At 41.0% G+C, this 535,851-nt stretch overlaps 6 protein-coding genes and 1 long non-coding RNA gene across 22 annotated transcripts; 5 read left to right on the plus strand and 2 right to left on the minus strand.

Annotated features, from left to right (window-relative positions):
• The first annotated feature begins 1,278 nt into the window (after window positions 1-1,278).
• On the plus strand, window positions 1,279-47,286 carry arhgef12a (Rho guanine nucleotide exchange factor (GEF) 12a). Of its 4 annotated transcripts, XM_037774940.1 has the most exons (42): window positions 1,279-2,158; window positions 2,452-2,581; window positions 17,962-17,982; window positions 18,768-18,859; window positions 20,896-20,961; window positions 26,223-26,321; window positions 27,453-27,502; window positions 28,660-28,717; window positions 28,811-28,983; window positions 30,498-30,575; window positions 30,903-31,022; window positions 31,399-31,506; window positions 33,179-33,310; window positions 33,497-33,598; window positions 33,813-33,923; window positions 34,028-34,126; window positions 34,494-34,536; window positions 34,847-34,952; window positions 35,078-35,215; window positions 36,016-36,048; window positions 36,672-36,786; window positions 36,876-36,981; window positions 37,074-37,277; window positions 37,353-37,491; window positions 38,094-38,126; window positions 38,229-38,380; window positions 38,645-38,791; window positions 39,087-39,172; window positions 39,921-40,046; window positions 40,309-40,423; window positions 42,059-42,159; window positions 42,386-42,463; window positions 42,636-42,711; window positions 42,808-42,975; window positions 44,138-44,225; window positions 44,316-44,393; window positions 44,480-44,574; window positions 44,665-44,871; window positions 44,963-45,199; window positions 45,471-45,700; window positions 45,798-45,873; window positions 45,977-47,286. In XM_037774940.1, the coding sequence occupies exons 2-42, from the start codon at window positions 2,550-2,552 to the stop codon at window positions 45,985-45,987; spliced, it is 4,329 nt and encodes a 1,442-aa protein (XP_037630868.1). In that variant the 5' UTR covers window positions 1,279-2,158; window positions 2,452-2,549; the 3' UTR covers window positions 45,988-47,286. The 4 variants fall into 4 exon arrangements, with proteins under 4 accessions (XP_037630868.1, XP_037630865.1, XP_037630869.1 ...); XM_037774937.1 differs by having other exon boundaries at window positions 1,279-2,581; XM_037774941.1 differs by having other exon boundaries at window positions 1,279-2,581; window positions 45,474-45,700.
• Window positions 47,287-65,857: 18,571 nt separating this feature from the next.
• Window positions 65,858-400,455, plus strand: grik4 (glutamate receptor, ionotropic, kainate 4). Of its 5 annotated transcripts, none has more exons than XM_037775509.1 (21): window positions 65,858-66,896; window positions 150,643-150,846; window positions 222,758-222,891; window positions 262,212-262,376; window positions 268,061-268,158; window positions 292,533-292,698; window positions 303,373-303,551; window positions 308,102-308,155; window positions 335,503-335,664; window positions 341,274-341,426; window positions 343,742-343,846; window positions 364,533-364,640; window positions 376,767-376,970; window positions 380,654-380,767; window positions 390,975-391,084; window positions 392,945-393,118; window positions 393,589-393,754; window positions 394,459-394,684; window positions 395,578-395,706; window positions 396,980-397,098; window positions 398,608-400,455. In XM_037775509.1, exons 3-21 carry the CDS (start codon window positions 222,810-222,812, stop codon window positions 398,992-398,994), a joined length of 2,901 nt encoding a protein of 966 aa, XP_037631437.1. In that variant the 5' UTR covers window positions 65,858-66,896; window positions 150,643-150,846; window positions 222,758-222,809; the 3' UTR covers window positions 398,995-400,455. The 5 variants fall into 5 exon arrangements, with proteins under 5 accessions (XP_037631437.1, XP_037631434.1, XP_037631438.1 ...); XM_037775506.1 differs by having other exon boundaries at window positions 65,859-66,896; window positions 398,605-400,455; XM_037775507.1 differs by lacking the exon at window positions 65,858-66,896 and adding an exon at window positions 69,352-69,458 and having other exon boundaries at window positions 398,605-400,455.
• On the plus strand, window positions 312,524-314,821 carry LOC119491444. The gene is made up of 2 exons (XR_005207610.1): window positions 312,524-312,658; window positions 314,600-314,821. It is a non-coding gene; the product is annotated as an uncharacterized LOC119491444 (long non-coding RNA).
• Window positions 400,456-408,125: 7,670 nt separating the features above from the next.
• Window positions 408,126-413,705, minus strand: ccdc153 (coiled-coil domain containing 153). The gene is made up of 7 exons (XM_037775924.1): window positions 413,419-413,705; window positions 413,257-413,325; window positions 412,140-412,259; window positions 411,813-411,905; window positions 411,567-411,697; window positions 408,526-408,684; window positions 408,126-408,368 (listed from the first exon to the last, which is right to left on the minus strand). The coding sequence occupies exons 1-6, from the start codon at window positions 413,516-413,518 to the stop codon at window positions 408,556-408,558; spliced, it is 642 nt and encodes a 213-aa protein (XP_037631852.1). The 5' UTR covers window positions 413,519-413,705; the 3' UTR covers window positions 408,126-408,368; window positions 408,526-408,555.
• Window positions 413,706-415,898: 2,193 nt separating this feature from the next.
• cbl (Cbl proto-oncogene, E3 ubiquitin protein ligase) lies at window positions 415,899-457,558 on the plus strand. The gene is made up of 16 exons (XM_037775216.1): window positions 415,899-416,045; window positions 422,092-422,339; window positions 438,519-438,665; window positions 439,582-439,738; window positions 441,917-442,038; window positions 445,011-445,148; window positions 445,972-446,059; window positions 446,934-447,065; window positions 447,258-447,476; window positions 448,732-448,863; window positions 450,024-450,446; window positions 451,155-451,243; window positions 451,451-451,657; window positions 451,772-451,860; window positions 452,457-452,699; window positions 454,246-457,558. The coding sequence occupies exons 1-16, from the start codon at window positions 415,899-415,901 to the stop codon at window positions 454,539-454,541; spliced, it is 2,877 nt and encodes a 958-aa protein (XP_037631144.1). The 3' UTR covers window positions 454,542-457,558.
• A 2,658-nt stretch (window positions 457,559-460,216) lies between these two features.
• On the minus strand, window positions 460,217-505,040 carry mcamb (melanoma cell adhesion molecule b). 9 transcript variants are annotated; one of them, XM_037775308.1, is made up of 18 exons: window positions 504,832-505,040; window positions 473,502-473,626; window positions 473,177-473,408; window positions 471,611-471,681; window positions 471,426-471,513; window positions 471,100-471,279; window positions 470,381-470,511; window positions 470,086-470,221; window positions 469,871-469,986; window positions 469,175-469,316; window positions 468,800-468,927; window positions 467,297-467,438; window positions 465,044-465,103; window positions 464,978-464,995; window positions 463,860-463,901; window positions 463,299-463,422; window positions 462,112-462,223; window positions 460,217-461,943 (listed from the first exon to the last, which is right to left on the minus strand). In XM_037775308.1, the coding sequence occupies exons 1-18, from the start codon at window positions 504,893-504,895 to the stop codon at window positions 461,914-461,916; spliced, it is 1,941 nt and encodes a 646-aa protein (XP_037631236.1). In that variant the 5' UTR covers window positions 504,896-505,040; the 3' UTR covers window positions 460,217-461,913. The 9 variants fall into 9 exon arrangements, with proteins under 9 accessions (XP_037631236.1, XP_037631233.1, XP_037631231.1 ...); XM_037775305.1 differs by having other exon boundaries at window positions 465,032-465,103; XM_037775303.1 differs by having other exon boundaries at window positions 464,978-465,103.
• Window positions 505,041-522,292: 17,252 nt separating this feature from the next.
• Window positions 522,293-524,593, plus strand: rnf26 (ring finger protein 26). The gene has a single exon (XM_037776181.1). The coding sequence runs from the start codon at window positions 522,760-522,762 to the stop codon at window positions 524,113-524,115; it is 1,356 nt and encodes a 451-aa protein (XP_037632109.1). The 5' UTR covers window positions 522,293-522,759; the 3' UTR covers window positions 524,116-524,593.
• The last annotated feature ends 11,258 nt before the right edge of the window (window positions 524,594-535,851 follow it).

Consider the following 535,851-nt stretch of genomic DNA (forward strand, 5'->3'; position numbering starts at 1 on the left):
CTACCTAACATTATACTGAAACAGAGTGAGTTTTATTGTTATTATGTTATTTTGTAGCAGTGTGCTTTAACATTACACTGAAACAGAATGAGTTTAATTGTTATTATTTAGTAGCAGTGTGTTTTAACATTACACTGAAACAGAGTGAGTTTTATTGTTATTATTATGTTATTTTGTAGCAGTGTGCTTTAACATTACACTGAAACAGAGTGAGTTTTATTGTTATTATTTAGTAGCAGTGTGTTTTAACATTACACTGAAACAGAGTGAGTTTTATTGTTATTATCATGTTATTTTGTAGCAGTGTGTTTTAACATTACACTGAAACAGAGTGAGTTTTATTGTTGTTATTATGTTATTTTGTAGCAGTGTTCTTTAACATTACACTGAAACAGAGTGAGTTTTATTGTTGTTATTATGTTATTTTGTAGCAGTGTGTTTTAACATTACACTGAAACAGAGTGAGTTTTATTGTTGTTATTATGTTATTTTGTAGCAGTGTGTTTTAACATTACACTGAAACAGAGTGAGTTTTATTGTTATTATTTAGTAGCAGTGTGTTTTAACATTACACTGAAACAGAGTGAGTTTTATTGTTATTATTTAGTAGCAGTGTGCTTTAACATTACACTGAAACAGAATGAGTTTTATTGTTATTATTATGTTATTTTGTAGCAGTGTGCTTTAACATTACACTGAAACAGAGTGAGTTTTATTGTTATTATTTAGTAGCAGTGTGTTTTAACATTACACTGAAACAGAGTGAGTTTTATTGTTGTTATTATGTTATTTTGTAGCAGTGTGCTTTAACATTACACTGAAACAGAGTGAGTTTTATTGTTATTATTTAGTAGCAGTGTGTTTTAACATTACACTGAAACAGAGTGAGTTTTATTGTTGTTATTATGTTATTTTGTAGCAGTGTGTTTTAACATTACACTGAAACAGAGTGAGTTTTATTGTTATTATATTGTAGCAGTGTTCTTTAACATTACACTGAAACAGAGTGAGTTTTATTGTTATTATGTTATTTAGTAGCAGTGTGTTTTAACATTACACTGAAACAGAGTGAGTGTTATTGTTATTAGTTAGTAGCAGTGTGTTTTAACATCACACTGAAACAGAGTGAGTGTTATTGTTATTATGTTAGTTAGTAGCAGTGTGTTTTAACATCACACTGAAACAGAGTGAGTGTTATTGTTATTATGTTAGTTAGTAGCAGTGTGTTTTAACATCACACTGAAACAGAGTGAGTTTTTCCCCATCTCCCGGCGGAAGTGGTTAGTTGCAGCGCTGTACTGGACTCCAACAGCTAGCTGGCTAGGGCGTTGCTAGCGGCAGAAAGTGGGATTTTTGGTACCTTTCCGCAAGTTATATTCTCGTAAAAAATAACGCCTTGCGTTGGGGAAAAAACACAGCAATTGATGTTCGCTAAAAGCCTTCACCTTCTCGGTGTGTTTTCTTCGTTTCATCCAGCAGAGGACTGGTGTTAACTTTCTGTCCCGTTAGCTTGGCCACACATAGCTAGAGAGCTAGCCTCTGCTATCCATCCAACGGGAATAAACGGCTCAAGCCTGGAAACATGGAGTCAAGGAGCGCTGCGCTGTGCTAACTAACACGACTTCAACTGGATCTTTCTTTCACTCAAGGAGACTTTTTTCTGAAGGACATAACACGGAGACATAGTCAACATTCATGCCGTGTTGTTGTATATATATTTTCCCTCATTGTTGTGAAGCAGTTTGCTTAGTTTGCACTCGAAACAAGAGTTTTTGTGCTGAAAGATCTGTTTTGTTAGCTAGTAGCTGGAGAGATTCAACAGCACAGTTTTCCGTGAGAAAGGGGTTTTTCTAATCTAATTTAATCAACCATCTGATCCAGTTTAGTTGTGAATCTGTTCGTCTTAACACCGGGTATAACATTAGCTGCAGTTGTGTTGCTAATTTCTCTCTTCTGGTCACGGGAGAGTCGTCCACACACACACAGCCACAGACAACAGACAGACAACAGGCATTTCTGGGAGCAGGGAGGAATACCAACAAATGGGACTGGAGGAATTTCCAGCATCTTCACGGATCATTTAGAGGAAAACCGAGGGAACCATTCAGCCCAAACCAGGGTGGAGGTGGAGGCAGACGGACTACATTGCAGGGCCAAGGTGTCTGGATTATTTTTGCACGGAAAACTGGGATGTGAATGCAAAAAGGAGTTCATATACATGCACGACAAGTTGTGCCAGCTGACGCAGTATATTTATTCTTGTTGCCAAAATATTGGGTGGGATATCATTTGACTGCACAGCTAATACGACAGAGGCCCTGATTCTTTTTTTTTTTACTGTAGATTCCTTGCTATTATTTTGGCATAACATATAGGGCAGTATTTTCCTCTAGTGTTTGTGGACTTGCCCTGCAGCAATCTATTTTCAACGCCATCCTTTGCCTACTTCAGACTTATGCCAGAGAAGGAAGCTCCAGAAAATCGCCTCATCACACTCTGGAAAATGTTAATCGGATATAATTTGCTGCAAATCTAGAACCGGAAGCCCAATGAGTGACACACAGTCCAGCTTCACTGACAGGTACAGTATGCAACCACTTTATATATGTTCTTTATTAATGCATTGTGTTGCACACATTCTTCACAGCAATCAAAACATAGGCCTAACATTTTTGAAGATTTTGGTTATTATGATGAATCTGAAACCCACATGTCTGATGAAAATATGTTTTACCAAGTACTTCTTTGTGGTGCTGCTGTGGTAATCAGTAATAACTATGTTATACAGTCTAATTACTTATATGCTCTATATGAATGCACTGTCTTGCACACACTCTTCACAGCAATCAAACATAGGCCTAACATTTTTGAAGATTTTGGTTATTATGATGAATCTGAAACCCACATGTGATGATGAAAATATGTTTTACCAAGCACTTCTTTGTGGTGCTGCTGTGGTAATCAGTAATAACTATGTTATACAATGTAATTACTAAGGAAGGACATCAGATCTTGATGGAAACTCTGCTGATCTCAGCATGGGTAATGGAGTTCTCTGCAGACAGTAAAGTGGTACTTGTTGTCCTTTAGGATTGAGAAGGCCTGCCACTGTTTTGTGTGCCAGGGAACAGTCGTATGTGATCCCTGTACACCTTTCAACATCCCTATTACCTCTAAGCCTTTAAAGCTAACCTTCTCCTACACCTATTAAAACAATCTCTGGATTTAGACGAGAGCTTCGTCAACTAATCACCTTATCTGAGGCATCTGTCAACTTAAACTCAAAGATAGGAAAGGACACTGTTGCTAAGGCCAGCAGGCTAAATAATGTGTCACGGCCTGGAAAACACACTAAATGGTAGAGAAGGATCAGTCTGTAATCCATTGTGATATAAATTGCCAATATTCTGTTATTGCATCCATACAATTCCTCTATGTTTTTGTATCCGTGGAGAGAAAAAGAGGTTTCTATTCTCAATTTGATGGCAGTGAAACGGAGAAGTGAAGCTGTTGCATTACGTCAAGCCTTCCCACCTGAATCCCACATACCTGCGAGGAGAGCAGGCCAACACAGTGGAATGTGGTCGGCAGATTCAGAGCAGAGGGAAGCTTTATTGCACAGGTTGGGATCTGAAATATCCTCCTGGCTAGGGCACAAGCTAGAGGCTAAAGCCCAACCCCATTTTACATGACCCCCCTCCCCCACTGCAATGATGGCAACACTGGCTGGCACCAACTGCTATTGTGGTGGTGCTGTTTGTGTGTTTTTTCTTGAAATAGTATTACCACAACACCGTCTATGGCGCTATGAACTAAACTGGTGTAGATGCCATCATGTCTCTGGTTGCTTGCATCAGTAAAATGAGTATCATACAGTATATTTGGTCATCTCAGATCTGCTGATGCATGTGAAGCCTTGAGACATGTATGCGACACACATTTGTTGTCTATTCATCTTCCCTTTAGTCTGAGTCTATGTGGGTTGATATCTTTAGTGTGAGTCCGTTTATTTTGGTTTCACAAGCTCTAAGTCCTAAAAGTAGATCAACAGTAGATCATGATGCCGGCCATTATGTTAATACAAAAAAAAAAACAGTGTGACAGCAGTCTGTGGACTGTGCAATAGGGCTGTGTATTGGCAAGAATCTTGCGACACAATACGTGTCATGATGCTGGGGTAACGATTCAATATATTGCGATACTGTAAGCAAGGCGATATATTGCATTTTTTCTTTTTTTTATTTAATTTTAGGAAAATGGTCATAGTATAAAGAACACACCAGAAATACATCATCTTAGAATAGGTAAAAAAAACAAAACAAATGTGTACTGCATGCAAAAAGTACATATTTTTTGCCCCAAACTGTGTGTGATTATCATAAAGTGGGCATGTCTTTAAAGGGGAGGCTCTTGGGTACCCATAGAACCCATTTTCATTCACATATTTCTATAACTTTGGAGCGTTATTTAGCCTCCTTCGCGACATGCAAGTACCACAGGGTTAGTACCAATGGGCTCCTTAGGTTTTCTAGTTTCATATGATGCCAGTATCTTCACTCAAGCTTTAAAACTGAACCCGCTACAACCTCCGAAAGACAGAATAGCGGCCAGGCCTGATGGTGGGCCGTCGGATTTTTAAGAGGTTAATTAAAAATCGATACAGCGCTTTGGAGAATCAATACAGTATCGCAAAACATATCGCAATACTCGTGTGTGTCAATATTTTCTTACACTCCTACTACTCATCTTCCCTTTAGTTAGAGTATGTGGGTTGATATCTTTAGAGTGAGTCTGTTTGTTTTGGTTTCACAATTGTTACTCTACCAGTAAATCATGATGCAGGCCATTATATTAATGCCACAAAAAAAAAAGCAAAACAGTGTGACTGTAGACTGTGCAAGCAACTAGATCTGTATCTTTGTTGCACAAAAAAATATCGTTTAGCCTGCAGGGGGTTTTCCACAGTAGTTGATAATGACTTTATTGATTAATGGTGTTGTCTATCTCTCTCCCTCTCTCCTTAAGTCTGTCTGTATTTCCCCGTCCTTGCTTTCTCTCTGTCTATGTGTGGTGTTGTGCATTTTGTTTTCGCTCCGTCGGCTATGGTGGGAGCGTGCATCCAACATCTATTGGGGTTGGGCCGCCAGCCGATGGGTCAGTTTAGTGTGCTGTTAGCTCTTTGTCATAGAGTTCTGCTGATCTCCACGTTTTTTCCCACCCCCCCTGAGGCCCTCCCGGGAAGTGGTGGTGCTGGTGACATCACTAATAGTAAACAATAGCTTTTAGTGGGAGCAAACTGGCTGTCCACTGTATGCTCCTCTCCAGGTCCACCAGCGTAGGTCAGGTAAATTCAGGGAGGCTGGTTGGAGTATGTCTTCACTGTTACTCTGTTTGAGGAAAAATGTCTGCGGCTAGTTAATGATAATAGGGTTGCAACAGTTGTTATTAATTGATTCATTATCATTGATTCTAACGCAACTGTTGATTATGTGAATGATTGGGCGATCACTCATTTAGTCTTCTTTATACCTGCCATTATAAAGCCAAAATGCCCATCACAACTTAACAGAGCCCATGGTGATATGTTCAGATTGTTTATGTGGTCAGGTGAACAGGCCAAAAACCCTAGGAGCATTCAATATACAATCAAATAAAACACATTTGAGCTACTGCAACAAGCAAATGTTTGGGTTTTCCAACTGGATAAATAAATCAATACTTATCAATTGATATTCTGTCAATTGACTCATAAAGTAATTATGTCAACACCAAGTGATGATAACGTAGTACTGGAGATGATAATTGCCTTACTGCAGTGGAATATGTTTCCTCATGAGAAATGTTTTCATGAGTAGTTCTGACAGCTCGAGCTGCTTGTATGCGTCTCCTGTATTTGGCATCCCTCCCTCATAATGCAGTATGCTCCATCTAGTCAGCACTGATACTAGGGAAGCTGTGTCAGCTGCTCTGAACTGTGCATTAAAATGAGTGTCCAGAAGTCATTTAAAGCTCTGATCAGATCAGTGCAAAGCCTCCAGCACATCATGCAGTAGATAATGGTGGTATTTATACACTTTACATGTTTGCTGCAACTGAAAGGATGCAAAGGAAGATGCAACTTTTGCAGGTTGGATAAAAATACTCTAGTTCAAGTCAAAACCAACTTCTGAAAATAATTGATCAACACATATTTAAGATAACAGCCTACAGGATTAGCAGCTGTGATATACACTGTCTGTCAAATCCAAGTAGGACAGTTGAACGTATCTTATGGCAAGTTGCTGAGTAAGCGATAAATCCCTTCATTTAATGGCTCCAGCTTCTCCAGTATAAAGACTTGTCACTGTTCACAGTCTTATATTATAGTAATTTGAATGTCGTTTGTTTTTTGACTGTTGGTCGAACCAAAAAAAGCATTTTGAAGAAAACATCACTCTTGGCTCAGGGAAATTATGATGTTCATTCTTGACTATTGTATGGGTATTTTACATACCAAACAACTAATCCATTCATTGAAAAAATAATTGGGAGATTAATCAATAATGAAAATACTCTTTAGTTGCAGACCTGGTTCTTTACTTGGAGATTCTTAATACTTTGTAGTAACCTTTCCTATCTCGCTGCAATGGAAAGAGTGGGATTTTCAAGATTGTGAATTCACTTTCTCCCTTTAAAGTCAAGAGCAGAGACAAAATCCTCTGAATAATACGATATATAACTATACCTTAACTCTACTTGTTGTAGCCTGTAGGCCTTTCTTTTCCATTCAAATCTTTGTCACAACATTTTTAGATCACGGCAAGCTCTCGCCAGCCACCAGGTCGTTGCCCGCTGATGCATTTTGAGTATTTCTTGGCTCAAAGTGTGATAGTGGTATCTCAACCGCCTACATGCTTTTGTTTTTAAATGCAACATACATTTACACATGCTCCAGGTTGTGAGCAGGTGTGCAAGCCCACATATTCCTTCCCTGCCTTCAGGGAGCCCTACTTATGGATTAGAATAAAACTTTATACTTGGATTTATTACTGTATTGATGTTTTAATTTATATTAAAATCAAGGGCATCTGTTTACAAGGTAGTCAAACAATACATTTTTAGAAAATACCAACGCAACAGGAACACCTGTGTAGTCTTACGGCCTAGACACAAAGAGCTTTTTTTGCGCCCCTAAGGCATGCTCAAAAGTGAAAGCGCCGCGCAAGCGTTCTCAAGTGCCTATTTTTCAGGGCGCTGAGATAAACATAGTTCAACTTTTGGAACGCATGTCATGTGATGAGTAACAACCAATCACAGCCAGCAGATATCTTTCCTTTCTTCCGTAAATATCAGTCTATGGTGAATATGGAGGAGAAGTTTATTATTTTAGTGCAGGGCTGCCCAGAGCTTTACGACCTGTCCTACAGACAATATCTTAATTATATAATAGTATTATATTATTTAATTATGGTTGCTTAGTAACATCAGGCACAACCTTCCCCCCGCACCCTTGAAAGTTGGCAATGCACCCGACTGACGTGCCTCCCATTTTCCAGGTGGTAAAAAATGCGGCATGTGTCCTAGGCCTCATGCAATCAAACACAACAGCTCTGCAATAAATCCTACCGTTTTATAAAGAGTATTGTATTAAGAATTGGTTCAGATTGTGTCAGAGAGATGTTGATTCAATTCCACGGTAAAGTGGGAGGTTGTGGTTTGTGGTGCTGCATTATACTGAAAGGTGTTTCTAATACTTTGTCCTCCATGGGTAAAATATTAGAAAATAAAGTATGAAAGCTCATTGAAGTCCAGATTGATCTGTTGGAAGTGCGTAGTTGTTAGTATCACAAGTTAATCTTACTGTGTTATAGTATTAATACATATTGAGTGGCTGCAGGACTTCCTTACACAGTGGAAAAGGAGAAGCAGTTTGATGGCAATGACGTGTCTAAGACTTAGATGAGTATATTTTAGAAAGAGGACAATAATAAGGCATTTTCAAGTACAGCTACTCTACATCTGCCATCACTACAACCAGCCAGAGACACATTCAGGCATAAATCACCAGTTAAAATGGAAACTAATTGATCCATAATAGTGGTACTCTGACTCCTTTCCATTATCAGTCCCTTCCTCCCGCAACAGTCACCCTGTATTCTGCCTCATGTCAGACCTTTACCCCATCTACTTAGTAATGTGAATTATGGTTTTAAAGGCCAGTTCTAATTAAGTGGCACATCATCTTCCTATGTTGTCATTTCACCTTGTGCCACCCTGGAGTTATTCTACCTTTGCAATTGCAGTTGTCAGTGATGCATTTAACACAGTGCTCTGGAAATAGATGTTATTGACGACATTGTCACATTTTGGTTAAGGCGGACGGCTTTATACTCTCTATGCAGCAAAACCACTGCAATATCTTCTGAGTTTTCTTTGTGGATGTGAGAAAAGCTCAATATTTTCATTATTACTTGAATTTTTTTGTATTGCAACTAATTGAGTAACGAAAGTCGGAACAGAATGACTGAACCAAATTCTTAGTTTTGTTTATTTATAGAATGTAAATGAGGACCTGGGGAAGACCCTGCTCACACCTTGATGCCACTTTGGCAGGCACACACCAACTCTCACCATACTCTGTTCATTCTTGCCAGGTCCCATTTCACTCTTTTTCACACACGCTCTCAATCGCATCCATCACTTATTCCATACTTTGCCTCAATCAGTCTCATTCTGTAGGGCTGGGCGATATGGAGAAAATCAAATAACAATATTTTTGACCAAGTACCTCAATATTGATATTGGGACGATATTGTAGGGTTGACTATTGGTGCTTTCACAAAATATTTAAAAAATGAGATTCAATAATCATCAATGATGTGGATTTAATGACTAAGTGAGTAAAGGTAAATAATAGAACAGCTAGAACAGTCTAGTAGGTTCACAAAATTACATCACTTTACTGTAATGCAGCCTTTGAAATCAGGAAAAGGCAAATATGCAATATTATGATATCCAAAATCTAAGACGATATCTAGTGTCATATCACAATATCGATATGATATCAATATATTGCCCATCCCTACCTTTCTCCCATCACCACCACATTTCCATTATGCCTTGAGGTAGGGTGTATCTACTGTTGCATCAAAATTGCCTTCACCAATTAGGCAAGTACAAATGAGAAGTGGAAATGGGTAGCCCATTCTGTGGTTTAGCCCGGGCCTTTTTGTGTGTTTTTTGAGGGTATTACTATTTGTCTTTAGTTATCTCAGTCAAGACAAGCTCGGCTAAAAGGAAAGAAATGGACACTGAGATAGCAAAAGAGAGGGCTATTGCAGAGAGGAGAAGAAACAGGCGATGCCCCAGGGGTGGTGATGTTGGAGTGTGGGTAAAGTCTCGGCATTAGCTGGGTCTCTGAGTGCTGGGGGAGTTGGGGGTCTATCACCCAGCCCTGTGATGCTGATGCTTGTGGACACTCTCTACAATCCGGCCCTGTTAGCCAGTAGAGCTCCAGGGCCCAAACATTACTTTCACTTCACAAAAGACAGGATCACTACAATAGAGAAAAAGGGGACAAGGGTAGAGAGCTGTCTTGCCCAAGTGTCACGTCCTCACATGTCCATTTACGGGTTTTTTCTAGTCATGAACTAGGCTAGTGCCTTCAAGCTAACTGTGACACTTGTGAAGCCACAATATTCTGCAGACTGCACAGTGGCCCAAGAGATGTGATGCTGGGGATTTATCTTCCTCATTTCACACTACATTGATTCTGTAAATATACATACAATACCGATTTGTTCTTTTTGTAAGTGCACTCATGTGTCTGGGCAATCTTTATAGGAGGAAATGGTCTGTATGGTTGATGTTAAAAAGCAGCAGCAGTAGTTCATTGGGTGTCATGTCTGTGGCCTGTTTATGTCCCCTTCCCTGGCTCTCAGAGTGTGTTAGGAGAGGCGGTATTGTAGAGAGAGACCTGCAGCCTGCTGCAGCACTGTGATTAATCTTACACTGCCTGTTTCTGCTGATTCAGGGGTGACTAGACAGACTATCACATCCCTACTCTTTCTCTACAAGAACCAGCGCAGGTTCTGTCACCAACCTGCAGTCAGGTTGAGTGCAAGACAGCAGAAAGCTAGGACAGGAAAAAGGAAGATGAGGAAGCGAAAATGTAGGGGTGTGCTCTACTATAAATCATTTCTTGTTGTCCCATGAATGTCCTGATGTTTCCCCTTAGTGATAAATCACTTAGTATATTAAGTTTCATCTTGCATTCACAAAGCCAGATTTCTGTAGTGAGTGTAATGTAATAGATGGAGCAGTTTATAGCTGTGGAGAGAATTACTACAGGCTGCACCAGCTTAAATGTCATCATAGGTCTGCTTCTTAGAGCCATTTATACATCTTTGAGATCATTGTAGGATACCAGATCATACACACAAAGTCTTTTAATCCAGGTGTCCATGTGTCCCTTGCAGACACTTCGACATAGAGAAGCAAACCCTTCCGGTGGACTATCATGGGACCTTATTTTGGAAAAAATATGAACGGTAGTCAACAAATATTTGTTTGATCCCGTTTCAATTGCGCCATGAATCACCCACATGATGTTTGTCAATTTGAAAGATAATTTTGTAAGTAAAGAAAGTCGCTAGGGCACACTAGGGCTGTCCCAAATACCATTTTTGGGGCTTCGAAGCTTCGAAGAGAAATATTCAAAGTTATTCGAAGCTTCACAGCGTGGTGCGGTGCGAAGCAGTAGGCTGATATGTTCTTCTGCCTGCCTGCCTGTCTGTCTGTCTGTCTGTCTGTCTGTCTGTCTGTCTGTCTCCATCTCCCCTGTTTTAGTGCCCGAGACAGTGCCACTGTCGTACTACTGTACACACATGCACCTCTACACACAACAAACAGCGATATCTCTCTGAGAATAACTAATAATAATTCATTTTTAATACGAATAATGTTGTGGGATTATTCTTTATTTCATGGACTATTTTGGGATTTATACTTTAATATTACATACAAACAAAAAATGAAGCATTTGAATCCGGATGTGAGAAAAGCTCAATATTTTCATTATTACTTGAATTGTTTTTATTGCAACCAATTGAGTAACGAAAATTGAAGCTAAATACTGAGTTCAAAGAAGTTACCCGTGGATCAGAAAAGTTCTCAGGTTTTTGTGACGGGGCTCATGACCAGCAGCAGTGTGGACGGTGTAGCTAACATTTTGAACCACCTCTTTTCCTTTCCCAGTGCTAGAGGACAGCAGACAGCATAGCGTGAAGAAATGTCTATCCCCCGGCCCTCATGTCAGGAATCCTGATGAGGTTTATTGGGGCAGAAAGGGCACTGTTTTCCCCCTGAGGCTGTAGCTTGAGCTCCAGAGCTATTGCTCTTGTCTCTCCAACACACACCACACCTCTCTCGCTCTCTCCCTCTCCCTCTGTCTGTCTCATACACCCACTTCATGCTGTCTTTTGTAAAATCCAATATACACAATGCTAAGGCCACATATTGAGAGTGGCATCAGTGTGTTTGATATCAAACTAGTCTGTGATACAGAAGGTGTTTTAAAGGAGGAGTATCTCTGCGTGGGTGTAGACTACTTCTTTCTCAGTGGCAGGGAGTGGAAAGCAGTGACGTAATGCTGGCTGTGTATTTGTGTGTGCACCCACATATTGTGACTCAGGTATATAGATTAGATAACAAGCAGTGTGTGTGAGTTTGTGTGTTGAATCAGGCGGTTCAAGAGACTGTGTCATTACACTATGAGATAGAATCACAGACCAGTGTTTTTAAAGAGGTGGCATGAATGGCTGGCTGGCTGAGAAGGAGATATTGCCAGCTCCATAGGATTACGTGGCAGGCCAGTGGCATGACTCAGCACAAAACCCAGCTGAGGACATTGTGCCGTCACCACAGAGCTACACACCAGCTCTGCCAAGTTTCCCAGTGTAATCTGACATCTGAGGGGATGTTTTGCAGGGTGCAAGGTTATGTTGTATTTCACCTCCTGGAATGAAACACGCCTCGGTCTGATCTCCGCAGCCTGCAGGCAACTCCCAAAACTGTCCAATCCCCTCCTAGTTTCAGACAGGCCCCACCTCTCCCAGCCCCAACAACACCTGTGCTGTGTGAGCTGTGTTGCTCTGCTTCTGGTAGGAGACTCCAGATTATTGTAGCACAAGTTACAACAGCATCACTTTCTGACTGGAAAAAAGTGAGGGTAAAGCTTACTTTATTAGTGTCCACCACTTTCTTTAATAACTTGGATACATCGGATGATCAGTTTGTAGTTTCTTTTTTTGTGTTGGCTCTTGCTAAACGTTTCTATAAATACCTATATATCTGCTTGGACTTATTCTAAGAGGAACTGAGAATAACCTGAAGTGCTTCCCCTGAATCTTGCATGAGTTTGTCTGGTTCCTCATTGTTCGCTGTTTTCCTTCCTCTTCAGTTTGGGAGACCCGTTCACAGCAATGGCAGTGTGTCAGAGAGTGCTGCTCCCTCAGGGGCTGCTCGTCCCTCCCTCCTTCACTACTTTTTCTCTCTCTCATGGTCTGGTCTGGTCCCGGCCTCTCTTGCTGCTGCCACTGTTGCTGCAGTTGGCCCAGCTCTGCCACAGTTTTCCATCAAAACACCAAACCTCAATGGAGCATTCAAGCCCAGGCCCGCTCCAGTGCTGCCCCTCCCTCCCATCCCACCCTGTTCTGACTCTGCCTTCTTTCTCCCTCTCTCACTCCCTGCACATTTAATAGGCCCGTCCAGGAAGAGGTCCTAGCTCAGACTTGAAGACTTTTATAGCTGGATCTGTAGAATTGAATGAGCTGAGGGAAATCTGTTTGTAGGTTTTCAGGGGGAAAATACTTTTGTTTCAGCATGTTGTTGTCAGAGTTTCTCTTATATCTACATATCATATCTAGTAAGAAAAAGTCTAAACTTAAATCCACACAAGTAGCACAGTGTTATTCAATCTTGCAGAAAGATATGCAACGTCCACTTTTTCAAGTGCTGCAGCAGAGCAAAGCGTCTGTAAGCTGTTTATTCATCTAACTTAACACACAATTATTTAGGCCTATAAATACTATGTGATATGATTGATATTCATGATTAAATCCCATGCTTGCAGAGGATACATTATAATATCACTGCTGTTCATATTGTATCTCACAATATAAGTGCGTATCTATTTCTAGGGCTGCAACTAATGCTTATTTTTTTATATAGATTACTCTGTTGCTGCTGTCTGTTTCTCTCGATTAATCATTTAGTCTATTAAGTGTCAGAGAATAGTGAAGATACTACTCTTATTATGACACACTCCTGAATGAATACTAGTGAAATATAGCTCAAAATGAATTTTCCCAGCTAATTTCATGATCTCTTTTTATTTTGAAAGGCCTAAATATCTACATATACTGTATACAACTCATTTCAAGAAATCTTAGTGAATTATCATTTGTTGCATTGGCAGATTTTTTTTTACTTATTACAAGCAAAAACACCTTATATTCATTGTTTGTTTATTTATTTTTTTAACTTATTTTAGAAGTTTACTATCATTGAAGAGTAAGAACATTTGTACGTGTTGATTCATTTTCTGTCAGTCGACTAATTGTTTCAGCTCTGGTATGTTCTCAGTTATTGTATACAATGTTTATTGTTCTTAACAGAGTAGTTTAAAGTATCATTAGGACTTAGAACAATAAACTACTGTTGTCTACTGGACAGAGAATTCACTGCTAATGTGGAGCCATTGGGACAGTTTACTAGAGATGTACTGTGAAGTTATGTGAGCTGTGACTGTGTGTCAGTGAAAACTCAAGAGAGACCCCTTTTTAATATGACCACCAGTCAGCTTCGCAGTGACTGGAGTCTGTATCCATCGAGATACAGGGCTACTGTCTCCTCTCTCATTTGCATAGTCATAATTACACTTCATTTCATTCCCCAGTCGCAACTACGTTATGGAGGCACATACAACTTATTGCAAACGAACCTCAACTTCTGTCGTTAGCATGAATTTATATTAAAAGCACCCATAAAAGTGCATCCCCCCCCTCTCACTCATATCCATTGCATTGTTTACGTTCTAAGTAGGTTAGCATAGCAAGTATCATGCTAATCTTGCATTTACTGTGTATATAATTTACCAATGAATATCTCTTAGCTTTGCAATATATCTCTTTCCGATACCATAGCAATGTAAACAGGGAAATGCAATGATGTGAGGATTGTGTTATATTCTTTTCGAATTACCAGCAGGAGTTAGCATGTCTAGTGTGTATTTAATGGCCCGTTTTTCACATATAACAAGAGGTAAAAGCAAAATCGAATAGGAATTTGTGAGGCTTGTAAGCTTTTCCATTTTATGTGTAATGTCACCACACTGCCTTTTTATTTTGCTTTGCAATTTCAAGATAACTGTTATCATTTCTGTCTCAGACAACTCTCACGGAAGCTCTGAGGAGGTATTCGATCTGAGCGGTTATAGAAAGCACAGCAGAGAGAGAAGAGTTTATCAGTGGAGAGACTTAAATAACTTGAGCGTGTTATGTGGACACTATCTAGACTCTAGTCCTTATCATTGCCTTATTTGACATGCAATTTGTGTACAACGTAAAATGGTGCTTTTAAAAACGTGCACAGCTGCTTGCCAGACAGCTTTTACATTCAACAATTGTATATTCTGAGGTACAGTTTCTATTGTAGGTTTGTAGTAGCACTCTCTGCTTCTGATGTTTTCTTTGCCTCCCAAGTTGTGATGGATGTTTTTGCATCTTTTTCAGAAAGGTTCAACTGTGTCACTATCAGTAGTACTGCTGTGTTGTGTAGTTACGCTGTGATGCTGGCAGGTCGTCGTTTTATTATTTTCTCTCCCACACTCCATTTTGCTGTTTTAGAGTGAAAATCAATGTGACAACTGCACTCTCGTCCACCCAGGCAGAAAGTTGTACTTAAAAAGTTTTTTTTTATTATTTTATTTTATTTTAGCTTACGTTTATTTATATATTAACATTGGAAAAGTGGTAGTCAGCCTTAAAAATGGTTTACAGTGATCCAGATCTGGTTGCGAGGGGCAACAAGGGAGCTTTTACTGTCAAGCCCTGAAGTGGTTTGTGTTTCTCACCAATGTCAGGGTTCAGTGCAGCATTTCTTTTTTTGGCTAAACTGGCATAAATGTCCAGGCTTTTCACTTGTAAACAGCCTTCAGTATCAGTAATGATGTTTCTAGACATGCTTTTTCTCCTTTACTCTTTTTTTCCAGTTTATCTTGTTCCTTGGGTTTCAGTCTCTCGCTGCCTCTTCAACACTTCATACGCCACTACTAAGGTCTTCTCCTTCCCTCTGTCCTCTTGTTTCTGTCCATTGCTGCGATCTTACTTCATGACTTCCCTTGTCCAGAACTAGCGACGATGAAGACTGACTTTTGTGTCAAAGACTATAGCCAACGGCCACTTAGTATGTACGTCCTGCACCTGCATGACAGGAAATAAGATAGTCTGTATTAGTCATTCAAAAAGGGGAAACCAGAAGGCCGAGGACTGCAGACACAAGCCGTTGTTATGATACGTACATGAAACCAAGCAGCGTTTGCCGACCATTTTCACACCAGTCTCACTCACCACTTTGCTTCAATCTAGATGGCCATGTCTTTGTGAAAATATCCATGTATTGGAATGATCAGATGAGATGAAGATGTAAAATAAGAAGAGCCTTCTTTACTCGTTTGTTTGCTTTCCTCACGTCCGTTTCTCTTCTCGTGCACTGATTCGTTTAAGCTGAACAGCCAATCAGAGGGATTTCTCTCACCGACGAGCTCCGCCGCCGATTCAACATGCTAAATCTTCAGAAAAACCTCCAACACGGGCAGACTAGAGCCGACGGTGCGGGACTCACCGCAAAAACTAGGCTGACAGACGCTCACCAATGGCCCCAAACTGTCCGACAGCCAACTGTCAGCTTGAGTGTTAGGACCTTTAAATGGGTCTTAGACAGGTCATTTCATGGTCATTTGAGATATACTGTAGATACTACACGATATAATTCAAAACAAAATTCCTTTTCAGTTCTCTTTTAACTTTTTGACATGTACAAAACACTATTAAAACTAGTAGTTACAAGTATCTTGTGTTAGTGATACATTATTTCTGAAAGCATGATTCATAAGTCTAGTTGAGCATAGACATTATAGACAGCCAGCTGCATCATTCGGCCCTTTAGAACTGGGTTTGTCGGTCACGTTTTCATTTGTTCCTGTATGATCAACCAAGAACAACATCTGCCTGCTCAGTTTTGCCGTCCCTGAGGTTGTGCGTACGCATGTCCCAGCTCAGTGTGTGTGTGTTTATGTGCTGACTTTTCCATCTCTCCAAGTCAGAGGTTTCTTAGGGAGTGGGCTACTTAAAGCTAGTTTTTTTTTTTTTTCTGCTGGAGGCTCTGGAACTTATTACAGTCTGAGGCATTTTCATAAACGGGCCATTCAGCTGCCCCTGCATGGCTCTGAATGGGACACACTGTCGCCAGGAGAAAGAGAGTTAATGTGGGCTAGTTAGTCGTGAGTCCTCCCTATTACGGAAGACTGCTGTAGTTATTCCTACTACTGTTTTGTATTATAATGCTGTGTGCATTTAGATTGAAAGAATACCAGTGCAATTCAGCGTTACATCCAGTTACATCACATCATCTTAGTCTATTTTACTTTTCCTTAAGCGTTTTACACAGTGTCAAACCTCGTCCCGCCTAGCAAATGAATAAAGAGATGTGGGCTTGACAATAAAGTATAAAAATGTATTTGTTTTTGTGGGATTATTTACTGGCTGAGACATGAATCTTTTCCATGCTTCCCCCTTAATCACAATAATAAAAATAAAACCGAATCTAAATTTAGGCTTTATGGTAACTATGTATGTAACGATATAAGTTTGAACCCATTTGAAGTGGTTTTTCACACTACATTAAAAAGAACAGCAAAACATGTCTTCCTCTGAGCTATGCCGACTGTGCAGATCCCAACAGGAATAATGTAGAGCTGAGGGGCCACACAGATAATTGGCACAAACTTTATGAATGTTGGGGAGATTTTCCCTTTCATATATGATTAATATTGCCCTTTAAATAGCTTTGGGATAGATTGTCTCAATGATTTAAAGGGACCTCAGAACATAAAGGGTACTTTTCCCCATTTAAAGAGTGGCTTATGTCTATATGTATCCTTCATGGAGGACTGGAGTTAAAATTGGTTCTTTTGTATGAATTACCAGGTCCACTTGGGTCAGCTTTTGATAGACGCTTACTGCTAATATGCTCTCTTTTCAGTCTAATGCTGTGTCAATTGAGGAGGGAGACCTCAATCTTCAATGTATAATTCATTATTTCACTCTGAACTACCTGTCAGTCCATAAGGCTTTATCCTAAAGATGAGATCAAACGTCTACTGCGAGATTTAACAGGGCATTATCTCCTTAAATCTAAATTATCATTTCAGTTTGCATCTGCCAAACATGAAGTCAATAAATAAATCTTTAACCTCCTGGAAAACATGACCTTTTCCAATATGGTGCTAACAGTATCCCATCATCATATCACTCTCTGTGGCATTAATAAGTCTCAGGGCAGGCTGCCTCGAAGGAAACAGGCCGTGGATGTGATTAGGATATGATTATTACACTCAAGTCATGATGTCTGTGTAGAACTAAATCACCCCCCCACACACACACACATATGTACACACAGCTGAGATCTGAGAGACGGAGGACATTTGACCTGGAAAAGGCTTTAATCTGCAGCTGAAGAACTCTGATGTTTGATCAGGATTATCATGTTTACCACTATATGGGTCTCAGGGGAAGCTGTCAGCTTTGCATCTTGTTTTTCACCCTCCATATAGGCATAAAGAGCTCAGCTTTTGTTTAATTTATTACATTAATCAGTTCATTCCTGTGAGATACTGATGCTCCTTCTGTTTTTATCTTGCAGGTTTCCCAAGAAAGCAAACAGGTAAGATTTTTTTTTTTTTTTTATTATTTTATTGCAAAGATATATGCATGTTTATGGGTAGGTAATCCTGCGGCACACACACACATACACACCACCAGTGGTTTACATACACAGAGCTCCAGATGAGGGAAATGAGGCAGGTTTTTACTAGAAACTGGTGTGCTGCAACACAGAAGTCTTCAGAGCTTGGACCAAACATACCCTCTCTCTCTCCCCCCTCTCACTCACTCACGTACACACACACACACACACACACACACACACACACACAGCATGAGGGACAAAGGGGTCCCTCTTCTGAGGGCGGTCCATCACTGCCTTTCACTGTGAACAGAACAGTGGCCTTTCACAGTTGGGGCCGGTATAGGCAGAGGCAGCCATACATAGCCTCCCGAGGTTCAAGCCGGAGTCTGGCCTTGTAGCACCTCCTCTGAGCAGCGTCCTTTCTCTGGCCTTGCTCCCTGGGCACTCAGCAGAGCGGCTCCACATCCTCTCTGGCTGTCACATTATACAGTAGACACACTCAGCATGATTCATACACTAGGAGGTCCTCTGGCCACATTATTCTCAATGCTGCGGCGAACAATTGCCGGTTGTGTGTGTTGGTTGTGTGGTAATTCCTCCTGAACCTCCGCTCGCCTGCATCTTGTGCATATGCAGGGTAGTAGTACAGCAATGACACTGCTTGTAAAAAAGGCTTCTCATAAAAGACTGCAGTGTTGTATATGACAGCACATACTGGATAAATGCCAATGTTTACCCACCTGGTTTTTCTCTTTCTCCAGAACCAGCAGCATTCTCAGTAAAGACCACCCCCCGGACAAGAAACCCAAAAGTGACAAAACCTCACTTCCCTCCAATGAGTTTGACCCTACAGGTAACTTCCCCACTGTCATTTTCAGCCTCATACTCCTCTTCTGTTTTCTTATTCACTCTGTTACTCTCACATACTCTGGCTTTTTTCCCATCCTGTCCCTCTATCTTTATCGTCATACCTCTATCTCATACGTCTCTCTCTCTCTCTCACAAACAAGGTCTCATAAAACAGTTTTGTTGATGATGGTTTGCTCGATGCGTAACGCATGCTGGGATGGTGAAAGGTGGTGTGTGTGTGTGTGTGTGTGTGTGTGCGTATCTTGCTCTATGCTTTGTGCTCTCTTTGAAAACTCTACATTCACTTTACTTGTGTGGTCTGATCTGAGATAATTGTTTGAGTACCACTGGAGCCTAACAACTTATTTCGAACAGGAGTTGTCTTTCTTTTTGTGTCAACTAATGGACAGTGTAATATGTCTTCATTGGCTAAGTCTGCATTACACCAGCTGTTTGGGAGAAGCTTTCGTTGCGTTACATGTTGCAGGTTTTAAGCCGATAAGCAAAGAAAGGTTTGATTATAAGACCTTAAAATCTGCAGCTGCATGTTTTAATGTCCACATGGTTCTTGTAGTTTTACATAAATCAGTGCACTGTAGGTTCAAAGTGGTTGGGTGGTCTCGATGCATACTCGAAGGGCACAAAAAGCCACTAAGCCTGTTATGCACTCCAGTTTATTGCAGGGTGAGACCGTTCTGGTTCAGAAACAGTTTGATATGGTGACACTCCCTGTGGTATTTGTCAGCAATCAGCGCCGTATGATTTGAGATATGACTGAGGCTTCTGTATTCAAAACAAAATAGAAAATCCTCTGCACCACATGGTGGCTTATCTCTGTATGATGCAACAAAACATAGATGAGATGTGCTCTCTCAGCGGTTACACAAGACAGCACTTTGCTGCCTGTCTGTGTGTGTGTGTGTGTGTGTGTGTGTGTGTAGCACCACACTAAAACCTCTTTCGGTGCATTTCTCTAATGGTTTGGTCCATTTGTGGAACGATGCAGTGATTAAACCAAGTGCAAAGTAACCACAGAGAAGCAATTGATTCTTTATGTAATTGAAACCTACATTTTTAGGTCCTCCTTGCAAAATTATTTCTTGACATGATTCATATTTGAATTTATGTCGCAACCTTTTTGCATGCCTGCATGGTCTGTATTTCTGTTAATCCCTTTTTAGTTATCTGCAAGTTGCATGAACTCTTTAATAATCTTCTCCCAGATTTTCTCCTGGTTGCATCTTTTCTGTCATAATTTCAAAGTTGTTTATGTTTATTAGGGATGGGCAGGAGTAGTCAGATACTCTGGAAATGGCTCCTGAGATTCACATGTGTCCAAATGAATCATGTGCAGTAATTAAGTTATTAATTATTATAATTATATTTAATTTAGAAAGGGCTTGGACCAAGACTGGTTCCTCCTGTGTTATTGGCCGCAACTATGTTTTGTCTATTTTTATCATCAGCTTTTTTTGCTTGTAAAACCACCCTCTGGTGTTGACCTGAACATTTATTAGAGTAAGAGTATGACTGCAGTTTCTCCAGCCGTGTCTTCATCATGCTAAAACATTTGAGCATACTGGAGCCCTAGTTTGAAGGCTCAGTTCCAGTTAGGTAAGGCCATTGAAGTATTAACAGAATATTTTTGGATCACAAATCCCCAAAATTCAGTTTATTTTATTATTTTAAAATCTAATCTGCACTTAAACCACTTAAGCTTGTGATTTTAATGCAGGATACAAAGTTTGAAGTCACAATGAATTGGTAGAGTGACACCTACAGGAGTGGAGGTATCAACAAAAACCAAGCTAGTTCCTTTTTAGTGACTGCACTCCTGCCCGTCCAAACCATTATGTTTTATTAAACTACCTATTTGTTCATTTAATTTTTCTTCTCCCATGATTATTTCTCCCTCATGATTTTCTCTTTCCTGTTTTGTGTTTCTTTTCCTTGTGTTGGTTCTTGTTTTGTGTGTGTGTGTGTGTTTGTTTGCTGCTGTGCTGTCTGCGCTGTGGTCTGCGTGGTGGGGGCTGTGAGCAGAAGCTCTGGTGGTGCAGAAGAGTGGCAGCAGCAGTGTGCTAGCAGAGGGGAAGCCTGAGTCCTGTGGTAAGATGCTCCTGCTGGGATGGCTGGTGTGACAGCTGCATCCATACATGCTTCAGATCTGGGGTGTGAAATTTGCCACTAGATGTTTGTTTTAAGCAGAGCGATAGTAAAAGAGTTTTATACTCATTATAATATTTGACTGCATGGTCAAAGGTCTGAGTTGCATGACCTTTTGAGTTGGTTGCAGAATCAGTGCCTAGGGATCGTCTCAACTGGGATATATTAACATGATTTATCTGCTTTGTTACAACATGCTGAAGTAAAAAAAAAATCAATACAAAGTTTAAATTAGAATAATTTACCAGACGTTTTCTGCATGTTTGCTCTTCTCCGACAGCTAAAACCTGATGGGATGTGGTTGACATAGCGCTGCAACTGACTATTATTTTCATTATGGATTCATCTACCAATTATTTGGTCTATAAAATATCAGAAAATGGTTAATAATCACATTTTAGTAAAGCCCAGGGTGGCGTCGTCAATTTTATTTTGTTATTTAGTCACTCCATAAACTGAGAAATATATAGTTCAATATCATATCAGCAAATCCTAACAATTGATAAGCTGTAACTAGGGAATATTTGTCATATTTGCTTGAAAAATGTGGATTAATTAATAATTTTTTCTCTTCTTTGAAATGTCAGCAATAAATGGGATTATGGATCAAATCATTTTTAATTTTTAGCGCAGCAGCAAAGTATAAAATCTGAGCACTGCTTAGTTAGTGCTCAATGTAGAACAGTCTCTAGATTGGATGACAACGGCCTGAATCCAGCATAAAACTTAACCATTATGTGTAGTTGGCCTCAGGCGTGTCCGATGAGAGCGATAATTGGGCCCAAAAAATCAGGCCGATCCTACATGAACCACAGCAGCAGTTTTGGGTCCGAGCTTGATTTAAAAACTTGAATTTCCACTGTATGTCAGACAGACAGTGATACGTGGGTTGCAGTTCTATCCGTGGGCGGGTCAGGTCCTAAAAATTTACATTTTGAATAGCGGATGGGTTACAGGTCGGTGAAATAATAAATATTAATTACATTCTCTAAAATGTGAACATAGCAGAGAACAGAGCTGCTGCTCAATAGCAGACAGCAAAATTTTTCCTCAGGCAAGTGCGTCCCTATTAGAGAGAAGCTGTGCGCATTCACACACAAGGAACAGCAGCGCAACTTCACTGATTATTTCAGAAGCTAAAAGTTTGGTTCTGTTTCCTCTGTCAAGCTTATAACTACAGTATTTAGTTTGCTGCTTAAATGTCACACCTTATTTGCTGCAGTGTCATTACTGCGCGCATGGAAACGTTTGCAATTACTGAAAGCGACCTCTCTAATCATTAAAGTAAATCGTTAAACAAAAACGTTCACACATCAATACAACATAGCCTACAGGGACCTGTAGAGGGGGAGTGAAATATCCATGCTGGTGTGAACCCAACCCGATTCAAGCCTGGGGGAATTTTGTGAAATTGCAGCCCGGCCAAGAACCCGGCGGATCGCATCAGGTCCAATCAGGTTCGGGGCTGAGAGTCAAAGCTCTTTTTCCAATCACTAAATGTTCTATCTATGTACTTGTTGATCAGTACAACTGGTACAGGTTGTGAGATATTTGGATTTCAAATCATAGAAACTGTTCAAATCACTTATTTTCTGCTGTCCATCTGTTTGCTTGATACGTTCTTGTCATATATTTTGCCAAAATACAGCTAAAGACGTTGCTTCAATCTCAATCCATGGATGTTATCGTAACTTTTTGCCACCATGAAAAATGGTCACCATTGGAATCCATTGTAGGAGACCTCAGCAGCTGTGCTCGGTACTACTTAAAAGATAGATTTTGGATTACCAGGTTGCAGTTACATAGTTTACTTTAAACCGTAATCCCACACTTGAGTCAGGTCCTAATATTGATATGAAATTTCAGTTAAGTGGTCATCTAAATGGGATTAGAAATTAAGCTTACACGGAAAATAATACTTGCATGCTTACAGGGACTTACTCTCTCTTAAAGTAAAGCCAAGCGCCCGCTGAACAAAGTGACATGTTTTCAGATCCACAATAGCAGGGTCAATATGGAGCCTCATCGCCGCTGTGATGTGAGAGTGTCGTCTTTTTCACATACTGTAGATGTCTTTAGATAGAGACAGAAACTGTCCAATAATTTAAGCTTTCCAACAAAATTGCTTCTAACGGGTGCCTGACCTCAGATGCAGTGAATTGGTTTAGTTTATTACTCTTTATTTGACAGGAACAGTGCATATTGATAACATTTCTGAAAATATACCAGAGTTTTTCATCTGAATTTTCATCTGTAGTCCATGGGCAGGCAGTAGTTAAAACACAGACATTAAATATAAAAGGATTGAAAATACAATCAGCGATAAAAGCAATGAAAAATACAATATGCAGATACAAACATAGCCTGCACCACATAGAGACAAGAGAGACAGTTCTTATAATATACAGAAGCAACAATATCATGTCAACAATCAACAGACAGCGTGACAGTGCAAACAACAAATAGCATGACAACAATGTTAGGACTGGTGAAGTGTGAATATTATGTACACTGTACAGCGACACACTAAGCAGGAGGAGCTCTTACACTCAATATAAAATATAAAGCAGCTGTCAGAATTACCAGTTTCTGCTGATGTCTAGTCTCTGTCTAGGACAAAGTTTATCAAGATAATCCTCTACTATCATGTTCAACAAAGCGTAGGTATGCTCTATCTGTGTTTGAATCCGTTATCTCCGGTGTGTCTGGTCTGGCACCAACTCAGAATTGAAGAAATTCAAAGATGAAAAGCACTGAACTGCACTTGCAGCTCTGATTTTCTTTTTGATCAGACGTTTAAATCTCAGGAAAGTAGTCTGACCTTTGTATGCGGTATTGTAATGATTTATTGTAGTGCTTTCTTCTTTTTGTGATTGTCGGGCTTAAGGTACTCTGTCAGTATTGAAGGTCAGTTTATTCTCAAGAGAACATTTCCTTGTGTTTCAGCAAAGGGTGCCGATTACGGATGAGTCAAACCTCTGAATAATACATTAGCTTAGATGGATTAACCTGATCAGCGATCATGTCAGCACTCCCACTCCTCTTGGTTTATAGACACCAACCAAAAGATCTCTAAAGTACTGTTAGAAAAGATCAACATCTAGAGGCAAATTCACACCAACTCTTTAACCCATATGGCTTCATCTGTTTCTTTGACACCCCTGCCCTCTCCCCCTTTCCCTTCCCCCTGCTCCCTCAGCCTTACCTAACCCTCTCAGCATACCCCTCCTCCCCCCAGCCTGGGGCTTTTACCTCCCCTAACCTCTCTCCATGTATTCGCTCCTGTTCCTTCCACTCTCTCCAACCCCCACCCCGCCACTGCCCTCATCGATCCACTCACCTCTCTGGTTGATTCTGCACAAAAAGCCAGCTCAAGGGTCACCTTACTCCGTTTGGGTTACTTATAAAACCTCCTTTATAGAGATGTTTTCATCTTTCATTTAGCTTGCTATTATTGGAAATTCTACTCCCTTCTTGTTTATGATAACATGAGGCAACATATTTTTTCTATTTAAACATTTTGCATTCTTTGCATTGTGTGGTCTTTTGTCTCTAACCCGTCCTGTAAGTCTAGTCAGTGTCGGCTAGACATTAGATAAGCTCTAATCTGTTTTTGCTACGCTGCAACTCATAAAAAAAACTGAAAAGTAACGTTCCTCCTTCTGGCCTGCGAGACTACAACCATAAATGTTTCAAACATCACCCCACGCAGAAGGACTATCATCATTAGTGTTTATTTTTTAAAAGGATTTATTATTATTTTTTCGTGTTTTAGAGTTAGTCAACAATGTGAAACTTAAATATGTCCAAACTACAGAAAATTTCCCTCAAAAATGTGCTATTTAAATGTTTATTGGCCAACTTCAGAACAAGCTTTCTTTACTATACATGCTCAGATTATGGGATGTGTTGTCATGTTACCCTGACAACAGAGTCCTAGACTACAGTAAATGGGTTATATGCTGATATGTTAAAGGATATGATCACATTTTTTCATGTGCGTCTTAAAACAATACTTATACGCCCATATGCACTGTACATGGAAAGCATTATTGGTTGCTATAACCGTTCCTCATGTCCATAGTGGCTGCAAAGACTTCCCTTCTTAAAGCAATTTCAGCCTAAGTGATGGGGTACAACATCTCTTCATGGTCAGTACGGACAGGAGGAACAAATACAGAGATCAATAATTAGTTTAAGGTACATATGGGCATGCGAGTATCATTTTATGATAGATTTTAGGAAATGTGAAACTATCCTTTTAGTGAGAAATTTATTCCCTTATCTTTAAGTGAAACCCACTTGGCAGCGTATACCAGGACTCACTCAAAAAATCAAGTCTAAGGGCGCTTTCACAAGCCAACATTTAGTCCGTTCACATCGACCTCTGGTACAGTTCGTTTGGGCAGTTGTGAACGCAGTAATCGTGCTCTGGTGCGGACCAAAACAACCGTTCCGAGACCGCTTGTGACCGTTTCCAAGTGAACCATAACGCAGGTTGTGTGTGCAGGCATTTGTTGAGACGGACACAGGCAAATGACAGGTTAACATGAGTGGGAGAGGACGGACCTGGACTTATGCAGAAGTCCGATGTTTGTTTGACATCTGGGCCGAAGAAGACACACAGAATATGATAAATAAAGTCCACAGAAGTAGTGACGTTTATAAATTTGAGATAAATTGAAGGAGGGATTTGTGCGCACACTCAATCAGTGCCGAGTCAAAGTGAAAAAACTTTGACAGCAATATTTCAAAGTCCGCTATACCCTGCATAGAAATTGCAGCTCTCGAGACGAAAAAGATGAATCACTCCTTCGTACATGCCGCTTTTGCAAATTATTTGTTTCTATTTGTTCCACTTTAATTTGTGCACTGTGAAACCGAACCACACTAAATAGAAAACGAACCCAAAGTATCAATTTCACTCTGATTTGGACTAGCCAAACGGACTATGGCTTGTGAAAACGCCCCAAAAAGTAGTGTTCACAGACTGCATGAACTGCAAAGTGGGATTATTGTCACAGAGTCGAATTCCTCCACAATACATGTCTCATCTTATTCAAAATATCTGCTTAGGGTTCAGTACAAGGGCAAGGTTTAGTTCTATTTCATGCACTGGCTCCAGTGAGTTAAGTGGGTTTACTTTAGTGACTTCCTGGTCCTTTTGAAGACACTGTTGTTATGTTATTCTGTCTCACTTGCAGGTCTGGTCCAGCGATGTGTGATCATCCAGAAAGATGAAAATGGCTTTGGGCTCACTGTTAGCGGTGACAACCCAGTGTTTGTGCAGCTTGTCAAAGAAGGTAAGGTGAAGATGTTGTTACGAAGACTACTTCTACTCTAAGCAATTGCAATAGAGATACGGGGTTCCTTTTTCGTGCACTGACATCAAACTGTCATGGTAGTTTGAGCTGAATTCACAGATGTGAGGAGTAATTGGGACTCAGCAACCACCGCCACCACTCTGACACTTACTTAGAGAAGTGAAGCCAATGACTGTATATTTCCTCCTCAGTAGTTTCACTGCAGCTGCAGCTTCTGCTTTATCATGTTGTCTTTTAAAGAGGGGACTTTTGACAGGATACTTATGTGTTCCCTGGCCGTCTTCTGCTGTCTGTAGAGGATGATGTGGGCTGTTATCAGGTCACAGAAAAACATTACACGCTCTATACAGTAGTTGAGAGAGACAGAAGAGGAAGGAACTGATCGAGGACTTTCGTTGCACTGTCATCAGTGCTTGGCAGTGTTTAACTATCCCTGTATGGATCCCATTTGTGCTTTTGCCACTGACTCAACACAAAGAGCAGTTTCATCTAAATAATTCATACCACTTCTGTTTTATTTCTTTGTGAACTCGACAAAATGTATCTTTAGTATTTGGCTGCAGCTTTTCCCCTTCATATTTTTGTTTTAAAATGAGCACGATGAAGTCTAACTAATCTTTTGCTTGTCACCGCGGTAAAACTGCACTGAAACAGGTTCAATTCAAATATCTAATCACATACTGATCAGACAAGATTATGTCCTTAGTTCAGTGACACCAGTTAAAATTTCCATACTAATGCAAAACTGCAGTGTATTAGTAAAACTGTATTTGGTGTACAGAATACTTGAGCTGTATGCTGCTGACTATAGAGTCAGACGTGGATCTCATAATAACCTGTCTCATGCCTAAATCCCTTTGTTTTGGGTGGAGCTGTGAAACAGGTCCTTCTCATAATTTAACCACTGTTATGGTCTTTCAAAATAGCACCCAAATAGTCACTTTGCAACATCTGGTCTGTCGAGGCTATATGGTGTATTCATTGTGTGGAGATGTCAACAATCGCACCATGAAGCCGTATGTCTTATGTGCTTCCTCTCCATCCATTTGTTCTATTTCTTTCCACACCTCCTCTGTTGCTTTATCGCTCTCTTTCCTCCGTGTTTTCCAGATGGGGCTGCTATGCGAGCAGGTGTTCAGACAGGAGACAGGATCATCAAGGTATTGTGTTCATCTGCCTCCATGTCTTTAAACTGCTAATGTCACTGTTTTCTTGCCCAAGGCTAATACAGAGGCTGTAGGCTGCCACCTTCTGGTCAGTCAGCGTCTCTACTCTTGTTGTGCTGCATCAGGGAATCAAATGAGGGCCCAAATCCAATCCGGTCCCCACACCCTCCCACTCCGTGGTGGAGTGCACTCCGTTTGTAGTCACACTCACAGCTGAATAAAGCCCCCTTCTTTAAGGTGTAGGGTATAAATGCAGCAGCCACTTCGGGACGAACTTCCCTCTCTAGGAAATCGCTAGGAAATAAATATCAGAATCAGAAATACTTTATTGGTCCCCGGGGGGAAATTGAGTTACGTTTTGCTCCCGTTCTAGAATATAAATATAAAAAAATATAGAAATCATAAGAAAATATAAATAAGAAAAATATATAATAACAGTGCAAATAATAATGCTGAAAAATAGGATCTATGCAAATAATATAAATGCATGCATTTCTGAAAATGTAAGAATAGTGTAAAATAAGAATCTTTGTTTAAATGTTCTATATAAATAAATGCAGTGTTAATGCCGGAGTAAATCAGATTATTGCACAGTTGAATTATTGCACTGTTAAGTCAGTATTGCACAGTTGAAGATATATATGCATCAATTTACAATCTAATAAATATGTGTACCGTTTTCTAGACTGGACAAGGAAATATTTGATCCTAAATACAATCTATTTACTCTATGTTGTTGACGTCTGAATGACAATAAAGTAGAATAAATTTAATGTCTATCAGTTTGAGCAGATTACAAGTAAATGTTTGTACCGGTAGTAGCATGGAATTTACATTAGAGCGTGTTCCATGACGAACACGAAACAGCGTTGCGCGTCATCAGTAAGGGCAGTTGGTTAAGTTGACAACGATGCAGGCTCGCTATTGGAGTATTTCATAACCCACTTCCATTTCCTGTGAATTGGTTTGGAATGGCACTTAACATGACGGACCCTCTATGCGAATGCGCAAACGAAGTGGAGGTGCGTAGGGAGAGAGTGTAGAGGGTGGTTTCGAATTGGGCCGAGATGTCACATTGTAAAGCTGAACCTACAATGGGAGATTTTGGACTCAGTATCTGTTGTTTAACTCTCATCATTGCTGTCTTGCAGGTTAACGGGACCCTTGTTACACATTCTAATCACATTGAGGTGGTGAAGCTTATCAAATGTAAGTTCTTCTGTCTGTGTTCTAGCAAAAGCCACATTTAAAAAATAAACCTTTAAGTAAAATTGACACTTTGCTTTGATTTTTTCATTCCAGCGGGCTCCTATGTGGCCCTCACAGTATTGGGGCGTCCCCCAGGGCTCGCCCAGATCCCTTTGTCTGAAGCAGAGTCTGAAATGTTGGGCGTTAGCATTTCCTCTCCAAACTCCCCAGCAGCAGAACGCCCCTACAGTCCTCTGGACCGCCTCTCCTCCACTCAAACACCATGGGTACTAAATGTTTCTTGCCTTCCTTCTTCATCCTCCCTCCTTATCATCTTGAGGGTTTTCACCTGGGTTATCACAAGCCCCTTTCACACAGCCCGTTCAAGATGGGAATGTTGCACCGTTATTCTGCCTCGTGGGTTCTGTTAAAAAAAGTACAAACACGTAATGGGGGGACAGAGTTGTTGCGCCATTAAGCCGGCAGCGGTTGTAGTGACAGAGCCAAATCAACGTCTGTGTGAAATGGACAGCCGGCTAGAGCTGCAACTATTAATCGTTTAGGTGTCAACTATTAAATTAATTGCTAACTATTTTGATAATCGATTCATCGGTTTGAGTAATTTAGAAAAAAAGTAAAAGTTCTCTGATTCCAGCTTAAATGTGAATATTTTCTGGTTTCTTTACTCCTCTATGACAGTAAACTGAATACATTTGAGTTGTTGACAAAACAAGACATTTGAGAACGTCATCTTGGGCTTTGGGAAAAACTGATTATGACATTTTTTCACCATTTTCTGACATTTTAGGCCAAACAACTAATCTATAAATCAAGATAATAATCGACAGATTAATCGACAATGAAAATAATCGTTAGTTGCAGCCCGACAGACAGCCCATTGCGCAACAACTTGCTCACACAAACACTAGACAATGACACTGTTGTGTTACACGTCCCATTAATTAATCAAAACTTTATTTATACTCGAGAAATCATTGAGGGGCAACCCTCATTTACAATGACATCGAGTCAATTACAAAACAAGGAAAGGGAAAACAAAACAACAAGAATGAGATATACAAACAGACAAGATGCGATATCGTTATAAAAATAGTGAAAGCCGTTCAAACTTTCCGATTAGGAAGAATAAATTTGATGGATACATTCAGATATTTAGGATGTAAAATAAAGTAAAGTATAGAAGCCCTAGAACCTTGTAATTATGTAGATAATTTGACAGATTAAAAGTTTAAGTAGAACACATTTATCAAAAGCAATTTCAAGTAGAAGTTGGGTGATTTAAGATCAAATTTCTAAAATGTCCAAAGGGTATAAATGAATTGATTTTAATGTGTTGCTGTATTTTGTTCCAAGGGGCAGGTGCACTAATATTAAAGCAATTTTTCCAAGTTCAGAACTAGCTCGTCACACCGGCACACGATCCAAAATCACACAGTGGGGCAGCATTACGCCGATCTTGTTTGGTTCATTGTAAAAAAGCAAAGCGTGCATAATAGCGCATCTTCTCCACGGCAGTATATACATACAGGCAGATACATGAAACTTGACCTCTGCTTTTAACCCATCCTTAGGAGCAGTGGGCTGCTGTAAAGCGCCAGGGGAATTGTTATAGTGGCCTTTCCATATCTCATCCTTTCTCACCCATTTTCTGTATGCTTATTTAGTTAAATGCATCTGGATTACATGTATCTAATATTTGCTTGAATGCTTCTCATCTGTAGTCCAATGCACAGTTCCTCCATATGCTTTTCAACTTTCCTTTTCGTTTTTTTTCCCACAGGATGAGAATAGCAGTTTCTGCAACCAGAGGATTGACATGTTGCAAAGGATGCTCTCAAAAGAGCAGCAGGAGCTGCAGGTTAGCATACCAATCACTGCCACTTACTGTCTTCTCTCTATTGTAACACTGTTTTCCTCTTAAGGACAGTTATGTTATTATCTCTGTTGAAAATAAAAAGATCAGCTCCCATCCATCTTTATATACAACATCGCTTTGGGTAGTAGACAGGTTGTATGTGTACACTTATAACTGCTGGTTCTTCATGCAGTGATGCGACAGTATTTTCCTAAACATCCCGGAACAGAGTCAACATATGACATGCTTTACTTGCCTGATTGTACACAGATAGCGGGTTACTACTGGTCCTGATTGCTTGTTTTGATTCCATCCCTTTTTGCTGTAAAGGCCATGAAGGAGGAGTACAGCAGGAACCCCTCCCCCAAACTACTGAAAGACATCCAGGAAGCTAAGAAACACATTCCTCAGCTGCAGGGTCAGCTCCTCAAGGCCACTGGGGCAACACAGGTGAAGCAAACCCTTGCATACAGAATAGTATCACTAATGATCTACCAGCAACATCCAAACATTATAATTTGTGTAGTGCATTTAGGGATCGCTCCAGACAAATCCTAATCTTATCAGAGGATTAGGGTTTTTCTCTGTGGGAAGCCACTCTTTTGTGTCTGTGTCACAGCTTATTTTCACTCACTGAACCTTGTGTTATGTATGTCAACATTTTAGTATGCTCTCAATTTGAAAGGTTATATTTTATGAGATAGATGTAGCCTGTTAGCCTTGTCTGTCCGAGAACATGTCTCATTCTGGACTTTGTGAATCTTATTGATGTGTAATAATGTTGCTCATAATTAATAACCAATCTTGTGTTTACATGAATCCATAGGAGGCTGTTCCAGGTGGTGATGCAAATGATGGTAGCATGTTTGAGACGGATCACACTCCCGCCTCTAAGGGAGACAACAGTACAGATCTGTCCTGGAGCAGCACTCCTGTAAGTTATCAGCACTAATAACCAACATCATTCAAATTTCCCTCTGAACTTCATATTAAACCTTCATTCCAAGACTAGAGAAGCTTTAGCACAATAGATTCACAGCCTCATGCTAAATTAGATGAGTTAAATCAGTCTTAATTAGCCCTGCTTAGCTTTGGCTACAACAATACCTGTTTCACACCAATGACCAGGGTCTGACCTGGGTTATCTGACCCATGCTGAACCCTTCTTTTGTAAATTCAAACCAAGCCAGTCAACCCGGTTTAATCCCTGGTCATGACAATTCAGATACGACCTGGGTCACAACCCGGGAGCAATGCATACTAATTAGTTCAGGTACTGAAAATGGGCGGTGGTTTACACCTCTGGAGGACTACAGAGAGAGGGGATGATGGTCATTAATGTATGCAAAAACGTAAAATGTTACAGAATGATGCATGTTTTTTGGGATAATATGGTGTAAATATAGTACATACAGCATTTTTACCTTTTGTAAAATGCTTAACTATATCATACTGTGTTGCATGGAGCTGGACTGTATACAAAAACATAAAGACAACATACAGATTTACAGTATCTAACACTCATGAACCTTTTTTTCCTCCGTCTATAATCTACAGTACCCATTTATCGTATTAGATACATTGTGCTATCTAATATGATAATATAGGCTACATTTACAAAAGGATTACAGAACTTCTGAAGACTGAAATGTATATTTCACTCACTCTACCATCCCAGCAAAGATTTGCTTCATATAGTAGACTTACTAAAGTTTTTCAGCTGGGCATGTGGCAACTGTTAGATAATGTAAGCGCGTGTTTAAATTTCATGAAGTTTGCTAATTGCTCTATAATGTGATGAACAACGACTGGGTTTAGCACTTTATAACAGATGGAACAGGTGATACATATATTTTTGCAGGTTTATTTGGAAACTTAAAAAAGGTAATGTTGGCAATAAAAAATGTGCAAACATGCTTTAAAAACAGATGCTCTCACAGCTGGCGGTACCGTGAGGTGGTTGGCTTGCATGGTATATTTCTGTGTCTGTGTAAGACGGATGCCTCTCTCATTCAGCAGCCTTGTTAAGTTTGTATACATGTTGTCCGTCTACAGCTTATTTCTTCCTCACCGTGGACAGGCAGGAGCTCCCGCACCTCAAAATCTTGCCACACATCCATGTTGTTCAAATCAGCCGTCGTACACCTCCAATGTATCTGAAAACATTCCTGCTGCCGTCGCACTGTTTGTTTCTTTGAGCTACGGAGACCTGTGACAATTGCGTCACGACTGTGTGCCCCCATTTGCAACCAAGTAGGTTTGTCCCGCCCCGTTTGTTAGCGACCCTGGTGCGTGCCGTTCACATTGAAATCGACCCTGGTCCGGCCCTGGTCTGACCCACCTCCAGACCTGGGTTGTGAAGCCAAGTCGGTCAACGGGGGTTAGCCCTTTCAGACACAAAATCAATGCTGGTTCAACCCTGGTTGAGCCCTCGGTGTGAAAGGGGTATACGTGTATGTATTGATTCTGCATTCAAATGACTGTTTATCATGTATGACAACTAATGGAATAAATGATTTGGCAATAGTTGTTGAGTTTTTGGGAAATTTCTTTTGTTAAATTGAGATTGATTCAGAATCTAATACTTTGTTCCATCCGACCTCCAGATATCTCGCTTTGGGCCTGGATCTCCAGAGAGCCTTTACCCAAGAGAGTCATCCTGCCCCAGCCCAAAGAACACACCCAGGAACAGCTTCAACTCCTGCCACTCTCCAGAGGCAGAGGATGCCACTGACCTGGTAACTATAAGAAATGTTCTTATTCACTCCCTTTCTTGATATAAACTTGGGAAAGAGAATTTTGCATGTTGATGAATAATCTGTCAATGCAAGTATACCCCAGATCATTTGGGTTATAAATGTCCAGATGGAGAAAGTATTTATAAAAAACACTAATTCCACACCGTACCACTGTCTTTTCCCCAGGACTCTCTGTCCCCTACCACAGTCAGCAGTCCCTCTTCCTCCCGCCTCGTCTCGCAAATCATCGGAGCTGAGGACGACTATTTTGATTCAGACCAGGAGCAGGTACAGTATTTTACCACGGGGCAATCTTAACATCTATGTCAATCAAAATACTGAACCCAACTTTCATATTCAAAATATTTTATAAAAGGCGTGATGCTGTAATTATAAACTTTTCTTTGCAAGCAAGGTGTAGATAATATAATTCAAACTCGTGTCACATTTGAAGTTGGCAAAGTCGACAAGAGTGCAAACTGCTGTACTGATTTTGTTTCAGACGAACGGCCAGTGTAACAACTTTAACAGTATTGAGCAGCTCAAGTCTCGTCCCGCCCACCTCGCAGCCTTCCTTCACCACGTCATCTCTCAGTTCGACCCTGCTCCTGTGGTAAGACCCTCTCTCCTCACACCTTGTTAAAATCTTTTATCTATTCATTTCCTGTTTTCATGCCACCACTACAGCTCACTGTTTTTTTTTTCTTGTGTCCTCAGCTGTGCTACCTCCATGCTGACTTCTACAAGCAGACCAACTCCAAAGAGACCAGACGGGTGTTCATGGACCTCCACACCTTCTTCATTGACCGTGGAGCAGTAAGTACAGTTTTTGTTCCCCACAGTGAAACAGGCCAGACTCATCCAATGTTCATCTGTCTGTCTGTCACACAAGATGCACACAGTACGTCACTGTTTGACAAAAACAAGTAAGATGTGGCATGTCTCCATGTCAAAACATGGAACATGATCAAAAACCTCCTAGCCCTAAGTCATATTTACAAGTTAGAATAAGGTGATATAGTTGTTACTAATTGGCTATTACATCATTCATAGGTCATGACATGATTTATGAGCGCCTTAATTTATGATCTTCACTCAAATTGACATTTAATATAATTTGAAAGGGTTTTGCTGAACTTCAGTGTGTTCACTCATTTCTTTTTTGTGTCTCTTTTTTTTGCAGAATTTGAAAGTTGCTGTTCCTGAATCCATCTCTACTGATCTCGGTACGTATTTCATGCTGTGCTTTTGCTTCATTTGGTTGTCTTCCCAGTGTCCTTTTGAGTAGGCAATTTCTTTTGTCACGGTCACCTTTTGGACTACTGTTGGCTCACTTCATCCTCTTGGCCATCCTCATTACACAGTCCCTGTAAGCCAGGCACACTCCCGACCAAGGTGTTAAGAAATCAAATGCTCTGATGGTTTGGAAAGTAGTGCTTAACCTTAGCAGTGCCTATTTAGTGTGCACTTGACATAATCCTGTTAGAGTCTTGGCGTACAGTATATGTGAGTGTGTGTGTGTGCATGTGTTTGCAGACCGCCGGCGGACAGAACTGATCCCAGAGGAAATAAACAGACAACACGTTCAAACACTGCAGGACTCTCTGCTCCCCGACATCCAGAAGAACCTTGAAGATTTCAGGTAAACTTGTCAGCTCTGAATTTTTATTCTCCTTCGTTTGGTAAGTTCCAGATTAATTGCGGAACTTGAGAATTTGAAAAAAAAGGCATTATCGATCTAACCACAGTATATGTTGGCACATGTAGGCAGAAGCGCAGTATGGGCCTAACAGTGGCTGAAGTAGAGCTGTCCAGACTGGACCAAGAGAGAGTCAGGGACCGGGTCACTCTGGAGCGAGAGCGCTCGTATGCTGAAAACATCATCACCAAAGTAGAGGACATCCTGTAAGTAGCACATGCACACACAGTTACATGACACTAAGGCTGCAACTAACGTTTATTTTCATTGTCGGTTTTTTTCTCGATTAATCAATTAGTTGTTTGGTTTATAAAATGCCAGAAAATAGTGAAAAATGTCGATCAGTGTTTCTCAAAGCCCAAGATGGCATTCTCAAATGTCTTGTTTTGTCCTCAACTCAAATGTATTCAGTTTACCCTCATAGAGGAGTAAAGAAACCAGAAAATATGTAAGGGATAATGTGCAACGAGCCAGTCATTGTTGTGAAATAAACTCAGACAGGGTGATGCGGCACCCCTTGCATCGCCCTGAAGGCGTTTATTTCACAACAATAGCCCGCTAGCTGTACATATTCCCGCTTATTACACAGCTACTTGCTTAAGAAATCAATAATTTGACACAAAAACGGTCCACCAGAGTCCGACATCACAACTGCACCCATAGCAACGGTCTATTATACATAGCAGCGGTCTGCTATAAAGAAATAACAGACAGTAGAACGCTGTGATTGACCAATCAGAATCGAGTACTCAGCAAAGCTGTGTAATAATCACATTTAAGAAGGTGGAATCAGAGAATTTTGACTTTTTGTTTTGAAAAAAAATACTCAAACCGATTTTAATCAATTATCAAAATAGTTAGCGATTCATTTAATAATTGACAACTAATCAATTTATCGTTGCAGCTCTACATGACACACCTGTCGTGCATACAGACATACTGTATCTTAATGTTTCTAACCTTTATCAGCCAATCATAGAGTTTGTCTTCTTTGTGTTGTTTATAGGTTAACTACTCAGACCACAGAGGAAGAGAAATGGTAAGAAAACTTGTACTGTGGAGCATTTGGTTGATTTGATATGAAGAGTATTTCTCAAAGCATATGACGGGGATCATTTAGCTCTCATGGCCCCTCAAACCATCTGTGTCATCATTGCATTTACAGTCTGTAATGTGTCCCACAATCATCTAAAATAACTTAATTATTACTTTATTCGACTTTTTGACTCCTTTAACTGAATTATTTAAAAACAATTCTTGTGCTCAATGAATAATATGTCAGTGGTGTCGTTTTTTTTCAACCTTTAGAATATAGTCTTTGATGTTTCGGCCAAGAAGGCATAACATATTGGTGTCATCCAAGCCCTATTCTACATCCCCCACAGTTTACATATTAAACACGCGGGCAGTCTCTTAAAGAGAACATGTAATTTATGCAGTGTGTTTATATTAAATAATTCAAAAGTGTGACTGATTGAAACAGTCTTGTTTGAAATGCCATATGGTCGCAGCACACCCCAGATGGTTTGTGTAGAAATAGTACGAGAAGGACTGGTATGACATATGGTGCAAGTGACAATAAGGACACTTCAAGTTTTAGCATCCTGTTGTTTTGTCGGTTATGATTAAAAATGTTGTGTTGTCGCTTTTGTTTTGATTTAGCACTACAATGCAGTATGTCATCTATACATACATGAAGCACCTTGGTGTGAGGGTCAAGGAACCTCGTAGTCTGGAGTCCAAACGGGTCAGGATCAACTTTCTTCCCAAGATCAAGGTACTTAAACGTTACTTCTTGCGACTTTGCCCTTCTCTCTCTCCTTTTATCATCTACCTGACAGTTTCCGTGTTTTTAATAAAATACAGAAAAGCATCAAGACAGAAAAGGAAGGAGAAGAGAAGGTGAAGAAACCCAGATTTCCCAGCATCCTTGGACCTCAGCGTCGGCCCAGCCGTATTGAAGCAGCATCGGGTGAGTTAGGGCTTTTGAGTGAAGACAAAATTATGACACCACTTCTAAAGCTTTCTTTTTCAAATTTTGACCCCACTTTTCTCTTTGTTCAGTGGGTAAAGCCTTGGATGGTCGCCCCCGGCCACAGAAACAGTTGTCTCAGCCTACACTGGGGGCAAGTGATCACATGGATTCTGGCCGTTTAAGAAGCAGCCAGTCGAGCGAGGGCTCTGAACTCACACACTCCATGTCCCTCAACGCCTCGTCTCCAAACAGTGCCACCTATTGCTCAGACAATAGCCGAGACGCTGATATGGGTGAGCTACTAAACACATCAGTAAAAGAGAAACACAGAGGAGGCGCTGGTTTCTAACTTGTTAATTATCTCTCAGGTGGGACTCCGACCTTCGGCCCCTCCAGGCTGAGTGACGGCCTTCAGTCCGACCCTCTTGATGGGTTGTCGTACCCTACTTCGCACTTTGACCTTTGCAGCCTGGACCAACTGCAAGAGGATGACAGAGAAAGCGACAGGTGCGTTTACAGTCACTTTTGCTTCCTTACGGTGCAGCCCCACTATACGCTGCCAGACTGGTGGCAAAATTCGCTCCCATTCATTGTGTATTAGAAGTGACTGATTAACTGCACAAGGCATGCTGGGATGACCTGCGATGCGGACCAAGCTGGCGGTGCGATGAGGGGGCCTGACAATTAAAAAAATTCAAACATCGAGCTGCAGCAATGACTCTGAGCAGCTGTGTGTATAATCAGGAAATGCTAAAGCGAGACTAATGATCGTAGTTGATGATAATTTATCCATGTAAAAACATGTATTCTTAGTTCCAATAATATTGTTCAGCTGAGTTCAGAGCAGGAGTCATGTTAACTGCATTTTATCCAGACTTTTTTGAACAGCATTCATGTTTTTAACAGCTTTTTCCCCTCATTAATTTATGCCATAATTATCCATCTGACAGAAAACGGTTTGTACTGTTGCTTTTTCGTAAATAAAATACCCTTGTGTGGAGCTGGTAGAGAAGGGGACGGGGATTGTAGGATGGACAAGCGACCGGCGCTGCAGTGCATAGAGAATATTTATTTTTAACTTTGATTTTACTTTTAATATTTTTTTGTAGAGCCCATGACGGAACACCAAAGGCCATAAGAAGGTGAGGATACCAAATAATTTTCAAACTTAAATACATCTAAAAATACGTAGTGATGAAACCTTAGTAGCCAGATGAAAAGCTAACTCTCTGTCTTTGCCCCAGGCTTGACGGACTGGGTGCGTCTGACGTTCAGAGTGAGGACGACCAGGGAACAGACTCTGAGCATGACCCTCCGAACTGGCAGCAGCTGGTGGGGCGAGAGATCCTAGCGGGTCTCAGGCCTCAGGAAATCAAGAGACAGGAAGTCATCAACGGTGAGTACAGGGCTTACCACCACTTCACATTATATAATTCATTAAAAGCCAGATCTATTTTCAAAGAATACAAGAGGTTCCCCCTCAATGTGCTTTAAAGATACTATTGTGTTATATAATATAGTGAGTAGAAGGGAGAAGAGAGAGATGTGCAGCAGCAGAGCATCTGCTGGGATCCAACCCAAGCTGCTGTCGAATGTACATCACGTTGAGCTGTGCAAATGATCTGCCATCTTGAATTAACATCTCGTATTGTGTCTGCAGAGCTGTTTTATACAGAGCGTGCACATGTCAGGATGCTGAGAGTTTTGGACCATGTTTTCTACCAGAAGCTCTCCAAAGAGGCCATCCTGCCTCCTGCCGACATCAAGAACATCTTCACCAACCTGGACGAGATTCTACTGCTGCATGGTACACACACACACACACACACACACACACCAACACACACATCCTGACATCCATCAAAAATCCTTCTCATCTTTGCATGACTGCTCTTAAACCATTAACAATTTAAAAGTAAGGTAGTGAGAATCAAAATAAAGTTTCAAGTAAAACAGCACCCTCACATTTTCATGTTGTATTCTTCTTCTTTGTTATCTTGCACACACACACACACACACACACACACACACACACACACACACACAACCACACACGCACACACACACTGACCGTCCATTGGTGCTTCTCCTTTGAATTTCAGTTTCAATACTGGAGCAAATGGCAGCCGTTCGGAAGAGAAATGAGTCTTCGGTAATTGATCAGATAGGAGACGACTTGCTCTCCTGGGTGAGTACAATTCTCAGGCTGAAATTGTATTTCCTCTTTCAAACATTTTTCTTATATTGAATGAATTTCAAGATGACTGATGTGGTCGGAAAAAAAAAACAACGTATTGTGCACAAAGAAATTGAACTGTTGCCTGCAATTGCTTTATAGCGAGAATTTTTTTTTGGTGTTGGCATGCGATTGCTGTCTTCAGCCTCAATTCAGTTAATTTTGAAATGTCATATCTGCATTTAAATGGTTATGTACAGTTTAAATATGATAGAGAAGGGGTTAATGTTAAATTCCACACTAAAATCCTGAAACGCAAAACCTTAGACAAGGAACAACTCTGCCAGGAAATGTAATCACAGTGGAAGCAAGCGAGTGAAAAGGAAGCCTGTTTCCCAGTAAATGGTTATGTCAGTCAATGCCCTAGATTTGGCTGACATCTCGATATCATGTGTGATGCATTAGATGTGAGGTGGCTGCATATCAGCTGGCAGCCTTGTCTAAAATGTCTCTATAGGGATAAGTAGGGTAAACGGTCCCCCGAGGGGTCGAGCATTGATCTAGTCTACATTTAAACTTAAGCTGTCTCTGCTCCGAGGTCTTAAGCCTGGCCCCCTTCTGGGAGTTGCTGCTCATTGTAGTGGTTAAATACTAGACATTTCCATGGCAACTGCCCCTGACCCAGATCGACCGAGTGACTGATCACCGTCTCTGTCCGTCCCTGTCTTGTCCTGTCCTGTCTTGGGTCGGGTGGTTACAGTTCGGCGGCGGAGAGGAGGAGAAGATCAAGAAGGCGGTGGGGACGTTCTGCAGCAACCAGCCGTTTGCTCTGGAGATCATCAAGACAAAGCAGAAGAAAGACTCGCGGTTTACTTCGTTGGTCCAGGTAATGACATTATGCTTTGCAAATTGATTTTATCTTTGAAAGTTAGCTACTGTACTGAACGAATGCTCAGAATGTGTCAAAAAGAGGATTTAAACAAGCTGTTTAATTCAAGATATTCAGCTGAAATGCATTTCTCTGAGTAAAAACCTAAGCTACATTTAATGTCGCTCAGTCACCATTTATACTTCTTAAAAGATGCATTTTGGTTGTTTGGCGACAGCTTAAGTTCACCCATCCTGAATTTTTTTGTATTGCTTTGCAGGAGGCAGAGAGTAACAGACTGTGTCGCCGACTGCAGCTTAAGGACATCATTCCTGTGGAGATGCAGCGGCTCACCAAGTACCCCCTGCTACTAGACAACATCGCCAAGTACACAGGTGCTGTAATGTTCCTTCAAAGTTCCTCCTTCACAGCAGTTTGTAGTGAACCACGTTGAAATCAGCTTATGTGCTATTATTTCAGTGCATAAATGACTCCACATACTAACTTTGTGCATGATCTAGGATATAATAATGATTCAAAACAAGATGTTTGCTTAAACCAAACAATGTGGCAAGTAGATATTAGTCATATCGAATGATAAAAGAAGAGCTGCAATAAACGATTATTTTCTTTTTAGATTAGATTACTAGATATTAAATTATTTTCTTGATTAAACAATTAATCGTTTGTTTTTATAAAATGTCAGAAAATACTGAATATTTTTGGCATTTCTGCTTTTAAACAAAATGACTTAATCGATCAATCAAAATTATTAGATTCACTTTCTGACGTGGTACTAATTGCTGCAGCTTTATAATATAGTACAGTACTATATATAGCGGTCACTTGATGGGATTAAAGGCACGGTCACACATGCGCGAAATTAACATTCGCCTCCCGCTCACTTCCATTCTGTGCGAGCGAAGGGGTGAAAAAACATTTGCTTCTGGTGGTGAAGGAAATTCGCATCTTCGCATTATCGTGGAGTTCAACTTCGGTGAAGACTTAGCACGAATATCGCCTCGGCAGACGATGGTCACTCAGCTGCATTCGCGCCTTAAAGCAGACAATGAAGAACCTGCCAGCCACTTATTCTGACTGTGGACACGCATGAAGCTTTAATGATGTCAACATGCCTGCAGGAGGAGCCACAGAACAGATCTGTGCACACATACAAAACCACTTCCAGTTCACGCAGGTACAAAAACTGCTCCGTCTCCTGCATTCTTATTCAGACACTTCAAAGTCTGTTCCACTCAGTCACGAATACTTAGTCAATCACCGACTCCGTCACAGGGAGAGAAAATTGTGATCTACTTTTAAAAAATGACAGTTTCAAACCGCTATTATACTAATTCTCTCCGCTACCGCATAACCGTTTTAGACTCTCCTGACATAACTAGAAATGAATTATAAGTTTTTGTGCAACACCCCTGCATGTTCAACTAGTTCAACTATCCAGCTCTCTCTCTCCTGTGATCCTCAAATCAATTAGATCCTATGAGGCAATTAATTCAATATGGAAACTAATTTACTCCTGTTGCCCGTAGCCATGGAAATGGTTTATACGGGAATAATACCTAGTTTGCATTTTTATATTCTGAATGTAATATAATACAATAGATAAAAATGGAAGTCTTGAGATAGAAGAAAGTGGATAAAAAAAGAACCAAATAGTAGTCTTAAGCAAGGCTCTGCGTGGCAACACGCCAGCGATGAGTGAATTACAGAGACAAATGGAGAGATTAGCATTTTAATGGTCCTGGAGCGGCTCTGCACATTTTGGGAAATGTCTCACCCATTATTTGGTCCATCATTTAGTCTTGGCTGGAGTTTGGCGTCTCACACAGAGAGAACGCACTAACGATAAAGTATAACCAGCTATTACGGGAACATAATGCCCCCCTGCTTTATCATAATTTTTGAGAACGATGATGTGCTAATGGACAGAGGAAATATCAATTTGCCGGACAACCCCCTGCAGAACTAAGGAGCCCTTATGTCTTATTTGATGTCATATTATCTTTCAGACAACGTAGCGGAGAAGGACAAAGTGAAGCAGGCAACAGAGTGCTGTAGAAAGATCCTCAATCACGTCAACCAGGCTGTGAAGGAATCCGAGGACAAGCAGGTAGGATTTTTTTTTTAAATCTTCTTTCCATTTCATACCATCCCCTAGACTTTTCTCTTCCTCCCCTTCAGTCTCATCCTAAGTCCTTCCATTTTTTTCCTGCTCTACCACAATTTATTTTTTTCGCTACCTTCTTTGTTCCCCAGGCAGAGGCTTCCTTTTTAAAGAGCGCTTACTTACCACCCCCCCTTCCTCTGTCTCCTTATTTTCTCCGTCCTTCCTCTAGAGGTTGGAGGACTATCAGAGAAGATTGGACCTCTCCTCTCTAAAGCAGACAGACAACCCCATGATCCTGGAGCTAAAGGTGAGTTATCTACACAACCCTTTTAGCTGCAGTTAAAGCACACTCACTTGTTGTACACCCACGTACGCTGTATGAAATATCCGCTCAATATAAAGGTAGCGCTATGTGGAAATGGCTCCACGGACCAGCAGATAGTACTTAAAAGCATTTCATTTATTTCTACCTCCTTCAGAATTTGGATTTAACCAAGAGAACGATGGTGCATGAGGGACCACTGTCATGGAAAGTGAACAAGGACAAGACTATCGGTTTGTAATCAGCACATTATACGAGTTTGATCGTTATTAAACTTTGATATTGTTGCAAAAAAACAAAATATAATCCACCTCTTTGTCTCCTTTCAGAGTTGTACACACTCCTCCTGCAGGACATCCTGGTTCTGCTACAGAAACAAGATGAGCGTCTCATCCTGAAGTGTCACAGTAAAAACCTGACAGGCCCCGCAGATACCAAAAGTATCTTCAGCCCCATCATTAAACTCAACACTGTGCTGGTGCGCTCTGTGGCCACAGGTCAGTTAACAATGTCTTTTCTGTTTTGCATTTTACAAAAATGGTGGAACAATAAGTTGATTAAATCAGGATCATATCAAAGAACGAAAGAACCCCTCACTATACCACCTCCAGGCATTAGGACTGTACAATTGATCGAATAATAATCAAGATTTTGGTTTCCCACAATGAAATGAACATGATCGCATGCGATATTGATGTTTAAATGCGTGCTCCGCTCACAGAAAACTCTGCTGCATATCAAATCAAGCGCCTCCTAGACTTGGCTAGCCAGCCACCAACCGGCCGATCGAGATGTTTTGGCTTCAGTTTTGGGGAGCCGTCATGCTGCTGTGCGCGCACCCTACAACTTTTCTGAATGTTGCAGCTGCAGTCCAGAGTAGAAGAGTAATATACTGTATACTCGTTTTGCCCGTCTGCACGGGGGATTCAACTGGGCGCGTAAGAGACAGCCGCTCGGTGTGGGTGGATCCTCTCCCCGGTGCTGGCTGGCATTTCCTCCACTTGCACTGCGACCGGCTCTATGTCCCTGAGCTTTACAGCGGCCCTCGCTCGCTGTCTGCTCTGCGGGGAGGGACGGGACTCATGGCGTGATGTTCAACCGGGCTGACTGTCCTCAGTGCGTGTCTGCAGCGATGTCGGCAACTCACACCCAGCCTTTTTTGAAACACGGAGCCCGTCTCGTTAACCATTCATATCTATACAACCAAAGCGTTCATGATTAAATTGTTTACAAGAGCACGAAATAGTTAATCTAGTCTCTTAATTTAGCTCATTTTCTTCTCAAAGTGCACCAGATTTATGCATTTAATATAGCCTACAAAGGGTATTGCAATGTCAGTTTTTTCCAACATCGTGCAGCCCCTAATTTGTATAATAGCAGGGATGTAGCACCACATGGAAGTAAAAGCAGTGCTCTGTTTGTTTTAATGTGAAAGTGCAATATAAACATGTTGTCTCTAAAAGCAATGAATAATTGACAAATAATCGTGATCTCAATATTGATCACAATAATCGTGATTATCATTTTGGCCATAATCATGCAGCCCTGCCAGACATACAACCCAGAATAAAGTATCAGGAAGTCTATGGCTTCATGCATGTAGGGCAAACGTGTGATTAATCTCACCCTGAACCTTATTTACCCACTCTCTCCTGCCAGACAACAAGTCCTTCTTCGTCCTATCCATGTCAGACAACGGAGCCCAGATCTATGAGCTGATGGCGCCCACGGTCTCAGATCAGAAAACGTAAGTCTGCATACCTTTTGACTGATTCATTGAATTTGTATTGCTCCAGTGGTTAAATGAGCTAATAATTTTTTTGTTCCCTTGCACAAGGTGGCAGCGTCTAATCACCCAGAGAGCTGATGCCATGAAAGTCAAACCTCACAGCGTCATACCATTACCTCAGACTGAGTATGTCATCTTTCTAATTTGATCCGATCAGATGGTTCTCAGGTTTTTGAGCTTGTTGCTAACGTGAGATGTTGCTTGTGTGCCAGTGGGGAGAGAGACGGTGTGGAGATCATTACAACGGGTGTTTCCAGGCTGAGTCGAGACCCAGACCGCACGTCCACCGGCAGCACCCAGTCTACAGGTAGCTTGGAAAAACATCCTCCGTGTTACTTTAAATATTCTACCCTAGTCAGCTATGTCAATAATCCTTCTCTAATTTACACCCACTCAGATAAAGAGAGCAGTCCAGCCCCTAGAGGTGTGATGCAGAGCTCTCTACCAGGTAGTAATCCATTTGAGGGAGTAAAGGCAGAGGAAGAGGAGGAGGAGGAGGAAGGTTTTGTGGACCCAGAGCTTCCTTACCAAGTGGCTGAAGATGGCAAAGAGGGAGACTCGTTTAACATGTTTCCCTCCAGAGCAGACGAAGCACTGAAAACATGTAAGCACACAGTAAACAGATGACTCAAAAATCAAGTGCTACACATGCAGTGAATTATTAATCAGCCCTTTTTCCTCAACCTGTCCCTCAGTGGCAGCATTAAAGCAGGTGTTGGTGACCCAGCTGATGTCCCAGGAGGCTGTAGAGCAAACCAAACGCTCCACGGGGGCACGTCTCCTCAGGACCACGTCTCTGCGGACCCCCGTGGACAGCCGCGCACGGGTGATGGTCCACAATGGCTCGGAGAAGAACAGCTCCCAGACAGAGGACCCGACTCAGGACCTGGGCTCCGGGGACACGGGCTTCTTTGATTCTCCTGAAGATTATGGTGAGCCTGGACAGGAGTCAAGCTATTATTTGAGCGCTTTGCATCAATTCCCGTGTCCAGCGCTGCCTCCCGTTTACACCGGCACGCGCATGCCCAGTGTACGTGAATGGTCATGTGACATTCAAGCGTGGTAGTACGGACAGAGATCAACTCTGAAATGGCCCTAAAACAGCATTTTAAAACGATATAATGTATCAGTGTGGATGTAGCCTTTGTCTCTCCCTGCTCCCTGCAAACAGTAGTGCTAAATGGCTTCTTTTGATTCTCTCAGCAGGGTATTTAGTCCTGGAGGGTTACGGCGGCCCCGGGGAGAGCAGCACAGACGACGACATCTTGGCATCGACCACAGGGAAGCAGCTGAGAACCTCGCAAGGCTGCGCCGCCGACTCCGGTATCAACTTGAGGTTTTCTTCAACGTCACAGGCCGGCAGCCTCTCCTCTTTTAGCAGACAGGTGTTGTCTCACCTTAGAAACCTTCAGGCCAACCTCAACTATCTGAAGGTATCTAACAAGTCACTGAGCTCACCAACATGCGTTTACACATTGGGGGTTATTTTTATATCGCTGATCTGACTGTGTTTGTTTTTTTCTCTTGCAGGAGGTTGAGGCCAAGTACAATAATCTAATACGCCAAAGGCCAGAGAGGTCATCAGCAGACGCAGATGGAAACAAAGGTATTTCAAGTCATGCTCAACATATGAGTCACTAGATTTTAATAAATGAATCACTTCCTGTATCTGTCCTTTTTCTGATCTGACTCATTTTTTTACCCCCCAGATAAGAGATAGTGGAAGTCTGTACTGCAGCTTTTGGCTCTGGTCCCAAAGAGGAAGTACCGACTTTGTAGTCTGTTCCTACGTCTTGTGTCCTGGACTTTCTGGACATCCTATAAGCTTGTCCTCTCACTGCTGAGCCCCCTTTTTTTTCCATCAACCGTCGCCCAACGGATGCCACAGAGAACGAGAGACTTGAGTGTGAGCAGGAAACGTTTGAAGGGTGGAGTCATCATCGTTGTGATGCCGCGCCCCCCCCCCACCAAGCCCCCTACCTCCCACCCCCCTCCTCCGTCAGCACAAGGCAATCAGGGAAGTGGGATTGCCCCCAAAAAAACCTCACCCCCCTCTACCGTATAACACCCATTTCCCCCGGACCTCCCTGCAAGAAAGAGAACTTATACCAAAATGTACAAAGATGTGTGTTTAGAATATATATATATGAAACACAAAACAAGAAAAGGAAAATTTTAAGATAATGTATTAAGATTTTTTTTATCCCAAGATGTATTTATTTTCTTTCTTTTCTTTTCGTTTTTTTTTTTTTCGTTTTTTTTTTTTTTTTAAAGTGTTTCCCACATTGCTTGCATGCTTTTGGCCATGGTGTTACCTTTTTTGGCTGCTTTTCCTGCTTCAGTCATACAGGGTTAGTGTGAGTGTTGGGTGCACGCTAGCATTACAAAGCACGCTAGCCTAGCGAACCCTGATGCAGGAATATATTCAGACTGATAGAGGCCAGAGTTGCGCTGGTGATGGATAGATCCCATTGTGTTAAAAGAAACTCTTGAATCGTGTTACTAGAATTTCAGATAAATTCTAGGTGTGGTGTTAACTAGAATGAAGAGTCTCAAGGCTCTGATCTGGTCCTGTTGCATTATCGTGCTGCCTCCTTCTTCCTCACTGTGAGTGGTATTTTTGCCTCTCGTCTGCTCCTCTTCTTCCTTTGCGTGTGACTCTCCCCCCCCCCCGTCTTTTCCCTGTGAACACTTATGGGTGTCATCCTTCTCCTCTTCCTCACATCCCCAGTGTCTTTCATGCTTATTTATCCCCCTCCCACATTCTATATGTCATGCTTCCTCATCTGCATCTGGGTATCTTGCCCCGTTTCCCCCCTTCCTCTTCTACAAGGATGCTCTTTTCTGTATCAGCTCCTGACAGAAAACGCTGCTTCTTTCCGCTACTGTTGGCGATTGCTGATCCGACTGCCTGATATTCTAATGTCATGAAGTTCAACATATGTACAATGATCAAGTTGGAAGGTTATGCATAAGTTTAATAAATAAATGGTGCCATGACACATTCAAAAAGGAAAAACCTTGCTCGCTTTTGTCTTTTATGTGCACCCGATTTCATATGTATCCCGTGAAAAGCTGGTCGGTAAAACATTTTACTTGTACAGCTCTTATTGAATCAGTAATGGAGAAATGATTGAAGACCATTTTTGCATTTAACACGAGAAAGATCAAGGACACCCGAGCATTAGTCATGATGGATTAGCAAGTGTCTTTTAAGAAAAGCCTATCTGTCAATTTGTCATTGAAATATGTCAGTATATTTAATCCTAACTATGTGCCCTGGTCATAATATATCTGTATTACATTTGTTGACCTCTTGTCATTACTTGTGTTAGATGGTATACATTTATCAGATGTCAGTATCTCATCATGTGCTTGTTCTATTCCCTGCTGATGAGATGTCACCTCCATTCACTCTCATATAAGATTTAATGTTAACAATCTCTCCTAACATAATCACTTTTTACAGCGTGTCAGAGATCCTATCACCCATCGGTTACGCTGAATAAGGCATTTCTAGTTGACCAAAATGTTACAATTAACTTTCATAAACTGAAAACACACTGTGAAATGATTCAATTTGTAAGACGAAAACGCGGATAACTCTGAGACCAGACAACGCCGTGGTAGCGACCTGTCAATCACAAGGTAGCCACGTCCTAAAGCATATCCTGCTTTATGGTCTATTTGACTCTAAATGGGACCATAATATACTAAATGAACATCATGCTGTATTGAAGAATACTTGAAAATAGTGATTGAGACCATAAACTCATGTTTACAATGTTTACTGAGGTAATAAATCAAGTGAGAAGTAGGGTCATTTTCTCATAGACTATGTAGTATAGTACTACATAGTCTATAGACAGATGCCTATTGTGGCCAAAAACACTGCCATGGTTAAAAATATTGATTATTTAACATGTTTACAAGATGCCTTAAGTCTTTAATATGACTGTCAAATCCTCTGGTGTGTACAATGCTACAGCTGAAGTGTCTTGTTTTGTTCTTATTTTTAGTTAATTGTTTTTCTTAACTAAAGGTAAAATCATAAAATTAGAATTGGCTGAAATTGCAATTTGAGCATATAGCACGGAAGATGTGTTAAATGTTTTTGTTGACTATACTGTGCAAGTGAATGAGCAGATATTCAATAATGTGCAGGAGCATTTAGACCAGGGATGTCAAACTCATTTTAGTTCATGGGTCAGGTACAGTCCAATTTGATGTCAAGTGGGCCCGACCAGCAAAACCATTGAATAGTAACCTATAAATAATAACACCTCCAAATTTGCCCTTCCTGTTAGTGTAAAGAAGTACAAATACATTCTGAAAACTCTCAGAAAAAAATGAGAAATCCATTTACAAAAGAGATGATGAACAACCTGAGATGTCTCGCTGATCTCTCGGCTACCTTCAAACCTTCCATCGTCACATTCAGTTTTCCCTCTAAATTCTTGTATTTTCCACCATGATGAATCTGATAGTGGTGCTGAATAATTATATTCCTTGAGCACTGAAAGGTGCTGGGACACACCAAGAACACTGGCTTCCCAGTTACCTCTGTGAAGAAATAGGAACTGGTTATCTTGGGAAACCTGACACTCTGTTTCCACTTTTCTCCATTTTCCACGGAGGCTCCTGCATGAACAGTAGCTTGACAGTGTTCTGTCAAGTAGCCTGTACGTCAGCGGGTGGGATCTATAATAGCATATCCAGCGTAGGGCGTGCTACTCTTATTAGGACAGCATGACCAGGGTTGGAAATTAACTTTTTTTGTCCACATGCCAATGTGGTTGGTGGCTTCCAAAATCTAGCAGCCACTCAATAGACTACTATTGTTGTTTTGGCTGGTGAGTGAAGCAAATCTAGCAGCCGCTGTTTCCAGCATTTGGCCGGTGCTAGTTTCCAACCTTGAGCATGATCCCCAAATGGGAATAATAATGTTGTTGTTTTTTAAAGTTGGAATTAATGTCGCAATTTTTACACTTTGAAAAGTCATCCAGTGGGCCGGATTGGACCCTTTGGCGGGCCGGTTCTGGCCCCCGGGCCGTATGTTTGACACCCCTGATTTAGACAGATGGTAACGTGTTTCTAAATGTTGCACTGCAGCTGGCAGTGATTCAGCATATTGTTAATGGATATCATACAGGGCTTAAGCTTCTGAAAGACGATCTCTTGTATGTGAGTAACCAAAATTGAATGACACACAAGATGTTCAAGCATGTTTTCACCTGAAGCCATTTCAAAATTGGAAAAACTGGGTTGGAAATTTGAACAACGTGTACATTTTGGAAGCATTTTAATTAGATCTCTCTTGGTCCGATGTCAAGAATTTTCCTTTTGACCTTTTTACGTGGACATTTGGCAGCACTAAATGTCAGGAGGGTAGGAGTATTTTTAAAGGAATCATCAGTGAGGTTTGATCAAGGACACCGGTAGAAGGTGGTGATCATTACCAGCAGGTGGCAAACTTCCACCATTAAACACCCAGTGAAGAAGACCCACCCTGAAACCTGCAGTGACATCAGTATTTTAAATAACCCAGGGTACCTATTGAGTTTCCAGAGACATTTGACTCCAGTGTCTGACAAATAAATGGAGGAATGCATCCAGTTTGTCTCGGTGATGCGACAAAGCTGTGGTCAAGAGAGGACTGTGCAGCATTTATTGAGACTTTGTCAGGGGCTCACTGCTACCTAGTGGAGTCACATCAGTGTTATGCCCGGCAGTGATTTTGCTTGTTGTGTCTGAGTGGAAAGCAGGAGGACGCCTCAGAGTCTGAGTGACATGTTCCCTTCTTTTTCTCCCCCCATCACCCCGACTGTAGGCATGCTGCAGTGAAACAGAAAGAGAGGAGAGAGAGAGAGAGAGAGAAAGCTTTGAGGAGACAATGAGAAGCCAGACAAGGTATGAATGGGAAAATGGGGTGGGAGGAAGAAAAGACGATAAATTAAGAGTAATAGAAAGGAAGAGGAGAGGGACAGAGTGTGATAAAGACACAGGGAGGATGATGAGAGGACAGAGGGAAAGAAGAGGGGCTGGTAATTGATTGTCTCGTTTCCCAACATGCACCTGTCACCGAGCTAATTGGAGTGGCAGAGAGGAGAGAGGTGTCACTCACATCAGAGCCCTTCAGGAGGGCAGTTTGTGTCAAGCTCCGATGAGACGAGCCTCTCTCCTCCTCCTCCTCCTCCTCCTCCTCCTCCTCCTTCCTCTCTGCTGTGCAGGAAAATGAAGCTTTTTATCCTTTAAAGCAAAGACCTGCATTTGTTGCTTCCCCAAAAATGTTGTGCCATCCTTTAAATATAGTATAAAAACAGAAGAGAAAACATGCACCCACATGTTTTTTTTTCAGATACTAATTTGCATACATTTTGGATACGGCTGAAAATCAAGTTTGATGTGTTTACCTGATGCTGTGTACCACAAAGAACTGTTACGGGTGATTATGGTGGAGCGCATCATTATGGTTGTTGCTATGGGGCTTAATTCCAAGATAAGGATGCTTGACTAAATAACTCACCTGTGACAGGAAACAAACAAGAAGGAGTATTTTCTGGAGAATGTGGGGCTTTTTTTTTTCATCCACATCTCCCCCAAACAGCTTCAACAAATTCTGAACATTCACGTGTGTGCATGTTCCTGTCCCAAAAGAGTTTCTCATCAATATGCTAATGAATTTTACAAGTGCTGCTATTTCCATTCTGATGGTATATATTTACACACCAACTCGTCCGTCTGTTCATCCTGCACCACTGTATAGGACTATTGTTGCTGCATGACTGGTTGCCACAGCATGGCGTTGGCACATTAGAGAGGTATTCAGTATTAAAACTCCATGTTGTCACTCAGTAAATCATGCACAGAACAGGCCTCATTCTCTATTCTGCACACCTCATTTTACGGATTTGGTGGAGTGCGCTGTTCATCAATATTCATCCGTGTTCTCAGCAGCACGAGCAGCATCCTGAGCTGCTGTTCTTACCAATACACGGTCAATCACCAGCGGGATCAGCAAAGATTGCTGATGTCAAACTTAAGATCAGTCAACAAAATAATTAGTTATATCCCCCCCCATTACTTCTGCGAAGCTTTTCTAGCAGAGTCACAGTAGGGTTGTTGCAATAATGCAATAAATCACCGTCTAGTTCAGCTCATCAAAGGCTATTATATTTCAAACGGTGGAGGGAAATAAATAAGGATGGTAATAAAGTGGACAGCTCCTTAAAAAGTTAAAGGTGGATTCAAATAAACTATTCAGATGGTGATTTATGGCGGTGGGTATATTCTTTTTTTTTATTATTGGGAAGGAGGGGGTGTTGTAAGTACTTGTCGAGCTAGAAAAAATAAGTTTGTTTTTCACTCCCTGCTTTCAAATATTATATTTTTAATGTAAATATTTAATGTTATTATACACGTCATGTGTTGAAATCAATGTTTTTTTTGTAAATCAATTTGTTGAACGCCTGTTTATGATCCGGTTGAACTGTCAAATGCATGTCATACTCAATCAAGGACATTTGATGATTGTATGTAACACGGTCACCTCAATTATAACCTGTTTCCCAAACCGGAGCCCCTGACCTTATGGGATTGATTTTCATGCTGCACTTCTCCCCCTCCATCGAGCAGAGGCCAATATCTGATGGATTGGACTGAAGATCAATGCGCTCTCCACAGTCTGATTAATCCACGGCCTCTCTGGAGTAATCACTGTCCCAAGCACAACAATGAGATGTGGAGAGGATGTGTTAAGCCGGCGCTGAGAGATGAATGAACTGACTCCTTCCAAATGGGAGGAATATGCTAAAATATGTTGCTGCTGAAAGAGCACAGAGTCATGTATGCCACAGAACCACAGAAAAGGATACCCGGGGCCTGTTCAGTGGCTGTTGCTGTGGGGACACTTGATAATCAACCTAATAAATAGGCACCTGTGGCGTGGCTTGGCGTTAACCTTGTCTAATTACCACACCGCTCTTTGATGGAGTATCTAGGTAGAAAGCTTTGGGGCAGGCCAGCTGGCATTGAGGCTCACTGGTTCAGTCTGCTGTGAAAGAGAAACCAAAGAGAGGCGTTGGGCTGTGACCTGGGACCGAGCTTAACGTAGCTCGGAGCCGCAGCAGAAATCGATGGCATTCTTTGGCAGGCGTGCTTCTGCTGATTTTGGTCACCGGGCGCTGGCGAGGTACGCAGCTGCTGCTTCTGACCTGCCAGGTTGGTTGGGCAGCGTGTCTGGTTTTGTGTTTAGTGCCATGAAAACAGAGGAAAACAAGGGGAAAAACAAAGTCAGAGATGAAAACAAAGCGAGATGTTTAAAGTGTGGGTGTGTTGATAGACATATGTCTGGAGTCAGCTGCTCTGTGTTGTCCTCTGGGCATGTCACGGGTCCTCACTTACAGTATGTGACAGCGACGAATGGAGACTGTCTCGCTCCTTCTGATGCTGGATTAGGGTCGAGAGGAGAATTGATTAGTTATTTGTCATCCTTAATATGTGTCTGCCGTGTTCTACACACACACACATAAGAAGAAGAAGAGTAATTCAGAAAAGAACACAACACAGTAGAATCAGCCTTCTTTTAACCATTAAAGGAACAGTTCAACATTTATTCGCTTTTCTGCCGAGACTTAGATGAGAAGATCAATGCCACGCTCGTGTCTGTTTGGTAAATTGCACAAATAGGCATGCGAATGACATGATCATGTGCAAGGCGAAATCCTGTTATAAGAACGCCCGTCTTGCCTTAGGCGTGTCATTTGTACGCCATGTAGTTCGTACTGACTGCAATGTAAATGCTCTGCGTGCATATGCTGCACTCAGAGCTAATGACGTCGAATAAAAAAGGGAGAAATACTGCTTAATGAGGTGGATGGGTCCAACAAACACAGGACTTTCAACCAAGAGACTGGTGATTTGTTTTGTAAGTTACATTAGTGGCGTTTGTGACATGTTTTGTAGTGACAGTTTGTCACATGTATTACATTAGTTTACGGACTAATTTTAAGCCCAACCATGATGTTTTTCCTAAGCCAACCTGTTTTTTTTTGCCTAAACCTAAGTGAGTCGTTTTGTTGACCCTGCTGGTAATGCACCTTCATACATCTGTGTAATATTCCCGCCTCAGCGAGGTAGGACGTGAACCTGACACGCTGTCCTCTGCTGGACATGTGGTTCTATTTCATGCTCTGGTGTGATATTGGGTTGAAATATTTAGCTGGAGCGAGTAGATGCTTAGCTTAGCTTAGTTTTGCATAAAGACTGGGAGCAGGGGGAGACAGCAAGCCCGGCTCTGTCCAAAGGTAACCTCAATTAACACGTTGTATTTTGTTAGTTTGTGTTTCCAGTAGGGCTGTCAATCGATCAAAATATTTAATCGCGATTAATCACGTGAATGTCCATAGTTAATCGCGATAAATTGATAAAAAAAAATTGTATCTGTTCAAAATGTACCTTAAAGGGAGATTTTCAAGTATTTAATACTTTTATCTTATCTAAATGTATGTATAGATTTATTATTGGAAATCAATTACCAACACAAAACATTGACAAATATTGTCCAGAAACCCTCATATGCTCACGGTTAAATAGAAATAGTAGAAATATTAATAATTAATTAAAAAGCTGAGCGGCTCAGAGGAGCGGCTCGTCACTTTAAGGAGAAAAGCTGGTCCACCTTAACAGCCCACCTTAAGAGGCAAAGCCGGAGTTGCAGGATACAGGAAGTCGGCTCCCGTCTCGAGCGGAGGAGTTGTAGTTTTGTAGCATTTATTCACCGACAAATAAACTGTACACACACTGCTACGTTCAAAGCTATAACGCCACCAACAACCTCACACTCACCGCCAACACACACACGCGCGGTCTGTCGGACACTCACTAAAGTTACGCAGACTGTATGTGTGTGGCGGCGGTGAGCACAATGCCTACATTTTTCAAAATTAGCATCCCTACTCAAATCATAACATGGCAAACTGCAGCCCAACAGGCAACAACAGCTGTCAGTGTGTCAGTGTGCTGACTTGACTATGACTTGCCCCAAACTGCATGTGATTATCATAAAGTGGGCATGTCTGTAAAGGGGAGACTCGTGGGTACCCATACAACCCATATTCATTCACATATCTTGAGGTCAGAGGTCAAGGGACCCCTTCAAAAAAGGCCATGACAGTTTTTCTACGCCAAAATATAGCGTAACTTTGGAGCATTATTAAGCCTCCTTTGCGACAAGCTAGTATGACATGGTTGGTACCAATGGATTCCTTAAGTTTTTTATGATGCCAGTATCTTCACTCTAGCTAACTGAGCCCGCTTCAACCTAAAAATTGCAAATTGCATTAATGCGTTAAAGAAAATGAAATGGATAAATGTCAAACTATTCCCTTTACAATGTGAATCTGAAAATATTTACATGAATGGATCCGTTTTAGCTACTGGAGAGATAAATAAAGAGAGCAACATTTACTATGAAGAGCTACATTTGGTTCATTCACTTAGTTGCCATTGGCACCTTGTACAACCACCAAGAATAGAGGCATTCACACATCTCAATACAGTTTTAAGCAGCTGCTGGTGTATAACAGCTCACACTGGATTTAAAACGAAGATCCATGGCTGAAAGATTACATAATTGTTGCATAAATCTGTCAGTATTGAAAACCTCCCTCTCTAATTCTTCCTAGTACAACCACAATCCTGAGTCACTAAGTGTGAGTCATCCAGGAATCATGAGTCGTCCTTTCCTGCACAGAGCGTACATAGCTTTCTTAATTGTGTGATCATTCTTGGTGAGCGTCTACAGTATAAACAGGCAGTATTCTTTAAAGCCCACATCCATAATTACAACATGCTGTCCTTTTATGAGTCACTGATGCCCCACCGCTGGCTCGCTTTATGTTTTAAGCATGAGCATGAATTTTACATGAGCTTTGAAGCTGAACAGGTTTGTTTTACATTGACAGTATTTGTACACAGTGAATTTAAAAGTAGGGAAGAAGCTTCAATCTTGAGATGTAAGGGAGCAAAAACACGTTTTCTCCAGGTGTAGGTGAAGCTCTTCAAAGAACCAGAATCCAATTTCTAAGAGTCCGCAGAGCTTCAGAGCTCTTACTCCGATTGCATTTCAGCTTTCAAAATAAATAAAAATAGCCACTGTGAACACTGCTCACTCTCAGTTTTTCAAAATAAAACTAGTGTTGCAAAAACTGAAGAAGTTATACGAGATTTATTTCATTGCAAGACAAGATTTGGTGCATTTGAGCTGTTGCAGCGGTGTGTCTGGTGTCCAGTGAGGTGTCAGCTTTCACAGCTCCAGCTGCATTGCAATATTACATAAGGAGTGGTAATGCGCGCCTGTCTGAAAGTCCTGAATGGATGCTGAGAGACCAAGCTGGGGTCAGCTGATTTAATCTACCGGACATGCTCCTGCGGAGTGCTGATCAATAATGCTCCAATGCTAATGTCAACATCAGGAAGGAATGAACCCACTTGAAGAAAGAAAAAAGCGAAGAGTGAGCAAAAAGACAGAAAGAGGATAACAACAAAACCTGACTGGAATTGAAAACGTCTCCTTTGTTTGGTCGTCTGTTGCTTTTCTCTCCACAGGATGGAGGACTTGAAACTGGTCGTTTGGAACATCCAAGAGCGTCTCCTGCCGTCCGCTTTAACTCATCTGACAGCATCCTGCTGGCTTTTGAAAAGGGCACGAATTCGGTGGACGCTATTAATCCCTGGTAAGGCCTGAAGGTGAGCTGTCTCTCAAGACCTACTGGAGCAGAAGTTCACCCAAGGGTTCTGCAGAGAATGATTCCAGTCAAGGGCCCTGCTAATCCCGCTAAACTGGTTCACAAGGGCACTATTTTGCGTGGTGGCGGTGCACCTATTAAGTGGTGGCCCACAGAGAGGCTTCTACACTCCTGTATTAACATATTCACCTTGAAACCTGGATAAAGGGAGCTTCCGCCTCTCAAAACAGCTTTTACAGCATATGGGCTTTTGTCAAGTGTTAAGGTATTTTGACCTATCGAAGTAATACCCTTCACTTCATTTTCTCTTTCCGAGCAGGAGCACCTGTTCTCGAGAGACGGCTTATTTAGATAATAGCTGATCTGGAATGGTCTTTCATTTCCCGCTGTTTATAGAGGTCATGCACTGACAGTCCCAGCGTGCCAGTGGCTATGATGTAGTCGCCTGATTACAAAAAAAATCCACTCTGCCAATACTCAACTCTAGAGGGAGGGCACAGTACGACGTGTGCTATTTAACCCCTAATAAAGTCAGGACTGGTGATTGACACCTGGACCAGATGACTCCTGAGCGGAGGGAAATGAAGATAAGAGAGGATGTTGTGCGTGTGTGTGTTAGCCTGCAGGTGAATCTCCGCAAATTCAAACTGACTCTCTTCATCTTGGGTCAAAGCTGCACGTTCTTGAGTCATACTCTGACAGATGATTTATTCCTGAAAGGGCGGCTAAGGCGATGCACGCTGCGTCTTAGTGATAGAAGGTGGACAGGAATGTGCATGCTTCAGTAGCTGCACTATTTTCCCCAGAAATCAGTATTTGATCTTGCTTATTCACAAGAAAAAGAGCTCTGAGAGTTTTCTTGTTTATGTACCAATTAAAGTATAGCCTCCTATACTTGCCAGCCAGATGCCTCGCTAGCAGTGATTTGAGTCCTTCCTCAAACTATTACTGTCACTTAAACGCTCCCGCCTGTCCTCATTGCTCATTTCTGCTGTCTTGGAATTGGTCCATTCTCCTTAGCTGAGTGCAATATAGCTCTTCTGTGTGCCTGGGTAATGGTTTGAGCGTAACCCTTGGTTTCCCCATCAGGCAGTCATCATGCTCAACAGCAGCTTTTCTACAAACATCCACTGTTGCACATGCAATCCGCATTCAGGCAGCGTCTAATTTGTACGGTTGTTTTCAAAACTGTCGCATACAGTAATTGTTGTTGGATTGACTTAGCCGTGACACAAACACGGAAAAGGAGTTCTCGCTGCTCCAGATTCATGTCACTCTGGTCTTCTTCACTCTGGCTTTATTCCTCTCTCTCTTTTTCTCTCATCCATCATGTTATGTCTTCCCATCGCTTTCTGGCCACTGGAAGAAAGCCAGAGCCATTAGCCTGCTGTCGGTCTGAGGGAAGACGGGGATCCATCCTGTTAGCTGATGCAAAATGAACAGCACCACTTGGTCACACAATGCACAATACTGGAGGACCTTTGGGGGTAGAAGGTGACATGGTAGGAGTGTGTTTGTGTGCACACGCGGACATCTTGCCACAAAACCTGACACATCGACACAGCCAGCGCTGCACCAGTGCAGCAGTGGTCTGATTCATAGCTAATGAATATTTACCAGCCGGCCTTGCAGTGTCTGAAACTGCAGCAGCTCACAGGGGAAACAGAGGTGTTGAACCACTCGTGGCTGAAAGTTGTACGTCAATCTCTAACACAAGCTGCTGTCAAAGTGAAGAGTTCACTCTCCATGCGCGCTTGGACATGCATCAGTGCGCAGTGAGGGGTTATATGTACACATAATTATGTGTGTGTCCATCTATATATGCCATCGGATACATGTTCTGTATGTTATTTCCCTGACAAGGTGTGATTGAAAGCTGATCTGCCATCGGTGCTGTACACTGCTGCTTGTCTTATTCTACTTTCTTTGATCGTACACCAAGAATATAATATAATAAATATGACAAATAGGCGTCACTAATGCACCGTTTCACATACCGACCCCCTCAACTCTCCCGCAGCTGCAATTTAATCCCCCTAGAAGTGGATGCTTGGATGTGTGAATTTATATTGCACTTCAGAATTTGCATTTATTTGCACCAAAAAGGGTGGCAACTTTATAAAATATCAAAAGAAACAATTTCATTGCATTTCGGCAAACAGTATGGCAGCAGAAGACTTTTATGGTGCATAAAAAGCCTCTGAAAACATGGTTTCAAATCTGACGTATTTCTCTATGATATTAAATATTTATTGGTAAATGTGCAACTGTCAAAGTTAAAGTTTGGAAAATAAAAATATTGTTAGTTATTATTTATTACCAGCAGCGACAGAGACACTTCAAACAAAAAATCTTTCATGTGTAACTGAAACAGTTATTGTGTGTTAATGTATGATCCCATCACATAGTTAAAAGTAGGGCTGTCAAAGTTAACGCGATAATAACGTGTTAATGCAAATTTGTTTTAACGCCAGTAATTTCTTTAATGCATTAACGGAACTTGCAATTTTTAGGTTGTAACGGGCTCAGTTTTAAAGCTAGAGTGAAATAACGCACGGAACTTGCTCTAAATTTTGGCCATTTTCAAAGGGGTCCCTTGACCTCTGACCTCAAGATATGTGAATGAAAATGGGTTCTCTGGGTACCAACAAGTCTCCCCTTTACAGACATGGCCACTTTATGATAATCACATGCAGTTTTGGGCAAGTCATAGTCAAGTCAGCACACTGACACACTGACAGCTGTTGTTGCCTGTTGGGCTGCAGTTTGACATGTTATGATTTGAGCATATTTTCTATGCTAAATGCAGTACCTGTGAGGGTTTCTGGACAATATTTGTCATTGTTTTGTGTGGTTAATTGATTTTCAATATAAATATTTACATACATTTGCATAAAGCAGCATATTTGCCCACTCCCCTGTTGATAAGAGTATTAAATACTTGAAAAACCTCCCTTTAAGGTACATTTTGAACAGATAAAAATTGTGTGATAAATCGCAATTAAATATTTAACTCGATTGACAGCCCTAGTTAAAAGCTAATTAGAGAAAAAAAAGACATTGAGGGCCTTTTAACTCTTACAATCAGACTGACAGAATAATTGGAGAACACATTTACTCACGGTGATGAGTGATCTTTGATTCTGGTTTGCAAAGTTCAGTGCATAGTTCACACCAGTCTGCTCATAGAAAAGGAACCTCTTAGGTTGACAAGTGAATAAGGGAGTCGATGCCAAAACAGCTGTCAATAGAATAATACTTTGAATGCTAATGAGGGAAATTGCTGACTATCCACATTCTGATTTGTCAGTGAATTTTATTCCCAGCCGGTGCACCTTGCCAGCTTCCTTCAATCAATAAGCCAGTAGGGATGGCATGCACCCACTCTCTGACTTCAGCATAAATGTGTCATCCATTGTGAGTTGCACCACGCACCCTTGTTCGCATCATAGTGAGGTGACTGTACCCTTGTCCTGCCATTTCAGCAAAAGCTGCCTTGTTCACATCCATCCCACCCACGCATTGCTGCAGCTCATTGGGGATTTAGGACTTTGTCAATAATGCCTATTGCAGTGTCAGTGTACTGCCTAATTACCAAATGGCTCTCGCTCAAATGTGGTCTGTTTCGAGTGAGACGTGGTCACGCAAACATAAATCAATTCATACGGAGTTCATCCCCACCAATGGCAGATGGCTGAGAGACAGCGGCAGACTCTTAGATGACATGGCTTGAATGCAACATATTTATGAACACGTCTATTTTCATATGGCTGATTTTCCATCTGGCTTCAGTGACTTGTTCCACAGTTCAACTACAACCCATGGCACTCAGTAAAGCATATACTGGGGCTGTACTGCGCCTCAGCAAATGCTATGCAGCTGTCAATGTGCCAGTTCCACAAGTCAGATTTTTAGTCGCAGTTAAGAGTGTTTTCTATGCTCCATTAACAAGCTATCTCACATCAGGAGATGCACACTTCTATGACTGTGCCTGAAATGGGACATCAGCTATGCTCATTCATAGTCTAGGAACTCTTAAAGAAGTATTTCAACAACACTGCAAAGCAAATATGTCCTGTTCAGTGGCTATTTGGACAGCAGTTGCCCTTCTACTGCTGCACATTGACATTTATGTTTCCACTGCTTAAGTGTGTCAATAATGTCGTAATTGTTTCTTCTCATATCTGAGGAAACAGACCCACTGACACACAGAAAAGTAGCTATGCTCCACTGACTGAACTGGAGCTATATTTATACTTTTGGCTTGCTTATTTAATTTAAAGTGTTTGTATTTTTTACTGCATCAACAATTAAAACTCTTTTTTAAATGTATTCTGACTTCAATGTTGTCCAGCACTGGATTTGAAACCAGCATACTGTTATTTTCAAAGCCTTTTTTCAAAAATAGTTTTTAGTAATTAATAGAGAGCATGAAAGGCAAGACACAATAAAAACACAATATAAGTAAAAGGCAATAATAAAAGATTAAAAGGCATTCCTGTTCGCTTTTTTGTTTTCAGTGTAGCCCGAGGAAATTCATCCTAAAGATGACAGGCTGCCTCTTATGAGGGTCAAAGGTCTCAAATGTATCGGGACCAACCCAAGCCATACATTATAAATAATCAATAAAATAATAAAATCAGTTCCATGCAGATGATCTCGTTTTCTCAAGAGGGTGTAGGCTGGTTTGTATTAAAACCAGCCAGTGGTCAGTAATGTATTACAGTAATAATTGACAAAATACAATATCCAACCATATCAGTAAAACATTTTTTTATATTTTATATATAATTTATGATATTTTTGATATGACTATACAAAATCATTGTATTAATTAAATCTTTTAATTAGATTTATGTCTTATTCTTTCATTTGTTCTGGAAAACATACTCTAACTCAGTACTTTTGAGCTTGACTTGTTAAATTTACTTCTACTTAGGGACTGTATGCAAAGTATCAGCGGTGTGGGGGGCAGAAAAGGGCTTATGTTTTTGTTTGTTCCATTATGCACTATAAATTATATATTATGTATTTTCTTTTATTGTTGGGGAGTGCTGCTTTTTTAGTAAGTGGTTTAGCCCCCCTCTCCAATCCAGTGATTGACAGTCCTTAAAGAAATAGAAACCCGTTACATTGGTCTTTTTCAAAAAGCACTAATTACAACAGAAACAGAAACCAATGATCTGAAGTCATTAGGAACAAATTGATTGACAAAGTCATGAAAAATTACAATGATAGAATAAAGCGCTATCCAGTCGCTCGCTCGACCCAATGGGCTGCTCGCTCTATCCAGTCGGTCGCTATACTCGACCCAGTTGGTTGCTCGCTAGATCCAGTTGCTCGATTCAGTGGGTAACTATATTCGACCCAGTCGGTCGCTTGCTCTATCCAGTCGCTATTTAGTCACTATACTGGATCCAGTTAGTCGCTATAGTCAACCCAGTCGGTCGGTAGCTCTATCCAGTCAGTCGCTCGCTACTTAACCTAGTCAGTCACTATTCTCGACCCAGTCGGTCACTTCACTCAGTGGGTCGCAATACTGGACCCAGTGGGCCGCTGTACTCGACCCAGTCGATCGCTCGCTCTATCCAGTCGGTCGCTATACTCCACCCAGTCGGTCGGTCGCTCTATCCAGTCGGTCGCTGTACTCGACCCAGTCGGTCGCTATACTCCACCCAGTCGGTCGGTCGCTCTATCCAGTCGGTCGCTGTACTCGACCCAGTCGGTCGCTATACTCCACCCAGTCGGTCGGTCGCTCTATCCAGTCGGTCGCTGTACTCGACCCAGTCGGTCGCTATACTCCACCCAGTCGGTCGGTCGCTCTATCCAGTCGGTCGCTGTACTCGACCCAGTCGGTCGCTATACTCGACCCAGTCGCTCGCTATACTCGACCCAGTCGCTCGCTATACTCGACCCAGTTGGTCACTATACTGTAGAAGGACTACCGACTGGGGTCCCTGGAGACCCAAGAATAAACTACTGTAAAAAACAACCATCAAAGTAAAATGTTAATTTATTTCTTCTCAAAACATTATCAGTTTGTGTAATTGATGTCAGCTACAGAAAAATAAACAGATTATTATTATTTTAGGAAAGCTACAGTTAATTTACATATTGTGTAAAAGGAAAATAGACAGAGCACATGAGTGCGTCTGTCTCCTTGAAACTGACTGACTGAGTGATACTTTAAATTAGGACCCATGGCAAACATGTTATCTATCTATTATATTTGATCTATTGAAACTGGCCATCTCTGCTTGAGGCCAGTGGGTCAGGGCTACATTAGCCACTGCCAGCGTAACACACCCAAATCTCCAACCAAACTGTCTGTGGTCGAGTTGCATTCTGGGTAATTTGTGCGCCAGTTTTTGACAAGGAAGGAAAAAAAAAATGCATGGAATAAATAAAGATATCTCTGCTTCTGCTGCATCTTGACATCCCCTGAAGCAGCTAGTGACTCTTCCTGCTTGTTATTGAGTGACAGCATGTCTTCTTTTTTCAGATCAACCTGCTATGTTTGCATTTTGTGTCAGCAGGGACACGCTCCTGATATGCAAGATAATAACAGTGATTTAGCCAATACGTTTGGAGAATAGCAAATAGCCAAATACATATTCGCATAACTTTGTGTTCGTCCCAGGCGTCTTATGAAAAATTAATATAACTCTCGGCCTGCATTACTAGACACAAACACCCCAATATGTTTCCATTCTGGCCACACATAATGGGATGTTGATTATGGGCGCCACTTCATTGAGTCCCACTTGAAGCATGCTGATTTCATTTTTAATCAATAATAGATCATAAATTACCTCGACACATAGCTGACTGTATGGTATGCAAATTTTCATCAGTGATAATGCACTACAGGATATGGAAAATCTGCTACTGTGTTTGTGCCTATAACGGTGTAATTCATTCATTCACTGTTATTCCTGAGGCTATATCTAAACACGCCCGTGAAAACCTTGCTGCTGCAAGTGATTTCTAAGGAATAAAGAACCCTTGTGTGGTTGGGATCCAAGAGCAATGCAACAAATACATCACCAGTCTGCTATCATGGGAAAAGCATCCCTCAACTTATTTTCCTCCCATCCTGCTTACGTGACACGATTCCCCGGTTCTCGGAGCAATTCTCTTTTGAGCAATAAGGTTACATGTGGATAGGCTGCTCTTCAGTATCTCTCTGGAGCTGTGCGGCATGATTGGTGGGTCCACTGAGAGTGGGGTGGCGTGAAAGTGTCAAGACATTATTCTCAGATGCCAAGTTACATCAATCTTATATTTTTACTACATGTGATTCATCTACTTCTTACAAAATGGACATCCCTTTCAATTGTATAGCTTTTCTTCCCACTGCACAATGAGAGGTGATGAGGGCTGGAAATGTGTGAGAAAAAAAGCTTAACCAACAACCAGCCAAAGGGCAAGACGGAGCAACAGCATGACCTTATTGTTGACCCATTGAATCCCCACAGATCTTAACAGATGTAAAAGTGCAAGCCAAGGCTGTAGGCTGTTTGTTGATTGGTGATAAGGTCAGTAGGAAGTGTTCTGTAGGGGGTGTATTGTACTTTTCACTTGTTCAGTAGAGAGAACACCTTGTTGCTGCTCTGTCTGTGCCCTACAAATATTGCTGCTGCATTCCCAGTGGACTGGGTTTAAGATACATAAAAAATGTGTTTACATTGTCACCTGCCCTGGGGTGCAGTAAACAGATAGGAATACATTTATTTATGGCAAGTTGCATCAAAGTGATGTGCTGTGCAAAGACATAATTCCTCTCTGCACATTTATTTTTTGTGACTTTATTGCCTCATGATCTCATTATTATTTGTAACCACTGCTGACCCCTCCAGTTTATACAGCCATTATGTTAACCCTCTGAGATCCGCCATCCCGACCGACTTTACTGTCTTTCAGAAGCCGTAGCAGGTTCACTTTTAGAGCTAGAGTGAAGGTATGGATTTCATATGAAACTACACCTAAGCCTTAAAACCTAAGGAATCCATTGGTACCAACCATTTCATAATAGCTTGTCAGGAAGGACGCTATAACGTGCAGTTTTGGGCTAAAACCATGCAGTTGTTTTGTATGCAGTATAAATGTGTTATTTCCACCTATTCTAAAATGATGTGCTTGAATATTTCTGCATACTGGGGTCCCTAAACAGTTTTGGAATTACATAAATTGGGTATCACTGTAAAGCTGAGACTCTTGTGGATCCAATGAGCCCAATTGTATTCACGTGTGATGATGTTAGTCCCGATAGTAGCCATTTCATTGTAGTGAGAACATTTTTTTTTTAAATTTGACGTCACTGTATAAAATGACCTGTGGTGACCTCTAGGATAATCACAGCCTCATGAAACTTTACAGCCACAAACTACAGACCTAGACTATTCAGAGGACGGATTGCTTTCCTAGGTAGATTGACAGCATGGGGCTTTCTGAGCAGTTTCCAGAGCAGAAGTGCTCGTCATTTAATCAACGAAAAATGCGGTTCTTGATGAAATCTCAAAATATAAAAACGTTTTTGAAACCAAATCACAGCATGGCTTTTTTCTTTGGTGTTCCTCAAGGTCTTGGTGTCTTAATGTGGTATTTTGGAGGGATTTTTGATCATTTTTTATTAATTCTCGATTGGTAAAAAATGGTTAAATTTAGCACCAAATCTGTGTAACAAATGGTATCAACCCCAAAAATTGCTGCAACGACTTATGAGACATAATAGAGCATGGGAATGGACATCATATACCTCTATCATAATGTTCTAAACCCTGAATGAAATAATTCATTCATTCATGTCTATTTCTGATTTATGACTGGAACAACTTGACAAACAGTGCTGATCTGCATCTCATATTAATCTTCAGGTTTCCAGCTTTAAGATTATGAACACCACTTCTATGCTCCTTTCAAGCAGCTCACAACAAGCGTATGCTCAGACTGGCCAACAGCATCTCTTCTGATTCCTTACATGTTTTTAAATGGGGAATATCAACTTCTGCCCTCCAAGAGGCGATTCAGTGTCCCTACTGCACATTTAACCTGCATCAGGCTAAAGAACGCTTTTGTCCATCAGTCCATCTTGTTGCTAAATAATAATTAATGTGCTGCTAAAGACATGTAAATCCAGAGGATGGATGGTAATTTTGTAATGGGTTATGTATGAATAATTGTGATGTGTTTTTGTTTTTTTTGTCTGATGGGTCTTACTTGTCTGTCTGTCTATGGCAACAGTATGTCTATTGTATGTGTACTCCTTCTCAAACTGAGCTGCCTATGGATGCAAAATGACTTTCAGTGCAAACTGACAATAAAGTTGTGTAGTATCGTATCGTATTGTATCGTATTGTATTGCAACAATTTATGAGACATAATAGAGCATGGGAATGGCCATCATATACTTCCATCATAATGTTCTAAACCCTGAATAAAATAATTTATTCATTCATTCATTCATTCATGTCTATTTCTGATTTATGACGAGAACAACTTGACACACAGTGCTGATCTGCATCTCAAATGAATCTCCAGGTTCCCAGCTTTCAGATGATGTACACCACTTCTATATGACATCTACTGTTGACCTGCTTATCTCCCCTTAAAGAACCATTGTACCCCCCCTAATAAAAAGACAAAAATTGGCATCATATACTTCCAACATAATGTTCTAACCCTGAATAAAATCATCCATTCATTCATGTCTAATTCTTATATATGACTAGAACAACTTGACACACAGGGCTGATCTGCATCTCATATTAATCTTCAGGTTCCCAGCTTATAGATGATGTACACCACTTCTATGTGACATAGATAAAAAGACAAAAAAAATGCTCTATTGTGGGTATCAGAGGGTTATAAAAGACGCACTAATTCTCGTTAATATGTGCATTTTCTTTCATTGTCAGATGAGCTTTTCCGTTCACATGTTGAAGAAAAACGCATCTCTGACAAGCTCGGGAGTTTTTTGACGCTCCCATAAATGCACCAAGAGTCCGGAGCGTCTTCCTCTCCTCTCCACGTCTGGTCAGCTGTCGGTGTTATAGGAAGGAGGCACCAAAAAAAAAAAAAAAAAAAATCCCCTCTGACTGTGAGAGTGTGTGTGCACGCAAGAAAAAAGGAGGACGAGACTTCGCCTGCACCTCAGTCTGCTCTGCATCTCTCTTTCCACCGGACCGCAGTGGATACAGCCGGCTGTATACGGGACTATACATCTATACTATAAAACACAAGATGTAAAAAAAGGAGGTGTTTTTTTTGGACAGAGAGCGTGTTTGAAGGAGGACTAACAGCAACAAAGCGAAATCACTGCCTGGCTTTTTCTCTCTTTGCGCTCTTATTCCCATCACTGCTTGGTTGGTAAGTGAGGATGCAGGATACGCAGCAGCATCACCGGCATCGTTAGAATAAAGCCTATAATACTATATTTAGACCTCCCAGTTCAGTATAGGGCCTATCAGATCTCTGAAGATTAAACAGGAGAAATAAAACACCCCACCAAAAGGACTGCTTTTCTTTTCTTCAGGGGGGATAAAGTGAGGAGGAGGTTGCATATATATTTTTTTTTCCAACTATTTGGGGATGTGGATGCTTTTTTATTCACGGGGGCGCGCTAATGCCCCACAAAACAGGAGATTATTTATCATCTAAAGATCAAATTGAACTGGACTGCTGCTGCTGCTGATGTTATCTGCTCATCTATCTGCCCACAACATCCAGAGAACTATATACAGGAGGGGATTTGAGTTGCAATTACGCTTTTCTTGCAAAAAAACGACGTCTTTCTGCAGGCAACTCCACACCGAAACCCGAGACAAACTATAATAGAGAATATATTTCAGGAACTGGACAAAAAGGAGCACACGTATAGCAGGTAAGACAAGTTTTTAAAGTAAAAAATGCTGCAATGCATTAAAGATCATCACATTTGTCAGCTTCATTAGTACTGCTAACATATGTATTCTACTTTTTCCCTTTTGCTGTTTCCATATGGTTTATGTTTTGGCATTTCTCCATATTACTCCAAATATTAATAGTAGTACTGTGCATATTGTGGTTATTATTAGTGGTAGTGTTATTGGATTTATTTAAAACGCATACAAACCTACATCCACAATACAACCAAAATATATATATTTTTTTATTTTTTTATTTTATTTATCTATTAAAGCATGAATATATCTTCCATTGTTTCTATTCCTTTTTGTAGTCGCCCCTTCACTAACTGATTTTCAGTATTTTTTTTTAGTATTTTTTTTTTTAAAGATCACCATATGGATAACTGTGTGCGTAATGCCAGTTTGGATGAAGATATACGCTGCGTCAACCTCCTTTTGCAGGCTAATGCTTCACTGTGCAGCAGAAGTTGAGACATTCATTCTCCATCATATGTTTAGTGAAGGTTTTAAACCTGTCTGATTCTGACTCCAAACACCTTTTTCTCATCTTTTATGTGCCAGTTGCGTTGGTAAACTCCTGCTGGAGCCAAATTGTTGCATGTTGGGCTCAATGGGGATATAAAAAAAAAAGGGTCTCCTCCTTGTGCAGCAGAGATTGGTTGGAGACCAGAGCTCAGATAACAGCTCACAAATCATTAATTGGTCGGAGGCAGAGGCCGAGGACGTCTCAGTCGTGACGGATGAGAGGGCGACTTGTGATAAAGTGCTCAATTGAAGTGGAGTGATACAGATCAAGCGTAAATTCATTAAGGAGGATGATCGATTGTGGTTTGGTTCAAGTGTTGATTTAACACTCCTTTACAGACTTTGAGTTTGGACTTTTTACTCATTTGATTTTTTTTTAATTATAAGGAAACAAAGAAGGAATAACTGAACATAATGAGATTTACTGAGAGAGGATTGTTGTGGATCTCTTTTTTGGCACCACCTTGTGGTTCAATTTAGTGCCTGTTTTTTTGGCTCCACTTAGTGGCATCCACAGGTTTTTGCTGCTGATGCCAAAACAAACAAAAAAGCCTTTTTGTTTATGTGTGTCAAAGAATTTAATGTAGTGTGAATTGACGCAGTGATGAATTAAAATGTGGGTAGCTTTTGACCCCCCCCCTGGCAGTAAAATGGTGATAACCAAAAATAAAAACAGCAGATGTAAGCTGTTTTCACCAAATGCTTGTGTCTATTAAAGACTTGCATCTGCAGAATTAACGGTTTGACTATCCTTGTTAATATGACACACTATAAATTAACAATGAATACGACTCAGATGTTGTTTCTGCTTTCCAAATGTGTGATGTTTTTTATGTGGGTTTGGCTTCCTCTATACACCCCTGAAGCGGTAAAAGCTTGATCCTACTATTTCTTAATAATTTGTCTTTTCTTGTGTACTTGTACTTTGCTTATTCTCCAGTTTTCAGCAAAATATTTGCTGAGAACTTTGTTGGCAGCTGCATTGTAACCACCTGTTAGTGCGACACTGGTGCCAGCTGAGGCTCGCATTTCTGCAAGCTCAAGTACTTTGTGTTGATCCCAAAATGAATAAATGCTGCATCCATAAACACAAACTGCTTTGCTGGCCGTCGTGTTATAAGTCAGATATCCGCACTACAGAATCAATTTCACGTTCATAAGTTTACCCACAGCTTGACAATTCAGGTCCACGCAGTATTTGATGCCAAATGCTACAGCTGATGGCCCCAAAGGAACACTTAAAGTTTGACAGCTCATTAATTGGGGAATGGTGATCATCTTGGATTGGCTACATGCAATTATGGATTGGGTGCATATCAACAATTTATTGTCCTGCAAATCTAGTTCTAGCAGTTTTTGTTCCAAAACAGAGAGTGAGTTTTGAAAGCCAGCAGTAGGTTACCAGCATGTGGGGGATTAGTCATTAGGATGACCAAATTTAGGCTATACTCAAATTGCAGGTGCTGCCAGATGGTTACATTTTAAAACAAAAGCTATTAAAACTACTTTTATGAGATGACAACTGAAATTGCAACTGCATGACAATGGACCAAACTCAATCCACGGAGGAAGAAATGTCCAGAGAAAGATAGTTGACCTTTAGTTAAGCTATATGAATGTTTGGACTCTACGTGTGTGAGAGTCTAATTTATCTATTTATGTATTAACATGGAGCATATAAAGTCATCGTAAACCATTCTGAAAGCAATATTATTGAATAACTGAGGCTGATAATGAACATTAAATGTATAGCCTAATCACTGAGGCTTGTGATGTATACAGTAAGTGAATTGATGCAGGTCAGGTCCATAATGAGGACATGAGTCAGACTTGAGGGGTAGGTACTGTTTTGTTCATGGTCCAGGTCCAACCCCATATCTCCGTTTTTTTCCAAGGTTCATGAACACACCATGAAAGTGTGTTCAGGTGTTCAAGTTTAGGAAAAAAAAACAACGACAGTTTTGCCAACTAAAGTCACTGAAAAGACCAAAAGGTGCGCAAGGTTAATGAAGGTATGTTAGTTTAAATTTAGTTTCCTGCTTGTGTTGAAGAATATTCCAGCAAATAGCTCATTTCCGCTTCAGTTTGGGATATATTTCGTGGACACCTGTGGCCATGAAATCAATGAAAGTCAGCGTCGGGCTCGTGCTTGTGCTCGCTCTACATAGACATGAGCGAGCATCGCTCAAAACAGTGAGGCGACACATATCAGCTAAAACCACAATATCACTCTATATTTCAGCTGCTTGGCAGTAATGTTAGCAGACCAGACGAAGGTCTCTCCATGAATCACTGCTGATGCTGTGTTTGCTTCTACTGCCTCAGCGCAGGCTGAGGCAGTAGGGGCTCCGCAGCGAGAAAACCGTCTCCCTCCTCCCGCAGCCGGAGAGAGCAGGGAGACACCGGCACCCGGTCGGTAACGAGACAACAACGTTTCTCTCTGCAGAGCCCCGTCCCTTCACAAGACACGGAAAACCTCTGTTGGTCTGGAGGAGCTGCAGCATTTATTTCTGCACAAACGTCCCCTGTACATTCACTAGATATTCTCAGAGCTAAACTAACTCTTCTGCAGTGTGGAGTGAGCGGCGTTCACGTCTAGAGGTGGAGCGAGTACGCGCGCGCTGTCTGAGTGAAGGCAAGCAGGCAGAGGAGACGAGGCTCCTGCCAAACACGAGTGCGCATATGCGAACGCGCATGTGTCCCGACCCGGTACATTTATACGCTTAAAAAGTTACAAACAGTCCCTTTAACAGGAGGGAATCACTATTCGACGGGGGAGCAGATTTGCGAGAACGAGCGCGGAGTGTGAGTGAAGGCAAGCAGGCAGAGGAGCAGAGACTCCGGCCCTGGAGACCAAAGCTACGGTCTCCCCCGCGTCCTCCGACCGCGGCCAACACTGTTTTGCAAGACGGGCTTCACTAGATATAACTTTGCGGTTTTGGTGCTTCCGTGTAGTTTGTGTTGGAGTCTGAGTCTGAACAGCGTAGCCACATGCGAGCGCGCATGGGACACCGACCCGGATTGATTTATACGTGTAAGAAGTTACAAACAGTCCCTTTAACCAACAGGATAAAGACATTGTAAGACTTTTATATCCAGTTGCAACAAGAAGTACTGCTTGGGCAGAATTTAAAAGCCAATTCTAGCAAGCTTTTTTTATTTACCAGCATTCACTGTTGAATAAAACAGTGTTGACCTGAACCACTAACTACATTGACTTGGTTGGATGAATTAGATTGAACACAGTTATTTGTAATGACTTATAATGAATACATGTATATATTACTATTATTATTAGTAGTATTACTATTCATTAAAAGTCACCCCTGGCTGCATTTCCTGAAGTCAAAGCAGGAGAGAGAGACAGGACAACTTTTCTGAAGGATATTAATTATATTCTCGATCAAACTGATGTTTAATGCAATGAAATATGTTTCACTGTTTATTTAATTTCAAAATAGATTAAAACAAAATCTTCCATGACAAATTTTGTCCATTTTCAACTACAATTTGCTTTGCATCATTAATTTGAACACGACATGATCACATTATTTGATTGTACTGTGCGAACATTGTGTTGAGCTATTTCTCAGCCCTAAATAGACGGAAACAAATAACACAATACACAGCATTCATTGCCTTCTATTGGAAGCCCTTTGAGGCAGATTTGGGATTTTGAGTTGTGTAAATGAAATTGACTTGACTTGCTGCAGACATGTAGTGCCTTCAGTCATCTTTAAATGCATTCTGTTGTTGTTACTTTTAACAAATCATCCACCCACAACAGATGTTAGAAAATATTTAATTTGCTTTTAATAGAGTACTGTAGAGGAGTGGAAGGAACAGCAGCTCAGCGTAGCTTGACACAACCCACTTCAGCATCACGACAGCGCAGACAGGGCTAGTCCAAGTGTCCCAGACCAGCAGCAGGCCTGTTATCAAGCAAGAAGGGGGCTCAGTAAACAGACGTGGCCTACAGGTAAAGTCTCTGTCACAGATGTTAAGGCTATTCCTCTTCTGGTTTTTCACACCAAGATACCAGATTTCTATTTTTAGTGGCACTAGTAAGGCTTTATGGCTCTGTTTTCGTGCTGCGCTTGGTGGAGGTGCAAATTTTGGTAGATTATACCCATTGCCATTTGGTGCAAATTTAATTTTTGTGTCCTCCTGTGCCTTTTTGTGAATTTCATGGCTCCGTTTCATGGCTCAATTTCTGAGACGGGTGGAGTGGTTCTGCTCATTTTGCTCACTGGCTGCTGTTTATTTGTTTGTGCGCTCCTGAGTTCGCTCGTTTGCAATGCTGTGCGTTACGAAACAGTTCCACTGCTAACCGAGCACAATGGAGCATTGTTGACAGCTGGCATACCTGGAGCAGTGGTTGGCAATTAGGTTCATTCAAGGGCCAGTTTTTCAGCACATGGGGGGCCATTGCTGGTTTATTGTTGCAGCAGAGACGCAGATCTTTATGTTTTTAATTCCTTTGTTTGTTTGAATATTGATAGTTTTAATCCACTTGGAAATAGCCCATACATTATCCAGCGTGGATGTGTAGTCCTTGTAACATGCATAGATTTATAGCTTGATCAGGGACCAGATTTGGCCCATAGGCGGCTATTTGCTGGCGTCTAGACTGCAATAAACAAATGAATGGAAGTGGATCAGGCTTTATATCCTATATGCTTTATTACTTGAGATTGTACTAAATATATAGAGCAATCATAAAAAGCCTTGATTAGCCCCAGTACTGATGTTGCAGATTGGCTCTGGAAATCCCTAATATAAGATACATAGAATATTTATGATTATGGTAATTCAGTTGCCTTCTACTATTTGATATATGTTACATTATTACCAGCAAAACAAATAATGATAATTAAGGAATTGGCACTTAGAAAGCAAGGGTGAACACCTTTCATTTGAAGAATCATCCATCATCATCATTCACACATCTGAATCACCGTTCTGTGAGACATTACTGTGATTGGATGAAAGGTCAGAAAGATGAAGCAAATATGACCTCGGATGACAGATTTGTAACTCTTATAATAATTTAATTTGCGGTATATGTTGTCTCATGTTATTACACGGCTGTGTTGAATACTCGATTCTGACTGGTTAACCACTGCATTCTGCGGTCTGTAATTTCTGTATTACAGACCGTTGCTATGTATAACAGACCGTTGCTATGGGCGCAGCTCTGATGTCAAACTCTGGCGGACCATTTTTGCGTCAAAATATTGATTTCTTCAGTAAGTAGCCGTTTAATAAGTGGGAGAATGTACAGCTAGCGGGTCATTGTTGTGAAAGAATCCTCTTCAGGGTGATAAGAGACTCCTCTGCGAATGACCGGCTCGCTGTACATTATCCATTACGTATTCTCCAGCATCACACTCTGGTCAGTCAGAGTCAGCGATGTATGGTACGGTGCAGTGTGTGAATCCAGTAGATTACTGTCATTAGCTGGCACCTTAATTTGTCTACATTAGTGGGAAATGCAGCCTGTCTTTTTTCTTCCTTTTGAAGAAACATCCATTAAATACATCTCAATTGTAAAGAAATAATGAAGTCATTTCAATCAAGTGCACTGAACTAATTATGTTTGACACTTGACGAGTAGAAGCTTTTAAGCATGAGCACATTTAACCCTTGTGTTAAATAACTCTGTGTTCCCGGTCCAAAATGACTGCCCCATTATAGCTGATTATAAATTAGGAGCGAGGGGTGCTGTAAAGCTCACGGTAGGAGCCGACCAACTATAGCCAGGCTGGGCCTACTTTGACTTTAGGTAATTAATGGGAAACACTGGTTTAGTCATAGAAAAATGAGAACCATGGGAGTTTTCCTTTTGTATCAAGCAGCAAAAAAGTTGTAGCATGACGTGCTTGAGTTAATTTGCCGACATTGTACATCCTGCGATGTGACTATGTTGATCCTGAAACGATATATAGTCCAGCCCTAATTGGCGGTCAGTATACGAATTGAAACTTAAAAGAACATTCATTGCGTCTTGGAGAAAAACATATGACTCGCTTGAGAATGATGACTGGGGTTAGAGCATAGCTCAGTGCGTATAGTGTTTCTGTGTACTGTGTGAGTAGTGAGTGTGTGGTTGAGCAAGAGAGAGAGAGAGAGAGAGAGAGACGGTTGCTGCACTTCGGCATTGACCTTGAATAGTTAAGGTTAGGATAGGTTGAAGAACTGCTAGTCTCACGAGAGTTTTCGCAACTTGTGGGTTACCTTCTAGACATGACCAGCAAACAGGTATTGGCGATCGGAGTAGAGAACAAAACTTGCAACTCTTATTGACTCTTATTTCCATGGTGGCATGACACAACAAAAAACTAAATGGATCGCTTTGTGCGGCGTCATCCAGTCCAGAAAGAGCGCCAGTGTGTAGTTGTTCAGGAACCGGTAAGCAGAATTTTAATTTTAATTTCTTAATGATTCCTTTAGAATCTGAATTTTGGGACCGGTTCTTGATACCCAACCATGGGCAACAGTATGTATATTGTGCACTCAGACAACCCAAAATAAGAAGACATGATTAGTACCATCTTGTGCCTTTCATGTAGTAAGAATACAGATTTCCTTTCTCCTGTGGCCACTCCTGGGTTCTGTACAGAAAATATCCTCTCAGTATATATTCAAAGGTTTTTCCTTTACTATAACACCATTGGTTTAATTTTAGCTTTGCGCCGCATGAATACCAGAGAAATATTGGCATTCCATTTCCTTTAATTTACAGGTGTGTTACATGTGTGAATACACGACGCGGCTCTCAGGGTTTGTGTGACATTGCCTTCCGGGGTCTTGGCTGATTGTGTTGAAGGTTAATTACCATCAGCTGCTCTCCGCCTCAGTGAGGGCTAGAGTGACAATCACTAGTCCTTAACAAAGTCTCTTCCCGTCGTGCTCTGCATCTGTTCCACTTCATTTAGCGAGCCGCCACTGCAGCATGCTCACACTCATGACTGAATGCTCACACATACTGTAGTGCACATTAAATAAGGTATATTTAAAAAACTGAAGCTCACTTTTCCTTCCTGCTGAGTAGGCGTCCTGTTTTCTTCCTTGCCCCAATAGGTCACATTTAACATATTCATTGGGATAATATAGCTGCTGGAGTCATTTGCTCAAGGTTACATTAATAATGGCCTTCACATGATAAACACAGCATGCTAATGGAACTCAGGTATACCTCTCCACCTTCCTCATTTCCACTCATACTATACATTACTGGACAGTCTTCAAGGTTGAGGTGGGGTGCTACTGAGCGATACGCAAAACTCGGAGAAGCGGCTTGTCACTAAAATGAGAATAGCTGGTCCATCTTAAAAGCCACCTCACCTTAAAGCTGGGGAGACGTCAAGCCAGCATCACAGAACTAGCGACGACAAAGGCAACCAGTTGACTTTACTCATTTGCTTGCTTTGCTCACGTCCGTTTCTCTTTTCATGCACTGATTTGTTTAAGCTGAACAGCCAATCAGAGTGATTTCTTTCACCGACGCCGCTGTTTCAACATGCTGAATCGGCCGAAAAAAACCTCCAACGCGGGCAGACTAGAGCCGATGGTGCGGGACTCAGCGCAAAAATTAGGCCGACGGACGCTGACCGACGGCCCCAAACTGTCCGACAGCCGACAGTCGACTTTGTGTGTCAGGGCCTTAAGAGCCTGAGCCAAATTTGTGTCTAACTTTGGGGCTATCCCCCTTCTCTTTAATCAGCAGGTGGCAAGCAAGACACAGGAGTTGTAGCATTTATTCACCGACAAATAGCCTTAACTGTACACACACTGCATTTCTAACGCTAATGATAATGTCAGACTTGCTCGCTCCCTTTTCTCTCTGTCTTGCGACCACACTCACTAATGGCATATGCGGGTACGACGCATCAGTGGGCTGAACGGAGATGATGTGCAGGTGGTGGCGGCAGACTGGCAGTTGAATAAACTCATGTAGCTATTAAACTACTTTTGTAGTTTGAAGAAGACTGAACCCAAAACACTGAGTCGCCTTCTTTCTGAGCTCAGCTGCCTGCTACACCCTAGAGACCGACCTCTGCTGGCGCGTGCAATACATCACATTAATACAGCATCATAGAAAGCGCAACGTCTGTATTTATGACGGTATTGAAAATCATGCTGTCAGGATTTCTAAATACCCTGGTATACCCTAATACCGCCCAAGCCTAGTCGAGGCTACCATTCCTTTGCAATAGTTATCCGTTGTTTGCCCACCTATGGAATAAGATCATTGCCACAAGCAGTGGCATTGACATTGTGTCTGCACAACAAGCTTTCCAACAATGTTGCTTTTTTTAAACTAAGCTCCAGACCTTCAGATTCACTTTCCACTGTGAAGCATATTGTCGGAGATGTTATTTCTCACTGCCTCTGGCATTTTGTGTGTGCAACATTTTGACTGAGATGAATGAGGAGATATTAATTTGTCATGCATAGGTCAGCATTGATTTAGTTACAGTAAAACAAAAAAGTCAAAATTGATTCATTTAGTCAGATTCATGTTCAGTCAAACCTAAATCAATCTGGGTTGTGCAAAAAGTAAAGCAGAAAGATCTTGCTGCCAAGACGCTGCAGGAAAGCCCAATTTGTAGGTACCTTTGCAGGGATCAAAATCAGTTCATACTAGGTTACATTCTACAAGCATATACTGTAGTATTCCTCTGTATTCAATGGACTTTCAAACTGAAGAAGCAGTAAAGAGGGATGAATTTTTGAATTGTGTCTCACATCATGCGGTGAAAAGTGACCACTTTATTAGGTACACCTGTAAAATGTAATGCAATCCAATACAAAACCTCAGCCATAAATCCTACCTTTACAAAGATAATAATGTTCACTTTTGATTGACACTAAATGAACTATATGTTTATTATTGAGGATGTACTTTGCAGTGTTGTTGAACTGGACTGTACTTGGAGAGATGTTTCTAATGTTTGACCCACCCCATTTATAAACATGAAGGGGAAGAATATTATAAACTATCTACAGTCCAGTACAACTGTCCACTTTTAACTACAAATAGCCACTATAAGCTTTGTAAAGGTGGATTATATGGCAGAGCTGTTGTATTGGATTGCATTAGATTGTATAGGTGTACCTAATATAGTGGCCACGGAGTGTATTTTCTGAAATGCATGCAAACATTGCTAGTAAATAGTCATCAATAGTGAGCCAGTCTCTCTATTGGTCTGTTTGTCCACATCCATCCAGTGGAAAATTGTTACTACATTAGACCTAAGAGTAAAACAAACAGTAAAAGTCCACTCAAAAGAGAAAAAAATATATAGAAGTGGAAAGCCAAGTACAGTTTTCTACCTCTATTTTAAATAAGTGCCTGGCTGAGCAAACATGATATTACGTCTGCGAGGATCATTTGCAATGTGCTGACAAGAAAAGTGAAGTAAGATTCATGGTCTCATTGCGTTCCTGATCAATTGATGGATTGGACATGGGAGCCCAACTCCCCAAAGTTGTGAAGGTTAACCAGCTACCGCATATCCATCCTTGAGCCTCCGAAGCATGCACACGGCAACCCAATGCCAGGTAAAGATGTGTCATTTGCCCATATGCTGGTGTACTTCAGGGGGCATTTGCACAAGACATTTGACAACCTAACAGTACACACTAGACAAATCATCTTTCAGATACACTTCAGCAGTTTTCAAAATGTAACAGAAGGAGAGAGAGTTACTACAGGGGGCCTTTCTAAAAACATAGATCAGTGGAGATAAAAGTTGAAGAGGCTGCACAGAGATGTCTGCTTTTGTCACATAACATCTTTGAGGCCCAGTTGCAAGGACAGCTCAGACCAGTACCAGGTCATGGCCTGGTCGTTCAGAATCACTGACCTACAGTATGTATGCGATTCCTCATGAGCTTATTTATTTTCTTATTTTTCTTATGACAGTTTGCCTGCCTGTGTGTGCACAGTGTGCCTTTGGGAGAGGTTCATCTGACTGTCTAAAATGATCCATATTCACTGCACTACTTGTCAACTGTTTAGACAGTGATAAACGAGAGGTACAATATGTGCAAGGCAGGCTGCCATAGATAAAGAAAAAGCAGGGATTCTGACCTACCTGCGTTCAAGAGAAAGGAGAGGACCTAGATGGACACACGGTATGTGTTTTTTTTCCATTCACGGCCAACGAAGTAGTGCCACAGACTCACGGTCTCTGTTGGTATAAAGATACTTATAGGCACTAGGGCTGTGTATTGGCAAGAATCTGGCGATACGATTAGTTACGATTCAATATATTGCGATACTGTAAGTAAGGCAATATATTGCGATTTTTTTAAATCTAATTTTAGTAAAACTGTCAGTGTAAAGAACAACCCGCCGTATGCATAAAATCTGAGTAAAATAAGTTTACTTTTGAATGAAAATGTATTATTAGAAAACAGTATTATGTTGAATATTTAATTTGTTACAGTCAGAAAGTGAGGAACATTTGATAAAAATAAAACGTTTTCAAAGTCATTGTTAGAACTGTAATGGTAATATTAAGCACTCATGTCGGTACTCGGTATCGCAAGTACCCAAATGTAAGTACTTGTACTCCCACTTGGTCTCTATTATTGATATGCATGAAACATATACAGTAAGGACTTTTAATTTTTAATGAACGACATGAACTTCAGTTTAGTTCAAAAGTAAAGTTTGTTTTTATGCACTCTCTCCCTAATCTCCTCCTCATGTACAAATGAGAGGGCATATTGATTGTTTTCTTCGAAGGTAAACTAAAGCCGGTGCCTTGAGTCAGGCAGTTGGCAGCCATTCATTCGCGCAGTCTCACAAAGCCTTTAGGTCACTGTACATCACAGTGGATTTCAAAGACGGCCTGCGTAATGGACTCTGAAATGGCCCGAGTCTCCGGCTCAAACGTAAGGAAGGGAGAGATGTGTAATTTCCCTTCGCACTATGTTGACACAGATAAATGGTCTCCTTGTTGTAGCTTCGCCTTCATTATTATGCCACAAGGGAGGTTAGATTTTCACCACTGCAAATCAATAACACATTAAAGTTGTAAACTAATAAAGGATATGCAAGTGAACTGGACAAATGTTAGTCACTTTTTTTCTGATGTAATCATCCATGATTAACCTCTAATTTCACAGATGGCTTGAACTGCAAGGGATTTTGTTTCTGAGATAAATACAGTGCGGTATCATTTGCATGATGGAGCTCTGTATCACACTGTCTCCCAAGAAGCTGCATTTTGACCAGACTTAATGTCTAAAGGAAATTTAGTAGGGATGCTAATTTTGAATTATTTTTGCCGACCTCGCTGCAGTGTATGCACAAAACAATGCAACTGAGTCCCCAGTTCACCCGTCCGGGAAAGTTACTGTAGCAATCACGATGTTGCGTGCATTGCCATGGACACATGCAGCCACTTAAGTCTCCATTGCATCAATTAGTTTAGCTGCGAGGTTGTCAACTGTGTGTCTGCCTGGCATAACGTCAGGGTTTCCGCCAATGTATCGCAAGCCCGGAGTAACGTTAGCAAGTGTCTGGTCGAGAGAGAGGGAGAAAGAGAGAGAGCGAGCATGTGTGTGACAGTGAGTATGGCGTTAGCAGTAATGTTATAGCTGTGAATGTAGCAGTGCACAGTGTGTGTACAGTTTATTTGTCGATGAATAAATGCTACAACTCCTCAAGACCCAAGCCAAGTTCCTGTGTCTTGTTTGCCACCTGCCAATTGAGGTGAAGGAATTAGCCTTGAAGTTAGCAACAACTCTGGCTCACTTAAGGTGGGCTGACCTTTAAGATGGACCAGTTATTCTCATTTAAGTGACAAGCCGCTCCTCTGAGTACTTCTCAGCTTTTTAAAAAAAAAATGTTAATATTTCTTTTAACTGTTTAACTGCATCATTTGGTCAAAATTCGTATTGATTAACGGTTAAATGGTTAGTTATTAACATCCCTATAATTTAGTGTGCTCAAGGAAACCCCTACATAGTTTTATGCAGCACTATCCTGGCTGCACGGTACTTGTTGCCATAGCAGCGAGTCTTACCACTGTCATTGTGCTTATGAGACATAAAATGTAGCTAAGTTAATGTACCAGTCCGTCATTACAGGAAAAACAGTGCAATTAGGCCTTGTCATGCAGACTGTGGCTATTGTTTAGTTAAATCAGGAAATAGTGCAAAAGGGCAGAAATATACTGACATGATGTCCCAAAAACAACTTCTACTACATGATTCCTTTCTTTCTCCACTGGAAAGAGTTATTTAAATTAGTTCATAGTCCTTTGTGAAACATTATCTTCCTTCCAGCAGCATTGTGCCAGGGCAGGATTTTCTTTAACATGTAGAGCCATGAACTTATTCTGTTGGAGATAGACAGCAGACCTTTTTTATTATGAGACTCCAATGGCTTCAAGATAAAAAATAAACCAACTCTGGAGCAGCAGCAGCAGTAGTACAGGCTGTGTATGGTCAGCCACTGTGGAATCAGACAATTTTTAAAGAACCTGCAGCAAGTCACAGCATACAGATATTTCCATTCCCTGATTTAACTGCCACAGACAACAACTAGTGGAAAAGCCCTGAAAATCAGACTCAAAACAAACTGCCAGCACAGCAAAGTTTTGGAGCATGTTTGGAACTGGACCGGACTGTTGTGCACAATTTCATGATTTCTATTAATCAAAAGGCAGTGAAGAAAGTGATTTAAGGAATGAGGGAGTAGGTAGAGTAAGGAGTAATTACAATCTTTAAAGCCAGGTCACAGAAAAGATCGGTGACAAATTAAAGGAAAAACCTGAATAGATTAGTAGAGAAACGTAACAAAGGCAGATGCTTTCATACCGGGCACGAAGGGTCACCGAGTAGTTTAATGCTAATGATGCGTGCCGTGGCCCTTACAGTCACCAGATCTCACCCCAATTGATCATCTGTGGAAGATTTTCTACCAGTATGTAAGACAGTACTCTCCACTACCATCATTAAAACATAAAATGAGGGCATATCTTTTTGAAAAAATGATGTAAATCCCTTCAGTAGAGTCCCAGAATCTACGCCAAGGTGCATTGAAGCTGTTCTACGACACTTTATGTTGTTTTTTCTTTTAATTTATCACTCATTTGTATGTCAGTGTGTATATATCTATAGCTGACTAAGAAAATACATGCATTTTCTTTTTTATGATTTGCATTTTGATTTTGCAATTTAACATCAGAACATCAGAAACAAGTGCAAATTTGCAATTGCTGTGCCCACGTAGCGCTTGCATCCAAGCGTGCAGCCACATCATTGAAACTGGAAATCTCTGCTGATACCAATGATGCCTCCCACAAAGGTCTATGTAAAACAGTTCATGATTCAGGATTTATGAGTTTGGCCATTGTTTTTATGAATCCGTTTAGAAGTTATGCGACTTTTTGTTATAGGCCACTCTCACTGCCACACCCTCTTTTAGCCAATTGACATGAACACAAGGACACTCCTTCACACCCACACGCTTGAACTCCATGCTAAATTTCAGTCTCCTTGGGTGGAAACTGTGTCCGCTAAAGGGCAGATTTGGCCCTCTGAATTTTTAACTGGGGTGGCCCAGGTGTGCAGGCAAGTCTAGAGGTGACGTCAATGTGCGCACATAGCTTGCGGAATTTTTTTATATGCATTGATATCTTACTAATAGTTTAAATATAAATTAATCAAAGGTCAGTCTCCTATTTTGCAGAACCTTTATGGTCAAGTAGGCTAACATTAACAATGACAAATAAATAGGACCTTTTTCTGAGCTCATTTACAAAAGTTAAGGCTATTAAGTTGTCAAATACTGCAGCTGTTTTATTCCTCCCATATTCCAACTATATTCTGTAATATTTAGATGCTTAACGTCCTTCACAAAGGACCTCAAGATAAAAATTTTGAGGTTGGTGAAGGGCATTAATATAAAACGGATAAACGTAAAATTTCTCCCACAGACACAGATAAAGTGAAGGTCATCAGTTTACATGAATATCAATTTTTTTTAATTAACGTGTCAAAGTTTACTTTGACAATAGTGTCATATCGCCAGATTCAAGGGGGGGGGGGCAAGCACACCAAGATTATTACCTTGCCCAGGCCAACGAGACTCGCCAGCTTCAAAGAATGTGGTTGGACAAAATTTAATAAATGTTAAATTCTGTATTACGTGAATATTTATTCAGCTAAAACGTAGGCATCCCGCTCCAGCTCTCAGCCCTAAAGACTACCATATTAATCTATCTCTTACTGACTACTTCTCCCATCGGCGTGTGTGTGCAGAAAATGAACATTGTTAGAATTGATCCTGGTACATCACTCCTAAAGCTCCCCATCTTGTGAACCGGTGCTCCGTGCCTTCCCAAGTCCCACTCGCTGGCCCGTGTGCCAGCCAGTTCAGCTAGCAGCCTTGCACTTCACTTTGATTTGTGAATGTGCATTTTATCAAATATCAATATTCTCTTTTGAATCAAATCCAAATGGGCATTTTCTAGTGCTGCAGGCAAGACACGAGCTCTCTGCTCAATATTGTGCCTTAGAATTGCCGGACCAATTCTTATTCCCTCTCCGGTTCTTTAAGATGAAAATTAAAACTCTGCTCGCCTTCACTTGGCCACAACAAGACAATCTGAGTAGGAGAGTTTACATTTCTATGGATTGTGGTTCTTTAGTGCAACCTTGATGCCCAAGACAAGAACCTTCTCTCATTTTTGGAAGCAGGTTCACAATAGAGTATGATGCTTCATGCTGACTGAGGGAGACTTGTGTAGCACAATAAATTCTTCAGCCCCCAGAGTGTAATCCATAGAAGAAAAATTGCACTCATTTCTCATGTAGGTTTTAACAACTGCTGTGATTTGTCTTACGGTGACAAAAGACACCAGTTGCTCAGGTCCCAATGCGCTGGAGCTAAACATGGTGGTCTTAAGTGCATCCTCTGCCTTTACTTCCTATTTCTTTTGCAATACCTTTTTCTCCAGCCATTCTTGCTCGTTTTATTTTAGTAATTTTCTTAAAGCTCACATTTTCTTTTTCCCTTTTTCTTTTTTGCTCCTCTGGATGCTCATTCCTCTCCACGCACCCCTCTGTCTATTTTTTGCTTCTTCATTCTGATTAGCCTTGGGAACCAACCAGTATCATTTTCACTCCGGGTCTGTAGTTCCACTTATCTCTCAGGAGAAACACTCGGTGACTACGCTTTCCAGTTCCCAAGCCCTAGATTTATCTGCTGAGTCCACTGCACCTAGCTTTTTCTTTCCGTAGCCTGCTTCCAGGTCCTCCGAGCCTGCTTCTTCCACTTATTGCATGTCTTCTTCTTGCTTTCTTCTTTCCTCTCTCCTCTGCCTAATCTTTTTTTTCTTTATGGGAGATTTGGGTTTCAGTGGTGGTTTGCTCCAGACTGCTGGAGATCAGTTGCCACTGACTCTTGCTGTTAGTCACCACTGAGTCTTGTAGAGCGGCAGAGCTGTCTCTCTCCCCATAGTCCCCATCAACATACACTTGCAGCTCTACAAGACCCCACTATATCTGCTGAGATCCCTTAATGTACAGCATATGCTTTGTGGCTTTCCAGTCATTCTAATTGGTTAGTGGGGGTCACGACTCAGTGCACATCTGCACCTCTCAGCTTGATTGACATGCGACAGCAGGCACCAGTCATATCCCAGGTGCACAGGCAGTATGTCCTGGCCACTTTTTAATCATGTTCTTCCAGCTAGGGCTGATAAGAGATGTAAGGGTGATTATGGTTCAAGGAGGACGTCCTTGCGCAGGGGTCTTGGGATTATGGCTCTTCACAGTGTTCTGACTGGGAGAATGACTACATCAGTATTCAGATGGTAGCCTCCTGAGGGGTAACAGAGTTACTGGAGAGATTTGGAACGGAGAAGAGAGGCTCACTCTGTCAGGGAACTCAAATCGAACGCCCTAGGATTGTGTGTAATCTGTGAACTCATTCCATTCTGATGAGCGCATCAGATGACAATATGTGTGTTAATAGCATTTTAGATATGATGAGCTCGGTTGACCTCAAAAATCTCTTTCAATATATGAATAGCACGGATATAAACCGGGGCAATGCTCCCGTGTAAAAAGTGTGAAGAGAAGTCACTGCATGCCCCCTCTCTGATAGTTTCAAGGCTATCAGATTTCCAGAAAAATCATATTAAATGGAGTGAGATAACAAAAGGCCCCAAAATAGCACAGCCATTTTTGCATGTCAAGCCATGCATAAATGTACTGGCTGGAAAGGCAGAACCAGCAGTCGGTTGTCTTATTGTATAATGAAGACCGATTATAGAAGACCTTGCACTCATAAATATTTGAAAAACATGCATTTTGCTCTGGTCATGCCACAGCTTGAAAACACGTGTTGGTCATTTGTAGAGAAATGGTAATGTTGCAGTTAAACTGCTTAGCCTCCACGTGTTTATTTTTAGAGCTATTTTTGCACTGCAATGATACATATTAAGTATTACCTGTTTTGTCAATTCCCATAGACATTTGTAATTTCTTAACACATTATGTAAATAAATGTTAACAGGCATAAAGGTTCAGAGAAATATTTTTTGAATCAGATGAGGCCATCTCTGCCAAAGATGTTGGATCAGAATGTCGTTGGAAGTAGGGGGTCCTGTCCCGCATTGCAAACAACAGTAGATGAAGAAAACAATGTGTAAAATGCCACGCCATGCCAAGCTTTGATACGCGCAGTACTACTGTGTGAAAATAGCCAAGGCTGGGTTTAAGTGCAATCCACATGTTCACACAATACATAAGAGTAGCATAATGTGTGCGTAGCGAGTTGAGTGACACAGAGAGAGATGCGCTCAGAGCAGATCAGCTGTTTGGCGATCATCGGAGCAGAGAAGAAATTAGTGGTGAAGTTGTCTCGTGTGATTAAACTTCCCCCCTCCCCATTTCTGAAACGAGTCTGGCGCCTCTGAATTGGATTAGGCATCTTACCGTGGACCGGGGAGACGGGTGATGGAGCGGTTACCTCCTAAGGTGATGTCGTGTCTGGGCTGGGCCTTTCAGTGCCCGGGACAGGTGTAACGGGCACCACAGCATTTTTCTTGTTGAAAAACAACGAATAGTTCTCTTCATTTTGAATTACGAGACAAACAAAGCAAACTAGCCGACCATTGTCATGCAACTGTGAATCTGCTTAAACAGTCCGGTCATATGTCTGAGAACAAACTGGCTCTGGTACTGCAAAGTTTTGCTTCGGCTGTGCTTTGCAGTGGCGTTGTCAGCTTGTGTGTGTTTTGCTTGTGGATGAATAACGGAAGAGGCAGGGGGGGAATTAAGAGCACTAAATGGTTGAAATTACTGATTCACTGGGTTGATGAGACAGTAAATCGAGCAATGGTCAGCCACACTCGGTTTAATGGTGCCCAATGGCTGGCTGACCCAATTATTTATGAATGTAAGCTCCTTTTCATCTATTTTTCCATAAATATGCTACAAGGGAGGTTATATTGCTACTGTAGATTGCACTAGATTTGATGAGTTTGCATGCATTTCCTAGTAGAAGTATATTTTATATAGTGTATGGTGACATAAAACTGTAAAGTGTAAATGTATTTGTGTTTTATGTAGTAGCAGCTAAGTGTGGCATTGTATATCTCAGTGATGAATGGATTGCAGAATTGGACGTTGCATGCTCCTGAAATGGCTTGTGTTTTATAAACTCAATGACAGGGAGAGGCAGTATCTCGTGCTGCTGAGACTGTCATTTGTGCTCTGCGGTCTGTCAGTTCATAACAAGAGAAAACAAAAGGGATTGGAGGCGGGTAAGGGGTACACATGACATGATAATCTCCACAGATCCTGAACCGTAGATTTCTGCTAGACCTTTGACCCTTTCGTACTGCACAGGGGGGATGCGCTTTCATTAAGATCTGCAAGCTATGACTTAATTTATTAAACACATTCAGAGAGATTTGCAAAAGAACTCGCACCTACGTACATTTATCTACCGATGCACATTCACTCCAAAGATTTTTTTTTAAATTGCCCTTTCTGTCCTACCTGACTGGATTAGTACAGCTCTATATTTCATGAATGTCTCTCATAAACAGAGATGCGAGGAGAGATGAAAAGGTGCAGAACTGATTGCTTATAATTAACGGTATGCTCAAGCTGATCACAGTATGTGACCTGCGAGGGGAGGAGACTGGAAAATTGGAGTCTTGCTGCCTGAAGCTTCTCATTTAGCCCACAGTATGCATGCCCAGTCCACACCTCCAACCCACACCCCTACACACACACACACACACACACACACTTTTCTCTGCTGCCCGAAATCTTTCATCATTATAGAACCATCTTTTCTGACCTTTTCAAGCATGATATTCATGAATGCATGGATAATTTTTCTCTTTTCTCGCCTACATTAAGTCGTCACTGTTACATTAAGAATAGCGTAGTGTTGCAAAAATGGATTCTGCACTGTGTACTTTCAGCTCAATAGCTAATTTGGCTCTCATTCATTTCAAAATCATTTTCAAAATGACTTCTAGACAATATTAATGTGTGAACACGGTGGCTAACATTCTGTATCTCTGTTATGTGATTTACACAGTTAATGACTTAATTATTATAGTTTATTAAACTTTACAATGGCACCTTGATTGGACATAATTTAAATGTAGGCACAAATGCAGTTATTAAACCAAATTATTTTTGCGTTTGTATGTCAGTAGACTGTAATGTCTCATCTACAGCCAACACAAACGGCTAAAGAAAGTAATATGTACTTAAGTCATGTAGTGATGTAAGCTGTATGATCTCTTGTGATGGTTCCTGTTATCTGGAAACACCAGTTGTTCATTTTGTGATAATGCATGTTGGAGCTTTGAATAAACTGCAATATGTATCCCTTCAGTACGTCATTAAAGGACTTTGATTATGTAACACTGATCGAAAATGTGGTGTAGATGTAGATATTTATTGTATGGCTGTAGCTATTGGCTGTTGGATTTGGTGGAGGGGCTGACTCAGGTGAATGAGAGCTGAAAAGAAAGAGAGTGGTGAACAGGTGGAGGTGATTGCTCACATGAAAGAAGCAGCTACAGAGGACCGAAGCTGACAATTCTTCCTGTCTTTTACAAGTTTTGTTTTAAGTTTTGTGCATTTCTTCTAGGACTGCACGATTAAACAAAATCCGATCACGATCTTGATCCTGGCCTCTATGCGATCTCAATTTTGTGACAATGACACGGCCGGGTTTGCAATAGCGGGGAGATCCGTTGCATCAAAACAAAGAGACAAAATTTCTGCAGTGAAAGAAAAAGCTTTTGAGAAACAACAAAAATGTATCAGAGTTGCGGATACCCAGCAATGGTGAGGAAGAACAAATGTATTCATCCATCCCCAAAAACGCTGCGCTTACACTGCAAAAAACGTTGTGTGTCACCGGATTCAAAGAGAACATACATTACTTTGCAAGCGAAAGTAACACCTCCTATTAGCAAAACCACCTGAAACATCACAAAAAGGCCAGAAAAAAAACACCCTGTCTGTCGATTTAGCTAATGATCATATTGATTGTACTGTCTGCATGAAGACACTATGGACTGCAATAAACAATTCTTTAAAAAATTGGTGTCCCTAAGAATTGTGGGAGAATATCCTGATCTCAATTTGAGTGGAAAAAAAGTATGATTCTCATTTTGACCAGAATCGTGCAGCCCGACACACATCGTCACAGTTCGATCAGTTAAAATCACAGTACCTTTATAGAAGTAGCCCATTAGACGGTGTGTGTAATATTTTAAAGCAATTAAATCTTAAGTGTAGGGATCCAGATGGCCCTTAAAATCAGGTCTCAGCTCTCAAAGACCATATTTAAACTGAACTCATTAATATTAAGGGTTCAGTTTGTAATAATTTACAAATGACTTGCTTTAATAATATCACCTCATCATGTTTCCCTGTTGTGATAAATTAGTAAAAAAAAACATCTCACATTTTTCTGTGCCAAATGCCTATTGAAATTTCAAAGCTACTGACTGATGAGTGATTTTTTAGGTTAGTCTAAGCTATGTGCAGGACTTGAAAGGAAGTGTAGAGGAGAGAATAAAAAATTCAGGCAAATTATCATACCAAGACACAACATCCTTATCTGAGTACACAGTTGGCAGGAGTTGTAGGAGCAGTGACTGAGTAAAGGTGTTTTTTCTTAATTCCTAAATTGAACAAAATAGAAGACGGGTTGATGGAAAGAGTTGAGAGATACAGTTCCAGGTCTAATCTCTTCCCAAAGCACTCATTGCATCAAATAACACTCACAACACTACTCACTGGGCTTTACACCTTGTTGACCTCCTTGTACCCCCTTTCCATTGTCAGTCAAATGTTCAACACATAATCATTCCAGTGACAGGACTTCCAGCCTCGTCCATAGACTGCTTTAAGTACCGGCCAATTTAATATGTGAGGCACTTTTATGTAGATGCCTAAAAAATCAACTCAACACATCGATACAGAATTTAATACCATTTCAGTTCATTTGTTTGGGTCCAGTCCTGAGTTTCTGGTCTGCTTTTTGATATGTATGCATAATGCGTTTCTCAGCAAAGTGTGTATCACCATTGCCAGGAAACAATATCGGTGACCATTTTGATGTATGCAGGAAAAATAGAAAGCAATATACAGCTTGGCCGAGCCAAATGAGAATGGCTTGCGGGAGTTCAACTACTCACAAAGGTCAACTAGTTAAATTATGCTTTGCTAATACATCCATGAGGCATTTTATCTCTTCAGTTTGTCTTGCCAGCAATGCAAAGATGCCAGTAATTATGTTACCACACCAAGGGCCTGATAGAGAAATAGGTTGACCAGTATTATAAGGATATCCCTATCAGTTGTTTTTGGTCAGATCCTGATCAGAGTTTATCTGATAGTGATATTTACATAGATAACAGAAGGGATTTACTTAAAAATAGTGTGTTATGGCACCAAATTTGCTCTAAACTGCCAGTCTGAAAGCTCCTTCAGTCTTGTTCTAGAAATAAAATTAGATCTAAAATTAGATAGACCATTTTATTTTCCACCCCCTCACTACCTTCCCTCTCTCTCTTAATTTTCCCTCCTCAGTGAGTCATTTTTTAAAAAGTGGACAGATCAGATGCAGGTTGGCAAAAGCCAACATCTTGTTTTAGCTTGATTGTATGGGTGGTGAGAGAGATGCAAGTCTTTAATCTTGTTGTACGTAAGTTGTACTTTGAACAATACTCAGGTAATACACTATGCTTGCCACAGTAGTCGGTGTTACCGTTGTTACACGGTGGTCGGGCAAACACCGATTACATTACCTGCTCACTGCCCCCACCGTCGTTTTGCTTTTTATTCATAGAAATAAAACCCATTTAGTTCATTTTGGCGTATCAGCGGCGTGTTATCAATACATAGTCGGACGACGGACGCTACAATCTGAAAGTGAAGGTGTCTGCTCCGTACGGATTCTCAGCACAGAGTAGCAGGAGTCAGATGACAGACAAGATGATGTTGGAGGATTTGGTGTCAAAGCGAAAAGCAAAGGCGCCTATTTGGCAATACTTCGGATTTAAACTCAATGCTATAAGGGAACCAAAACGTTAATGAGGCAATCACCGTGCAGTGGCTCCAGGTGGAAACCTGCAGCTTCGCAGCGAAAGCTGGATCGGAGACGCCAGGCACACCGCCATCAGACGGTAAAGATCAAAGTAAGCGCTCTACATATAATGAGCGGCGTCTTTTCTCGTAAAATGTCTGGTGTAATCTGTAACACTGGTGTTGTCGCAAGTTTATTAACCGGTGGAAAAATGTCCTCACTGTCACATCCCTATTTTACACCTGTCTTGTGTACAAGTTACAGAGCTACATCTGTTACTGTGATATCTTTATCACCCACAGAGAACACCTGCTTCTCCTCCTCCTTCAGAAATGCAAGTTGCTGCTACATTTTATTATTTCATCCTTTCAAGAGAGAAAGCCTAGCTCCTCCAGTGAGCACCAGCATAAGGTTTACCACCTGAAACACCTATGGTCTTTCAGCAAAGCCTGGAGGAGGCCTGAGTCACAGAGGAGGCACCTAGGTAGCTGAGAGGAAAAGACACATGCAGGAGAGAGTGGCAGATTGGAGGCTGAAGGCTGTCTGTGTGATAGAGAAACAAATGATCTAAACAAATGGTGTCCAGTGGAATTGTTATCTGGTCTTTTGTGGGCTCAGAGTGGCTGCTAGGTTTAGTTACACTAGATTTAGCAGGCCTCTTTAGATCTGCTCTTCTCCCTATTACCAACTTAATTAACCTAATGAGTTGAGCTGGGAGAAAAAAGTGCCGAAAGCCGACGAGTTTGTTGCAGCCAATTACTGTACTGTCCTTCCTGTACCGGCCTTATCTGCTGAAGGGCGGAGATTGGGATCAGTGGACTAGCAGCCTCTTCGAACCTGGTATGTGCTGTGGAGTCTGGTATTGATTAGAGGAGCAGAGAAAGAAGAGGAGGAGGAGGCTGCAGACAGAGATTAGTGAACCCTGATGTTCTTTGCTTGTGGGAATGCTTGCAGCCACTGCTGCTGTGATTGTTGCTATACCAGGTGATTGCTTCTATACAGGCAATGGACTGGATATATTAAAGGCCACATCACTGTTAGCCTGTCTGACAGTGAAAAAAAAAACATTCATTCTCCTTTTCTATCACCTGTTTGGCCTCTGCTGTCTTTTCTTTGTCAATGCATTCTTTCATGTGGCCTTGGTCTGGTAGTAGTCATGCTGTTTTATTGTTGCAAATTACCATTAAGGTTGGTTACATTAAGGGTAAAAGCTATACCACATTAATGTCAGCGCATGTAAATCACTAAAGCGTCAGCTTGTTGTTCTGGTATTTTTGTATCTTAATTTATGTGTGCCAGTTGATTTAATGCCAGTCCTTGGCACATGCAATGCACTTACATTTACTCTGTTTCTTTCTCACATCTACCACGTACCTCTAGGCTCCAACCCAATCCACACACCCACAACATGTTGGCAATTTTTCTAATACAAATATTATTTATAGTTAGACAACCCCATTCACTGCAACAGCTCCGCTTCAATGTCAGAGATGAGAGATAAAGTAAACAAACAATGGAGGCCTTCAGAGAACTTGAGTTATGTTTGTTTGATGTAAATTTGTCAAGCATGTGTCTGAACCTCATGACGACCACTGAATGTACACAGATGGGTAGATATCAAGGCTCCAGGAAGAGCGCCGCGCTTGGATGCAAATTTCCTTAGTTGACAAACGGTGGAATTACAACTTCTGTGTCCGTCACGTGATGACATTCGGAAGACTTACATTCGGAAAGAGACGTCTGTATTGTGGCAGATAATTTTGGTGGTGTAGTGGTCAGCACTGTTGCCTCACAGTAAGAGGGTCGCAGGTTCAAAACCCGTGTGGTGGGTTTTCTCCGGGTTCTCCGGTTTCCTCCCACAGACATGCAGGTTAGGTTAATTGTTAACTCTAAATTGTAGGTGTGAACGTGAGCGTGAAAGGTGTCTGGCGACCCATCTAGGGTGTGCCCCGCCTTCGCCCAATGTCGGCTGGGATCGGCTCCAGACCCTGGATATGATAAGCGGTTACGGATAAGTATGATGATAAATCATCCTAAAAGTTGTCCTCCGTTCATGAGGCAGGTTAAAGGAAACGCTAGTGTGCTTGCTCTATGGGCCCAATGGATGCGAAAAGTCGTCGGAGGATCCGGGTACTTTATCACTCGACAGTTGAGCCATTTTTAGCAACTTTCATAGGAATGAACGGGGAGCCCGCCTCCAACGCTGTATCCAGTTCTCTTTCTACATCCGTGGTAGATACTAATCAAAGCTAAAGTTGCCTACCTCAAAGTAAATCCACTGCAGCTGTCACAGTACAGCTAATGAGACTGATGACACTAATAACACTTTCACACTCACCAGTGACAAGTGCTGTTGCTTGTTGAAAAATGTAACTTTGTATGCCACTTGCCTGATGTTGGAAAATAACATTTAATTGAACTTGAGTTTTGACTTGTTTACCACTAAAATGAGATTGCACTTGGTGCTCTTCCCAATTAACTATCCATGCAAGACACAGAGACTTGTTCAGTGGTTCAGGCAATTGTGAATTGTTGTGTGGTGAACTTAGTGTGCTGATGTGAAGTTCCAATATCTGAAGCTTGGAAATTTAATGCTAACCAGCATCGAATTCAGGACTCACCTTGTGCTGTAAGAAAGTTAAACTTGGATAATAATAGACTAATAGACTAATAGACTAATATGGATGTTGTGAAAAGGAGAATGTGAATTAAGTAGTCTGTTGCTCTTGTCGCATGTTGCCTGTTGATAAAATGTTTTATGACTTTTATAATACTTTTTTCCAGAAATTTCCATTTTAAATTTTAAGTCAAGTACTTAAGAAAAAATACTGATTCTCCAGTTCAGGGAAAGGGTTGCTATGACATACAGTGATTAAATTAATGTATGTGTCACAGCAATCCTTTCGAATTTGAGGTCCAGTATTTTTCCGATCAGACATCTGACAAATAGGGTCAATGATCTTGTTACATTATTATTATTATTATTTTTTTTTAAAGAAGATGATTGAACAAAATATTCAAATATTAATTAGACAAGTTTTTGGATATTTATTTTGAATAAATTAATTGTTATATAAATTTTTAATTTAGAAAATAATCTTTAGAATAATTGATAAATTAGTGGTTCGATTTATCGACTAAACAAAAAACAACTGTTAGATTAATCAGCACAAAAACAATCATTGGGTGCAGCCCTACAGGTGAAACAAATTTAGTTAACAATGGCTCAGTTCTATCTAGTGACCCAGTAAGCCATGCCAGTGAGCCAGCATGCACAATACCAGGACCCTGGAGCTGGTTCACCTAAATGGAATGCAGTCATTATTGCTGGCCGTGACAGCGACATTGGTTTTGTTTTCACCTTGTGAGTCTGTGTGTGTGTCATTATGGCAAAATGTGTTCCTGGAAACACCTCCTGTAGCGGGAACTACCACAGAGGTGGATTTGAGTGCTTTGCCCGGTGTTTATATTTCTGTCTGTCTGTGGACAGGTTTTGTCACCGCGATAACATCGCAACCGTGCAAGATGGAGTCACAAAACTTTACAGGAGTGTTGAGATCAAAATGAAGGCAGAGTTTGAAGATGGCCATAATCCGAGCAAGGGGGGCAGCAATGGCCCGATTTGGCATCACAACATTTTACGGACGTGTAGTTGACATCAAAATGAAGGTTGAGTTCTAAGATGGGTGTGGTCCAAGCAAGGGCGTCGGAAGTGGGGGGGTTGGAGTTGTAGTTTTTAATGTTATCAGTTACACTTGTGCTTTTCCTGCTATGACAAGTCAAAATGTCTGGCTGTGAAAAAGGTCTATTCATGTGCCTGTTGTGCAAGAAGCAATCCTACTTTGACTAAATTGTTATTCAGTCAATGTTGACAGTGCTAATAATATTGAAGTTATCACTATTGACCACTGTGTTTATCAAACAACAGTGAATGTACTTTATTAGACAACGCTTGTCTAATTATTGACAAGTCAATAAACGTATCCGCCCCAAAGACAGCCAGGAGAAGAAGGAGGAAGACAGCGAAGCAGTTGATCAGAGAAAGTCATGTTTTATGAGACTAAGCAGATATATTGAAGAGCATATGGCATGGTAAAACATTGAATCAAAAGACTTGGCAAAAGAAACAAATGGCCGGATTAATTGTCTGGTCTTATAAATAGAAAGGCAATACAATCAGAATAAGGTTAAAGCAATTAATACACATGCATAATAAAATAAACATATTAGTCATAATCACATGTCACATTTTAAGGTTAAAAAATGGTTGCTACTGTGTGGCAATTAAATATAACCTAGAGAGCAGGTCAGACGTGAAGGTTTATTATAGTCTTCAGTCAAAGTTTATTGTTTTAAAGACAATAATGTATTCAGTGTGTTGTTATTGATTTACATAAAACACAATAGAAACAGTTTTCAAAGCTTTTTAAATTACCTACAAAAATGTCAAGGTCATCTTTTATCAGTGCACTTTGAGCATACATTTTGTCGCTACTTTTATTAACAGCCATATCCCAGTGTTTTCATGTCTCCTGGTAACAGGAAAACATTCCAACATGTTTTTAGTATTGAAGGATATCGGTAGCAACAAGCTTATTGGTTTCCTTAGCGAAGTTGATTGATGTGAATCGATCAACAGGAGCATTTTACTATGCCAATTTGACCAATTATTATTATATCTATTTCTATCTGGCTCTTCCTGTGTCCTATGAGGAACATTTGTTTTTTTATTCTGAGATTGATGTTTGCATAGCTGTCCCTGAACAGGCGATCCAATGAAATTAGCATTTGAATATAATCTGTCAAATGTTATTGTATCAGTAGACATCAGATATATAGTGTTGTTATCTGTTGCCTGCAGACTCTGAACACTTTGATGCTAATGCCTCTGAAGGGTTAAGGCCTCTATTTTTCATCCCTGACTTTTCATCACAGTACAGAGGTTTATTAGTGATGCCACAATGAATCACTTTTGAGTATGATTGCCTGTGGGCCTTCTGGGAAAGGTAGTTTGTTGTTAAGAGGGTGTCCGGCCAAGTTGTGCTAAAATAGAAATCACACTTAATGAAGCCCGAGTGCATTATGGGTCAGGTGCATTGGACAATTGCCCTCCGGAGACACAGACCCTTCACCCATAGACATTTAGGATTGCCCTTTGAGTCTCACATGCACGCACAAACATAAAATTCACGCAAACGTGCACATCCTCACACACTTCCACAAACACACAGTTAGACACTTAACCTTTCCTGCCCACCTTTACAGCATTAAAGGTTCAACACATATGATAAATATGTTGAACATCTTGACAACATAATTAAAAGGGATGATGATGATGGGGTTGTCTGTATGAATTATGGCCTTTTATTAGTGTAGCACTTCATTTGGTACAGGTATTGAGCGGTGTACGTCCAGCATCTCTACCTGCCTTCTTTTGTTGACATCTCATTAGAGGCATGTCAAGTCCCTTCACACAATGTTGCGGTGATTATACTGCAGGGATGGTATGGTTTACCGTGATTGAAGGAAAAGGTGGAGAAGCTCCCAGCTGCCTTCTGCTCTCATCATGAGCAGTGATATGACCATGGGGTTAATTGTGGTGCCAGTGCAAGAAGGATCAAAAGCTTTATAAAGCCTGGAAAGCAGCAGTTGTCAAATGTAGTTCTCTATCAGTAAAAACTTTTCAGCTTTAACAAAGAGTTCCAATTTTGGTAAAATGAGAGAGGAATTCTTGTGCAAGGAGAAGACACATTAATACACTCTTCAAAATAAAGTTTTGCATATTTAATAGGGGTGTCACGATTCTCCAAATCCACGATTAGCCTCGATTTTCAATTCAAACATGCTATTGTTGGATTATGGAGTCTTGATTCGTAAAGATCAACAGATCCTTGGTTTTACGCCACTGTCATTTACACTTTCAAATTCTTCTTTAAAAAGGAACTGAACTCCCTTTTCATTTAGAAAGTGTTTCAAAAATTAGACTACAACAGTCTACAATATAAAAAGCTGCAATATTAGTATCTGTGTGACCCACCCTAGTACATGATCATTACAAAAACAAAACATAAATCCTTCTGCAATGCATTACAAGTGTGCTGAAATCTACAAAAATATGGTTTTGTTGACATTTACTATGATGAGTAAGGGAACTAACTTACTAAAGTCTGCTAGCCGCTGGGCTAATTCATGCAGTGTAAAATGCCATAGGCATATTCAGAAATTGCCCCGAGTATCGTCAGGCACAGCCCACATTTCCCATCATGCCTGCCTAGTCCCGAGTGCTGGACTGAGTAGTTTAAGTTTGCTGTTTTATGTTCCAAAATGCAAATATTACTTTTGTTAGTGTTTGTAATGTAAAGTGTCTGTTCAGAACATGGTGACTTATGTTGGTAATTGTGATTTTTGTGCTGGTTTATAGTTCAAACTATGAGTGAGTTGGCTGTTTGAGTGTTTTCTTTCGAACAAGATCACATTTGAAAAAAAATTTATCCTGCTTTTGATTTTGGTGGTTGAAATCGGAAGCTAATTTTGATCGATCGCCTATTTAGAATCGTAATCGTGACACCCCTAATATTTAAAATATGTGATAGGTCCTTTACAATCATGTGCTATGAGCTTCCTCGACTGCCAGATGCTTTGTATTTTTGCCACCATGTAGGAGCATGCCCCCCCTTGTGTTAGCTGAATGTTGACATACCTCCATGGGTTCAGTGCTACTTTCAAAGACCCCCAATGGTTCTAGCCAATAACAAACCGGTGAAAACCACAACCCTCTCACAGCCAAACTTCTATTCCAGATATCCTTGAAATACCCAGCAGCAAGATAAAAAAAAGTCCTTAGCATCTCTTGGCCAGTGGATGATACTGACCAGTGGAGAGCCAGCTTTAATCTATCAACCCCCTGCAGCATCTACTGCCAGCACCTAAAACAATTCAATTCATCCTTTTTATTGTGAGCGGTTCAGCCAACCATTGCCTGATAAGCATCAGTTTATCATTTGGTGCTACAACCCCTATAATGGCAAGTCAAGTGCCCAGGTCAGCTGGCACCAGTATACCAGGATGTGATCCCTCACCAGCCTCCCATGCAAGGACATGACCAATTTTCTTTGTTTGGAATTCATTACCACGGTTGTACTTTATGTCAAACGATCAAACTCCAGACTCTCAAAGTGCATATTAGCATATTATTATATTGGTGTACACAGACAAACAACGTACCTCTAATAAATTATAATCATGATTCAAGCCTAATCCTTCAGATATCGCTAATGATGTCTATGTGAAATAATATATCCTAACCAAGCATAACATTACCTGCTTACAATTTAGAACGACATTGTCTAATCCTCTTGCTCGCTCTTGCTCTTTCCTCTTACTAATTTAAAGTGATGTTGAGTTTATATATGCTAATCAGTGCATTACAACCAAGTGGCTTTATAGCTAGGGATGCACCGATACGACTTTTTCAGTCCCAATACCAATAGCAATACCTGGGCTTTGGGTATCGGCTGATACCGTGTACCGATCCGATACCAGTGTTTGATTAATAGGCTCTATGCCTCACTGTGTGGAAGTGACTGGGATGATTCTTTTATGTATATATCAATCTATATTTTAACACAACATCAGGCTTGACTTAAACATTGCTTTCCTAACTTTGTAAAGCAAAATGTGACCATTAAATACTTAAATATATATTCATTTAATTGTTATTAAAATGATAAATCGTACACCAGCGACTTGGTGGACAGGATTAACAGGAATTACAATTCAATTGTAAACCTTTTTAACCCAGCAACAAATTGGTCAAAACTTAAACAGGAATTCAAATTGCAGTGAATAATGTATATAGTATATAAACATAAAATTGAGTTGAATGGATCGGCCCCATTGTCACCGATATCCAATCCAGCTATTTGAATCCGTATCGGCCCGATATCTGATCCAGTATCGATATCGGCGCATCTCTATTTATAGCCATGATGTCGTTCACTAACAAAATGTTTTAAGAACAAAAACAGTGCTAGCATGCTCTCTAAATCTACCTTGTTATTACAGTATCGTATAAATCAACAAACCTGACACCTGACAGGCTTGCAATCCTGACACTTTAAATACGCTGTTGTTTCTCTTGAAGATCTACCATATTTATATTTTAAACTACAGTATAGTAACAATCATTATATGATATATTATGTTCTGTAGCCCAACTGATACTGGATTTTTGAGGCCTATGTTACTATACTGATGTTTGAGAATTAGATAAGGATATATCTGCTGGTATTAATGTTTTTGCACATATACATTTTACAGTTATAAAAGTAAGGACATGCATACATATACATCAATGCAATACATCTGCAATAAGCTAATATTGGCCAATATCTTGGCGAGGCTGATTTATCAGTCGTACTCTACGCTGTATACTGTATATGGTTAAGTTTTGACAAGGATTTTATGATGCAGCCTCTTTCGTGCTGCTATACTGTAATACCCCAGACGGCACTTCAGATGTAGCTGGCTTAGCTACATTTATCTGCTGATGAATGTGCTGGTACTAAAAGCTCAGGCTTTAAGTCTTAGTGTTTATGTTTCATAGCTTTCTTCCCAGTGGTGTTTTCTTAAAGTTGCTCTTTACTCTTTTACACTTCTGGAGGCTCCCAGCCAAACACACCAGAATGCATTTAATTAGCTAGAGTCTCTGCATACAAAGATAATTGTGAATAATGCAGTCGCAGTACCCATGGGTGAATGAACATTGCATTTGGCTCATGCCTCGGTTTCTCCATAGGGCATTTTTTTTTTAATCGAAGGTTAAGTGTTAAAAGGATGCTGCGCAGAGGTGAGAGAAGGCCGCCCGATCATATTGAGCCAATGATTAATCTTCCCTTGGCCTGATGTTTTGTGAATTGGGTTTAGGTGTGCTGCGGCTTTGTTGTAAGTGGGTGGACAAGGTGACCCATGCTGTAGATCAAACTGCTGAACAACTGCTTGGGGACAGGGTCCTGCCCGCCTGACTGGACATCATTTTTCTCCATTTAGCCCCATCTCACACCTGTTATAGGGTGGTCGTCCACATGAATGCTCACGGCTCCGCTGGGATAGAGCCATGTTTTCGCTCGCATTGCTCTGTCATTAACAAGAAGAGTCAACAGATGTACACCACTCTGCTGGCTTGAAAGGACATTAACTCTCAGTTCCATGTTTAGATTTTCTTCAAGGAATTGTTGTTTCTTTTGGGGGGATTTTTTGAGCAGAGAAATGTAGCATTATGTTTAAACGCTTTTAGCTAAAAGAGAGTTAAAAGCATAATTTAGAAAAATGAAAATAGCCTGCACATGGTGTGGACTATTGTGACTAGAGGTCAACCGATTGAGGTTGACTAGGCTGCTGCAGAAGTAAAGATATCGGCCGATTAAGCTCCTATCGGCTTTTTCCTGCTCCAATATCGTCATTGTATCAGTCTTTAAAGATCCACGATCGGTCGACTCCTAACTGTGTCTGCCATTTTAAAGATATGGTCCCTTGGTATTTCTGTCTCTCAGACACATTGACATTTCCTTTGCTGCATCGATGCCTGGCACGCTTCCTCTGAAGGCCAGTACCCACACAAACACTGACAAAATAATGGACACACCTTCAGGAAAGTGTGTTGATAGGGTTGAGTTATGTTCACAGGGACATGAGACATTCATGAGTCTATTGTCTTTTTTTATACCGTACAACAAAGGGGATAAAAAGAGTGAGAAGCAATGTGATGCACAATGAATATACATGTGACAATTGGGTACTCTGCTGTTCTCTTTAATGCTTCCTTCTCCTTCTTCTGACTGATTCCTATGTTCAAATTTGAAACTTAGGGGAAAGCGCAGGAGCAAGAGCGCTACAGGAATTGCAGCATGGTTCAAAGGTCAGTTTATGCGAGCACCACTAAAATACTTGCCGCTCTATCTGTTTTATTGAAAAATTACTCTGTATGTCCTTGTAAAGGTTAAGTTGGAGATGTAATTTTGCTTTATATAACCTTTTCAGGGAAGTATTGATGGATTTGATATTTTGCCAGTATCCGGTGCTTACACTATAAATAAATCCAGTTCCTACACATTGCATGCAGCATCACTTCTGTGTTGCAGTATCATTGGTCCCGACTGGTTTCAGTTTTACTGAATTAGCTGAGCCTGACAGGATCTCATTTGCAGCAGCCCACAATAACATGTCCAGCCAGCCAGAAATCGAGACTGACACACACACACACACACACACAGTTAATGACTACTATGAGGAGTGTAGCATATCAGTTAATGTGTGGGTGAGCAACGTTAGGTTGTCGAAGTTCAAGAGCTGCAGGGCTAACACAATTGTCTAAGGAATCCCTAATTAAAAAGGTAAAAGTGAGGTCCTGACCATGTACGCCTTAATGACACGTCGCTGTGGACCATGTAACCTGTGTTGACTCACATTCAATTTGTATTGTGTATGTTATCCTTTTTTCTTCTAATTGTTACTGGGATCAGCACCATTAACCCATTCAAACGTTTTCAGTTATAAGGCTCTAGAAATGTTACTGAATGATGTGTCAATGCATTTCCAGCAAATATTGAAATAATAAAGGATGAATGAATGAAGTATGTGCAGTGTCACATGTTTAGTGTAAATTGTCACATGCCCAGAGCTGTTTACTGCCTGGCTGCACCATGATATGAGGATGGCTGCATCAAAGCTCCCCAAACAAAAAGTTAATAAAGTATGTTAACATAAAGATAAGAAAGAAAGATTTTTGATACACATCACCTTTAAGGTGTCTAGTATTGATATATACATTTGCAATTACTCAACTTTGTTCAGTGTGGTCATAGAATGAGTAAACATGATGGCAAGTGTGACTGGCGGGATAACAGTGCATAGGTATACACATACTAATACACATACTAATACACATACTAATACACATACATAGTTCTTGTTCTACCTCACTTTCTGGATATGCTGGATCTAGGTGACTGCCCAGACAAGGCATGCGACATTACAGTAATCCCTCAAAATGAGAACAATGCAGTCCTCAGTGATTGTGATAGCGAAGGTCAGATATGGACTATGAGGGAGAGACAGGCTATTTGCCAGCCAGGCTGTCGAATGCATATGCTGAACTTATGCAAACAGATCATGACAGGAACAACGTTATCAGTGATGATCATAGACTGTATATAAGAAGTGGACGTAGGCACCGTGACGCCACCCATTGGTTTGTGGACTGCCGTTTTAAAGCCTCGAGTTCGTCGCCGTGTTGGTTATTTGCAACCAGAAGTGACACGAGAGAGTGGAGCTAAGTACAACCGAACGCTGAATAAGGCACTTTCAGCCCACAAACAATATTATAATTAACTTTCATGAACTGAAAACACACTGTGAAAGGGTTATAGTTTACGATGAAAATGCGGACAACTCCCAGACCGGACAACGCCGTAGTAGCGACCTGTCAATCACATGGTAGCCACGCCCTGAAGCATACCCTGCTCTATGGTCTATTTTACTCTAAATGGGACCATAATTTACTAAATGAACATCATGTTGTATTGAAGAAGACTTGAAACTAGTGATTGAGACAATAAACTCGTGTTTACAATGTTTACTGAGGTAATAAATCAAGTGAGAAGTAGGCTCATTTTCTCATAGACTTCTATACAATCTGACTTCTTTTTGCATCCAGAGGAGTCGCCCCCTGCTGGCTATTAGAAATAATGCAAGTTTAAGGCTCTTCTACATTGGCTTCACTTCTCAGACCCGGAGGTTGCCCACTTGTGATGGTAACCTTCCCCTCACCACTCACCACTCCACCCCCCTCCACCGTTGATAATGAAGAGCCTAGGGCCTCTACCCGCCAGAGGGGCCAGCCAGAAGAGCCAAGGGCAAAACTTCAAGTTATCAAATATAAAGATAGTGTTCAAACAATTGAAGAGGCGTGCCACCGCTGTGAATCCAAAACACATAGTATTCAGCCCAAACGCCGCAGAATGTGTAAAACAAAGCTGCCTCAAACCAATGGATGTTTTCTTACTAATGTATCTGCCCACCATAACAGAGATCACCATTGAAATATCCAACCTCTACTCCACCCAGACCCAGGACAAGCAACTGTATCAGAGTATGGATGAGCTTGTTACAGTCTATCTATCCTTATCCTGTGTACAGCTCTGTTCCAAGAAGACATGTACTGGTCTTGACAGTGATGTGCACAATCAAAGCATTTCAGATGCAATGAGGAGAAATTGTTTTGATGAAATAATGGCCTGTGTTTGACAACACAAAGCTCACCCCGCCTTCGCCCAATGTCAGCTGGGATGAATGAATCATATATGCATTCTCATGCATATACATTTACTACACTCCTGTTTGCATTCATGCATATACATTTACTACACTCCTGTTTGCATTCATGCATATACATTTACTACACTCCTGTTTGCATTCATGCATATACATTTACTACACTCCTGTTTACATTCATGCATATACATTTACTACACTGCTGAATGAACTGAATGTATTGCATTGTAATGTACTCAGTTCATTCATTAATCCCAGCTGACATTGGGTGAAGGTGGGGTACACCATGGACAGGTTGCCAGACACATAGAGACACAGACATCCATTCACGCTCACATTCACACCTAAGGGCAACTTACGAGTCATCAATTAACTGTGGTAGGAAGCCGGAGAACACGGGGAGACACACAGAAGGGACTTTTAGTTGTTGTTCCAGAGATTGCTAGCTACTATATTGGTCTAATTTAAGTAATCACATTTATGTTGAAGTAACTGTTGAAATTACAGATAGAGTTTCCTACCAATAGAGACAAATGGCAGCTGTGTGAATAACCTCAGTTGGCCTTCATTGATGGTACATCACAAAAGGACGTCCTTGTTGTGAGAGCTTATTCAATAGCATCTTTGACTGAAGGTCAGAGACGTGTGCGGACCAGATCTGATGTCAAGAGACACTTAATGTGTGTGGAGATAAACTATACAGCAAACAATACTGTAGGTCTGACAGATGCAGATGTTTCTGTGCACTCTTTCACCCAACTTAATGACCAAAATAAGATGATGTTTTTGCTTTTGTTTTTGCTTTGTGACCCTGATGTGAAAACCAATATTTCCCCACACAATAATTAGAGCAAAAGTGAACCAGCACTATTCTGGGTCTTTCTGTGTGTGTGTGTGTGTATCAGACACACACAGAGCCCTCTTGTTAGTTGGACAGTCCAGGGCAGGTGCCTGGCCATGTGGGAGTATTGATTGCATTGACAAAGTAGCCAGAGCTCCACTGACAACATATTAGAGGAATGGCTTATGTGTGCTGTGTCTTGTGTGTGTGTGGGTGGGTGGAGGTGGAGGTGGAGGTGAAGTGGGGCGGTTGCATGTTTGTGTGCACACTCATTTTGTACACTATCTGCGACTTAAAAGGACATAGATGACAACCGAGACAGCCTAAGTGCAGTGAAAAAAAACACGCCACAGTGCCACTGTCCTCCACTTGAGTGACGTCTGTGAGTGATTGCGATACGTGCTCTATCGAAGGATCAAAGAGAGATGGAGTTGTTCAAACAGAGTGACTTTCGTACACACTTGGTGGGATGTGTTAGCTGATGATGATAATTGAAATTGCCTGTTTGTTTTTTTTGTTAGTCCCCTCCCTCCGTCACTCCCTCCGTCACTCCTCCTCCCTCGCCCCGCCCTTCTCCTCGCCCCCCCCTATACCCTTTCTCCCCGACTGAGTTGATCTTCATTCACCACTTCCTTCCTTTTCCCCTATCTTTCCCCCCCCCCTCCCGTTTTTTTGGCTTCTGTCTCGGAGCAGAATGTCAATGGTGCTTGGAAACTGTGTTTAGGATTCACACAGCGTGCCTGGCATAAGCTCATAAGAGTAATTAGATGTTCTCTCACTGTTGTTCTTCCCTTGAAATGGAGCCTATCGTTTTTGTCTCCTCTCCTCCCCTATCATTTGACATTCTGACGTCTGCATGGGCAGAAAGAGAAACAAAATGAGAGAGATAGAGAGAGAGAGAGAGGGGATTACAGATAATGAGAGAAACCAAGAGAGGGCAAGAGACCTCTGAAGGAGCAGAACACTGAACTTGGCGAGAGGAAGAGAAAATGGAAGCCTGATAGTGACTGATATACACAAACACGTAATGATTTATTTAAGGTCTTAGACAATTAACAGGCCCACTGGTGAATACATGGACAGCTGAAGAAATAGATACTTAGGAGCAGAGCGTCTCCATGTTTGTGTCTGTGTCCACATATAAACTGCCTCTTCCTCTTTTCCACCAATATCTGAGACTTTTTCTCACACACACACACACACACACACACACATAGAGTACATACATATGCATGTACATACAAAAATGGCAAATCCTTTATTCAGTGATCAAATATAGTCTGATGTGTGTGTCATGTCCTTGTCAACGTCTTTTCTCGTCAACAAGACTTTACGCCAACTTCAAGCTTTTCTACACTAGAAGAATTCTAATCCTGAAGTGTTGCTGGATCACGTTTGGCAAACAGACAACCAAAGCGCAGCTTATGGCTCAAGGGGCTCAGAGTAAATTTGAAATCTGTCTTCCTTTTTTTCGGCTTTGATAATATAAGCTTTGATAGAACAACTGCATTTAACTAAGCAAGCATACGTGATCAAAAATAGCATGTTTTTCACTGCACCGAGAATGCTCAATTAACAGTTAATTAATAATCTTTAATGTTTAAAGGCTACACATTATGCTTTAATCATATCTTTACCGCGGCACAGAAAAGGATAGCAATCACTGCGCAGAGTTCTCATTTTCAGACCAGTCAGTTTTAAATACGTTTCAGTGCAAAAATTCCCAAATGTAGATAGACACAAACCTCTAACCTCGACCTCAGCCCCCAGCGGCTATCACTCAGCACTTCCTGTGAAAAAATCTCCTCAACAGCCATAATTAATTGTCTTTCCTGGGAGGCAACAGGAAGTGTTGAGATGGCATCAACGACATACTTACATTGAAAAATGATTGTCTTTTGTCTTCTCTGTGGCACTCTTCAAGAGCACTTTGCCCCTGTAATGTGTCCTATTTTTTAATTAACCCCCTTTTAGCCAACAAACTGCGCTAATGTAAAACTCATTCGCATTAATTATCATCAAATCTTCGTTTTTTACTTCAAATATGACAGATGTGCTATGTGTTTGTCTACTACTGTCAAAATCCGTGCCCTGCAAAGTTTATTTTTCTTTTACAACCAGATTACTACAGGGACAGGTAAAGTTCACCACAGTGGGTTTGGTGAAGTTAAACAGCACCAAATTCATAAAATGCATCTGTGGGTTTCAAAGCCGCAGATGCATTTTATGAATTTGGTGCTGTGTTGTTGACTGTGTGGCCTCTGAAGGGATTCACCTGCACACACGTCAGTCATTTATTCCTGTTTAGAGGTGTGCTGGCCTGGAACTGTCAGACATATGTTTTATGTGTCTGTCTCTTTGGCTGGTTCTATACTAAAGACAGACTTGTTGATTGAATCTTGGGCCATACTTCAATTGTTGGGAATGAATCTCAATTATAGCTAGAATCTCTATTTTGTAGAGATTGCAAACAGAAAGAGATGCCAGGTGGGATTAAAGTAAAGTACTTGTATTTTATATCCTGGAGTCTGACAGTTCTAGGTGGATTATACAATATACTGGACCTGTATATTAGCATAACCTTGCTGCCACAGCCAGCAATGTCAAGAATGTGAACAGAAGCGCTCACGTTATCCAAAAACACAAGCCTCCAACTAGATCTTTCAACAAAAAAAAGAAAACCTTTTCTGTTGCTTTATGTAGATCGACTGTTTGAATTCTTTGGGCCAAACCGTCACAATCTGAAGTCTTAAGTCCAAAGCACACCACCGCCACAGCACAGCTGGCATCATTTGACATCCCTAGTACACATTGGAGCACAACCGCACAGCATATAAAGCAATATATTTAGCATATTTAGTAAATTTGGAGCACTGCCCTGGATTCAGGAGTTGTTTGTGTGTTATTTTATGTGATTTCTTACCAGAAGAGACAATCTTTCCCGCTACCGTTCACTGGTAAATGTCTTTTTTAATATCAGCTTTAGAATACCCAGGACTGCGGGTCATAGAGGCCTGGATATTTTTATATCTCAAAAATAGGTTTCTCCTGTTCCATTGTAATAGCTACAAGACCACAGACGATGACTTGCTGTCTCTTGACAAGTGAAGAAATCAAAGTACACGTGTTTGGATGCGCCAGGCGAGGGAGAAAGTATGAAAACAACACTGCTTTTCTGAACTGGGTACTGGGCTTGGGTACTGTTCACATTTGAACCTACTTGGTACTTGGAATTCGGTACCGGTACCCAACGGTACCTTTTTAATGTACTTTACTGTCTCTGTAGCCTACAATTTAATTTCAGTTGTAAAAAAAACACAAGTCCAAACTTCTCAATTTCAACATTATTTATTTAGAACCTTTTGTTTTTACACACAAAATAAAACTCCTCCCTCTCCCCTCCCAGATTCAGATTTATTTACTCACAGCAGTACAAAGGAAAACAGCCAGAATAAGACATTTAAAGAGAGGCAAAACATCAATCAAAAAATAACCTAGTTTACATACGATCCTTGGTTTATATGTTTGCAATAATAATATAAGTTTAAACATAGACTGATGGTGTATTTTGGCAGGTACTTCTTTCTCAACAATGCTTGGGTGTAGCACAAGAATGCTGTTGTGTGTCTCGGAGGAAGCACATGTGAGATGTGTTGCCCTTGCCAGCATTGCATTTCACATAACAAATAATGCAGCAAGCCTTATCTGTGTCGATTTTTTGAAAAGTGTAACCACACTTGCGACCGCTTTCGACTCGCCATTTCCTTGACTCACTGTGACTTGAACAAGCTCCAGAGATGACGTAGTCTCAACTACTCTCTCACCCAGATGTTCTCTCAGGTACGGAAATTTAGCACTGATTGATTTAACGTGAATCGGTACTCTGTAGTATCAGCGTAATTCGGTCGGTACCCTTAAAAGTACCACGTTAGCTGCCCAACCCTCCTGGTTACCCAAGTCACCACTGGGAAATAGGACAGTGGTGTACTTTATCGTGTTCATCTGTGCTGCTGCACCTCTGCACAGCTGGTATGATGTGGATTTACATAGCAATAACAGGAGTGGCTGCGTTTACGCCCGTTCTGTGTTGCAGGTCTGGTTTGTACTTCTTCACTCTGTGCCAGTCCAATCAATCAATCAATTCACTGATTTACCTGATTTAAAATTCACGCTGTGTAGTCAGCCTGTTGGTTGAGTAAAATTAGCCACTCATAGTAATAGCCAGTACCTCTGCTAATAGGATTTTATGTGAAAGCCTACAGTAATGTCTCCAACATGATGTGTACAGATTTGAACCATCTATCACTTCACACATTTTTGATAATACTAATTGTTTTGTGTAATGGCGTTTTGTGACTGACTCATTTTTAATGCTTTTTAAGATGACTAAGATGACATCTCGATGACTGCTGTGCTGCACTAAAAGAATTATTATGAAGTATGTTCTGGAAATGACACATTTCCATACAAGTTTGTCATGTCGTTACTTCACCAAGAATTACTCATTTGTGAGGGGATAAGAAGGTTGACGAAGCAATTTCTTGGTGGGACGCTGTGTTCTTGAGATTGTAAAAGGATGAATGATGACATTTCTGGCAGACTGAAAAGATACTAGACCACTCGAGCCCTGCAGTCCTGTAACCTCTGGATAGAAACCTGCTGGCTCATGTCATGCTGGCCTTACTCCTCTCCTCAGAGACACTAATATGGATCTGTGATATTAATGGGTGTCCAGTAGCATCCCTCCACACAATGCAGCAGATTCTCTCAGTTAATGTGAATGTGTTTTCAATGGCGTGTTGGGAATTGGATGCTCTTATATGACTTAATCTCAAATTGCTACTTAAACACAGAATAATAGAATTGGCAGTGCTGCAATCCCTCGCCAGGAATCAAGCGTCGTGGAAAGCTGGTTTTGATAAGTGCTAGAGACTAAGAATCGACCGATATGTTTTTTTTTCAGGACTAATATGATTATTAGTAGTCAAGGAGAGTGATAACCTATACATTTGCAGAAAAATTAAACTCTTGCTCTGAAGCCAGGGCTCCAGATTGCGACCTGTCAAGTGCAACTTAACATTTTCATTGGTCGCACCGACCGGTGTGCCAGACATTTAGCAGGTCTGTCTCTGTGTGTGTATGTGTGAAACCGCGCCCTGTACTCCTCCTTGAGCGACATCACAACCTTAAAACATAACGATAACTCAAAATGAAGAGAACTAGGCTATTGATTCTTTTTTCATCAAGAAAAATGCCGTGGTGCCCGTTAGACCTGTCCTCGGCCCTGAACGGCCCAGCCCAGACCCGACATCACCAGCGTAGGTAACCGCTCCACCACCTGTCTTCCCGGTCCACGGTAATATGTCTTCTTCAAATCCTGAGGCACCGGATCCATTTCAGAAGTGGGGGGCAAAAAGTACACTGTACATTTAATAACACAAGACAAATTTGCAGCTAATTTCTTTTCTGCTTCGATCGCCAACAGCTGTCTGCTCTGAGCGCATCTGACCACGCACTCGCTACGCACACATTACACAACTCACAACGTAATATGTAATTGCACTTAAACCCTCAACCTTGGCTATTTTCACACGATAGTACTGCGAGGATCAAAGTTTGCGCATGGCAAGGGCCTTTTCCACGTTGTTTTCTTCATCTGCTTTCGTTTGCAATGCGGGACAGGGGTGTAAAGTGGACTTGTGGCACCCTTCAGATCAAACAGATGAGCCTTATCTAACTCCAAAAACATTTATCTGCACCTTTATTCCTGTTTACATTCAGATATGCCTTGTTCGTTGTTTTTCACAGACCGTCCATTGTCAATGTGTTTGTGAGAGAGAAGGAGGGGCTGAGCAAATCACTGCGCCGCGCGCAGCTCTACGATGGAATATGATTTAAGCGGCTGGTGACTCAAAGAATTGGGGAGGACAAGAGGTAAAGCACACACACAGGGGGTGATATTATTTTACACTAGCTGACTACTTATCTCTACTTTCTCATGTTCAACAAAAAGTAAGCAGTAAAATAGTGGATTTCTTAGAAACAATCTCTGCGGGGTGAGCAGAGTGCAGCAGCACATCTGGCCGCCACACGCCACCGTAGTCCCGCCGTCCTGTCGCCACTATCCACTAGTTAATTGATTGCGGATGGCGTTGTTCTCTCTGAAGGATAAAAAATCTAAATAAAAAATGCTAAAACCCAGGACAGCCCTAAACAATCCATTAGCTGTTTCAGTGGCCTGAGTGCTCTGTGAGCGATTAGTTGGGCTTGTTTCTCTCCACTTCGATCCAGCACAGCACTTATTCTTTCCCAGCTTTCTATAACCTGTCTTTACTCCTTCCACCTCTCCTCTCTCTGTCATTGTATCAATCCCTCCTTACCCCACCAACCCCCCCTCTACTCACTGACTTAATTATACAGAGCTCTTAAAAACAACAATTAACATGTTTCCCTCAAAGTTAGATCATTCACATATCCCAGATTTTCATTATAGATAAAACCCCACATATGTAAATACTGTAAACATACGGTTCTGCTACGCTCGTTCCTTAATAAAGCCTGAATTAATCTGAGAGCGGCACAACGATCAAAAAGTGAAAGAGTCTAATAAAGAGAGAAAGAGAGAGAGCTGAAATGAGCATTATGTGGAGGTTCCAGGCTGCCACTTCTAATCCCCCACAGTCAGCGCTGCCAATCGGTGTAGCCCAGCTAGTTGCTGCTGATGGGGCTTGATGTGAATGTGGTGGGAGTGACGGTACACTCCCACGGAGAGAGGCAGAAGCAGCAGCAGCAGTAGCCACTGATTAATCCTCATGCTGGAGCCACTAATGATTTATTTATTTGGAAATTACAGAGCCCTGGGAGAGCTGGGCACGATTGATAAGGAAACTCAAGAGCGAGGGAGGGGGGCTCGGAGATTTAACACTTCCTCCCACCTCCGTGCTCGTCTATGCATACTTATACATGTATGTGTGTGAGCCGGATGATCTATACCCGGGGGGTGCATCAGAAGGCTAATTCTCATATTGACATCAGTGAAAATGTTCCAGTGGAATATTTTTCTGATGCGAAAATGTTGCACGGGTCTTTTTTTCTGCCGCAGGCGGGAGTTTAGCAGCAGCACAACACTCCTGCTGTGAAGATATTGATGTTTGATCATAGGGTGTCTTGCTCTATACATGGGGATGGATTGTGCAAGAAAAGCAATTAGCTCATTTTTTTTCATGTCTTGGCTCACACTGAAATTTAAGTCTTCCTGCTTTTAAGTTGGGCAACAGTGTATTTAAACATTTGCCAGCTGTCTTTTGTCTGAAGCAGACTGTGGCTCTGTAGCCCGCGGTGGTAGATTCTGTTGAGACTCATTATTACACAGACTCTTTACATCCATGAAAGCACAGACAAAACATACAGCTCAAATCCACACCAAATGAAATTAGTTCTGATCAACATACCGTGACATGATGCTCTCTGAGGTGATGGTTTGTTCTGTGGTGAGCTGTTGTAGCGCAGTATGTGTCAACATGGACAGGGTGCTAGGTTGATGATGAGCTTTCTCGCGCGGTCTAAGTTAATGACTCCAGTCAGTGAATCACCACCAGTGAGCCCTGCTTACATGATTCATTTTTGCTCGTTAACATTAATTGAAGTAGCTGTGTTCTTCACTGTCAGGATCATGGGAGCTGTGGGAAAGTGCATAAAGGTCTCACTGTAGTCTTGAGATGATGGTGGGCTTTTCTAACTGGGTGTTATTAAGATGTTTCTTGCTGGGAAGTGTATGCAGTCTGCCAATGTAGATGTTTAATATAGGAGCATATAGTAATGAATCTTGGCGTTACTGCCTGTGCTCCTGTTTTAATTGTTTTCCATTTTCTGTGTTATGGCCTGTCTGCAGAAAATCATCAAATCTAATGATGACAAGTTTTATTGTTACTAGTTATTAAATGTTTTATTTGTCCTTTGGGTCCTTATCCTGCACCAGCACATCCTGCAAACTATGATCTTTGACTGATTTTACTGATTACTTGATTGTTTTGTTTTGAAAATGCCCTGGTAGTTCACTAACTTTATGACCGTGTGTTCAAGGAGCTTACTTCCAGAGGCACTTCAGCATCTCATCCCATCCTTATTTGTCTGTAGGTAGCGGCTCCTTTTTTTGGAGTTTAATTTTGTTGTTTTCAAAGTGTCACTATATACTTTGCTAAAGAGCTTCAATTGAGGTTTAACAGTCCGGGGAACATTTTCTCCAAATGTAGCTTTGTCTAAGTGTGTCTTCAAAGATCAGTCAGACTTTCTTGTGTTTCTCTCTCTTCAGTGATCTTTTCTTTGTTCAAACCCTTCTGGTTTCAGTGTGCATTGCATGGTTGGGATGGGATGTCAACACGAGCGACCGCAAGCTCTCAATAAATTTGTCTTTTATTTAGCAGCTATAATTTCATTATTAGAATAATAAATAATGATATAAATTCCCCATAATTGGCTGATTATTTAGTTTACAGCTCAAAAACACGTACAAGTGTGCAGTTCTGCTTTAAACAAGACGATAAACTTAAAATTGTTAAGGTAATTTTCACCTGTGTTTGATGCATACCATGGAAAGTCCTCATTACTAGCAACCGACATCCCTACCTGTGTACACTCATGTAAGTTACATTACTACCTTGTATGCTTGTTAGGTTGTTGTCAAAGTTAACGCGATAATAACGCAATAACGCAAATTCGTTTTAATGCAACTCATTTCTTCAATGCATTAAAGCAACTTGCGACTTTTAGGTGGTTGCGGACTCAGTTTTGAAGTTGAAGATGGGGACATCATTTTAAACTAGAAAACCAAAGGAATACATTAATGTCATACTAGCTCGTCACGAAGGAGGTTAAATAACGCTCTAAACTTGCGCTAAACTTGCGTGAGGAAAAACTGGCATGACCATTTTCAAAGGGGTCCCTTGACCTCTGACCTCAAGATATGTGAATGAAAATGGGTTCTATAAGTACCCACGAGTCTCCCCTTTACAGACATGCCCACTTTATTATAATCATATGCAGTTTGGGGCAAGTCATAGTCAAGTCAGCACACTGACACACTGACAGATGTTGTTGCCTGTTGGGCTGCAGTTTGTCATGTTATGATTTGAGCATATTTGTTATGCTAAATGCAGTACCTGTGAGGGATTTGTCATTGTTTTGTGTTGTTAATTGATTTCCAATAATACATATATACATACATTTGCATAAAGCAAGCATATTTGCCCACTCCCATGTTGATAAGAGTATTAAATACTTGCCAAATCTCCCTTTAAGTTACATTTGAGAACATAAAAATGTGTGATTAATTTGTAATTAATGTGACGGGTGGACCTCGGACCCTCTGGGGGAGGGGATCCTTTAGCCTGCTGGCGAGTGCAACAGTCTGTTCAGGGCTAAACGGAACAGATGCCCGCTGTGGCACCATGACTCAGCCTGATTAATCCAGGGGCTTTGCTCATATTCAAAAAACACAGTGCAGAACATCTCTCTCGTCTTCCTCTGCCATCTCTCTTCACCTCTGCACCTCCACTTCCCTCTATTTTCATACTCTCACTCCATCTCTTCCTTTCCTTTTTGAGAATCTGCAGTCTCCTCATCCTGCCTTACTTTCTTACATCCTCTTCCCACTCATATCTCTCTCGGTTTCTCTATCTTCCCGTAACTCTTTCTCCCGACCTCGCTCCTTCTCTCCTTTGCTCTTCCCAGAAACTCTGCACAGGAGATAAGTGTATGTGTCGCCGGATTAAGGTGAATCTTCTCACATGTACTGTTTCTTGGTCCTTGGGAGGCCGACAGGAGGGTAGCAATCTGCTCAATGAGACGTGACAGCTCCTTTAATTAGGAGCAGCATGCCGAGCTGTAGGAGTACATAGGTGTTTGGTTAGGACTCTCTGCCTGAGCCCCAGTCAGTGTCTTGGTCCCCACCTGCTAATTTGACTCCGTGCATCACTCGTTTCTTGTTTAGCGAGTTTCCACGGCAGACAGCAATTCCGAAAGCAACTTCAATCAAGCCTTAGCTGGTTGTATTGCCTTTGATCAGCCCTGTATCTTCCCCCACAGATTCCTTTCTAAACGGGTTATTATTACATGTAAATTGCTCCGTAGCAGTTTACGATACCAAGAGAGCAATAATTCGCCATGCCTTCCTTGTCTCTGAATCTCACACAGAAAATCATCCTGATAGTTCTTGTGCTTGTTCAACCATTGTATTAAATGCGATTTGAATTGAATAATTTTCTTCAATTGCTTGCCCAGTAATTGTGAATAGCTGGAAACATTGCAGGCAGAGCCCATTAGCACTTAAGATTAAAACTAAACCTGAAAAATTTAAAATATATATATATAGATTTTGTATCACACTGTGTTGCACAAAGGGAGTTTAGGTGTTGTAGATGTTAAATGGTAAAGGATCAGAGTTACGGGTCAGTGATCGAAGTAAAGCAAGATCATTAGTCACAACTCTGACCTTTTTATTATCTTCTCTCTGATAAATACTCGGCCATGATAATTACTGTAGTGGGTGTGTTGTTATCAGACACACTTATTTAAAAAAGCACAGAGGTTGATTGGGTTCAAGTCTCTGTCAGTGTCACATTTAATTGAGTGCTGCAGGGAATGAATAACTGAGAAAATAAACTCTCGTCGTTAATAGACACACACACACACACACACACACACACACACACACTTGTGCACCCTTGCTCAACTATAAGGTGCTCTATTAGCCATGACTTACACAATACAAAAAACAGTTCTTTAACAACCTTGGATCTTAACATACAATTAGTAGCCTGTAAGAAAACCTTGAAAAACTACAAAAGTGTATAATACGTTTTTGTGTGCCTTGAGCTCGGCTAATATAAATGCTGTTGACAGCTGTACCGAGTGTGATTGCGGGGGAGGCTGCTGGACAAACCCGGTAAACCCAAATGTGTAGTCAAGGTGAATTGGGAATGTCTGGCTGAGGCTCCTATCAAAAGCCCCCAAGGTCTTCAACTTCCAACTCAAGAAGAATTTTCCGCGCTTTCCTGTGGACATGGAATCTGAGTGGGCCATGTTCAAAACCTCCATTGTGGAGACGGCAGCTAGGAATTGTGGTCAGAAGGTCATCGGTGCCTGTCGTGGCAGACAACGAAAGGACTAAGGCTGTCCCGAATACCATTTTTTGGGCTTCAAAGCTTCGGTGAGTAACATTCGAAGGTATTCGAAGCTTCGCAGCGAGACGCAGCAGGCTGACATGTTCCATCTCCATCTCCCCAGTTTCAGTGCCCGGGACAGTGCCGCTGCCGCACTACTGTACACACACGCACCTCTACACACAACAAACAGTGACATCCGTCTCAGAATAACCAATAATAATGAATGTTGAATATGAATAATGAGTAATGTTATGGGATTATTCTTTATTTCACTGGCTATTTGGGTCAAAGCTTCGTAGCTTTGAAGCATCCGGGTCAGCCCGACTAAGAACCGCAAGATTGTGACCTCCAAGTTGGGAGTGAGTCACTAGCCAAAGCGAGGAAGTTCGAGGTATCTCGGGGTCTTGTTGACAAGTGAGGGTAAAATGGAGCGGAAGATGGACAGACGGTTCAGTGTCAGCAGTGATGTGGGCATTGTTGCGGTGAAGAGGGAGCTGAGCCGGAAAGCAAAGCTCTCGATTTACCATTCCACCTATGTTCCGACCCTCACCTATGATCATGAGCTTTGGGTAGTGTCCGAAAGTATGAGATCACAAATACAAGCTGTTACAAATGTTGTCAAAAAATCAGTTTGGATCTCATCTTTCTGTCTGCCACTGTTTCATCCTAACAACTGAGCTATCCATTTCTCAAGTTATTTGAGTCTGCCAGCATCTCTGTATCGGTGTTGCTGACCCAGAACACATAAGCAAGTCACACAGTCACTCTAGTCTCATGAATGACGTGACCCTTATTGAGATGAATGCTTTCAAGGGTGTGCGTCATGTGGAGTGCGTATTTTTCACACATGCCAGACGATCAAATCTATCACTTGTCTGGCCTGTTTCCAGACTGCCATGACCAGACACGCCTCTTCGAATCAGACATGCCCACTGACTACTTGCTTGCTTTTGAGTCCAGAATACAACTAGAGGTTCGGGACTGAAAGGGTCATTGGTTCCCAAAGATGTGATCCTTATCTAATCATGCATTGATATGTGTAATGATCCTTAAAGATGAATTGAGCTTGGTTTGAAACAGTGTGCACCAGTAAGCAGGTAACACGATTGGCCTGTTTTCTGCAGGCCACTGGCTACCATGCCCTCTGTCTTGACTGACAAGATAATATGAGAAATAGCCAATTTTGCTTCTCCTTTAGCTTTTGTGAGAGCATGCAATCCTTTTGTGTTGTGTCCTTTTATGTCTTGTTTTATTCCTTTACACCCCGTGTATCCCCACCCGTCTGACTCATCCTGTGTGATGTTCTCTGCTGTCTCAGTCTTTGACGTGACCCTCCAACTCTCTCCACGGCTGTGGTCTCACCTTAATTACTTAAGTCCCTCATTACTCACTCACTCCGGTGTCGTTTCAACCTAACTACCCCCTTGGCTTGTCTTACCGTAGTACCTTCTGAAAGACACCCCACTGCACCTGTGTCGCCACCATGCAGAGAGACTGATCTTTCCAGCCCAACTGTCATCCTCACCCTATTTGATGCCCTCACCCCATCTTCTCACTCTAACCTCATTATCAAAAGTCGCCTGGGTGTCGCAGCGGGGTTTCGAGATCAGCGCAGGGTGCAGGCAATGGAGCAAACTCATTAGGGCAGTTTAATTGTCGCATTGCAAAAAAACAGAAGAGGAGAAGACGGCCCTTAATTTGATTACACCATTGTTATTAATCACAAAAGTCTGGAGAGGTGTCTTTTATTCCGTAATGACGCCGCTTATGTGTTGGCGAGACAGAGAGAATAACAGAGCGAGAAGGAAGGAAAGAGAAGCCACACAAAGATTTGTTCCATTTGACAAGGAAGGCTGTGAATAAAGATGACTGCCTCATCTATCAGCCTACAAATAAAGAGAGCTGTTTTAGTGTTTAATGGCCACTCCACTGGGCTTCTATCACCCAAATGAGTCCAGCTGACATTTCCTCCTAAATCCCATTCAACACAGAGTCTGGCCTTATCTTCCAGGGGGGATTCAAGCCTGTAATTCTTGTTTGCATGTTACGTAGAGGGAGGTGTCACTAGTGGGCTGATCTGAATGAAACACCTAGGAGTTACATGTGGAAACCATGGATGTTTAAAGAGAACTGGATACAGCGTTGTATGCGGGCTCTTATCCATTCCTATGAGAGTTGCTCAGCAGCGTAGGAAGCCAAAATGGCTCGACTTCCGAGTGCTAAAGTACTCGTATCTTCCGATGATCTTTAAGTCCGCCTCCCAGCCCGCGGTCCAGCTGCGGCCTGGGGCTCATCCACATGAACAAAGGACGGGAAATAACTCCGGATTCATCTATTTGTGCATTGTACTGCCTTTAGGGCATACAGATTTAAATGAGAGCTATTCAAGTGTTTGTGCAGGGAAATTGATTTACCTCAAAAAAATCATCGGCTGAGTTACAGACGTCTCTTTCCCAATGTAAGTCTATGAGAAAAGGTATTTTTGAGCCCAATGGCATCACGTGATGGAAATTTGCTTCAAAGCCCATTGCAGTTCCTGGGGGCTTGATGGCAACGCAATAATATTCACCATCCTTTTACAGACTGTTCATATTAGTTCTTGGTGACTCCACTCATTCTTTTTATGCCATTGCTAATATATGTACATGTTATGCCCCGTGGCGTGTGTTTTCAAAAGCGCTGTTTTTAAGAATTACTTTGTGGAATCCTACGTTTACAGTTTTCAGCCTGTTTATCCAGAATAGGGCTCCTAAGCACTGCGATACCTTTTCAAAGTCCAATTAATGAATGTCGTGTTATGTAAATTGTGCCGCTCTGTCTAAGAGTAAAAGTCCTCTCATGGTCATCAGTTTTAATTATTTAGCCTTGACTTGTTTTGGCTTTACTGCATACTACAAATACTTGTCGGAGGCAATAGTATAGCTCGTAGTTTGCAGATAACCTGTTAAGGCTTCTTAGAATTAATTTTGCATGACTCTAGTTTTATAGTTTCTCTTCTCTGGATCTCAGCCCAGGAGAAGCAGATCTTTTTATGATGCTTAAACCAACTGAGCAACACAGGAATGGCTGTACGTTTTAATGATTATGTCCTCTTGGCTTTTGTCCGACAGCGGTCTCCATGACCCAAATGTAAATATGGCATAAATCTTATTCTTTTGATGGAGAACATATTGCAATCATCTCCTCTGGCAGACATTTTTGTCTAACAACAAAGGCTTTTATAAAATATTACCTTATCACACAGCACTGATTTTTTTTTTTAACGTTACTAATTTTATCCCGTGCTCACCTCTAATTAAAGACATATTGTTTTGTTTTTCTTTCATCTTTATAAATCAAATTAGCAAGAGGAACATTGAACAAATGGAATGTGTGTTATCTAACAATGATTGTATTCAGTAGATATTTGTGATGCTTTGGATACAATAGATGTTTTAGACATCTGAATGTAAGATTATTGTTCTAACCTCATTATTTGACATTTGCCGTTAGGCATACTTTGTTTGCAATGGTCTCATACATACATCATTAAGAATATATTAACTAACAATGTCCAATGTTAATGAAACACTGTTTTCACGGGATGTCTGCTGTGCTCCATGAACACAACGAGTAGTTTTGGCATGATGAACAGACATATGACTACGAATATGACCATGTGGTTATGCTCATATTCTCAAGCCTGTTGTCAAGAGATCAGGACAACCCATTTTATGGTTCCACTTGATATAGACAATTACAGGCTTTTCTTTGTTACAATAGGATGAGCTTGTTTTAACTGCTCTCCAATAAAACCCTTACAGTAAGTTGAGCAGAATTATTGAGTTAAACGTTTTGATCTTCGTTTGGCTATTTGTAGAGTAATGACGGGTGAAACAGGAGCAAGAGCAGAAATGTGATTTGAGTGATAATATAACTTGTTTTACTTATTTTTTTTGTGAGATAATTTACATGGTTATTTGATTATTGACCCAATTGAATTGGGTTGTTGCTGTGAAAATAGATCATGTCAACTGAATTTTGTATTGTATGAGCTTTTAATGATTAATTGATTAATACTCATTTAATAGGCCAAGGCCAGCGGAAGAAAATTGCTGGAAAAATTAGCACTACTAATCAGATGTAATGTAGCCTGAATCATTTTATTTGTTAAAGCAAAACACAGCTGAGATAAATGAAGTGTCTAAATTCCCAAACATCTGGACATTATTATTTTAAATTACAATGATGGAGACTCATTTGTGGTTTAAAGCACGCAAAGCTCATAGCAGTCTAATCATTTGTCATTTAGGTAGCCTTCCTGTGGAGATGAAGGGGAGAGGTGAATATTCACCGTCATCTAAAAGTTACACACAAACACATTCGTATAACTTTATCTTATTATCATCTGCCAAAATGGCATTATGCCGGCTGCTTATTATTAATCAGTGTTGTAGTAGTGTTCAACAGGAGAAATCCTGGTGGGAACGAACATACTTTTCATGTGTAGATGAGTGAAATCTGGGCCAGTGTGTCTACAGTAAGTGGAAGTTTCAGGTGAGTGTTGACTCAAGAAAATAATCAGTTGCGATCAAATGCGATGAAATGCGTTCAGGCTGAAAGGTCAAGCAGATTTGCCCTGGATAAACAATGGAGGGTGTTACATATTTTTTGTGGCATGTAAATTGAGATGTTTGACCTTTTTAAAAACTCAAGAATAGTACACTAATAAGTGCTGTCTATGTGGAAAACGCAGATTACAGAAACAGCCCCCTCATTCCTCATAATGATCCTTTTAAATATGCCGTTTGTTTTGCTCCAGCACACACGTTTCACACAGTTTATTCATTCATTGCGTCATTTGTCTTTAACACGGTAACACACACACACACACACACACACACACACACACACACAATTAGAGGTTTGTGCTAATTGTTGCTATGGAGCATGTTGACATTCACACAGTGACGTTAATCCAATTGAGATGCGACTATTCAACCAGGCGGATGTAGCAAGAAGCTGAAGGAGCTTCTGGATATGAGATGTAGATATGTAAAATCACAGAGCAGGGAAGGTCGTGTGTATGTGTGTGTGTGTTACCATCTGTTAAATGGGCATCAGTACATTATCTCTCCCCTTGTGTTGGCCTGCATTAATGAGCTAATTGCCATTAACATGCAACTGCAGTGTTAAATACAGCCTTACAGCACTGGCACTACAAATCTATTGATTAAATGTAATTCATGTCCCCTGACTTTATTAATAGCTGCAGCAACGTATCACTTCATGCATCGCGTCCCATGAAAACAAGAATAACTACAATGGTTGGGGGGTGGTGGATTACGGGTTGTGGTATTGGTTGCTCACCCCTCGCAACCCTGTCTTCTGTCTTTAGGGTCTGATTAGATAGAACACTTTTCTCACACTCAAACCACAGCGGTAAGACTTGTGCTTTCACCTGCTGTATTGGCAGTATTATTTAGTAGACTTTTTCTCTTGTGTTCAAGCTGAAAGGTCAAACATTTGCCCTAGATAAACAACAGCTGAGGATGTTACATAACTTTTATGGCATGTTAATTGAGATGGTTGACCTTTTTAAAGTTCCAGAATAATATGCTAATATGTGCTGTCTGTAAGCGCTGTATATAAGAACTATTTATGCGGGGAAAACAGATTGTACCACTTTATAGACCCAGTGAAAATACATTTTACAATTTCTAATCCTGCGTCCCTTTCGCGATTGTTTTATTATCTCTGCGTGTATGCCAAATATATGTCCGAAAATCATTTCAAAATCCCTCTTAATCATTCAAAGTGACCTTTAGCATGAATCGAAAATCAAAAGTTGTTTATTTTTGTCCATAAATAAAAAAATATATCCGAAACATTTTTTTTTCAAAGTAATTTTTACTGTTGGTTAACAATGCAGCTAAGATAAATTAAAATATTTTTTATTTGTAAAATGTAGCATTTGGTCAAAAAACACGATTTTGCATAGGGCCCCCCAGAAGCTAGAACCTGCCCTGCAAGCTGGTGCATCTTAAAGTTGGAGGAGCGGCTGGACGAGATGCTCCTGTCATGAGGAGAGGAGCAGCATGTTGCTGGGGAAAAGAAGCGTTGGAGAGATCTTATTGCAGCCTTATTACCCATAGGGGACACGGAGGAGGAAGTAAGTAAATAAGTGGTCAACATTAGTAACATGGTTTGAGCAAAGTATCGTTATGTTATTGTCAGCTCACTCACTGTAAATGAAAACGTCGGCTGCTGACTCATTAGCGAGCGTTAACAACCAAACAGTCTAACGTTAACATTAATAGCTACTAGCAAGCTTAATGTTACCTCATTAACTTGGGTTGAATCATTTCCCTGAGGTCAGAGGCCGGCGGTATGTTCTGTGCGTGTGTACGAGAAAGACGGATCGTACACTGACAGTGTGTGTGCGTGTGTGTGTTTATGCTGTCAAGGAGGTGCGCTTCATTTTTATCTCCGTTCATTCTAATATAACGGGTAGTTTCTTTCAACTCTCGTCCCTAATTCGTACCAAAATTCATTTTCATCCTCCCCAATCGTATTTTTTTCAGCCCAGGGATGACGGGACGTCCTTAAGCTCGAGCCCTGTCTAAGGCGTGAACACACAAACTAGCCCCTTGCCATCATAAAAAAAACGCTCTTGACCCCTAGCTTGTGGATCGCTAGCGTACAAATGTGGGTTTGGAAGTTGTTTCCAAAAAGTAGTTTATTCTCTCAGGCAGAACATCTGTCATTATGTGCTTCTCTATGCGTTGTGCATTAACCGCTATAAAGTACAGATGGGTGACATCACAGAACATTAGCTCAGTTGCATTCATCCATTTGTTTACCATATTGTGTTTAATCTCCGTTAATCACCTTCCCAATATTGCAGAAATTCAGATCACACAGATCACACTGTGTGCAATGACTTGCATTACTTTCAATCCTGCATCGAAAAATATATCAAGAATATTATCTGTGGGAATCTTCTGAGTTATTGTGCTAGCAGATTGTGGGTATTTGTGCGTGAAGGGTTGAGTAATGGCTCAGAGTGTCAGATGAAGTGTGATGGTTAAATCTTGAGATTTGTTCTGACTTTTCACAGTGGATTTTATTAAGTGCTCGCTGACACCGACAACACATGCATTCTGTGAGATAATTGTCTTTCTGTCACGGGGCAGGCATCCAGATGAACGATATATTTGATCAAGATTACCTAGCGTTGTTGTCCAATGCATCACGGCAGAGACACGACGTGACCCAAAAAGAAATTGTGCACACAATATTTGTAAACAGCAGCATCCCTCCCACCGCCCGCTTACAAGATGGTAGCAGCAGGTCTGTACATGTCCCAGCGGTCCCCATCTCCAACACTACTGTAGCTCATCCATAACTCTTGAGCTGTGATGACACTGTGATTAATGTGCCCAGACATCAGCAAGCTGCCTATGCAAGGCAGCAGCAACGCACGGAGTCTATTTAACAAACAGCTAGAACTGTCATATCACTGTCCATGTCACCCTGTATCCGCTCTCATCTACATAGACCACTGGCTCCATTTCACCTAGGCTGGGTTTTCCCCCGCAGCATTGTTATTTCTAAGAAAACTACCATGTTTGGAGTCGTAATGGATAGTTAGTTTGTACTCAAATCTTATCAAGAGGACTTTCTCACACTACTAAGCCTCCTGCAGGCTTTTATTCTTACACAGATTTAATGAGAACACACATCGTCTGCCCTTGATCTCTGAGTCTTTTCTGACTGCTAATCATCACCCAAAAACTCTCATTAAGCCACATTGAAAATTGAGTTTTTAAGGACCAATAAAATGCGCTCCCTTTTTGGAATCTCTGAACACCATAATGTAGAACTAATGAGAATCTTGAGTCCCTAATGGTATAATTGAATTCAGCTCAAAGGTTTGAATAGGCGCATTTTCATGCTTTGAATGACTTTTGGATGATCACTTTACATTGTAGCTCAGTGGAGTGATCACCACTTGTTTTCCTTCTTTTTTTTTTTTGCAACACATTGCAGAGCCTCATTGAGCAACTGGCGCACATGCACACTGCTCTCTTTACTGCCATTAACCACATACCTGGGGTGCTTGACCACAGTAATGATGCTTGACTCCAGCACCCACAGACTACCTTCCAGTGTCAACCATCAATCTAGCCAACGAGAGTGCGGCTACAGCCCGGCTTGCAGACACCCTGTTGAGTCCTCTCCTCATCACCCTGGATCTGCTCGGCTCTTTTGTTAAATTACACCTTATGTGATGCTTTTTTTGTGTGTGTGTTACATTCTCTGCGTGTGTGAAATGATTGTTGATTCGAGAGAGGAGTTGGCTTACTCACCTCGCTGTTGGTAAACAGAGAGAGAGAGTGGGTGAGATTTATCACTGAAATGAGTTCGGTAACAAATGCTGATGATGGAAGCCCTTGGCAGTAAATAAGAGGAAAATGAAGAGACCAGCGGGGCTCACAAAGATCATTTATTCATCCCCTCGAAATTCTACTCAAATTTTGCTTAGTCATGTCCTTACCTCGTTTCCTCGGAGTTGATTGGATCGCAGAAAAATTGTGGGTGGCTGTCAGCAGCTAACATGATTGAGAAGGAAAGCGATGCTGCCGTTCAGAGCCAATGAAGTAAATTGTGTTTAATAACTCCATTCCTTTGACTGTCAAACATCATGCGTTCACTCCATCATTCTACTTTCATGGCTCTGTCGGTACCATTACATCGCTCTATTTCTTTGACAGCGTCGATCAATTTTATGTTCTATTTAAAAAAGAAAGGAGTTCTGTCAGGTAAGAGAACCATTTTTACATCCATCAAATTACTCCTCCCTGCCGTCACAGCTCTGTTTTATATTTCTATTCGGTAGGTGTGATCAATTCTCACATCTGTTGTAAAGTGTTATAAAAACTGTGAGATACACTAATAAAGTCAGAGACAGGTAATACATAAAACTCATAGTGAAGGGTTGAAGAAGATCACCTATATTCATGGTGTTTACGTGTGAAATTTCACGGGCCCTGACACTGTCTATCCCTGTCAAGATGTATTCATCTCCCCGGTAATATAATTCCACAATGAATTCCTTTCAGAGCGAAGGAAGCAAATGATGTGAATGCTGAGAGCGATGCTTTACCGTGAGATATTACATGTGGCAGGGCAATTTCTGTCCCCGAGCAGGAGCAGCCCGACTATTCCAGCCTTTAATTTTCACGTGTGATTGCAAAAGATTTTTTCTGAGAGCCGGCCCGCTGTTCAGACTCCGTCGGATTAGCTTCAGTAGAATTGGCACCTTTCCCATAAATAATCAGATAAATATGGAACAGTCACCACAATCATACTTTAGCTACATTTTATGCCTCCCCACATAACTTGAAACCATTTGCACACCCATCACGTCTGACATGTCCTATGTGGATGGAAGACATGAGGCGTATGACTTCTCAAGACCTTGTTGTTGAGTGCTTTAATCACTCATGTCATCAGCGCGTGCTTTTTGCGAGTGATGAGCGGTGTGTTCTCAGAGCAGGTGAATGTTGGCGAACAAATATCCCGACCATATGCACGGCGACACCAGCAGCAGCCGCCGTGCTGCAGTACGGCTCTATTGCGTCCTTTCTCTCCCACCTCCTCCCCCTCCTCCTTCTCCTTGCTCTGACGGAGACGGGAAACAAGTCTCCGGGAAGCGAAGCTGCACAAAACCCACGACAGCATCTCATTATCCACTAAATAGCACCAGATTAATTACAATGACAATGACAGATGGCTTGTTACTGGATCATTGAGATGGGACCCAGGGGAGGGACAGAAACATGCAGGTACAGAACATTGATTTTACAGCGGCCACACATGTAATATATGCTGATCACCCATCTGAGGGACACTTCATTTTTTTTACTGCAATATGACATATACATATATAGTGTCTACCCCTATGAATAAAGATCCAATATACAGGGAGAGATGCAACATTATTATGGATGCTCTCTATAGTTTTATCTGCACAGCATGCGCTAGAAAACAATATCAGTCATTCAGAATTCTGGATTATGCTGCATTCCGTAGACGGAAAACTGGATATCATGTTAGTGGACGAGAGTATGATATCATTGCCATCCAATGTCAAAATACTTTAACTTTTTGGGGCGCCCTGGTAGCTCACCTGGTAGAGCAGGTGCCTCGTGTACCTAGGCTGAGTCCGACCCATGGCCCTTTGCTGCATGTCATGCTCTCTCTCTCCCCCTTTCATAACTATCACTATCTAACAAAGGCAAAAGCCCCTAAAAATAATCTTAAAATAAATATTTTAACTTTTTTGCCGTCCTCCGCAACGGACTTTGCCATCGGATGTTACGTAGCTCCTTCACACCAGAGACAGTTGCTTAAGTTTGCAATAGAATATTAAGAGAAAGCTGCATTTTACAGCTACATGCATTACTAGAATAATTACATAAAATAGTAGACACAAAATTATTTTATTTCATATATTTTATTCCATCACCATAGCAACATGTCATCATGCGTGTTTCATTTTCAGTTTTTTCGTTTTTTCTTGTGCCGTCCCGAAGGTGTTGCCTGTCTGCCTGATGCGGCATTACTTATAAGAAAATATATAGAGTATAGTTAGAGCTCATTATTTTTCATTCAGTTCTGTACTTTCTCTTCTTTTTAATTACGTGGAGGGACTGATCTGCAGCATTACCAGCAGCACTTTTGTGTTTCCTCACCATTTTAATCTGCTTTTATTATTGGAAGCATATCGTGGGCTGTCCTTGTCCCAAGAGGATCCTGTAAACCAGAGGTGTCCTCTTTGAAGTGGGGAAACAGAACATCTTTTATATTCAGGGAACATAAAATCTCATCAAGATTTTCAATATTTCAGTGTTTGGTGGACCTGTAATCTCTGTAATCGTTTGCACTACCTAAAATAATGTCTGTTTGACTTCTCATACTATTCATCTCATAACTCCTAGACCCTGATCCTCCTCGGCATGCTATTCTGTCCTGCTGAGCAGCTTACTCTGGCAGCACTAAATTGCATGCTCATGTTAGTGTGATCTACAAAGTGCCCTACATGTATTCACCTGCTGCAGAGCACTTGACACAAAGAGGAGGGTGGCGGACAATCGAGAGAGGGAAGAGATTACTTGTTTTACTTCTAAAAGTAACTGCAGAATGCTTTGCGTAGAAGTATCAAATTCAACAAAACATAAAAGATTTTAACAGTAACGCCTCATTCCAGAGATTTACTGTCCATAGTCAGATATGTTGTAATTGAGTTGTTCCAATGCTGAATGAAAAAAGTTTAATTAAAAACAATAGATATTGGCCTTCAGTTGAATCACCAACAACTGACTGACTTGTGATTCGATTTTAATCATTGCTGAGCCAAGCATTCACACCCTAACAGAGAGGACGCTGTGCAGGATTGAACATATAATGGGAATTACTAAGCAGTATTGTTGAAGAATCTGTGACCATAGAGGTGCAGCTACTACATCCCAAGAGGTGGTTGCACATAAGTGCTTACAGGCAGTAATAGCTCCATCGGTGACGACCCTACAGAGGCTTTGACCTGAATGTTAGGTAATTTCTAATCCCCTTCAACATGGCCAACTGTGACCATTGGTAACCCCTTTCAAAATGAAGTGCCTACATTGTATGCAGCAATAAAGCAGGTAAAGCGCCAGAAATGCACAAAATGACTGTCCCCCAGTGACTTGTTTACAATATCCTGTAATAACACACCAGTTTATTACTTTTGATTGTGGATTTCCAGTTCACGAACACATAGTTATTGCTCGGCACATAGCAACTCTTTCCCCTTTCAACATCGAAGAAAAATACATCCCGCAACAACATTATTTGTTGAAATTGTTTGCCACGTCTATTGCCTCGGCGTGAAGCAACTGCTACACCAATTTATAGGAGGTAAAAGTAATGGATTTTTTTATATGACTTGTTTTTCAGTGTAGGTGTAGAAAAAAAAAAATACATAAAGACGGTGCGGCGAGAGAAAGGAAAGCATTGTAAGAAGAACCCTCCATCATGTTTGCAGACAGTAAATGACCAAGCATTGTGTGAAGGACAAAAGGTATTCGCAAAACAGACCAACAGCACAGAGCAGCTGGCAGGAGTGTGTACAGGCTTAGCGATGATCTTTGAGCTGCATCGCTGCTCACTTGTTCCACTCCTGGTTATATTTGTATGACAACATTAATGTGTGGCTGATATTCAACTAGAAGAGAGAGAGAGACCACACATGAATAGGACGTGATTTATTGTGGTAGGTTCTGACGCTGACTCAGACCGTGGGCCGAGGCTGGAGTAGTTCCTGGCATAGCGCTCTGCAAGTGGGCGTGTGAGCTGACCCCGGCAATGAGTCCTGGGCCCTTTGGTGAAAGGTGGATTTTTGGTTTGTAGTGGGTGCCGTGATGAGCCACACAATGAATGGGCCTGTTAATGAGTGAGAAGAGGCACGACAGAAAACAGAAAGTTGGAAGGTAGAGGAGGAGAAAGGAGACGCTGGACCAGAGTGAATGGAGCAAATAAACTTGTCTCAGTAAACAATCGTCTTGCCACCTGAGGGTGTGAGGAAAATTCAGTCCGTTCAAAGTGTTGTGCAGCTGAAAAATACATCCAAGAAGGTTCATTTCACTATAATGTGGAACGAGCCAGAGGTCAGTCTCATCTTGTGCGTCTAGTTAATTGATGTCAAACACTTCTTGCAAACGATCAATACATTAAGTACTTGAGTATTGTGCTTTTGTTTGGTTGTGGCATCCAAGCAAATAGCAGAACATTGGAAAAGTACATTAAAGTATCATTAATCTCTCAAAAGTTTTGTTTTAGTTGAGAAATACAGAGAGCTACAGCAGCCTTAACATCACATAATGTGTTTTAAACAAAGTGATGTTGCAAAGGAAATATGTAGAACACCGTCTGCATATTAATACTGCACTCGTAGGTTGGCCTTATTGCATTTTCTTCCAATCTTGCACACATAACTGCACCACACTGCTTTACTCATTATCAGCCATTGTTCCCTCGGCAGCCACTGCTCCGAGATCTGTAAATGCAAAGATACTCTTAAGATCATCATAACACTTATTTTGCCGTGAACAGTTATTGTACTTTGGTTTGTCATAAAGTTTCATCGGAGTATAAAAACACATAAAAGAAGTCACGGTTGAGATTACCTCGCAAAATCTCTCTATCATTGGGGATTGTTTTTCGAGTGCGAGGATGACTGCTTTGATGCATTTTCACCGGAGCGTTTACTTTGCACGAACTCCATATTCTGTTGTAAAACTATAATGCTATACAAACACGGATAAGAGATGGGACAGTGGGACCATTCTCGATTCAGTCCTTCACACTTCATTGGCGCTTGTGTTCTGTAAATGAAAAATAAACACAACATGATAAACACACAGCGATTAAGAAGATACCACTTGTTAGATCACACAGGGGGGTTTCATCCCTGGACCCCCCCAGTTTGCTCTCTCTGTTTCCCTTTGTCTTTCTCTCTGGGTTACATGCTGCTTTAAGGCGAAACACCGAGTTTAGTAGATGAAAGTGTTTATTGACTTTGACCAGTTCTAGCAGGAGTGTAAACCTGTCCATTTAAATACTTCCTTTCTCAGGGGAGCGTGAGTATTTTACACAACATAAACATTGTGAATATCCGAATACTGTAAATCTGGGGCTCACACTAAATCCAGTAGGATATAGATTCATATTAAGAGACCCAGTTAGCTGTGACATCAAGTCCTCAACTGTCCCACAATCATTTAGTCAAGCAGGTAATAGTCATATTTTAGAGGGAGCGTGTGACTGACGGTGAGAATGAAGTTAGCAATAACATTATAGCTGTGAACGTAGTAATGCAGTACTTTTCTCTTTTTTCTACACAAATACCGTCATATACCGTATAGCCAGTGAAAGGTATGAAAAATAGATATCACCCAGGCCTAGTATTCAGGCTTGAATTGATGAACTGTCAATATGTTTTGATTATTTTGCTCTGGCCTCTTCTCTAAGTTTGTATTCAACGTAATTTATTCAATGAAATGTACTGAAACAAATGTATATGTGACACAAAAAGGCAAGATCAAACATGTGCTTAGCCGGTGGATTTATTTTATCTACCAGTCCCCTTGGCCAGTGAGTCAAAAAGTTAATTTCGGACACTGGATACAGTGATACTGAGCTCCACCTGTCAATTTCAGTGTGTTAGAATACAAACTTGGATTGAAATGCATTACTTCCAGTGTGCTCACTCTGTCTTGAAGATTTATTTGGCAATGTCAACCTGGAGCAGGTGCAAATCGATAAGAGCATCAACTTTTAGGAGAGCATCGCCGGCAATGGTAACAGTGCTGGTTTTGTGGTGTCCAGCACTCCGCCACACAGATGGATTTATTAAAGGAACGGTGTGTAACATGGCAGAAATGGTATATAATATTAATAAGTATGTTTTCTTTAGTGTATAATCACCTGAAAATAAGAAAGGTTGTGTTTTCACTACTTTAGAATGAGCCGTTTATATCTACATACGGAGCGGGTCCTCTTCACGGAGCTGGGCGCCATGTTTTTACAGTAGCCCAGAACACTGGGCTCTATCTGGCTTTAAATAGAGCCATTCACGTTTTCGCGTCAGCCACCGTAGTTCTCCTACATGCTTGGCGCACGGGAGAATTTTAAGTCGGCTGCAATCTGCAACCTCACTGCTAGATGCTGCCAGATCCTACACACTGCACCTTTAAAGATATGTCAATTAAAATCACTATAAATAAGACATTTTAATGCTGAAGCGTGAAGACTAACTCGATGTGAAATTCACATACACTGTAATGGGGTTTGTGTCTTTTCTGCTGTTTTTTTACAATTAAGACTTTTGCATGAATTATTATATTCAAAACACAGATATAAGCTGTTGTCATCATAGATAAACGAGCCAACAACTTGACAGGTTAATGGATACTGTAGCACTTTCCATGTTTATGTAGACATCCTCAAAGACTCTCTTACTCCTCCATCTGTGACAACATGCATCGTAACATAGTTATTTATAGCTGCATTGAGCAAAACAACCATCACCTTACATATAATAACTATAAGTCACTATTGCTCAATGGCAAACACAAACATAAGCACGAGTTAAGTAGAAATACAGTGCATCCATAACAAGTATTTTTCACACTGAAAACATGTTTTTATATACTTTTGTAATTGCTTTAAACATTGATTCTGAAGAAAAAATGACATGTTATGTGAAGGAATACGCTTGTGGACCTATAATTTGGCTTCTTGCAGCTAGAGAGGCAACGTTGTACAGTATATCGGTCCTAAATGCATGATTCAGAATGAATCACTACCATTCCGACAGGAGCTCACACATACATTTCTATTCAGCTCAGCACAAAGCATCTGCGTTAGAACACTCAATTTGGCTCCAAGGTCAGCTTCTATATTTTGTGATAGTGACTTTTGTCATTTCTACTGTACCGCCATCCTTCAGACATCATCTTCTTTTCTGTCATAGTCCTCCTTTCAAATAGTCATAGACAAATATGCTGGATTGGCAATGACATATGCAGCTTGAATGGAGGGCTCTCGAGTGGAGAGGTTTCAAGGCATAGCATGACATGAGAGGAGGCAATGGTTCCATGTATATTAGAAGATCATTCTGCTCTCAATGAGCGGGATCACAAATGTTTTTTTATTATGCTGTTATTCACAGTCACAGTCATTTCCATCATATTCTAAACATTGTAAAGGTTTGTCAAGGCATTCACTCATTCCTAATGAAAGGCTTATTGTCTTTCTTATTCAAATCTGTGTCCCTTTTTCAGTATTTTTCTAGTTAATTTTTTAGAAATAAGCAGCTTTTTCACTGCATAAGGGAATTATTGGTGTTGCACTTTCACCTGAATTATAAGCCATTTTATAATCATAGTTTTATTCTAAGACGGGCTGTTGTTCCCCTCTGTTGTTTTCTCCACAGTGACGTCAGGTAGCGACTCTGCAAAGTGCAAGCGGCTCTCTGGGTAAACAAAACAGGATCTGAAATATGTCAAGACAAAATCCTGGAGGCATATGTTTGCTTTAGCTGCAGTCTGCTGTTGGATGCTCTTTTGTTGTTGTATTTAGTCAAGTGTGCTTTGTGTTGAGGCCGTTGCTGTGATGAAATATTTGGTTCGGAGGCACATGCATTTGTCTGTGTAGACTCATGCATGTGGGTACTTTCATGTATGCCTTTGCAATATGTTTTCTACTGTGGTGTTGCATCCGCGACTGTCTGCCTCTCGGTCAGCGTTACCTTCCTGCAGAATGTTCATTACAGCCGTCACACAACCTGGAGGCGATTTAATTTACTTTCCCTTTATCAACTTGTCACTCCGGTTTCTCATTAACCTCCATTTGTTGAGAAACAGACACAGATCTCGTATGTTATCGGCGCTGGTCATCTCCTCATTGACGCTGTATAGAGTGTTTAATGTTTGTTAGGAGATGGATAGACACGGTGAAACTACCACTGCATCTATGGCAAGATAAAGGAAGGCTAGTAAAACAACATCTGTACCCAAAGAAATCTAATGCATTATTTATTGTGACTAATTAAAAGAAGTCAGAAGGGGGCCACAATTGATCCTTTGCTAAGTCCCGCCCCTTGAATGTAGACTGGCCATTCATAGCGTAGCATCGGCCAGCTCTGACCAGGGTCTGACAACTATACGGCTCTGCTCCACAGACTCTCATTCAAATTGTTTCAGATTTTCTTCATTTTCAGGCTGGTTTTGTGGATTTCAATGTAGTCATGGTTAAATATTGTGCCTGGGGCACGTGTAATAGCGATACTCGTTACCCAGAGAGGTTGGAAGGAGATATAGGTTTCTAAAACGTTACGTTTCTACATGAAAAACCTGTAGGGCAAACATTAGCAGAGTATATTAATTACCATTAACTAGCGTTAGCACTATGCTTCACTAGCTACTGAAGGTATACTGAATGTATATGCTGCTTCTGCTTTTTAATCATTGCAAGTAAACAGTGAATAAAGAACTACCCGGCTTTACAGGAACAGTGTTATTCCTTAATTTCATCATCTTCTGTCTCGATCGCCAGGTGATGGTGGTTTATCTTTATCTTTTGAACGTGTTTTCGCTGCTGAATCAGTTTTGACATCTTTGATCTATCCTTCAAACGCATAGTGTAGACCAATTCCTTACATTTCATATACATGAAATACAGTGTGGTTCATTTTCAAACACAACTTTATGCCACCCAAACAATTTGGGGTATGACTTAGTATAAGATTGTCATCAAGGAATCATTAGTTGAATTGAATAACACTGTGATCATAGCCAAAATATTGCACAGGCCTTGTTTATGATGCCATAACTCTTGGACAATATTACTACGCACTCTTGCTGTGCAGTGCTGCTGCAGTCTGCAGTTAAATCCTGTTCCAGTGGCAGCAGATTGGAAAGCGTCCAATATGATAGATATTAATGGGCACTTTACGCACAGAGAGAGCGTATGAATGACATGATGAAAGTGAGAAGTGTGTGTGTGTGTGTGTGTGTGTGTGTGTGTGTGTGTCTGTGTGTGTGTGTGTGTGTGTGTGTGTGCGTGTGTGTGCGTGTGACAGAAGGTTGCGATGACCTTCGAATGCAATATCTGACCTGCCTCTGAACATTAAGATGCTTAATGTAATGTAAATAAGAAAGGGGAAGTTGTATAATGGCCATCATATGTGATTATGGAAGAACTTACTGTCTCCCTACTTTGAGTTCTAATTGTTAAGCTTCACTAATCGATGTGAACATTTAAACTGGAAGTGCAAATTTAATTGGTGTTAACTAAGGCAGGTTTGTGCTGATGAAGTACAAGGACAAACAAGGGTTAATTTGCTCTGCTCGCTGTTCTCTATACACTTAAACAAGCTCACCCACCCACACCATGAGATGAATAAGTACACTATGTCCGCAGTCTTTCTCATGTCAGATTTTCTCTCGATCCCATATTATCAAGTATTGAACTGATGAGACGGTATTAATGCAACCATCAAGCACGAATAATGTAAAACATGTTCCATAATGTTTTTCTCAGACAATTCAAACCGTCAACGATTGTAAATAAAACAGCTTATCCTATTTAAGACTGATTTGGCACAGTGGCTCATGTCTTTAATATAAATTGTGGTCCAAAGCAGACAAAGCTATTATGCAAATACATTATCCTGCCCTTGTGGGCTGGCAAAGAACAACAGTGGGTGGGTGGATGGGGTGCATCGAGCTTATGGGAGTTGTGGCTGATCACAGCGAACTCTGTGAATATATATGTTGAAGAAAGATAAAAGTTACAGTGCAATCTCACCCTCTATTGTGATAGCGAACAGCCGTGATGGACCTATTTCAATAATGGCATTCATCTACTTGAGCTCATGCAAATGCGGGAAAATGAAACATAGGACATTTCTGGAGAAAGAATTATTTGTTCTGGAGAGCGGGACCATTTATCACATATAACGTGATGGAGTGGCTGCAAAAGACTTGGAGAGGTGGAGATTCCAATGAATTTCATTTGTGGGGCAGTCAGCAGAACGCCTCCACATCCGAGGTTGAAAAATTTCCGAGATTCTACAGACTGTTTTTTAAATTTCAAACAGAATGGAGAAGGCGGAGCGCCATTATCTCCTTCAATGCAATTACTCTGGTGGATTTGCTCAGGGAAGATTTTCTTTTATCATGTTTATTCAAATGTTTATGTTAATTTTCTGGTCTAAGCGTGCAGGTTGTTCTCGTCTTCGGCGTGTGTGTGTGTGTTGGAAGTTTTTCTGTGTGGGTGGATGGTTGAAGTCTGCAGACAAGTTGAAAAGAAAAATGCTTTCTACTGAATGTGCATTGGACGTTGTAGGTTCCCATGCTTTTAATCTTCAAAAAACATGTATATATAGTGGAAACTGCTTATAGTGATCACGGTTACAGTGATCAAAACGCTTGGGACAGAATCATTGATATACAAATGCTGTTTAAATCATTTGCTTATAGTAATCAAGTAGTCTGCTTACATTGTTCATTTTGGGTATTTTCATACATGAAAACATGTGGAAAAACATTTTAAACAGACTCCATTAGACTAACGTTAATTGAATTTTTGTTTTGTTCTTTACTTTACTCCCGTGATACTCTGCCTCGCGGACCATCTGCTCTCCGGCTGGATACCTGAGGCTGACGCTGCGTGCACACTGATACCATGACGGGAAAAAACAGTCATTTTCTCTGAATAAAAAACAAATGTGCACAAGGAAAGCCCCTGTGGTTGAAGCTGCCCTCGACAAGTGAATTGATAATGCCTTGTCACGTACAGTAATGCCCCCAAACTGAAACTCGGCACCGCAGCGCCGGGAGCTCATGCAGTGCGGCGCCCGTCTCCCCTCCATGTTACTACCGGGTGAGAGAACGAGGAGCACCGGCAAAGGGGCGCCGTTCTGCATGCACACGCTCACTGCAGAGCCGGCGAAAAATGGCAATGCCTCACCCTCGGTGAGGGAAAAGGCAAAAGAATTGGCAACGAGCCAGTAAATAGCTTAGTTTCATTACTTTGTATTCATGTAATAAATATACAAATGTCAATTAGATGATAATCTGCTTGAGAAATGATGCACAACAAAAACAATTTGATTATAATAATCATCCGCTTGTAGGGATCAATTTGACCCGGGCAGACGTGATCGCTATAAAGCGGTTTCCATTGTTATCACTGACAGAGTGAAGTGAAATGTGCTATACTGTATGAAAATATGTGGTATACAAGAAATGTGGCCTTTGTTGAAGAGGTTGAAGAAGAGTAGATATTAGATAGAAGGACTCTGGTGTTGCAAACGCAATGAATATGATGGAGACTGTTGCATTGATTTACTTGTGTATGCTGGCCAGTATGTTGTGTTTCAGCTCAACAGATAATAGTCTGTTAAATGGGAGAGATGATAACGGTTCCAGTCTCTTGGTTTGATTTCTTCCTTCTTCAGCACTTCAAATTTAAGATGAACTGGCCTTGGCCTCACCCCACTTGGCAGTTTCTCTCTCTCTCTCTCTCTTTCTCTCTCTCTCTACACACACACACACACACACACACACACACACACACACCCTGGGTGAGGTTGACCATTACAACAATGTTAGCGCTGTCTGTCTTGCCTCGCTTTCATAATTAGAAAGCGGACCATGCTCCTCGTTCACAAATTCCCCACTCAACCGCTGTTGCTCGGGGCCACCTCTCTGTTTGGATGAAGGCTGATTAAATTCAAGTCACTGACTAGTCGCAACGCCTTTAACAGAGGAAAGGAAAGGAGAGCAGAGCAGAGGAGACGAGGGAGGGGGGCTGTTGCTGAGAGAACAGGCTGGGAGTGTGACGACTGTCTCTCTCTTCTCTCTCTGGGTGTCATCCCCTTTAATCACTAAAGTAGGACTGAAGAAGCGAACGCTGCTGTTTCAGTCAGCAGAGGCAGGACTTGATTCATGTTTTGTGGATTTGATTTTATACTGTTTACAAAGCGTACGGGGAAATCATGCCTGTTTGAAGACGCGAGAAGTGATGCCCTCAGGCGCTGTGCTGGGCATGTGTCCCCATGCCATGTGTTAGAGTACTAGCAGGTGTTTTCAGTTGTCCTGCTGTATTGCGGGCGCACAGTAGACGCCACAGCCTGTCACATCTGCAATTGAGGCAAGCAGGAAAATCACAGCTGGCATAGAGACGTGTTGACTGCTTGGATAGCTTCTTGTGAAATCGTGTTAACAAAGAAAAACTCTCACCCTCTACCTAACCCTGAGTTAAATTTAAATTTCACGGTGGCCCTGCTGACAAACCTCATCATGATTTATGGATGTCAGCAATTAGAGGGATGGTGGTTGACAGATTTACAGCAGAGGTTGTTTTGATTGAACCTGATATTTTGGAACCCATAGAGCTTACAAGGTCAAAGTGGTGGACTGACCAACAGATCAACATTGGCATGCCTGGAGCCATGCTGCTGGCATAGCAAAGCGACTCAGGAACCCATGATGATGAAATCACTGTGTGGCCCAGTGTGTGGCTGATGTGTTTGAGGCCTCAGATCAGCTCTACCCTGGAGTCAGAGATGACTGGCTATCTTAGAGAAGGGAGAAGGTGATCAATGGAGACAACCACACTCTAATTTGGGAAGTAAATAAAAAGGCATATTCCTCTCATGTCACAGAAATAGCAGTGTTTACCAGACACCAGCATGCCATCTGAAAGCACCTTTTGCATGGCTTTTTATATTGTTTATTAGAGCTGGAGCTGGGACGATACACCTATTTGATACTATCACATATCTATTCGATATGTATTGCAATTCTACAAGTATTGTGATTCGATATTACGATTTATTGCAACTTTTGTTAACTTTTTTAACACTAGACCATGGGAAAAAGTTGAATCATACACTTCTAGGGATTTTTACTTTGGAAAATATCTAAATTGATACAGCAAATATGTTTGATTTTCAGCAAGTATGTAGTCAGAGATGTCCTTAAGTCAAATATATCAGTCATTGTCATGCATTATTTATTATTTTTTTCAAGCAACCCAAAAATCAAAGAATAAAGACATTTCCCTCACAAATTAGTGGTATTTCCTTTTTAATTGACAAGGGACATATTATGTTTTATACTTCTGGTGAATATAATTCAATCAATCTTATTTCCATATATGTATGTTGTATATACAGTTCCCTTTATTAACACCTTATTTTAAAACACGGATGTAGTCACACGTGTATACATTCGCTAACTTTGCCAAGTCTGTCGCTAGCTCTGCCATTACCTCCGTTCTCTTTATACATCCATGGTCAGCTCCATCAGGGCCGTTTGAATGCATTTAACATAAATGTCAGTATATGGGTGCTCTACAGTTGTAGCGTCGGCTGATTTGACCACAGAGATGAGAGTGACGGCTGGTTGACCGCACGTTACAATACAATAACGTCTCCTGTCCATGACAGAGTTAGCATGCAGCTTAAGCCATGATGTCTAGCTCTGCTTTTTCTGGCAACGTATGAAACACAAAGTTTTTCCATACTTTATGTGTAGTGTTTACCACTTTGGATTTAAAATACGAGGGTGCAGGTCGTATCCATGCCGACCCTCCGTCTTCTACTTTCTCGTTTCGGCACACTGCGGCCGGCTGTGGTTTGTTTTGGTTGACGGATACGAAACGGATATGACGTCACGTTACTCAGACTACAACAATAAAAGCGGTAACTTACTTCTCCGCATAGACTCAAATTAACCAAATAAATCGATTCTGCCATTAAAGATTGATATCAAAATCGTAAAAGAAAATAGCAATACATAGATGAATCATTTTTTCCCCACCCCTATTGCTTATATGCTTGTTTTTCTCTCTAGGATCCTGAAGAAGCTGAAAAAATAATTTAAAAGCACAAGCTGCTATGTGGACAATCTGTAGGCTACTAACCAAATATATATCAGCAAAACAATGTAGGTCTGTATTTGTTAGTCTGTTTAGTTTGAGTCTATTTGCCTTTGTAAAAGGTACAAGGTATACAAGATCAAATCTAGGGAAAACACAAAGAATGACATGCCTCCCAAACCTGTAGTTTCAACCTCCAAGGTAACTGGCTAGGTGTGACTGACAACGTAATGCCCAAATAATTAATAATGAATTATCACTACTTCTAAAGAAAATAATCAGTGTTTCTACTTTCTGTATTTTCTTCTAACCGTATCATTTAAAACATGCTCTTGTTTATATCAACAGCTTTAAAATTCAGTACACATCTGTTATCGCTTGTTGATCAAATTCATCATTCATGCCTGCTGCCATGTTATTGATCTTTGTCTGTCCGGCTTTGCCAGTAGTCTGTTTGACTGTGGATATTAAACACGGCTGCTACATTCTCGATTGAATCGGGTGATGCACCTTTAAGAGATGTGAAGAAGTGTTTGTAGTGTAAAATGAAACATTCATTAGAGAAGGTGTACTTTATTAATCCCGTAAGAGGAAATTCAATTTTCAAATTAACTTTGTGTTGTGTTTTATCTGTTACTCCAACACTAATTTCCTGGTCCATAGTTTGCCCATACAAATTTCCTGGCCCACAGCCCTCATTTGTATTTCGGGTGCATCAATAAAAGGGATGCTAGTTACAAGTTGACAGAATAGGAAATGAGCTCAGAAAACCTACTGTGTCTTTACTCATTAATTTCTGTTTGTTTGTGTCGTAGACACCAACATGCATTTTGCACGACTTTGAGCTGCAGATCACAGCCTTCTCTTGTGACTTCATTTTGGAGGAGGTAAATCAATTACTGCCAGACAATACGCAATTGAGATGATCAAATTAGTGGGGAGGCTGAGGGAGGATGGGAGTCATGAAGGGGTGGGTGGGATAGAAAGAGATACATGAGAAGATGAAACAGGAAGACTAGGCAGAGAAGCGTGGGATGTTTAAAAGTAGGAAATGTACCAGGTAGGCAGAAGGAAAAAGAAAGCATGAGGAAGCTCCATTTGAGTCCCAGTTTCCTGACGATCAGCCTAAGCTGCCATTTTGCTCCCCTTTATTCATTCAGCATGGTATTTTGTTTGTGTTAGCTGACTTCTTGTTGGGTCACACGCTAATGATTATAGTTTTGCCCCAACTAATCATCAGCGAGCGAATAGAGCAAATATAAACTATACATTTCTCCCTTATGATGTAAATTTGAATGTATTACTGTATGTAGCAGACAAACGCAATTTAATTTCAGTTACCTGCTGCGGCGGGATCATTGGTTCACCTCATTTTACACCAACAACCAGTCAGTTGGATCCTTCTCTTTGAAAAAAATATGTTTGTTTATGTGGAAAGAAAGCCTTGATCATTAGAAACATAGTATATGTTGACCTGCTGTGTGTACCTTTTATTTGCAGTATCTTACAGAGAGCTGAGTTTTATTATACAATAAAGAACGCCACTTGCACACCCTGGATCAATAAGTTTGTACGTGTGTGTATTTAAGAACGTCATGCAGAAAAGAAAGCCCTTTTTCACTACTTTACATAAAACCAAAAGATCAAGAAATCACAAGGAGGTAAAAAGCGTTAACAGCCTGAAGTATATCTCAAACAGATTCTCTGTCTCTTGTGAAGTCATGATCATAATGGATCAAAGGCATGGATATAGGATCATCAGTGGAACAAAACAACAGATGCATAATTGCACTTAAAAACACATTCTCATTAACACACTTCATCAACGCCATTGGTTTTAGCTAAGATTATGCCATAAAATGTAAGCCTGCAGGTTCAAATCATAATTAAGATGATGGTTCGTGGTGGTAAAAAGACAATTTTACCAAAACGATAAGGTTCATTAGGGTTTTATGAAATGAAATGAATAGATGAAATATCACGCCCTAAAGCCTCTGTAATATTGTCTTTCCTCACAGCGATCATTGATTCCTCTGCAATGATGGAAATATTTGATTTAACCTCTTAAATGCCTGCCTGTTTTTAGCTTTTGTTGAAGACTCATGTTTTCTTTCACTATGTATTGCTCTATTTTATAGGTGTGAAAGCAAACCAAATATTTTACTGTTGCATTTGCTCGCACATGTGCAATCAGTCGCTCTAAATTACACATTAGGTGTGAAGATTTAATGTTAATTACCAGTATGAAATTATTACTGCTTCTGACCTTGTCCTTGACCTGCCGTATGCCATGCAAGTGCAGGTGCATTCACGATCTTGTTGAATTGATTCGCAACCTTGTGCCCAAGCAAATGCTAGGGGCCCTTTTGACACGTATTCATAAATTAAACTCACACTCTGATGTGCGCCTCTCAAGGCCCCTCCACAATGTCAGCTCGTCTTCACATTCGAGCACGTCATCAGAGAGCCATTAGTGTGTGTGTGTGTTGCGATCTTTGTGTGTCAGATTGTGACTGGCTTCGGTAGGCGAACTGGTTGGGAAGGAGACACACTGCAGAACAAAACTGGAAGCACCTGGAGACTTTAATACAAGACAGACTTGGATCAATAGAGGGGATGGATACTTTATGAAGCACTGAGCAAGCGCGCAGCTCATAATAATCACAGGAGTGTGTAGATGAGCTTATGGCACGCAAAAGACTAATGAATCACTGCTTATATGAGGAGAGATGAAGCTGGGAGGAAGAGAGGAGGAAGATAATGAAACATATTCACCAGGGCAATTGAAATTAACTCCAGTCACAATTGAAATCTTGCATATTTGACTAGATATAAATATTCTCTCAATATTATTAACACAATATAATTAATATAATGTTTAGTACGTACACAAGGTTGGAGACATTTTGGATGTAAAGAGTAAAAACTCCAGCTCACACTTACTGTAACCTCAAGCTGATATGAAATATTGATAGGAGACAGATTACTGAGGACAGGACCTTTATGCGTCTGAACAGTATATAGGTCATTTTCTGGTTTGTGAAAATGAGATTGGTTTTGTGTGGCGGTCATAACTCAGCTGTCTATGTCCTTGTGATGGATATATGGAAGGCATTTGAATCTTGTTGAAATATTAAAAGTGTGCATTCTCAGATTGTCACCAGCAGGATTTCCTTACAAACCACATTCCTCCGGAGGTAGCGCTGTGTGACGTCATGGCATCCGTGGTAAATTATTCACATACCTGTGTTCCCTCCGGGAGGAATATTGTACTCCAGATCATGCATTATAAATGAACATGAACAACTGTAGGAGACACGAACACCTGGCGTCCTCAGGTGAGGTTAAAACCCAACAGGATTCAAAGTCATGTTGCGTTCGTAATTCTGGCCTCCCAGGGGAGAGAGGCAAGGACACACCAGCAGTGTTGATGCCTTTCCTTCGCTATTGCTCAAAATCGCTCGCATGCTGCCTGGATCTCTCTGAAATCCTTCCCTTCTGGCAGGACAGTACACCCCAGGCCTACCCCATCAGTTTCTTGAACTCTATAGCGTTGCATCAGCTTTGTGAGAAAACTCCCAACTAGTCTTCAGCACTGTCATATCTGGATGTCTTTCTAGGGGCTCCCCATTGAGCTGGTACCTCTCTGCGCTGTTCCATTACCCAATCTGTTTACGTCTCTTGAATGTTGTCAAGTTCAAGGTCAATATTGTCTTCTTAAGTCTCACCCTGGAGTCACAGTGAGCAAATGGGGCATCTCTGTTGGCCGTGAGAGAGGGAGAAACAGTGGGAGAGAGTGTGTGTGCAGCTGTTCGTTGGTGTGTCTAGTGCAGAACTGATTTAAGGCCCCAGGCCACAGGAAGAAGGCTACTCTACACTCCAGGCACGTCCCTGAAACCAGCAGCAGAGGAAGCACTATTGCCATTCAGCAGCGTCGACTGCAGACGCCTAAATGAGTCTGTTCTGTCCTGCAATGCCCAACGTGGCAGTCCGCCACTTACTCAACTTCTCTAGCTCCTAATATGCCCTCTCCCCTCCCGCTGCTACTTCTCTATTCTCTCGTCCAGTTCATCCTTTTTCTTTCTCTGCCTCTTTAGGCCGATCAGTCTCACGTGTCCACCTTCAATCTTACCGCGTTTCTCTCCCCCCACACCCATTTATTCCACGTCTGCCCATGCGTTTTATCTTTCTGTCACCTTTTCCTTACATTTACAGTTCATCATGACCGGCTGCTACGTTCTGATTGGGGACTGTCCTTTTATTGCAAGGTCCCGCCATATCGATCAGAAACTGCTACAAGGCTGGCAGATGTGTAGCTCGGCAGCAAAATGTTTAACTTTCACAATGCTGCGCAGTTGTGACGCCAAGTGTGTAACATGTTAGAAAAGAAGCTCTTCAGGTTGCTGTTTGCTTTGCTCCTCAAGGCGTCTTTGTTCTTTTAAATCCTGGTCAAAAAGCCAGTTTGTATGGTGATCCAAATGTTTGATTCTCTTACAATCAAGACTGGATTGTTTCTGAAAGGGTTTTAATGTATTTATTGGAAAATATCTAGTTGATTCCTGTTTCAGCCCATTCAAAATCTTTACACTGTCACATGACTGTGACTTGACTTTATAGTAAGGTCACTCTGGTCACTCGTAATATCTGCCACTGACTGGTCAAATTAGAGATGGACATAACCCATAAAATGAATCAGTTCAAGTGCATCTTGCTGAAATGAAAATGTAGCTGTCATAGTGCAGCATAGTTGATCATGAAATCCCACACAAACTAGCTTCTAGTCTAACCCAGTTTCCTCTAAACCATCTGAAAATGCTTCCATTTTTAGTTTTACTCACTGTCTGTCACAAACTTTCCATTTGTTGCTGTCTGCCTTTTTATAGCTTTCATTTCTTTCCTTACCTTTCCTTTGTTTTACTCTCTGTGCACTTTTTCTGTCCCCTACAAATGTGGTTGTGATCATTTTTAGCTCAAGGAGTTTTTTTCAGTGTTGGTTTTTAACAAAAAATATTCAAGTTTTGAAGTTTGTAAAAATACTGCTATGATTAATATTTCGCTTTACGCCCCTGTTCCACATTGCAAACTAGAGTAGATGAAGAAAACAATGTGTGAAATGCCACGAAAAGTGCAAGCTTTGATGCCTGCAGTGCTACAATGTGAAAATGGTCAAGGCTGGGTTTAAGAGCAATCCACAATTAGGCATTTTCAAGCCGTTTCACACCAGGCATGGATGTTTGTCCGAAGAATTCGCACGGGAATTTATAAATAAAATGATTTTGTGGGTTCTTATGAATGCTTACACACCCCTGCGGGACATTTTTGCAGGGGAACATTTTTTCGGATGGACCTCAACTTCAGTGGATTTCCTTTTGCAGAAATATATGTTTGACCAATGAAATCCTTTGTTCCAACTGATCGCCATCGTTCTGCATAATAATTAGCCATGTGTTTCTGTTTGTTGCACAGAGAGTGTATATTTCCAGGGCCTTGGAACAATGGGCGTTCATTTTTCGGGGTAACAGACTGTCGGACAAATGGGCTTTTTTTCGGTCCAATGGGCCGTTTTTGGGACTATTGGTTTTTCGGAATGACAATGGGCCGTCCCTTTCTCAACACCCAATTATGTACGACAAACACTACTACCTCAACAACCAAATAAAGGACGGTATATGGCTTGAGATCAACCAGCAGCTGGGATACGATTAAGATGGTAATGGCTGATATGCACTTGCTAATGTTATACGTTGGTCACAGAACAGGGCTAGCCACAACAGCTAACGTTAACTTCACATTTGGGGTCTGATTAGTTTATGTATTATGTAGTTACATTCTCTGGACACAGCTTTATTTAGGAGGAAACTCATTGCGAAAATGGAACACGGCCACGCGGATAATTCGCACCGGACCCAGTGTGCATAGTTGTCAATGCGAAAAAAATTTGCATCTGGATTTGCATCGCACTGTTGAGAAACGTCTTTTTCCGGGGACCAGGGAGACAGGTGGGGGAGCGGTTACCTCCGCTGATGATGTGTTGGGTCTGGGCTGGACCTCTCAGGGCCAGGGACAAGTGTCATGATCACCGCAGCGTTTTTCTTGACGAAAAAACAATCAATAACTCTCTTCATTTTGAATTACCGGTATGTTTTATGGTTGTGATGTCGCTCAGGGAAGAGTACAGGGCGCGGTTTCACACATACACACACACACACACACATACACAGACCTGCTAAATGTCAGGCGCACCGGTGCGACCAATGAAAATGTTAAATCGCACTTGACAGATTTGTGGTTGCATGTGCCCCGGAGCCCTGATATGTGTCCAAGTTTCCGTATTAGACAGCGATCGGCTTTCAAATTTGTGACATACCAAATGTAGCTTGCCTGGGGTATACGCTTGAATCTCAGATTTTAGGGAAGCTCCCCGTTCAGTAGAGGAATGTGAAAACACCTCTCTAGTGACAAACTTTGCACAGATACACAGACACAGACTTTTTTGATTAAATCTGTTTGCCTGGATGAAAATCAAATTTAATCTACCAAATTCTGTGTGGGTTGGTAGAGAAAATGGTGAGGAATTGTTTCCTCATGCGTGCATGTTTGTGGTGTCACTGAACACAGCTTCTCACCTAATGTCCCTCTTGCCACATGGGGGTTGATGGGGGAGGAGCGAGGTGGGTTGGTATCAGGGACGGTGTGATGACAGCTTGTGAATTCTAAAAGCTTTATCGGTCCCCTGCAGCCTGCCTGGGCAGCCCGCTGCTGCCTCTCATCTCTCCTGTGTGTTGCATTGAATATGGCTCTCCAATTGGGGTCACGGCACAGACTGATAGGAAGCCATATTCCTTCATAACTGGAGGCAGAGAGTTCAGCATTAAGAACAGTGGCAGAGAGATGGCAGGTCTTAACACAAGCTGACTGACAGACCAAGACACCCGCACATATAAACATTAGACAACAAGATATGCAATGGTAAAATGCATTATTCTCTAAAATTTAGAGTCGATTGAATTTAAAGAAGATCATTTAGAGTCTAAATGATCTTCTTTAAATTCAATCGACGATGTGTCAGTGTCTTTGAAAGTTATTAAAAAGATTAGCAATCCACTTTTCAGTTTTGGCAGTTAGGGGCTTCAGTTTCAGCTCAACTCAGCATTTTTAACTCAACTTTTTCTTTACAGTCTCACCTCAAGATCAGTCTTGTAGCTGTTGTAGAGCTTTTGATCATATTACATGATCTTTATCAGCAGAAAATATACATATGACACACACACACACACCCCGTTATATATATATCCACGACTTTCTCGGTTGCCTATACCAGCCTGTGGACTGATTTCTATGTAAAGGACTCAGGTCGGTTTTGCTTCGTAACGTTAGCTGATGAAGTAATTTTCAAATGGCAAGCTATTTGGTATCATGGAGATTGGACATTACAGATAGTAACGGTGAAATATGATTGTAATGTAATGTCACGTCACTGTTTTTGGCCGATGCCCAGGATGGTCGCGCGTGCCTACGGAGTGCAAGCAACAGGATCCTTACTGCAGTTCACTTAACAGCCACCGGTGTCATTTATAACAAGAATTTTCTGAAAGTTACATACTGTATGTAACTTTACCTTAAAGCCAGGGTTGATGTCCTTGTTTTGTTTTTGTTTTTGTTTTGTACGACCCAAAGATTATGACTTTACTGTCATATAAGACAGAGAAAAGCAGCATATTCCCACAACTGAGCTGAAACTAGGAAATTATAGAATAATTTTCCATCAACAATTTAATTAACCGACTTATCATTTCAGCATTAAAACCAATATACTGTAGTGGCTCTGGGGGTAAGAGGGAAAGCCCAAAAAAAAGAATAATTACAAAGAGAACATGTTCCCCCGTTGTTTTTCCTCTGAGATATCTATTCATAAACACTGGACTAATCAGTAGCGTGAAATGATAGGTTTTTTTCAATTAGTGATCTGATCTGCTTCAAATCAAAAACATGAAGTTGAGTGTGGTGTAGTCAACACTAGACTAGTATATATATATTTTTATTAGCGTTTCAAACTTTCATAATAAATCAGCATTTACTTTAAATACAACATTGGATAGTTCTGGGGCTGACATGGTAGACACGTGATGACAGGGTGGTGATGAGCTGTAGCTTCAAGGCTCAAACTGTGAACATCATAACTCTGAGTTTAGAATCGGTGGTAATGTGTGCCTGTCAAATGCAATATATTTACATCCCCTTACAGGAAGCTTCTACTGGATGTGCAAGTCCTAAAATCTTCACTTGTAGTCGCAGCAATGGCAAATATATTTCCTCCTGAAAATGTCTGGAAGTGGTGGGTTGCTATACTGCGCTATAAAGGGCAAATAAATCAAAACCTTCCTAACCCGTCATCTCAGCTGCAGCAGCTCTTAGCAGCTGTCTTGCTCGTTCGCCCCTGTTTGTCCCTTTTCCCAGATTACCTATAGGGATTGATGGCCATGCCAAAGCAAAAACAGAAAATCTATACCACTCTCCTGCCCTTTCCATATTCCATTGATTTCATGGTGAAATATCAATCTGCATATGTCATGTACTTTTGCGGCGCACACAATAGAACAACGCATGTTTAGAAGTAAATCAACATAAATCTGCTTCAGCACAGCATTTTATCAAGTTGCTTTAGGAGACCTTTTTTTTTTTTTTTTTTTACTTGCGCTCTCTTTTACAGAGGCAATTGAAGAGGAGAGTCAAATGAAAAATCCATCCAATCCAAGGGCTGATGGATATTCATGTAGTAAAAGCAAAATTTATGAGTGCACTTTTAAATTGCATGCCCATGTGTACAAGCACAAACACACATACAGTGCAAGCACACATTATACACACACAAGCTCATTAACTTAGTCCCTGGCAGTTATGCAAACCAGCACACGTGAGAATACGTTCTCACTTCACGATTTGTACTGATAATTAGGAGATGTTTTCAGTGGAGGCATATGACTAATGTACTGTATATGGCATTTTGTTTCCTCATCAGTTTCCTGGATAGATGGAAAGCAGCCTGAGGTGGTATCAGTATCCTGGAGGACATTATGTCAGATCAGCTTTAGCGCTTGTCTTGCAGTTATACAACAACGCATACTGGCCACATTTGGGTTCTGCTTTTTCTTCCAGCAAGACATTTCAAACTGAGAGCAAAGCTCTGAGAGGATGCACATCTCTGCGAAGGCAGCACAGTCCTCCAATGAGTTATATTTAGGGCTGCCAATCGATTCAAATATTTAATCGTGATTAATTGCATGATTGTCCATGATTAATTGGTGTGTTGACTTGACTATGTCTTGCCTAAAACTGCATGTGATTATCATAGAGTGGGGAATGTCTGTAAAGGGGAGACCCGTAGAACGCATTTTCAGGTCAAGGGACCCCTGTGAAAATGGTCATGACAGTTTTTCCTTGCCTAAATTTAGCGCAAATCTGGAGCGTTATTCAACCTTCTTTGTAATGAGCTGGTATGACGGTTGATATCAATGGATTCATTAGGTTTTTGTAGTTTGATATGATGCAAGTATCTTCATTCTAGCTTTAAAACTGAGCCCGCTAGAACCTCTGGAAGATCAATTGCGTTAATGCGTTAAAGAAATTAGTGGCGTGAAAACAAATTTGCGTTTGACTTTGACAGCCCTACTTATATATATATTTTTTCTTTCTAAAATTGTAATATGCATGACGATCCGGTGCTACATCGAACTACTAGATAATCATGGGATACGTGTTCCAGATCCTTTAAAAATGGATCCTGGTCCATTGCCTAACTTCTCACCAAATCACACTGAACTCGCCTAAATCATTTTGAACCCGCTAACACACAAACAAACAAACAAAGAACTACAACCAATGGCTTTACTTAGCAGATTAAATAGCTCAATAATGAGTGAATTCAAATGTATTGAAAGCGTTTTCCCTTCACTTCAATACATGCAGTGGTTTTTGGAATCAGCTAGTGGTCATTAGTTTAACTGCATCTTTTAGATACACTCATATACAGATTTTGTTATACTGTAGCTGCCCAGAATTTCCTCATCTTTGCATCCCAGTGCTATTTTGATGTTTTGAAACTGGACTATGAACTGAGTCCAGTTCAAAATATCAGCAATGGCATTTTCAGATCAATGTCACAATAATAATAATTAAAAAATGTACATCACATGCATATTTTTCAGTGCCTTAGCAAAGATAAAAAGGACTATTTTAAACAAATAGAGTCTTTGTATTAAAATCACAATACCATGCACTCAATTACTGTCTTTAAATGATGGACCTGTTTTTTATCTATGTTATAAATAAGCTCTGTGGAGGAAAGCATCTACAGTCTGCCAGTCACACAACTCAAGTGCCATTCATAAACAGCAGCGATATGGGTGACATTAATTATGTTTCATGTTCCCGTCTCAGATTAGCTTTGCAGCTTTACAACTAGCTCTGCAACAGCAGAAGTATTGTGACAGAGACTTGTCAAAGTAAGAAAAGCGCAGGTGTTACTAACAACATTCACAATGACCCTGAAAACGAAGCAGCTAAATGGAATTCTGCCAGCATTGATTTAAAGCTGTGTTTTTCCCGCTGACATGTAACAATATTGAACTAGTTTGATTGTTTGACTTAGCTATGTCTTGAATGAAGAGTTTGCACTTTGTAAAGGAAACAGTGACATTTTTCAGTCTAAATTGATCACCCACGCGTCACAACGTTGTTGAAGTTTGCCAGTAAGTTGTTTGTACAACTTGCTAAGTTAACATCATTTGTCATAAAATTTGTGTTTACGGTGCTTTGTGAATGGTACACTTGGTTTCTGAAACATACATGAATATTATCTGGGCATAAAGCTCTGTCTGCTCTTTGTTTTTACCATTACTACAAACCAAATTCCTGTTGAGAATGTGAGTTTGCAGAAAAATTGAAGCCTCAGGCTAATCATCTCAGTGCAGATGGTCCAAAAATAGATGAGAATCATTTCATATGGTCTGTTAATGTAGCTTTTGCAGCTCGGTGGTTGTGTATATTTTAAAATATGCCTTGAAGCTAGTCAAGACTTTTTACTACATAAGCAAGCATACCAATAGCAGATATTTTTCAACCTAAACATAATTGCTTATTTCTCTTTCCATACATAATTATATGCACATGTGGTGAAGCTATATGCAAACATGTTCAACACAGAGGATTTAGTAAGTGGATTAAAGCTGAAGTAGGCGAGATCGGAGCAAATATGATTAAAAAGAGTTATTTTTATAAAACGGTCGCTATATCCTGACAGTAGTACATGAAACAGGTAACCTGAAGAAAATCATGTGCCTCTGTGTCCTCCGGTGCTCCTAACGGCATCTGCAAGATTTCACATACCGGAGGAAAACAACCAGTAAGAGCTGATCTGAGGTCTGCTGTCCAGCTGCCGTCTATGAGAGCTGGCTGTCAATCACTCGCGAACTCCGACCAAACGGTCAAACTAGGCAGCGCTGATCAAATATGAATCAATATTATGTTACGTTAACGCCTATTTTTCCTCTCAAATGTTTTCAGAATCATCTGGTAGTGCACGGTTTAGCTGTAAAATGAGAACGTTTGTGACCGCTATTGTGAAATCTGGTGAATGAACGCCAAGAACAGCCAATAGGAACGCTCTCTCAATGAAATGACCTGTGATTGGTCAAAGTCTCCCGTCACGGGCTAGATTTTCTAAATCCTGAAAACAGAGCCATGAGGAGGAGCAGAAGTCTAGTTTTCTCTCAGAACACTTGAATTACAATATGCTGAAAGGTTATTATGGAATTTTTGCCCAATGATGCCAAAAATATACTGCCTCCTGCCACTTTAATAGCCAATGGGAATTTGCAAACCATCATTTAAATACAGTGAATTCAACATACTTTTTTTTTGTCTTAAAACAAATCAAATGTATACAGTACTCAGAATATGATTGACTTTATTGCATTTCTACATCTTAAAGTCCCAATCAGAGTCTACATGATGGGAAATATCTCCACATGATGACATTTAAGAGCAACAGCACAATTTATTTGATGTGTTGAGGCTCTACTTCAGGCTTACCATGCAATGTCACTGCTTAAAAGGTGTAGAAGTAACAGTGTTTTTTTTAATGGTAAGGGCAGGCAGTACATTAGGGATTTTAGTCCTTTGGGCAGTGTTTGACAGGAAGTAGAGTCTGTACCTTTGGCTTGTAAACAGCAGCCTGAAGCTATAAGGCAGAGAGAAGAATGGGAAAAAAAAGGGGGAGGAAGGAGGAGGATGGAGGAGAAATGAGTTAGAGAGGAGAGCAGGCTTCAGCAACAATATCCTTTCTGGTGAAACTTTACATATGTCAGCACTTCAAGAGTTTCCCCATTATTATTTATCCCACGTCCCCTCCAAAAGCTTCAAATATTCATTTGATCTAACCTTTTATTCTGTGCCTACTGTAAGTCGTCTGTAAGCTGGATACATACATTCTTTAAAGCTCATTGCAAGTAATTACAGACAAGTGGATTTCCCGACTGAATAAAACAGTGCTTTGAATGCAACAATTGATTCATCTCTGTAAATGTACTTGAGCCATTGGAGGACTCTCAAGACAAATTCAAGTTGGTAAAGTAGCAGTGCTAGCAGTATCTCTGTTTTCCTGTTACCAGTATAAAGTAGCACTATTAATCTGTTTTACAGTCTGTCAACAGAGGACACAGCCAAATATAATGGCATCACTACTGCATAGACAAACTGCCAGAACGAAACCATTGTTTATCGACAATATAATAGCATGTGGTTTACCTAGATGGCCAAATAAGAGACCCCAAATAGCAATGAAACTGCAATTATTCTGCTGCAATGATGTTTTGCTTAAGAATTATTCAATTGTTTTGCATTCCTAAAGTACTTTATGCAATCGGTTTCTTAAAGGGTTTAAAGCCACTATGTGATTTATGTGATTATAACATCTTTCAAATGATTCTGATCGCACATGTTGTTAGCAAAGAAACCAGAAAATATTCACATTTAAGACACTTAAAATTACTCACACCAATTAATTGATTATCAAAATAGTTAGCAAATAACTTAAAAGACAACTAATTGTTGCAGCTCTACAGTAAAGTACTGAAAAAAGGTACCATTGGGTACCGGTATCGGTTCAAATGTGAACGGTACCTAACCCTATTACACTGCACTGCTAAACCAGAGAATTACATCAAATATTAACAATTAGTCATCAGTTTCACGTCTTCACCTTTACTTGCCCACACATGCTTTCTAATACTTCCTCTCCCCTTTTCTCCCTCCTTCTCTCTTTATTTTTTCTTCCTTTCTCGCATTCTTTTTGGGGGAGTCTTTTAAATTATGTTTTAACATCAGTATCATTTGATTTCCTTCCCCCGATAGAAATGCCAGTTCACCAAAATTGGGCAGCCTACAACCTACGTATAACCTTTGTCGAGAGGAGAGTCAGCTGAAGTGCGTTTACTGACCACAGACGTCACAATGTCGGTCAGAATGGGATAGGAAGGTGGAGGTTTGCTTGAAAAGAGCTTGCGTTTACGACGTGTTGTCCGACCACGTTGGAAGGTGAAAGTGTTGACAGCTGTTCCGAAGGCGGGGTGAAGGGCAAACCTTCGTGGAGAGGTGCAAGACGTGATTATTGTTTAAATGTGGGGAAAACGACGTAGACTTTCCTGCCAGTCTTTTCTGTGAGACACACGAGAAGAGTCAGAAATAGAGCGTGCATGTTGGATTGCCCCCTTCAGAAAGTGATCCCCATGTGGGATCAGTGAAACAAGGGGTGTGGTGGCATGCCGTGCTGTTGACCAAATCATCGTTTTTGATACTGGATGATGCTAAAGCCAGAAAGTTTCAAACTGTACACATACAGTAGCAGCTTTAATATTCATAAAAGTCAAACTTTTGATAAATCTTTGGCCATCAAGTTGAGAATCAGTCATTTAGATGGCGTGACAGTAGTTAGGAGAACCTGTTTATGACTGAAGGTCACTGATGCATGTGTTATGTGTGTGTATGTGCATGCTTCTGTGTAGTTTGTATGTGCTAACAGTTGGTGGCATGGCAGGTTGTGCATCTGCTGTGACGATTTAACCGTGGTGTTAAGTGTTTAGGTTGATCTCTGGGGAGAAGTTTAATTCTCCTCTGAGCCATTAAAATGCAATGACGTGAGATTAATGCACATCTTGTAAGTGACATTTACTGTCTCATTCACCGTGGGAATTGTCTCACAATATTGTGAGCTAGACCTTGTTTTGAATGCTAATGATACGTTTCAGAGCCCGTTCAAAGTAGTGACAGTATGAAAAATGTTGAATGCGCTATGTAAAGAGGAAGGGTATTTGGCTGAGTAAGGGACAAACAGTAAAACAAAACCATCAGCAAAACGGGACTGTGAACTTCGAAACTGCGGTTTACAGTGCAGATTCCAAACTCAATAGCTGTCCTCAGCAATAGGACTGCAGAAGCTGATTCCTGACCAGAGATATGATTTATATATTGCAATATTGTTCTGAAGTTGCTTTTTGAAAAATGCATAGTTTATTCTGAGCAGGACAAAGTATGCCTTTATGAGTCTTTAGATTTTCATACGCTCCCATAAGGGGATCTACAACAATAGAATGTCTTTGTCTCAGTGTTACTAAAAGCCTGTACAGTGTGAAATTGATCGTGCTCCTTGATAATATGTCTATGCCTCATAAAATCACATTCATCCTCTCGTGTTTTCTGACTCATGAGTCTTATCTCTTTTTCTCTTACAGTGTGTGTACGCAGCAGCACAGCTTTCGGAGCCCAAACTGTGTGTGTGTGTGTGTGTATATATACACACTTGTGCGAGAGCCGGGGGCACATACTGTGTGTGTATGTGAGATGAGGAGAAGCTAAGTGGCTACCGCAACCACCCAGATCAGACAGCCTCCTGTGCTGCAAGATGGATTAGAGCCCCACACCTCAGGAGATCAAAGGTAGGAGAAGATGTTTGGTAATCAGCCGCCACTCACCTGCCCTATTCAATGACCGCATGGAGAGAGTGGAGGAGAGAGAGGCCGTAATGAATCACAATGAGTTTAGGCTAAGGTTTCTCGGCCTGTCATGTCCATAAACCTAAAGGGAATATTGCAGAGATTTATCTGACTTTTTATGTGTTATATTGGAAATTATGAGCGCATGAAAGTGATAGAAGTAAGGCTGTCAATCGATTGACAAATTTAACCGCTATTAATCCGATCATTTTCCATAGTCAATCGCAATTACACACATTTTTTATCTGTTCAAAATGTACCTTAAAGGAAGATTTGTCAAGTATTTAATACTCTTATCAACATGGGAGTGGGCAAATATGCGTGCTTTATGCAAATGTATGTATATATATATATATATATATATTATATTGGAAATCAATTCACAACACAAAACAATGACACATTGTCCAGTAACCCTCACAGGTACTGCATTTAGCATAAAAAAATATGCTCAAAACAAGCTTAAATCAAAATTACTTAAACGCGTTATCGCGTTAACTTTGACAGCCCCAGATAGAAGTATAAAAAACAGCTATTGGTGATATACTCTGCATTAATTTGTGTTTTTTGGCACATCAGTAGCCAAATTTAGAAAACCTAATATCATGCCAAATCATTTTTTAGCACAGCTAGACTGTCTTTTAAACTATTCTACCCCTGGATCCAGCATTACAAACACATTTAATTGGCTTTTGTTAAAAGTGTTAGATTTCTATTTTAGCGAAGCTCCAAAAGTTTCCCAACGATACCAAATATGCCATGCTGAAATAAAAAAAAAACAATATGTATAAATAATGCACAGGTATCTATATTTGATATGATGCAGCATCAGATTTGAATAGATCACTCAAATAAAGGTCCCACACAGTTCAGTAGCATCACTGAAACGAAGCAGTGGTACAAGCAGACAGAGGGTCTATTTTTGACAGTGTTGAAAAAGTGTGTTATAATATTGACGAAACCGAAGAGGAACATCTGGGTTCAAGAGGTTAATTATCAGCAATCTAATCATCAGGATGGACCTCTGAATAGCTGCTCACGTCTCCAATTTTGTCAGCGATTCCAAAAAGGTCTGGTGTTGATGAAAGAAACAACCGAGCCAAGGAAAAGGCACACTTTTGCTCTTACCATTGTGATTAGTATTCTGCATTGCTCGCTCCATCTATAATATAAATAAAAGCATTGGTGAATGCGACAAACCCAGGGCAAGTTCTCTGGGAGTTGCTGAAAGTAATTCTGGAAAATGCAGGAAAACGCTAACTGAATTAGAAGCAGATGAGGCAGGGTAAAGAAAAATAAGGAGAAGGTGATTTTGACACCACAAAATAACCCCCCGGACACACTGCACATCACAGGCTGATGACTTAACTGTAACATCATAAAAGCTTTCAGGGTCAAGCCTCCCTTTAAACTGCTTGAGAAGTACTTCCAGCTTCAGAAGTGATTGCTGTAACTGTAATTAAATGTAAAAGAAATTATTTTATTCAAGGCCAAATTGGGTCCAGGCCAAATTGCTCACAGCAACCTAACAGTGACACACTCTCCCTTCTATTCTGTGAGCGCCACAATGCGTTAAAAAAAAGAAAAAGCAGACTTTTTTTTCCACCATCACAAAATGTTTTTACAGCTCTTACTTGTGACAACGAAAGCTCCTTATTGGACTATAATTTAGCATTGTTTGCGTGAAAGGGGATTACTTTATTGAGATTTCTTCAGCCGAGAGGTTTTTGTCCGTCCATGTAGAATGGATCCATAAAAAAAAAAAAGTGCATTTTCTGTATTATATATTTTTTTTACTGGTTTCCCCTCCTTAGTGATCTCAACAAGCCTGGTGGATGAACTTGTACCTTCTGTTACCTGCTCTCATTTTCTCTCAACAGTTTAAAGGTAACTGATTTTTAGGAGAATTTTCCCATGATAAGTATCTTTTTAAAGATATCCTGGATTTTTTTGTTTTGTTTTGTGACAGTCGTTGTGAGTGTCAATCATTCCACATTCTTCATAGCTTCTGTGCTCCTGTGCAAAATACTTCTCTTTGGCTCATCTGTAGCACTATAGTTTAAAGGGAGAGCTTACATAATACTAAAGGTTCTTCTCAACAATGGGGACAGACTTATTTGTAGTCATAAATATAACTTTTTTTCGTCAAGCAAATGCTTAAATTATGAGCAAACTGGAAATTACTGCAACTATTTTTTATCATTATATACCATAACAAATTAAACATAATCATAAAATGAAAATCAGAATTTAGTTCCAAAGAAAGGCGACTAATAAAACAACGCACATTGAATGCTGTTACTGCATGGATTGTTTATAACTGATGATACAGTACTTCTAACTTTAGTATAAAGATGACATTTATATACATGTATATATACACTGATCAGTCATAACATTAGGACAGCATGGGCACCCTGAACGGTCTGCGGCTACAAAGCCCCATACGCAACAAACTGCAATGCACTGTGTGTTCTGACACCTTTCTATCGGAACCAGCATTAACTTTTTCAGCAGTTTGAGCTACAGTAGCTCTTCTATTTGATCGGAAACACGGGCCAGCCTTTGCTCCCCATGTGCAGCAATGAGCCTTGGGTCTGACCCTGTCGCCGGTTCACCGGTTTCCCTTCCTTAGACCTCTTTTGGTGGTTTTGGAGGTCCTGACTACTGCAGACCGGGAACATCCCACAAGAGCTACAGTTTTGGAGATGCTCTGATCCAGTCGTCTAGCCATCACAATTTGGCCCTTTGCTCACATCCTTACGCTTGCCCATTTTTTCTGCTTCCAACACAAAATTCAAAGTTCAAAATGTTCACTTGCTGTCTAATATATCCCACCCCCTGCCAGGTGCCATTGTAATGAGATGTCAATGTTATTCACTTCCCCTGTCAGTGGTCTTAATGTTAAGGCTGATCGGTATATACTGTATATCAGTAGAGCTTGTGTGTCTGCATATCAAAATAACCTACATGCAGTTTTAAAATTCTGAGGTATTTCATGTTTTAATCGATAGTGTGAGTTTGCAGCAGCTTTTGAGCAAAACCTCAGCACCTGGCTTCTCTCAGGCTAATCTCCTAGTTCAAACAATCAATAGAGATTTTAAAACGGCTATTGCAGTTTTTTTTTCCTCAGGATGTGATGACTGTGTGTGTATATGTGTGTTATAGGCTTGTGGTTGTGTGTAGTTCAAACAATCTGACCCAGACTACAGTCAGCAAGAAAACAAAGTACAGATGACAATGTTCTGTTAACATGAATTCAGCCTTGATGCTGACAGCAGAAAATAGGGCAGAAAATGTCAGCATTTGATGGTTGTCTTTACTTTCTCTTTTGAACTGTATTTGTTCGGTTTCTGACAAAACCAGTACATTGAAGCTGCAGAAATGATGTGTTTTTAGATGACGGTGCCTGACTGGACCCTATTGCAAATATCTGTGTCAGAGTTTTTTTGGTAGTGATGTTTATCAGAGGTCGACCGATAGTGGACTTTTAAAGGCCGATATAATAATGATAGTTTGGAGCAGGAAAAAGCCGATAGCCAATTAATTGTCCAATGACTGGCCAGGATTACTTCCGTTGCGCGTCCCGTTCATAGACTGTATATAAAGATGGACGACGCGTCTCCACTTCCTCCCACTGTACAAAAGTGAAGCCTAAATATCCCGGATATGGGAGCTGCCATCTTGAGATTTTGACTTCATTTGGAGCCAGAGTCTGCGCAGTAGCGATCGGGCGGTGGAGCCGCGGTATCAGGGTCACCCGCCTGAACCAATCGTGAACTGATCACGGCTGCAGCTTGTCAGCGAGAGAGACTCACAGCAGCCAATAATGACATCTCGCCCCCTTTTTATAGCATCAAATAACTAATTAAAACCAAACTATCAGAAAAATTAACACTGAACATAGATCTTTGGGAAAAATATATTTGACGTGTACTTACATTTTTTAGTTTAGCTCATATCCCATCCGCTAACATGGAGCTGTCATGTCGTCTATCTTCATAAACAGTCTATGGTCCCGTTACGTAGACTGTATATAAAAATGGGGCGGCAGTTGCTCAGAGGTAGAGCAGGTCGTCCATCGTCCTGATGGGCAGGTTGGCACCTTGCATGACAGCCTCTGCCATCAGTGTATGAATGTGTGTGTGAAAGGGTGACATGTAGTGTAAAGCACTTTGAGTGGTTAGAAGACTAGAAAAACGCTATATAAATGCAAGTCCATTTTCCATTTACATTGTTAAATGCTTCTCTTACAAACCATTAATGTTCGTGCATATTCCCGGAGTAAGGAGGATGCTAAAATGTGCGATTTAATTTCACGAATGGATAGTTACATGGTGGGATTATTTGGAAGAGAGAACGCCAAATTGGTAAATTAAAGTAACAGGTGAATGATTTATTTTCCTCCCGGTCTGCCTGTGTTGTATCATGGACGAAGAGCTGATAGTGTTGCGTTATTCGAGAGATAACTTTTGTGGGGAGAATTAAACTGTAAAAAGGTCAGATATGACGTAAATACCACGTGTCTGCTTGCTTTAAAATCAGCTCTTCCCCAGGACCCCAAAGTTTTAACCCCCCTTTTTTTCTTACCCTATCGCCAGAATAATGAATTGCTTTCTGAAAAAAACATCTCTGAGGTAGTCTACATTGATGAAACAATGTAAAGTCTGTCATGGAATTATTGCTTGAGCGCACCGATCGCAAACGCTTGTCCCCCTCTCCCTCCCTCAAAGTACGAGTGCCATTTCATCGGGTCTTAAACGGTTGTTTATATTATCATCAGGGGTTAATCACATGCACACAGATATTTTCAGCAAAAGTGGCCCTCATTATTTGTATGGAGCCTCCATGCAAAACGGTGATGTACGTCCCTGCGTGACCGGTGGATGCTGCACAGCCATCTGCCACTATCTGAGCCATCTTCCGCTAATAACAATAGACGTCCTAATGGCGCCGTCTACTATTTGCTCAGAGGACAGGATAGGTTATTGTCTGGAAGTTTCCCTTCAGCATCAACAATCAACTCAGCATGTTTTTATAGAATCAAACGGGGTGTTAGAAGCACATATCCTAGTTTCTACGAGTTCAGATTTACACTGTGACTTCTTCTCTTTTCCACGTCGGTGCAAAACTCTTCTTTAAATCCACATCAAATCGATTTTGAAAGCTAACAGATTGCACGTGGCAGTGCTTTAGTTAGATATGTTGAGTGTGTTTAAAGAATGATGGAAAACATGTCGCCACCAGAAACTTTTCAATTACTGTGCGCACGCTCCCCAGAAAGTAATGCCACTTATTTAGCCTATGTCATATTACAAACTCTTGTGCCAGAGACTGAAAAAACCCAATTCATATTCATATGCAGGATAACACGCTTTTCATATTTTTGAAGCCACCACATCCCCCCACAGGCAGCTCCAGTATGCTGTGAATACCAATGCCAGAACACACAGGATGCTGTAAAGACATTGAATTTCTCCGAGGCACCGGCGCCCTGTGAAATCTGCTACTGACAGAATTTGACTTTTGGCTCAAGGAAAGTGGTTTGAGGAGATGGTTTCAATTTCATTGCCCACATGTGCAATCTTGCATGAGATGCAAGTATTGAATATCACTTTGGAACAGATGGTGTATTGTAGCCCCTCAGTGTGTGTCAGCCGCAGCATCCAATATTGCCACTGGGTAAATCCTTCTGCTCAGCCTTACTGGAAATGTTGAACTGGTGCTGGTGTGTCATGCTCATAAAATAATCTTTGCAGCGCTTTGTTTACTGCATCATTGATGCTCTCGCCGCTGCCCGTAGCTAATTCCTGCTTTACCTGCTTAACAGAAACACAGTGCATGTCTGAAGAACTCGGTGCCCTCTTTCCAAAATAACTTTTAGGTGCTTTGTGTGTGTGTGTGTAGTTTGAGATATGTGCATATGCATGTGTTTATTGGGCTGTTTGTGTTTGTGTGTTGACTGGATTCATGAGTCTGCCTTAGTGTGCTCCCGTCTGTGTTGCTGCTGGGCCACCTGCCTTTCTCCTGCCTCCTTTCCTGGCCGCTCCTGAGAAGTAGAGATAAGGCCCACTGATGTTTGTCTGCTCCCTGGCAGATTACTGAGGCAGACAGGTACAAGGACTCTGGCAGAATGCTACTGTAAACCGGAGGCCAGAGAAGAACTTGTTTTGGGATGCCTAAGCTGACCACAGCACCAATCCAGCTTGAACGCCATCTGGCCTCTTTTAATGTGCTGTTGCTGCTCAGCTAATTACTGTTCAAAGAGAAACACATGTGAGTCAATGGGGGAGATATCTGGGAAATTTCTTTGAACTAGGAACTTTAAATGAAAGCAAATAATCAAACATAATGTTGCTGATTTTCCTTTGATCAATAATGATTGAAATCTAATCAGTAAATCATAATTGCATTAATGACGAATGTAATTTAAGTCTGGAGAGAGTGGAAACACAATACATACACAAACAAAACTCTCCATTTTAACATGTTATTTTGTCAATTATTACATTTCTTTAGAATTGTATTTTCAGCAGATACAGATGTTCAATACATATGAACTCGTTTTAAAAATCAAGTGTTGATTTTTCTCGATTTAATTAATTCTGTCTTGTTTCCAAGAGACATTTCAGAATAACCAGTTGAATTTTTCAAGTAAATACATTCTTTCAGGTTAATATAATAAACCTATATAATAATAGACAAAAGGAATAAATAAGCAGAAAACTTACAGATCAATCAAATAAAAACAAATAAATACATGAACTAGAATGGCACTCGGAGAGCGCAGACCTACGCCCCCCTCTCCGTTAAGCTTGCGCCATCATCCTTGTGTATTTTTGTTTATGTTGAGATCAGCTGTACGTATCAAACTGGACACAAACAACATAAAACTCACCTAAACTGTCGTCGTTACTCTTTCCAACAATCACAAAGTGCGCTTTGGTCAAACTCAACTGTAGATTTACCAAGTTTAATGTGAAAAAACGCCAATTCTACAGCTGTAAAACAATACAGGGAAAAAGAAGAATATATATATATGTGTATATATATATATTATTTTTCCCTGTATTGTTTTCAAATATTTTTATTGTTATTCTTTTCAATTTACAATTTTTTTACGATACCAACCCTTTGATAACGTGTAATTTGGCGTTCCATATCCATACACCATGGTATCCGATGGAGTGCTGGCGATGTTTTGTAAAAAGTGAGGTCAGATGATCAACTTGTCTAGTAGAATTTGGGAATTAAATTTCAAGAAGTTGATGATGATGGTGAAGAAAAAGTCTCAAGAGGTGCAGCGGGTCAACCACTAATCGGAAGAGCGGCAGTTTGAGCCCCGGCTCCTCCGGTCCACATATGGAAGTGTCTTTGGGTAGAGATACTGAACCCCAAATTGCCCCCGAAGGCTGTGCCATCAGTGTGTGAATGAGTATTTAGATTAGATCCTGATGGGCAAGTTGCATGGCAGCCTCTGCCATCAGTGTGTGTGTGTGAATGGGTGAATGTTGACATGTAGTGTAAAGCGCTTTGAGTGGTCGGAAGACTAGATAGGCACTATATAAATGCAAGTCCATTTACCATTTATATGAACACACATATCTGATGAATATTTATGTCATATACTGAAAGAATACTCAGTTTTCTGAACAGTGGAACTGAGGCCACAATGGAGTTTGAAAAAGTTGCCAACCATACAGATCGTTTTTGCAGCAAATAAAGTTTATGAAGACTGGAGGGGTATGTATTTGCCCAAACAATATTACCATAAATCAAATAGGAATAAATCCTGGAATAATATAAAGTTCATAAACAAAAGACATTTATAAAGCGTTGTATTTAGCTGATGATCCCCTGTGACTTCACAGTTCTGTTACAAATAAAATTGTTTCCCAATGTAATTTCTCATCTACTGAAATGCCTAAGAAAAGAGAATGAGAAACTTGGGAAATTTCTTTTCCATCTACTGACACTTATCATAAACCCTAACATACCTCCTTCCCGCAAATATTATGAAATTTAACTTTTTCATATTTAATGAGAGCTTATTGAGTTGATCTTGCAACTCTCACCATTTCCTCATTTGAATTATTTATTAGTGTGATTTCTTTCCGTAGATATCACTTTCCTAAAATGGTGTGTTTTATTATTGCTGTGAAATCAGTATAAATATTGGTTACAGTTGTCATGTGTCAGTGTTGTGAAAGACACTGTATAAGCTATAATTTTGTTGCCAAAAACCCGACTGGATGCTCATTATTCTTGGAAAGTTGCTAATGGAATGCTGATGGGCTTTCTCACTATGATGTCTTTCATTGACGGCTATGAGAAGGCATTTAAAAATATAAAAAAGGAGGTATTTAATTCAGATGTGGGTGGATGATCAATTAGCAAAAGTTTCCATAAGTGAGGACTTGAGGACAAATCTGCAAAAACCAAGTGATCTGTATGTGATTGTGTGTGTGTGTGTGAGCATGCATGTGTGTGTGTGCCTTTTATATGTTTACCCTCAGCGCAGCAGGCTGTGAACATTTGGTGTGTGATTAAAGCACATGGTCAGCATGGAGCTGCCTAATTAGGCCTTTTCTGCTTTTGTGAAGAACATTTCACAGGCTTTATCCACAGAGCTCAAGGCAGGGAAGAAGACAAAGCAGCTAAAATGATGTTACTGGGGAGGTTTGGTCTGGGTGCTGGAGAGATCAGGGATATCATCTGCATCATATCTTTGTGCCTATAGAGTCGTTTTTCCTGCCTGAGGTGTTCAGAAAAGATTGGTTGAGAGAGTTTTAAAAAGTGTAGAAAGGTCGATGTGCAGCAGCAAATGTTATGTTCTGGTTTAGACCACAGCGTGGACTCAAATGCAGCACACCACAAGAGTTTTAAAGTATGAACAAAAGAATATTTATTCCAAAAACCAGGTTCCAGGTTGAACATAGAGCAGAGTGCAGGAGTAGGCAGGCAGGCAGGAAGCAGCCACAGCCGGCAGACGAAACAGACCTGAGTACAGAGCAAAAAAACGAGGTCAGTCCAAACAATCCAAAAATGAGAGCAACAGCAAAACAAGAGCAAAGATCCTAGGGAGCCTGATTAGGTCAAATACCACTGAGGGCAACGGAACGATCTGGCGATGAGTAGCAGGAAAACCGGGGTATATATACTGCAGGTGTGATGATTGGTAGCAGCCGCTCCAGCCGAGCCCACCCAGAGGAGGAGGAGGAGGAGGAAGGCCACACCTCCCGACACACTGACAAACTAGACAAACCAGGGGAAAACACACAAGAGACAAAAGGACAGGGAAACATAGGAAACAAAAGGAACTCCTAGACTAAAGGTAGTGAACATGACAGCAAAGGGGTCATAAAGAGGGGAAACAATGTAGAAGATGAATTATGTAAAAGGGAAAATAAAGGGAAGGGGGTCAGAGTGTAAAAAAGGGATTATAGAAGGATCACAGGGTTTTGAGCACTTCTGTTTCCTTCATAAGTATTATATTATATGTATATATTACAGACAAGGATGCTTAGTCCCTTTTTATCAGACATTATGAGCTTATGTCATAAGCGTGAGCGTCCAACTCCAGTTCCCTGTTTGTGTTATTTAAAACTCTAGTGTTGGTAGATCACCGCCTCGCTGTCTGCACCTCTGTCTCTCTCTCTCTCTCATCTCACTCAGACACATTTTCCCTCTTTGTGTTCATCATTTTTTTTTTTTCTGTTTGATTGACTCCTGTTTGATCAGAGCTGTTTAAATAGTTGTCTCAATATTTATGTGGCCAATTGTGAAGATGTCGTGCGATTGTGGCCCAACTGGCGGAATATAAATTGTTCATTGCGCCCCGCACCATGTGGTAGACAGGTCCTTCCATATGCCTGACAGCCCTACTGGAAAATGAAATTAGAGGAAAAGGGGAGACGTACGAGCAGGAGCAGAGGACAAGGGATAATACATGATTCACACGCAGTAAGCCTTGGCTGTATAGCACATCGAATATACATGGGGGAGAAAGCGTAGAGGGGATCTGAGGGTTTAGAAAGAGTTAAGAAGTAGACTTTTACAAGGTGAAGTACAGCTTATGAAGGGAGCTCAGAATGAATTAGACAGTGTAACTGCTATTGAGAGCCACTGACTGACAGATTAGCAGAACGACAAATGATTTATTTAAGAAAACCCTCTGAAGTAGCAGCACAGCCCTCTGTATTTGCATTTTAAAAGTTGTAGAACATACTGTACATAAGAAGCAACCACTTAACTCAGACAGAAACATATTGTCGAAATATACTCTGGGTTAGGGATGTTAATAATTATCTGTTTAATTGTTAACAAACATTACGTTTTTTTACCGATTAATGCTAGCGGTTAAACGGTTAACAGTAATATTGAAGCTGAGCAAAACTCAGTGGCTTGTCACTTAAAGGAGAATAGCTGGTCCACTTTAACAGCCCACCTTAAGTGAGTCTGAGCCGGTGTTGCAAGATACAGGAACTTGGGTCTGAGAAGTCGTAGCATTTATTCACTGACAAATAAACTGTACACACACAGCGCTGCTACGTTCACAGCTATAACGCCACCGACAACCCCACACTCACGGTGTGTCGGACACTCGCTAACGTTACGCCGGGCTGACACACTGCTGACCACCTCGCAGCTAAACTAAATGATACGGTGGAGACTTTAACTGGGAAAGTGGCTGCATGTGTCCACAACAATATACGCAGCATCGTGGCTTCTAACTCTCCCAGTCTGGTGACCTGTTGGGACTCAGTTGTCTATTTTGTGCATACACTGCAGCTGGTAATAAATGATGGATTTAACCTGTTAACCGTTGCAGCTGGGCGGCTTGTTAGACACTAAAACCACAGCACCGCTGCTTGCAACGCATTAATGTTGTCAGTTAACGGTTAATGAGGGTCTGTTATCCGTTAGAAATAAAATTCAAAATAAGCACCCCCACTCTTGGTAAAAAAAATACCTGGTTTACCGTGTGATAAATTGACTGTAATTAGTAGTGAGCCATCTTAAATTGAATCGAATAACATATGGGTGAAGGCTGGGGATGGCTTGTGGCGCTTTTCAGCTTTCAATCAGTGGCAGCATCTGGCGAGTGAATAGCAGTCAGAAGTAACAATAGCAGTTAGATGTATAGAGCCGTGAGTGTTTCAATAGACAGCCGAGATATACAATATTTCAGTGTATATTCAGAAGAATAATGATTAGAAACATGTTTTTTCATTTTGTGCCAAAATATGTGAGTTGGGTTTGTTTTTAGTTTGGAGTTTCGTTGAATTATTTCTATGTTACAGCAGGAGAGTGGGCGGAAAAAAACACCAAACGCAGCAGGTTACTCTTGTTAGACCCCATGATGCTTTGCATGGCTTTCATTCAGACATACATACCTTTTTTGCTTAAAAAGACCAAGCAGCATTTTCTTCCAACACTTCACCTTTGGCTGTTACACTGTATATCCTGTTGTGCAGCCTGTGAACATGGAGCAATGATTTTTGTCAGCATTATTAACTGCTGTGGGGCTTTATCGGGGCACAGCGGTGCATAATTGGAAAATCCAAATCCGTGAAACATAACCATAAGGTCTTTTCCGCCACTTGCGCCACTGTTATTTATGAATGTGCACCTATCTGGTCTCGGAAGTATATAAAAGATTCATGGTTAAACTCTGTGGCATAAAATCGTCTGTCATAATTCACCGGTTTTGTTGGTTTTCTTCTGGTCGTATTTCTGTAAGTTGAGTCAATTGCCATGTCTTACTTTACTGTGAACTACCAATGCTGCCTGTTGAATGGCAGTACATATCCTCTACAGGTACTCTGTCTGGGATCAGAGACAAGGAGGAGGACAGGGGAGAGATTGGGGAGTTTCATAGAGGTAAAATTAAAGATAGAGAAGAAGGGAAGAACCAAGTGAGAGGAAAATTAAAGACCGTAGGTGTGAGGCACAGCAGAGGAGAATAAGAGATAATAAGGAGTAGAGAAAGGCGTTCAGGAAAGTGAGGAGACTGTCAGATGATTTAGCAAGTGGAACTGAGGCAGGGAGAGAGGCGTGATACCTCAGATAATGGAAACACTATGAGAGCAAGAAAAGGAGTTTGATGAGTGAGCGCAGCGGGCAAAGTCACCGCAGCATCTCCAGATACGGTCAGCACGGGAATGAAGGGCAGCGGCGGGTAGAGAGGCTAGACGCGACAGCTGGCTCCAGCGGTGTGTGGTGAGGGGTGGTATTGTTTCAGGCTTTGTAGACGTGCTCCAATCCCATTTACAAATTGGAAGGACCACCAGTCACAGTCGCACAGAAACTGGCTGCTGTCACTGGGTAAGCTGGCTGATGGATGGGACCATTTTACTTGGCGGATCTAATGATAATGTGGCAGAAGAAGAGGTCAGAGTTGGATTATAACTGCCTGGTGGCATGAAGACTGTGGTGCCGACAGTACTCCGTCTAGTTGATAAAACCACCGCGTTTCATTTGATTTTGCTGATAATTGACTGGTTATGGCTGGTTAGAGGTGTTAATGGGTCAAAAAATTGGACACACGTCTTAAGTCCAGATCTGTTCTGAAATGTCCAAAGGGTACACTGAGTACGCTTTGTATGTGAGAAGTAATAATGCCTATTTAACACTGGGTTAAATTTATTCAATCTCCAGCCTGAAAATTGCTGCCTTAAGTAGAAAATACCATTTGTACTTGTCAGCAGCATAGCACATCACAAGAGAGGTGCTGGATGAGGGAATCACAGCAAGATAGTTAAATAATAATTTGCCTATTAACACATTGTTAAGAAGTGCTATTTGAAACAGTCTTGTTTTATACATGAAGAATGGATTTCAGTCATCTGTGCTCTTTGCCATGAGGGATTTGGAGCACACACACACACCGCCAGGCACAGCTTAGTAATTATTATTCTTATTATTCTTATGTGCAATACTGACTTAACTTAAATGTACAATCATTCAACTGTGCAGTACTCTGGCATTCATACTGCAATTATACTGTACATTTCAAGAAATATTCGTATTTAATTCTTCTTTTTTTATTTACTAATTCACACTGTGGCTATAAATTGTAAGTGTTTGATGCACATATTTGTACATATTTCTTATATTTCTTATTTATTTATATTACTCTACATATATATTGTAGCATTATGTACATAATTAGTATTTTACATACTCCTTTATTTGTATTTTTCTTATATTTCTTTATGCTTTATACTGTATATAAGAGCAACGGTAACGTCCCGATTTTCCCCCAATCAATAGAGTGTTTCTGATTCTGATTCTTAGTGCACACAGAGCAGCAAGAGGATTTGTCTTGCGACTTTGGTTCTGTCACAGTCTGAGTGACGCCTTAGATGCATACTGTTTTAAAACTAGAGCGGATCTAGAGCTATAGAGATGGTACCTCTGGTATTTTAGGGAACATATCCTTTCAAAGACCCTTACCCTGGTGTATTATGACATAGGAATGATCTGAAATCTGCTATTGTATGATGAGCCTGATGTGATTGAAGGTGTCTGATGTAATTGTCTCTTGTTATCTTTTTCTCCACTAGGGGTGTAACGGTGCATGAAATTCACTTTTGGTACGAATTGTACCTCAGTTTTGGGATCACAGTTTAGTATGTTATCGGTACAGCATGGAAAACAAAAGAAAAAATATTTTTGGCATTTATTTAGCAAATGTATAATCAACCTAAATCATCAGTCAGCAGTGCAGTTTAAGGTTTTGACATTCAATTCAACAGTTTTGATCTTATTCAACAGGCACTGAACTGAAGAAAGTCGTGTGCAAATCATCATGCACCCACAGAAAGTTTTATATCTGCACTTTTATTCTTGCTTTTGCTTCCAGCTGGCTCTCACAGAGCTCAAGGCTCATGTCATTTCAAGACTAAATGAAACCCAATGTTTGCCTTTGGAACTTTAAGCTAATACTGTTACACATTAATTTAGCCTCCAGAAACCTCTCGACTCGGAATAATTAAGGAGTGCATTTGTATTCAACCCTGTCAGAGTCCACGCTGTAGTGAACAGAGAGTTAGGATGAATGAGCAGAGCTCACGCGCCATATTTCCATTCTCGTTGGTCTTTTAGCTTTCACTGAGCCGTGAACAGCTCTTCCCACGACAGCACAGGTAGAGAGCATCTGCAAATGACAAAGACACAAATTGCTGTTGAACAGGCCCCGGTGTTTGCATGTGAGTGACAGGTCCTTATCAGAGCTTCCGCCGGCTGATCAAAGTTGAAAGGGGGTCAGGATGAATTAAAGACTAGCTAATTAAAATGTCCAGGGAACATGCCAGCCCTCATTTCATTTATCTCCTCCGGCTCGGTTGGGGAGAGAAAGAGAGAGGTGAGACGTGGGAGAGGCGAGGAAAAGGAATACAGATGTGTTATCCCAGAAGTTGAACGTCATCTGATACTAGAGGGAAGATTGTTAACTGTGTGAGAGAGATGAGTTCTTCCATGATATCCTGGTTTAAAGGTCCCGGCTGTGCATGAGTTGATAGGTAGATGTGGCTTTAAGCAGATGTTTTTGGTTAAAGTTTGTTCACCTGAAAGCCGATTTCTGTAGATGGATGGATTGTGGCCCCAGGCAAAGAAGCAAAGCATGTAATGGGACATCCATAAAAGGCCTATTTTGTTTTCAGCGTGCTCTCACTTTGTCTCTGTGGCATGGCCTTTTTCAAATCTCCCATTTCCACAGCCTGAGACTCTAGGGTTGGTGGTGTGTGTTTGTTTGTGTGTGTGTATCTGTCTGTATAGGGCATTGGGGCTGTTTCTTGGGTGGTATAAAGATCACTTTAAGATCTACGCTGTGTGGCTGGGGTTTTCTCTCAGGAGAGTTTTTGTGGGCTTTTTTAAAACGTAACAATGCATTCACACACAATTCCGAAATAATGCTAAAGGGTATTGCTGACTGTGTTAGAACGAGATAAAAAAAATGTCTGGGTGTTCTGTGGCATATATCCTATTTTTTGTGTAACAAAATATTACAATTTGAAAGGAATATCTTTTTGAGAGACGTTTACTATTGCATTTGTTAGGGCTGACCTGAATGCTTCGAAGTTTCATCCATTGGCATGCTATTCGACCTCCAAATCACTATTCAGATGCTTCACTTTTTAAATGTTTTTTTTTTTTTTTTATATATAAGTATGTAATAATAATGTATACATCACAAATTAGCCCTAGTATTTGTCTTATAAAGAGCTGAAATGATTAGTTGATTAATTAACTAGTTGGTAGAAAAGTTACTGTTTATGTATTACAATTTTCTATTAATTGTTTAGTTAGAAAATAATCAGCAGATTAACTAACAGGTGAAATAGTAGTTAATTGCAACCCTAGTTTCTCTAAAATAAATCCCAAACTTTGAAATCCAGCATACGGATAAAAAGGATTATATTCAGCATTTCAAACTACCAATAAATGCTGCTCAAAAATAGAAAATAACACTTGAGCAGTAATGCCGATGTAGGTGTGAGATCCTGTGCCATCAGGTTGTCTAATAATCTAAGTGTGTGTGTGTTCTTTCACGCCAGAGTTTTTTTTTGTTGTGAAGGTGTCTGAGGCTGACTGACACTGAGAGCGAATCAGCCTAATGAGATGCCATGTTGCTCTGTGGAAATGATTACCTCAGGAGGAGAGGCATTAGATTGATGAGGGAAGTCTTTGCCTCTGTCCCTGAGATGCACCAGCGCCTCCACCTCCACCTCCACCTCCACCACCACCACCATCGTTTAGACAGAGACAAGTCACTCCCTCTCAGCCAAAATTACCCATATCACTTCCTTGGAGAGTGAAAAAAGAGGGAAATCTGTACCCTACCACCTCGGCTTTAAATGACAAAATCAATTTAAGTATTGTGCTGCTCACCCAGAAGCTCAATTTCTTAATGTCATCAATCACAGCTTGCCTCCGCACATGCTGATCACCATGGTAACCTGATATTACCCCAGACTTCTGGGGTAATATCTGTACAGATCTTCACTCTCTGAGCCCAGTTGTCTAAAATGGATTAAAAAAGGCTCTTATTATGAAAATGCAAGCAGGAACTTTTATGTGTGAAATAAAGACGTGTCGCACCACCAATTAGGGCGTTTCTCCTCTAAAAATTTAATTCTGATTAATCGATACCTGAGGTTATTGATGCAATAAAGGATGATTGCTGAATGTCCCATTTGTTACTGTTTGGCCCAACCTTCTGAGTGTGATTGCCTCCAAGGAGGATTAGAGAGCCATTAATCAGGGCTTGGTTGATCGCTTCTCGGGTCAGCAGTGATCTGAGGGGGAAGCTCCTGGAGGTGAATGCTGCAGCCGTTTAATAGCTCACAGTGGACAAGCCGTGAAGCCGGCAGATTGCAACAGTAGTATTAGTAGTAGTTGTGTGCTGCTCTGGAGTACTTGTCTGAATTCAGCAAGTGCACACAGACCTCTGATGAGATTTTTGATCTATTTTTCATATTTCAGGCCATCTATACATTTTTTACACCACTAAATCTGTTTTACAATCAGGAGAGACAAGTTAATAGATATTAAAAAATGTTAATAAAAGAATGTACAGAGCTTTTTGGTGCAGACATCAATTAGATTGATTATGGGGACAGGTCTAGTAATTGTCAGTAACATTATCCCCAAGACTAATCACCACTCTGATTTTAGATGGAGTCTGACAACGGTGGAGTGGGTGGTGGTGGTGGTTGGATGCCGGCATCACCTTCAGGAGCTGTGAGCAGAGCACAACAGAGAACTAATTGGATTTATGATGGGGGATTGTGATTAGTGATTGAGAGAAGTGGTAGCTGTAGGATACAGCTAGGCCAAGCGTGGCGAGCAAAGTTGGAGCCACTGCCTCTCTCACTGTCATTTTGTATTTCAAGTTGTGAATCCCTCGCGTGGAGCTAGGCCGGATCACAGGCGACGTGGAGGGTAAATTTCTCTGCCTCTTATACCTCTAATGTGAGCTGTCACACGGTGTTCTCTATTTGACATTCAGAGCATTAATATAGCAGCAAACAACTATTTGTAATGTAAAAATATAGAGTAATGTCTACCTGAGCAGAGAATGAAGTCACTCTCCCTCTGTGTGTGTTGTAATCTGAGCTTCTCTGCTTTGTCGACATAGCCGGGCTGGCCGCACGTGCCTTTTAGTGAGTGTGAGCGTCCCGATCAATGGCGTTGGTTAGCACCCACCCTCAGGTAAACACTGTTTGCTCTGTCAGCACTGTTGTCATTGTTTTCCCTGTTAGCACTGTTAGCTGCTAGCTGCTGTTCCAGCCGTCGTCATGTTGAGAGGCAATAGATATGCTCTCAATTTCGTGTTTAGCACCTTTAATGTAAATAATAGGGCTGACCCGAATGCTTGAAAGCTTGGACTGTTGCCATGGTATTCAACATCCAAAACACTATTCAAATACTTGGTTTTTGCATTTTTTTTTTTTTTAAATGTATATATAAATATATAATAATAGTGTATATATCCCAAAATAGTTTGTTGTGTGTAAAGGTGCGTGTGTGTACACTAGTGCGGCAGCGGCACTGTTTCGCACACTGCAACAAACAGTAAACTGTTGATCTGCCCACAGGTGGAGCAGATTGTAGGAGGTGCCAGCCTGGCAGAGATCAATCTGGCTAAACTTTTAGGCTCACTCAATGGTGTTAAGTGAAGCCGTAAGGAGTTGCCTTTCAGATTTTAAAGTGATAGGATAATAGAGGGAAGTATATGAATGTATAAGAGCCAAGAGGTGTGGCTGAGAGAAAGTAATGAATGAAGGTGCAGAGGAAAGTAAAGGAAGACGTGATTGAACTTTTGCTAAGGTCCATTTAACAACTGCTATACCACCTACTACTTGAGCATCAACAAGCCACACACATTTGATACTCATGAGCAAAATGACCCCGTCACTCACTCTAGAGTTGAATTGCAATGTTTTTCATACACAGAACATTTTATACAATGCAGGGTTGCAAGTTGAAGGACAAAAAAATAGGATCGGGGAGAATGAAAATTAATTTTGGGCCGAATTTGTGACAGAAAATACCTGTCAGAATGAATGGCGATGAAAGTGACTGCACGTTTTGTGTAGCGCACTAAACCTCTTTGACAACATAAACACACACACACACGCATACACACTGACAGTGCCCCCCCGATCCGTCCCGCACTGACACACACACACAGCACATACCGCCGGCCTCTGGCCTCACGACAGCCGCAGCGGCAACGGGGAATTCAACCCAAGTCAATAACGCAAGCTTGCTAGTATTAATGTTAACGTTACCAGTTAGCGTTGGACTGTTTGATGTGAACAGTGACGCTAAAGTTAACGCTCTCTAACGAGTCAGCAGCCAACTTCTGCATTTAAGTGCCTCTTGTCCAGCAGCTCCTCTGACTTTAAGATGCACAAGCTAGCAGGGCCGGTTCTAGCTTTTTGTGGGCCATATGCAAAATTGTGTTTTTTGACTAAATGCTACTTTTTACACATAAAAAAATATTTTATGTGTTGAAAAAATGTATTAAATAAATTAATTTAGCTTAGCTGCATTGTTAACATCAAAATCAAAACAAACTTGCAAATTATAAATAAATCAATAAAATTACTTTTTAATACAAAAACAAAAAAAGATTGTAAATTCGGGACGGCTCACATTCATTTCGGGGAGGGCTTAAGTTGTATTTCGGGACAGATCCTGGAGGATGGTGAAAAAAATTAGTCGAGAGCCCTGCAATGTAAGCATCAATGCGTACATGAACAACATGGAAATCACATACATGAACTCAATCCCAGCCAAGACTTAGAGCATGTAACTGTGTGAATTAAACAGATGTTTTCTTTAAATAACCTACATTATTTGTTTGAATTAAAACTGTTTGTATCCATAAGTGTAATAATCATTTAAACAGAATCACTAAAGCAGATTTTTCGTCTATGACTCAAACTCCTTGATTATGTATGTTGACTATACAGTACCTCAGGTTGATGTGGTCAGGCAAAGTTGACCTAAAATTGATTGTCTATTGCCTGACCCATTAGTGCGTCAAACACCGTCGTTGGCTATTCACAGTGGAGCGGACGCTTAAGCCGCCTGTGTTCTAGTGGTTTCTATTCTGACCGTACAGGATCTCACTTAGCATGCTGATCCAGCTCTGGAGTAGATCCTCAGGGAGACGGGAGGCAGTGCTCTGAGGCCAAGGCTTAACTCTGGGATTTGATACTTCACCTTCTCCTGAGTGTGCTCTCTCTCTTATTGATACTCCATACAGTACATGTTTTGAAACATTCAGCTTGAGGCGCTTATTAGCGTCAACATCGTTATTTAGAATTGTGCTAATGTATCAGCCACAATCTACTTTATTCATATCCAAATTAGATCAGTGGTGTAGGAATCCTTGATAAAGTGCTTCTTTCCAACTTCCTACTACAGTATATCTCATATTTGATCACAGCTTTAAAGCTGAAGTAGGCGCGATTGGAGCAAATATGATTTAAAAAAAATATTTTTATAAAACGGTCGCTATATCCTGACAGTAGTACATGAAACAGGTAACCTGAAAAAAATCATGTTCCTCTGTGTCCTCCAGTGCTCCTAACGGCATCTGCAAGATTTAACATACCGGAGGAAAACTGTAAAATGAGAAAGTTTGTGACGCCACCGCCATTGTGAAATCTGGTGAAGGAACACCAAGTTCTGGTCACATGACCGGAGCACAGCCAAAAGGAACGCTCTCTCAATGAAATGACCTTTGGTTGATTTTCTAAAGCCTGAAAACAGAGCCATGATGAGGTACAGGAGTCTAGTTTTCTCTCAGAACACTTGAATTACAATATGCTGAAAGGTTATTGTGGAATTTTTGCCCAATGATTCGAAAAATATTCTGCCTACTGATGCTGTGACTTTTTTAAAAGTATTTCAATGACCAAGGCAGCAGCATATTTTCTATGGCAAAATCAAGTCATAGCTGAGCTTTACTTAAAATACACACTACTTAATATGTGCTTGTTTCTGGCAAGGACATTGTGTTTGTGTTGTTTGGCAGGAAACATGCTGGTACAGTATATGGATGTAGCAATAGATAACCACGATTGGTTTCAGTACTAACCCACTTTACTTTAACAGCTTTTCATCCATGCTCCCAAGTACTGCTTCTTCTCACTTTAGGCTTAATCAGTGTGCAGATGTTGTTGTTCGAGTCAATAAACGGCAGTCAGACGGTGGGTCTGTCTGTTGGCTGGTCGAATGGTTCGTCCATTGTAATTTTGAGCATGTTACCATGCTGGCATTAACATTTATCTCAAATAGAGCTGAAACGATTAATCGATTAATCACTTATTTGTCAGCTATTTCATGAATTGCTGAATTTCTTTTGATAATTAATTATCAAATTAATCGGTTTGAGTAATTTTTCAAGGAAAAAAAAGTCAAAATTCTCTGATTCCAGCTATTTTAATGTGAATATTTTCTGGTGTCTTTACTCCTCTATGACAGTAAACTGAATATCTTGGAGTTGTGGACAAAACAAGACATTTGAGGACGGCATTTTGGGAAACACTGATCGATATTTTTTACCATTTTCTGACATTTTAAAGACCAAACAACTAATCAATTAATCAAGAAAATAATCTACAGATCAATTGACATTTAAAATAATCGTTGATGGCAGCCCTAATCTCAAAGCACCGTCTTGCCTAAGTATAGCCTCATAGAGGCATTAGCATGGCTGTAGACACTTGTTTTTACTTGAACTATAATATGCCACTCTTTCCTGTGTGTTGCACAGAAAATATAACCAAAGGACTTACGCAATGGCTGAACATGGCCGGTGGCATTATTAGATATATTATTGTCTCAGTCATTTTTATATATTCTGGTAGGAGTGTTGCCTCTTAGATTTTAAACTGATGGTATAATAGAATATAAATTAATGGATAGCAGCCAAGAGCTGCTGCTTACAGGGAGCAATAAAGTAGTCATAGTAGCAGTAGTATTTTGTTAAAAGTTGCTGTGCAGAGAGAAACAACTAATAAATATCCATCATTTTCCAAATTTATATTTTTCCCATCAGCTGCACATTTTGGGCTTTTCATTCCAATCCTAACATTGAATGAGTCAATCTGCGATGCTGTATGGTGGCAGTCAGATTTCAGTGTTTTCACAAGCGAGACAAGTCATCTCTTGAAAGCACCGTCATTCCTGTCTTTATGGTTCCTGCCAAACAACACAGACATGATGTCCTTGAGCTCCAAAGTTTCTAAGGTGAACAAAGGCAAGAGATCTCTCTCTGATACATTAGCCTTTGTATCTCCTCTTCACTCTCTTCCTGACTCTTGCTGCCTCTCTCCATCTCTCTCTGACACTTTAGGTCTCTCTACGCCTACGCGAACGCATACACTCAGTGCTCCGTTTCCAAATTCCAGTGCTATTTATAGAGAATATGTGTTCCCAAAAAGTTTCTCCATCCAGTATGTTAAGCAAGGTTTAAAGGTTTCACTGTGGCTCAGAGCATAACACAGATCTAGCTAATAATCAACAGCACATTGAGCTCAGTTATTGAGTTTTAGCTGAGCACTAGCTCCCAAGGTCATCTACAGTATATCTATTAATCAGTGAAATAATTGTATAATTTTAATCTACTTTAGATGACAACATTTTATGTAGTGCTTTTAGCACTATCTGCAGTGTGCTGTGTGTAATGTGTTAAGCTGCCAGAATGGATTAAGACCATTACATTTGTCACACCACTTCTTTAGTGTTGAGCATCTAAACATTAGGGAACTGGCACTCTGACCATCACAGAGTAAATTGGCACAAAGACCTGCCATTAATTCAGAGCACTGAGAGGATTTCTAATCCTTTATTGAGTGTCTCCATTTGTTTAGTATCACACTTAATTCATTTTTTTAGCATCACACGTCCACGACATGTGAAAAGCCTGAACCACGTTTTGTTTTCGTAATGAAATAAATTCACATTTGTCGAAATAATATTTGTCTCCATAACAACCGGCACTGCTTTGTTCAGGTCATGTTTTTCCAGTTTTTAGAGATATCTAAAATATTAGAGTGGACTTCCTTTCTGCACAAAAATAGTGACTTTATATCAAAAGAAAAGAGGGCTGTGACCTTCATCTATGATGCGCCTCTACCCTTAGACATCAAGAGCAAAATGTGTTTGTACACCGTTGGTCTGATTTCTTTAGCTTTGGACATCATTTCTATTGGTTATGATAACATGTCAGCCTTCAAATATTATTGCAGAGATCTGAGGACGTGGTGACACCGCTAGACACAGCTTTAATTTTGCATTCCCCCCAGGAGAGCAACACAAGCTGTCAGACAACCAGACAGGTCTTAAACAAGTTCCCTGTTCAATCCAATTATCACAATCTTATTATTTGTTAATAAAAATAAGTGAACGTAACGGAAGTTGACAATTGCATTACAAAACTAAACTACATGCACACATTGTTACAGGAAGGACATAAACATTGAGATAGGAGGTAGATATGATGTAATGGACAGTTTGGATAATAACTTAAAGTTTACCGTTTGTTTAGTCTTTCAAAAAGTTTTCAAAAAGGACTTGTTTAAACCTGCTTCCTCTAATGCTGAGTGTAGTGGAATTGGCATATTGCTGTATCTTTACAAATAATTCTGTCCGCAAAATATAATCATATCAAATGACTTATGGCCGAAGCTATGAATATAAGAACCTACGTATTCAAAATATGGGAGTTTATTGAATAGACCCTCACATCGCCAAGAAGCTCATTCTACAGTAAAAGCTTAAGATGCCATTCCACACAATAAATGCATCTTTCTGCCTTCTTATTTGTTGTCATGCCTGATTTTAGACATGGAATGGCACTGACGCTACTTAAACACTGTTCCCTATATGTCCTTCACTAGGTTTTTTTTTATCTAAATGCACTTAGGCTCTTTTTGCATTCTTACATCCCTACTGCGTATTCAGTTTAGAAATCCTGCATGATGAATGTTGCAATGTGCGATAAATCACAGAGTTAACATGTTTCCTCAACGCTGCCCACGGCCATTAGCTCCAGATTCGATGAAATCGGCATGTTCAATCTAGACTCAATTAAAAAATGGATTGGCTTTTTCTTCCTCCGTATGCGAATCAGCGTTTGTCATCTGTTTTAGCCAGGTTATCGCTCCTCTGAGAGCATGTCAGGCTGCCACTGACCTTCAGATATGAAGAACTGCATGAAAGATTGGACAGAAGGGGTTGCCGTTAATAGGAGGAAAGAGGTGTCCCGAAAGAAATTGGGCCATAACAATGGAGTACAGGAGCATGTAGGGTGTCACAATCGAAGGGACACGTGGAGAGACAATGGGACAAAAAAGGGAGTGTGTGGCAAATAGATCCCATTCTCACTCTCCCTGAGCAACAGTGTCCTTGCTGTTGCAAACAAACTGCCGTCCCTTTGTCCCTCCGTCTCTATGTAATTGCCCCCCTGCCTCTGTTTCACACTGACAAGATTTATCCTGGCCGTAAGTCTCACCAATGCAGCACTATCCACAAGTCTTTCCCTCTCCCCTGACATGGCTCGTACCCCATCAGCATGACAGTGGCAGTCTACTGTGGGGGGAGCTGTCTCAGGTAGACACAGATAGAAATAAATGACCACACACATACACACAGACAAGGACTTCTATTGCTACCCTTAAGTGGCAGCTTGATTAATCACAATAGTTGCTTGATGGCTATTTTTTTTTTTATATGTGTGCATGTAGGATTATGTGTTTGGCTAATAGTCCCATAAGAGAGAGAGAGAGAGAGAGAGAGAGAGAGAGAGAGATACAGTAAATGAGAGATCTGGGGGATTTTAAGGATGATGCTGGGTAGCAGGAAATAGAGGCAATGATCTAATCCTGGGGGACGTTCAGGACCGGATATTGCTATGAGTGGCTGTTCTGTGGGAGGTTTTATAGCTGTAGATTGGACTGATTGACTAAGAATGTGGCTCGGTTGCAAAGAGGTTTCCTGGGACTTGCGGAGGGTTGAATCAATGGCCGAGGTTGCAATTGAGCATCCTGGGTATGAGGAGTGTGCTGGTCCTTGCAGTGTGTCTGTTTACTATGCTGTTCTGTTAGACAGCACTGCAGTAGACCCGGTGGCAGACGGTGCACACTAGTTTTAAATGATCTTATTTGAACATTATGCTCAGGCTTTGTTTACACTGATCTAGTGTTTAGTTTTTTTTAGCAACGCTAGCAGCATGGCTCTATGGAGGGTAATGTCGGACTGTTGGTCAGTCCACAACTTTGATCCAGACTGAAATATCTTATCAACTGTTGGATGGATTGCTTTTAAATTTTGTACAGAGATCCACGGTGCCCAGAGGATGAATCCCACCGACTTTGGTAATCCCCCTGACTCGTCATCTAGTGCCACCAGTAGGTCAAACTTTTCACTTATCCTGTGATATATCTTAACATCTACTCAGTGGTTTGGCACATAATTTTGTTTCCAGATGATGAATCCTAATGTCTTTGGTGATCCCAATCATAGACTGTATACAAGAAGTGGACATAGTCACCGCGACGTCATCCATTGGTTTGTGGACTGCCATATTGAAGCCTTGAGTTTGGCATTTTGGCCATTTCGCCATCTTGGCTATTTGCAACCAGAAGTGACACAAGATGGTGGAGCTAAGTACAACCGAAAGCTAAATAAGACATTTTAAAAATATTTTTATCAATAAAACATAAAACATTTATTTCCTAATCATTTGAATTGTGTGATTTTATATAAATAATCTCTATAGATGACAATAACTAAGTAAAAGGATAACATTTATAATTTTTGATGGTTGGAATTTAGCACATGGAAGTGAAAGCAAAAAGTGTGAATTTGCGCTAAAAATATTTTGTCTCTAAAATCTATGAATAATTGTGATAAATAATCGTGATCTCAATATTGATCAAAATAATTGTAATTAGCATTTTGGCCATAATCATGCACCCTCAAATGAGATGATAAACTCATGTTTACAATGTTTACCGAGGTAATACATCAAGTGAGAAGTAGGGTCATTTTCTCATAAACTTCTATACAATCAGACTTCTTTTTGCAACCAGAGGAGTCGCCCCCTGCTGGCTATTAGAAAGAATGCAAGTTTAAGGCCCTTCTGCATTGGCTTCACTTCTCAGACCCAGAGTTATCCACTGATCCCAACTTCCTGTTGCGCCCCCACAAGGTTCACATTTGTGTTTTTTATTGAAATATCTCAACAACTACAGGAGAGATTACCACTTGCATGTCCCACTCTGGTTGAATTCTAATGACTTTGGTAATTGGCACCAACATCAGGCCTCCTAGTCTTGTTTTAATGAAAGTTTAAATCTTGGGCTTAATTCATAATATAAATCCATACTTTACTTCTACAGGATAATACAGTAGCCTGTCTATTTGCCTCAGTTATTTGAAAGACCAACTCATGAAATATAATCAGTCTGAATGTCTCTTGGGGTGAAACCAACCAGCATTACTGTAGTCCATTCCCACATTTCTTTACCTGTTGGTTCTATACTTTATCTTGCTTTTTGACAGAACTACTTTACAGCTTCAATGCACCTAATTTATATAGTCAGTGGCATGGCATTCATACATTTTCCATCCGAGTCTGTACCAATATTCCAAACTGATTTCCATGCTGTCTGGCAGAAACCTGTGCTACAGTACAGAGAAAGCACCAGCAGCTAGACCAAGGTGTTTCGAGAAAATGAGTGTTCCATTATTTATGCTCCCCTCACTAACTTTATGATGCCGTTAGGTGGTCATGCTGTTGTCCTCTGTCTCCTTTTATTAGCTGTGGTTCAGCGCTGCATTTTAATGGATACGTCAAAGAACGAAGTTTCCTTGTGGCAATGTAGCAAAGAGCCCGTTTCTCAGGCTCTGTGAAACAAAGGGATAGATGGTGCACATCCGAGTATGAGAGCAAAGTCTTAATGAGTTTGGTTTGTCTGCCTGCCAGAGTCCAACACTGAACGTGTACTATTTTACCAGCTAAGCACTTTTTTTACCGGTATTGGTCTGAAAGCAGTAGTGGCCAGAATTTTAGTGGCATTGACTGTGTATGTGTAATGATTTTACCATAGCTTCCTTCTTTTTATTTAATTTCAATATCCAGTCTCCTCAAAAACTTGTTTTTATTTCTATTTTTATTGGTTCTCTGTTTACTTTGTGAAGTATTGATGTTAGTTTCCTTTACCTTTATACTTCTGCAACTTTTAAACAAGTGCAGCAGTTTATACCATAGTCTTAGTGCATACTGTTTATTAACTGGCCAGAGGGTGTAATGCACAGATAGCTTTGGTTCATAGCTTGTGATAGCCCTTCTGCTTAGCTTACCCTGTTTGCTGTTCTGCAGGGGCTGGATCTGAAGGCAGCACAATCAGCAATGTATGGCTACTTGCGCCGAGTGTGCCACAGACAGTATATGAGGCCAGAGTAGTAGCTTGTCCAGTGAGACCTGTGACCTTAACAACCTGTGTAATCATAGGAATATACTGACACTTGAACAAGCCCAGTATATAAAGATAGACAGGGTCAACTTGTAACTTCATATGTTTCATTCTGATGCAAAAGCTTTAATGTAACTAAGACATCCACAGCATGTATTAAAATCCTTCGTTTCAGACCCCACTGGATTTCTTTTCCACATTTGTTTTCTATGTTAGTGTCATGTACTTTATGTGTTTATGTCTAGCACACTAATGTACAGTAGTTAATATAGACTGGAAAAACATGACAAAATTAGATATTGCATTGCATCTCTGTGGCCTTTAACAATTTTTCATCATTGATGGAACCATTGAAGATCGTAATGAAATGATGTGAATTACGCCCACCCTTTTAAGGTCGTCACATAATTTTTTCTGTTTAACTGGATGTGGAGATAGCATGTATGCTGTGCACGTACTACATTGTCGTATAAAGTCGTCACACAGTGACATAGTTACTGCAGGTATAAAATCATAGAACAATCAGGGGTGAATATAGAGTGACACTCTAATGAATTCATCCATCAACGGCGGCTGTTTCCTCTGCTCTTACATATTTTGCAGTGACTGGAGAACCCATTGACAGAAATTCAGTTTCATTTCCTGTACATCTGCTCCATGTCACAGGGCATATGTGCGTACGCAACACCTCGAGTGGAAAGACAGCAGCACCCTGCCCTTATATGCAGTTTACAAGCCAGCGCTTGATATTTCAGTGGGATTATAGTGATATCATGCCCTGAACCCTTCAGCTTATTGGGCTAATTTGTTTCAGTCAAAGTGCAAAAGAGCACCAACCTTTGCAGCAGCAGTCACTACTTGTCTCGGCTCCAATTCAAACATCAATATTGAATGTGTTTTAATCCTTACTGTATCAAGGGTGCCCATGGGTGAATCCTATATTAATGTCTACTGTCTACAGGTACTGAGTATTATTCGTTAGAAATAGATCAACTTCCCAAATGTTGAAAAGGAAATACTACTGTATGGCCAGTGTAGTTTTATCTCGTGCGAGGTTATAATGGTGCTGATGATGAGAATGCCAGAATGGGTGAGGATGCTCTCCGGATATCTAAATGCCACGCTTGGGCAGTGTTGACTCGGGCAAAATGCCATGGCTATCTATTGACACTGTCAATGGAGTCATTCTCTACTTTTTCACAATCCTGTTACTATTGTAACACCACAAAGGCCAAGGAGGGAGTAGAATATAAAAGGGTGATATTAAATGTCATAGAATAGGCTATTGTCTCTGGACTGTGTTCCTATTCACATGTATATTTACATTTGCTTGCATATTACGCAAATAAAGGAATAGCTACGATATTCCCCTGCTGGTTTATATCCCAAGTGACGGCTCTAGTTTAGGTGGATACAAACCGGGCCCCACGGCCGTTACAAAAGAGCATTTGAGTTGCTGCTACGTGATTAGCTGATTAAGGTCTGTGGTTAACACAAGCTTAAGACTTTTTGACGTTTTGTTCTACGACATAAAATACATCAACAAATACCCTACTCGTGAATTTTGAAGCCTTTATGTGTCTTTAAAAAGGCGGTTGCTAACAAGTGGCTAAATGAGACTACTAAACGTCATCACGCCGACTCGTTCGCCTTCACAGCCTTGTTGTGTCTACTCGCGCTCATGCGACCGTGGTGTAGTTTGTTTATAGCCTGACCTTAGCTTTTTACTTCTGGCGATTGCATTCGCGCTTCAAAAATCATAGAAGTGGTGTTCATTTCTGAAAATTATCGTGCTGAACAAAACCTGTAAGTGTCATAAATGTTTGTTCGCCACAGGTCTTATTTTCTGCAATAATCCAAAACCCCAATGGAAAAATCCCATTGGCTTTTTGTCGAGGGAACCCAGTGCGATGCTAACTTCCTGGTTGGACTACAAAAATGTCTCATCTGTGGAGCACTCTATAAAGGACACGTTTGCTGCCACAATTTGCAAATATGACTGTGTTGTTTTTGCCCTTGCTCTATTTTGTGTTAGGGTCAGCCCTAACAGTTATGCCAGCAATATATCCAGCATATCATGTCTATGTGCTGTGGTTGTATTTACTTCAGACACCATTTCTATTTCTTTAACATCCAGAACCTCTCTAGTGAAATCAGAATACCTATCTAGCTGACTAGCCACCTCTTTGCTACTCTGGTTATTACAGTGGGTTGAGAGGCACTGTATATTCAAGGACAACACTTAAAATTGTTTACCTAATGCCTAAGCAAGTAAATATTGTGCAGAATGCTGACTTCCTACACTGTAGTGGGTACAACCTACTGACACAGTCAATGTTATTCAGACAGATCTCAGGATAATTCTGTTTTTATATCTTTTTTATTCAAATTTGAGGTGAATATGAGTGTATGAGGGTTTTTCTGTTCTATTGTAAAGCAGCCTGTACAACTTTCTCGAGGCAACACCATCCCTATCATTTTCTAAACAGAGGCTTAAGGATGATTGCAGGCTCTTCTTCATGGATAATGTCAGGTCAAGGATTGTTTACCACTTCGAGCTACCTTTCTTTCCCTCTACCAAATCCCAACTTTGAAATCAGATCATTGCTTTGCTCGGACTCCTGTATTTCTTCAGATGAGACGGGCTAGAAAATGTAGCAAACAAATAAATAGCTCTACATGCAGAGGAGTATGTGCAAACACTCCCACATAATGTGGTAACATGGTGTTTGAAGTAGGACTTCAACTGGACACCCCTGAACAGCATGCAACTCAGTATCCCACACAACACATCCCCGCTCCCTCAGATCAGCATTCAACCGTTCTCCCATGTGGCCAAAGCTTGGAAGGAATGCACAACATTGATGTATCATTGCAGAAAGGGGCAAAGCTGTTTGGTTGTCGCTACAGGATGTTTCAGAGAGTAAAATGTTCTTAATCTCTTGGTATTTTTAAATTTCTCGATTCTCTGATTATATGTTAAAACAAGACTTTATAATTTATCCAAACGGTTGTGTTCTGACACTCCATTCCTTCTTGTTAATCAACTTGAACGTCCATATACTTTACATATTATAAGTCAAGTTGCTCTAAAGTGAGTCATGAATTTTGTCCGACAATCAAAGTGTCTTTATAAGTTGCAGTCTGAAAGAAAAAAGCCAATTTAAATGCAAATTGTATGTAGCAGTGAAAGAATATAATCCCTTATGAATTGTTTCTTGTTGGAAGAAGCTGATTGCAATTAAATCATACGTACAATATTTACAGCCACATACATAGATATTATGGTATATAATGAGAGTGTGCCTACGGGTGAATTATGTTGTTTTGATAGGACTGTACAGGTTGGACAGTCTTAGACTATTTAGATTTAGATTTAATTAAAGTATATGCAGTGAACGGTACAGTTTATTCACTAGCTTTATATATATATATATATATTATCTCTCTCTCTGTATATATATATATATATATACTGTATATATATAATATAGGCAAAATGAAACAAAAACAACTCACAATGACAGAGACAGTTGCTATTTTTCTGAACTGTAACTAATAATTCAAGGTGAAAGGATGGGAACCAGGAAACGAATGAATGTTGACAACATCTCACTGAAATTGGCTTCAGTTTGATAAGCTGAGAGGATTTATAGGTCTTCACGGGCCCTTTCCCCTGCTCTATGGAGGGAAGTGATTGCCTGTTTGTTCAGTTAACGTCAAACATATTTTGAATGGAAAGTGTTTTGGAGGAATGACAAGACAGAAGTAAAAGTGATGAGGGAGAAGAGACAGTTGTACATGATGAGATATTGGGGTAGTTTTTAGAGGTAGACCTACAGGTACTTCCACAAATGCTTTGCAGGCAACAATTATGTACATGAAAAAATGAAAAATACCTGCATTTTCTTCAACGTTTTGACCACATACCATCACATAATCAAAGCTAGCCTGGTAACCAAGCTCCAGTATTGTTGTACCCTTCTAGTTTGTCTCTGGCTTACATTGATGAGAAAAACACGCTAACTACATGTTACATTCAGTTCACTTCTTTGAGTTGCTTTTCTTGTAAAATTATAGGGGGAGGGCACAGGGGGAGGAGTGACAAACGTGAGGTAAAGAATTAAGTTGCATGATCTGTATGGTGTATGGTTATATAATGTTATGTTTAGTTTAGCTGTTTTTGAGTTCTGTGTGAAGCTACATGTACTGCATATAAAAAGAGCTTTTTCTACTATTTTACTTTGCTTTTCTCCTCATCTGCAGATCGGCTAATCGATCAGATTGATTCCCATTTCATTATTTATCGCTGAATTCAGAACTGCTGTGGCAGTGATGTGTGATTCATAAGCTTAATGGTAGCCCAGTGCATATTGGTTTTACCAGCTGTATATTATGTGATTTTGTAAGAATATAATGAGCAATATATACAGATTTTTCTTAAACAGTGGAAGTGTCTGTGTTTGTGTAGTCAGTATAGGGTCTTCCTCATAAGGAAAGAAGTACATCAAGGTGTGTGAGCATATGTACGCATGTGTGTGTGTGTGTGGGTGTGGGTGTGGGTGACAGAGAGACTGAGACCGAGACAACGATGCAGGGATTGATGCAGGTCATTGAAATGTAGACAAGCATTCAGCCAGATGCGAGAGAAATCAATCCCAGCGTAACAGATGGCAAGATCAGTAGGAGCATGATTCAGTCACCTCTTTGTGCTGCGCTACCCCATGGGATATTCAAGATGCCCGTCTTGGAGAGCGCCGACTAAATTACACACACACATGATTTTTTGCAGATGCTTTCACACCTAGAAATGAGATGTTTGTTTTGATATCTGGAGGTTTTGGGGGAGTACTCCAGCATTCAGTAAGAAGTTTGGCCTAAAGGGAGTAAACTACCATAAAAGAAGAATGAAATCAAGGTGAAAAATCAAACAGCAGCGTGGTGCGCCACAGCGCCTTCATCCTTCCTTCAGAAGGATTTTACATTTTCTTGAAAATATGCATTTTAGGGAATGAATTGCATTGAGCTTAATGTCAGCCAACATGGTCTTCAATGCTTAGTATTGAAATCAAGGTATTTTGTGAAAAGCACATGTTTTATATTTGTGCCTATTTATAAAGTCAATATCACTGTTATTAAATAGTGTTGAAGGTTCTGCCGTCACTAGTCTCATCCTTGGTTGAAGCACGTTATGAATGTGCCGAAACCTTATGAAAAGAAGGTCTGATATATTCAGAAAATGCAGCAGCTGCATTTTTTCATCAGTTGGATGAAAAAAATATTCACAGGGTTGCTTTTTCCCAGCAGCTCGCTGATTTTCATATTGACTCAATCTGTAACTGAGCCAAGATTGGGTCTGCTTTCCCCCCTCTGTGCAAACCTTTGCTTAAATTGATCATTTCCCATTCTAACACAGACAATTGCACAGATGTATTTCCAGAAACACACACAGCTGTTTTTCTCTGTCGCTCTCTATCTCTCACACACACACACACACACTCATGCGAACCTTTAATAGTTGTTTTAGGAGCTGTTTGGAGCAGCCAGTTGGCCTCGACGTTGAGATCTCATTACCGGAGCTCTCTGTCCCTTTCTTGGCACAGCTTTTGATTTTGTCAAAATAACTGATAAATGTAATACACACTGTGGAGCACTCTGCCAAGGATTTTGTTATGAATGAGCTCGCCCACTCATAATGATGAATTGTAATTTAATTGCCAAAAGTTGGTATTGTTAATGACAATTCAATATATCACACAGGGTCCCAGCCCACACACTTAGATACCAATTTGTATTTCTGTGGATGCCACAGCAACAAGACGGTATTCTATGTGAACTCATATTCTCCTCCCGTACGCGGCCTTTTCTATGTGACATAATATTCAAAGTCCCAGAGAGAGTATAATATCATCTTCCACCAATACTGTAACACAAAAAATGGCTTTGTTCTTCAGACAAAAGAAAGTGTCTTGTAGGGAACTGTTATGTCAAGTTGCTCCTCATCTTTTTTTTCTGCTGAGTGATTATAATGGGGCTGCAGCTGCTGTGAATTCCCCTGTCGCCTCTCACAATGCTACTGTACAGCACCTCTGGGGGAAAAGAAGCTGGTAGACAAAGCAAGTTCATCCCTGGAGAGTTTGGGAATAGGAGAGAAAACAGACAGATACGTGTGCATGCGGACACACTGATATTCAGGCTGACGCACACAGAGGCACAAATCCCACCTTAGTAAACACTATCTACATAGAAACAGAGTTATGGCAATGGTAAAGATAGTGCATTTTTACACATGGCCACCTCTCATTGCAGACAGGGGACAGAGAGATTAAATCAGCAGCTTAACTTGTTCTCAATTAAAATGTAGAGCACAGCAAGCTTCAACCTTCCGTCTCCTTTTCCTTCACAGTCGTGCTAGTACAGTCTGCCTCTGCCTTTCACCCTACCTTGTCTTGTTATAAACAAGTTTCTTAGACATACAGAAGGCTAACACTGCACAAGTGGTTAATCAAGAGCACTAATGGGCAAACGTTATGAGTTTTATTGCAGCAGCAAAAAGTTTCTACTTAAAGTATAACCAATAAATGGTTCATTATCTGATTTGACCTGAGACGTATCGAGACGTGACCTGTATGAACGCGCAGTACCAGCAGGGGGCAACAAAGCCACAGACTTAGGTTTAGGCAAGAAAAACACTTCGTTAGGATAAAGGAAAACGTCATGGTTGGGCTTAAAACAAGTACGGAAACTAAGTACAGAAACAACGTAACGTCAGTGCGGAAAACGGTTGTCATGTGACAACCATCACTATAAAACATGTGACAAATGTCATTAACGGGACTTAAAAACAGAACATCGGTCACCCGGTTGAAAGTCTTGAGTTTGTTGGACCTATCCACATCCCCATTCGCCCACCATAAATTGACTTTTTATACTAAGTCATAGGGCTGACCTGAATGCTTCAGAGCTTCGACCTTGGCCATGGTTTTTGACCTCCAAATCAGTATTCAAATGCTTTTTTTTTATTTATATATACAGTGTATATACACTGTATATATGAAATAATAATGTAGAAATCCCAAAGTAGCCCATGAAATAAGGAATAATACCACAACATCATTCATTATTTATTTTCAGCATGAATTATTATTAGAGGTAGAGGTGCGTGTATGTACAGTAGTGTGGCAGCGGTGCTGTCCCGGCACTGAAATGGGGAGGTGGAGACAGACGGACAAGTCATCCTGCTGCGCTGCGCAGTGAAGCTTCGAATACCTTTGAATATTTCTCACCGAAGCCCAAAAGACTGTATTCGGGACAGCCCTACTACGTCACTAGTTCCGATCTTTGTATGGAGTACGAAAAACACTTGACAAATGTCACATGACAACCGTCACTTCATAACACTGCACCGTCATGCAGCCGTGTAATATTCACGCCTCGGCAAAGCGGGTCTATTACACGCTTTGCCGTGAGACTGGGCTGGCCGCACCCCTGCTGCTACAATCTCCCTGTACCAGCAATAGCCAGCAATCTGAAGTCTGTGCCAATTACTGTCTCATTTCAACAAATGATTTCTAAGTCTCTTGACCGACAAGCTTCATAAAAGATTCCCATTACTGTACAGTAACACTGACTTTCAGTCTGCTGAAGTCATCAGATATGATTTATCACGTGACGCAGAATACTGAATGCGGTGAGCTGCGGAATGAAATCCGAAGGTTAACCAGCCCACACCGCGATCGCTCATTCCAAAGTGACCGCTCGTGCCTGCCCGCAGCCTCGGAAAAAGAACCCACGCCAGCATCTGCCTTTGGTCTCGTGGGACCTGAATGCCGACCTGCCTTTGGGAGACTTTTACTTCATCAGCAAGGTCACACCAGAAAAAAATATCCACAGACTAGCGGTCATTTTAGCCAACCACTGAGTCCACAAGCATTCAGCTAAAGATAACCCTGAATCAGTTCAGGCGTTGGTTTAAATGGCTACTAAAGTTGGATATTTCAGATCAGTGGGTCTTTTCGATTCAGGATCAACTTAAGAGAGTCAACATGGAATGTATCTCCTTACCAAAACATGGACCTAACATTTAAGCAAGGCAGAAATAGTGACATATTCTGAGATGAGGGTGAGCACTGAGTGTTGGATGCTGTGAGGAGGTGTGGAAGCGAGGCTGAAAGAAGAAGAGACAGAAAGCTGCAGTGTGTAGGTGGCACCCACACAGCTCAGCTTGGCTTAGCTGGGCCCTGCATTAGCTAGGAGGCTTGGGCCTGTTTGTCTGAAATCTCTTTGGAAGGGACATATCAAAGGCAGGGCAAGGGGCCACAGTACAGCTTACACACTTTCTGAGGCAGCAGCACACATGTACATTAATTTGCGCGAGCACAAAGAAACACAGAACACACTTGTTCCCTTGGCTCCTATTGATTGCTTTCTATATCTCTCCCCTTCTCCTCCGGTTTCAGAGTCCCCCCCCAATAAAGGCTTGTCTTCACTGGCAAAGCATTTAGCAGTTGGAAAGGTCAGCTGCCGCCTGCAGCCAAATGCTGTGCACAATACGCAACAAGACACATAAAGGCTTTTATAACAACGAGATGTTTGAATGGCGAATATACTGTAGGTTCTTTTCTGCAAATTGCTGTTCTTATGGTTGGTTTGTATTCTTGAAAAAAATGGCCACTGTTCAGACCATTATTGTATTCATGGAAGAAACCTGCCTTTGGTTTCCTCTGGAAGGTGCATGACACAGAAGAACAAAATACAGTTTTTAGCCATGCTAGTGTTTTGGCTCAAAGGGATGATAATGTAGGTCAGTTTTGGTTGATCCACCACTGTGGTTCAGAAGGAAATATCTCAACAATTGACCTTCCTGAGTCGTGCCCCTTTTCACTCTGTGCTCCAGTAACAGTTGAGCAAGCCTGGACCCCGGCAGAACCTCGGTCAACTTTCCCCTTTCATGTTATACTTTGATATACTACATCTGTTCAAAGGTAACATTACTATGTAAGTCACATTACATAAGTGTCACAATCTTCACGGACACATTACATTGTATATAGTCAGTTACCACGACAAACTTTGATTTTGTGTTGATTTTGGCAGACCATGTGGACAAAGCGATAGTGTTTCCAAGCACCAGAGTCCCTTTAGAAAACCTCTCATTTTACCACAGCTTTGTCTGACAGTCTTCCCCGCTGTGTCCTGGATCTAATACATACAACCGGCATTGCCATGTTTCTTTTTGTCAAGCTTTTCCGACCTAGCAACAGTAACTAAGGGGGTTGGGATTTAGGATCGGACAATTATTGGATGGATTGTCATGGAATTTTGTTCAAACATTCATAGTCCCAACTGATAAAGCCAAGTAACTATGGTGATTCCCTGACTTTTCATCCAGTCCCATCATCAGGTAAAATCTTCAATATGTTGAATACTTTGGTTTATCTATCAACATTTTTTTGTCTCACAATTAGCATTACAGCCTCTTACAGCCGGTAGCGTAGCTGTAGACTCGTAGTGTTGTTAATCAAACCCACAATTAAGGCTCCTAGGGATCACATATTATCATGTCGCAACCTGCCTCGTCTCACACCTTTTAACATGACACTCATTCCTCTGATTAGCTTTTGATCTCGACACAGATTAAACAAAACAGATGACAACCAACAAGACGTGATTGGTATCAAACTCGTTGAACTTCACTGGTTCTTATTGCGTCATTTGCATGAACTGTGGGCTCATCCTTTGCTTCTGTGTGTCAAAAAATGTTGACTGCTTCATTTGTCTGTGGTATTTTGAAGAACGTGCATACACAGTTCTTTGTTCGCTATGGCTCTTTGTCAGTGTTTTTATAATTGCTGCATTGCTAAATGTCATACTTTGACGGCTGGGTTTCAGGGTCAAGGACTGTGGGGTATGGGTTGTGGAAAGGGACTCATTGTGCAATTTGTATAGGATTTTGTCTCAGGAGGATTTAGTCATACCACATGTATGTGTGCAGTAAGTTATCATTGTTCTGTGTGTGTTCGTGTGTGTGCATGAGGCTGGAATGTAACATGTATTAATCTCTTATCTCATAGATATGGAAGTCAATGTGGTATTTTAGATTATGTGTGTGTGTGTGTGTGTGTGTGCCCACCTACGTTTGTCACATGTAATGAGGCAGCATGCCTTCTCCATGACCCTCCCTGCCTTGTCATCTCCTCCAAACCCTGACAAACATTAGGCTGACAGGTGGTGGCAAAACATGTCAAATCCAATGATTCATATTTTTCCTCCCCATCTTTCCATCTCTGTCCATCCAGCCTCTAATCAGTCTCTGTCTTGTGTCATACCGGTGTGTGTGTGTGTGTGTGTCTGTATTCACATGCGGTGCGTGCACAGGTTTGAGTCCTGTCACTTAACTACTCTACAGGGGTCTTCAAAATGTACGCGAGTCAAATATGATTGGTGGGTCACAGGACGAAAAGCAAATTGACCCGGAGATGAAATGTCTGTTTGCCTTTTAAAAAAAAAAAGGGAACATGGCCCATCATTCAAACCTGATTCTCCTTCAGCGTCACATTCAGCACAGGGTATATTGACATTTAAATGTATTGAATGAAAAACGACCACTCGTTACAGTCGATACTGTATTAAAATTCTGTCCCTGAGCCAAAGGTGAAACAGCAAGGCTAGCATTGCTGCTGGTGGTGCTAATTGAACAAAAGTGGATTTAATATGAATAACCGATTCTGTTGCACTAGCATTAGAAGATTTTTTACAAGTTGCCATAGCAAGGCTGAGCTGACTGTAGTGTTTTCTAACTATAAGCTGTTTCATTTTCATTCCTAAATACTTCAGATCACATCTTTGCCATTTTTACTTGGAATAATAGTATAGTAGCATTTCCTTTTGGAGATTCTGATCAGCTTGCATACATAGTGTTATAAAATACTACTATAGTGGTATTATGCACACAGGTTTGAAAGAAACTATTTCTATTCGTCTTTGTTTCCAGTATTTCCTTATGCAAATTTTTTACCTTCATATTGTTTTCACCCAATATAAGCCATTAAGTTGGCATGAGCAGTTGCCTAGCAACTTCTTTTGCTTTCCAGAAAATAGTGTAACCTTCAATTACTTTAATGCTTTAATACTTTTAGCACTATAACAGCATCTCTATGCTATATATGAGGGCTTTTTCGATGGTAGAGGATTAGGCTAAGATACCTGTACCCTTTCATTGTTCTGAAACAGACAAATGTATATCAGGGAGCTTTAAAATGCCATGGCTTTATAGGCACTAGTATACAACGGATAAACACAAGAGAAAGCAATTACTTGTGATGCAATGCCACTAAAACCATCCATGTTTCTCAGGCGTTCTTGTATCCTCTCTCCATTTGGGATGACAGCCTCAAATTTGAAAGGCATGATAAAGAGCAATGTAAAAATGATAGTGTCTTGGTGTATATGCATCATGTGCTTTGATTCTCTGATGCCAGTCACTTTCAAAGGGCATCAAAGGCTCAGGCCAGCAGTATGGTGCCCTCTAGGCTAAGAATTGTAGGGAAATGGGGAGCTCTGTTTGTTTTCTCTCGAACATACATAAACTGTAACATCAAATACGCACACATATTTTTAAAATACAGTGAAAACCGCTTATAATGATCACGGTTACAGAGATCAACCGCTTCTATAGATCAAAAAGCTGGGGACAGAATCATTCCTATACAAATGTTGTTTAAATAATCCACTTAAAGTGAACAAGTTGTGCGCTTACAGTGTTCATTTTGGGTCTTTTCATACATGGCAACATATGGAAAAACACTTTAAAACTACGTTAGACTAACGTTAATTTAAATTATTATTATTTTTTTCTTTACTCCCTTGATACTTTGCCTCACAGACCGGCTGATGCTGCGTGCACATTGAAATCATGACGGGATATTCTCTGAATAAAAACAAATGCGCATGGGTGAAGCACCTGTGGCTGAAGCCGCCCTCGTCACGTGGAATGATAGTGCCTCGTCAAGTAATGCCCCCATAGTGAAACTCTGCCGACCACCTCCTTTGCACCGCAGCGCCAGTAGCGCATGCAGACCGTCGCCCTTCTCCCTCCATGCCGCTACCGGGTGAGAGAAAGCGAGGAGCCCCGGCAAAGGGATTCTGCATGCACGCTGCTGGCGTTGCAGAGTCAGCCAAAAAACGCAATGCCTCATATCTTGGTGAGGGAAAAGGCAGAAGAATTGGCAGCGAGCCAGTAAATAGCGAAGCTGTCCGTTTCATGACTTTGTATTCATGTAATAAATATACAAATGTCAATTAGATGGTAATCTGCATGAGAAATGATGCAATAATCAATATCTGCTTATAGTGATCAATTTGACCTGGACAGACGTGATCACTATAAGCGGTTTACACTGTATAAAGTTTGATAGACCGCAAGCCGGTGGATCAATGGCGGTGAATATACCATCCCCCCTTGCACAAGGCACTTAACCCTAATCTGAAGCACTGGCAAATGTCTCAGTTAAAATTGAGTGAAACTACTAATAAAGTTAGTTATTGCAGCAAAAAAGTCCAGTAAACTGTAGCATTCCTTGGAAAGAAAGAAACTAAACAAGAGTGAGGAAACAGCATGAGAGCACTATCTTAAGGCTTAGGCAAAAAATAATATTGAACCATCAATCCGTCTTTTCGGCAGCTCAGTATGGGATCATAGTTGTTGTTTTTTCTGTTGTGTGTGTGTGTTTTGAGCTTGTGAATGTCCGGCTGCCTTGTGTTTACAAGCTGTGGTCGAGATCAGCTTCCAGACTAGCACATGGCCATTGACCAGTGTTATCCTAACAGCTTTAAAACTTCCGTCTCATTGTGGGCTGTTGAGCTACAGTATGAGTAACTCCATACTGTTTGTAGGTGGGCAGCAGTGCTCAGACCGGTCACTGAATGTTCCTTGTATTTTCGGCCCTCACAACAAAGGTGTTGATGACAGATATTTTTAAAGACAAATGTATGATAGATTTATTTATTTATTTTTTTTTTTTTTCAGCACTCAACAGGAAAAACTGATTGAAAGGCCACCTCTGGCTCATAGAGTGTTTGTGAGTCACAGGTGAAACCATTCAGTTCTTTCAAACCTGGTTAATTACTATAATGTAGAGTTTTCATCCAGAATTAGATATCTACCTACAGAAAATGAAACAGACTCAACTGTATTTACCACTGGCAACCATTTATATGCGTGTAGAACTTTGAGATAGAACTGAAACGAGAGCTGCAACTAATAATTATTTTCATTATCGTGTCACAGCACAGGTAGTACTGGTAAAATGATTTGTTGTCAGGTCTAGGGGATTTAAATACCACTGAGCTTTATGGCTGTACCAGCTACTGTATACCACAAGCAGATCACAACATATACTGTCGTGAGTGTCTTTGACTGCCAACAACAAGAAAGGATACAGGCCTCACCTGAAACCCCGGTGAGCTGAACTCTCTTTCCGTAATAGCAAGCCACGTACTGAGATTGGCTAGGTTAAAATATAGATGCAGACAAAAACTAAGCCAAAAATAATTTAGGAATGAGGTTGATCATTTATTTTCAGTCATGGTTCTCAAAAAAAAGAGTTTTATCTACATCACGCCAACTTTCTTGCGTTCATATGTCCTTCCTCCTCCTGTTTCTCTCTTTTTGGCATCTCAAAGCTTGGCAATCAATCAAAACACAACTGACAACCGGTGACCATGATCTTTAGATAATTTTTTTATTTATCGATTAATCATTTAGTCCAAAAAATCTAAAAAAAAGAAAACAAAAAATGCCAATCGCAATTTCCCATTTTTCCAACGGTCCAAAACCTAAATATATTTAATTTGCAATGATCGAACAAAGGGAAAAACTGCAAATCTGCACATTTTAGAAGCAGAAATCAGAGCATTTTAGTGCTCGATAACTGACAGTCAGTTGATTAATACATTAGTTGATGGACAGAAAAACAATCAACTCTTTTGACAAGCGATTTTTATTTGTTTTTACAAAGCGGCCTAAAATTCTTTGTGTCCAGATTCTAAATTGTGAGTTTTTTCTTCTTTTATTCGTCTCATGAAATTTGACAGCCAAAACAAGCAATTTGATGACGTCACCTTGGGTGTCGTGATGGCCATGTTTCACTATATTCTGACACTTATAGACCAAACAACTAATCGATTAATTGAGAAAATAATTTTCGGATTAATCCATAATCAAAATCATTGTTAGTTGCAATTTGTTCCCCCGGAGAAATTATGTAATATACTGCACATGTGCTGCTAAAGAAAGAAAGAAAGAAGTATTCTGAGCAATAGAGTAAAAATCATAGATGTTGTTGTTTTTTGGAAACACACTAAGTCATCCTTTTTTTAGATTGTTTTATATATCTCTTGCAAAAAAAGTGCTGTATAGCCCATAGGAGGCTGCTGGCCAGTAATGTTCTGTCATTGTAGTAGAGTGTCGGGGATGTTGTAGCTTCCTCTCTGGGCTGTTGTCATTCTGCTGGGCCAGGCAGTGTGTCTTACATGACACAGCTGTGTGAGGGATGTGAACAAGAGGAGGGGAAGAGATTTAGGGGAATAAAAGGACTATGAGGAGGCAGAGATGAGGTGAGGTCCAGGGTGAGGACAGAGGTGCATGAAGGGGACGGCGTGAAGTAAGAGATGATAGAGGGAGTGAAAGAAAAGAGGATAGGTGGCATGCTTTGATATTTTCCCGGCGCCTGGTGGAACCAAGCATGTATCAGCGCTCCAGCTCTCCTGTCTGTTATTGGGTGATGAAACCCCAGTTGCAGTAAATGAAATTTAATCAGAAAAAAATTTCCACACAGGCGAGCTGTGAAATTTCATAATAAGTATTGGGGTGTGTGTGCACATGTATGAGCATGGCTGTTTTTGTGTGTGTGTGTGTGTGTGTGTGTGTGTGTGTGTGTGAGCATTTGCATCTGCATGCTCATGAATGCACGTACGGAAAAATGATATCATCTTGGGCTCAAGTCAATAATAATATGCAAAGTAGCTGTGGCTTTGCAGCTGCGGGGTTAAGACATCAGCATTGAAACCACTTACAATCCCATATTTCCTCTGTGTTTATCCATTTTTCATAACCTTTTTGAATTTCACTTTATAGCTGTACCTTTGACATGCTTTAATTTCACACTGAGGTAATTTTCACCTGCAGGAAAGGTTTTTTTTTTTTTTTTTGCTTGAACAATTTTGGACACTTGACACATGAGCCTTACCTGTTGATAAAACGTTCCCAGTGGTTAAATTGGGATTTGTTATGTTCAGAGAGGGGGTTGATTTATTCAGCCCGCTGCTTAGTTCACAGTCTCGACAGAGTATGAGTTGTGTTGAACAGCATGTCTTCATGTTAAGTGGTCAGCAGACCGTGTAGGTGTGCATTTTCATATACAGTACAGTATTTCCCCAGGTTCCAAAATTCAAGAGCAGGACCAACTGTGTTATAAATGCAAGAAAACAGGTATTACCAATTATTTGTAGAGATGCACCGATTTATCGGCTGAACATAGGTATCGGCCGATATTCGCCTGGTGACTGCCATTGGCCTATCGGCAATTTTGCGCCTGCTAAATGTTGTGTTGGTTATTTACAGTCGGTCTCGGGCAACAGTAACCAGCTGCTGATTCAGAGAAGAAGCCTCTGGCTGGACACGACTCTGGCATGACAGCGGGTGCTGTACGCTCAACGAACGTATGGTTTGTGTACAACTAAAAGTGAAAGTAAAAGTAAAAAGCTGGAGTATTACACTGTCTCAGAGAAAGATCAGCGACAAAGACGTTATGTTCAAGGAAAAATTAAGCAGTAAAACAGCACCCAGTGACGCAGCACCCAGTGCGTTACAGTAGGAGCATCCTCCATGCCATGCAGCCTGTACAGCAGTCCATCCAGTCCCAGTGGGTCCACCCAGCTAGGACAGCTGAGGCAGCAAAGCCCGAGGCTGCAACAGCAGAGCGGAGCTCTTCATCCTCCCCCGGTTCACAAGTTAATCTAGCGCGGAAGGCGTCGTTCTCTCGGACAAATACAAAAATAAAAATGATAAAATAGGTCAAATATACTTGCTTAATATACTGTATGAGCAAGTAAGTAAGAGCAAGCAGAGCAATTAAAGTCTATGTGTGAGAAACACTGCTTATGTTTCTAATCACTTTTACATATACATTTAATTTACGTTTCACAAAACAAATATTTTTGTTGGGCTATGTAAGTAGCCTACTGAAACATTCCTCTCTTTGAGAAGGTAGTTGTGAAGCAGCTGAAAAGGATTTTGAAAAAAAAATGTATTTCTCATGTGAAAGTGTGATTGAATTTGTGCTCATTCAAAGACTGTAATGACATGATGAATGAGCTCAGTTATTTTTTATAATGAAGAGGTTTTTGTATCCCTGTCACAAAAGGGGAATAAATAACAGCAAAAACAAAATAAACAAAAACATTGTTATCGGTATCGGCCAAATTGTTATTTTAAACATAGGTATGAATGAATTTCATAATTGTTGCATCCCTAATTATTTGTCATTTAGGCAATGGTATGACATTATTCATTTCTCTAATATTGTGTTCAAGTTCTGAAGTACTAACAGCAATAGTTTCCTCTAAGGGTTTGAAATAATGAATGGCCTTTCTCGCTCCTCACTTTTTTTTTTAGTTTATAATTTTAATGTTGATGGTAGTTATGTCTGGGTTTGATCGATGTTTGGAAACTCACATGTCTCTGCTTAATTAAAAGTAATCACTTTACATATACTTACAGAAACTCATTAGCATCACTAATTGCATCAGAAACACCACTACTTTTTCAAATACATATTCAACAGTCTCTAGGGAATGATATGCTCCTTACATGGACACTTGTACACCTACACTTTACTGGAAGTCATGTCATTATTTTAGAATTCTTAACTCCCTTTAAACAGGTAAAGCACTGATAAGTCTGGGTAGGATTAAAGTCCTTCATCCTGCCTTTCAGGATTAAATTCCCTAATCCTGCCTCGCGTTATCAATGCCCCTTAATCAAGATGTAGGTTTCTGCGTGTTTGATGAGTGCAAGTTTCAACTAATCCATGTTTTCTTTATTGGCCAGCTACCCTGTCCCATTTAGTGCAAGACATACACACAAGTATCTACTGCGATTTACAAATCTAACAATAACAATGTTGTTTAATAATTAAATGCACATTCAGCCATAAAATGTAGCTTAAGGAACAAACCCAGAAATATTTAACTATTTTATGATTTTATCAATTTGTACCCAAAGAGAGCAATTCACCCTTTTTTTAGCATTTTGTTGTTTGATTGTTTTATTCTGTCCATGAAAATCATAAACACAATTGGCGACAAGGGACAGCCCCGGTGGAGTCCAACACTCACTGAGAACAGTCAGTAATGTGGGCGTACTGGACTGCCGTGGTGAAGAGGGAGCTAAGCATGTGTGCATTGGCTCTCAATCTATCAGCCAATCTTCATTTCAACCCACACCCATGCTAATGAGCGTTTAGGTGGTGACTGAATGAATAATAAGTGTTATGTAAATTGTGTTTACATGAAGCTTTTTATGTAATTTCATGCAAACATGTTGATCAGAATAATCTGGCCCATGTCAAGATCATCATGGTTTAAAAGGTGCTAATTTCAGGACAGAATTGTGTTCAACAGCTTGTTGAACACAAGGACACACATATCAGCGTGGCTTTCTTGGTTTTGATGTTCATGTTAAAGCAACTGCTGTACAAGGAACTTTCATTTTGTGTGGATTTTGGCGCCCTCTGTGGACAAAAGCGGTAGTGTTTTACCGGAATAAAGACTGCATTTCCCATGTGAATGCCCCTATCTCGAGCCAGTTGTTGTAAGAGTAGCGTAGGTCATTTGGAGAATAGCAGAGACACGGCGTGTGTGTCTGTGGGAAGTGAGTGGTGAAGCAAAAGAGAGAGAGCGGCAGCGAATGTGTGGAGTGGAGCAGAAGACGAGAGTTAATTCAGCTCTGAGAATATCCAGTGAATGTACAGTGGAAGTTGCAGTTTGCGCAGAAATAAATGCTGCAGCTTCTCAAGACCAGCAAAGGTTTCCCGTGTCTTGCTTTCCGGCAGTTTGGTGTAGTGACGGGGGTTAACTCTGGAGCGAGTAACGTTATTGACTCCGGCCCAAGCAGGAAAAGTTAACACAGTGGTTTGTCTGTTCTGGGCTACTGTAGAAACATGGCGAAACGTCTCATTCTAACGTAACGAAAACACAGCGGTTCTTATTTTCAGGTGATTAGAGAAAGCATACTTGTTAATATTATATTCCATATCTGCCAATAGATCCTCCTAAATGTTACACACTGAAAATCCAATGAAGCCATATTGCAGGGAGGAATTGAATAAGCTTCCTCCCAGAGCGTTGTGAGTCTGGACTGCATGGCCTTGATTTACCGCTGCTCTCAAGTGTTGAAGAGAATATGACCTAACATATTAATGAAAAGCATAGCATGGTTTGCATGAATATATTGTTATTCTGGGAAAGATGAATGCGGAGGGGGAGAACTGCTGTAGCTAAATGCTTCATCATCATTCTTTGACAAAGGGCCAAGATTAGGTTTTTAGAGAGTGATTGAACAATCCATGTTAATGATCCTGTTCGCCGCAAGTGCATGAGTACTGTAAGAGGGTGGTGCACGCAGATGTTCCTCTTGCATCCATAAACAATTGCTTCAGGCAAAGCGTTACACATTTTTTTTGCATCTTTCTATCTTTCCTCTTCAACACTCTGGATGCAGGACGGATGTGCTGTTTTGGTTGTTTTTTTTATGATTCTTTTCACGACTCACATTAGAATATCACGCAAGAGTTTAGCAAAACGTGATGTTTTGCAAGCACACCCTGTGAACGCACGCATGTAGTCATAAAAACATCAAGCCAAAGTAACTGTCGCCATCATGCCTATTGCGCATATTGATATTTATCTTCCACTTTATATTCAAATAGATAAACGTCAAGCCTGCATTTAGGTGAATTGTTGAGCTCACTCCACACTCAACTGAGCCCGGCTGTGCTACATTTGCTCCCAAGTGGTCTCAGTGTGTCGAACAGCAAGCCACACAGCCGTCACAGCTACCAGCACAATAACACACGGAGATTACATCAGCGTCTTGCGTTTAATAGATAACTAGAAAGCAGGTTTATCTAGATAACATAACACGCGCCGTTAATTGACTCATGCCAGATAATCCAACTTAAAAACTGATGTTGCTTCACGCCCATTATTGCTCATGAAGAGGTCTTAAAATTCAGGGCACTCAGATGCCAGAAAATAAATGGCTCCTCCATTGCTCCCCCATGTGTGGCACCTGTGGTTGCCATGGCCACACTGAGGGGTTGATTTACTCAGGATTTGTCGGCTAGGATTAGATGCTAATGAGTCAGATTTACTATGGGCCACATTAAACAAAGTGGCATAGAATACAATTGAATTACCTATATGGTATGGAATTTCTATGTATGATCACTAGGGCTGTCAATATAAAATATTTAATTGCGATTAATCGCATGATTGTCCATAGTTAATCACAATTACTTGCAAATTAATCACACATTTTTTAGCTGTTCAAACATTTGTCAAGTGTTTAATCCTCTTATCAACATGGGAATGGGCAAATATGCTTGCTTTATGCAAATGTATGTATATATTTATTACTACCTTCACAGGTAGGCTACTGCATTTAGCATTAAAATATGCTCAAATCATAACATGGCAAACTGCAGCCCAACAGGCAACAACAGCTGTCAGTGTGTCAGTGTGCTGACTTGACTATGACTTGCCCCAAACTGCATGTGATTATCATAAAGTGGGCATGTCTGTAAAGGGGAGACTCGTGGGTACCCATAGAACCCATTTTCATTCACATATCTTGAGGTCAGAGGTCAAGGAACCCTTTTGAAAATGGCCATGCCATTTTTTCCTCGCCAAAATTTAGTGCAAGTTTGGAGCGTTATTTAGCCTCCTTCACGACAAGCTAGTATGACATGGTTGGTACCAATGGATTCCTGAGGTTTTTGTTGTTTCATATGATGCCCGCATCTTCACTTTCAAGGTTGAAAACTGAGGCCACTACCAACTAAAAATAACAAGTTATAGAATGCGTTAAAGAAATTTGTGGCGTTAGAACGAATTTGCTTTAACGCGTTATTATCACGTTAACTTTGACAGCCCTAATGATTACTCAACTGTTGTATCAGGAAAGTATAGAGAGATGCAAAACATAAGGAACACTCAGACACATGAAACATATATTTTTGCTATTTTATATGCTCCTAATAACTCCAGAACATGTCTGAGAATTATCACGATTTTAAGTTTTCTTCAGCATGAAAGTCATCTCATGATAGTTGTCTGTATATCCATGGGTACTCTACCTTGTAGTGACAGTGTAACTCAATGAAACCCCCACTCTAATCTGAGCAGTCAGGCAACTCTCTCACTCACTGATAACATCCACCACAAATTCAACATGTTCAATCAGCTGAGTGACTGTTGATAAGGGCTGACTAGTGCCAACAGTGCCAGACACGCGGCAGAAGATACATGCTTGGACAACCCAACGGAGCATGACGGCCGACTCTATGCTGGTTGTGTCAAAGCCCGCAAATCTGGTAGAATCAGGTCTTAATCAGGGCCGTGGGATCAAATTGACTAAACTTCAAATGTGCTCATTTATATCATCAGTGTTAAGTCTTTACTAAATCGAGCACATCGTGTTGATGCAAAATTCTGGCCCTGAAGGCGAAATGCTGACTGTTCACTCAGGCGGCGGCAGCAAATAGCCATACATGAGACAGGAGCTGCTGTCGCTCCTGTCGCTGCTCACTTTTTGAAAGCACCTTCAGAGATTCAATTATAATGGGTCACCCGTCTGAGCCAGACTGCATAGTCAAGCTCACTTAGATGTGGATGGTGATGAAGGCACGGCAGAGGAACAGCTGGAAGAGAGCCTAGAAGGTTCCTATCACAGCTTTTGTCTCTTGATAGGATCTGCACAGGCCTTTTTGTGTCTGTGTGAGTGTGTAGCTGTGAGAGAGTGTGTGTGTAAAATAGCAAAATCTGCCTGTGATCACCAAGGCTAGGCAGTCTTCACCTCATATCTCCAGGCTGTGTGAGACTCAAGAGAAATCCCTTCCACTCTGCCCTTCATCCTCTCCTTCTCCTCCGCTCCACCCTCCACCATTTCCCTCAACACCTCCCTCGCCTCTATCTTCACCTCTCCTCGCCTCCTGTCTTTCCTTGATCCGTGCCTCCCTACCTCCTACCTTCCTTCCTGTTTTGTCTTACCACCCGCACACACAGCCCTTGGACTCCCCCTGATCCAGCTGATCTCTTCACAAGTCTAATTCACCCACAGCCATCAGCTCAACCCTCAACCACCTCTTTGCCTATTACCCTCCCTTTTCCCTCCCCCCTTTCCCCTTATCAACTCTTCAACTCCCCTCATCCCGTGCTCAGCCCCACGGTATTTCCCCACGGTTACACCCTAACGCCCTCAGTGCTGATTCATCAAGATGCCTCCGCCCTGCAGTTACCTACCCTCCAGCAACTACACTGAATGAAACAGCCATGACCTTTCTTGCTTCTTGGATCAACAGGCTTGTAGACATAAAGATGAATTATGTCAGAGATAGAGGTAAAAGACACGCTGGTGTCAGAGCTGTGCAGGCAACACTGCTTACTGATGAATGGGAAGATTTACGCTTATTTGAAATCGCTGGATTCAGGTTGTATTTGCACTATCTGTTTATATCATGTTTAGTTTTGTTTATAGCTTATTTTTTATTTTGTATATTGGTAGAATTTCAATTTTTTTATTCTTATTTTATTCTAACGTTTTTATCTATTCTTTTGTTATTATACTGTTTACTTGCACCGACAAAACCAAAGCAAATTCCTAGTGTATACCTCCTACACATGGCAATAAACACCATTCTGATTCTGATTCTGATTAAAAGAAATATACACAACTATGCAAGCCAACGCACGTGTCCACAGGTTTTTATAGCTTTGTGTGTGTGTGTGTGTATTCATGGGTTGGGTTGTTAAGTTGTGTGTATTTGTTTTAACCTGAATCCAGCCAAATTGATTGTAAATTTTCACCCTCACTTGGATTTGTTCATTAACCAATGGAGCTTTTAATTCATGGCACAGGCAGTGGTTTCTAAGTCAGCAAGGAGGCAGCTTGAGTACACAGCCATGAAGGACTCTGATTTACTGCAGTTTGCATGTCATTGGACTTGATAGTGTTTAGCCTGTGTTTGCATATAAAGCAACCCTTTTTTTCTGTGATTGGCCACGGTTAAGGGTTGAAATATTAATGGTGGAGAGGTTGACAAAGACGTCCATCTCCGTTCCATTAAATGGAAAAAAAAAAGCCAATTGCGGTGCTGGATCAAGGTTACATTTTTGTACCTTCATAATGTATATATTATAAAACATATTACATATACCTATTCCACTTTTTTTTTCCAGAGATAGTGGTATTCTCATAACTGCAGTTACATTCCAAGGTCAGAGCATATCACATTGAATAGTCATAAAAGATGAAATGACAGTGGGTGCTGATTATTGTTATCTGTAGTCCTTCAATATGCCCTCCTTTGTGGCAACAGACATCCAATATGTTTTTGTCCCGCAAATAGACCATTTCAACGCAATCGCATTGCTAGGCAACATCTTTTGTCCATGTTTATGCTTATGTCGTTCACATACACTGCAACAGGAAATAAGCTGGGTCACATTTCGGATGTTTACATTTACAACTGTGAAATGGTCTATAGGACAATATATCTCTTAAAATGCGTGAAACAGAGGTGACCTCGACATTCACTTCTCTCCTTTGGAGCTACACTAACACTACCATTGTCCAGCATCATCGACTGCAGCATACACACAGCTGTAATTAAGCAGAGTAATCCTATTTCAGTGACAATAAACTAATGTAAATGTAAATCAACTTTTATTGTCACACGTGCACAGAACAGCACAAAGTGAAATGTAGTCTTTGCATTTAACCCATTCTAGTATTAGGAGCAGTGGACACCTACTATACAGTGCCCGGGGAGCAGTTTGGGGGATCCGGTGCCTTGCTTAACGGCACTGCGGCAGTGCCCAGGAGGTGAACTGGCACTCGGTACTTGATCCGTGCAGGGACTTGAACCGACGACCCTCCGGTTCCCAAGCCAAGTCCCCACGGGCTGGGCTACTGCTGCCCCTATAGCGACCATAGATCACATATCCTTATGAAATTAATCACTGGGAAAATGATTGTAACATTACCAGAGGAGCAGTACACTGAAGCTACACAAAGATTATGTACATAGCCGGCACAATCTACTGCAGCTGCACCCCTTACTGAGGCATACTTCATTAATCAAAAGAATTAATCTTCCTTGCAGCTAAATTGGGTGATAAAGGGAGTAAAACTGAAGCTAGGTATATCTTTGTGTGTGTGTATATGAATACGTAGGTGTTGATTTGCATATTTCTATGTGTTTCTCAATGTTTGAATGCACAGACTGATGAGTTCAGTTTTCAGAGTAATAATCATGCAGGCTTGGCAGGAGGCAGTGGACTCTGTTCATCAGAAAACTCATTAGTTATCTTTCATCTACCAGTGAGGTAGAGAAAGAGGGCACTGTTTCTCCGTTAAACTAATGCCAATGGAAGCTTTATATTCTTAGGTTGTCTTCACGATATTGCCAGCATTTTAAGTGACGCTTAATGGCAAAATACCACCAACATACACTAACATAGGTGTTTCCACTTATGTTGTTGCCTGATAAGGCCTCTTCTCAGTTAATCCTGACAGTGCCTTTAAATGTTGCTTAATTATTTATGTTAGTATATCTTTCAAAAAAGACATCTGCCTTAATAGCACAATATACAGTATATGATATAGGTTTCCCACAAAAAAAATTCAATAACTTGGTTCGAAATTCTTAAAAACAAATATACTCCTTCTCTCTTAATAAACAATCCAGAAACTGAATACGCAAATATTTTACATTTCAAAAGTTGAACTACCAGATTGCTTCTACTGAAAACATTCTCATTTTGGAGAAGAGAGGGACTTTATTCAGTTATATATCTCATTTAAATAGTATTACAGAAAAGTCCCAACTATTGTGTATCCTCATGTGTCCTTATATAAGAGTGAGAACTAACAGACAAACAGAGGAAGAAAGGTAACTTGGAAGTGAAAGCCCTCCTAAAAACCCAACAGCACTGTTTTCCTGCGTTGGCACAATCGCTAACCTCCCTGGCTGTGTTTCTTTAATAAGCACTGAATGCGATTCTGCACACCGTCTGTTTCACCGTAGGTTTGGGAATCATATCTAGGTTACACTGGAGATCACGGAAAACAAGAAACCCTTGCTTGTATGCTTTATCTCTGTGCTCTTCTCCCTGCCTAACGTACCGCTTAATTAGAATACTTAGTAGGCAGCAAGGAAACAAGAAGAAAAATATCTTTCAAACTACAATTAATTTCACAATTAAAATTTCCATTTTCATTTTCTCTCATCATCACATTGTTGCTCTCTTTTCAGATTTTGCCCCACTGACACCCAGCTCCCCTCCTTCTGTAGCATATTTGGCTGAGAGTTAACACTTTAACTTGTAATTTGTTAAGGAGGTAGGGATACTAATTTTGATTTTTTTTTCCAAGTGATTGAGGGCCTTGTTAACATCAATGGTTAACCGACAAGATTAGTGCCTTGCATGCAGGGGTGCTCTGGTTGAAGTGCCTAACAAGCCGCCCAGCTGCAACAATAACCTGATGTAAAAACAGGTTAAATCCATCATTTACCGCCAGCTGCAGTGTATGCGCAAAACAACAACTGAGTCCCCAGTTCACACGGCCGGGAGAGTTAGCAGCCACGATGTAAGTCTCCACCACATGAATTAGTTATACGTTGTAGCTGTGAACATAGCAGTGCGGTGTGTTTACAGTTTAGGCTGTCGGTGAGTATATGCTATAACTCCTCAAGACCAAAGCCAAGTTCCTGTGTCTTCTCTGCCACCTGCTGATTGAAGTGAAGGAGGTTAGCCCCGAAGCTAGCAACAACTTCGGCTCAGACTTGCTAAAGGTGGGCTGACATTTAAGGTGGACCAGCTATTCTCATTTAAGTGTTTAACTGAGAGCATTAATCAGTCCAAACTAGATAGTCTTTTTTATATATTATTACACTATGTGACTATGAAGTTTATAATGTAATCATTTTCTCATGATGTAATAATGTATTACATAATGCACTCGTGATTTTCTTACATTATATGCTGATTATTACATTATGAGCTTTTATTACATTTATATTATAACATTATGCCCAGTTATTACATTATGAGTTGCTACACTCCCTAACCTTAGCCAAATATTTTCAGATGTCTTAACACAACGATACCTTAACCACGGAGGTGGCAGATCAGAAAATACTATGATTTGTTGGGTATGATTTATTTTTGGATGGTTATATGGGTCATATTGAAAGATAAACAGTCTACTTTGTTGTTTTAGTTTGAGAACTTGCAGTTATAGCAATCTAAACAGTGATCACACCCTTGGTTTCTGTGTTTGCTTTACTTGCCGGCAAATTGGAAGGCAACCAAGCTAACCAAGAGGACGGACCTGCAGTCATTAAAAGTGCTTCTCCCTGGCATTTTGATTAAAGAGAAACAACAACCCTGGAAGTTTGAACATTTTTAAGGGTATTAATTTGTCAAGGTGCTAACATGATTATTTTCTTGCTTTGGCATATTGTTCAGCCTTTTGCACCTTACTATGGGCTTTTGATTAATGAGTTTTGTACCTTCAGGCCACGTTTGTTAATAACTGTTATTGTAAAGAAACTATATTTTAGCTGAGCAGCTATTTCCATCAAACACAAGTTGTTTTTGTTATTCAGTCATGCCTGAACAACATCTCAACCGACTTTGGAAGGCAGATAGAATAAGAGGATTGTCAGAATAATTTAAAGTACAAACATTCACATCCACATTTTCTTGTTGACGTTAGCGATTATACAAACTTCTTTCTCATAATCTCATGGTAACTTGAGCTTTGTTCGGAAAATGCATTCTTCAGTGGAATTTGACTGCTACTAATGAGTATCGCAAGATGCTTATTTCATTATTGGAATAATTATTGCTCTTTTCCAGAAGTCTTTTTATTTCATGGTGACCTTTTTTTCATCACTTTATTTACAACTTTATTTTCCTACTTGGAAAAAAACGATTTTCACTCTGTTACCAGTGGGTGAGCCATTCTTGTTATGTGATTGGCACAGCTGTTTAAGAGGCATGGACCTGATATTGTGCCAGACTGAGAAAATGATTAATAACCATGCCAACCAGTTATCGTCCACTTCACACCAACATTTTGGCATAGTATCTTGTGCATATATAATAATATAGGAACTCATTGTCCTTGACCTGCTCATGACCTTGTGCTTTGTGCCTGTTGGTTCCACTGTAAAAAATAAAACAGTGATTTCTATCTGAATCTAAAGCAGCCCTCACCACCACTTGAGCTGCTGTACTGTAGCATCTGAAAAAGAAGTCGGCTTTCACATAGCTTTTATTGATCTGTACAGGCTTCTTGAATAATTTCAGCGTTGGTTGGGTTTAGGACAGCTACTGAGCTGCTGCCGAAGCACTGTTTGCTGTCTCTGACGCTCACCTCCATTATCCACCACCCTGCAGGTACAAGCCATTTCTCTCTCCGACTGTGCATTGCCACAGAGGCAGGTTAAATCTGTGATTGTTTCCAGCCAGGCTTCCATGATGGATGACTAGCGTGGCTGCTTAATATGATGCCTACACACCATAGATACCTCCAAGAACTGTGTGCGTCTACACTGTTCTTACTGCTTGGGCTGGTTTCCCTCTTCCATTAAACTCAGTGATGGGTGTTGTACTGAGTGAATTCAATTTAATGCTGAGCATTAAGTTGACTGATATCGCTAGAGACACGTAACCTATGATATATAGTCACAAATAATGTCTACATCTGGATTGTGTCATATAATGGCTGCAGCAGCCGCTGTGGATGTCTCATATTGCTTGCGGGTGTTCTACTCTGCCGACACACATACTAGTTAGGGTGCACTTCATTGGCTCAACTCCAAATTAATTAATTGAGTTAATAAGGGCACCGTCTAAGGCCTTTTAAGAAGATGAGTGTGACATTTTTGCTTACAATCTAAAAGCAAAACTTTCACCTTTACCCCTCCCCCTCATACATGTTACCTCTGCAAACATGAATTCTCTTTGCGTGGTATCTTAAAAGAAGAACCAGACTTTCTGCCACTGACTCGCCGTCACAGTTTCCGCTGCGTCTACAGTACACAGTAATTAGTTGTGTGTCCAAGTGCCAAGATAAACAGCCTTTAGTTAATTACATAAGATACCTGACCCACATCGGCATCATGCTTTAAACCTATTGAATTAAATAATGGACAACAAAATCGACGTCCAAACCATTCTTGATCCCATAAAGCGAGCCGACTGCCGCAACGACCGCCATCCTTCATTTCTTTCATGCAAGACTTAGCAAATGGATTTCATGCATCTCTGTTCATCGCTTTCATGATTGGTAGCCCTATTACAAACATTAAATACCAATATTGAACTAGAGGAAATGTTGCTGAGGATTATGGGGGTGTGATAGTAATAGTTATCGTATTTTATGGTGCTCTACACCGCATAAAATGGACAGTGGCCACAAGTTTGATGGGAGCTACATTATTTTGTTCACAATGTTACGATATATAAGACTATTATAGATGTTTAAGTCATTTTCAACGACAAACAGAAGCCCCGCATGCTGAATACGTACTAAAAATGAAACAGTGGCTTAGCTAGCCGGTGGCTGAGTGTAAGCAAGGCAGGCTGTCAGCCGTCTGATATTAATGGGTGCAATTTTGATGTGTATGTCATGGGGAAGTGCCGGGGTAAGAGCAGTGTGTCCTTTATGGCTGTGGCTTTACTCAGCAAAGAAAACAACCCAAGAGCCCATACTAGATATGCCTATAATTGTGGCATTAGAAGGATTTCTGGCTCGTACCTCATTAGGGGAAGAGCACACGGGGCCTCGGGGCCTTTCAGCACAGACAGGAGAGAGACAGACTGTCAGAGAGGGAGAGAGATTGACATGAGGATGAAAGCACACTGCAGCTATTTAACTACACGTGCAGTTTACACCAAAGAGCACACATGCAATAGAAAACATACAGGTCTGTCCTGTATGTGCACGCTATGATTGAATTGATCGTATTGATAGTCAGTTTTGCATTTTCCTCCAGATGCAACTCAGTTAATGGACCTTGTGTGGAATTCTGTGTATTATTGTGTGTTCGCAGTGGAAATGTAATAAAATTAATCAAAAAATGTCAATAAGCAGTGTTGATGAACGCTATTGTCCCACAATGCAGTGTGCGTAGGAAACAGAGAAGCTACTCACAGAAGGAGAACAGTACAAAACGGACAAGTTTATGACTTTTCTTAGGATTTGTTGCAGTAGACTGCACTGTACGTCTATCAAGCACAATTGTGACACTTTCTATTGGGAAAGAAGAGTACTATTCAGTCCCCTCCAGGAAGTTACGATGTTGCAATCGCAAATATTCAACCAATCCCCATGAATTTTGCGCGACCTTGCAATTTAGTCGAATCACCGCAACTTTTCCACAAATTTAACCAATCATAGCAGTCCCCCGCACCCACATCACCAAACTCACTTCTTCCTCCTTTCTGGTTGTGAAGATCAGTCATGCATTCCCATTCTTTAGAAAAGCTGCGGTTGAAATCAGGCATTTTAGGCTATAACAATCCCAAAAAAAGCCCCTGACATCCTGGAGGGACTGACTATTAATAGAGCTTCTTTTTTAATCTTTGCTTCTCTAAGGGCTTTTAATGAGCACCACTTGTCCCTCCCTCATTTGCACCAAAGGATGTGCCATTGAGCAAGGCGTTTAACTTCCTCAACTGCTTAAATGGAGCTGCTCAGGGGCTAAAAGGAAAACGTGTGATGGTACCGGGCAGCTATGCGGTGTACAGCAGAGGATCCATTCTCAGCGAAAGACCATGTAAATGAAGGTTCAAAAACAACTCCCACGATCGCATGTGGTGTTCAGCTAAATTCATTTTCTTTATGATGCCTGTGGGTATGCAATGTAATTTCCTTGAAAAGCTAAGGGCTAAGGTCACTCGTGTTGCCATTGGAACATGACTCGTTGAATGGTAGCTGAGAATGGGCCAGCTGAGACACATCTGGAAGTTTGGCAGGTCCGCTTTCTACGAAGGACAATGTTTTCATCAGCAGCCTTGTGTGTGGTTAAAATCCTTGAGCATTACTTTCATACCATTTGTAGCTCCTAACCATCAACTAAATGCTAGCGCATGATTACAAGGAGAAATACCCTGTATAAGCTGCTCATTATTTCACTTACACTGCCTCTCTACATGCTCCCTCTTAAGCAACAATGAATTCATAAATAATAGTCATCAGAATGACGGCCCATTAGTTTTTTGGGCGCTACATTTGTGTACTAACACTGAGCATAGACATAAAACACCTATGTGACAAACGTACCTTACAGTTTGACCGTTACAGCTGTTTAACCAAGCTGTTACGATTTGGAGGGACATTGATTTGAAATCCAGTTTGTTTTCCTCCAAATGCGTTTTGCCAACTGGGAGCCTTAGCTACCCGAGTCTGCCAAGCAACAGATTTTCAGTCTCCACTGCTTGTCTGTTTATGACTTGTGTTTCTGCTTCTCTCTCTGCCTCCCTTTTCTGTTGCCCTTGCTGTTGCAGTGTTGTACAGTATGATTGAGAGTGTACACCCCCCTAGAGCATTCTGTGGGTCTTAGTCATTTAGTACAGAGTGTGAAGGGCATCACAATCACAATACACACACAGGTCAGGGTCAAACACACACCAAATTCGACCTGTGTTTGTTCACACATACACACACACTCATATGAGTAACAGACAGAGAATTTGCGGTGTAGCAGTGGGGCACATTTGGAGGCGTAGACACTTGAGAGGAGATAGATAAGATGAGCATTTGTTCTACATCCATTCATCTTTGATTCAGCCCTGCCCTTTTCCACCCCATTCTCTTTTCCTTTCATTTCTCCTCTCACGCTTCATGAAATAACACTGATTTCTACCTCTCCATAGGCCACTTGTGAGGTTACCCTGCCTGTGTAATTTCACGGAGCACCTCCAGGAAATTCAAAACACCGCACCAATCAGACACAATTGTAGGCGTGATCGCAAGAATTCATTATAGTTGATTGTGGATTGTGCTCTCTTGGTTTATTGAAGGCTTAAATGCACACACATTATGCAGCAAATTTGACTTGAAGTAAGTAAGTGCTTACTGTATAGATATATGTTTTTCACATTAGGTGTGTGTTACTTGGGCAAAGTGTGCTTTGTGTGTTTGAGGTGTTTTGTTTGTTTTACATAAAGTAAAACACAAAGCTACCCAAGTTCATTGTCGGCAGCTTTGAATAAAACACCTCAGCATTTCATGAGATTCTGAAATGGGTTTTTGACCTCCTTCACTTTGGAATTATTGGCTCTATGTGAGGAAAATTAAAGGCACAGAAGCTGGACAACTATATAACAGAACACATGTACTTTGCATGCTGTATTTTAAGGAACAGAGTCGGTGTTAAAAACTTATTTGGCCATTACAAACCCAAAAGACTCCTAGCTTTACACAATAGATAAATAATAATTATATATGCTGTTAAAACAGTCATCAACAATTGCATAAAATGAATGAAGCTGGTGACAAATTTGATGAAGATGAAGCTATTTCTTGTCAGGGTGATAACACAATCCATTACAGGCTACAAATGCAAAAGTCTGTCACTGAGTGACTGAGTGATGAAGTTACACGATTGGTCGGCCGAGTGTTGAAGTTTCCTCATTCATTCCTCATTTTCAAAATGAAAAGGCGAGAACAGTCCTTTGTTTACGTTTTCAGGGGTGTGTGTCAGCGGTTCCACTCACTGGCGCGAATGCTCCTCTATCGGCACATTTCCACTAGATCTGGTGACAGAGGGCGTCTCAACGCTTTCCATTCATTTCCTATGGAAAGCAGGAGAAGCAGTCTCCCAGTGCATGATGGGAGTTTTGCCGCGAGTTGGAGAAGTTCTGTATTTGCATAAAGTTAAAAATCTCAACTTTATGCAAAAGAGCCCATCCAGCGCGATGCGTCTGGCTCACGAAACTTGGACTAAGCTGTGAAACTAGGCGATGTAGTTCTTAAATGAAACGAGATTCAGCAGTGACGTAGCCTATTTCTCTCTTAAAATGCTTTCAGAAGTAGATATTGGTGGATTGTTTGGATGGGATAACAGAACATTTACGAGCAGGCCGCCGTGTTGATTCCTGTTTGAAACAGCAAGCAGAAAACCAGAGACCAATCACGTGCATTCAACGATGGGATAGGTCAACGCTTGAACGGCCAGTTGAGTGGAGCAGCGCATCCTCTAGTGACCTGGTGGACATGTACCGCTGGATTTAACATTATAGACATGTCCACTGACTTTTTGTGTAACAATTTAGCCACAAATTCACAGACTGACCATACACGGTCCAGCCATATACTCGGTTCAGTATTGTTAAATGCAACATTTCTTGCATGCTTTGCAAGGAAATGCAACTGGGAAGTCTGTTAGAATTAATGAACATTAAAATGTGCTGATTTGTATCAACACCGTCTAATTTAAAAAAAATATTCAATACTTTCTTGTTCTCATTTTTTACCTTAAGGCAGGCACATAAAAAAAAATGTAATAGTTTGAATCTAAGTGAATCCAAAGAGCCTGTTGATACATAGACTTTTTGACATCATGCCAATTGTAAAAGAAGCATCTGATTTAGAGAATATTCTGAATTTATGTGACAGAAGTGTGAGTGGGAAAGTATGTGGATGCTGGGCAGAGCAAGGTTACATCTGTACATTTCCCCTCATTGAGATAGTAATCGGTTAGCAATTTGCTACCTGCCCAAGTCACTCCCATCTGCTTGTGGTCTGACTGGCAATAAGTGAGCAAAGGGAAATGGGAGGATGCTCTTGATAGCCTGCTCCTGATGTCCTTGCCATCTCTAGTCTCGTCTCGTTTTGTCGTTTTGTTTCCTCTCATCGCACTCCTCATCATGCGCTGTAACTGCCTTGGGTTGACTCTTTTTGCAGACTGTACAAAGAATATAAAAACTCACTGTTGGACAGAGCTGGAATCAATCTGATCATATGTTGCACATACTGAGATGTTCTGATACCATTTTATCCTTCCCAATACCGATTCCGATAACTGAACTTGCGGTATCGGCCGTTACAGAGTACCTATTCGATACCAGCGTGATAAAAAAAAATATATAGTAATGTTTTATTACTATTTAACAGCTGTTTACTACGGACCATGTATGGATGTGACATGATAACTATCTCCATTGTATGGCCTGGCTGAGGTTAAACCCTTTGTAAAACATGAACAGATTTTCCACTGTGAAATGGCTGTTATTTTCCTCGCTCTGACTACCGTTACCTTTACACTCTCCACTAGCACCACACTGTTGTTGTTTGCTATCGTCAGGTGACAACCTACTTCCAATCAGTTCTTCTTCGCTGCTCTAAAACAGTAGTTGCCAGTGGCAGCCAGGAGCTGTAGCGCCGAAGAAGAATTTATTTCCGGTTAAACAAGTTAATTATTTTCTGGGTTAATTAATTATTGTATCGGATCGGTGCATAGACTGGCGTACTTGCTGATACCCGATCCCGAATTATGGGCACTATCGACTGCATTTTCGAAGCTGGTATCGGTCTTGGAACCACTATCCATATTGCCATGACAACATATGCTAATGACTGATGACCTGGACCTGTATGATAATGATGAGTTTGAAGACAGCGTTGGCCAGAGGTTGCAGTAATTTGCCTACTAAGAGCAACACTGGCAGTGTTTAAGTAACCTTAGGGCAGTGCTCACTTTGACACGTTATTTATGCGAGGAGATTATTGAAGCTATAACTTTTCAACTTGCAATTAACACAAATGTCTGAGATCATCATTTCATTAGAACTTCAAATTACGATCCTTTAGGGATGACTCCACTTTACTCTCCTGTCATCAGAATGGAAAGCCACTTATTTCTAAACTCCCTCCTAACTTTCAAACAGCTTGGTGATATTTTTTAATACCGGCTATCAAATTTTTATTTTATTATTATTAAATATTGATGGGCCGGGCTCACCTGAGATCGTCTTTGACTCAGCCTTTTTGTTCCCCAATGTCTTTGAAGGCAATTGCATCAGTTTTGGTCATAATTGAATATTTTCCATTTTTCATTGCTACCTTGCTCCCCATCTTACAGTATCACTGTCTTCATACTGCCTGAAGTCTTTTCATTTCCAGGCTGATGTGACCGATGCACAATTATTTTTTTCCCTTTACTTTCTGAAATGTGTCACATGCTGAGTTCCACACCTGTCGTTTGTGTATTTAATATCAGCTTTTGTTCAACACACAGTAATCATCATGTCTAAGTGACAGTTTAGTGCAATACAACACCGCCAATGGGAGTTTTGGACGTGTTAATTATTGTGCATCTGAATGCGTGTATGCCAACAACACATTAAATCTTGACTTCTGTAGAACAAAAAGATCTGGGATAGTGCTGCACAATTAATCAACATTTTATCAAAGTCGCACTATGATCTACTGCAATTTTCAAATTGCAGGATGAGGAGGAAATCACAATATTTGTTAAAGGTGAAATGTGTGTCCAAATACCATTTTAAATTAAATATTGTGGTGCTGCAGAGACGCATCATATTCTACAAGAAAACATCTTTGTTTGCTACAGATCCCTACAAAAATCACACCATAATCACTTTGATATGTTTTTCAGTGAAAATGAGAATGATGATGTAAGAATTTCATTCCACCTAATATTGCAAATCATATCGCAATTGGATATTTTTTTTCAAAATCATGCAGCCCTATAGTCTGGGGCTCTGCCTGTTTGCCTCCCACAGATAAAAACATGCAAATTAGGTGAATATGAGTGTGTTTGTGTTTGAAGGCCTAGACTAACACCCAGTTGGGTTTCGCTGCTTTCTGCCTGATGCATGCTGAGTACGACTCCAGTTCTTTCATGATCTTCTGGAAAATGAATGAATAATGTTTTCGGATTGGTCAATCAATTGCTTCGCTACAGCAAGTTTCTCTCCTCTCTCTCTTTACTGTAAATTGGCAGTGTTAATGTGACTGCAGGAGGTTTGCAAGCCAGAGCTGCAGGATGGCAGGGCTGATTCAGCTGCTGTAACAAAGATAGCAAGTACAGTGACAGGGAGAACAATAGGTGCCTGTGCTTCAGATGAAGACACTTGGGACACACATTGCTATACAAAATGTATAAACCCAGTAAAGAAAGGGAAGGGCGAACCATATCTGAGTTCTTGACTGCTTGCTTCTCCTTCTCTACACCCCCAAATTCTACTGTCTTTATACAGTAAGTACTCTACTCAGGAAATAAACTAGTGTCTGGTTACTCTCACCCTATAGCCTTTAATGTTGGACAAAAAGTTTGTACTTCTGGGAGAGTGGGGCATCCAAAGGTGAAAAATGGAAAACCCCACAAAGCATATTTCAAGTCCTATGTGTACAAACTGGTATCTCCTCTAAAATATCGCTAACTGAACCACTGCAAAGTCTGCCAAAGCCCTGGGCTCCCCAGCAGTCAGCAAATTTGATGAAGCCTCTTAGATTAGTGTACAGTAAGCCAGGTTTTCTTAGACTCACCACTCCTAGATATCCTGATTCCATTTCAAGAGCTGCTTCAGAGCAGTTTCCATCAGCCTCGTATTGCCCTTGACAGAGAGGCCGCTGAGATTTGGTGTTAATAAAATGTGTGTTTACTGCTGGGAGATGCTGGTGAGCGTCGTACTGCCCGTGACAGTCCGGTTCATTCCAGAGCAGAAACTCTCGGGTCATTTCAGAGAACTGAACAACAGAGAGCTGTGATGCATATTTACCACATACAAATACCTTCTCACTCTTTCTTTTGTTGAGTTCATCGTTTGTCTCATGTCTAGACATTTCAAACAGACGTTGTCTTTGAACTCACCGCAAACATCCACCCGAGGAATATACATACCACATGCATATTAATTTTCTGACAGTCTCTCAAAACCTCCTTGAACATTGGTCACACATCACTTATTTCCATCTACAAGTTGCTTTTGTGCCAGTTCTGAGACTCCCAATGCAACAGGACATGAATATATGCAAATATGTGAGTCTCATTATGCATCTGACTTGCCTTTGGTTCAATCTGTCAGTTTTAATGGGCCATTTGCAATTGAATTACACAACGTTTGATGTGTGATTGACAGTTTTGATATTTGGATTGTGGTAACTGTTGCTCTGACAGGCGAGTCAAACAGCTGTCAGGCCATCCTGGTCTGTCAGTTGTTGATCCTGCCCGTCTTGCCCTGTTGACATAGCGTAGACAACCTCACAGTCTTGATTGTCAAACTCAGCCGAGACCTGTTATTGTAGTGGTCTGACAGGAGTTCTTCCTGGATGTGAGGTGTTTGACTTTAGTCTTCGTTGATTGGACTAAATAAGAGACTAGTGTCGTGGGATGCAGAGCGAATTGGTGCTGTTGCCAGGCAGTCAACATGATTAATATATAAGGTCAGGCTGAGTGCCAGCTAGTCAGTCAGTGAGCCATCAGTGTATGTGGTGTGAGGGTCACAGTAAAAACTGCTGTATTTATAGCCTTCAACACCCCTCTGAAGCCAGAGCGGCTCTCCCTTTATGTAAGTTTACTACCTTACTGATCTGTATGCCCACCTGTAATAAAACAAAGCCACTGTATGGGGATGTGCTCTGGCATGCAGTTTGTAATAACGTGCCTGTAAGGTTTTAATCTCGAGGTGTGTCAGATCCCCACAATATAAACCTTTCTCCCGGGTAATTCTCATCTAATATAGAGATGCAAATATATACTGTGCACATTTCACTTGGTTGCACACACACACACACATCCTCACACAACACAGGGAGGTTGAGATTTGAGAATGAGATTGAGGAAAAATGGTTGTATTGCTTCAGAGTATCTGTTTTCCTCCACACGCTGTATAAATACAAAGGCCTATTTGTCAAACTATGACACTGATACTTAACAGCAGTCTGTGCTGCAAGACTGCCGGTGTCACCCTGTGGCTTTTATGAAAGTGTGATTTAACCAAAAATAGATTGTGTGTGTGTAGGTGCGAGCGAATTGCTGTGTTTTTATTGAAGCATGGACCAGCCGGTGGAGAGAGGCATATTAATAATTTGTCACAAGGAAGAATTGCGATGCCATTCTTGAATATAGTGTAAATATGCTGCTTTATTCCAAACCAAAAAAAAACTCCTTTATCAGCCGTTCCAATATTTTCCAATTCTCCAGCTGAAAGAATGAATGCAAATTCAACCAATACCCACATTGTTCCCTCATAATTATTACCATCTCCAACCTGTTTATCTGAGTCTTTTGCATATTGTTCCAGTTCTTTATTTATGACACGAACTGCACTAAGACATTCATTTTAAAGATGTATTTTGTTTCTTGCTGAAGCTAATTACATGTTTTGAGTATTGTGTGTTATTTAAAGCTGTATTAATTGAGTTTTGGCTATAAAAACAAGCTGTGGCTGGCTAAACAGTTGCCTACCAATGAACATGGAGCTACATTATTATCACATTTTCCAGTAAATTATATCTTGGTTCCACAGCTGATATGAACGACACAGCTTCAGATTTATTGTGTCTTCATTCCCCCAGTTCTTAGCCTTCTCCACCATATGTTCTCAAAGTCAAATATCATCTTTACCGGCAGTGACTTGCTCTCCTTCCTTAGAATAAAGAAACTACAGTATACAGTCTGTGTTGAAGCCTTCTCACTGTTTTTAAAACCATGTTCAGAACAGCTATGATTACACTGCAGTACTCTGATTTCATCTCACTGAGATCTGAGCCTGCGCTGGCTTTTCTGTGAGCAAAGAAACAAAAGAAGAGTTACAATAGCCGGCATTTTATTTCACGATCCTCAGCCTATTCAGTATTCAGGGGAGGCTTATACTGCAAACGCAATGGGTACAACTCTATACAGTATGATTGCCTGTCTGTCTATTCATGCCAACTCACAGTAAAAGTAATCTGTGCCATTGTCCTCTTCATTCCTCCACAACCCAGTCTCTGCACGGAGACTTTTAAAGTTGTTGTCGATTCTGGCGCTCAGGAAGAATCGTATTGTCAGGAGGTTTCTGTCCAATGTGTTTGTCTAAAAATATCGATAAACACTGCAGCAGTGGCCGGTCCAGATCTAGCTTTTAATATATTTATTTTTAAAAATGTGATGCCAAACAGGCAATGTATGAAGAACCAAATCTGCCTTCAAGGAAATAGATAAAATTGTCAGTTGGTGGCGGGGATGTTTTGGCTTCAGGCATAAAGAGAGGGAGTTTAAAGAGGCTGCTAAGGATAGTGGAGGAGATCTGGAGACTCAGATTTAGAAGTTTTGTGTCCACATATCCACACAAGAGAAAGTTCAGTCAAAACAAAGGTCTTAAAAGTTAAAGAAAAAATAAATCAAACACACTCCTTGAGTTGACGCTCTCTTGGTTTGCCACACACATAGTTGGTGCATGTAAACTATACTAGCACAGATTTGAAATTTATAGAAGTGATATTTACGCCGGAGGATACCAAGGTACTTCACAGTTTATGTCCTTTTCCTCAATGCCCTCACCTCTCACTGACCCCCATTACACCTGGCATTAAAATGTGTTTTGGGTGATCAGATTGCAATCAGATAGTGCTTGACCACATGAAAGTACAGGTGTAAATGTACCCAAAACTCATTGAGGCTTGGGGCTCAACCTGCAGCGCGCTCTCAGCACTTCTCCGGTCACTGAACCGCCATGACCAGAGAGATCAACGCCACCGCTCTGTCTGTTTCCAGCATTTCCTCTCCTCATCCTTCTGTGTGTACCACTGTAGATCACGTTTGCGGGCCCTCTCCCCCTAAACGGTGGCGTTTTGAGGCTGATGTGTCCACGCATTATGCGCATACCTCCAGCAGTGCCTGGCTGCAAGCCCAGGCTTAGTGCAGCCTCTGGAGGCTTCCTCTCAGCCCTGAAAGACAGAGCGATCGGATCTCAATCGGATATCAGTGTGGACACTGGGAACACATATTACTACCAGGTGTAAATGTAATCAGGTTCAATCATATCTAGATACAATCTGGATACGAGATGCATTTTAATGCCATGTGTAAAGGGGGCACTGTTTGCACGACTTGACTCATGTTTTTTTCCATCTTGGAATCACAGATTTTACTCATTTGTCTCCTAAACATAATCTACTGTGTGTTTTAAAGGTGCAGTGTGCATTTTAGGCAGCTCTGCTACAGTAGAGTATAGGGGTGTAATGATTCATCTACTACATAGATGTATCGATTTACATTCCTACGATCCAACTACATCGATAGGTACTCAGCAAGTTGTCCTTCACGGGGGATGTATATCGATCTAAAATCCATTTGCAAGTAAATAATCTATTGTATCGTTGCTAAGAATTTCCACGTTGTATTTAAGCACTATAAACTTTTGCAAAAAGGGAGATGTCCTTGATAAATTGCTTGCTGTTTGCAGAATATGCAAAGGCCAGATGAAATATAACGTCAACACAACAAACCTTCCTGTTACTGTATCTATTTCAAGTCATTGAATGGTGTCGTATCATATCGTATCGTTGTAAAGACATATCATTACACCCCTAGTAGAGTAGCAATACAGTAGTAGAGATATAGATCAATCTGTGTTTGTGTGTCTGAAGCATCATGTCATGTATCAGAAGCTGAAGTCAAATTGATACAATAGGTTCAAGAGTCTTGAAAAACAAAAGGCAATCATTCAACAAAATCTGTATTTGTACCCCTGTATTGAGTGTATTGGAATTTGTGTTGAACTCTAACATGAATGAGCCGAAGAGCCATTAGTGTTACAGACTGCATTGACTACCAATCTAAAGCCTGCCAAGGCTTTTGTCTCTACTCAATGGTGATTTAGCCTGTGGAGACTGCTGCAACACACTGTGCTGTATCTGAGCTACCATTGGTATTGATTTGCCATAGTTATGCTCAAGGGTATCGAAACAGCTTTGTGTATGTTTTTTTTCTTTTTCACCTCCAATTGAAGTAAAATTAATTGTGTGTTTGTAGAGGTGGTAAAGCTTTCAACTATCATCTCAGAGATGTACCAGCTGAGTCATTCCAACGTGATGCAGTTGTGTGTGTGTTGGGAATCAAGCTTGTCTCAAGAAATCTCCATTCTAGTTGAATCTTCCCTGTGCTGCTGTACTAAAACATGCACTCTGGGCTATCAGTTGTTAGTTCTATGAGAGCATTTTACATTGTTTAAAACATGCTGCTCTAGAGTCAGTCTAATTGAACAATAAAGCGCAGTAATCCCCCTGTGTGCATAACGATACAAGCTGCAAGGAATTTCCAGTTCTCAATTAATTTCGGAACAGGCCTCTCATTTGATGCTGTTTTTCTCCTTTTCTGAGAACCTCGGGGGAAGACTTTTGACAGCTGTTATTTGCATAGTTTTCTTAGGAAAGGTCTGTGAAATGATCTTGATGTGTTGACAGTCGGATCCAACCATTCCCCAGGGCTCTCCTGAGCAATAACTCAGTAAGGTAGTCTAAAAACCCACAGGATCCGTCTTATTGCCAATCACAGGCAGTGAGCCGCCAAACGCTACCAAACAAAATAAACTGTAGGCAGATGAGACTGAAATAAACCTGATGTAAACTCTGATGTCACATTGCCAGGGTTGGGGATTTGTTTTCCTCTTGCCGGTGGGGGCCATTAATCCTAAAATAATTTCCACTGCCAGAAAGAAAATTGCCAAAAATGTATCCGTAATACTGCTCTGTTATCAAAATCACATCATTATTAAAGGAATCTGCTTTATTCTGTTTGTTTTAGTTAAATAAGTTAAGTAAAAACACATGCAGTTGCAGCCTGAGTGAATTTTTCCTGGGTGTAAGAAGGGTTACAGACATAAACACACACTTAGACACCCACAGAGTTACATAGAATGATAATTACTGGCTCACATGGGTTCATACTTACAGACACTTTCCTGGGAGTTCCTGCACTTCTTCACTCCCCCATCTAGAAGTTCAGATTTAAATTGAACCAAAAGGCTTGATGATGTTATATCAACAAAATATACCATCTGAAGGAACTATTCGTCATACACTGCTACAGTACAGACATTATCTATCACTATGGGATGCTACTGTGGTTCATGTTTTACATGGTTTCTACCTTCAATGAGCTTGACTGACATCGAACATGTTTTGCCCTGACAAGTGATTCATGAGACACAGAGAAACGCATGGCCATGTTATCCATAGCGTAGTAACTTACAAATAAAAACAGAATCGGTTTTCTGCAGAGCATATGACGTCATCTGTGTTACCAATCTGCTGCTGAGATTCAACTCATGTAGGAAGAGAGAGTGAAAGATACACGTCAGCAGAAGTCAACACTACAACCTGAGGCCATATAAAAAATGAAATGAAACAAAATAAAAAAAACTCTTCCACTGCCCATAGGCGGCTGAACTCCTCTGTTCTGTCTGCTGTGTTGTCATAAACATCCTCAGCACTGTGGCGAGCTGCCACCAGTTCTTGCAATACCACCCCTGGGTCTTTAAACCCCACTCTTTGATTTTTATCCTTTGGTGAAGTCCATGTGGCCATTAAACACTTCCCCAAATCCAGAAACAGACTGCTACTTCAAGAGACATATGTGCTACCATTTCTGATATAAACAAACAGGTACAAGCACAGAACAGTGGAGTGGTGATGAAAATGACATTGTGGCTACATTTGCACCTCTGCTGGCTTTGTGCCTGAACGAAAATAGAAGCCCCAGTCTATTGAGTCCGGCTGCGCTAATCTTGCTGCCTGCCATCTTCACAGGTGTACTCTCTGACATCTGGATGCTTTGTCCTCCACACATCTAACAAATTAAACCGCCTCACTATATTTGGAAAGATGAGTATAAAGAGACTCTTTGTTTGTCCTGTCCAAGGTAAAGTCCTTTATACAGTTCGTTCCCAGAACAATACTGTCACTCTGGTTGCACTGACTTATACTGACCTCTACTTTAAAATATCTGTCTATTCTCTGCAACATAAACACAAAGACATGGACTCTGCCCTCTGTCTCTGCTTACCAGAACCACACACTCCTTCACTACCTTTTAATGAGGATTAAATAGCAAAGCTAAACCTTGATAAAATGAGAGTCAAAATAGGACTAAAAATACCATGAATTAATTTTTTACTGTTTAACACTCAGAATCGTGTTGTGAAATTAATGAAGGCGTCCTGTGGTTTTTCTCAGTATCTCTGGTGTACACATTCAAAAGTCTGCCAGACTGAACTACACATAATTTGATGCAATGAAAATGAAAAAAAAATAACAAAAATGCACTTAAAGTGTTACATTTATGACATTGGACTGAATTGTTAGCAAACTGTTGCTTATTTACACATCCTGTACACACAAAGCAACATTCATTCATCCATTTGGAGTCGTGTTTTTGGTCATCAAGTCCAATATTTACTCTCTTTTTGCTCTGTTTTTGGTCTCTACCAACTGTTGAGGGAAATATCTGGCTGCAAAATGCTCCACTATGTTCACCAGTAGTTATTCGGCAAAGGCGTTTCCATATCCCATTTAGTGCATCAACTCTTTTTCGACAAAGGCAAAACCACTTCAAGCTAGTGTAAAAAGCTTATTTGTGCAATTGAGGAAGTTTTATCGAATTTTGACGTTTCGATACAGCTTTTCTCCACGGCTAATGACATTGCTTTTGGTCTGCTCGAGTATAATGGGGCACATTTTTATGTGATGTTATCCTTAAAGCTGGCCACAATATCAAGGATAATGTATTCATACCAATATGTGTTGAATATGTATTTTTATCTTTTGTTTAATTCTTAATCTACATTATTTTAGTGGTGGGAAATCTATTGAATATTCATGGTATATGAGCTTTGAGGTGCAATAAATGAAGTCACAGCTGCTACCAAATCAGCGCTGTTTAACTCAATTTCCATGTTTTCAATTAAGCAAGAAATGAAAGACCTCTGCGGCGTGGGTCCGGGTTTATAGATGGAGCAATTATCCCGAACATGGACAAAATCTGTCAAAATACGTTTCAATCCAATAATTTTGTTTGAAGAAGCTTGTTCTTCTAAATTAAATGTCCGTCATATTTCCACACCTGGAATATAAATATGTGTGTGTGTGTTTGTCCTTTCATTATCCACCTGCTGGGAACTCCTAACAGCTCAGCAGGTCTTCTAAATCCTGGAGGAGAGTAATTTGTTAGGTTTGGAGAGTTGAATGCTTTCATGTATTATGTATCATGTAATGTATTTATCATGGGTTGAATTGTGGTTCATTTAGGACTAATTAGGCAGTCTGAAATCTTTGATAAATACAGGCCGGGCATCTTCTGCACTTAAACTATTCCCATGAGTAAGGACATAATGTACCCCCCTCCAAAGGCCCCAATATACCTAATTATCCTCACTGCTGTGGGTCTCTTGAAGGAGACTGCAACCAACTTTCTGATTTATCATATCTGCAACCACTGTTTTTTCTGTTTTCCCCTCCCACCATTAATGTTTAAACACCCTGTTCTGAAACTCGGCACAGTATGACTGAATTGAAACTACAGAAGAAGAATCGCAGGGAACAGAATGTAATGAATTGACACACAGGACACAATATCATGTTAATATCTTTCACATATTGTGCTTTTTTGTCTTTTTTTTTTTGCACATTTTAAGTCTTGGATGCAGAAGAGACATGAAGAGAAAAGCAGCACATGATGTGATGTTAGTGTTAAATTTGGGAAACAGAGCTCAACCCTAACAGTTGCCTTGCTGCCTTAGTCAACTAGATTTGGACCGCTATCAAGCATTTGTACAGTCTGTTCCCCCCCTAATGGTCAAACACTTTTAATATGAAAAAAAGAAAAATATAAACTTTCTGCAATCTTCCGCCTGTGTCAATGAGAGGCTGCGGTCACATTGATTTACTTAGATGGAAACAATGAAGCAAGAGAAATAGAGTGGAATAAAAAAAGCGAAAACAAAAATGGTGCATCAACATCACTGAATAACTTATAACAGAAGAGCAGATACTGAGACAGAATAACTCAAAAAGAAGGGAAGTATAATGAAAAACAGAGGGCACAGAGGATGCCATGCTTCAGAGTCTGAACGCTGCAAACAGGGCCTTATTCATACATGAGTGACACATGCAGTGTGACAGGTTGTCATAGCCAGCCTGCGACCTAGCAATAAGAAAGACATTACAGCTTAAAAGCTTGTGCGAAGTGCATGTGCTGCATGCATGGGCGGATTTTATTTTTCTACCTCGATATAGGACAATGGAGGCTTGAAGGTTGACTGGAAAGTTACCAGTTTGATCCCTGTACTGCTTGCCAATCCCAAATTACCACCACTGGGGTGCCCTTAAAGGCTGTGTAAAGGAAATTCAGAGTTTTGTTTCTAAACACATTATAAATGTTGGAAAATAATAACTGAAAACATGTGCAAAGACTGTGAACATTGTAGTACAGGATTGTGGAGTTAGACCGTTAAACTGTTTTTCGCCAGTTTTGTGTTCAGGATTTTTTAGGCGGGGCTGAAATCATGGCTCGATGACGCACTGGAGCCATCCTTATCATAACCCCACCCGTCTTCACAAACCTGGTTTGTGAATGCCAAAACAGAAACCCAGACTTTCATCAAAGATTAACTAGCTCAGTCGGTAGAGCATGTGACTCATATTGTCAGGATTGTGGATTTGAGCCCCACGATTGCCTTTTTGATCACTGTTTTTGTTTTGTATTTATTTTTATGATTGTAATCCGTCCCATGTCCTATGTGTATTTATTCTCTTTCTGTAAACTGCACTTTCCACACTTGTGGGTGTGGTTTCAGCCATGGATGTATTAAAAGAGGTTTCAGGTTTCAGCGCCTTCAGCGACACGCCCCCAGCGTCTCAGATCAGAGAATACTGCTTATTTTTCCATGATTAAGAAAGCTAATTTGATGTGCTTGGCGATTTTTTTAATCATTCAAGTTTGGCTGGGTGGTTAGTAACACATTTTTCTGTGGCGTGACAAACACAGAATGCATATTTATTTTTGCTTTACACAGACTTTAAGCAAGATGAGTGACCAATAGATGAAGAGACGAAGGCTCTGGACACTTAAATTCAATGCAAGGATTAAGAATGAAGTCAAGCTTTTAATATCTAAACCATCATCAGGACAAATGTTTGGATCCAAACAGAGCATTATGGAAATTGCCTGGGTGCTCTGACACAATTATCAAAAACACAAGAAGCAAACTTGCTCTTAAACCGGGCTCAGACTACAGGAGTTTTGGGACGATATATCCCCGGGAAATCCAGTCTAAGACCTTGGTCTGGACCAATGTACGGCCCAGATTATCTGGTAATTTGAGGGGTTTACAGATCCAGTCGTAAACCTCCAGAACTGTTCGCGGACTCATCGTTGCCGCCCCGATGATTTCAAACACGTTTGATATTTAGGAGTTAAAATCTGGATGATTACGTCCATACTTTCCATACTTAATCCGTCAATTTACTATAGCAAATTGTAGCACAACCTCAGTCTCTCATTTTATTTACCTCTGCTTCCCCATGAGATCACGTGAGGTAGTGCGTTGCTCCCCCTGGCACGATAATCTTTATAATATCCTGTAGTGCGTGATATGCCATTATTTTCAAATCTTGTAGTGTGTACATGTTTGAGATTAGAGAGAAGAACATACAGTATGTGAAGATTCTCCTTATGTACCCAATTACAAAATAAATTAGGATTTTGAAGCTCCTGTAGTCTGAGCCCAGCTTTACCCAATAACACAGAAAAAACAGCAATGAGGGGATAAAAGTCATCAAACCTTCCGTGGGTATCAGATTCACTTAGCAGCAGTTTCACAATCTCACTAACAGATTCCCAGCATGCAGCGAGACAGATAGACAGAGAGAGAAATTCCTCTTTGTCTGCTGGTTGAACAGTCTGCTGCACAGCTCTGGCTTTTGTGTGTCCCTCTTCATGTTGGTTGATGTATAAATGGTGTGCTCTTCTTTGTATATTTTGCAGGTGGCTGTGACAGGGGCACCCCCGGGGCAGGACCCATGAGGAGTCATAGAAGATGCTCACAGCCTGGGCGCTTCTGCTCTTCTTAGCCATGTGGGTGAAAAGCACCTCTGGTGGCCCGCTCTCCTTCAGAATAGGTAAATTTGTAAGACTAAATTGCAATATTGTACAATCTGGTAGCAGTGGAAAAAAACTGCTGCCGGCACATGTTGATCTTCTTTTTTATTGGTTCAGAGACATTACAACTCGCTTTTGCAGGGTATTCATATAGTACGTGCATAAAAAGGATTTTATTTTCCATATTAATTGAAAAATCTTTGAATGAATGAATTTCAAATTTTAATTATCGAGCTGGAGTTTAAAGCTGTTGAAATGTCAGCTCAAATTGATAGCACAGTCTAACTTCACAGTCCCTAATGGGAGAATTGGCTGAAGAAATTCAATCAAAAGTGTTGCGAAAAACTTCGCATTTCCCCAGTCACACATGACTTGATGTATCAACCGGCGAAAAACTTCATGTGTGGATATAATGCAGTCCTAATTGGCTCTGAGATACACTAGGCCCAGCCTAGACAAAGACAAATCAGCATACATGTCTTTTTGTTCTATGCCGTGTTGCAGAGAGAAATTCATGAAATATTGATGTCGAGAAGAGTTTAATCATTTCAGGTTATACCACAATACACCATAGACATCAAAGCACAAATATAATAACACTTTTTATTAGATAGATATTAGGATGTTTTTACTATTAGTTCAATCCAAGTGCAACTACTCTGTTTGCTACGGAATATGTAACCATGCCAACCCCATTGCTAACCTGCATTTAAACCCTAATCTTAACATTTGCTTTAATCCAGATGTTAAAAATGTACTATAGGCTGCTTTCCCCACATTTCGCTGACACATTATAGCATATATCGCGATTGCAAGTTGAGCATCACCACTGGATCATTTTTATATAGTATGATTAGTATAATTTCTGGCTAAATCAGTGGCGTTTTTGCACCTGCAACTTCAAGAGTTTAATACAATAAAGTCTAGTAGACTGTACCACTGTGACATTCTGCCTCTTGAAATTGTTGGCAGGTCGGTGGACCACGGTTGAAACTGACTAGGCGTTGCATCAGAGAGGGCATGGTTCAAAAGTCTCATAACCTGCCAGACTCTGTCGGTAACCAATGGGAGTTGTTCCTTCTTGTTATTATTCTCCTACAGTCAGCAGGTCCCTGACACCCTGTCACTAGCTCCCCGTCTACCAAAAGTTTGACTGACTGTCTCTTTATTTATTTATGTAAAGACCCCTTAGTCTTAGGTGAGAAACTTAGTGTGTGTGTGTGTGTGTGTGTACTGTATATAGAAACAAATGGGGAGGTAAAGATGGGGATTGAGAATGAGATTGATTCTCTTTAGCTCACAGACTGTGCTCCTATCGTGGCTCGCTTTAAATTTATAGCACGGTTGTCAACTTTCAGGAACAGGCAGCTGAGAGCGAGATGTGTTTTCAGGGGAGAAGGGTGGAAGTTAATAACACAAAATCAGTATACGAATCCCCATGCGGTTATTTGGAGGCTATTAAAACATCAAGTAAACTCAAAAGTATTGAAAGCAAATAGTTTTCCTTGGTGCAAACTAGTCTCTTCTGGTGTCGTGGATTCAGTTCACGGCATGATAAAACTGCAGTGCAGTGCACTCATTTCCGGAGAAATGAGTTTCAGTAATGATGAAATCATTATTTAGTTTAACTCCCAGTCTTACAGGCTCATAAATGCATATTGGAACAGCCTCATTCTGATCTTTTCCTCCACACTTTACATTCCCTATTGTGTGAGAGAAGTAAGTCTTTTTATCCTTCCAGTATTTTGAGCCTTGACAACATGGAGTCAGTTCAACTGTCATCTTTCAACGGTATCTTGTTCAATCATTTCTCATTGTTGAACAAGACATGTTTTGTATGACTCTCCTGTCTGCTCCGCGTCTCACAGCTCTGCCACAGCACAGCGAAGGTTTTTTCAGAATCTTTTTGGTGTTTTTTTGCATATGACGATGTCCCAAATCATCTTCTGTATTGTGAAAACAACACAGCTTCAAAGTTTACTGTATCACTATCAACAAGACCAAGAACAAATCATTCCATGTCTGTGAGTATTGTGGGATAAAGCAGCCCCATGTCTCTGCTTTCTCTCTCTCTACATTCTCTCCCACCCTCCACCTGATTGTACAAAAGCACCTCCGCAGCTATGGTGGTTTATGTTTATCTCAGTCATGGTGCATTGTTGATGGATAATTAGGCAGTTGGCCTGTTTTTCCTTTTCTTCTAATGTCATCTGCGCACAGCACCAGTGTCGTTTGCCAGTGCACTGTCAGTATGTGTTTGCGTGTGTCCTGCCTATGTGTGGGTATTTATGCACAAGGCAGTACAAGTACATAGATATGCACAAGCGCAGACACACACACATTTCAAAGCACACCAAGGCACACAAACAAACCCATACCCCCCCCAAACACCACAACAAACTCCCTGCCATTTGCGCTCCAGGAGATGGTATTTAACGTGGCTGTCCCTCGAGTTCTGCCTGGCTGGCGTAATGTCACTGTCTGGCCTTCTCTGAATGTATCACGGCCAAAAACAACCTCCCGCCCCTGCCACGCTCCCCGCCAGGACCATTCAGCAGCCAGCAGCGAGCTCGGTGTAGGTGAACTGAGGAAGTTATCTTTGTCCCTGCTGTGGTGTTGGCACCTCTGGGGATAAAATGGACTTTCATTTGCAAATGAGTTGGCATGTATGGTCCACATGCCCTCTGATAGCCCCCCTGATTGGTATGATAGGTACATATAAAAGGTTACTTTCATTTAATTTTTTACCGCTGTGTTGCAACAGCGGAACAATGTAGAGCTCGCAGTGTTGTTGGCAGTTGTTGCAGAGCAATGAAAGATTAATTACAGCGGTTTTGACCTGACAGAGTATAAATAATTGAATTTGCTTCAGTATTGCTTCTAATAAGAAATACAACACAGACAAGTGAAACTTTAATCACGAATAGCATAATTTAATAGCTCCAAGAGATAAACACATAAAATGTTCAATATAGTATATTAGGTGAAATCAATTCACAAAATGAGAGAACATTCTGTTGAGAAAGACCTCTTATTGATTCAAACATGGGACTACATGACAAGATGTCGCATATTACATGAAAACCCTTGTTCGCTACCATATGGCGCGGCTTGTTGTTGTGGGTGGTATTCCCCCATTAGTTAAGTGAAAGAGCATCTGCTGTCTTAATTTCATCCAGCCGAATAAGCCACTGCTTATGCTAACTTGGAGAAATCATCTTCCACACACAGATAAGTCTCTTTGTTAATACAGGCCTGTGAACGTCTAGGAAAATAGTCCGGAGAACCACATGGTGCTTCGTTAGAGCTGCATTCATCCACACTGCAGAGCCCTCACATACACACCGCCTCTGTCCAGTTCAATACCAGAATATAGAAACCAATTATCTGCTGTTCGTAAATCAAAGGAAGGAGGTTTCTTAGGAGATAGATTGTTTTTCCATCTTATAGCACCTATTGAAATGAATTTAATAAGAAAAGTAGTAGGAGCAGAGAAAAATAGTGTGATCACTAAGGTTTTAAAAACGTTTTTTTTCATTTCCTTAGCATGATCAACTACTTAATATTAAAGCAGCAGTGGGTAGAAATGGAGCAAATATGACTTTAAAGAGTTATTTTTATAAAACGGTCACTATATCCTGACAGTAGTGCATGAGACAGGGAATCTGAAAAAAAATCATGTGCCTCTGTGTCCTCCGGTGCTCCTAATCGCATCTGCAAGATTTCACAGACAACCAATCAGAGCCGAGCTGGAGCCTGCCGTCTCTGAGCAGCTGTCAATCACTCGCAAGCTCCGACCAAACGGTCAAACTAGGCAGCGCTGATCAAATATGAATCAATATTCTGTTACTGTAATGCCTATTTCTTGCCTCAAATGTTTTCAGAAACATATTGTACAGTAGTGTACTGTTTAGCTGTAAAAATGAGAAAGTTTGTGACCCGGCCGCCATGTTGAGATCAGTTGAGGGAATACCAAGCACCGCCCACCAGCTGGAGCAAACTTTCTCATTTTACAGCTAAAAAGTACACTACAAGATGTTTCTGAAAACATTTGATGCGAGAAATAGGCATTATAAGTAACAGAATATTGATTCATATTTGATCAGCGCTGCCTAGTTTGACCGTTTGATCATAATTTGCGAGTGATTTACAGCTGCCTCTGTTGAGTGAACAGCCAATAGGAACGCTCTCTCTCTCTGAAATGACCTGTGATTGGCCAAAGTCTCCCGTCACGGGCTAGATTTTTTAAAGCCTGAGAACAGAGCCATGAGGAGGTGCAGAAGTCTAGTTTTCTCTCAGAACACTTGAATTACAATATGCTGAAAGGTTATTATGACATTTTTGCCCAATGATGCCAAAAACATTCTGCCTACTGCAGGTTTAAGAGAAATACAGTAAGTGAGTCCTAAAGCACTGTATTAATCCGTGTTGCTTTTGGTAGACAGCTAGAGGATGTATTATGTAGTTATGAATAAATCCAGACAGGCAGTCACATCAGCTTCTGTTATCTCTCTGAAGCCCACAGAATGTTTCCTAGCATTGGGCTTCACCACAGGGAAGGCCCCCTCCTATGAGACCAACACTAAATTTAGCTGTTGGCACCCACTGGGTGTCGGCTCACTCTAGTGCCGTGAAATTCCCTCAGCAGATATCCGTTCGCTAACCTTAAATGTGCTGTTTGTGGTGCTGCAAGAGAACAGGCTTTGGCTTTATTTTTTAGAGCATGTGTAGTCTCTTTTTAACCAGAGAGTGGAGGATTAATATTGATTGTTATGGAAATCTGTTGTAAGCTGCACACAATATCTCCAACACTGGCATTTTCTATTGTTCATAATGGATTTGTGGAGCCAAAATCTTCCATGGTGTTGTTTTGTATTCCATTACAATGCCCTCAAATAGACAAATGAAATATGCTACATGTTTTTCAAGTTGCTTCAAAATGTATCAGATAGGACACTCTGACACATGCCACGTGAACATTAAAGATAGATATTCCTTAATCTTTAAAGCATTTGCTAAATATTCATACATGGATCGATCAGTGACGTGTTTTAACTGTGTGCATGTTATTCCAGTTTTAAATATATCAATATGTAATTTGTTTCACTGATTATCATTGAATCTAATTTCAAGACATGTATGCATTGTCAATATACAACCATTTACTTGGAATGAGTTATGCAAAGGGCGGCAGGGGAATGTATTAAAAAACAGATATTTCACTGCCACTGACATTTCATGAAAAATCACATTTCTTATTATTAGGTCCTCCGGGACGCCTGGAGAGCTAGGCTGTGTGTTTGCTAGTTTTCTTTGCCCATTCATTAAGTTTTTTAGCCTCTCAGATGGCCAGGGGCACTCTGAAAGGATAATAGACGCCTGAAAGTCATAAACTTGCTCCTCTTAATGTGAAGATGCAATAGTTTCATACTGCGATCATCCCAAATTGCTTGCCACATATAGTGAATTATGTGTCATATTATTTTGGCCTTTTGTATCCATAATGTCTTTATTGCAGTCACTCCCCAAACTTGTGACCACAGATACAGTGGAGTGGATGCTGCTTCACAACAGATGGTCCCATCTCTCAGGTGTACGCTCCATCAACTTTTAGCACACTTTAGTAAAAAACACTGACACATTCAGTTTCAAGCGTTGACTGTTTAGGTTGTTAAGTTTCCTCGGACACAATGATGCCATAGTGTTACTTATTCTGCTATATGCCATTGTTAAACCGGCAGCCATAACTGAGCATATACTAACATTTTTATTAGGGATGCAATGATCCAACTTTTTCAGTCCTGATACCGATACCTGGGCTTTGGGTATCGGCCGATACCGAGTACCAATCCGATACTGGTGTTTAATTAATAAGCTGTATTTCTCACTATGTGGAAGTGACAGGGATCATTCTTTGTTGTGTAAAGAACCATCAGGCTTGATTTATACATTGCTTTTCCTAACTTTGTAAAACAAAATGTAATGCTGAATTGTTATTTACTATTAAAATAATAAGTCATACACCAGCAACTTGGTAAAAAAAAAATTAACAGGAATTACAATCCAAGTGTAAACCTTTTTAATACAGCAACAAATTGGTCAAAATTTTCACAGGAGTTAACATTCCAGTATATAATGTATGGAGTATATAAACATAGAATTGAATTGAATAGATCGGCCCCATCGTCGCCGATTTCCGATCCAGCTATTTGAGTTGAATCCCGATCCAATATCGGTGCATCCCTAATTTTTATTAATTCATTTATTTTATGTGTTAGGATCCATGTACAATACTAAACATTAATGTTAGCATTTGATGTATTATACTAGAGTTAACTTGAATCTCATTTTCATCTGCAGACCCTTAATACAAAAGTATTTTATTTTTTTAGCAAATTAAATTAAAAGCACCAATATGTGTATACAAAGCAAAACCAATAAGATGCAGAGTCAGAGGTTGCAGATTTGAGTAGCTTTTAGCAGACTCTCTGGAAATGTTGTTCCAATAATCATGTGGCTTTGTGGTTTTGTCTGCATGTAGTAATAATGCCCCGTGCGATCCTGACATTTAGATTTTCATCAAATTTCCAAGACCTTTAAGTAAACATGAACATGTCAGCAGGCATACCGAAATTACTTTGAGTTAGATGTTTGTAGTCATTAATATCTGTCAATATAATACACTACATACGCAAATATATAGTAAAAATGTTTTAGTGTCACCATTTCATTGGTATTCATTGATACATGTTGTGTATAATTTCAGTGTCAATACAAAAGGGTAAAGCACATTGATTTCTTTCATACCATGTCAAATTAGGACACTTTCAACATTAGAACATAGTGTATGATTTATATTATAGTATATTGTTTGTACATGGCTCAGCTCTATTTAGTCATATCCAGATAACAGGAAATAGTTCAATGATTTCCTTTTTTTAATTTAGCGGATAAGTCAACATATGACTGTTTCTTAAGTTGTTGAATTCTAACATTACCAGTATTATAACAACTCTTGAGAAAAGAATAGTCAACATTGTTTCAGATGTTGCAACATCTGACACATAACACTGTTAATCAATTATGCACTTAATGAAGTTTGCCTTAATTCGGGAACGACACATAAATCATGTCATCAGCTGACAATTAACTGATTTAATTTCACTTAATTGGAGATTTAAATAATCTCCAATTAAGTTTGATACCTAATCAAGACATCTCATAATGACATTCTAACTCGAGATAAAACTTTAAACGTGTATTATAACTAAATATCGTGGCATACTCGCTGTGTGAAACCTGCTGCTGTACTCACAAACACACACACACACACACCACAAGAAATCCAGCCTGAGGCGTGTTAAGCACAAATTTCCTTACATTACTCTAAAACAACGCTTGCAGAGCACCCCTGAGTACTGAGGGCGCAGCAACCAGACTGGCTCCACAGGAAAAAAGTCAGACAAATCTTTTTTTGCCTTTTGCTCCCTTTTCCACACTCAGTGGGAGAACACGATAGAGGATCCTCGGTGGGCTCAATTCAATTGGTTCCACTTTCTCAGCAGCGGAGGCTGAGCCTGCACCATCTTTACCCAGCCTCCCAGGACTGGCGTCACTGGAGCTGTTAGTCAAAGTGGGATGCAGTTTGTCTTGAGATAGATGTTAGGAAGGCAATGTGCATTGAGTATGATGTAGTGATTCTCACTGGAGAGACCCCTTGTTTAGGTAAATACAGTACAACTGCATACACTAGCTGTCTGTCTTTCAACTGTAGCCACAGGGGAAGTCTTCATAAATATGCACCTGTGTTTGCTACTCAGAAACACAAATACCTGTAGCCATATATCTCACACACACACACACACAAATATCAAATATCAAATTCGCGGTTCTGTGATTTATGATTTTGTTTTATTTCACTCAGACTTGACTCTCAATTTAGCAAAATTCCAGATCACATAACAACAGACATTTTTAATATTTAATGCAGTTTTTCAAAATGATTTATGCCAGCACTATTGGTGCGTGGCAGCTGCAGTATGGTCAAGGTGTAGTAAATCTTAAGCAAATAAAACACTAGTGACGGTAGTGGTTATGGTTTTAAAAAGCACTCATTGTTTCACATTTGCACTCTGACATGAAAGTCAGACATGCCACATGCTCATCTACTACACTTGTATCACTCATTCTTTTAACTCTGCTACAGTACATAAAGGATTAGGACAATACACCTAGCTCCTGATTCCATACTATCACGATACTTGGGCGCCGATTCGATATGCATTGCGATTTTTAAGTAATGCAATTCGATATACAATTTATTGAGATTTTTGTAAACCTTTTTAACAGTAGACTTTGGGAAAAAGTTTAACTTCTTCTGACCACTTATAGGGACTTTTACTATGGAAAATATCTAAATTAATACAGAAAAGATGTTTGATTTTCAGCATGTATGTAGTCAGACAGGTCCTGAAGTCACATGTGTATACTTCCGCTAAAGTCCATCGCTCCCTCTTACCGTTAGCTCCGTTCTCTTTATACATCCATGCTCAGCTCCATCGGGGCCGTTTGAATGCATTTATCATAAATGTCAGTATATGGGTGCTCTACCGTTGTAGCGTCGGCTGATTTGACCACAGAGATGAGAGTGACGGCTGGCTTGACTGCACGTTACGATACAATAACGTTTCCTGTCCATGTCAGAGTTAGCATGCAGCTTCAGCCTTTTTCTGGCAATGTATGAAACCCAAAGTGTTTCCATATTTTACTGTATGTGTAGTGTTTACCACTTTGGATTTAAAATGTGAGGGTGCAGGTTCTATTTGCTGTTTCGGCTCACAACGGCCGGCTTGGCAATACAACATGTGCTGCAGAATCATCCGGTATGAACGCTGTTCCTAGGGTCCTGGGCTGGTGTGTGTGTGCACATGTAAGTGTTCATGTATGTGTGTACACAGGTACCGTATGTGTGTGCAGTCACTTAGGGCATGTAGGGTGGATCGGTGAGATTTCAGCCCACAGGTAGAGTTTAATAGCGCAATTAACCCTGCTGAGCTAATACCCACAAGTCAGCAGCACCACACTGTCAATTCCCTCAGTTCAACCCCATGAACACTCACAGTGACTTATTAAGGCTGGCTGCTAGACCCACCATGGCTGAGTCATTGTGCCCTTGCCTCCAGTCAGGTTTGGTTTGCCCTCGTACACTGTTGACTTCAGTTGGCATCTATGAACTCATTTAACTCACTGTCACTTGAAGAACAGGGAATACGGCGTGTTGGGAGGGAAGGAGAGTGAATAACTGTGAGGGAGGCGTCCTGCGTTGCTTTGAATCGTGACCTTCGCTCTTCAGAAGTGAAACTTTTACATGTTTCTTATGAACAGAGGTTAAAGCAGAGGCTGATGTCCAGCTGAGGACTCATTTAAGGAGACTTCATGATTAATCTCCCTGCTTTTAATTACCCAGCCATGTGCTGTGCGAGCCGTTAGGTTAATGACACTCGGACATGTGTACTCACAGACCTCAGGGCACACCTGAGCTAAAGCCCTTTTTAGGTGACCACCTGTTACACGAGCCAACTGCCCAGCTCTCTCTGTTTCACTCAGATGCCAGCAAATGTAATGAGGACAAATCAGAAAGAAAAGGGAGCTTAATTACATAACAGTGTGTGTGCCTGGAGGCAACAATGTTCTTTGTTAGAGGATATGTTTCCTCAGAAGTCAGTCACCCAATTTCAAAATGGTTGCTCGGGATTTTTTGGGAGGAAATATTGTGTTTTGAGTCGAATGGATTCCATGTAGATGCAGAGACAAATCTCAACCTGAGGCGTCGTCTGAAGGTGGTTGGAGGGGGGTGGTTGTGATTAATCTCTAAGGTTTTAATTACCAGGGCAGGTGCTGGGACCAATCGTTTAGTTAATGGCAGGAATGGCAGATAGGAGTGATGTTATGCAATTATGCACACTACTTTGCTCCTGAGCTTACCACATAAATTATTCAGTTAATCTGATGAAGTCACTGTGCACAGGCATGTAGTGTGTGTATACTTAGTTCCCATACATCCAAACATACCCTCCTGAATGAATGTATCCTCACTGGGATTGATGAAGACGAATTCAAACAAATCTTTGCTCATTTGCCTTTGCACATGTGCACAAACTCCTCAGCTCCACACACAAACATGAAAACATTGGTACTTAAATTATTAACAAACTAATTACAAACTGCAGGCTGATGTTTGTGGATGTGTAACATGCTGAGATGGGAAGGCATGAGCTTAGTTCATATAAAATTTGTATAACTGTATGCTTTACAGTCCCGTGGTGGTGAAGAATGAAGGTTGTTGTACTGTACAGCAGAATCCTGGCTGAGGTTTAAACAGAATGAGGTAAACGCTGGTATAGAAATATCATAATATTATATCAGTCTATAGCCTGGATTTCCCATTAAATATTATCTTTGCTGCTGTTAAAGCTGCAATACCAGTGTGGTATTGGATCAGTGATACATGCACAGTAGATATGATAGGATTTATGCACGATTAAATGCAATCATGTACAATAGCACTCCAACACAATACTTCCTTTGTGAAATTTGGGTTATGGTGTGTCATTAGTGTGCTGAATGTGTTGTGTGCCCCTATTTATGTAGTGTAATATCTAAACAAAGATTTAACTTTGTTCAACCTGAACCAAATCTCACATGGCACTCCCCTCCACCTGTAACCATACATTTTACCATAACCTTTGTACCTAAAGGAACAAAACTGTTAAATGTAACATAACATGTCGTTATTAATCTACAGTCCTCGTTCCCTCCAAAATTACATTCCAATATGTATCTAAGGATAATATGAGGCTTTAGCAGTCTGAGTTCATCAAATTAAGAGAGTATCTTTTAAAGGTTTTTTTATAACAGAATTCCCTCTTTGTGTTTCCCCAGACTATGATTTCATGCTCAGCTGCAGTGGAGGGATAGTAAAACAAAGAATGTCTTACTGAAATGAATAACTTTGGAAGATAACTCACTTGATTTGTTAAAGTCACACGGCTGAGATCTCAAATTTCTAGTTCAGATAAAACAAACGTATTGGGCACAGAAGGACGGTGGATTTTGTCCCCGTCACTTAAGTTGGTAAGGAATAATGACAGTAAGTAAAACCTGTTATGACCTTCACCTGACTATTGTTTTAAGACAGGCTTGAAAAGTCTATTCTTAAAAATGTCAAAAACAAAATATGCAATTTATAATGTATCAAGAATTTGATTTCAAAGAAATTCTTGCAACTCAACATTGATAAAATTGAACTTATTGTTTTTGCCCCAGTCAGTCATCATCTTATCCCTAAGATAAGGCAACCATTACCTCAAGAACTTAGGTGGTACATTTGACCAGCAGGTCAGAGCGTTAAATTCATTCCTGTTTTTCCTGATAAAGAACACATGATCGATGACTCATGCATTTATTCCATACCTCTTAGATTTTTATAAGTCACGTTTAACTTAAGTGGTCCAGAATGCCGCTGAAAGGCCATGTCCTTTTTATTCTGGCTTCCTGTAAATTTCTGAATCCAATTGGAGGTCTATATGATTATTTGTAGAGGCCTGCATGATTAGACACCTACCTAAAGTACATCAGTGAGCTATAGTTCTGTTTCTGCTACACGCTGGGTGTGTAATCTACAATAACTAGCACTTAATCCTTTGCCCTGCATGGAAGTAGCTGGGAAGGTTTTCCACTGTTTATTTTTATTCATCCCACATTTGCGCCTCGCGACGCTGCATCACCCAGACAAGGACATCAATTTCCTCTCAGCAATAGCTGTTTTTCTGCAGCGGATCTTGACTCTCCTCGTCCATTACACTCGGCGCATTGTGGAGAGAGAACTGCTTTTAGAGGAAATTAGAGGAGATGATTTGATTAGTCATGATGATTAATGCCAACCAAACACTAATTTATTCCCTCTGTAAAACCATTTCACGTGTGCACGCCTGCTGTGCTGACACCTTTGGTCTCAGAATAACTAAATATGTGTTGCCATGGTCAACCATGTAAGCTCCATGAACTTGTGCCAGTGCTTGCTCTTATGCCTTGATTTATGAAAATGTAGCTATAAATGCTGAAAAGGCTCTGTTTTTCCTCCTGTGGAGAGCTATTATCTACTGGCAGCTAGCGGGGAAAAACAGCTTTTGTTGACTGGGTTGTGATTAGGACAGAACAACACAACATCAATGCCAACAACGTACATATGTACAGTATATACTGGCTCATGCATATACAGTACTTAAGCATCAAAAGGCACAATCATTATCTCTCCCTCTCTTTCTCTGTCTGTGTCTATCTGGATATTTTTTAAGTATGCTGCCGGCAAACTTCAACTTTTCTGACATTTGCTCATTTAGCTGCTTGTTACTCTGATGCAGTGATAAGATCTTTATGTTCAGATGGCTACAGCAGTGGTGGCTGTTACATCTCTTGACCACAACATTGCTTATTTAACCCCATCTTATTATTATTTATAGGTTTCAAGAACGCTACAATGGTACAAATTAATTTTCACCAAATGTCGAGTGTGTTCTTATATTCCATTTAGAAACAAACAAACAAAATAAAAGAAATATATGTCCAACCAGTGACAACTAGAGAGTACCTTTTACTTGTATTAAGTGTACTTGAATGGTGGAAAGAGCCAGGTGCCTTTTTAAAATGTTTTCACCACATTAAATGACTCATAGTTTTGTCCGGGTCACAGTCAGTTTAAAGCAAAGGTGTTCTTTTTTACTACTTATACCTTTGCATCTATGTAATGGCAGCTATAAAATTGGAAGTAATGATAGTACTTCATTTTGCAGTTTGATAGTACTTTTGTTCAGGGATGATTGTGACAAGATGGCGGGAGGATGATGATTTTGGACAGATAAAAGTGTCAGAATTGGTTAGGGTTGAGTACCGTTCACATTTGATCCAGTACCGGTACCCAACAGTAGCTTTTTTCTGGTACTTCACTCTCTCTCTAATAACAAAAAATGTCAATTTCTAAATTTTAGCATTGTTATTTATTTAGAACATTTTGTGATTTCTTTAGAACATTTTACACACCACACAAAATAAAACTCCAACCTACCTCTCCCTCTCCTCCCAAACCCGTCTCTACAACCTCCAGCCTGTCATTCTGTCACCGGGGCATAGTGGGAGAACGCTGTCGTGTCTTGAAGTACATGTCAGATGTGTTGCCCTGGCCAGCTTTCCTTTTTCGCATTACAAATATTCCAGCAAGCGTTGTCTGTGTCGAGTTCTGAAAAGTGTACACCTATGACCGCTTTCAGCTCAGGTGCGGCTCATCTAGAGATTTTGCGTATTGCTTATTTTTTTCGTGTGACACACAGCAAAAATAGACAGTGAAAATGATCCGTCAATAGTCATATTGACATTATACCAGCAAAATTACACCTTTTACTACAGTTTAGTAGAATATGTCACAGACATGAAAAATATATAAATATTTGCGCTCTCAGTTACCGAAATTTGGCACTGATTTAATTGGTTATACCGACATAATTCGGTCAGTACCCTTAAAAGCACAGAATTCGGTACCCAGCTATAGAATTGGTCAAAATGGTCATTCCTCAATTTAGAACAAAAGCTGTCATGACTGCCCATAATGCTTTGCTGGTGGCACGTTTTGATGGTTCAGTGGCTGACAGGTTCATACATAAATGCAGGCACATACATAAACACCCTCTCTCTCTCACACACACACACACACACACACACACACACAGTCCAGACCATATATTTCTCTTTGTCCTTCTTCCATCACTGTTGGTAGGAAGTAAAGAAGATCACAAATGTCTGACATTACAAGGAAATGTCCTTGTCCAGTTCGTTCCAGAAAAGAAGTTTCACTTGCACGCACGCACACACACACACACACACAAACACTTGCATCTTATGTACCCATTGTCCTTGCAGTGTAAGAGAGAAGCACGTCTTCCTTACAGGCAGAGAAGCATGTATGGCTATATAGCTCAATTTGATGGCAGCCATGCTGAAGCTAATGGGCGTGGGCTTGGAACATCACAGACGGTTTGTATGGGATTTGCTCCATTACTGCAGAAAAACATCAGTAATGGTTGAGATTAGAGCACTGATGAGATATAGCCCGGTGCTATGGCCAGGGAGTTTCATTGACCTATCATAGATGTTGTTTTTTCTCTCGTGTTTTCTCAGCCTCACTTCAGTCGCTGAGGGCTGCGAGATGGTGCAGCAGGGAATTTGTATTCTTCCTCTGTGAAGTGTAAATCCTTTTTTTATACAGTGTTTTTTTCCCTTTTTTTTCTCCAAATTCGGATTTGCCAGTTCCTATTGTGCTGCGGGGCTTGTCACTGTTGACCTGCAGAGGGTAAAGACAGTTAAGTGTCTCCTACAGTTCATGTGGAGTCACCAGCTGTAGCCATTCACCCGACAACAAGGAGCTTCACAGAGGTTCACTCTATCCCCCTGGGTCCGAGCCGCCTCTATACCGGCACCCTGACCAACTAGTAGGATTCGCTAGTGCAACAACAGGGACATAATCCCTCACCGGACATTGTGAGAGTGGGCGAGTGTTTTAATCCCTGCTGGGCCAGCTGGGTGTCTTTAGTAGTGTAAAACATTGTAGGCCATTATCCAACAGTTGCTGGCTGAAATTTCGAACTTAAAAAAAACATACTTTGAAAAGTATTAATCTTTGACCACATTTTCAATTCGGATGGTGGGACAAGACCACAGGCAGAACAAATGTAAAAAAATGTATGTTTTCAAAAGATAAACATAACAATATAAAGATACCTTCTTGCAGTTGAGCAAAAACCTAAAATACAACTGTTTTCAAAACAGCTATCTGAGTCAACAGACTTAATAAGCTGATGCTTCATATTTAAGATATACAGGGTGCATTCAATTATTGAAATGCCAAGGCCATTTTTAAAATGTAATACAGTGGCCTGAGGCTGGCTCAGGGCTTTAGATATGGGTGTTGGCCCAACAACATGATACAAAATAGCAAAACAGTCTACTGGGGCGTCATGTTTAATGCATCAGTGATGTTGAAAAGGAAGCATAACTAACCTCTGAAGTCAGCCTGCTACTCTGTTTGGCAGTTTACTAAATTTGATTCAGTTTGGTGTGTTAGTACCTTTGGTTTGTAGCGTGCACATGTGCTACGCATTCAATCAATGGTGCGGTAGTTGAGTATTGGGACTATTTATAAATCTTTTTTTTGTTTTAAAGAAAATCAATATTTTTTAAACACTACTCCTGGCTTCAACATTTAAAAAACATGTTTCAGTAAAAAATATACACCTTGCAGTGTATCTGTCCAAGTAGTCTGTTAATGTAGTGACCTCCTGTATAACCAGTTGGTGAATTTGCACACTGATTTGGTATCGTGCCCTGGTGTCAAATGCCTTTCTTATCTCATCCATCCATTTTATACGTGCATGAGCAAATTATACACACACACACACATGTGCGCATATGGCGACCCATCTCCCATGACAGATATATACACACTCCTCCCATGACGCCCCATCCTGCCGTTCCGACTCCATTATGCCACGTCTTTGATCATGGCTCACAGAGAAGGGTTTGGCGAGTCCTCAGAGCCTCCCTCCCCAGCTGTTGCCAGGCCCTCTGCCATTACAATCGTTTGGCACAGCCATCGGCAGCTGCCACCGTTGCCTCAGCACCACCTCTGGCTACACAGGTGCCCGGTGTGTGTATGTGCATCTACCTGTGTGCTAACGCGGTATGTGCGCATTCACATGCCTTCATCCATCTTTGTATCGGTGTGTGTATTTGTGCCATCGCCTGCTGTTTTATTTGAAATTCATTGCCATGTGTTAATGGATAATTTACCAGGCCCTTCTCCAGGAGGCAAGGGATGGCTGCTTGCTTAATGGCTAACTAACCCTGGGAGGGAGTTTTAGTTGGCCTGTTCCCATCCAGGTAGGCTTTTTACCAGACTTGTTCCTGTTTGTGAGGACACAGCAGAGCCCACCAGTTCACAGAAAACACATCATATTTCATGTGGTATATTTCTGTGATTGATCAATGAGATGGAGGGACAGAATTCAGCCATGAGGGATGATGGTAGCGAGATTTCAGATACAAAAAGTGGCTGCTGTAAGGCAACATAATATTGTTGTTTTTCTCAAACAAACCATCTTTTACTACCATTTAATGGTATTAATGTCCCCAGTTAATTATCAGTTAATCATTTCAATCAGACTAACAAAGGAAAATGACTGAATAATGATGAAAGAAATCGCATTTAAAATTCATTAAAATTGAAATAAGAGTTGAAGGTTAGAGGAAAGGAAAGATGGAGGAATGGATAATAGAAAAGAGTGGGGGTTGGTTTGACGTAAGCCAGCCTCAGCATTATAATATAGCATATAATATAGAACAATGAAAACATGATTGAGGGCATAGATGGTTTGTTATTATAGTCAGAAAAAAACAATGTTTCCCTTAAGCAGAACTGGAAAGTGAGGATACATGATGCACAATATAATCTGTTGATAATATTTTTCTTATTGCCTGAGAGACAAGTACAATGGATGAAAAAACAAAGGAAAGAAAAAATAGTTGGACTAAAAAAAGACAGGATAGATTACAATGAAATCGGTCTGATGTTGACCACAGAGTGCAGCACTCAAGTTGTGTGATTTTGTTTTCCGTTTCAATACTTAAATTCCGGATATTTCCAGCTGACACGCAGAAGTGCTTTCATGGGCTTATTCTTTTCTTCAAAACACTGAAAAGAAGTTCAGCGAGACGATTTACAAAATCGCTTTCACATCTGATTATTTGGACTCCAAGCAGTAGCTTTAAGCTTTATGTGATACCAAAGCACACATTGCAGCCACAGAACTCAAAGAAAGACAACTATTTTGATGCAGAATAACATTAATTCAAATATTTTTTGCTCTTTGCACTTCATTTTTTAGTCTTTTAGGTCATGTATTTTACAATAAAACAATGTGGATACTGAAAATGGGGCAGAGGCATTAAACTTGCAGTAAGCAGAATGTTTTTGGCATCATTGGGCAAAAATTTCATAATAACCTTTCAGCATATTGTAATTCAAGCGTTCTGAGAGAAAACTAGACTTCTGCACCTCCTCATGGCCCGATCTCAATCTAGCCCATGATGGGAGACTTTGGCCAAATCACAGGTCATTTCAGAGAGAAAGCATTCTTATTGGCTGTTCATTCAATGGAGGCAGCTGTCAATCACTCGTGAACTCCGATCAAACAGTCGAACTAGGCAGCGCTGATCAAATATGAATCAATATTCTGTTACTGTAATGCCTATTTCTCTCCTCACATGTTTTCGGAAACATCTTGTAGTGTACTGTTTAGCTGTAAAATTAGAAAGTTTGCTCCGTCTGGTGGGCGACGCTTGGTATTTCTCCAACTGATGTCAACATGGCTGCCGGGTCACAAACTTTCTCAATTTACAGCTAAACAGTACACTACAAGATGTTTCTGAAAACATTCAAGGCGAGAAATAGGCATTACAGTAACAGAATATTGATTCATATTTGATCAGCGCTGCCTAGTTTGACCGTTTCATTGGAGTTTGCAAGTGATTGACAGCTGCTCAGAGACGGCAAGGCTCCAGCTCGGCTTCGATTGGTTGTTTTCTTCCGGTCTGTGAAATCTTGCAGATGCCATTAGGAGCATCGCAGGACACCTAGAGGACACAGAGGACACAGAGGCACATGATTTTTTTTTTTTCAGATTCCCTGTCTCATGCACTACTGTCAGGATATAGTGACCGTTTTATAAAAATAACTTTTTTTATTCATATTTGCTCCATTTCTACCCACTGCTGCGTTAAGCATTACATTTAGTTTTTGCTAAATCTGCATATTTTAAATGGGCCATTGCATAGTACTTTGAGTCATAACAATTGCGTCATCATACACCCAGTGAGGTAAAAAAAGGTACAGAAGTAGAAGTAAGGAGCTTGGACAGCAGAGGATCAGATGGATTAAGGTACAGGTGGTGGAGAAATGAAAAATTGGCATGGCAGGACATCATGGACACTGTTGATAAGATGAGCACGGGCACAATTAAACCCACACACACACAGGACTGGGACTCTAGGGCAGTGTGGCAGTCTATTAACTGTGTACAGGCAGGTAGGCTGTTTTCACTATGCAGCCAACTGTGTTATTAACTCGCTCTGCACTGAATCAATTGACAGGTCTCCAGGTCTCCAGGTGTCAGTGCGTGTAAGCGTGCGTGTTTGCGTAGCTTTTCTCCTTACCTCTTTTGCCTCGCCGGTCTCCATCACCGGCGCCCCGACTGTTCAGGGTCAGCGGATGATTGTCCCTCTTGTATTCCTCCTATCTCCTTACCTCAGATTACACAGAGTGCAGTCCTGTAGGGAAGCGCCGTGGATTACCGTCCACTCCCGCTCACCTGTGTCCTGTCCCGTCCTCTGATTCCTCACCTTATCAGCTGCATACACACTCCCGTAGGGATCCCCATGTGGATACTCCATCCATTGGTCCTATTACAACCCCTGCCGACAAAAGCATATTGCCCTTTCTGTTGCTTGTGTGTACCTGGTACACGTAGATACACACACACACTTCCAAACAGAGGGTTTTTTTCAGCATCAGGCTTAAGCACACAGTGTTTACCCTCGCAGATCCCTCGAGGCCTACCCGTTACATTGTTAACCCTCCTGGAAACCTTTATAGCGTATGCCTGCATGATAACATCGCACATCTACTCAACATTCAGGTCTCATTTATGGAGCTGCATGTCTGTATATGTGTGCGCAATCGAGAGGTGCCAAGGTGGCATTCGGCCCCAACTAACCATCTGGGTTCCATGTACTGTTTCGGTGCAGGTATAATGAGGCACAAGTGGCCCTCAGTTGAAGCACCAGAAAGTAGAGACAGCCAGTGAGAGAGAGAAACATTGCAGATGGGGTACTGTGGCTGTAGAAGCAGAGGGCGTGAGATCCCAGGGGGTACAGCAGCGGTTGTGTGAGGATGACGACGACATACACACATACCGAGTCCATGGTTGTTCTCCCTGGAGCTTTATTAGGCTACGTTATGGGAACTTTGGATGCCCTCAGATACATCCTGCTCCTGCTCAGCACCCCAACGCTCACAAATGACTTGTCTTGCTATTCCTCCCTCTGGATATCTCTCCATGCCTTTTCTCTATACATCTCAGTGTTCCCTTCCTGTTTCTTATCTTGGTAGTCTTTTCAAAAAGTGCTTTATGTCTGCTGAGGAGAGCCCAGTTTCCCTGAAGCCCAGTTTGAATGTCTCACACCATCGATGTAGAGATAAACGCAGCCACACCAGTATCTGTTACTCAGACCATGCTTAAAGAGGACATGAAACATGCATGTTTTGGCACGTGTAGTGCCCAAATATATTAGAAAAACCACCTTGCTAAAATGTGATTTAAAAGAAGTTGTTTAAACCACAGATATTACAAATTAGTTTTCATAATTTCTATCTAGCTAGCGAGCCACCATGTTGGAGTGACGTCATTGCATACGAGGTTGATTTTACCTTATGTTGGTTCATGATGGTTATGATATATTGTTTTAATGTGCCACTAGACATGTGTGACGCCTTTTCGGCAGTTAATATTGAAAAAACTGCGGCAACAGTAAACAGTGTAATCCCACCGTTATAATAGCATGATACAAGACACAATGAGAAATGTTCAAAAAAAGAATTCCTAAAAACAGGAGGACCACAGGAAAAGTTTAAAGACACTACAGAAATGGTGCTGAGGATATACGGCGGGCAGTCGCACTGTTTTGGTGGATGGTAAAGTGGAGTATGTTGGGTCCACAGCAGTGCGACTACCGGGGCTCCCCTGCCCTCACCACCCGATGCTGCCACAGACAGCAGCCCACCGAGTCCGTGGTGTTCGCAGTTGTCCGTGTGCGTGTCAGATTGGGATTATAACGGAGGATTCAACAGGGAGAGACAGAGAGAGAGAGATGAAAAGAACGGTAATATTTGGTCAATCATGTCTCTAGTGAGTGTGATTGTTTTGGTGACATCGGTCACTAGAAAATGTTTTTACTTTGTGACAGAGGTTTTCTCCATTTCAGCGGCAGTTTATGAAAATGGACTGTTTTTGTCCTTTGCTTTAACATTGTAAAACTCATCTTTATATCTAGGAACAACAATACAACAGTGTTTTTTTGTTTTCTTCTGTCTTGTGTCTCGTCAGTCTCCGCCTTTAACTATTTCTATCGTTGTATCTGTTGGCCTAGCCAGCCAACCTCGTGACGTAACAGGCTACTGCAGCATGACGGCGCTCTTGTCACAAAATATATAACAGAGCCTCTTTTGTCTTTTAAATGCTTGTCATGTTTGTTATATAATTGTTGATCAAAGTGAAAATCCATTTAGCAAATCAGCTTAACTTGGTTGACTGCTTCATTTCCACTTTAATCTAATCCAATTGATACTTCTTAAAGGGGCTAAATTCAATATCCAGAGCATTGATGAAGCAGCAAACAACTATTTGCTTTAAAGATATAGAGGAGTAATGTCTACCTGAGCAGAGAATGAAGTCACTCTCCCTCTGTGTGTGTTCATCTGTGTGCAAGCTTCTCCTTGCTTTGTTGGCATAGCTCGGCCATCCACGTATGCTTTTAGTGCATGTTCGTGCATGTGAGCGTGCCCCACTGGCTAGCTCATGGCCGCTGCTCTGCACTGCTCTTATACGTCGGTTACAGCTGATAGCATCGCGGAAGCGTAGCACCCACCCTCCAGTTCCTCCTCAGGTAAACGGTGTTATCTCTGTCATCACTTTCACCGTTGTTTGCACTGTTTAGCGCTGTTAGCTGCGAGCCACGGCTTGCCATCGCCATGTTGAGAGCCATTGAGAGGCAATAGAAATGCTCCCAATCCCGTATTTAGCACCTTAAATGCTGAAAAGATTCATAGTGAAACCTTACATTATGCTACAGTACTTCTACTTGTTGTATTTCTCATTTGATTCTTGTTTTCCTTTGAACTGGATTACAGCTGATTAAATCACTGCTCGTTGATCTCGGTTAATTTCTCTCATTTCATTCAAGCTATGCAAAATCCTAATGCCAAGGTGACCCAGGCCTCTTCCAAATCGATCATTAGAAGGTCTTAAAACATGAACAATATCTGTCCTGTTTTCATCCAAGGACTTTCACTTAATCACATAATGCATGTTGGTTGGGTCAGATTAGGAATGACGAATGGCTACGAAGCATACGGTTTTTGGTCACCTTGAAAGTGCAAAAGGCAAAGGAGAGCAGGAGAGAGGGAGAGGGGAAGAGAAATATGACTGTGAGCTAGTATCAGGGGATTTCCAGTATATATGAGTCCTGATACTGTTGAAGGTCCTAAGGAGCTTTGGTTTTGTCTCTGAGGGTGATGGATACTTTGAGAGTCCACGACTTTAGCACTGTCCCTGCTTGCCCCTGTTGCAATGGTGATACAAAATCGATGCTTCAGGGGCAGTGGTCATCACTCAGAGTGTGAGTATACTACATGCCAGTGTGTAAGAGAGAAAGAGGAAGAGAATGAAGCAGACCAAGAGGGAGAGAGATGAGTGATTGAGAGCAAGGTCCTTTTCATGTGGTGGATTATACTGTAGCATTGCCCTAAAGCGACAGGATGAGCCTTGACCCCCTCGGGTGCTCTCAGCCCATTGGAGTGGCTGAATGTCTGTCCATTTCCCCAGACTGACACATCAAAGGCTGTCACAGACACAGGAAACTGCTATATGGTACTAACGGATAACAGGAGAGCGGTCCAGTATCTCCTTTCCCTTTGAAACTTTTGATTCACAAGAGGTTGTGCGAGGCTGCATGCTTCAAATCTGTCTACTATATAGAGAAAAATTCTGTCCTGCAACTCAAATATAGGGCCCTATTGTGGTGCCCTCATATAACTATAGTGCCATGTGTATAGCAACTTTTCAGTCAGCAGTGTATAAGTTGAGGCATTTCAGAATGAATCAGACTAAATAGTGAATGTGTTTTATTTCAAAAAAGTTAAAACAGTATCTGAGATATTACATTTGAGTACAAGTTTACTTTTATTATTAGTTTATTCAGGCCCATCAGTGGTACAGGAGGATGCATCCATTAGGGGTGTCACGATTCTCCAAATCCACGATTCGATTTGATTTTCGATTTACGTGCTATTGTTAGACTATGGAGTCTTGGTTCGTAAAGATCAACAGATATAACATATACATAACAGATTGTATGCCCTGACAACTGTGTCTGTTCAGAAGATGGTGGCTTATGTAGGTAATTGTGATTTTTGTGCTGGTTCATAGTTTTAACCATGAGTGAGATGGCTGTTACATTTCTTAAGCCCAGCGGTATATTTCTTTATATGCAATTAAGCAGTGCTGGGGGAAAAAAAATAAAAAATAATGAGGATCTCGCTTTTGATTTTGATGGACAGAGGGTTGATTTGCAGAGCATAGACTGTAACGTACAGTAATATATCACAGATGATTGTCTTTAATCACTTGCTTTCTTTAAACTGTGAAAAGTCTTCAATGTGAACAGCTGTTTGCCTTCATGAATAGGGTGAACAGCTGTTTTACTAAGCAAATGTAATCTTTTTGGCATCTGTTTCATGATCAGCCATTTAGTGTCCTCAAGCTCACTAAAAAACGCATCGTCATTGCACAGAAGGACGGGCGTCTGCGTTGACCTTTGCATGAATGAGGTTTGTCTGAGATCTGTCCGTCAGACTGTTATGAAACAAGTGCTTCTGTCGTCCACTGTAAACCGTCTTCTTGAATAATAAAGGTCAGTTTACTGCAGGTTAATCCACCGAGTCAAAATGCCAGAGGCTCTTCTCAGCCTGCACGTGGCTGTTTTTGGTCAACCGTCTGTTTGTGTCTCCGAGGTTATTAAATGCAATAGCAGTACTACACTATAGGATACCATGTTACCTCAGACTATCACTGTTTATACAGTCTCTAACAGTGGTTTCCCAGGAGGCGACAAGCACTTACTTCCTTTCCTTCTCACAAGCCGCCGTCTTTATAAAAAAAAAAAGTCTTTCTTTCTGTCATCAGCATTGCTCTGTTCTTTCTTTTTCTCCCTCTTAACCTTTCTCCCATTTCCTCTCATCATACCGTCCGCTGGTCTCCCTTGACCTTCCAGACAATTACATGCCAGTGGGTCTATCTGTAGGCCAGGCCTGTTGAGGGAGATATGCTGACTGACAGGTAATGACACCCACTGAGAGCTGGAATTCCCCCAGGACTCACTGTCTGCTTGCCCGCCCGCCCGCCCGCCGCCTGCCTGCCTGTCTCCCATCCCTCGGGTACAGAAGTCGATCTACAACCGCCACACGGTCGCTGTTTTCACCATAATAACCATCCTCCTCCTCATCATCATCATCATCGTTGTCGTCGAGATTATCCTTGTGCATCACACTCCCAACAGTGTGTCAGCTGTATCACTCACTTTCTATGTCAGTCTTTTTGTTGCTGCAACAGGTCGCCCAGGCTATTCCCTCTATCACCATCTCTTCCTGTCACTTTCTCTTTCTTTTTCTATTTCTTTCAGACTGTAACTATCCCTTTAAATCTCTTTCCTACTCCATCGTCTGTCACTCTGTCTCTCTCAGTCCAAACTGTCATTCTTTTTCACTAATTTAGACTGAAGGACTGAGTGAAAATGAACTTTTGGCATTCATTTCCAGGTTTCCTCCACCCATCCCTTTCACTTTAGCCGGATGGGCCTATTACTTTGACTTTAATTCCTCCTGTGGCTCCGAGACTGGGGAGGTGGGGGCGGTTTAAAGGAACAGAAAGTAAATGTCAGTGTGGATGTACTGTGTGAGCATGTGTGCATGAGAGATGGGGGAAGGAGGCTCTGTCATAATTCATTGAAGATGCCCTGAGAATTCAGGGGAAGTTGAACCACAGGCTGTGCACCAGGTGCTGCCATTTTCTCTCAAGTGGTAGAGTTAAAGTTTTTCTCTGCCCCCATCGGAGAACCACACAGACACATAGCTATTCTGCTGTATAATACGAGCTGGAGCGGTTTACAGATGCACTGAAGAAAAACAAACTATTCAGAAGCTCATTAACACCCACACGCACAAATACATATCCTTTTACACCTTTTCTTCTTAACGTTTATTAAACGTAGCCGGCGCTGTCAGAGTTCAGTGTTAACAGTTTTGTTCTTGTGGCCCTAGTTAATCCATGACTCATAAAACTACTCCCCCCTAGACATTTTCTTTAATGGTTCCATCAAAGTTTTAATTGCATATAATGAAAAGAAAACAAAAAAAATACATATATATATTCATTTTCATTATTGGTACATTTATTACTTTAATTTACGTATCCAAACAGTACAAGAATTCATAAAGTGGTGGAGCTGGGATTCGTCTGTGCTGTCCGTCGGCGTTACCGGCTCTCGTTATGGGCCTCTGGAGACTTTACAGCCTTTAAAGAATGATCTCATCCGTCGTGTCCAGCTTTGACAGGAGCTGGCAACACACCATGCAATCCATATTTCAATTTCTGTCGTCATGTTTGACCCAGGGGGATTCATCCTTCCATGAAGGAATGAATGTTCTTTTTCCTGTTTCCTCATAGCTTTCTTTCACTGCTACCTATTCCATTTTCCTTAAATCCTGATTCCTGAATACAATTGGAGCGTCACGCCCATGGCAGTGACAGTGACAGAGCTGTCAACCAGCTCTATCGAGGTGAGTCAGGTGTCGTTGGCAGGCTGAAGGCAGCAAAGGCTAACTACTATGTGTTTGTTTTTTATCGGTGGTAGTATTCAGGACTGACCCAATCAAGACGGCGAGCTCTTAAATTAACTGTCACAATGTGACTTTCTGCTGACTCTCGGCCATCAGGAAGCTGTTACTGTTAATGTTCCCAATCCACTCGCCTCATCCCCAGTGAGTGATTGGCCATCATCGTGTCAATTAAAGCTCTGCTGTGAATGTCACACCTACAGTTAGGACAGACACTAATTGTCATGAGGCACAGGGATGACTTGGCATTTTCAGACCAAACAGTTCTGGGGTCTCCCTGAGAGGACCTGCCCACTGGGTAAACTGACCTCAAGAGCTTTTTTTCTGTTTGCATTCACACCGTCAATAGGAACACTGAAGCAACGTAAGCCGGCGCCGCTGACTAACGTCTCCAGCTAGGAGAGCAGCGAGTGGCAAGTGGCGAGTTGTAACTTTGTTACATGCCACAGTCATATCAAAACAAGCAAAATAGCCGTCACAAAAGCACCGTTTACGATTTCAGTTCAAGTCGGCTATTGTTCTTCGGCTCAATGGGTGTGCTTTGAGCTACTGGGTTAGTATTTGTGCTAATGTTATTGGGATAGCCTTTGAGCTACTGGGTTAGCCTTTGTGCTTTGAGCAGCGGCTCTCACTCTTCGTTCTTTGGCTCAGTGGCTGTGTGCTCACGAACGAGTTAACTTCTGGTTCTTCACTGTCGGCCCATTTGTCCATGTTTTCTTCCATCTTTTTTCATTACGAGCTGTTGTTTTGTGTTGTCTGTTGTTTACATGGCTTACAGGTTTTTAAAATTGGTGTATGCGAGTGCTGCATTGGCTCATATGTTCGACCATTCACTGTACACTTCCGTCACTCACAGTTCCTCTTGTGCTGGGAGAGTATCTACTCTGAAATAGGAGCTAAAAAAGTTCCTCAAAATGACGTTTTAAGAACTATGACCGTTCCTAATTCTTGATGTGCGGACACAATAAAAAGAGTGGTTCTTACAACTATGAAAAAGTTCCTCCAGTCTGAAAAGTATTATATTTTCAGTGATTTCAGTGCACTTTTAAGGTAACCAATAGTGCATACTGAACTGTAATGCCATGTTCAGACTGACATCAAAACTCAGCCCCCTCATTCATTTCAATGAGTCTACTGTGTTGGCATAGCGGGGGTGCATGCAGAGGACTCCGGTAAAAATATTCATGGCCGTCCAGCAAAAGAAAGGCTGGCTTTTGTCGTAACACACTGCTATGTCATCCGACAAAGAGCGACGTTGGCCAGTCAAATATGTTGAAACACACATTCCTGCCAGATTAGCTAGCTTTGTAACAGGAACGCTGTGATTCTTCTATTTACCTGGAAATTGTTGCAACAGAGGATAAAACGATAGCCTTCCAGAGTTTTCAGTATTATAATGAAGTGCAGTGTTTTGGCCTCTGATAAGCCGTCAAACTTTATTACTCAAATCAGCCTTGTATTTCGTTATCTCACCAGTACTTACATCACATCGCCCCCCACCAACGGAACCTCTTTGCGTGGTAAGCCACTAGCATGAATTTTAAAAAGTGCACTGTCCCATGGTATTCAGAAAACATGTTAAGTGCTGTGTGGGCCCAGAGCAAAGTCTCAGTCTGTCTACTTAAATGAAGCTTAAATGTAATTTGTGCTGAATGACATGAAAGATGTAGAGTGCTGGCCTTCGTTTTCAATCAACACAGCAGTTCCTCTGCTATGCCAATCTTAAAACACTTCTGCATATGCCAACAGTATGGCAGCGAGGCAGCGGGTACCCCTCACTGCAAGGCAAGCTCCATCTCGAGAACTTTGGATTCTCGGTTCGAGGAATGGACGCCCAGCGTGCCTGTGCTTTTGGAGAAAAGCCCACGCCAGTGTGGCCTGGGCACAATGAATCACACTCCCTGCTGTCTTTCCATGACAACCATTGCTCATTCTCTATCACCACGCTGTCAGAAATAACCCATTCTTCCTAAAGTTAAAATGTTTGCCAACAGCTACAGAGAATGGATGGCCATTAGTCGGCATGAAGACATCAGGCTTTGGCGCGTTGGCTCAGCTGATTCAAGAGAGAGAGAAGTGGGCGGGCTACTTTGTACTGATGAATTGCTTTCAGAGTTTTCCAACCCAGTGGGAGTGGAATTGAACAAATAGCAGCATCAGTCTGTCAGTGGATGAAATAAAAGATGAGGCTGCACTACTATATATCGGTACAGGAGGGTGAACTTGTGGCCCAGCATGTTAATGCCATTCACACTGCTGCTTTTTATGTTTATCCACCATCATTTTTCTCATTTGGCATCCGCCACTCCCTAACCCACCTAGCCATGTCCGGATTCATCAATCTGAGTGCTCCTGTGACAGCTTCTCCACTGACTCCTTTTATGCTTTGTGGATGTCCTGTAATCATGCTGACACTGGCGAGGTCCCATAAGTGCAAGCCTTCTGTAAACAACTTCTGTGCTTTCAATTTATCTGATGTCATTGTGCAGCTACTGGCAACACTCTGCTCGTGCTAATGTATTAACAATAGCAGGCAAGAAATCTTGTGGTGTGCATCCATTGGATCTTTAGTATTTCCTGTCAACATCTGCAGCGTTTCGACCATCTGCAGTCTCTATGTGTTTGTGCCAAATACAGTGTTTGCCAGATATTTCATTTTTTTCTCTTTCATCTGTTAGTATGCAAGCTCGAGCCTGTCACACATTGCATCTTTGCTTCTTTTTTGCCCGTTAAGTGAATATCACTGCTCTTCAAAGTACTTTTGTTTTCATTGCAATCAAGAAAACTAAGAGATGAGGGGACCTAGTTTATTTATTATATGACTTGGCTTATTATGTTGCGTGATCTTGGGTTTAATTGGATTTTGAGTTGAATAATGTGTCAGTGAAAGAGGCTGTTAAAAGTTACAGCCGAGTGTTTCTGCATAAAAACTCAGCAGATTCTGAAGCTTCTAAAGCCTCTGTGGTACTGCATCAGCTAGTTGTGTATTTGCACTTGGCTAGCTGTTGTTTTAAAGCTACGTGGCTCCGCAGTGGTGCCAGGTAATAAGCTGAAGTGGAGCCGAAATTAAATAGAGAGTGTCATTATACAAACAACTATTCCCAAGACACAAAATGCATGCAATGCACACACACACACGCGTCTCGCAGACATGCTGGATAAGGCCCTCTGCTCATTATTCCCCTGAGTGAAATGAGCCTCCAGTCATAACTCTGTTCATAAATATAACCTGCATAAAGATGCACTTGATATGCAAACACACAATGTGTAGACATGCAAGACGACATGCAAAATGCACACCAGAGAATACATGATATGGCAATGCTTGCATATTGCACATATGAAGCAGCGATTATAATCTGAGACAGCTGTCATCACCCTGTCTCTCTCATTTACAATCACAGAGCAGTGCATTCTGGGATACAGGCTTACTGTATATTAGGAGTGGGGAAAAAATCGTTTCACCTATGTATTATTTTTTATTATTTTTTTAATGCCAGAATCAATATATTTGTTTCATTTGAGTCTATGCAGAGGTAAAAGGAAGTTACCGCTTTTATTGTTGTAGTCTGGTTCAACATATGACGTAACGTCATATCCGTTCCGTATCCTTTGACCAAAACAAACCGCAGCTGGCCGCAGCGAGCCGAAACCAAAGCGTAGAAAACAACGGAGTGTCCGCGTGGATACGACCTGCACCCTCACATTTTAAATCCAGAGTGGTAAACACCACACATACAGTAAAGTATGGAAACACTTTGGGTTTCACACATTGCCATGAAAAGCAGAGCTCGACATCATGACTAAAGCTGCATGCTAACTCTGTCATGGACAGGAAACGTTATCGCAACGTGCGGTCAAGCCAGCCGTCACTCACATCTCCGTGGTCAAATCGGCCGACGCTGCTGCTGTTGCGCGCCCATATACTGACATTTATGGTAAATGCATTCAAACGGCCCCGACAGAGTTGACCATGGATATATGAAGAGAAGGAAGCTGACGGCAGAGCTAGTGATGCACTTGGCAAAGTTAGCGGAAGTAAGAACTACGTCCGGTTCTAAGGTGTTAACAAAGGAAGGAAATATACATAAATGGAAATAAGATTGTTTGGATTATATTAACAGAAGTATAAAACATTACATGTCCCTTATAAATTAAATAGAAAATACCACTAATTTGTGAGGGAAATGTCTTTATTCTTTGATTTCTGGGTTTGCTGGAAAAAATTTAACAAATAAAGTCTGACAATGACATCTCTGACTACATACAGTACATGCTGAAAATCAAACATTTTACTGTATTAATTTAGATATTTTCCAAAGTAAAAGTCCCTAGAAGTGTATGATTCAACTGTTTCCCATGGTCTAGTGTTAAAAAAGTTAACAAAAATCGCAATAAATCGTGATATCAAGTCGCAAAACTTGTAGAATCGCAATACTTAAAAATCGCAATACATATCGAATCTGCACTCAAGTATCGTGATAGTATTGAAACGGGAGAAAGGAGAATCCTCCCAGCCCTACTGCTCTTTCTTTCCCTCCCTCTTTCATTTTCTTTAAACACATTTTTAGTTTTTTGAGAAATTGTAAATACAGTAGACACACCACTGATTCTGTTGAGGTTATAGTGATGATTTTGAACCTTGCTTTTTCATTTTACAGCCACAACGATCCATTACGTAGGGTGACATTGGTGCACTGGTATTTAAAAATCCATCTACCGAAATGTTTTATTAACTGTCATTACCACGTTGCTCATATTGGTGTAATGGTGTGATTATGTGATAATTACATGACCTGGCTACAGTTAGAGCAACATCAGAAGCATTATCCTCTGATGTCCCTCTTGTCTCAGTCAATATGGCAAAGGACGTTCTGCGGAGAAATGCTGTCAAGAACTGTAAGATTACAGCTTTCTAATTATCATCTCTTTATCGCAATGTTGCCTTTCACTCTTTGTCATCAGCCCTCGCAGCTTCTTTGTACAAGGGAGTTGGAAAACAAAGGCAGCACTCCCTTGTGTGCCTCTCTGTCAATGGCTTTTACATTCACTGGCCCAGAGGGACTCTATTAAAGGCTTCCTTTTATTCACAAAAATGGTGATTTCAACACCAATTATCATAATTATTGACTGCGTCCTATTGAATTCTACGTTTATGGTTTTAACTATTTTCCCTTCTACCACCAGTGACAACAGAATAAACTGCAGACTAAATATGCATTAACTGAAATGACAGAAGTTTTTACGGGCCAGTAGAGTCGGCGTTTGCGTTCAGCCTTAGATTAATGAGACCTAACACATCAGGCCACTAACACACACTATGATAGGTGTGTGTGGGCTATAATTACATTACGTGACACCAGGAAATCAGTTTCTTGTCGCCAGGTCTTCCGCGAGCGAGGTTTTCTAATTATGTAAGAAAGCACCTCCGCTTCCTTCGGCAGTGCACACCACAGGGCTTGCGGATGAGATTGATTAAAGTGTGGAACTTGCAATTCCATTTGCCATGCAGTCAGACAAGCAGACAGATTGGCTGTGGTATAGTTCGCAGTCACGCTGCTCCAAGTGAATAAAACAGCTATTAGACAAGCATGACACACGGCATTTTCATCCGCTGACATACACAAGTGCATGGGCGTTTAGGCACACATAGGTACATGCACACACATTTCACACGCTCACTAACAAACAAGCAAATATCTGGCACTGAAAAGGCTGCGATAGCTGTCTAGTGTCTCTGCTAATTAATGTCAAAGCAACCATCAAATAAATGAGAAATGTTGTTTGTAGAACGCTGAAAATAACAAATTAGTTGAGTTTTTGATGTACAATCGTTATTTACATGGATAAAAACAGAAAATCACAATAGCAATTAAGCCCTCTAATGATGTCTTTGAAATGAAAGGGACACACTGTTTGCATCAGGATGAGTTTCAGAATCTGTGATGTTCAACAACATAGCATGTGTGTTGTGTGTATGTGTGCGCCAACATATCCACAAACAACGGTTCATATGATATCTTACGAAAATGTTATTCCATCTGTATAACCCTCCTTGATAAAAGTAAAGACTGACCTTTTATTTAAAAAATAAGATGCAACATGTGAGGTAATATAAACTTACCTTACCATACCTACAAAAAAAAAAACTTTCATTTTAATCAGTGGCTTTGGCATCCCTCAGTGAAAAGAGGGAAAAATGTACAAACCCATTAAACTAAAAGGCAGATGAATGGAAGTGGTGAGAGAGGACAGCCCTTTGCATTCACCAGTTGTGAGGACCATGACCTTCACATTTACTGTTCTCATATAAATTGAGGCTTTTATTTGAATGGCACACTTTGGTTGGGCGTATAGTTTCAGTTTAAATCAGACAGTAGTACCTGTAAGATTTATGTTTGACACATCAAATCTGACATATTAAAGCAAAAAGACAGAAAGGGTGTCGTTGACAATGATAAAGCCAAAGTTATAAGTCAATGCACCACATGAGAGTTTCATTAGCTAATGAGCTGTTGTGTTATTTTGTATTTTTTACAGGCATCCAAGTGCATGGCCTGGCCCACAGTGGCTTCTTCGTCGATGCGTTCATTAAGCCCTATACAAACCTGCGTTAGCACACAGCTCGGTTTCTGTGTGTTGGCATGTTTTCAGGAAAAACAAATCTGATCCCTCCTGAACACATGATAGGGTGGACTAATCAGCCAGCTACAACAAAACAAGCAGACCTCTAATGAAGCTGCTAAAGTAGAAGTCGATGCCAGGATATGGGGAAAGGAGTGTTTGCAATGAATAATCCAAAGGCCCGGTATGCAGCTGGCTAACAAAAAGAGCACTTGAGGTGATCAGTCTTCACATCACTGTGTCCGGATTTAAATTAATTTGTTTGCCCCTTGTCCAGTGCTCCCTGCATCCCAGTCAGATTACAGACTTAAAATGACACCACATTAATTATTCAGTGTCACTCAAAATTAAATTAGTAAACATTGTAACTATTTAAGTCCTTCATGGGACTCTGGAAAGATGCTTTTAAACAGGCTGTCTAGTGTCCTTTGTGCATAATTTCACATCAGGTGGATTTATTTTGAAGGGATGATCAACAAGGAAGATACTGACAGGGTGTGATGTGAGAATGGCACCAAGAGACAGCTGGCCATCTGGCAGACGTGCCTTTTGGGGATACAACTGTCTTTTTTTGTGTTTTTTGTTTTCCTCTGACCGGCACATAAGACAGGTAGATCGTTTTTTTTTCTAAATTGACACTGGGCTGGCGATGATGATGGAGAAAAATGTCTATCTGTCTGTATCAGCCCCTCCCCCACTTGATCTATATGAATGTGTGTGAGCGCTCAGCTGAGAGGTTGTCTCTGCAGAGTAGAGAGCGGAGAGTCGTCTTCAGTGTTTGACAGATATTAGAAAAATAATTGATAACAAAATACATTAAGAACTGCATTGATTGCGCAGACAGGGGACATCCTCATTAGACGAGCTACTTCGGAAAACACCAGTGGTAGCAACTTGACGATTACGTAGTAAGCGTTAAAAAATCCACTGACAGCTCTGCATTTTCCATATACGCCACGCAGGGCTTAATGAATAAATTATCTTTATTTACATGAGCCATCATTGTGGCATGTCTTGATAAACCTTACTGCGAAGGTGTCAGTAAATAAACGAAAAATAATAAATAAGGTCTAATGATTCTTAATTACAAAAGTTCTAATCAGTCAGGGATGGTTTTAAATATGTGTCATATTTAATTCAAACTTTATTTCAGACCCACAGGAGGGTCCATAGCAATAAAAGAAAAGAAAACACACAAGATAAAACCACAGCAATTCATCAGTCAATTAAAAAAACATTCATATGTAGGCTATCTCACCAGTGTTTCCTGAGCTTGGATGAGTATTGACTGCAGCTCTTCCAAGGCCTGATTAAAGCCTCTCATTGCATGATTGTAAGCCCCTATGAGCCTACGCATACTACTTTTCTTGTAGCTACACCAAAGATGAGCTGTGTACAAAGGCATGCAGAAAGCTCTAAATAATTAACATTTTACATTTTAAAGAACACAACTTACAAATCAAGATATTTGCCTGAGCATATAGTTGACATCTGTCATCATTACAATCATCAGTGAGAAAATGGCCAAGGTATTTTATTTCCTTGCATGTCATCAGAGGAATATCGCACACAGTCTTTGCCGCACTGTGAGCACACCTTCAGTAAATGCTGTAGCCTATACTATGTATATATGGACTGAGAATTACCAGGTCATCAGCATACTGTATATAAGATGATTGATAACAGAGTTTCCAACAAGACAAGCTGTGTTACACCCATTCAATTGTTTCGATAAGTCATCCATATACACTTTAAACAAAATTGAGGCAGAATTTACCTTTACAATCTGTGTGGGCTAAACCGCACAAGAAGCCTAATTCCTCTTTACTACATGTTTACAATCAGGCAGGCAAACTCATTAAAATATGCAATAATTACGATCATTGTATATGATCTACTACTTTTTCATACTGGTTGGCTTCTCCATACTCTTGTGGAAAGCCCTGTTCATCACAGTGGAGTAAACACTTTTTGCAAGACCCTTTTTTGAAGGTAATTATCATGTTAACTCTCCCTTAATCTCCCTTGATTCCCTCTTTCTCATTACAAGGCTTTAGTGTTTTTAGGCAGTGGCACGGTCGGTATAATCGGGTAGTGCGAAGATGGGTAGTGCGTGATCGACAGTACTGGCCAAAAGGCCAGGGGCTATTTTTTGTCCCAGTCCAGCCCTGCCAAGAGATCTTAATTATATTAAATAAGACACTTGGAGCATCCCGAGCTTACATGTATGTTGGGCTTTGGTAACAGAGCTGTACCATCTTTGAACAATGATTTAGAGTGTCCCATATTTCCCTGAGGGTAGGGTAGTTGATGTAATTTGAGGAAGTAGTTGATTTCTCATATGATTACAAAGTTAAATAGGTCAAATTTAAGAATATGATATAAGACAGAAGTTTAAATAGGCTAATATCTTATGACAAAAAGCCACAGTGTATACTTTAAGTAGATAGATTATTAGTTATTTTATCTGAGGCGAGAGGAGCAGTCCCTCAAGATAATAATAATAACCACTGAGAACACATATTGACTTCCAATTCAAATGAACGCCATGTTAAATCACTTTACAGTATCCATATTCTTCAAAAGCGTTTATTTGATCAAAGGCCAAGTCCCTCTGAACTATTTCCCCCACTCTCCCTATCAGATAATGGCTTTTCCCCCAATCAAAGCCCGCGAGTTGGAGAGCACATTACCATTAATTGCCTTGTACAGTAGGTGAAGCGCTAGTTCATTTGATCTGCATTTAGCACTTGGTCTGATGAAAAGAGAGATGCAGCCATCGAATTAATAGAGAAGCCAGCAGATCCTTCAAAAGGATAATGAGTTTTGGCTGCCACTTTCCAGAGACACTTCAAGCTTTCTGTGTCACAAAAAGCATCGCTCGCACAGTAAGGCAATGCAAAGCAGTGTTTGGACCTTCCTCTTGTGTACTACAACAGTTCTCCACTACTAATTTTCACAGAGCAAGACCCCTGACACAGGTTGAGGTCCAAATGCCTTGTTTCTGACTTACATTTAACAGCAATTCTGCAGTTTTCTGCCAAAAACACACACCTCACAGACCTCCGTGCCTCTTGTGGTTTGTCTACGTGGAAGGAATGAGCAGAGAGAGGGATAGGAAACCGCACTACGTTAAGTTTTAAAGTTGTTAACGTGGTGCCACTTTGGTTTAAATCACATGTTCAGGATGGATAATTTCCAGCTCTAAATGCAGGACTCAAAGTGACAGAAACTTTAATGGCAGTGTGTGTATGAGTGTGTATGTGCATTTACAAGAAGAGGTGCGTAGTTGTGTTTCTAACAAAGGTGAAAAAAATGCCCGCTCCAGTTACTCCATGCAATAAGGGCTCTTATTGGACAATACTGTTGTTGTGAATGACAAGTTTAGCAGCGTTTATACCGTTTTTGCGTAACAGTTTGATGCTGTTTGTCTTTAATGATAAAGGGTTTTATGATTACACTCAGCCAGATGTTGACGTGTTTTGCATGAGGATCACATCTGCGAGAGATGCTACTAAAATGCCTCATGGGATCATCTTCCTGTGCTATGCGCTGTTACCTCGGAGGGATTCTCATTTCATACCTACTTTTCACTGAGCCTGTCTTCCACAGTCCACAGCCCGCTACGCTTCAGCGTACCCCTGGGCTACTCATTGATTGGTTTCGATGGATCAAGGGCCAGCTCATGTTTTCCGTGTGTGAAAACAGCCCTGCTTGTTTGCCAGCTGTCATGTATTGACCATTCCCAAATGTCGACTCCTGTGAGACCAAGACATGTCAGAATTATAAGTTTCATTCAGTAGGCGTACTGTACACCCACTTGTGTGGATACATTTTCAATGTGTACGGAGGCGTTTTAGCTATAATAATTCACCACATTTTATTGGTATTTCTATTTCTGATGCAGCCTTGGAAAAGGAGATGATATTACGCTTACGATTCTTGTCAAGGAAAATTGTCTAAAATGAGAGAAACGGAAGATAAAACATGACACGTGAACATAAAAAGTTATGAAGGACATTGAAATGACGTTGAAATGTCTCTTTTATTAGAATATTTCTCCTCTGGCAAATTGATTGATTTGTTTATTTCAGTGTGCTGGGCTTACAAGACACTGGACAGCAACAACAACCAGGATGTGTCCAATCATATCATACAGTTCCACAAATTCAAAAAGAGAGCATTTCTAAACATTCAATTTCCATCACAAAAAAAGTCTGATTATGTTAGATACAGTGTTCTCTGTCAAACTATAAAGTGAGGAACCTCTGTCTGTCTGTCTGTCTGTTATTGGCATATTTCGAGAACCGATCATCCGATCTACTTCACGCTTAACAAGGGAGCGCTTTTTCAAATTAGGTGCTATTTGGACACGCAGAATTCAATATTAATAAACTTTGAATAAATAAACGAAAAGTGCTCTATGCAGCTGCGGGGGCAGGGCTTTAGGGCTCTGCGGACTGAGACGAGCAAGTCGTCTGCAGCGGGCAGACCGCTCACTTTTGCTGCTGGATCCCGGATATAGTCAGCTGACGCTACATGGATGCCGGATAACGTTACAACCGATCTTCTCTTCACTTCCCTGGAGTGAACAAGCACGAGCAGATAGCCTATATATAGCACCACTCTGCCATTGCAACTCACATTGTGTATGTTTTATAACATTACCGCCAGGAAAATACCTCCGCGAATGAAATCCATTCTCTACTTTATAACCTCCGTGGTCATGTCAAAGCAAGCAACTAATATGCCTATTAGGAAATTACCTCCGCTAAGTGTATTTCACCGATGTTTCTGACCGTGAGATGCCGCGACTTGGGTGTGACGCAACTATGTCATGGCAGGTGTATTGCTCAAGACCCAGTGAAGCGCAGTGTCGAGTATGAAGCTGTTTGTATTAGCGGTTCTCAAGAAAGCTGCAAGCAGCAACACCAGAGACAAAGCACTCAACCCGTTCTTAACAGGCATGTTTTGAACGGGCACACTGCACTAGTTTTCTATTAATCTTGTTAAGACAAGAATCTTGTCATTAATTAATCCACATTACCTTCAGACGACCAAAACAAATTAAGGTTCTTCAACTGAAGTTTTTTCAAACAAATGATTCCTCAGGTCACTGCATGTGGGGAAATGGAACACAACATGAAATTCATCCTCAACAACACGCGGATTGCAAAAAACACATAAACGGCTAATGTGGCTAATACTAGAGAATATTAGTCATGTGTGACAACTTGGCCAATTGAAAATAATTCCTGAAGACATCTGTCTATCTCCATCTTGCTGTAAGGCCATCGTCATTTAATGTAAACAGTTTTACATTTTGTGTAGCTTTTTTTTTTTATTTTCGTCCAACCAAATGTTGGTTGTTAAAATCTGCTGGACAATATAGCTATACATCATAACTATTGAGCCTTGCATACACATGTGGACATCAAAGTGAAATCATTTTTAATCATTTTGAAAGCTTTGCTTTTGTTTAACGGCCACTTGGGGCAGTAGAAACAAGCTGAAAACACAACATTGATCACCTTTTTGTTGACATGGCGAACGTGTTGTTTACTGCTGTTTGGTGCTGATACAGTGGTAGTGTATAGTGGTGTCATTAAAACTTTTTGCGAAACAATAAAGCTGGCTGCGTCTGAAAACATAGCTGATAAGAGCTGTGAGAGTGAACCAAAACAGTAAAGCTGCGGGCCATAAAACTCCCCATAGAGCTGAGGGGGATTGCAGTGTCGATCAATAAATTCCTGTGGGTTTGTCACTACGGGCGACCGACCCCTTTCATATGCAGTACATGTAGTCATTTGATCCACTAGTAATATAAAGATATTGATTATAGCAGCTTCAGTCCAAGGATGTAACACTGCTATGTTGTAAGACATGGCAATGAACAAATCACACATCAGAGAGAGATGTTTAGTTATCTTGACAAGGAATCATGGTGAAACCATACATTTAAACTTGCTGCTGTGTAGACATTAATCTCCATCACAGGGTTTTCCTCGGGATTTGAAGTGTTGATCCTCGGACAGAGAAGTCCACAGAGCTGAACGATGAATATTTATGAATCTGGGTTTTATATTTGAGTTTTTAAAAAAAAATCTAAAACTTATAAAGCCTTACGTGCCTGTACATGATCAAGATGGAGTCTGTTAAGTGCATAAAGAAATTCATGTCCTTTGTGTGCGACCTCGGATGAACTGTCACTGCTACTCTCTGTTTCGTAGCAAAGCATATCAATTATTTGTGGATATTGGCTTAATGTGACTACCGGTGATGATATCAGATGAGTGGATGTGTCTCATCTTTACAATCTAGTTGTTGTTTATTCGACTGTGTGATCAGCTTGGAAAAGGTCACTTCAAACATGTTGCGGCTCTGTATGCAGCTCTGCGTGTCTACGTCTGATATGATTAGGCTTGAAGTTACAACACTCAACCTGCAGTTTTTCGCTCTAATGGATAATCTACAGTTAATTTACCTTTCAGCAAAGTTGCACTTAATTGTATTTTTTTGCGCCCTATTAATGTCACATGTTTACGGGTAGGTTACTTTTATCTCCTGACTCTGCTTTAGCTGTAAATGTAATCTATTTAACTTGAGAACCTTAGTGCTAACCCAGTATAATTACATTAATTACGAAGCCTGCTTTCAGACATCTGCTGCTCATTTTATTGTGTGTTCTTTTCTACCCTTGAGCTGAAACCTACTGAGGTATGTTAGAGATCGTATAAATGGTGGTTGTTCATGCAGTTGGGCTGAAACATAATTGAGTGGTTGATGGGAAATGTTTACTTTTCAGTAATTGCCAGGCTCTTCAGTGATCCTGGAAAAAAAAAAGTACTGACTTCTTGGAGCCAAGATGAGTATTGATGGGATATTGAACTGTTGGGGTCACATCTTCGTGGAAAAAGTGTATTCATGGTTAGACCTATGATTGAAAATACAAGATATGCCATTTATTCAGTACATATCAAAGCATATATGTCATTCCATTTCTTCTGTGTTTAATATCACATTGAACAGATCATGCTGCTTAATTGCCCATGATGACAATTTGACATCTGTGCTTTTAAACGTCACAGAATACGATTAGGATAAAAAAAACTTCTCTCCTCCTTTGTCTGAATGTCTTTAATTATTGCTACAGTCTATTCAGATAGTGCGTACAAATATATCACTCCATACTTATCATGTAGCATGGAATTATTTAAATCCTTTTAAATAACTTATCAGTGGACTCACACAGTGTAGCATCTCCGTAAAGCTGCTGCAGTGACTGGAGTTTCAAGTCTCCAGACTGCCGTTGTGAAAGCTAAACAACCGATGGATGTTTTGAATGCTTTTGCTGCAGTAAACAGTATGTTATGAATGTATATTTTTTGCTGTGGTCTTGAAAATATCACTATGTTATGAATTTATATTGTTGCAGTGTTCATAAGATTTTAAAGCTTTTAAGCTTTCAAGCTTTTATCATACAGATCAGATATTTACATTAAAATAGCACTCAGCCTTTTGGAACAAAATCAGATTCCACGCACTAAAAGCTGCTCCCAAAGTGTATGGATTTATTCACAACAATACCTGCCATGGTGGGCACTCTAGATTAATGGAGAGCAGTGTGCACAAAATGTCACCTAGTAGTATTAGTGCTAATAAATCCATACACCTTGGGAGCAGCTTTCAGTGGATTGAACTTTTATTGTAGAACTAAAAGAGAAAAAAAAGCCTTTAAATACATGACCTGTCCTCACAGTTTCTCAGAGTGAATGATCGTTGGCCACATAGGCCACCCTTGTTCTCTAATGTGGAAAAACAGCAGTTACCAGTGTGGATGATTTCTTTTTTCATTACCACTCCTTTCTCTTCCCTTCTTGTCAGCTGCCATCCTTGATGACCCTATGGAGTGCAGCAGAGGAGAGCGTTTGGCCATCACGCTGGCCAAAGACAGCATCAACAGGAACACTAACCGCTCCATCACTGGCAAGCTGGAGGTGGACATCTTTGAACTGCTGAGAGACAGTGAATATGAGATGGGGGAAACAAGTAAGTAACACGGGGGAAGAAATGCCAATTCACCATGTTCACACGGCGGCCATCTTGCTCAGGGCGGGAAGGATCACCGGAAACTAGTCGGACATCTATAGAGCTATGGTGAAATGGCCCAAACAGCCAAGTGCTGAAACAATCAAATATGGGCAGATAAGTCTGTAAAGGATCCAAACAAAGGGATACAGCAACTGGATTGAAGGTTACATCTACAATGTAGAAAGAGAGACCACTGGCACCCGACGTGTTGCTGTTTGACATTTGCTCAGTTAAGTTGGCAAGTAGCTTGCTGGCTAAAGTTGTCATAAGGAATCAATGTCGATAACTATTTTGTCAGTCGAGACATCACCAGCCTGTACGCCTTTTAGTTTGATATATTAGTAATAGGGAATGGAAATTGCGGAGCATTCTAGGCCGCGCTGGCATTTTTGGAGATCAGCGTACAGAGCTACGGTAGACTGTTATTGTATTGTTGTTGTTCTTATCTGTCACTGGTCTTTTCATCCGTCATCTGTCAATCGTTCATCACCAGAAATGTATAAAGTACGTGTGAAAGACAAATACCCATATAAAGAGAAACTGAGAAGGCAAAAAGGCCATATATTACAAAATTGAAGTCAGTTAATGACATCAACCCTTACCGAACTTGACAGTTTGCCACCCATTATGGTCAACGACCAACTACACAATCATCCAAACAAAGATAAGCTAGGTAATGTTATGCAAACTGAAAGCTCCAAAACGTAGGCTAATACTGCATATTTAATCTACCGTTATCTTGCAAAATGAAACCCATAACGTTTGCCTACCTTTGTGTCTGACTGTATGCTATACAGTATACTACAATTAGTCTTTTGAATCTTATTCACTGTGCAGTGTTTTGTGTTACCTTAAGACACTTGCCGTAAACAGCCAGCAGATGTGTTTGTCAGCTGAATTAGCTAGTCTGGTATACTGTATAACATCTTTGTTTTGGGTTCAGTCAAAGTTGAGCGTAGCAGCACTATCGCAGTCAAGGCAGAATCACCAATTCACCTGGCAAACAGACTTATCCGTCCACATTTGCTGGGGTACACAGTCAAATGTTTGAACTACTTCACCATCTTGCTATATCAGTTTGACTAGTTTCCAGGAGATTCCTTCCCACCCTGAGCGTGATGTACGACCAAAATAGCTGCCATGTGATTATGGTGAATGAATTTGTAGGGAAAAGAAAGTGTTGATGTGTGTGTGTGGGTCTGTTGGTCAATAGATGTGTTTGTGTTGAGTCAGAGGAAAAAAAGTCGGAGAAAGGGTCTCATTTTGAAATCAGCAAGCCTGTCATTTCAATTCACCCTACTGGCTTTTTTCACTCTGTCTCTCACACTCTTCTCCAAAGTGCACAGAGATAAGTCTGTCTGGTTTAACAATATTTCAGTCAAACAGAAGCAAAGAAATTATTGAAAATAGATCACAGACTGCCATGGTGCAGGAAGGCAAAATGGGCTGTCATATTTTGATAGCTGCAGAAGTGAAATGGTATGTTTATATTTGTTTGCTGATGGATTGTATTTTGCTCTCTCTATGTTAGGCTGTATATTGGTAGCCTTCACTCTGGTGTGGCTGAGTGTAATGTAAAAATGACTCACAGTAATCTATGTCAAAGCAGACGACCTTCAACATAAAGGTTTATGGACCTTTTTAAATGAGCCATTAAGAGATTTCAAGTAATTAATCACACAAATGTGACAAATGCTTCACTGAGGGGGAGACTCCATTAACACAATCTGAAGTACCTATTTGTTATCAATTGTATCAATGCTTCCACTTCACAGCTATGCAGAACACCAGTATACTGGGTGGTGACTTGTTGCCTCACACCTCAGTGTTTATTTATTACATTTTTTTTTTTTAATATTTAATGAAAACTATCCAAAATCAATATAGCACAGCATGTGTCTGCAGCAGAAAACAACCAATATAAACATCTGTGACAAGAAGTGTGGAGATTGATTTTCAATAGAACACTTTCACAAACCCAAGAGCTTCAGTGGTGCCGCTTAATCCATGGAAACACCGCTTCACTTACCACAACAACAAGAAACTGTATTATTTTCTCTGCCTGGTGTACTAAGAAACCCTTCCTAAATGTGGTTCCTCCTGTGTGTCTTTATGTGTGTGTGTGTTTCTTTCTCTGCATGTGTGTGTAAAGTAGCATGCGTAGGTGTGTGTTGGCTGGATTTTGTGTATATTGTGCAAATGTTTTTGTGTGTGAAAGTCTGTGTGTGTAATTAGAGGCAGGAATTGGATTAGGGATGGATCAGTGGCTGCAGTTAGATGGAAATATCACAGAAGGACAACTACCTGCCCAGAAAAGTCCCACCCCCACCTTTCAAGCACCCACTCCTGCCTGTGTAGTATACAACTCCTAAACGGATGACTCCCTGGGCTGCCTGCTGCTTTTACTGGCAGTTAACTCAACGTGACAAGCAGGAACGTGCACAGACATGCTGAGGGGCTGATGCTCTAATCTGTAAAAGGGTGATGAAGCTCCAATGGTGCAAAGTCACCTGGAGGGAGGTCCCGGGCTTCCCCTGCAGAATTATTTTAAAGTTATGCAGATTGGTGCATTCTGTGGATGTTTTTTACTTACAGGAGATGACGGTCAGCATGACCCCAGCATCAAGAAACAAGACAGGAGCACCGGTACCGGTGAAAAGCAATACAGTGCTTTGGATGGGGATGGCAAAAAAACACATTTTAGCCACCTAAAAGAAAGGCTCACCTAAAAAAAATTGATCTCTGTTTAAGTGTACGCTATATTTAGAATATTTTTCAACAGCGAACTGAACTGAAAGTGAAACGTATCTATGCTGTTTTTGCCATCTGCGCCTGCTGGCTTTGGAGAGTGCATAGATAAGTTTCACTCTCAGTTCAGTTCCTCGTCGAGAAAGGAGAGGGAAAGGGCTGTCTGACGGCAAGGTAAAGTGACAGTGAAAATATTCTAAATATAGCATACACTTAAACGTATATTGTTTTTTTTAAGTTGAGCCTTTCTTTTAGGTGTCTAAAATACGTTTTTCTGCCGTCGCCGTCCACAGCACTGCATTGCTTTGCTCCGGTGTCGGTAACTCCTGTCTGTTTCTTGATGCTGGGGCACACCGACCGTCATCTACTGTTAGCAATACACCTGCTTTGGATAAGTACCTCACACAACCCCACTTCAAAACACCCGAACCATCCCTTTAAAGGCAACCAGAATTTATATCGTACAGTAAAAGAAAAAAGTTGATATCCTGCATATTGGATGTGTTTCCCTTCACATACCCTACTACGGCTGAGCAACGCCGACACACCGTCTTCATCTTATACACAACTCTCCCTCAGTTGCTGTTGTAGGTGACCAAGAACCCACAGCTCTTTCAGCTCCAGCGGGGGGGCAGCTCAGCCAAAGAGGGCAAATGGGTTATTGCTAAGACAGCTTTAGCCTGACCTTGTGCACATCTTTGGTGACAAGGTTTCTTTCACTGTGATATACTGTATTGCATATACAGCCACATAACACACGCAGATGTTTGCTTTATTGCTGCCTGTGTGCACCTGGGGACACTGATGGCCAACTGAGAGCGTTTTAATCCCAACAAATCTGAAACCATTAAGATCTGAAAGGAAACTTGCAAGCGCCATGACCTGCAGCTGGATGAGTTTAGATGTGGTAGCTGCATTTTGTGGGTGTTTGAGACTCTATCACACACAATATGCAGGCATTTGTGCCACACAACATGCATGTGTACACTCAGTCTTTTGGTATTTCTGGTTTTGCTGTATCTCATGTTTTATTTATGCCTCCACGCCAGCGATAGCCATGGCCCTAGGCATTATGCTTTCGGGTTGCATCCGTCCGTACCATTCTCATGAACACAATATTTCAGGAATGCCTAGAGGGAATTTCTCCAAACTTGGCACAAACGCCCACTTGGACTCAAGTATAGTATAATAGGATAGGGTAAAGTGGTAAAGTGATGACATTTTGGACAGATATGGATGTACATTGCAACTTGCCTGGCTGGCGGAGGCATACAACCGTGAGACGATAATTCTAGTTTTATTGTTTTGTCCGTCGATCCATCCGTCCTCTTGTAACCAGCAAACTTGTCAAGCATTTCACAAGTCAAACTCATTACAGCCCTCTAATCATTCCAAGGTTCCAATAGCTTGTATTGATCAGTGAAAATCAATGTCAAGCGGAGAAAATGGATTTCAGGCGACCTACTGACCTTCTGACCAGAATTTGACCGCGTTTAGAGGCACAGTACCGTTCTGACAATTCACAGCGTTATTGGACACCTTGACACTGATATCAATGCACAGGGAGTGACGAATAAACTTTGGCGAGCAGGTCGAGTTTTGACACAGACTTTTCTGTCACACTCTCTGTCTCTCACACACACACACACACACACACACACACACACACAATGCTCGCTGTGCAGACAGAGACGGAGCGGATCAAAGTGTCACAGGGGCCAGGAGCATGTTGGCTGGCAGTCAAATCATTCAGCTTTATAATTTGGTGAAGCCATGCAGACAGGTGCAAATGTGTGTGTGTGCATGTACTGTAAATGTGGGCACACGTGTGTATGCGGGTGTTTGTGTAAGGTGTCAGTGTGTTCATGTCTTACAGGCCCCATGGGTGACTAAGGGATTACTTATTAATCATTCGACTCACTGCCTCTGGATTCACAGCACAGACTCAAACGGTGCCCCCCTGCCTTTTTTCCACACACGTAGCTGGTTAATGCTCTGCATTTGCCCCAATAACCGGCACCAAATTATCATCGCACACACTCACTTTGTGCACAAATGCTCACACATGAAGAGTACATCGTGTCTGTACTTGTGTCTACCTCACATCATTGACTGCAGCGGTTTAATTAGAAGCCAGGGATTATAAACTCACAAGAAAATGGCATTCTGTTTCTCCCGTATGGGGAGATTAATGCATATGGCCCCTTGTACATCAGAGAGTAAAATTCACATTCTCTGAAATGTTTCTGTCTAAAGATATATTTCCGTCCCCAAAGGTAAAGCCTTTAAATCAGTCCTTGTAAATGTAGAATGTGGAAAACAAGATGAGATGTGTGTGTCACTTTTGGGGATATTATGGCATTCATGTGTAAATGTTCAAATACCAGATTTTATGTTTTAAGCCTCCAGATATTGCTGTCTGTCACTATTTCTGTCTCTGTGCCGTTCTGTCTCTCCTTTTATCTGTCTGTGTCTCCTCCCATTTGTATATCTTCCTGTCTCCATATGTGACGGTCTGTTATACGAATATCAATTCCTCCCACAAGCTATTTAACTCTCATCGGCAGGATCTATAGGAGTTTTCTGTGTGTGCATCACGTTAGGCATATTAAAGATGGACAAATGCATTTGGCCTCGTGCAGGTTTCATTAACGCATGTAGGTTCAGGTTCCCTTGAGACAGTGGAAGCGCTAGCTCAGGCTGCTATCAGTTTAGAGGTTGAGACAGTCAGCATGTGAATCCATTAACATCTGGCTGAAGAGGGCCTTTTTTAAATGACTCTGTACCTTTCCTGGATAGCACTGGCTGACTGACTTTCTTTCTCTCTCTCGCTGTCTCCGTTCTCTTCCCGATCCTTATTTTCCCCTCCGCCCCCCCTCTCTGTTTTCTCTCAGTGTGCCAGATCATGTCGAAAGGCGTGGTGGCAGTCCTCGGTCCCTCTGCCAGCCCGGCCTCCAACTCCATCATCAGCAATATCTGCGGAGAGAAGGAGGTGAGTCTATGCACCCAACTGGCCTGCAGCCGCGGGCTCATATTAGGCAGCGTGCTTACAGCGCGGCCTGAAATACAGAGCTTGGAACGATGATGCTCATTAGCGGTGGTGTGGTTTTTGTAGGAGATTGAGGGGGAATGAAATCCAACTTGTTAGTGAAAATGGTTGTGAAAAGGTTCTCCCTTTTCACCAGGCCCTGTTCCAGAACATAAATAGTGTTTTGTGTCTGTTATTATTTTCAGTCCAATATTTCAGTTTATTTGATACATTATCAATTAAGGTGTGCAAATGACACATGCTTGTTAGGTTTGTTTGTTTTATGGGTTCATAGGATTTTCTGTTGTTGTTCTGACTGAGATGTTTTGGCTCAGCAGCTCAATCAAGGAAAGTGCAAACAGGTTTGCCTAATGATGTCCTCTTAGCAGAGAGGGGCTGGGCCTGTTAAGATGTAGAGAGATAGGTAAATCCATCCGTCCATTATCTGTAACAGCTTATCCTATTCAGGGTCGTGGGGGGCTGGAGTCAATCCCCGCTGACACTGGGCGAAGGCGGGGTTCACCCTGGACAGGTCGCCAGACTATCACAGAACTGACACATAGACATAAAACCAAGACATTCACACCTACGGGCAATTTAGAGTAGTAGTAGTCTTTGGACCGTGGGAGGAAGCCGGAGAAGGTATTGCAAATGATTTAGTGATATTTAGTGTGCTCATTTGGTATGTAATGATTGCCCATAGATGAACTGTGAGGTCAGCAGTAACTTAGAAACCTTGTATTAATGGTTATTTCATTTTGTATGATTTGGATGCTTGCTCTGTTTCGCTCACCCTGTGCATACCTGGGCAGATGTAGGTGGTAGGTTTCTGGTAAGGTGAGGCTGAGAAGGTGAAATGCAATGGAGTGTGGGGGGGAGGGGGGAGAAAGGAGTTGGCAGCTCGCTGTGAGGCTGCAGCTTTCTTTTGTTTGGTATTCTTGTGCTTCAGTTTAATTCAGTTTTATTGAAATTACCGGGTTTCCTTTTTGCCCTCAGTAAACTTTTTGCTAATACAGTATATGCCACTTCTTTTGCACTACTCCTGCTTAACGACCTGATTCTTCAACATCCCTTTTTTAAAGTTTTCTGGTGCCAAACCACCTCATCTGCCCTATAAAAGAGTGTGGCAGCACTACAAAGATGAAATACCTCAACAGTGCCATAACTCTCCATTCAAGTCCCACTCCAATGAAAGCACCGCAGGACACTTTATGTCCCCCCATCCCCTTCATTAGCTCGGATCCGGCCGAGGCTTGCTTGCCACTGTTTTGAGAGTTTAATAGAAACAAGTACAAATAAACAAAAGTACGAGTTTTGATCAGATCACGTGGGTTGACAGCAACCAACTTCTGCTGTCCCTCCTGTACATCTGCTGTTTGAAATTAGGATCTTTACCTTGTAGATTATTTAAAGGAGCAATATGTAGGAATGACAGTTAGCGTTTACAATGGGTACTGCAATAGCCATGTTCATTGTTTACGTTCATTATGATAATTTTGGGGGAGTGGCTTTGGAGGGAGGCATGAAGAGACGAGCTGCCAGTGTTTCTGACTTGGTGACTTTCTCTCTAGATTTAGCGACTTTTGACATCTAGTGCTGCTAGCTACTTTCATTGGAAAAAAAGTTGGCAACACTGGGCTGTTTTTTTTTTTCCATCATATTTCAGACCTATTTTCTTTTCTGTGAAGTGAAGATTTGGAAGAAAGATTCTGCTTCAGAGCCTGGCTGCACGCAAACAGATCCCAGTTGGATGATAATTGGCTTGTCTGAACTCTGACATGGTGTTATTTGCTGTCTGATGTCAAGAGACAGAGCGCCTTTGAATTATACAAAACCATAAACGAGATCAAAATCAATTATTAATCACAAAAGATTTATCTGTTATGGTTTTACTGCCATGCTTTGGGGCGTTCACTAAATTTGATACACTTTGTTTTACACTATTTGTAGAAAAAAGACTATTCGGACTGTGAAAGTGAATGCACCAATATACAGTATTATCGACTGAACTGCTGCAGATTTTAAAATCTACGTGTCAGCTTTCATTCAGTTCATCAATCATTCAGTTTTCACCAGTGTGTTCTGGTATGCTCCCCGCCATAATTGGATTTGGTCCACAGAGAAGCTGCCTTTTTAACTGCATGAATTTGATCAGCATGACTATTAGAAGAAATCCCATTACCATCCCAGTCTCTATAATGTCCTCTGGTAGAGTACAGCCCGTCTTTCTAATGAGAGATCAGTCTGTTGTAGTGGTAGACAGACCAGGACTCCCTGCTGTTAAAAGTCTCTGGTGGCACTGACTCGTGGGGCTGACTGCTTTGAAACACTGACTGAGATAATACCATCGTATGAATATTAAAGACCCCATAAAGTGAAAAATTGCATTTTTGAGTTGTGAATGTAAGTGATACATAGTCATAAAATACTTCAAGGAGTTGATACTGGCCTCTTAAGATTCACAGTTTCCTCACACTGGCTCAAAATTCATCTTTACTTATCTCTTCTTATTGCTCAAGTGAATGTGTAGGGAAATAATTTGGATGACCATAACACTTAAAAGCTCAGCCTATCCACCATATTTGTCACCGATAGGAGGACTATAAGAGCCGCTGTTGTCATGTTGAATTGTCCTTTCACACATATAACACTTCTTGAAGCAATAACTTCCATCCGGCCTTGGCCAGTACAGTACTGTCACCATATCTGTAGTCTGAATTGTATTTAGTGTTTTAACTCCTACTAATTCAGAACTGCTGCAACGCCTAGAGAAGAAATATGCAATGTGTTACAACACATAACTTGGCAGCTTCATAGAAACATTTGCACTGAGTGTTTGATATTCCAGCTGGGTGTCCATCTTCATCTGCTCCGTAAATGAAATACTACATCCATATATCACTCTTGGCAACGGTCCTTTCCCATCTGCTCTAGATGGACTTGTTTTTAGTTGAAGATATCTTTTCAGGGGTTTGACACTCTCAAGTGCAGCTACAGTATGCAACTCTTTCACTTCTATTCTAATCCGTGTTTTGTTAAAAACAGACTGTTTCAATGGTATTAAAGTATTATTTAGATGTTAACAATAACACTGTTGTGATAGTAGCGTTTACCACAGCTGTGTACACCCTTCCCATTTATAATTCCCTTTTATCAGAGCCGCGTTGAGTTTCCAGAATTTAGTTTAGGATTGATGGCAACACATTAAACAAAAATTATGATCAAAATTCTGCCAAGTGCAGTAGACTCAAAAGTAAGTAGTATTATGGCCCCTGTGAGTGATATACTAATATATTATATTATTGGATTACTCATGTATAATAGAATAGAAGATACTTTGTTGATTCATCCCCTTGGGGAAATTCAGAATAATATGTAAGTAACATTTTATTGTTGTACAGTAGTTGGTGAAGGTGAAACTAGTTTTATTTATTTTAAATACTGTCGGTTAGTGTAGCAGGGTAGAAGTATAAAGTAGTAGTACATGGAAATACTAAGGTAAAGTACCTCAAATTTGTACTTGTACTAAGGGGTTCTTAGTTACATGCCATCACTGTCTTTTATTTATGCAGTAGTCAGTCTTAAATGAGCAATATGTAGGACTGACAGCTAGCACTTAAAATGGGTAACAGCAGTCCAATTTCAAAACATTGGAGTCCTGGCCCGTTCGCTTCTCCGGTGTGACTGCAATTTGAGGGTTACCTTCTAGACACGACCGCGCTAGCCTCTGGCCAGCAGCCATAGTCGGAGTCACTTCACCGACTGTGTGTCTCAAATACTCGCTGCCTTGATAACCCAGCTGCACACGGACCCCAGAGAGATGTGCCGAGGCTTTTCAGGTCGGGTAGAATCTAATGTAATGTTATCTCATGTTGATCCAGTTTGTGTGCTTGCTTCCATGGCTGCAGAAGGCTGTTTGTATGCCAATTTGTATCATATTTGGTAACGGGGTGTTGAACTGGGCAGTGGACGGGATCACACCGGCCAAAACAAAAACAGATGTTCAGGACCGGAATGGAAATTTCAATGGAGAACATATTGGCTGTAGCATTGTTGTCAGAGAAGCCAGTATTACAGTTTAGCAAGTTTTCTGAATCTCTGATGATAAGATTTATTACAGTAAATATATTACATATTGGTCCTTTAATATACAACTCTACAAAAAATTGTTTGGAAAACCATTCCTGCAGTGACCCGCAAGTCTGTTGCACTTGTGGCCATCCTCAGTAGTTTTGACATATTGTTGCTCTATCGTACATTGTAGAAGTGTAGAACTGCAGCTGCTAGACGGTACTGAGCGTGTAATTCAGCCCATATGTAGGTCATCTTTGCAGGTTCTGTGAAAAGTGTTAGAGATTGTGAAATGGTTTGAGGTGTTTCTTCTCTGACATGATTTAGTTGGAAATGCACAGTTTGATGTGCTGTGACATGTCTCTCACCTTACAGTAACATCAAGGAGAACTTGATTTTAGAGTTGAAAAAGTGGCCACAGAGGACCACTTGCTTCTTCTTTCACCACCACATGAAAGAAGAGGAGAACACAGTGAGTGTTTGAGCCTTTGGAAGTGGAGAGAACATATTGTATAGTGATGTTGGCATTGCTGTTTAAATTCTGTCAACTGAATCCACTCCCAACATACGTCAATGCTTCTAATGATAGTTTACTAGATCTGAAGCTTTGATACAAACATACAGACTGTAGAGTTGGTGGTGTTGCCCTCAACATTTATAATAACTACATGTTATTAGATGTAATTGTGTGTCCACCCACTGTGCAGAATGAGTCATGAAGAATATTCAGTGAGTTAACAGGAAGAGATGAGGGATTTTAATATGAAAATACACACAAATGCATTTTTGGACACATTATAGTCATGACAATAGACAACAGATTAATACAGGCAGGGGGGAGAACCTGTGTCCTTGGGAATACTGCACATTGATCCTCGTATCTCATTCTGTGTTGTTTAAAATCCATCAATAACTATTTTTAGGTTGGCAGGCAATTCATGAACTAATCAAGCCCAATGGTTCTCAGTTGTGGCCATCAGGGCCCTGCTGGTTTCCATTCTAGTCATCAAATCAAAGACTATTGAATACCTGGAAGGCATAGCAGGAAAACCAGCGGTAGTGTTTCCTGAGGATCAGGATTACAAAGCAACGGTCTTAACTCAGTGGTCCTCACCCGGATGCTATTTAGAGCCGAGCGTGTGCAGATTTTTATTCCAACCAGACACCACACTACTTTTTCACTGATGAGGTCCCCCATCTCAGGCTCGAGGTGTCCAAATCAGTGAAGTCAGCTGCTGTTCTGTGTGTGCGTGTGCGTGTGCGTGTGCATGCATGCGTGTGTGCGTGCGTGTGTGTGTGTGTGTTTGTGTGTGTGTGTGTGTGTGTGTGTGTGTGTGTGTGTGTGTGTGTGTGTGTGTGTGTGTGTGTGTGTGTGTGTGTGTGCGCGCATATGTGTGTGTTCTTTGTCTAGCAGACAAGGTCACATTGCTGTTGTCATGATCACTCTGAAGGGGATGACTGGGTAATGGCCCTTGTCAGCGTGGCCTTATATTAGTGCTGGGGGTGTTATAACTAACAATACAGCACTATCACGACACATTACCCACAATAACTGTGGCATTAAGATACTAGAGATCCTGTGATACTGGATGTAAACACAGTTAAAATGAAACACAATTATCTGTGAATGCCGTTGCCCAGGCAATGCAGTTTTTTCAAAAAGCAGATAATCATAATATACTCTATTCATTTATTGCATTATGACGTGTTTTTAGTTAAAAAATCCTTGATCTTTGGCAAAATATGACGGGTTTATTTGCACTGGAGTTCTTACTTTACCGATTATAAAATGACATGTAAATGTCTTGAATTCAAACTCTTACTTAAAGGAACATTGTGTAGCATTTAGGGGGATCTATTGGCAGAAATGGAATGCAATATTAATAAGTAAGTTTTCTTTTGTGTATAATCACTTAAAAATAAGAATCATTGTGTTTTCGTTACCTTAGAATGAGCCGTTTGTATCATACGAAGCGGATCCTCTCTTAACACATCCGGATGCCATATTTCTACAGTAGCCCAGAACGGACAAACCAATCGCTGGCTCTAGATAGGGACATTAGCGTTTTTGCGTTTTCGCATCGGCCACCATAGTTCCTCTACACGCTTGGCACACAGGAGAAGTTTATGTTGGTTGCTGTCTGCAAACTCACCACTAGATGGCGCCAGATCCTACACACTGCACCTTTAAGACAAAAGTGTTAGCATCAAAATATACTTAGTGAAAGTACTCATTATGCAGAATTGCCCATTTCAGAATCATATATATCATATTACTGGATGTTTATTAATTATGCATTCATGTTTACATCAATTTAATGTCGCTGCTGGTAAAGGTGGGTAACCGTACATCATAATTTATTATTAGTTGATTATATTTTGTATTAATAATCAAAATCTGAAAAGTAAATACTAACTAAAGACATTAAATAAATGTAGTGGGGTAAAATGTACAATAGTTGCCTCCAAAATACAGTGGAGTAGAAGTAGAGAGTAGCATAAACTAAAATATTGCAAACCCCTACTTTGTTCTCCGCAGCTGAATAGTGTGCAGCACCCCTCTGAGCACTGCTCAGCAGGAGATGAGTAGATTGGCTGGTGTAGGCAAGCAGGTGCTCATGCCTAATGTTACCTTTCGACTCCGGCATCCCACCACCTGCCACGCAAACAGCCAAAGCAGAAGTATAAACCCAAAGGGAGTCCCAGTGTCGTCTGACATGATTAGGAGCTTTATAAGCAAAACAGACGTATTTTTGCACCAAATCCACTTTATAAAGCAACCGTAGGTGTTTTGTTTTTTTCATCCTATTCGACAAAAGTGGGTCTTTATTAGACAACTTGAAGTGTAAGTGTGTGTGTTGGTCTGCGACATTATATCTATCTAATAAAGGTGGAAACAGGTCACCCTGAATTGTAGGAGCTGGAGAAGGATGTGTGTGTGTGCGCACACAATACTCTGACCACCTAATCCCTCACTGTGAGCGTAAGGCCACAGATGCTGGCACTCCGGCGGCTGGTTGCCGGGGACACTGGCAGCAATATTGCAGCTGACAGACCCCACTAGGTGATCAGCACATCATCTACCCGTCCCGATCAATCACTCCCCGGGTGCCGCTGCTGCTGCAGAGGCCACTTCCACCGGAGCGACAGAGGAGTGGGACTGAGCCCATCTGGGTTTCACACTAATAGTGACTTATATAGAAAACAGCCACTGCAGAAGGGGTCGACTGTGTGCAGCATGTTGGCGGAGTGTTTCCATCTCGTGCAAGCGAGCAAACCATTGGGGTCAAGATTTGGAGGAACGGTAGATTAATATCGACTAATGAGAAACATTAACTGGAGCTTTGGATGAGAGGCTCCTGCTGCTTTACAGGTTGCTGGCTGCTGGAGTGTGCAGCGCAGTTTTGTTGTTGTTGCTTTGTTTCCTGTGAATCTCAAGGAGAATACATTCAATTCTTATTTATAAGTGGTGACTTAGATATGACGGAATAGACCAAGGACATTTCATCCTCCATTCAGGCTCCATTTACAATCCTCATGTTGTTATTTTTATACAAAGGCCTTGGAATGAGGTCATTTTGCCATCAGCCATAGAAACCTTTCAAACTAAATAGTGTAAATGTCAGTGATTAAATTTCCATGTGCCAAATATTTAATCTGAATTCAGTGTTTTATTCCACTCTTAGCCACTTTCAGCTCAGTTTAAATGCTCTTGCTCCGTGCTTTTACCCGTACCTTCCTCTCCTCTCCTCATAAAGGGTGAAACGTTCACCATCTCTGTGTCTGCTAAAGACGGGAAACACATTCTTCAATGATTCAAACGTGTCAGAAGTGCTCATGAATATTGATGTCCAGTCTGATGTCCCGGGGTTGCTTTGGGCTTGTAAAGCCATCTGGTTGCAGGAGTACAGAAAGATTACACTAGTGCATTTTGGTAGGGTGGTGTTCAGGTTGGATTTAGAGGTGAACCTGAGGTCCGCTGGGCAAACAAAGAGCACATTGGATTGAGGTTGGGGGTCAGTAGTACAGCTCAAGCCCTGGAGACAGGCAATAATGAGAGATTTGTGCTTTCACACACACACACAGATGCATACACACAGAAACCCACGAATACAATTCTGACTCACTTTTATACGACCACCCAGGAAATGCTTTTGAATAATCAGAAAATTGCTTGCAACTTGAGTGTCATTTATGTGCAGCTCTTCAAGTACTACATTATTTTTGCTTTTAAGGTTCTCCGTGTTTTGCTCGCTCCCTGAGTCTGTAGCAGACACTCTCCCTCATCTCATTTTCCGCCTCTTTCTCTCCTGTCTACTCTGATACGGTGTTTCGCTGCATGGTGAGCACTGGTGTTTAAGGTAACGCTGAAAAACTCATTCAGTCCCCGTAAAAATGAATCTGTTCCTTTTCCTTTCTAAGTCTGAGTTTAATTCCGAGATAGTTCGGAGTCAAACGTATTTCTCAAGATTGCTTTATTAGTAGGCAAATGAACTCTGTAGGATCCGTTCACATGGCCAGACAGAAGCAACTGTTGAATAGGGCCATCAGACCAAGCTGAGGCACACTTGATTGCCCGTGAATGGATACTGAACCAATTTGAAAACCTTTTTCATGCTCTCGGAGAGAAGGATTTAGCAGGTCCAGTGTTTCATTGTCATTATTGTGACGCATTCATTGAGCATTCGCCATATTAACTTGTCCATTCACGTGTCCAGATTCTCCCCCCGCTGTGTTTGCATTCAGTGTGTGTGTAGAGCTGTCCAAACTGATTTAAATGGGTTAGTTGTCCAGCAGCTCAATGCTACACACGGTGTGGAATTGCTTTTTGTGACTTGAAAAGCCAGCTAGCCAAACCAGCAAATCCTCTCTGGCCAGAGACCATTTACACGGTCGCTACGCTCACTTTAGACCGTCTCCCTCGCTCCGACGCTGCACCACGGTTGGTCACATGCAGCCAAGCCAGCACACCACATCTCCTGTTCGTTTATAGCCAACTGCTCAGCTTTGCTCTCAGACATGTGGACACCGGTAACATCCAAATAATGCACCTGCTCTGTAATACCCAGTAAAAGGAGAGAACACAGAGGGTTTTTTTTTACCTTGATAGCCATGCTTTGTTCTTATTGTGATAACCATTTACATTGAAAAAAAAAAAAATCCCTGTCTGGTTAGATCGAGTGAACTAATTTGTGTGTCAAGATAAAAAATAAAATAGATGTTCTGGTTGCATTAATGTGTAGTTTTCTACGTAATATAAACTGCTGCTGTAAAACAAAAACACTGCATCTATATATTGTGATGAAAATAATTAAATAATAAATAAATCCTTTGATAATGTCATTAGCTACAAATGTCATGCACTGTTACACATCATTGCATGATATAGTTTTCATTTTCTTTTAATCCTTCAGTAGCAATGATTGTGTTTCAAGTTTTCAGCTTCAAAGTAGCTTCATTTCGCTTGAGGCTCTGCAATCTCCAACAATTATAGATAAAGTAACTGTGTTTAAAGTAACCAGAATTATCCTTTAACACCGCCTGGCACTGTGTTTACATGTATGAATCAAACAGATCGCTACATGAATTAACAGTACGGCATCTTTTCTAAAGTGCTTAAGCAAAGTCTACTAGCTTTTTCTACAGCTTTTAACCACATCTCATCTTTTCATCAGCAGATTTAGTTTGCTCGGTTGTCATGGAGATAGTTTGTAATAACAGGTGGTGGTGTATGGATTAAATAGATAGTAAATTGACCTTGAATTAAAATGTTTATGCCTCCGCACCGGTGACAGCTGTGGTCGGAGCATAGATGTATATAAGTGGACGTAGTCAACGTTACGTCACCCATCGGCGCCCTAAAGCATCCCCTGCTTTATGGTCTATTTGACTCTAAATGGGACCATAATTTACTAAATGAACATCATGCTGTATTGAAGAAGACTTGAAACCAGCGAATGAGACCATAAACTCATGTTTACAATGTTTACTGAGGTAATAAATCAAGTGAGAAGTAGGCTCATTTTCTCATAGACTTCTATACAATCAGACTTCTTTTTGCAACCAGAGGAGTCACCCCCTGCTGGCTATTAGAAAGAATGCAAGTTTAAAACACTTCCTCATTGGCTTCATTTTTCAGAACCGGAGTTGCCCACGGGGCTGGAGGCATTATGTTTTTGGGTTGTCTGACGTACCGTCCATCCCATTCTTGTGAACATGATATCTCTTCTTTCTTCAAATTTGGCACAAACGTCCACTTGGACTCAAGGATGAACAGATTAGATTTTTGTGGTCAAAGGTCAAATGTCACTTTGACCTCACAAAACACGTTTTTAGCTATAACGCAATAATACATATGCTAATTGTCTATTGGGATAAAATTATGTAGTGATGACATTTTGGACAGACATGGATGTAAACTGCAACTTGACTGGTTGGTGGAGGCGTACAACTGCAAGGCAGTAATTATATTTTTGTTGTTGTTGTCAAACTGTGTAGTGCTGATACTGCAAATGCCAGCATTATTTCTGATAAACAATGAAGACTAAGCACCATTTTCTTTGTCTTTCTTTATCTTTAACAAATATTCTACAGGTTTTTAATTAGACATGATGTAAAGATTTTTTTTACATTGCCACAATGAGTAGCTGCAGTACAGTGCACCACTTCTCTAGCTGGCTTGTAGCATCAGATCCTGCACCTTAACTTTTCTTGCAAATCAATTTTTCAACTGATTACATTGCCAGAAAGTTGCATTGGTTAGATTTGATTGGTCTTGATGGGGGATTTGAGAAAGACCGGCTAAGCACCAGCAGCACGATGGGTCTGTTGCCTTTTTCCCTGCTGAAAATGCTACCTAGCCCATTTTTATTACAGAAAACCAACTGAGGACATGTCTTGATACAGAGTCGATGAACAACCTTCATTCTTCTGTCGATATTACCAACACCTCTGTCCTTTACTGCTTTGATTTACACTATTCTCCTCTCTCTCATTTACTGGTCTTCTTCCCTTTCACCCTACTGCAGTTTTAACCAATTTTCACCACTCTACCTTTGTCCCTCCTCTAATATCTGCCATTACTGCCCTTACACAAGCCTCAGCTCTCATCACTCTCTTTGTCCTTATTCTAACCTCTTTCTTTTTTCTCTCCTGTCTCCTCTTGTTCCTTATTTTTCTCGTTTCACCTCCTCCACCTGTCTCTTTCCTGTCATTTCCCTTCTCCAACTACTTCCAACAGACACCAGCTCTAGACGACTACCAGGTCAAGATCTGCCATTGTTAAGAAAACTAATAGAAAACAGTATTCAGAAGCTGCTTGATGTCTCTCTCTCTCTCTGTCTCTCCCTAATCACCCTCCATCAGTCTCGCGCTGAATCTCTATGTCTGAGTGCGTAGTGGTATTAGTTCTGCTGTGTCGGGCTTGTTCTGCTCGGGGGGTCAGCTTATGGTTCAGCTCTCCACTGTAATTGGGCTTTAAAGCCACTATACGTAAACTCAAACGCTCTCCAGCCAAAAGGCAACGTTGTTTTGTCAGCAAGTGACACGTCATTGATTAAGTTGAGATGATCTGCATTTTTCTCAGTGCAGTATAACCAGCTGGAGGAGGAGCCACGTCACTGTGATGTATGTAGTAGGTATTGGAAAATGTAAGCTGCAGTTTGCTTATTCATAGCAGTGCAGGAGCAGTAAGGTGCCTGTTAAATCTCAATAGGATTCCTGCATGTCTTAGACACTCACAGCTTAGTATTCTTTCAGATTCCTCATTCAAAAAAGACACGTAAAGACATGAAATGCAAATGAGCTTTTCATTGCTACTTTCAATACATATTGCATTGTAGCCTGAAGCTGAATCCAGTTCACGTCCCAGCACTCAAGTTTTCATCCCTATATTTTACTTTTTTTTAGGCTCTCCACTCGACATTCGTTATCATCATTAGAATTCATTAGGATCCAAAGAAAGAGGCTATCAAATTTGTCCTCCAGTGTTTTTTAAAAGGTACAAAGACTCTCTCCGTTTAGATTCATTTGCTATCTTAGCTTTTTTTTATTTGTATCCGTCTGGCTATGTCTATGTGTTGGAAAGTCTTAGGAATTAAATCTTGGACTCAGGAGTGAAAGTAAAAAACAGGTTTAATGGCAGGTACTCAGCTGAAGAAGTCTCAGAAGTGGAGCTGCATCATCCCTCACACTTTTATTTCCCTTTTTGGACTTCAGAAGAGCTTTACTGTACTGCCTCAAACTAGAGTTTATAAACTTCGAGTGCTACTAAATGACAGGTCATTAGATAGTCTATGGCCGTTCCCTTTAGTGTCATTTTGAAAAGTCTCAGTGTAATACAGTAGATGATTTTATTTACCTATAAGAGGATGACATGGAGAGGGGTGGATATGGCTACTGTAGGTAATTGCATTAATGTTAAAAGAGGTGTCTTAGATTTGTATTTAGAAAATAACCGTTGATTTTTGCATTTTTTTCTCATTGGCTAATGGTAAACTAAATTAAATTAACAGATGTTCAGCGTTAATTCAAAACTAGCCAAGAGGATCAAGTTATCCTCACAATTATTCTGCATGTTTGAGATGGTTTATGTATTGGTCATAATTTGCCGAACTATTAAATTTTTGCTATGACGTATAACATTATTTTTGTGTAAATCTTGTTTTCAGTTAATAGTATTTAGATAAAGTTTATATTCTTTTTTTAGCACGATTAAAGGCACACAAGTGGTGTTTTTTCATGCGATTAATTCATACGTCAATGACTTTCTGAGCTTTCGCACTGCGAATAAAGGCATTAACCAATCACGTTGTGCGGAGTGGGTTGAGTTACGCGTATATTTAGGAAACAACAACACGGAGGCTCTGTAGTCCGAACCAGGATGGCAAACTTTATTACTCCTTTCAGACTTGACAATCAGGGCAGACCAGATCCACTCCTTTCATTCTTACCTTTCACAATAAAAGCCCTAGATATACAATATTCACAGGTGAATATTTCACATTTTCGTATCGTTTCTATACAATCTTTATTTATATAGCACCTTTAAAAAAAAAAAACACAGTTACAAAGTGCTTTACAATATACTATATATACAGCATATATACAGCATATATATTTAAATTTATATATGTCTTGCCCCAGTGTGTAAAGGCCTTAATACTGGATTTGGATTGGACTCCTAAATCAATATTTTATCCTACAAAATATCAACTGTTATGTGTTTTTTCACTGAAACAGATAACAATCATTTTTGATAACGATAACTCAATATACTGAGCGAGACATTCTTACATTTAAAAGATTAACTTGTCGCTGTTCTCTATTCAAACTACTTAATGGATTCGGTTTCTACATATCTTTGACATTTCTGTACCACAATTACTTCCCAATCGTCAGACATACAGTATGCACATACAGTATAACAATATGTCTGTGATAAGCCAATTGGCAGATTAAACAGTCCGGCCATAATTATTGTTGTTAAGGTTTTAAGAACACACATGAAGAAAGTTAACTTTGAATCTCTGAAGCATCTCATAGGGACTGTCAAACAGTAAATGGCAACATTTATTTAAAGATATACGTGATCTTTTAGTAGATAATATAAACGTATGCACAGCATATTGTACATTTATCAAATGTAGAAGCAATTTTTTTTTCCTACAGGTGTTTTGTCTTCTTGCCGTCAGGCATAAAATGACACAATGACAATGATTATTAATAATGGGTTTAATTGAATTCAGATGATGACACCATAATTAATTTCTCTAAGGTTTGTGTCTGCGCATACAGAAGCCTGAATCTGCAAGTACAGTTGATTAAAAGAATGTGGGTGTTAAGCTGAGTGTCACTCAGTACAGGATTCCTCTGTTCGTCTGCTTGCAAACAAAACGCAGGTGCGTCTTCTGTCTCTGCCTGACCATAATTAGAGGAGCGCAGCTGTCGCCTGCACCTCTGCTGACCCTTTTCTCACAACACTATTGATCTGTCTTGTCAAGGCCGCACCAGCAGAACCGCCATGTGCATATCCAAATCCACTATCTTGTGATCAGGAAGCAGTCTCTTGATTTGATCACTGAGATGAAAGCGAGGGAAAAACACTGAGTGACTCCCAGGTGAGCAGCAAGCAAAATGGATTTCAATTCAGCTGATTGTTGTCATCTAGGGTATGAAAAGGGACTCGGCTCCATGTTACAACGGTGCTTTTGTTTTGTCTTCGTCGGCTGTGTCAGGCAGCAGAGGTTTGTCTTTTGTGGAAGGAGACAATACTCAAACCGGCTGATATTGCTGATGTTTTTTTCTGCCAGCTGCTCACCGAATTAATGCTCTGCCGTTTTCGCGCTCTGAAGTGAAACTCAAGAACGTTCGAGTCTTTTGTCTCTCCATCAACATGTTTGTGTTCTACTCGAAGGCCAAGATTTGTTGGCCAACTGTTTGCCAACCTTGTTGTGTAAAGTTGAGCTGTGCTTTGTTTGGGTGGTGTAAGTCAAACATTTGGCCAGATTCCCAGAACTGGACTAAGCCCACAAAAAAAAACACTTTTCCAATCAAAGCTCCCTATTGAACATTTTGGATGCAACAATACAGACATGTTTTTCCATGCTTGATAAACACAGATAGAAATGCAGAGGGGCATTAAAGAGCATATTTACTGGAAAATGCTACTTCATTTAATCAGGTAGGAGGCTTGAGTCAGCTCCCCAAATCAAATTAGTGGTTTCTTTCTTTATCCTCAGTGCTTACAATAATACCAGCACAGCTGGGAGCCAAACAGGGGAGTTAAAAAAAAAAAACCAATTCTTTCTTTTTTCACAGAGACATTTTGCTCTGAAATAGGGTAGTGGAGCGGGGAACAAGCCTCTCTGGAGGAAAGAAACTTTTTTTTCTCTCTGAACTGGCTGATCAATGAGATAGAGATCTTGTGGTCAATGTTCCACTCTCCTAAAAGGCACCATGGGATCCGCAGCCCACTTCATCTTTATCACTGGTCTGCGTCTGCTCTGACCGCAGGGACCTGATGCAGGATCATTACTACCACAAATAGAGATCTGGCTTCAGGGGCTGAGACTGGGATGAGCCGGCGGTCTGGGATGGAGATTGTTGGTTGGGCGGCGTTGACACTCTCATATCTCCGGTGTCTCATCTCTCCCACAAGATTTTTCCTCTGCCTTTTCTGAATGCCAGCAGCTGGCCTCCCAAATCCCCCATAAACCTTTTGGTTCGAAAGGGGATCAGGTAGACATAATAGACTACCACCTGCCCTCCTCCATCCCCTACCACCTTTGCCAACTCCACTCTGGCATCCCAGCCTTGGCATCACACTTGCTGACTGATGGACAATGTCTCCAACAGCATCTGTTCTCTAATGCTCAGTAGCCAACATAATTATTTGGCTTGCAGTAGTTCTACATCCAGCCAGGCTTCATACTCTGTGTTCTGATTGATTTCTACGTCTGATGATCTCCAAACTGATTAGCTATGTCCACTTTTTGACGTGTAAACAAAGTGTTCTCCGTCTGGCCTCTGCGAAAGCTTGTATTCAGCTCACTGAGGCTGAATGGCCGCTGTCCACCTGGCTGCAGTGCCAGTGTTTTCAAGGACAGTTCAGTCTTTCTGCCAAGCATGTGTTATATGCTAATTGATAGCCAGGTCAACGTGCGCTAATGTAAATGAGTCACTTCAAACATGACTGATGAACAGCACTATAATGCTAGCTTTCCCACAGCCATGCCTGACACGTTCCAAAACCCATAAAAGTGTGGCGAGTCCAAGCCAACAGATGTAGTTGGTCATTATGTCTGCGCTCTCCATATGGCAGTACTCCGCATCCACCTCCCTTTCACCTCCCCTCACTCTGAGTTGGACCCCCTCTCGGCAGGCTCTTGTTAGGTTCACAGTGGACAGGTAGCAAAATGACTCGGGCCCTTGTCAGCTCACCAACCGAGGCAATTCAGAGCTTGTTGTACTGGACGGAAGGGAAATTAGCTTTCACCTTCACTCCACTTCAGAGCACCGGTCTACTCGCTAATGCCTGGTCAGATTTGAAACTACCTTCTCGAATGTAACCTTGTAATTTCCATTGAAGTGGGGTTATCAGAGGTTATCGGTAAGCGTATTCAAAGCAACGAAAAACCCATGGCTGTTTCCAACAAGCAGCCAACAGCGCATCACTGGCTTGACAGTTTGAAAATGTGCCGGTTCGTTTTGCTCCTTGTTTTAATAGCTAATCTGAGCAGATCAGAGTGCAATCTCGGTGTAATTAAGGCGAGTATATTGTAAGCACATTATAATTGGGTTGAGGTATTCTTGCTGCCAAACAATGGTGCCTCCTTTCCTTTTCCCCCACTGCTCACTGTGTGTGTGTATGTGTGTGTGTCTCACTTGTGCAAAGCCTGTGTCCTGTGAGAGCTTCCTCATTAAACGCCTGTCAAACCTCTGTCTGCAGACCTGCCAGCCTTTTCTGTCACACTGCAGGAAGCACACACACACATACACATACAGTAGTATATGGACATGAGCACACAGACTGAGCAGACTCTTTCTGTGTCATACACACACTCTGAAAACACAAGGGACAGAGTTGTACCTTTTGTGGTTTGGATGTACGAAAAGGTACAACGCTGTACCTTCATTTTTCGTCGTTACTAGGGCTGGGTATTGTTTGAAATGTTTCAAGACTGGTGTCAATATACTCCCTGGACTTCAGTACCAAAACAAGACATTTTACCAAAGAGGAATTTATGCAAGATCCTTTTTTCTAATAATCAAATTAACTTTGTCTTACAGCCTTGTCTCCTAAAAATTACATTCCCTTACAACTAAACTGCATTCTCAATTACATTTGGAAACGTAGTTTGTCTTTGAGGTATCACAAATACGTTTGTAAAGCAGGTGATGTAGTATATTGAGCGCCTGTAAATGGAAGTCACGTAGTATAATAACAAGTGAGACGGGCGGGAGGGGTGGTTGATGAGTCAAACAAACACAGGACTTTGCCCCAGGAGGCCGCTGTTCGTGTCCTGTGTGAAACTAAAAGTCAACGTTCACTTACGTAGTCATTTTAAGCCAAACCATGATGTTTTTTTACTTAACCTAACCAAGTAGTTTTGTTGCCTAAACCTAACAAAGTAGTATTGTTGCGTTTTTTGCTTTGTTTTGTTTTTGTTTCAATTTACAACGTTAACCAAATGTTTTAAAACTGTTTAAAAGACTGCGACGCTAACGTTATTGAGAATGCAGTTTAGTTGTATTTAACACAAAGCAATTGTACATGTGCCTAAAACAATTTAAATCCAAAATGTAACAAGAATATATTCAAATTAAGAAATCATGATGATAACGCATCTGATCATAGAATAAGTAAACAAGACTTTGAATGGGACACTGCGGTGACTTTTGCCAGAACACAATGCCATGTCATCCGGCAAGGTGCTGCTTTGACCAGTCAAATATATGCAAGCATATGTTCCTAATAGATTATTTTGCAACGTACTATAAATGTTTCCTTATGATCGTAATAACGAAACATCAAATGATCGCTGCCTTGATAACTTTCCAGCCCTGCAGGATTTTGGTGTCTGATATGCTTTCAAACCCAAGGATCTATTTCTCTAACTGGACCTTGTATTTCATCGTCTAACTGGTACATGAAACAGTCCTCACCAATGCAGCCATGTGCATTTTCTTTTTTATTATTATTGAGGGCTGTTTTCAACCTGAAAACACAGTTTTTGATACCTGGTGCTAGAGATGTAGGCTGCCATCCATAAAGTCCAATACTCCATAAAGTCCAATACTCAGTTCCAGTCATTACATAATGATTACAGCATAAACAACTTTTATGACTTCCTGTTCTAATAGCAAATAAGCACCGCATCTTCTAAATAATAAATGAGAGCCACAATGCTCTGCTTTAACTTGAAATGTATTTGTAGCCCGCAGAGACCAAACAATAACAAAGCTAAATGCTGATGTTGTTACTGAATCCCCTGAAACTGTATGTCTTGAGAAATGAACCAATAAAGTGGAGAACATGAGACAGATTGCCTTTGACAACAGAATCAAATTTTAAACCGCTCAATTCAATGAGGCCATTTAATGAGTGCTGATTGCAACCCCTTATTCATTCCTCACTCTCCGTTTATGTCCATTATGTGTGTTTACCTTTTCCTCTTTTCCTGTCCTGCACACGCTTTCCTCCGTCTCAGCCTCTTTGTCGCTCACTTCATTGCTCTCTTCTTCTGTCTGTCAGACTGTCAGTTTCCCTCCATCCCTCTCTTCATTCCCTCCCTATTTCTGTCTTTCACTTGCACTCAGTCTCCCTGTCCTCACCCACCATTCATTCCCCTGGCACACGCCTGTCTTTCTCACCAGCAGTCACTGTGCTATTTAGTTCAATTTACAGTGAAGCTACCAGATTATTAAAAGCGAAGCGGTTACCTTGGGCTTTATTGTTTCCCTGAGATTTTTCCTCCCCTCACAATTTTCAGATGTAATTAGTTTCACTCCCACACCAATAGTAACACTGCCGTGCGCAGATGCTTTTTAAAGACACTTCCATCTAATTTTGAATTACAGCTTGTTTACTAGTATCTACAAGTTGTTTACACTGCCTCTAATAATTATTTGCTTTAGCCAAATTGATTAACACTAGTAAACCTTACCTGAATTTAACTGCTGTCTCTACTAATAATGTTGCAATTTGTGACAAGAATATCAGGAAGCCACAGAATGGTGGGAATATTTATATTCTGAAAATGTTTAACTCAGTCACATGCATGTAGAATAACACCAACAACAAAAGATTTTTGGACAAAGTGGTTATGTAAAGAGGTTTACTGAGTTAGATTGCCTTTCGATTATGTTGAAGAATGGTTTCAACATGGTTTAATCGCTCACTGTAGATCAGGGGTCGGCAACCTTTTTGAAATGAAGTGCCATTTAAAATTGTCTTGTTAGTCAGTGTGTAAAATCAATATTTCAGTTAACATTAAGGCAACATGTATAGCAACATTTAAAAAAAAAATTAGGATATTATAATTATACATGAGAGCACTTTACAAGAATGCTGCCATCCTTACCGTATTAAAACATCCACATCAGAGTTGAAATCATAACCCTACCAACCTTCCACCAATCTTGTTCATCAGCAATAACAAACAATAACAAATTCCACGAAGAAGGCAACAAGTTCTAACCAATAAGAGGCAGAGTAGGGCGGGTCCTCCAAGAATGCAGGTGGGGAAAAAAAAAAAAAATCAAACTACTGTACATAACAGGCGGTGCGACTGCCAATGGCTGTGAAAGAAGTAATCTGGCATGTGGAGGAGAGAGCACTTAAACATTTCCAAAAAACTGTCTTGCATACTTGTTACTAGTGTGCCATTGGTTAAGCATTGTTAGAGGAACCTTAGGCACATTTGCCACCATTGGCACACGTGCTGAAGGTTGCCTACCCATACTTGTCAACCCTCCCGATTTTCCCGGGAGACTCCCATTTTTCATTACCCTCTCTCGGTTTCCTCCCGGGGTCACAATTCTTCCATATTTTTCCCGTATTTATGACAAATTTTCACACTTTTTTTCCTTTTCATTTCCTCAACCTGCTTCTGGCACTGTACAGCATCTATAAGCCCTACTGTTTCCATCCAGACTACAATACAGCTACACCAAATGTTGTTTCCTGGCGGGAGAGAGCTGCTCGCCACGGCTCGTGACACAACAGTTTGAGCCGCGCTCGCTGCTGGGTTCACAGCACGCAGCGCTCGAAGTTGGGCTTTGCTGGACAGTGAAAAGCCATGAAAAGGTTGCGTTATGTATGAAAGGGCCTTCAGTGAGTGAGAGATGGAGAGAGAAATGGAGAGTACTAAGAGAAAGAAATGCTCAAGCAGGGCAACAAATGAATGAATGAAAACTGATGAATAGTTTCTGCCACAGATTCAAGCAAGTTCATTCCAGAGGGGGGAATTATTTTGTTTTCTTTCCTGAAACTTAAAAGCAAAATTAAAGTAAGCTAATTAACATAAAAATGCTACAGTGCAACTATTATTTTGCAATTTATTTTCTTAATAAGAGTCACCAGAATGCAGGAAAAAAGTCTCTGAAACTCTCATTTTTCTCCCTATTTTTAAGGTCTCAAGGTTGGCATTATGTGCCTACCCCTGCTGTAGATGGTAGGAAAATGAAGCCAGTAAAGCCCTATGAGCATGCAAAACTTATAGACAGATAGAACCTTTAAGCAGCATTAATTGGGCATCTGAAACAAGCAGTGAACACAACATTGACATATTATCACCATAAGAAGTTGATGAACGTGTTAGCCTAACAGCCTATTTTGACATCTGGCTTGACGAATGTTGATCCAATGTTCATTCTCCTTTTAACTCTTTTAACTGTTGCGAAATCCTGAGAAAAGATTTTGGTTCATTATCTATTATTTTCGCTGTTATGTTCTCCAGCTAGTCGCTAACATTGTCTGCCATTGTGTGCTGGGCAGGTAGCACACGATTTTATCAGAGCTTTTTCACTTAAAACAGATGCCTGCTGTGGTTGGAAATGACTGATGAGAGCAGTGAGACTGAAGCAAACGGTTAAGTCGTGGCTGTAAAACTGCAAAACGAGCTGAAAGACACTGAAGGGAACTGCAGAGCTGGGTGATAACTCTCTGTGGGTTTGTGACTACGAGCGACCATTTCACGTTACACATAATCGTTTGATCCATTGTTATTAAAAAGATACCAATTAGCGCAGCTTTAACAATTACCACACACCCAAACAAAGAGTGTCATTGTCCGTAACAGTAAATCAAAAAGTCATAATTTGTGATCAGATGTGCCAGTTTGCTGTTAAATTGACTCACTGTAGATTAGTTGCTGGCATGGCAAACTTGTGAGCTTCCTTCAGAGTGATGATCAGAACGTGTTCGGTTCAGCGTCTTTGAAGCTTTGCTCTGCAAACACACATGGAGGAAATATGTTTCTGTTTTTATTTTTGGGAGTAATTGACCAGCGGAGTGACTGATACTAGCTGTTGGTTGCAGATAAGAAGTCTGGTAAGCGACTTTGATGTGGCAGACAACTTGCTGTTAGTAATGTGGAGATTGATTTTCTTAGCTTAGAGTACCCCTGTTTTAACTCGAGTCTTGATTCAAAACACTTTGTCACTCCACCACGTGAGGAGGATAGCAACTGACAGAGTTTAACAACCAATTAATCATATTGCTCCAGCCCGGGGGGCAATGTGTAAAGGCATGATGTATAGATTTGGTCTCTCTTTCCAGGCCTCGCTGTAAGCTACAGCTCCCTTGTGAGTGCTAAATGCTAAAAAATGATGTTCAATCATTGCAGATTAAGTGAATTTTCACTAAGAAAAAAATGCATGTTAATGAAATGTTTCCAGTAAATATGTTTTTGGGAAAAAAATACCAGGATGTCTAGTTAAATATTTGTGTGAGTCGAGGCTGCATGCTGTGGAATTCGATGATGAATCAAGACTCGTAGCCGAGTGATTCCCCCAGAGATGCCAGCGTTTGTAGCAATAGGGTCCAATGGGCCAGTGGGATGGAAAAAGGACAAAGTGTGTGTATCTGTGTGTTTGTGTGTGTGTGAGTGTGAATATCCGTGAATTTGTGTAAGCTGCTTTCTAAGCCCCCTGCTGCCTCAGATACAGCCTATCGAAGCGTGTCAGGTTTCTAAGTGAAAGGGGTCGGGTGGCACCAGTCTGCAGGGCTGAAAAGGAAGGAAAGAACGCATAGGGAAAAAGGGGGCGAGTGAAAAAAAAAAAAAGAGTAAACAATCTGGGATACGGAGAGAAAGCGACAGAAATGAGAAAAAGGGTAGTGAGAATTTGTACAAATGCAACAGGGAAGATGAAGGACACACCTGGAGAGGGGCACATTTCCCCAGCGTGGTGTACGGCTATTACCCAGGTTTTAGGACTCCTTGAGAGGTACTGAATGGCGTTCCAGCAGCGGCTGTCAGTAGTGGCCGCGCCTCCATCCATCCAGGCACCCGGGGACTCCATTACACCCCGATGGGCAGGGATGGAAAACCAATCGAGGGGATATGGGGACGAGGGGGGAAGCAATGTATGGGCGCTGGGAACCACACGGACAGGCAATCTGCCATGATGAAGAGGCTGCCTTGCCTGTCCCTCCTCTCGGACCCAGCATGTCCTCCCGCATCCCCTTCAAGCCCCACTGCGCTCTACTGCAATGCCTTGGCAGCTGACCGACCCGACACCTGCCACACTCATTCGCACTCTCCCCGCTTTTTTTTTTTTTCCTCCCAAGGCCTCACTGTACTGGCAGCATGTATCCGTTCACATCATCACACGGAGGACTGAAGCAGAGATGATTTCATCGGAGGGAAATAGATGGCAGACGTGTTTGAATTGGGGTGGAATGTAATTTATGATTTTCCTGAAGTTCAGCAGATTTGTAGGTGGCTCTGGTCCCGATGTGTTGCTGTGGTCACAACGTTGAAGGCTGCGAGGTTAGCTGCGGCGTACTTAACCTCCCCCTCTGACAGCGGAGACGAGCCCCGTGCTAGACATACCTGTTAGTGGAGTGGAGGCGGTATGATAAATTCATTAGGGGCGGCTAAGAAATACAGATATTTATATAACTACAGCAAATCTACGCTGTGAAAACACGGCGATCAATCTCCCTGAAGATTGTATTCCTCACAATGGGGCTCGGAGAGAAGAACTGTGCATGTATTGATTCTTACTGAAGGCTTGGTTGGCTTTCTTTAACTTACCGCTTGTGGCTGATCTTTGCTCTGAAAACTGGCAAAACGCATGCACCTTATTACATAAATGCTTCTGCTCTTTAATGTGTTACTTCCCCCCATATATTCAGTGTCATGTCAAGTGTACGGTTTATTATTGAGCGTGTGAGGATGTTTTCAGATATAGACAGGGCATTCTGTTCTTACGGTTTTGGACTGTGATACATAATTGTTTTGACTAGTCCAGCAGCACATTCGATTTTAACACTGACTACGAGGTTAAGTTGCAGGCTTACAGCTTCAAGGGTGTTATAGGCTTTGCACACAGTTCCCACATTTTAAGGGAGTGCAGCAGGACGATGATCCTCCACATGCATACATGATACATGCTGGATCAGACTTCAAGACTACCTTTCCCATTCGTAAGGCTTTGTATTTAGTCTTATCACTTATATACGTTTGTTGGGTGTTATGATAATGTTGCACATTGCTGTTTTTACTATATGTACAGCCCTTTGAGGCATGCTTTGTGATATTTGGCTATAATAAACTTTGACTTGACTTGACTTGACTTGACATGTTTACTGTATGGCCAAATAGTGGAATAACCTGACTGGTCCGGTTAGTCACATGACCTCAGTCCAGCATGTTTCAATTGCTGATGTCTGTTGGTTGAAGAGTTCAGTCTGGCAATGATCAGAAATGATATAACAGAAATGATTAAATATGATACTTTTATGTATTTATTTAAATAAATGTTTGATAGTCCAATTCTGTTCATCTGATATGGATGTACAGTAACTACCCCTCAAATTAAAGCTGAGAGTTGGCACTTTAACTTCACAGTAACCATTTTATTTTATGTGCTGGAGTACGAAGCCAATTCTCTCAATTATGATACATGGAACAGTGCTTAAAAGGTAACCGCTTACAGTTTGATGCGTTTGACTTTTCTAGCTTGTGTAATAATATAACAGTACCAATATTCATCCTGAAAATATAACTGCTATTGTAGTCAAAAATGTGATATCTTGTCTGTGTTTGCGCATTTGTTCTAAAAGTTCCACCTGAAACCCATTGTTGAGCAGCTCTACAGCGAGCCAGGTAAACAAATGTTTGGGGTGTTGTACTGAAGACTTCTCTAACAAGGGCTTGTTCGTGAGGGTGGAATAAAAATATGTTTTAAGATCCACACTTGTACTTTACATGAGCTTCAGCGCCTCAGTCACTGAAAATATGTGTGTTCTGAATATGCACATTGCCACAGACCCTTGGGTTATCCTCGCTTGCAATTTATTACAACAGATTAAACCGACTTTTTTACAGAGCTACTGTATTTTTTCCTCTGGCGGTCTGCTTGCGTTGTACTTTTTTTATACTGCAGTTTACACTCACATTTTCTCCTGTTGTGATCTGTTTTACGATCGTTTTGTCTGCAGACGTCTGCTGCATTTTTAAACATGAATGTGAATGCAAAACGTCAATCAATTGCAAATTAAAATTAGATGGTAGTCTGACACCAGCGTCTCTGTGCAGGTGCCCTATGTCAAGGTGGCTCCAGAGGACATCCTGAAGGTTCAGTTCCCCCGGTTCACCACTCTGGACCTGAGGCCAACCAACACCGACATCAGCCTGGCCGTGGCCGGCCTTCTCACCTTCTTTAACAGCACCGCCTCCTGCCTCATCTGTGCACAGGCTGACTGTGAGTACAGGATTCACACCCTCATGACAAAATACACAATCATACACACCTGGGGAGAATCTGACAACACAGTGCAAACATTTTTGTTTAATGTCTGCTATCCTTTAACACGTGTTGGCACGCATAAACTTCTCACACGCACGCCGACTGTGTTCTGACAACAGATGCGTTGCTTATCAACAACTCACCCTGTGACATGCTCCCTTCTGAAGCAGCTGCTGCACTCCACAGCTAAAAACTCCCTCACAGCAACACGCTCGATGTCTGCATCCCAAAATAAATCACATTTACTGCGGGATCCTTTCACTTTTTCAATGTCATCATCATCCTAAAATTAAAATAATGATATGGCATGCTACGATGTGTCATGTATAATTTGTCTTCAACCTTCAATATCAGTGTGATGTCTGTAAGAGTCTGTGTATACTCTTAAAACACTGTCTGCTGATGATTCAAACACATCTTTAAGACAGACAAAAAAGAATGAGGATGGAGTTTTCAGCTTTATCCACCAGTGATCTGACCGTCTCCTTGTCAAAGGCACTCTTTAGATTCTAAAGATACTAAACTGGATGACCTTAAAAAAGCTTGAAAATCTCCTAGAGGGAAGTTATTTTCGTAAATAGAGAGGAAGATTAAATCATGGCCTGTTCCCACCCTCTTGCAGTCCAGCAAGCACTAATTACAACTCCCTAGACAAAGGCACAGTGACCCTGAGTGGCCCCCGCTAACCTTTTTCCTAATCAGCACAAGGCTTTGAAGAAAGGGAATAGGCTTGAGGCATCAACCATGTGTCAGACGGCCCAGAGATGGCAATGAGCCACTGTGAACCGCCCACCCCTGCCTATCTCAGTTCTCAGTTCTTCTGCCTTTCAACTTCCTCTTTGACTGTCTCTTGGTCTTTACTTTGGAGTCTTGTTTCATTCATAACCTTTAAAGGTAGGGTTGGTAGTGCTGTTCAAATACATATTTGTTGGAGTTCTCATTGAGTGAGTCTGAGCCGGAGTTGTTGCTTGCTTCGGGGCTTCACTTTAATCAGCAGGTGGCTGGCAAGACACGTGAACTTGGCTTGGGTCTTGAGGAGTTATAGCATTTATTCATTGACAAACTGTACACACACTGCACTGCTATGTTCACAGCTATAACATTACTGCTAACTTCATATTCACCATCGTCACACACCCACACTCTGTCTCTCGACCGGATGCTCACTAACGTTACGCCGGGCTTGTAAGTCACTGGCGGACACCGTGACAGAGTACGCCAGGCAGTCACACAGCTGACCACCTCGCAGCTTTACTAAATGTTAAATAAAAAATAAATGTGCCCACAACAACATGCAGCATCGGGCTGCAACAGTAAATCTCCCGGTTAGGTGAACTGGGAACTCAGTTGTCTGTTTTGCTCATACACTGCAGCTGGTGATAAATGATGGATTTAACTTGTTTGTGCTTCGGGTTATCGTTGCAGCTGGGCGGCTTGTTAGGCACTTCAACCAAAGCACCTCTGAATGCAACACACTATCTTGTTGGTTAACGGTTAATGAGGGCCGGCTAACGGCCAGAAAAAAAATATGTTTATGTTCATAATGATCATTTTTGGGGGGTGGCTTTGGAGGGAGGCCTGAACGCACAATTCTCTCCTCTTTTATACAGCTAGTGCAGAACCCGTTCGAGGCGTGGCAGTTCCGAGCCTGTCGGTTGGCGCCCGGAAGTGCTGCTTGCAGCATTGTTGAAAACCGCTCATCGCTCGTTGACTCTAGGGAAGTGCAGAAGAGTTTGGTTTTGACGTTAGTATATCCAGCATCGAGCAGCAAAAGTGAACTGCAGTCAATGAGCCGCGGCCTGTAAAGGCCCGCTGCAGACGACACGCTTGACTCAGTCTGCAGAGCCCTGAAGCCCCACCCCCCGCTGCTGCACAGACCGCTGTTCGCTTATTTATTCAAAGTTTAATAATATTGAACATTGTCACGTGTCCAAATTGCACCAGCTCCGACACTGCATGTCCTTGGATCCCCAGCAGATCGGATGAATGGTCCCCGAGATATGTGAAGGACATACATACACACAGAGGCACAGACAGACATATCTCTTGCTTTATAGTTAGATTTGTCATTCACTTATCCAGAAATTGAATGCTATTAATTAAGCCTACCAAAAAAAAATACTATATATCTAATGGTAGTTTAACCGAACCCCACTACATAACCCATTATAACTGCAAGGGTAAAAAATATATCATTAGGTGTTTTTCCTTCTAGGTGTTCCTGTACCTGTCAGTCATTCTTCATATTCTAGGCTCAGATCCTGTTTTTCTGTGACATTTATTCCACCGAGAGTTGATTAATAAAGCTCTGGCGAGAATAGTGATAACAAGTGAACCTTTTAGACACCCTCTGACTTTAATATTGGCGAGTTTGGAGAGGAGAAACTCATTTTAACATTACTTTTCTTCTTCCTTCTGGATGTGTGTGGGTGTGTAGGCTGGTGGGGAGGTTCTCAGTCTGTGTGAGTGGGCTAAGAGAGGACTGGAAAGGAAATTAAATGAAATGAAAAGAAAAGAAATGAAATGAGGGGAGATGAGAGGTAGATAGAAGAGACCAAGGGGAGTCCAAAAATGAGAGAGGATAGGAGAGGAGAGGATGCTATCCGGCAGAGGTGAAATGTAGTGATTGGGGTGAGGGAAGGGGGAGGAGGTAACTATGCTGGAATTATACATTGGCAACAAGAGGGAGACAGTCCAGGAAATGACGCGGCTGTATTGATTGCTCCCTCTCATGTGACCCTCATTCATTCAATAGAAAATGCAGCAATTGGCAGCATGCCTGGGTTTATGTGTGTGTGTGTTTCTCTCCGTGTATTTGTATGTGTAAAGGTCTGCGTTCAGCAATAGCATCAGCTGAAACCCATTCGACTTTGGCTCCGGCTCGCCCGGCTCCGCCACTCCCCGTCAGCTCACCCAGTCAGTTGGTCGGTTGGCAGCCTGCTGTCGGTGGCTCGTCCACATGTGCCGGCCTCATTAATCACCCAGGCCAGTGACAGCCTAATAGAGCGTGGCCAATTCATGAATATTTTCCAGCCATGGCTGAGGAGGCAGGACTGGAGGTGGAGCTGTGCCCAAAGGCACGGTGCACACCAGGTCGGACATTAATCTAGCTAACCTCCCCTATCGACGGCGGCGTGTGGAGTAGCAGCACTGTAACGCTGGCCCACGTCCAAGTGGTTGACATTTTTTAGACCTGCTGGGTGGCCCCACGTGTTGTGTGGCTGTGGTGTTTGGTAAATGAAAAGAGACGCACCTAAAAAATGCACGCACAGGACTCGCCTGAACGCACAGTGCAAGCCACATATATTTACATGCATGCTGTTCCTGCGATCACACACACTGTGCTACAGGAGTGCACTTTCATTAGTGAGGTAATTGGTGCAGCTGTCAGTAAGCTGAAAGAGAACAGGCCGTAAACTCCGAAATTTGACTGACGCTGCAGTGCAGGATTTCTAAAGAAAACAGTAGGCTTCAAATGCTTGCGGAGCATTATTCCACCTTTGATAGGCACAGTTGGAGACCGAGGTTTGCCATTTTAGCTCGCTGCATCGTTCCACTGCAGCTACAGTAGGAAAGAGCACTTTCATTAGTGGTCGTATCAGGTTTCCACTATAATCTGTTTGTTTTTATTTAATGTATGCATGTGTGCCTTATGCTAATTGCTGTCTTTTCCTGGTGATGATTGCATGTCCATGTCATCTGCAAGGGCTGACCTACTGTCATCACTAACCTGTATTCAGCATTACTCAAGTGGAAGAGACATCTCAGTGACTTGTGAGCAGGACTGTATACAAAGGTGTAAGAATGACAGGAACATAGTAATTGCAGGGGGATGGTCTTAATACTACATAATTACTACATGATAATTGTAATTATGCTGTGGCTACTAATGATCCTGATGTGGAAGGTATCAATGTGAGTAGTCAAAGTGGTGGTGGTGCGAGAAGCAGCAGCACTTTTAAAAGCTTCTCATTGAATAGATGGAAGGCAGTTGGCTCTCTTGCTGCTTTTTAAAGAAATGAGTTGACTCAGTAAAATGACATTTTGGATTTGTCAAGGGTGGGTGGAGATGGAGGTGCAAACGTGCAGTATTTCTCTTTACTAGAGTAAAATGCAAAGCCTATACTTATTTTTTCTATCTAATTAGAAAAATGATGAAAGGGATTTCGGCTGATACCTCACCTGGGTCAATAAAAAGATATGAGACATCTCTTGTTAATCATGTATAGTAGTCTAGAGGGGGTTGTCACATGACAATAACCAGGTTTTACAGAAAATCTTCAAAAGAAAATGGTAATTAATGTGTGTTTTCATTCACTACTGTTATGCGAATATTAGGATTTGGGTGCATTGAGACAAACAGCTGGTGGAGCTAATTCTCCAGTCAGGTGCCATTAAACCATTGGAGAAGGATGAGGCACAACAAGATAACATAATTAACAAAGCGCCACTCAAACCTCAAAACGGTGAAAAACAATGGAGAAAACTTGTTGGACATGTTCCATTTATGTCTGTGTATGTATTAACCGTCTCCTCATCAGTCCACACAGATCTGATGTTTTTGTCTACTGCTATTTTTAGTCTGCTCAGTGGACGTTTAGGGCACGTGCTTCATGTACAATACATAGTGATTTATTCGCTAAGTCAACACATTCTTACTCCCTACTCGTCAAATTGGCCACTTGGTCAGTGCCACTCGGCATCGTTGACCGACACACGGGGTATCCCTCTTGCGTTACTTTTGGATGGACCAGGGACGACGTGTCTTTTCAAAATAAACTTCCGTTTTCACAGGAAGTTAGGTTTAGGCAACACAACCACTTAGTTAGGGTTAGGAAACGGCCGTGGTTGACGTTAACTTCACTGACTAGTGACTCACAGGACTCACGGGACTCACGGGACTGGCGATGCTGACGAGTCATGTGACTAACGACTGACATAACAAAATAAGTCAACGTTACTTTTAGTTTCACACAGGACAGAAACACCGGTCTCCTGGTTGAAAGTTTAATGTTTGTTTAACTCATCCACCACCCATTCTGTCCGCCCTTAGCAGACTCTCATGCTATTAACAGTACCGCACTTGCTACGACCATTGAATAACGCCACGGATGGGTTTACATTGGCGTTAGTTGAAAGTCCGGTTTGACGCATACTGTTGCTATGGGTACCTCCGTGCGTTTCCAATGCCGAGGGGCGCTGCCCAATCAGCGGTATTTGTCGAGTTGAGAGTTAGACCAGGTTGGCTAAGTCTGCTTTCATTGGACTTAGCATTTTGCTTTTAGCGATACACCCAATTTTGTATTTTTTTCCCGGATTTTTGCCATCTACACTCAAAATGCACATAAAAACAGGTGATAGTGTGAAATCCAGCAGCGAACTTTCATCCATTCCTATCTCCCTCCATCATTTATTTCACTAGAGAGCAGTTAGCTGTCCTTTTAAGACAAAATAAAGAGTCAGAGACCTTTAAAATATAAGTATCCCTCGTGGCACTCTCTATAGGGGGGCATTTTCCCAACAGAACAGGTTCACTTGAACTCTGCTATCTTTGCCTTTTTGCCATTTTCTCAAGGTTGTTTTTCCAATTGAGCAATTCCACTCCCACTCAAGCTGTGAAACCTACAAATTAAGCTTTCTGCAGGATAAGTCATTTGTGGTTTCCTGTGTGCCGCATGAAGAATGAACATGAATGCTGTTTGCAGAGACAACAAGAAAGATCAGCAGGAGCCCATTAGATCAGCACCACCACATCGTGTGACAGGTGGATTATAGTCAGTATTGATGGTTGTACTTTTATGGTTATTTGGGTTAATGCAAAAGGGTAATATGCTCAGACATACTTTGAATGTTTTGACACATAATCTTGCCTACAACATTTTAAAGTGATGGTCCCAATGGTGGCAAAGTCATAAAACTCGATCTTACTCTCTGCTCAAGGCTAAATGATGAGTCATCGTAAAAAGTGTTAAAAGCTTTGACTGTGACCGAAGGTTTCATAATACATTATTCACCTACACCTGTCAAGGAATTTATATTCAGCTGCTGTATTATATTCACAGGTTAATATTATTAAACTGCTGGTGGCTCTGTGTGGTGGCAGTATTTGCTTTGGGGTACTTTGTGTGTGTGTGTGTGCGTGTGTGCGTGTGTGTGTGTGTGTGTGTGTGTGTGTGTGTGCGCGTGTGTGTGCGTGTGTGTGTGTGTGTGTACGTGTGATCTTGCAGGCACCCTGTGGTGACAGTATGTGAAAGGTAAATGAGTGGTTACCTGACTTGAATGTCAGCCATCACCTTTATCTGTGTGCCAGAGAGAGTCGGAGCCACGTGTCATCCATACCAATGAGGTAGTGTGGTAACTAACACACAGGTTTACTTCAATACTTGTGAGGATCCTCTTTGACATAATGCATTCCTTAGATTCAAACCTTAACTTAAATCTTCACAACTACTTACTCGACCCCAACTCTCACATCCTTAATGAGTAACTTAACACCTGGCCTGATGGATGTGGTCAGAGGTGTATGTGGTGTGACGGCGTCATAGAGTCCACCTGTACATTACTGCAGTAAGGTGAGGAATTGAACCACTCATTTTTTTTTAATCTCCAGTACCGCTACAGAGCTGTTTTTTTTACGAGTCGATCCCTGTTTTGTTTGTCCCAACGGTTTCACACTATTACTCTAATCTTGAGGTAGCGGCAATGTCCCAGAAATGCAGCAATGTGCCAGCAAAGACAGGACAGACTGCAAGATAGTAACTAGAGACCATCTTGCGATGGGATCACACCAGCCATGACGCCAAATCCAGGCCAGGGGCGTAAAGTGGGGAGGCCAATGGCCAATCTCCCACTTCCTACCTCCCTACTTCCAGCGTCCTTGCTCGGACCACACCCATCTTCAAACTCTGCCTTCATTTTGATCTCAATTACACATCTGTAAAGTTTCGTGACTGCATCTTGCACGGTTGCGGCATTATCACGGTCACAAAATCTGTCCACAGACATATAAACACCCGGCAAAGTACTGAAAACCGCCTCTGTGGTAGTTCCTGCTACAGTAGGTGTCTCCATGACCACATTTTGTCATGATGACTCACACAGACTCACAAGGTGATGTGTAACACAGATGTAAACTTTTATGCAACTTTTGTTTGTTAACGAGAAATTTACACCGAGCGCCTTTCAAGATATTCCTTAAGAGTTCAGTCCAGGTTTCTGGTGGTGACAGCTGCATTTTCTGTGGCTGCTTCACAGTAAAAGCCATCCTGTAGTTCACCAGTTGAGCGATTTTAATATGAAGCAGCAACAGTAAAAAATGTTTGGTTTGCATTTATAGTTACTTATCAGAGTGCTGATTCAGCTATAGAGGAGCCATCAGTTCACTGTGACTTAGATATAATTACAAACAGTAATGTCAGACTACTTGCATGGTTTGTTTCCTGTCAGTGTGTGTGTGTGTGTGTGTGTGTGTGTGTGTGTGTGTGTGGGCATTTGTCGTATACCAACCAATCTGTATCACCAGCCTCCTCTCTGTGAAGCTTGGGTAGCCTACAGCCGTCATATCGAGTCCTTGGACCGTTTTCACATAAGCTGCCTCCAGCGTATCCTGGGAATTACCTGGCGGGATCGTGTGCCTCACACTGATATACTTGACTAGACCAACTGCAGAAGTATAGAGGCCATGATCACCCAGCGCCATCTGCAGTGGCTGGGACACGTGATAAGGATGCCCCCCATGTTGTCTACCCTGCTGAGTACTCTACAGCCAGCTACATCACGGTCGACGCTCAGCTGGAAGGCCGAGGGAAAAGCTATAAAGATCAGCTTAAAAACGCTTTGAGGAAGTGCAAGATCAGACCCGAAGTCCTGGAGGATGATGCTGCTGACTGTTCCACTTGGCGACAGCTGTGTAGGGATGGTGTTGTGTATGTTGTAGATGGGAAAGGCAACCACAAGACAGTAGAAGAGAGCCAGGAGAAATGCTGCGACAGTTCCCACCACCACCACCACCACATATACATAGCCCACCTGCAGTAGAACTTGTGGGTCCAGGATAAGACTATTCAGCCATCAAAGAACTCACCTTTAAAGGACTGGACATCATCAACAATTTCGATGGAAAACCGAAGAAGAGAAGTGTGCGTAGTACATTTTAATCCTGCACAGTAATGGCGTACTCCATTTGCTACTATGAAAAGTACTATATAAAGGGGTACATGCTAAATGTAAATAGATTGAATGGGTATTGTTGAAAAATGGCAACCATAAATTATATCAAAAACTGGGTTTGATTTAGTGAAAATCTTAAGAATTAGGCCTATGACTTTAACTGAAACCTAATTCTAATCTTAGTTGTAAAACCAAGTCTTCACCTTCGAACAGTCCTATCTCTTAAAGGGACTGTTTGTAAGAATCAGAAATGCTTGTTAACAGCGACACCTGTGGCCGTTAAGTCAACGCCGGGCTCGCGCTTGCTCGCTCTACATAGACATGAACGAGCATCGCTCAAAACAGTGAGGCGACACACGTCAGCTAAAACCACAATACAGTATCTCTATAATAACTCTATATTTCAGCTGCTTGGCAGTAACGTTAGCTGACCAGACGGAGGTCTCTCCATGAATCAATGCTGATCCTAGTGTTGGATTTTCCTGCTTCAGCATCCCTTTTGCAGTGTGTAGTGTGCGCGCATGCACGTGAGGTGGAGCGAGCTGAGTGAAGGCAAGCAGGCAGAGGAGCAGAGTACAGCAGAGACTCCGGTCCTGGAGACCAAAACTAACGGTCTCGCCTGCATACTACGACCGCTGCAACACTGTTTTGCAACACGGGCTACACTAGATATAACTTTGCGGTTTTGGTGTTTCAGTGTAGTTTGTGTTGTGTCTGAGTCTGAACAGCTTAGCCACACACGAGCGCGCATATGCGAACGCACATGGGACACCGACCTGGGTGATTTATACGTGTAAAAAGTTACAAACAGTCCCTTTAAACATGGTCCTAATAAAGCACACACACACAATCACACACAGAGTCCGTCTCAAAGTCTGTGGAAAAGAATAGACGCGTACTTTACAGGACAACATACACACACCCACACAATCCCACAGAACTTGTTTTCTCTCTGCACAGGGACCTATACAAGTCTAACTAAAGGAAAGACATTCTTTCATTCAGCAGCATGTTTTTCATTTGATTGAAACTGGTTCACCAGAGCAAACAGTGAGGGAGCAACATGGCTGCTGTAAAGCACCTTGGTGGAAACTGATTCTGACTCCCCTTTGAATCCTGTGCAGCCAGAACACTAAAGAGAATATGAGCTTTTCTTCTGTGTGTCACTCTATATGCGTGTGTGTGCTGTTTCACCAGCTGCATCTAGTACAGTGTCTAATGTCATGAACAAGAAGAGTGGATGCAGGAGGCAGGCAAAGAGGGCGGTTTAACAGAAGCTATTTCAAGCTCATCAAAGTTATTCCGCGTTGTACTGCAGAGGAAGTCGATCTGACAGGTCGGGAGACAAAGCCAGGCGAGCGAGCAGCAGCCGGGAGTGATGTCTCATGAGTGCACAGACACAGGTAGCCAGGTACAGGAAGACAAACACACACGGTGATATACCGCCGTACAGACGGGCTGAAAGACGGGCAGACACTGAGACATAATTATAGAAGCTATTAGACATGATGCTGGTGACTGGAGCAGCACTGTAGCACGTGTTAATGTGCTGTGGAGAAGCTAAAGGAGTCAGCTTGATAACTTAAAATTGCTTGCACCAAAATTGGTCTCCATGTGACAGATGAACTACTCTGCTGTCGCCATGGCAAAACGCACATAAAAAAAGCTGTTGACGCCAAAGTCTGGAGGGCCATTTCGTTATTACTTTATAATGGAAATAGCAGGTGGAGGCTCAGATAAATGCAAGTCCTTTTTGTATGACTCTCCTTGCCAATATCAAGAAATGTTATACGAGATCTGCCAAATTGCCAAGGTGAGGCCAGTGTAACTATCACACCAAAACGCCGTGGTGTACTGCTCAGAGTCTTATTCAGGTTGTATTTTATCTCTGCGACACCCCTCACAAATTAGTCTAAACTCCTATATGGAAAATTAGTCCAATAACCTCTCAGGGTGTGCTAATATATGGATGCCGAGTGACTGGTAAAATGCAGCTGGGAGCGTTTTGATTAAGTCAGCCAGCCATGCTTTAATTAGGGCAAATCCCACTTACCTCACTAGAGTCAAACGGTCTATTACCATGGGATAGAGTACAAGAGAAGTTGCTTGAACGTCCCTTTGTGTTTGATGGCTTTACAGTAATTGTAATTAAAGGTAATCAGTCCACTTGCTCTGCATGGAGACGTTTTTACGGATTCATTGTCTTCAAATGTGGCAGAAAAACAAACATTTTGTTTGTACTTGAGGACAGTGTATGCTTATTACATTCATACTGCATTAACAGCCATCATTCTCTGAATTGTACTTGACTTTCCGTAACTTTTTTGGCTATGTATTTTATTAACTTTTGAAAAAAAAAAGACTATTATCTCCTTGGGAGAGTCTTCCCTTCATTACAAGTAACCCTCTTATGTGTTTTTTTCTTTTTTTTCTTCTTGTGTGCGTGTGTTTTACCGGCAGGCTTATTGAACCTGGAGCAGCTCCTCAGGCAGTTCCTCATCTCCAAGGAGACTTTGTCAGTGCGCATGCTTGACGACAGCAACGACCCGACCCCGCTCCTGAAAGAGATACGAGATGACAAGACCGCCACTATCATTGTCGATGCCAACGCCACCATGTCTCATGTCATTTTGGAACGGGTTAGTATGGTTCACTTGATAGCTGTGTTATTTATGCACTGTTTTCATTCGTCATAGCTTTACAGGAAATTCCCAGGCTCCACATCGATTTAACTCTCGTGCATCTCAAATACGAAAAGTAAATGGAAAACGCCAGTGGCAAGAAGTGTTCAAGGCTGAAAATAATTGTGCATGCGGAGAAGGGTATTTCTTTAAGTGTAAGGAAAAGTTGGTTAGTCTTCCGTTTTGACCTGTAAATGTACAGGTTGTATCGCCCACACAAACAGTGTGCGGAACATATAAAAAGGGAAATCTCCTTTTCACCCGCTTAATCAATTTGCTGTCTTGAACCAGAAGACAGATTATGTGAATTTACGCACTTTTGGCAGTGGGCACAGCATTTAAAAGACGGGGTTACAGAGTCTGGAGTCTACTCTGAAATAAAAGGAATTGAGGCAATCTTGTCAAACAAACCTGTTACACCGAATTATATGGATGAGAGCATTAAATCAAGTTGTATTCCAATGATTCATCTTCCATTCTGCACAGTTAAGTGGATTAGTGTGAGTAAGGACAGACTCGTAAAATGAAGGAGCCCTTTTGTCTACTTTCTAATACAGTGCATGTTGTGGATTAAGACAGGCTGTTCTGTAAATCAGTGAAGCAAATCAAGTGGACGGATTCTTTCATGTCCTTCTTATCTATCATCCATCATAGAAATATACCTATAAATGTAATATGTAGGGTTGTCAATCGATTAAAATATTTCATCGTGATTAATTGCACATTTTTTTATCTTTTCAAAATATACCTTAAAGGGAGATTTGTCAAGTATTTAACACTCTTATCAACATGGGAGTGGGCAAATATGCTGCTTTATGCAAATGTATGTATATATGTATTATTGGAAATCAATTAACAACACAAAACAATGACAAATATTGTCCAGAAACCCTCACAGGTACTGCATTTAGCATAAAAAATATGCTCAAATCATAACATGGCAAACTGCAGCCCAATAGGCAACAACAGCTGTCAGTGTATCAGCGTGCTGACTTGACTATGACTTGCCCCAAACTGCATGTGATTATCATAAAGTGGGCATGTCTGTAAAGGGGAGACTCGTGGGTACCCATAGAACCCACCAAAATGCAACACAAGTTTAGAGCGTTATTTAGCCTCCTTCACGACAAGCTCGTATGACATGGTTGGTACCAATGGATTCCTTAGGTTTTTCTAGTTTTATAATGCCAGTATCTTCATTCTAGCTTTAAAACAGAGCCCGCTACAACGTAAAAATTGCAAGTTGCGTTAATGCATTAAAGAAATTAGTGGCGTAAAAACAAATTTGCATTAAAGCGTTATCATCGCGTTAACTTTGACAGTCTTAGTAATATGCAAAACCATAAAGTCCATCATGTATCATGTGAAAAAAAAATTACCTGGATGTGTTTTCTCTGCTAATGGCATATACCAATCATTAAAACATCATTAAAACCTTGACTACCACATAATGCTACTCCTGATTGGAGACTTATGTTTGTAAAGAGCCTTGATAGCATCAATAAAGGTGATAGTGGGAACAGAGGAAGCGAGGGTTTTTGGCAGCAGCATATGGCCGCCTGGTAATTAATGCACACCTCATTATTTCTAGAAGACGATGGATGGAAGGCTAGAGTGGAGGTGGCAATAACAGGAGACAGGAGGGAGTTGGGAGACGGAGAGATGTTTCTCTTGCTTCTCCCTCATCGTCTCAGTTATAGTCTCACTCTCTATCTCACAGTAGTCTTCAGTCTCAATCTCTCACCTCAATCAAGTGTTCAGGCTGCCATCAGTGGTCATCCAGTCACCATGGCAACCCCGGGCCACAGAGCAGCGGGAGCCCACAGTGGGATGTCTTTCTTTCTCTCTTTCTCTGCTCCCCTTCTCCCTCCGTCTGTCTCTTCAGTCTCAATATGGAGTTGCCCTCTTTCTCGCTCTCTTTTCTCTGATTTCACTTTGTTTCCTCACACCTCCCTCCTCGTGTGGTCTTGTACACCCTTCCATCTCTCGCTCTTTTGTCCCCTTTATGTGTCACGTTGTCTGTCTGTCTCTCTCTGTCTGTCAAGAGACAATCCTGCAGCAGGGTGGTGGAAAGTTGGCAGCCCCGCCTCTCATGTGGAGCGCCTGTTTGCCAAACATATCAAAGCTGCGCGCCGGCATATACGCCACTCTCAAATGATGATAAGAGTGCCAGGCTCGTCTAACGGGACAGAATCGTCCGTTGTCATGCAAGACATTTGTCTGTTTACATCTTGCATCAAACCCTCGTCAGACAAAGGTCTCACTCTCTGAGGTTTTAGCATTCAGAGGGGTTTAGGTCAGCAGTGTTAGCATTCTGAATGTAATCTCATGCAGTCAGCCCTCCACTGTTGTGCACAGCTATACAGAAGCAGAGTGGGATAGATAGTGAGCCCAGTATATGGGGGGAATGCAAACCGTGTGCACTCTGACCAAAAGCTGCAGTAGAACAACAAGGAGATCAAAAAGTGAGAAAAAAAAGACAGGGAAGCTCATTTCAATTGCAGTGAAAGGAAACCAAAAGGAAATATTTCATCAGCTGCTTGTTTGGTTTTATATTGTGTATTCTGAACGGGATGTGGGGAGCAACCAAAGGCGATTTAGGTTATAATGTCAGTTTCTGTTTGGCAAGGTATTAAAGGCACATGTCAGTCCAGTGGAAAGATGCAGTGTTTTGAAATATTACTTGCCGCATGAAGGTACTGTTAAAGCAGCAGAGGGTAGAATTGGAGCAAATATATTTTATAATATGAATATGATTTTTATAGAATGGTCACTATATCCTAACAGTAATGCATGAGACAGGTAATCTGAAAAAAAATCATGTGCCTCTGTGTCCACTGTCGCTCCTAATGGCATCTGCAAGGTTACACAGACCGGAGGAAAACAACCAATCAGAGCCGATCTGGAGCCTTGCCGTCTTTGAGCAGCTGTTAATCATTCGCGAACTCAGATAAAACGGTCAAACTAGGCAGCGCTGATCAAATATGAATCAATATTCTGTTACTGTAATGCCTATTTCTTGTCTCAAATTATTTCAGAAACATCTTATAGTGTACTGTTTAGCTGTAAAATGAGAAAGTTTGTGACCCGGCAGCCATGTTGATATCAGTTGAGGAAATACCAAGCACCGCCCACCAGCCGGAACACAGCCAATAGGAACGCTCGTTCTCTGAAATGACCTGTGATTGGCCAAAGTTTCCTCACGGGCTAGAGTTTCTAAAGCATGAAAACAGAGTCACGAGGAAGTGTAGAAGTCTAGTTATCGGTCAGAACACTTGAATTACAATATACGGAAAGGTTATTATGGAATGTTTGCCCAATGATACCAACAACATTCTGCCTACTGCAGCTTTGAAGGGGAACAATCTCAACCCCTTTGTGCCACATTAGCTAGCTTTACTTACTGTGTGTAACCCCAGGGGATGCTAATAAAAAACAACTTTCCTGAAGCATAATAAATACCTTACATAGTCATCCTGTTGTTTCAGAGTAATTGTGCGCTAAATATACTCAAAGAAGGAAGCTTTATAAAGACACCATGTGAGGCCATTCAGAGTTTAATAGTGGAAATTGTAGTTGAATGTTTTTGCTATAGAAGTGGTGCCTTTCTACTTCTTCCTGTTTTATTATTTATGCTCCTGCAGAATATTCAACAACTGAGTGGCATAATGGCACACAAACACCCACGCAGAGGTTAAAACATTTTGCAGATATGACAGCTAATTATGTGTTATTAAACTCTTTACCGAGCTATGCAACCTTAGAATAATATTAGGGTGAAAAGTATTTATTATAGATATATGAACATTCCAGTGCAACCAGGTGTGGAAAAGATCTCTGAGTAGCTTCTCAAAGGGGACATGAGGGTTAATGCATGCTCAGGAAGAATTTCACTCATGGTTGAATGACGATCTGTGTAAAAGCATTTTTGTACAAACTTGAAATTCTTTGAAACTTTGTTTGATATATAATGTATATTTACTTGACATTTATTGATTTCATTCATAATGCGCATCGCAACGTGATTAAACAGAAGCCTACAGCTCGATGATTCTCTCTTTTGCTAATGACTTTAATGAAATGAAACTATGAAAAGTTCAGCCTGTCCTTCACAACTGCTCATCGCTGTGACTTTGATTTAATCAAATTGTAAGACAGAGCGCCGCGCAGCATACTGATGCACCTCGGAAATTAATTGCTCCATTGAGAGCCATCGTCAGATAAGAGTGCGTCTTATCAAGATGTGGATTTGATCTGTCTGCTGCAGAGTGGAGCTTGAGTTACACTGAATCACTGACCTCTCAACTTCTCTCCCCGCCCCTTTAGTCTCGACTCTCTCTCTAAGCTTTCCATTTTGTTCACCCCCTCGCTCCACCGCTTCTCTGACCTTAACATCGTTTTGTTCAAACTACAATCCTTGAATATCTGTTTTGTGCCTTTTGTACCTTCTTACTTTTACATTTTTCTTTATCTCTCCCCTCCTGCCCCTCTTGTCTTTTGTTCTGCAGGCATCAGAGCTGGGGATGCTGTCAGTCTACTACACGTACATCTTCACCTCTCTGGTAAGGAAATGGGAGACGGTGTGTGTATTTAGAGGCAATATAGATTTCACACCTGCAGGAGCACATCAAGTAGTCTAATGCTGTGCTCATGTAGTGTATTAAAGTAGTGCACTTTTAATTGGGGCTCTTCACTTGAATGAATGATTGAATGGATAGAGTTAAGCAGACAGCCGCTAAGACAGAGGAATTATAGCATAGCTTCATTATAGCATGGCAGATTTTCTCCCTCACTGCATGTGACTGCAAATTAGAGACGTATTAAGTGTGGTGTCTATAGTGGCTCGAGTCGCTGCTTGCTTGCCCTCATTGGTTGAAGTGCACTTCTGGACCAAACCAATACATAATAATGATTATTGTAATTGCTGCAAGTACTACTGCTGTACTGTTGTTGTAGTTATTGCTGCAGTTTTCTTATAATTATGATTGTGGAGAGCCTGCCAAGCTCCCATTGAATGAGCGATGAAGTCATCGTCCTCAGAGTCAACATTCATTTCTGTCAATGAATGAGTTGAGGGGGAGCTACACACATCCTTCCTCTCGCCCCTTTCTGTATTTCTTTCTGTTTGAATGAACTCGACACACATTTTGTATTATTATTATTTTGCAGGTGATTTAATAAGCAGTTATGGTTGGCTTGCATGCTCGCCTGCAACCTTATACTGTATAATGTTTCATTCTTAATTGGTTCTCATTGCTCAGTTAATTAGCATAATTGTTAGCCTTGAACCCTGGTAATGTGGATTAACATTTAGGGAAATTTCCATCAGTTCTATAATGCTCATAAACTGTTTCATACCGATTTAATCACATTGCATTACATACCGTTGAGTGCACAGTTGCTCACAGCTACTTGTTAACTGTGGTTAGTGATGCTTCATACTGGATGTTGCATATTGTTTATGGTGACAATGTCCTCAAAAGAGGTGACAGAGGCAGACAGAGAGAGAGCCGAGAGAGGAAGCTAATGGAAATGTTTCTTTGCCAAGTTCAAAGCTGAATCGTTAAGAGTGAAATATCTAACAGCTACTTCTTAAATGTTTTATGTCCAGCTGTGCACAATAGTTACCTCTGCAGCTTTTGTAAAAGTTGCAAGGTTTTTTTGGGCTGCAAAGCTGTCATTGTGTTGAATAAATGCTACGTTAATAGTATATTTTGTAGGGCTGTCAAAGTTAACGCGTTAAAGCAAATACGTTTTAACGCCTCTTATTTCTTTAACGCATTATCACAACTTGAGATTTTTAGGTTGTAGCAGGCTGAGTTTTAAAGCAAGAGTATAGATACTGGCATCATATGAAAATAAAAAAACTTAAGAAACCCATTGGTACCAACCATGTCATACTAGCTTGTCGCAAAGGATGCTAAATAAAGCCACAAACTTGCGCTAAATTTTGGTGAGGAAAAACTGGCATGGCCATTTTCAAAGGGGTCCCTTGACATCTGACCTCAAGATATGTGAATGAAAATGGGTTCTATGGGTACCCACGATTCTCCCCTTTACGGACATGCCCACTTTATGATAATCACATGCAGTTTGGGGCAAGTCATAGTCAAGTCAGCACACTGACACACTGACAGCTGTTGTTGCCTGTTGGGCTGCAGTTTGCCATGTTATGATTTGAGCATATTTTTTTTATACTAAATGCAGTACCTGTGAGGGTTTCTGGACAATATTTGTCATTGTTTTGTGTTTTTAATTGATTTTCAATAATAAATATATACATACATTTGTATAAAGCAAGCATATTTGCCAACTCCCATGTTGATAAGAATATTAAATACTTGACAAATCTCCCTTTAAGGTACATTTTGAACAGATAAAAAATGTGGGATTTATTCGCAATTAATCACAATTAAATATTTCAATCGATTGACAGCCCTAATGTTTTGTAAATTAAGAGTGTTTTACATGTTATTTTGTACTGTGCCAACATTAGGAAGCAGATTGGGGACAGAAAAGTTTGAAATGAGTCATGGCTCAAAATGTCCATGCTAGAAATTAAAGGGACTGACCCCAAATTTGATAGTAATAGTGTTTAAGCACATAGAGGCTAAGGGATCAGTGAGAGCTAAGATCATAAAGATAGCGGCTTGGGGAAAATTTGATGCAATAGTAAACTTACCAGATAGCTGCTCCCTAATGGAAATTAATGAGGTTCGAAACACTTTGCTCTAATAGCGCTGTAGAGATGATTCATATCAAGCTGATTTATGACTCATTAAGAGTGGGCTGCTGCCATCTTCGTGTTTTCCTCCACAGCCCTTGACATAGTCATTTCTTCTATTGCATCTCCCTTTTCTCCTTAACCTGCTTGTCTTTGCTTTCCCTTCGTGTGTACAACTAAATAAGCTTCCTCATCACTCTGCCCTGGTGTCTGCTGGAGGGCACAGCATAACACACAGATTCGTTGTAGATACTAGATGATGACCCCACACCCCCCTCTCCCGCTCTCATCACCACCATTTTCTTATAATCCTGCCATTGCTCAGTGACGGCATCGTTAATAGCTTCATCTAACATCATTAAAACGGTCAGCAGTGTGCCCCCGGCAGCCTGAGACAGAAGCTGTGAGTGGAAAAATAGAAGCGCTGTTGTCTCCTCAGTTGTTGTAATAAGTGATTCATCCTATTTATTGTGTTTTTAAATGGCTCTGTGCATCATGCTCACCACACACACACACACACATATTCATAAATACACACAGACACAAAAGAGGGTAGGAGCAAGTTTCATTATTTCCTCTCAGAGTTCAGTTCATTGTACGCCCATTTACCAGACTCGCTGTGATAGTACGTCTTTGAAAATGGCAATAATACAATGAATGCTTGGGTCACTTTTTCAATCTCTCATTAAAGTACACTTTGCCATTTCATGAGACCGTCCTGTAAAGAAAAATAATAGCATCGGCCATTTGTTCAAAGACCTTAAATCAACTTAGAACATTCAGTGCCAAAGCAGGGACGTAATGTGCTGTTCCCATAGCGCTGCGTAAAGTAAAGGTATGTGGGTCAGGTTGCTGAATGGGCTTATTAAGAGTATGATTTTGACACACTGGGGTTTACAAGAGACTGGGGTTCACATCCCAGTCAAAGTGGATTCCTATTAACTACAACAATGATCTTTCCATAACCTTCACCCATGGTTGATTAATCTCTACCATACCTCAACCACAAGTGATTATTTGTTAAGCTTGCTCCCTTGGTTACTGTTGCTACGCCTGTCAAGCTTTCTTTACATTTTCATACAGCACATATGGAGTATGGTGATAACAAGGACAGATTTACCACATGCTATTTTTAAACAATGGGTTCCTGATTTCAGGCAGAGAAAGACAAAGGTAGGCTTCTCATTTGTAGCTAGCAAGATAAATAAGCTTTATATCTTTATATATTAACACATTGCACATTGCAGCTGCATGTCCCAGGCAAAAACCCTTCAGCTGTTCCATGTTAAAGACATGGAAATACAGAAACACCAGTGATGTTGCTAGGTACACGTCTGTGACGCATTCAAAATCCAAAAGGAGCAAGCAGCAAACTCACTGTCCAGGGGACGCACCCAATGCTACATTGTCAACAACAAATCCATTTTGAAATCATAGAAATATACAAAAGAAACCTCGCTGTCAAAAAGTAATAACCGACCGATCATCATTTGCTTACCGTCTGAGCATCTATCTTTCACAGACGAGATCCTGTGTTCATAGTCTCAATCAGCGCAGAAGAGACTAAATGCCCTGTAATAGTTGAATAAGAATAGAAGAAATCACCAGTCATTATTGGTCAAATAAATTGGAAGCTTTGTATCAAAATGTATGCAGATTTAAATAGGAACAGGTTCCTGTTTCAATGTCAATTGCACAATAATGCCTATAAGATGCAGGAACTAACAGACGTGGAGAAAGATTGCAGTTCATTAATCGCACTAAAGATGAAGCAGAACAATACATAATGGCATCGTCTGCATAAAAATGTGAATGTTGTTATAATAACATTGCAACACAAATTATTGATATGAATTGCAGATAAAATAGGACCCAGTATGGACCCTTGTTGGACACCATTTTGTATATCTAAAAAGCTAGAAAATAAACCATCAACTTGGACACTTGGAACTGCGTTGTACCGTTCAAGTAGTTTTTGAACCATTGAACTTTTTTTTTAAATAGCCCTATGTTAACCAGCCTCCGTAACAAATCAGAACGGTCAACCGTGTCAACAGCCTTACATGAGTCTAGGAATATTGCAGCATAATATTCTTTCAAGTCAATTGCCTTTATGATGTCTTTTAAGACCTTCATTTGTAGCCGTGACAGAGGGATGACCTTTCTTGAACCAACCACAGACATACAGGAAGCAAGATAGATTGCAAAGATGATTGTAAGGTCACTAATCTTTCTATGTGTGTGTGCGCTCGTGTGTGTGCTCTTAATGGTAGCGGGTGTTCCAGTCCAGATATTTCCATTATCTCAGGGAGCAAATAACATTTCTGAAGTCTATTCAAAGGTAATGCTTATCACTTACTCCCTCACCTTTTACCCTGAAAAAGCTTTTACATAAGGTGACCTGTGACCTGATGCATTCACTTCTTCCTAACACTCCTTTTGATGAGCATAATGACTTAAACTATATCAGACAAATACCGTGGGGCACAAATAATTCTGCAGTCCTTTTAAAAAAAGATGGATTTACAGACGTAGGCAAAGTTGTTGGTAACGTTCCGTTAAAGAGAGAAAAACCCACAATGGTCACTGAAATAACTTGAAACTGACAAAAGTAATAATAAATAAAAATTTACTGAAAATTAACTAATGAAAATCAGATATTGTTTTTGAATTGTGGTTCAACAGAATCATTTTAAAAAACAAACTAATGAAACTGGCCAGGACAAAAATGATGGTACCCCTAGAAAAGATGTAAAATAATGTGACCATAGGGACATATTAAACTAAGGTGTGTCCTGTAATTAGCATCACAGGTATCTTCAAACTTGTAATCAGTCAGTCTGCCTATTTAAAGGGTGAAAAGTAGTCACTGTGCTGTTTGGCATCATGGTGTGTACCACACTGAACATGGACCACAGAAAGCTAAGGAGAGAGTTGTCTCAGGAGATCAGAAAGAACATTATAGACCTTCATGTTAAAGGTAAAGGCTATAAGACCATCTCCAAGCAGCTTGATGTTCCTGTGACTACAGCTGCACATATTATTCAGAAGTTTAAGGTCCACGGGACTGTAGCCAACCTCCCTGGACGTGGCCGCAAGGGGAAAATTGATGACATATTGAAGAGACGGATAATACGAATGGTAACCAAAGAGCCCAGAACAACTTCCAAAGAGATTAGAGGTGAACTCCAAGGTCAAGGTACATCAGTGTCAGATCGCACCATCCGTCACTGTTTGAGCCAAAGTGGACTTAATGGAAGACGACCCAGGAGGACACCAAATCATAAAAAAGCGAGACTGGAATTTTCCAAAATGCATATTGACAAGCCACAAAGCTTCTGGGAGAATGTCCTTTGGACAGATGAGACAAAACTGGAGCTTTTTGGCAAGTCACATCAGCTCTATGTTCACAGACGCAAAAATGAAGCATCCAAAGAAAAGAACACTGTACCTAATGTGAAACATGGAGGAGGCTCGGTTATGTTATGGGGCTGCTTTGTTGCATCTGGCACAGGGTGTCTTGAATCTGTGCAGGGTGCAATGAAATCTCAAGACTATCAAGGCATTCTGGAGCGAAATGTGCTGCCCAGTGTCAGAAAGCTTGGCCTCAGTTGCAGGTCATGGGTCCTCAAACAGGATAATGACCCAAAACACAGCTAAAAACACCCAAGAATGGCTAAGAACAAAACATTGGACTATTCTGAAGTGGCCTTCTATGAGCCCTGATCTAAATCCTATTGAACATCTGTGGAAGGAGCTGAAACATGCAGTCTGGAGAAGGCACCCTTCAAACCTGAGACAGCTGGAGCAGTTTGCTCACGAGGAGTGGGCCAACATACCTGTCGACAGGTGCAGAAGTCTCATTGAGAGTTACAGAAATCACTTGATTGCAGTGATTGCCTCAAAAGGTTGTGCAACAAAATATTAAGTTAATGTTACCATCATTTATGTCTAGGCCAGTTTCATTAGTTTGTTTTTTTAAATGATTCTGCTGAACCATAATTCAAAAACAATATCTGATTTTCATTAGTTAATTTTCAGTGAATTTTTATTTATTATTACTTTTGTCAGTTTCAAGTTATTTCAGTGACCATTGTGGGTTTTTCTCTCTTTAACGGAACGTTACCAACAACTTTGCCTACGTCTGTAAGTATTTCTGTGATGTTCAGAAGAATGCAGATTGAGCAACTAACTGCACATGTTTATCTCACTCTTACAATGTGACAAGCAAATAAAGAAAGGCAGCAGTAATTTGATGTATTTATCTGATGTGTTTTCTCAGTGCGGTGCCTTTAGGAGCCAGTGCTGAGTGTTTCCTGCAAGATGATTGCCTTAAAGGAATACTGCTGCCACAAAATGAGCATTTGTATATCAATTGCTCACTGCGGGTGACTTTCTATTATTGAAGAAAACTTTTGTTTTTCTCACATGCTTCCTCTGTGAATCAGAAAACAGATTAAGTCCTTGATGAATTGAAGTAAATGGAGGACATTTTTAAAAACAGCCAAAATGTACTACTACTCGTCTGGACTTGCAGTACGCCTGCACAAGCATGAGCCGGCAGTGGCGGAAGTGTTTCCCAAACTTTTTTTCTGGGAACCCACTTTTTAAAAAGGTCAAACAATGGCGACCCAATTCACAATAGTCTATAAATCAAATTTGTGCGTAAATGAAGATTCCTGATCATTTTTACCGGTTGAATCAATCTGGTAATGTGTGATGTTATTCCAATATTTACAGCTTGATGGTCCAAACTGAATTGGGTGAGCTGTTGGCATATAGTTTACATACAGTACAGCAAACCATTTATTCAATCCAGTTATTTTCAGCTAGTGGGAGCAGACTGTATGCAGTGACTAACCTCAGTAACATATGTTTTGTTTCTTCTGGTAAAAGATCTGACATCTTTAATCTATTTATAAGAATCCAGGCCCTCTCCAAAATACTCACGAACAAGGCTGTGAGGTCAGATTTGAAACCATATCATGCATGCGAGTAGAAGCTGATCCAAAATCAGCATTGACCACAGTATCTACTTTTCCCTAAATTAACAAAAACCTGCAAGCCTTTTGGTTAACTCGCACTTGTTCCATCATGTTATTATAACCACAGCCAAACTGAAAACTCTTGACACCAATTTAGATGGATTCAATACTCCTTTGATCAGAATACACAGTGAATGTTCCCACCCAAGACACGTAGATTTTTAATGGTCTAACCTGAATCTCAAACTGTAGCTTTTATTACCTGTATGAGCTTAATTAGGTGCCATCAGAAGGTCGAACCGCCTGCCCACACAGACATACTTAAAATGGTACAAGTAACAGGTTTAATGATAATAGACGTAAGGGAATCTGGGAGTGAACTCTCTTCCTGTCGGTATCAATTCTCTACCTATTCCAGTTAATTAGAGACTGTGGTAAGCAAACTTCCCCAAACACTGGTTTGAATTATAGACGGCAGAATTCAGATTGATGTAAGCTAACAAGAAAACATCATGAGCCATGAACTTTTCTGGCACTAGCAAACAAATCTCTGAAAAATGACAGTGACAGCAGAGTGAAGAGAAAAGACTCGCACCTCTGAGCTTTACGGTATGTGCTCTGCCTTGCTCTCTATTTACACAATGTCTGTATATAGTATGATAACGTATACATTATGAATACTGCCTACTGGCCTTTAAATATGAATCTAGTTAAACACTAAAGTGCTATATAAAAAGAATAAATAACTTGGGGAAGGAAACCTAGGAAACCTAGCAATTACTATCCTGAAAAGCTGGTTGCTACCTGAAAAACAATTTAATTCTCCATGGTAATAAGAATCTGTCTCCATGTAAAACCTCTGTGAAGCTTAAAGGATCACTGTGTAATATTTCGGGGATCTATTAGCAGAAATGGAATATAATATTCATAACTATGTTTTCATTACTGTATATAATCACCTGAAACTAAGAATAGTTGTGTTTTCGTTAGCTTAGAATGAGCCCTTCATATCTACAGAGGGAGCGGGTCCTCTTCACGGAGTCCGCCATGCTGCTCCGCCATGTTTCTCCAGTTGCCCAGAACATACAAACCAAACACTGGCTCTAGAGAGAGCCTTTTGCGTTTTAACGTTACCTAAAGGCCACCGTAGTTCTCCGTTACGCTTGTGAAACTGCAGTAACGTGAGCCGCGGAGGGCAAAATCGTCGTACCTCCAGCCGCCGTCTGACTTCCGTTGCTCCTAAAGTAGTGTCATTATGGTAAAGATGGCCTCTGAGTGAGGCGAACGGCATTACCACGGTTTTGCACTCAGCGGCTCACGTTGGAAAGGGAGGAGTGAACGGAGGAATACTCAGTTGGTTGCAATCTGCAACCACACCACTAGTTGTTGCCAAATCCTACACACTGTACCTTTAAGGACTGTCACACAAGTGTTTTTGAGCAAAATTACAACTCATATTTTCACTCTACTTCTAGCTCTGATTTTGGTGTACACTAACTCCTGAGGGAAATAACTGTCTCTTTAGCTGCTAAATGTTCCGCCAGCTAGTTGCTAACTTTGCCATTATGCTGTTTGTGGTTCTATCAGAGGATTTGCTGCTGCTGGAAACAAGGCTGATGACAGCGTCGGGACTGAATCAAACAGTAAAGTCGGGGGCCATAAAACCCCAAAACAATGAGCTGAAAGATGCTATAAAGCTTTCTAGATTTGAGGGCAACTGCAGAGTTGGATGATAATTCTTTGAGGGTTTGCCACTAAGAATGACCCATTTCAAATTACACAGTTATTATGTAGTCATCTGATCCGTTGTTAATGTAAAATGTTGATAAGTGCAGCTTTAAAGAAACATAGTCATGTGGCATTTCCTTGGGTTGCTGTATCCTCAAATGGTAACGACGTTATCATGTGGCCCAGATAAAGACAGAGCTGTCAGTGGTGATAATCATAATTGACAATTTGAAAAAGAAAGAAAAATCATCTCCACTCCTTATCTAGCGCAGCAGCCCTGTGAAAGAACAGACAGACTCCGGTAGCCTATGATTGAGTAACATTTCTGTAAATTGCATATTGATTTTCCTAATGATATAAAGCACTAATTAATGACGCCCCTCCTGTTATACTGGGGGAAGGGTATACCAGGGTAAAAACCTTTAGGCCTCAGTCTGTGATGAAATCCATTTCTAGTGGCGCACTGATTATTCTCTAATATCTGGAATGCTCATGCAGTGTTTTTGGCCATAAGTCATTTCATGCTTGTATCAATTGCCACGTAAATTCAGGCTGAGCTCTAAAGCCTCCTGCAGCCTCTTAATTACGATGCTCTCAGTGAGCGTGGGTTGGGAGGAGAGGAGGAGGAGAGAGGGAGCATTACCAAATGTCATGCCTACAGACTTGTTATGAACCTGGGATGTAATAGCAAAATTAGATAAATCATTTGCTGAATTTTCAACACAATAGTCTGCTGCAGCTGGACATGGAAACGGTAATTGCAGCTCTTCCACTAGTTGCTACTTCACTGTTCTGTCCACGCAATGGATTGGATCCAAGTGATCCCTCTTGCGTAGGTCACTAACCTGTCACTTACATCATTCTCAATGGCCAGCTAGTTTCATTCACACCGAGATGACCATGAAATTAACATGCCGTTAATCTTAGCGCAGCTCGCTTGGGTTGATGCATTAGCTTTGTTTAAAAGCATTTAATAGCTGCATACATCAAAACAATCTGGCAGCATTCCTGCAGAGCGTTGGAAACAAATGACCAATTTTGTTCCATTATTCATAGAATTACGTCTGACCTGCGACAGTAACAGCCTATTTGTGAGGCACAGACCTTATGCCCAGAATAATCCTGAGGCTGGTGGAGGCCAAAAACACCATGAATACTGCATACACTAGCATATGTTTGGAATCTGAAACAGTCTATCTCTTCCAGTAAGCTATTCATTCAAGTCCCGGCTGAATTTTTACGAAGGAACATAACAGCTGAAAGCACAAGAAAAAAGAAAAAGAAGCCTTCAAAGTCAAAAAGATGTGTTACTTTTGAATGCTTCTTTTAATTGAAAAGCTTTGCAGATTATTTTGTTGGGGAAACAGAAAACGGTTCGTGGACCTCTAAGGCTGCAGAGTCGGCGGTGGTGAGCAGGAGTGGGTGGCTGAAATACAAAAAATACGGAGGGAGAAGCAGCAGATAATGGAGGCGAGACTCCATCTAAACTCTGCTCGTCTTAGTGACGGCCTGAGTGTTACACATCGATCACCTGAGCATTTCTCATCAAGACCCCTCAGCTTTGAGACTAAATGTTCACTCTGTGTTTGAAGGGCCTCGGCAGGAAAATAATACACTAGGAAGTGTCTGGCTAGCTTGATAATCATGTGTGGCTTCTAACGGTCATGTTGAGATTTGTTTCATTACTTTTATTTTTGAGGTAATACAAGAGAGATACAAAAAGAAGGCAGGATTTCAAGTTCCCTGATCAAAACAAACCACATTTAATCTAAACTGACTGGCTAAGGTGATTGAGCCTTGCTGGCTCAGCTCTGTAGTTGGTGAATTGATGGTGTCACGGCCTCACTGTGGTCTTTTCTACCAGAAAGATGGAGATACTGCTGCCTCATTCAGATTTTGTTTTGAATAAACCTTTTGTTTCTGTTTTCTGCTTCGTCATATTTAATGGAGGATGTTTTAGTAATCCTGCGGAGCTGCTTTCAATCCTCAGTGGCCAGCGATGTGAATGCCTTAAAGTGCTGTTTGAGAATGTTTTGGATTATTGTGTCAGTGAGCCTCCCTCTTCATCTTCATTTGCCCCATTTTGTTTTGGAAGGAATGTAAGTGTGTGCGTTGTCCTATAAATTCTTTGTGCTGCTCCCAGCCCAGTCAAAAATGCAGCCAATTCTGCAACCAGTTTAATTGGATCAGCAGGGTGTTGTGCATTGTCATGGGATTGAAAGCTGTTAAGCATACAGTACACACAGGCACACACAAAAACTGAAATTAAAGCCATCTGGTTTAGGAAATCACACTCATATTGTGATGGCACTGCAGATAAAGTAAGTTTGATCCCCAAATCATCCGTAGCACGGAACCTTGAGAAGAACATTAGGAACATTAGAAGTGTCACCTATCTTCATTAACTTAATGCAAAATTAATTGAGGTCATGGTGTCCAAATATTCTTAATGATCTCATTAAACTGTTACGACTTAATAGCAGACCTCACCTGCCTGTGTGACAGAATATCAAAGAGAAACTGCACAAACAACTTATTTCCCTCGCTAATCCTGATTGGACATGATCAGCTCAGCTATCAGCTCGACTATCAGCTCAGCTTGATCGTGTATTGAACTTCCTGTCTGGATTTCTTTGTCTGGCCGTGCGATAATCAAAATACAATAACAGCCATGCGCTGTATCAAAATTAAACCTGATTAAAACCTCAAAAAGATAGACATGATATTTCCTCCAAATATCACTAATGACTTTCTGGTAGGTGCTGAATTAGAATATAAAAGCACATGTGGATTTAAAAACATACACACTTGAATTAAGCACACTTTGATGGTTAGTTAAAGAGGCGTGACATCGGGGTAAGTGGGGTCACCGACCGATAACCACTCGGGCTTTCTGGTGGTGATTTGCAGATGAAAACTAATTAACAGTGAAGAAAAAAATGCTCACAGTTTTTAAAAAAAATTACTTTATATTACTTAATTAGAAAAATTAACAAGCTCATTAGTGGACACTGGGGCATATAGGTCCTTGCAAGCCACATAGATGGCTGGTATTTTAGTCTCTCTTAACAAAGCATGCATGTAAGTTTTTGGATAAATTTTACATTAAGTGGTGTGAAAAGCAAAATGATTCTTGGCTTGCGGTGACTTTGTCTTGGCAAGTTTCCAGTTCATTATACAGTACATGGTAGGCTCAAGATAGACGAATAAGGAAAAGGAAGAAAAAAAGCAGCGATAGAAAAAGGAGGAAAAAGGACGTGGATAAGAAGTAGGAAATGCCGGGTACACACTACATGAGAATAGCCAATTGAAAACCAAGCTGAATGAAGCGGAGGGACAACCACCGTTGTCATGGCGGCTGCGGCTAACGCATGATCTAATGCAAAACACGAAGCATAAAGTAGTACTAAGATGGACCTCAGAAATGGTGCATCAACTTGTTTATTTGTGGCAACAATGCAAGTGTTTATTTAACATGACTTCGTCCATCCATCCTTTGTGAATTTTCAGTATAAAGTAGTGCAAAAACTAACATCGCTAGCTCTTCCTGCCCATCGTCCACCAAGTTTGTTTACACTAAAGGTACGTTTGATCGCGAGAGATTTTGGGAGATTTCCGTTTTTTAGTCGGGACTCTAGTTATTCATGAATGAATCTGTTAGTGTATGGTGTGCTGTTTTGGCCAAACCGCTCGCTACACACTATAGGAACAGAGCTGTTAGATTTAACATAACATGTTGTGTGTGGGGTCTCTCACATTTTCAAAATCTGTTAAGATTTGAAAAATCTTTTAGTGTGAGCCATAAGCAGTAAAGAGATGAGGAAAGGAAAAGTGCGATAGTAAAGGAATGACAGAGGTAGCCATGGGAGTGTGAGCCGATGTCGGGACGAAAGTTGTAGAGCACAGAAAGGAAGTCAGGTATGAAGCCAGCGAGCAATTTTAACTTTCCAAAGAAGACCCTACATAAGCTGCTACTCAAGCCCTGGGATTTGGAAGATAATAGGCTGTAATACAATTGTCAACACTGAGTCATCCAGACATGTGGCTCAGAGGCAGAGCTGGTGGTAATAGGGCTGACACAGAGTAATCAATACGCCAGAACTCCTCACACATACAAAGATCTGAGTCTGAGAGGTGAAACACTACACTAAATTGTTTACCTTCATTTACACAAACATCCAGCCGCTGTCTGGCTAATCTGTAAAGATAAAAAGAGACCGGGGAACTTCAAGTCTTATAATTTTATGGTAAACAAGTCTTCTCAGAGTATGTTTTAATATCGCTGGATAGTTATGTTTGGGGTGATAAGGCAAGGGGGCCTGACTCACATATTAAACATGCCAGGTCTCTCACACAAACTCCGCCATCTCCACTACCATAAGGCAGCCAGAAACTGCTTTACATTAAAATGCATTTTCCTTATTTGTAGGCTGGCTTTGGCTTCGATTAATGTCCGTGCTCATTTCAAGTTCTCTTTATGAATCCCGATCAATTTATAATTTTTTGAACACGGAGAGACCTCACGTCCCAACCTGTTAACCCTCAAAATGAGACATAAATGATTTATGAATGCCCTTCATGAACACTGATATGCATGCCAATGCATTTGTCATTCTTCTCCTTTTTGTGTGAGAAAATGGCAAAGTCGGGGCTTAAAAGAGACATTTCCCTTTTTGTGAGGTAGGTGACCTCAGTATTCATGTGCCGTTTACCACTTATTAAACATTTACATTAATTTCCTTTGAGTGGAAACATATGCAGGGAACTTAGAATAGACCTGTTGAGACTTTTCTATTTTTTTTCTGACCTGGAATATCAGACAAAATGTTCAATCAGTGATGAAAAGGTGACTGAAGCGGATGTCTACGGGGCTGGGCCCCCTATACAAAACCAGCAATAATGCATCATCATAACTGCAAAACCCTACAGAAGCTTTTTATGTTCAATAGTTGTGAGTCCACACTAGAGAGATGATTCTTTAATAATGCAGATTGTTTTCAATATAAGGCAATAAATAAATGATTAAGACATGAATGAGACTCAGATTATTAATCGTCTGTGCAATCTGATATGGAGCATAATGAACTGATTGGAAGTGTCAATGGAGCGTCTGACTCAGCCTTCATATCACAGAAGTATTCTCCCATCACAATTGTTTTCAAGCTCTTTTCACACAAGGAAACTGCAACAATACTGAATAATCACATGAAAGAACAGATAAAACTCCTGGTACCGCATGATGCCAATATGAAAAATCACATAAACATTGTAATTTAAACTGCATATGTTGTATTTAAGTGAAATTCTTAGTCATGCATGGCTATCAAAGGGATAGTTTGGGTGTTTTGAAGTGGTGTTGTATAAGGGTACTTATCCATAGTAGGTGTATTACTTACAGTAGATGACGGTCGGCACGCCCCCAGCATCAAGAAACAGACAGGAGTACCGTCACCGGAGCAAAGCAATACAGTGCTGTAGACAGGGACTGCAGAAAAACGTATTTTAGCCACCTAACAGAAAGGCTCACCTAAAAAAAAATATATTTATAATATTTTCATCGCTTTATCAGACAGCCCTTTCCTTCTCCTTTCCGACGGGGAACTGAACTGAAAGTGAAACTTATCTATGCTCTCTCCAAAGCCAGCAGGCTCAGATGACAAAAACAATATAGATACATTTCACTTTCAGTTAAGTTCGCCGTCAGAAAATACTCTAAATCTAGCGTACACATAAACGGATATAGATTTTTTTTAGGTGAGCCTTTCTTTTAGGTGACTAAAATACGTTTTTCTGCCGTCCCCGTCCACAGCACTGTATTGCTCTGCTCTAGTGACAGTGCACCTGTCTGCTTCTCCAAACTGGGGGTACGCCGACCATCATCTACTGGAAGTAATACACCTACTATGGATAAGTACCTCATATAACCCCACTTCAAAACACCTGAACTATCCCTTTAAGTTCCTAGGGAGGTCTAATACTGCGAACGGCTGTTTTAACATGTTGGTTCACCATTGAGTGATGACTTCAAGGAACTGGACCTTGTAGATGAGCTTTTTTTACATTCAAATCCAGGAATACACTGTCCATCTATTGTACATGGATTAACAAACTTTGCAGGTGAAGCACAGGGTCAACAGCAGAACAATGCCCCCAGAACGAAAAACTAGTGCTTCATCCGCAGACTGTACTGGTGTCAACCTCTTATGTTAAGTGTAAATCCTAATTTGCGATAATAACAGTGCTAAAGTTTCCTTCAACCTGTTGTTGCTCAACTTGGTCTTGAAAATACTTTGAAATCAGAAACTATTATTTTGTGTATAGTAGGAATGCATCAATTCACAGCCTCAAAAGAAGTTGTCCTTCTACCTGGGGACTAGCTGTGTCTGTGGCAACAAGTATTCATACCGCTCTCTACAGCACCATCACAATAAACGTAACTCTTAGCGAAGTAAGTTGGCATATTTGCATTACAAATGAGTAGCAGGCAGACATTATTTGGCGAAACACACTTGCTGTGACATAATAACGACATAGTTTATATTCTGACTGGATGCAGCTCTCTGTTGTCACCGTCCACGTAGCCTATTACCTTTTCTATTACTCAGTTGATTGATTCTCAAACTCTGTGTCTAAACAGGGAAATATGAACTTTACATAAGCCGTGGAGGGGAATTAATTAAATCCCAATCATTTTCACAGTCACAGTGGCTGCCCTCTAAAGCAGTTTGACTGACAAGACTTTTTTTTTTTCTAATTTATAAATCTTCTGTAGCACAGTGCACACCGGAGATGGAGGGCGAGGTTGATTTGAAGTGTTTTTTTTTAAAGGGATGTTCCCTCCATTCATTCACATTCACAGATATGGGACACGAAACTTTACCAGAACAATAAACTTGTGAAATTGAATTTTGTATCACCTAGACAATATTGTTATCAAGGCCAGACACACCCAGAGAGAAATACGGAGTGAGAGAAAGAGAGAGACAGAGAGAGGTGTTGGCAGTAAGGAAAGAGGTAGCAGTAAATAAGAGGAGAAATTACAAGGACAAGGGCAAGACAGCAACTACTATCTATTCTTAGCTAGAACAGAGTGACAAAGGGCAAAGCAACCTCCTCAAATTAGTGAAAGAATAAGATATTTGGAATAAGAGAAGAAGAGAGAGAAAATTTGAACATTTTGTGCAGGTCAGGGAGGCAGGCGTACATTTCATCTGCTCTTCAGTGGCACATTCAATTATAAAGCATTTTATCATTTGACAGTGTTGGGAGGAATAATTAGAAGCATGGAGCATGTCGAGCCTGGAACCCCAACTGGCCAACAACAAATAGCGGGGAGCACGGCAGTGTCTGAGAGAGAATAGGGATTAACTAGTGAATAACAGCATCAGCCATGCTTCAGAAGTAAAACCTAACTCCCCTCATCGCCCTTTTATACAAACCCGCCAATCAGCTCTAACCATTATGAATCGAGAAAGAGAAAGATGAGTTTAAATGATGTTGTTTTGTATGTATGAATATTAGGGCTGGGACGATACACCTAACTCCCTATTTGATATTATCATGATACTTGGATGCTGATTCAATATGTATTGCGATTTTTGTTAACTTTTTTAACACTAGACCATGGGAAAAAGTTGAATCACACACTTCTAGGGACTTTTAATTTGAAATTTTAATTTTCCTCTTTATACATCCATGATCAGCTCCGTTTGACTGTATTTAACATAAATGTCAGTATATGGGTGCTCTACAGTTGTATCGTCGGCCGATTTGACCATGGAGATGCGAGCGGCGGCTGGCTTGACCGCACATTACCGCAATATAATAACTTTTCCTGTCCACGACAGAGTTAGCAAGCAGCTTTAGTCATGATGTCTAGCTCTGATTTTCCTGGTAATGTGTGAAACCCAAAGTGTTTCCATACTTTACTGTATATGAGTTACCACTCTGGATTTAATATGTGAGGGTTCAAGTCGTATCTACGCGGACCCTTTGCTGTTTTGTACTTCCTTGTTGCGATCGGCTGTGGTTTGTTTTGGTTGACGGATACGAAACGGATATGACGTCACGTCACTCAGACTACAACAATAAAAGCAGTACCTTCCTTCTACCTCCGCATAGACTAAAATGAAGCAAATATATTGATTTTGGCATTAAAAAAAATGTGCGATACATAGGTGAATACATTGTTTTCCCACCCCTAATGAATACAGTGTGCAGCCTGTTTCTGTGTCAACGTCTCTGGTTTATGATACACAGCTTATATCCGGGTAGCAGATAGACAGGCAGGTAGATAAGCAGGCCATGAGGCTGCAACCATATGTATGTGTGAGTGGGAGGGACGATGGAGATGCTGTGTAGGTGAGCATGTACATGAATTTATTCATTTAACTTGTATCATTCATATATGTGTATGTATGTGTGACAGTCAGGAAGTTCTGGCAGCTCTTCAGGCACAGATGCATGACAATGACTGCAGTGACAAGAGGGATCACGGGTGTGTGGAGGGGAAATGGAACATGAAGAACAAAACAAACAGACGGTGGGGTGTGAGTGTGTGTGTGGGGGTTGAACTGATGGCCCCCGCTTTGCAGAGAGGGATAATATGTCAGCCGGCGCCGTGTGTCAAAGCGTGATTTTGACTGTTTTTGTGTGTATGTGTGTGCGAAAGTGAGAAAGAGAGCCGGCACCCTTTCATCAAGCCTCAAAATGACATCACAAAGCGAGAGTGTGCCATGCGAGGCGCTGCTGGGCCCGATCCTGTGCTCACCTAACCTTCAAATGACATTAGGCATCCCGTCAACATGTGATGAGTCACTGCCAACCTGATGTGATTTATTCAATCGTGCCGAGTAGCTTGGATCGTGGGATTTCAAATCACTTAGATAGAAGCCATGGAGCAGGGACTGAGCGCTAACGTGTGTGCGCGCTCTGTTTGTTTTGATCGTTTGTGTGTAAGCATCCATCAGACGAGTATTCGCGTGTGAGTGTAACATTAAGTTAAAGCTGAAGGAAGCTGCATGATGTCGGCTACTTTACAGAGAGAAGCTGTAAAAAGCCCTGCGGAGCTGTTCAGTATCCGTGCTCTTCCGTGAAGCATGTTTTTGTTTTAATCTCTCTGTTCACTGCGACCCAAGGGCCAAGATTGCTATTAGATCTTGCAATTAAAGCCCAGGATATTAACGGCTGGTATTAAGTGGACTTAATGGGGAGAGAGGAAAATAAACCGGGCGCTGAGAGCTTTATCACACGGAATAAAAGAAACAATGTTTGATACAATCTGAGTGATGCCTGTGCGCTCCTGTTCCCTCCTCATCACCCGTGTGTCTAATTCTGATCAGCACCATCAACTAAAGGGACTCCTTGTTTCTAGATTAAGCATTACATTATCCAAGACCAGTGCCTCGGATATCACAGAGCAGAATTAATGTAGCGAGGAGCACATAGCAGGTTTCAGAGACCGCTACGAGGCGCAACTATCTGAATTCTATAGGGACAGCCAAGCAAACTAAAAAAAATCATCTCTCTTCGCCCCAGGCAACGTCCACTGGAAGATCATTAGCTCTAATGATGGTCAATGAATGGCCATTCTTTCACATTCATCTTCTCCATAGAGACCTTAGTAATAAATGACTGTTGCCATATATAAATAACAAACACAAAAATTAGGGGGAGCATAAAAGAGAGCATGCAAACAGCTTTATGCTATACTTGAATCGTATATTACACATTTTGAAACATGAGACCGCAATCTCTAGTGCAATAATTCAGCTTGGTTATGGAGAAAAGGAGCAGCTGTACCTCTTCTTCTTCCTCACCTAACTTCTCACTCCAGATTAACAACATCAACATGTAACGGAATAAACAAACACGAGCGAAATGAAGACTGAAAGCAGTCAAATCCATAAGTGGGCATGACAAAAAACCCTGATACGAGACGGGTAGCTGCATGAGGACGTTGATGAGCGTCTTGAGATGATTCAGAGGGAAACAGATTAGGCAGGGGAGCAGTCTGGCAGATCATTAGTCAGGGATGTCAGGACCAGAGATAAATGAAGTGTCAGCAGAGGAGGGAGACAGAAGAAAGGAATGGTTGGAGAAAATAGAGGGAGACAAGGGCAAGAAGAAGGGAGGAGAGGGCAGATGCAGAAAGGATGGAATATATAAGACAATTTAATGCTTATGAGCCATAAAAAGCTGTAAGGTAATTGTGGAATTTCATAGCAATAAACTGAGATTGCAAGGGAGTTGCATAACACTTTCAATAACATTAGCTGAAAGTCTCTATTTTCATAAGTATGTTATCTAATGCTAATACATGCATAATTAATCTTACATGCCCCGTTTAATACCCCTTTAATTTATGTAAAAATGATGCCCATGAGTCATTGCAACTTTAATTCATTGTTCTGACTCATTTGACATTAATGCAGTGCTCCTTTACACCCCCATTGACTGGTACTTCTCAACTTCAGCAAACTTCATTAACTTTAATGCCACTGTATCAAAGTTCTTCAAACAGACAAACTGTTGAGATGACTCAAACTCACTGAAATACTGAGAGTTTTCATATTCACAATGTGACAAAAAAAAAAGTGACAGTTTGAAGCAACATTCCCTGCACAGCATGCATGCATACTTCAAAACGCCATATACCCTTGCAACTTGCATTTCAAAGCAGTGCTCGACATGAACTTTTTGAGGCACTTGTCCTTCAGCAGCCAGGTCTCCTAAAAATTACGTTCCCTTACAACAAAACTGCATTGCCAATTAAATTTAGAGGGAAATTCATCTTCTCTTCCAGATTACGTTTTTTTTTTTATGTATGACAAATACATTTCTAATCAAAGTGTGTTCAAGTCTGTGTAGGGAGGAGGTCGGGGTGGATGGACGGGTCAAACAAACACAGGACTTTCACCCAGGAGACCGCTGTTTGTGTCCTGTGTGAAACGAAAGTCAATGTTGACTTATTTTAATGTTGCGTTAATCTTTTAATGTATGCAGAATTCAGACAAACAGTTGAAAGCATCCAAACAGTGTCAACATATTAATGATTCAATTTATGATTTTTTTGTTTATTAGATAGATAGATTAATAGATAGATTGACTGATTTTACAATCATTAAAATACACAAAATACTGCTTCACGTGAAGACGGTTATCACATTTGCAAAACTGTCGAGTATTAGATTACACAATAAAACCACAGGTTTATTTCCATGTGATGCGATCCGTGTGTGTGATCCTGTGATGGTGGGGCAAGATGCCAAGTCTGGTCTAGACCGACAGGTGCAAATATAATATCCATTCAATCACATAAAAGAAACAACATAAAAGGACATCAATGCAAGGTTTGTGCAAGGTCCCTATTTTAAGAGACTATCTAATAGCTATTTCTTCATAGCCTCATTTAAAATTTCTCTCTGCTTCAATGAATTTAAGAGATACTGGAAGTTTATTCCATGTATGAAAAGGTGTTTTTGCTCATAGAATTCTTGGATCTAAAAAGGATAAAGTCTTTTGAGCCTCCTTTTGTTGCATTGTTGTGATTGTCTCTGAAGCGATTAAAGTATTTGGACAGATATTTGGGACCTCAATATGAACAATTTCAAGTCCCATCTTGATTTGTATAACTCTTTTTTTCAACTGGAAGCCAATGAAGTTGTTGAAAATATGCTAAATGAAGATGGTACGGTGAGGTAACTTTAACACAACCCATTTTGGGCAGTCTGGCGTTTTGTTTGTGATGCCCAGCAATACAATACGTCGTGTCTACAAGATAACCCAAAATTGCAAAAACTTGAGGAAACTCTTGTGAGACCCGCTGCCCGACGACCTATCCTAACCTTAACTATTCAAGGTCAATGCCTTACTTTAACCATCATGCAAGAGTTTTGCAACTTGTAACGTGGGTTACCTTCTAGGCACGACTGTGTCATACTCTGAAAACCTCGCGCCCAGAGGGGAAAACAATCGGTGCGACAATATGCAGCTGAAACGCTCAACAAATGCCTGTAGCTAGTTAAAAACATCAGATTTCAGTATGTCAAAGGATTATTTTAGCACCCTACAGTCTACCAGGGTTGCAGTTGATAACTAATATAATGATGGATGGTGATGAAGTTGATGAAGTTAGCTGTAAGCAAACTAATGTTAGCTATGTGTTAGCAAGCTAACTGTACTGTAGTTAGCATAGACTGTTTATAAAGATGGACTACAAGACATCTCCCCAAAAGTGAAGCCAAACGTTGGCATACTGAGCGTCAGGATCCCACAGTTCTTCCTGATGATGCTTCGCTTTTATCTTCTTAAAGGCTCAGTTTTTCGGTTTGGCCGCTTATAAAAACTTAGTTTGGGGTTCTTTATCCTGTTGGTAGTGCATCCCACGACACAGTAGCTTTTAGGGATCTGCTCGTTGTTTGCTTGCAGATGGAATTGACAAGGAGGCACCTTCACACAATACTAAGTCAATGGAGAGCAATGAATTGTTTTCCCCTCCGGTGTGGGCGGGACTTAATTGTGCTTTGTCTTTATAGTCAAAGTGACATTCAACTAATGTTCTGGCTAACATCTTTAATGTTGATTTATCCAACAAACCTGATTGTCATGCCAAGAATTTTGTCTTTTGGCAGATTTTAGTGAGGACGTTCAGAGCTATGGTCTCCCCTGAAAGGTGTTTGTCTAATGTACTTCCTCAATACTTCACTGTGTCCTTAGCTAAAGTTACAGTCTCTCCTACCTTTACCTTCATCTCTGAGGTATTTCGCTGGCTGCGAGTCGAGGAGGCGTCTCTCAACAGCCGAGTGTGCCATTGCGGTGCCACTCATTGCGATGACTCACTGTCAGTAATCGCACTACCTGTCTCTCAGCTCTTTGGAGTGTTATTTAGTGTTCCCTACAAGCTAACATGACATGGTTGGTACCAATCGATTTCTTAGGTTTTCTAGTTTCATATGATACCAGGAACTTCACTCTAGCTTTAAGACTGAGCCCGCTACAACCTCTGAAAGACAGAATAGCGGCCAAGCCCGCCGGCAGGCTGTGAGATTGTTAAAAGGTTAATAGTTTATATAATAAAAGATCGATACATGACGTCTGTGATACAATATTGCCACGCAAAATATCGCGATACTATGCTACTATTTTTTTCCCCCACCCCTAATGTCCAGTGGGGCAAGTCAAGTCAAGTCTCTTCCACTTGGCGTACAAAAAATCCACGTATCCTGGACAAGCGGACAGGCTTTAATGTCAAGCCCTGGAAAGGCTCATCTGTAAACAGAACATCTCTGGTTGAGATATCAGTGTTTCAGTTACAGGATGTTATGTATACCATGCATGCAGCAGAAACGCAGCCCGATTCAGTGGATGTCCTTGGAGCCTGGAGAATCGCTATAATCTCAGCATTTCTATCCTATTTAGGGAGATGAGATCAGTGCACAAAGAGAAGAGCTGAAAGAGGATGGGTGATATAAAGAGGGTTTTGCTTCATTTTAGATATCCTGTTTAGGATGGTGGATTTATAGTGGCTTACACCACTGAAAAGAAATATGTCTGTGCATGTGTGTGTCTGGAGTAAGGGATGGTGGGGTACGGTTCATGATAGTCACCATCAGCACCATCAGTCCCCATGGGATCTCATTATTCACTGCTCAAGCCGACTACAACATAACAAGCACCAAGTGGTCACACATTCGGGCATTTCTGTCGGTCAGTGTTCATGTGTACATGCAGTGAATGGTCCATTATGTGAAAAGTAAGAGAAATCACTGGATGGACATAAAAATCCATAAAATGATAAAAGAGACATTGAGAGAATAACAAAGGAGACAGAAATAAAGAATACATGAGACGGAGGTTTTCGGAGAGAGAAGGGCAAAAATTGAGGAGGTGAAGCAACAGTTTTTGGTCGGTTGGCTCGGGTCCCGGCTGCTGATTGATCTCCAGGTGACAGCCGGTGTCGGGGGCCTTCGGCCAGGCTGTCACTCCCTCCGCTCTCCCACCCTCCCACCCCCTATCATCTTCGCTCTGTCACTCTCTCTTTCTCCCCTACTGCTTTTTAAGCTCTCAGTTGTGCCAAATAATCTCTCACCTTCCCTCTCCATTGATACAACTTCTCTCTCTCTTTCTCTCTGTCTCTCCTTCTCCCTCTCCTCCTCATCATCATTCTGCTCCTCCACCCTTTTCATCCCAGTTGGTTGGACAGTTGGTTTCTCCACTGCTCTCTTCTACCCTCCAACTCTGCCTTTTCGTTCCCCCACTGCTGGGGAACCAACTGTCCTCTGCTAAGAACTGTCCATTTCACACCACCTATTTAGTATGCAAGAGAGCATAATTGCTCATGTGGAGGGATTTAGTCTGTGTTTGTGTCCGACCATGTGTGTGTGTGTGTTTGAATTTGAATGTGCGTCAGTGTCTGTGCCCCGAAAGCCTACGAATGCAGCACATTAGTTTTCTTCAGACATAGCCTAAGGATATTTTGGTGACCTTGGTCTTTAGTGAGTGTGCGTGTGTTGCTCAATTATAGGGATTTCATTTTCCTGTGTGTGGGCGTGCACATCCACTTTGCCAGTTTGTGCTTGCGCGTGTGCTCGTGTGCGTGTGCACATGCATACATACGGGCACCCTTGAGGGGCATGCTTAATGATGGGCTCGTTTGCACAGCTCTGCCTCTAATGATCTATTAAAGTACACTTAGCCAGTAATTATACGGCCAGTCCCAAAAGGCTTATGAGGACCCCACAAGGGATAGCTAAAGATACAAGAAGACGAGATGAAAAGTCAATTTGTTCTATATAATGCACAGGAATCAATAATGTTATGACTTTAACCTTTGAGTTTATGAACAAAAATAAATAAATAAAGGATACTGTCAAATTATAATTTTCTCCTGATGTGATCACAGGGATTAGGTGTTCCTCAGGCTTTGTTTTTCAAAATCGCATACTAAAATACTGCATATACTCAGTATGTCCTGCCTTCTGCCTACTAAATCATCGATTTAGTTTGCCATTACCAACAGACTGTTCACACTGAAGTAAACTCAAGCAATACGTCTTCTCTGCATCACATGACTGTATCAATCACGCCGTTACCAGTCCGAGCTACCGCTGAATAAAAAATGTTTATCTCAAATGTAAATCAACATTACATCTTCCACTGAATTTGATATAAGTAAAATTAAAATTAGTGTTAAATATGTTTTCTGTAGTACATTACATATGTGAGCTTTTTCCTCTTAACTGTACCTTAACGTCACTCGCCATCACTCCTAATTATTTTATCCAACGGTTAATTATTTAAACCATCTGCCTCACAGTCCGCCATTGGACAGTCTAAAGAGACGCAATGTATTTTGGGGCGGTTGCGTATGTCCAGTAAGCTCACGTCTCATATTCACAAATCCTTGCTAATCTGGTATACATCTGGGCATTTCTCACATACACAAAATCCACACACACACACACAACTTTTTTGCATTTGTAGCCTTCTTATTCTTCTTTGAAGAAGTTATGAATGCAATGACCAAATTTAATGTATATTGTTTGTACTTATACTTTAAGTATCTCACTGTATTTTGTAACTGACTGTCCTGTTTTAACTGGATGTTTTATGTCCTGTATTATATGTGTTATGTCTTCTCCTACTGTGGACGCAAGGAAGATTAGCAGTCGCCAAGGCGTCAGCCAATTGGGATCCAGTTAATAAACAATAAACATACTATGCAGCTGGAACGCACTACATACTCACTTTAACATCATACTTAGTATGTTAATATGCGATTTCGAACACAGCCCATCAGACCATTATTCTAGTCATTAACAGAATTGTCTCATGAAGTTCAAGAGCAGCAAGTAGCCCCTCAGATTCCAGTGCCTCATCTTCTAATTAGGCAATACAAATGCTGTTCGGATGTGTTTTACAGTTCTTTTTGGATGGATCAAAACTATTCGCTTTGTACTGTTTTTGCATTCTCAAACATTTTTGTCAACTGTCTTTTTGTTTCCATTTGTTTTGTGTTCTTTTTTTTGTGAAAGTGGGTGCACAACCCAGCTGCAGTCTCAGGCACAAACAGTCCTGAAAGCAGTATCGGAGTAGGATGAATAACAGTCCAGTCAGACTGGATTTCGACAGGTGAATTCATTAGCATAGTGAGGGGGAAAGCAGGCGGAACAGGAGTTAGCGTGGGTAGGATTGTAAGCATAAACTGCAGGACCTAGCATTGCAAGCCTGCTAATAACAGCAGTGTAAATTCTTGGCCCAATCCTAATGTCCCCCGTAAGCCTTGAACCCTCAGGGACTTAACTGATGTCACCTGGTAAATGGTTGGGTATGAGAGGCTGCAAAAGGCTTGAAATGGTAAATAAATATGAATGGGACAGCACTTTGCGGCGACATATCACGTAACCTTGACAACGCCAATTATGGGTTTTTATTCTACAATCTTTACAGCCTGATTTTTAGGATTTTACCGCTTGATTTTAGAAGGAAACCATTATCAGCAAGTAGAGTTGGGGCGGTAATAGTGACTAAATAGATATTCACCACCTCTCATCCTCTTTACAGGCAGTAGATAGTTTCCAAAATGGGCTAGGAGGAGAATCAAAGAGAGTTTCTTAAAGGAGAAGACGGTTTTTGCCTTTAAGATGCAGAATCCCTAAGCATTAATATACATTTTTGTGTTGCTGTATAACTGTACACCACTAACAGATACTGTAGACCCCACACATTATTCCTGTTGAAGAGGTCCAGCTGAGTACAGGTATCATTTACATATCTCATACATATCTTTCCAACTCCGTATCTCTCCCTCTCACCTCTCCCGTGATGTCCTTGTGGCTCATCTTGACCATCTCCGGACTTACCTGGAATATATTTGTTAGCAGAATTTACCAGAGTTGTTTATTTTTAACACTATCAAAGTGAAACATTTGGGATTTCCAGCTTCCTGAGAGGTTGGCAGTGGGGATAATAGGCCTCCCACTCAAAGTCAATATCCACAGCTTCCTGCTGCCCTGCACTCCGAGTCTGTATCAGTGCAGCCATCCACTGGTGTCTTCACAGTGGAGTGACTCATGCTCCTCTCGGTCTGAGAGCTTTTTCCACCTGCCTGCTTATCAGTAATTTAATTCACTGACCTATTCCCCCTTTTTGTCTGAACGTCCATTATCTGATTTGCCTAATCCCCTCTCTTACAGATGAAAAAAGCCATTTTTCTCTTTTTCATTTTTCTGCTGCGGCGTAGCCGTGCCTTAGACTTTGTAAGCTTTGATATCTCTGGGAGACAGTCAACATTTCCCTCTGGCTGACTAAAATGTGTGTTTTTGGTTGGGTTTTTTTAAAAATGAGATTTTGGCCCAATCCTTAAAGCTGGTACCACACACCAAATGTGGGTTTCTAAAGGAAGTAGTTTGCACCTTTGATCATTGTTTTCCCAGCAATGTTGCTTCCTTTCATGTATACACCCCTCTAACCTCTCCTCTACTTGTCTTTCCAACCTGTTGACCATTGTAACCTATATAATATACACACATACCGTATGCATGGCTCCCATTTGTTCTCCCCATGCTCTCCGCTCTGCCTACAACTCCCCAGTGTCACCTGCCACCTCTTTACTCCCACACCACACGTTATTATTTTCTGCCTCACCATCCCCTCAGTCTCCTCTTATCTTCAGAGTCCCCGGCCTTGGTGACAGACGGGTAGACTGGTCTTGGTCTGGCTGTCATAAGCTAGATGGCACAACCAGCTGCCAGGCGAAGGCTGCCACCTGAGGGGGTACTAGCTTCTGACACCTCTATTAACCTTCAGGAAACGTCCATCTCTACTCACACCACCCCCTCCGCTCCTTCCTACTCTTCCTCACCTCTATCTCCGCCTGACCCCCCTGTCTGCTGCTCCCCAGGCGAAGACAAACCAGCTTGTCCCTGAAGCAAAAGAGCCAAATAACAAATACCTGTATTTTTTTCTCCTGCTATCCTGGAGCATTTCAATATGCCACGGATTTCTATCTCACTTTCTCAATTATCGTTCTCAGTGTCCTTTTTTTTTCTCCCCAGTTTCCTGTCTCCAGTCTGTCTCGGGCTCTTTCTGTCCGCCTCTCTCTAATTCTAGCCCCTTAGCATTGCAATCCAGTATTCATACAATGACCTGTGTGTCAGGAATAGCATATGGCCAGTGCAAAATGCATGGTTTTGTGCAGTGACGCATAGCTAAATGGTGGGAATGAACAAGTAGCTACAGCTTTCCCATGTCAATCAGCCGGAATAATGGGAGTTGATGAAAACTAAGTGAGGCGGATTAAATCGGATGTAAACATATTTGATTAACACATGCCCTTTTTACCTTGACAATGATTCGATGTATCATTTGGTGTTATTTAAAATAGATTATGGCAGAAGATGACAGCTCCCATATAAATCAGCTGCGTTCACCCAATAATCTCTGTCTGTCTCTCTCTCATTGTGCCCCGCAGGAATTCTCTTTACTCCGACTGGACGACGTGGTGGACCAACGGGTCAACATAATCGGTTTCTCAGTGTTCAACAAAACCCATCCCTTCTTCCAGGATTTTGTGCTAAGCCTCAACCGCTCCTGGCAAGAGAACTGTGACCATGCACCCTTCGCTGGCACCCCGGTTAGTACACACACACATGATATCACACACACACACACACACACAGAGGAGACCAAGGTTACCCATGTAAGAATAATGGATGATCCCTTTTTATTTATTTCCTTACCGAGTCCAAACAGGGTCTTCCGAGGCATTACTCTTCCAGTATACTGCCGTATCTCAGACTCACCCACTGAAACACTGAAGTCACTTAGACACAAAAAAGACTCTGAAATACACAGGGATGACATTTATCCAGTTAACTGTTGTAATTGCAGGTGTTGCTGTAGGCAGTTGTTGTTTCCCAGACAGCCCATTAGCAGCGTATGCCACCTTCCTTATTACATTTATAATGGCATCCTCCTTGTTAAATTTGCTTCAGAGGAAATGCAACGCAAAAGAGCTGCTTACCTTCACTGCATCCCCCCTTGAAATCATCCACTGCTCTCATCTAAACATTGTCTGTAGCTCAACATTTAACATACCGTCACATGCTCTGCATATTTAAATGAGCGACTTCAAAAGAGCTTCAAATCACCAGGCCACTGTTTACATACGAATGACTGAAGACTGTTGCAGGTTTGTATTTTAAGGAACTTGAATATAGAGATAGAAGTAAAGCCTGCCCTCCATCCAGGATTTATACTCCTCCAGAGTCAGGAAAAGGGCAGGAAGCATCACTGCATACCCTTCAACACCCTGGAAACTATGTGTTGAACGTCTCCCCTCTGGTAGGCGCTACAGAGCACTGTACGCCAAAACAACCAGACACAAGAACAGTTTCTTCCTGCAGGCTGTCACTCTGATGAACAGATAAATCAGTCATACACCCTCGAACACCATAACATCCACTGCTGCCGTTATTGATTATAATTTCACCACATTTTTTAATATGCAAGCTGCATATCATCCGTTACGGTCAATACAAATCCTACATGCTGTAGTATATAGACATGCATACATGCACATACTGTAAATAATCATCCAGTCCATGTATATCCATTTAGCATTTATTTATTTGCACTATTTGTATAGTTTACAACATACAGAACACTTGACTTGTATATAGACGTTGATTTTTAATTTATTTTTATTGTTGGTCATTGCTGCTTTTTATGTATATATTCATATAATATGTATATATACAGCTATTTTTTCACATACATACATTACACATTTCATTTATTTGTCCAGCTTTGTGGTCCTTGTTCCTTGCTGTAATGTTTATTTCCAACTCTGCATCACGCCAAAGCGTGTAATAGACCCGCCTGTCTACCAGAGGATCTCCGAGGCATGAATATTACACGTGTGTATTAAGGTGCACTACCAGCAAAGGACAACAAAACCGCTGAGTTTGGGTTAGGAAACAACATAATGGTTGGCTTTAAAATAAGCATGTAATCTACATAAAATACTGTATGTATGGAAACAGCGTAACATAAGTACAGAAAACACGTCACAAATAAAACAAAACACATCTCCTGGTTGAAAGTCCTTTGTTTGGACCCGTCCACCTCCCCTCCCGGCCGCCATAAGCAGTCTTTTTCACTTTTTATTCTACGTCACTAGCTCTGAGCGTAGTATATTCACACGGATGCGTTTACATTACAGTCAGAACAGACTACATTTGTGTATACATGAGCAAAAATCAAGAAGGCCGTTCTTATTGCAGGCTTTTTCCTTGGGCATTATCATGTCATTCACACGCCTTTTCATGCACCAGAGTAAGAGTGTTGGCCTTTAAATGTGATTCTGATTCTGATCATTTGTCTTATGCTGGCTCAACAGTTTTTTATATTTGAGCCAACCATACTAGACAGAAGAATTGGCCCTCATGCTTGAACATTTTGTATTCTCGGCATAACACTCTCACACTTTTTTTTATGAGATAGGCTTATCGGACTTTTCAACGTCCGATTCAGCAAATAAGATGTCGTAAATGACCTGCATAAACATGATGAGTGCCACCTATTCGTAAATGAGCTCTTGTTCACGAGACCGAAATTTATGAGTATTATCTCACTCCCCAGTAATCCCTCTCAAGGCTAAGCTCTGGCACCCATTTGTCCAGAAGTGTCACTCATAAAAAGAGAGTAACAAGAAGAGCTTCACCAGCTACTAAATTGAATTCCTGCTCTCGGAGTCCAGTAAAGAAACTCTTACTGTATTATTTCTTACATGTCAATAGTGGAATTAACTTTCTCTTAACACATACCATTATATGTATATGAATCAATATTAAACCATCAATACCATCAATATTTAAGTGTTGTCTTCCATCATTTATTGGTTTTGAAAATAGCCAGGCTTACAGTATAATTGTACACATTGTCTTATACTAAATAAATAATATATTAATCGCAATAGAGGAAACTAATGATTAGTGAGAGAAACAGTCAGCCGGTAGAATTTCCCATGATATTACACATAAATATTAAGTTAAATTTATATATTTGAGCTCAATTTCTTCAAAGTAATGAAAATTTATTTTTACAAAACATGATGTGAATAATTAGAAATAACTGCTAACAAATCCAACTAGAACAACCCATCTGGGTGCACAAAAAAACGTGTTTGCAAATTTTCTTAAGGGCTTCATTAGGATCCAGAAATTCAGTAAAGGTAATTAATGAATGAATCCTTCTCTCTCTGTTTGAAGTTAAAAGAAAATAAAAATACAAACAAACGCGCACCCATCGCCCCCTTCTGCTTCATTCAAGATGGGTGGTGAAACAGGTTAAGAATAGTTTGAACATAGCGTGAAAAAACTGTTGTGTTTTGCACACAGCAGGTCACTCGCATACTTCTGAGCCTGCGGCAATTAGGAATTTTTTACTAATTAGCTAATAACTAGAGAGAATAAAGGCTGATGAAAGCAGAGCAAGAACGTCATTAATTCATTTAGATATGCACATAGATAATATGCTGTCTTTTCATTAACAGTAATTAGGTCTGGAGGACATGGGGCTCATACGTACAAGAAATGCATACAAGTGACCTCTTTACATGTGTCGAGCTGAGACATGTAATTCATGCGAAGATAAAGACGTGCACCATGCCAACTGATCATAAAAGTTCATCTGAGAAAAATGCAGGCAGCGGCATTTAATTAGAAGAGGAGGTTAGAAAAGGTTTTACAAGAGACAAATTATTGTAGGACAAATTGTGCTGCCTGTAAATATCTTGCAATCGTGTGAAGATATTTATATTCTCAAATTAGCATCAAAGAAAGTAACCACACAGACGCACAGATAGTCCTTATCTTTTTGAGACTAAAATATCAGTAGGTACACAAGATGTGACTGTATTTGTGTTAGAGAACATCAAACAAAACCAAAAGGTTGAAAGATACTATATTTTAATTTAAATATTAAAACCTGAAATAGTGAAAGCAGCTCATGTTGTCACACAAAAGGAGTACACTTGTGACAGAGGAGCTGCTATGCCGAGTGAAGACTACTACAGATCACTGACAATTTGTTAATGAAAAACTGCAAAAAAATAAAACCATCTGTGAGGTAGACTTAAGGGGACTATTTGTAAGATTCAGAAATGCTGCTTAACAGCGACACCTGTGGCCTTGAAATCAATGAAAGTCAGCGTCGAGCTCGCGCTTGCTCGCTCTACATAGACATGAACGAGCATCGCTCAAAACAGTGAGGCGACACACATCAGCTAAAACCACAATATCACTCTATATTTCAGCTGCTTGGCAGTAATGTTAGCTGACCAGATGAAGGTGTCTCCATGAATCAATGCTGATCCTAGTGTTGGCTTTCCTGCTCAGCGCAGGCTTCAGCAGCGGGGCTCCTCAACGAGTTACGTTATCACCTCCCGACCGCAGCCGGCAGCCGAAGACGCCGGCACCCGGTCGATAACGAGATGATAACATAACTCGTTGAGGAGCCCCGTCACTTCACAAGACACGGAAAACCTCTGTTGGTCTGGAGGAGCTGCAGCATTTATTTCTGCACAAACGTCCACTATACATTCACTAGATATTCTCAGAGCTAAACTAACACTTCTGCAGTGTGGAGTGAGCGCGCGTTCACGTCTAGAGGTGGAGCGAGACAGCGAGGACGCGCGCGCTGTCTGAGTGAAGGAGAGCAGGCAGCGGAGACGAGGCTCCGGCCACACGCGAGCGCGCATATGCGAACGCGCATTTGTGCCGACCCGCTACATTTATACGCTTAAAAAGTTACAAACAGTCCCTTTAAAGAGGAACTATTGTGCTTATTTTCAGGTGCATTTGTATTTTGGGTTTTTAATAGAACATGTTTACATGCTTTCATGTTTAATTTGTAAAATGCATGTTAGCTGATGTACAATGGCTTCTGATGCATGCAAACCTTTGTGATGTGTTTTTGCTATCAGGCTCCAGTCATTCTGATTCTACATATCATCAGCTGACACAATGGGTCTCATGCAAAAATAACACTGATTTAAACAACTTGGCCCATACAAGCAAATCTTCTCCTATTAAATCCTGAATTTATTCTAAGACACAAACAAAAGTTACGTAAGATCCAGACCTATTGTACGAGTTGTGTAGTATTAACTTTCTGATCCACCGACTCTATATGCTACAGAGTGATAGTGAGCGACGAAAGACAGACTTCCAGAGTGAAACGAAGATTAGTAGAGTAAATGCCACGGCATTATTAGCTTTGCGGCGCAGATACTATTAGCTATTAAGTGGACTATAATTAGAAACACTGTAACACTTTGCCATTCACTTCTTTATGTACATAATACACAGGAATATACAGGGAGAGACAGGAACATAGAAGAAATGAGACAGATAAAATCAAGCATAAATAAAAACAGAACGCAAAACAGAACAAAACAAACAAATAGCTAAATAAGTACCGCCAAGACATTATTCCCATATGTCAAACCTAAAACGCCTCGCCTCGTGGTTGTAATGTCTTCACAGGCTGTTTGTTTACACCATATTGCTCTTAATGTGCAATCCACCAATTATGTTCGCCAATTCAAGGTTGTAATGCATCACAGGTTTACAGTTTAATGGCCTATTGTAGTTCTCTTTGGTCTCCGAAAATTGACTGTGCATCACAATCCCCTCCCTGTATCCAAACATAAGGGCAATTTCATCTCCATTTCCATTACACAGATGTACCACACTGAATCTCCCCTAGCTTCTAATGCAGGGCGCCATGTATTTTAATCAAATGTACATAGCAGGATGCAGTGGTAGGGACGAGGAGGCTGTTTGTACAGGGGTGATGAGAGGAAAAGCTGCCTCTCCCACTGTCTTCTGGCCCTCGCTGAGAGGAGCAGGCGGTAATTGGAATGGTCAGGGTGTGCCAGCTTCATTGGGGAAAAGAGTGGGAAGGACAGCATCTCTCCGAGAGACGGAGGGAGAGAGAGAGGGAGAGATGGTTTTCAACGCTGTCAGCAGATCAGAGTCTTTCTAATGATCTAATGGAATAATCTCACTGCCACTCCAGGGATGGGTTAACCCCTCACTGACCGTTAACCACTGGCACGTTACACTTGCAGTCTGTGTGCTTTTGAGTTTTTTGCAGCTTTGTGTGTGTGTGTGTGTGTGTGTGTGTGTGTCAGTGTGTGAATGCATAATGCATTCACCTTCTTCTCCCCCTCTGCAGCTCTCCTCAGCTCTGCTCTTTGATGCGGTATACGCGGTGGTGGCGGCGGTCCAGGAGTTGAACCGTAGCCAGAATGTTGGCGCCACTCAGCTCTCCTGCAAGTCCTCCAAGATCTGGGAGCACGGCACCAGCCTCATGAATTACCTGAGGATGGTAAGATTCTCTGCTGGACATCACGAAAACAGACGGCAGCTCTGACCCTTCTCACCTTAATGGAATAGTTTGACCTTTTGGGGAAATATGGTTATTTACTTTCTTGAGTTAGATGAGAACATCGATTCCGCTCTCTTGTTTGTATGGTAAATATGAAGCTGCTTTGCTTATCTTAGCATAGCATAAAGACTGGAAAAAGATAGCCTGGCTCAGTCTAAAGGGAACAAAATCCACCTCCCAGCGCCTTTAATGCGCACTGATTATTATGTTATACTGTATGTTATATCGCACATCATTATCTGCTGTCAGTGAAAATATCTAGGCTCTAAAATATCCATTGAACACATGAAAAGTAAACAGAATAAGTCAGAAACTGAATAAACAAAAACATCAAATATATCTGTACGCTAAATATGAAGCTACTGCCAGCAGCCACTTTGCTTAGTTTAGCATAACGACTGGAAACACTGGGATGAAGCAAGCCAAGTACTTCTAAACCTCACACATTAACATGTCATCTCTCATTTGCTTAATCTGTAAGATTTCTTGGCGGTTCACAATGACCTCCATGTTCTTGTTACCGTGAGGTTGCTAGGCAACCAGAAGACACTCCGGGTAGTCACTGCGCCCCGTCAAAAAATAGTCTGGCACATAATCCCCCCAGTGAAACGACAAACTGTCATTTCTACATTTTTTGTTACGGATTAAACAAAGGTGATATAACGTGTGAATTAGTGACTTTTAGAGGTGCTGGTAGGTGCAGTTTGTTACGTTTGGACAGAGCCAGGCAGGGTTGGATAGTAACAGATTAAATGTAATTGGGATTACGTAATCAGATTACAAAAATTAATTTACTATGATCAACCCAGATTACATTTGAAAGAAATGTGCAATCAGATTATAGTTTTGTCAAGGATTACTTACATTTTTGGTTACCTCTTTAAAATATAATAATAATGTATGCCAGCTTGTGTTTGTAAGGATAATTTGATTCGACCAATTATGATTTATAGGATAATGGAGTTTTTATTCCTTTTTATTTACATTGAAAATGGAAAATGAGCATTTTGAGTTAGTGGTCCTCTTGCGTTACAAAAAACAGAGTTACAAAGTTATCCGTGTGGCCTTTGATTAAAAAACAGCAGCAACAAAAAATGTACACAAAAGAAACAGCAACCTGCATGTTGTAAAATAAATACAGTACACCTGTAGTTTGTGCCAGTACTGTTTTTATAAAAGTAATTTGATTTGAACTGTAAATGCTAAATAAGGAAAATGTATTTTATTTCTTGTTTAAAAAGAAAAAAATTATATTTGTGGAACTCAATTTTTTGTGGTTGCGTTAATTTTTTTTTGTATAAATTGCAATATTTTCAATGTTTGATCCAATCCAAAAGTACTCAGATAAGATTACATTTTTGTAATCCAATGGATTATGTTACTAATTACAAAAACATTTATATAATTTGAATTCAGTAACTGACTACATTTCAAAGTAATCTCACCAAACCCTGGAGCCAGGCTTACTGTTTCCCCCGTTTCCTGTCTTTATGCTAAAATAATCTAACTAGTTGCTTCACACATACCGCATATAAATGAAACAATCTTCACATCAAACTCTCAGCAAGAAAGCGCATTTCACAAAATGTCAAAATATTTTCCGAAGTTTAAGATTTTTCATGTTTATGTATGTGTTTTTTTTATTCTGTTTTCTGACTCTCACTTGCAACAACAAGAAGGCCAGGAAATAGTATTAATTAGATGTCAGATAGCCAAGCTTGTTGAGATTTTCATTAATGTTTCACTTGTGTTTAATATTAATTGGTTATTTGATATTTTCACTGACAGCAGATAATAATTTATAATCTGTGCTCCCATGTTCTTTAAACATATGCTCCCGATCCACTAGGTCAGTTCATCTCGTCTCTACATTACACTGAGAGACAATGGAGAAGAAGAGATGAAGATGAGCTGTCAGTGAATAAAATGTGTTAACCTATAATGGAGAAATGTCTGTAAGTGATTGGGCTATCAACATACTTAAATGTGACAGGTATCCGATATCAGACTGTTTGTCTTTCTCTCTCAGAGAAAGAAGACGTGACTAATGGCTCGTCCATTTTGCCGTAAATTGCAGATATTACAGCCTCGTCTTCATGACATTATCCTAAACTTGACATATTTCAAAAGGCTCATACTGAGCCGGTAGTGCTTATGTAGCCTCCAGTCATGTCCATAATAGGTGCTGCTGAATGGGAAGCAGGCAGAATTTATAGTGAGGTCTTTTAACGTGTTGCTGTTTCTGTGTTGGATAGGTAGAATTGGAAGGTCTAACGGGCCACATTGAATTCAACAGCAAAGGTCAGCGGTCCAACTACGCCTTGAGAATAATGCAGAACAGCAAGGATGGCCTAAGGCAGGTAATGTAACTCCCAGTCTTATAAATCTCATGTTTCTATTATCTGTCTTCAAAGTAACCACATGCTACGGATTCAGCATGCGCACAACCTCTCTTTAGCATAAAGTGCATGCGATAGGTTCAAAAGAATTTACATATAAATAGTGTGGCATTTCAAGAATGGCTCACACCGATTCCTCCATTTTCTCTTTGGATAGACACTGGCCGTAATATTCCTGCTACTGCTCAACACAAAGCTCTACAGCTACAAGCCTGATCTCAGTAGGGCAGTACTTCTGGCAAATGTTCCAGTTGTCTTTATGTCAGCCAGGTAACTTGAGCCAGATCATGCAGCAGGGAGCTGTAGTAACACTTGCTCAACTGACATCCTTTTGTGCAAACAATCCCCATTATCCCGCTAGCAAAAGTGTCAAGGTGCCAAAATTAGATATTACAGTAGGGATTCCTCTTTGAAGGTGCAAAGAAGCGTGTTTTTATGGAAAAATAATTTAGGTTAAATCAGAAGCTGCTGCTGCTGCTGCTGATGATATTACTAACTTTACAGACGTGTCTATGTAACTTTATATATTAGATACATATCTGAGGTTGTGATTCTTTATGGAATAAAAGAACATTTAGTAATATTTTAATCTTGTCTCAGGAAAATGACTATAATATATCAGCAGGGATTTGTGGGTGGTTTTGATCAATACCAGTCACTTCAGTATGGCCTCAGTGGATGCTTCTTACGCAAGCAGTCTTGCTGTGCTCTTTCATTGAGTGAAAATACTCTCCACGCACCAGGGCATTTCAGTCTATGCCCTGAACCCCCCTGCACTCTGAAACTGGTCTCCCCTGACTTCCCTTTGCCGCAGTTTCACTCCAGGGAACACTGTTTCAAACACTTTCTCCTAAATTGAACACATTTGCCAGGATTATAAGGACTGAAAGTAGTCAGTAATGAAATGTAAGTGGCAAGAGGCTTTGAGCAGCTTGGAGTACTGTTTGTTAATGAATGAATGGATGGCAGAACTGCTGGTGCTCTTGTGTTACGGACGGTATCAATAGCTCAGGGGTCGGTGACATTATAGCAGGTGTTTCCGATGTTTCATGTCAAAAATACCTCAGATCTCTGAAATCTGTCTGAAGACACCTTGTCTGAAAATATTTTTGTTTGGTCATGATAGATGTAAAACCAATCATCACAAAAACCATCTCAGACATTGGGCCTCGTGCAGGAAATGATATAAGAACAAATTTCCTCTTATTGTTGTTCCATGATTTCTTATTTTGTTAATACCCATTGATTTCTGGGATTCACCAATGTTTTATTTTTGCTCTTCTGAACATTTTAAAAATGGTCAAGAGCACTCTTACAAAGATAAGAAAAAAAACATCTTGTTTTCACTCTCCACAAATTGTTCGTCCAACGCAAGGAAACATATATTTTAAATTTGGGGAGCATAAATAAACACATGAATGTCGTATTATCAAATTTAGATTATTTTATGTTTTAGAGTAGTTATAATGATTGGATTATTAGATCTGTGGGCTAAAGAAATAGGCTACCATTTGGTCCATTGATCCCATTTAAGACTATAAAAACCCTTGGATGATATTGCGTGTGTTCAGCTTCTGAATGGCTTACAAACTGCTCTTTGATACTTTTTGAATTTCCTGTAACGCCAGTAAAGACACTCATGTTTACTTTGTTTACGTTTATTTAACGTTTTTAGTGGGTGTTGTCTACCCTTATATAGTGTTTGAGGGCGTTACCTATGCTAACATCTGCCCTTATTAGGGATGTGACGGTGAGAAAATTTTCCCACCGGTTAATAAACTTGTGACAACACAGGTGTTACCGATTACACCGGACATTTCACAAGAAAATATGACGGTCAATATGTGTAGCGCGCTTACTTTGATCTTTACCGACGGGTAGGGGTGTGTCTGGCCTCTCCGGTCCAGCTTTTACTGCGACATGCACACCGACTGTGACCGCTCCATCCTCCTCACGCCGATTGCCTCATTAACGTTATGGTTCCCTTGTAGAATTGGGTTTAAATCCGAAGTATTGCCAAATAGGCGCGTTTGTTTTTCGCTTCGACACCAAATCCTTCGCCATCTCACGGTCTGTCAACTCTCTCTCGTCCAGTGTTTGTGAAATCTGACTCCTGCTCCTCTGAGCTGAGACTCCGTATGGAGCAGATGCATTCACTTTTAGTTTGTAGCGTCCGTCATCCGACTATCTATTGATAACATGCCGCTGATACGCCAAAATTAACTAAATGGGGTTTATTTCTGTAAAAAAAGCAAAACGACGGTGAGGGCGGTGGGTACGTAATGTAATCGTTGTGTGTCCGACCACCGTGTAACACCGGTAACATCGACTACCATGACAAGCTTAGCTCTTATGTAGTGATTGGGGGGAGTTGCCAATGCTAATACCTGTTGTTATATAATGTTTAGGGCGTTAACTATGCTAATAATAAAAAATCAACCACATGCCTCAGATTTATTATCAAGTGGGATTCATCATTCAGCACACCTGGGTAAGAGCAGATATGGTGGTTAAGAACGTTTGGTTCATCTGGAGTTGACTTCTCATTTTCTTTTCTCTTAACAAAAAAAATGTAGGGATATTTAAGAGAATTTTACTGCATGAGGCCCATCTGTCATTGTAACAATGTTGAAATATTGAAATAGAAAACTGAGAGCCTTCTGATGGAGAACTGACATTTCCTGGACCCCACTTTGGGAACCAGTGTCCAGGAGTTTAGCGAGGCAGTTTCAGACAAGAACATTGCTTCAAATTGAAGACTGCCTGGGGAAAATGTGTGTGGCCAAAGTAATTGTCCACTACTTTCCCATCCATCAACAGCATCTCCAAATGCTCCAGTGGGGCTGTGCCGTAGCCTGCAGTAAAAATATGTGGTTGAACTCCAAGGTAAAAAATAGAAAAACATAGGTTGTATGGGAAGAAAAACAAGGGGTCAAAGGTTAACAACAGCACAAAAGTAGCAGAAGCCTTGAATAGCTGAGTGATAGAGGTGTGGATCAAGATGAAGAATCTGGCTGTGGCTTTGTTTGCTTTCATGGTAATAGCCCGCTAACCCTAGGTTTCAGAATATCTATAAACATAACATCTTTCATGTGAGTCACAAAACAGCTTATTGAATGTGTTCTGACAGATATTTGATAACTGTACTGTGGAGTTGGGGGATAAATAAGACTATATTGGTGAACCAAGTGATGGGAAAATGCACACAATAATGTAAAGAAGGAGAGAATGTGTATGGATGAGTAATATAAGTAAAAATGTATTTTCAATTTCTTTTGTCAGCCCCGTTTAGAGAAGTAGCAAGTTGTTTCCATGCCAACAAAGTATCCAGTCTCACTGCGCCTTAGTACTTGATATTATCTGTGACATTACTAAAATCTGCTGAGAGTGTTGAGAGTCTTGAGCGACCAAGCGTGAATTAGCTTCAGTGTGGCCTTGGGCTTTAGACGAGAACCATCCAGCGTGAAGTGTTTTGGACACGAGTACTGTATGCGCCAGTGCAGACATAAGCTTTAATTTCAAAACCAGACCATAAATATACAGTATGTGTGCTATGACTTATTTCATACATGCTTCATCTTGTAATGGTGAACCTGTAAAGTTCATCCAGGTTTACGCAGTTTAATGACAAAACACCATTTTCATTTTGCAAAAGGCAAGTGATGACCAGTAACCTGATCATCCTTTAGTAACTGTAATGTTGTATCAGTGCACATTTACTGGCTACATGTAAAGACACTGGTGGGTTCTGTGGTTGGGCGGTGCAATCAATCAAATTTCAACCCAGCTGGCCCCCACTGGGCGTATTTCCTATGTGGCCATGCACCGCGACCAGCTCTAGGTCGGCTTGGAAAGGTCTGGGGTGAAGATGGCGCTTTACAGCACTTCTCGCCTGGACCTCGCCGCTTAGTGCTCACTCTACCCTCTCTCCCTGCAGTAAGGGACAGAGCTCCATGCTGTCCTCCGTGCAGCAATGTCAGCAACCCACCTTGAAACCTTGAAACACGACCCCCGTCTCATTTACCATACTTTGTGGGTGTAACTTTTTTGTCGTGTCATCACCATTCACATCTATACAATCAATGTGTGTTTATGATTAAATTGTTTACTAGAGCACATAATTCTTCATAGATCTAGCCTCTTAATTTTGCCCTTTAACTTTAAAATGTAGGCTACAAAATCTTCTTTTTAAATGCATGATATTTCCAAAGTCAATGAGTAATCGTGTTAGATATTCCTGATCTCAATATTGACCAAACTAATCGTTATTATGATTTTCGCTCTAATCGAGCAGCCCTACTCTGTGGTGTATTATTCTCATACATGTCATGATATCTGCATGCAATGTGGCTGCGTTTGGCAGAGCAGTTATGGCTGCCAAAGTGAACGGAGATGCATTAAGCGAGCTCTCTGCATCTGTGGTTGTGTGGTCGGTAGATGCTCGTCTATAATCACACAGACACACTATCATAGAGCAACATCTGCTGCTTTGCTTTCGTCCAATCAAACTGAATACGGTAGCTCTTCCTCGTTTATTTAATCTCTCTCATCGTCTCTGCCTCTTCCTCACACCCCATTCAGTTCTTACAATGAACAGATTACACCTGACTATCTGCTTGCATCTTTACTTGTTATGTGTGTCATATTATGAGTTAATAGCACAGACTATACTGAATGCCATCATTTCTATATACAGTAGCTGATACTGTGTGCTAGCGTTGCACAGTTTGCTCTTAACACCCTGTTTTCTTTAAATGCCAGGACTTTAGTATTTCACATTTCATCTTAAGGCTTGATGTAAAACGATAACTGTAATCCCTCAAGTTTATGCTTTTTCACAGTGCTGTACCAAACCTAGAAATACCCGTCTCTCACCCTGACAGCTGTGTTTTCCCTTCTGCCCCGACTGTTGTGCTTTTTCTGTCAGTGCTGCATTATGTATGACGTGCATTAACTTATCCATAATCCAAAAAAACAGTCACCACTCTGCTGCAGCAGATAGCTGTACGTGTGCTCTCTTATCAACGGCATTTTAAGTAGTTGTTGTACTATTAGGAGTCACTGACAAGACACAGGCAGTTTGACAGCACAGAGAGGAATAACTTGAGTTGTGTTTAAAACATTTGACCCCTTCCGTTGGGTCGCGATGATCTCCATGAAAGAGGTGATTGAGTTCCTGCCTTGAGTGTGAGAAATGTCTAACCTAAGTAAACCCCTTAAAGGAGTCAGACAGCAGCCCATCTGCCTTTATTAACCTTGTCTGTGTCTCCCCATGTCCCCGCTTTATACTGGCACCAGGCCAGTCGAGCAGAAGGATAATGCTATCAGGCCTAATGTGATGATTTCAACCAGAAGTATTATAAAGCAGCCCTGCCAGTTATGTTAATGGGGAGAGGCAAGGTGTAAGACAGGGGACAGGATGGGGGGTGTTGTTTGTTTTGTTAACTAGCACCTCCCACGTGCTGTTGGGTTGGGGCTGCTTCAGCCAGGCAGACGCTAGAGGAGCCAGGGCCTTGGCAGAGATTAGGAAGGTGGCTCACTGCCCACACACATACACACTCTCGCAAAACAGAGTTTAAGCATAGTATTTTCAAATCAACACATGACAAGTTGATATCTCACGTCTTTTGTTTAGTTAAATAGAGTAATAGCATCTTAACACCCACACCGTGTCTAGCCAGTGAATGCACATTAAAACAAGAGAAAAGAACACCTTCCATCAACTTCCACTTTCTGGAGATAGAGAGACGCCGACCTGCATATCTTTACCCTACTTCCACTCTCTTTTCCTCAGTCGCTAACACCCACCGTTCGCTCATCCCGATCCCTGTTGCTGTGCTATAGATCGCCTCACATGTGTGACTATCAGCTCCTCGGGGGGTTCGACACTTTACCGCTAATCACTGTCACAAATTGAATTTCTCAAGCAGGCATTTTCACACATTAGAACGGTTTCCTGCTGCTCGGTCTGCTCTGCCTTTCCCTGTTTTATCTATCCAGCATACCTTTCTCTATCTATCTATCTGTCTATTTGTCTGCCTGTCCGTCTATTTAGCCGCCGTCATGGCTTGTTTTCTGCATTGCTTTATAATAATGAATAATGAGCACCAGTCATTGGATGTGCTTTGTCTTTGCATCTTTAATGCAGCTATCAGCTCTGACCAGAGTAGGAATCATTGGTTGTCCTTGAACGCTTAAAAAAGTACTTCATGATGTTACAACAAACCTCCACAACAGTGAGTCTGTACTGGTTCTGTTCCAGTTCAGGACTCTGCAGCAAGGATTTTATAAAAAAAAAAAAAAAAAAAAACACCCATATCACACAGGTTATAGACAACTTTCATATTGATGCAGTGTCACATTTTACCTTTTGACATAATAAGTGTAATATTTCCATTGTGGGTGCTCAAATGTATTATTTATACTCCGCTTTCAAAACCTTTAAATCAGAAAATTAGATACTGTTCTTTTTATTTCTTTTGTTTGAATTATTCATTATTGAATTGGGCATTTTGACCAAGTGTGGTCTGATGCAAAATGCATCACAGTGAGATATATGCTTTAATATCATCTGAAAATGATCCCTCTAGAGCGCTATAACTACACAATCATAGCATAAAAGTAAAATTCCAGTAATCGCTTTAAGCTTGAAAACAATCATTTCAGATGACAGTTCAGTTAGCCTGTGTTATTTCCAGAATATGAAGTGGCTGCATTACGCAATAATCTTTATTTGTTCAGTTTGTTGGCAGGCAAAGTAAATGTCCCAGCTGCTCCGGAGCTGGCAGCCAGGTAGGCCAATGATGATGGTGTAAGAAGTTGGCATGGCGTTGTCCGTGCTCTGGCCGAAGCGCCACTGGCACCTGTAACCGACAACAATCCACAGAGGAGGCAAGAGAGGCAGGTGGAGGGGGAGGAGAGAGGGAAAAGAGAAATGAGGAAAGAGGATGACAGGCGGAGAGTAAATGAGACAGAAAGGGCGTGCGAGAGAAAAATGGGACAGAAAGAAAAGAATCAAAGACGGAGCTCTAAAACGATATTTCTGCATTTCAAATAACAGCTGGGGCATTTTTTTTCCTTACAGTATATGCACACTGCTTTAGGTGTCACCACATTTAATACTTAATACAACAACATTGACCTTCACTCCTCTTTCTTGTTGGAATGACTAATCACATTAAAGGAATAGGCTGTAATCCTCTATATCCTTTTGCTACGGCTATTCACCAGCCAGTGTAATGAGCTAGATAAAGGAGGCTAATACGAAGAACTATCTTGGCTCGTGCGTGCGAATGTGGACGTGTTTCTGAGTGTATATTTTCCAGATGGTGTGACCACCAGGGGTACGCTGTAAAACGGTATCATTCCGGATATATACAGATGGATAATATAACCCAACCTGTTCCTGTGAAGGCACAGACTGCGTTCTACTTTTCAGGAACATCAAAAGACAGAGCTGTTTCCTAACTCACGCTCTTGTTGCTAAAATGGATTACAGCATTTTCTGTTTGGGGGGGGGGGGGATCAGAAGTATGATTATTGTGATTCTGGGCTGTCGGACGGCTGACTGATCTATCTGACATCAGTTCACAGGGCGTATGTGCCGTCCTGTGCCTGTGTGTGTTCGTTTGCATGCATGCGTTTTATGTTTACGCTTGTGTGTGTGTGTCGGCGCTTATGTGTGAGCATTGATGGGATTGGTGCCAGCCCCACGCTGCTGCCTGCTTCTTGGCTCTGCGCACAGTCGCACACAACGAGCCCACCGCCATCCATGCTTGTTTAGCCCAAGTCTTTTCCAAAACAATCACGCTGCAGCCTGCCAGCCAACCGCAGCCACAGCACACACCATACCGACGGAGCGGTCCAGCCTCTCTGCAGCCCCCTGGCCTCCGTGGACCGGCCCTCATTTTCTGCATGGAGCTCATTGACAGCAGCACGCCTGTTAATTGGAGGAAGCTGTAAAATGAGTAATTATTGCAGTTTGGGGTAGGCAAGCTGTTGCCTGTTACAGCGTTAGGCTCTGCTGTGTGACAGTGTGAGAGTGCACAAGAGAGGGTGCTATGTAAGCTGCATCAGTGCATTTCTATGTTTATGTATATTTGTGTGTCTCTGTTTGCACATCCATGCAAACATGTGGATCTCTGTGCATCGCAGGGGGCTGCGAACACTCTTCAGGTCAGCTCCTGGAGAGAAGAGAAACACTAATTAAGTTATATAATAGAGGCACTTAATCACAGCTTTGGTAGAGAAACCACCTGAGAGAGAGGAGAAGAAAGGGAAGCAACAGAGAAAGAGAGAAATATTCTGAGTTTAAGCGTCAGTTGGAGAGACTGGAAGAGGCTACAGAGCAGGGAGCAGGTTATGAGTAGGTTACAGCAGGACACGCTGACCAGAAGTGGAGAAGGCCAAAGGCCGACTCCAGCATGACTCAAAGTAAATTGTTCTCATTATTGAGTCCACAGGTGCTTTGCAAAATCCGATGCTCAAGAATAGATTTGCCTCTGATATTCTCGTACACTCATAATGTGTTTTGATGAAGCTTGTGAGGTTAAAACAAGAGTGCGAACTGAGTTGAACTTCCACATCTGTAAAACAAAGGTCAAAGACACATGAAAACATCTGAGACAGTCTTTTAGTCACTGGGACTTACCGTAGTTGTGCCTGAAGGTGCACATTTTTCCCTCATTTCGTTTTATGCCATCTTCAAATTCTGCTTCCCTGGTCTGAAAACTATAATCCCATCGACATAACTTGAAAACATGTTTTTTTTCTTTCTTGTTTTTCATTACATCCACTGAAGTAATAGAAATCCCTCCCTAGGCGAATGAGCAAGCCGCCCAAACAACCTCTGGCAGATTTACTGAAATAGAAAGCAAGTGTCCCAACTCATTCCTTTTTATCAGGCTAGATTAGATTTGCCGCAGCATTAAGAATGAATTACCTAAATACAAAGAACTGATTAGGTTTCTAGCTCAGGTAGAGAATACTCTAGCCATGTTTGACACCACAATCAAATTCATTGGGGCCCGAGCACCAAAGTGCCAGAGGTCCAATGGTCCCTGGCACTGAAAGAAAACTTAAACTTCGACTTTATTACATTCATCATATACATACAGTTACATACATGAAATTTGACCTCTGCATTTAACCCATCCTAAGCATTTAGGCTCAGTGGGCTGCTGTAAAGCGCTCAGGAAGCAACTTCAGTGTCTCGCTCAAGGACACTTTGACATGCGGACAGTAGGAGCTGGGGGTCGAACTGCCAACCTTGTGGTTAAAGGACGACCCACTCTACCCACTGAGCCACAGCTGCCCAAAAGTGCAAGGAACCCATTGTTTTTGTAGAGATTGTTATTTTTCTGCTGCGAAATCACATTTTTGATGGGCTTTGGATGCTCAAAAACTCACAGAAATTGGCACACACTACAGAGTTCTGCAGTGATTGGGTTTTGGGTGTGGCCAACGGGCTCCATAGCGCCCCCCAAACGCATGCCATTTGAATAAAGTTCCTTTGATGTTCACAAAATTTGGTGGGATCATTGTTCTCATCTTTAAGAATATATCAAAAATGTGTGAATTTTTTTTTCACCCGATCTGAAGTCAGCCATTTAGGATTTTGTGCATTAGTTTTCATTTTACACACACGTTTGAGGGGTTTAGGATGCACAAAATCTCACAAAACTTTGCACACATGTTCAAACTAGTAATCATTTTTGATTTGATCTTGCAATTGGGCTTAGGTGTGGCGCGTCGGTTCTATAGCGCCCCCAATTACTTTTAGCCTTTGAACGCATTTTGACGCCCTTGGTATAGTCAAAAACTACCAAAATTTGACGTACACATTAAAACCTGTAAACATTGCGAGAATGTACAGCGATTGGGCTCATGCATGTTTAGCAGGCTCCAATAGCGCCCCCTAATGCAGAGAGTTGGGACACAGTTGCTTCGATATTTGCGAAATTTGGTTGCCACATTGCTCTCATCATTTCCCATTTGTTTCATCCAGAAGGAAGTCGCTTTTTTGAATTTGGTGCGTTTTTCATGCATTTTATTCAAACTATTTTGAACTCCTCCTAGAGAATTTATCGAATTCATTTCAGATTTGGTTGGTGTGACACTAAATTGCAAAGGAATAGATGATACCTCGAACGGTGATGTCATAGGTCAAGTGACAATACACCATTTTAGGCACTTTACAGGTATGGAACTTTTCTAAACTCCTCCTCGAGGATTCAACAGGTAAATCTCAAATTTGGTAAGCAGCATCTCAAGACCTTTCATGATGCCAAATTGAGAAGCTTTTGTGGAACAGCGTTGCTGTGGCGAGTAAGGCAATTTGCATGTTTCGCCTTGACACAGGAAGCTGTTGTAACTTGACTTTACATTGTCCAATCTGCCCCAAATTTCACATGCTGGACAAGAGTCCAGGCCTGAAGACACCTACATGCCCATATAGATTCATAGTCATAGCACCACTTACTGACAACGGGAAGTCTGCTTTATGTGACAAAGATTTACATGAAAGTTATACATGATGTACAGCAAAAAATGGCGTATAATTAGCCTGTGTTTTCTAGCAAGAATCAAACAAAAGAAACATCTACTCAACTGCGGCAGCCACAGCTCAAACCCTTTGTTCATCTGATGTACATAAACAGATCCTTGGTGGCGGTGCACTTTCTTTAACCTTGGATATTGATTTTTTTTCTTCTTTGTCTTCCTTCCACACATTTTACTCCCATGTTCTAATTTGTGTGCATTTGTATGTCCGCATAGTAAATCTCTGTGAAAAGATCGTCTATAAACTGTTAAGTCACCTAGACATGCAGTACACTGTTTCCAATTTCCTGAATTACCATTTGAATATTTACAGCCAGATTGCTTTTTAAAATACATTTTATTCCCGTGGTGTCCTTGTGTCAAGGTCTTCAGGGTGGAGCCGAGCAACAGAGGTGGTGTAGTAAGAGGAGACCCTTTTTGTACCCGTCTGCTTCCCCATATCTGAGGGAGCGCTGAGTGCCTGGAATATCTAAGACACGCACACACACACACACACATACTGCATGGGCACCACTTCAATTTGCAAGAAATGATTTGAGCTGTGTTATTTACACAAGACTTCCTCCAGTTAAAGGGTGAATGTGCTCGTTCAATTTCTTTCTCTTTTGGATTGGATTTATTTATTTCCTGTCAGTGCTGCTCCTATGTTTATTACGGCAATCTGCTTTTTCCTTCCCCTCCCCTTTTTCTTTGCTCCCACCTCCCATCTCTGAGAACACTATTACTCTAGCTGCCCTCTCTGCTGCGGATGCAGATGCACTCAATTCAATTTCTCTCCGCTGCTGCAATGTGAGGGAAGGAAGGAGGGAGGGGACAGGTATAGCGAGGTAGAGGGGGGGGGGAATGTAAGGGGATGAGAGGTGTGGGGTGGTGCACAGCAGGTTGACAGATCCAAGACTGCCTCCACCCTTTTTCTTTCCTTGAAGGACATTATCATAGGAGCCCGGTGTAGCTCAGCGCACCACGACACGCCTTGGATCTCTTTCTCTGCCTCAGGCTCCAGCAGAGATGAGTACATCTCAACCAGGTCTGATAGACGTACAGGGTCTAATTCACGAAAGCTGGTGCTTGAGCTCCTGCCACTAAGGTTAGAGGAAGTTTAGAGACTGAGGCGGCCCTCTGATCTCCCCCAGCTGTGCAGTTTAAACACATTTCAATCTTTGACTCTGTCTGTGTGTTTGTGTTAGCGAGAGAGTCAGACAGACAGAGAGAGTCTGTTTTAGAGGGAGAGTAAGTAGGTGTCGACGTTACAGCTGTGTAATTGCGAACAATAATTACAGCAAGTTTAACATTGCAGAGGTGGCAGTTTTAATCAGATGTAAAGGTGCTCCAGGTGGCCTCTTAAAACAAGGTGTTGTGGTGTTAAACATAAATTCTGCAAATTGAGCTTCGCCATGAATCATTTTATATGCGTCTTTATCAGGGTCAGGATTTAATAGATACCCATGGCAAATTGTCAATAAAGAAAGTATACAATATTGACTGTTAGGAGGGAGGAGAATGGAAACTGCTAGTTGCCAGCAAGGGAAAAGAAGTAGTCGGGGTATACGTTCAGTGTTTATTTGCCTGTATGCAATGCAGCTGTATTATTTCACTGTTAAATAAAACTGTCCCTGAAACGTTGCACAGCATCTCTGAGGATCAGATCAAGGGGACTATAGAGCCTGTTGGAAAAATACTTCTTCTCTTCCCTGGTTCTTAATATAGTATTTTATTTTATTCAGTGTTTTATCTGTTGTTATCCCGCTAACAATATATTTAAAATCAGGACTGAGCGTTCCAGTGTGGTTTTGTTGCCGTAGATGATGTGTGTTTGAGTTTTTATGTTTACTTGCGAGTATAGTTCATGTTTCCAGCCACTGGAACTGCAGCATGTCAGACCACATTAACTTCTGAGGATCATCCATTAAACACGGTTTCTCTTTCACCTTGTTTATGTGCCGTGTTTCTGCTCATTTCATTGTGAAGTCTGAAGCAGCTTTGTGCGTTTCCAGAAGGGAATTTAGACTTCAGATTCATCTGCCTGCCTGGAAGCTCAAATTAAAAGTGTGAATTCAGTATCGCCTTTTCTATCTCTTCCTCAAGCAACCTTTTGCATTCTCGCTTCATGTTTTATGTTCAGTCCTCCCTGGGGTAGCTCCTTCTTTTAAGTTGCTTTAATCTCTCTGGTGTAAGTGATGCTCTCCGTTCAGCGTATACCGATTTGATTTTTTTTTTTTTATCACATCACCATGTAAACCTTGTTTAGAAAAAGTGCTCTGATGCAGGAAACTGTTACATAAAGTTTAGTTACATGCCCTCTTGCTAATGTCAGTAATGCTCAGTTGCAAAGCGGTGGATCAGTTTACGAGCGGCTTTGTCGCCACCAGTTTATTGCACGCGTAGCTGTCTCTGTTATGAGTTAAATGTCCTGAGTGCTGCAGACAGGCCTGGAGGTCAGTGAGGCTGTGAATTTTGAGAAGAAACAACTTGCAAAAAACTCAAGTCACTTTTATTAGATCTCCTCTCATTACATTTTCATTTCATTTACTGGAATTCGGGTGAATACTAATCGCAAGAAGTGATAGATGTAATTGAATGTATTGCTTTTGAAGTGTAATTAGAATGCCTGGCCTAAGATGAACGGGTTTGATACCGAGTATAAAACCTTGTGTAAGACCAACATGTGCATGCACATACTGCGTAAGCTAATACTATCTGACTTTCTTCTCTGAGACTCACACACACAGACACACACAGTCATTTCCAGCAGGGATGTAACAGTGGTGGAGATTGTGTCAGCTGCACGACACGGCTGTTGATTTAAATATGTGGGACTGGGGGAAAGCTGGGCAGCGTTGCTTACAAGACATATTAGTCGTCTTTTGACACATTCTCCCTCGAGACCTCTCTGCTTTTCGCGTTTTTTCTTGCATCTTCTCAGAGGTTCAATCAAAACCTTAGAAGAAATCTTAAACTGGTCAAAGACAAAGTTTGATGCAACTGCCTTCTCCTGACTATATACAAAACACATCAGTGTTACACGTATTAGAGGCAGCGTGGGTGCGTCACACACATTTTGTGGCACCAGTTAAAGCACATTGAATAAGTAACTTTACATGAGATCAAATTAATGCAATCCAACTGAATCATCACCAATCTGCTCAAAGTTATCTTCCCTGTGCTGAATCTGCGACTACATATTGAAATTCATATTGAATTTGTCGAAGCAGAGACTCACATCACTAGTCTACACACACCGGCATCCTCTGTGTGTCTCCAGTTCTCTTCTTTGTTTGGTCTCTCGGAGACGTACAGCAGTCCCCTTTCCTCTTTTGTTTTTCTCAGTTTGCACTTTACAGGCTGGAGATGGGGAATAGATCAAAAGCAGAATGGATGAGCTGTTTTGCAAGATCCCCCAGTCTTAACGGATTTCAAGGCTGGATGAGACTGTGTATGGGTTGCTTGGCTGGGTGTGTGTGTGTCTCCGAGTGTGTGTATGTGTGTAATATGCATGTACATGCAAATTTATGTGTGTGTGCGCGAGTTCCTCTGTGCCTGTGTGCCTGCAAGTTTGCCTCTGTGTCTCTGTTTTTATCAGTCTGCACAGTGCACCCTTGAAATCCTACCAAGAGTCTCGGTATAATGCAGCTACAGAACAATCATAGTTGCATTGAAATCTTATAGGTAGTGTTTGATTTGTTCTTTCTTCTGGGTACCGACAGGTTCACCCTCTGTTCTCCCACCAGTCTTGTTAGGATTTCCCTTTCATATTACATTCATTGTGATCTTCGTTTTATTGTTTTATAACTTAACAAGGGTCAACAAAAGAATTTCATTTGAACTGCAATACACGCGGAGTTTTGTACGTTTGCTTACCTCAAACGTAAGCAGGGGAGTAATAGTAACTAAAAACAACATATTTCAACCTGCTTTAGTCAAGTAAAAAGCAATTATTCTAGCTATAACCCCACTCACGGCCTCCCCAGAAGGACACAAGTGGCTGATAACACATATGATCTGATCTTTACAATTCTGCAATTTCATTTAGCAGACGCTTTTGTCCAAAGCGACGTACATCTGAGAGTTCGTACAACACAAGCGAGGATCTAGATAGGAGGGAACAACAAGTAAGTGTCAGCAACAGCTTCAAGTCCGATCGGACACAGGTGCTGACAGGCAGTGCACAGAGGCAATGCACAGGGTGTATAGAAGCATCATGTCATCATCATTAACAACATCAACAACGTCATCAATATCATCATTATTGTGAATATCCTAATCAACATCGCCGTTTTTGTTGCTGTTTTGTAAGCGAGGAACAGGGTTTTGAATTTGATGCGAACGGCAACTGGGAACCAGTGGAGGGATATGAACAGCGGAGTGACGTGTGCTATTTTGGGTTGGTTGAAGACCAGTCATCTGCAGTCAGGTTTGAATGTGCATGCAGGGAGGCCTGCCAGTAGGGAGCTGCAGTAGTCAATGCGGTATGAATGCAGCCTCCCAGACTTCTGTGTAGACAGTGTAGTGGTGTCCATCTACAGTCATTTTTTAGCTGCTGTAAATGTTCTCACATCATCAGACAGTGATGACCCCTAATGTTTTAGCCATTCATATCACTTATCTTCATACTACACTTTCAGAAGAGTGGAGAGCTGGGCTAAGGCCCAGACACACCAAACCGACATCAGAGAACTAGTAGCCACAAAGGTCGCCTGTTACGACACCTCACGTCGCCTGTGTCTTGGCCACACCGCAACACTACCACGTACGTTCTGCGCCTGCGTGAGATGAAATAACTCTCCCTACCAGCAGGTAGCGGTAGTCCGTATTCATCAAAAAGGGAAACCGGAAGACTGACGACTGTGGATATACAAGCCGTTATTATGATACAGACATGAAATGAAACAGCGTCTGCCGACCATTTTCACATCATTCTCACTCACCACTTAGTTTCATTCCAGATGGCCACGTTTTGTGAAGATATCCACGTACTGGAATGATCAGATGAGATGAAACATGAGAAGAGCCTTCTGTGTGTGCCCTCTTGACTTTACTCCTTGGCTTCCTTTCCTCACTTCTGTTTTTCTTCTTGTGCACTGATTCGTTAAAGCTGAACAGCCAATCGGAGTGATTTCTCTAACTGACGGGCTCCACCACCAATTCAACATGCTGAATCGGCCAAAAACCCTCCGATGCACGCAGACTACAGCGTGCAAAAACTAGGCCGACAGAAGCTCATCGACGGGCCAATGGCCGACCGTCGGCTTGGTGCGTCAGGGCCTTTAGAGTTGTCAAGTCAAGTCACAAATCACAAATTTGCCCTAAAGGATTAGGATTGGACAGAAGTAATGAGTGAGTTGGGATCGGAACACACCCCTAAAGGTCTTGCTCTGTCCCCAGTGTTTAGAGCACGTCTCCACTAACACTCAGTAGTGACGGGGTACTGAGCAGGGACTGTGGCTGCGAGGGCATCTATTGTTTGCCGTCTGCTCTACTGGGAATGCAGCACTCGGAGAACACACAGCGCTGCTTTGAAGATCTGCTCTGACAGACGGAAGACCTTCTCTTCAACCCAGAGTTTGAGCCTCATTACTGGGATTGAACAAGCAGCGCCATTATTCACCATAATGCCAAATGATGAGCGTGCTGACTGGCTTTGGAATGAAATACCAGATCTAAAATGACGTGATGGATTTATGGACTTTTATGATACAACAGTTTTTGAAAGTTTAATCAGGTCAACTTTTCCGTGCTTTGCTTTCCTCCACTGCCAGGGATGGGAGACTTCTTGACCAGCAGGAAATAATAGCAAGAATACCACCAGTCTGTATAGCTCCTTTTCCTTCAATCAGCGCTGAAGTCACGACTGTGTGCTTCACCCAATCCTCCCTTTACTGCGTGGCGGTGCCAACCACCTACACCACCACCACCACCCGTGTCTGTCTAGTCCATGAAGTTTGCCTATGGCGCCACCCTGATTAGTCTCATTCCTACTGATGATGAGTCATACCAGAGAGAGCCCTTTCTTCCCACTCACTATTCCATAGAGAAAACATGCATAACAGTTACACACAAACACACAACGCCTTTGCTCATCATTTGAACAATGTGATCATTGTGAGGCAGAGTGCGCGCGCTATAAATATAACAGTCCTCTGTTTAGTTTTAACTGGGCGCCAGCTGCTGATTCAACCGGTGGTAATGTCCACTGATGGGTAGAAACTGCATCTACTTCAGCATATTTTCGTCAAGCTGAGATGGCATAACGTTGCTATAAGAGCTATAAAAGTCCATCCTCGGAGGCCCGTGAGGATATTTTGCTTCTGCAACACACACACCACCACGAACAGACATGCACACATGCCAGCCAGAAACACACACACACACATATACATTTCCGTCTCGACTCAGACTCATTTGCACCGCCGTGACACCTGAATGCTTTAGCCTCGGTGTAAGTGGGCTGTATGACATTATGCTTGATAATGGTAGCTATTGCTTCTCTCACATGTGATGGATGTGTCTGTCACGGCGCAGTCTCGCCACACCCTATTGGATATGGCATTTTTCTGACAGCAAAATCAGCCAATCCTGACGCTTCAATGAGCAGCCTCCCTAATCTGTTCCCCGTGCTGTAATTCCAGGTTGCAGAATGAACCCTGGGTAATCCCTCATAGGGTGCGTCGTTCCACTTGTTGTCACTTTCCCCTCGTCTGTCTCTCTTTTTCCTCGCTCTCTCGCTCTTTCTCTTTATTTTACACTCGCATAAACTCTCTCTCTCTGTCTGTCTTTTCTGTCTCTCAGTTGCCGTCTCTTTCTCTTGTTCTCTCTCCGCCTTATGTTCTGCCTCCCTAGCTGGCTGCTCCTCATACTTTCTCATTGATTTTCTTTCCGTTCGCCAGCCGCACCGCACCTACTCAGTAAGTGATTGACATTCCCCTGCATATTTCTATTTCTCTGTCTTTTCCTTGTTCTCCTCTCCTATTCCCCTCTCTCTTATTATACCTTATTCTTCCTCCTGCCTCCCTGTTTCTATAATAAATAGTGCACAGTGCTCTTCAACAGCCTGAACTTTGTCTGAATTAGTTTCAGTGGTTGTACTGCAGTAGTTATCTGCTGTAATTGCAGTGTAAATACCAAATTAATGACACTGCAAATGAGAAAGTTACAGCTATTTATATTGTTGTGCACAAACACAGTCTGGAATATGGCAATATGCAGCTTCCTCTCTCTATGATAAAAGCTTATGAGCCTAATAGATTCTTGGGTTGTGCTGCGTGTATAATGAGGTTTTATGCAATGGCTCAGTGGTGTTGCTTCACCAGATTTAATGCGATGGTTAGGGGTACCGTCACTTTAGAGATTGCAAAACATACAGAGTTATTACAAAATGTTTTCCAAGGGAAATGACATGTAAGATTACTGATGTTCTTTCCTGGCCGTCAGATTAATGGCAACTGCGTTGCGCTCTGATTAATATATCAATTTAATTATTTGTATATTGGTGTGTCTCCAACTTGTAGACACTCTGTTGTCATCTTTTCATCCTATTTGTGCTATATAATGAGTCGCCTCCCATTTTTATTGCACAAATCAATAATAAAAATGTGTAATTTATTGCATAAAGCCTCACAAAGAATAATTACAGCTTTAAAGGTTTTCAGTCTGTTTGATAAATGTCATGGTGTGTTTGCTTCCGAGCGTGCTTTCCCCTGCTTACATTAGCTGATGTACATCTTCCTTCCTGTTTGTCGGAGTGACTCACAGACAGTACAGCTCTATTTTCTCCCCCTCGCGGCTCAAAGAGAGTTGACGGCAGGGGCACCAAAGGGCCAGTTCCTCCCCCGCCAGCATATGCGTCTTCTGCCTTCCTGCTCACAGCTCCCGCATCTCCCTCTCCCCACCCCTTGCTCCTCTGCAAGAGCCACAATGCCACCCCATCCCATTAGCCTCTCAGTCACCCCCGTGCTCAGACCTCTGGTGACACCTGCTGAGCCCAGACTCCCGCCTCCCACCACCTCCGCAGGCTCTGATTGTGTACGCTGATTGCCGAACACCGTATTTCCCGGGTCCCTTTCTGGTCGCGCCACCGTATGTTCACATTTCCTCCCTCTCTGTTTCTCGATGCCGTCATCAGGAAAGCGTGGAGTGTGTTGTGCAGGCAGTTTTGGAAGGTATACAGATATCTATTTGTGTGAGCAAGGTGCTGTTTCTCCCAACAAGTACACCAGAGGAAATGGGTTCTTTTTGATCATACTCTCAAAGGAAATCTTTGATACCAGCAGCTCTCTCTCTCTCTCTCTCTCGCGCTTTTTAGTTTTTTATATCTCACATCAGAATTCATCATCGGTGTTAGGAGGGTAGTTAAACGACTTCCAAAGGCAGCCACTGATCAACATGAATGGGTTGTAATCTCTTGAGAGTTTTGGCAATTTAGCCTTGAAACATACTATGACCATGATTGGAAAGCTTTGTTTACTGTAGTTTTTCTTTTTTTTCTTATCAGACTTCAATCACTGATCCTCTAACAGTTCATCCTCTCTGGTCTCCAACCAGCATGACTATTCCCAAAGGTTTTCTAGCATGTAATCAGAGAACTCATTCCAGTGACATGAATTCAATGTATCAAGGCTAAATTAGATGCTGTATTTTCTCATTTACTCCTCCTATATAATATTCATAATGGAGGGAGGTTGATTATTTTGATAAGGGATATTATTTCTCCACAGTCTTCGAGACAGCTGTGGCAATGCTTACATAATGAGGTAGATTGCGGAGTTTGAATGTAAATGACCAAAAAGTGTTTTGAATTGTCATCATTTCATTTCTCAAACAGGTTGTTGTCGGTTGGCATATTTAATGAAAGACTGAAATTGCTGCCTTTGTTTCTAACTCGTTTCCATATCAATAAGACACACTATAATCTTAGCAGGAACACAGTGTGCAGGATGACCTCATGTTCTTAAAATGCTCCTCAGATATTAAATCTACACCAGAGATAAGTTGCACAAACTAATAAAAAGACACATTTTGCATATAATCTAGATCTTGATTTATGTCGAGGTTATCTTCTGTGCAAACACATAAAGCAAATGCTGTTTGTTATTGACATTGAAATTGTGTGTGTCTGCGTCAGCAGCAGAAATGAAATGATAGCTTGGGAAGCCGCCATGATAAGGAAAGCTAAATTGTTTTGCTGATAGTTCGGAGTCACATAACTCTTACCGTATAATCACCAGCAAAGAAGTCTTGCGATCTTGAATAATAAAGATCTCATACAGCACGCCACAGCACAGGTGAATTGGTTGTCACTGGAAAAGTCAAAGCTCTGCTGTCATGTCAGATCTAAGAAAAACACTCTTCGTTTTACTGAACAACTTCGCCTTTTTCACTTTATCCAGCACTTGCACAGATTTTGATAAGCTCCAGGGTTGCAGCATTTTCCCAACCATTAGAGGAGCCGTGCAAATCCTTCAAGGTCAGAGCATGCAAATCTCCAAGGTTTTTTTTCCTGTCAATGCCATTATGGTAAAACGGAGGTGAGTAAGAGGAATTTGTACCTGAAAGTAGCAAGAGGCAAAGATTTACAAAATGCTCGTGTCTGCAGAGACCGCCGTCCTGGCGTTGGAGGTTCACAAACTTGGAGCAAATAGATGAATGAAACAGGAGATGGCAGAGACAGATTGAAAGGGAACAGGAGGAAAGACACCGTGTGAGGTGGAGGTGTGAATCCCCACTCGAGCTGTAATGAAAATGAGAATGTGGCTCTGCACTGCAGGATTTGCCGGTAATTGGTTTAATGAATGCATTCTGGTACCTCTGATTGAACACATGCCCCGTGTTCGCTCCTCGAGGAGCCACACACACGTCTTTGTTTCCTCCTGCAGCCTTACTAGCTCCCGCTATCACCTTGTCTCACAACATGGCGATCTGTCCACTGCTTTGTCTCCGCCTACCACTGTCTTTCGTGAAGGTCGTACTGATTGTCCTTTAGAGAAGAGGGAGGCAATTAAGTACAGATTGTTTCTGTTGGCTTTTTCCAGCTGATGGACTTCATGACTGATCTGTTTGTGTGTGTGTGTGTGTGTGATTGCTCTCTTTGCAGATTGGCCTGTGGCACTCTGAAGATGGACTGTCCATGGAGAGAAAGCTTCCATCAATCAATGTGACAGACACCCTCTTCAACACCACTCTTACCATCACGACAATATTAGTGAGTACTGCTGTATACACGCTGATACGCACACATCAACGGTGGTCTGTGTCATTTTTATTAGCTCAACGCCGCGGCTGATCTACATGTGGCTGACATTCTGTGGTTGACAGACAATTACCATATCAAAAGCCCATTTTGTATTTTCAGATCTAAACTCAATCCTCTCGGGATCAGAGGAACTGCCGCTGCGCGATTGTTTTGCCCTGAGTACCTCAGATGAGGCTACATCACAGTGCATCAGCAGGAGCTAATAATTCAGCATGTCAGCCATTCTCAGCCTCTGTAGTAAATATAGATCCTGTGATGCCAGCTCACACTGCCCTCACTCTGCTACCTGTTACAACGGATGCACTTTTTAAGCAATGTCCCTAATCGCCTGCCATGTTAATGATCAGTAATCTATGAATCCTTAAAAGCTTGTGAAATACAAAATTCATGCTTTTCCTCAGTGAAAGCTTTATGCAAACAGTTGACATTTATACACAATTAAATAAACACAAGTGAATTACATAAAAAGGGAAGCAATACTGTCACTCCAAATGGCTGCCCTTGCTCTGCCTGTTGTTATTTAACAATTCAAACGAGTAAGCATAATAACTCTGCACACTTTATAGGCTTTATCGGAGGATAAATTAACACACAGGGCACCTAAACATTTCATTCTTGTATTAATGATCAGGGCTATTGAGGCTCAATTTGCCTCAATCAAAACTAGTTGGTACGACGTTTTGTCCGACCACGTCTTAAAGCATAAATGTTTATAGCTGCTCCAAATTTATTTATTAGCATATCAACATGGTGGTGAGTCATAAGGTGTTCAGTGTAACTCCTGCTTGATAAAAATGTTTTGCAATTCATAACATTACAAAGGAGGAATGGTGAATTTGTCAGATGAAAACAACACATTCTCACTCCCAACTCGTCAAATACCGCCGTTTGATCAGTGCCCTCGGCATGCCTTACTGTTGGACGTGTCGAGGATGGCGTGTCAATATACGCTCGTTACATGCATAGTGCCCTTTCAAAATAAACTTCCGTTTTCACAAGAAGTTAGGTTTAGGCAACACAACCACTTAGTTAGGGTTAGGAAACTGTCATAGTTAACTTCACTGATTAACGACTCACATGACTAGCGAGTGAAAACAGCTCACATGACTAGCGAGTGCCTCACGACTCATGTGACTAGCGACTCATGTGACTAGCGACTCACATGACTCACGGGACTAGCGATAATAACGATTCGCGTGACTAACGACTGACGTGACAAAGTCAACACAGGCAACGGACAGCGGTCTCCTGGTTGAAAGTTCTGTGTTTGTTTGACCCATCCACCTACCCTCCCACCCGCCTTATGCGGTCTCTCATGCTCTTAAAACTACGTCATTTGCTCTGACCTTGGAATAACGCCACGAGTGGGTTTGCATTGGAGTTAGTTGAAAGCCCCATGCGTCGCATATAGTCGCTAAAGGGGTCCTCCGACGGGCACTGACCAAAAGGCGGTATTTGATGAGTTTGGAGTAAGAATGGGTTGGATGAAAAACTTAGTTCAGTTGGAATGACCTCTAACTTCCAACAAGTCTTCAAGGAAAGCAACACCTTTCGTTGTGTCGTTCGATTCATATGCAAAAACTCACACGGTTGATCTCTGACTCCAGACATTGAAACACATATCAAACTAATATCCACACGACGCACATCACTGCAACTTTGCAAAGTTATAACCCTGCCATTGGCCACCTATTTCAGCCATCATCCTCCTTCCCTTCCGCTATCTGTGCTATCTATATTGCAAGGGGCATCGTCGTTGCACCCGGTGCTTAGCGCCGCCCAAGACAATTGCGATTGGTTTAAAGACATACAAACAAGCCAGAGTGTTTTTTTCCTCTATATCATAATGATAATGTGTGGAGCCAGACCTTTCTTTAGCGCTGACACAGCGCTGTGGAGCTATGCGAGACTAATATATTCTTGACTGATCTAATTCTTAACAGTGATTAATTGCTCATCAATTAATTAGCTACCTGCTTTAATTAGTAGAGCAGATGTGTCAGGAATTTCCAAAACTTGTGAGAAGCATATGATGCTGTTCATAAGGCTCAACTTTTCTGTTTTACAGTAGCCTTGATATCACATCAAAGGTGATAAATGGATTCATGTTGGAACTGCATGAAAACCACTCGGCTCTTCAGTCAGCCGCATGTGTTTTCAAGCCTTTCTTCTCCCCTCGACACACACAAACACGCAGACAGTCGCATACACAAACCTGTCACTCGCCCAGCTCCTCCTCCTCGCTGATGAATCAGACGATAAGACACAAAGTAGCTTGTAAGCAGAGGCAATTGGCCCAATGTGTTAGTCTGAGTGCCTGGCTTATCAGCTGCGGAGCCGTGGGAATGAGGGAAGGACATATTGTCATATTTCGCCACTGAACAACTCACTGGCCTCATTGAGAGTTATTGGGATTCAGATGGAACGGTTCATTTCACACAGGAGGGAAAGGGCGCAGGGGTGGGGGGAGGATGGAGATGTGTGCTTGGGTTGAGGGGGAGTACAAATGAGACAATATTTTCACAACAGAAGAGAGGGTGTGAAAGAAAGAATTGGCCGAGCACAGAGCTTTGATTTCACTTTGGAGATATAGAGTCCCCGGACCAAACTTCGGAAGCCACCAAGGAGCAATTTTCAGCGCCTATCACAGCTCATTCATCATGGTGTGATTGCCATGTCGCTGTTATCTCGCTTGCGGGCGGCAGACGAGCCACAACTGAAAGCCTCCATAAGAATTCCTTACCTGTAGCGCTGGCCTGGGAGGCTGCGTGTGTGTGATTGCACCAGCATTAATGGATGCTCTCTTCCAACGTTTGCGTGTGTATGTCCAGTGTGTGTATTTGTGGGTTTGTGTGCATGCTTGACATGGTCAGCTGGCCTTCACAGGGCAGTTTTATTACATGTCACATACCGTCATATTCCCAATTCAATTTCACAAACACCTCTGGGGGGCAGGGGGAGGCAATCACAGAATTGATTATCACTTTACTGCAAGGCCACAAACCATGTGTTTGTAATCAGTGTTTGAGTTTCTTAAAGGCACTGTTTAGGTCTTAGTGAAATAACATCTTTGTACCCTCAGTAGCCCTACCGATGTAATAGAAAAAAAACATTCTTTGCTTCCTCCAGATGAAATTCTCTTGCTTGTGTTGTCCTAAATTGTGTGTGCTATTGTGGTTCCAATATTCTAATATACAGTAGCTTGTCAAGCAGTAGAAAGAGTAATCATTTCTAGAGTTTTTTCTGATTTCAAGTTCAATTCTGATCTCAGGTGATTTGCATTTTGATTGTGTAACAGCTGGATTTTAATAGCTTCAAGTTATCGGCCCTGTTCACATCTGGCATTCTGGCGTTAACATGCGTCTTGGGTGATCCGACAGCTCTAAGTACAGGTATAAATACACCCAAGACACACTGAGGACACATTGAGATCTGATCGCTCAGACCACATTTATGTCTGGGCCATATATGGACGCATTCTTTTAGCGCTCTGAGACCCACAATATACCTGTTCTTTTGTCTTTTTTAGGGGGGTAGAGGGGGTCTTTATGGGAGATAGCAGGTCAGCAGTAGATGTCACATAGAAATGGTGTACATCATCTGAAAGCTGGGAACCTGAAGAATAATTTGACATGCAGCTCAGCACTTCGTCAAATTGTTTGAGTCATAAATTAGAAATAAACATAGATAATTTAATTAAATTATGAATTAATTAATGAATTGAATGAATAAATGATTGAATAGCGAGCACTCCGTTCTGGAAACTGCTCAGAAACCCCCGTATTGTCAATCTACCTGGGAGAGCCTTCTATTCTCTGAATTCTATCTTTAGTTTGTGGCTTTAAAGTTTCATGAGGCTGCGATTATCCTAGAGGTCATCAAAAGTCATTTTATACAGTGAGGTCAAATTTTTAAAAAATGCTCTCACTAAAATGAAATGGCTACTATGGAGACTAAAATCAGCACATATGAATACAATTGGGCTCATGAGATCCACAAGAGTCTCATCTTTACAGTGATACCCAACATATACAATTCCAAGACTGTTTAGGGACCCCAGTATGCAAAAATACTAAACTTTGTAGAATAGTTGAAAATAACACATTTATACTGCATGGTTTTTGCCCCAGACTGTATGTGATTATCATAAAGTGGGCATGTCTGTAAAAGAGAGACTCGTAGGTACCCATAGAACACATTTTCATTCACATATCTTGATGTCAGAGGTCAAGAGACCCCTTTGAAAATGGCCATGCCAGTTTTTCCTTGCAAAAATTTAGCCTAAATTTGGAGCATTATTTAGCCTCCTCACCGACAAGCTAGTATGACATGGTTGATACCAATAGATTCCTTAGGCTTTTCAGTTTCATATGATATATGTATATGTTAGCACACTGAAGTACACTCTCGTTCCCAAATTAATCTTATTCAGCTTTACTTTTTTTTTTTTTGTTCCACGTTTCTCCACCTGGTTATGTGTGACATCCCTGCAAAAGCTGACCGACACCACTTCCCATTAAAATACATATTCGATTGTTAGATACACACATTAGATACACACATAGAGCCACCAACCCCCCACCCCGCCCCTCCTTACACACAGCTCAATTCACACAGATGAACAATTTTGAAATCATCATTAATGATTGAAAAATGATTTTTACATTAGTCAAATATTTTTATGAGGTCACAACAGCACAGAGGGTAGATAGTAAGAAAATACTCATCTGAGCATAAGGCCACCACAGTACACTAACACACACACACTAACACACACACACACACACGTCACACGTCTTTTTTCACTGACTTCGTGTAAATACATGTGGTTATTACGTTACACCATTAGCAAATCATTTAACAGCCTTGGGTGCCCGTGATTTAATTACGCTCTTAAATACTACTCATGCTGTTATTTCTCTTATCTGAAAGAAATCAAATAGAGCAGAGCTCTACCTGTAGGACCATCTCTCTTTGGTTCCTGCCACTGATGGAGAATCATATCATCTACATATCTGAATCCCAAGTCAAGACCCATTTTCCCCGTTAATGCCTGAAGCCTGCTTTAAGTCCCTTCTGTAAAAGCCACTTTGTGCTTTTGTCAACTACAGTTCTCTCAGACTACCCTTGTGTCAGTGAGTGCTCTCATATCTACTCACATACGCATTGGTGAGGATTCAACAGTGCACATAGAGCCGACAGATAAAAGCAGACACAGGGGCAGATTTGCTGGCACACGGGCTCAGCGGCACTGAGGCATGTGCACCTGAATCTGTTCACATCCTTTTGTATTTGTATGTTCTGCCATTTATTTACTGTCGAGCACTAAACTGATGTTGTGCATGACTTGACCCTTTTTCTAATGACCTAGTATTTTAGAGTATTGTCAGAGCGTCTGTGGCTCTTCTTCAAACAGCACTACCAAACCCTGTGAGAGAATTACATCTCAGCTGCCAGTTTGCTGGGCTCTGGAGAGCAAGTTTTTAAGGATAAGACAACAGTTGAGCAAAGCGAGGAGGGTTGTGTGAAGACATCTTGAACACCCTGAGGTTTTAAAAGGGGAAACTCCACTGTGGTGTGTGAAGTTGAACACCCACCGGTGCACCTGGCGCTCTGCGTCTGTATGTGTGTGTGTGTGTGTGTACACTTTCTTACTTGTGCGTATGTACGTGTGTGCTTCTTCCTCCAAAGTTATCAGTCCACAACCAGACTCCTCTTGGCCTGGGAATAAGAGCTGCTTTAAAAGTCTGCATTTCTTTAAAGCTTCAAACTTATGGCTTTATTGCTGTTTTGCTGTGGTGTGCAAAAGAAGGTAGATGGAATTTCCTTGTGATTTTGCCTTCATGGAAGACAGCACTTTCATTGCCCCGTATAGACTTTTCATACCTTTATATAGTTATTTTTATATGATTTTGTTCTCAACTTCACAGAGGGCTTCTAGTGGAAGTGGTTCTTTCAGTGATTTTTTTTAGTCAGTGTTTGGTGGAAGTTTTTGGATGAGTGTGAACTGCAGCAGCTATATACTTATATTGTATTTCCAGGATAGTCCCATTGAGATTTAAAATCTCTTTTCCGAGGGAGTCCTGGCCAAGTTAGCTTCATAAAAGTTTCACACATAAAACTACAAACAACAGACTTAATACTGAAATACAACGTAAGAAATGTCACATAAAAGAGACAAATAACAGACAAACTACAAAAAACAACATAACAACAACAACAAACAGCAAATTGCATCAACCAATGAATTACAATAGCAGTGTCATTCAGTAATACCGTTCAAATAGTCCTTAATCCTGTTTTTAAAAACTGGCATGCTTATTAAACAATGTAGTTTAAAGGGACTATTTGTAACTTTCAGAAATGCTTGTTAACAGCGACACCTGTGGCCTTGAAATCAACGAAAGTCAGCGTCGAGCTCGCGCTTGCTCGCTCTAAATAGACATGGACGAGCATCACTCAAAACAGTGAGGCGACACACGTCAGCTAAAAGCACCATATCACTCTATATTTCACCTGCTTGGCAGTAATGTTAGCTGACCAGACGAAGGTCTCTCCATGAATCACTGCTGATCCTAGTGTTGGCTTTTCCTGCCTCAGCGCACGCTCAGGCAGCGGGGCTCCTCAACGAGTTACGTTATCGCCTCCCGACCGCAGCCGGCAGCCGCAGGGAGACACCGGCACCCGGTCGGTAACGAGACGACAACATAACACGTGGAGGAGCCCCGTCACTTCACAAGACACGGGAAACCTCTGTTGGTCTGGAGGAGCTGCAGCATTTATTTCTGCACAAACGTCCCCTGTACATTCACTAGATATTCTCAGAGCTAAACTAACTCTTCTGCAGTGTGGAGTGAGCGCGCGTTCACGTCTAGTAGAGGTGGAGCGAGTACGCGAGAACGCGCGCTCTGTCTGAGTGAAGGTAAGCAAGCAGCAGAGACGAGGCTCCGGCCACACGCAAGCGCGCATATGCGAACGCGCATGTGTGGCGACCCGCTACATTTATACGCTTAAAAAGTTACAAACAGTCCCTTTAAGGTGACTGTAGTTTAAAACTTTAAAAGCACTTTCACCAGTGTGGATTTGAGGAATAACATACATAATTTATTACCGAAGGCTGCAGCTACTGATTCTTGTTACTGATTAGGAGTTTTAGGAGTCAGTAGAGAATATAGATAAGGAGGCAGTTTGTGTAATATGGCCATATAAAGAAATATCAGCTTTTAATAGCAGTTGTGTTTCCATTCCAGCACAGATCTGGTTAATAGGCGGTTTGGACCGGACATGTTTACTCGGGCTGACACCTTCTGATCGGTTGGTTAATTTGTCGGTCGATATGCTCTCGTCCAACCAACCAACTCTCATAAGGAGAAAGCGCTTACTCCATTATTTTTGTGGCCGAGAGGGACATGCGTGTGAGAGAGACGCGGCGCTCCCTCGGAGAGCCCACACACACACACAGTCCTTGTCTCTGTCCTTGTCTCAGTCCTCAGTCCTGACAACTGTGTCACTTTAATGCATAAAGCTGGCAGTTTGCAGGTCGGGTTCAGGTGGTTGATTAACGCTTATTAATTGTTGGGCGGGGTTGGGCGGTGCGGATTGTTTAGAAACCCTGACCCGCCGCCATGCATCATCACTTGGTAGGCTTTGAGTGTGAACATATCAGAATCTGCAAACATGTTTCAATATGTTTGGTGTACCTACTGGTTTTGTTTGAGTAAAGCTGTCAAAGTTAACGCGATAACGTGTTAACGCAAATTCATTTTAACGGCACTAATTTCTTTAACACATTAAAGCAACTTGCGATTTTTAATTAACCTCTTAAAAATCTGACAGGCCGCCGTCTGTCCCGGCCACTATTCTATATTTCGGAGGTTGCAGCAGGCTCAGTTTTAAAGAGTGAAGATACTGGCATCATATGAAACTAGAAAACCTACCAACCATGTCATACTAGCTTGTCGGGAAGGAGGCTAAATAACGCTCCAAACTTACGCTAAATTTTGGCGAGGAAAAACTGGTATGGCCATTTTCAAAGGGGTCCCTTGACCTCTGACCTCAAGATATGTGAATAAAAAATGGGTTCTATGGGTACCCACGAGTCTCCCCTTTACAGACATGCCCACTTTATGATAATCACATGCAGTTTGGAGCAAGTCATATTCAAGTCAGCACACTGACACACTGACAGCTGTTGTTGCCTGTTGGGCTGCAGTTTGCCATGTTAGGGTTTGAGCATATTTTTTATGCTAAATGCAGTACCCGTGAGGGTTGCAGGTGCAACGGCTCGTTCTATTTTCAGAAATCAAATGAATATGAGAAGGTTGTTATCATTAAGTATAAAATAATTAGGTTAAAAATAATTGAATATGCTGCAAATAGCTCTTTATGTTTATTTATATATTATATATATATATATTATATGTTTAATTATAATTCAATTTTTTCCCCCCATCGACCAGTCAATTGTTTGAACGATAGGTAGAATTTCTGTTGACCAATATCTTCTGTGGTTGACTGCAGCCCTAATTCTTATAGAGCAACTGGAGCTCAGAAAGAGAGACAAATTGAAACAAAGGAAAAGTGACAAAGAAAACAGCAGAAGAGTAAACGGGGGGAATAACACATTTTGGCTTGATAACAGTCAGACCGTCCCTGTGTTATTGATCGCTGTTGGGTTTTTACTGGTGTGATTGATGGATGCTTGCAGGTCTGACTTTATTACTTAACCAGGTCAAACACAGAGGGATGGGGGAAGGCAGTATTTTCTAGCCTCACTCTAAGAGATGGAGCTTCCTAATGATGGCAGCCATTTATTATTAATATAAAATGCTTTTACCCTTTTTCACACACATAAATCAACAAGAAGCTTGAAGGTGAATTATGGTCAATTAAGTGTTGTAGTAGGACATAAACATCCATCCATCTAGGCACCTTACTGCTCCTCTGCTCTGTTGGTGTGAAAAGCTGTTAAGTGACCGTAGCAGGTTTGTGTTTCTTCATTTCTTCCCTGTCCCTCTGTCCAGCTCGCGTTATGTACAAAACATCTATGAAAGCCAACCCTCTGTAATAATGTTGCGGAAATTGGTCTGGTTCAGTCTAGCTTGACTGCAAGTCGGTGCTTGAAAAGCTTCAGCAGACTGTGAACTCTGAAATTAGCATTTATATTGTGCCTCATGCTGAAACATGATGCATAGACTTCATGTTAGACCAGTGAGGTGGGTGGCTGTAAGGAGTTAATGAACAGATGGACAGTTTTACTTTTATAGATTGGTACGTACAGTCACTAACTGGCTGAGAACTTGGTTAGCGTTTTGTTTTCTCTTCTAGGACAAAAGGCTGAAAGGTTATATGCTATACTTTTGTTATTGTCAATAAATCCCATGAAAAGAGTAAAACCGACTATGCTTTAGTTCGTCCATCAATATTCTCTGACTTCTCCGGCCCATCTGTGGCTCTCAACTTTAAGCCCAGTTGTTCCTACTGATGATGTAAATCTTTAAAAACAGTACAGGAATATATAGTTCTGATTTTTTAAAAAAGATAAATCTCTTCCTCAAAGACCTAGCTACTGTAGTTTCTAGCACAAACAGAAGAAAACAGTGAATTTGTTTTGATTTGCATCAAGGTTTTATACTACTAAAGTGCAACAGCAAATACATTTTGAAGGAAACATAATGCTGCATGGATTACATTTTTATACGTCTGCATTGTTACTTACCATATCTGGCAAGTCAGAAAATGAACAAAATGTTCACTGTCAACGTTATTCATTTATTTCTTACTTACCTTTGCAGTAAGGTGTCCGCTCGTAGCATCTACTGCATAATAAAATGATTTTATGGATTGTTTAGGCGCTCACACTTGGTTAATGTAAGGGAGAGACCATGGTATATATATATTGAAGTGAAGTGAATATTGACTTTAAGCACAAGACCAGAAGTGCATTAACTGCATTAACATTTAACAAAAACCATCAACAATCTTTTTCTGATCTTAACCAAAGCGCTGTTGTTCTGCCTAAACCGAACCACATACAGGAGTCAGGACATGAACCCCGGTGTCACTGTCTTGCGCTTTGTACACTCACCACCATCCCACCCAACTGCCTCCCTATGACTTGTGTGGGGTACAAACATTTAGCTCTTCCTTCACTCGAATAATGTTGCTTGTGAACATGATCCAGGCACCGCTTGCATTTCCCAGCACAATGGAAAACAAATTAATATTATATAAATGTAATTTCTAAGACACAGGTTTGGGATTTGGTGAGTATTTACATCAGCAGGACGCTGTACTGTATAGACCATTTCACAGTTGTAAATGTAAACAATCTAAATGTTTCACAGTTTATTTCCTGTTGCGGTGTATGTGAAGGACATAAACTGACAGGAAGCAAAACTGTCCAATCTGCAGCCTCAACGCTAGATGCCGCCAGATCCTACACATTGCACCTTTAGCATACACATGTGCAGCTCACTTACTCTCACGTGCATACTGTATCTTGTAATACGGCGTTTGTCATCTGCCTCTCTCTGTAAGGTGCTGCAGGTTAATGTTGCTAGACAGCGTGTCTGTTTAATCGAATTATGAGCCTGGTTAGATCAATTGAATCCATATGCAGATTCTAGGTGCAGAGTTAAGCAGACAGACAGTCGATCATTTTATTCTCAGTCTTATCACAGCAGAACATGAGGCTGTGGGTTCCACCGTCCAGTGATGCAGCAAGAAACAGGCGAAGACGCCCAATCCGGTGTCAAAGTGATCTGTACGCAGCTACAGGTGGAACCAAGCCGTTGCTACGACAACAGGGCAAGTCACAGTTGTGCCACCTGATGTGCACCAAGTTCTCAAATGTTCCTGATTTCAGTGGAACTATTATTTTTGTGGCTCTCACTGTGAGGCAAATCAATCGCCAGTCAACCAGCCACCACACAAATAGGTATATCCAGCTGTGGCGATGACAAAACAATTTCACTTCTATTCCACTTCTGAAAATACACCACAACACTGCTCAGCTGCCACAGCAAGCTTACGCACGACTGTGGTGAATTACACACATCCCGCTGTACGCATTTACGACAATCTCTTGAACAAGCTCATGGTTAAACCAAAATTTGTGAGCTAGTATTTTATTTGAACGAGCACATAAACTTTAGTTGTTAAAACACTCAATAAAGCTTCTATCCGCAACAATAAAGAAAACAGAAGTTTAGATTCCTTTTGCTTTGTTTATTTAAAAAAACGTGTCAGTGCACGAGAAAACGCTCATACTAGATAATCACTTTCATCTGATGTCATTATTGCCATAGTAATATAAGTTAGTTCCCACTGGATTCACTAGCTGAGTGCAGGTAAAGAGCAGCAGCAAAGTGGTACATAACGCTGTCTTTTTTATGATGTAGTGGAGCCCGAGCACACCAGTTGACAGTTGCATTATTTGAAAAATAGCGCAATAAGGGTGACTCCGAAATACATCACTGCTGGGCTCTTTAAATCTTCCTACAACATCAACTAAATGACAAAACAAGACATAAATAAACGGACAGCCGAACAGAAAGTTGGTCCTCTAAAAGACAGGTTGTAAATAGGTGTGTGTTTGGGTGTGTTTATGTGTGTGAGAGGAAACTGTTTTTGTTTCTTATCCACTTTCTGTTGGAGATAACAGATTGGCATGCGTCTGTCTGTCCCTGATTTAAGTGTCTGGCTCTGCTTCAGACCCACAAATCTCAGTTTTCATTGAAGGCAGTAAACCTGATGTGAACTGTGACCTCTAAAGGACATACGAGATGCTTCCACCATTCTTCCTGACTGTAAAAGCTTTAGTTAGGCTCTGTAGAGCAATCAAATTAAACATTAAGGAGGCACTCCGGCTATTTAGTAGTACGCTTGCAAAAAAGTTGTTGAGGCTTTTTAGACTCTCTGTGACAAGTAAACTGAATAGTACAGTCCAGTATACATTGTGTTTCCTGTGACTGTACAATATGTCAGTATCTTGCCTGTGCTCCGTCTTGCTTTGTCACACTACTGTCAGTTGGAGATGTGCTGTCTAAGATGCAAACCCTGTGTGTTTTTCAGGAGAATCCATATGTGATGCTGCGGCAGAACCACCAAGACCTGGAGGGAAATGACCGCTACGAGGGCTTCTGTGTGGACATGCTGAAGGAGCTGGCAGATATTCTCAAGTTCAAGTATCGCATCCGACTGGTGGGCGACGGACTGTACGGGGTTCCCGGAGCAAACGGATCGTGGGCCGGCATGGTTGGAGAGCTCATCTCAAGGGTATGTAAATATATACACATGCACTATCTGGAAAAAAGCCCTACAACCATAAATTATTTTTTATCACATCATATATATACTTGGAAGCACTTGAGTGTCCAAGGTACTTTCTCGAGGCACTCACATACACAAACCTAAAAGTGTGTAGCTCAGCTCTCATATAGTTCACAGCTAGCAGCTCTCCTTCATGTCAAACACACACTTTTCATTCAGCAGTTGGCCTTTTCAGCTTAAGCATTGTATTTTCAAAAAGAGTCACAGCTTGTTGGTGGCTTGTTCCCTGTCAGCTCCTTTCCTTAAGCCCTCTGAACTGACCTTAACAGACTTTCCTCCTGAATCGGTCTATGTTGTTGCCAGTAAATCTCTCTGTGAGGTGTTACACTCCTCCAGCTGTGCTGTATGTAGCTGTTATATGCTTATATAACACCTAGTTCACTCTACATGACTTTAGCCCTCCGCCCGCCAACAGTTTTTGGAGCTCCCTGACAAAAGCCCTAGATCAGAGGGGAATTGGCGCTGGCTCGGCGCTCGCTGACAACACAAGACACGGGTTTGGGGAGAAACCTGGCGGAGGGGTAGTTGTTGCTGCCATCCATCCATCCTTTTACTTCCGCTTATCCGGGGCCGCGTCGCGGGGGGCAGCAGGCTTGAAAGGATATTCCAGACATCCCTCTCCCCAGCAATATTTTCCAGGTCTTCTTGGGGGACCCCGAGGCGTTCCCAGGCCAGAAGAGACATATAATCTCTCCAGCGTGTTCTGGGTCTACCCTTGGGCCTCTTAACAGTTGGACGTGCCCGGAAAACCTCTAAAGGGAGGCGTCTGGGAGGCATCGTGATCAGAGGCCCGAACCACCTCAGCTGGCCCCTTTTGACGCGACGGTGCAGCGGCTCTACTCCGAGCTCCCTCCGGATGTCTGAGCTCCTCAGTTTATCTCTAAGGCTGAGCCCAGCCACCCTTCCAAGGAAGCACATTTCGGCCGCTTGTATCCGAGATCTCATTCTGTCGGTCACTACCCAAAGCTCATGACCATAGGTGAGGGTTGGAACGTACTGTAGATGGGCCGGTAAATTAAAAGCTTTGCCTTCTGGCTCGGCTCCCTCTCCACCACAGTGGTCCGGTACAACGCCTGCATCACTGCTGACGCCGCACCAAACTGAAGTTGTTGTTACACCTAGAGGAAACAGGCTATAAAAAGTAAAGACGTGTGGAAACAGGCAATTTTGCGAGTACGTGCCAACGACAACATCGACAAGCATAACAAGGAAAGTTCCGCAGATTGGTTGAACAAAAAAATCTTGTCTTCTGCATGATATTACGTTATTTCCCGTCTCTCTTCTCACGTGTGTTTTCATGACAAAACATTGTGGATTCCTCCTGGTGTGACCACATGTCACCCATCAGTCATGTAGTGTGAAAACCACAACGGCTTCAAGACAGCACATTGTGTAGTGTGAACAGTACATCAATCTGACGACTTTGAAAGTCATGTAGTGTGAACTTGGCCTAAGGGAGCTGAGGGGAGAAGAGGGGGAGGAAAAAAGTGAAACAGGCGTAAAAAAATAGTGAAGATGAAGGTTGAGGTGCGGTAGAGGAAAACAGGAATGAAGTAGAGAGGGACTGAGCCGATCCTAGGAGGTGATCTGTCTTAATTCTGCAGGCTAATGGAGGGCAAAGCCATTAAGTATGTAAAACAAGGAGTGCCTGCTCTTGTTACTGTCACAGCCTGCCACCGCCCTCGTCCCCTGTAAGTTACGTGTGGACGGCTGACCTTCAGAAGTGCCGTGGTTAAAGTCAACATGTGTCTGAAGGCAGCTTGAGCTGTGGAGTGGCAAGGCGGGGGCGCGGACAAAAAGTCAAAGCGTACTTGAGAGGGATTTGTCATGGGATGGGGGACATCTGGAGGGATGTTCCACGGTGGACACAAAGGCTTGAGATTGTTTGGTTAAAGGCTTAGAAAGGAAACGGGAAAGATGGCAGGGGAAAAAGATTGTGAAAGAAAACAACGGAAAAAAAGCCACGGTTGCAAGTTTAATGGATGAGTTGAAAGGATATGAAATATATACCCGGTAGCAGCAAAGGAGGACAGCCTCAGGTTATTCCGGACAACAGATACCTGTGTCCCTGCCAGTACCGTTCACATTGAACAATATTTCACTGTGTGGGGGTGATTAGTTTGACGGGTGTCAGACAGCCTGCGTTAACAATGAGAGCAGACATGCCAAGAGGAATCCAGACCAAAGTCTAAGTACAGTACGTCCTGGTTCCTTAATCCACAGTGCTGCTTTAGAGAACAAAGGCATCTCCAAAGACTGAACTCTTAAAGTCAAATCCTACATCCTAGAGGGTAATGTTTAATTCATCCCTGACATTCACAAGTTTTATTTTGTCCTTTTTAACCGGGTTACCCTGATATGATTGAACGCAAGTGGAAACGGGTATGATGCAATATTGAACAGCCAGCATTACAGTGTGTTTTTTTTTTCCCCAGTTACACTAGAAGGCATAACAGCAGGCAGGCAGAGGAATCCGGTAATCAATATTAATATTCTATCGTCACATAAATATTTCAGTGGCTGTTACGACCGTGTGTTCATTTTTCAAAGGATCAGTGAATTTCTTTGTTGAAATTGCCTGGATGGTCGTTCCCTGCGTGTGGCTTCCTCCGGGCGCCGGGAGCAGGCGATCAGACTTTCAAACGGCGGAGAGAGAGAGAGAGAGAGAGAGAGAGAGAGAGAGAGAAAAGACGAAGCGGAGGCTGGGGGACAGCTGATGATGGAGGGTCAAAGCCTGCGGGCTCAGGGTAGGGCAGCGGGAGACATTAGGCTGCAGTGTGGAGAGTAGGCTGGGGCGAGGTTAAAGAGGTGGGAATTTAGAAATGTAACGCACTAATTGGAGCACAGACGGCGCGGGATTGGGGCTTTATAGGTGAAGCTCTAAATGTCTTCCGGTGGCACTTTAAACCTGCTCTAAAGGTTGGAATCATTACGGAAACATTTTCACATCACGTCAAAATGGATGTCGTGGCAAAAAGCACTCTGTCATGCATGCCACATGCCCCTCTCCCTGTCTCTCTTTCCTGGAGATACAGTGCATTGTGGATTTTTGAGTGGCGTCTGCAGTGCTGCAGCAGAGCTCCCCTCTCCTCACTCCCATCCTCCCATTCCTCCCCGTCTCCCCAATCCTCTTAGTTCCCCTGCAGCAGACAAAGAGCAATGCGTTGCTGCTTTCCCTCTTTGCTCCTCAGGGAGATGAAAAATCCCTTGCAGTTGCACTTTGCTGGCCTGTATTATTAGCAGGGAGCCATCCAGTATTCAGCGTACATTGACCATTTCTACGTGTGTGTATGTGTGTGTTTTACCAGCCGCTGCTTTGTCAAGTGATTTGTCTTGACAGTGTTCCCTTGGCCGGCACAATGGTTACCCTCAGCTCTCTTGTGCCCTACACACACACACACACACACTCACACAGTGCCAATGCTGGATTATCCTCACCACAGATATTGGCGGACAAAGAGGCTATGGGATACAAAAGGGCATTATTAGGGAATTAGCATCTAGTAGCCCACTTCTTATGCCATCCTTCCAAGCGTTATGTCATAAACTCATGTTACGTCCTCGCGGCTATGCTCAGTATGCCTTCTGACTGTGTGTTTACATGATTCTACTCGCCCCCTGTGTTGCAGAAAGCTGACCTGGCAGTCGCGGGCCTCACCATCACAGCAGAGCGTGAAAAGGTCATTGACTTCTCCAAGCCTTTCATGACTCTCGGCATCAGCATCATGTACCGTGTCCACTTGGTGAGTTACCAGCCACACACACACACACACACACACACACACACACACACACACACATGCGTGCTGTAACCGATCGAACAGGCTCTCGTACAGCTTGCGGACGTACCACAGCAGGCTGTCAGCCTTGTCTAATGGCTAGAAAAGAACCACTATACCTCTTGGACTATAGAGTCTATCTCTCTTAGCCTGTCCAAATCCTTCCACAAGCTCTCCTCCTGTGCACCTTATCACCTCTTTTACCTCTCAGCTACTCCATTTCCCCTGCATCTGTGTGTTTTCAAGGCCTCCTCTTCTTCCTGTCATCCTCTCCTCCAAACCTTAGTCTCGCGTTCTCGCTTCTTCTTTATCTTCCCAGCATCCTCTCCCTTCTGTCCCTGCAGTCTCAACTTTTTAATAGCGTCCAGCTCTTTTTCACTTCTCCTGTGTTTGCTCATTTCCTCCTTCTGTTGCCGTGGCCCCCCATCCTGCCAGCACCAGATGGCGTGTTTTATTGTGTGAACTTCCTGATGAATGTACCAGTTTCACAGTTGTTTTCGGCTTGCCCTCTGCTTGGTTTTGGCAATCTTATTCACACGAGCAACGCCCTCTCGCGCTCCGCTAAGAGAAAGCCCAAGCAAGAAACAGTGAAACCACAGCAGTGCAGGTGGAAATGAGCCAGTGTTTGCAGAGTCAGAGGCCCATTAATCATCAGTCCTCCCCCAAAACCCAAGGTGACACAGCAGGGGCTAGTATGGCGCCGGCCACACTCCGCACTTAGGTGATCTGGCACGTGCGTGGTATCCCAGTGGGGCATTTACTCACATTCCCTCTGACTGCTGTCTCCCCTTCTTGTAAATCTCCCTCCTTCTCACCTTCCCATAGTGTACACACACAGCACTAATAGGTGTAGCATTGAGGGACTCAATTGAGCGCCAACAGTTGGGGAGAATCAATCGATGCTCGCAGCAGGTACGGTGTTAAATGGGCTGCCGGGTAGCGTATCACCTCTGAAGTGGGAGGCAGGCAGGCGGGTGGCAGCACAAGGAGGTGATATGGAGCTGATGTCCCTCAGGGCTGGCACACACAGTCACAGAGTTGAATTAGCACAGACTTGAGCCAGTTGACGTCACATCCCTGAGTAAAAGGGCAATAAGAAGGAAATGAAGAAAGCTGTTATTATTAAGATAAAGCACTGAAAAGACAGCGAGAAAAGAGAGAGGTACAAGATAAGAGAAAGAGAGAGAGTAAAGACAGATGTGTCTCTCTCTCTCTCTCTCTCTCTCTCTCTCTCTCTCTCTCTCTCTGTCCCACCATCATTTCTTCATGCCCTTTTTACTCTCCCGTTGCCCCTTGGCATTTTCCCAGATCTGTCTCAGAGCGGTCCCTCAGCATGGCTCTAAAATTCGATATTTGAATTTCTGTGACTGCACTTGTTTAGTTCTAATCCACTGACTATTGATCTGAGGCACAGTGATTTCTAAAAAGGGGGTCTGCTGCTTTCAAACTTTAAATGAAAATTTCAGTCTAATCAATGAGAATGGCGAATGCAATAAAATAACGGCGCCTGTTGAGTATTAATTACCCTCAGACTGTCGGCCATTTAATCTCCATTTCTCCTCTTGCCAGTATGTATGTATTGTACGTTTATCTCTCAAACGCACACAGTGTCTCTCTTTTATTGTGCATCCTTTTTTTGTCTCGTCTTGTTATCTCAGTCACAAGATCGGTTGTGTGTATGCGTGCGTGCATGAGTGAGTGAGCATCTCTGTGTCCGTCCTAACTGCATAATATTTTGGATGCTCATTTATGGCTGCATGCTCAAGGACCTCTCACTTTCTCAAAACACTTTTTATTGCCTGTTTGATACTGCCACTGATTGCCTGCTGACTCCTCACTCACTACTTCTAACCGGCCCCCGGCCGGTAGGGGCCGCAAGTGATCACACAGCTGAGTGCATCGCCGCCTCTCAGCTGCTACTCTGCGCCCAGAGACACAGTGGGGGAAAACAGTTTGCTTATTTTTATTGTTTTGGACGGTGTGTTTGGCTATCAGCTAACAGCTAACGGAAATACCAGCACACACACTACTGAATAGCTCTCAGCCGCTGCTCTGTGGCCAGAGACACAGTGGGAGGGAAACAGTTTGATCAGTGAAGGCTGAATAAACGCTTCAAGTCGCGGTTACACCCGTGAGACGGAGCTGAGGCGCACGCCTGCACAGAGCCGGTGTAGACATCTGCATAGATTACACTTGCAGTTTAGATGGGGGGTTAGCCAATTGTGAGTTGTATTCATTCAATCAAACATTACAGCCATAGTCATAGCAGAGACACCTGGCGGAGATCTGTACTCTACTGAGTGCACCTTTCTAGTCAAAGGCAGGTTTGGTAAGGATTTTAGAAACATTTTTATGCCTCCCTGCCGGCGACAGGGTTGTCTGTACGTTCTGTCCTGTCCGTCCTACTGGTCAATTCTCATGAACGCGATATCTCAGGAATGCCTGGTGGGAATTTCTTTAAATTTGGCACAAATGTCCACTTGGACTCAAGGATTCACTGATTAGATTTTGATGCTCAAAGGCCAATGTCACTGTGACCTCACATCCGTCCCATTCTCATGAACGCGATAACACAGGAATGCCTGGTGGGAATTTCTTCAAATTTGGTACAAATGTCCACTTGGACTCAAAGATGTGCTGATTCGATATTGGTGGTCAAAGTCCAAGGTCCGTGTGACCTCACAAAACACGTTTTTGACCATAACTCAAGAATTCATATGCTATTTTCAATTCATATTCATATGCAATTTCACACAAATGTCTAATAGGATGAAATGATAACATTTACAGACGTGGCTGTAAACTGCAACTTAACTGTTTGGTGTACTCATTCAAGCTCGAGGCAGTAATTGTAGTTTGTTATATTAGTTGAAATTCTAATCACATCCCCACAGCAACCAATAAATCAAATGCTATGACAAAAAAGAAAAAAATCCAGTACCTGTGGCTGTCACAGGACTGTAAGAAGCCCATCCAATCATTACATTCATCCAGAATGGTGCACTCATTGCCTGTCACCGGTGTATTCCACAAGCTGCTAGCTTGACAGCTGTGAGTACTAACTATAGCCATGTTCACCGTTCACGTTCATTATGAAAATTGTGGCTTTGGAGGGAGGCTTGAAGCGAATGACAGTTAGTGTTGCCAACTTGACGACTTTCTTGCTAGATTTAGTGACTTTTGGAGCTAGTTAGCAGCTAAGCGGAGCGAAAAGAGTTGGCAACACTGGACTCTCGGTTTTTCGGTTGGATTATTTTAAAAAATCTTGTATACTCTTGCTAATTTAAGATCACCTACCCTGCCTTTAAAACTGTGACACACATTCACATTCTGAGCCAATCAATATGGACAATCTTTTCCAATATAGTAAACAGCATAATTCTGTTTTGGCGGAATTGCTTGTGTATTATAAAGCTATCTCAAACTGTTTCCCAAACAACACTGCCTTTATGCACAATTCACAACAAATTAATTTCCTGTATGAAACAGCAGAAACTTGGACTGAAACTCCGCTGGTTCCTCCACTCTAAAAACTGTCAACTGTCACAGTAAACTTTTCCGTGAAGCTTTCAGAATAGCGGCAAATCACAACACTTAATTACCTGTCACATGATTTTGTGTCAGTGTTTTACGTTACACAAAAAGACAGCGGATTTGATTCTCTGTTGACTTGTTTCCAGGGCACCACATTCAAAAGAAAAAATATAGGAACAAATCGCAGACAGCTTGTCTGCAGAAGACGATCTCAACCTGTCTAGGTTCTCCAGCTGTCTTGTCTGACTATTTTGTGGTTGGTTGGAGGTTTGTAGTTGTACTGCATCCAGTCATGTTGTACTGTATCTCATATTGTGTGGTGTGTATCCTTTGAGACATACAGGTGGTTTGAGGCCATACAAATAAATTAGATTTGCTTTTGCACACAAATCAAAGAGCACACCTTCACCTCAGCAGCCAGTACAATATGTGAATTGGACACCAGAGTTATGAACCCAGACATAACCTAGAGCAACTGTCAACCTCTTCTCATAAAAACCAACCCTCCCATTACATTCATCATCTGTACAACAAAAAGCCGTGTGCTGTAACCCAAGACCCCAACACTCCGAGGTACTTTATATCTGTGCCAGTTCCATCATCCAAACGTTTCCTTCATTTTGGGGACTGTGCAGCAAAGTAAGCGTATAAGAGAAAGAGAGAGCGCCACTTAATTAGACGAAGGAGCTAATTAGGAGCGTGTGGTGGCTGTGTCAGATTCAGCAGCTGCCCTGAGGGTAAAGCGTGGCATACGGAGCTTTATTGACTCTCTGGCCACACACGACCTCAGACAAAATTACACAGCCACAAACACGTGTAGCCTTGCGCACACACACCCACATAGTTTCACACTGTAACGCACAGTCGCACGCATGTATTAAACACACAGAGATAAAGCCAGACAAGAGCCCAGGAGACAGCAGGATGTTGTTATGAATATGACCCTGTGACCTCTGCCAAATCAACTGCTCTCTGCAGATTGCCCCCGCGGCTACCTAACAGCTGATGGCGTCGGCTCTGACACAATTAGGAATGCACACACACTATCAAAGAGCTCCAGAAAAAAAGACTATAAGGTGGGGAGACACAGGAAGAGAGAGGAAGAAGGAAAAACATAAAAGAGAATTAGCGAGAAATGGGCAGAAAGAGAAGCAAAAGGGGGTGTGGAGAAGACGGAGGAAATGAGAGCGAGAGTTGAAATGACAATGGGAAGTCTCCTTCAGCGAGTCAGTATTCAGGCAGGCAGCCTCAGGGGGCAACAGTGTGGTATGAATACCAAGAGGCAGGATGAGTAGGTGAAATCCTTGACTGGATAACCTCACCAGCTCCTTCAGCCACCCTCCTGGCATGCAGGCAATCCCGAGAGAGAGAGACGGGGGGAGGAGGGGATGAAGGAGGGACGGCAGGAAGTTGAAAGACAACAAGGGCAGTGCAAGGTAAAAATGAATGAGATCCTCATCTGCGTGTTAAGAGGAAGAAGGGATATACAAATACCATAATAGGCAGCAATTCCTCGCTCTTCTATTTGTTGAGATGTACCCATAAAAACACAGGTCGTAAAGGATGCTTTGCCCTCTGCACCGCGTCTGCATTCTCTCCTGTCTTCTTATCATCTTAACGTGACGATAAACCTTTATAAAATGATTCCCCTGCCTCTAATAAAAATAAGTCAAACACAGCAGCAAATGTTTATGTGTGAGGAGCAAGGGCAACCTGTGGCTATAATTTATACCCATGTACTCACATTTGGTGCTCCTTCTACTCTGAAATTCCTTTATTGCAGCGGGGTGACTTTTAATACCTTGCGCCAGGGCATTTATTAATGTCAATACTTCCAGTTTGTTTGGTCGTTATGTCTTAGTTTTGGAGTCTTCTGTCTCTTCCAAGTGCATATTTCCTATTAAGCAGTAACCACCAGATGAGCCATGGCTGCTGTGTTTTCCCCAGCCAGAAGTCAGCTACCTGCTGCCTCTGTGTTCAGCGCCGGTGCTCTCTGTGCACTGGTTTGCCCGAGCACGTACTATATCTGCCCTGCTGCTGCTGACTGACAGCGCAGACAGCTGCTGACAAGCTTTGAAACACAAGCACACACACGCACACAAACACGCAGCTACTGACAGTATGCCTTGCACATACACACACTCACCGTCCAGAATGAAGAGAGAGCAGACCACCTATATGAGCTTGCTGTTTAAATAATAACCCGAGGCCATTTGGATGGACTGGGAGGTACTCGTGGTTTCATAAATTGCTCTCTCAAGTCAATTTATCATTGATAAGCTATGAATTACTAAATACGCTCAATATTTACGTACATAAGTTATTTATAACTGTGCTAACATCAGTGACACTGAGCCCTTACTTGCAGAGATGAATCAGAGGTGCTGTAACAGATGCACTTTTGACGCCCCTCCCACAATCTTGGAGGCTGTCCTGACCAACCTCAGCAGGCATCACTCTCACAACCCATCAACTATCAGATAACCCTTTGGGGCCAAGGGGCTGTATTTCTGGGGTACTGGTGTAGCCAGCGGATATCCAGGCCAAGACTTGCTTTTCCGTGCACTGCTCATTGTTTACAATCCGATTACCAACTTGAGATGCGAGACTGGAGTTGGAGTTGAAAGTCAACGTGTACGACCGGATTGATTCACAAGTAGCCAGTTTACAAGTTAATTTTAAACCAATAAAAAGCGAAATCATCATCAGACGATAGCTGATGGGTTCAGATATTGCATTTCGGCCAATGCGTTCCGCCTCTTTTGCTCTCCACACAGAGTTTTTACCGGTCAATACTACTCAAACTACAAACGGAAATCAGAACGCTTCCGATGCCAAAATCTTGTGCCGTTGCCTACAGATTTTACATGTGAATGCAGAATCTGGTTTTAGAGATTATGGTGCCTTCAAATGGGGTCCATATGAACGCCCCTCTCTTGTGGTAGTCACAACCTCGTAAGTTTCTGAAAGCTCCGAGTTCACGAGTTGTGACGTGTTTGTTGACGTTGTCAGAAAGGCGAAGGCCATAGAAGTTTATTTTTTGGTGCATAATAAGTTAATATATTGTAATTTTAGTCGTATGTTGTTTTTCTTCGTAATTTTATAATATGTCTGAGGAAAATGTTCATATTCCCAACGTCCTCATCTTTTTCCTCTGTCATTATGCCTTTTACTGCACCATGTTACCCACTTACTAGCTTGCTACATTGTTAGTCTCTGTTGCTTCTATGCCGACGGTAAAGTTAATATTGCCGTTGCTTACTCTAAATGCTGGCCCCTTTTTATCTTGCACGGCAGCTGGATTCGTGCGATATTACAAGATCCCCTATCACATGAAAATCCATCTTGTCAGGCTTCAAGTGATACGTTTGTGTCCGGCAAGCCAGGGAACGAACTAATCAGCGTCCTGTGAGGAGCTACTGGTGGCTACGGGAGAGGCGACTGTTCGTTCAACACAACATGGTGGCTGCTAATGAGCTTAGCGTAGATGCTACAATAGCATCAGTTATATCAGAACTGGAGAGCATTTCTTCATTGAAAGAAGAGCAAAGAATGAAACTGAAGGCTTTTCTCACTCTTCTCCAGACTGACTTCGGCAAGAGTTTGATTGACAGATGGTTCATCCAATCACCTGCCAAGTATTCTATGAAAGCGCCTGCCCTTTTCCAAACACTTTCCAATAACGGTTTCTCAGATGGTTCTGTGTAACAAACAACCTGGCGCATCAGGTTAAGCCCCTGTGCTCATCCTCTATCCTCGACCACTTGACCTGGAACACAACACTGGCACATTATCACCTTTATAAAGTATAATGGCGTGTTAGAGAAAAGTTGCTTACAACATTTACAGACCCAGCAGACAAGGAGCAATGTGAGCATTATAGTATAAATCCAATATTTACTTCTTTTAGCTCTGCTTTGGTCTCCACCAACCCCTGAGGGAAATATTTGGCTATTTAGCTGCTAAATGCTCCAGTATGTTCACCAGCTAGTTACAAACTTTGTCTGTCTGCTCTTTGGTGCTGGGCAGGTTAGTGTACAGTAGCTTTATCAGTGGAAATGTGGCTGATAAGAACACCGAAACAGTAAAGTTGCTGCAGCGAAATCAAAACGATTGTTCATCAACAACAACAGCTGTTGATTAAGTGTTTATTTTCTGTTGGTTCATCACTACAAGAGACAATTTTTACATTTTATACATAGTCATTTAATCCATTGTACTATAAAAGTATTGATTAGTGCAGCTGTAAAAACATGACATTATGGCAGACATCATGATAGTGTGCTTTGTTGTCAGAAGATGATTATTAAAGGGAGATTAATTAAGCCTGGGACTCAGTTTATAAGACCTAAAAATGTTTGTAAAAAAAAAAAGGAAAATATCCTGACACATTTTGGAAACAAGCACACAGATTTTAATACATTTTATGCATTTCCCATTTAGCCTATCTGAATGTCTGTGTGCTCATTAGTGTGTCTCTTGCAGCATCACCATGGATAATTTCCCCTCCAACTCCTGAAAACATAACTTATTCTCTAAATGCTAAAACACGCATATTACTGTTGTGTTTCCTGTCTCTTCCTACCTTTCTCTCTGTCTCTATCTCTTCTTCTCCTTCACTTCTCCACCATCTGTTAGCATGGCCGTCCCGCGTCTCTGCAGCTCTCTTCATTTTAATAATAGCACCTTGGTGGGAGCTTAAGATGTGGGCACGCGGGGCAAGCATTTAACAAAACGCTGGTTCAGCATGCGCCACACTGGACCAGCAAACAGGAGGACTCATGTCAGCACATACTGCTTTTTACCCCAATAACGCCAGTGCAAACAAGAGGCAGCTCGGCAGTGAAGCTCATTTTACAACAATACTCCACGTCTGAGATGGCCATCGGGTGTTTCATCACTCCGCTGTTCTATTTTGAGGCAGCTATCAACTCTACAGACAGACAGACATTAAGACTGGCAGGCTGATTTGAATCATGCAAAAACTGACAATGAATCTCACTCTCCTCTCCTGCACCACTCCTATTTTACAGGCTAATATGCAAGTGATTGCAGGCGCATTAATGAATTTTCATCTCTGCTCAAGTCTAAATGGGGATTCGTTTATCATAACAAATGCCCAGCACAATAATTTCACCCTCTTGCTGCAAATTTAATTTTGGAGGGCCTCAGAAATGTATTACTGCAGCGTTTTGGCATGCGTGATGTCCCTTAGGAGTGTCTAATTGAGTATTTTTTTGCATAAAAGCGATTTGGGCTTGTTCAGGTGGGCTCCGTGGTGCTGCCTGTAGACAGAAACGGAAGATAATTAACTTCTACTCTCATAACAACACTTGGACAGTTGGTTGTTTGATCACCTCCACTATTTAACTGTGTTGCTGGCCCCGACATCCACCTCCATTTCATAGTCATTAACAGATGGTGGACTTGCATCCGTGTGTAAATGGCTATTATTCCCTTGCTAGTGTTCGTGCAGCCACCAGGCTATAGGCTGAACATGCACATAATAAATATGAGCATGCAATAAGCGCACACAATCACCGGTAATTGGTTTCATTTAGAGGACAATAGCTGTTGGTGCTGAAAATGAAACATTAGGACTTAGCCCCTATATTCCCATTGGTCTGCTTGCTGCCAGCCCTATTTTAGCCACTTTATCTCCTCTTCCACTGGTTACCAATCCAAACATAACAGCCCATTGCTTCTGCGGCACAGCTAGCCTTTCCATCCAAGCCAAAGCTATTAATCTCTTTCCCTTTTTTTTACTCCGAGCCGGGGCACTGTGCGCTCCCAGTCATACAGGAAGTCAACTATAGGTCACGGAAATGAATTTCGCTTTAATGTAGCTGTAGTGGTTGACTTGATTATTTGACCTTTCTCTCTCTACTGCATTTGACCTTGTGGAAAGCACAAAAGGTGACTCTGTTCATTACTCTGACCTCTAATAGTTCTTTATGACTGGACTTAATACTGTAAGAGCATACTATATATACCAATTAACAGGAAACAGTTAGAAAATAGACCGTTATTTTTATTTTTTCAGTGCCAGAATCCAGGAAACAAAACCTCTTATCTGTGATGTTGTATCAATATACAGCCCCGTGCCACTCTGTTGACAGTTCATGGGAGACTGAGTTTGTGCTTTCATACAATGTTGATCTGAATGTTTACACGCAAATGAGATTCATATAATTATATTGTTATCAGTTTAGGACAGGAAAATCTCGGCTTATCACATCAAAATGCCTTTATTTACTGTCCCAGTCACCTTTTCATCTTTTTCCAAATTACACAGGCGGCAATAAATGTTGTTTAAAAACAGACCAAACTGGGCCTGAGGGCAAAAGAATCAACGCTGAAATTCAGCATTTCTTTTTAATTAATCTTGGCACTCACTTTGTGGGGGTGATGTTAGAGACTTAGATGTTTTTTTCACATGCTAATTATTTAATCTTCACCTTTACAAGTAAGTGTTTAACCTCTCGTTCAGCAAAAGCCCGTGTTGTCTTGGCTGGTGTGAATTTAACATGGGATCAAAGTGGTCACGGTCTGTGCAGGCAGGCTTTAATGATCTTAACCCTGTACTATGTGTGTGTGTGTGTGTGTGTGTGTGTGCGTGTGTGTTTGTGTGTTTCAGGGACGTCGGCCAGGCTACTTCTCCTTTCTGGATCCCTTCTCCCCGGGTGTCTGGCTCTTCATGCTTCTGGCCTATTTGGCTGTCAGCTGCGTCCTCTTTCTGGTGGCCAGGTAAGAGCTCCCCAGTAGAAGACACTCTACAGATGAGAGAGGAAAGAAATGAGACAAACAAAGGGGGGTAGAGCACAGAGAGTAAACCCACTAAAAGGTTTGTTTGGGGGTTATACAGAGGAGGAAACAGGTGTCTGTTCTCTCGCCTTTCTTCAGTCTCTATCTATCTAGTCTATCTTCCACGTCACGCTGAAAGAGATGTTCTCCTCCCAGTGGTGGGTCTCCAGCGTCATACTGGCACCTGCTGGTCAGGGAGGGAACTGGCACAGCTGCTGCTGCAAATTATTATTGCTTATACAACAGAAACATTATTAAATTACACCGTATCTTAAGAAGAAACCTGATCAAAAATGCTAATTTATGTCTTATGTAACACCTTCTGGAATCAAATTATAGGTAGATGTATAGATGACTGTGTGAAGAGAGTTCATTGGGTGGCATACTGAAATTAAATTGAGTAATGTGATTTAATCATGACAGTATGGATAATATACACTTTTGTTTTTTGCTGAGGTTTGCTAAGAGCAACATTTCCTCTACAATCATACAGGACATTAAATGTTCATTAAAGAATAGGTTTACGTTTGTTCAGCTCTGAAACAATGTTCACATGCTGAAATGTATGTAAATTTATATAGTTGTCAGTGACTGTCATTTTAATTCAATTTCATCCAAGTCAGATAGAATAAATAGAATAAATAAAAAATAAAATAATAGCGGCAGAGTATGACCATATAAACACAAATACACAGGGAGAGTAAAGTGCAGAGTGACCAGACATCTCTACCATCATAACACAATTGTCAATTGTCATAGTCTACATAGACATCATAGTGGACCTCGTCATCATCATCAGCGTCATCATCAACAACACGAACCACATCATCACCAGCGACACTACACACTTTGCTAAGTGAGTAGCATTGAGCCCCACTTCCTCCTCCCCTGGCCTGGATTCAGAATTGAAATGGCGGTAGGGATGAAGGAGTTTTTTCGCTGTTGCTCTTAACAGGGAGGAATCTGAACCTGGAGCCAGAAGGCTTAATCTAAAATTCAGAGTGTAGGGGGGTGGGCGCTGTCAGATACGATGACTTAAGCCTTCCTCCGTACCTGTCTACTAAACAGGTCAGAGAGCATGCTCTTGCTGCTCACTTTCATTATCATGGATAGAGTATTCTTGGATTAATCGCCACTAAGAAATCTCTTTCTAATGCAATTCAAATCCAAAGTCCTCTTTATGTGCAAAAACACATTCCACTTGAGAAGCTAATATTCAGCAGTCTGAATTAGACAAATCAAGTAGGTATCTACCAAAGTTACAGTCTTTATAGTATGAAATTCCTCCACCACAGCCCAGCAAGTAAACACAATCTGGGGAAACATAATGAGGAATTTCTTTTCATTCGTTTTTAAAAAAAAAAGTATTTTCCTTTACAAGCCTTAAGTCTTTCCTTTTTCTTTGTAAGTTTTTTTGTTAATTGTGGCGGATCAGAAGGAAATGATGCCCTAGTTTTAAGACAGAAACTGTGGCAAACAACAGAGTTGTCACGTAACTTTATCTTCATGCAGCACCATCTGAACATACCAATTACATTGCCTTCACTCCCACTGTTTAAGCAGGCAGCACATGGGGAATGAAAAGCAGGTTGGTTCTCTCTAGAGAGCCAAGGTGACTTTGTGCTCAGTTGACTGTTAGAGTTGTTTCGCTTCGTGTCTGTCTCTGCCTTTCTTTCTCCATTTCGCTCTCTCAAGTTTTGCTCTCGTTAGAATACTTAATCCGACTTTCATTCCCGCTCTTGTTGGCTGTGTTCCTCCTCTGACTCTCCCTGTTGTCTAACCCCATTGTCTCCTTTACCCCAGATTGACACCTTATGAGTGGTACAACCCCCACCCTTGTCTAAAAGGTCGCTGTAACCTGCTGATCAACCAGTACTCACTTGGCAACAGTTTCTGGTTCCCTGTCGGAGGCTTCATGCAGCAAGGATCCACCATTGCTCCGAGAGCTCTGTCCACGCGTTGTGTCAGCGGAGTGTGGTTAGTAATGTTTTCAGCTTTCAAACCCACTCAGGTATACACCCATTCAACTCTGTTCTGTTTTAATTTTGTGCATATCGCTCCATCATGTAATGCATTTCATCTTTGACGTGATCTTGAAGCTTCATTCCAGATTTCCTGGACATCAGGGTTCAAGATGAGATGAGTGATGGCGTTTGTGCACGTGCATACGTGAGACATTGTCTGTGTGTGTCTGCAGTTGCAGCTAAAACATCACCTCCTTTCATCCAAACCGAGCATTATCACCTTTATCCATTCACACTCACGCATTCATGCATCCCACCCCGTCATCCACTGAAAATCCTGCAGGGTCTTCTCCTCTCAGGTGCGCAGTTATTTTAATCCTCCCACACTTTCACTCAGACAATCTATCTTCATACACCAGCCGTCCCCATTTACATACTTTTATAGGTGAATTCATGTTCTTGTCCCGTGCCTTTCCTCCACAGGTGGGCCTTCACATTAATCATCATCTCATCCTACACTGCCAACCTGGCTGCCTTCCTAACGGTCCAGAGGATGGAGGTGCCGATAGAGTCCGTAGACGACCTGGCAGATCAGACGGCGATAGAGTACGGCACCATGCACGGAGGATCCACAATGACGTTCTTCCAGGTCAGAGGTCACACACGTCATTGCGTATGACGTTATTCACAGCCACACATATACACACAGACTCACTCAAGAGCCTGCAGTGATCAGTGCGCCATCAGTGATGTTATCCTCCTCATCACCCTCCTGTCCTTCCTGTCTTCCTCCTCCGACCAAAGGTTTTATCTGTTTCCTGTCTGTTCCTTGCCACGACCATTCAATATCCTTATCCTCAGGGAGATGGGGCACAGTCCAGGTCCCTGAGAGAGGGACACTGTATCCTCTTTCATCCTCTCAGGACTTGACCTCAGAGAGAGAGAAAATGAAGGAGAGAGAGTGTGGGAAACGGAGAAAGAGTGTGTTACAGGCAGGAGAGTGAAGGATGATGTAGAAGGAAGGAAAGAGATACATTAGCCTTGTCTTTCTTTGTGCTTTCACGTCCACTGGACCTTGAATAACTCGAGGAAGACAGGCCAAGAAAAAGTAGAGGACAGGTGGAGAAGTTACGGGAAGAATCTGTTTGAAACTTTGAAGTTATTCCAAAAAACTGTCACATTTAACTGTAGCAAACCTTTTGGAGAATTTGAATAAATCCATCAGTCAAGAAAATGAAAAAGAATGACAGAATAAAACCAATCTCCACCTCTGCAAAAACTGAGAAATTATGCGTCTTCAGCTGATAGACTGAATGTGTCTGTTTGTGCTGATTGTGTCCCGCCGCTCTGCAGAACTCTCGCTACCAGACCTACCAGCGTATGTGGAACTTCATGCACTCGAAGCAGCCCAGCGTGTTTGTGAAGAGCACGGAGGAGGGCATCGCTCGCGTCCTAAACTCCAACTACGCCTACTTGTTAGAGAGCACCATGAACGAGTACTACCGCCAGAGGAACTGCAACCTGACTCAGATTGGAGGACTGCTCGACACCAAGGGCTACGGCATCGGCATGCCGCTGGGTGAGTTGAAAATTAGAGGGGGGGGGGGGAGAGAAGAATTAAGGGAAGAGAAAGGGAGAACTTAACAGTGAACTCACACAGGTAGGAGACCTGCTGGATATCAGCGGCTAAGACAGAAGACTTGGAGAAGTAGAGGGGAAAGGAAGTTCAGTGTAAAATGAAGGCAGCGGAGGACAAAAGTTGATGTTTTGGTTGGATACACTGAAGCTAAGAAGGGGTAATGAAGAGCAGAGGCATTAGTTGGAGGATACACCATAAATGTCACATTGGAGGCCCATTAGCTGCTATCATGGGGAACAATTGTGCAAAAAGTGAGAAACTAAAAGAGACTTACTGCTAGGTTTTAATAGAGCAACTGTTTCCATGCTGTGATGGGAGAAGTGACGACGAGAGAAAGGGAATTTGAAATATTGTTCCTGTTGAATGTGGAACTGTTGCTGCGCGGCTCGCTAGAGTATAAACACAGGGTTTACCTACACTTTGATCTCACCTTGAGTCAATCTCCAGACGGTGGAAAACACACCTTAAAGTAAACAAGATTAGTTTCAATTCCTTTGATCTGTAGAAGGTAGATAAACCCACTCTTTAGTGGCTGACGCTCCATACCGCATACTGTGATGTGACCTGTAGAACACTTCAAAATCCTAGTAAGCCCCTTTAATCTTTCATTTGAAATCGTATTTTTTGTTGAAACAAAGTCTTCTAATGGAGTGACATCATTTCACATTCACCATGGCAAATCAGAAGAAGAAGAAGTCATGAAAATGCACTTTGATTTAACAAAGTGAATGTCGATTTTTTTTGTCTGAAGTTTCCGTTTTAAGTTGGAGTACCGTTTTAGGTGCTTTTTCTCAGTGTGCAGGTTTGAGCTTTCGCCCGTCTCTTCCCTGCAGGGTCAGTGTACCGGGATGAGTTTGACCTGGCCATCCTCAAAATGCAGGAGGACAATCGTTTGGAGATCCTCAAGAGGAAGTGGTGGGATGGGGGCAAGTGTCCAAAGGAGGAGGACCACCGTGCCAAAGGTTCGTCTCTGGTTAATCCTCATCTGCTTGTTCTTGAGCTCCACTCCAGTTTGTAACAGCGTGTGTTTGGAACATAGACTGTGTATAATGGTGCCTTCAAATAGGGTCGTGTTTACCGTGTTCACGAGAAGAGTCCATATGAACGCCCCCCTCTTGTGGTGTTCACAACCTTGCAAGTAGAGGTTTCTGAAAGCTCAGAGTTCACGACTTGTGACGTGTTTGTTGACGTTGTCAGAAATGGACATGGAAGTTAATTTTTTGGTGCAATTTTAGTCTTATATTGTTTTTCTACTTAATTTTAGAATATGTCTGAGGAAAATGTTGATATTCCCAACGGTCTCATCTATATCCTCTGTTATTATGTTTTTGCATTTCCTGCACAATGTTACCCGCTTGCTAGCTTTCTAAATTGTTAGCTTCAGTGGCTTCTACACGCCAACAGTAAAGTTAATATTGCCATTGCTTAGCAGCGGTGTTCTCACGAACAACTTGAACGCCAAGCATATTGTGTACACAACTTCCCATGTTGTAAACACGAGCTCACGAGTTTCATTTGAAGGCACCATGAGAAGTGGACGTAGTCACCGTGACGTCACCCATTGGTTTGTGGACTGACGTTTTGAAGCCTTGAGTTTGACATTTTGAACGTCGCCATATTAGTTTTTGGCCATCGCCATGTCGTTTTTTTGCAACCAGAACTGATAAAAGAGGGTGGAGCTAAATACAACCGAACGCTGAATAAGATGTTTTTTTAGGCGACCAAAAAGGTTATAATTAACTTTAATGAACTGAAAACACACTGTGAAAGGGTTAAAGTTCTAAGATGAAAACACAGACAACTCCCAGACCGGACAACGCCGTGGTAGCGACCTGTCAATCACAAGGTAGCCACGCCCTAAAGCATACCCTGCTTTATGGTCTATTTGACTGTAAATGGGACCATAATTTACTCAATGAACATCATGCTGTATTGGAGAAGACTTGAAACTAGCGATTGAGACCATAAACTTTGTGTTTACAATGTTTACTGAGGTAATAAATCAAGTGAGAAGTAGGGTCATTTTCTCATAGACTTCTATACAATCAGCCTTGTTTTTGCAACCAGAGGAGTCGCCCCCTGCTGGCTATTAGAAAGAATGAAAGTTTTAGGCACTTCCCCATTGGCTTCACTTCTCAGACCCGGAGGTAGCTCACTGTTTTGGAACATTTCAATTTCCTTGCCTCCTTTTCCCCATCATCTCTCACTTCTCCTGCCATATCCTGTTGCTCCCAGGTCTGGGCATGGAGAACATCGGCGGTATCTTCGTGGTGCTGGTGTGCGGCCTGCTGGTGGCTATCTTCATGGCAGTGCTGGAGTTTGTCTGGATGTTAAGACAGGCACCAGGAAATGAGGTGAGAGAGGGCTATCTAACCTGCATCTGCTTTGTCTCCCTCTCCCCTCCCTGGCACCCTCCCCCTCGCGGAGCTGCCAGGCTTTCCCACAGTGCACAGCTCTGACAGGAAGTGTAGCAGGCCTCTCCGTCTTCCTCTGGGTTCCGCTCGACACCCAGCCTTCGTCCGACCAGCCTATGTAACATCAGCACAAAACCAAAGATATACCTCACTTATACCTCACTCAGAGTACACGCATATATAGATTATTTTCTATTTATAGCAGTAGAAGATTCATAAATATATATTTCATATAATATCGTACATAATATAGAATATTGAATGTAGCTCAACCTTATTGGAGGTGAATAAATGATTACAGGGTGCTGCCAATGAGAATTTACTCATAAATTGTGATTGTTTTCTTTTAGCCTTAATCCAATCATCTTTTTACTTAAAAGATGCTTGGCATTGTGTGCACATCTTTGCTCAAAATCCAATTATCATAGACCAGAAGTCTTACATTCTATCTGAGGATGAATGATGGACAGTCATGTACTAGTTGTGGCCGTCAACCAGATGTGGACAGTAGAGGAGAGGATCGGTTTTTAAATGAAAGATTTCTACTTAACATAGATTTAGAAAAATATGCAACTATAAGTACTTTTCACTGTGAAAAGTCACACAGATAGTGTGTGATTATTATAATCCTTAAAAACAATATCAATTATAAATCAAAACTACGTATATAATCATATACATTTTATGTGGGGTGAGGTCTGTTTGGAAAGGCATTTTCATTGGGACAAAGTTTAAATTTCTGTTAGTGAAGGAGCTCTGCTGCGCTATTCTTGAGGCGGTGACGGTAGAGAGAGATGTGCATGCCGTGTTATAATTACTTCTGCTGTGATTCCTTTAAAATATACTTGATAATTGTCTTTTCAAATGGACTCCACACTGTGATTGTAATTCAATAAACATTCGGAATGTGAAAGTCAAAAAACTCATGTGATTTCTTCTTTTTGAGCAGCGAAGATTGATTTCACTCTAACTTGTAAACCCTGTGTGTGTGTGTGTGTGTTTGTTTGTGTGTGTGTGGGGGGTTTATACCTGTGTACATCCGTATAGTTGTCATTGTGCTCATGTGCGGCATGTGTGGATTGATAATTAGCCTCTCCTGTTTGCAGTATAATGTCTGTCATTGTCATTATTTGAGTTTACATACTATAGATACCCAGTGGAGCACTCCATCATCAGTCCAGAAGATAAAATGTGTATGTTACATGTCTGTATGTGTCTGAAAAGTAAGTTTAAAATGCCATGTGTACTATACAGTCTGTGTTATTGTTTTTACTGATTGTCTCTCTGTTGTTCCCGCTATACACTGATTATAAAGATGAAATATGTTATGTGTCTCATCAGTTTGATCAAGTCAGTCAGTCAGTGAGTTGTCTGGCCTCTCTCCCTTTCTCTCCCTCTCTTATCCCCCTCTCCCCTATCTTTTTCTCTCCGTTTGTGTGCTTGCAGCAGTCAGTGTGTGAGGAGATGCTGCGGGAGCTCCACGGGATTGTCCTGTGTCGCGACAGCCTGCAGGTGAGGCGCCGGCGGACGGCTTCGATGCTGCGGCCGCGACCCTTACCCCTGGAGGAGCGTCGGGCGCGAGCCGCCGCCGTCAGCCTCAGCAACGGCAAGCTGTGCGGGGGCACCGGACTGCCTGAACCCCTCTCCCACAGACTGGCGCAGGAGGCGGCCCTGGTCGCGAGGGGGTGCAGCCACATCCGCATTTGCCCCGAGTGCCGGCGCTTCCAGGGACTGAGGATGCGTCCCGCGGGGGCCACCGGGGCCCTCCCTTCTCCCACGCACAGTGAGGAGAGCATAGAGTGGGACAAGACCACAAATAGCAGTGAACCTGAATAACGCCCCGCGACTCCAACAGGACTGACTTTCCCAGCAGCCACCTCTCTACTTTCCAGGGATCAAAGATCACATGGTATTTTCATTCAGCCATTCGGAGCTTGATCTTACAGGGCAGCACAGCGATGTGAACCTTGTTTTGCCCTCGAGGCAAAAGCCAGTAGTCAGTTTTGGAGTCTCCTTGGGTGAATTTTTTTCCTTGGCCACAGGAGAAACTGATGAGTCTGTCTCGGTGTGGTCTGTCCCTGTTGGCTCTCTGTACTATGTCAAACAGGACGGACAAAAACAGCTACGGGGCATTTGTACTATGCAGTATTTTCAGTCATTTATCATTGTGCTGTTTCTTTTTTTCCCCCTTTTTAAATTATTTCTGTCCTCTGTTGGATTATCAGTACTGAATATTGTTATTCTATTGTTCTTAAAAAAACAAACTTTAAACAAGTTCCTTTTTTTTATCTGACAATTTACTGTATGAACGTATATTGCCTCTGAAGCTGCAAAGATGAACAGACTAATGCAAGGTCATCTTCAAATCCTTTTATTTTGAAAGTGCCAAAAACCATGAGTGTTATCTTGTGGCTGAAGAAAGCACCACAGCCTTGAGAAGACAACAAACTCAACTGAACCTAGAAAACAAACAAACAGACACACGGACTTCTTTTATAGTAGTGATATTCTATTAAAAAATGTTTTAACTGTTGGTATCTCTGAAAGACAGCGATGCATGTCCAGAGGTGTTGGCAGGTGCTCATTGAATGATAAAGTGGTGGCTGAGTAGCTGAAAGAATGATTTCTGGTTATGAATACCTTGGCATTACGTTCTCCTCCATCTGTCCTACATCTTTGACACCATGACACGTTTATTGTCTCATCACCTGTCCGTTTTATGATCTCTCACTTAAAAATGTACACGCGTTGTCTCCTGTGCCGTCTGTAAGAGATTAGAGGAAGAATGATTCAGGTTTCATAAGGACAAGCCAGACTGTGAATGATATTATCTTTTATTCCACAGCTATGTTGAATACTCGATTCTGATTGGTCAATAACGGCGTTCTACGGTCTGTTATTTCTTTATAGCAGACCGTTGCTATGGGCGCAGTTCTGATATCGGAGTCTGGTGTACCATTTTTGTGTCAAATGATTGATTTCATAAGTAAGTAGCCGTGTAATAAGCAGGATAATGTACAGCTACCGGGTCGTTGTTTTGAAATAAACCCCTTCAGGGCGCTGCAAGACCCCTCCGCCCGCATTGCCCTGTCAGGGTTTATTTCACAACAATGACCTGCTCACTGTTCATTATCCCTTCCATATCAGAACCAAATGAAAACATAAAGTCCCTGGAAAATGAAAGTGTTTTATATCTGAAGTTGTTTTGAATTCTTTTAAAATGTCAAAGCAGTTAAACTTTTACTGAATGTGATGTTTTACACACTGCTTCGAGGAGTATTTCAGTTCGTATCAGCCAAGATGAGTTGTCTTTATTTGCTTTATATCAACCATTCCTCCAGAAGTGAAACAATGAGAACAAACCACCAGCAACGGGATTCTTAGGTTACTTCCTTCATAGACTGTGACACACGACTAAGTGTTATCCCATTGAACCGACAGGTCTGAAGGTGAATCTGTATGATAGTCTGACTGTTGCTCAGAAGGAATCAACGGTCTACACTGCTTCTTGCTCATGTCTGATGTGTCCGTCATTTTAAATCTCTGTCAGTCACCCTCCCTCAGAACTAGGCCACCAACTCGAAGGTAGCACTGCAGTATCTCTCTTGTACTTTTATTAGCCACGTTCACTTTCTATCTCCATCATTTTCCACCTGCAGATTCTCACGGTTAGAAATCCTCTGCATTATGCTCTTTTAAAGTAGCAACCTGGGAAAGGAGTGAATGTTAAATTGAGGTGTCAGACCTATTGATCATTCGCCGTGGTTTGTTTTGTTTTTCCGCGTTATTGTCAATAGGTCAAACCTCATTGTTGTGACACGCCAAAAAATCAAAACAGATCACAGCACCTATACGCACAAATCAAAACCTCCGATCCAATCTCCTTGCGACCCATTAAGAAGGCAACACACATCTTGCCAAGGTCCTGAATGGTCCAGCAACTCATACAAAGTTATTTCAAACAAACAAAAGAAAAAAACATCCTGAGATAGTATATTGTCACATAAAGAGTACAACCCCCGAAACATAAACTAGAACAATTCAGCATCCCCTCCACATGCAGATAAAACTCCAAGTCCTCATTACATATGAAAGAAAAGGGCCCCAAAAGCCTTTAAAAAATGAGCCCACAGTTTGGCCTCTAGAGCTTCTCTAATGGTAACAAATTGTGATAATTAATGGAGAAATAACTTAAATATTGGAGAAGCATTTTCATTCTTAGAAAACAAAATACATTTCTTTGAATAGTACTTAATCATAATTAGTATCGCATTTGAGATGATTAAATTAAATTCAGTCCCATGGCGTCAAATACCGATGCTATGTAACCCATCGGTAAGTAAAGTAACTTCCGTACTTAAGTTACAGCATTTCCGGTGTTATTTTGACCCGAACTGCAATCTTTTCCTAAACCTAACTAAGTAGTTTTATTTTGAAAAGACTGGACTGGAAATTGACAAATTCGTGTCTATGTACACAAATCAAATAGATTCAATCTCGAGACTATTTCACAAACTGCTGCGAGACTGTGTTGAACAAACACAGGACTTTAATCCTGGAGAGCGTTGTTTGTCTTTGTGTTCACGTTATGTTTCACTTTTACTTCACAAACATAGTAATTTTAAGCCAAACTATGATGTTTCCTAAACCTAACTAAGCGATTTTCTTGCCTAAACCTAAGCAAGTGTTTTGTTTGAATTCACAACGTTAACCACACGTGGTCTGCGACCGTAGTGGAGGGTCACAGTTAGACGCTACCCAACGCGTTAGAAAGTGACGCCAAGGGGTCCTGGCCAAGCGTCAGTATGTGACGAGTTGAGATGAGAACATGTTGAATGTGTTTATGTAAAATCATGATGAGAACATATAGTTTGGATCTCAGACACACACGTGAGTGATCACACCGTCACCTTGTTGTTGAATCATCCTGTCATTTGTTTTACCATTTCACAAGCACAGATATGAGTTCACCCAAACTGCCTAAATTCTACTTTTCAAGCAGCTGTTATTGCATTAACGGCCGTGATTGTTATGCTGTCTCAGAACATGTGGAACTGTGGTGAATCACTCGCTGACAGACCTGGAGGGAACTGCAGCACAATCGTACTAATGCAGAGTTTTTAGGTGAATTGATGGTTCTGAACAATCGGCTGACTGGAATCACAAATGAGAGGAATTTCAATTTAAGGGTTTTTTTCCCCACACTTCTTCAATGTCAGTCGAATCAGTTGCGGAAAAGTGTTTCAGATGGCATTTCCATTCAGGTCTGCAGTGTGTCTGAACTCCCACAAGAACACATCGGTGTTTGAAACAGCATTGAATCTGCTTGATTTGGCACCGAATAGAAGTGAGTGGGAGTCACAGAGGCATTATGTCATCATCTGCTGAAGCGCCAATAGTGCCAATGCACCTAATCCTCAAGTAATGAACTATTAATGTCCCACAGCCGGTGTGTAAATACAGTATGATTAACAGGGTTCCCCAGTAAGGGTCCAAAGTGTTGTTTTTTATTACAGGAGTAACAAGTTGATTATGTTAATAGAAAGGAGATGTGTATTATGTTTATATGGACACATATGCCATTTAGACACAGACACAGATTGTGAGCATAATGGTGGGGGAAAAAAACAGTCGATGTTAACTTTCTATATTTCTTTATATAACAACTTGTCAAAGGCAAATTGCCAAGCAAATAGCAAAGAAAAAAAAAGACCCACATTTCATTACCAGTTTTATAAACGAAGTTTCTATCCATTTACTGAATGTCACAAAGAAACTCATGAGAGTTAGGAGGCTCTCCCTGCACCCGATGCTAACTTCTTAAACACTAAAAACATTTACACGGGTGCTAAATCAAGCGTAGTTGGAATGAGATTGCCAATTACCTTGAAGGCAAGGAGAGCAGTGGAGTAAGAATTAAAACAAATCCCACTGAAACACTGGGCGACCTTAGCTGGGAGACCGCTGAGAGAGAGATGGCAGGGTTTGGCTGCTATATTTTATATGCTTTATTTTCTTATGTTGACATTTTTATTCCATTATAAATACATTTCTTAAAACAACCTCCGCTCTGTGGGGTTTTTGTCTCTTCTTTACTCTGATGTATTTGACCTTCTGAGCTGTTTAGATCTGTCATGCTAAATAGCTTCTGAGTGCACTTTTCTAGTTTTATTATTCAACCGGAAGAAACATTCAGACAGTGCACTTGGTTTGTTGTGACATAATGCACATTGAGGGAAGCAGTATGAGGTTGTATGGGTTTCTAGCTGAGTACACATGACGATTGTTGAGTGAACCAGAATAAGGAGCTCACGCATCTACCTTTCGTTTATCTCCCATAACTGAATTAACGTCTGCACACTTGTGAATTTGTTCAACAGCTGAGAATGTGTGTGGGTGGGAAGGCAAACGGAGTCTAATGAGTTTAACAACTCACTCGTGCTACATCTGCTCACCTGTAGTTCATCTAGCACTGGGATTTTCAGTGGATATTTATCTCTGCCCAGGATAGTGAGTGAACACACACCACAACCTGCATCTGATTTACAGTTTAAAGGTGCTCAGCCACTAGATGTCGCATTATCCCTCCCCCATTCCAGTGCATTCACTTCACAACAAGTCGTTGCCAGACACTTATCGTCAATCTCAGCCATTTATCTGTTTTTATCCACACTGACGACCCAGAGATATCACGTGAGACCAACGTCGTTTTACTATTGACTCACAAGCCTTAGTAGAAGTGGGAACCAAACGTCAGATATCTTCCACAGAGAGAGAAAAAACATTAATTTTGGACCCGCCAAATTTTTTTAAATGATTTATTCACAATTTTTTTCAGGAAAAGCCATACTTTTATTCTCAGCTTTCTAAGGTATGAGGGGTGAAAGTAACAAAAAATGAATTGATGAAAATGGAAGCGATGAAAATGGATGTGAATTGAAAAATGGAGTGATAAATTATCAAGTGATTAGATTTATTTAAAGCCGATTTGATTAAAGCAGTTGTGATATGATGAAAAACAGAGCCATGTTTCATCTTTTTCACCATCTTACATTCATCATTCACAACATTAAATTGCCATTTATCATTTAAGGAAAGTGGCCATAAGGGTGGAAGTAACAAAGAATAATTGAAGAAAAGGGAAGGGATGAATTCATAATGGAAGTGATGAAAATGTATGTGAATTGAAAAATAGTGATAAATTGTTAATTGATTTCATAAATTTGATTGATATTTTATTATAAACAGAGTTGATCTGATAATCGATAGTCGACCACTGACATTTATCGTTTACAGAACGCAATTTTTGTCACTTTCGCACAAAATGTCAATTAAAAACCAGGGCCACTGACAGAAAAAGACAAGAGTAGGGCGGTTTGCTGAGTGGGCGTGTTCTTTTTCTTTTTGATAGGGAAACATTTGACAATTTATCACTCTATTTTTCAATTTGCATACATTTTCATCACTTCCATTATTAATTCATAAGCATTTTCATCACACATCTCTTTTCTTCGATTATATTTAGTTACTTCCACCCTTGAAGCCACTTTCCTTAAATGATAAATGGTAATTTTGTATTGTGAATGAAATGATGAAAAAAATTAATGTTTTAGTCAAATTGGCTATAAATTAATCCTATAACTTGATAATTTATTACTCCATTTTTCATTTCATATCCATTTTCATCACCTCCATTTGTATCAATTAATTTGTGTTATTTCCACCCCTCATACTAAAGGCTCTGTGGATGTATTGTTTTTTTTGTTTTTTAATATTCGTCTACATAAAAATATTATCAATAAGACCTTTAATCCAGGCTTCCTCACAGTGTTCCCACTACAGCATCAGAGATGACAAGTTCCTTCAGTGCGTCACCGACCTGCACATCACAGTGCATATCCTCAGCACACCCGCCCACATAACTCTTACAAGAGTGACAAACGCACGTCAACACTCACCGCCACCTGTATGTCAAGTTTATTTCATCGCCCTCACGCTTTTCTGTCTGCCTCTGGTGCTCCAGGTCCATAAATTCAGTGCATCTCTCTGCCCACCGCTGCCTCGCTGCTGTTGGATTTATGGAGCTCATGATGAGCATTGAGTGCCTGCAGAGGTGTGTGGAAATCTACTTCACTCCTCAAGCTCACCCAGTTGAAGCACATAGCAATACCAATTTCCTTTTAGTTGATTATGATTCTACAAGGATTTAGGAATTATAGTGTACTGAGTCTGATGCATTTGGCCACGCTAGCAGCTCACATCCCATATATACTTGAAGAATGTCTTCCTTATCAGCACATTGCATGTAAATCAATGTTTTTTTTGGCATTTTGCTCATAAAAACATATATATATTTTAAGCCTCACAGTTCAGCTGTAGGAAGCCAAAACATGAAACCTGGAATATTTACATTTTTTAGAATATTTTGTGTCTGTAACTCTGCATTCAGTATGATTTATTGTTGAATCTATTCATCACATTTCTGCTGCATTCCTTTGTCAAACTGTTTTTTTCTCCTCTCCTCTCCTCCTCTTCCTCCCAGATTTCCCAAGGTTAACAGCATTCATGTATACATCCGCCCCATAACAGCCACATAATGAGCTCTGGATCTAAGGATGCCAATCGGAAGAAATAACAGACTATTCAGTGGAAACTAACTAATTCACAGCGAGACAGGTGCACATTTTTAAGTGAGAACTGTCCTATTGATTTGCTGGCAATTAATTGCAAAAGGCTTGTTGCTGTTGTGTGCTCAAAGAAAAGGTATTCAGAGAGCAAGAGCTCTCTCCAAGGTGAGACGCTGTCAAGGCTGTCATACAGCCTTTTGTTCACTGGCAGTTGTTTTTGAACATATTGACCAAAACATCTTGGCATTGTTTGTCTTTCAGAGAAATAAAATGGAGCTTCATTTATTTCGTGTTTGGTTCCCTCACTATTTATTCCTGCCTTGATCGATGGCCCACAGATGGGGAAGCATTGATTACCTAGTTTTTTGTGTCTGTATGCGTGCATGTGTATTTGTATGTGAGCTATCTAAAGCACTTCTTGCCTCCATGGGAAATCACAGTGTGGGCATCTTGATTCATCAGCTGGAGGCCGTTTCATTGTATTTACCAAAAAAGCTGAACAGACAGCCAAGTCAAATTCCAGTGGAAATGCGGCTGCCAGCCCTCATTCTCAGGTATTCGTCAGAAAAATGAAAGCAGACAGCTTTTATTGTGGAAATCGATCACTTGTCTTGGGTACCGCGTGGGATACCGCACAGAACCACATGAAGTCGTCACAAAACTCAGCTCGGTTGAATGTTGGTATGAAAAGACTTTTATGGCCCTGGATTGAAGTGTCCATAGAAATCAGTCATTTTCCATAACGGCTCCACTTTTATATAAAGCATCACCTGTCTTAAATACATCGACGACAGCAGACAAATATTACCAGGGTTCAAATCAGAAGCAGTTTATTCATCACCATGGACACTGTTTTGATGGTGCACATGATTAATGAATAGTTGGTAAACCTGTAGAAAAAGGGTATATGCACCTTATGTATTTACTAACTACCAGGAATGAAAAGTGCATACCTAAGTGCATTTTTTCAAGTATTTCATGTTACTTTAAACTTGTACTTCACTGCCTTTCAAAGGGGAATATTCTACTTTTTCTTTTGCTACATTTATTAACAGCAATAGTTAGCCTTCTTTTCTGATTCATATTTAACATACAAACTGAATTGTTACAAGCTTAAACCGGTCGTTCCTTTTGGCTTGCGACCCCTTACAAAAGAGCATTGTCTAGTTTGGGCCCCTTGTCACGTTTCAGATGTCTATGAGCTGTTAGCAGTTCCACCAGAGACAATTTGGGCCTACAACAGTTATTTAAAATACCTGTCCAAGTATATAAAGTTGTTAAAACTAGCTCCACCTCAACCAGCTACAACCGTAAAATGCTATCAGTATCAACAATCTAATATTGTAATATATAATAATATATCAGTCATAGGGCCATTTACCTGCAGAATGTGTACTTTTACCTTTGATACTTAAAACACATTTGGCTGGTAATACTGCTGTACTTAGATTTTGAATGCAGGACTTGCTGTATTGATACTTGTACAGTACTTACTGAGTACTTCTCCCACCACTGACTACCATATGGTAATTTTATAGAAACGTTTCCATAAGGGGAATATTACTATAAGACACACTGCTAATAAATATTTTTTTTTGTTCTGTGTCCCCCCACTAACAGGTACATTATGCTTATCTCATTCTGAGAACTGGGCCGATTGCAGTCAACCCCATTAAACCCTAAACAAACAGAACGACGTACCCTCCGAGGGCAACAACTCCTTGTGGTTTGAAGGAGAAAATATTGGTTTTCAGATGAAGGCCTCTCGAGTTCCTGAGTTAATTGGTCGTTAGAGCACAGAATTATCTTCATCCCCGAGTAAATGATTCATTACCTCACAGATGAGAGGCTTAAAAAACTGCAATGGGCCACGAACGAGACACACAAATGACAGCCTTGGAAGTAAAATCTGTTTATCTCGCTCCCCACGGGAGAAGTCAGGTTTTATCGACGCTGGGCAGCGATGTCATATTTCTTGCATCATTAACTGTTGTTTTGCCTTTCTCTTGTTATTGCCTGTTAGTCTACCTCACACTCAACTTTACTTTTTATATTTTGTCTTTCTCGTGATTTCTGTTTTGTCGTAGCTGTGAATGAAAATACTGCAGTCTGGTAGTACTACAGTTTAGCAGAGCAGTCTCTTACATCTCTGTGGTTCATGTGGCCAGTTTCACCTCTCTTGCCGGTTACCATATTTGACCTCTGGTCCACTGACGCATAAAACACAGCCTGAGAGAACTGTATCTACATTGCTACCTGTTGTCAGATCATGGTAGTCTTTATGTAAGTACGGTACAGTGTACTCACACCCAGTATCAATCATTTCATACCACGTTAGGGTAGCCGTCACATGCTTTAATTTGACAATGACATCTTGTCCCAAAAATCACAAAGCATACCATGTATTTACACATATGAAATAGTCTAAAACGTCTACGATACTCTGGTCACCATGTCCCCAGACAGTAAACAGTCATTTGCTACATCTAGTGGTCATTACACAACATTACAGACCCCACATGATGAGCTACTGAATACATGCATAGATAACTCAGTCTATTTTGTACTCTGATGGTAAAATATTATATAATAAGAACATCCATCCGTGTGTTAGGCATACCAAATTGCGAGTTGCAAATTGGTGCTGTCGCGGACGTCACTTTCAATTGAGCCAAACAGATGCAACAGTCTGATCAAACAGAACTGAGTTGTAGATACAACATTAAACAAACGTGTCTTGCCGAGAAGAGCAGCTGCTTTCATTTTCCTTTTAGATATGCAGCGCGTTCAGGCCAGATTCGGAGAGCAGTTCCTTGTAATTTTGATGAAGGGTTGTGCTCTTGTGCTCCCATCCCTGTCGAGCCACAGACAGCTGGGAAGTCAGGCCGTCTAGAGTCTCCTGCAGAAAATATTAGTTTTAAAAAAAATTAAATGCAAGCTAAAATTCTCCCTTTAAATCACCCAGTTGTCTAACCTGATATCCGTCCCCTCTTAACCACCTTTAACTCTGATGAGTTTTAGGAGCGAAGCTGAAGCAGATGAGGCGTAATTAGATTCTTTGTCATAGTGGGAAGGAGAGAAATAATGATAATTGCATATTAAAATCCTAGTTCTGTAATCACGGGCTGAGCCCTCTAACAGGGCTCCAGGCTGGACCACTTATCTTTGAAGATCTGCGTACTGGAAATCTGCAATCTGCAATTGGGTTGTACCTATGAAAGGTCAATACCACATTCCTCATCCGTTACATTTTAATAGAAGATTCTGCTACAGTATTGTCCCTGTTTGAAGTATCATACCTATAGGTTAGCATAACATTGTATGACATTATTGTGGATATTGTAAACTTGAGCGCTTGTGCGTGTTGCTTGAAACAGCTCTCCAACCGAGGACTAAGGAAGTATGGCCCTTAAACCAACCACAAAACACTATCCTGTGCTTCATTGTGGATCATCTATATCATTTTACTGATTTCTCAGTTGTGCTGGCCAGATAGCTTCTCACATCTCACTGAAAACAAAACAGCTGGTGTGCATCAAGGTTAATCTGCAGATTGATGTTCTGTGGTTCTGGAGCACCAGAAAGTCCTATCAAATTGTTGGAGAGCTAACGTGTCATGTTCACCTTTGCTTAGGCGTCCAAATACCTGTTCTTTTGACAGGTGGGCGAAGCCTGGACTATCTGAGGCTTTTACAAAGGTGTTTCCAGCTTTCTGTTGTCACTACAGTGATGGTGGTGAGTACGATGTTTTGTTAACCTCCAGGTTTATTGGACAAAACTATGACAGGTTGTAAAAAAAAATGATTCTCCTTAATGTGAATAGTGGAGCTGCAGGAAAGCTGATTACAGCACTGCATTATGCATTATACAATACGTAATTATTGTGTTAGTTTAACTCAGGCTTTGCCTTCTAAAAGAGCATAAGAGCAAAACCTGACAACCCCCAGCTGTGCCTTTAAAGCCACTATATGTAGGACTGTAGCTTTTCTGACTTTGGTGACTGAAAAAAGACAGACAATGACTATTTTTTCATCAGGATTGTGCCATTATTCTACAAAAGAAAAGGCTTGCCATCACAACAATATGAGAGTTGGAACAATCATACAAGAATTATACACATAGGGGCCTTGACGTGACAACTTCATGTCACTTTAAGTATAACTGGTCTCAGACTGGTCTGCCAATTTAGACCAAGTCATCTGCTCGACATATGCAATGCAGCAGACACAAAATAACACCTAACTACATTAAAGCAACAGTGGGTAGTATTGGAGCAAAGATGATCAAAAAAAGTTATTTTTATAAAACCGTCACTATATCCTGACAGTAGTACATGAGACAGGTAATCTGAAAAAAATCATGTGCCTCTGTGTCCTTTGGTGTCTTCCGGTGCTCCTAATGGCATCTGCAAGATTTCACAGACCGGAGGAAAACAACCAATCAGAGCTGATCTGGAGCCTTGCCGTCTCTGAGAAGCTGTCAATCACTCGTGAATTCAGATAAAACGGTCAAACTAGGCAGCGCTGATCAAATATGAATCAATATTCTGTTACCGTAATGCCTGTTTCTCGCCTCAAATGTTTTCAGAATCATCTTGTAGTGTTCTGTTTAGCTTTAAAATGAGAATGTTTGTGACCGGAGCACACTTTCTCATTTTAAAGCTAAACAGTACACTACAAGATGATTCTGAAAACATTTGAGGTGAGAAGTAGGCATTAACGTAACATTCATATACTGTGCATACATTAACATTCTGCCCATTGCAGGTTTAAGTCACTGTAAAAAAGTGAGAATGTGGACAATGCTGCTCTTTTAGGGACAGCCCCACATGGGTGCAAGAGCTTCATCCTAACCGGCTTGGCTACATACCTGCACATACAGGTTTACAGATCACGGGGCCTCAAATATGTCTGGTTAACCCTACAGAGACCTATTAGTGGCTGCCTGTTCAGAGCTTTCTTTAAATCAGTTTGTATTATCTTGTGTTCAAGTTTCAAGTTTCAAGTTTCAAGTTTATTTGTCATATGCATTCAAAAGTACCGTGTACAATGAAATGCATTTTACCCTGGCTCTCTCTCAGCCCTTAAAATCTATAAATAGTACACTTGATAAATACTACAATAAAAAAGAAAATTCCTGAGAATAAAATTATAAAACAACCTAAACACATCCATAAAACAATCCACAGCTCTGCATTCATTTCATGCTACTGTTCAGTAGTCTGACCGCCTGAGGGTAAAAACTGTCTCTGAGGCGAGAGGTCCGAGCTCTAATGCTCTGTAGGCGCTTCCCTGAAGGGAGATAAGAGAAAAGAGTATATGCTGGATGACTTGTGTCCTGCATGATACGATGATGATGAAGTGCTTTCCTCCTGCAGCGAGTTGTGTAAATGTCCTGTAACTGTGGTAATGGTGATCCAATAATTTTAAATGCTGTTTTCACTGTCCTCATCAGGAGTTTGTGATCATATGATGTAATGTTGCCAAACCAAACCAGTATGCATCCAGTTAAGATGCTTTCTATTGTGGACCGGTAGAAGTTGATGAGGGTTTTTGTGGACAAACCATGTTTCTTTAATCACCTCAAAAAATAAAGTCTCTGTTGTGCCCTTTTTATGACACAACTGATGTGCAGGGACCAGGAGAGGGAGTCAGAAATATGGATGCCTAGGAACTTGAAGCTGTTGACAATTTCGACAGGAGTGTTATTTATATCAACAGGTGATTGAACAGTTTTAAATCTCCTGAAGTCAATTATAAGCTCCTTAGTGTTGCTACTCACATGCAGGATCTTCTCATAGTCTGTTTCCATGTTGTCCAGCTTGTGTTGGAGGTCAGCTATGGTGGCGTCCTTCTCCCGTTCCACCTGCTCACGCTCTCTTTTCTCTTTCCTCAGTTCCTGCTGACACAGCACTAAGGCAGACAAATGCATAAAGGCATGTCATCGCCGTCACTTTTCATTTGGGAACTAACTCCTATTGTCTTCATTCATTGAAGTATAGATGTTAAAAATGAAATGTATTCATACCAAGCTCTTCCTTCAGGTGGCTGACCTCCTCCTCCATCCTCTTCACCTTGTTTGTCAGCTCCGTCTGCATGGTTTTGTACTGGCGACTGAGGTCTAGAAGAACATTCATGTGGAAGATGTCAGATTTAGCTTCCATTGCTGATTCACTGTGTAAGGCTAATGCAGCAATCAGCTTAGGCACCCAGCTAATTAGACTCTTTGTTTCTCAAGAATTACCCTAACCTTGGCAAACACGCCCCTTGTCCTCACTCCCAGAGGGATCCACAATTTATCTCAGGTTATTAAAAGAGAGGCTAATTGTTGATTCATGCCCTGTCTGTACCGTACCAGAGTTGACGTCCCTGTGGTCTTGTCTCTCGTGCTGCAGCTTCTGCTCCGTGTCTCTTACGCGTCTCCTCAGGTCAATTCTATCAGACTGGACCTTTTGTACAGACTCACACTGGAAGGCTGTGGTAATCACACAAACACATGCATCCATGAAAGTACACACCAGGGGTAGATATTTTTTTCTTAAGGAGAAAGTAATAACCATTTGTAAAATAAATACTCCAATTACAGTTCTGTTGTCAATATTGTACTATGGTGAACTAAAACCTTATTAGTGCTCAAGTATCCAATTATGCTTTAACATTTAACAATTTAACTCATTTAACAAACGTGTATGCACTTTACTGTTGTAGCTGGGCTTATTTAGTTATTTAGATAATAGTGTGATCTATATCAATGCATTTATTTTATTAACTGATGTATGTTTTGTACAAAAAGTGCATTTCCCTGGAGTAGAAGTACATAGAAAGGAGCATTAAATAGAAATATTCAAGTACGGTACAAGTACCTCGTGCTGAAGCACATTACTTGAGTAAATGCATTTACCGCCACATAGATACAGTGTAAAAACTTAATCTGAAAAGTAAATAATAATCACACTATCAGATGAATTTAGTTCAGAAAAGAACATTTTTCCCCTTTTTAAAATGTGCTTAGTTGAGTCTGAGTATGTGGCTGACCACTTAACTAAATAAATGTACTAATATTGTTTTTGGTACTTGGTTTCACAGCACATACTGACAGACAGTATAAAGAAATGGAACATGGTAGTGTTGTAATGATAAGTCAATTATTTAATCAACAGAGTTGTTTGTTGTCTGTTTTATATCATTGTAAATTCAATATCTTTGAGTTTTGGGCTCTATGAAATTGTAAAGTGCATTTTTCTTTGCCATTTTCTGACATCAAAAAGACCAAATGATTCTTCCATTAATGTAAAATTAATCAACAAATCAATCAATAATGAAAATAATCATTAGCCCTAGAACATGGTACATCAGACATACTGTGTAAGACATAATAAAGTATGGATTTGTGCTCTTACAGTACACATGAATAACAAATATATATGACTAAACATATAGCCTATACATTAAATAAAGCAACTGCTGCTCACCGATGTGATCCTGCAGGATGGCTACATCCAGAGTACTGCGCCTATACTTTGCTTCCAAGTCACTTTCATCTGCAACAAAACAATAATAGTTGTAAAGAAAAAATTCACCATGTTGCATCACATGGAGCCAACAAAAAAATGAATCGTCTCATGAAAGTTTACTTTTTTCTGGATTCTTCTTTGTGGTCTTTTTAGTTTTTTTCTTTGGAGGCATGTTTGCTTGCTGTGAGGCTGCCTGGCTGCTCAGACCTTTGAGGCACATACACTAACTACATACAGGGATGAGTCTTTGTTGCTGGGCACTGGTTGCTGAGTGTGTTGCCATGGCACCAACTGTCCAGCTTGATTGATAGTTGATTGACTTTAATAACAGCCAATCACAACTGGACAACTGCCTTTTGAGCTCATGCATGCAGGGCCGTGTAATTGGATCCTTTACTTTTTAGTGAGACATGTCAAAGCGTCCTTTGTTGTCAGGGGCAACCAAAGCTCAAGCTGGGGGAATTCAGGCCTGTATTAGTGATGTGTGGGTCACGAACGAGTTGGCTCTTTGAGCCGGCTCTTATAGGTGAACGATAAGAGCCGGCTCCTGTCCGAGAGCTTTTTTTTTTTGTCTTTTTTTTTTTTAATTCAAGGCAGAATGATAGGACAATTTTTTCAGCGCCACGGGCACTCCATGCACTGAGTGTGACTGAATGTTGTGTTAATGACGTCCGTGCGACCAATCAGGTGATGACAGACAAGGGAACGCGGCGCACTGACGGTCTACAGGTACAGAGGAAGCCCCCAGGAAGCTGTCGACGAGCTGGACTTTTGTAACGGTCAAACGGCGGTATTGCAACTTCCGTGTCAGTCAAGTGATGCATTGGGCCCAAAAATACTTTTTCCCATAGACTTACATTGACATCTGTAACTCAGCGGATACATTTTTTTGAGGTGAATCAACTCCCCAATACGAACACTCTAATAGCCCTTATTTAAAAAATGAAGTTTTTAAAGTTGTAAAATGCACTAATAGCTGAATCCAGAGTTATTTCCCTTCCTTCGTTCATGTGAGTGAGACCCAGACCGTGACGTTGGGACCCAGTGACCGAGTCATATGACCGAGCGGACGCTACTGCGCATGTCCCAGTTGCCCAAGATCCGTCGAGATACGGGTACTTTTCCAGACGGAAGTCGAGCCATTTAGGCTTCATGCGTCAATGAGCAACTCTCATAGAAATGACCGGGGCCCCGCCTCCAACGCTGTATCCAGTTCAGTTTTAATACATCCATGGTACAGAGCAGGAGGGAGAGGAGGAGAGAAAGAGAGTGCGGTGCGCGAATAGCAGACAAGATGAGTGACAGTCGGAAACGAAGCATCATGTAAAATTACGGTATTCTGGAAATTATAAGATTTCGTATAATTATATTGAATAATTTAAGTGATATATGTGCACAAATACTAATCAAAGGTCAAAACAGCGCTAAATTTGGCTGAACTATAATAATAATAATAATAATAAATTGGAACTATATAGCGCCTTTCAGAAACCCAAGGACGCTTTACAAAAGGGGCACACAAAATCATACTAATAAATAACACAGAGGAGAAACTATAGCTAAGTAATTAAAAGAGTGATGTGTAGGAAGAGTCTGCTGAGATCATAGGCCTTGATGAACAGGTGGTGTTTGAGGTGTTTTTTTGAAAGTGTCCAGGGATGAAGCATTTCTTCTTTCATGAGGGAGAGAGTTCCAGAGGGCGAAAAGGCAGAAGTGGTAAAAATGAAAAGCCGTTTGGGCAGCCGAAAGAGCCGACTCTTCTTGCTTCTTGGTGAGCTGAGCCAAATGATCTGGCTCACTAAAAAGAGCCTGAATTCCCATCACTACTAGCCTGCATCCCTTTAACCTTTTTATGAATGCTGTACAGGCAGAGAGGCGCGCTCCCGACTACATTCACTCTCCTCGTGGACGCGCACAGGGAAGAAGGCGTGGAAGGGGAACAAACGGAAGTAAAGAGGACGAACAGGAAAGAAAAGGGCCGCACATACATACACGTCACGGGGGGAGAACACAGAGAAAAACACTGGGAAATGTTTAATAACCCCACATGTATTTATTCACCCCGTTCAAGTGAAGCTTTCGGTGGTTTTTAAAGCGTAACCGAGAGCTCTCTGTCGTCAGCCCGCAGAGGAGGAAGAGGAAGAGGAGGAGGAAGGCTGACACTGTCACACACAGCCACTGAACTTCCCGTCAAGACACACACAGCACAGCACAGGAGAAAAGAGCTGCTGCTGAAGACAAGAAAAAAGGGGAACGACATCAAGAGAGAGAGAGAGACTACACAAGACTTCTGTACACAGAGACACGGTGTCCCCCAGCAGAGACAGGTCTCCTGCAGAGAGAGACAGCTAGCTGCAGCACAGAGGAGCCACATTTATCTGATGCTAGGTTGACTGATGGGAGTCTTTATCCGATAGATAGTCATCCCTCCCTCCCTGCCTCGGACCCTGGCTCGGATTCGCCACTCGGGGGGTGCCGGATCCCCATCTCCCCGGTCCAGGTCCAGCTAACTCCAGGTCCCAGGCGGTTCGGTTCCTGACTGACCCCCTAACCCTCCTCTCCTCTGCCGCTCTGGCCGACCCTAGCAACCGAGCCCCAACATGGCAGGCAACCTGAAGAAAGGCGGGGGTCTCATCGGCATGATGAAGGATGCCTTCCAGCCTCACAACCACCACCTCCACTCTCACCACCAGCCCGGGGCCGTGGACAAGAAGACGGTGGAGAAATGCTGGAAACAAATGGACAAGGTTGGTAACTAGCTAGGGATGCTAGCTAACAGCAGCTAACTAGCTCATCATAAGCTAATCTGGCAGCTCTGGTGTTGCTAACGTTGAGTTAGCTATAGTCAGCTGAGATGGTTAGCTCACGTTAGCTAACCTTTAAACTGTTGGATTGTAAAAGACAAATACTTTAAAAGCAGCTTGAAGAACAAAGGTTTCTTTAACAAATCGTGTTAAAGCTAGTGCCACTAATCTGGTAACTGAACTAGTTGTCAGTAGCTAGCTTTGTTTGAGTGCTATGGTAAACCTTTAAGCATTAACACATAAGAAAGAGTGGTTGTAAAGCCTTGCTGTACTGGAGTTTAATTGTTTGTTTGTCTCGCCAACCATAGTAAAAGACAAATACTTTAAGGACAGAACAAGGGTTTCTTTAACACATCTGTTTGCTAGTGCTGTGCCACTAATCTGGTAACTAAGCTCGTTGTCATACCAACAACTAGCTTTGTTTGAGTGCTATGGTGTATTGTTGTAAACCTTTAAGCATTAGTACAGAAGAAAGAGTGGGTGTAAAAAAAGGTTGGTTTCAAGCTGCTTTTAAAGTCTTTTACAATCCAACAGTTTAAAGGTTAGCAAATGAGCTAAATTAAACTCCAGTACAGTATGGCTTTACATCCACTCTTTCTTATGTGTTAATGCTTAAAGGTTTACAACAATACACCATAGCACTCAAACAAAGCTAGTTGTTGCCAAGGTATGACAACTTGCTTAGTTACCAGATTAGAGGCACAGCACTAGCTTTAACAAGATGTGTTAAAAGAAACCCTTGTTCTGTGTGTGGGCTAATGTGGATTTCAAGCTGCTTTTAATGTATTTTACTCTGGTTGGCTAGACAAACAAACACATTAAAGGTTAGAAAATTAGCTAAATTAAACTCTACAGTATGGCTTTACACCCACTCTTTCTTATTCTGTTAATGCTTAAAGGTTTACAACAATACACCATAGCACTCAAACAAAGCTAGTTGTTGCCACGGTATGACAACTGGCTTAGTTACCAGATTAGTGGCACAGCACTAGCAAACAAGATGTGTTAAAGAAACCCTTGGTCTGTGTGTGGGCTAACGTTGATTTCAAGCTGCTTTTAAAGTATTTTGTCTTTTACAAAGAGTGGGTGTAAAGCCATACTGTACTGGAGTTTAATTTAGCTAATTTGGTAACCTTTAAACTGTTGGATTGTAAAAGACAAATACTTTAAAAGCAGCTTGAATTCAACGTTTAGCCCACAGACTAGAACAAGGGTTTCTTTAACACATCTTGCTAACCTTTAAACTGTTGGATTGTAAAAGACAAATACTTTAAAAGCAGCTTGAAATCAACGTTAGCCCACAGACACAACAAGGGTTTCTTTTTATCACATCTTGTTAAAGCTAGTGCTGTGCCACTAATCTGGTAACTAAACTAGTTGTCATGAATTTAATTTATCTAATTTGTGACTGATATTACTGCCAGCAACAGCAACAGTTCTCCAGTACATTGTTGCTGAAAATGTCTACAGTCAACTTGTCTGTAAGCCCTTTGAAACTAACACAAAGACACAAAGAAATGTGTCCATTTAACTAGGCCAATTATTCTCTTTCACAGGGGAGACTCATTTCACAGCTTCACTTCTCGGAAAAAAAGTCTGTAGCAGTTTGACCCCCAGTTTCCTGTGAGATTCACACAGCAATATTATAGAGAATAGGAAGACAAGACACTCTTTTGTGTGTCTCCTCTTCCTCTTTGAGGCCTTAGTGTAGAGAGCTCTGACGTTAAGAGACCAAGTCCTTTTTACAAAGCTATTATTAAGAAACCACATTCCAGTTTATTTTGCTCCACTGTGGTAGATTGTCTGGCTGGACTGTTCTCCACAGTTGTACCTAACACAAATAAGAAAACAGAAGTAAATGCTGCAACCCCCATTCTTTCTTTTATTTTTGTTCTCAGTGAATGTTCCCTCTTCTAGAAAGTTTTTGTGTCTGTCTGCAGTCCAGACAAGATGACTGGCCAGCTGACCTTACACCACTTAAACCACCTGCACAGTCAGGTTAGCCTTTGCCGTTTACAGTATGGGAATAATTTACCATCTGACATCTGACTCAGTAGAAGAGTTGAGCGCAGCACCAGCAATGTGAAAAAAAGAGTAGCTTACCTTTTTGAAAACACCAAAAGTATTTTTACTACACCAGATAGTTTAAAATAGCAACGGAAATATTGTTCAGCGCGGTCTAAAGGAAAACCACAGCCCAGCATTTACTGTAGAACAGCACCTGCAGAATAATAATGCAGTTGTTCTCGTAAAACCCCTCCTGCACAGGAATAAGTTAATTTTTATCGAAAGCATAAGCATAATTTCCCTTTTCAGAGAAGGTGTTCAGCATAACAAACCTCATTTATTGAATCCTTGTGTTTACGCTTTTGAATAAGGCTAAACACTAAATTTGTGATGCCCTGATCAAAGGTGTGTTGATAGTTTAGTTACCTGCATAAAGTTTAAGCTTAAGATTAAACTTTAAAGCATTAAAAGTTTAACCATTAGGTGTTGCATTACTGTCTCTGCTGTTGCATTGCTGCATGCTTCAGGCTAATTGGCTATTCATCAATGAAAACCTCAAGCTGTATGTGGAAACCAGCAGCCATACTAGGAAATATTGGCAAAGTTCATTTAACCAAACATTATATTTTAATCAAAGATAACATGGATATCATGATGTCAATTTTGTGCTGTAGTACAGCTCCGTGTCATATCAGTCACAGTGTCTGGTAGACAAAAGTAACATTGATTCATTCATATGTTTTTGTGTCTTTTGTTATTAAACAAGTGTAGTAAGACAGCGTCCACTGCTGTGTCTAAAACATCGGTTCAATCCATGGGGTTAGGCTTTTTTGAAAGGACTTTCAGACTTTCTTGTAAAAACATTATCTGTATTGTGAAATCCAAAATTTGGGGAGAATTAACAAATAGTCCTTTCTCATTGCTAGACAGAGGGCAAAATATGTTTTCCAGAAACAGTCTCTGCGCTCTACAGAAACAAGGAAACAGAAAATTGGCTGTTTACAGCTAAAGTCTATCAAAAATTAAACCAGGGCCAACTATCCCTCATGCTGGTTAACCTTTAAACGACTTGAACTTGATCTACAGTACAAAATACACCAGGTCTATGCCTGGTGAAGTGCCAGCCAGGAGAGACTGAGACAGGGAGAGAAAAAGATGAGTGGAATGCAGTTTAGCTTGGAGGGAGTCAACATTTCACTTCAAGACAGTAGTCTTGATTGACATTGACGTGTACAAGAGCACTCAGATATTGTGGCCTTGTACTTGTGCATGCACGTGTGTTTGGCTGAGTTATGTGTACGGGTTTTTGCGTGGTAGATGATAATGTTAGTGGTGTAACCTTGGCAACAGTCTTATCTGGTCACAGATATAACCAGCGTAGAACTCCTGCGTTTGGAGGCCTGGAGAAGGGTTAAAGAAATGAGGGCACAGTGTGGGTAATGATACTGAAGGCATATTAGCTTTCAGTTCAGTTGCCCATGTTGTCAAATCACTCAGATATCAACCACAAGCGAATTATACACAGAATATACAAAAAAATGTATAGTGTGCTACATACCGTTCACTTGAAGTTCTCTTTAAGCTCTTCATTCTCCTTCAGTTGCATCTCAGTTTGGTAATTGAAATGGTTTAAATAGATGAAATCATCAGGGCTTTGCTAGTTTTATCTGTTCAGTCTAATGCTGAATGTAATATGGATAATCCCCATGACTAATCTTAATAAAAGTCTTGTGGTAGTTGCATTTCCTGGTGCTTAAAGCATCCATTAGATCAGGTAGTATCTAACCCAGCAATGCTTTATGCACCCTGGTGGTCCTTGATGTCTAATGGATTTTTTTAATTCTATCTGTAAATCTGGAAGAGTCAAAAGTTATTGATATGGACGTGATGATATAAAATATTTCACCTGTGATCCATTACACTCAGTATCAGTCGGAAGGTGACCTTAATGCTCAGACACCAATGAAGGCCACCCACAGTTTTGCATATTGTGAAATCATTACTGCTTAAAATATCCTACCGGTACAGTGATGATGAACTGACTGGTTCACTTACAAACATTTGGGCTGTGGATTCACGTGATGTCCCTTTTTAAGTCAGGCACCTAAGGTGTGGAAGTGGAATGATAATAATGACCAATAATTATATATTAAATCGCTGCTGGTTAAGATGAAGTTTAGAGGAAGTGATTAATCTTATGAATAGTTAAATATGTAAATTAAATGCAGAAAATCTACTACCATGTAATGCCCACAGGTTAAACAAGTTTTTGGCATAGAAACGATTTTCAGTATGTTTACAATAAATATGTTTATTCATGCATTAAAAAGAAAGTTGTTTTACTATTGATTCTTGATGATATTTGGTAAATCTATGTGGTTCCAGGCCCACGTCAATTATAAGCTGATTGATTATAGGATGGCCTGCTAAGTCTTTTGAAGTCTTGTTTTCCCATAATGACAAACCAATGGCTTCCAAAAAAGAAGAGGCAAGGAAATTCAAACCGACATAATGTTATCCCTGCCATATTTCTTTCCTCTTTGTTTCTAACACTTGCATGTGATTAGTAGACAATAATCTGGCCTGGTCTACAAAAGAATGAGCCATGTCCTGTTGTTGACATGCAATTGTTCGGTCGACAACCTAGCTCTGTATATCGCCGCAGGTTCAAATGAGGACATGAGACCCTGAATTTTGTAGTCGTAGAAGTGTAGTTTTATGCCTCTGCAATTACGCAAGTAAGTTAGACTTAAATGCAGTGCTAAATATGACGGCAACCATACTGAGCTTAGTTTCTGGGTGTTCTAGGCGGCCCGCCAGTGTCTCTTGTAATGGTCAACGAAGTGACTCAGACACAGTGCAGCAGTACAGTGAGATAAGTGAGGAAAGGTTGAACATTACTGAGGATATGACCTGTATTCATGCAGTCTAGTGAACAACCACGTACACTAACCATCGAAAAGGAGGTCCAAATTTCCATGTTTTATAAAGCCATCTAATAGAAGATTATCTCTCTGCTCACCCGTTACAGAATCCACCCTCTGTTGTGTCAATGATTGATGTTAGTCAAGTTGTTTGACTTTGTGTCCCTAAAAACAGGCTTTTAAAAAAACATTTGAATACTTGAAAAGTTTATTTTGTGATGTGTCACTGTAGCTGAAGCTTATATCCACAAGTCAGTATCACAGCTTATCAGGCTTCAGCTGTTCAAATTTGCAAGGCAGTCATGCTGAAATGTTGAGTAAAGAGAATTTCTGTTTTTTGTGGCAGAAGTGGGTATATAGGCTGTTGCAGATTGAAATGAGGAAGTGTAAACATATCAACAGCTTCTCTAAACACGCTGAAGAAAATGGAGAATCAGACTGTTTGTGACCTATGATTATTGATATGGTAGCCACATAGTAAGAAACAAGCATTGCTGTGCATGTCTACAAAAGGACATCTGTATGGTAAATGAATAAGAATAATGAGCTTCACAATGAGAAAAGAAACTGTCCATGGATAAATGCAGATAGGCCTTTGTCCTATTCCAACTTCAGCTTTTTTGTGTAGATACAAGAGAAAGTAGACAGTGGTTAAACCCATGATACTCAGTATATTCCTCATATAATGTGTAGACTTGCCATACTCTCTGACAGGGCTTTTAAGGGGCTTTCTCTCAGTCTTTGACTTTGTTGGCATTTTCCGTTCTGCATGTCTTCTATCTGGGCTCACTGACAATATTCTGCACTAAAGATAAGTGCTCTAATACAGAAACTGTCTATATGATATAAATAATGTCTTACTGATGTACAGAGTGAAAATGCACAGTGGCGTTATCAGATATTCTTACCCTGTTACACCCCTTTCACCTCTCTCTTACCGCCGTCTTTCAAACAGATCTTCTGTCTCGTTTTTCTCTCATCTACCTTACCTCATGCACCAACTTCTTGTCTCTAACTTTTATCTTGTCTTCCCCCTCACATCCTCCCTTTTTCTGCAGGTGGTGCGCCTGTGCCAAAACCCCAAATTGGCTCTGAAGAACAGCCCCCCTTACATCCTGGACCTGCTGCCAGACACCTACCAGCACCTGCGCACCATCTTGTCTCGCTACGAGGGCAAAATGGAGACTCTGGGGGACAACGAGTACTTCCGGGTCTTCATGGAGAACCTAACCAAGAAGACCAAGCAGACCATCAGCTTGTTTAAGGAGGGCAAGGAACGCATGTACGAGGAGAACTCACAACCCAGGTGAGTAAAGTGGATACAAACATGGCAGCTAGATTCATATTAATCAAGTAGATGTGATTCTAGAGGGGGAATGGTGTGACAGGCTCCAGTCCATATGTTTTCTTTGCTCTCTTATTGAACCGTGTTGCTGAGCCATTGTGTTGACTTTCTCTAATGAACCCATCTGAAACGAGGGAATTTGAGGTGTGAAATCTTGTCTGATAGCTGCTGTATCACGACAACCTCACACACCTCAAATTCATTCATTCAGTGTGAATAATTATGACTGAGCAGGCACACAGCGAACAATCGCACCGATCCTCAGCCCCCAGGGTGGTTGTAGCTCAAGATGTTTCAAAACAAGAGGAGAGAGGTGTTGTGGTTGGAGCATGTGAGCATCTGTGGTCAGAATGGCGCTTAATCTACAGCTGCCTGCCTGTCACTTTGTCTTTGTGCCTCGCTATCTCTACCATCTCCTTGAACATTTTCTCTACGTGTAGCTGTCTTACCGTAATGCTTTCTTTTTTGAAATCGCACAGTGCCTTTGTCTCTTATCTCTTTCTTTCCCTTTACAGTCAGTAATCTGTCTCTGCCCCTCTGAAAGCAGACACACAAGTGTTTTAGAAATAAGCAGTTGTCCGGCTTTTATGTGTTGAGGGACTTGTGGAAGTGTAATTAATGAGACATTCTTCTCGTTTCCCTTGTTTTAAAAAAAAAAATAAAAAATGAGAAAACGCATTCTTTTGAAGAAAAAAGATACCACAGAAGACTTTGAAGCAAAATGGAGCTTCTTAAAAGCACACAGTTATTGTTGTGTTAATGAGGAAGCTCTCTGGGATGCAGACTAGCTGCTGGATGGAGCTGTTTTACTTCCTTGCTTGTATCACTACAGATGCTTTTTGGGTTTACTGTATGCTTCGTGCAAAAGCTGTCAGACACAGCTGTAACAGACATTATGTACAGTATGTAATGAATTAGTAAGATAGCCCTCATTAGGTTTCTTTAGGGAGTGTTTATATACATGGGCTAGTATCAAATACTGGGTTTTCTCCAGAGAGCTGCCTCTGGGGCGGGGGCTTCTCTTACTGGCAGTGGAAAAGATGACTTGCAAAAGACAACTCTTTGTGTTGTCCAGACGTCTTGTTATGTCTGGCTGTTGTGAGGCGGCTGTGTTTTAGGGGGTAAAGCGGGTCGTCCACTAATCAGAAGATTGGTGGATCGATCCCTTGCTTCTTCAGTCTCCATGTCAAAGTGTCATTGGGCGAGATACTGAACCCTAAATGGCTCCCGGAGGCTGTGCCATCAGTGTGTGAATGAGCATTTAGATTAGATCCTGATGAGCAGTTTGGCACCTTGCATGGCAGCCTCTGTCATCAGGGTATGGCAGTGGAATGTTGACATGTAGTGTAAAAGTGCTTTGAGTGGTAAGAAGACTAGAAAGGCACTATATAAATGCAATTCCTTTTACCATTTAACTGCTGTCTTCATGGCAGGATTGGTCAGTCTCACAATAGCCGTGTTTTCATTCAATTGTCAAATTAATTTTTACCAAACTTTATGTTGCAAAAAAGAAATGCGATTAGCTGTGTTTCCATAAACTGGTTTCGAGCGAATAATCTCGGCTACGGTGTAGTTTGGTCAGAATTTGGCGCTATAAGATTGCATGGCTGTAATCCACCAGTAAACAGAGTAGAAGAAGTAAAATTAGCGGACCAGAAACAAAACAAATTGTCTTGGCCATCTAACCATCGACGAGAGAAAAATGGAGAAAGGTCTTTCGGAATTTTTTTCAATTGGGCAAGTTTTAATTTTCTCTCATGTCAGCTGGTATTGGTCATGATTCATGTGGTCCGGAATGTTATGGGAATATCCGAGAAGATGCAGACAGTAGGAACAGCTGATCAATCATGTGAGTTAAATATTTGTTCCGTCAGAACTTATTCAGCAAAGGCATTTCCATAAACCATTTAAACCAAACATGGCAAATGACACCAAGTGGATGTGAAAATGGTTGGACAGAAACCATTGTGGGGGAGCCGTAAAATAAGGACCTGAAATTTTGTTTGTTAATAGAAAAAATATATATATTTTATATTTATATAAAATATATATAGTTTTTAACAACATCCTTAAACCATATCAAAAGCAGTTCACACAGCTTTGTGTAGTACTGGGTTGTTTTACTGTGCAACTCTCCTTGCTGTCGATATTTTCCGTGTTCTCAGAGTTTACAGTAGAGCTGCAGAACTATGAGAATGCAAAAATACAGTTTTATTTCAGTTTTCAACACGTTGAATTTAAGATCAGACAATCGTGTTCTACTCTTACTACGTCCTTACTGTTGACTTGAGCTGGTCTTTGAAAGTGACAGTTCATGTCCTTAGATAAATCGATGTTAATGCAACTAAGATTAGTTGATAAGTCATTTTCTATGCCTTTTTCATGCTGAATGACTCATTTCTAAGAAACTTATGAGCACATCTCTTGTAAACACAAGATTTAAAGTGGTGCTTTTGTGTGATTCTTTGTGGAAAAACGCAGTTTGACAGATCTGTTGACAAAATGGTATGGTGTTAGTCGTCTAAGAATTTCTTTGGTTGAGGACAGCCCTAGATTTAAGAGGTGATTCACTTTATCTCTGTAGAGAAGGTAAATTGTCATGAGTCCTAATAGGCTCATGTCATGGCTTGGAAATGTATCTTAACTCTTTGCAAGAAAACATCTGAATTCCTACACGCTTAAGTAAAGGGAGAGGAAGCTTTAGGGGGTTATTCACATGTCTGTAAAGCTGGTTTGACCTGAAGTAATGTGAGAAACCTGAGTGGGTAGATGGACAGATAGAAGAGAGGAGCTCATTAGTAAGTGGATGTTTTGTGTGGCAGTGAGTCCTTTTTAAATCATATTGCAACTTACCTTTCATAGTTTTCATTAATTATTGCCATGAAATTTAATTGCGAGAAATGTAGCTACCTTCTCGGAAGTCTCTTCACACTTTAACCGAACTTGTCGTCTCTGGTTTGAAGTGTTTCTTGTTCTGAGAAAATTAGGTAATAGTTTTATCTAGCCAGTCCTACGAGATACATCCTCATCTTGTCGCTCAGTTCCTCAGTGAGATTCTTCTTTCTCAGCTAGCATGACAGTAATCTTGCAGACCCACAAAAAGGCAACCAGAGAGAAGAGGAAGCTGTATTTACAATGAGCTGGGGGTTGATGTTTTTTTTTTAAGTCATTTTAACTATTTCTGTGAAATTCATTTTCATCATCACTACCTTGCACCAAGAGGCTGCGTTGAAAGAAATTCCTGGTTAAAGCAGAGGAAGCGCACAAACACACACGCACCGTAGCGAGGCATTACACACAAAGACTGCTATTGTCTGTGTGGAGAAGGCAGTGGCAGTGACACTAACCAATCGGTATCAGCCCACTTAAGAATGCTATAGAATAAACCAATGACGTTGAGCCGCTAGAGAGACTCGTGTGTGGTTAGGCTGCAGCTGAGCTCAGCACATGGCTTAGACTGAAAAGTTGACCAGTTCGGATAAAGATTATCTCACTGCCTTAATGCAGAAAGTTTGATAATACACTGCTTTCACTGTGTTCTTTAATTCAGCCTTAATTAAAATATGAGAACACTAGCACTTATTATTTCCACCACTGTGACTTCAATCAGCATTAGCTCTTGATAGTTATTGACTTAAATGACAATGCACGGGACTCCACTGTGACTTAATAGCTTTTTTCAAATCGAGTGAAGGATCTGAGCGTTTCATAAGAGCCCCGAATGGAGCGTGGGTGGATATGCTGTGTTGTGATGCCTCACAGACTTCTCCACTATGTCTTCTCCAGAGATTTAGAGCCTCTATTTATCTAGCCCCCCACTCCCATATGTCCCACACAGATTGTTTAGCTTTTGAGATGAAGTAGTAGAGTTGAGGTGGCGCAGTAAAAGCTTGGGTTTTCCGTTTTTTGTCGAGCAACAGTCTGCTAAGTTTTGACTCATGTGGAAGTTGAGTTGTGTGAGTAAGATGTGCCGTATATTTACAGTGTTTTTACATAATTATGGGGGGGAGAAAGAAAACGGGTTTGATGTTGTTCGCAGTAGAAGAGATTGAGGATGAAAGGGAGTCTACTGTGAGCGAGACTTTATTAATACTGACAGCCCATATTCAGTCAGAATCAACACAACACAGTCAGCATTTCCTCCTTGTTTGCTTCACTTACTTCCTTTCTGCTTTCACAGGGCACAGCCAAGACATTTTCTGGCCTCAGAGTTGACAAAGACCCATACAGAAATGAGTTGGGTTTTAATCTACAATTTTCTCTTACTCTCCACCCAAGTGTAAAAATGTTTTTCTTTTGCCTGGCTGGATATCGGTTAGATCTGCAACTAACGATTGTTTTCATTGTTGATTATTCTGTTGATTTATTTTCTTGATTCCCAAAGATGAAGTCCTCAAATGTCTTGTTTTGTCCACAACTCAAAGATATTCAGTTTACTGTCATAGAGGAGTAAAGAAACCAGCAAATATTCACATTTAAGATGCTGGAATTAGACAATTTAGACTTTTTAGGACACACCTATATGTTAAATATTGCACATTCTACAGCCCCTGAGCAGAGTAATATAGTAGAAGGGTTGATTGGTGTGTCCTCAGAAAAGCCCTTTAACCCCCTCCTCTATGGGTCTAACCGGATACTGCTTTGACCTCACTGTGAGAGTCTGTTTGATCGTCTTCCTGGGCTAAGCTGCCATTGCATCCTGACCACCGTCGATAGTTCCAGCTGGTCACAGGAAGTCGTGGGCTTATAGGCTGCAGGGTGACGCAACTGCACCGTGGGACAATCTACACTGCAGAATGTGACCTGGAGGCTAATAATGTAGATGGGTGTATATATCTGTCATGGTCTGATTTGTCTTGTATGTTGTCTTTAGACACCTATTCTGTTGCTAGTGAAAGGCATCATGGCTTTTTGGTTTTGAAGAAGCGATTCTTAATGTGGTTAAAATGCTGTCTCTCTCGTCCCAATGTCAGCAACTGTACTGATTCATTGTTTAATCATTTTTCTAGTTATTGTCTCTCAATTGTAAATGTTTGCTTATGTATCTGAATATTTTTGGCTTTTGGACCGTTGGTTTGTCAAACATTTTAAAGGCTAAAAGTTAATTGATTTATTAATCAATAATAATGGTTAGTTGCAGCCACAAGGTTAATTAACAGTTTAATCCACACATCTTTTAACCCTGAACTTCACTGCCATCCCTTTTTCTTTACTTGCTTCCATCATCCCTACCTTTCTTTACTGACAGCATATAGATCCAATCTTTTGCACAATAGAAACATGCATTCCAGACATGCTTCAGTGATATTACGACAATAGTCGGTAGGAACAACTTCCTCAGGCTTCTACTCATTCATTCTTCCCTACAGCTGAACTACTGTTCGTAGGGATGCACAATATTGGATTTTGGCCGATTGCTGATATACGCATATATTTTTCACCTAATTGCAGAGATCAAGTCTCTCCTGTAGTGGAATTGACATATAATTATGCCTACAGTTATCGTGACAGCCCACTGGCAGATGCAGACATAAAATATAATGTTTGTCAAAATGTACACATTCACTGAGATAAATAGGAAAACTATTTCAACTTTGGTTACATGTAAAACATGCCATAGTTATTTTTTTGTAACATATCTACAGCAGAAACAGTAATGTCTACAACAGCAAAGTCACTATATAAACTCAATATCTCACTGGAAACAAATCTAAAATGTCAATAAAATAAATAATATCTCTGACTCTGACATCGCAATACTGAGTGAAGTTTCTAAAGAATGAAGAACACAGACATCAGTCAGTAACGGTAGTTACGAGTAGGTAGAGTAACGAACGTAGTTTTCATCAACTCGAGTAATCTGTGTGTGTTTATGCATGTGGAGGAGCTCAGCCTTGACACAGAGAGCAGAGGAGATGCTGCAGCGCGACTAAATTACACCAAAACATTGAGAAGTACCGATAAAAGAACCGGTAACGTCGGAGCTTATCGATACTACGGTCTTCGTAATTTAGCCCTGGGGTGTTTCGGTACCCATCCTTACATATCGGCCTGTCCTATCGGAGGAAATATTAATTTCAGGCTGATGCCGATATTTCATTTTAAAGGCCTTCATCTGCCGATACCGACGTCATGCTAATGTCATTGTGCATCCCTAACTGTTCAGGCTTCAGTGGCAGGTGCCATGAAGAGCCAATAACTCAACAATGAGTTGGATCCATTTCTCTTTACTCATCATGACAACATTCAGTTGTTTCGTAATTGTTTTAGTTGTCACTGCTGTTTGTAATGTGCATAAGTGCGAAGTTGAAGAGATTTGAGTGCACAATAAAAACACTCATTTCTAAGATGAACGCTGGGTGTGTTTTACGCCCCAGTACCAAAGAACTGTGTTAGTGTCTTTGTCTGAAACGTAGTGGTGGTGGTTAAACGCTCACACTTGAGGCCTTTCTTTCCGTAGGTTGGGACACGTGTTTTTGGCAATGTTGTGTCTAATGCCACCACACAGTTACTGGCTGCTGTTGCTACTTGTCACAGCACCTGGCTGTCTGTACATTTATGTTTTGGATATACTTCTAAAAGTTTATTTAATTTGTTGCTCGGGTCACATCTCGCTAATGCCGTAAATCCTAGACAAAAAGATCAGAGCATGAAATTCATTCTGCAGCTGTTTACAGTAAAGTGCTCCTGTTTCATCACTGATTTCTGTAGTCAAGTCTTTGTGGACAGAGAACAACATGACATTGTATGGTACAGTACCTCTGGTATTTGCAAATGTCATATGCACCCATTACTATTTTGGTTCACTAGGAGAGCCCCGTCCTAAAATATGACTTCCTGTTTTCTGTAAACGTACCTGACCTCCATATGAAACAAAGGTCTGTCTCTGAGAGCACAGCTCTCGACTTTGACTATCTGAAAATCCATCTTATCACTGCAGCTATGATACTGTCGGAAAGGTCTGTGTTTGTAGTATTGGAGACATGAGGAAATGCAGCAGTGTATGCCAATGATGTCAGATCAAATTGATTACAGGAGAAAGTTTGCATGGATATCATTCATTCCTGTTTAATCAGTAGCTGCTGGGCTACGTTTAGTTTGAGGATGTAGCTACTCCAACTTAAAAATCATTTTAAAATGTTTGATATTAAAGTTTAAAGTTGTCGAAAATTGACTTGTTTCATATGGGCAGGTTTATGTTACAGTATATTTGTTAAGTTTTTAGGATTGTGTTCTGAGAGTGGTCTGCTGCATGTGTTTCTCTGCTGTTTCCCTAAATTTTACCTGAACTCTCTATTTCCCCACAGACTGTGTCCCCTGCTATCAAACTGTCTAAATAAAAGGTCTTGCAGGTGATAATAGGAGAATAGTTAATGTGTTGTTTCCCACGGAAGTGAAACACTCAGTTTTTCTAAATAACTCTTTCTTAGTAAGTCACTTATCTGTTTTTTATTTGTGCTCTTTTACCAGTAAAGACATGAGTAATAATACTCTGAAATCTTTTGCCTCTTTTAGCACAGGTTGACTTGTTGACGTCAGTTTAGAACTGAACTTTAGCTGCATTGTCTCATTCTCACGGTGATTTACTGTAGCGTATCCTCATACCGAAGACAGCCACAATGCTGTTTCACACCACTGCTTTTCTCTGCATTCACTATTAGATATGAATCACACTGGATGTGGTGCCTTTTCTGGTTCTTCTGTACAAACTAAGATAAATTAAGGGGGAAAACGTAATGCCTCTCTCTGTGCTGCCACAGCAGGGAGTGCTAGTTGGTTGTGATGGACTTGGGAGTAAAGTAAAGGGAAGCTTTTAGCAGTTAGCCTAGCAGCCAAACGGCTGTCAGTGCTGGCAATGGAAAAAACACCTTTCACTCTTCAGACGTTGCGGGTGTTTCAGCTTCAATTACATTTGCCTAGCTTGGGGCTCTATGTGCAGATATACGCATACACACATAAATAGCAGAGCATCGTGGTTATTTATGTCACTGCAGTATCAGTGAGCAGTCGACTCATGTAGTCCTCACATTATTAGATTATGGTGATTAGCATGATGTAACCCACTAGCTTCTCTGCCCCGCAGGATACAACAAGCACTTGCTGTTTATGCACACACACAGATAAATGAGCTCAGATATGCACTGAGATATGGCTAGTCGACTGTGTAGAGAGGATTAAGATAAAACAGTGTTGTTTTCTGTTGTTTTTTCTTTATTTCCTCCTTCACAATAATCTGAGTTTAAACGTGTCTAATTGACTAGAAAGGTAAGAGCTTTTAAAGATTGAATAGATTAAAGTAAAAAGGCACATTTGGAGAAGTTGGTCTGGATGTTGCATGAGTGTAGAGTATTTTAATCAAGAGTTTGTGTAAGGAAGCAGTTAAGTGTGTCTGGGTCATTGCTTAAGTGCTGTGTAGTGTGTGTGTGTGTGTGTGTGTGTGTGTTGTCGTCATGGCTGTTTCCTGATGGAGATCTGGATTGAAGCCAGTTCCGGAGAGTTAAATTTATAAAGTGATGACTAGAGCAAAACGGTAAACCAGAATTTCAAACACTTAATCCACTGTGTTTCCCAGTACAGTAACTACATTTATTTTCAATCTCTGCCTATATTTTTTGTGTAAGCATTCATCACATTATTATATTCAGTGTCCAAAATAGTATTAACCCTGGCCCAACGAAGCAGATGCTCCTTTCCCTTTGTATATGTGTCACGTTATAAACCGTGAATGCAACTGCAACTTAATTTCTCATGCTTCATTGCTAACGGATCATCAAGAATACGTGCACCTAAATGTGATCTGACAGACACCGAAAAGGGCATGATCTTGGGATCCAGTAGGATGGGTTTGAGCTGAGCTTCACCAAGTTATTCTTTCTTTTTGGCTTGATTTGCGGAGGGCCAAACAAATGCAAGTCTGTCAATGAGTGAGTGACTGAGCAAGTGATGAAGTTACACGATTGGTTGGCCGAGTGTTGGACTTTCCTCATCGGCCATTGCTCTTTCAGAATGAAAAGGCGTGAACAGTCCGTTATGCAAATGAGCCATGCGCTTAAAATGTTTTCAGAAGTAGATTTTGTTGGATTGTTTAGACGGAATAACATAAAGTTTACGAGCAGGCCGCCATGTTGTTTCCTGTTTGAAACATCAAGCAGAAAAGCAGAGACCAATCGGGTGCATTCCATGCTAGGGTACGTCACCACTTGAAGAGCCAGTTGAGTGGAGCAGCGCGTCCTGTAACGTCCTCGCTGGACCTGGTGGACAAGTACCGCTGGATTTAACATAGACATGACCACTGATTATTTGTATAACACTTTAACCACAAATTCACAGACTGACCATACACGGTCCAGCCATATACTCGGTTTGATCAAGTCTTGTTCTTCTTGACACGGTAGTGATAGGACATTTCATGGTAATTTAAGGACTATTTTAAAGTTTTTTTTTGTTTGATTGTTTCTTAAACGATTCCCAACACTCAATAATTTCTTAAACTGAACGAGAGGATTCGGAATTAATTTGCCTTGGGGTGAAATACTGGTAGATTATGTTTTATCTTCATAATGTGCATCATATTCAATATTTCCATTCAGTTGGAAGAACTGTGCTGTAGCATACTATGAGCTACTGTGCTCATAGCATGTGATGGCTGGCACAGTGTGAATGCTTTGCATATGACTGGACCAGCACAGTAAAAACTGTACTGATGTGTTGGAAGTCGCATCATGTTACCTGTACTAAATGCCCTTTCACATGCTCCTCTTGATCTAATCAGAGTACTTTGACTGTTTCGTCTCTTACCTTTCCTATCTGCAATATATAATACTGATCCACTGACAAAAAAGCGTTAGTAAAATGTTAGGGCTGCAACTAACGTTTATTTTCATTGTCGATTAATCGCTCGATTTTTTTCTCAATTAATCGATTAGCTGTTCATTGATCATTGTTCCATTGGTCTATAAAATGGTGAAAAATGACGATCAATGTTTCCCAAAGCCCAAGATGACGTTGTCAAATGTCTTGTTTTGTCCACAACTCAAAGATATTCAGTTTACTGTCATAGAAGAGTAAAGAAACCAGAAAATATTCACATTTAAGAAGCTGGAATCAGAGAATTTTCGACTTTTGTTTTCTTAAAAAAATACTCAAACCGCTTAATTGATTATCAAAATAGTTGCCAATTAATTTAACAGTTGACAACTAATAGATTAATTGTCGCAGCTCTAAACATTTTTTTGAAGACATCATGTTGATAGACTCGTAAACAGAGTTGTGCAGACATGTTGTGCAATTTATTGCACAGTGACTTCCTAAAAATTGTCAGATTACATTAAAACGGATAGGGCCTTAGTGATCCAAAAGCATTATGAACATGGTTCGGTATTTTGCTGGTCTGTAAATGTACTTAATCCTGATCTAGCTTAGTTCATTTTATGAATTGTTGAAAATAACTTTTGGTAGCTTTGTCGCAGGGCTCAGTTCGTGTTTGATCTGCATTTCCCTTTTTTGCCTTGAGCAGAAAAGATAATACAGCTGCATGATGATATTACAGCTACTTGTGACTCTGCCAATCCAGACAGGCTCTCATTCTGTAAGGTTGACCCTTGCTTGCTGTGCTGCGGTGTATTAGCGCAGTGCGGAGCTGGCTGGCTAGCTGCGCTACTTTATCACATCCAGCAGGAAACAGGAAGGGAGCAGCCAGCTGCAAGGTCAGAGGTCAATCTATAGCATGAGGGGGATGGTGGACAAAAAAACTAGTGTTCAGAAAAAAGGGTTTGGCTTGTTGCCGCGGTTGTGGTTAAGAATGAGTGAGAGACGGAAAAAGAAAACACTATAGACATATGACAATCCAGAGTAGGTCAGCAAACCATTCTCTGTTCGGCTGTCGCCCACTGACTCTGCATTGTCCGTGTTGGCAGAGCAGCTTAAAGAGCAGCAACAGTTGTAGGAGCACTGGCTACTGCCCAGTACACACACACACACACACACACACACACAGTACAGGGCTGGTATTGTAGGACGAAGAGGGACACGGTCTGAGAGAGACGGAGAGATGCTAAAACAGATATTGGCTTGTCCTGCTACGTATGACATTAGATTTAAACCTGTAGGCTATCTTGCTTAGATTTTCAAAATATTATTCAGCCTGCCTTTGGCAAAGCCCTCTCTATCATACAGACAAAAAGACACAACAAAGTCTCATTCACTGTGCAAATCTCGTGCCAGGGACAGCTGTGCCACCCTGTGAGCTTGATGCCAGGCAGACCAATGTTCACTTTCACATTCAGTCTCTCCGTCTCTTGAGTCGCACATACGATATGGACAGAGTCACACAAACGATATGGACAGAGTCACACAAACGATATGGACAGAGTCACACATACGATATGGGCAGAGTCACACATACGATATGGACAGAGTCGCACATACGATATGGGCAGAGTCGCACATACGATATGGGCAGAGTCGCACATACGATATGGGCAGAGTCGCACATACGATATGGGCAGAGTCACACATACGATATGGGCAGAGTCACACATACGATATGGGCAGAGTCACACATACGATATGGGCAGAGTCACACATACGATATGGTTGTTTGCTGTTACACCGAGTCTAAGTGAACTCACTGTGTGTATATGTTGTGTGTAGAAGAAGCCTAGACTGGTGGATATCAAACTGTTTGGCAGCGTTTTCCGAGGCCTGTGACCCCCGAACATTGTTCTAACATGTACTGAAGTGCACATGTCGTGTGATTGGGGATTGCGTATGCCACTTCACATGAAGCTTCTTATGCTTTTACAAGTATGGTTGCTTGACTTTCTGTCTATTGCCTAAACAGCTACTCCTGCATGTGTCAAATCAGTTTGTTTTTTTCTTGCTTTCAAAGAAAACCCATTTTCTCTATCAGCTTCTTATTAGGAGCAATGGTGTCCTACATGAAAATAAAATTTCCTGTTAAGCGTTTTAGGCATTTTACAGGAATCATTCACTAGTTCCCACTTTTCCATGGTGATTAGGGCTGTCATGGTGAAGGAATTTCCCCTGCGGGGATAATGATTGGCTCAACAGCACGATATGCGGTATTATTGCCTTTTTATTGTTTGCAAATTACTTCATTTATCCTGATTTTAGTGCTACATAAATAAGGTTTATTGTTAGGCTACTATTGGGCATATTGTTGCTTTTTAAATGGCACATATGACAGTTTTAAAACTGATTAAATACTTGTTTACTGTTTATATGCAGAACACAGAAGGGCAATAAGGCGAAGCATTTTTTTTTTTTCAGCTGAGCCGCTTTGTTCGCATCTGGTAAAAAATGTCGTCAGAAGATGAAGTACTTGATGAATTGAAGGCTGAAGCACGTAGGGACGCCCGCCGGTCTATGTATATTAATTTCTCCTCCATTATTGTTGTTCAGCACTTGTCAATAGCGCGCGGTATTGCAATACTGCGGTTATTGCAATACTGCGGTTATTGCAACAGCCCTAATTATGATGATTTGCTGTTTTTTTCTGTTTTACATGCTTGTAAACTGAATACTTCTGGGCTTTGGGCTGTTGGTTGGACAAAACAAGACATTTGAAGATGTCATCCTGGGCTCTGAGACATTGTGATGGACATGTTTTCACAATTTTTTGACATTTTGCACTTCAAACAATTGCTCGAGAATCTGCAGATTAATCAATAATGAAAATAATGGTTAGTTGCGGCCCTAATTACAGTTTTGGTTTGTGTTTAAAAAATCTCACAGCACTGATACATGTTAAAATAATTTTGTAAAAACTTTTGCTGGAACACAGGGTAGACGGAAAGGCTTTTTTAGAAGCCACTGCTCATGCCGTTAGTGGCTAGCTAGCTAAACAGCAGCTCACAGATTGATGTTTTGCTCTGTTAATCTTGGCAGCTCCACTACTCCTACAAGCCCATACAAATTTTTAGACGAACCTCAAAGGGAAGACCTTCGATCTGTTGAATACATGTAAAATTCAGCCAAGCTTTTGCCTCTTCAGATCACAAAATTTCAGTGCATGTTGTGCCCAAAGAAATTATGACCCCCAAGGGAGTATCTTCAAACATATCATTGACATTTGCGGGTGAATTAGAAATGAAATGTAATGGTGGGTTTTGAAGAGTAGTAGCTTGAAGTTTCAAGTAGGCTCCATGAATGTTTCAGTTCAGAGATGAGGGGAGTGGATAAGTGGATTCATAAAACCTGTAAACTAGCTCAGATGTGGAAAATGAAAGCTTTCAGTGAGGAGATATTAATTCCACGTATAAACTTGAGAGAGAGAGGGTACCTGTCTTCATATGAGTAGCTTGTAGATGAAAGTAGAGCAGGAGGGGGGGTTGTTGTAACTTGGATAAAAGCACAGGGCAGAGAGAGGTTGACAGGAGAATGGATGAGCCTGCAGCTTTAAGGTTCAGTAGGCCAGTAGGGCTAGGAAGCAGATGAAACAGAGGACGACCCCCTGCTGAGATGATAGCTGCTGAAGAAAACACACAGGCATGCCGTGTCACAAACGCTCTGTGATGACGCTGGAAAGGGACGATGTTCACAGATACAGCTGCACGAGAACCTCAGGGAAAGAGCCAAAAGTAGTTGAAGGTCTCATTTTCCACATTGCATCACTGATGAGGGTAGCCCTGACTTCAAAGACACACAGTCCCTGCATCTGGCTTCAAGTCTTTTGCTGTATTTCAAGTAGGCAAAGCTGTTCAAAAGATTAGACATCCAGCTACAGGAGTGTTCACTGTTTGAGGATCATTTACTGCTGAGAGGGTATAAATACAACGCTTTTATTGCAGTTTGCGAGCGTTTGCATTTTCTCTTTCAGATTCTTGTCTGCTCCCCTCCGAGGTAAACTATCACCCTAACAAGCGCTAGTCTATTTTGGCAGGTTCTCAACGTACACTAATCTTATTCATCCATCTTCAGTCACTGTCCTCCTTCCTCATTCACTCTTTCCACTCCCCCCCCCTCGCTCCACTCATAGGGTGCGTAGTGTAGTGTAGGGCAGCTGCAGTGTAGCCACGCTTTCATTGCTGTCTCTCTTGTGCATGTCAATTCACCCTGCCCGACAGCCAAGCACAATCTCCCTCTGTGCTGCCTCATAAATCATGTCTTTCTCAGCATAACGCTGCGATGGGGTGCAGGGGTATGGTGACATTGCGTGGCTTCGTTCTCTCGTTTCCTATTTAGTCTCCTTTTTTTTGTATCATTCCCTCTGATTTTTGTCTTCCTCAGCTATACTCTTCTCCTCATCTTCCTTCGTGTCATCCTTCTACTTTTCCCTCTCCTACTCTTCAGTCCTTTCCTCTCCTCCTGTGCTTGTCGACCAGACTTTTGCAACTGGAATCAGAGCTGTATACTAGGATGTCCTGGCCGCTACATCTCAGTCACTCTGCGATCATATATATGTGTGTCTGTGAACACTGCTGTGTCGTCTCCCCGGACCTGTGACTATTTCTGTAAACAGCTAAGGGTAATTCTCAGTGGGAGAAAACACCAAGCAGAAACCTGGCCATGTGTAAAATGTCATTATTTCTTAATACCATCCGTCTTACTGCATATTTTTAGAAACGTTAACTTTATTATTCTTATGGAAGTGTACAGTTTACATTCCAATCTCATGTTTTCTGTGAGAGGTAAGGCTAAGTATTCACGTGGCCTCCTCACGTGTGTCAGAACTAAATTGAAGAGTCACTGAGTTTGCCTTGTGGAAAAACAAGTAAAAACAAATTTAGTGTTGCTGTCAAGCTTGTCACGCGATTTCCTTTTCTGGGAAATTAACCAGTGTAACAAGTATGAAACCCAATCACTTGCACGTTGAAAATGTGCAACAATTGCCCACAGCAAGGCTAAGCTAATATCATCCAGAAGATCTAGATCTACCACCAGCCATTATTTTACCCAACAATAGTGGCAGCAGATCTACATGCATTTTTCTCAACTGTTTTTTGTTTTATCCGCTTTTAAGTAAACCATTACATATCACATATCAGGAAACCTCAATTTATGGTGATGGTCAACAGTTCAGACAAGCTAGTTGACAGCCGCGTGGATAGCAACACACAATCCTACACACAGACACAGTTGAATACTTCTCAAAGCTACCAATGGAGCGCGAGTAAAGTGATATATCAGAGAACTGTCATCAACCCTGACAGTTAGATGATACTAGTGTCAAGACTAGTTGCCCACTAGAGGAAGAAGCAAGCAAACAAATAAGAGAAGAGGGATGTAGTCAGAAATCTGCATGCACAAAGAGAGAGAGAGAAGAGAGCATTCAACGTTTCTATTTGCTGATGTGTTCCTTCTGCAGATTTAGCTTCACTTATCTTCATCAAACACAACTAATATGAGGGGATCATGTGGGTGTATTTATTGGCAAATAAACTGTTTTCTGATTTGGAAGTCAAGAGTTCTAACTGTCACCTGTTTCAGTTTGATATGTTTTGGAAAGCAAGTGCAAAAGTAAAAAATCGAAATATAAATAATAAATAAGAAGTTTTAGGAAGTAGATTTTTGCATAATTGTCAGGCGCATCGCATCACTGCATGTTTTGCAAACCAACCAGAATGCTAAACAGGTTACTATTTATAGTTGACTGGGGAAATTACATGTTTGATACACATTTGAATATATTTTCTATTTTTACTTAAGTTTTGTCAGTATTTCATCTACAACAGAAAATGTTGCTTCTTCCTCATCATCATGTAAACTAACCAATGCTGGCAGAACTCATTGTGTTGTCACTTTCCCCTGTATTTGCAAGCTTAAGACTGCAATAGGCAGAATGTTTTTGGCATCATTGGGCAAAAATTCCATAATAACCTTTCAGCATATTGTAATTCAAGTGCTCTGAGAGGAAATTAGACTTCTGCACCTCCTCATGGCTCTTTTTTCAGGCTTTAGAAAAGCTAACCCATGACGGGAGACTCTGGCCAATCACAAGTCATTTCAGAGAGATACACACAGTGTATTCTGTGATTAAAATCAACACGTAACGCTTATATATTACTACTGTTGCTCTGCATTTCTCGAAGCTGTTGTATGTGCTGATGACGCCGCGACCAGTGCAATGATAAAGGTGTGAAATCTCACACCCTCCCCTTTTACTTCTGATTTCCACAGGAGGAACCTCACCAAACTGTCGTTGATCTTCAGCCACATGCTGGCTGAGCTGAAGGCCATCTTCCCCAATGGTCTGTTTCAGGGTGACAACTTCCGCATCACCAAGGCAGACGCTGCAGAGTTCTGGAGGCGTGCCTTCGGGGACAAGTGAGCACGATTCTATATTAGTTTTTACACATTAAATATTATATTACCCCAGTGTTTTCATACTGGCATCCTGGAACCCCATGGGGTCCCTTACAGGGTGTTCCCAAAGGAATGAGTTTAATGAGAAGTTACCACATTAAGGGAGTCTATAAGTGACATTTGAGAGCATTAGTTTCAGTCTCCTTGCTCTCGCTCTTCATGTTCTATATGATCACACACATTTGAATTCATCAAGCCCCAAGTGCACACAGCTAAATCAGATTTTAAGCGAGTGTAGTCATACAAAAATAATCCTGCCAAGTGGAACTACAAGAACATTTTAAACGGCTGGGGTTTTCCCAATATTAAGCAATAACATAATTTACCCATTTATCAAATAGCTCTGTGGTTTATATATCGTTCATCTTCAGGAGGAACCGCAACAAACACAGGAACATTTGGAAACAGTACTGTATTTTGCAAATGTTGGCCTAAAAGCATTGAAATGAATCTGTTTGCATATCTGGTAGCTGTCTCTTTTAAAAGATCGCCTCAGGTTAGCATTTATGACCACATTAAGACCCTCAAAGCTCTATGTGGAAGTACTGAAATAGCGCATACACAGAATAGCATTTCTTTTTTGTCACTTATGAATCATTAGAATTTAGTTCTTCACTGGAAGTGCAGTTCATATCTGTGTTGAGACGTTCTGGTGGTGCAGGCACCAGTTAATTAAGTGCTCATGATGCACTGAAGAAGCATGCAACAGATCAAGTAACTCAAAGTTCTAATCATAAATGTCACTGCACCTAGGGTATATCGCAAGGCAGCATGCAGGTAGTCTACATTCAACACTCATTATTTATGAGGTTTTGATGTTCGATTTCAGTTTTTGCAAGGGGATGTCGTCATGTGTTCTGTTTTTTGTGTGATGCAGGACCATTGTGCCTTGGAAGATGTTCCGTCAGTCTCTCCATGAGTTTCATCCCATCAGCTCCGGACTGGAGGCCATGGCCCTCAAGTCCACCATAGACCTCACCTGCAATGACTACATCTCTGTCTTTGAGTTTGACATCTTCACCAGGCTATTCCAGGTAGGGGAACAAAGAGACACACACGCACACGCACATACACACACACACACACACACACACACACACACACACACACACACACACTGCACGGTTCTCCTAGTGTTATCGTTGCATGGTGAGTTAATGAGAGGAGAAATGTGCAAAGGACGAGGGTTCATAGCAATCTGTTAGCCTTGGTGTTGGAAACAAATTCCATTTGAGCAGCACATAATGAACTTAAACAAATCTGCCACTTCTTTTTTCGGCTAACTCTATCAGCTTGTTAACAGGATACCTGCTGACTTACTCACACTGTCAGACGGGACTGAAGTTGAAACTTTCCTTCGCTCTGCTCCACCAGTAAATGTTTGGCAGTGATTTTTCTTTTCCTCTTTATGGGATGTCTGTTGTTGCTTCGTAAGGCCCAGACAGGTCTGTGTTTTTCCAGATAGAGAGTCACACTGCGATCCTTCTCAAGGACAGTCATTATCGTATTGTTATATGCATAGTCATTATGAGATTGTACTTTCTTACTGCTAGATGAATAATAAAGAGCAAGGATGAAAATATGTGGAATAATTCCCTGGACAGACATAACTTTGGGGCTGTACAGTGTCGGTACTTTGTCAGTTTATGAGTTGTTTTACTTTGCCAAACCCAAACCCTGACTCAACTTTGTCATTGAAAGATCACACTACTGACATATGCAAGCATAAAATGAAGCAGCAGGAGAAATGAGGGCTGTTAAAATGAAATACAAAATAGAAATAATAGAAAATGGGGAGGGCAGAGTGCGGGTTTATCAGGCATCAGCTCCAGAGCTTTTCTTTAGTATGTAGAGAAGTTTTTGTATTAGCATTGTAATTAACACAGTACCATATCATCTATAAACCTAACTCAATGTGTTTTAATTTACATTATCTAAAACCTCATGTATCATATCTCATATGCAGTAGTGTATGTTGTTTATTCTCTCAGCGACCTTATCCTGGGCTACTAGTGTAGCACCGACAGGCTTAATGAAGCCTAAACAAGATTACAGATATTTCCTATGACACTCCCTCACACAGAAAAAGCCCTCCTCTAAATGTCCTCAAACGCAGAATAGGAAGTGAGCCTGTGGCCATTTTGAGCTCTGTCCTTGATATGCAGTAGACTGGAGGGGTGATATGCTGAGTATTTTAGTTATTATTACTATCAAAAGCCCTTCAAATGTTTCATGCAGGATCTTTAGGCTGAATGATCTGGTGGTGATTATAAACCAATATATTGCGAAAAGCTTAGTTGCTCTCTTCAGTTCAGTGTAAACAGAGCAGGTGAACTGATGTCCAAATAAGAAGCAACGGAAAAATAGATGTACAATTACTAGATGCTCTGTTACCTACTAACTGTGCAAGGACAGCACACTTTTGTTTTCTAATCCCGTCAGTCTGCGATCACATTTCACATAAGAGAGATGAGATACCTCTAACATGCGTCCAGCAGAGGAGACAGTTTCGATTTGACACTTCCTGTGTGAAAAAGTATAAATAACCAACATCAGATTTTAATTTAGGCAAATGTGGTGAAGCTACGTGAGAACAGGATAGTCCCTCTTTGTGATTTAGTCTAATAAAATAAGGTTTTACTCGTGCAGATTGAACTGTGCACGTGGCTTCTGCAGCTCATTTTCAGTGTTGTATGTGTTAATTCTACTTCCTTTCACACCAGACTGGTGAGAGCAATTGCGGAACCACCTACTCACTACCGGGCTCACTCAGCCATGGAGTAGTATGAGTTATTTGATATTTGTTTGCTGAAGTCTTCACCCCTTGTTGTTGGGACTTGATTTGAGTCAAATAGTTTTTAAAGAAAGAAGCAAGTTAATTTTTGCCTGCTTTATATACAGTATGGGAAGCAGTCTGCTCGTGTCCATTTAACCTTCCTCATTCTGTGGCTCCAGATGGTACCAAATGAGTTGCATGCTGTTTTTAAGTGTTGCAAATTCTGCTTTAAGGACCTTTTTTACACTGCTTGACCCAGGTTGAAATGGCCATCGTAAATCACACTGAAGTTCATTGAAGGGTTGTTTTCAGCGTCATCCGTGATACAGTATATTTCTCCATTACTGTGCTCATACTGTTATTGCGGTGTAGATTCACTCACACATCAGATGAGTCACTCTCTCTTTCTCTTGCGTTTGTGTGTGTGTGTGTGTAGCCTTGGTCGTCCCTGCTGCGGAACTGGAACAGCTTGGCAGTTACTCACCCGGGGTACATGGCCTTCCTCACCTACGATGAGGTCAAAGCGCGGCTGCAGAAGTTCATCCACAAGCCTGGCAGGTGAGACATAAAGAGACATAAAGAGACAGAAACACATGCACACAGACACACACTTTGTAATTCAATCTAAATAAAGATGTGCTGTCATTTGGTGCTTCCTGGTATGAGTGCAGCGGTATAGCCGTAACTGCACATTTCTGAACACAGTTCACATCTGAATTGGCTCTGCCCTCACAGTCACCTCCCATTCACTTGAAATAAATAGTTTACTCTCCATCGTCGGCCTCTATTAGCACATTTGGGCAGTATGAGCAACACACTTTTATTTCCATTATTGGAACTTAACGAGACACATCTTGTAACCATGTTCATGTGTTTCCATGGGCAACAGCATGGTTGCTGGTTTTACTGGAGCTCTTAGGATCTATTTCCATCCCTGCTCAGGAGACGTTATATGTATATGCTAGTGTGAAATGTACATAGTTAGTCGAATCATTTTTACCTAAGTGACTAGTGCTATCACTCTGCACGCAAACTCACACGTATAAATGCAAATGATCAAGGTCTGGCTTTGTATCAATACAAGCTTGTGTGTGAAGGACCCAGGGCAGCATGGCACTGGTACCTAGCATCAATGGCCTGATTGTACACTCAAAGCTGATGTCACTGTTTAGGCTTGGCTTGTGTATGGCCACGTTGACATCCGAGCGGTTATTGGTCAATATGAGCACTTTGACACTATAAATTACAGCTTACTGTCAGGAGCGTTCTGTTTGTTTTACGGGTAAAGCAGTTTCACTTCTAAGCTTAACGTCAAGGCCAGACTACTTTTTTTTTTTTCCCACTTGTGCAGTATCTCCAAACTCAACCCTTAGACGTTTTTACTGATGAGGAAATTCTAATACATGCATCCATGCCATCTAGGAAGGATTAATGTAATGCCCCTTTTCTGGCCTACCTCAGTCACATACCAGTGGTCTCCAGCTTACCCTGAATGCTGCGGCTAGTGTTAGAAGTGTAAGAAAATATCGATACATGAGTATCGCGATATTATGTTTTGCAATAATGTATAGATTCTCCAAAATGCTGTATTGATTTTCTCAATTTTGAAGCTAGTAAAGTGAAGATAACGCTCCAAAGTTACGCAAAACTTTGGCGAGGAAAAACTGGCGTGGTCATTTTCAAAGGGGTTCCTTGACTTCTGACCTTAAGATATGTGAATGAAAATGGGTTCTATGGGTACCCATGAGTGCCCCCTTTACAGACATGCCTACTTTATGATAATCTCGTGCAGTTTTGGGCAAAAAAAACATGCAGTTTTTTGCATGCAGTACAAATGTGTTATTTTTACCTATTCTAAAATGGTGTATTTGAATATTTCTGCATACTGACGTCCCTAAACATTCTTGGAACTGCATAAATTGGGTATGACTGGAAAGCTGAGACTCTTGTGGATTCAATGAGCCCAATTGTATTCATGTGTGATGATGTTAGTCCCCATAGTAGCCATTTCATTGTAGTGACTTTTTTTACTCAGATTGTATACATATGGTGGTGTGTCTTATACTATGCCAGTTTTCCTAAAATTAGATTGGAAAAAAACGCAATATATCACCTTGCTTACAGTATCGCAATGTATTGAATCGTTACCCCTGTATTATGATAAGTATCATGTCGCCAGATTCTTGCCAATACACAGCCCTAGCTAGTGTGCTAACAAAGACGGTGTCTTTTGGCGTCATTTTACTGATCGGAAATTCTTAATTTGTTCATAGAAACAAGGAGGCAGCAAATGTTGAGTACTGGTAGAGTGGCTGCATGTCTTTCCAGACTCATACAGCCTCTTATAGCCACTGTTACTCTTCCACTCTAGAGTAGGTTAAAGCCCAGCTGCTCGTGGCCATGAGACAAACCAATTTACCTGACTATGAGCAGTTGATAAAGGCATGCCCACCCATGCCACAGCACTGGTATACTTAAAGGTGCCCTGTGGGGTTTTCTTGTGAACAAAAAAAGAAAATTACATTCAGTGTTACTCCCAAAACACATTGTGTGTATCCTTGAGGTCTAACAAATGTGTTGAATGCCTTTCCTCCCTCCTGAAGCATTTGTAATGCTGATTTTTTAATATATACAGTATATTAAATCCTGCATTGTTTGCATCCAAGTTTTGTAAACTAGCTAGCAGTTTTCTTCTTCCCTGTCTTTGTTGTTGTATTTGCTGCATATCTGAACATGTTACCGCCACTTGTTGATCAGTGGAATAGTTTGAAACCATTTATAGAAGTGTATATGCATGTGTGTCGTCGTATGCGTGCAGGAGACAAACAAACAAAACGGGGACCCACTCATAAGAAAACGTCTCCATAGCGCTTCCAAGGGCCAAAAAATCCACAGGGAACCTTTTAAAGCAGCATTATTAATACAAATATGAACTACACCATGCATTCGCTTGATGTTGACTATTTATCTTTTATTTTGACGAGCAGTTGTGAGTTTTGATGTTGCCCAGCATGTGTCTTGTCTGTGGATGTCGGGTTCAATGATAACTGGGATGATGTCGTAATTACTTTACTGTTTTTATACATCTACCCCTTTTATGTGTATAATGATGTATATATATATATAGTAATGTATAACTTATTCTTTATGTAGTTAATGTATTTTGATGTATATATAATGTATGTATACATTTGCTTTTATGTGTTTGCTTATGCTTGAATGGGATATCTTATCTTTTCAACTTTTCATGTGAACTGTGTTCAGACATTTTTGAATGATCACACACATCAGATCAAATTTGACTTCATTTTGTTGTTATATTGCCAAGGGGATATTTCCATGCATAAATCAGCCTACATATTTGCATTTTGACTTATTTCATTTCGTACTCAGGTACATGCATACTTGAAGAACATGTTTCTTAGTGTGCACAATTTGCAAGACACCCTCCTCTATTGTATCACTTTTTTCAGTGTAACAAAGTGCGACACACCTCAAGCATGTCTTTTTTCTCATGTCTCTCTCCTCAGTTACATCTTCCGACTGAGCTGTACACGGCTGGGCCAGTGGGCCATCGGCTACGTGACGGCAGATGGAAACATACTCCAGACCATTCCCCACAATAAACCCCTCTTCCAGGCCCTCATTGATGGCTTCAGGGAAGGATTGTAAGTCCACTGGCATTTTTGTTTGGCGCAGTTATGGCTGTCATTTTCTTTGGGATTTTCATCTGGACATCTGCTCTGTGTCTCTGTGGCTGGGTCTTGGTCTTCACTTGACACAGTTTTAATAAATGATCTATAAGTCAAGCTTCCTGTCATATGCAAGAGCTTCTCTTTTTCTTCCATTTCTCATTTTCTTTCCTCTTCTCTCCCCACAAAGCATGCATCTCTTGAGTAAACTATGCAGCTCTGTTTTGCATCCCACGATTGAATCTGCCTTTCAGCTCTAAACCAATCCAGCCATATCATATTGCCTGTTCCCATCATTCCAGTGTTATCATAACCAGAATAGAACTGTTGGTTTCTAATGTGCAGCTCAGTTAGTGGTTTAGCTGGCTGGCATTAAACTCATCTTTTTATGCCAGCGTTGATTCCTTTGTTTAATGAAAGCTATGGCTGGCTTGCCCCAACCTGCAATCAAATCCTGACTTTTTAAACTGAGAAAGCCTATACAGTATATATCGCCTCCATCTACAAAACATTTATCAAATGGTAATTACACCATCTGACCATTTGTAAAATAGTCACGTACTGTACATGCATCATCTCTGTGATGATATTAAAACACGTTGCCAGATTGAATGAATGGACTGAACAGATGTTTTCAACGCCGCAGCCTGTTGGCACATGCAGTATAATCATACAAACTAATTATGGTGATAACTTTTAAATGAAAATGCCTGTCGAAATACCCAAGGAAACTTTAAGGCCCCCCCACCCCCACCCCCCTGTGCGTACCGTCTAATTTCATATGCTTTTTCATCTCCAGCTATTTATTCCCGGATGGCCGGACCCAAAACCCAGATCTGACAGGACTGTGTGAGCCTTCGCCTCAAGACCACATCAAAGTCACACAGGTCAGAGCAGTCAGGCTGCACCCTCAGTCTTTAATATCTTATACATTCTTGCTACTCTTTGGCATTTTATTGCAAAGGTCAAATGGCTTTTTTTGGTGCACACACAGCTCAGTAAAGTCGATGCAACAGTCTAGTGCATGACGAAAAGGAAGCAGAAGTAGAAGACATGATAAAACATCACACAGGAACTGAGTTAGCCGAGGCTAAGTAGCTGACTAACCAAAATAGTTAAACAAATAGATTTTTTTCTGTCTGACATTTATATTTAATAAGTAAGATAAACTGGATAAAAAATTTTTTCACTGTGATTTAAAAAAAAATGCACTCAGCTAATGTAACTGCAGTGAAGGTGCCATAAATGATTCATGTAGAACATTGTGATATAGGTATATTTCAATATCAATATATAAAACGAGATATTTTGCCTTTAATGTTGAGTCATCTTCTTTGAAGTTCATTTAACTTTTTAGTTTTATAGTTCAAGATAATTGCTCCTTTGTCAGTGCGAGCTTCCTCTATTGTTAAGCAGTAAAGGAAACCCCAACTGTCTTGCAATATTTCATACTGTCACCACATTGAAGGACACGTCATGTTAAATGCGCAAGATACATAACTGTAAATTGTGAAATATTGTTAAAGACCAGTCTCTATCTTGTTGGGCTTACATATCCTCTCAGGGTTTTGTAGAGGTGTTTGTGAACGGACTCATTTTGCTTGAGCACAGGACTGAAACTAAAAATACGCCCCCGCATGTTTGATTGGCTCCAGTTCCTTCTGGGCTCTTTCAAAAACGATCTCAGATGGTGTTATTACCGTATGATGTTACTGTGTTTGGGCACTGAAAGCTCATAGTTGTCTCATTTTTTCCCCTCAGGAGCAATATGAGCTGTACTGTGAGATGGGCTCCACTTTCCAGCTGTGTAAGATCTGCGCCGAGAACGACAAGGATGTGAAGATTGAGCCCTGCGGTCATCTCATGTGCACCTCATGTCTCACTGCCTGGCAGGTACGAGTGTGGGTGGATGGAACGGGCTTGTGTGGGTTGATTGCTCCAAGAGAAGTGTCATAACTCATACCTGTTGAGAGGAGAACTCACCGCTGAAGTGTTCTTCTCTGCAGACGAAACGGACATATAAAAGCACATAACGTCCTTTCATCTGTGTGTGTGCTGTAACATCTGCCTTTCTGCCTGTTACAGGAGTCGGAGGGTCAGGGTACGGGATGTCCCTTCTGTCGATGTGAGATTAAGGGTACAGAGCCCATTGTTGTGGATCCGTTTGACCCCAAGGACAACAGCGGGGGCTCCTGCAGGGGCATGTTTGGGGCTGAAGGTGCTCCATCACCCAGCTATGACGATGATGATGACGACAGACTTGAAGACCCTCACCTCATGATGAGCAAACTTGCCTGTTCAAAGGTAAGATTGTGGAAGGACCTTGATTTAACTGAGACAAAAGTTATCTCAGTTTGCCTAAAGTTTCCAGTCATGATACTGGGCATGCTGTTCTTTTTTTTTTTTTTTTTTAAATGTATTGATAAAACATTGAGGCACTTGGCTTAGTTGGTTTGATGCCCTGGGTGCACCTCATGGGTACCTGCTGTCCTCTCCTGTTTTGTTTTTTTTCTGAGAGACCCGTCTCTGTAGAGATGAAACACTCCCTGCCTTGCCCTTTTCACTTTTTGTGAGCTTGAAGCTCACAGCTCATATCTCAAGTCTTTCATCTCCATCTTTCATGGTGTCAAGGTAGCAGCTTTTTTTGGGCCTCGGTATTTGATATGTGGGGCATTCTCCTATCCTCCATCTTTTATGTGCCTCTGAGTGCATTAGTCTGCTTATAGAGAGGTGAATACCGGAGATCACACACACTTTGATGTGATCCCTGGAATTTATTTTGGCTTTCATTGTTGACCCGGCCCCTTTCTCATCTTTGACCATTGCTTTAAGTGTACTTTTACACCGTGAAGTACTTGGCTATACATTATAAATATTTTGTGTTGATTTGTTTGTTTCGTGTTGAAACGAAACAAGTCTTGGACTTATTTATTTTTCCTTTCCCTTTTTTTGGAGCAAGATAAAGCTCTGCCATTGTAAAGTGCAGTCAAATTGAAACATAGGTAAATTGCATGAAAGTGCAAAACAATATGTTATATATATACATTTTTGCACATATCTTTAGTTTTAGACAATGCAACCAGTGTTGCAGTTTTGGGAAACTCTTGGCCCTGAAAACTTCTCAATGACAAAAAACATTACTGAATACCTCAACTGAGCAAGTTCTTCTAATCACCTATTTAAATTACAATAGTTTTAAAGATTTAAAATTGCTTGTTTACTTATCGTTAAACAAAATACCACATACCATCAGAAATATTGTTGCATGATATGTTGTGATATGTATGTTGTTTTAGTTTTTTTCCCCCCACCATAACATTTTTAGCCATGTTATGCAGCTCCAGATTTTAGACTTTACACGTCAAGTGACCAGTTCAGCAGAAATAATATGACAACTGTTGTGCAGAGTGTTCCACTTAATCCATTCACAGCACTGCTGGTCATACATCCAATCCAACAAAAGTTAGATTGACAGCAGCATTTGTGGATCATTGCCATTAGACATATCCTTATTGTGTTAAACTGTAGCTGATCAGATTGTGTTTTGCTGTTGATCCAGGTGGAGCGCCCCCCGTCACCGATGTCCATGGCTCCTCAGTCCTCTCTTCCCCCTGTGCCGCCCAGACTAGACCTGCTACCACACAGACCTCCCAACCCCCCTGGTGCCTCCAGCCCCGGGGTCACCAGTAAGGTAACTGAACAGACACAACCGACAACACATTGTTTGGGCAAGAGGGGATATGTTACAATGAAAGTGTGGTTGAAGCAGTTACATACTGTATGTCACACAGCATCCTTGATATGGGGATTGATTGTCCAGTTTATGTCTGGAAGGGTGTGTCAGAGAGCTCCAGAGAACTTTTTGCGTAGATGGAATTTACACATGTAAGTATCATGATACAGGGCTTACGATTTAATTTATTATGATACTGTAAGCAAGGCGATATTTTATTTTAATCAAATTTAAGGAAAACTGTCATATTATAAAAGAACACACTGCCAGATGCATGAAACCAGAGTAAAAAAATGTTTTATGCAATCAGAAAAGTGGGATCTGCATTTGCATTTATCTCAGTCCCTGTAACATCCAACATATAGCACTACTTTTTTGTGCAATCTGAGCCACTGTCTGCCACAAATCTTTGCATGTAAACTAGTAATTAAAAATTGATAGTTTTTGAAAATTGATACAGTATCACAAAACATAATATCGCAATATTGTCAAGTGTATCAATATTTCCTTACACCCCTACTATCACTAGCCATGTTTGCCGTTACATAAAAGCCATTTCAGTGTTCCCCCAAAATCAGTTAGCTTCGTTTTTTCAGTACCTTTAGCCAAACTACTTAAACATTCGGCTTTGCAGCTGGTTCATAGCTTGACTTTTGTGGAAGCAGATTTAGCAAAATCAAACTAAAATTTAAGAATATCACTTGTAACCCAGCTCTGTTATTAAAATTATGCTTACATCTATTACCCCCTTGACAGAAGAAAGTTGTTGAAATGACACAACAATCAGTGTATTTTATATTCTGCATATCATGCAAGTCATTTTAGAGTGCATTTCCACTCACACATTCATATTACCACATATTTCTGCTTAAATGTAGATAAATGGAAACTGTAGATAGGAAGCTGGGATTGTCTGCAGATGATGAACAACATTTTCCTTGGTGTTGTTCATCTCCGTTATGCATATTGTCAGATATGGTGATGAATGCATACACAGTGGTTTTGTTGCTAAATGGATTATTTCCAGTGCAAAAGATCGCAGCACAGAGTTTTCTTTTTCACATCAATATTGTATGTAGTCTAAATGAGCTTCCTGCATCTCTGTTTCTCCCCTCCAGGCAGCATCTCACCACAAAGACAAGCCTCTCCCCCTCCCCCCGTCGCTGAGGGATCTCCCCCCTCCTCCTCCTCCGGACCGCCCCCACACAGCCGGGGCGGCCCCCGATGGACGGCTGCAGAGGAGGCCTTTACCCTGCACTCCCGGGGATCCCGCTCGAGATAAGCTCCCTCCAGCACCCCCAAACCGGCCCATAGCTGACTGGAACTCCCGGCCCGTTCCCAAGGCCCCCATCTCCTCTTCCTCGTCGTCGTCCTCCTCATCTTCCTCATCCACCCAAGTCTCCAGTCTGGGAGTGGACATTCGAGCAGGTGTCAGGGAGCTCTCCAACCGACACTCCCTCCCCTTGGCGCTGCCCTCCGCTCTGGACACACGCTCAGACTCACAGAAGAACAACAGCTCCCTCAGTCTGGACCACCAGCTGGTAAGAAAAAACACACAAAACACCTCAGCTACCATTTGGTTTGATATGTATTCACTGGCTACAATTACGAAAACATAACATTTTAATAGTAACTGTTCAAGTAAGAGAACTAAATGTGACTCCACCTTCTAACTATCCAGTGACTGAGCTAAAAACTCGTGGGTGAGTTTTTAGCTCAGTCACCCTCTACACAGCCACAGTTTGATCACTTTTTAAATTACAATTAAATGTGTGTTCATTACCTTTATTAATATCTGTAAAATCAATGTTGTTCACATGGGTTTGGCTCTGCTGTCTGTGGTATTAGATACACTTTGTTAGATTGTTAAAGTAATAGTTCATTATATGAACTATAAATATTTAACAGTCTAACAAAATGTAACTCTAATACCATTGAGACAGCAGGGCCAAACCCTAGTAGTAGTTAATATTTAATATTTTAAAATATTTTAATTATTGATATTAAGAGGTACTGGTAGGTGGATTTTTTCCCTTTGGGCTGATTCAGGCTAGCGGTTTCCCCCTTTTTCAGTCTTAATGCTAAGCTAAGCAAACCGGCTACTAGCGCCAACTTTCAGCAAGAACCAGAATAAGCGTATTTCCATAAATGTGAAACTATTACCTATTACTATACCTTTTAGTGTGATCAGTATTTAGTTTCAAGATTTTGATTATGAAAATATTCCTCACTTTCTGCTTCCTTTACAGAATTTTGCAGCAGTAGCCGGTCAAGATTATGACAACCCCAAAGTAAAGCCCTCCGCCTCAGCCAACGCCATCTATTCACTGGCAAGCAGGTATGTTATACTGGAACTTTAATGACATTGGTGTAACGAGTGGAGCATCTCATGAATGACTGATGTGATTTTGCTCACTTGCAGATCACAAAGGCCATACAATACATATTTTAGGAAGCTAGTTTCCACTCAAAACATCTGTGTTTATATTTCATAAATCCATATTTACAGTTCTAGTGTAAAAATTCTTGGGTTGTTTGTTCCCAGACCTTCTCAAGTCCAGAGGCAAGTGACGGGAGAGGAGGCACGAGACAGTGAGGAGGAGTCTGAGTACATGATCCCCTCCTCTCGCCCCGTCCTGCCCCCCATCACGGCACCACCGGTAGCGGAAACCTCACCAGTCCCAAGACCTCCACAGCCTCAGCCTCTATCAGCACTCCAGACACAGACCCAAGCCTCCGCACTAAACTCACGGTATTCAAAACATTCAATCCAACTCCAGCAGCACATCTAGATTAAATGGCTTTGGTGAATGCAATACTGCGTCTGTTATGGTTGATGTTTTATTATTGTTGTTTGTTGTTGTAGGCTGACACTGGCGGAACTAGAGGATGGACCTATAATGTATGAAGCCATGTACAACATCCAGGCCAGGGCACAACAAGCCAGAGATTCAGGTATTTTGATTCATCAATCTTTGAGTCAGGTGGACGTGGACAGCTTAGGCCCTCTTCAAAACTGGTATCAACATGTGTCTTGGGTGATCAGTACACAAGTGGACAGCTCTAAGTACGTCTGTTCACACCTGGCATTAGAATGCGTCTCCAGTGACCATTAGGGATGTGACGGTGAGGAAAGGTTCCCACCGGTTACGAAACTTGTGACAACACCGGTTTTACCAATTTCACCGGGTATTTTACAAGAAAATATGACGGTCAATAAGTGAAAGCGTGCTTACTTTGATTTTTACCGTCGGGTGGCTGTGTGTCTGGCCTCTTTGGTAGAGCTATTGCTCTGGTGGAACACCACTCACTCAGACCAGTCAATCTGAAATTCTGAATATTAGTTTCACTCAAAAACAACATCCCCGTCATGTCGAAATAATACACCTACTCTGTTGGCATGAATGTAAATTATATTTTTGGATTTAATTGTGACTCATCTAAATCTATTTTAGAGAATATAATAATCTGTGTATATGAATGAAACCAGGCATAATTAAATCTGTGTGTAGATAGTGTAGTGCTAATACCTTGTTTTCAATCCATCCCAGACTATTCAGAGTTGCCCCCTCTGGCGTTGACAAACGGTCCCAGAGACCATGTAGCCGAGGACAGGGAAGCGGAGGAGAACAGCTACGACTTCCCGAAGCCCCGGCTGCCGATGCCCACGGCCCGACGGACCCTTTCAGAACTGGGGGGGTCGTCTTCCTCCTCTTCATCTTCCTCATCAAGCTCATCCTCCACAGCTGCTTTCAGCCGCCTCTCTCTAGATTCGGACGCTGGAGCTGCAGCACGTAAGTACACTTGACCCTGTTGAGCCAGAGCTTGTTTTTAATACATAATATAACTCCACAAAATAATTACTTGTGACATTTCCCCAAATTATGGGGTCATTAAAAACAAGTCATGTTATGAAAGAAGGTTTTTTTACTGTAGCATTACCTATATCATCCAAAGCAAGAGGTGACTGTTTGCCTCAACTTGCGCAGATGAAGGATATCTGGTGCTAAAGCATCACCTCTGGCTTTCAGAAATAATGAAATAAAAATGAAACAACCTAAATAGCTAGATGCCATCAGAGTCAGAAGCAAATACTCTCTGGGATTTAGGTGACCTGACCCTTAAAAATATGGGCTTTTATTAAGAGACGTGACACTTAGAAGTTCAAATTTTAGTTGTGGCATATACTCTGAGTGGTTGGCAAGAATGGAAAATCGTCTGTTAAATAAAATAACTTGGATGTAAAAATGTATAACATTAGCCTCTTTGTTCAGGTCCTTACTGGGCAAAAATCAAAAACTGCTGATGAATCAATATCTTGAATTAGTAGAGAAGTCCTCTGACCCGGAGAGCAGCCTGAAAAGTCGACTGAAGCGTTTTTCTGCTACCTGGTGTGAGGCCAGACATTATACAGATTTTCCAGAAGCTCTCTGAAGTTAATGTTAGACTTTGATAAGTTACCATGAATTGATTGCCATACATAATTTGCTCCTGTACGTGCAATCACAGTGTGCAAAGGGTAAAGACCAGTAATTATAGAGAGCTGCTCAGTTACACCAGTGACCTTAAAACTAGAAAAAACAGTAAGTGATGCCTCCAGGATGTTGGACATATCTGCTGGTGGAATGGCCACCTGTATCATCAGAATCTCGTATTGACCATTGAGATATCGCAGGCCGCAGGGTTGTGTGGAGGAATCAGTGGCCTCATCACATTCTGTAGGGGAAGGTAGAAAAGCATTTATTTCTCAGAGTAATCTCCTTGTCTCTGCAGCGAGCTGACATTTACTTCCTACAATGTGATGATTGCCGGCTGTTTGAGTGTTCCACTAAAGACTGAAATCTTTATATCTGAGGACCAATTAAGTGTCTCTCAGACGAGCTGACAAGCTCTCAGATCATAATTGGACTCTTTATGAGTGCTTTATTAAAGGTTACTGCAGTGGAAAGGTCATCCAGTTCACCATATATACAGTATGAGAAAAACACGTCGCTTATTGCAGACAAATACTCGGTGTGATGTTTGCCACAGGTGCTTTAGGGATCAGGATGTTTTTTTAAATGAGATGTAAAGTAAATCTTCATTCACATTGACTTATATAGACCTATTGAACTAGAGTGGTCCAGACATAGAAATAGTATAGCAGTAGAACGGACATTGAACTGTTTTCCACAGTCATTTGACTAGAACCAAAGAGAGTTGCTAGTTGTTAAGGTGACAACACACATCTGTGGGGCCGTAAAGTGTTGTTGCAGCTCCGTTCTACTCCTATTCTATTTCTATGGGTCCAGACCTTTTAGCTTTAAAAGGTGTATACATTCAATCTTTGCTTTTCTTCAGCCTTCTCAGAGCCGGTGGAAGCACCAGAGAGACCTCCAAAGCCCCTTCCCAGAAGAATCAACTCGGAGCGCCGACCCAGCCCCGTCCCGCCCGTCCCTGCTCCACCCAGCGGTGGGGCAACAGGAGGAGAAGCCAACCCTCAAATCAGTAGCGAGATCGAGCACCTCATGAGTCAGGGATACTCTTACCAGGACATCCAGAAAGCACTGATGATTGCACAGAACAATATCGAGATGGCTAAGAATATCCTACGCGAGTTCGTCTCAATTCCCTCCACCGCGCATATTCTTACATAGCACGCTCCGTGTGCCTCTCTCTCGTGTTTGCTCTCTCGCCCTAGCTTGGCCCAGCCTGGTTGGGTTTAGGTTGGCACAGCTCAGCCCAAAGCTCAAAGCCCATTGCCTGCAGCACTACCTCCGGTGCTGGCTGACGCCCTACATCCCTGTGGATTTTTAACTGGCTGTTACTGCAGCGAGCTCACAGCATCTCTGGGACGCCGCGCCCTGCACTCCATGCGCTTTCAAAACAGTGTCTGGCCTCCTTTAAACTGCTACAGCAGGCCTCTTCGTTTTCACGGACAGCTCCGCGGGAGTGACCGAGCGCAGCGTGGAACAATGGCGGGGACGCCAAATGGCGCGAGACTTTCGGAAGAATCCTGGGAAGAGCGATTCTTATCTTTCATGTTGAAGCCTCTTGCTGAAAATGTAACCAACACCTCACAGATAAAACTAAAAATGTATGTCTATATGAAAATTTAATATATGAGTAAATATATATTAAATGTGTGTAATATATACAGTACGTGCATATACAGTATGTAAAAATGACTTCAGCTTTGAGGGTCGCTGTTGGTACAAACGGTGTGGGTAGACGGGGACCAGATTAAAGGGGGGGTTGGCCATTTCTCGAACTGAGGGATGGGAGAGTGTAGAGAATAAACGTGAGGAAGAGTCAGGGTGTCTTCCTCACCAGGAAGTGTTCAGTCAGCAGCAGCTTAGAAGACATGCGGCAGAGCTTTTTCATTATGGATTCAGTCTGTTATGGCCTTTGATTAACAACGTTGCTTTGGTACTTTTCCGTTTTTTTAAAAAAAAAAAACATGCTTGTTTGGTCGTGTTGTATTTTTCAAAGTAGCATGACGATGGTTTCGGGGTCTGGACTGTTGTCTGGCAGCGTGTGTTTATATGTGTGAGTTTGTGTATGTGAGCATGCATGTGTGTGCGTGTCTGCCAGACCTACTCCTCATGACCCGCTCTTAAATGAACCCCTTGTTCCTGTACAACATGAATGTGGAATTACAGTCAGTATACTCAGACCCGTGCTCTGTAAACGTACTACTGCTCTAACTCATATGGCAGGGCCTAGTGTAGCTGAAGAGCCTGGCGCTGAGATTATTAGAGGACGTACTAATGTTGACGACCCTGCAGTACCAGACAGGCTAGTGTTGTGTGGTCCGTGGTGGCTGAAACGTTTTCGTTTGTGTCTTCGTCTAACTTCATTGGCTGGCTGGTTAAAACATTTTCTGTCTCCAGCTCAGTCCAGTGTTATGAAACAAAAAAAATGTTGTTGATTTACTTTGGTAATATATTATTGTAATATGATCATAAATATTGTTATTATAATAATTCAGAAGTGCTTCACTGCTGCTACTATTGTTAGTGCTAAACAATTAAGCCTTAAATGTACATTTGTGAATATTGTGTTTAACCGTCATCCTGTTTCTTTAAAGTGACAGTATCACCCGTGTTTCTCTGGTCCGTAATGTAGCATACTTGAAAGTACAAACGGCTCGTGAGCCCCGCAGCCCTCTCGAGCTGTCGACTCTTCAGTGTTTTAAATCTTTTTTTAATATATTCTCTAGGATTCTCTACAGGTATACTCTGCAATAAAGCAAACAAAATGCTTTCGCTATGGAAACCAGCCATTTTGTAATAGATTCAGGCTTCTCTTTCACATCAATTTACTTTCTCTGCAGGAGTTCACCGCCACTGAAAGGAAGTGATCGCTGAGGCTTTTTAAAAAAAGTAGGCTCATGGGTTTGCTGGCCCACCCCCAAGTCTACATTAAAATCAGTATTTGGGCCAACTGTAAGAGCTAACTCAGGAATAATGTTTATCTAAACAAGTGGCGTTCACCCGAGCTGTCAAAAGCCCAGAGCAGCTCACCTGCAGTCTCTTCATCCAGGTGACATGTAGCCAAAAGTATCCGCTTAATGAAGTCACACAAGTAGCCTATTCCTTTTTTTTTGCCACATTATAACTTGCACATTTTTCACATTATTTCCAATGTTGGCAGGACTCGAAACAGCAGCTTAATTTCCAGGTACTATGAATGAATAAGATAAAATAAATGCGAGGAGCTTTTCGGTACATTGACTTGAACCGCTCCCAGCATATGAAGAAGAATGTTTTTTTGGGGGAGGGTGTAAATCATGTCAATAGCTAATTAGCCCTTGCTTATTCTGCCGTCTGTTGACTGGAAGCTATCTCTGCGCTGTCTAGCCATCCTCTAGTTCTTTTTTTTTTTCTGTTCCTAGTTGCCTTGAGAAACTTCTTGAATGATAGGTAATGGACGGGGACGTCCCCAATCCTCAATACTGTACCAATGTTTTGTTGATGCTTCGAGGACAGCATGTCATTGTCGTGTATTATTTACCTTTTACTTTTTTGTTTTTCGCGCAGTATACCAATTTGTGCTTTGATACTGTCACTCTAAAGAAAAAGCTAATTGTATAAAGTTAGTGATATGAAAAGAAAAAATAGCTGTTTAATTTCATTTTGCATTCCTGTACATGTATTTTGTTCCAAAGGTTTTGTTTACTTATGTGAATAATTCTGTGAGCAGTGCCATATGGTTAGAGATCCTCACCATGTTTAGAGAGTAAGGCCTTGTTTTTTGAACAGAGTTTGTTGGTGTTGATCTGTACCTGTTGATCTCAGAAGGCTAGATTGTGCAGTATTGCTTGTATTAATCTGTCCTCTCTGCCTTGTCAGCCGCATCAGGCCTCATCTATGAGCACAAGTGCTGATCTGTGAAAGGTGTCTTCACTTTGTTTGTCTTTCTTACCTGAAAGATAAATTCGGTCCCAGATCAGTATTCAGTCCTCAGTGATGCTGGATGCGTACCAGCCCTCGTTGCCCTCGGCCCATGTGTTGGGGGTACTTCAACTTTCTGCCAGAAGAGGGAGTAATTGTTCCATGTAGCTGTGTCGCTTCTCATCAGTAAAAGGCATTCATTAACTTTTTGATGGTTTTTAAAAGCTCATATCACTTTGGAAGTATGCACAGTGCGGTTAATAAAATGATAAGCAAAAGCCATCACGTGTCTCTCTTCTATACATGAATGCCATTACTGAGAAATAGCTGAGCGCAATATGTCTTCATAAAAATTTCCTCAGATGCACAAGCCATTTGCGATGACTCAAGACTTATTGAACAGTGAATTCACGGATTCATTGTTGTCTTAACAGATGTTAAATATTTTTTAGATATAGTACAACAGGGGTTCTCGAAGTTTTGATGAGTAAGTGCCAATTTAGGGAGCCAGCATTTGAATGAGGGCAGCAAAAGTCCACACACAAAACAAAATCTCATTTCCACATTAAACTGCCGAGGTTGTCCAACAAAATTGCTAATTTTAGCCAAGTAGTGCATTTAATGTAAACTATTGAAAGTGAAAATGTTGAAATGAGCACAGATTATTATAATAAAAGGCATGTCATGTTCAGGAAAATGTTTCTGAGGGCCGCAATTTGAGAAACAATGTACTTTATTGTGACTTTTTTATGACATTTTTATGGCTATACTATACAATGACTTCAGACGTAATCTACGATGACTTTTTTTTGTTTTTACTTACAATAGTACCACATTTTTCTGATGTTTTTTGACATACTATACTGTGACTTTTTATTGGGTCTGCAATAACGCACATTCGTTTTAATGGCACTAATTTCTTTAATGCATTAACGCAATAGATCTTTTGGCGGTTGTTAGCTAGTTGGAGGCTAAATAACGTTCCAGACTTTTTTTTCGACATACTTTTGCATGACTATTTCGACATGCTATACAATGACTTTTTTATTTTTTCGACATACTATACTATGGCATTTTTTTTACTTTTTTTCGACATACTTTTGCATGACTATTTTTTCAACATAATATACTGTTTCTTTTTTACATACTATACTATGACTTTTTTTCAACATGCTATGCTATGACTTTTTTGACATACTATACTATGACCTTTTATTTTATTAATATATATATCTATATATATTAATATAGATATATATATTATAGCATGTCGAAAAAAAAGTCATAGTATAGTATTTTGAAAAAGTCAGCATAGCTTGTCGAAAAAGTCATAAAAGTCATTGTATAGTATCTCGAAAAAAAGTCATAGTATAGCATGTCGAAAAAAAGTCATAGCATTGCATGTTGAAAAAAAAGTCAAATGGCATGTCGAAAAAAGGTCACAGTATAGCATCTCGAAAAAAAGGTCATAGGGCAATATATATATAAAAAAAGTCATAGTATAGTATGTCGAAGAAGAAAAATCATAGTATAGTATGTCGAAGAAAAAAAGTCCTAGTATAGTACTTTTTTGACACATTAAACTATTTTTGACATACTATAGTGACTTTTTTTCAACATACTATATTTATTCGACATACTATGACTTTTATTCAACATACTATACTATGACTTTTATTCAACATACTATACTGCATTGGGATTTCTCCGTTAAATATTATGTGTGCACACATTTTTAGTGACCTGGTGCTTTTCTGGTAGTGCTACCTCTACAGGTATGTCTTAGTCGGATATGTCAATGCATTTATCTTCAAACTATAAAAACAGTATATCTCTCAAAATAAAACACCATCATCCTGACTCCCGGTCACAAACTTAAGACCTCGCTGTATAATGCCACACCTGTATCCAATTAGTTCCTCAATTATGGGTCATGTCCACAGCCTCCTTTCCACGCCTCCCATTATTGATGTGTCTGTCGCGAACGAGTCGACTCTTTGAGCCGGCTCTTTTAAGTGAACGATAAGAGCCGGCTCCTGTCCGAGAGCCGTTTTGTTTTTTTTCTTTCTTCAATTAATTCAAGGCAGAATGATAGGATGATCTTCTCCACGGCACGGGCCCTCCATGCACTGACTGTGACTGAATGTTGTGTTAATGACATCCGTGCGACCAATCAGGCGATGACAGACAAGGATCATGCCATCAACCAGGGAGGGGCGGGGGTGCGCAGCGCGGCGCGGCGCGGCGCGGCGCGGCGCGCTGACGGTCTACAGGTAGAGAGCAGGAGGAAGAGGAGGAGAGAAAGAGAGAGAAGAGTGCGGTGCGCGAATAGCAGACAAGATGAGTGACAGTCGGAAACAAAGCAACATGTAAAATTATGGTATTCTGGAAATTATAAGGTTTAGTATAATTATATTGAATAATTTAAGTGATATATGTGCACACATACTAATCATTGGTCAAAACAGCGCTATATTTGGCTGAACTATAAAAGGCAGAAGTGGTAAAATGAAGAGCCGTTTGGGAACCAAAAGAGCCGGCTCTTCTTGGTGGGTTGAGCCAAATGATCTGGCTCACTAAAAAGAGACATAATTCCCATCACTACTTCCCATCATTCATTGAGTTGCGCTCTAGGCTACTTTATGCAGATCACAGGCGTCCGACACGACTCTGGAAACTCCCTAGAAACTTTTAACTAATCCTCGTCGATACAAAATAATTATAAATCATATTTTTTCAGCTGCTTGCATATGGGGAAACACAGGTATATTAAATGTAAGCCATTCAGTGGCCGCGCAAAATGTTTCAAAGGGCTGCCATTGGCCCGCAGACCGCACTTTGAGAAACTATGCTGTACAACCTTAAAGCTAGGGTTTTACATAAAGTTGTTTAATAGGTAGCTCATCGTCTAACTTGGAAACACTTTAAGCTCTTCCTTTCATTTAACAGTGAATCTTTATTTGGTATAATTTTCAAAAACTACAAACAATGAAAACAATTTGTTGGTAAATTGGTTTGAATGTCATCCATGACATTAATTTCACAACTCCAAGGCATTTTACAGAATTCAAACATTTAAACCAAAACTATTAAACAGTGGTAGTTCTTAAAAACAGCAGAACAAAACAGACTGACAGAGGGTAGGAACGGTAAGTACGGATAATACCTGCACATTACTGAGCACAGTGCGTCTTGATTGTTGATTGTCTAAAAACTTAATTTGCATATGTGGAGTCACAGTCATTCTCCCCTCCTCAGTAGTCATATACTGCAGTTAGCTATCATGCCTGAGGGGGAATCCGTGTCTCTCTGGGATCCAACAGATTATTTCAAGTTTCAGTCAAAACATGAATTAATTCACTCATTAAAAAGAAACGTGTCTTTTCCTTACGAGGGCAACTTCATGCTGTGAACCATATTTATCATGGACCAATAATCTGTTTTACCCTCGTCCTTCCTCTTAAAAAAGAACTAAAAAAATACCTACAGAAATACTTTTCATTCACATACAGTCACATTAAACAAAACCACTGTTTCACATTAGAGAAACACAACTGCATGAAGAATAACCACAAAGAAATCAGTGCACTGAACATTAAATAGAAACATATCAACTCAATTTCTACATGCTTTGATTGAATTTCTAAGGCATCTGTAACTTTTTAACTTGGCTGTTGGCAATGATTCAACTCAAACACACACAGGAAAACATCAAAACTAGACTGTGAAGGAAAGAAACCAAAAAGTAAAACAAATAATGTTAACCCTTCTATGTCAAATGCTGAACAGATTATTCACCCGTCACGCAAAAATATCTTCTTTAATATACACGAACTGGGGAGTGTAAAGAAGAGAGTGTTAGCTGTAGGAAAGGAAAAACTACAAATGTGAATGATGTGCGACTAAATGACCTAAAAGATTGTTTTCAGAGCTAAAAGTAAAAACTTTGGTGAGGCTGTAACTGGCTGTAGGGGGACGCATCCCCAAAGATTTCAGTGTACAGACTGACATAGCAGGAAACAGAGACAACAAATATTAAAAATAAAATCTACCTACGCTCTCCCAAACAAAATAAAACACGATCTGATCATTTATTTTTGGTTGTTTTTTTCTATTGTGTTATTTTAAATAAAGAAATATATACATAGATTATAATATGTACACTTGATAAAGAGCTGTTTCAGGCTGCTCTTCAGTGATTACTTTGCCTGAGGTGATGCGTAGTCGGGTATAAAAACAGTCCCTGGTCAATGTTGTGCTCAAATTACTGTTCTACGGACAATCAGCAGTATACAAGGCTCGTGGTAATGAGAACTATAGGCCAAGGATAGTCCTGGGTTTGAAGGTGAAAGGTTTATTCGCAGAGTTACGTCACTGGGGCGCTCAAATCACTTCCCATTAAAGCTCTTTGCAACAAAAATGTGCTGGATGTAAAAGAGAGTAAGCAAAAGCTGCAGCTTGAAATAACTTGAGCCTCAGTCGTGCATCAGGATGTTAACTGACAGACGACTGAGCTTTTCCATGACGTAACTCTGGGATAAGGAGCTGCGGTGGAAGCTTTGAAGGCATCGGCCGGTCTGAGCCTGAGAGGGAAGAACAGGAAGCAGCTGTTGGTGTGTCTGCAGTCGCCTCTTCACTTCTGTACATCCAGGTACTCACCGCCCTTTACTCCAGAGGGCAAATACAGACATTAACACACAAAGCAAGAGGGCAAGGGAGAGAGATGGGGTGGAGAGTGTGTAAATATGTTAATGGTGTAATCGGATCAGCAGAAAAACAGCATCATCTTAGGCTACAACTCATTCGGTTAAAGAGTAGATGCTGTATCTACCTGGTCGCCGGGATGTAGCTTTTCTCCATTGACCCCGAGGAGCACAGCTTCCTCTGTGTTGTCGCTCCTCATCTCCACCACGATGTTATCTTTGCTGGACTTCTCTTTGGTGCTGCAAGACCAGGGTTTTTAGAGCTTTTAAACATTGAGATAAATTACGCTACAATGCTCCATATTATCTGTGGGTTTATAACTACGAGCCGCCTATCAAATATTGATTACAGCAGCTTTAACTATGTGTGTGATAACTATACACATGGGTATTCCTGCAATGTTGCTTGTCATTAAGGCTCGACGATATGGCCAAAATCTTGTATGACCGTAACGGTAATTTCATATTTCAATAACGATACATATCACGATATAGCATGTTTTCTGGTAATTCAATAAATCCATATGTCGTTTAAGTCCAAATGAAATAACCACATGGTAAAGCCTAATTTTGTATACTCCTGTGTGAATAAAATACTTAAAAAATGAAAAGTAGAGTATTTTCTCAATTTTCGCACTTGAGTGCAACATGAACATAAACATTTTAAGTACAATTATAGAGAAAAAATAAATAAATATTGGCCTAGAAACGACATAGAAAATAAATACGATAGACATTTTTATATCGTTTTGACAATATATATCATCATATTGCATATCAGAGCTAAAATGTAGTATACATGGTGGTAAACAGGCTATGACACTGACCATTCACCTCTGCACCTCTACAAGGAAAATATTTTGGAATTAACTTCAATATTAACTTGATATAATCTTAAATACCTATTTGTTGAAAGAAAGCCGTAAAGAAAAAAATAATGATGTTTTTCGATTTGACCATATTAACTTTATAAACCATCATCTCCAGATCTGATGTTTATTATGGTGGACATTTAATTGTGTTTTCCACATCGAATAAATCTGCAAATTAACTGTAACTCAAGAAAGTTAAGTGTGCATGTATATAAACTGTCTTACTCCAATTCCTGGTTTGAATCTCTCTGCCATGCTTGCCTTCTTTCATGTCTTATTCTGTCACCAAAAGCTAGTCTATTTAGTTACTAGGACAGAGTCAATTTTCATTGGCTGCGACCAAATAAATATTTGATGTCCACTATAATTGATGCTGGCGGTTAAGAGATCAAAACGCATCACATCTTCACCCTCCAACATCAGGTGGCTCTCGTTGTACTTACAGGTCTTGCTTGCCAGACCGGCCACAGATCTTGCCCTTTTTGTAGAGAAAGTAGAGCACACTCCCCAAGATGGCCAGCAGCAGGATGCAGATAATGACGACTGCAATGATAACACCTCTGCCCTCTGGTGGAGAAGAAGCACAACAACCACAGGGTCACTCGCTGTAACTGGATTAAGAACGAGATGACGGCATGAGGCAGGAGAGTTGGATACAGGATTGCATCAGGCAGGATGTGCAGCATTCGACAGTGTGTACAGGTACAGCAGAGAGCATTTTTTGCAGCGTGTCTAAAGAGAGTGCAGCACAAGCATCATTCAGGTGACCTAAACCTGGCAACCTAAAGAAAGGAAGTCATTCAGGCGGAGGAGAGGTGCTCTTATATATGACAACATGCACAGGAAGAGGTGAAGATGAACAACTCAATGATGGTTTGTTCATCAGGAGATGGGGGGGGTGAAGGGTCTGATGAAGAGAGAGGGAGATGCTGTGGAGGAGAAGAGGAAGGAAGCCTTTGAGATGGAGAGGTGAGGGAGAGTGTTCAGCAGCGTAACATACAAACCTTTCTTCACTTTCTTTGGTGGGTCAGCTGTTGCTGCTTTGACTGAGAAAAACCACATGAGCACAATTATCAGTGGGTGGCTGGATGTATTAAATAACTCCTATCAGCAGGCCTGACACACATAGACACACACACAGAGGCAGTTTAGCAGAGGCCTGGGTTAATTTGGGACTTGAAGCTAAACATCTAGCCTGATAGGGCGACAGTGGTCAGTAGCACAACAGTCATTTCCCAGGGGCAGCCCTGTTTCATCTCATTTAACCAGCGCTTTGCCAGAAACGACAACCCAGAACAGTTTTCCTCTGAGGGGCTGGAAATTTCCTGGCACGATGTACAAGAGAGAGAGAGAGGAGGCAGGAGGAGAGAGAAAACACAAGGCGGCACCCTTAATGGGAGTCAGGAGACTCGCTCTGAGTGCATTTAAAGCATCAGCTGCTTTCATGAGTCACACTGATGCATGTGTGTGTTTGTGTTTGTGTACCGTGTTTGTATCTGCACGCCGTAATGCTAACAGGAATGCAATGCTCTTCATAACACTGCTGTATGCAGAAGGTAAACCGTGTCGACCCTTATCTGATTTAACTTATTACTTTTCTGGGATAGAAACCTCCTCTCATTTCCACATAATTTGTAAAACTCATTAAAAAGACCACATATAAGCAAATTAAGTTTAATTACATAATAACTTAACTAGCAGAAAATGAGAGCTGTGCAAACAAATTAATCAATAAGACAGCTCGCAGCAATGACAATAATATCACCCACTGGAAACTATAAATACCTTGTAGAAACCACAGTTTTCAATCAGAGCGATCGCTAACCGACACTGCTGTAATGACCTTTCAGTCATGCCAGTGTGGTAATTGCTGCAGCCTTCAGGTGCTTTTGAGTTTTCCTTTCTCGTTCTCATTCTTTCTGTGTGACTCACAGAAAAACGGCTCAGCCAGAGTGTGAAGGAAAGGAAGTGTGTAAACCACCTAACACTAAACATGCAGATAATAACCTTTACTGACAGCTGAAGCATCACCCTCAGTCAAGTCCCTTTTCATGGGATTTTGTTTGATGGTAATTTTCTAAACTTTTTGTAGTTGATTTGATTAGAGTGACTGTGGTCTTACCTGTGTCAGAAAGGGTAGTTGTAGTGGTAGTGGTAGTTGTAGGGATAGTTGTAGGGGTAGTTGTAGGGGTAGTTGTAGTGGTAGTGCTAGTAGTAGTAGTGGTGGCTGGTGTGGTGGTGAGTATAACTGAAAACAGGGTAAAGGCACAGACGGGAGGGCACTCCCTGTTAACACACTGGGGGAGGAGGGGAGCACATTTAAAAGCCGCACAGCTTCACAGCGTCTCGTCCGAAACAACAACAACAACAACACTGATTGAAATGTCAAGAATCACAGGCAACACGTTGCAGCACATGGCAGAGCTCGAGACCTTCAGACGAAGTAAAAATAAACAAATAAGTGACACAGACAAGAAGGGGAGGGACAGGAGGAAAGGGGAGTGAAGCGAGGAGGACAACAGATAGAATCGCACATAAAGGCAAGGCAACATGGATGTTAAAATCACCAATAATGACTACACAGTCAAAGTCAACACAAAATTATAGACAGCAGATCAGTAAAATCATCAACAAAGTTTGCACAGTATTTAGGTGGCCTGTAGATATTCAGAAACAAAGCTCGAGAAGAGGAGTTCAGCTGAAGAGCGACATGTTCAAAAGAAGCAAAATGTCCATAAGATATCTGTTTGCATTGGAGAGAATCATTAAACAATATTGCAACGCCACCTCCTTTCTTATGCATTCTAGTTTCGCTCATAAAACTAAAGTTGGGAGGAGTTGACTCGATAAGAACAGCTGCACTGTTATTTTGGTCTAACCAAGTTTCAGTTAAAAACATAAAATCAAGCTTGTGCTCAATAATAAAATCATTGATTAAAAAAGTTTTTCCTACCAAAGATCTGACGTTTAACAGGGCTAGCTTTAATGTGCTAGAGGCATTATTATTATTTTAGATGCCGAGGGGGGATTATTGGAGAGAAAACGGGTGTAGGGCGCGGAGTCAGTTTAGTTCCAGCCTTGACCAGTTCCTTCATGTGGTTAGTGAACTCCAAGAGGGGGGAGGAGGGAGAAAGGGTGATAAGCGAGGAGGAGGACGCCTCCTCTTGTCTCTGTCGTATCCCAGGGCTGGCCTGGGGTGGGGGGTGAAATGGTTCTCCTTGAGGTCCCCTGGCACATTGTGTTGTGTCTTCCTCCAGTGGTGATTCCTCTTGTCTCTCGTCCTTGGCAGAGGGAACAGATGAATGACGCAGGAAGTAGAATAGGTTGGAGTTGAAAAATTTTACTCCTGATTTGTTTAGGGAGATTCCATCTGCCTTGAAGAGATGTCTGCCGTCCCAAAAAAAGTTAAAATTGTCAATAAAATGCACTGAGTGGGATTTGCATGCTGTTGAAAGCCATGTGTTCAGTCCCGGCAGGTGCAACCTGCCGAATCTCTCGACTCCTCTTCTGATCGGCGGCAGGGGTCCACTGATAAATACAATAAAACTTGATAAAACAAGTCCCGTTTCAGCACTTCAGACTGTTGTTTCACAACATCATTCAATGTGCAGTACCACATTTTACACATTTAGGTGTGCAGTCACAATATCCAGGATTCTTTCTGCCAGATCAGAGACCATATCTTTGTGAAAACAGAGTACTTTGATGTCTTTACTCCAAATCTGTTCTCCAGTTGCAAACTTCTTTGTTGGGGAGGTTTGTTACTCATCCTTCCTTTCACAGTTGTCCACGGTTGGACCTTACTTTGTACAGGGGTTTGATGAGGCACTATGCTCGGATGCTAATGCAGGCCAGCCGGTCGCATCACATATCTGAGGGTGCTGGGTTCTGCCTGTAAGTTTTCCTCCCATTTCCGAAGGGACATGATTTACGCTTTGGTTTTGCACCAAGAGAGTTCCAGGGAGGACTACTAGTCGATTTATTGCCCTGTACACAGCTCTCTTGATTCTTGGTGGTCTTGTTGGTGCTAATTAGCTTTCTATTAGCCTGTTCCAGTTCAATGTTTTGAGTCAGTGGTAGAGTGTCTTCTTCTGTAGAAGTTTTGTAGTGGTCATCCTTGGAGAAGGGAGGCATCTTGCTGCTGATTAGCTTTAGCCAAGCACCTCGCTCCCGTTCACTATAGTACAGGCTTGTGCTGCTGATAGGTCACGCTCACAAAGTAAAACAGTTTTTAAAAAAGTGGTAGCCTTCAGTTTCTTTCATAAATTAAACTCCCAGTGATTTGTAAGTATCCAGGACCCGTTTTCCAAAGATTTAGTAGCGAAAGATAAGCATAGTAATGATAGAAAGAAAGCAAAGCGGAGAGCAACTCAGCGAAGCGTCTGCACAGAAAACACAGAGAGCAGAGACAGGAAACCTAACAGCAGCAGGAGGAACTCACTGGCTGTGATGTTGAAGGTCAGCGTGTCATCGCCGAACTCATTGGAGGCTTCGCAGGTAGCGGAGATGTCAGAGGTGACCTTGATGCTGACCAGACTCTCAACGCCCTCATCGGTCCTCATTTCGAATGCTGTCTCGAGGATCTGGCACAAAAACACACAGTTTACCCATAAGGAAACACAGGTCCACCAACGGAAAAGGTTTCCCTTTGTTCTACACAGGTCAGATTTAATGCATCCTGTCACAGACTGGAGAAAGGTGCATCATCTGTCTGAAATGCGACTAAACCGACCTTTTAGTGGCAGTTGATAGCACCTCTCTCAGGTCAGGGATTTGTTTTCCAATGCAGAAACACGGTAAGAAATACACTTGAGTCTTATCAAAATCAGCGAAATGGTGTTGAAGATATCACGCTTAAAATCACCAAAACAGAGTCTACAGCCGTGGTAGTGGCTCGTGAGGCTGTACTCAGGCAAAGTGTTGCTTTGAGCTAAATGCTTACATGGAAATGCTAATGCTGATGCTGACCACGTTTGGCTAATTCGCACTTAACACAAAGTACAGCTGAGGCAATCCATCCAGTAGATGTTGAGATATTTCACTGGACAATTTTGACCTGGTGGTGGCGCCAGATAAAAAGTCTGGGGATCACTAAAGTCATTAGCACACATCCTCTCTGTGTCACGTATAACTGTACCAAATTTGATCAAATAGTTGTTGAGATATTTCAGTGGAGGACCAACCGATATCGCCATCCATTCATGGCAACATTACCTTGAATTAAAGGTGCAGTGTGTAGCATCTGGCGGTATCTAGCAGTGAGGTTGCAGATTGCAACCAAGCATGTAGGAGAACTATGGTGGTTGACGCGAAAATGCGAATGGCCCTCTCTAGAGCCAGTTGTTGTTAGAGTAGCGCAGGTCATTTGGCCAGTGCTTAGAGTGTGTGTGTACGTGCAAAGTGAGTGGTGAAGCAAGAGAGAGACAGCGTCGGCGACGGGAGTAACGTTATCGACTCATTCTAAGGTGACGAAAATACAATGACTCCTTTTTTAGGTGATTATACACTAAACAAAAGAAACTTATTTATATTATATTCCATTTCTGCCAATAGATCCCCCTAATTGTTAGACACTGTTCCTTTAATGTCCCAGTTACGCAAATTACTCTAATAACAATAAATACAAGAACACCGTGCAAAAATACACCCCATTCACAACTAATACATAGTCACCAACCTGCTGCTAATGTCATTACATGTAGAGTAAAACAGCATCAACAAAGTGAAATGATCATTTGAACCAGAATTTGTTTAAGTTAAACAAGTTTTTCTGTACTGTTACAGCGTGGATCGTATACTGTAAACTGCTGTGGGGGTTGAATGACACTAATTTGTCACGATGGACATGACAGTTGAAGTCTTTGGGATTGAAGAGATTAAGAGCATGTCCGGTGAGGACACATTTGGAAAACCTGCGTAGGGAGGCTTCTCTCTGCTGCTGTACCTTTCCATCAGAGGTGTTCCAGGTAACGGTGGGAGCAGGGAAACCTCTGACATTGCAGCTCAGATTGATTGTCTCCTCGAAACTCGCCTCCCTCTCTGTGGAGTCCGGCTTTATGATCTCTGGTGGGCCTGCAGAGAAAATAGCAAAAAATAATAACCTTGAAAATGTTTCCCATGTCCATAACTATTATAACTAGCAACAGTGCCTGTTGCTAACACGCAAATACAATTTTCCTTTAAAAGCTGCCACATTGACTAAAAAATACAACTGAAACTACACAAAAATGTGAAAAAACATTAGTATGTTTCTTGAAGAAAAACATATTGATTATAAACTGGGGAGCAATTTAATATTCAGTATCTGTGATTGATTTACCCGTGACAAAAACCCTGAGTGTCCCGCTGGTTTCCATTCCCTCAATCTCAGGAACAGTCACCACGCACTTGTACGTCCCTGCTGAGTCAAACGTAGCGTCCATCAGGGTCAAACTGTGGCCCGTTGAAACCTCCTCTCCATCCTACACATACACCGGGACACAAAAAGCACATTTAACAAACGCACGTAGATGTGAAGCAGAGGTTACTAGAGGTCTACTAGTTTTTAGTAGATCAGACGACTGCTTCAACAATCTTTTTACACAAAGTTATGCAGAAAACAGTCCTCTTTTAACCGAAAAAAAGGATTCTTCGTTCACCAAAGTTCACTACAAATGAAACGCAGCCAATCATTGTGATTAAAATAATGAGAAAATAATATTCAATTGTCTTTTTTGGGTGTCCAAAACTTTTAGAGAAGCCGCTGCCAATAAAAACTAATCAAATCAACAACTATTTTCACAGACTTCCTGATTGGCTGCTCTTTACACTGGCTCTACACAAATGTTTCACCATCTGCGGTGAACTCCCACACTGACTCTATGATCACCTAAAACAGTAGGGTGACGGGTTTTCTAAATGCATGTTAATCAAATTGGGCGTTATTACATTTATTTATATATTTTATAGTATATTTTTGAGACAAAATGTTGTTGCTGTTTTTGTAATTGTACTGAACTGCATGTGTGTATTTGACCTTAAACCAGACTGTATGTGTCTGGAGAGAAGAGTTGGCGTTGCAGGTGGCCGTCAGCTCCTCTCCCTGGGCCACCTCAACAGTGTGTTCAGGCTCCACAACAGCAGGATCGAGATCTACACACACAGCAGGGAGAAAGAGAAAAAAAATCAAATCGGGAATGTGCAGTCATACTGCTGGTAAAATGTATTAATTATCATGGTTAGATTCCTTACAGTTTACAAACACAGTGGTGTTTCCCGTGATCTCTTCAAGGGTGTCCCAGTCCGTGTCTTTACACTGGTAAAGTCCACTGTTTAGACGGGTCACATTATCCACCACCATCACATTGTTCTCCAAAGTGTGTTCACCCTACAAAAAGCCAAAGTAATCTGATCAACACATAAACATAACTTGTGAATTTGGACGTCAACAATATCTGCTGAGCAAGAGAAATAGGTTGTAGTAGTAACTATGCCGCTGCTTTTGTATGTGCATGAATAATGAGCACAAAAGGGTTGATTTTCTTACTCCTGGGTACGAGATTGACAGGGATGAGGATGGCATATTCCCGTCGTCACGACAGTGAAGCTCGATCGAGTCCCCTTCCTTGATTTTGCCCTTTGGTGACTCCACCCAAACCCTTACAGCTGTGGAGGGGTCTGAAACAGAGAGAGGATGTCACTAAGTTGTAGAAGGTTTATATGATGGCCACAACCGTCCCTGCAGCAAACTCAGCTAAATCTCCAAATGCAGTGCTTCTGACTACAATGGGAAACCAGTGAGGGTTTGTCGCCGCACTGGCGACTATGTGGAGGGTTGGATCTGGGTTGGACAGCCTCAACCTGCATTATGTCATCCTGATGAAAGGTGGCACACACAAGGCCCTTACCCCAACACCTCAAGAGGCTTTGCCTTTTGCCAGTAAGAATTTAGTTAAATAGAGGTTATATATTATATTATATGTTCACATCAACATCCGTAATAATTAAGACGAAGGAAAGCAAAAACCTTTCTGAAAGCTCCGATAAATCCAACTTGGAGTTTAATAATATGGAAGCCAGAAAATCAAGCAAACGTGGATGCCTAATGTCCTTTAAATAACAGTGTGTAGGATTTGGCGGCATCTAGTGGTGTCACTGCAGCTGGTGTCACTGTTTAAAACTGTGATCGTCCCTCATTTGAAAGAAACTTGTTATGTGGTCTCATAGTGTGCCTTATACTGGTGTGATATTATGTGTGAAACTCACAGTGTACAGTGATGTTAATACGGTTGCTCTCGGTCATGGTTAATCCCCCGGGAACAGAGTAGGTGACCTCGCAGTAGAACAGATCATCTTGGTCCTCCTTTATCACCATCATGCTCAGCTCGCTCTTAACGGAGAACAGGCCGCTGGATTCAGTGGTGGTGCTGGTCACTACCTCCACCACTGGAAGACACAAAAACATTTGCAAACACACAAGACGAGAGGAGGAAAAGGAGGGAAATGGAGAAAAAGCCACATTAAACTACATTATAAGCACAAATTAAATCAGTGTAGAAGGGCATTGTAGATGTGATGTCAATCCGTCTCACCACCCTGAGCAGCTTGTATCGGCATGTTGTTTCTGTACCAAGTGATGCTCGGCTTGGGGAAGCCATTTTTGACCTCGCAGGTAGCAATCTGTAGGACAGGAGAGAGAATGAGGGAATACAATTTTAGCCTGACAGTCATTTCATAATTTTTATACTCTGATGTTCATGATTCGAAGCTTGTTTACCTTAGATGGGCTGATTTCGTTAACTGAGATCCCCGTTTTCACAGCCTCGATGATGGGACGGTCTGGTTTTTCTGCATAGGAATTAAGAACTGAATCAAGAACTAGAAAAGGCTAGAGAAAAAGTCTGTGTTTGGGCAGCTGATCATTTGTAGTTTTGAACAGTTTGAAACAGTTACAGAGTCTCGGCATGTTACATATGTAAGTCAAAGTGTCATTGGAAGCACTGAAAGGGTTTGAAGCAGGGCTGTCAAAGCTAACGCACTAAAACGCATTTGCGCAACTTGCGATTTTTAGGTTGTATCGGGCTCAGTTTTAAAGCTAGAGTAAAGATATCACTAGATATAGAGATATGATAATATGGTATTATATGAAACTAGAAAACCTAAGGAATCCATTGGTACCCACCATGTCATACTAGCTTGTCAGGAAGGAGGTTATGCTAAATTTTGGCGAGGAAAAACTGTCATGGCAAGTCCCTTGACCTCTGACCTCAAGATATGTGAATGAAAATGGGTTCTATGGGTACCCACGAGTCTCCCCTTTACAGACATGCCCACTTTATGATAATCACATGCAGTTTGGGGAAAGTCATAGTCAAGTCAGCACACTGACAGCTGTTGTTGCCTGTTGGGCTTGAGTTTGCCATGTTATGATTTGAGCATTTTGATGCTAATTGCAGTACCTGTGAGGGTTTCTCGACAATATTTGTCATTGTTTTGTGTTAATTGATTTCCAATAATAAATATATACATACATTTGCATAAAGCAAGCATATTTGCCCTCTCCCATGTTGATAAGATTAATAAATACTTGACAAATCTCCCTTTGAGGTACATTTTGAACAGATAAAAAATGTGCGATTAATTTGCGATTAACTATGGACAATCATGCGATTAATCGCAATTAAATACTGTAATCGATTGACAGCCCTAGTTTGAAGTGTTACTGTAAGCATTGAAAGGAGTTGAGGTGTCAGTAGAAGGGTAATAACTGCAATGAGCTGTTTCAGTTGAAGTGAAAATGATGAAAAATGTTGAGCTGTTAGTTGAAGTGTAATCACTGAAAGCAGTTGAATTCTCATTAAAGAGTACAGGATGAAAGAAGTTGAAATGTCACCAAAATGTGAGAGAGGATGAGTTTGTGAACATGGTGATGCATAAATTATGCATGAAGTGTGGAAACTGTGGGAGTAAAAAGAGTCTGAAGAATGTGTTTGAGTCAAGCTAAAGCTGAAGTTTTGAGGTCATAGGGTCTGAAATGAGCATAAATTAACTGTGATTATGGGAAAACTATGTGAGGTAAAGAAAAGGCAGAGCTAATATGATAAAGTGTAAATGGTGGAAACTAGCTCAAAATCTAAATTAAGATTCTAAGTGAAGTTGTGAATGAGTATGAAGGGGTTGAAGGAGTTGAAAACGTTCAAAATGGGAACACAAGTAGCTGAAGCGAGCACACTAACCATGACTTATTGTATGACACCCATCCTTTCAGAAGTCATCTAATCTTCATTTTAAATCTTTGTAAAGTTTGCTCTTGCTACTCAAACCATTTCAGATTGAATCTTACCGAAAACCTTCAGCTTTGTGCGTCCCTCCCCGGTCCCATCTGTTAGACCTTTGATGAGGCAGATAAATTCCAGCTCGTCTTCCAGCTGCACGTCGCTGATAGTCAACACTATCTCTCCAGAGGCTCCGGTACCGGTCACACTGATCCGGTCTGTGAACGGTGTGCCTTTGTCTACGATGTTCATGGTGGTGTCCTGGTAGTAGATGCTCTGCTTCTCAGCCGACCGTGTCACCTAAAAGGTCGGAGTACAAACACATGATGCAACACATGCATGGACACATCGTACCTCTCTGTGTGTGCGTACATCAGGCTTGATGAGACTCACGTAGAACCACTGTATGACCATGCCGCCAACGCCGTCAGATGATATGAACATGCAGGTGATCGAAGCATTTTCTCCCCTGAACACCTCCACTTTGTCCTCCATGTTCACTTCCACGTCAGCCCACGCTGAAAAAGAGAAAGAGAATATGTTTTAGCCGTTTATCCCCATTAGAGCTGCATCTAACGATTATTTTAATTTTTGATTAATCTGTTGATTATTTTCTCGATTAATCGATTAGTTGTTTGGTCTATAAAATGTCAGAAAATGGTGAAAAATGTCGATCAGTGTTTCCCAAAGCTCGAGATGGCCTCCTCAAATGCCTTGTTTTGTCCACAACTCCAAGATAGTCAGTTTACTGTCATAGAGGAGTAAAGAAATCAGAAAATATTCACCTTTAAGAAGCTGGAATTAGAGAATTTCCACTTTTTTTTCTTAAGAAATGACTCGAACCGATTAATCGATTATCAAAATGGCTGGCAATTATTTTAATTGTTGACAGCTAATCGATTAATCTATTAATCCTTGCAGCTCTAATCACCATCAACCTCATATTTGTACCAAAACAAAGATAATTTGTGCAATTTTACTCTTTTCTTTTTTCTGAATAGTTCTCACTTTATTTTCAACCGCAATCACAATTACTCATTTCCACATCCAGTGATGTAATTAAAAGAGTGCCAGTCAAACCTCAAACGAAGTAATACAATGTGGAAAGTGTGATGGGAATTTTGCATTTATCTGTGTTTCATAGAGATATTGGGCCTCATGCGAGGACATTTCCGCAATCTTGTCTTAACTTTCTTTGGAATGAAGCTAAGTGGTGATCGAGACGGGTGGTAAAATGGTCGGCAGACGCTGCTTTGTTTCATGTACGTATCATAACAACGGCTTGTATATCCACATGGTTTACCTTTTTGAATGACAAATACAGACTACTGCCGCCTGCTGGTGTGGAGAGTTATTTCATCTCACGCAGGCGCAGAACATATGTGGTAGTTGGCTGTAATCTTTGAGGTGTGTTCGAGTGCAACTTTTTGGCCACGACAAAGGCGACGTGAGGCGACACAAATGGTGACCTTTGTCACCGCTAGTTCTTTGATGTCGGCTTGGTGTGTCCCCAGCTTTAAGACACACTCTCTTTCAAGGGCCTGATGGGCATCCAAAAGAAGTAAGTCAGCCATGACGCGCCTGGTTACACGCCCCGTTGACCTTATTATATACAGAGAAATTAACCTTAAATTAGTGTGTAATTTAAGTCGTTTTGCCGTCTGTGAGCATCAATGGCCAATTTAAATTAATGAAGATATTGTTAGGCTACATGAATACATTTAAAATTATATTATAATTATATAATATATAATTCGAATTGCAGAGTCAAACAGGATAATGTCAACATAATTATGAAGTGTAATTTATAAAGGATTTCCAAACTCAAAATTGCTTCAAAGTAATGTAATATATAATCCATTAGTGAAAAACTTAGGTTTGAATAACAGCAGACTAATAGCACATGACTCCCACGACAGGTCTGGACCACTCATACATTGTGTTTGTACTTCGAAAATTTGCGACAAGTTCTCCTAAATCACTCGCACAAGACACTTAAGAACGGATCTGTTCGTACGAGTGGTTCTTGCATGAGGTCCATTGTTTCTAAATAAACTCAAACTTTTCTGTGCTGAAATTTCTTCTTATTTATCCACCGAAATGATGCCAATACCAATATATGTTAATATCGGCCTATTAGCTAATCAAAACATAAAGCGTCATTGAAGTGAACCTCAAGGTTAATAGCTGTGACTGATGATTATCATCCGTACAAGAACCTGCACTATGGTGAAGAAACTTCTGCAACCACACCCTGTTGACACAAACTCTAAAGAGACTTGGAGGCAAAAAGAAGAGAGGAGACGAGTAATGGAGGGTCAAAGGGAAGAGAGAGATGCTATGACAGGAATGAGAAGCCCACCCATGTCCACATTAATGTGCTGCATTCCACCATGTCACCCTCTCACAGGAAGAAAGGCTCAATTTACAGGCAGCATAGTAGCTCCTCTGTTCCTCCATGATCTGTCTCTGAGGAACGAGTGGTTTTCCCCTTCCAGGGTCTCTCGCCATCCTACTAGTCTATAGGAAGGACCCACAGTTACACTTTTCGTCATAGTAGATGTTCAACATGCCAACGAGAGCTGTAGCCTGGAGGTAACGAGGCTGCCAGGTTTGATTTAAGCCTATCCTGACTGTCTGTTCATTGTGTGGCTGAATGTAGCTTTGCTCGTAGTTTATGTCAAGAGCTGCTCAGAGGAATGTAAATGTGGTTCATCCGTGTCCTGCACTGACCTCTTTTTACTCATTCATTTAACCTCAAGAAGCACAATACACAATAAAACACACAGTACTCCATTTAGTGTCATATTTCATAAACACATACCAGAAAAAGGATGTTTTTTTACATTGTATATTAGGGCTGAACAATTTAGAAAAAATATCTAATTGACTGATAATGGAATTGCGATATGATTTACGATATTTACGAGGGAATGATCATTTTTACATAACTATTCTTATTTTCATTGAAAAACATATTCAATTGATAGCAGTTATCATTGTGACTAAAGTCCCATATCGAGTTAAAGCGAGACTTTGAAAGAAGAAAGAGCACTTTCTATCTCTAACACATGAAACGTTGAATTTATAAAAAAAGAAAATGCACTCACTGGTTTTAACGCTACAGCTTTACTGGGTCTGGTATGACCAGTAGCTTACGGTGATTAATGTTAGCAAACTTTAGGTGCATCTGGTTGTATGATGTACTTTATGACTCTTCTCTACCTGTGCTCCTGTTACACTATGTTTTACCATCTACCATTATTACAGGATTGTCAACTATGGCCGCTGTTCAGCAAAAGTTACATCTCAATTTGAGAAGTTTTTTTTCATTTTGTCAAAATATGTTTTTAGAGAAATAGATTATATAAAAAGGTTAACTGTTTTACATTTCATTTGTTTAAAAAAATGGGAGAATTGTTTTACATTTTTTCAGACAGAATCAGGACACTATTATACTGTATCTGGTATCCAAAGACAATTCTTCCAGGAAAAATGATCAGATGCGTAGTCTTGCAGTTAAGTGGATTACATAACACCAGAGTTGCCTGCTGATGAGCTTATTACCCAGCCGACACATCCCTGCTTCACTCCTGGCATCTCATTTCATCATCGTCTGCACGGATAACAAACATTTACTGCCTTCCGCCCAAAACTAAACCTCTGACTGCACCTTGACCTGCATCAACAACAAACATGCCTCCCCCTTCTTTTCTTCCCTCTGTCCACACCTCAAACATCCTTTTCTCTCCCACCTGCCTCCCCACTCTGCTGTGTGTTGCTGTTTACCACCGGCTAATGGAGCTAGACGGATGCTTTCCTGTTAAAGAAATCCAATTAGTCTCTCTAGCATAGACATTTCCTGGCCATTAGCTAGGAAGGAAGGACAACGCTGACTCACACGCAGCATCCCATCCCCCACCTGAGGACTCACCTACAGTGAGAAGTGGGATTCGGAGGGGTTAAATTTAGATTCTACTTTGCATTAGACTGAATGTTTCACAAACTCTTTCCCCATCCTGTCTGGCAGCTGGAGTCTGTTTGCTCACGAGGATCTCAATCAAATCTCATTAGTAATATGAATTTCCACAGTGCATCAATCAAAGCGGCTGGCTCTCCAAGGCCTCAAATCGATCCTCCCCGATGATGAGAGTGCAAATATTGGAGGAATCCATGCACATTTGATAACAGTTCTAAATCAGTGTGACAGAATTAAGATAAGCATCCCCTCCGACAGCGGTACGCTGTGAAAGCTGGGCCTCGCCAGTTTTATGAGCTCCCCTCATCAAACAATATCCTTTCCCCTGAAGAGCGTGTTTGACCCTGAGACAACAATTTCACATGCTGAGTGTGTGATTTCCACAAGAGAGGGGAATGTGCTCGGTACACTATAGTAAATATCTGCTGCTGACGATGAGATGAGGAGAGGAGAGGAGAGGAGAGGAGAGGAGAGGAGAGGAGACTGTGGTAGCCTATAAAATGAAATGGAGTCACTATGACAATGATGTGGTGCTATTACAGGTGGAAGTAAAATAGGACCTCAGGTACGTTTATGTGTAAATGTGTATGATGTCTTTTTCTTTACCTTTATTTATTCAGGGGGAGGTTCACTGAGAGCAATGCTCTCTTTTTCAGGAATGCCCTGATCACATTCGCAGTTACGCATTCATACCTGGAAGCTGCCCAGTACAACCACAGTCTGATCTGCTGGCCACTGAGCAGCTCCACGTTAAGTACCTTGCTCAAGGGCACCTCAGTGGTGGTAATGAGGGAGGGGCAAGCGCTGCTTTTCACTTTCCCCACCCAGATTTACCCTGCCAGCCCAGGGGATTGAACCGGCGACCTTCCAGTCTCAAGATCGCCACCAAAATCGAATGGATTGTTTATTGTGCCACACCCCTGCCCTCCAAGAAATTTCATTCAAATCCATCGCAGACTTTTGGAGTAATCCTGCTAACAGACAAACAAACAAACCAACGCACAACGCCGGTGAAAATATAACTTCCTTCCTAGGCCTTCGGCGTTGGAGGAGGTAATAAAGTGTATATAATAATGTCATACAATGTGGAAAAAAAAACCTTAAAGCAACTTTAGAAATGAAGCCTCAACATCACAAGAATGCATAATAAAAGGATTACCACACCACAGACTGAGGAAACCCCTTACAAGAACCGCGCTGTTTATATTCCCAGAGATACACAGAATACCAGAGGAATATTGCAGTTGAAGGGGATATTTCGCTTTGATTTATGAAGCTAATTGAGTCTGGGTCACACGCATACACACACACGCACATAATACATCATAATTAGTGTGTCAGCGCTGATAAACGAGCTTCAGAGAGCTCCAGTCAAGGCTGCAGGTGATCCCTCGATAGAAATAAACGTCTCGGTTCAGCTGTCCCCCCCCAAAACACAGAGCTCATCCCACAAAGAGGGCAGATTGTATTCAAAGGCACTGCAAAATTAGGTGCACTTAAAGATAAGACAGAATAAGCCCCACACCACACCCGTTATAAAAGGAGCGCAGAGGCAGGAAGGATAAGATAATCTCGTGGGGGAAATCATATCAAAGGCATTGTTATGTCTGCAATGAAGTCAAAGCCTTTTGTCAGGACACACAATCAGTTTCTATCTTTGGAGAGAGATGGTAACAAAACTTCCTGCCAGACTCCTGAGCTATAAAATCTCTTCATTTAGATCTCCAACTATAAGAACATTGATAGACGACCTCTATAAACATAGAAAGCTATTGTCAGGTGATCAGCAGACAATATTAGATCAGGATTACTTATTTTTAAACATTTATGACCGTGAATATTTAACAGACGCTTCAGTCCGCTCTCTGACAGGTACAGTAGACAGATGAGATGAGGCATGTGCTTGTTCAAAGGCTGGAATCTGTTGTGACTCTGTAACCATGAAGGGTTTAGTTGACGGGCTGCAGTCGACCTGCCCTCCCTCCGTCTGCTCTGGCAGCTGGCCCAGTCCACAGATGGTAATTGGAGAGGGAGAGGAGACGACGTCTACCTTCAGCACGTTAACTGGCATTCAAACCAGATTATTGTCCTGGACTCTTTTTGACATTAATCTATCTGGGTGGCAGAATGGAGGCGCTGGTGCAGAACATGAACAATGATTTCTGGAAAGACACTTTTTTTTCCTCTCTCTTTTTCTTTGTTTACTTGCCTCTGTTTTTTCTCTTTATATATTCCACATACAGGTGTATTTTTAATGCAATAAAAGCACACTGGTTGCGCTTCTGGAGAAATCATAGTTTCAGTTAGATGTTGTGTTGTTGTGTTTTTTATGTATAAATAGCTACATACTTCTGAGACATTATACCTGGCCCTAACAAAAACTAAAACTAAACCTTTCTGAAAAACTGAAACTAAACTAAAACTAGCAAAGACACTCTGAAAACTAACTAAGACTAAACTAAAATGAAATTAAAAAATAAAATTAAATAAAAACGTATTGAACATTGAAAACTATTATAACATTGGTGCCAATCAATGAAGTTTCCTCATTGTGTTACTAAAAGATAGAAGAGTTATTTCTTAGACACAGAGCTGCAACAAGGATGGAAGTTTAAATCCAGACTAGCAGCCTCAAGACAGTGTGATGTTCAATACAGCACACAATGTGAAAATGTTTAACAGGATCAACAAGATAATGACTGGGTGGGCAACGGGAAAGGTAATTAAAATGCGGTTCATCCCGTTAGGAGCATGGAAATGCTCATCAAATGTCATGGTAGTGACCTTGTACAAAATTATGATATTTCATTCTCTGGGGACCGAGAATATACCGAATAAATATCGACTATCAAATAAATAATGGCAATCTGTTGATAAGATCAGATTAGATTTATTCTTGTGAAAAAGTGGAAAATGTGGCCTGATGGTGGTGCTAGAGGAAAGGTCAGAAGGTCACCAGACTAACCGTGAATATCCGTAATAAAAGCTCACAGCAACCGGGCTACTAGCTGTCAAGAGGTCAAGGGTTAACAGACACACACATTGATCTGTCTGGGAGTCGTGAGGTGGGACAAGCCCATCAGATGTGCAACAGGATCTGGTACAAACACACACACACACACGCACACACTGAGGACTCTGAGATGTATCTAACTACTGACCTGAGCTTGACTCGACTCCAGCACTAAACACATTACGACATGGTTTGCAAATGTTTCAGAGCACATGACACGCATACATCCTACTCTGCTACATTTCATTCACTAGTTACCTCCGCCAAGACCGAAGGCCTAGGAAGGAGGTTATGTTTTCACCGGCGTTGGTTTGTTTGTTGGTTTGGAGGATAACTCCATAAGTCTGCGATGGATCTGAATGATTGGAGGGGTGGGGTGTGGCACAATGAACAATCCATTAGATTTTGGTGATGATTTGGATCATGATCCGGCTTCGGGAATTTTTTTAAATAACTCTGCTCAGCCTTTGCATTTACACCACAGGCTTTAAGACGTGCACAGTGTAACTAATGACGCATTCATGACGCGTCACCCTGCCTCTTTCCTTCTGCCTGCAGAGAGAGGGACAGAGAGCGAGCGAGGGGTGGAGGGAGGGGGGACACCTGTTGGCATTTTTTCACATTAAACTCAGTGAAATTACAGTTGAGTTCAACCAAAGCACACTTGGTGATTGTTGGAAAGAGTAACGACGACAGTTTAGGTGAGTTTTACTTTGTTTCTGTCCATTTTGACAGAAGTGTTTTACGATGTTCCGCTACGTACAGCTGATCTCAACATTAACAAAATTACACGTGGATGGGCATCGTACTCGGGCAGCTTGGTGGAGGTCTGCGCTCTCCGAGTGCCATTCTAGTTTCCACTTGTTTTAGTGATTCACCGGCAGCATTTCTGCTCTCTCTAAAAGGAACTTTGTAGTCCTGAACCCATTAGTCTGAAAGAGAGTTTTGTTTGCATAACAGAGTCCTTACATAATCTGCTTCTTCTATCACAAGTTTAGATTTTAAGGTATTGTATTAATATTTACATACCGAGGATTCCCCTGCTTAGACTCTGATTCATGTTTAATTTACTTCTGGCAGGTCCCCCAAAGAAAAGGCTGAGACTCTACTGAATAAAGAAATGAAAGGACGAGTATGATTATTATATTAAAAGGGAGGACAGGTATCGAGACAGCTTCTCCTGTCAGGTGATAGCACTGCTGAGTAACAGTATTAACATGAAAAAGACAGACAACACGTGAGAGCATAAATCTAATCATCTTAAAAATAACAAGGGCCGTATTACATTCAATTTTAATTCTATTATGAAATCACTTCTTGGAAGTTTTGTACTGAAACAGAGCATGCAAACCACAGTGGATGTCAAACCAAATATTACCCCTCAAGCACGCCAGTAAAATAAAGCGACAGCTCCGGGACATGTTTCCAGCCCTGTCACATCTAAGAATAACAATGGCCTATCAAGCTTGTTTGCTTACATGATACAGCAGAATTACAGTGCACTGACCCGGCTGGCACCAAAAATAGCAGCCCTACTTCAGGACAGAGAGCATGGGAAAACAGTGCCTCAGTCAGGCTGCTCTTTGTACGGATGTAAATAGGTCCGAGGAGAGTGAATAGAGTTAACATGAGAAAACAGATAAAAGACGAGCGAGAGAGGACGGAGAAAGAAAAGACAGAGGTGGGGTGGGAGGGGAAATCAAGAGATGTGTGAGGAAAGAGGGTGTTCGGTTCTCTGACAGTTGCTGTGGCCTCTGACATTTATCACTCTAATCCCTCAATGGCACACTTACAGTATCTTGCAGGGAGAAGGAAGTGCTGAAGATAACAACTCAGTGAGAAGAGAAATACAGAGAGACAAACTAGAAGTCGCTGACCTTCTAACTTTCATTTCTCCTGATAAGCTGAATGAGAAGTATGTGTAAGTCCTCCCACACAAAGGCACCTTTTACTTTCAGGATGCATTCATTCAACTCAGCAGCTCTCTGATTCATGCCAAAGATATTCATAACTGGTAATAAGTATGGCTGGACCTGAATATTCAACTATTCGTTCATTGGGTAGGTATTTCAATTTTTGGATTGTATTTTTAACTTCTTGTCCTCGGGTTTACAAACATGCATAAAAGCACACCAAACCTTTTGGAAAATGTGTTTTATTCAGTAACAAATAACATATATTAAAACCGTTTATCTTGTGATCTTTTTCGTGTTCGGTTGAGAATCCAAAATCGGAAAATGAAAGGGTGATTCGTTGTGTCGCTGTTCATTTACTGGAATGCCCCTTTATCTGTGACTGGAAGCAGATACAGAACAAATATGTGATATAGTCAAGCATAAAAAAATGTTTTCTTATTTTCAAAATTCAAAGCCATTTAAGGGTAAAATTTGGTTTCAAGTTAACAAGAATGAATTTGGTGACTCCAGTTAGTGAAAATATGGTACTGACAAGCAAATACAGCAGGTCCTATCTCCTGGAAGACTGAGAATCTTCATACATAGACATATTTGAGGGATGCGCAGATGCAGCCAAATGTCTTGTCGTCCCCCCCCCCCCCCCCCCCACCCCCCCCCCCCCCCCCCCCCCACCGCACCCCTTCATAGATCCATTGCCAGAACAGTAGTTCCACTTAGTTCGGGTCAACTCGACTCGGCTAAATGGTGCAAAGGAATGTTATGAGAAACTCTTAAAAACGTACACACTAAAGGCCTTGTCACACGTTCATCGATCACATTAGTCCTGTGACGCACCCAAAGGCATTTTAACAAAACCACACACACACACACAGCTTTAATCAGGCCCTCAGAAGGAAAAGGACTCCCAGTGACTCATGAATCCCCCTCACAGCTCTGGCACAGCAGACACACATTTCTCCATAAACTCAACATGCAGCCGGGTTTATAATGCCATGAATGAGGCACTCAAATAAAAGAATGACAGATTTCTCTACAGCAGAGGCTAATAAATACACATGATATTGTTCAGCCATGATTTTGCAATACTAAGATTTGGTTAAAACATTTTTAAAGCTCCAGCTAACAATCCTGTCAGCTGTAATTCTGCAGAGAATTCACAACTTCTTTGATCAATGGTGCTCATTAGGGATCTTTCCATAAACCCCTCCGACACCAGGTTCTTTCACCCAACTGTGTTTTACTCTTTCTTCATAAATATGCATGCTTCTTTCTCATCCTGTTTGCTTGCATTAACTGTTAACAGTTAGCAAGGCTTTCATTTATTAATGAAGAGACTAGTGACCTTATTAAGTTTACATTAAGAGGAGACATTTGTAAAACTAGTCTTGTTGCTGCGACCTTGGCCTGGGTGGATGGCTCTGTTCCTGCAATGTTGGCTGCACACAGTAACTCTCCTGAAGCAGAGAGGACTGGCCAACAGCTCCAAACAGAAATAGAAGCTAGAAACTGGACTCTGAGGAATTACAGGAGTTTTAGGTGTGAATGGATCAACATGGGATGAGTGCAGATTAGTAAACCAGATGTAGTTGATTATTATCAAATTATATGTATTACTATGTAATGTACATTGCAAACACACCTTTCAGGTATATTAGGGCTGAAATGATCAGTCAATTGATTGATTAGCTGACTCGATTGATTGAAAATGATTCGCTAACAATTTTGATATATATTGTCCATTATTAAGTAAATTGTCAAACAGATACTGGTTCCACTTTCTCAAAATTAAGCTACCCTGTCACATTTTTAACCAGCAGTAGCGCTGTGGAGCAAAGTTTTACCATACCAGACTGTATATAGGAAGTGGACGTAGTCACCGTGACGTCACCCACTGGTTTGTGGACTGGTTTTTGTCTCCTCATAGACTTCTATACAATCAGACTTCTTTTTGCAACCAGAGGAGTCGCCCCCTGCTGGCTATTAGAAAGAATGCAAGTTTAAGGCACTTCAGCATTGGCTTCACTTTTCAAACCACGGTGTTGCCCACTGTTTTTTTACAAATGGGTCCCCGTTTTGTTGTAAAAACTGCAATATGCATAATCTAGTTGGAATGTTTTGCTGGAACCGAGAACGTTGCAGTTGCAGTGGTTACCAGGATGTCCCCTTTCTACCACTTTCTGATGTCTTCTAGACTGACACTTAATTAATAGATCAAAGAAAAAAACTGACTGACAGTTTAATAATACAAATAATCATTAGCTGTGACCCTATACATCGTACACAGTTGGAAGTGCTCCTCTGCATGGAGCCTGTGTGGGGTTCAGGTGATGTTTTAATCGCTGCGTGCAGAGACAATGAGATGGACGGCGGCAGCTGCAGCACCCAAACGGCACATTCCCACGATGCCTGAGAGAAAACAAGGTCAACTTGTCATAGTGACCTGCCAGACACTTTCCCTAACACACACACACACTGATCCCCAGAGTGCTGGAGCCGAACAGCGGCAGTATCCACTCAACATGCCATCAGAATTAACGATTTCCAAAAGGCAGAGGAGACGGAGGATACAAGGAATGTAAATACAGTGGAGAGGATCAGAGTGGACCACACAACAGGGGAGATAGAGAGGGAGTCACATCGCTCTCTGATTTCTCCTGGTGATCTGACGCTATATTCCATTTCAACAGACCACCTGTTGCACAGATCAGACCTGGCTCGGTTCTCAGCACGCTAGGCTCCAGTCGATCTTTCAGGGGGGCTATGAGGACTCACAACTGTTACAACAGTACGGCAATTAAGCTTTAGACGGGTCACATAAGGTCACTTTGTTTGTGTCCCTGTTACTCTGGATAATCCACAGAACACATAGTTCCTCTGAAACTGGTTGACAATATCTTCAGCAGAAATTAACTCCAGTGAAAAGTGTTCACTAATTCACGAATGTCATCCACCTCCATTGTATTGGAATGGCAGATCAATTTTAAAGGACAAATCTCTTAGAATTTGGGCAAATAAAGCCAAAAGAGGTACAGTAGGTGAGAATTTTTTTTTTTTCTTAAATAATTTTAAGTGAATCAACTAGGGGGAAATCTTCGGGTCTCAAAAGTGAAGCCACTGCGGAAGAGCCTTAAACTTGCATTCTTTCCAATAGCCAGCAGGGGGCGACTCCTCTGGTTGCAAAAAGAAGTCTGATTGTATAGAAGTGTATGAGAAAATGACCCTACTTCTCACTTGATTTATTAACTCAGTAAACATTTTGAACATGAGTTTATGGTCTCAATCACTAGTTTCAAGTCTTTTTCAATACAGCATGATGTTCATTTAGTAAATTATGGTCCCATTTAGAGTCAAATAGACCATAAAGCAGGGTATGCTTTAGGGCGTGGCTACCTGGTGATTGATCGATCGCTACCAAAGCGTTGTCCGGTCTGGGTGATGCCTGTGTTTTCGTCTTACAACTTTAACCCTTTCACAGTGTGTTTTCCATTCATGAAAGTTAATTATAACATTTTTGGTTGCCTGAAAATGTCTTATTCAGCGTTCGGTTGTACAAAAGGCCAAACTTGAGGCTTCAAAAGTGCAGTCCACAAACCAATGGGTGACGTCCTGGTGACTACGTCAACTTCTTATATACAGTTTATGGAATCGACTATTTAAGGTTAAAGGAATATGTGTTCATCATTTTGGGAAATTAGTTTTCAAATGAGTTTTCTTGCAGAGAGTTAAGAGGAGAAGATCGATGCCACTCTCATGTCTGTATGAGAAATAAAAAGCTACAGCCAGCAGTCGGTTAGCTTAGCTTAGCATACATACTGAAAACAGGGGGAAACAGCTAGCATGGCTCTGTCCAAAGGTAACAAAATCCACCTAGCAGCATCTCTAAAGCTCACTAATCAAAAAGTTATGTCTCATTTCTTTAAATCTGTACAAAAAAACAAAGTGTCAAAACCAAGCTAATTTGTGGTTTTACAGGAGTTATGTGCTGCACTATCTCTCAGCCGGATGCAGTGACTTCCTGGAGTCAAATTATCACTTAACCCCCCGTAACACTGAAGCATATTGAACTATATTTTCACTGGATGCCAATTTAGAGCTAGAATCTCACACTTAATGCCAGTGGTACCCAAACTTTTTTTATCATGACCCCTTTTCCAGGAATAAAAACCTAAATTCACTGCACAACAATTCTGGGGAAACTACTAACAAAGCCTTTCTTGCCACAGTGACGGTGAACTTGAGTGTGGGATACTATAGGCGCTCTTGCTCCTTTATTGTTCTCAAATGACTCACGTCCGTCCATACACTTTTTTCACAGCAGACATTTTTACTTGTCACAACAGGAAAAGCACATGTGGAGTTAATAACATTAATTATGGCTCTGCTGCAGCAATAATAATAATAATAATATTATTATTTGCATCTCAATTCAATTCAATTCAATTTATTTTTGTATAGCGTCAAATCACAACAGAAGTTATCTCAAGACGCTTTATATATAGAGCAGGTCTATGACCGTACACCATAGTTTAGAGACCCAACAGGATCCACCAAGCGCGCTGTGGCCAGGAAAAACTCCCCGATTACTGGGAAGAAACCTGGAGCAGAACCGCGCGCAGGGCGGGCGGCCATCTGCCGAGACCGGATGGGGGGATAGATAGATAGATAGATCGAGAGTGAGAGTGAGAGTGAGAGTGAGAGTGAGAGTGAGAGAGAGAGAGAGAGAGAGAGAAGCAGCCACAATATTAGTCTAGCAGCTGTAATAGCTAATACAAGTAGGACTGATAACACAAAACCAATAGTGGTGGATGGAAAGAGTGATAATACAACTATCGGAATTGATGTCATTGGGTCGTCCCCAGACGGACTTTCAAGTGGAGCTTCCAGCTGTCTCAGTCCACCATACATCTGGCTAGCACTGTCCAGCATCTCTCCTCAGGACGTCCCTGTGATCGATGCCCGTGCGTTGGTTCCCGCAGCATCAGCATGCTTGCTGGGAGTTCTTGATGTCTTTGGCAGTGACCGAGAAGTGTTATTCTCCAGGCTGCCACATTGTCACTAAGTGTTGGTAATACCTCGTTAGCATTAGTAGCATCTGTGCATCTGTGTTTAACATGTCAAAAGATCTGCAGTGAAAAAGGTCTATTCAACTTTAAGTTCACTACACATTTTGGGCATATAATGCCATTTATGTACACTTCAGTTTTTTAATTAATAAAGACCTAAGATAACGAAGACTCTTGGACTGCTGGAAAAATTATTTGTGAGTAGGGTTGGGTCGATGAACGACGCCATCGTCCATCGCCGATAGCTGTATGTCATAAACCACGAGTACAGCATCATGATTTTTGTGCCCATATGATGTGATTAGTTTGGATGACTCACGCAGACCCAGTCCACAGTTTGAGTTCTCAGCACTGTGGACATCGTCATATGCCAGATCGGTAGACATCGCCCAACCATATTTGTGAGTAGTGTCAGACTACGGGTGTGAAGATCTAACCGCAGGCCTTCACACAGGTTCACTGACCTGAGGCTAATCCCTCTTTGTGAGCAGCTCTTTGGTCTTCCCTCAGCAGTTACACTCCAAAGAGAGTTCACTCTGTGCCCCAGCCTTTGATAAATACTTGGCAGCAACACCTACTCCTCTTCAGTTTCCACACTCAGCTATTTTGATATGCCCACACACACACACGCACAGATGCATATAAAATGTGTGTTGAATATATGTCTTCTGACTTCATGTGGGATGCGGTCATCTTCCCATGTCCAAAGCCACGTCCCATAGTATTAAAAAAACATTATTAAATTACTCTCACAATCTCTCAAATCTATGCCTACTTGCATTTGTGTGTATGTGTGTGTGTGTGTTTGAGTGACTCTCTGTGGGCCATTTCCTCCTGCCTGCTCCTATAGTGGTACAAACGCCCCCTCCATCCTCTTTCCCACGTCCCAGATGACAAAATGGTCTCCATATCAGCCACTCTGTGAGCAGGCAGAAGTAAAATAACACAAGCTGTTTTGGAAGTATGGGAAAGGCCAATAGGGACGGTATTTTTGTACAATGCTGATTGTGATGGTGCAGAAAGTCAAACAGAGAGAGAGAGAGAGAGAGAGAGAAGTCCCATGACATGGCTTTACAAGTATGAGATGTACGTTGCTTGCTGCTGGCATATTATATCTAAAGATAGATCGCAGATACACACACCCACAAACACTGAAAGCTTTTTACCCATTGACTCACGGGATAAAGTACTCAGCAGCAGCTCTTTCCTTTTTTGGTGGACGCTGCCAGTGCTAATAATGAATCACAAAATCGTTTACTGCTCTTTCATGACAGGACATCTATTTGCCACATTTGTGCACATGCACACATGCATGTTTGTGAATGTGTGTGACTGTTTGATATGGAAATATCTGCGCCAAAACCTTACGTCAAAATGTAAAGTCACCCCTGTTTAAGTGCCAGTGTAACAAGAAGACCAGACAAATGGTCGGATGGATAAAAGGCGACACACGCTGTCGTTTAGTTTTGTGTTGTATAACGTGCGTCTCGACGCCACCGCCCGGTGTGTGAGCTTGCATAAAAACAATAGGCGTGTGTGTATTTACACATGTCATGCACCATCAGTCAGTGTTTCTCATATGCAATCTGGCATTATAAAATAAAAACCCTGACAAAAATCAAATGCATGTATGTCATATATGTAAGTTGGAAGAGTTAAAGATCACATGAAATGGACACTTTAACGTCATGGAAACATTTTCCTTCGTGAGAAAGGAAGTGGTGACCTGATATGGCATTCATGCCATATAGGATAGATGGTAGCATAGGAATGCTTCCCATGTTTACGACGAAGAATTCATGTAACATGACAACGGTTGTAAGAACACAAAGGCCTCATTAAAAAATCCTCTAAAATCGTCACACATTTTGTGTGCCTCCTGTAGGGATTTGGCAGGAACAGGTTTGGTTATTAGCAAATTAATCTACGCACCACCATATTCTCCTTATCTGATATCCCATCGGTTTATACTTGAATGAATTATGCCTCACTGTTTTGTGTCCAGCCACAACATCCTGTTTTAATGGGTAATACATCACATTGTGAGACAGGTAATCTATAAAAAATCATGTTCCTCTGTGTCCTCTGGTGCTCCTAATGGCATCTGCAAGATTTCACAGACCTGAGGAAAACAACCAATCAGAGCCGAGCTGGAGTCTGCCGTCTCTGAGCATCTGTCAATCACTCGCAAACTCCGATCAAACGGCCAAACTAGGGAGCAAAAAAATTCGATAAAATGAGAAAGTTTGTGACCCAGCAGCCATGTTGAGATCAGTTGAGGAAATACCAAGCACCGCCCACCAGCTGGAGCAAACTTTCTCGTTTTACAGCTAAACAGTACACTACAAGATGTTTCTGAAAACATTTGAGGAGAGAAATAGGCATTACAGTAACAGAATATTGATTCATATTTGATCAGCGCTGCCTAGTTTGACCGTTTGATCGGAGTTCGCGAGTGATTGACAGCTGCCTCCGTTGAATGAACAACTGCTCTCTCTCTGAAATGACCTGTGATTGGCCAAAGTCTCCCGTCACGGGCTACAGATTTTTTAAAGCGTGAAAACAGAGCCATGAGGAGGTGCAGAAGTCTAGTTTTCTCTCAGAACACTTGAATTACAATATGCTGAAAGGTTATTATGACATTTTTGCCCAATGATGCCAAAAACATTCTGCCTACTGCAGTTTTAAGGCTCTGATTTAGACACTGGCTGCACAAGTTCAGATCCCCAGTACAGTGGGAGAGAATTTATAGGTAAAAATTAAACTGGTAATATGTGCAAACTGCCCAAAGAAAAGAAAAGGAATACGTTCTTAATAACACTGACATCATCTCAAGTTCTTGCAAAAAACAGTATTAGTGTTGAACTCATCTCTTGATCACATGCTTTACTTGCCAAAAGCTTTGCCTATTTATTACAGGACAAATAATAAGATCGATTTAAAATATCTCACATGTTTTGATCTGAGGTCCCGGGTGTTTTTGTGCAGCATGATGAAGGAAGCGATCCAGCGAATGAAACAATGGTCCCTTTTGACTGCACCATCAGCTGTTTCTACTTGGAAAAGGCCGATAAAAATCTTATGAATGAAACCAAATCAAATCATGCCAGATCACTTTCTACTGAATGTCTGGTGTGACTTAGAAAGAAAAAGATGTTTTAGCAATCAGTTTCATTAGAAGAGAAAGAACTTAAAGCATAAACATAAAAATGATGCATAACTAAAGCTTTGAGACACTGACAGATAACACTATAAATTTAGAAGTTAATAATCCCATAGACAAACACTGAAGCCAGAGAGGAAAGCAAACCATAAAAGTTAACTACTAACAAAGATCCACTGTAACTAAACACTGCGTAGTCACAGCAAACACATCAAGTCTGCTCTGTGGAGTCAGCGACAGTGTCACGGCTGAGGCCTGAAGGGTTGCATTAGGTTAAAAGGATCCTAATGTGCATTAGATGAGCGCGGAGCATTATTTCAGGAAAACAACATCCATTATTAAGCAGGGTGTTGAACTATCAGAGAATAGACAGAGATCCTGACAGGCCTCTAGTCTCCACTTGTGCACATGAAGCTCCCAGAGGACAACTTCAGATCCAGGATCAGCTCAAGCTTTGTACTGCTAGAGCTTAAATCTCTGCTAGCTGTCTTTCTAGCATCTATCTACCAGGGCTGGGATGATACACCTATCTCTACCACGATACTTGTGTTGCAATTCGATATGTATTGCGATTCTTAAGTACTGCAATTCCATTCTAAGTATTGCGATTCGATATTACAATTTATTGTGATTTTTGTTAACTTTTTTAACACTAGATCATTGGAAAAAATTTATATATAATATTTAAATTTATATAGTAAAAATGTTTGATTTTCAGCATGTATGTAGTCAGAGATGTCCTGAAGTCAAATATATCAGTCATTGTCAGGAATTATTATAAAATTTTTTCCAGCAACCCAAAAGTCGAAAGAATAAAGACATTTCCCTCACAACTTAGTGGTATTTTGTTTTTAATTTATAAGGGACATGTAATGTTTTATACTTCTGGGAGATTATAATCCAATCAATCTTATTTCTGTATACTTTCTATATACAGTTCCCTTTGTTAACACTTTATTTTGAAAACCAGACGTACTTTCGCTACCTTCACCAAGTCAGTCGCTAGCTCTCCCATTAGCTCCATTCTCTTTATACATCCATGGTCAGCTCCATCGAGGCTGTTTGAGTGCATTTACATAAATGTCAGTATATGGGTGCTCTACAACTATAGCGTCGGCTGATTTGACCACAGAGATGAGAGTGACGGCTGGTTTGACCGCACGTTACAATACGATAACGCTTCCTGTCCATGACAGAGTTAGCATGCAGCTTTAGCCGTGATGTCTAGCTCTGCTCTTTCTGGCAATATGTGAAACCCAAAGTATTTCCATACTTTACTGGATGTGTAGTGTTTACCACTTTGGATTTAACATGTGAGGGTTCAAGTCATATCCACGCGGGCCCTCCGCTATTTTCTACTTTCTATGGTTTGTTTTGGTTGACGGATACAGAACGGATAAGTCGTCACATTACTCAGACTACTACGTTACTAAAAGCGGTAACTTCCTTCTACCTCCGCATAGACTCAAATGAAGCAAATATACGATAGCTCGATTTTTTTTCCCGCCCCTAATGCATACAGACAAATACATGACAATGAAACTAAATCGTCCTGCCTTAACTGCACCTTTAGCAACAGATGGGTGATATAACTTTCACTTGTCTCTACCCCAGCAGCCAGAACTTTGCAGCAATTAGCCACGGTTCCTGGTAAATGAGCAGCCCCGGAGGCTCATCTCTATCACACTAAAAACCAAAAAGAGCCCAGAGAGCAAAAGGAGAGTCCCCTCACTCGGGCGGTGAGAGTTTCTCTCACATTGGCAACACTTAGCAGAGGGACAGAGAGGGCTCTGTGTGTGTTTGACCTCTGAGCAGAGAGGAAAAGGGAAGGAGCACATAAATCACCGTGTCAGAATGAAAAAGAGACCAGAAATCAACGTTCAGCAGCACAAAGTGATGGTGTAGATGTTTGTGGATGCTGCATTCCTCTGCTGCCACTGCTGCTAATCAATGATCTCTATTCACACCAACAAAATAACACTTCTACATTATATAATCATTCTTATAATATTATCCAACATCAGTTTAAATGTCTATATAGTGTTTCGACCATTCGTGAGAGTTGTTTGAAGTCGCCCTCTCTGCTCCGGTTTGAAATCACCCTTCAGTTTCACATCACAAATCTAAAGCACATACGTGGTTTTTCTCCTCAATGCTATAAACTGTTCCCATGAACACAGTTGACCGTATATCATGCTGGATAAAATCAATCACACGGTGAGGTTTTCACTACTTTACTCCATGTGCTTAGCATACCAACGTCTGGAAACCACATCTCCCACATCTAGGTCTGGAAGAAAATTCAAGCCCGTCCTCGTAGCCCCGTCTTGTTACCATCTTATCAGTATCAGATACCAGTTCCTCAGGTACTGCTGGCTTTGTTTAAACATCTCTCTATTTTGTATTCTGTTACATTAATGTCTTATTGATGCAATCCAGGATCACAGATTCGCTGGCTGGATGTCCTGCAGCTCTGTGGATGCTCATGTTTAAAAGCTTCCCTCCTTTGACAAAATTGTAAGAGATAAAAATCTAATAAAGCGAGACTTCTTGGTTTCTTTTAAGACATCTTAGTGGCCTGAAACCTTGTCACATGAATTCCCCTAAAGAAACAAAACGCAAGTCGTATTTATTTGGGGGAAAACCAAACGCATTTCAGCTCCGAAGCCTTCATCAGACTCAATCTTTCTCTGTCTCTCTTGCTCTATCTATGTCTGTCTTTTGTACCCTTTCTGTCAAATATAAAAAAACAAAATCTCAAATGACAGACCTTCATCAGTCAACATGTAGTATAAGAGCTATAGGAGTTAATGTTCTTTAACAGTTCATAGTCGTAGTTAAATCTCCCTGTGCCATGTGTAGGTATGTGTTTGTGCATGCTTAAGACCCTGTGGAGAGACGCAATGTATCATCACATCCAAATTTAATTTGGCTCATATAATCTCACCATATTTATCCCTTAAATAGTCCGGAGCAAACAAGGTTAGCTCTCATCATCATCATCTATGAAAAAGGATCTGGAGAGGAGGATGAGAGTGGAGACACTGCACGTACAACCAAGATTTTTGCATTTAAGGCGTTATAGAGCGGCTGTTTTCAGGATGATGCATGCACAACATCTTTCCTTCTCCGGTTTCAGGTTATTCACAGTGGACTATTCATTTAAATACAGTTGTTACTAACAAAACAAGCTTATTATAATTACTGTATTTTGTCACTGTAAACCTCAGACAGTTTCGATGGACATAAATTACTGGATTTCCTTACAAATTAAGCAAAGTGGTTTTGGAGTTTTGCAATGTCAGTGAATGAACTTTTGCCCAAATGCATTTTTGCGATAAACATATGGCCCATATATCACACATCCCTTATACCATCTGACAGTGTGAATGGTGTCGATTTCAACATTTTTTGGTAAAACTCCACACCCCTGCAACGCCTAAGAATGATCACTATTTCTTAAGGCCAAACCACCATGTAGAAACCATCGTTTTGACATCGGAGTCGCTGTGACTGACAGAAAGGAACAGCTGGCTCGTCTGGGGGCCACTAAACACCCTTTGAAACACAGCGAGAAAAAAAAAGGGATTTCCGAGACAAAAATGCCAGATCTCAAACTTTTGTCCCTTCTAGAAACTGGCAAATGCTTGTCTTGCCACCTAAATACAACAAATACAACAGTACTGTGAGTTATAACTGTACATACAGTAGATTCATGCATTGAAGAAATTTGCATTGTGACATTGTGATTGATATGCAGATATGCTTTTTATATGGTTTGTTTTCTCTTAGTGGCTGTGGTAAACAGACAATCAGCATCATTTTCCATAACTGCAGCTTTTAGCGCTCATTGAAACCCACATTTTTAGGCTGTCGGGTTGACAAAAACTGTGCATCTGTATGCTATATGATTTTGACAGCCCAGTATCCAGAGGAATTACTGTACAACCAAATTGGACAATTCTGCAACCCACAAGTTACGTTTAATGCCAACGTTAAGGGCAGACGCATTGAGTAGTGTGCTATTAATGTAACAAGTAAGAGTTTGGATAGGCCTGTAGTGCATCGGACTTTCATGCAGGAGACTGTAAGTGTGTAACCACAATGTTTCCATAACCCCTAACCAAAGGTTTTAGTTGCCTAACCCTAACAAGTCATAGTTTTTTTTTCGCCATAACCAGGATCATTCCCTAAGCAATGCACAAAGCCAGAATTTTCACAAGCGATGGCATAGGGTATAATACAAATTTTTTATTGAACGTGATCTGTGATTCTGCAGAATCCTCCAATAATGATGATTATCGTCTAGTGATAGGGTTGAGTTTGGATCCACTTGGCAACAAAGATAATTCCTTGGTTGGAGTGAACATAACTTTGGATAAAACACAGAATGACGAGCCAAGGCACAGATATAAAAAATACCACTGAAATCAGAGGACAACATAATACTACTGTGTTTTACTGTGTACTACTGATTGTATTCTAACACAAACGGACTGAGTGTAAATAAAGGCAGGCAGTTTCTTTATACCAAAAAGCTGCTTAGTGTTTGTTTGAAAAGCTGCATCCCTCCTGTGAGCCGGCCCATTAACACCAGTAACAAGGCAGCTGTCTGGACTCTTAAAAACAACAAAACCACAGCCCTTCCGCTGTGATCAAAACTGCAATTTCCTCTTCATCATATCTATTCTTGGACAAACCGCTGATCTGTCCACTTTCAAACACTATAAAAAAAAACAACACAATTTTTACTTTTGTGTATCAAAGTGGGCCAGAAAGAAATCCAAACAACATACTTGTGGAGAAGAAAAACGCACTTTTCTAAAGTTTGCACTGCTGTAAGAGACAAGTTATTAAATAAAGGGATAAATCAATGCCATTTTTTAAATGACTCATTCAGCCCTCAACCTAACAACACTAGCAAACCGGTTCCCTGCACCTCTCTACCATGTCTTACATAATCACAGAAGTCTCTTCAGTGACCTCCTCAGTAATGTTGATGTTTTTGGCCGATGAGAGTTTTCTCAGTTTATCTAAAGAAAACAAGCCGGCTGGAGGCTTAGAGTTTATTTCAGGGCTGATATACAACATCGTAGAGTTCGGTTTGTTGTTTCAACCGTGACCCAAGTTTCACTAACAAGCCATCCCACAGAGTTATCATTATTATCACTCCTGTGTGCAGAAGTCTAGCAGATAATCTGGAAGAATAAAAGCACAAATATTCATATTATAATTATTATAAATCCATCCATACCTGCTCTCCATTTCATATTCAAGTGTAGCATCACACAGGGTTGAGCCCCTAGAGCAGTTGGGGTTTTAGTGCCTTGCTCAAGCAGGACCAGACAGTTTGATAGGGACCGCTATGAGCTTTCTTCCTCTTGCCAGCTTCATAAAACCAGCTCTCCGTGACTTTTAAATGACTTCCAAATGGGGGGAGATCACATATACAGTCCTGTGATACTGTCTAGTGAATTGTGCTCTGAATACAACACGTCAGAGAGGGCACTGAACAAAAATCCTGCTTTCCTACAGAGTGTACAAGGTTCAAACCTGCGAAACGCCTAACTGAGCACCCGTAGATGCAACAAAACCGTTCATCCTGTTCTCTAATTTGGACTCAAATGGCTTTGAAAAGCACCACATTGACCTCTTAACCTCTCTCACTGCAATAAAAAAGGTCTATGGTCACTAAAAGAAATTAACAGGATTATTAGGAGAATTTTACAATTTTCTAGTGTCGCACAATGAAAACAGGCTTTTAACAGGATTTATGTTCCAGTTTGCAAACCGGTTTAATGGGATGCAATTTCTGGTTGTTTAAGGGATCGGGTAGCAGCTTCTGTCAACGCCCAATACATTCCCTAGTGCTGAGGCTTTTATACTTAGTGCTCATTAGCCTTGTGTAAATATGGTTTAAACTGTTTTCACACAAAATCCTAAGAGTCACATTTTAGTTTGGAACTACTTTTTCAGAAAAATGCACATTTGTAGATGTATAAATCGACCGTGACTGTGGCTGAGGCCGGGGGTAAACAGGATGTAGAGCAAGACATCTAATCTTGGTGTATCTTGGTGTGGTTTGAATCCTGCTGCATGTCACAACTTGCACTCAATATATCTAATAAAAGCAAGAAGAAGCCACTCCTTATGTATGGTTTGAAAATTTTTGGTATAATGATTAAGATTTTGTGCCAAAAATGTATTAACCCATTTGTGCCCAAAGACTATATTTAGTATGATAAGGAAAAATGCCACAACATTTGTTCTGATTGGTCAAAAGTCTTGACATTTGGTACGGGCATACTTTGGGCAAGTATCTAAAAGTACAACTTTGAAATGTTTACATCTATATTAAATGTTTTCCATATTAAATATTTTTTTACACTGCATACGTGTGCAATCTTTGATATTTGATATCGCCAAGTCCGTCGCTAGCTCTTACTGTCAGCTCCGTTCTCTTTAAACCTAAAGTTTTTCCATACTTTACTGTATGTGTAGTGTTTACCACTTTGGATTTCAAATGTAAGGGTGCAGGTCGTATCCACGTGGACCCTGCGCCGTTTTCTACTTTGTCATTTCGGCTCATTGCGGTTTGTTTTGGTTGACGGATACGGAACAGATATGACGTCCTGCTACTCTGACTACAACAATAAAAGCGGTAACTTCCTTCTACCTCCACATTGACTCAAATGAAACAAATATATCGATTCTGGCATTAAAAAAATCAATTTCAGAATCGTAAAAAAAAAATCGCGATACATAGATGAATCTATTTTTTCCCACCTTTAATATAATGTGAAGTCTATTGCAAACATGTCTTCACATTTGTGCTTAGGCAATTTCAGTTGTGGGCACAAATGGGTTAATTACATTGAACATTCATCATCCTCGATTAATATTTTGAGAGGAGTAAGAAGGAGTTTGCTATGTGTTACAACACCTATAATACTAATTTATGTAAAGTCAGGAGAGGGACTCTCCTAAACCTTGAAGACCTTGTCACAGCTTATTCAAAACCAGAGTGTGGGCAGCTGAATTCGAGCTACTCTGGTCTGCAGCTGGGATGGTGTTATGTTTACAACCTCAATGATTAAATACTTTCAGATTGTACAGATGTAATGTATAGGTTAACGTGAATTTAGACAGTCTGGTTCTACAGTTTGTTGTCACCAGCAGTGTAACAGTAACCTTGCTTTAACAAAAATAACACATGGCGACAACACGTCATTAGTGGTAGCGTTTGTGTGTGTGCGTGATGCGTGCGTGTGTACGTGCGTGCGTGCGTGCGTGCGTGCGTGCATGCGTGCGTGCGTGCAAGGGCACCAGGTGTACGCAGCTGTCCGTCTGATCAGGGAACTTCAAAGGGCCGTTGGAGCAGCAGCAGTAAGTGGTAACAGTCAGAGGAGAAGTGTCTCCTCAGATGCTGTGCTAGCTAAAGGTGATTTCTAAACTGTATGATATATGAATGGATTTACCCTGCAGTCAAATATAGAGCAACATATCACAGTACACTGAATCCACAATATGACTTACAGATGAAATGCCTCGTTGCACATCTGCAGACAAGGCCGTTATTGTGTAAAGGCTTTCAGTTGGGCATCACTGGTGGTGTGTTTCTTATAAAAACCAAACTGTTTTGAAACTGGCCAAATCAGGAAAATCTGTATTTCCTGAAAGCAATTATTCAGTGGCATTTGCAAAATCACTCGTTGCAGATGTTTGTCCATTTCAAGCCAACATGTGTACAACAAAAGCGATTTTTCTTTGGGACAAAAGCGTATTTTTCCCTGTTCTGATAAACACAAGACTGAACAAGGCAGAATATGAACTTCCTTCCTTCCTTTTACACAGTAAACAATCGTAGACCGCTCGCTTTTGGCAACAAAAGGTGTTGATATTAAGATATCATTCAACAAGGCTCGGCTGCAGATTGTTTCTTTGCTCGAGCTATATAATACAAACAATCATTTGCTGCTATTCTGCACAAAATGGCCCTGATGACAGCAACACAAAGTCCTCGGAGCTTTCTCCACCAGTAACAGCCTCTCCATCACTGGTTTGCTATATTGACCGACGTAATGGTGATAATGGATGTTATTCACATCAATGGGGAGATCAAACAGTAAAAGGAAACCCTTTGCTTCTACAATCCATGTTCCCAAGTGCAAAGCCTCAACCCATTATATGGTTCAGCAGGGAGACGCCGGATGAAAACGCTGTTCCCATAAAAAAAAAAAAAAAACTGAAAAGAAATGCAGCTTTTCTTCTGCTTCATAGTCTAACACATAGTCGAAACCTTACGGTGCCAACCACAATGCAAATGTATTGAGAATTTATTCAAGCCCAAGAACTCTTATTGGACAAGGACTCGAAATCTGCATGTGGGAGAGCAAACAATGTCCTCAGCCTGACGGTTTACCTACAGCAGATAATCAGGTTGATTGAGGACACACCACAAACACTAACAAATCCATTACAGACACATGTAATCGTGTACCCTTGTCAACAAATCAGCCAGGAAATACCTTCTACATTGGCTTTCCCACACAAACCCAAGTATGACATGAAAAATGAACTGAGTCTGGTATGACTATTCAACCCAATATCCTGCCAAAGTGTGAAATAGTCCCACCTGTCTCAGCACAGAGCTGCAGGAGTCCGATTTCACACACACGGGACAAGAGAGTGTTGACAGACAAGATGATGGCAGAGGATTTGGTATCGAAGCAAAAAGCAAAATCGCCTATTTGGCAATATTTAAGATTCAGACCCAATGCTATAAGGGAACCATAATGTTAATGAGGCAATCGCAGTGAGGAGGACGGAGCGGTCGCAGCGGGTGTGCACGGAAATTTCCTCACCGTCACATACCTACTGTCCACTAGAGGATAACGTGTCAGTGTCGTGTTTTGCCTCGCCGAGGCGTGAACATTACACGTGTGTATGATGGTGTAGTACCAGCAGGGGGCATAAAAAACATCATTGTTGGGCTTAAACTAGTACATAAACTAAGTAAACTATGTACAGAAACAGCATAACATCACTACGGAAAACACGTCACAAAAGGCACTACAAAACGTGACAAACGTCACTAACGTAAACGCTGTTCTCCTGGTTGAAAGTTGTGTTTGTTGGGCCCATCCACCTCCCCTATTATTCTACGTCACTAGCTCTGAGCAATTTGATATTCAGTGGTGAATTGTTCAGACTATGGGGTTTGTTTTCTTAATTTGGTCAGTTTATGAAAAACTCAATCATTTTCAAACATCTTTGTGACAGACAAAAAACATTTCCTGATTCTAATTCTGAGGGTTGGACGTTGCTGCCAATATCTATTATAAGGTTACAGCATTAGTACAGTAATAATCTCACGGTGATCTTTTAAAGTCAGCCTATGTAAGTTTTGCCAAGCAGCAACAGCTGTGGCCACAAGTGGTGTTTACTGTATGGATTACTGGATATTAATGACATACTAAATTTCACTTGATGTTATCATCGGCCAACCTAAGAGAGCAAGACACACTGGACCATAAGCAGGGAACAACAGAGTCTTTCAGTGAGGTATAAAACCACTGAAATGTTTATGTGACATAGTAAAACATAGTGTAAAAGTAGCACATGAAGAGAAGTCTACAGTTTGACAGCAATATCTGTTAGCCACTGGCTGTACCCAACTAAATAAGAATTGAAGATGGGTACAATTGTTCAACGTATTTTCATACAACGATTTCTATGATATCTTACGAAAAGTTATTCCTCATTTTCGTTTTCCTACAAATGTCCAGCAATACGTGTCAATTTCCACTTGTTATATGCATACAGTATTTTCAAAATAAAATTCTGCCTTCACAGGAAACAACTTGGTTAGGTTTAGGCAACAAAACTACTTAGTTAGGTTTAGGAAAAGATCATGGTTTGGCTTAAAATAACTCCGGAAGTGGCATAACTTAAGTATGGAAGTTACGTGACAAATAAATCAACGTTGACTTCTGGTTTCACACGGTGTATGAAAACCAGTCTCCTGGGTGAAAGTCCTGTGTTTTTTGACCCATCTATCCACCCCAACCTCCTCCCTATGTAGCATTTGTCACACTTTATATTTCCTGGTTCACGATTACGTGGATTACAAACAAATTGATTTCGTGGGATATATATAAAAATTACAGTGCATTATTTTTCATAGGTATAGCTACGAACGGTGTATGAGAACAGCATGAAATGTTTGGAAATTCTAATTTTCAATCATACAGGATGCTTTTTCTTCATTCAAACATTACAGAGGCTCCATTTACATAATCATACTGTACAGTAGTGACTTGTGTTACTGAAACCCTTTTAATGCTAAAAACAGAGACAGGTCGCACCACCAGAGTCGACCAGTTCACACTAACAGCCTCTTGGGTTTTAATGGTTTGTCCATTATTCTTTTAAAAAAAAAAAAACGTTGTACCTCCTGAAGTCTGAGAAACAGACAAAGATACACTCAAAAACTCAAAACCTCTGCGCCATGTTTAAGAAGAACTGTCAAGATATATGCATATGATTTCCTATTGTATTCAGATCTATTGTCCTTTCTATTAAACTCAGTCACTATGGTACAACAAGACTGATATTCTCTAGCCTTTGTACGGTTTCCTTTCCAAGTTTTCTCTGGGGATCTGGATTATGTTTCACTAATCCTAACAACTGTAAATTCACCAAAACAATTTTGGACATGTCCAGATTAATGTTGCACCGTCACGGCCCTGATCAAAAACAGCGGTGGACTGCTCATGCACTGAGGAGTCTGTTGCATGGGAACACATAAACGGAGCGCTCCAACAGCTCAAGGCTTTATTTCAGGACAAAGATAAGACACCACGTGCCTGTGACGAACTTTCTCCACACAAGGACCTGGTCTGGGGGCATAGTGATTGTTTGATTATTATTTGATCAGTTGGTTACTAAGACGCATTGAAGAATATGTAATATTTATGAATGTATCGTGCAATAGCCTGCTTTCAATGAATAAGAGTGTTATATTTTTAAATCACTTCTCACAATTTAAGAAATGTAGGTACCGACATCAGGAAAAAAATGAATGGTCATACGTCAAAGAAGATCAAAGACCTCCAAATTAAATTTTCTGCTCATATGCATGGAAATAAATAGTCCTCGCTGCGCCGAAAGAGAGATCTGAATTTAGAGACTTCCATTTCTAACCCGCTCTGCTCTGCTGATCCTGCGCCAGATAACTGGGCCTCAATTTTCTATGCTGCGGTCGAAACACAACAAGGGTGTTTATTGTCCATGACCAGCTCACTTCATCTGAGGAGCAGCAGCACTTTTGAGCTCATGAAGCCGAAGCACAGCGCCACGGCAGAAAGTGATGACCTTTAAATGAGCGAGGTCCAGTGTGGCTGCTCTTTGGCCCGGCTTGATTAGCTGATGTCACAGGAAGTGAATAGTATCCTTATCGGGGGTCACCGCTGCAGTCCAACAACATGTCCGTCTTTCGTCTGATGATGTCATTGGGGGCTGGAGACGGAGATCTGGCACGGAGACAATTGCACTCATTCGTGCTGCATGTGCACGTACATGTGCGAGTACTCAAACAGAGCGTCTTTGCAGATCCAGCAGGCCTGAGTGGCTGTTATCCAACATCACTAAAGATTTTGAGGGGGAGAAAAACTGACCACAAAGTCACTGCAACAGGTTGTTTTTAGTAATCTGGCGTGAAGTTTGCATAAAACCAATTAGAGATGAAACAACTGGTCAATTTAACAATTAACAACAAGTTAATATGCTTTTAATCATTGTTGAAGTCATTTTTCAAGCAGATTTGCTGGTTCCAGCTTCTCAGATGTGACTATGGGTACCCACGAGTCTCCCCTTTACAGACATGCCCACTTTATGATAATAACATGCAGTTTGGGGCAAGTCATAGTCAAGTCAGCACACTGACAGCTGTTGTTGTCTGTTGAGCTTCAGTTTGCCATGATATGATTTGAGCATATTCTTTTATTCATTTAATGCAGTACCTGTGAGGGTTTCTGGACAATATTTGTTATTTGTCAAATCTGTAATACAATGAATGTCAGGGTCGATATGGCCTGGAGGTGAAGGGCACCAGCACAAGGCCTGAAGAAAACCAGAGAAGGAGAAGCACAGGAAGTGGACGTGATAAGAGTTGGAAAAGATCACGGACAAAAGGTCAGGCAGAACTTAAACAGGAGATAAGCACAATACAGGGACGAGGCGGGGAGAGGTCCATGTGGTGGGGGACAAACAGGGGTAAGGAAAGGTAAAGATGTGGGGAGAGTGGGAGGGCAAGAGAGGAGGGAAGTCAGAATCCCTAAAGAGGAAGGGTTGGGGTGTGAGGGCAGCACACACTGACTGGTCTTGTTTAAACAAACAAGTGAAAGCACACCAACACTAAATTAAAAAAGCCTTTTAAAATGAAAGTGTAATGTTGATAGCTGAGGTGGCGTGCCCTTCTAACCCACATACCACCGCGTATAAATCTACACTCACACGCTCTCCTCTAAAAATAACCTCATCATGCATCTCACAAGTAGCCATCCAACTTTTTTTATTATAGTCTCACGCAGCTGATTTAAAGAAGTAGTGTGATCAACAACAAACAAGACGACAAACTGTACAGGTGAACATTTTCCTTTTGGCTTCACACTCTAAAACCTGTGCAGTGATAGCCGGACCTCACTCTCTCTGGGAATGTGTTTGTCTGTGTGTTTCTGTGTGTGATAGAAACACAGTTTGCTGCCTGGGCAGCACTGAGCCACTTGATCACTGCTGGGAACACGACGAGAGCTGACAGAAAGCAGACGGATGAGGAGAGCTCCCCGACTACAACCAGACCTCTGTGGATGTCTAAAAATACAGGCGCCAAACTACTCAAACTAACCACAACTACCTCCATATACCATGGAAAGTACTCAGCAAAGCCTGGCATCTCATTATGTTCATTTCAATTAGAATGTTTCACAGTATAGGTGTCCAACAATCCTGACATGTTTATTCACAATAAAGCCGTACAAATCTTACAATATTTTGCACCTTAAGGGGTTTACATTACTCCATTTCCATCCATCACACTACCGGCAAACACCCTCAGAGCAAAGGAAATGCATTCAAATTAAGAAAGAAGGTATAAAAAAAAAAACTTGTCCACTTCAAAACTTATATATAGTAGGGCTGTGTATTGGCAAGAATCTGGCAATACAATACATATCATGATAGAGAGGTTACCATTCAATATATTGCGATATATTACGATACTGCAAGCAAGACGATATATTGCACACCGACATATGCATAAAATCTGAGTAAAAAAAGTTTACTTTTTTATGCAATCAGAACAATGCATTTGCATTTATCACAGTCCCTATGACATCCAACACCACTAGGGCTGTGTATTGGCAAGAATCTGGCGATACGATACATATCACGATACAGGGGTTACAATTCAATATATTGCCATACTGTAAGCAACACAATATATTGCGATTTTTTTAAATCCAATTTTAGGAAAACTCATGGTATAAAGAACACACCACCATATGCATACAATCTGAGTAAAAAGTTTACTTTCTTATGCAATCACAACAGTGGGATCTGCATTTATCACAGTCTGTAACATCCGACATCACAGCACTACTTTGAGAGGACACATACACTGAGAGGGCGCATCTCTTTGCAAATGAAATAAAGTATTGACTGAGTTCATCTTTGCGTGTACACTATTATTTAAAAATCTATAGTGTTTTTGAGAATCAACACAGTATCATAATATCGCGATATTCGATTTTTCGATATTGTCTTACACCCCTAATATATAATACATCTTCAGTTAGTGCCACAGCCTTCAAGTTATTGTGCAGTACTGTCTAAAAATCTACTTTCTGTGAAGACTTTCACAAGATAGGGGACTTGAAAGATAACTTTAACACATGCGTACACCCAGGTTACAACAACAACATAGGGCTGCAGTGGCTGGAAGGTTTACTACTGTGGCTGAGTGGGTAGATTTTGACTGAGAAGTAATGTAAGCAAGAGGGGACTGTGCAGTATCACATCCATCCAGGCAGTGTACACAACACAGGAGCTGCACCTATATGGACAGGCTGGTACGAGCAAGGAGGCAAAGTTGATCTGCAGGCAACAGTTGACTTCTGAAAAGGTTCCTGCACCCCATATAGGAAATGTTTATATCATGTTTATTTTTGTTTTTAGCTTATATTGTATATTGGTAGAATTTAATTTTTTTTTATTCTTATTTTATTCTAACGTTTTTATCTATTCTTGTGTTATTATACTGCTTATTTGCACTAACAAAACCAACCAAAGCAAATTCCTAGTGTATACCTCTTACACCTGGCAATAAACACGATTCTGATTCTGATGATGAAAAGTTGAATTTCTGCTCACATCACACTCAACTTTCATACTTTCTACTTTCATGACAAACTTCTTCTACATCATTTTCTGTCTCTGGGTGTTTTGCACGCGTCTACAGACAGTTTGAAACACCAACAAGCCTTGTTTTTTTTGCAGGGATCGAGTATCAAACATTTCTCGGGCACTCACCTCCCCAGGTGAGGAAGAGGAGCAGGAGTCCGACGAGCAGAGAGGCGGTGTTCCGTGCAGCCATGGTTGTTGCTGGTCGGCGGTGCAGCTGTCCTGTGCTGGGGTGTGGGTGTGTGTGTGTGTGTGTATGTATGGAAGTGAGTCTGACAGGACTGGTCCTCCTGGAGAACTGTGGTAGAGGAGCGGCGGTGCAGAGCAGCGCGGGGAGGCAGATAGAGATGATGCAGGAGGGGCAGAGGCAGACACCAGGTCCTCCACTGTAAAAAATATAATGTCCAATCTGTACCAAATCATTCATGCACACAGTATAGTTTTAAAAGTGTCATTTCCTCTCGACACTTTAATTGCTTTAAAGGTCCCATATTATAAAAAAGTAAGATTTTCATGTTTTTTTATTATAAAGCAGGCTTAAGTCCTATATAAATACTGTGAAAGTATCGAAACACTCAATCCACAGGGAAATACACACAAGCCCGTATTCAGAAACTCTGCGTTTGAAACAAGCCGTCAGGATTTCTGCCCATTTGTGATGTCACGAATATACAATATTTAGACCCTTTACACATATTTAAACATAAACATTCTAAATGTGTCCCAGTTTATTTCCTGGTTGCAGTGTATGTGAATGTCATCAGCTGACAAGAAGTACACATGGACCCAAGCTGTTGCCTAGCAATGCAATTCTGTTGCAATTCTGTTGCAATTCTGTTGCAATTCTGTTGCAATTCCGGAAAAATAAAGGTTTTTTTTGAACATTACGTAATGTTCAAAGCATGTAAACATGTTCTAGTAGAAACACAAAATACAAGTGTGAATCTGGAAATGAGCATGATGGGACCTTTAAACAACTCAGTCTCCACTCTTTTGTGTTTCTTATCTATTTAGATGAATACAGATGAATAATGAGTCCAGAGCCCCGAGTTTCTAAATGTGTCCCAGTTTATTTCCTGGTTGCAGTGTATGTGAATGTCATCAGCTGACAAGAAGTACACATGGACCCAAGCTGTTGCCTAGCAATGCAATTCTGTTGCAATTCTGTTGCAATTCTGTTGCAATTCCGGAAAAATAAAGGTTTTTTTGAACATTACGTAATGTTCAAAGCATGTAAACATGTTCTAGTAGAAACACAAAATACAAGTGTGAATCTGGAAATGAGCATGATGGGACCTTTAAACAACTCAGTCTCCACTCTTTTGTGTTTCTTATCTATTTAGATGAATACAGATGAATAATGAGTCCAGAGCCCCGAGTTTCTAAATGTGTCCCAGTTTATTTCCTGGTTGCAGTGTATGTGAATGTCATCAGCTGACAAGAAGTACACATGGACCCAAGCTGTTGCCTAGCAATGCAATTCTGTTGCAATTCTGTTGCAATTCCGGAAAAATAAAGGTTTTTTTTGAACATTACGTAATGTTCAAAGCATGTAAACATGTTCTAGTAGAAACACAAAATACAAGTGTGAATCTGGAAATGAGCATGATGGGACCTTTAAACAACTCAGTCTCCACTCTTTTGTGTTTCTTATCTATTTAGATGAATACAGATGAATAATGAGTCCAGAGCCCCGAGTTTCTAAATGTGTCCCAGTTTATTTCCTGGTTGCAGTGTATGTGAATGTCATCAGCTGACAAGAAGTACACATGGACCCAAGCTGTTGCCTAGCAATGCAATTCTGTTGCAATTCTGTTGCAATTCTGTTGCAATTCTGTTGCAATTCCGGAAAAATAAAGGTTTTTTTGAACATTACGTAATGTTCAAAGCATGTAAACATGTTCTAGTAGAAACACAAAATACAAGTGTGAATCTGGAAATGAGCATGATGGGACCTTTAAACAACTCAGTCTCCACTCTTTTGTGTTTCTTATCTATTTAGATGAATACAGATGAATAATGAGTCCAGAGCCCCGAGTTTCTAAATGTGTCCCAGTTTATTTCCTGGTTGCAGTGTATGTGAATGTCATCAGCTGACAAGAAGTACACATGGACCCAAGCTGTTGCCTAGCAATGCAATTCTGTTGCAATTCTGTTGCAATTCTGTTGCAATTCCGGAAAAATAAAGGTTTTTTTGAACATTACGTAATGTTCAAAGCATGTAAACATGTTCTAGTAGAAACACAAAATACAAGTGTGAATCTGGAAATGAGCATGATGGGACCTTTAAACAACTCAGTCTCCACTCTTTTGTGTTTCTTATCTATTTAGATGAATACAGATGAATAATGAGTCCAGAGCCCCGAGTTTCAAAATGAATGATTGAGGGTTGATATTTTTTGCAGTGTGCAAAAAAAAGGAGGAACTTGAGTGAGAGCAGCAGGAGGGAGGAGGTCTGCAGAGGAATACAGTATGTATGAAGTTATAATTTACAACCTTGTGTTGTTTCCAACTCTTCCAACATGATACATTTCTCCATCGAGAGGACTATAACTTATGTTTTGTCAACACAAAAACCATGACTGGTGAAAACTAGTTCAGCATGACTATCTTAAGTGAAGTGTGGATGTTATTTTGATGTGAAAAGGTGTGGTTGTTTCCTCCTCTTTTGCATAACGGGGTTTCAACATTTAGCATGCAGGGCATCTGGTAGTACAGTAGCTATAACCACTGTGTCAGTGTACTTGGTGACCTCTGTGTACTGATTCAATGAGGATATTGTTTGCAGTGGTGTGTTGGATCAGACAGGATATGGCCTATTGTTGAGCTGAGGCTGGAGGATGAGGAGTAGACTTAACTCCATCCTGCACCAAACTTCCACCTGCTCCATAGTGAACTGAGAATCTATAGCCTATAACTCATTACCAGTAACAAAGGTGAAATACGCATGGATGGATTACTGACCCACCGGGCACAGGTCCAGGAGCCCAAAGTGTCAGGGACGCCCTGGCCTTCACCTACAAAAGGTCACGGAAAGAGACTTGTAGCTAACAGGAAGAGACTCAAAATGACTACAAAGAAACATCAAACGACTACAAAGACCCCAAAATAACTACAAAGAGATGCAAAACAACTTCAGAGAGATGCAAAACAGATTCAAAGAGCCACTAAGAGACACAAAGCAACTACAAAGAGACTCAAAACAACTACAAAGAGGCTCAGAACAACTTCAAAGAGATGCAAAACATGCAAAGAGCCACTAAGAGACACAAAGCAACTACAAAGAGACCAAAATAACTACAAAGAAACCCCAAATTACTACAAAGAGACGCAAAACAACTTCAGAGAGATGCAAAATAGATGCAAAGAGCCACTAAGAGACACAAAGCAACTACGAAGAGACTCAAAACAACTACAAAGAGGCTCAGAACAACTGCAAAGAGATGCAAAACATGCAAAGAGCCACTAAGCAACTACAAAGAGACCAAAATAACTACAAAGAGACTCAGAACAACTGCAAAGAGATGCAAAACATGCAAAGAGACACAAAATACTACAAAGAGACTCAAAACAACCACAAAGAGACTCAGAACAACTACAAAGAGACTCAGAACAACTTCAAAGAGATGCAAAACAGCTGCAAAGAGCAACTAAGCGACTACAAAGAGACACAAAACAACTACAAAGAGACCAAAATAACAACAAAGAGACTCAAAACAACTACAAAGAGTTGCAAAACAGCTGCAAAGAGCCACAAAGATACTACAAAGCGACACAAAATGACCACAAAGAGACAGAAAACAGCTACAGAGAGATGCAAAACAACTTCAAAGAGACATAAAACAGCTACAGAGAGATGCAAAACAACTTCAAAGAGACATAAAACAGCTACAGAGAGATGCAAAACAACTACAAAGAGAGTCTAAACAACTATAGTAAGTCAGTGTGTCGGGTTGGGCCTTTTGCATGTCTGTGCCCATGCTGGGGCCCATTGTCTCATAATCCGCCCATGGAAATACTTAAAACTTTATGTGTGGCTGAAACATGTTCTGATGTGTTCTCTCATGCACGTATTACATGCATCTGCATGGCCCAAATAGTGAATAAATATTATATAAATATAGTTTTTATAGCATGTCAAGATACAGTACTTCCTTAAGTTGTTTTAGTTTTCCTCAAAACAATTTTCCGGTAAATATTTGGTTCTTTCACATTGTGTATTTTGTGTTTTTGTCCTTGCTTTACTCACTGGTGTGAAGTGGCAGGCTGAGCTGGATAAGGGTGACGTCATACATAAATGTGAAGACAGTTGTGGCGTTGTTTTTTTAGTTTTTAATCAATAATACCACAGGATGTTTTTATTTTTCAAATTTCTAACTTCGATTGTTGTGTATTTAGTCATGAATATTCTGGAGGAATAGTTAAGATTTGACCCACATTTGTCAGGGACTTTGAGAACAAATCAGCTCACTCACATTACAACATTTACAACACGTCAGTGCAAACTAACTAATCAGCTGAATTTTGTTCTCCATCAATAACAGTTACAAAGATAACATTTATCTACATCCAGCCCCTTATAAAGCCTGTGGATGTGACTCCCTCTTTGTGCTAAATGCCAAGCTTAATATGGACAATAAGGGAGTTGAATCAGGTTGACTCCCTAACCAAACCATGTAAAAACATGGTGCCTGCCAGAGGACATCGCATAATTTACATGATGCAGACCTCTACTTTAGGTAAAGCAGACGGTTTAACTGTAGACATGGTTTCGACTATCAGGGTTTGGATAACGGCAGTGTTTGCTAACTAAAGCAATAAAAACAAATTCTCCAGAGGACCAGACGGCTGCAGGAAAATGACACAACATACTGAGCTGTTGACACTCTGGTCAGATATCAGCTCATTTTGGCTTGCTTGATCCAACTCAACATAATTTCAAATTTTAGTCTGCTGCCGACTGCCACAGTGTGGAGAGTCGCACAATACATATACAAAGGAGCCTCTCAGTGAATAAATTAAAGTAGATTTTAGATGAGTAAAACTATGATGATATATTGACCAACATTTGTTTTCTTAACATAAACACAAAAAATGTTTGATTACAGTAAAGGATCCCATAAATTTGGCTATTTAAAGGTCTTATTAATAACATATTTATGTAGACAAATATTTAAAAATAATAATAATGCATCCGTAGAGCCTTTAGAAAGGTACCAAATAAAAGTATGGCTTTTCCAAAAAAAAGAAAATATTAAAACATTTTGGTGGGTCCAAAATGAATGTTTTGTTTATACAGTATCTGTGGAAGATATCTGACGTTTGGTTCCCATTTCTAACAAGACTTCTAACAAGGTGTGACACCTAGTGGCTTAATGTTATCAATGTTATAAATAGCACCTTTAAGAACTGTCACAAAAATGTGTGCACAGCAGGACATTTACAGTTGGAAAAAAAGTGTTTAGTGATACTGTCTCTAATTACCTCACACATATCTTTGACACTTCTGTACTGTGATTATTTATATACACATATAGACAAACTGTATACATCTGTGATAAGCTCAATTTGTATTAAAAATTAGCTTTGATGTTATACTATATTTTAAAATCACCGGCTGTACTAAGGCATGGACACAAACAGAACTATAGACGATTCAAACCGACACAAAAACCAAAGACATTGCAAAGAAAACAATGTGTCCTTAAGCCTTTAACTAGTCACTGATGATTTTGAAATGTGAATGATCTGTTTGGCAGAGCCATGGTTGCCTGATCAGAAGACCCGAGTGACCAATGTGTGTTACCAATACAACACTTCCCCAAACTTTGCACAGACAGTGATAAAACCTCAAACTGGCGGTGCAGCTACAGCCATCGTTTAATCTCAGTTTTATTTGATCCCGTGTGAACTATCACAGCCTGTGCAGCTGGAAGCACATCAAAGAATGGTGGGACGTGTCGTGTACACTGATCTCTGTAACCTTTGCTGCTGGAAAACACCAGCGTGTCTGCCATCTGATCTGCGCCTGCCAAGTGGATTGCCTCTGAGTGTCGGTCGGAGCCACATAGGAAGGAACAGGCGGCAATGATACCAAACTCACTACTAAGAAAAAGAGACAAGGTCTAACAGCAATGAACACACAGCTGGACAGTGAGCGTCCTCAGAGGCAGAGGCAGTTTTCCAGTTGGTTTTGTTTGAGCCTTTTCCACTTGATTGTGATTTTAAACTCCTGGAAAAGAGGAATGGCTGATTTACTTTATGGGCTTTTCTTAATTCTGGTCAAGGACATTATCAAGTTTCAAGATCTTTTGGTTTATCACAAAATTGGCATTGCTGTGTTTTGTTTATTTATTTTGTTTATTTGTTTTACACAATTTAAGACTATACAACATAACAAAAAAATAAATGAATAATATAAAGTGCAGGAAGAGGAAAAAAACCCACTGGGCTTATCTGAAGCCTCCACCTAGAGACACGATTAATATAAATAAATAATATGACTACATAATAGTGATAATAAAACAATTAGGACAAGATATATATAATAACAACAATAACAATACAGTAAATATATCAAAAAAGATAAGTGTGTGCGTGTGTTGCCAGGAAGTGTATGGTTAGTGTTTGTGAGGAGGATATTGATTTAAATATCTATAAAGACTTCTGTGCAATCGTAACCAAACAACATTGTGAGTGGGAAAAAATAAAAAACATAAAAACAGATACATGGACAACATGGGGAAAAGCAATTACAAAACAGCAATTAAATGACCCTTTAAGCGACTTTTGAAACATTTGACAGATAAACAGTTTTTTGATAGATGTGAAAAGCTACTCCATAATTTGGTTCCCTTAAATCTTATCGAAAATTGACCTCTACTAGTGAGGAATTTAGGAGGATGAAGATCTAGAGACTGACGGGTTGAGTAAGAATGGACCTGAGAATTTGTTTTAAAAGACGTCTTGAACTGCTCAGGAATGTTCCCACCAGAAAGTATCTTATAAATTAAAAAAACACATATTTGAGAAATATTGATATCATAAATAGTAAGAATCTGTAGTTTCTGAAATAGCGGAGCAGAGGAGATGTGTGACTCTGATCGAGTTGCAATCCTCACAAAACGTTTTTTTGAGAACTAAAATGTTATGAAGGTTTGTAGGAAATGTACTCGCCCAAACTATATTACAATATGAAAGATAGGGATAAATTAGACTATAATAAAGAGTAAGGAGACAGTTTGTGGTGAGAAGAGGACTAACCCTTCTTATTATTCCAATAGATTTATTTGTTTTTTTACTAACCCAGTCAATCTGTTTTCTCCAACTCAAACGCTCATCAACAATAATTCCCAGGAATTTTGTAGATGACACTTGAGGCATTTCAACAGACTCAATTTTAATTATAGATATATCCTTAGATGGGTGTTCCCAGCCATTTCACTGCTCAATTTCAAGCTGTGTTTTTTAGATATGTTTTTTATTTATTTAGATTTGGTGGCAACCAAATAAAGAGGCCGTGAGAGAACTGCAGGGAACTTTCTTTCTGTGTATTTCTCTGCCAAACTCTTGCGCTGTGAATGTGAAAGCCCTCTGTGTGAGGTAGAGATGTCTCGGGTGTATCGGCAAGATTTTACAATCTGATCCACAGCCTGTCAAAGCCCATGGAGGACATGAGTAAAAATCATTGGTTTACTCAATTTTCTTATAATCATAAAAAAGTTTAATGTCAACATAACTAGCCTGTTAGGGATAGGTTATACTTGAAAAGCAGTGGTTTGTATGATATAGTTTGTTTTTTTTACCTGATCCGAATGGCCACGCTGGAAGAGAGAGTGAAAAGCTGGCTGTCATAGAAAGGGGAGGGGAGGTGCACATTTTTAAGTTCACAAACCCTGAAGTGTACGGATTTTGTTATCTTTGAACAAAGCCAGGCTCATTGTTTGGCCTGTTTCCACCCTCTATGTTAAGCTAAGCTAACCATAGTTAAAGGAACAGTGTGTAGGATTTGGCGGCATCTAGTGGTGAAGTTGGAGATAGCAGCCAACTGAGTAACCCAGCTGAGTAATAACTCTACTTCAGGAGAAAAGGAAGTCAAACGGCGGCTGGCGGTACCAAGGTTTTGCACTCGGCGGCTCACATTACCGTAGTTTCACAAGCGGTGGCCTTCAGGTAATGTAAAAGCGCAAAAAGCTCTCTCTAGAGCCAGTGTTTGGTTTGTCCGTTCATGGCTACTGTAGAAACATGGCAGAGCAACATGGCGGACTCTGTGAAGAGGACCCACTCCCTATATAGATATGAAGGGCTCATTCTAAGCTAAAAAAAACAAAAATCAATTTTAGTTTCACGTGATTATAAACTAATGAAAACATAGTTATGAATATTATATTCCATTTCTGCTAATAGATCCCCCGAAATACTACACACTGTTCCTTTATGGTAACCATTCATATTTACCGTTTATGAGACATCCAACTATTTGCAAGAAAGCAAATAAGCATATTTCCCAGAAATGTAGATTTATTCCTACAATCAATTGTTTCCTTATTTACACCCGTCTCTCTGCGGTTCTTTATTTTTGGTGTTCTGCTGTTTCCAAATGTTCAAAGCAGATAAACAGCAGAAATAAAACAGAAAGGCAGGAAGAAAGTGCGTCTGCTTTTACGGATGCTTTTAGTCGAAACATCCTCTGTTCACTAGATATCACTGGTGTTCTGTTTTTCCATCCCTTCTAAAGATATCACAGCGTATCTGTTGGTGGAGATACGAGCGCTGCCGCTCTGTTTTGATGGAAATATGAGGCCAATACTGATAAAACATCCTAACATATCTCTCTCTTTCTGTTGTGAAGTACTGTTAATTCTCTCAATCCTCTCTGGGATGCTGTATTGCTGCCACAGACAGGGTAACAATCGTTTGACCTCCTCACCAGAAGTTTCATGTGGATCAATGAAGTTCCTGTGAAATATGCATTATAAGTTTTATCTAGAATATCAATTAACTATTACATAAAACAACAGAGTTCAGTAGATTACATGCTTTAATGAACATAAGGGTGTTAACCACTGTGTTGATGCTTTCATTTCCTTTAGGGTGAAGCACAACCCTTATGGTATGTAGCGATAGCAGAGTACTAGCTGTTCTCAAAACAACTACATTGTTCAGCCACTCAGGGTCAGTGAATTATGACCAAATCTTCAAGGTTACCATGTGACTTGGGCGCGGCGCAAGGTGAATGGGTCTATACTGTAAGTTAGAATATAAAATCTGGGGAAATCATTCTTTCAAATTCCTTGAGGACAATTCGCAAGAATGTTCCCCTTTCACCCCTTATTTAATATGATACATCCTGGACCGGGCATTTGGGAATATCAGGGGGCAATGGTTTTGGGAATGAGGCTGAAAAAAGAAAATAGAAGCAGGAAAAAAAGCAACATCCCCTCCCCCACAAAGTTCCCAGGGATTGCAAAGCTCTGAAACATTTTATCAGAGCATGTTTCACAACCTGCTGACAGGGGGAAAACCTACAGCTATCAACCGGCAAACAAACCCAATTAATCTCCAACAAAATCTTGAACCTATTTTTCTCTTAATGGTTAAATTAGATTATCAGTTGCACACATACTGTGGTATGTATTTCCTAGTATTCACACTTGATATTATCCCTGCACTTGGCTCCTTTAAATTTTGGGAAATAAGTGTAATTGCTTTCTTGGCGAGAGTTAGATGAGAAGATGGATACGACGCTCAAGAAGTTACAGCCAGCAGCTGGTTAGCTTAGCTTAGCATAAAGACTGGAAACGGAGGCAAACAGCTAGCCTGGCTTTGTCCAAAGGTAACAAAAACCACCTACCAGCACCTCTAAAGCTCACTAATTAACATGTTATATCTCTTCATCTAATCTGTACAAAAACAGAAGTGTAAAAAAAAAAGAAAAAAGACTGTTTTATGAATAGTTATTTGTGGGACTATTTCTTTGCCGGGAGCGGTAACTTCCTGTGTCACTAATACCTACATGTACGTTACCCTATAGTGAGCAGTAAATTGAGATTTTGGACACATAGAACCGTCGTCATCGACCTGCCAGTGACACGTGTAGTTTTACGCGACTATATTTCGCATGTATAAAATGTGAAAAATTGCATTGTGGGATTGTTATCAGAAAGTAGTGTACATGTCAATTACACTGCTTACTGACATCAGAAAGCAGCTTTGAATTAACATTTGCCTCCCGTTCACTTCCATTATATGTGAGAAAAAAAGGGGTGAAAAAATATACGCTTCCGGTGGCGTAGCAAATTTGAGTCTTCGAATTCGCAAAGAGTTGAACTTGGTGAACTTTTAGGCGAATACCATCTCGGGAGGCGGTGGTCACTCACCTAACCAACTGCTGGCTGTCAGGCTGTTCTCATACACCGTTCGTAGATATACCTACGAAAAGTAATGCACTGTAATTCGTATATATCCCACAAAATCAATTTCTATGTCAGCCACGTAATCGTGAACCAGAAAGTACTTAACATGTACTTAAGTAACACCACTTCTAGAGTTGTTTTAACCCAAACCACGACCTATTCCTAAACCTAACCAAATAGTTGTGTTGTCTAAACCTAACCAAGTTGTTTCCTGTGAAAATGATAGTTTATGCATGTAACGAGCGGAAATTGCCACGTGTTGCTGGACATTCGTCACGTATTGCTGGACATTTGTCACATGTTGCTGGACATTTTTTAGGAAACCGCATGAAAAAAGAGGAACAACTTTAAGTAAGATAAGTTGTTCCTATACAAATCATTGTATGAGGATATGTTGTGGCTGTAGCTCTATCCTACAGACAAGAGAGTGGTATTCATCTTCTCATCTGACTCACAGCAAGGAAGTGAATAAACATGTTTCCCAAACTATTTCTTTGAATAAAATTTACTCTTGCACACAAACAGTGTATTTCATAAACAGGTATTTCATCTAACTATAGGCCTCTGGCCCATCGGATAATCACCTTGATCTCTACTGGGAGTATTCACACTCAGTTTTACCATTGAACTTGGCTCCTTTAAGATTTCCACTCCTGATGCACTGACTTGAGCGTCCTCACCGTGCACCCCTGTGTGTGCCATTCCTTTGTGATTGATGATTACACACGACTTCTGTTTATCTCACCAGGGCTCACAGCGTTCTGCTCATGGGCTAAGGAAAGCCTGAAGGAAGGAAGGAAGGAGAGGAAAAGAAGTCATTCTTTCCGAGCCGCTGAGGCCAGACCCGAGAGCAAGTTGTTTTGGGGGGTAGTCTGCTCGGCATGAGAGGCGACTATTGTCCGAGTTGCTCCAGAGGACAGGGGGCTTTCGAGCATCCACTGGTATGGTGAGAGGGTGAGGGGGAAGAGTGGGAGAGAAATTTGAATTTCTGCTAAACTCCGTCATAACAACGGGGATTGTGACAAAGAGACACTTTGATAACTACATGAGCCAAGAATTGAACATCACTTCTCCATGGTGATTATATGTAATAGGGGGCATTCATCATAATAAATCCACCCACTGACATGTTTCTTCAGTGTTTCAGCATGGGAAGAGTTTGGTATTAAGGAGAGAAAAGACAGATGAATAAAAAAGGTTAATGACTTCAGTTTAGTAATGCAACTTGTTATCCTGCTTGGGGCAATTATAATTTAAGGAAAATGAGCAACACTGCAAAAAAGATCCTGGTTTTATCAAGTCCTTTCTGTCTAGAATAAAATATAATAAATAAAAATCTTATATTCTTTAAACAAGTTAGATAAATCGGTCAGTGTGGGTGATTTTTCAAGGGACGAATGTCTAGATCTTGAAACATAAAAGAATAAGGCCGGTCACTGAATCAACTCCAATTTAAAAAAAAAAAAAAAAATGATTTCATTAGAAAAATAGACTTAAAGGACACAAATAGAAGCCTGTGTACATCTCTTTGATATATTCTGTTTTGCTTTGTGAAACTCATTAACATAACAAAGTCATGATGATGCAATGTTGAATGTATCATCATACATTTTCCTTTCATGAAAAAGATTATATCTCAAGAGTAAAGTGCTTTTGATTTATGATTATTCAATTTATCAAGTAGTTTAATGACTGAGTTAAAGGTGCGCAATACGAAATTGAGAGCATTTCTATTGCCTCCACACAGCTCTCAACATGGCGACGGCAACGTGCAAACAACGGCAACAGTGCTGAAAGAGCTAACAGTGTTAACCTGTGTTGGCGCTGCACTTCCACGATGACGACGGCGGTCGGGATGGCGTTATCAGCTGTAACCACCGTATGAGAGCAGCGGCCGTGAGCTAGCCAGTGGGGTACACTAACATGCATTAAAAGGCAGCTTCACACATGTAAAGAGTTGTTCTTAGTTTATATATCAGAGTTGAAAAGATTAGTCAATTAGTTGATTAAGTAATTGATTGAGTATTTTTGATAATTAATTGTTTTCAAACTGAAAACCAAACGTTCATCATTCCAGCGGCTCACATGTGAGAATTTTTTTGTGTGTTTCATCGTCAAATAAGAATATTTTGGGGTTTTAGACTCCAACTTTTTCTTATATCTTATATAAAAATGACTAATTTATTAATTGACAAAATAACCGCAGATTTATTTATAATGAAAATAATCGTTAGTCATTGCAAGTTTGCAATTGTAGACATCACGGTTAGCTTTTTTTTAATTTAACAAATGGTCTCACTGAGGGTTTTTTTTTGGGACAGATGCAGAATAATGAGTCATGAAGCAGGAAAATGCTACTCCAGCCTGTAAACTCACGAACATCCTGCAGATGCACAGACGAGGTCCTGAGAAGACAACTCAAAGGACAGGAATGTCATACTGACTGACCTCCACAGTCTTAGTCATCCTATTCATATTTGTGATTCTCTCTGAGTCACATCCGTAAAATCATCACTGTCTTTTACTGAAGTGAGTCTTTTATCCTGCTCCTCATTTCCCACCTTTTCTCTCAGTCTTCCATCACTCCCTCTGTCGCCTGCTCAGCGTGTATGGAGGCAGTGGGCTTGAGGCGGAGGGTTTCTGAGGAATGCAGGGTCCTGCTCTGGGTCTCGAACCGTCTGCACTCCAGTGATTTCTACTGTTTGGAGTTTGTGTTTTCCCAGAGAAGCTTCTGGTCTGCCGCCTACCCCCTGTCCTCTTTCTAAAACACACACAGATGTACTCTGATTGTAAATTTATGTGAGTCCAGTGTACTGGCTGGCAGCCAAAGTCATCACTGAATTAGATGATCTGAACTCTACATCCCAAAATGAACCACAAAGTCTGGGAACACAACTCAAAACTTGAAGTCACGGCCACGATGACAGATTTTCCAGATTATGGGGAGACTGGTCTGTGCAAAAATGGTTAGGTCACTATGGACAGTGGACAAACTATCTCGTAGTGCTGGAGTTTGACTCAGACCATTTGAAAACAAGGGGGGTAAATCTCTATGTAGAGAGTTAGATGAGAAGATCGATACCACTCTCCTCTCATATCTTTAGGATATTATGAACCCACAGCCAAAGTGTAAAAAATTATTATTTTCCATTTTACAGGGTATATTATATATTATAGGGTGTATTGGGTTATATGTGTCGGGCTATTCCTTGGCTAGGACCAGTAACTTCCTGGAGTCTCCACTGCTTACCTATTAACCACTACAACATGTCATCAAAATCATTTTGTCTTTTTAAAGGGATAGTGCGTAGGATTTGGCGACATCTGGTGGTGTGGTTGTAGATTGGAACCACTGAGTACCCCTCCGCTCACTCTTCCCTTTCCAAGACTGCAGTAACATATCGTAACCTGCCAGGTGTAAAACCGTGGTAACGCCGTTCGCCTCGCTCAGAAGCCATCCTTACCATAATAACACTACTTTAGGAGCAACGGAAATCAGACGGCAGCTGGCGGTACCACGGTTTTGCACTCTGTGGCTCATGTTACTGCAGTTTTACAAGCATGTAGAGAACTACGGTGGCCTTCAGGTAACGTAAAAACACTTAAGACTCTCGCTAGAGCCAGTGTTTGGTTTGTCTGTTCATGGCTACTGTAGAAACATGGTGGAGCAACATGGTGGACTCCGTGAAGATGACCCGCTCCCTATGTAGATATGAAGGGCTCATTATAAGCTAACAAAAACAACGATTCTTACTTTCAGGTGATTATACACTAATGAAAACATAGTTATGAATATTATATTCCATTTCTGCTAATAGATCTTTAGATCTAGATAGATCTTTAATATAATCCATCTTTTTTTGCAGAATATCGGCACTCTTGTCTGACGATATGGTTTTATTTCTGCAAAAGTCAGTCTTTTAAACGTCTGATATTTGATATTTCTGGCCAGTTGTTCTCTCAAAAAAGACCTTTATATCATACAGGCTGTGATAACTCAATTTTAAGACTTTATATAACATTCAACTTTACATTAGAGATATTCAACAAGACAAGTGGCTGTGGGTTTACAGCTAAATTGATTTCAGCTACCCATGGGGCTGACACAGAGCAGTAAAGAGTTGTTTCTGGGGAATGGAGGAACAGACAAAGAGGTGGAAGGACGGGTCAGATGCTCAAGTTTCTTTAAAGGGTGGAAATGACCCAGCGGGTGAGGAGCCCAATTGCTGCAAATCAGTCATCCGTGGGCCCTCGGCTCCTTGTAGGAAGCGCGTCAAGGGGTCGGTTTGTCTTGCTGTCTCCGTTTCATCCTGTGCAAGCTTCTCTTGTTTCCCGTGTCTGTATGATTTTTTTTCTGCCCTTTATTTTTGAGATTATTTGCTTATTTTAGCTCATCATGTCTGAAGAGACAGCTTCCAGTTCAAGATTGATTTCAAGGCTTGTCATCATTGACAAATGGCCCATCTTTGTCTCAGCTGGAGTGGTGCTCTCAGGCTGCTGGGTTGGCCACTGCTGCTGACTGAGTGAATCAACATCAAGACTGCTGATACATCTGGAAGATGCACACTTTGAAGCAGGAAAAAAAAGGAACAAGTTATCTTGGTTCTACTAAATAGCCTCCATCATCTTTGGGAGAGGCCTCATTCATAAAAAATGGATGTCAATGAATATGAATGATCTCCTGAGCCCAGTACAGAAACTCTTGAGCTTAACGTAGACACGTAATTGTGTTGTATAAGGGCACTTAAGGAGGGGCTGCCTGCAGGAGGTTTCAGATGAAAGCAAGCCTATTGTAACCTCATGTCATTTCAAGAGGAAGGATTTGGTTGACCAGAAAACAAACAAAGGAAGCTGACGACTGGCCTTCTAAAGGACCACGGGGAAGGTTAGCTACCATAAAAGGAGCAGGTCCAGAAGCTCTCTGCTAGAGACAAAGTAATGCACAAGACCTTTTATAGCTCCTTGCACCGCTCCTACGTATCCCTCCCTGTTGTATCATTAAATGCTTAAACAAATGCTGTTTGTCAAGTGTCCAAAGGTTTGGAACAGGATTTCCCATGATCGTATCAGACGGAGTTTCCCTTTGCTAGTGTTGAACAGCTCAGATGGGAAGGATGAGGCACAAGGCAAGGAAGGAAGTACTGTTGATATTGTTCAGGATCGCAAAGCTTTTGTGTTTCATTGTCATTAAAGCGGCTGAGGTAATGGGGAGTATGGCTCAACAATGTAATGTAAATGGAATGAGTTTGGGAAATTGGAAAACCCTGGTGATGGCATGAAGGATCACAAAGCTGATGAAAACTGACTGCAATTGTTTTCACTTCTCTCGCTCTCTCACACACAGTTTCTAAGAACAAAGAAAAGGTTTTAATATTTTTCCTTATTTACAATTCTGGGGAAAATGTGCCAATTTTCTAAATACTTGAGATCCAAAGCAAACAATAACGAGAAAAAGAGTGAGCTTTCTGAAATTAACTGAACATAACTATATTGATCTGCAGGAGAGAGAGAGAGAGAGAGTTCAGCCCATTTCATAAATATTTCTATTCTCTCTCGCTCTCTCTTTTTCATTCAACAACAACAGAGGCCAGAGGTTGTCATTTTAACATCTGTTATTGATTGAAGAGGAAATTATATAAATTTACTGTCTAATTTCATTAATGAGCAGCATTAATGATGACAATAAGGATTACAATTTGTATATTTAGACTGGTGGATAGGCATTTTGCTAATATCATTATTAAAATAATACATACATTTCTGCTTTTTTTAATTACCGAAATTAGAAACCGAAAAGCTAAGGTTGTGTTATTATATTTGTATTATATTGTATTATAATATATTATTACATGTACCATTGTTATTATTATTGTATTTATTGTTATTATTATATTGTTATATTGTTATATAATAATAATAATAATAATAATACATTTATTTATATAGCACTTCTCAAAACAGATGTTACAAAGTGCTTCACAAGACAATAAAAGCAGATAAATAAAGTAAAAGATATGGTAACTGCTAAAATAGAACATATCAATAATAATAGAAGTGGTAAAATGGTAGGACAAGTTAATAAAACAAATATACAGTATATACATAAATGTGTATAAATGTACACATGCGTCCAGAAACGGATGTATACATACATGTATTTATACCCAGTCTTCTACTTATAGGAATGCTATCCTAAAAGTATATAGTAAATATATTATTATTATTATTATTATTATTATTATTTAAATTATATATTATTATATTTCCATAATATTTCTGCACTTTTATAGCCTAAATTACTGTACATTTTATAGGGTTCATTTAATTTACAGTAAAGTATATTCATATTATATATATATATATAAATATATATATATATAATATACATATACATATAGTAATCATAAAGTAATATATATATATAGTAATTTTATTCTAGAAACTGAAAAGCTAATCTTGTGTTATTATATTTTTATTATATTGTATTGTACTATATTATTACATGTACCATTGTTATCATTATTGTATTTATTGTTATTATTATATTTTCGATTGTTATATATTATTATTATTATTACTATTATTATTATTATTATTATCATTATTATTATTATTTCATTATATATCATTATATTTCCATAATATTTCTGCACTTTTATGGCCTAAATTACTGTACATTTTATAAGGTTAATTTAATTTACAGTAAAGTATATTCATATTATATATATAGTAATTATATAGTAATATATATACATATATATAGCAATTCTATTCTAAATCTACATTTTATTTGATATTATTATTATTATTATTTCATTATATATTATTATATTTCCATAATATTTCTGCACTTTTATAGCCTAAATTACTGTACATTTTATAAGGTTAATTTAATTTACAGTAAAGTATATTCATATTATATATATATATATAAATTATATTCATATTATATATTCATATATATAGTATATTCATATGTTATTATAGTATTATATTATATTATAGTATATATATATAATATTATAATATATTATATATATATACACCCTGTAAACTAATATATACACTATATTTATATATATATAAAATAATATATTTCATAAAACATTCTGATTCATTTAACGGTTCTGTGACGTAGGTTAACGTCACCGGAAGAAGAAGTTGTAGGAAGAGGTCAGCTGATGCTGCAGTGTGACCAAAACAAACATGGCGGCCACAGTAACGACGGTAAACACACATCATCATCGAGGCTTCTGTGTGTCTTTCTCTCCTCCATCTCTCTCTTGATTTCACCCGTCGGGGGTTTTAACAGAGTGTACGTTTCATAAACTCACCGTTTAACCCGTCTAAATGTTTCTGGACCGTGTTTATTTTAACCGGAGAGAATAAAAACTAAACCCGGAAAGTGAACGGAAGTGTCCGTCTCTGGTTTGAAACCAAACATCCGCCTCTGGTAACGCGTGTGTTTACTATCTTATCTCACCGCTTCAGCGCAACAAACACGTAGAAAACATGAAGAATATCGTCCTTTTAACGAAAGGAGTGGTTGTGTATTGTTTCGCCTGACTCTAAAGGACAAGACGGTGTGAACAAGATGTAGCTAACGTCTCCACCTGAGCGGTAACCATAGAGACACACTACCATGGGTTTGGTGAACTTTGTCATCTCCACTGTAGGAAAATGCCTCGACGCCGTCTGCTTACTGCTGGACCTGAATTTCCTCATCGTGCACACCGTGGTGCGGACCATCCTGGCTGTTATCACCTTCATCACCAGCCTGCCCAGCCTCCTCCTCACCTCGCTGCTGGAGCTGGGCAACCTCACCCTCCTCTGCTTGATATCCACTGCAGAGGCGACGTCAGACGTAGCCCACGGTACTGTCACCATGCTGGGCAGCTTGCTGCTGGCTCTGGAGGGGCTGCTGGAGAGCCTGAAGATGGTGGGCTACCTGTCCATGCATGTGCTGCTTCGTGGGAAGGAGCACCTGTGTCGAGGTCTGCTGTGGTTGCTGGAGGGCTGCGGCATCGCTGTGAGTCTGGTGGTGTATTTCACCAACACCGTGGTCAACTATGCACTCATTGCCACCCAGAACGTGTACTCGGTGGTGGTCAGCGTGTGGCAGACGGTGTCCAGCCCGCTGCAGAAGGTGCTGGAGCTCACGCTGACCTCCTTCACCTTCCTGTACAGCACCCTTGCCGGGACTTCCGCTTTCCTGTGGTCACCCTGTAAGCTGATCTTGGACTTTCTGGTCTCGCTGGTTCACATGTTTATCAGCATCTTCATATTGAACATCTACGGTCTCCTGCTCACTGTCACCATCGCTCTAACCACCACCGCCTACCTGAATCCAGAACTGACCCGACAGGCCGCCGTGCGAATCGTGGATTACGTTAATTCCTTTCCTGCCTTGCACAGATTTTATCTGTCTCTCCACCACCTCGCTTCAGCCTTGCAGAGCGCCCCACGTTTTGCACGTGGTGCCGTGCGGCGCCTGCAAAGAATACTCCATCACCTCTACCTGCTAGAGAGAGGACTTTGGCAGAAGCTGTCTCGGCTCAGCAGCCAGCTAGGACTGGCTCTGAGGACGCAGCTCAACGGGGACAACAACAACAGAGAACGTGGCGGTGGCGACGGCGACCCCGGAGAGGAGAGGCGGGACCCGCCAGATGGAAGAGCGGGAGATGGAGCCCACCAGGAGCTGCTGGATGTAGTTCTGCCTTCATCGAGCACAGACAGACCGCTAAAGAAGCAGTCGTCTTCGAGCAAAGACAGTAAACCTCTACCTGCTGAGAACCTGCTGACTCTACTGAAGGAGCAGGAGGACAGGAAGAAGTGTGTGATCTGTCAGGACTGCACCAAGACGGTGGTGCTGCTGCCATGCAGGCACCTCTGCTTGTGTAAAGACTGTACGAACATCCTGTTGAGGCAGCCCATATACCAACAGAACTGCCCGCTCTGTCGGCACATGATCCTCAACACCATGGACGTGTATCTATGAGGGACTAAAGTGGATCTGCGGGCGTCTGACCACATGGAACAGCCTATCAGTACCTACAGTTTTACCACCACTGATATTATGTTGTATGTCTTGTGTTTTTACTAGGGTGTGTTAAAGGATAAGTCTGGTAATATTTTACATTTTTCTTACTGTTAACAAATCCCATGATAAGACCAAAAGTAACAACATATTAGTCTGTTTGTTAATACTTTACTGCTTCTCCACCTTGACAGTGGCACTCAGCCCCAAGCCTATTTCATTTACACTGAAGATGTACATTTTTAAAAACAGCTCACAAATATTGTTCTAAAAATGGTACTCAAACAGGTGTAAATGGGTAGGTTTTTACCTATCCTGTTAGTAAGGGATTTGTGGGATTTATTAATAATCAAAAATAGAGAATATTATCAAACTTATTTTAAAATTTGGTTTCAGGTCTGTGCACTTTTTGAGAACAAAAAAGAAATGCTAAAGAAAACACACACTGTGTCCCAATTCCACATGGCATACTAACCGTATACAGTATGTACTATATACTAATCTTTATAGTATGCTGTTGTGCAGTTGGTATACAAGAAATCAACATACTTAACTGTTTCAACTAAGGGAATACACAGGAAATTATATATAATACTTGCGCTGCCGGATGTTAATCAAACTACAACATTAAAACGCCACTACCAAATAAGAACAGTCTCACCACCATCCACAATTACTTTTTATTTTATCCAGCTGTGAGCAGCTCCTGCATGTCCTTTGTGCATTGCATTGTGGGAGAATAGTGTCCGCCAACAGTACAGTACACTCAAAAAGGAGGTGTTTTTTTTGTATGGATACTGACTTTTTTGAGTTTATTTTGTGAATTTGTGATTTTATGAACACATGACACACTAAAATCCTGCTTAGACTTAGTTTGTATGGATTTGGGACACAGCTTCAATCTGTTTCGGCACTAAGAAGCACCTGTTAAGATATTCCAGTATTGCCACGTTGAGTCTCAGGTCTCGTAGCCATGGTAACCCGCCAGTGCCCTCCCTGATGCTGAAATGTTTACCACCGCTCATGTCTTAAAATGTTGTGCTTTCAGTGGGTCAAGCTGTGAAGTAGATAAAACTGACACTGTGCTTTATTGCATGAGTATACAAACAATTCCACACATGCTGTATGTATGAATGCTGTATGTCTAACAGTGTATTCAAAGCAACACCATGATTGTTTTTGTTCTGTTTTACAAAGCTTTTACCATTTAAATATACTTCTGTAAGTGATGACCACTCCTCACAGAGCCATGTAAAGAAGAAAGTGATTTGTAATTTTCCAGTCAGGCCTGATAAAACAGCTTTATTCCATTTATTTGTTCTATTGATAGGGTTTATTCCAGTCTTCCATCAGAGGCACATTACAGTCACCACCAACACATAATCCATAAAAGGTTTCCCCTTTCCTTTGTCATTGTAATAAAGCATAGATTTCTGTTGTATAAAAGGACCATAAACTAATAAGGCTTTACAATTTAATTTGCTTTTGTTTCTCATTTTTTTTGCCGCCGAAGCTGAAGTGTTGATATTGATCGGTGTTTAAAGTTTACAGGGCATAGTCGTGACCCCACTTAATGCGTTATTATCGACAGTGGGTGGTGTGGAGTCAGATCTGTCATATGCCCTTGTTTTTCTTTAAATAATTTGTATGATTTGAAGAAATTGGATTTCTGCATTGTTTTTGGAGATATGCTATACTGACATTGTTACATTAACAGATATCATTAATGAAAGTGGTCCGAATGTCAGTTTTTGATAAGGGTGTAAATGATTTCTAGAGACCAGACTGTAGTCACTACTATTCGTAAAATGTCAATGGCATTCCTACCTTAAGATTGCAGTGGACTGAAAACAGCTCACATGACCATCATCTCTTGTTAGCTGCAGTTTATATGATACAGTGTGGGACAATGTGATTTGAAGACATGAATGTATCTTGTGTTTTTTTATATACTATGGCTGCCACATAACCGGCAAGTCTTCTGTTCATAATAAAACAACAATGACTGAAACTCTCCTCTGATCTTCTTCTTCAATCCAAGGCGTAATAATCTTTGTAAATGTTGTCACAGCTGAACTCTTAGACCGTGAGGAGACACATGGGTATCAACTACTGAAGTAAATCAATTAGGGCTGCAACTAACGATTATTTTCATTATTAATCTACTGCTTATCTTCTTGGTTGATTAATTAATCATTTAGTTTAAAGAATGTCAACAAATAGCAAAAAAAATGCTGATCACAAGTCTCAAACAATGTTTTTTTTGTACTCCTTATAGTGTATAGTGTATATTCATCATATCATAGAAGATTCAGAAATCTAGAAAATATTTATATTTAAGAAGCTTGAGCCACCTAACAATGATTTAAATGATTATCCAAGTACTTATTTTCTGTCAGTCAATTAATAGAATAATTATTTCAACTCTAAAGTGTATTTACACCAAAGTGGTAGAAAATAGTACAAACTAGAAAAAGGAATTTCCTGCTGAAAATGCGTGGTAATGCTGACAGCTGAAATTTATTGCAAAGCATTGCTGAAAATGCAGAAATGTGAAATGACTTGCCTAAAAATGTTAAAGCTCAAATGCATTGTACTGCACTGCTGTAAACCCTAGAAGATGAAATGTACAACTGGCAGAGTTGGAAACTGAACTGCATTAGCTAAAGAAGCTAAGAGCTGAAATACATTGCTAGAAAAGCTGGAAGCTAAACTGTAATACTGTCAAAAGTGGTAAATTAGATTTTTCCTGAATAGGCGGAAAGAAGAAATGCTTTGTATGTATATCAGACAGATGAACTGCATTTCTAAACACAAACAGACAGAGAGAGAGAGAGTAGTATTTGGGTGAAATAAACCTTTAAAATCTATAAGTTGTTACACAGAAAGTGGTATTTGGGTGGAAAGTAGCAGTAGGAGTTGTAGTTATAGTAGTAATAATCCAGCATTTTTCAAACTTTTTTTTCCAGACATTTTCAGACTTTTTCTGTTACGGTCATCTTTTCAGACTTTTGTTTTCCAACATTTTTCAAACTTTTTTTTCAGAGTCTTTTTTTCCAGCATTTTTCAAACCTTTTTTTCAGATATTTTTCAGACATTTTCAGACTTTTCTTGGGACATTTTTCAGACTTTTTTTTTTTTTACCTTTTTCAGACATTGTTTAAACTTTTTTTCCAACATTTTTCCAACTTTTTTTAGACATTTTTTTCTGACATTTTTCCAACTTTTCATCCAACTTTTTTCCAACTTTTTTTTCAGACATTTTCTTCAGACCTTTTTCAGACATTTTTCAGACTTTTGTTTTCCAACAATTTTCAAACTTTTTTTCAGACATTTTTCAGACTTTTTTTTCAGAGTATTTTTTTACAACATTTTTCAGACTTTTTTTTCAGAGTCTTTTTTACAACATTTTTCAGACACTTTTTTTCCAGACTTTTTTCAGACTTTTTTTGGGACATTTTTTCAGACTTCTTTTTTCCAACATTTTTCCAACTTTTTTTTTAGACTTTTTCTTTTACGGTCATTTTTTCAGGTTTTTGTTTTCCAACATTTTTCAAACTTTTTTTTCAGACTTTTTTCCCAGACTTTTTTCAGACTTTTTTTAACGGTCATTTTTTCAGTCTTTTTTTCCAACATTTTTCCAACTGTTTTTTTTAGACATTCTTTTCAGACATTTTTTAGACCTTTTTTCAGACTTTTCTTGGGACATTTTCAAGACTTTTTTTTTTTTTTTTACCTTTTTCAGACATTGTTTAGACTTTTTTTCCAACATTTTTCAAACTTTTTTTTCAGTCATTTTTCAGACTTTTTTTTTTCTCCAACATTTTTCAGACTTTTTTTTCCAACATTTTTCCAACTTTTTTTTAGACATTTTTTTCAGAAATATTTTAAGATTTTTTTTTCAAAACATTTTCAAACTTTTTTTTCCAGCATTTTTCAAACTTTTTTTTTCCGACCTTTTTTTCAGACATTTTTCAGACTTTTTTTTCTCCAATATTTTTCAAACTTTGTTTTGGGACATTTTTTCAGACTTCTTTTTCCAGCATTTTTCAAACTTTTTTTTCAGTCATTTTTCAGACTTTTTTTTTCTCCAACATTTTTCAAACTTTTTTTTAGACATATTTTTCAGACAAATTTTAAGACTTTTTTTTCAAAACATTTTCAAACATTTTTTTCCAGCATTTTTCAAACTTTTTTTTTCACACTAAGAAAAGCACAGGTGTAAATGATAACATTAATGATGGCTGAGTTCCATTTAGCTGCTCCAGTTTCAGGGTCCTGGTATTGTTCATGCTGTCACACTGTTATGACTCAACGGGACTTGAATAGAACGGAGCGATCGTTAATGTCATTAGTAACACCTGTGATTTTTTTACTATGACAAGCTGTTAAAGTCCTGTGTAGAAATATGTAGGGATGTAAAGCAGAGTACAGAACCATATTTCCATCTTACATTCCTACCAACATAGCTGACTAGTGCTCACATACTTCATGCTTTGGCCTCTGTATCTTTTACCAAATTTGGTTTTCCTCATGAGGTCCACTCAGCCTGCTTTATGCCCACAGGGCTTAAATATGTAGAGGGCGATGCAGATTTTTACAGTGGGAAGTATCTCCACGGGGACTAGACACACACGATTACAGATTCCTTTCACATGTCAACATTGTATCTGAAACCAGAGTTAATGAGTCCAGAGATAGCTCCACTTTCATCCGTCTTGCATCTGTGAGGATAAAGGGAGTGTTTGGGGGCTGCAGTGGGGTTGCAAGGTTAGAGGAGCGGGCCCCTAATGGTCATATGGGACCACTTCCACCACCATATAACAATTCACCAGAGCCTTGTGGTTTACATCTTCATTCCCGTTCCCAATGTTCTCTCTAAAAATATCCCCAGCTCCACACCAGACATCTGCTGAGATAAAATAATGCACTCAGTGACATTAATCTACTATAGATTTTAATCCTAGTGTATTTTTTGCAGGAATAAAAAGATTTAAGTTTGATGGTATTACTGAATTTGTCTCTGAACATGACATTTGCATCTTGATTGATCCTCTAATTCAGTGGTTCCCAACCTGGGGTCGGGGCCCCCTTTGGGGGGTGCTAAAGATCACAGGTTGTCAAAATTAGATTTGCACATGTATGACTAAAATCATAATCGTTATAAAGTACAAAAGTCAAAACTTATTGAATGTAGTCACAAAATTCACAAATTGTTTTTATTTAACAAAATATTCTGCTTCAATGGATAGTTGTTGGTGGTTAGCCAAAAACAACATCCACTGCGGCCAAAAAACAGTTTGCTCACACACTGATGAGTTATGTTAATTGAAGAAAGCTGATTTATTGAAAAAAAAAAAAAGAAAAGGCTAACTCATTTAATGATATAAATAGTAGAGGGGCTTCAAGGAAAATAGTTTGGGAACCACTGCTCTAATTTATGGGTACTGACGTCATATGTGACAGGAGACATGAAATCTTATATTTATAACTAAAAGGTGTGCGCCGGTTTCAGCTGGATAACCATAAACTAAACACTCTTGTTAACAATCGAAAAATAAATCCAGGAGTTGTTTATTGTCTCCTGACCCGCGAGTCCAGCATCAGCAGTGTTTACGTGTTAGTCGTAAGTGAGGGCCGTGTTAACAGAGGAGAGGAAGTTTAATGTCAGGGGAAGAGCAGGGAGGGGTAAACCGAGTAGAGCTTTATACTCCGGGGATTTGACCTCTTCCTTTTGACCCCCCGGTGGTCCCGGCCTTGAGCAGCGTGGGAAAATGTCAGACTCTAGTGAACTCTTCCCTGCCTCACTCAGGCTCTACTTTTTCTGTTTATGATCACTGTCTCCTTCTCTTACCCTGACTCTTTTTTTCTCCATCATCTATAAACTGTGTGCTTCTTAAGGACTGGGAAAAAATGTCTTCAAGCCATCAGATCAGTGAGCATCTACCCTGCTTAAAGGTCAAAGATGGTGACCAACTACAAACAGCGAGTCAACCCTGACCTCTGACCTCCCTCTGGGGGCTCATGAACAATAACAGTTTTTCTGCATAGATGAGTTATGGTAGGTAAGTTTCTATAGAGTGGTGCAGGAATGAGTCCTAAATCCCGGAAATGAGTTAGCATTTTAGCACTTCATCTCAAAGTGAAAGGGTTTTTTGAATGGGTTTTTGGTCAGATGCCTGAAATAAGGTCTGTGGTTAACACAAGTTTAAGAGATTTTAATATTTGTGGCTAAATGAGACTACTAAACGTCATCACGCTGAACACTGGTCCACCACAGAGTTTATTTTTATGCAATAATCCCAAATCCAGTGGAAAAATCTCATTGGCTCTTTGTCGAGGGATACCAGGGCGATGCTAACTTGGTTGGCCTACAAAAATATGTCATCCTTGCTCTGATATCGACCAGCCTGACATGACAAGCCCGCCTTCATGATGTAAAGACAAATACAACAGTGCAAAAGAGACCAACATTTCACTCATAGAGGATCAAATCTGGAGTATTTACAAAAGATAAGACAGAATAGAGAGGAAGCTATGGCGTTGAATTAAGATGGTAAACAACAGTTTGACAGTAATGTGAGGAGATAAAGAAGAAGAGACAGGCAGCTCATTAGCCTCGGCTTCCACCCAACTGTAATTAAGAGGTTTGCTGCAATTAATCCAGATAATCCTGACAGCCTTGAATAAATGCAGTGTGTGATGTGGGACACATGGAGATTACAGATGGATGATAGCCATCAGGTCAGAGGGCTCATTATAGGGGCTCCCCGTGGTACTTGAACTTTCACCTTCGGACTGAGAGAGAGAGATATGAGATGCAGTGAAATGTGCCACTGTTTCAACACAAGGAGGACGGCCAGGGCTGAAAGAGATCTACTCAAGTAGATGTGCTGATACTGATTTTAAAAACAATGCACACCTACATCATCAGTGGTGATCAGTTTAGAAGTCACATAATTAGTTAAATTAAGTTTACAGTTTACAAGTTACACCTTTATTTGGAACTTTTGGTAAATCTCCATCATGGCAAAACTTACACCATGAAATGACTACTTTTAATGTGCAATGTTTCTGTCAAGAAGAGTGAAAAAGAAAACTACTCCAGTACAAATTACAAACTCTTTTTATAGCTGGTTTATAAGAGTTTGAATTTGCTTAGAGGCTATATGTGCAGTAAAACAGGCCAATGTACAGTAGCATCCTGACATCCTGATCCTGACATGAGAACATCTGATTCAATAATACTCTCCACAGACTGAACTGTGAATCTTCTCAAAGACCTTATAAGGGAAATAAAGTTTAAAATAAACTTCAGTGGAATGTATTCCTGGTTGTGCCATAGCAGCAGAACTATAGTCTACTATTAAATATTTGTTCAGTACAATATTTCAGCAAAAATCAGTTTTAAGTACAACTGTTGATCTCAAAATGTAGTCCAACAATAACATGCAAAAGCCCCCAGTCTGTCAGCGTAACAGGAAATGGGATGCAACTACAAACCAGGGGAATCTTAAAGGTTGCCCCAGAAGAGGAACCACAAAAATCACAAGCGATTGAAGGGGAGAGGGGAAACATGAAATAAAAATGATCCTAAAAAAAAAAGAAAGGCTCCCTACCTTCACTAAGATATTAAACTAGATTAGTGGACTCAGATGGTCAACTAAAACACCACTGCTGAGCAGCTGACTAGAGGATAACCTCTCTGGGAAACTAAAGAAAAAGACACTGGCAGCAATGCTACAGTAGGTCAAAACTGAGAAGCCAGGTCACACAGATCGATCCCACTCGAACAGACAATGGTGATCAAATCATGCAGATAGGTTCACGTGGTAACGTCTGCAAATACTGAAGCTGTCACTACTTCTCACACTGAGACAATGAGTCAGCATCCAAACACTGTAAACCAGGGTAGATATCGGCTTCACACACCTGATCCTCATCAGGGACAATGAGGCTCCACAGCTGCTCCTCCTCAGAGATCATTAACCACCAGCCAATCAGACCTGTGAGTGGCCCCTCACACAGTGACACACTAGTAGAGATTACTTTACTTTTTTACTCTCGAGTACATCCTTAGGATTAGGGAATGTGGAAAACTAGACTATGAGAAGAATTAATGAGAATATATTTAAGTTTAAACACATATGAAACAGTCTTCAACATACAAAGTCATAGTTGTTATCAGTGGAGCATAAAACCCTCTCTCACTCCTCAGTGGTGGTATCGAGTTATTCATATTACATTATATGCTGCAGCGTATAATGTAATATCTGCAGACAGTTCAAATCTCAATTTAGTTTTCACAGACTTTCAAAGTGTTGCTCCAGCTTTCATACATTTATAATGAAGCGATAAGAGTGCAGGGTGGATCCGTATTGATGTGTCTATATCTACCGTATGTGGTTTTATTTTTAGAAAATTATCCCTCTGGTTACTGTTTCTAAAATGAAGGCCCTTTTAAGTGGAATTTGTCAATTTAATTGCCAATATATTGACAGTTAAGGCATTGATTAATCAGTTATTTATGTATAATTTTAAAATTGCTTTTAATTTTGTGTTAATAATCTCTTGAGAGCAGGTGTTGTGTTTCGAATGGCAAATATCTGATAGAGAAAGAAAGAATTTCTTATAGTTTGTAAATTGTGAAGGCAGAATATGATCAATAAATATTGGTAGTCCCTTTGTGACATAATGGGATGTAGCTACTGGAGCAGGCGTTGTACTAATAAAACCCTCATGTGTTATATATACAATCCTGTGTGAATTCCTTCCTACTCTGTCGCTCACATCATTAAGGCACCTCGGGGCTCAGAGTCTGTTGATACAGATGGCTGAAAGGATCAGTCCTGCCCACATAATCCGAAGCACAAAGTGATGATACATGATCCTCTCCTATGCAGATGTTCCTGCAGACAGTGTTTTAGCTGCTGAACAGTGATGCACCACTGACCCCTGCTGGAAAAAAGTAGTGTCTCCAACTACAGCTTTGATGGAGGAAATGCCAAATAACTGAGTATAATATAGTTGTTGACAGCATATTTCCTCTAGATTCGAGCTGTATGACTCGCTGTGTTCATCAGAAATAAATCGGCTTTGTCTTCAAATCCTATTTAGTTTGAAAAGATCCGAATTCCTATACACATATATCAATTTTAATTTGGAGACATGCATTGAGGACAGTGAGGCCTATTGTTTCTGGTAATTTGGGGATTGATGACCTGAGGAGAAGTTTATGTTCTACAATTACACACAAATTACACACTTTTATTTTTATTTTATTTTTATCTTTTGGACTAAATGTCTTTAAATGTGTTTCTAAATTAATTTAAAGTATATTCCAAGGATTTAATATTTCTCCACAATATTTCCTTGGCAGTGTAGAGAAGGCTTTAAAGGAACACTTTTGAGAAATAAACCTGTTCACTTTCTTGCCGAGAGTTAGCTATAGGTCAAAGGTCAAGATCAAAACTGCTCTCAAGTGTGTTTCCACCAGCAGCCAGTTAGCTTAGCTTAGCACAAACACTGGAAACAGAGGGAAACAGCTAGCCTGACTCTGCCCAAAGGTAACAAAATCTGTCTACCAGCACCTCGAAAGCTCACTAAATTAACTAATACTACTAATACTATTATAACTAATACAACTAACTAATTAACACATATCTCATTTGTTTGAGACATACAAAAAACAAAGTGTAAAAATGACAAACTGTGTGTCCTGGGTTATTTCTTGCATGGCAACCTGATGGCCACGACAAGATTGTATAAAAACATCTAAATATTTTGAGTAAAAATGTGTATTTTTGGGTAGAAACGTTAAAGTATTTTTTTAAAATTGTATTTAGGCCATTGTGTAAGGACATAAAATGTACAAAACATATAATCTAACTTAAATTCATGAATAAAATGAGAAACTAATAGAGTTTACAGACATTTTGGCAGTTAGTCAAACATATCTATACAGTGTATGTACTCACTGTTGTCTTTCGCATTGTCTCACTATCTTAACTATATATTATATCTGCATCAAGGCTTTAATCCAGACGTAACTCTTGCCCTCCTCCGCCACAGACGCCCGTCCACCAATGAGAGCTCAGTGTTTCATGGAGTGATGTCACTGTTTGGCCATCAGCTTCAAACAGAGCGATTTACAGGCCGTGAAATAATGGAAATAAGTGATTGATGCCAGGGGAAGATTGATTAACTCCCCGCTTCTCTCATTCTGCCCTAGAGGGGAAAGTTATGAGGACATATTTAAACCTTAATTATGTGTAGGAGTCTCAGGGAGTGAAGGGAAAATAACATTTCCTCATGTGTGAGGTAGTTTACTTGAAAGGAACAGAGAGACTTTACTAGGTTCTGGTCTTGTCAGTGTTTACCCTCCTAAATAAACAGCCCTGCCTCAAAAAAGATGTTTGGAGGCGATGGGAGAGGCTCAGCTCAGTAAACTGGGAAACTAATACGCACTATAATTGTTTTAAACTATCATCATTGACGGGAAGAGGGAGATGACTTCAACCATCAACCAGCTCACAGTGTTGAAGTGTAGCTGGAGAGTCTCACAGCGTTTGGTGAAACCATTAGGCAGAGGTAAACAGTGTAAGTCCAGTGGAAAATGAATATTTGCCAGCCTTTTTTTTATTATGGTATTTACTTTGGTAGCGCTTTCCCTTTGGGAATGAAAACCAGAGAGTTGGTTGTTGGATTTTATTGATAAAAAATGCCACGTGAAAATTTATCACTTTCGTTAAAATTTTGTACTGTACTTTTCAGGTATTTATACTTTACTGGAGTATTTCCATTTCATCCTACTTTATACTTCTACTCCATTACATTTCAGAGGGAAGTATTGCAGTTTTACTGCACTTATAGCTACTAGTTACTTTTCAGATTAAGCTTTTACATTTAAAAACTCATATGATGAGCTTATACAATATGATGCATTGTTAAAGATTAAACCACTGATTCCCAATCTTTTTGACTTGTGACCCCTTACAACCCTTGTTGACCCCTTGTCATGTTTCAGATGTCTGAGTTGTTAACAGCTCCGACAGCAGCCCGTTCGCACGAAAAGGAATGCCATGATTAATGCCCAAGGCATTTAGTGTGCAGTAAGAATGCCTTTCTTGCATTTGGCGTGTCATTTGTAAAGCATGTAGTCTGTACTGACTGCATTGTAAACGCTCGGGGTAAATATACTACGATCAGAGCTAGTGACGTAGAATAAAAAGGGTGAAAGACCGCTTATGGTGGGTGAGGGGGGGGGAGGTGGATGGGTCCGACAAACACACAGCTTTTAACCAGAAGACCGCTGTTTTCTTTTGTTTGTTATGTTAGCAACGTTTGTCGCATGTTTTTTAGTGACGTTTGTCACATGTTTTCCATACTTATGTTACGTTGGTTCCATACATATTTTACTTAGTTTACGTACTTATCTTAAGGCCAACCATGATGTTTTTCCTAGACCTAACTAAGTGGTTTAGTTGCCTAAACTTAACTGCGGACGTTATCGTATAGTTTTGTTGCTTGGTGTACAAATGACACACGAAAATCCTAAAATGCGACCTCATGACGCGGAATATCCATGTAATGTCGTGCTATTTATATGCCTTCCTGTGAGACCGGGTTGCCAAAAGAGTGGGATTACCCCTCTAACCGTATCAGACGGTCTCATTTGAATAAAAGCTCAATGAGGTA

The sequence above is a fragment of the Sebastes umbrosus genome, chromosome 7 (assembly GCF_015220745.1).
Source record: "Sebastes umbrosus isolate fSebUmb1 chromosome 7, fSebUmb1.pri, whole genome shotgun sequence".
Taxonomy (NCBI): domain Eukaryota; kingdom Metazoa; phylum Chordata; class Actinopteri; order Perciformes; family Sebastidae; genus Sebastes; species Sebastes umbrosus.

Coding starts and splice junctions, on each gene's coding strand:
- arhgef12a (XM_037774937.1), top strand. CDS start 2,550: ATGAGTGACACACAGTCCAGCTTCACTGACAG. Junction 34,537..34,846: donor ATCCATCTCTACTGATCTCG/GTACGTATTTCA, acceptor ATGTGTTTGCAG/ACCGCCGGCGGACAGAACTG. Junction 36,787..36,875: donor ACTTTCTTCCCAAGATCAAG/GTACTTAAACGT, acceptor AATAAAATACAG/AAAAGCATCAAGACAGAAAA.
- grik4 (XM_037775506.1), top strand. CDS start 222,810: ATGCTCACAGCCTGGGCGCTTCTGCTCTTCTTAGCCATGTGGGTGAAA. Junction 335,665..341,273: donor CACCCTTCGCTGGCACCCCG/GTTAGTACACAC, acceptor CCCCCTCTGCAG/CTCTCCTCAGCTCTGCTCTT. Junction 393,119..393,588: donor CGTTGTGTCAGCGGAGTGTG/GTTAGTAATGTT, acceptor TTTCCTCCACAG/GTGGGCCTTCACATTAATCA.
- ccdc153 (XM_037775924.1), bottom strand. CDS start 413,518: ATGTGCCTCAAAGGTCTGAGCAGCCAGGCAGCCTCACAGCAAGCAAAC. Junction 413,326..413,418: donor AAAGAAGAATCCAGAAAAAA/GTAAACTTTCAT, acceptor GTTTTGTTGCAG/ATGAAAGTGACTTGGAAGCA. Junction 412,260..413,256: donor CATCCTGCAGGATCACATCG/GTGAGCAGCAGT, acceptor TGATTACCACAG/CCTTCCAGTGTGAGTCTGTA.
- cbl (XM_037775216.1), top strand. CDS start 415,899: ATGGCAGGCAACCTGAAGAAAGGCGGGGGTCTCATCGGCATGATGAAG. Junction 448,864..450,023: donor GCCCCGGGGTCACCAGTAAG/GTAACTGAACAG, acceptor TCTCCCCTCCAG/GCAGCATCTCACCACAAAGA. Junction 450,447..451,154: donor TCAGTCTGGACCACCAGCTG/GTAAGAAAAAAC, acceptor CTTCCTTTACAG/AATTTTGCAGCAGTAGCCGG.
- mcamb (XM_037775303.1), bottom strand. CDS start 504,895: ATGGCTGCACGGAACACCGCCTCTCTGCTCGTCGGACTCCTGCTCCTC. Junction 470,512..471,099: donor TATTAACATCACTGTACACT/GTGAGTTTCACA, acceptor TCTCTGTTTCAG/ACCCCTCCACAGCTGTAAGG. Junction 470,222..470,380: donor TGTCAATCTCGTACCCAGGA/GTAAGAAAATCA, acceptor GGCTTTTTGTAG/GGTGAACACACTTTGGAGAA.
- rnf26 (XM_037776181.1), top strand. CDS start 522,760: ATGGGTTTGGTGAACTTTGTCATCTCCACTGTAGGAAAATGCCTCGAC.